At 37.9% G+C, this 533,402-nt stretch overlaps 3 protein-coding genes and 4 long non-coding RNA genes across 16 annotated transcripts; 5 read left to right on the top strand and 2 right to left on the bottom strand.

The window, feature by feature from the left end:
* Positions 1-24,318: 24,318 nt before the first annotated feature.
* Positions 24,319-30,131, top strand: LOC131494724 (uncharacterized). The gene is made up of 3 exons (XR_009253574.1): positions 24,319-24,532; positions 28,738-28,960; positions 30,035-30,131. It is a non-coding gene; the product is annotated as an uncharacterized LOC131494724 (long non-coding RNA).
* Positions 30,132-111,524: 81,393 nt separating this feature from the next.
* LOC131494972 (uncharacterized) lies at positions 111,525-130,337 on the bottom strand. Its single transcript, XR_009253695.1, has 4 exons — positions 130,179-130,337; positions 126,350-126,450; positions 126,160-126,195; positions 111,525-111,709 (listed from the first exon to the last, which is right to left on the bottom strand). It is a non-coding gene; the product is annotated as an uncharacterized LOC131494972 (long non-coding RNA).
* Positions 130,338-163,722: 33,385 nt separating this feature from the next.
* Positions 163,723-303,654, top strand: PDE7A (phosphodiesterase 7A). 7 transcript variants are annotated; one of them, XR_009253691.1, is made up of 17 exons: positions 163,723-164,008; positions 226,818-226,878; positions 230,403-230,486; positions 256,677-256,828; positions 258,736-258,799; positions 269,669-269,764; positions 271,835-271,935; positions 276,460-276,591; positions 276,779-276,870; positions 279,049-279,193; positions 281,440-281,536; positions 282,219-282,299; positions 285,856-287,026; positions 288,776-288,913; positions 289,827-290,302; positions 295,278-295,414; positions 303,155-303,654. XR_009253691.1 is itself a non-coding variant. In XM_058699705.1 (14 exons), exons 3-14 carry the CDS (start codon positions 226,872-226,874, stop codon positions 286,062-286,064), a joined length of 1,260 nt encoding a protein of 419 aa, XP_058555688.1. In that variant the 5' UTR covers positions 163,899-164,008; positions 182,938-183,108; positions 226,818-226,871; the 3' UTR covers positions 286,065-287,666. The 7 variants fall into 7 exon arrangements, 3 of the variants coding, with proteins under 3 accessions (XP_058555684.1, XP_058555688.1, XP_058555687.1); XR_009253692.1 differs by having other exon boundaries at positions 288,776-290,052; positions 290,186-290,302; XR_009253693.1 differs by having other exon boundaries at positions 288,776-290,052.
* Positions 176,788-181,168, top strand: LOC131494971 (uncharacterized). The gene is made up of 2 exons (XR_009253694.1): positions 176,788-177,137; positions 177,267-181,168. It is a non-coding gene; the product is annotated as an uncharacterized LOC131494971 (long non-coding RNA).
* On the bottom strand, positions 296,756-359,019 carry MTFR1 (mitochondrial fission regulator 1). 4 transcript variants are annotated; one of them, XM_058699706.1, is made up of 8 exons: positions 358,865-359,019; positions 336,508-336,650; positions 330,316-330,414; positions 319,321-319,436; positions 302,045-302,277; positions 300,111-300,369; positions 299,167-299,335; positions 296,756-298,202 (listed from the first exon to the last, which is right to left on the bottom strand). In XM_058699706.1, exons 2-8 carry the CDS (start codon positions 336,571-336,573, stop codon positions 298,134-298,136), a joined length of 1,011 nt encoding a protein of 336 aa, XP_058555689.1. In that variant the 5' UTR covers positions 336,574-336,650; positions 358,865-359,019; the 3' UTR covers positions 296,756-298,133. The 4 variants fall into 4 exon arrangements, with proteins under 4 accessions (XP_058555689.1, XP_058555690.1, XP_058555691.1 ...); XM_058699707.1 differs by lacking the exon at positions 358,865-359,019 and adding an exon at positions 331,186-331,291 and having other exon boundaries at positions 336,508-336,619; XM_058699708.1 differs by lacking the exons at positions 336,508-336,650; positions 358,865-359,019 and adding an exon at positions 332,242-332,263.
* A 9,705-nt stretch (positions 359,020-368,724) lies between these two features.
* Positions 368,725-411,042, top strand: ARMC1 (armadillo repeat containing 1). The gene is made up of 7 exons (XM_058699700.1): positions 368,725-368,860; positions 374,200-374,420; positions 379,926-380,017; positions 394,515-394,704; positions 407,620-407,736; positions 407,820-407,894; positions 408,866-411,042. The coding sequence occupies exons 2-7, from the start codon at positions 374,238-374,240 to the stop codon at positions 409,055-409,057; spliced, it is 849 nt and encodes a 282-aa protein (XP_058555683.1). The 5' UTR covers positions 368,725-368,860; positions 374,200-374,237; the 3' UTR covers positions 409,058-411,042.
* Positions 411,043-423,137: 12,095 nt separating this feature from the next.
* On the top strand, positions 423,138-436,576 carry LOC131494967 (uncharacterized). The gene is made up of 3 exons (XR_009253688.1): positions 423,138-423,824; positions 427,285-427,451; positions 435,865-436,576. It is a non-coding gene; the product is annotated as an uncharacterized LOC131494967 (long non-coding RNA).
* The last annotated feature ends 96,826 nt before the right edge of the window (positions 436,577-533,402 follow it).

The following is a 533,402-nucleotide window of genomic DNA, read 5'->3' as shown; positions in this document are numbered from 1 at the left end:
AGCTATAAGAGGTTCTTTGAAGCATTGTTTATAATAGAAAACAAATTAAAAGCTCAATATTAGAAAAGTGGTAAAATGGATTATGCTTAACTCATGAAAATAATGTTGTTGGTGAAGTTTTCCAGAACTTTAATCATTCATGTGCTATCTTTAGAATATTGCCATCTGCACTAATACCTACTTAATATCTTCTTTATTTTTTAATTTATTTTTCTTTTCAAATTTTTATTTAAACTCTAGTTAGTTAACACACAGTACATATTGGTTTCAGAGGTAACATTCAGTGATTCATCACTTACATACAACACCCAGTGCTCATCATAACAAGTCCCCTCCTTAATACCCATTACCAATCTAGCCCATCCCCCACTCACCTTCCTCCATTAACCCTCAGTTTGTTCTCTATGGTTAAGAGTCTCTTGTGTTTTCTTTCCCTCTCTTCTCTTTTCCCCCCTTCCCATGTGTTCATTGTTTTGTTTCTTAAATTCCATATATAAGTGAAAGCATATGGTATTTGTCTTTCTCTGCCTGACTTATTTTGCTTCGCATAATACATTGTAGCTCAATCCACATTATTGCAAATGGCAAGATTTCATTCTTTTTGATGGCTGTGTGATATTCCATTTCATATATATACCACTTCTTCTTTATCCATTCTTTAGTTGATGGACATCTGGGCTCTCTCCATAGTTGTGCTCTATTGTTGATAATACTGCTATACACATCGGAGTGCACATACCCCTTTGGATCTGTGTTTTGTATCCTTTGGGCAAACACCTATAGTGCAATTGCTGGATCATAGGGTAGTTCTATTTTTAACTTTTTGAGAAAACTCCATACTGTTCTCTAAAATGGCTGCACCAATATGCATCCCCACAACTAGTGCAGGAGGGTTCCCCTTTCTCTGCATCCTCACCAACACCTGTTGTTTCTTGTGTTATTAATTTTAGCCATTCTGACAGTTGTGAAATGGTATCTCATCGTGGTCTAGATTTGTATTTTCCTGATTATGAGTGATGTTGAGCATCTTTTCATGTGTCTGTTAGTACTCTGGATGTCTTCTTTGGAAAAGTGTCTTCTCATTTCTTAACTGGATTGTTATTTGGGTGTTTGGTTTGATAAGTTCTTTATAGATTTTGGATACTAACCCTTTATCAGGTATGTCGTTTGCAAATATCCTCTCCCATTCCATAGGCTGCCTTTCAGTTTTGTTGATTGTTTCCTTCACTGTGCAGAAGGTTTTTATCTTGATGAAGTCCCAGTAGTTCATTTTTGCTTTTGTTTCCCTTGCCTCTGGCAATACGTTTAGTAAGAAGTTACTCCCACAGGCTGAAGTCAAAGAGGTTACCACTGTGTTCTTGTCTAGCATTTTGATGGTTTACTGTATCATATTTAGGTCTTTCATCCATTTTAAATTTATCTTTGTGTATGGTGTAAGAAAGTGTTCCAGTTTTCTTCTTCTGCTTGTTGCTGTCCAGTTTTCCCAATACCATTTGTTAAAGAGACTGTCTTCTTTCCATTGGATATTCTTTCCTGCTTTGTTGAAGATTAATTGAACATATAGTTGGGGTCCATTTCTGAATTTTCTATTCTGTTGATCTACGTGTCTGTTTTTGTATTAGTACCATACTGTCTTGACTACAGCTTTATAATGTAGTTTGAAATCCAGAACCATGTTGCCTCCAGTTTTTTTTTTTCTTTATCAGGATTAACTTTTGCTATTTGGGGTCTTTTGTGGTTCCATGCAAACTTTAGGTTTATTTGTTCTGGCTCTGTGAAAAGTGCTGTCGGTATTTTGATAGGGATTACATTAAATGTGTAGATTGCTTTGGGAAGTATAGACATTTTAACAATGTTTGTTCTTCCAATCCATGATCATGGAATGCTTTTCTATTTCTATGTGTCCCCTTCAACTTCTTTCATAAGTGTTCTACTTAATATATTCTTTCAATTAACTCTCACATTTTACTGAAATAAGAGAATTTAAAGGTAATTTTTTTATCACTACATAAGTATAAATGTAGTACAATTACCTTAAATGTCAGATAACCATAAAAACAAATATAACAAAGTCAGGCTCTGAGTCAGTCCCACCCACCACTACCCCCTTAGCAGTTATGATTCTGCCACAACAGAAAGGTACATATGGCCGACAAATAGGATACCCCAGAACACCTGGTTCTAATGGCCAGGGTGATTGTCTTTCTTGTCCCCCACAGGACATCTCCTACATAAGGACACTCCTTTAAATCTGGGAGTTATAGCTGAACTACCTAATATAGAAAAACAAACACAGATTTGGGCAAAATGAGGAGTATGAGGAAAAACTTGCAAATGAAAGAATAAAACAAAACCTCAGAAAAAGAACAGAACAAAGCAAAGATAAACAATCTATCCAATACAGTTCAAAGTAATTGCCATGTTTACTTTATGAGCTCAAGAGAAGATTATATGAAAACAGTGTGAACTTCAATAAAGAGACAGAGTATAAGAAAGTATGAATCAGAGCTATAGGATACAGTAACAGAAATCAACAATATACCAGAGGGAATAAACAGCAGATTAAGTGATACAGAACAGTGGATCAATAATCTTGAAGATTTAGTGGAAATCACCCAAACTGAAAAGACAAGAGAAAAAAGAATTTTTTAAAAGGGAAGATAGTTTAAGGGACCTCTAGGAAAACGTCAAGCATACTAACATTTGTCTTTTAGGGGTCCCAGAGACAGAAGACAGAGAGAAGGCGGCAGAAGACTTATCTGAATAAGTAATAGTTAAAAACTTCCCTAACTTGGAAAAGAAAACAGATATCCAGGCCAGGAATAATAGAAAGTCCCAAACAAGATGAACACCAAGATACATTATAATTTAAATGTCAAAAATTAAAGGCAAAGAGAGAATCCTAAAAGCAGCAAGAGAAGAGCAATTAGTTGTATATAAGGGAACCTGCTATAAGAGTATCAGCTGATTTTTCAGCAGAACCTTTACAGGCCAGAAAGCAGTGACATGATATATTCAAAGTGCTGAAAGGAAAAAAAACCACAACCAGGAATACCGGGCAAGTTTATTATTAAAAATTGAAGGGGAGATAAAGAGTTGCCCAGATAAGCAAAAGCTGAAGGAGTTAATCACCACTAAACAGGCTTTATTGTAAGAAATATTAAAGAACTTCTTTAAGTGGAAAATAAAAGGCCAAAACTAGAATTAAGAAAATATATGAAAGAGAGTTCTGGGAATATGGCAGCATGGGAGGACTCTGGGCTCACCTCGTCCTGCTGATTGCTTAGATTCCACCCACATCTTCCTCAATAACCCAGAAAACAGCCGGAAGACTAGCAGAACAGACTCTCCAGAGCCAAGCATAGACAAGAGGCCCACGGGAAGAGAGTAGGAAGGGTGGAGAGGCGGTGCATGCTACACAGACTGGCGGGAGGGAGCAGGGGCAGTGGAGGGGCAGCCCACCAGGCAAGGCAGAGCCCCTGAAGTATGGCTTGCAAAAGCGGAGGGGCTGGACTCCGTGAATTCTGACAGCCAGCGGGACTTAACATCTGGAATGTTAAAACTCAACAGCTCTGCTCTCAGAGAGCAGGGAAGGTGAGAGGAGGGAGAGTGGTTGAGCCCCCATAGGACAGAGCTCAGCGGGGGAACAAAGGTACTGGCAAGCACCATTTCCCTCTCTCATCCTCCAGCCGAAATTCCAAAGGGAACCAGTTCCCATCACTGAACTTGATTGCACCACACAAATGCCCAATGCTATGCTTCTGTGGATCCATCCCTCCGACAGGTCTGCCTCCCTCCCAGTGCTGCAGGGCCCCTTCCACAGGGGACCACCCATGGCAAAGCTGGCTAAGCTTGCCCCTCCCGCCCCTGTGCAACTTGCGGACCCACCCTGTCTAATATGCCCTTGGCCAGATACCATTGAAGCAGCACCACAAGCCTGGCAGTGTGCAAGCAGCCTGGACAGGGGCCACACCACTCCACAGTGAGTCCTGCCCCTGGGAGAGGGGAAGATAAGGTATACACCAGTCTGTCTGCAGCTCCAGTGGTGGGCTGGGAGCAGACAGTCAAGTCTGACTGCGGCCATGCCCACCAACACAAGTTACTCTGGACAGCCCAGGGGAAGTGCACTGCACTTTGGAGCTACTGCAGGGACTACCCAAAATGATGAAATGGAAGAATTCTCCTCAAAAGAAACTCCAGGAAGTAGCTACACCTAATGAATTGATCAAAAAGAATTTAAGCAATATAACGGAACAAGAATTTAGAATAATAGTCATAAAATTAATCGCTGGGCTTGAAAAAAGCATAGAGGACAGCAGAGAATCTATTGCTACAGAGATAAAGGGACTAAAAGATAGTCATGAGGAATTAAAAACTGCTATAAATGAGGTGCAAAATAAAATGGAGGCAGCCATAGCATGGGTTGAAAAGGCAGAGAATAGGTGAATTAGAAGATAAAATTATGGAAAAAGAGGAGGGTGAGAAAAAGATAAAAAATCCAGGAGTGTGAGGGGAGAATTAGAGAACTAAGTGATGCAATCAAATGGAACAATATCTGTATCATAGGAATTCCAGAAGAAGAAGAGAGAAAGAAAGGGGCTGAAGGCGTACTTGAACAAATCATAGCTGAGAACTTCCCTGATCTGGGGAAGGAAGCAGGCACTGAAATCCAAGAGGCACAGAGAACTCCCTTCAGATGTAACTTGAATCGATCTTCTGCACAACATATAGTGAAACTGGCAAAATACAAGGATAAAGAGAGAATTCTGAAAGAAGCTAGGGATAAACAGGCCCTAACATGCAAAGGTAGACACATAAGGGTAGTCGCAGACCTATCTACTGAAACTTGGCAGGCCAGAAAGGAATGGCAGGAAATCTTCAAGGTGATGAACAGAAAAAAATATGCAGCCGAGAATCCTTTATCCATCAAGTCTGTCATTCAGAATAGAAGGAGAGATAAAGGTTTTCCCAAACAAACAAAAACTGAAGGAATTCATCACCACTAAACCAGCCCTATAAGAGATCCTAAAGGGGACTCTGTGAGTGAAATGTTGCAAGGACCACAAAGTACCAGAGACATCACTATAAGCATGAAACCTACAGACATCACAATGACTCTAAACCCCTATCTTTTAATAATAACACTGAATGTAAAGGGACTAAATGCTCCAACCAAAAGACATAGGGTATCAGAATGGATAAAGAAACAAGACCCATCTATTTGCTGTCTACAAGAGACTCATTGTAGACCTGAGGACACCTTCAGATTGAAAGTGAGGGGATGGAGAATTATCTATCATGCTACTGGAAGTAAAAAAAAAGCTGGAGTAGTCATACTTATATCAGACAAACTAGACTTTAAATTAAAGGCTCTAACAAGAGATGAAGAAGGGCATTATATAATAATTACAGGGTCTATCCATCAGGAAGAGCTAACAATTATAAATGTCTATGCGCCGAATACCGGAGCCCCCAAATATATAAAACAATTACTCACAAACATAAGCAACCTTATTGATAACAATGTGGTAATTGCAGGGGACTTTAGTACCCCACTTACAGCAATGGATAGATCATCTAGACAGGAAATCAATAAGGAAACAAGGCCCCTGAATGATACATTGGATCAGATGGGCTTGACAGATATATTTAGAACTCTGCATCCCAAAGCAACAGAATATACTTTCTTCTCGAGTGCACATGGAACATTCTCCAAGATAGATCACATACTGGGTCACAAAACAGCCCTTCATAAGTATAAAAGAATTGAGATCATACCATGCACACTTTTAGACCCCAATGCTATGAAACTTGAATCAACCACAGGAAAAAGTCTGGAAAACCTCCAAAAGCATGGAGGTTAAAGAACACCCTACTAAAGAATGAATGGGTCAACCAGGCAATTAGAGAAGAAATCAAAAAATATATGGAAACAAATGAAAATGAAAATACAATCCAAATGCTTTGGGATGCAGCAAAGGCAGTCCTGAAAGGAAAATACATTGCAATCCAGGCCTATCTCAAGAAACAAGAAAAATCCCAAATACAGAATCTAACAGCACACCTAGAGGAACTAGAAGCAGAACAGCAAAGACACCCCAAACCCAGCAGAAGAAGAGAAATAATAAAGATCAGAGCTGAAATAAACAATATAGAATCTAAAAAAAACTGTAGAGCAGATCAACGAAACCAAGAGTTGGTTTTTTGAAAAAATAAACAAAACTGATACACCTCTAGCCAGGCTTCTCAAAAAGAAAAGGGAGACGACCCAAATAGATAAAATCATGAATGAAAATGGAATTATTACAACCAATCCCTCAGAAATACAAGCAATTATCAGGGAATACTATGAAAAATTATATGCCAACAAACTGGACAGCCTGGAAGAAATGGACAAATTCCTAAATACACACTTCTAAAACTCAAATGGGAAAGAAATAGAAAATGTGAACAGACCCATAACCTGCAAAGAAATTGAATCAGTTATCAAAAATCTCCCAACAAATAAGAGTCCAGGACCAGATGGCTTCCCTGGGGAATTCTACCAGACATTTAAAGCAGAGATAATACCTATCCTTCTCAAGCTGTTCCAAAAAATAGAAAGGTAAGGGAAACTTCCAGACTCATTCTATGAAACCAGCATTACTTTGATTCCCAAACCAGACAGAGACCCAGAAAAAAAAGAGAACTACAGGCCAATATCCCTGATGAATATGGATGCAAAAATTCTCAACAAGCTACTAGCAAATAGAATTCAACAGCATATAAATAAAAAGAATTATTCACCATGATCAAGTGGGATTCATTCCTGGGCTGCAGGACTGGTTCAACATTCGCAAATCAATCAATGTGATACATCACATTAATAAAAGAAAAGATAAGAACCATATGATCCTGCCAATGGATGCAGAAAAAGCATTTAACAAAATTCAGCATCCTTTCTTTTTTTTTTTATTTTTTTAACGTTTTATTTATTTTTGAGACAGAGAGAGACAGAGCATGAATGGGGGAGGGGCAGGGAGAGAGGGAGACACAGAATCAGAAGCAGGCTCCAGGCTCTGAGCCATCAGCCCAGAGCCCGACGCGGGGCTCGAACTCACGGACCGTGAGATCGTGACCTGAGCCGAAGTCGGACGCCCAACCGACTGAGCCACCCAGGCGCCCCTCAGCATCCTTTCTTAATAAAAACCCCTTGAGAAAGTCGGGATAGAAGGAACATACTTAAACATCATAAAAGCCATTTATGAAAAGCCCACAGCTAGTATCATCCTCAATGGGGAAAAACTGAGAGCTTTCCCCCCGAGATCCGGAACACGACAGGGATGTCCACTCTCACCACTGTTGTTTAACATAGTGTTGGAAGTTCTAACATCAGCAATCAGACAACAAAATGAAATCAAAGGCATCAAAATTGGAAAAGATGAAGTCAAGCTTTCACTTTTTGCAGATGACATGATGCTACACATGGAAAACCCGACAGACTCCACGAAAAGTCTGCTAGAACTGATAAATGAATTCAGCAAAGTCACAGGATACAAAATTAATGTACAGAAATCAGTTGCATTCTTATACACTAATAATGAAGCAACAGAAAGACAAATAAAGAAACTGATCCCATTCACAATTGCACCAAGGATCATAAAATACCTAGGAATAAACCTAACCAAAGATGTAAAAGATCTGTATGCTGAAAACAATAGAAAACTTATGAAGGAAATTGAAGAAGATACAAAGAAATGGAAAAACATTCCATGCTCATGGATTGGAAGAACAAATATTGTTAAAATGTCAATACTACCTAAAGCAATCTACACATTCAATGCAATCCCAATCAAAATTGCACCAGCATTCTTCTTGAAGCTAGAACAAGCAATCCTAAAATTTGTATGGAACCACAAAAGACCCCGAATAGCCAAAGTAATATTGAAGAAGACCAAAGCAGGCGGCATCACAATCCCAGACTTTAGCCTCTACTACAAAGCTGTAATCATCAAGACAGCATGTATTGGCACAAAAACAGACACATAAACCAATGGAATAGAATAGAGACTCCAGAATTGGACCCACAAAAGTATGGCCAACTAATCTTTGGCAAAGCAGGAAAGAATATCCAGTGGGAAAAAGACAGTCTCTTTAACAAATGGTGCTGGGAGAACTGGACAGCAACATGCAGAAGAATGAAACTAGACCACTTTCTTACACCATTCACAAAAATAAACTCAAAATGGATAAAGGACCTGAATGTGAGGCAGGAAACCATCAAAACCCTAGAGGAGAAAGCAGGAAAAGACCTCTCTGACCTCAGCCGTAGCAATCTCTTACTCGACACATCTCCAAAGGCAAGGGAATTAAAAGCAAAAGTGAATTACTGGGACCTTATGAAGATAAAAAGCTTCTGCACAGCAAAGGAAACAACCAACAAAACTAAAAGGCAACCAACGGAATGGGAAAAGATATTTGCAAATGACATATTGGCCAAAGCACTAGTGTCCAAAATCTATAAAGAACTCACCAAACTCCACACCCGAAAAACAAATAATCCAGGGAAGAAATGGGCAGAAAACATGAATAGGCACTTCTCTAAAGAAGACATCCGGATGGCCAATAGGCACATGAAAAGATGCTCAACGTCACTCTTCATCAGGGAAATATAAATCAAAACCATACTGAGATATCACCTCATGCCAGAGTGGCTAAAATGAACAAATCAGGAGACTATAGATGCTGGCGAGGATGTGGAGAAACGGAACCCTCTTGCACTTTTGGTGGGAATGCAAACTGGTGCAGCCACTCTGGAAAACAGTGTGGAGGTTCCTCAAAAAATTAAAAATAGATCTACCCTATGACCCAGCAATAACACTGCTAAGAATTTACCGAAGGGTACAGGAGTGCTGATGGATAGGGGCACTTGTATGCCAATGTTTATAGCACCACTTTCAACAATAGTCAAATTATGGAAAGAGCCTAAATGTCCATCAACTGATGAATGGATAAAGAAGTTGTGGTTTATATATACAATGGAATACTACATGGCAATGAGAAAGAATGAAATCTGGCCTTTTGTAGCAACATGGATGGAACTGGAGAGTGTTATGCTAAGTGAAATAAGTCATACAAAGAAAGACAGATACATATGTTTTCACTCTTATGTGGATCCTGAGAAACTTAACAGAAGACCATGGGCTAGGGGAAGGAGAAAAAAAAAATTCCAGAGAGGGAAGGAGGCAAACCATAAGAGACTCAAAAAACTGAGAATAAACTGAGGGTTGATGGTGGGGGGGAGGGGAGGGAAAGTGGGTGATGGGCATTGAGAGCACCTGTTGGAATGAGCACTGGGTGTTGTATGGAAACCAATTTGACAATAAATTTCAAAAAAATAAAAAGAAAAAAATAAAATATATGAAAAAAATCTCACTGGTAAGGAAAACATACAGTAAAGGTAGTGGATCAACTACTTATAAAGCTAGTATGAAGGTTAAAAAACAAAAGTAGTAAAAGTAGCTTAACTACAATAATGATAACACCAAATAAAAATGTCAAATATGACATCAAAAACATAAAACATGGTGGAATGAGCACAAAAAAGTAGTGCTTTAATAATGTGTTCCAGCTAAAGTGACCACCAACTTAGATTACTATATACATAGGTAGTTACATATAAACTTCATGATAAGCATAAGCCAAAAACCTGTAATAGATACAAAAAAAAAAAAATAAAGAGAGAAATCTAAACATAACACTTAAGAAAAATCACCAAATCACAAGGGAAAAGACCAGACTGGAAGAAAGGAACAGAAAAGAGTTATAGCTCTTGTGCTCAGGCCCATGGTGCAGGCAGGATGGGCAAGTGTCATGGTCTTTGTACTGCCAGGAAGTTCCCGTAGTCACTGACAAGATCAGAAGTGGCATGATAAACAATACAAGAAAATCCATTTGGGCACAGCCCTGAAGTCCAACCCTTTTGGGGGTACTTTCTATGCAAAGAGAACTGTGCTGGAAATAGTAGGGATTGAAGCCAAACATCCATATTCTGCCATCAGGAATTATGTCAGGTCCAGCTGAAGAAAAAACAAAAACAAAAAAGATTGCACTGTAATCCACACATTTTTCATAAAGTTGATTATCACTGTGTTTCCTTCTTTAGCCTTGTTATAAGCAAGATTATCTGTAAAATTACAGGCTCAATATTCTATATTTTTCAGTTACTCATAAAAAATGTAATCACTAAAAATGTTTAAAATGTGTTCATGCAACACCAAAAAGTAATCTCACACATCAACTGTGGCACATATTACATATCATACTTTAGGAAATACAGGGTTTCCAATTCTAAAGGTAGAGAATAATGCCCACAGATATTAGTGAGGAAAAAGGATAAGCTGTAAAAAATAGTTACCAATTTTCATAAATACATATCTTGAGTAAAATTCAAAAGAGCTACACCAAAATATCAACAGTAGTTACCTCAGAATGGGAGATTATGTGTGGTTCAATTCTTTTGCTTGTCTACCTTTTCTAAATGTTTTAGAAAGGACGTTTATTCTTAAATTAAGAAAAATAGGCTATCTGAAATATATATACTTGGAGATAAAATTGGAGAGAGCTATGGGTCGCATATATTCATATATACATCTCTGTCATGTTTGTCTTCTTTAACAAGCATTACTTTTCTTATTAAAAAGTCTAATAAAATGAAAAATAAAACACAAAAATGTTGAAAGGAATATACTTGTAAATATAATGAATGAGTTGAACCAGGAATATTATAGTAATAAATTTTTATATCATAACTAGCTAAACAGTGTAGTACGAAACCAGTATAAGCATACGTCTTTCTTTTTATTTATTTGGTATCCAAAAATTTACATTACCATATTTCTCCTGCCACACAAAGTGGGAAGACCTGTAGAGCAAGCAAAGATTCATTAGAAGAAGCATAAAGTGAACCAACATTTTTCCTCCTTTCATTAGTATTTTAAGTAGTGTCCATGGATTAAATAAGTAATTTCCAAAACTTAGTTTAAAAGCCACCTTCTTAGAACAAAGTATTCTCATGGCAGGACATGTAAGGATTGAGCTCCCTTTTCCTAAAGTGATCTCCTTCTAGTTATCTCAGGGAAAAAAATTAGATCCTCACTTGTGTTTTATCTTGTCTGAGCATATAATTAGTATTCTACATTCTGCAGATGTATGGACTACATCACTTCTTTTGTGTAAGCTTCTGTGATGAAACACATACTGCACCTGTGGAAGAGGTGGGCAAAACCTCACAGATGGAGCCCACAAAGGTTTCAAGTCCCTCAGGCAGTGGGAGGAGGGAAGCCTGTAATGAGGGAATCCCACTGGAAGCAGGCATTCTTCAGACTAAATAAGTTATAGATGATTGGAAGTCAGAGTTCAAATGTTGTTGCTCAGTTGTGGAGGGGAATTTTATGGGGAAAAAAAATACTCATTTTGTCGACACTTGAATTTCACTTCAAGCCAGAATTTTCAAATCGTGGGCCACCTAAATCAGAACTATCTACTATATTTTTAAAAATTAATGCATATTCCCACATAACTCCCTGGATTTACTGCCACTTGATCTTAGGGGCTGGATTAGGGACCCATGTTTAAGCAAACCCTCCAGGGGATTCTACTGCACAGAAATGTTTGAGAACAATTGCTTGTAGGCCAGAGGTTCCCAAACTTTAGAGCAGAATGTCAGAGTTTTAACAAATCCTTCAGATTTGTTAAAACACAGATTGTTTACTCCACCCTCAAGTTTCTAGTTCTGGAGGCCTAGGAGAGGCCCAAGACTTTATATTTTTAAGAAGTTCCCAGATGATGACTAGGATTGGGACTATACTTTGAGAACCCCTGTGCTCAGCCCAGGAAACTAGGGAGATCCTAAAGGCACTTCCAGAGACCTAGGAAATGCAATTTGAGACTTTGAGTCATTTTATTAAAGACTCAGAAAAGAATTTGTGTGTCAAAGAATTTTGTCCTTACTTTGGTTTTTATTTTAATCAGGATTTTTCCCCCACAAATAATGTTTATTTTTTCACGTAAAATGCTTGCAGTCTATGTCCATCCATTCAGGATTCTCCAAGGCTAAATAGCATCATTTTCCCTTCATTTGTACCTTTTATATTTGAGAATGTTGATAAATGAACGCAATTGATGTTTGATTTTTTAGATGGCTGCATTAATTTGATTTCAGTGACCCACTGAACACCAGTGTTAGCCTAACAACAGTTACCAGAGCTAAAGCTACAAAATAGGGAAGGGATTTGAACAGCCTCTGTGCAAGATTTTAATTAAGCCTTACTGGACTCTTCTTTAAAGGATGTTATGAGGGGCAGCTGGGTGGCTCAGTCGGTTAAGCGTCCAATTTCAGCTCAGGTCATGATCTCGCAGTTTGTGGATTCCAGCCCGGGTCGGGCTCTGTGCTGACAGCTCAGAGCCTGGAGCCTGCTTTGGATTCTGTGTCTCCCTCTCTCTGCCCCTTCCCCGCTCATGCTCTGTCTCTCAAAGATGAATAAATGTTAAAAAAAAAATTAAAGGATGTTATGAGAATTCAACATAATTCCAGAAAAGTGAATCTAAATCTATGTCTTTTTCAAAGCCAAACTACTTATGCTAAATAGAAATATGCATGCTTGGAAAATAAGAAAGATACATATTTCTAATGTTTGTTGCCATGAGGCCCACCTCATGTACTCACAAAATCATAATATTTTTTCGAAACAAAGGTCGTGCTGTACACCTCGACATAATTCATTTTATTTTATTTATTTATTTTTAAAATTTACATACAAGTTAGTTAGCATATAGTGCAACGATGATTTCAGGGGTAGATTCCTTAATGCCCCTTACCTATTTACCCCATCCCCCCTCCCACAACCCCTCCAGTAACCCTCTGTTTGTTCTCCATATTTAAGAGTCTCTTATGTTTTATCCCCCTCCCTGTTTTTATCTTAATTTTGTTTCCCTTCCCTTGTGTTCATCTGTTCTGTTCGACATAATTCATTTTTAAGCAGTGCTAATGACATTAGTAAAATAAAATGTCAGCCAAACTGCAATAAAATATTTCCAGCCCAATGAAAGTACTTTGAGTTGAACGCTTTAAAATTTTTGACTTTGAAAGGTTAAAATAATAAATGATCACAGATCCAAAACATACAATGCTAAAGTTATTACCAGATACATTTTTTTCTGTATTGTAATTAAAGTCTCAGGAACTTCTCTGTTCAGATCCTGTAAGGTGATCCCTATAGGATTCCTTTGCTGTGTGACTCCTCTCTGAAGAACAGGAAGTTATATAGAGGACAGATAACAAACATGTTAGGAAATTTAAGAAAATATTTATATTTCCAGCAGAGTTATTAAGATTATCATTTTTTAAGTTAAATCCTGAATTCAAATTCTTTCCCAGTTTCCTCATCTAGAAAGTGAAAATAATGACAGCTGCTTTGCAGGAGAGCTGCAAAGAAAAAATGAGATGGTGAGTTTAACATGGTTGAAGCATGGAAGTTCTCAGTGATAAGTCAGTGTGATTTTGGCTATTATTAGCTTTGTTATTATTATAGAGAGAGAAACTACACACTATAGATTTAAAGGAAAAATAGATCATATATGCTTGGGAGACTCAACAAAGTCTTTATTAAGTAGGTGGCCTTTGTGAAGAGCCTTGAAGTTTGCATGATATGTATTTTAAGGCAAGATGGAAGAGTTGCATTTTTTTACAACCTTGGCACATGAACCCTGACTCTGCCAGTGTAACTACTTTAAGAGACATAGGCAGAGATGAAACTTTGTACATGTTAAAAGTTATAGTACTTATTTATGATTGCACCTAGTCAATTAATTCAATAAATTCCTGTTTCTATCTTTGATTTGAAATAGGCAATGCTTATTGAGGTGCTCTAATATAATATTCAAAAAAGCAAGTTAAAGATATTTTGAATAAGTGTTATTGTGAAATAATTTCAAAAGAGCATGCTTGTTATTAATGGCAGGCAATGTATTATGTACTTTTTGGCTTGTCATCTTGTCTATAGAGTACATGTTGTAAAGGAAGAAAAGTGGGTAATTATATTTCACATGAACATCAAATTGAGTGTTCCTTCCTTGTAGTTTTGTAAAGTAGAATTGTGGCAAGATTGTCCCTAGTTAATGCCAGGAAAAATGGAAAATAAATGTCTTTTTAAAAATGTCTCTTATATAAACAAGTAAAACCTGTTAAAGTGGTTTGCAGTCATTGAACATAGGTCAGTTCCCATTAAAACAAACTCCATGGGTAAGTGAATTATTTTGTTGTGTTGGTATTTTGTTGTATCAAATATTGCTTAGCATGAAACTAAATATGTAAAGGTTGTATCACAGCAAAATAATATCAATATTATTATTAATTAAGTCATTGTTGGCAAATAATTTTGCAGTAAAGGAGTTTTAATTCTACCTGTGTTTATCTTAGCAGGTGCAAACTTATGGCTCAAAAAGTGAACAAGTTCTTTTTAAATGTTTCTTTGATATGTATAGCAGTTAATTTTTGCCTCACATGTCTATTTTAATAATTGTTTTCAAGATATTATCAGAAAAACACAGTTGAGATTGTGTCATTAAGATTTGTATACTCTACATTAAAATGATCTAAGAGGTTCTAGTATTCATTAGCATTCTATATCTCAAACTCATTTCCAAGGGGTTTCTTCATTATAAGAGCTTATTTGGGACTATAGTTATTATCTAGATTTTAATGGTATCATTAATTATTAAAATTTGACATACAAAATTCTGGACTCTAGTCATTTGAGACACTTCTAATATCTCCTGTGAACATATTCTACCCTGGAATATCTACCCTGATTTTGGAGATAAAACGGATTATTATCTGGAAATGCCCTACAACTTTCTCTTCCACCTACTCCCTTACCTTTATTATGCTCAAGTCCCATCTAGAGCCATTCCTCAGTTCTTGGGAACCTTTGCTATATGTATTAATCAGCTTTTATTGTGTACCAAAATTTCTCATTGGTTTCCAATAACAAAACATTTTTATCCTACTTACAGGTTGGCTGGGCAGCTACAGCAGCTTTGTTCTGAGCTGTGGGTCAGGTTCAAGTATATTCCATGAGTCTCCATTCTAGGACTCAGGTTAAAGGAACAGTGGCTTATGGGTAAACTCTTCTTAAAATAGAGGGTGGGAACACAGAAGGCAGAGGGGTCAAGTCAAATGGTGCAAGCACGTCCAGAGTTTCTGCTCACATTCACTGGCCAAAACAGCTCATTTGGCCAACATCAATGTAGAGGATAGAATACTCCTTATATAAGTGAGAAAGAGGAAACAGAAGTGAGTATTTGCTGAATAGTATCCCCATTCAACATACCATACTGGGACAGTAACAGGAGAGCAAAAACAAATAGCCATTGGAGAAGGGGGAAGCAGTCACTGGTCTGTAGCAATTCTGAAATCTCACTCTGCAAATGTTGCCAAGTTCCTAACCTGGAGGTGGGAAGTGTTCTTCGATTAGGCTCCAATTCTGTTCCTTGGGAATAGCTTTTCTTTTCATTGTTCTCATGACTCTTGGCTCCATTTTCTGAGAGGTAATTTTCCATTATCCTTCTTGGGCACATCTGAAGGAAAATATGTACCCCCTGGCCACTGAGCAGTTTCCTCATCCGGCTACCTGCCTGCAGAATGTTGGGGACCCTAAGGTCTTTAATTTTTAATGGTTCATTTTTCTTTCTTTTTTTAATTATTAAAGTATAGTTGACATATGATGTGTTTTATTTATTTATTTATTTATTTATTTATTTATTTATTTATTTATTTAAATTCAAGTTAGTTAACATACAATGTAGTATTTGGTTTCAGGAGTAGAACCCAGTGATTCATCTATGACACCCAGACAATGCTCATCCCAAAAAGAGCCCTCCTTAATGCCCATCACCCATTTAGCCCATCCCCCCACCCACCTCCACTCCAGCAACCCTCAGTTTGTTCTCTGTATTTAAGAGTCTCTTACGGTTTGCCTCCCTCTGTGTTTTTATCTTATTTTTACTTTTCTTTGGGTAAATACCCAGTAGTGGAATTATTAGATTATATAGTACATCAATTTCTAATTTTTTAAGGAACTCCATACTCTTTCACAGTGACTGCACCAATTTACATTCCCAGCAACTCTGCACAAGAGTTCTTTTTTTCTCCAAATCTTCACCAACACTTATTATTTCTTTTCTTTTTGATATTAGTCATTCTTGCTGTGTTAGGTAATATCTTATTGTAGTTTTTATTTGCATTTCCCTTATGGTTAGTGATGTTGAGCATCTTTTCATATGTCTGTTGGCCATCTGTAGTCTTCTTTGGAAAAATTTTTATGCAGGTCCTCTGCCCATTTTTTAATCCGAATATTTGTTTTTTTGGCACAGAATTGTATAAGTCCCTTATGTATTTTGGACATTAATTTCTCATCAGATATATTGTTTGTAAATACCTTCTACCATTCAGTAGGTTGCCTTTTCATTTTGTTGATGGTTTCCTCCACTGTGCAAAAGCTGTTTATTTTGGTGTAGTCACAGTAGGTATTCTTTTGTTTTTGTTGTCCTTGCCTGGGAGACATACCCAGAAAAATGTTGCTAAGGCTGATGTCCAAGAGATTACTGGCTATGTTTTCTTTTAGGATTTTTATGGGGGGACTTGGGTGACTCAGTCAGTTAAGTGTCTGACTTTGGTCATGATTGCACAGGTCATGAGTTCAAGCCCCATGTCGGACTCTGTGCTGACAGCTCAGAGCCTGGAGCCTGCTTATGATTCTGTGTCTCCCTCTCTCTCTGTCCCCCCCCCCCACTCTCTGTCTCTCTCTGTCTCTTTCTCTTTCAAAAATAAATAAACATTAAAAAATTTTATTTAAAAAAAAGGATTTTTATGGTTTCAGGTCTCACAGTTAGGTCTTTAATCCATTTGAATTTATTTTTGCATATTATGTAAGAAAGTGGTCCAGTTTCATTCTTTTGCAAGACTTGGATAGTATTTAGCTATCTAGTTTAACCACTGCCATTTACTGAAGAGACTGTCCTTTTCCCATTGTATATTCTCGCCTCCTTTGTCAAAGATTCACCATATAAGCATGGGTTTATTCCTAGGCTCTCTGTTCTGTTCTGTTCATTGATCTTTGTGTTTGTTTTTGTGCCAATACCATACTGTTTTGATTACTATGGCTTTGTAGTTTGCAATTTGGAGGTGTGATACCATTCTTTCTCAAGATTGCTTAAGCCATTTGGGGGTCCATATGAATTTTGGTAAACTTTTTTTCCAGTTTTCTGAAAAATACTATTGGTATTTTGATAGGTATTGCATTAAATTTGTAGGTTGCTTTGGGTACTGTGGATATTTTAACAATATTAATTCTTTCAATCCATGAGCCTGGTATATCTTCCCATTTGTTTGTGTCATCTTCAATTCTTTCATCAATATCCTATAGTTTTTAGAATACAGGTTTTTAACCTCCTGTGTTAAATTTATTCCTAGGTATTTTCTGCTTTTGATGCAATTATAAATGGGATTGTTTCTTCAATTTCTTTTTCTGCCACTTTGCTATTAGTGTATAAAACCACAATAGATTTCTGTATATTAATTTCATATCCTGCAAATTTCTGAATTCATTTGTTAGTTCTAATAGGTTTTTGGTGGAGTTCTAAGGGTTTTCTTTGTACAGTATCATGACATCTGTAAATAGTGAGTTTTACCTCCTCCTTACTATTTTAAAGGTCCTTTATTTCTTTTTCTTGTCTGCTTGCTGCTGCTAAGACTTTTAGTACTATGGTGAATAAAAGTAGCAAGAATCAACTTTCTTGTTTTGTTCTTGATTTTAGAGGAAAAGCTTTTAGTCTTTCTGTTTTTTATATAAAATTTTAATTGAAAATAGTTTTAGATTTACACAAAAGTTGCAGAGTTCCGTGTACCCAACACCTAGCTTTTACTATTAGTAAATCTTACATTAGTCTGGTATAGTTGTTACAATTAATGAACCAATTTTGAAACATTATTATCCTGAGGTCTTTTTCATGGCTAATAGAGTCATAGTCTCTCTCTCTCTCTCTCTTTCTCTCTTTTTAATTTTTTTTAATGTTTAATTTTTTTGAGAGAGAGATTGAGACTGAGAGCATGGGGGAGAGTTAGAGAGAGAGGGAGACACAGAATCTGAAGCAGGCTCCAGGCTCTGAGCTGTCAGCACAGACCCCAACAGGGGGCTCAAACTCTTGAACCATGAGATCATGACCTGAGCCAAAGTCCGAAGCTTAACCCCCTGAGCCACCCAGGCATCCCTAAGTCACAGTCTCTTTTAATCAGGGCAACGGTGTTTTGGGAGTTAAATTTCTCCCCAGAAACTATTTTTAGTTTTTTGTGTGTGATTTAGTTAACTCCATGAGACAACCATAGCCACAGTAATTTTCAAGTCATGCCTCTATTTCTCTCTAGGCGTAATTACAGAGGGTTTGAGCTTATTAGGTTAGTGGAACTTAGTCCTCATCTCTTTTCTATGAGCCATTTTGTCCAGATGAAAGAATTTACTGGGTGCTCTCTTAATACATTTAAACGTTTAACAAAACATATGGCAGTGATATTTATTAGATCTTTGTCTTGAGACTTGGTCTTAACTAGCATCAATCAGAGTTTGTGGTTTTTAGCATTTTTCATGTTTTCATTTTTCTATTTGAAGATGAGAAACAGTTCTGTTTTTAAAATTTGCAAGTCCTGGAATTTCTGGAGTCACTCTTTACTCTTTCATCCCTGCTTACAAGCAGGCCAGTTCTTTCTTGAAAGGCTTTAATCGAAGGCAGTAACCAATTCATGCTAATAACAGTCTGTCTTAAAATTTTGTCACCCCAAACCACCCATTCATGAGGTATGTTTTCTGTCTTCAAATTATTGCAGGTTTTACCAAATTTTTGCTTCTACATAATCTTGCTGCTAATACAAGATCATCGTGTTTCCAGTCTTCAACACTTTCTTGCTGCCTGCTTTTCAGTCCTAAGGCAAGGACAATATTTTAAGTTCTTATTACAACAGCATCATACTTTTAGGGAATAATTTGTATATTAGTCAGCTTTTGCTGTAATAATGCTGTATAATAAGCAACCCCCAGATTTCTATGACTTATAAAACAAAGATATTTTGCTCATGAGTCTGAGGTTGCCTGCAATGGCTCTGCTCCAGCCTGCAGGTGGTTCAAGTATGCTTTTCTATACTCACTCTGGGACCCAGGCTTAAGGAGAGGCCTCTATCTGTGGCAAAGGGCAGGAATGCAAAAGGCCACACCAAATCACAGGAGAACATTTTAAATCCCCTATGCACATTTTATTGGCCAAAGCAAGTCAAATGTGACCAGACCGAATGTCAATGGAGGGAGGAGAGGAAATAGCAAATACTTATATGACAATAATACCATCTACCTCACCAGGCAAAGGTCTGGCCTCTGTTATTCATCATTCAGGTGGTCACTAAAATGTATGAGCAGCAGGAAGGTGAGGGATGAAATATGGTTAGGGGAAAATTTTTTTTTAATGTACACCCACTTAAAATTCAAGTCCCCTTTTTCCTCCCCCTTAAATAGTTCCTTTCCCTGAAAGACCAGCTAGGGCTGGGCTGCATCAGTACTTAATATCCCTAATATCTGACTCCAATTCCATGGCTGGATGCTCCTCAGTGCTCTCCAAGGGCAGCTGTTTTGCTCTTCACCAGTTGTCCAGCTCCTAATGACCCAGAGATTGCTCTTTCCAACCCTACTACCTCTGCAGCAGATTAGACAGCTAATCCTTTTGTCTTTTAAAGGAATTTACAATATCCTGATAAGTCTTCAAGTTCTTTACTGGCTTTAAGCAGAGAGAAGAACTGAAAGCAGAGTTGTTCAGGCATGGTCCTAACCATCCCATCCCTTTCTTCAATGCCAAAGTCCTAGTACAACAGATGTACCCTTACACCTGCTCCTCCTGGAGTATTGGACAGCAGGCCTTAGCCACACTTGTAATCCTTCCGTTTTTCTCATTGCCTCCTCTTTTCATTCCCACTGACTCCAACTCATTTGGGCCATCAAAATCTCTAGCCTGGTTTCCTGCAACAGCCTTTGAGCCTGGCTCTACTCCAGCCTGCCCACCTCCAAACCACTCTCCACTCAAAGTGATTCAGAGTGGTCTTTCTGGGATGAAAATTTGATCTTGTGGCCCTCTTGTCTTAAATCATTCAATGTTTTTACATTTTGTCTCTAGTAAATAAAAAGGGGCTTTTCCATGTATGCCCCCTCTTGTCCCAAAATATTCAGCCTTGGTAAAAATAAATCAAGCTTCTCCCACCCACTCAGACTCTCACACCTTCAGGATTTTGAATAAAAGTGAAATAATCCTGGTAATTCTGCTGGATGGGCCTACTGGGCAGCAGAATAGGCCTGAAAGCTGAAGTTCCCACAAGGTTGCCCCATCCCAACCCAGTTCCTCCATGTGCCACCCCTGACTTCCCCAAAGAGGGAAATAACTGGAGACAGAAATTTATTCAAACAACTGGACACATGATATCAGCTCCACAAATTGTGAAACTTAATTCCTATACCTACTTGATCTTGTCTGTGTGGTATCAGGAAGTAAGTAAAGAGCTGTGGAGAAGTTCATGGAGCAGGAAAAAAAATTAACATTTCAGGAAATTTGAAATAGTTCTCTTCTTTAGGGTTCCATAAACTAAAAGATAACAATTCCTACCTCAGGTAAGAGTATATGACCTCATGAGGAACCTTCTTAAGATTCTCTGGCAGCATTACTGGGAGGTAGAAGCCATTCTTCAGTATTAGTTCTGTTTCTTGTATATGAAGAGGTAAAGAGACACTAGCATAGTCACAAAGTTGATATAACTGTCAGGATGAATTAAACACAAACATAAATAAATCCCTCTTCCCTGAACAAAATTGCTTGTCTCTTTTGAAACTATTTTAATCAAGGATTTTTTGTTTTCAAGTAACAAACACATACCAAACTAAGTCAAGCACAGCAGTGTGGTTATTGTAAGGATTCTAGGGTGTCTTATAAGACTCAAGGTCAAGACAGTGGGTCTTGTAAGTAACTGAAATGAGGAATTGACTAATACAGTAAAAATTGAAGCCAGATCTGAGCAGTATGTGTTGGTGTTGATGTTTTCATAAAATTATTAATGCCACTAGTTCAGGAGACCAAATGCTGAACTTATCAAATGCCAGCTGTATCCAGCCTTTCTCTCTATAACTGGCCCTCCCACCACTTTCTGTGCAGAGAACCAGCATATGATTTTTCCTTACACACAGCAGCCACTGGCAGAACCAGATAAGGGCATATAATCCAAAGGAAGCTTATCCATTGCTGGCTAGAAACTCATGAGGCTGACTCAGTGCAAAGGTTTCACCCTAATAGTATGAATGGCAGTTAACCAAGTCAATTAGTTTAGGATCATTTGGATTGGGAAATATTGAAGGAGTAGCCAGTCAGTTATAAATGTAAATGAAACGAATTTGCAGAGAGACACAGATGCCATAGCTAAGAGACCATGTTGAATCAGAGACCTGGAGAGAGTTCTTGGCCTGTAGAAGTGTCTTTCCCAGTTCTAGTTTATAGATGCCTATATTACTTTGCTGGGGCTGTCATATCAAAGTATCAAAGACTAAGTGACTTCAACAATAAAAATTTATTTTCTCACAATTCTGTAGGCTAGAAGTCTGATATCACGATATTAGCAGGGTTGGTTTCTACTTCAATCAAAGATGGCTGTCTTCTCCCTGTGTCTTCACAATGTCTTCCCTCTGTGCATGTCTGTGTCCTAATCTCCTCTTTTCATAAGGATACTAATCAGATTGGCTTAGGGCCCCTGATAATGACCTTACTTTAGTTTAATGACCTCTTTAAAGAACTTGTATCCAAATGAGAATCATATTCTGAGGTATTGGGGGTTAGGACTTCAACATAAATATTTGAGCAGCTCAATTCGGTCGATAACAGTGTCCTCTCCCTTTTATTTAAGTGTTTTGTGTCTATGCAATCAAAACAACATGACAAACTATATTAAGACTTTCTGTTATCAGAGGCAGAAAATACAATTCAAACAGCCTTTGGGAAAAAGAGAATTTATTTGGCTCAAGTAACTGACAAGTCAGGAGTATCACTATCTTTAGGCATGTCTGGATTAAGAACTATAATAATGTCATTTTATCTGTCATGGTCCTGGCAGGAAATAGACATCTCTATCCAGCTGGGTTTTAAAAAGAGGGCTAATTACAAAGATGGAAGCAGAACTTAGGAAAGCTATAAGGGATATTGATATATCAGAGTAAGTAATAGTGGGACATTGTTACCATCTCCAGGCCTGAAGGAGCAAACCAAGAGTGGTTACTGGAACCTTAAGGCAGAGAGTTGTATGGAGACGATTTCCTAACAGGACTTGTAGCCTCCAATAGAGGGACAGCCATCCTGAGAAAACCCCACAGAAAGGGACTGGTAAATAACCTAATGTCCCTGATCTCTTCATAGAACTCCCACCTAGAGTCAGTGGGGGAAGAGAGATTGATAGAATTAATTTAGTCATCCAGTAGTGAAGAGGAGAGAGAAGATATGGGGGCAAGTGGAAAAAGACAACACCACCATTAAGACTTGGTCTTGCTCTCTACCTTCTGTGTTGATGTCTTTCTAACAGGGTCTCAGCTCATCACCCTTACAGCTTTCAATCTGTAGAAAGAGAGCTTCTCTTGCCCAAGTTTTTCTAATAAAACCCCAGAATTTAATCTCACTGGCCTGGCTTTTATAACCAAACTCACCTCTATTTCTATCTGTACTTATGCCATCTCTAAATCAATCACTGTGGCCAAAGGACAACTAAGCAGGTCTTTATTACCTAAATATCCTTGGAGCTAGCAGAGTGGGGTCAATCCCATTGAAACACAGTGTTAAATGGGAGAGAGTGACCCCCCCCAAAGGCAAATTCAGGTGTTGTTAACAGAAGAAGGGAGAATACATAGAAGCTGACAGACAAAAACAGTGTACATACACTACATTACCCAGAATATTCATAGTTCAGTCCTTGGTAAATATGTAATGATTGATTGCATTTATTGGATACAGTATGTTTTGAGAACTATTCATTGTACATAGTTGTAACTGAATCAATGTTTACAAAATTTTTTTGGAATATAAATGTTAATAATCCATGTACAGAATTATTTTGCAATTGACTAGGAAATGTTTCTGAATATGGAGGATATTTTTCTACTCCAATCTTTATAGTGATCCTTATGGATACTAACTTATGATTCTTAACTTCTTGTTTGTAGAAATCTATATTTATATCTCAAACACTGCCTCTTTCAGTGTTCTGAATTATTTTGTAAACCCTGTTTGTTTGCTTTCATTAGACCACAGTCTTGAGAATTTCTGGCCTGTTTACACACATCACCAAGTATATTTTTAGACTCATTTAGCAAAAGATCATCATGAGAGATGCAATAAACTGAAGTAAGATTAGTGAACAATTCAAATTTAACTGTTAAAGGTTTCTTTGTTCCTGCCCATTAAAGATGACTATCAATATTGCTAAGAGATGTTTATTAAACCAATAAAAATGAATATTGTCTTTTAAAAGTCAAGCTGCCTTTATCTGATCTCAAAGGTGTGCTTATAAAATTAATCATTCTGGTGTTTGCTTGTTATTCAAGCATAACTTTTCTTCTACCCACAGCCACTGGTTTTTTTGTTTAGCTCCATCAAGTTTTTGGCAGTAGTTCTGTCAATGTTTCTTTGGATAAGAAGCTCTGCCAGTAGGGCTCTTTTGCAAAGAGTGGGAGTGGGGAGTTGGACTGGGCTGACATTGAAAATCAAAGAATTTCCAAAGTATAAGAATCTCTGGGACGCCTGGGAAACTTAGTCGGTTGAGAGACTGACTCTTGATATCAATTCAGGTCAGGATCTCACAGTTCATGAGTTTGAGTCCTGAGTCGGGCTCTGCACTGACAGTGTGGAGCCTGTTTGGGATTCTCTCTTTCTTCTTCTCTCTCTCTCTCTGCCCCTCCCCTGCTTATGCATACTCACTCTCTCATTCTCTCTCTAAATAAACATTTTTAAAAAAAAAAATCCCTGTTTTTAAGGGTATAATTCCATTGAAAATTTCAAATAGGGAAACTTCCCCTGTCTGTCTCCTGTATTCTGGAGAGCAATGATTTCACTGTTTTATCCATGAATATTTATACAGTGAACAAGAGAAGCATGGTCCCCACCTTAATGGAGCTTAATCTCCAATGAGGGGGTACCCTAATGCATGGATGATGGGGTTTATCATGGTGTTTGCAGGTATCCATGTGTAAATGAGAGCAAGGGAGCACACCTGCTGTCCATTTATCTTTGCACAGAACATGCCATGGAGAATAGGAGAGAAAGCCTGAAGTTATGAAGGAGCCACTTTTAAAATCATCTGTGTCCACAAAGGCAAGCAGCAATGTAAAGAGATGCCCAAATCTCACGCATTCAATTGTGGAATAAATAACACACAGTAAGAGTGGAAGATTTAACTTCTTTCTCATCTCTTACATAGACATCTCATCAATCTGAATTCCTGCCTCTTCTATTAAGCCTTTCTGATCATTCCAACTCAGAATGATCTTATTTTCCCCTTTTTCTCAATTCCAGTAGTGCTTTGACTTAAATATATAGTCCCTCATAATAGTATCTGATTTTTACATGTCTCCCTATGTTCCTTGAGGGCAGGAGCCAGATTTAATGCTCTTTTATGTTCCCCATGGCCTGTAGTCTGGGGTAAAGCAAGAGCTATATAACCACTGGCTAAAAGACCAGGAATGCTTTGCTCAGGTTAATATTAAACTTAGTTTGTATTCTCAGGCCATAAACCACACAGTAATTAGAGAGTTATTTGTGTAGAAGCAGCCTTGAATGTAACTGTAATGGAATAGATCCTGTCTGATAGTTGGATGAAATAGATCAGCCTAATAAAAAACTAATAAATTAGGTCAAAACTGACCCAGAGAACATAAACTCTGGAAGAGTTTGTACAAAAAATAATTTGTTGTACAGCTCCTCATTTTACAGAAAGGAAACCAAGGCCCTTCGATGTTGTGGCTTGCTTGAGGTCACCCTGAATTAGGGATTGAACCCAGACCAGTAACTACAGTTCTTGACCAAGTTGTTGGGTAAAATGTCAGGTTGTATGTAAGTCAACGAGATGAACACTCAACCTGTGTTTGCCAAGTCATCATAATAGTAACTGCCATTTTTCAAACCACTTTTTTTAGTGTTTCTGGCACCATGTCAGGCACTTCCCATAGAGAATACATTACTTTATTTAATCTTCACAACCCACCAGAGGGAGATGCTGCATCAGTCAAGATTCCTTTTGAGAACAGAATCAGTAGGAGGCACAAATTTAAGAGATTTGGTGCAATTGGTTTATGTGATCATGGTGGCTGACAAGGAAAGCCCAAAATCTGTAGAGAAGAGTAGTCTGGGATTGAAGTTGCTGTCCACAGAATTTCTTCTTCTTCAATGAAGCCTCAGCACTACTTTTAAGTTCTTTCAACTGATTGAAGCAGGCCTGTGAAGATTATCCAGGATAATCTCCCTTACTTAAAGTCAACTGATTATGGACTTTAATGACATCTGCAAAACACCTTCATAGCAACACCTAGAATAGTGATTGAATAATTGAAGACTTGTAACCTAGACAAGTTTACACAAAAAAACTGATTATCACAGGTATAATTATTCTTAACTAGTTCCCCAAGTGACAGAGGTGGTTAGTGGCAGAGCCAAGTCCTCAGGCTTTTTCTGCCTATCTCTACAACCCATGCAGCCATACAGTGTGCAGTCTCTGAAAGCAAACCTGAACAAGTTCTCATACCACTCTGAGCCCCAGATTGTTTCCTCTGTGAAATAAGGAAAATCACATCCCTGGCACAGAGTTGATATGTGAATTAAATGAGAAAAAGTGAGGTGTTAGCACATAGTAAAGATCCAACAAATGTTAGTTTCCTTTCCTTCCACTTTGTACTACATCACACACACACACACACACACACACACACACACACACACAAGCTGTGTTCCCATTCATTCCACAATCAATGCCTCAAGATGGGCTCTGGCTCAGGTGCAGGTTTCTTTCTGAAATATTACATAAACACTGCAATTTCAAGGAGCATAGCTATGACCTCCATGAATCCTTGGGCATTCTTTCTGATTCACTCCATCTCTCTTGCCTGCTTTGACTCCTCTCTGCTGGAAGATTAGTTTGCTTTCTTAACTGGATGAAAAAAGGACAAATTGGTTGATTCTGGCTCTTGCTCTTTTATGTTTGCTTCCACCTTGTCTGAATTCAGATCTCTCTTCTGAGAAAAAATATTTCTGCCTTTATGCAAAAATTGTAAGAAATAATCTCATGTGTGTGGACACTTTGTAAGCAAGTTCCCCAAAGTCACTGTTCTACTATTTCCTGGTATGTTAGAAGTTGTCTGCAAGGGCAAGAGGATTATATCTGTTGGAATTCTTTTGTTCCCCGTGACTTGGGTAGGGCAAAAAGGGAATTGATTACCCCTGCTGTATCCTCAAGATAACAGCAGTCACAACCTGAGGTCCACTAACCAAGTGGCACCACCTGATATTTTGCAGTTTATTTGCCCAAAGTTAAAACCAACAATTTTAGAAGACCTTCATGGCCTTGACTAAATGCCATAACTGGACTTCATTTGACTAAACTTCACTAAATTAAAACATTTCTTCCTGCTAGAAAATCACAACTGCATGATTTTTTGTACTACTAACCTATATTCTTTTGCGAGGAAGCAGGCATTGAATGCCTCACCTGCCTCAAACTGCTATCCTTGAATACATCTAATGATAGCATCTCTGCACCTCATGCAGCTGCAACTGAGAAAAATATCCTATGAGTCTCAAATATACTAGGTGTCTCCAACATGTGGTCTTAAATCTTTTTTTTTTTAACGTTTATTTATTTTTGAGACAGAGAGAGACAGAGCATGAACAGGGGAGGGTCAGAGAGAGAAGGAGACACAGAATTTGAAACAGGCTCCAGGCTCTGAGGTGTCAGCACAGAGCCCGATGCGGGGCTCGAACCCACAGACCGCGAGACCATGACCTGAGCTGAAGGCAGCCGCTTAACTGACTGAGCCACCCAGGCGCCCCCCAACATGTGGTCTTATAAACATGAACCTTTGTGCCATTTATCTTGTCTCCCTCTCCCATTCTATACTGTCACTATTCCAAACTTCTCCCTATGTCCCCCTACCCAAATCCTCCCTCCTTATACCTCACTGTCAGTGGATGACCTTACCAACTTCTTGCAGAGAACTTGTGGCTAGCAGACAGAAACTCCTTCAACTTCCTGATTGATGACCTCCTGCTTTCCTACTAAAACTTTCCTTCCCTCTACTCTCAGAAGAAAGCATAATTCTACTTCTCTTATTCCAGGTGAATCCTTCAATCTAAATCTGCTCCCCCACCCCTTCTCTATAATTTCCTTTCTGGACTTGTAGACTCTTTTTCACAAGATCCTACCCAATAGCATTTAAAGAGATTCAAGTCTTGCCTATCAGAAAGGAAAGAAGGGAGGGAGGGAGAGACAAAAAAGAGAAGGAGGGAGGGGAGAGGGAGAAAGGGAAGGCACAAACTCCTCTAGCTGTTATGTTGTCTCCTATCCTCAGACAATCTTCTCAGGACAGTTGTCCTCATGTCCCCAGTTTTTCATTTTTCACTGTGAATACACTGCAATTTGCCTTTTGCCTCTACCATTTCATTGAATATGCTTTTGCTAAGGTTATCAGTGACCTCCCAATTGCCAAATCCAATGATTACTTTCCATTCCATATCAAATTTGATGGTTATGAGACATTTGACACTGTATCCTTGAAAAAATGCATCCTAATTTCCAGGACACCACACACTCCCAGTTTTCTTTTACCTCCTGACAGATTCTCATCAGAATCCTTTACTGACTTTCTCCTTCAACCTGCTCCCTAAGCTTCTGTCCTGGCTCTTGTTTTCTTCTCACTTTATACCTTCTTCCAATGATGTTCAGGCCTTACCAGAAACTTTAATAGTTTCTTTCGCCTTGTACCAGAGATGACTACAACATATCCAAGTTGCTGCAGCAGTTGCAGCAGCCCAGGGAATTTCTCTAGGAAACACCTTTCACCCATGGCTTAGAACCTTCTTCACTTTTTGGTTTCCATCCCATTTCCTGGAACAAGGATCCTTGCTCTCTGCTGAGCTTCTTTGCATGCATTACTTATTTAGATGATCAGGCTGGCTTTTGAGTCTACTGTAAAAAGAACAAAATTATTAATGCATAAGTCCTTCCAACCTTTCTCCTCTTCCTGGCCTCTAAAACGATACTGACTTTGCAGGTTTCATTTGTTCTCCTTCCCCACCCTCCAGAGAAGCTCTTCCTTATCAGACTTATATTTGGGGATTTTGTGATGTAGAATAAGAGAAAGTGTGAAGGACATAGGAATAGGAAATGTGGGGGCTGGAAGTAGGGGAAGGTTTTTCAGGACCTGGAGGAGGGTTGAAGGAGCAGTATGTGATGAGAGGGAAGCAAATGAGAAGGAGACAGGGATTTTAATAAGTACTGCTGTGGTCTTTTGTATTCATTCAAAATGTCTTTTAAAATGCAAGCAAATAAGATAACTTATATAATTTTGACAGTACTTTTTTGGTTTATGGCAGGTTTTCCTCGATGGTAATTCTGCTATGAGGACGGACCACAGGGTTTCCCAAGCATACCACTCTTCCCCACAAAGACTCTGAACCAAATTGTGGATTTCCCTTGGACACCACCCCACACCCCACACTTTGTCATTTGCCTTGAGGTCAGCCTATGTGAAGGAAAGATCCGAGTGCTCATCTGGTCTTACATCTGAGGCTCTGGGTTCTGAACCTGAATCTCCAGGTTAGTTCTTTCTCCTGAGCTCCAGACCAGTACATTGAACTGCTTACAAGACATTTTATCTAGACGTTTCACAGAACCCTCACAGTCAACCTGTCCCAAAGTTGCCTCTTTATCTTTGTCATCCCTTCTTCTTAACATCCCTTCTCTGTGTCCCTCAGTAAAGGACATCAATGTCCACTGAGTCTTCTGCTACAGAAGCCTTGGTGTCATCCTTCTCCTTGCTACACCTTCTTATTCAGATGGTCACCAATCCTCTTCTACTTCTTAAATATATTGACAAGCTGAGCCACTTGATGTTTCCCGAACTCGTGAAGTTTCTAAATTTTTCACATCATGTCACTGGCTACTCATTGTTTTTGCACTCGCAGTCTTTCCATTCCCTATCTCTGCTCATCTGTTAAACATTCACTGACGCTTAGACTTCATCTCTTCTTTGAAGCCTTCCTTGATTGTCCTAAGGGGACACAATCACCTCGTACTATCTTGAACTTAACAGTATTAAGGCAGTTGTCACAATGTATTATAATTATTTTATACTATCTCTGCTCCTAGACAATGAAATCCATGAGGAAAAACATTGTGTCTTATTGTTGAATCTCTAGCACCCAGCATGGTATCTGGTTTCTAGGAATTGCTCAAAAATCAAACATTTATTACTTATTTGAATGAGTGAACAGTAAATTTGTAAGGTAGTTAGGAATCCAAATTAAACAGAAGGTACACTTCATGAAGTTAAATAATTTGCTCAGTGTTACATAGCTACTAAGTGAGAGAGCAGAGTTTGAACCCGGTCTGTTACTACAAAGTCCATGTCGGTTTTTACAACAATTGTACTAGCTCATAGCTGGTCGCTCTTCTCACACTTCAGAAGTTTATACATACATACACTTTCTTTGAAGTTTATACATACATATACTTTCTTCACTGATAGTGATAATGTCTCTTTATGGTGACATTTTAGGGCATTCAATCATTCTGTTTTCATTACATATTTTTATGCTCATCTTTGAAGTCCCCCCCCCCCCAATCAAGCTTTTAATGCCTTCTCTTCTACATTTATTTTACAAACCCTAGGTGGTGATATTGGTGGAAAGTAGGTCAGAGTTGGAATCCCCTAGCTCCATCCATCATCATTTTTGGAAGTCCAGTCATCAATACCAAGGGTAACCTGAAGCAAAGGTAACTAGAAGAGTTTATTCTGAAAAAAATTAAGGGACATAGTAGAACCAATTTTGGGAGAGAGGGTGGATTTAGTGTTCAATAAAACCTCACTATTACTCAGCAAGGATATTTCTGTGGATTTCTCAAAAGCAGCCACCACCAATGCCCAGTGAATATTTTTCTTGTATTCATTTCTGAATCTGTATTCTACTCATCTTCTGTAATTGCTACCTATGGCAATGTAGCATGTAATGTCTGGACATGTTATCTCAGAAAGAAAGCAGAAACAGTTGGCAGTCCACACTCTGTTTTAAGAAAAAAAATAAAATAGGGGCACGTGGGTGGCTCAGTAGGTTAAGCATCTGACTTCAGCTCAGGTCATGATCTCATGACCTCTGGGTTCAAGCCCCATGTCGGGCTCTGTACTGACAGCACAGAGCCTGGAGCCTGCTTCGGGTTCTGTGTCTCCCTCTCTCTCTGCTCTTCCCGCACTCATGCTCTGTCTCTCTCTCAAAAATAAATATTAAAAAATAAAACAAAACAGTTGGTTTTCCCCAAATGGAGGGTGAAGAGTATGTGAATCAAATCAATGGTCATTTTGGTTTTGTTGTTGTTGTTTACTCATCTAAAGTATCTCTTTTATTTCATCTGATAAGAATGTTGGGTAATATATGGTCAGTTTTAGTCATTTAAATTATGCCACTTTCCTAAGTAGTTCAAGGCACCCAAATTCTCTATAAGCAGAGCACAAGGAGAAATGTAGCAATAACCATGGATCAGAGTTGTTACTGAATTTTTAAATATGCATGACCCCTTTCCTCCAAGGAACTAAGGCTCCTCACTAAACTTTTGTTGCCAAATAGGTATTAATCTTTTTAATACCCAAGGAAACAGACGAAAGTGTATACTTTGTCAACACTATTTCATCAAACTATTTGGGGAGAGCAGTTAGCAGCTCACTTGAAGATAGAGTATGTAGGGGAATGTAATGAAGATTCTTATTAATTTGTTCCACAACATTTACTAAGCACTTTGTAAGCATCAGGAGCTATACTATGTACACATAGTATGTACTGTGTACTAGGGACACAAAGAGTAAACAAATAAATCTGGTCTGTACTATCAAGGCACTTTCAGAAGAATGGAGAGTCATGACAGTTGTATACTGACTGACTGATGAGGGCCATCATGGCTCCAAGCACTGAGACCATGGGAACATATTGAGAGACATCTTGTTGTAGGATGGGGATGAAGAAAGACTGCCCAGAGGTGTATTTGGGCTGGGTCTTGACAAATAAGAGATAGGCTAAGAAGCAAAATAAAGGCAGAGAGGTCAGCTCTTTAATAAGCAAAGGAGAGAAGACAAGACTCCTTCAGGGAATTGTAAAAATTTCAGTTTGGGAGCTGGGAGCAGTAGTCCTGTGAAGGGATGGGGAGCAGATCAGGTAGGACAAAGATATGAGCAAGGAAAGCACAGAGAGGAGTTCCATAAAACTACTTTCAAAGATCTCTGTCCAGCTTTGGTTGAGCCAAATGTATGGGACACAGCCTTTTTCTAGATAGGCCCACTTCTCAGAAATTGTCCTGAGAGAGTCATGCTCCAAAGTTCACAGAGCCTGTTCTTCTGAGCTCAGGGACTCTAGGAGGCAGGGAAATGAGCCCCCTTTCACTATCCACCCCAGGAAGTACATACCCAGAGCCTTCTTTTTTTTTTTTTTTAATTTTTTTTAAACATTTATTTATTTTTGAGACAGAGAGAGACAGAGCATGAATGGGGGAGGGGCAGAGAGAGGGAGACACAGAATCCGAAACAGGATCCAGGCTCTGAGCTGTCAGCACAGAGCCTGGTGCGGGGCTCGAACTCAGACCGCGAGATCGTGACCTGAGCCGAAGTCGGCCGCTCAACCGACTGAGCCACCCAGGCGCCCCCCCAGAACCTTCTTAATCCCACATAGGAATGGGCTTCCTAAGAATCCAAACACTTCAGGTCTTTATTCTTAGACTATCAAGACCAGCCACCATCATCAATTCAACAACAATGGTTCCCCAAGGTATGGAATAACAGCCTGCATTGCATTGCTGTGTGATTGTACACCCAACTGGGCAAGGGACCACACACACAGTCTCTTCCAGCCTGTTGCTTCTGATAATTGGTTAGTAAATCCACAAATACATGTTGACTCTTCTGAAACTATTGTCTGATGATAATTGATTGATGCTCAATAAATATTTACAAGTAATAATTATAATTGGGCTTTGTGGTCAGGGAAAAATAAAGGAAAAGAAAATGGAGCAGAGAGAAAAAGTGAGGGTGCAGAAAGAATGTGGAAGAAATAATCATTAATATGATTAATCTCCAGTTTAGCACATATGTATATTATCTCATTTAATATTTACAATGACCTATGATATACATTAATATTATTTTGGCTTAACAGGTGAGGAGAGTGAGGCTCAGGAAGTTGAGTAACTTTCCTGAGGCCAAGGAAGTGGTTTTCTGATTCAGACCAGGCTTCTTATTTGTTAAATCTAGCTTCTGGAAGAGAGGGAGAGGCCTCACATCTTCCCTGTAGAAATTTTACTACCAGTGTATACTTGAAAAAGAGTGGCTCCTGCCTTGTTTCAATAACTAAGGAATAAAATTGTAATCTTGCTTTGGAGGCTTAAAAGAAGTCTACGGACCTAACCACCGTTCAACCACCCACACAATTTTCTCGGGACATTCAGGATCACCATTATTACTTCCCCTTCTTGCCCCCTCTGCACATCAATTGTCCTGATTTTTGTTTATAATCCTTTTATATCTATTTTGATCATTAACTTCCAGGAGTGACTTTTCTGGGTGCTCTGACTTAGCAGGGAAGCCAGAGATTAGGATCTGGCGTCTATTATATGGTATCATAACAAATGCATCCTTTCCCATGGTTTGGGCTTGGGACCATTAGATGTGGCAAAAAAAATTTTCAATAAAATTATCCATGAATGAGTAGTAGGTGGCTTTAAAAGCGTTAGTTCATAAATGCACTTTGGCTATCAGATTGTCAAAAGCCCCACTAGAAAATCCATTTAAAAATTAAACATTAAACATGAGTGTTTTTTAAAGTGGTCTGCTTTTGCTATTCCTAACATGTGTCTATACTATTTGTACTTTTATGATTTATTATATGTAATCTAGGAGGGAGATGTTCTGTCTTATTTAGCCTACAGATAAAAGATTGTTGAGTAAGCAGTAACATATTTTAGAATAGGTTCATGAGGCTCAAAAGGGTAAATAAAAATGAGGAAAATGTACTCCATATCACAATGTTTATAAATATAAGCATAGTTGGCACACATGGGTAGCTCAATTGGTTGAGTGTTGGACTCTTGATTTCAGCTCAGGTCATGATCCCTGGGTCATGGGATTGAGCCTTACATTGGGTTCCATGCTGAGAGTGGAGCCTGCTTGGGATTCTCTCTCTGTCCCTCTCTGCCTCTCCCCTGCTCATGTGCACACACTCTCTCTCTAAAATAATATATATATAAATATATATATGTAAATATATATAATAGATAGATAGATTATATAGATAGATACATAGATATAAGAATAGTCTGTAGTTAAATATAATAGAATTAAATACAGTAGGCCATTTTCTTCATAATTCCTTATATGTTCCAAAATAATGGTTACCCATTGAACTGAAGTACTGATTAAGAATGTAGTTTGGGGTGCCTGGTGGCTCAGTTGGTTGAGCATCTGACTCTTGATTTCTGCTCAGGTCATGATTTTACGGTTTGTGAATTCAAGCCCCATTGTCTGACTCTGAGCTGACAGCATGGAGCCTGCTTAGGATTCTCTCTGCCTCTCTCTCTCTCTCCCTCTCCCTCTCCCTCTCCCTCTCTCTTTCTCTCTCAAAATAAATAAACAAACATTTTTTTTTAAAGAATGTAATTTTAAGCATCAGATTAAAAAGTGCATATTTAAGTTTCCACCTTGAATTACTCATTCAATGAAGTAGTTACTGAGCACCTGCCTTATACCAGGCACCATTCCAGTGAGTGAGGATACAGTAGTGAAGAAAACAAAGGTGTTCCCTCATGAAGCTCATAAATTCTAGCAGGAGCAGACAAAAGTGGACCCATAAACATATGATGTGTCAGGTGAGAGAAAATAAAGCAAAGCAAAAGATCTAGAGAGTGGTGGGGTGGTGTTATTCTAGATGGGGACTCAGGGAAAGGCCTCCCTGTTATGGTGACATATGATCAGAGACATGGAGGAAGTGAACATACAAGCCATTCAAGAAACTGAGAAAAAAACCTTCCAGAACACATGACCCATGCAGTAACTAATGGAAGAACATTTCTGACAGAGGGAATATCAAATACAAAGGTCCTAAAGTAGGATGCCACTTGGTGTGTTTGAGGGACATTGAGGAAGCCAGGGTAGAACAGTTATTAGGATTTAAATCCCAATTAACTATAAACATATAAATATTTTCACTTAAAAATTTTTTTAATAAACTGCTGATTAAGCAGAAACATCTTTTTGTGTCAATCATATTAAAGATCTTTTTCTAAGTTTCCTATTTGGGGTAAATAATATATTACAACTTATTTCAATTTTTTCTTTCTTTTATGTCTATTCTATACCAAGCATATGTGGACACTATTAGGTGCCAGGCAAGCAGCAGTGACCATCACAGATGTATTCCAACTTTGACCAAGTGTACAGTTGAAGAACTTGCATTCCTTGAGATCTTAATTTTCATTATACAGTATGGAAAGGCTTAGGAGCCAGGATTGGGAATTCAGCTAGGAAGAGGGATTGGTGAGGGTGGATCCTGAGAAGTCAGTGATAGAAAGGATCAAGGAAGGTTTGTGGGCAGACAAGTTCCAGACTCTGAGAGGACAAAGAGGAGGAATCATATGAGGAAACCTATTGGCTAGAAAGTCCGTGACCCACCAGGCAAAGAGTTTGGGTACCAAGAGGCAGGAGTCCTTGCCAAGCACTTCAGTCAGCTTCAAGAGATCTACGTGAAAGGCAGCAGGCACCCACCACAAGAAAGGAGCTGAAACAGCCTGTTCACTAATAGGATTCAAGATTCGGCCTAGGGAATTCTCAAGCATTTTTGTCAGGGCCAAAGGACAAGATCTTAATTTTCCTGTTGTGCTTAGCCCACAGTTGAAAAGGTGAAAACCAGGGTTTGATTGTATTGTTCATCATAGTTTGAATTCATGCATGTTTGCTAAGTTGAATTGCCTAGTTCTGGACTCATTTCCTGAAGTGGACCCATCTGCTTTCTAGCACTGGTGTCCTCTGATGTCCTCACAGGTCTCTTAGGCCACCACTGTCGGTTGTCTATACCCTCTTTCCCAGCTATCTCTCCTCCCCCATGCCCTTAACAACTACTCTCACTGTAGAAAGTGCCAGAGTACAAAATAATGGCATTTCTCAGAAATCTCTGATATCAATTGGACCTTTCTACATGTCTGTTTTTTCTAGAAAAAAATCCAGAAAACTTAGCCTTTAATTTTAATTCACGTATGGATAATCAAGATTTTTTGTTATTTTCTGTTCCTTGGGATTTTTTTGTAACTTTTGCCCCATTTAGATTTTTAGGAGGCACACACACTTTTTCCCCATACATGGATACATGCATCTTATATCTTTTACATAAACAATGCATCATGTAAATCCATATACAATCATATCTTATACACATTCATAACCATCCTTACCTATGACATGAAAACAGGGCTCAAAATATAAAGTGAAATAGGATGTGAATGCTGGGCTCCGGGCTTTATATAACATGAAGTGAAAGAAGTCCGGTAGCTGACATTCATAAAATTAGTTTAGGTGTTTGAGTCCTTACTGCATGTTTGTTGGTTGCCTTGGCAACTCAGTGTACAGATAAACTCTGAGAAGATGAAAACTCTGGAAAGAAGTTGAGATACTCACACTGACTTAACAAAAACTACACTGTTACAAGGAGGATTACATTCACCTTGTTCTGTCTCCTTCAAAAAAATAAGAATATTCTTATTTGGGGTGCTCAGAAGTTTTCTTATTAACTCTTTTTCTAAGTAAAAAGGGAATCCTACTTTATACAGAAAATTTGATGAACACGTATATTTCCTCTACCTCTTAAGTGAATCCTCTCAACCTCAAACCTAATGACTCCATGCAGGGAGATCATCTTTAGCTCAACTCAAGCTTCAGGCAGCATCACCTCTGCAGCAACAGGCATGGACAGATGAAAATAGGCCTTGTAAAGAAAGATTTCTGAGATGTCTGTTCTGAGTGTGTCAATTCTGGCACATCTTGACTATATTAGTTCCCTTCTACCCAGATTGGTTATCTATCTGTAACAATTTAATATAGAAGTTCTTTGACTTAGGAATCTGACGTCTGTTGGAATGACGACACCTTTAGAAACTCCTAAAGTTTACTAAGCAAGTAACTTAGATATAAAAATACAGGTGATTCTGAATACTCTCTAGTTACTTCTCACTCAGAAATTGGTGATAACAATTAGTTGGTGTGTTTGTGAGAATTGTCTCAGCTGTTATATAGCCTGGATTCTCCTCTCCCTAGTTTGGGGATATACTTCTCGATATTTCATCCTACTGTCATGAAATGTCCACTTCTTCTTTTGAGGGCCATTATTACTAATCTCAAAAAGTTTTCAGGCCTCACTTGTACTGAGTACAGACTATATGGAGAATTATTTGCCTCTCTCTGCAACACTTTGTAAACTCTCCTCAAGGAAACACCATCACATTTACTCTGCCAAATATAACCTGGGAACCAGCACCAGAGATGATTATTCAATGTCCAGTGTCTTGTGGTCTGTATATTATCTGTTTGTTATATGTTTCCATTGCACATCCTTCCACCTCTGCCTCAAACTCAACATCTAAACATTAACTCATCTTCTTGCTAAGATGAGCTCCATTCTTGATTTCCTGTATCTATTACATATCTTCCCAGTTATCCAGGCTTTAAGCTGAAAAGCGATCTTTGATGCTACCTCTTCTTGGTCCTCTATTAGTCAACAGGTCCTGGCCATTCTATACGTTATGATCTCTTCCATAGTCATACTTTTTATTCCATATGAGGGCTACTATTCCCATTCATGTCCACATCATGAAGGGACCACTGCCATGGTCCCTTAGCCTTCTCCTTCAGTACATTCAATACTCTGGCCAGATTATTGGTGCTCAAAGAGTGCTTTAAGCATGTCACTCTTCTACTCAAATTTCCAGTCGGTCCCCGTTGTTAAAAGGATAAATTCCAAACTCCTTCATTTGGCAGGTGGGGTCCTGGTGCCAGCCTGTCTTCTCTAATCTCATCTCTTAATTCTCTTCTACCCTCAGCTCCAGTGAGATATCATCTACTTGCCCTTCCTCCAACATACCTGTACATTCCACCCCAAACCATTTCTTTCACCTGATTGGCTAACTGAGTTGTATTCCTAACTTCCTTTTTTCTTTTGTCATCTTTTGCTATAGAAGATGAAAGCATTTAATATCCTTTTTGCCAACCTCCCTTATAACTTGGGTCATTATATGTCACAGTTGAACTCTTTGAATGTCATCACACTGTTGTACTACTGTTCTGTTTTACTTCTAGAGAAATTATAGTAATTAGCATAAAAATATGGATTCAATGAAATGTCATGATGGGGCTTAGAACCAGAAGAGGAGTAGTATTACAGTTTCTAGTTTACTCAGCTTGATTAAAGATTCTCATCTAAGAAACATGGTACCTATTCTTGAGACACTGTTAAATTTTTCCTCGTTTGACTGTTAAAAATGTTTGCATTTTCTTCAATCATTAGTTCCTTCCACCCTTCTTTCCTTTCTTTCTTCCTTCCTCCATCCCTCCCTCTATTTTTCCCTTCCTCCCTTCCTTTCTCCTTCTTTAGTTTGATGGGGAAAAGAGGAGGGAGGTGAGATTATTTGTTTGATGTCCTAGAAGTAACAGAAAAGTTTAAGTCCTCTCCTTTACCTTTGATAATGTTTTTAAATAGCAAATTTAATAACTAGAAGCTACATTTTATTTAATTGATTATGGCCTGGCACAGGTGTGCTATTAACTTGTAGTCATAAAACTGAAGACTTCTTATTTACTTAAATTTCAGCAGATCATCACAGAGATGTTAAGTTATTTTTTTCAGATTCTGCTTAGGGGATTACCAAGTCAAATTGTCAAATCCACAAACTGTTGAACTTTAGTTCACAAAGTAGTAGCTATAGAAACTGAAAGGGTCATTTGGAAATGCTATGTACAGTTAAAGACACCTGTGGTTAACAGCAAAGAAGAAAGAAGGAAAGCCCATTGACCTTCAATCCACTCAATGAACAGTTTTACTTCTCTTTCTTAACTGTAAAGTATAAACCAGTTTTGGAGTAAAATGTCCAAATACAAGAATTGATCAAGCTCTCCCTTTGGATAGGCAAATACTATTTGGCGCCTTTGCACATTTGACCAATTTGGCTTAATGATCAATAATTTTCTAAAAGTCCTTGTAAAAATATTCCCTAAAAGATTTCAACCCTGGCATTTGTGAGGCACAGCAGCTTCTAAAAGGAAATACGTTTCCTTTATACACTCATCACACATTTAACCATGGTAGAGTTAGGAGCTCAGTGTTTTAGGCAGTGCATCCTTTTAAAAGCCAAGTTCTAACTCCCACTCCTATTATGGAATGAATAAGTCACAGGAATAAGAGGCACAGCATAGAGAATGTAGTCAATTACATTGTAATAGTGTTGTATGATGACAGATGGTACTTGCTCTTGTGAGCATAGCATAATGTATAGAGAAGCTGAATTACTATATTGTAGACCTGAAACTAATGTAAAATTGTGTGTCAGCTATACTCAAATAAAAAATTGTTTTTCAAGCCAAACTCTAATCTTAAATATATCCCATTGTGTATAAGAAAAGTGACCATATTTATAACCAACAAATGAAGAACCAAGGACAGAAGGGAGGAAGGGGAGGAAGGAGAAAGCAACTGGGGATATGTAAAGTAGGAGGGAAAAGCACAAAGCAGCGCTCAAATCTCCGTTCCTTCCCACTTCTCCTGCAGTTCTTTCATCAATTCAAAAATACATAGGCCCTGTGCCAGGCACAAGTGTATGGGGGTTAAAGGGATGACCTCTTTAGGGTCTCACCATCTGGTGAGGGAGGCTGACCTAGATAGAGAAGTCTGATGGAGAACTGGCCTTGATAAATATTTAAATAGGTCTCTGATGGTAACAGAAGAACCAGAAAACAGAAAGTGTCCTTCCTGAAGGTGGGAGCAAGGATGTTCTGATGGCAATGGTGAAATTTTAGCAGGGTCTTGAATGATGAGCAGAATCATCAAAGATGGAGATACATGAAAAGCAATCAGCCAGACATGGCTGTGTGGGTCATTCCTGGAGAACGGCAAACGTACTGTCAAACTGGGCCACAACTTACATGAAAGTGATAATGATCCAGTGAGAAAGCCAGGCTCAAGTCAGATGCTAGGCTGAGACTTTCATCCTTTTTTGTCCTGAAAGGTAAGGTGTCTGCCATAGCAGCAAGAAGGAGAATAATTTGAGCAAAGGTTACAGCTTCTGGTTAAAGCCCTACCCTGCCCTTTCTCTGTGGTCTCAGACTGAGCCCTTACTATGGTATATAGCACAAAATGTCCCTTCACCTCCTCAGTTTCCCCATGCTCACTGCTGCCTCCATGTTGTTCCTGCAGTGGACACCTAGTCTCTTTTTCTGCCCAGGGCCCTTTTTTTCTGGGATTTCCTCCTTCTCTTTGGGGAATTCTTCTTCCCACCTCTCTAAGCACGTGGATCTAGTGGAGTCAGCCAGTCCCAGCACTCCAGAGTGTTGGGCACAGCTGGTTTGTTAGAACTCCGCAGATGTGAGACAAGCCAGTCCTGAGATTTTTCACACTGTTCATAGGCAAAGGGATTTTGGCTCTTTGGTGTTGAAGGTATAAAGGTAGAAGCTGCTGCTAATGAATGAAACTGATTTAAGAGAATAAAGCTGAGTGGCACCTGGGTGGCTCAGTCGGTTAAGTGTCTGACTCTTGATTTCAGCTCAGGTCATGACCTCATGGGGTTGTGAGGTTGGGCTCCACACTGGGCATTCGCTCTCTCTCCTTCTCTCCCTGCCCCTCCCGAGAGAGAGAGAGAGAGAGAGAGAGAGAGAGAGAGAATGAATAAAGATGAAATTGGGCATGGGGGGGAGTAGAGCTAAGAACCCAAATGACAATGTGGGTTTTCCTGAGGTTCAAATGCACTCATGCACTTTCCACTGAGACTTCCAATAAATCTCTTTTGTCTCAGTTAAATTAGAATAGGTTCTGTTACTTACAATCAGAAGGATCCTGACAAAATGATGTCTGTGCTTGGCAGTCCCTCAATCCATGGCCTCACTCAGCTCTGTGTCCCCAAAGGCTGACTATGTGGTTTACATCCATGGGCACCTTTATCCTCCTGCTTCCAATGGGAGTCATAGCAAGAGATGGAGGGAGAGAGAAGAGTGAGGCTGGTCACTTATTCCTCTTGTTGTGTTCTGGCCAAGCCCATGCAGTTTGCCTGCAAGCCTCTCCTAAACTCATGGCTTCTATCAGGAGCTGTGTCCACACAGCAATCTCCCAGCTTTGGCAACTGCTCCCTTCCCTGACCCTTTCCACTGAAGTATAGAAATGGCTCCCTGTTCTAATTAGCATAAAGTAAGCCACATCTTTTGTTTTTCCCTCTCTACACCCTTTGCTAATAGTCATTTTACTAAAATCACCTCAATTATTCAGCTAGAGAGAATCCTTTCTCTCAGAATTCTGACTGCTACAAGTTCCCAGGTGATTGGTGAGGGTTGTGAGTCTTTCCTAGACCAGGACTCTTGAGATCTACGTATCTAAATTAAAAATAAACTGCTAAATATTCTGGAGTACTCAACTTTGAAACAAGAATTCTCAATCTTTCAGTTTAGCCTAAGAGACCAGTCTTAGCCCAGGGTCAGCAAATTCAAGACCATTTCTCATTCCCATACCCTTGTATGCGTTCCCTAATGAGAGCCCATCAATCACTGCTCTGTCCACAGGGCCTGGCACAGCATCAGAACAGCTTCCAACACAGCCCAGCTCTTAGCAGTCAGCAACAGTCAACTGTGTGCCTCTCTGGCATTAACCCCAAAGCAGAACCAATCTTCCAGTCCTGCACTTTGTCTTGATATCTGTCATGCCCAGGACACATCCGCACAGCATAGGATGTGCTGGAACAGCCAAGAATCCTAGGCCCACACCTGGGCCCCACTTCCAACTGAGAATCCTCAGGCCAGAGCTAACACAGGAATCATTTCCCTACAAGGGCCCAATCATGATTTCCTGTGAGCAATTATTGCTCCTGACTCAGGCCCTTAATTAGGGCATGAGTGCCTTGGTCACTCTGGTCATACATTCCATCTTAAACAATCTTATCAAAACAGATTACATGGCTAAGACATCAGGACCTTTAGTGAAGATTAGGGAACTTGGTGATGAACTTTGCAGATGTCTAGCCAGTCACAAAGTTTCACAGTCAGCAACCCAAATTTCTATATAGCTCTGAAAAAAAATAGATGTTTTTTTTTTCTTTATCTCCATTCTCTTTCTGCAGAAGATGTATCTCATACTGGATACTACATGGGACTCACCCAAGCATTGACATACCCCCTACAGATTTATTAATCTCCTGGGGCATTTGGAACAAAGTGTCATGGATTCAGTGGCTTGGCTTAGCACAACAGAAATTTATTATCTCACAGTTCTGGAGGCTAGAAGTCGAAATTAGGATGTTGGCAGGGCTGTGCTCCCTCCACGCCTTCTAAGTGGGGAATCTTTCCTTGCCTCTTCCTGGCTTCCAGTGGCCCTAGGGATTCCTTGGCTTGTGATAGCATAATTCCAATCTCTGCTTCTGTCTTTACACACCTGTCTTCCTTTGTGTGTTCCTATCTCTTCATATGACATTCTATTTTTACAAGGACACCAGTTGTATTGAATTAGGGGCCCACCCTATTCTGTCCTATTACATCAATTACATCAAACCAATTACATCAAAAGGACTATTTTCAAACGAGGTCATCGAATTGGGCAGTACTAGAAGTTAGAACTACAACCAGAATTTTTTGGAGGAACACAATGCAACCCATGACAATGGTTGTATCTGAGATTAGTCACAATTCCCCAGAATATTAGCTAAGAGCCTTTCTCTGTGATTCAAGAAGGCAACATTGGAACACAAGCAAGGCTTATGTTAGTATAGAGTTAATCTTGAATCTGTTCTAATTATTTTTTAAGAAAATATCATAGGTATTATTAACTCACAACTGACAGACACAATGTTTTGTAACTTTATTAAAATGTACTACCCAGAGACTTGGTTTCAAGGACTAACTTCACTACCAGTAGTTGACTTTTATTACTTTATTTATTAATAGTAATACTTACTTATTTTTTATTTTAAAAATACTCCCTTGTAGAAAAAAATAGAATAAAAAATAAAATTAAAAAAATAAAAATACTCCCTTGTACAAAATTAAACTCAGTATGGCATTCTCTTTAATTCACAGGTGATTTGCAAAGTCCTTCTCAAATATTTGCCCCAAACCTTGAATTACACTGGAGGAAATTATGTCTCTAATAAACAGAATAAGAAAAGCTATTCTATTTTACTTCCCCTAGGATAGGTCTTTTCAGTACTTAACAGATTTTATGAAGATTAACAGCCAAAACAAAAAGACAATCTGAGAGCAAGTACATGCTTTTTAGAGGACAAAATTATGAAATTCCTCTATTAATCCACTCATTATTTATTGGGGAACTTATACCATAGGAAATCACATTTTTGAGAATTGGTAACATTTTCCTTCTAATCTTAAGAAAAGCAGAAGCTTCAAAAAAGCCTACATCTACTTTTTGTTTTCATGAGTCATTCTTTAAGGTGGCCAAATCTTAGGCCTGTCTTGAAGAACCATTTTCCCCATAAGAATGAGTGGTATCCTGACTGGCATACATACAAGCTGGCATGAGGCCTGCCTTCCACATTGGAGACAGTGGCCAGCTAATTTCTCCTAGAGTACAAAAAAAAAGAAAAAGAAAAAGAAACTAGTTCCTTCAGTCATTATAGCAAAATTCTTTGTGATGTATTTTAATCTATACCTGGAAGGTGTGGATTAAACTAGAAAATATTAAGTGTATCCAATAACTTTCAATTTGTGCCAACCTGATTCTCCCTTCAATCTTTTTTCAATGGATGAATTCTTACCAGTAGAGCATTGTACTGCTCTGCACTTTCCTTTGATATGATCTCTAGTGGCCATGAGGGTAACCATTGCTGGCTTGTTTGCACTTGTCTCGGGGGCTAGGTAGAGGAAATTGGACACAATAATTAATTCAGATTCAATGCCCAGGGGTACGTCAAGAAACCTGAACTGGAAGCTCAGGTTGCAAAAACGCAATTCAAAGAGAACATGATATTCCTTCTCCCCTGGTGTTTTGCTGATAGAATTGTAAAGCTAAATGGAAGATTACCCCCTACTATATTACATTCATTTTAAACATCCTCCACTTGAAGAATAGCAAAACTACAAGTAAAATGATATCACCAATGTACTTCCTTGATTTAAAATACTATCAGCATAAATCCAATTTGAACTTTTTAAATGATCTTTGAAAAACGAAAAATGGATCCTTGTACTGACTGCTCCTATGTTAAAAACACACTGAATGGTGGGACTGCTAATTTTTGTCTTCCAAGAGCAATTTTATAATGGAAAAACATTGTGACCTTAACCTTTTGAAAAGTTAAAAACACAGACACACTTTATATTGAGCATAAACAAAAATACCTGACTACCAGGTTTATTTCCTGGCCAATAAGCATTTGATGTGTTTATGAAGCCTTGTAAAGTATTACAGCAGCTATGACTATATGGAAAGCCTCCTTGGGCATGTTAGTACATGACCTCAGTCTTATTAGGGTTGTCATCAACTCCTTGTAGGATTCTGGCTTTGAAGAGCGGTCTATGATCCAGTTATGCTTTCCAGAGAGCAGTCACCAGCATCTGTATGATTGTTTCATGGATTTATGGTGATGCTTATTGAGTACTTATATAGGGAAAATTTTTCATTTGACTACAAACACCAGAATATAGTTTCTCCTCTCTTCCTTTCTTCTTCTTCTTCTCCTCCTCCTTCTTTTTTTTTTAAGATTTTACTTGATTAAACTCTATACGCAACGTGGGGCTCAAACTTATTACCCCAAGACCAAGAGTTGCATGCTGTACCAACTGAGCCAACCAGGGACCCTCTATTCCTTTCTTCTTCTCCTTCTCCTTCTCCTCCTCCTCCTCCTCCTCCTCCTCCTCCTCCTCCTCCTCCTTCCTCTCCTTTTAATTATAAAGACAATATATATTCTTTTTTTTAATTTGGAAAATACAGAAAAGATTTTTTTAATGTTTATTTATTTATTTTTGTGGGACAGAGAGAAAGAGAGGCAGAGAAAGAGGGAGAGAGAGAAGCCCAAGCATGCTCTGCACTGTCAGCGCAGAGCCCCACGTGGGGCTCGAACTCTTGAACCATGAGATTATGACCTAAGCTGAAATCAAGAGTCAGATGCTCAACTGACTGAGTCATCCAGGCACCCACAGAAAAGATTTTTTCTTTAAGGTATTATTTAAAAAAATTTTTTTCAATGTTTATTTTTGAGAGAGACAGGAAAAGAGAGACAGAGCATCAGCAGGGGAGGGGCAGAAAGAGAAGGAGACACAGATCTGGAGCAGGCTCCGGCTCTGAGCTGTCAGCACAGAGCCCAGCACAGGGCTCAAACTCACAGACCGCAAGATCATGACCTGAGCCAAAGTCAGACACTTAACCAACTGAGCCACCCAGGTGCCCCAAAAAAGATTTTTTTAAAGAAACTTTTATCACCTCATCACTGCTTACCTCTACAGTTAATACCCTGATATATAATCTCACCACTTGTATGCATTAGTTCCTATGTGACAATGCTGAGTAATTACACACAGTATACGATTTTGTGTTCTACTTAAAAAAAACATTTTCTCATCACGTTTGTTCATTTTTAGTTATTTTAATGACTGTATACTATTGTATAAAGTGGTGGCACCATAGCTTACTTAACCATTAGCTATTTAGTTTGCTCTCAATTCCAACACACTTTGTTTCTGCTATTAAAACTCTGTAATGATTGTCTCTATGCAAAAAGAATAGTGAATTCCAAAAATGTAATGAGCCAAAAAATATTTATATTTATAGTTCCTGGGTCAGCATGCCAAATAACTTTCCAAAAGGGTTCTATTACTTTATACAGACACTAGTTATGTGCAGAGTACCCAGTTTACCACACCCTTCATTGCCAGTGGAGTTTGTGGTATTTTTAATGACTTCTCTAATTTAATAGATATTGGTGATAGTTCCCAGTTATGATTTTCATTTCTTTGACTACTAGCAAAGTTATTGTTTCCATAATTTGGCTACTAGCAAAGTTATTTTTCCTCAAAACTTGGTTTACTATTTGTATTTCTTCTCATATAAACTGCCTCTTTGAACTCTTTCCCACATATCTATCAGTGTATTCATGTTTTTCTTATAGATTTGTGAGAGTTTTTACTATTTAAAACTTTGGTCTCCTTATTTGCTATAAACATTTGCTTCGCTTTTAAACTATACACACAGAATTTTCAAATTTCTCTGTAGCAAAATCTGTGTATTTTCCCCTTACTGACTTCTGTTTCATCTAAACTTAGGAAACTCTACTCCACACACAAAATGGACAAATTTGATTCCATTTCTTCTAGATTTTCTGTTTAAAGTGTTTAGCTCTTTAATTTATCTTGAATTAGTGTTCATGTAGATGTATAGATCTAAACTATTTTCTCAATTACTAGCCAGTGATCTCATTCTTTTGAATATTTATAAAATTATATAGTATAGATGTAATTCTTACATCTGAGGTTCAATCCATTCTGTTTTACTGAACTATCAATTTAAGACTAAAGCTGAAATGATTATAGCTTTAAATACAGACATAACCCATATGTATCCACAGGTAACAGTTTTTTCATTAGAATGTTTCTTGAAGCTAGAACAAGCAATCCTAAAATTCATATGGAACCACAAAAGGCCCCGAATAGCCAAAGGAATTTTGAAGAAGAAGACCAAAGCAGGAGGCATCACAGTCCCAGACTTTAGCCTCTACTACAAAGCTGTCATCATCAAGACAGCATGGTATTGGCACAAAAACAGACACATAGACCAATGGAATAGAATAGAAACCCCAGAACTAGACCCACAAACGTATGGCCAACTAATCTTTGGCAAAGCAGGAAAGAATATCCAAAAGAAAAAAGACAGTCTCTTTAACAAATGGTGCTGGGAGAACTGGACAGCAACATGCAGAAGAATGAAACTAGACCACTTTCTCACACCATTCACAAAAATAAACTCAAAATGGATAAAGGACCTGAATGTGAGACAGGAAACCATCAAAACCCTAGAGGAGAAAGCAGGAAAAGACCTCTCTGACCTCAGCCACAGCAATTTCTTACTTGACATATCTCCAAAGGCAAGGAAATTAAAAGCAAAAATGAAGTATTGGGACCTCATGAAGATAAAAACCTTCTGCACAGCAAAGGAAACAATCAACAAAACTAAAAGGCAACCAACAGAATGGGAAAAGATATTTGCAAATGACATATTGGCCAAAGCGCTAGTGTCCAAAATCTATAAAGAACTCACCAAACTCCACACCCGAAAAACAAATAACCCAGTGAAGAAATGGGCAGAAAACATGAATAGACACTTCTCTAAAGAAGACATCCAGATGGCCAACAGGCACATGAAAAGACGCTCAACGTCGCTCCTCATCAGGGAAATACAAATCAAAACCACACTCAGATATCACCTCACGCCAGTCAGAGTGGCCGAAATGAACAAATCAGGAGACTATAGATGCTGGAGAGGATGTGGAGAAATGGGAACCCTCTTGCACTGTTGGTGGGAATGCAAACTGGTGCAGCCACTCTGGAAAACAGTGTGGAGCTTCCTCAAAAAATTAAAAATAGACCTACCCTATGACCCAGCAGTAGCACTGCTAGGAATTTACCCAAGGGATACAGGAATACTGATGCATAGGGGCACTTGTACCCCAATGTTTATAGGAGCACTCTCAACAATAGCCAAATTATGGAAAGAGCCTAAATGTCCATCAACTGATGAATGGATAAAGAAATTGTGGTTTATATACACAATGGAGTACTACGTGGCAATGAGAAAGAATGAAATATGGCCTTTGTAGCAACGTGGATGGAACTGGAGAGTGTGATGCTAAGTGAAATAAGCCATACAGAGAAAGGCAGATACCATATGTTTTCACTCCTATGTGGATCCTGAGAAACGTAACAGAAACCCATGGGGGAGGGGAAGGAAAAAAAAAAAAAGAGGTTAGAGTGGGAGAGAGCCAAAGCATAAGAGACTCTTAAAAACTGAGAACAAACTGACGGTTGATGGGGGGTGGGAGGGAGGGGAGGGTAGGTGATGGGCATTGAAGAGGGCACCTTTTGGGATGAGCACTGGGTGTTGTATGGAAACCAATTTGACAATAAATTTCATATATTAAAAATAAATAAATAAATAAATAAATAAATAAACAAACATTTAAAAAAATGATAAATTATATGACCTGATGGAAGTGTTAGGTAATGCTATAGTGATAATCATATTGTAGTGTATAAATGTATCAAATTAACATATTATACATCTTTAAAAAAAAAATGCTTCTTGAATTTTACTATACAAACTTCATTGAACATACTTATTTATCAGTACAATATTTTTTCACCGCTGCTTATAGAAAAATTTCATATTGTTTGCAAAACTCAATACGACATTTTTAACAAAAGTCTAGATAGACTGTCTTAAGTTAGTAAAGTAATAAAAATAAATAATAAGTTTTGAATCGAATACAATTAGAATATCATCATCATAATGTATAGATGATTTTAAAGTACACTAAGTGACAGCAAAGGGGATTATATCTTGGCTGTCACATACAAAGCAAAAGTTTGTTTATAACTATATTAATTTGTTATCAGAAAGTGACGTTTTAACCGTATTATGTACTAACATGTTTCTTATACAGAGATGCACATTTTATTGTGTTTGATTCCCTGTTAAGTAAATTAGTTGGGTGCTTTTTGGTGGGCTTCTTTTTTTAAGATTTTATTTTTAAGTAATCTCTACAACCAGTGTGGGGCTCGAACTTACAGCCCTGAGATCAAGAGTTGCATGCTCTACTGACTGAGTCAGCCAGGCATTCAAGTTGGGTGTTAAGTTGATGTGCCGACCATATAATTTTTCTCATCTAAAATAATGGAAAATAAGCTCCTGTTCAGCACTTCAGGGGCAGTAAGTCTGATTATCAGGAACAGATCATTAACTTAAATGGGAGGTACCTGCTCTTTATGGTCTTCTAGGACCGGAACTGCCCCCTACCATTAATATTCTTTACTTTAAATTTTTTTTCAAACTTTTTAAAAACAGAACCATGGAGAGTAAGTTTCCTACATGATGCCTCCAAACCTCCAAATACTTTAATATGTAATTCTTATAAGCAAAGACATATTCTACATAGCCATAATACAACCATCAAAATTGGTAAATTAACACTGATCTCCCATCTAATCCATAGACTCTATCTAAATTGTGTCTATTGTATAAAACTATAATCCATTCTATTAGATAATAGTCATTCCCACAAATCATTTTGAGGTAAGTTCTTCTCTGCCTTTGGCCTTCTGCAAAATTGCTTAAGGATGAAACAATATCCTTAAAATTATTAGAAACTCTGTTGTTTAATAGAGGGCCTATAAAGGTATACTCTTAAACTCTTTAATCCATTATTTTACACCAGCAAAAGGATCCAATCCAGAATTATGTTGTATTTTGTTGTCCTTTCTTTAATCTTCTTCAAACTAGAATCGTTTCTCAATGTTTCCTTGTCTTTCATGACCTTGACACTTTTGGAAAATTTCCTTCAATTTGGGTTGGCCTGATATAATTAGATTCAGGTTTTGATTTGGGGGCAGGAATGTCACAGTGTCACTGTTTTCATTATATCATGCCACAGAGAAATACTAAAAGTTAGTTTATTGGTTTCATCCTCAAATTTATAAACAAGAATGAAGAAAAGTACCTAAAAGTGGGCAGAACAACCAATACTTTTTCATTTCATTCTTAATTAGCAGTAAATCAAATGGAATGCAATTGTACCAGTTAGCTATTGCTATTTAACCCACTTCAAAACTTACAGCTTTAAACAGCAACCCTTTTTTAGTTCATGATTCTTTGAGTTGACAATTGAGGCTGGGTCCAACTGGGAGAGTTCTTCTGGTCTGGGCTGGGCTAAGCTGATCTCAGTTGAGCTTGTTCATAAGTTTATGGTTAGCCAGGAGCTCAGCTGGAAGGTCATCTGGGATGACTCATTTCTTCAGGCTTCAGGGTTTTGAAGAGAAAGCAGAAGCCCAGGGTCAGAACTTAGACATCACTTCTGTCACCTCTATTGGCCAGAAATCATAAGGTCAAATAGATTCAAATGTTGTATAAATAATAATTTTTATGAATGTGAAGAGCAAATGCTTTTGATTAAATAGTGAATTCAGGGGTGCCCGGGTGGCTCAGGTGGTTAAGCATCTGATTCTTGGTTTTGGCTCAGGTCAGAATCTCATGGTTTGTGAGATCAGGCCCTCTGTAGAGCCTGCTGTCAGTGCCGAGCCTGCTTTGGATTCTCTTGGCCTTCTGCAAAATTGCTTAAGGATGAGACAATATCCTTAAAATTATTAGGAACTCTTTTGTTTAACAGAGGGCCTATAGAGGTATACTGTTAAAATCTTTTGTCTAGCTGATAGAGTATATGACACATCAACTTAAATTTTTCCAAGATCTTATCAAAGATTTTTATACTTACAGCTTTGACTTTACCTTTGCCCTGAGTCTTTGCTTTACTATCCTAGTTTTGATCTTTATCTGAGGCTATTTTGTGCTTTAAAAATGTTTTCTTAGCTGGGAAACAGATAAGAAATAATTACATTTTCGAAGCCAGCAAGTCTTGGTTCCTATATATTTCTTATAAGTTCTGCAAAAAAAATTGAATAACTTCCTTAGCTTATTTCTCCCTATGCATATTTTATCATATGCAGATACAGGAACCTGTTGTCACTTTTAATAACCTACTTATCAGGATCCATTGGCTTGTCAGGTCCATTTTATGTTTCCAAAATACTTCAGCTGATAGTTTTGCTAAACCTTCTGCAACTACACAAATGGGTTGCCCTTATGCCAAGCCTCAATAATAACCTCCTGTCCTTCAGGTATCCATTAACAATCTCCTTGCGCCCTTTTTAGTCTCTGCCCACTGTTTAATCTCAAAACCCATGCCATAAATTATAGGTTTTTATAATGGTGACACACCTTTTCTAGGTACCTATATATCTTTCCCTATTATCTGTTGCAGCTTAACAAACTAGCACAAAATTTAGTATCCCAAACAACTATTTCATTTGCTCAAATTTTGGAGGTTGAGAATTCAGGCACCTTCAGGATGATCTCAGCTGGGCAACCTGTGTCTGATCCATTTGTTGATCAGCTGGGGTCCTTGGAGCTGGCAATCCATTTCAGAGATGGCACATATGTCTCATGGATACATCTAACACCTCAGTGCTCCTTTGTCTCTCTTGCTCCACAGGGTATCTCATCCTTGAGGGCCTTTTCACAGGCTTTGGGTTCTCACAACACATTATTCTTAGGATGGTCATACTTTTTCATGGAGGTTGGCTTCCACAAATGAGTGTTACAAGTAGCAGGAAGTAGAAGCTGTCAGTCTCTTATGGCCAGGGCCCCCAAACTAGCAGAGTATCATTTGCACCATATTTTATGCAATAGAGCAGTCATGGAGCCCACCTAGTTTTAAATGGAGAAGACATAAACTCCACCTCTCAATGGGAGAAGTGTCAAGATTTTGTAACCATCTTTAATCTACCATAAAGATGAATCTATTGATCTCCATACTTTAACAAACCAGGAGATTTGAAATCAGACCAGCCAATATTCTTGATGCCCAAACCTAGTCTCCTTTACTGATGTGTTTATTATCTTGCTTCCATTTTCCTTCTCTGATTTTCAGTCTTCTCATCTGTAAATACAATAAGACACAAATATTCCATAATTTAATATTCATGGCTACATTCATATTAGAATCATCCTGAGGGTCCAGGACATGAAATGTTTTGTCATTTGTTCAAAATATCCATTTAAATCATATTTATTGTGAGGCTGCTGATCCTGGTCAACTTACAAAAATCTACATACAACTCGTTACAGCTTTGTTTTCTCTTTGATGTCACTTAAGCAGTAATTTTCATGGTTAATTTTAAAACATTGTTCCTTAGGGATGAAAAATTTTTTTAAGTTATACTGGTGATGGAAGAAAAACCAAAGACAAATAAAATATTCAGCTCTTGACAGTTTTGAATACATGAAACAGAAGGATGTTTAATTTGATAGAGTCTCTAGTGCTATAACAAGAATGAATATGCCATCAAATTCAATATTTCATCTCTTAAGACAAGGATGTCCACTCTCACCATTACTATTTAACATAGTACTGCAAGTCTTAGCATTGGCAATCAGACAACAAAAAGAAATAAAAGGCATCAAAATTGCCAAGGAAGAAGTCAAACTTTCACTATTTGCAGACGACATACTCTATGTAAAAAAACAAACAAACAAACAAACAAAGAACTCCACCAAAAAAAATGCTAGAACTAATACATGAATTCAGCAAACTTTTAGGATATAAAACCAATGTGAAGAAATCTGTTGCATTTCTATACACTAATAATGAAGCAGCAGAGAAAGAAATCAAGTAATCAATCCCATATGCAATTGTACCAAAAATGATAAGATACTGAGGAATAAACCTTTAAAGAGGTAAAAGATCTATACTTTGAAAACTATAGAACACTTATGAAAGAAATTAAAGAGGACACAAAGAAATGGAAAAGCATTCCATGCTCATGGTTTAAAAGAACAAACATTGTTAAAATGTCCATACTACCCAAGGCAATCTACACATTTAATGCAATCCCTATCAAAATACCACCAACATTTTTCACGAGCTAGAACAAATAATCCTAAAGTTTGTGTGGAATCACAAAAGACTATGAATAGCCAAAACAATCCTGAAAAAGAAAAACAAAATTGGAGGCATCACAATTCTGGATTTCAGACTACATTATAAAGCTGTAGTCATCAGGACAGTATGGTACTGGCACAAAAACTGACACATAGATCAATGGAACAGAATAGAAAACTCAGAAAAGGACCCACAACTATATGGTCAACTCATCTTTGACAAAGCAGGAAAGAGTATCCAATGGGAATAAGACAGTCTTTTTAACAAATGGTGTTGGGAAAACTGGACAGCAACATACAGAGGAAGGAAATTGGACCATTTTCTTACCCCATACAAAAAAATGAATTCAAAATGGATGAAAGACATGAATGTGAGACAGGAAACCATCAAATTGCTAGAGAACACAGGCAGTAACCTCTTTGACTTCAGCTGGAGACACTTCTTTACTAGACACGTCGCCAAAGGCAAGAGAAACAAAAGCAAACATGAACTATTGGGACTGCATCAAGATAAAAAGCTTCTGCACAGCAAAGAAAACAATCAACAAAACTAAAAGGCAGCCTACAGAATGGGAGAAAATATTTGCAAATGATATATCTGGTAAGTATCCAAAATCTCTCAAGAAATTATAAAACTTAACACCCAAAAAACAAATAACCCAGTTAAGAAATGGGCAGAAGATATGAACACTTTTCCAAAGAAAACATCCAGATGGCTAACAGACACACGAAAAGATGTTCAACATCACTTATCATCAGGGAAATATAAATCAAAACCACAATGACATTGCACCTTACACCTGTCAGAATGGCTAAAATTAACAACACAAGAAACAACAGGTGTTGGTGAGGATGCAGAGAAAGGGGAACCCTCTTGCACTGGTGGTGGGAATGAAAACTGGTACAGTCATTCTGGAGAACAGTATGAAGGTCCCTCAAAAAGTTAAAGATGGAACTACTCTACAATCCAACAATTGCACTGCTAGGCATTTACCCAAAGGATACAAAAATATAGATTTGAAGGAGTACCTGCACCCCAAAGTTTACAACAGCATTATCAATGATAGCCAAACTATGGAGAGAGACCCAATGCCCATTGACTGATGAATGGATAAAGATGTGGTGTATATATACAATGGAATATTATTCAACCATCAAGAAGAATGAAATCTTGTCTTTTGCAATGACATAGATGAAGCTAAAATGTATTATTCTAAGCAAAACAATTCAATCAGAGAAAGACAAATACCAAATGATTTCACTCATATGTGGAATTTAAGAAACAAAACAGATAAACATATGCGAAGTCAGGGATAAAAAGAGAAGAGAAGGAAATAAACCACAAGAGACTCTTAATGAGAGAAAATAAACTGTGGGTTGACAGGGAGGTGGGTAGGAGATGGGCTAGATGGGTAATGGGCAGTAAGGAGGGCACTTGTTGTGATGAGCACTGAGTGTTATATGTAAGTGATGAATCACAGAACTCTACTCCTGAAACCAATATAGCACTGTACGTTAGCTAACTAAAATTTAAATAAAAAGGGAAAAATAGAATAAAATACAAATTTTTTTGAAAATTTTTGTCTGTTAATTTAAAACACATAAAGAGGGGTGCCTAGATGGCTCAGTCAGTTGAGCATCTGACTTTTGATTTTGGCTCAGGGCATGATCTCACAGTCAAGAGATCAAGCCATGTGTCAGGCTCTACACTGGGCATGGAGCCTACCTGAGGTTCTCTCTCTCCCCCTCCCTCTGCTCCTCCCGTGCTCACATGCTCTCTCTCTTCAATAAATAGATAGATAGATGATAGATAGATAGATAGATAGATAGATAAAACTATAATGAAGAGTCTATTTCTCTACTATATTTTCAGCTTTGGAATTCACAAAGATCTCCACATGTATTTATTGTGAATGAAAGGGTCTACTAAAATGATACATCTAAAATTAAAATTGAGATAATGTGTGAGTTGCTAAAATGTATATAAAAGTAATCAGTTAACTTAAAACACTATTGCTTCACTAAAATGTGGATTCTTCAGGACAAGAACCATAGTATTTTTGTCTGTGTCACTAGTACAAAGCATACTGCTTGGCCCATGTTAGTATAAAATTTTCTTATTGAAAATGAAAGAAATCCAATTCAAATAAGCATAAGCAAGAATGGGAATTTCTTGCCTCACTGTATCCATGAAAGTGTGATACAACTGTGGGGAGAGCAGCTGTATCAAAGGAATAGCTGGAAATGCTCATATCTACGAAGAACTACATCTTTCATTTCTTTTCTCTTTGAAATGATTGCATTCATCTTCCAAGTCTTGCATCTCACAACTTTCAATATTTCTTTTTCCAAGCCCAAAAATCTTGGATTTTATTTGTCAATCTTAGGTCAGTTGACAATTTCTGTAGCAATCAAATATGAGTTGAAGTTGAGGAGTTTTTTAATTGGTCCAGCTGGGTTCATGCTTCCACTGACAAACCAATCCAACATGGCCAGAAGGTCATGTAAAAGCATTGTAGATTTTCAAAGTAGTCACAAGGAAGACACAGTGTAAGTAATAAGATGAGAAAGAGATTTGGAAGTGGTTTCCCAAGAAGACAATCCTATAAATATCTAATAATCTAGGTATTTGACAAAAAGTTACTTAACAAGTGTCTGCTACTTCATATCATAGCCCAAAAATATACTTTTTTTTATAAGAGAGAGAGGGAGCACACAAGCAGGGGAGGGGGGGTTGGAGAGAGAGAGAGAGAGAGAAAGAGAAAGAGAAAGAATCTCAAGCAGGCTCCATGCTCAGCATGGTGACCGATGTGGGGTTTGATCCCATGGCTTGGGATCATGACCTGAGCCAAAATCAAGAGTCACACACTCAACCAATTGAGCCACCCAGGTGCTTCATAAAAATATACTCTTAATGTCATATCTGTGTCAAGGACCATTAAGACCTTAGCACTGGTTGCACAATCAGACAAGACATTATCACAGTTACCACGTAACTAGTTCCCTCCACCACAGGAACTACTGCCTGGGCTTCTAATCTCCCTGTCTCACTGTTCTATCTCTAAGGCTAGGAAGTCAGCAAGCTATGGTAAAAGATCAGGCATTTAGGATTCTTCTCTGATGTTCTGGCAAGGAAAAGCTGACTCACTTATACATCAGAATTTCAATGGCCTATTAGGTAAAAAAAATAAGAAGAAATTCTGGAAATTATGACCCATTATTGGCACAAAAATACCACTGCCATGCAGGTGAGGACTGTAAACTATAGTTAGATTTTGCTGTTTTAGCAACAAACCACTCAACTGTCACTTATTCAAGAAACATTTATTAAGCCCTGCATTCAGGGAAGAATTCCCTCATCCATTTTGCTCTGTGATCATTGGCTCTGTCTTCCAGAAACATTTATTTAAGCAATGTTTATTCAAGAAACATTTATTGAGCATCTCCCAAGCCTTCAAGACCAAACTACATATAAATCATTTTAATACAAAGTGATAACCTTTAAAAAAGTGATAAGCTGGATGATAGATGTGCAAGGTCTGGAGGTGGGTCAAGTAGGAATGTTTAATCATCCATGCAGTCAGCACAGACTTCTCTGCAATGACACTTGAATTAAGTTTTAAATAATTAGTAGAAGTTAGCCAGGCAAAAAGTAGGAAGGAGGAGATTGCAGGAAACTATGAATAAAGAGAAGCAGCATGGTATCAGCAAGAAACTCAAAATACTTTGGTGTTCCTGAAACATAAATCATAAGAAAGTAGCAAGAAATGGGGCTGCAAAAGAAAACAGGAGTCATATCATGAAGAGCCTGGGATACCGTGTTAAGAGAGCTTAAATTTTATCTTAGAGGGAATGGGAGGCTACAGAACTGTTTCAGTAGCAAGGTCTGATCAGTCTGGTTGATATGTGGAAGACAGATATGGCATATTCTAATAATGACCTATACCAGGTTTGATTTGTTTTACTATAACACATAGTGTCATGTCCCTGGTGAGAGAAGTATCCATAAAGGGTTATGTTCTGAGAAATAGTCCAATAACAGTGTACCTAAATGTAATTCCAAATTTTATTCCTTAACTAATTCCAAGGAGAATCTAATTGGTTATCCATAACTTCTTCATTCCCTTTGTTCTCAATATATCTACCATCATTCTGCTGCTTTAATATTTTCTCTTTATGCCTTAATATTATTGCTCCACTAAAATTTGGGAAAGTGTGGTAGATACACAGAAGTCATTTAGATTCTGAAATCTTACTGGATCAATGTAAAGGTCTCCTACACAGGGGCCAAGAATGTATTTTGATTCCATTATCCTCTTCCTTGGCCATATTTGAAGTAAGCATTGGAGAATATGCTTTCCTTGGACATAGTCTCCTGCCTATCAAAAAGTGGGGAAGGTCTTTTTAAGTCATTCCAGGTCTTGAAAGTCACAGACTTTTAAAGTTCTGGCTTGTGGTTCTCCAGTTGTAAAAGTTAAAATTTAGTAGGAGACGCAAAGATAGAGACGGATAGATATAACAAAAACAACCTCTAGATACAATTAAAGACTGGAATTACTACCTAACTTCTCTGGGAGCTTAATGAATGCAAAAATAAGTGAACCAGTGGGGTCGGGCACACAGAAACATAACTTCTTCCTTAAACTATCTTCTCCTTACTCTGGTCTTTGTGGGTTTTGGAAGGTGGTTGGGACCACACAGATGGGTTTTGTTTAAGTGCGTTGGAATGCTTGAACTGGAAAGAAACAAAGAGTAAGATAGTAGTCATGATAATATTGTGGTAAAAGAAACATAATAATATTTTACAAATTGTTTTAGAATGCATTGTTTCATTCAATCTCTGTAAGAAGTCTTTTGAGGTACAGAGGGTAGATGTGATTTCCACCTCTGCTTTTCAACATCAGGGAAGGTAAGTAACATTTATTGAGTACTAGGCATTGGTCAAGGTACATTGCATGTATTATGTCATTTAGCCCTCAGAAGCACTTGGCTACTCTGACCCTTGTTCTACAAATGAGGAAAGTGTGACACAGAGAAATTAAGAGACTTGCTCAAGGTCACATAACTACCAAGTGGGAGGCTGGGACTCAACTTAGGTCTTCTGATCCAGAACCATGGTGCATTCTACTCTCTCCATGATCTCCACTGGTCTGCAGTGATGACCCACCTCATCTGTGCATTCCTTGCCTTGAATGCAGACGGGCCTGGTAACATTGTGTTCTACAGGCTGATCCAGGAGGACCCGGATTTTCTTAGGTTGAGGATGGTGTCTTCCACACCTTTCTATCCCTGTGCCCAGTACAATGCCAGACACATACACCTCAATGAATATTTGTTAGGTAAATGAGTTCTCCAGCACACTAAAAATCAATTGTATAAAAATACTTTTATGCTTTTATGCATCCATAAAGCCTAAATTCTCTGGGATTTAAGCTGGTGATAATAATAACCTTTCTTTGATAGTAAGAGCATCGCACAGGAATTATGAGAGCTCTGTTTCAGCTCTGGCTTCACCATTTATTAGCTGTGAAATCTTGGTTTCCTCACTTTTGGGCTTAGGGGCTGGTCTGCCGTGGCATCTGTATGAACTTCCAGGTTTCAGAGTCTATGCTTCCAATAGTAAGACGTACTAGGAGGGCTGTTCAGGGCATTTGACCCGAGAAAATAATTCACTGTGACCTGGAAAAATTATGTGAGCAGTATAAAGCGATATTTTTGCTTAGACCAATTGGAAGCAGCATTTCATTTCAATAAGGAAAATCCTTTGAGGGGGATCTACATAAAAAAGGGGTGGTGAGTAGATTGTTCATATTAAGGAGATTAAACCTTCACCAACCATTATGAAGTCTTATAAACCAGTCCAACTAGATGCTCCTGTTAAATGGAAACAAAGAAATCCTAATACTGACCAGAAAACTAATGCTGAATCTTCTAAAGTTCCTTTACATATGAGTGTTTTGTGATATGAACTTGAAAGTTTAGAACACTGCTCAAGTACAGGGCTGTTCAGGACACATTCCTGAGAAAACGCAGATGACTGTAAGAAATCATCTTTAATGTGTACTTATTCATCTCTGTCAGTACCTGGATTTCAGACCTAAGAGAAGGGGGTTCTAAAGAAATGGGCTCAGGACATGACTGCGAACCAGTCAGGCTAGAATAATCAAACATGTTAGGCTACAGACAGATGGAGAAAAAAATTCAAATTTAGGACAATTTATTAAATGAGGTTGAAGAGACCATAACTGTATCCATGTGTACACGTGTGTGCATGATATATGTGTGGCATGAGTCTGGAAACAGGAATGAGAATTGGGTCCCCCTGCCCCCGAGAAGGCTCTGATGGAAGCATCCAGAAGATTCAGCAGGCCTGAAGTCCAAGACACTCGTTGGCAGAACTCCTCTGTCAAGAAGTGGGACATTCAAAGATGTGATGAGATTTCTGAAAAGTGGATGCTGTTTCCAGCTTCTCAATCAGTTTCTATATCTCACACGCTTTGCATTGCACTAACCAGGGAAGAATGGCCTTGCTAATGTGAACAATGCTGAACCGGTTAAATGAACTAGCTGTAGGATTAATGATGGAGTGGACATGAGAGCTGTAGCCATTATTGAGTCAGAGCACCAGGGAAGGTCAGGAAAGGGAATCCAGTAGCTGCCTTCCAATGGCCAGGAGTGTGCAGCAGGCTTCACGTGCTTTTTTTTTTTTTTAATATAATTTATCGTCAAATTGGCTAACCTATAGTATATACAGTGTGCTCTTGGTTTGGAGGGTAGATTCCTGTGATTCATCGCTTACATACAACACCCAGTCATCACCCCAATAAGTGCCCTCCTCAATGCCCACCACCCATTTTCCCCTCTTCCCCACACTGGCCCCCCCCACTTTTTTTTTAAGTTTTTATTTATTTATTTTAAGAGAGTGAGAGAACAGGAGGGGTAAAGGGGCACAGAGAGAGAGGGGGAGAGAACGAGAATTCTAAGCAGGCTCCACACTGTCAGTGCAGAGCCCGACTTGGAGGTTGGAACTCATGAACTGCAAGATCATGACCTGAGATGAAATCAAGAGTAGGATGCTTAGTGGACTGAGCCCCTCGAGTGCCCCCACATGCATATTTTTGTTTCATCTCATGATAAGCAAGTTGAGAGACAGAAAAGAGAAACCTTGTCTGATCTCAAGCTAGTAAAACTAGTTTCAGCCTTGATATGTTGTGTTTGTGTCTTGTTTGTGCCTTGATATGCTAGTTATGATAAGGCTGAGTATGAATCTTCCCTGTCAAATGCATTTCCTAAATTTATCTCTATGTTTGGTATTGATAAGCAGTTAATAAACCTCTTCCAGGGGCGCCTGGGTGGCTCAGTCGGTTAAGCGGCCGACTTCAGCTCAGGTCACGATCTCGCGGTCTGTGAGTTCGAGCCCCGCGTCGGGCTCTGGGCTGATGGCTCAGAGCCTGGAGCCTGCTTCCGATTCTGTGTCTCCCTCTCTCTCTGCTCCTCCCCCGTTCATGCTCTGTCTCTCTCTGTCTCAAAAATAAATAAAAAACATTAAAAAAAATTAAAAAAAAATTTAAACCTCTTCCATATAAGTCTCCAAAATTTGGGCAATCTTTATTTCCTTTATTTCTACTTTCAAATCTCTTCCGAGCTCATTTTTTTTGGCAATACCTTAATAAATATAGTCGACAGCAATTAACACATGCTACTAACATTTTGTCATCCAACCTTTTTCCCTAAAACTTTAAGTGCATGTCATACATCCTCTAAGTTTTTAAAAAAAGTGAGAGATTTACCAAATGTTTTGCCATTACATAAAATGAATTACTATTCTTCCAGTGGATATTAATTTCTTAGCTATCTATTGCTTGGGCCCTGAGATAACACCGTGTATTTCAATATATTGTTACACACCTTTCCCCAATTTTTACATCAGTCACGATAGGTTATGCTGTAACAGACAACCCTCAAGTCTCAGAGACTAAAAACAACAAAGGCTTCCTTATCACTTTTGCCTAAATATCCATTGTGTGTCATTGTGGCCTTTGCTCTGTCACCCTCTCTAGAAAGCCAGGTAAACAGAGGCCTTGTCTCTGTGATTTCATGATGGCTAAAGTCTGTGCTGTCCAGTATGGTAGTCACTGGCCATATCTGTCTACTGAGTCCTTGAAATGTAGCTAGTCTGAATTGAGATGTCAGTGTAAAATACATACCAGATTCGAAGACTTGGTATCAAAAAAAAGGAATGTAAAAATGTTTTAAGAGTAATTTTATTTTATTAAAAAAATTTTTTTTAATGTTTATTTTTGAGAGACAAAGAGAGCGTGAGTGGGGGAGGGGCAGAAAGAGAGGGAGACACAGAATCCAAAGCAGGGTCCAGGCTCTGAGCTGTCAGCAAAGAGCCCAACGCAGGGCTGGAACTGGTGAACTGCCAGACCATGACCTGAGCTGAAGTCAGTGCTTAACCAACTGAGCCACCCAGGTGCCCCAAGAGTAATTTTTTTTAAGTTTATTTATTTGGAGAGAGATAGAGACAGCATGAGTGGTGGGGGGCAGAGAGCAAAGGAGACAGAGAATCCCAAGCAAGCTCTGTGCTGTCAGCGCAGAGCCCAATGTGGCTCGAACCCACAAAACCGTGAGATCATGACCTGAGCTGAAATCAAGAGCCAGAAGCTTAACCAGCTGAGTCACCCAGGCCCCAGTAATTTTAATAATGATTACCTATGGAAATGATATATTTTATATATTGGGTTAAATAAAACTATCACTAAAATTAATTTTACCTTTTTCTTTTTTACTTTTTTGATGTGACTACTAAAAAATGTAAACTTCTATATATAGCTTGCATTACATATGTTTCTGCATATGGTGCTGGCCTTGGCCAGAAAAAAGGAAATGTGCCAAAGTGTACACTCATTCTTAAGTTTGTACCTGGGAGTAATACATATAACTTCTGCTTATATTTCTTTGTCCAAAACAAGTCACATGGTCATACCTGACTTTTTTAGAAAAGAGGAAGTATATCTGAACCATATGCACTCAGGAGACCCCGAATGATTTAGTCTACAGCACTAAATGGCAGCCACGATTCCTTCCTTAAACAATTTTATTAATGCTCTCTATGCGACAGACTTAATATTAAATGTCAATGAAGGCTGGAACCTCATCAGTTTATCATTCTCAACTCTTGCCTTACTCTTTACATCCTCTGGCCGAATGCAGGTTTCCCGGGAAACTCTGACTGATGAGCTAATGTGAAACAGATGTTCCTAGGACAAGACAAAGAAACACTTTTAAGAATCAACTGCAAACCTGCTTAGGAGCAGTGGTACACATTAATGCTGACTACAGGGTAAAAGATGCAGGAGGCAGACTCTCTTGGTGGGGAGCAATGAGAGATGGAATAGATATCGGTGAGCCAAAATGTCATGAAGTATATAAATAAGGACATACAACCACAGCGTCCAGGTATTTAAAGCACTCACGAAACAAAAAGCAGTCTGCATGTGTGCTTTATATGTCGGCAGAGGAACTGTGGGTGTGGTGATTTAGCATAAAGACAAGCAGGAAGCTGGGCTAGGAGAGCAAAGAACATGCAGAAGTTGTGGATCTGGGCTGCACAGCAGGCCTGCAACCTGACGGGGAGGCAGGGGCCCAGATGCATGTACAAATCAAGCCTCAGGGCAATGTTGTGAATCAGACCACCAGTCTGAGCAGCACAGCAATTATTAGTCTGGCAAAATAGTGGGCTAAACACCAGTTAGGAAGGTAACAAACAAGTGGCCTTAAGCACTACAGAGAAAGGCCAGGAAAGTGGCCTGACACTGCACCGGAAGGAAAAGGGCAGGGCAAAATGAACAAAAGGAGAGGTGCAAATCTCTAAAAGGAAACCTCAATGTTGCGGGTAATCTACAGCCACAACAAGGACACTTCCTGTTTGCTTTTTTCCGGTGTAGGAATTAGTTCCCAGCTTAATCTGGAAGCTGTTGGTGAGAGAAGGTAGGAGGATAAATCTGCCAGAAGTAGGGAGTATTCACAGAGAGATGAGAGAATATCTTGACCATTTCATATTAAAAGAGCAGATAATTACACATGACGTCTTTGAAGCTCACGCACCACCCAGAAAGATATGTGATGTCTTTACAGGTGCATGTTGGCTTCGTGACCCATTTTCAATGGAGCACATGCTCATCCAGGAGTGATTGTGGTTGGCCCAGGCAAAGCAGAGCAGTCTGGAAGCATCATTCAGCCCAGAGCTAACAGCAGTAGAGCAAATTATCTCTCAAGACCTGGCTAACAGGGTAATCTCCTTCCTGAGAGCTCACACAATAGTTTTGCTTGTTGATTACATTGCTTGGCTGGGTGGTGATGGTAGTGTTGTTCGGGGTTTCTTCCTTCCTTTTATCTTAGCACGAAGATCATTCACTTACTTGGGTAGTAGGGGTAGGAAACTCATCTGAAAGTGTAAGACAGAGGTGTGGGGACAGGCTTAAGGACTGAGCTTTCTGAGAGGACAAATAGAGTTGGCTCACTTTGCACAAAGGCCATTAGGCTTCTTAGTGAGAAGAAAAAAGTGTACTGCATCTTGCTTATGAAGCCTAAAGAAGGGAGGACGAGGACTCCTGGAAAACATTTGAGTGGAGGGCCTTCTGTCCTCTGTTTTCCCTACCACACACTGCCCTAGGGACCTCATTCATTCCCATGGCTTGAAATGCCCCCTGTATGCTGACAACTCCCAGATCCCTACCTCCAGATCAGACCCACGGCTTCCAGGTGCCTCAGTTCTCATTTTGTACTATTTTCCCCCTTGCTCATTATGCATCAGCTACCCTGATTTTCTTTCCATTTCTTTAACATACTGACCTCCAGGAAATTTGCATATGCGGTTCTTTCTGGCTGTAACACTCTCCCTTCAACTGCTTGCATGATCACTGCATGATCTCTCTCTCTCTCTCTCTTTCTCTCTCTCTCTGTCTCTCTCTCCCTCTTTTGGTCCTACTTATGTCACCTCCTCAGAAAGGCCTTTCCTGAGTGGTCACTCGCCCCAATTATTCTGTCTCAGCCTCTTGCTTATTTCATTCAAAGTACATTTCACAATTTATGATAATGTCTTAATTCAATGTTTTTTTGTTTGAACTACTAGCACCTAGTCTGTGCCTTGCATATAGAAGACGCTCAGTATGTTTTATTGTTATTGTTTGTTCCATCTGTATTACGCTTGAATTCCAACATCATAGTTGCCAAAAAGTCACCTGATTGTCTAGAGTGTGTCTGTTCAGTAGACTGAGGGTATGGCCTCTACAAGAGTCACCAAGAAAATATCCAGAAATTGTACTGGACTGAAGGGGTTAACATGTTAGAGAAAACTGCCCCACACATAAGTGGGAATATTTTTCAGTCTGTAGTTCAAGACCTCATTCATTAGCAATTTACTCATCATGTAAGAGGAGAAATCCCCTGCATATGTTTTAGACCTTGCTCAATGCATATCTGATCACTGCATGAAGACCCTCCTCTGAGAACACAGCAGGACATACATAAATCCTGGGGGTCTGCAGGAAGCTTGGTAAGGTAGACAGAGTTCCCAAAGCGTCCTTTGGTACTGGTTGGGGACACACTGGTACAGCCTGAGCTTGAGTCAGAGTAGAGTGAATAGCTCTACTCCATAGTAATTAGAGTGTCAGAGTCCCATACATCAGACTGGAACAGAATTGATGAGACCTACCTTCTCAGAGGGGCAACTTAAGGAAGGAGGAGGGTCCAAAGCATCAAGGGAAGCTAAAGAAATATTACCTACAGCAGTATGAGAGCATATGCAAAGTGTTGAAGTAAAATCATCTTAGGAAGAGAGGCCCAATCAATGAAGAGTCAGGAGAGACAGGAACATGAGTCAAGTAGAAATGATAAACATGGGCCAGCCTTGCAAGGTGCAATGTGGTCAAGCTGGGAAGTTTCTCCTAGAATTGCCTCCACATCCCAGGGCAGGATACCTGCTTTTGTACCTCCAGTCTGGTAGGGTGCCAGAAATTCCACCTGCTCTGCTCTACTTAAGAACTGTGTGCCTGAATGGCCATAAAATTCCCCTGCAGTTTTAAGAATTTAAGAAGTTGCATCAGATTTCTGGCAAGGCACTCAGATAGAAACATAGGTCAGGAGGGAAAGGGGAAAGGCAAGATGTGGCAAGACAGTATACTGTGGAATGGCTACATGAGTACCAGGTGTGGAGTGTCTGCCCTCAGGGCCAGTAACTCAATCCTTGTCTTTACCAAATGATTCATTTAGGTCCATCCCCCAACACTGTAGTGGAGATATATAGAGATCACAAGGTTCTAGGGAGGTCTGCTATTATATCATGTTGGATACCCCAGGTATTTATATTAATGCCCAGGACCCTGGCATTTATAAAGAAAAAGAACTATATTTGTTTGTAGACCTCAAACAAATGGAAAGGCAAAAATACAATTTATTCCCTCAAAAACTATAAGGTTTCAGAGTAGAAAACTTCAGGCATGAATGTTCTACAGCTCAAACCTCCTCATCAAAAGCCAGCCTCTTTTCCTTGGGTCTGCCTTCATTCACAGACTGTCCCCATGTCCAGGCTTACTTCATTTCTCTTCTAAAGAGAAAAAAGAGCTTTGATTTCTCAGTAGCTCCAACAAAGTTCTCAAGACTGGCTCTGTTTGGACTTATGGCTCGTATGGCTATGGGCAAACTAATCATTATGATTAAGAGTATGGAATACACTGGTTGGCCAAGACCTGAACAGTATAGGAAAGAAGTTTTGTTTCACCTGAACCATGGCCTAAGGAAAGGAGAAGAGTAATTTCCCAAAGGAAAAATTAAAATATTGTTAACTATAGTGAGAAGGAGGAACAAAGCCTGGAAAAAGAAATACAAGATAACAAGGGAACTGGGATAAAGATGGGTGTACATGGGCCCAAAATAGAGATACAGTCAGGAGAGTCATGGTACTGAGCTGAGTGAAATTGGAACGTGAATCAAATAAAAAGGGCAAGGAGAGGACCCATATATAGCTCAATAAGCAGAAGGGTTGGTAACTGGGATTGTTAAGGGCATGGATCTGTGAGTAAGGCTTTGCCCAGGTTCACCAGAAAATAGAGCCTAAGGCAACACTTAATTGCTTATGCTTCATTGGGAGATGCAATCACCAGGCAGCAAAAGTGAGGGAGAACGGAAGTGACTATAGGAGCCGACACAAGAGGTGTCACTCTTTGTGAAGAGACACAGAGGACCTCTTCTATAAAGGGGACATCTCCTTTATACTGCACTGGAATGCCGTAGCTCAGAACAGTCCATTGTAGGGAGGGACAGAGAAGAAATTTATCTGCCTTCAGAGTGTGTCCCCATAGAGTTAACTCCCCTAAACTTCTGTGATGTTGCCTGGCCCATTCAGTATGTGAAGCCAGATTTATCTAACCTATGGCATGGTGTTTCATCCACGTGCATGTGGGGAGGTAGTGGGAGGTGCAAAGATTCTGGACGTTGGCCTCAGGCAGTAAAACAGTATAGACTGAGTGGAACTCAGGGAGGGAGCTGACTGCTACAGAAACAGCTGAAGAGAAGTGACAGAGGGCCCAGGAGTTGCAAGGCTAGCTCTGTACTTGGCACATTGCAGGCCCTCTATAAATGTAGATAAATAAGTGACTGAATAAGTGCAAGACATTAAGTTATGTGTTTGGGGACACAACAGCAAGGAAAGCACAGATTTCAAGCAGATAAATTCATTTAGGAAGGTCAGGGATCAGTTAGTTCATTTTAGAGGGAGCTTAACTGGGCTGAGGGCAGGCTGGAGTTTTTGAAGATATAGTCCTGACTTGGGTTCCAAGCTGTCATCACTGAAACATTTCCACATAATAGAATTTGGGGGATGGCCTGAAGATCACTGGATTGTATATATATTTTTGGTTTTCTGTATGATATTTTGACATCTTAAAAAACCTTTCTAGCAGGGGAGAGATTGCTCTTCTCTGACCTAGCCAATTCTTGGAGATAGCAAAGGGCCCAGCCAGAAGCATGTCTTTCACATGCAAACTAACCAATCTAGAGTCAGACCTCATATATCTAGCCTGGCACCTCAAGAGCCAATATTCCTCTGCCTTACTTATCCCAGGGCCAGGTATCAGGCAACTAAGAACCATCCTTGTAGCCCAAAGTCCATGAAAATATTTGAACTAGCCAATCCTAAACTGTTACCCTGCTCTGCCTCACCTTTCCTGGGAAAATCCCAACAAAGATCCTGGCCTAAACCTTCTCCTTGCTCCTGTCTTCTGGCTCCTCACCACCCCGGTACCCTTGTGACTCTGCATGGTGTGCTGTGTCTTCTGTCTCTAGGACTTTGAGTATAATAGACTTTGTTTTTTCCTGAGCATTTCCTGTGTCTCCTCTTGTGGCTGCACCTGACTGACCACCTCAGAAAAAAATACAAAACAAACACCAATTTATGTGCAAAGCATTACATAATGATTACATATGTTGTATCTATACATATGTTATCACATATGTATCCATATGGATATATCCACATATACAGTGTTTATTGATCTGATATCACAGATGGCATGTGTCACTCATAATTTTTAGATGTAATTATTAAAATGTTTAATGACAACCACTCCTATAAGAAGTTATAACTAACAATCATGTAGCATTTATAAGTCCCAAACCCTGCTCTGAGTGCTTTACCAATGTTAACCTCATTTAATTTTCACAATTTTATGAGATAGTTAGTGCATAGCCCACCAAGAGATCTTAGGCTCCAACAAATGCTCAGACCAAGTGACCATGAGCCACCAGCCTATTCAGAAAGATATAGGAGAGGAACCAAAGCTTGCCAGCAGGTCAGCTTCAGAAATTTCTTTTCAGTGGCAATTCTTGAAGCGGCCTACAGCTCAGGGCAGGAAAAAGACCCACATGGGGTACGTTCAGGATCCACCTGGCTTAGAAGTCTCTTTCTCCAATTTTCAAAAAAATTGAGCAGAAAGTACAGTTTCCATATACCTCTTCAACGCTCTAAACACACACAGTTTCCCTTATTATTAAAATCTTGTATTAGTGTGCCACATGTGTTACACTTGACGGAGGAACCAATGAGTCTATAACTTATATTAGGGTTCACTCTTGGTTCTGTACATTCTGTGGATTTTGACAAAGGAGTAATGTCACATATCCACTATTATAGTATCATACAGAATAATTTCACTGTCTTAAAAACCCCATGTATTCCACCTACTCACCCTCCCTCCCTTTTCCAGACCCCTGACAACCATTAGTCTTTTTATTGTCTCCAAAGTTCTGCCTTTTCTAGAATGTCATATAGTTGTAGTCATATAACAGCCTTTTAGCCTGGCTTCTTTTACTTAGCAATATGCCTTTAACATCCCTCCATGTCTTTCCAGGTCTGTTAGCTCATTACTCTATTTCTGAGTAATACTCCATAGTATGGATGTGCCACAGTTAGTTTATCCATTCACCTAATGAAGGACATCATGGTTACCTCCAAGTTTTGGCAATTTTGAATAAAACTGCTATAAACATTCATGCATAGATTTTTGGGTGGACATAAGTTTTCAATTCATCTGAGTAAATACCAAGCAGCACAAGTGCTGGGTCATATGTTAATATCTTCTGTGGGATTTTTGTGTTATAGCTACAAGGACCCTGCAAGGTACAAACCTAGTTTTAAGAGTCACCATACTTACAGAAGCCCAAAGCCTGGCATCCCCTTCAGTTATTTATAGTTCCTTTCTAATTCCTCTCAGTCCAGATGCAGTTTACCACTCAGGGCTCATTTTTACCATAAACAACGTCTAGTAACATAGAAATCATTTCTACTTTTTCCAGGTTGCTAGCAGAACAGAGCAGGGTAGTCAACCAATGGTTAAGTCTCACAGAGGAATAATAAGTTTTGTTAAACCCTTTGCTCACAGGTAAGTACTTTCATTTCCTCCATTTTTCAAATGAAGAATCTGAGGCACAAAGGGCCAAATAACATACTCAGTATCACATAGCTAGTAAAAAGTTGAGCCAAGGATCAGACCCAGGCATGTGACTCCACAATCTATCCTCATAAATGCTACATTATGCTACCTCAAGAATTATTTGCTTTTCTTATAAATAAACGGAGGTAATGTAAATAAGTCATGGGTTATTATTTCTAGAATATTAGATTATAAGCCTGTGACCACCAAACTTGCTGTAATGCTGAATTTATCTAAGGGCCTCTCTATTTCTGTTCTCTGGGGGAAATTTTCTCAAAGCCTCTAATTTCCAAGGGGTGGGGAAGTCCCCCGGATTTCTGGGGACTCTCACCAACTTAAGGCCTCCAGCTCTTCTCTGACTCAGGCCCCTGCACCAAAGCTTACTGTCTTAATTTTATTTACCACAAAAACCATGATGCAGAACTTGACCACTTTATTGGTTTTCAGAAGAAATCCAATCCACCTCAAGCTTTTTGTGATTTTGTAAAATTTCCTGAATGTGCGTGAGATCACTGACAAGATTCACCTTGCTTAGTTCATGGTATTCCACCTAATATGACATTTGCTCGTGTCTACTGTCCTCCTTTTCCTCTCTCTCTCCCTCTGCCCCACCCCAAATGCAAATAAATTTCTCTTTTTGTCTCTCTTCCTCCTCAGAAGACTTCAAACCATCTGAATCTATACTCTGCAGGGAAGTATTCATCCTTTACAGGTTTCTCAAGGCTTTATCCATAAGAAAAGTGGGTCTCCCCCAAGGGAAACCTGTTTCTTCCATCTCATTATATTGTGATGAATTACCTGACTAGCAGCTTGTTCTAATAGGCCTTCAGTGACTATATTTGAGAACAGTAATATAATGACTAAAACATCACCAGAAATGTCACTAAAGATCTTTTAGTCTATTACATTCTTTTTTTTTTTTTTTTTACTTTTAACTTTCCATTCAGTATAGCCAACCAAATAGTAGAGACAGCAATAGCAATTTCTTCTCATTTAGCTGGGAGTGTACTTTTCTCATAAACCTCAAACTCTACAGCCTAGGAATCATAACTAGTTGTTCTACCCTGTGTCATCAAATGTCCATAAGTTTTCACTTAAACAGGGCTTTATTTACAATGCCTGTCTTTGTTAATGATTAACCAATGCCATGGTTGGCAAATTAACAACAAATTGAAACATTTCATCTCTCACTCTTGAATAGTATTTTCAGATTTGCCATGTGATGTAATTTAGGTCAGAGCTATGAATTGAGATATTGTATTCACTAGGCTTTAATTCAATTCAACTCTACAAATATTTTGAATGCTTGCTATTTGCAAGGCACCATGCCAGATGATGGGAGAGATATGAAGACAGTATGACTCTGGAAGGAAGCCTAGTAGGACATATAAGACATGAACCTAGTAACTGCAAATAAGGTAGAACATAGCTGCCAAAAGAAAGAAAAAGTTACAAATACTGTGCTATGAGATTTAAGAGGAAAGATCTATCACATCCAGTTGGGAAGACTGGGAGACGGCATTAGAGTCAGTCCTTAAAGGCTAAGTAAAAGTTTGAGAGTTCAGGATGATGGGGAGAATAGTCAAGAGGAGAGGCCCACATTGGGGCGCCTGGGTGGCGCAGTCGGTTAAGCGTCCGACTTCACCCAGGTCACAATCTCGCGGTCCGTGAGTTTGAGCCCCGCGTCAGGCTCTGGGCTGATGGCTCGGAGCCTGGAGCCTGTTTCCGATTCTGTGTCTCCCTCTCTCTCTGCCCCTCCCCTGTTCATGCTCTGTCTCTCTCTGTCCCAAAAAAAAAAAAAAAAAAAAAAAAAAAGAGGAGAGGCCCACAAAAGCAAGAGTGGGGAAGTGCAAAAGTAAGGGGTAGAATCAGATATCAGCAAAGTGCTCTTGTTTGTCAGGAACACAGGATATTGAGAGAGGACTTTGGGTGAAAGGCTGGAAAGTTAAGACATTTGAAGATGCTGAAAATCTGCCTTAAAATAGTAAAAATAGTTGAGGGTGGAAAACCTTCCAGTCTTGATGTTATAAGCAGTTTCACCTCTGGGATAGACACTGGAATTTACCTTTGGGGCCAAACTGCTAAATCAGGTTTTGTAAACATCACTTCAATGGGCCTTTTAATTGTGTAGGTATAAGGGCAAGTAAGTATTCACTGTTTTTCTTAAGGCCAAAATGCGATGAAGTGACCCAAATGCAAATGCCTTGAATAGTCTATTTAGTAATGTAAATTGGGTGTATCTTAAACTCACTTATGCTCCTGCAGAGTTATAATTTTTTTCTCAATCTAGATTTAGAATTTCTTATGTCTGAAAATTGCTGGTTGGTCTTGGGAGATGTGGTGATTGATTCTTACCCAAGCATTAGTTTACAGGAGATCAGGAATGAAAACGTGGCTGTAGTAGGGGTATGGAGGACCATTCTTCTCGTCACTGCATGCTGGAGGAAAGGCTGTAAAGGAATTGTATTTGGCTTGCGGTAATGCTTCCAGGCTGCATTCTTGGTGGCCTACCTGTGGTAATATAAAACTAGACAGTCTAACTTTAGTAAATGTTGTCTAGGAGGATTGGACCTGCTGAGCCATTGAGCCTGATTAATACTTAGAGGCGAGGTTCCCAGGTAAGGGGATGGATGTCCTTAGTATCTTAACATGGGAAGACAATCCTCCTATCCTAAATCAGGAAATGAAGATATCGCGGACAATGGTTTACTCCCTCCAGGCCTGGGTACCCCCTGGTTCTGGACTCCCTACCATGGACATTATGGGAGCATTTGTGATGGAGTGAACTGACCCTTCCATATGGAAGCAGGAACCATTTTATTTAAAGACCCTGAGGTCACGTTTTAGCCTGTGGGCTCTAAGAGTAGCCAACTTTTAGTAGCAGTTTGACATTATTCTCTGTGTTATGTTACCCTCAAGCGTTGAATAAAGTTTTGTTGAAAAGCTACTACCTGGCCTCAGGTGTGCTGTGAGGAATTAAGGAATGACCATTCAGGGTTTGGAGTGACAGGCCATGGGGCTGCAGTGCACTTTCTCAGAGGTCTGATTGGATCTGAATGGTGGCTGTCAGCAGAGAGAGAGCTGGGCCTTCTTTTGAAGCATGCAGGAGCAGAAGTGGTGGGCAATGAAGTTTCTGAAGACAGAAAGACAGAACTGGAAGGACTGGCTTCAGATCACACATGAGGTAGTGCCCTGGGGAACTCTGAAAAATACCTGGGGAAATAATGAGAGAAACCCAACTAAAGGACGTTCCACAAACAACTAGCCTATAGTCAAGAATGTGAATTGCATAAAGGGCACAGAGAGGCTGAGAAACCATTCTAGAATAAAGGAGACAAGAGACCTAACAACCAAAGAAATGTGTGATTCTGGATTGACTCCTGGATCAAAGAAATAAATGCCATTGGGGCATCTGGGTGGCTCAGTTCGTTAAGCATCTAACTTCAGCTCAGGTCACGATATCATGGTTTGTGAGTATCAGCCCTGCATTGAGCTCTCCGCTCTCAGTGCAGAGCCTGCTTCGGATCCTCTGTCTCACTCTCTCTGCCCTTACTGCCATCTCTCTCTGTCTCTCTCTGTCTCTGTCTCTCAAAAATAAATAAACATTAAAAAAAAGAAAGAAATACCATAGAGGACATTTAATTATTGGGATAATTGGTGAAATTTAAAGCGGGATGTATGTTGGATAATAGTAATATATCACTATTAGATTTCCTGAATTTGATTAGTGAATTGTGGTTATGTAAGAGAATGTTCTTGTCCTTAGGAGGTATTTAGGTATTTAGGAGATATTATCAGGTATTTAGAAGTGAAAGGTCATGATACTTACAACTTATTCTCAAATGGTTGAACCACAAGATTAATAGTAGTAATGTGTGTGTGTTTGTGCACACATATATATGTGTATGTATGTAGAAAAGGAGAGAGAAAAAAATCAAATGTGGCACTGAAGAGCAATAATTTCATGAGTGAGAACTCAATGCAAAATAATTTATTATCAGAAGTGTGACTTTATTTGATACATCAAATAAATACTTTGCTAAGTACATCTTAGCAAAATACTTTGCATCTTTGCAAAAATACTTTGCTAAGTACATCTTAGCAAAGCCTGGGACATACAGACAACTTCATTTGGTAATCACATCTTGGTATACACTTAGTCATATGTTTATAACACTTTGTGCTACATTAATAAGGACTTAAATAAGCATGCATACCATGTCATAATGTATCCCTTTTCCTTTTGGTGATTTAGAGATAGAACTTGCTAATTGCTTCATTTTATGTTATGGTACAGAAGACGTGTGCTGGTTGGCATGCCTGATTCACTTGGTACCCTGAAAACATATTGACCTAACTCATTTTTGCATCTTTAACATCTAATAATGTCCTATTAATGATGCTGAATGAATTAACTAAATGAATTGAGAAGCTGTATAAATAGCACTAAAAGGAGGCAATGAACTTTATGAAATATACAGTATGGACAAAAAGGACAAACCTTCCTGATGAGAGCAGTTGACAGATCCTGTCTAGAAACATCTCATTCCATTTGTGAGCTGTGGTATCTTCTTTAACCCAGAGTCACATCTGGCTTTAATCCAGCTCTTCTATGACTTGGAGATGTTCCAGACTTGTTCTTTCCTACTTGGGGATCTCAGCAAATGGCTCTCCTATCAAGTTCAACCTTGTTTTCTGGCACTTGCTAAGTCTATTTGATGCATCCAACCCTTGAGTAGGTAAAGATCTTGACTTCTGCCATTCAGTTTCCTCCCTTGGGACTAATAAGTTAGGGACCATATTTAGTTGAATGTCAAGCCCATTCCAAATTATTGACCAAAACATAGACTTCTTGGCTGAGAAGAGATAACTACCAAACCATATTTGCTGAGCATGTATTACAGTGTGGTGTGGTGTGGTGTGGTATAGTATGGTATGTGTGCGTGTGTGTGTGTGTGTGTTGTAGGCAGAATAAACAAAGAAGCAAGAATTGGCAGATATTAGCCAAAACCAAAATAGAATATCTGTCCACTTTAAAGACTAAAATCATTATTTTTGCTTTATTCCCCATTTCTGAGGTTGCCACATACATATATCTATATATCTATATATATAGATATACACACACATACACAAAGAATTCAAAATTCTTAAAGTATTAAGGAACATTTATTAATTTACTCTTCTCTCAGTATTCTGACATTATTAAAATTGTTTTTTAAATGTGATTTTATGAATAAATGAAAGAATGAGACCTTAGGCCTAGAAGTATTCAGTTTTAAGTGTATTACCCCAACATAGTATTGATCTAAAGACAGACTCCATTTCATAAAGAAAAAGATTAAGGGCAATAAGAGTAGTAATTTATGTTTAGAGATAAGAGATAAAGAATATAGCAGTTATAAGTTCATATCTGGCGGTTGGTAAAAAGTTCACAGATTTAAAAGGGAACTACTCATTTTCCATTTTGCTTTGTGTTCTCTGCCCAGGTAATGATCATCAGACTGGAAAGGCTAATACAAAGACTCTCTTTAAGCCTTAGTTAAGAGAGGATATTATGAGAACCCCTGACTGCCAGAAACACAGACATAATTGTGCCACTATCTATAATCACTGTGAGCAAGAAGATAGGTGTTAGATAAGGGCAAATGGTCTCCTGTTTTTCAAACAGAGGAAGATCATGGATAATAGAAAGATATTTTATTGCATTTATTTAGCAAAATGTTATTGAGAACCTTGTTATGTAATAAGCACTGTGCTGAGTACTGGGGGTAAAAAGAAATAAGACATGATTCCTAAAGAAGGGAGATACTTAACTAATATAAGAAACATTTGGAAAGTACAATGATATTGATTTGCACAGGATACCATCAGGTGACCAGAACTGTAGTTAAGATCATAGGCTTAAAGGATGCCTGGGTGGCTCAGTCGGTTGAGCATCTGACTCTTGGTTTCAGCTCAGGGGTTGTGGGATCAAGCCCCACAGTGGGCCCTGCACTAAGTGTAGAGCCTGCTTGAGATTCTCTGACTCCCTCACTCTCTGCCCCTCCCCCACTCACACCTGCACATGCCTGCACACGCTCTCTCTCTCTCTCTCTCTCTCTCAAAAATAAATAAATGACCATTAAAAAAAAGAAGTGAACATAGTGTTAGTAGCTTTTCACAAAGCACACAGCAAAGTCTCCTGTACTACTCCATGAGGAATTTGGGAAAAGTAGGTTAAGCCAGATGATGGTACAGCTAGATGGATTTTGCTTGTGGTTGATGACTCTTACCAAAGAGTGATATAAACCTGAAGAGAAGTGTATATGGCCATTGTTTTGCCCTTCCAGTTCAATATTTTATGAACAAATTTAAAAAGACCTTTGATGGTAGTCTGACAAAATATGACTTCTCATTAGAAGAGATAAGTAATATGTTTCACGATGGGTTCAGGACCCCAAAGGAGCCCTCTCCATAGACCAGAAAAACAGATCTAGGATCCTTAAATTTTTTGCCTATGTGTAATCTTCAAAATAGTCATGATTGTTGTAGACTCCATGGTCTGATTCATAGAAAAAACAATAAATCTTAAGTACTCTACTACAGACTAAAAGCAAGGAAAATGTTAAACTACCCATCTCACATTACATTAGAGATGTATTCCTTCTACACAAAGACCGTGCTGCAACTCATACACTATGTCACTATGTTATACTAATATGCATGTGATATAATAAGAATTTAACTCATAATAAGAATTTCTTGATGTCCCAGTTTTATCACTTTGGTAAATAACTAAAGCTACATTTTGGTAACAAAATATAAGTTTTGTCTTTGAATTTTTTGGTAATCTTTGAAATTATACATAGACTTTACCCTCAAAATTAAAAGTATTTCTCCTAAACCAGTTGATTACTCAAACTTTGCCTTTAGTGTTTAATAAAATTGACATGGATGATTGCATAGCATTATGCCTTAAACAAAAATGTCTTTGATTCTGTTTTCATGAAGACAGGTTATGCTGAGCTGAAAATATATGTTGTCTCAATGGAGAATATAGGGTGTACTTCAGTGAGGCAGATACTGGCTACAATCTTTCTACTCTTGGAATCTCGATAAAAGCCATTATAAACATGAAAAAGCCAAGTGAATCTACACAATAATCTATGCATAAACAATCCTTACAGTGGGTTTAACCTTCTGAAGGAAAAGTAACTGTTGAGGTGGTGGTCCAGGCCTGTTGGTTCAAAGCCAGTAGTGATCAGCTTTTATGTGCTCACATGAAAGTTGTAATGGGTGGAATAATGACCTCCCCCACCCACCAACCCACCCAAATTCATGTCTCTCCCAAAATCTCAGAATGTGGCCTTATCTAGAAAAAGCATCTTTACAGATATAATTAGTTAAGATGAGGTCATATTAGAGTAGGGTGGGCTCTAAATTCAAGTTAACTGATGTTCTAAGAAGAGAAGAGACACAGACATGCACACAGAGGGAAGATGATGTGAAGACAAAGACACACAAGGAGGAAGCCACATGATGACAGAGGCAGAGATCGGAGCGATGCATCTATAAGCCAAGGAATGCCAAGGATTGCTATAATTATCAGGAGCTAGGAGTGGAAGGGATTCTCCTAAAGGCCTAGACAGAGCCTGGCCCTGCCATCACTTTAATCTCAGACTTCTGGCCTCCAGAAATGTAAGAGAATAAATTTCTATTGTCTTTAAACCATCCACTTTGTGATACTTTGTTACTGCAGCCCTAGGAAACTAATACAAAACCTGAGGTGCCTATGGAGAATAATTTATCTTATGAAATTGTGAAAAATAAAAATTCAAGGTGCCCTAGGGTTTCATAAAGATCTGATGAGGCTTCACAGAATAACAGATAGAGCCTCCCATCTTGCCTCACTTTGGCTGGTCTTGCCCCACTACAATCTGTTCTCCTCTTGGCAGCCAAGATGATCTTTCTAAAGCCTAAATCTCATCTCTTCATTCCTCTGCATAAAACACACCAGTTGTTTTCCCCATAACCCTCAGGATAAAACCCAATTTCCCATCATGGGGTCTTCCAGATCTACCCCCAATTTACCGCACCTGGTGCCAACCCTTTAGCCATCTATGTTTCTGGGTGCTCCTGCTCTTTCTCCCATCTGGCCTTTGTGCTTTTACGCACTCTGCCTGGAGCACTCTTCCTCCTCCTCTTTTCCTGGTGCATCACAGTATCCTTTCTCCTGGCTAATGCATCTCATTCCTGACTTGGAAATCTCTTCCCAGGAGCCCTTTCCCCCAACCCCCAAGTGATTTCTGTGCATTCACTGTTTGGCCCAGCATTGCTCATCCCTGTTGCACTTGCTTGTTTATTTGTGTAGCAAGTAGGGATTTTACTCTTCACTACTCAGGTGCAGAAAATCTCACATTCCATTATTTCTAAAATTAAAACTAAATGTGCTTCTCATTCTCATTCTCATTCTCTTGAATCATAAGAATTCATGGGCTTCCTGCCTCCCTTCCTTCCTCCCATGAGATCACCCAAGAATTCTGAATTCAGGCAATATCAGAAAACTGGTTCTCCAGCTGCATGGTTTAGCAGTTGCATGCTGACCTGTTGGGTACTGGTCATCTGGCGAACTCAGGGACCAACCCCCACTATAGTAATCCCCTCCACCAGCTGCAGGAGGATACAGAGCCTTCATAGGCACTCAAAGCCTTAGCATGGATTGGCCAGGATTCATTGACTCCCTACTAAAGCAGAGATTCACCCCACCTTATATGGCTCACTTCATCAAACACAGAAACCCCTCAAACTCCTTAGTTTCATTTACTTCTAGGGAAACCTCTGTTCTTTCCTCTCTCCTTGCACACATATACAGCTAAGCATTCCTGTCTTTCCCACATAAGTCTCTATTCCTTGCCCTGAGTCAAACCAAAATATCCCTCCTCAGTCCACTAGCAGCAGAAAAGGCGCATGCTGACCTGTTGGGTACTGATTCTCTGGAGAACAAGGAACTGCCCTTAATACCACATGGCATAGGATGGGTATAAGATGATTGGATTTTATAAGCACAACATAGGGCTCTCACCTAGGTAGAAATGGAAAAAGATCTTGATTCTCATTACTGCACATTCCCCAAAGCTGCAAAACAAGAGCAATACAAAAAATAAAATACCAGTTAATTTTCTGAAAACACTCAACCTATGATACAGGTTTTCTTCCTCACTAAGAGTAGAAGTTTCTTGAGGAGAAAGAGAATACCATGTTCACCTTGAAGTACTTGCTCTGTAGTAGCTATTTTGACCATTGTAGTGTACTGGTAGATAACAAACTGTCTTTAGAAAATGGGCAAACTGGCTAATAATTAAATAGCATAAAGTAGGGGTAAATAGCGTGAAATAGACTAATCTGGATTTGAACACACATGCCTTGCTATTCACAAGCTTGTGACTTTGATGTTTCCAGAGCATTTGACAACCAGAGTAATCATTATCTTTCACATTCTCTCCTCCATACAACAGTTATTTTCAGTAATCCTCATGTAATAATTGGTAAATGATCATTATTTCCTCAAATTAATTCTTCAGTTTTAAAACAATTAACAATTTTACAAAGTAAGTTTCAAAGTGAAAGGTATTCAAACACATCCAAATATTTGTACTTAATAAAAAAGATTATACCACACAGTTGGCAGCTGTTTTATTAATTTAAATCTTAAAGAAAACCAAAACTCAAAATTATTCACATAGAATGATAGCACTGGTAACTCAGGTTCTGTTCTTTGTCTTTATAATCATTTACTATCATTGTTTATTTTAAATTTAGTTAAACAGAGGAATGCATAATAGGGGTTCAAGATATGAATTGCAGTCAAAGCAAAGTCAAAAAATTTCAAACCCTCACAAATTTATTCTCTAAATGAATAAGGATGGACTCCATAACTCCTGTTCTTGGAATTAACTTCTGTGTAGAATCCAGTGTTTATTAAAGGAAAAATAATCTGTAAAATGTCCTAATTTTGAAGCATACACTGTTTTTAAAATTCAATAATTCCCACAATAGTTGCTTAAAACTTGAACCAAAAAAAAAAATGTTTTTTTCAGGAAGGATTATTTTATTGCTGCCATTATTTAGAATTATTGGTACGTAATGATTTAAACACACACACACACACACACACAGTACATACACCCACGATACACACACACACACACACACACACACACACCCATGTTCATAGGAGCATATTCACCATTGCCAAAAAGTTGAAGCAACCCAAGTGTCCACTGATGGATGAATGGATAGACAAAATGTCATACATCTACACAGTGGAATATTATTCAGCCGTTGAGAAAGGAGGGAAATTCTGACATGTGCTACAACCTGGATAAACCTTAAAGACATTGTGTTAAGTGAAATAAGCCAGTCACAAAGGACAACCCACTTATCTGAGGGACTTAGAGTAGTCAAATCCATTAAGACAGAAAGCAGAATGGTGTTTGTCAGGGACTGGGGGCAGGAAGGAATGAGGGGTTATTGTTTAATGAGTTCAATTTTTCAATTTTGCAAGATGAAAAGAGTTCTGGAGGTGGATGGTGGTGATGGTTGCACAGGAGTGTGAATGTGCTTAATACCACGGAGCTGTATATTTAAAAATGGTTAAGACAGTAAGTAAATTTGTCATGTATCTTTTTATCACAAATTTTTCAAATGCTTTAAAAAAGCAATCAAGGCAGTCTGATTTTTAGCTAGTTTTATTATTATATTTAAATTACCTGCAGGGCAGACCACATCCACATCCATCCCTTGTTGTTCTCCTGGACTTTGGGCAGGTTACTTAACCTCTTGGAGTTAAGGAACTCCAAGAAGGAGTCTCAGTTTCCTTATTCGCAAGATAGAGATGGAATTGTTGAAAGAAAAACTGTCTAAGGCAGGTAGTAAATGCTTAGCAGTGCTATTGTTGTATTAACATGTAAATGATATTTAGGTGCCATGACATCAGTTAAGCCAGGGAAGTGATAGAAATGTCGTCAGAACCAGAAACTGGCAGCATAATAAATGGGTCCTTTTTTAGGAGAGAATTCTGGCCGTGTGTGACAAAGTGTCATGTGCAATTTTGACCTACTATTTCACTTTGGGGAATATATGTTTCTATGAGGGTCTGGGACCACCCCACTGCCTCTAGTGACCACCCAAACCCAAGCAAGCATCTTCCCCATCCTTGAAATTAATAGGAGTCAGCCGAGCAGATTTAAGCTAAACCGCAACTGACAGGTAAACTGAAGCCTCAGCCCCAGCAACGTTATCAACATCTTTTTGATCTTCTTACAGCTCTCCTAGCAAAGGTTGGGAACTTGGAAGTTAACATGAAGTAATAATAATGTTTAGTTGTCATTAGGGCTTCCTCTCTTGTAAAGTTAAGTTAGAATGATAGTTTTGTGAATATTTTTCTGTGTGGAATTTATTCATTCTCAGAGGCAGCTCCTGCTTCTGCAGTACGAAGGAAGTTGTACTGGTTCCTTCAGAAACAGGATATCATTGACCACATCTGACATGACAACACAGAGAGGAAATTCGGTACCTTTGGTAAGTGTTCATGAGGCCAGCTGCTGCTACAAGAGTTAAAAAAAAAAAATTAGTAGGATAGAATAAAAAGCCACCCTAATGTACAGAGCATACACCACACAAAATAATTACTGTGGTGTTTTTAATTTTAAAATTAAGGACTAGAAACTTAATGTCCTTTTGATTTTGTTGTTTTTATTAGTTTTGAAAAACATTTGTTCCCTATCACAGCATAAAAGGCAAGCTTTTTCCCACATAAGTCTTATTATAAATGACAACTACCGATGGGAATTCTGAGATCTGAAAGCAGTAGTGTCTCCAGAATTTAGTAGGAAAATGAATTCTTTTTTCTAAAGAGTATGTAAAAAAAATACTAAGCCTTATTTTTCAAAAGGAAGTAACAAGAAGTGAGACAAAGAAATTATCTTCAGAGTCTTATTTGACACACTACAAACAAGTTTCCACAGTGAATCTAGGCAGAAGTTTTGAATTGAAAGACATTTTAAAAGGTTTCCATTTAAATGACAAAATGAGTTTTAAGCCCACACCACCACCACCATCATGGTCCATCTTTTTTCCTGAATGTTGGTGTAAGGTGTAGAAGGGGATGTTTTAAAGTGAACTCAAGTTTGGAGAACAGACAGAAATTACATTAACCTTAATCAGGCACAGGTTTCTTGCTAACAAGAGGGAGGAAAAGGAAGGAATGAAGGAAAAGAGATAGAAGACAGAAATTAATTAATCAATCAATTAATTACAGGCATACTTCCTTTTATTGTGCTTCACTTGATTACACTTCACAGATGTTGCATTTTGTACAAATTGAAAGACTGTGGCAACCCTGCGTAGAGCAGGTCTATCAGCGCCCTTTTTTCTACCAGCATTTGCTTGCTTTGTCTTTCTGGGTCACATTTTAGTCATTCTCATAATATTTCAAACTTTTTCATTATTATCTTTGTTGGGTTTTTTTTTGTTTTTTTTGTTTTCATTATTATCTTTGTTATAGTGATCTGTGATCAATGATTTTTTATATTACTACTATAATTATTTTGGGGTGCCACTATTGTGCCCACATAAGGAGATTAATCAATAAATGTGTGTTCTGACACACCCAGAGGTGATTCACCTGTCTCTCTCCCTCTCCTCAGGCGTCCTATTCCCTGAGACACAAAAATATTGAAATTAGGTCAGTTAATAACCCTACAATGGTCTCTATGTGTTCAAATGAAAGAAAAAGCCCACTGATGCAGCAAACTTCATTGCTGTGTTATTTTTACTTATTTATTTATTTTGAGAGAGAGAGGGACAGAGAGAGGAAAGAGAGAATCCCAAGAAGGCTCCACACTGTCAGTGGAGTCCGAAGGGGGTCTCAAACTCACAAACTGTGAGATCATGACCCGAGCCAAAGTCAAGAGTTGGATGTTTAACTGACTGAGCCACCCAGGCACTCCCAATGCTGTGTTATTTTAAGAAATTGCCACAGCTACTCCAACCTTCAGTAACCACCATGCTGATCAGTCACCAGCCATCAGCATTGAGGCAAGACACCCCCCCACCACCACCAACAAAAAGAGTATGACTGGCTGAGAGCTCAGATGATAGCATTTTTAGCAATAAAGTAGTTTTCAATAAGGTATGTACATTATTTTTTGGACATAATGCTGTTGCACACTAAATAGACTACAGTAAAGTATAAACATAACTTTTATATGCACTAGGAAACCAAAATATTCATTTGACTCATTTTATTGTGATATTTGCTTTATTATCATGGTCTGGAACCAAACCTGCAGTATCTCCAAGGCCTATACCTTAAATGTCTTTTAAATCTCTATTATTCAAATTGTGGTCCAAGAACTGCAGAATTCAAATCCCTGGGGACTTGATAAAAAATGCAGACTTTTAGTTCTACCCACAAACAGACCTATGGAATCAAAATCCGCCTTTTTTTTTTTTTTTTGAGAGAGAGAGAGAGAGAGAGAGAGCAGGAGCGAGCAGGCAGAAGAGGGGCAGAGAGAAAGGGAGAGAGAGAATCCCAAGCAGCCTTCACGCTAAGCACCGAACCCGATGTGGGGTTAGATCCCACAATCGCGAGTTCATAACCTGAGCTGAAATTAAGAGTCTGCTCTGTAACCAGCTGAGCCATCCAGGCACCCTCCAATCTGCATTTTCATAACATCCTCCAGTTGTTTTGTAGTGTATTAAAATATGAACAGCACTGTGTTTCAGAACTGTACCAAGGCCAGACGGTGGCAGGGCCTCAGACACACTCTCCTCCACACTGGGATCTAGTGCCCCAGCTAGAGAAAGCAAAGACAGCCTAGGCTAAGTGCCAAACTCAGGAGGCAGGGAGGTTAACAGAGCTGAGAGAGGGCACAGGCATGGGGCCCAGGATAGGCAATATCCTGGCTACATGGAAGGCACAACAGAAGGCATAGGCCATGGGACTGAAGCCTGTGCCCAGAGATGGGGCTGGAAACCAATCCCAAATCCCTTCTGCTCTGAGGACTCTGTGGTTAGAAATCACCTCTGGAAGCTGAAGGACTGAGTAATACGTTCCCTGTGTCCCTGGTTATCAGAGAAGCAATTTTGTTGTGAATTCTGTTCCTCACACAAAAGGGCTTTGGAACTGAGGTTACTCTTGAAAGTATCAGGTGAAATTTTTAAAATTAAAGCCAGTTAACAAAGGCAACTATGCTGAAGTAACAGAGATTTTAGAATGGAGTGCATTAGAGGGCTCTTTACTACTACTTGGGAAGCAGATTGTCACAGAGGAATAGGCAACTCATTGTCAAAGACAGGGCCACTGCTGTTTCCTCCAATGGATGCATCTACCAATAAACCTCAAACTCCTGAAATCCCCTTGCCTTCTCCAGCAGCCCTGTATAAGGGATATGCCAATAAGAACAAACAAGTGAGCCCTCCATTCCTCCTGACAAAACAGGATATTATTCTACTGATGATTACTTTAGACACATAGAAAGGGAAAAACTTTACACAGGACAGTTAATCAAATGATACTTCAGCAGATGAATTCCCAATCCAGCAATTTTGACATAACCAAGATAAATAAACTGAAGTTCTGTTGGACAAGGAAGGATGCTGACACAACTTAAAATCATTTGTTTTACAGAAAATATAAAACTCTCCCTTTTCTGGAGGCCCAAATTCATGTGGTTAGGGATCCCGTGAGCAGTACAAAGTTGGCTCCATTGTCAGAGTAACCAAACATGCTGAATGGGACACCCTTTGTTTGCCTTAATCCAAGGCTAGATTTCTCTTTATAGTAAGAAAAAAATCATTTTATTTTCTATATTTATTTTATTCTTTTGGAAAAAAATCATATTAAATAAATTCTATGCAAGGGATAGAATTGGCAGGCATCTTAGAAAAATATCCCTTCCAATAACCAGAGTACAACACGAGTTCTTGGAACCTGCTGCTCCCTTCATATTTGGCATTAACCAGCTTATTGTCCTTGTCTAGACAAGTGCTATGGGCTGTGTAAACAGTGAATTGCTACATAAAGCCTCTATTCATCCAGAATCAAAATGTGTCAATGTGCAGCCTTTTAAGGTCCAAGAGGGGCCTTTGTGCAGAAAAGAACTACTTATAGTCACTTTGGTTTTAAACTAGCATTTACTGATTAACATTATAAAATTCAAAATCTAATTTCCTTACATTTTAAGTGCAATCTACCAGTCATGTAATTCTATTTATAATTCTAATAAAATATGAATCATTTTTACTTATTCTTTTTACTAATATTTGATTGACTCAAGCTAAAGAGGCTAAATTCTTTTTGTTTTTTACTTTTTATCTCTTTGTTTTTACTTCTTTATTTTTATTTATTTTTTTACAAGAGATATTTTATTTTTATCTATTTATTTTTGAATTTTATCTAAATCTAAGTTAGTTAACATATAGTGTCATAATGGTTATGAAATTCCGAGTAGAATTTAGTGATTCACCACTTATATGTAACACCCAGGGCTTATCCCAAGTGTCCTCCTTAATGCCCATCACCCATTGAGCCCATTCGTCCACCCAACACCCCTCCAACAACCCTCAGTTTGTTCTCTGTATTTAAGAGTCTCTTATGGTTTGCTTCCCTCTCTGATTTTAGCTTAGTTTTCCTTACCTTCCCCTATGTTCATCTGTTTTTTTTTCTTAAATTATACATCTGAGTGAAATCATGTGATATTTATCTTTTTCTGTCTGACTTATTTTGCTTAGCATAATATATTCTAGTTCCATCCAAGTTGTTGCAAATAGCAAGATTTCATTCTTTTTGATTGTTGAGTAATATTTCATTGTATATATATACCACATTTTTATCTACCGCAGTAGATATATATCCATGGTAGACAAAGAGGCTAAATTCTTTGTAATAATTATTCCCATTTATTCCCCAAGTTATTAAGTTACTTTCCTTTTTATTATTTTTATTTTTATATTTTTTTAATTTTATTTTTTATTTTTTTTTAATTTACATCCAAATTAGTTAGCATATAGTGCAACAATGATTTCAGGAGTAGATTCCTTAGTGCCCCTTACCCATTTAGCCCTAGCCCATCCCCCCTCCCACAACCCCTCCAGTAACCCTCAGTTTGTTCTCTATATTTATGAGTCTCTTCTGTTTTGTCCCCCTCCCTGTTGTTATATTATTTTTGTTTCCCTTCCCTTATGTTCATCTGTTTTGTCTCTTGAAGTCCTCATATGAGTGAAGTCATATGATTTTTGTCTTTCTCTAATTTCACTTAGCATAATACCCTCCAGTTCCATCCACGTAGTTGCAAATGGCAAAATTTCATTCTTTTTGATTGCCAAGTAATACTCCATTGTATATATATACCACTTCTTCTTTATCCATTCATGCATTGATGGACATTTGGGCTCTTTCCATACTTTGGCTATTGTTGATAGTGCTGCTATAAACATGGGGGTGCATGTGTCCCTTTGAAACAGCACACCTGTATCCCGTGGATAAATGCCTAGTACTGCAATTCCTGGGTCATAGGGTAGTTCTATTTTTAGTTTTTTGAGGAACCTCCATACTGTTTTCCAGAGTGGCTGCACCAGCTTGCGTTCCCACCAACAATGCAAAAGAGATCCTGTTTCTCTGCATCCTCCCCAACATCTGTTGTGGCCTGAGTTGTTAAGGTTAGCCATTCTGACAGGTGTAAGGTGGTATCCCATTGTGGTTTTGATTTGTATTTCCCTGATGATGAGTGACATTGAGCATTTTTTCATGTGTTGGTTGGCCTTCTGGATGTCTTCTTTGGAGAAGTGTCTATTCATGTCTTTTGCCCATTTCTTCACTGGATTATTTGGTTTTTGGGTGTTGAGTTTGGTGAGTTCTGTGTAGATTTTGGATAATCACTCTTTATCTGATATGTCATTTACAAATACCTGCTCCCATTCTGTCGGTTGCCTTTTAGTTTTGCTGACTATTTCCTTTGTTGTGCAGAAGCTTTTTATTTTGATGAGGTCCCAATAGTTCATTTGTGGTTTTGTTTCCCTTGTCTCCAGAGTCGTTTTGAGTAAGAAATTGCTGCGGCCAAGATCAAAGAGGTTTTTGCCTGCTTTCTCCTCTGGGATTTTGATGGCTTCCTGTCTTACATTGAGGTCTTTCATCCATTTTGAGTTTATTTTTGTGTATGGTGTAAGAAAGTGGTCCAGGTTCATTCTTCTGCATGTCACTGTCCAGTTTTCCCAGCACCACTTGCTGAAGAGACTGTCTTTATTCCATTGGATATTCTTTCCTGCTTTGTCAAAGATTAGTTGGCCATACGTTTGTGGGTCCATTTCTGGGTTCTCTATTCTGTTCCATTGATCTGAATGTCTGTTCTTGTGCCAGTACCATACTGTCTTGATGGTTACAGCTTTGTAGTATAGCTTGAAGTCTGGGATTGTGATGCTTCCTGCTTTGGTTTTCTTTTTCAAGATTGCTTTGGCTATTCGGGGTCTTTTCTGGTTCCATACAAATTTTAGGATTATTTGTTGTAGCTCTGTGAAGAATGCTGGTGTTATTTTGATAGGGATTGCATTGAATATGTAGATTGCTTTGGGTAGTATCAACATTTTAACAATATTTGTTCTTCCTCTCCAGGAGCATGGAATATTTTTCCATTTTTTTGTGTGTCTTCTTTAATTTCTTTCATAAGCTTTCTATAGTTTTCAGCGTATAGATTTTTCACCTCTTTGGTTAGATTTATTCCTAGGTATTTTATGGTTTTTTGTGCAATTGTAAATGGGATTGATTCCTTGAATTCTTTCTGTTGCTTCATTGTTGGTGTATAGGAATGCAACTGATTTCTGTGCAGATTTTATATCCTGCAACTTTGCTGAATTCATGAATCAATTCTAGCAGTTTTTTGGTGGACTCTTTTGGATTTTCCATATAGAGTATCATGTCATCTGCAAAGAGTGAAAGTTTGACCTCCTCCTGGCCTATTTGGATGCCTTTTATTTCTTTGTGTTGTCTGATTGCAGAGGCTAAGACTTCTAATACTATGTTGAATAACAGTGGTGAGAATGGACACCCCTGTCTTGTTCCTGACCTTAGTGGGAAAGCTCTCAGTTTTTCCCCACTGAGGATGATATTAACATTGGGTCATTCATATATGGCTTTTATGATCTCGAGGTATGCTCCTTCTGTCCCTACTTTCTTGAGGGTTTTTATCAAGAAAGGATGCTGTATTTTGTCAAATGCTTTCTCTGCATCTATTGAGAGGATCATATGGTTTTGTCCTTTCTTTTATTGGTGTGATGAATCATGTTAATTGTTTTGTGGATATTAACCAGCCCTGCATCCCAGGTATAAATCCCACTTGGTCGTGGTGAATCATTTTTTTAATGTATTGTTGGAGCCGGTTGGCTAATATCTTGTTGAAGATTTTTGCATCCATGTTCATCAGGGAAATTGGGCTATAGTTCTCCTTTTTAGTGGGGTCTCTGTCTGGTTTTGGGATCAAGGTAATTCTGGCTTCATAAAAGAGTTTGGAAGTTTGCCTTCCATTTCTATTTTTTGGAACAACTTCAAGAGAATAGGTGTTAACTCTTCCTTAAATGTTTGGTAGAATTCCCCTGGAAAGCTATCTGGCCCTGGACTCTTGTTTTTTGGCAGATTTTTGATTACTAATTCAATATCCTTATTGGTTATGGGTCTGTTCAAATTTTCTGTTTCTTCCTGTTTCAGTTTTGGTAGTGTATATGTTTCTAGGAATTTGTCCATTTCTTCTAGATTACCCATTTTATTGGCATATAATTGCTCATAATATTCTCTTATTATTGTTTTTATTTCTGCTGTGTTGGTTGTGATCTCTCCTCTTTCATTCTTGATTTTATTTATTTGGGTCCTTTCCTTTTTCTTTTTGATCAAACTGGCTAGTGGCTTATCAATTTTGTTAATTCTTTCAAAGAACCAGCTTCTGGTTTCATTGATCTGTTGTACTGTTTTCTTGGTTTTGATAGCATTAATTACTGCTCTAATCTTTATTATTTCCTGTCCTCTGCTGGTTTTGGGTTTTATTTGCTGTTCTTTTTCCAGATCTTTAAGGCGTAAGGTTAGGTTGTGTATCTGAGATCTTTCTTCCTTCTTTAGGAAGGCCTGGATTGCTATATACTTTCCTCTTATGACCATCACCTTTGCTTCATCCCAGAGGTTTTGGGTTTAGTGTTATCATTTTCATTGATACTTCCATGTACGTTTTAATTTCCTCTTTAACTTCTTGGTTAGCACATTCATTCTTTAGTAGGATGTTCTTCAGTCTCCAAGTATTTGTTACTTTTCCAAATTTTTTCTTGTGGTTGATTTCAAGTTTCGTAGCGTTGTGGTCTGAAAATATTCACGGTACGATCTCGATCTTTTTGTACTTACTTAGGGCTGATTTGTGTCCCAGTATATGGTCTATTCTGGAGAACATTTCATGTGCACTGGAGAAGAATGTATATTCTGCTGCTTTAGGATGAAATGTTCTGAATATATCTGTTAAGTCCATCTGGACCAGTGTGTCATTCAAAGCCATTGTTTCCTTGTTGATTTTTTGATTAGATAATCTGTCTATTGCTGTGAGTGGGGTGTTGAAGTCTCCTACTATTATGGTATTACTATCAATGAGTTTCTTTATGTTTGTGATTAATTGATGTATATATTTTTGTGCTCCCCATTTGGCGAATAAATGTTTACAATTGTTAGGTCTTCTTGGTGGATAGACCCTTTGATTATGACATAATGCCCTTCTGCATCTCTTGATACAGTCTTTATTTTAAAGTCTAGATTGGCTGATATAAGTATGACTACTCCGGCTTTCTTTTGTTGACCATTAGTATGATAGATGTTTCTCCATCCCTTTATCTTCAATCTGAAGGTGTCTTTAGGTCTAAAGTGGGTCTCTTATAAAGAGCATATAGATGGATCTGGTTTTCTTATCCATTCTGTTACCCTATGTCTTTTGATTGGAGCATTGAGTCTATTGATTTTTAGAGTGAGTACTGAAAGATATGAATTTATTGCCATTATGATGCTTGTAGAGTTGGAGTTTCTGGTGGTGTTCTCTGGTCCTTTCTAATCTTTGTTGCTTTTGGTATTAATTAATTAATTAATTTCTATATATATATTTTTTTCCTCTTTTCTCCCCTCAGAGAGTCCCCCTTACATTTCTTTGCATGGCTGGTTTAGTGGTTAAAAACTCCTTTAATTTTTGTTTGTCTGGGAAACTTTTTCTCTCCTTCTATTTTGAATGACAGCCTTGCTGGATAAAGAATTCTTGGCTGCATATTTTTCTGATTCAGCACACTGAATATATCCTGCCACTCCTTTCTGGCCTGCCAAGTTTCTGTGGATAGGTCTGCTGCAAACCTGATCTATCTTCCCTTGTAGGTTAGGGACTTTTTTTCCCTTGCTGCTTTCATGATTCTCTCCTTGCCTGAGTATTTTATGAATTTGACTATGATATGCCTTGTTGATGGTCAGTTTTTGTTGAATCTAATAGGGGTCCTCTGTGCTTCCTGGATTTTGATGTCTGTGTCTTTCCCCAGGTTAGGAAAGTTTTCTGCTATGATTTGCTCACATAACCCTTCTTCCCCTATTTTTCTCTCCTCCTCTTCTGGGACCCCTATGATTCTGATGTTTTTCCTTTTTAATGAGTCACTGATTTCTCTAATTCTTAAATCATGCTCTTTTGCCTTAATCTCCCTCTTTTTTTCCATTTCATTATTCTCCATAAATTTGTCCCCTTTATCACTGATTCTCTGTTCTGCCTCATCCAGCCTTGCTGCCACTGCATCCATCTGTGATTGCAGCTCAGTTTTAGCATTTTTAATTTCATTCTGGCTATTTTTTACTTCTTTTATCTCTGCAGAAAGGGATCCTAATCTATTTCCAACTCCAGCTAGTATTCTTATTATCGTGATTCTAAATTCTGGTTCAGACATCTTGCTTGTATCTGTGTTGGTTAAATCCCTGGCTGTCGTTTCTTCATGCTCTTTCTTTTGGGGTGAATTCCTTCATTTTGTCATTTTGAAGGTAGAAAAGGAATTAATGAGGTAGAAAATTTTAAATTTTAAAAATATTAAAATTAAAAAATTAAACACACACACACAAATCAAATAAATGATGCTAGATCATAGGTGTGTTTTGGTCTGGGTGTTGAAAGTGGTTTGACAGATTAGAGAAAAAAAGGGGGGGAGGAGAAAAAAAAAGGAAATCGTTTGAGAATTTGAAAAAATGAATACACTAAAATAGACCAAAATGAGATGATGGAGGTAAAAGAATTTGAAAAAATATACATAGAAGTAAAGAATATAGTAAAAAAACTAAAGAAAATATTTTTATTAAAAATTAAAAATAAAAAGGAATTTTTCTTTTTTATATTCAAGAAAAAGAAAAGAAACAAAAAAGAGAAAAAAGAAAAAAGAAAAAGGGGAAAAAGGGAAAAAAGAAATCGTTTAAAAATTTGAAAAAGTGAATACACTGTAGTAGGCTGAAATAAAATGATGGCAGTAAAATAGATTTGGAAAAGATTTACATAAAAGCAAAAAATATAGTAAAAAATTAAAGAAAAATATTTTTAATAGAAATTGAAGGTAAAAAGGAAGTTTTTCTCTTTCTGTATTCAAGAAAATGAAAAGAAATGAAAAAAAAGAAAAAAAAAGAAAAGGAGATCATTTGAAAATTTGAAAAGATGAATACACTGAAGTAGAATAAAATAAAATGGTGGAAGTAAAATATAATTTGAAAAAAAATTCACAAAAGTAAAAAATATGGTAATAAAAATTAAAGAAAAAAATTTTTTTTTAAATTTTTTTTCAACTTTTTTTTTTTTAATTTATTTTTGGGACAGAGAGAGACAGAGCATGAACGGGGGAGGGGCAGAGAGAGAGGGAGACACAGAATCGGAAACAGGCTCCAGGCTCCGAGCATCAGCCCAGAGCCTGACGTGGGGCTCGAACTCACGGACCGCGAGATCGTGACCTGGCTGAAGTCGGACGCTTAACCGACTGCGCCGCCCAGGCGCCCCTAAAGAAAAATATTTTTAATAAAAATTGAAAATAAAAATGAATTTTTTCTCTTTCTGCTGAATTCTGTGGTTCAGGTTGTGCAGATTGTTGTGTTAATCCTCCAGTCAGTTTTCGAGGTGTGTAGGATGGTTTAGTGTTGGTCTGGCTGTATTTCATGGACGTGAGACACACAAAAAACTTCCATGCTGTTCCGCCATCTTGGCTCCTCCCTTAGTTACTTTCTTAAATACATTCCTTAACTACATTCACAAATCTCATGTATTTACTATTCTCTTTTACAACTTCAAATGCTTGGCAGGGTAAACCCAACAATCCTTACGAGCAAAACAATTCCATAAGTAAATAAATTGAACATATGCATATATACAGTGAATCTCAAAAGTTATCTCAAATAATTCTTAAAAATTTAAGAACTATTGGGGCGCTTGGGTGGCTCCATCATGGGCATCTGACTTCAGCTCAGGTCATGATCTTGTGGTTTGTGAACAGCTTACAGTTCACAGCTGTAAGCTGTGCTTACAGCTCAGAGCCTGGAGCCTGCTTCAGATTCTGTCTCCCCATCTCTCGGCCCCTCCCCTGCTCATGCTCTGTCTCTCTCTGTCTCTCAATAATAAATAAATGTTAAAAAAAATTTTTTTAATTTAAGATCTATTGATAAAATTAGCCAAATTCTATCCCTATCAATTTAAAACTATAAGTCTGAAATCAATAATGTGGGTAAAGCCAAAAGCACATGGGTAATCTGTCTTAAGTATTACACTTTAACAAATAAAAAAGATATTACCCAATGATAACTTCTTCCTATACGTTACATAAAAGTATTATTTGTGGGATGGTTAATTTTATTACATCTAAATTGCATTCTAAAACTCCATATGGTTGGAAGGACACTTAACTGGACAAAAGTGGAATTGTAACATCCCAGGAAAGTTGAGGTGATTGCACTGACCCTGAGACCCTGAGATGGTTGCTTATCAACCAGATCTCCAAGACAGGGATACAAACCTAAGGATACACATTTGCAAAGAGAAATGTGACAAAAGAGAATTCCAATACTTGTTCCCTGGGTTTGTTTTTTATTTTTTTTCAGTTTTTTTTTTAATCATCATTATGTCTTGATTTTAGTAGATGGAATTCTACAAACCACCTTTTGCATTCCTTTGTTAACCCTGTCTGAATTAAACTAATCCTTTCATTGCATCATTAAGTTTACATTCTTTTTAGATCTTTTGCAGACAACAGTTCTCCAGCCCTGCTGATGTCATCTCTTGGATCATAAATTCTTTTCAATCCTCTGCCTGGGTCTGTGACTACAAATCTAAGAGTCATACCAATGGCAAAATTTTATAATAATCATTTCTGTATTCCAAATAGAATCTCTGAATACCTTCAGGAAAATTATTAGAGAGGTTAAGAGAATTTACTAGCACCATTTACTAGCTATATGACCTTGGGCTGTGTAATACAATGGATTGATGGTCCAAAAGCCATTGTCTTCCCCCTTGTCTTTTCAACTATAGAAGCTCCAGAACTAAGATATTTAGTTCAACCTCCTTTGAAGATGAGAGTGATCACAGACCGAATTCTGGCCAATGAGAAGGAAATGCAATTTACAAGGAAGATATTCTGGGGAAAGATTTTTTAAAGGGATAAACTTGGCATATATTCCCTTTACCCCTTTGCATTCCATCTTCTACTCTTCTCTCCTCCAAGAAACAATGTCTAGAGGCCTAAAAGGATCTTGTAATTCTGAGACTAAATGCTGCACACTAAGGATGGAAAAGAACAAAAATGCAAGGAGTACCAGTCCTCTTGATTTCTGTTAATATGCAAAAAATTAAGTGCTAAATGTTTCAGCCCATGATAATCTGGTTTTCTGTTACTGGTTTCTATTCCCATTCCCCTTCCTAATTGAAACGTGCAAATTACTTATTCTATCTATGCCCTAATTTTTTCACATATGAAATAAAGATAATAGCAGTATCTATCTCATAAGAATATGAAGATTATATCAAATAATAAAGGGAAGGGGTCTGGCACATTGTAAGTGCACAGAGTTGTCTATCATCATCATCATCATCATCATCATCACCATGTGGAAAGTGTTTGAAATATAATTCTATTTCCTGACTGCCCAAAGTAAACTAAAGTTAGGTCTCTGTCATTTGATTCATACAATTATACCAGTGACCCATTATTATAACGTATTGGTACTTACTGGTGTAATGTACTGGTGTAAACTTTTCTACAATATTGTTGTTCCTCCAATATTACTATAGGCAGCCAAGAGGGCATGTCAGTGAAAACATACTTAAGCTAAAACTACTAAGATATCGTATTGTGTTGTATTTTAATTTTTTTATTATATTAACAATACATAATCATTAAACAAAATTTGGAAAATAACTAAAAGATCAGTTGTTAAGACTTTGCTTATTTTCTTCCAGTCTTTTCTCTTTTAATATATAAAATATATGTATTCAAAAAACCCTGTACATATGCATGATATAGAAATTTGGGGCTATACTGAAAATATTTTTAACTTGTACCTTTAACAGCTGTTATATTATGACCATTTTCTTATGTAATTAAAATATTCTTCATAAATGTGATGACTGTTGGGAGTTCAATTTCTGGAATGGAGGAAGAATTTGCTCCATTGACCCAGGCCCCAGAAAAACAGCTATATCTTATGAAAATTATAAAATAAACAGCCATTTTAAGTCTTTGGAAATTGCCCTAAATGCATACAGCAAAGAAACACTTAATTCAAGAAAATCTACTGAATCGCCATAAGAACAGCAAGTCTGTGACACTTGAACTATGACTCATTCCCTTCCTCCACACTCCCACCTTCCAGCAAGATGTTCCAATCCAGGTGAGTATGGTCAAAAAGATGGGGCTGCCCCTACCTTCAGCAACTAGTTAAGGGATTGAGTGTCTCCCTGGGAGAGGCAGGCCCACCAGAATTTCTAATCCTCCCAGATTCAAGTTCCTTGGTGAGTGTGGCTAAGAGAGTGAAGGCTCCCTTCTTCCATCCAGCCTCCACATATATGGTGGAAGCTCTACTCGAGGGATGATGGCAACCCGAGAATACTGGATTCCAATTGACTTCACTGGAGAATATCCCCTCCCTCTATGCCCTACTCATAAATTAGGAGTGTCACTCTGATAAAAGTGGGCCCCTGCCCCTGTCCCCAGCTCTGGAGCTGTGGCTTAGACATTTTGCCTAGGAGGTAGACAGTCCATAAGAAAAGAGAGCTCTGAAGTACTGCCCAAAGGAACTAACTTTATTTGAAACAAAGAGCATATGGGTACACTTGAAAACAATAGAGAATTTGGTGGTAAACAGTTAAGAGAAAGCTGGTAGCTCCATGAGAGCAAGAAGCTAAATCTTGGCCAGCTGGTTTACCAGAGAAAACCACAGTTACGAACTCTTAGGTTTCATAAAAAATTTCAAAAATTGGTCTCAAAAACTACCTCTGCAAAGGATCTTGGATGTAATTGAGTTAGACTATGGAGAAATTTATGCCCCAGGATATTGCTGAAAACAATAAAGCAGTCAGCCAGCAATTAATGGAGCCTAACAGCTAGGTGTGATACTGACAGAGGCAGATGGTGCAATAGAGAGATCAAGGGAAGAGATAGTTAAGGAGTGCACTGCTAAACCCACTATCATCCCAGGGACTGTTCACATGCTCAAGGACATGCCCTCTGAGGGGCAACATCACAGGCTTCACACTGTAGGAAAATAGACTTGATTAATATAGTCCAGCCTAGTTACTAAACAAATAGGCAAACAAAAACAAAAACAAGCTCCCAGGATGGGAGACAACAGTATCTGAAGTTGCTGCAGTCTACTACCAAAAATTCCAGTTTTCTACAACAACAACAAATAAGACTTGTGAAAGAAAGAAAGAAAAGAGAACAAGAGAAAAGGAAAAGAAAAAGAAAAAAGAAAAGAAAAGAAAAGAGAAGAGTATGGCCTACACATGGTGGTGGGTGGGGGGAAAACAGGCACAGAAACTACCTATGAGAGTACCCAGATGTCAGATTTAACAGATGAAGACTTCAAAGCATCTATTATAAGTATGTTGAAAGAAACAAAGGAAGCCTTGCTTTAAAAAGTATAGGGAGGTAAAATGACAATGTTTCATCAAAGAGAATATCAAAGAAAGCAGTTATAAAAAAAGAAACAAATCAAAATTCTGGAGTCGAAAAAAACAATAGTTGGAGTGGAAAATTCATTAGAATCAACAGATTTTAAGATAAGCCAGTAGAGATCATATAATACAAAGAACCAGAACAAAGAAAATAAAGCAAAATGAATAGAGCCTCAGAGAAATGTGGGGTGCTATTAAACACACCAACATATGTGTAATGGGAGTATCAGAAGAGAAAAAGGAGCAGAAAAAATATTCAAAGAAATAATGACTGAATACTTCCCCAAATTGATAAAAACATGAATCTCGAGAGGCTCAAAAAATTTTAAGTACAATAAACATGGAGAGATCCACATTTATAAATATCATAGTAAAAATGCTGAAAGAGAAAAAGGAAATTTTGTAAGCAGCAAAAGAAAATGACTCGTGTAAAAGGGAACCCCGATAAGATAAACAGCTAGATTTTCAGCAGGAACAATAGAGGTCAGAAGGAAGTGGGATGAAGGGTTGTGGGAGGGGGGATGGGCTAAATGGGTACGGGGCACTAGGGAATCTACTCCTAAAATCATTGTTGCACTCTATGCTAACTAATTTGGATTTAAAAAATTTAAATATTTAAAAAAAGAAGGAAGTGGGATGACATATTCAAAGTGCTGCAAGAAAAAAGATTAAGAATGTTATATCCAGCAAAACTATTTTTCAAAATAGAAAGCAAAATAAAGATATTCATAGATAAACAAAAATGGAGAGAATTTGTTGTTAGAAGACCTGGCTAATAGGAAACACTAAAGGAAGTTCTTCAAGACAAAGCAAATGACTCCAGATAGTAATTCAAATCCACATGGGGAAAAAAAAACAGTAACAATAAAGGTAATAATGTGATTATGAAGTGCACTTTAATGCATATTTCTTCTTCTTTCTTTTTTAATTGATTTTTAATGTAATTGTATAAACAACACTATACATATACATAAGTATATGTATATGTTGCTGGACCCATAACATATAGAAATATAATATATTTGACAATAACAGAACAAAGAGAGTGGGTGAGTGCAAATCTGTATTGGAATAAGGAAGTGACACCAGATGGTATTTCAAATCCACAAGAACAAATGAAGAGAACCAATAGTGGTAAATAAGAAAGTTGACATAGCAAATTCTATAAATATACGCCTGTTCTTTCTTCTTCCACCTAATTTTTTTAAAACTATTTTTTGAGCAGTTTTAGGTTTACAACAAAATTGAGAGGGAGGTACAGGGATTTTCCACATACTCCCCCACATGCATGCATAGCCTCCCTCATTAGCAATAACACTAACCAAAATGGTACATTTTTTACCAAGGATAAACTTCACTAGCAAATCATAATCACCCAAAGATCATAGTTTACTATGTGTTTACTAAGTGTTCACTCTTGGTGTTTATATTTTATGGGTTTGGACACATGTATAATGAAATATATCTATCATTATAATATCACATAGAGTATTTCCACTGCCCTAAAAATCCTCTATGTTCTGCCTATTCATCTCTCTACCCCCTCCAACCCCAGGAATTACTAATCTTTTTATTGTGTCTGTAGTTCTGCATTTTCCAGAATGTCATATAGTTGTAATCCTACAGTATGTAGCCTTTTCAGATTGGTTCTTTCACTTAATAATATGCATTTAAGATTTGTCCATGTCTTTTCTTGGCTTGATAGCACACTTGTTTTTAGCACTAAATCACAGTCCATTGTCTGACCACATTTTATTTATCCATTCACTGACTGAAGGACATTTTTGTTGCTTCCAAGTTTTGGCAATTATACAGAAAGCTGCAATAAACAGCCACATGAAGGTTTTTGTGTGAATGTAAATTTTCGACTCCTTTGGGTAAATACCAAGGAGCACAATTGCTAAATCATATGGTAAATATATGTTTAGTTATGTAAGAAACTACCAAATTACCTTCCAATGTGGCTGTACCATTTTACGGTTCTCATCAGCATCAGTTCCTCGCCAGCATTTGATGTTGCCAGTGTTCTAGATTTTGGCCATTCTAATAGTTGCATAGTGGTATCTCATTGTTGCTTTGTTTGTATCCCCCTGATGACATAAAATATGGAGCATCTTTTCATATACTTATTTTCCATCTGTATATCTTCTTTGCTGAGGCATCTGCTAATGTCTTTAGTTCATTTTTAAATTGTGTTGTTTTCTTGTTGAATTTTAATAGTTACTTGTATATTTTGGATAATAATCCTTTATCAGATGTGTCTTTTGAAAGTATTTTCTCCCAATCTATGGCTTGTTTTCTATTAACGTTGTCCTTCACAGAGCAGAAGTTTTAAGTTTTAATGAGGTCTACTTTATCAATTATTTCTTTCATATATTGTGCCTTTGGTGTTCTTTGACCAAACTCGAAGTCATCTAGGTCTTTTCCTATGTTATCTTCTAGGAGTTTTATAGTACTATATTTTACACTTAGACCTATGGATCAATTTTGAGTTAATTTTTGTGAAAGGCATAAGGTCTATGTCTAGATTCATTGTTTTGCATATGGATGTCCACTTTCACCTTCTTTAAAAGATATCAATAAGGGGCACCTGAGTGGCTCAGTTGGTTAAGCCTCCAACTTTAGCTCAGGTCATGATCTCATGGTTCATGGGTTCAAGCCCCACATGGAGCTTTGTGCTGACAGCTCAAAGCCTGGAGCCTGCTTTGGATTCTGTCTCCCTTGCTCTCTGCCCCTCCCCTGCTCACGCTCTGTCTCTCTCTGTGTCTCAGAAATAAATAAATGTTAAAAATTCTTTTTAAAAAGATACCAGTTAGGGGTACCTGGGTGGCTCAGTCGAGTAAGCGTCCAACTTTGGCTCATGGTTCGTGGGTTTGAGCACCGCGTCAGGCTCTGTGCTAACAGCTTGGAGCCTGGAGCCTGCTTCGGATTCTGTATCTCATTCTCTCTTTGCCCCTCCCCCATTTGTGATCTGTCTCTCTCTGTCTTTCAAAAATAAATTAATGTAAAAAAAATTTTTTAAAGACACCAATTAATCAATCAATAAAAGTATATTGTTGAGTTTGTAACATATATACATGCAGTACATAAAATAATAGTATCACAAAAAAGGTGGAAGAAGGATTAGAGTTAAATAGAAGTAACGCTTCTATATCTCACTGGAATTAAGTTAGTGTAAATCTGAAATATTTTCTAATAATTTAAGATGCATATGATAAACCCTGGAGCAGTCACTAAGAAATAACTGAAAAAATTAGTGAAACAATTATTAAGGGAATTAAAATACTATACTAGAAAATATTCATTTAATGCAAAAGAAAGCAATAAAGAAGGAATATGGGAACAAAAAAGAAATGGGACATATAGAAAACAAAAAATACAATGACAGACATAAATTCAACTATATAAATGATAATATTAAATGTGACTGAATTAAACAATCCAATCAAAGGTCAGAGACTATGAGACTGGATTTAGAAAAACCAGATCCAACTTTCTGATGCCTCCAGCACACTTTAGATTCAAAGATACAAATAGATTGAAAGTAAAAGAATGGAAGAAGATATATCAATGGGTCAGAGAAAACTCCTCAAGGAAATGATAAAATACATTGATATGGATGAAAAATGAAGATACAACATACCATTACTTATGGAATGTAGCTAAACAATACTTAAAGGAAACTTTACAGCTATAACTTCCTATATTCAAAAAGATGAAAGATCTCAAATGAATAATCTAAGCTTCCACCTGAAGATATTAGAACAAGAACAAACTAAACTCAAAGCAAATAGGTGGTAATAATGTTTAGAGCAAAAATTAATGGAATGGAGACAGGAAAACAACAGAAAATTACTTAAACAAAAAGCTGGTTCTTTGAGAAGATCTACAAAATTGATAAATCTTTAGCAGGATAGGCCAAGAAAAAAGTAAAAAGACTCAAATTACTAGAATCAGTATTGAAAAGAGACATTACTACTGACCATAAACAAAAAAGATTATAAAGAAATGCTATAAATAATTGTACATAAATTAGATAAAATGGAAACATTCCTAGAAAAACACTACCAAAACTAACACAAGAAGTAATAGACTATTTGAATAGGTCTTTAACAAGTAAAGAGATTGACTTAGTAATCAAAATTACCCAGAAAGAAGAACCCAGGCCTGGCTTATTGCTGAATACCAAACATTCAGAGAATTAATACAAATCGTTTATAAACTCTTCCCTAAAATAGAAAAAGAGAACACATTTCCCTAACCATTTCATGAGACCAAAATCAGACAAAGACATCACAAGGAAGGAAATAATACAGACCAACATTGCTTATGAATATGGATGCAAAGATCCTTAACATAATACCAACAAACAGAACCTAACAACATATAAAAAGAATTTTACACCAGGACCAAGTAGGATTTTTCTCAATGATGCAAGATTATTTCAACAACCTAAAATCAACTCATATAATTTATCATTAGGGACAGAAAAAAAAAGCATTTGACAGTTTTCATGGTAAAAATACTCAATTAAATACAAATAAAAGGGAAGGTCCTAAATCTGATAAAGGGACATCTATGAAAAACCCAAAGCTAGCATCATGCTTAATTATGAGACTATATGATTTTCCCCCTACAGTCAGAAACAAGACAAGAATGTCTGCTCTCACCACTTCTGTTCAAAATTTTACTGGAGGTTCTAGTTAGAGCAATTAGGGAAGAAAAATAAATCAAAGACATTCAAAGGAAAAGGAAGAAATAAAATCTTACTCACAGATGACATAATATTGTATGGTGATGCTAAGGAAGATACTCTGAGGACTAATAAATGAATCCAACAAATTTATAGGATATAAGATTAATATAGAAAAAAATAATTTTGTTTCTATACACTTGCAATCCAAATATAAAATTAAGAAGACAGATCCATTTATAAAAAAAAATTTTTTTTTTAACGTTTATTTTTGAGACAGAGAGAGACAGAGCATGAACAGGGGAGGGGCAGAGAGAGAGGGAGACACAGAATCTGAAACAGGCTCCAGGCTCTGAGCTGTCAGCACAGCTGAGCCGAAGTTGGATGCTTAACCATCCAAGCCACCCAGGCGCCCCAACAGATCCATTTATAATAGCTTCAAAAAGAATAATGTACTTGGGAATAAATTTAACAAAAGAATGATAAAACTCTGAAAACTATAAAACATTATTAAAAGAAATTTAAAAAGACTAAAAAATTAGAAAAATATCCCATGTTCATGGATCAGAAGATTTAATTCTGTTTAACTGGCAGTGCTCCCCAAAATGATCTAGAGAGTCAACAGACTCCCAGCTGATTTTTTCATAGATTTAGAATCAGCTGATTATAAAATTAACATGAAATTGCAAAGGACAAGATTAGCCAAAACAGTCTTGAAGAACGAAGTAGGAGCAGTTATGCTCTCTGATTTAAAAACTTATTACAAAGCAACAATAATTAAAACAATATTGGTACTGACATAAAAACAGATATATGGATCATTGGAATAGAATTTAGAGTCCAAAAGTAAACCCATATCTAAGCCAACTGACTTTTTACAAGGATGCCAAGATCATCTAATGGAAAAGAACAGCCTTTCAACACAGCGCTAGGACAACTGAATAGTTACATCCAAAAGAATGAATTTGGGCCCTTCCTTCACATCATATACAAAAATTAACATAAAATGGATCAAAGACCTGAATGTAAGAACTAAAACTATAAAACTTTCAGAACGAAGGGCTAAACCTTTCTGACTTCAGATTTGGCACCAAAAGCACCAGCAACAAAAACATAGAAAAGTTGCACTTTACTAAGCTTAAGACTTTTGTACTTCAAAGAACACTATCAAGAAAGTAAAAAGACAATCCACAGAATGGGAAGAAATACTTACAAATTATATATCTCATAAAATACTTGTATCTAGAATACACAAAGAACTTCTACAACTCAGTAGCAGAAAACAGCTCAGTTAAAAAATGGGCCAAGAGAGGCACTTGAGTGATTCAGTCAGTTGGGTGTTCGACTTTGGCTCAGGTCATGATCTCACAGTTTGTGGGTTCAAGCCCTGAAGCTTGCTTCAGATCCTGTGTCTCCCTCTCTCTCTCTCTCTGCCCCTCCCCCACTCACACTCTGTCTCTCTCTCTCAAAAATAAACAGTTTAAAATTTTTTTTAAAAAATGGGCAAAGAATCTGAGTAGATATATCTTCAAGGAAGATATACATATGACCAATAAGCACATGAAAAGTTGCTGTATGTCCTGCCCAACATGGAAATGCAAATCAAAATTACAATAAGATACCATTTCACACTCACTATGTTGGCTATAATTTAAAAAAAGACAGATGATAAGAAATATTAGTAAAGATGTGGCGAAATTGGAACCCTCATACCTTGCTGGTGGGAATGTAAACGGTGCAGCCACTATGAACAACAGGCTGGCAATTCCTCAGGTGTTTAAACATAGATAACCATATGGCACAACAATTTCACTCCTCAGTATATACCCAATAGAACTGAAAATATATGCCTTTAAAAATCTTGTACAGGAATGCTCATATTCATAGCACCATTTTTCATTATGGCCAAAAAGTAGAAATAATCAAAATGTCTGTCTGCTGATAAATGGATAAACAAAAAGTGATATATCCATGCAATGGAAAATTATTCAGCCACAAGAAGGAATGAAGCACAGATACTTGCTACAATATGGGTAAACTTTGAAAGCTTTATGCTCAATGAAAGACATAAAAGCCCACTTTTGTCTGATTCCACTTATATGAAATGTTCATAATAGGAAAATCTATAGAAATAAAGAATTATATTAGTTGCTTGCTGCCTATGGCTGGATTTGAGTGGAAAGAGAGGATTGGGGAGTGACAGCTAAAGGTATACATTTTTTTTTAGGGTGGTAAAATGTTCTAAAATTGATTGTGGCAATGGTTACAAAACTCTGTGAATATACTAAAAACTGTTGAATTCAGCAGTTTCAATGAGTGAATTTTCTGGTATGTACAATATATCTCAGTAAAGCTGCTATAAAAACAATGACTACAATAACCTATAAACCTACAAAATAATGTCTTATGTGGATATGATAATCTATAACAAATTTAACCATTACTCTGTTTTGCACAATTATGTTGTTTTTAAGTTTGAACATGATAAATAATGTTATTATAAGCATTTTTATACATAAATTACATCATCTCTGATGATTTCATCGGCATAAGTATTTCCACAGATAAAAATCTAAAGAGGAAAAATTTTACAATATTAACAATTCCTATTTCTGAATGGGGGAATTATGGATGATTTTTTTATTTTGAGAGAGAGTGTGTGAGCTGGGGAGAGGCAGAGTAAGGAGGAGATAGAGAATCCCAAGCAGGCTCCATGATGCTGTCAGCACAGAGCCCCAGAGCCTGATGAAGGGTTCAATCCCATGAACTGTGAGATTGTGACCTGAGCCAAATCAAGAGTAGCATGCTTAACTGACTGAGCCACCCAGGTGTCCCAATGGGTGATTTTTATTTTTTCTACTTTTCTTCATTTTTTATACTGGATAACTTTTATACTTAGAAGGGAATTAATATGATAGCCTTTGCATATACATGAGCTTGGAAATATTTAACTAGTTTACTATAATGTACATCCAGAAATAAGTAGTACTAGAAATACTTATATTTTCTATTATTAATGTGAATAAAGAGTATACCTTCCTCCAGAGACCATTAAAGGATATAGAAACTGCAAATAAAAAAGGAATCCATGATGACTAAGTTCCTGCTGTGACACTAGAAATGTGCTAAATTTTGTAAGACATACGAGTGCCTGATAAAAGGGTCTATATCTAAAAGGACTCATTTACTTCAGTAATTTATAACTGAGATATGGAAAGAAGAATAAGAAACAAACAAAGATGTATACAAAACCATTTCAAATGACACATGGTTAGATTATGTATTTCCTGAAGTCTTGGACTGTACCTGACACTTCCTTTTATCTCCCATAACATTTACTAAGCACTTAATCATATTTGTCCTTTTTTTTTTCAAGTGTCCAATAGTTTATAGGCTCAAAATCTTCTACCAATGTAAGGCTATATTGCACTTTCATGAAGAGAGACTTTAATATCATAAGTCATCATAACTATACATACTCATATAAATATAGCTATATCCATTAACTATTTAATTATCCCATTAAATATTAGTATCTAGTAACAAAATGAGAATTGCCCACATTCCAAGTAATACTTTATCAGCATATAAACACTCCTTCTATAAATGTTTCTCTAGATTTTTGTTTGGACTTCTGATCCTTCCAGAAGCAATCAGCAGCAGTATGTGTGGTCAGGAACCCATTTGCAGGAAGATCAATTGCCCAGAGAGTGTCAGTAGTACAGTTACCTGGGAGAGGCCATACCAATTGAGGGTGGCTGGAGCAGCAGTAAGGTTATAGAAATGGGTTAGGCCAACCCAGCTGCTCTGGAGGCAACTTTCAGCCCTAGGATTTAAGAGACATTCCAGAAAAGAGAAGCATTGAGAGATTTTCATTTGGTGGATGGGAATTATTAATCATGAGGACTTAAGAGATAAACAGTGAATTTTGAAAAAGAGAAGCAAAGCTGGAGGTATCATAATTCTGGATTTCAAGTTATATTACAAAGGTGTAGTAATCAAAACAGTATGGTACTGTTGGTACATAAAATAGACACAGGTCAATGGAACAGAATAGACAAAACAGAAATAACCCCACAATTATATGGTCAACTAATCTTTGACAAAGAGTGAAAGAATATCCAATGGGAAAAAAAAAAAACAGTCTCTTCAACAAATGGTGTTGGGAAAACAGGACAGCAACATGCAAAAGAAAGAAACTGGACCACTTGCTTACACCATACACCAAAACAAACTCGAAATTGTTTAAAGACCTGAGTGTGACACCTGAAACCATAAAAATCCTAGAAGAGAGCACAGGCAGTAATGTCTTTGACACTGACCATAGCAATATTTTTCTAAATATGTCTTCTGAAGCAAGGGAAATAAAAGCAAAGATAAACTATTGGGACTACCTCAAAATAAAAAGCCTTTGCACAGCAAAGGAAACAATAAATAAAACTAAAGGCAACCTACTGAATGGTAGGAGATATTTACAAGTGATATATCCAATAAGGGATTAATAACCAAAATATAAAAAGAACTTAGACAACTCAACCACCCCAAACCAAGTAATCCAGTTAAAAAATGAGCAAAATACATGAACAGACATTTCTCCAAAGAATACATTCAGGTGACCAATAGACACATGAAAAGATGCTCAACATCACTCATAATCAGAGAAATGCAAATCAAAACTCAATGAGATAGCACCTCATACCTGTCAGAATGGCTAAAATCAAAAACATAAGAAACAAGTGTTAGCAAGGATGTGGAGAAAAAGGAACCTTCTTGCACTTTTTTTTTTATAGAAATTTTTTTTTTAACGTTTATTTATTTTTGAGCCAGAGAGAGACAGAGCATGAACGGGGGAGGGGCAGAGAGAGAGGGAGACACAGAATCGGAAGCAGGCTCCAGGCTCTGAGCCATCAGCCCAGAGCCCGACGCAGGGCTCGAACTCACGGACCGCGAGATCGTGACCTGAGCTGAAGTCAGCCGCTTAACCCACTGAGCCACCCAGGCGCCCCCCTTCTTGCACTTTTGATGGGAATGCACACTGGTGCAGCCACTCTGGAAAACAGTTTGGAAGTTACTCAAAATGTTTAAAAAAAAAAAATACCCTACAATTCAGTAATTTCACTCCTGGGTATTTATCCCCAAAATACAAAATCACTAATTAAAAGGGATACATGCACTACTGTTTATAGAAGCATTATTTATAATAACCAAATTATAGAAGCAGCCCGCATTCCCATTAATAGATCAATGGATAAAGAAGATGTGGTATATATAGATACATATAATGGAATACTACTCAGCCTTATAAAAGAATGAAATCTTGCCATTTGCAACGACATGGATGGGGCCAGAGAGTATAATGCTAAGTGAAAAAGTCAGAGAAAGACAAATACCATATGATTTCACTCATATGTAGAATTTAAGAAACAAAACAATTGAGCAAACGCAAAACAAAAGCAGAGAGAGACAAACCGAGAAATAGACTCCTAACTCAGAAAACAAACTGATAGTTACCAGAGGGGAGGTAGATGGGTGGGGGGCGGGGGGTGGTGAAATAGGTGATGGGGATTAAGGAGGGCACTTGTCATGATGAGCACTGGGTGATGTATGCAGTTGTTGAATCACTGTGTTGTACACCTGAAACTAATATAACACTGTATGTTAATTATACTGGAATTAAAATTTTAAAAGAGAGAAAGTGAGAGATTGACCTTGCTTAGGATCTATAGCCTGGTGGCTTCTAGAGATATGATAAATTCTAAGCCCCTCAGCCTGTCATACAAGACCCTTTAACTTGGCTCCCAGCTTCCTCACTGGTCCTATCTCCCACTACTCGTGAACTTAGGTAGTGACATTTCTGTAGAGGTGCAGTCTAGAGTGGTCATGAAGAACACACTCTGTGGGGCTATGCTGCCTGCTTTGTCACTCCTTAGCTGAGGGACCTTGGGCAAGTTGTTAACCCTCTTTATGCCTCAGTGTCCTCATATGTGTAATTACGAACAGGATAATAATCACCATATTATCCTCATAGAATTAATGTGAAGGTTAGATGAGTTTACTAGTTAAATACCAAGAATAGTCAGCCATTATTATTCTCCTTAATAGTTCTTTTACACCTCTACCCTTTTGTTAGTTGTATTTGCTCTGTGTAGAATTCTCTCCACTTTGCTCCCTCCTTTCTATCTCCCTCCTTTGGTAGCTACATAGCAATCAGCCTTTAAATTTCAACGAAAAACTCACCTCTCTTAAACCCTTCTCCATTCTACCAAAGTATTCATTTCTCCTCTGGACTTCCAAAGCATTTATTCATTACTTTTGCCCTCTTTGCATAAAAAAAGAACAGTTATAGTACAGCTGTGATGGAGGCATAAGGGCTCAAAAGAGAGAGGCTCAAAGAGCTTCTATCAGCATATTGCAAAAGAACATACATTATGCCTCAATTGTGAACTTGAAGCAACTAAAGATGGAGAGAATAAGAGTTTTCTGCAATTTGGCAGAAAAGTCCTGATTACTTCCTTCTTAAAGACATTTCCAATGCCTTCTTCTCACATGGAGAACAAGAAACAGAAACTTAAATTTCATCTTTGATCTAGGAAACATCTGTAACCCCAAACCACATTATACTAGGAGGGAAATCAGAGAAATGATAAATGACTTAGCACAACACAGGGAGGTCATATCTAAGTGCCTGCATTTCTTGGCCAGAAGCAAGCCAATTTGACTTGCAGGATGCCAGTGTGGCTCAGAAAGTAGAGATACCAATACCCTGAAGAGTAAGAATGAGTAGTATTAATAATAAGATTGTTGAGAAGTCTGTAATAAGAAAAAGTGGATCCTCACATCTTCATTCCCAAATCTCTCAGCCTGGTAACCATCCCTCTGGAAAAATTTGAACCAGAGAGGATACTAACAAAGAATGGTGAGGTAAAGTGCAAGAGTGAAAACAGAATTTTAAGTAAAAATCTGCATATTAAAGCTTGAAGTACCCTGCCAGCCCCCATCCTTTGCCTGTTCTAAATATGAGCAGTTAGGTATACCTTCCACAGGGGAAAATTCTTCCCTGGAGAAACTGATCACATAACCAAAGAAATGTCCTTTAGCTATTGATATAAGGAGTCCACAAGGAAAAGAGTATGTTGGTCAAACCCAGGGTTTCTTAACCTATGCACTATTAACATTTTGGACCAGATAATGCAGGGTTGGGGGCTGCTGTCCTTGTGCATTTTAAGATATTTAGCAGCATCCTTGGCTTCTACCCACTAGATACCAGTAGTATCTTTACATAATCAAAGATATCTTCAGACATGGCCAATTGTCTGTCAGTGGTAGGGGGTGGGGATGAGAAATCACCTCTGCTAGAGAACCACTGACCTACAATGAAGTTCACCAGTTTGCAAGCCAGTCCCTACAGAGAGAGTTTCTAATCTGCTTTCTAGTAGATCACCAGCTCTGTGAGCAAGCATAGACTCTGACACGAAAGACAAAGACCAAAACAAAAAATAAACTGTAATTAATATCCCTAGAGACGTAAGAGATGTTTCATATTGAAACAAGACTAATATGTTACATGATAGGAACAGAGAACAAGAAAGAACTCTTAAAAAAAGAAAGTATTATCAAAATAATTTTTAAATTTTGACATAAGGGTTAGACAAAAAAGTGGAATGAATCTCACCAAAAGTAAAATAAGACAAAGACTGAACATAAAACAAAAGAGTATTAGAGTACCAGCCCTAGAAGATTGACATCTAACTAATAAGTGTTCCAGGAGGTAAAAAGTAAAACTAAGTTATCAAATAACTTAAGAAAATAGTTGGAGGGGTTGGGAGTGCAGACAAAATAGGTGAAGGGGATTAATAGGTATAAACCTCCTTACAAAATAAATAAGTCATGGACATGTAGTGTACTGCATAAGGAATAATACTGTAATAACTTTGGTAACAGAAGGTAACTAGACCTATCATAGAGATTATTTCATAATGTATAAAAATATTAAATCCCTATGATGTACACCTGAAACTAATAGGATATTGTAGGTCTATTATACTTTAGTAAAAAAAAGAGAGAAAAAAAGAAAATTGTCTAAAACTTAAGGGCAAGAATCTCCAGATATTAGTGGCTGGGTGACTAGTAAAATAGATTTTAAGAAAGTACCCATATCAACTTCACTATATTGAACTGTAGGGGAAAAAAGATATTAAAACCAAACAGGGAGAAAAATAGATAAATACAAAAGATTGGGAATCACAATGACATTAAACTTTTCCATAGCAAGATTAGAAACAAAAAGACAATGGATCAATGCATTCAAAAATCTTTTGGTACGGGTGCCTGGGTGGCTCAGGTCATGATCTTGTGGTTTGTGGGTTTCAGCCCACATTTGGTTCTGTGCTGACAGCTGAGAGCCTGGAGCCTGCTTCAGATTCTGTGTCTTCCTCTCTCTCTGCCCCATCCCCAATTTCTCTCTCTCTCTCTCTCTCTCTCTCTCTCTCAAAAATAAACATTAAAGAAAATTTGGTGGGGGTGGCGCGTGGGTGGCTCAGTCGGTTAAGCATCCGGCTTCAGCTCAGGTCATGATCTTGTGGTTCCTGAGTTCCAGAGCCCTGCCTCAGGCACTGTGCTGACAGCTGTGAGCCTGGGGCCTGCTTTGGATTCTGTCTCCTTCTCTCTTTGGCCCTCTCCTGCTTGTGCTCTGTCTCAATCTCTCAAAAATAAATAAACATTAAAAGTTTTAAAAATTTTTTAAATCTTTTGATAAATAATTTATATCTGTGAATTTTATACCCTGTCAAATTATCAATCAAGATGTTTATGATAGGTATGAAATGGTAAGATTTAGTCGTAGGTTCAAAGAAAACTAAGAAAATTAAAGAAAGCCAATTATCAACTGCAGGAAAAATAGGAAAGAAAAGGTAATCATAGTATTTTCTTTTTTGTTGTTCAGCATGAATATTTTGAATATTCATGATTATGAATATTTTCATATTTGATGAAATATGTGATGAAAATATTCAAATATTTTGAATAACTAGTAATGAATATTTTTATAATCAAAGCAGAAAATCATTGAATATAGAATAAATACACAAAAAATGAACTAAACTAAAAACCCCTGTTAATACAATATCAAGAGGATGGAGGGAGGAGACGAAAAGGGTATAAGAAAGAGAAAAATTCTCACTTGCCATAGCAGGAAAAAACAGAGGACCTCCTCCATTTTTAGTAATATAGTGGTTATATGCTGAAAACAATTGAAAAGTTCTGGGTAAAAGGTAAAACATCATCTTCTTAAAAGCATTAATGAACTGATAAGGAAGAAATGAATTCTCAAGCCAGATCTTCAGTGGAGGCTGGAACTCAGGTTAAGTGGAGAGGCTGACTTTTGCTGAATTTGGCAAACTTGCTTTTAAGCTTTTGGGGGGAAAAAGAGATGAAGCCCAGATCCTAGTCAGGGTGAGTCTAATTGATGTTCCTCTTCTATAAGCCTGGGATTTCAAAAGGGTACACACCCTCAGAGTGATGTGAACTATAAATAAACCTTCACACTTTTCCCCTCAGGGACTCTGAGAATCATCTATTTCAAGTTTTGACACAAACAGAATGGGTATATACCTAGATCCCAGCAGGAAACAGCACAAGTCAACTGGGTAATTAAGGAGAGTACTAATTGGTCTATTTATAAAGGTGTAGGCAGGTGTTAGGGAAACCAACATAAGATGGGGAAGAACCATAGTGATAGCAATTACAGGAAGTTTTTACCACCTCTAAATGTGAAGAGTATGGTTGCAGATCCCAAAGAAAGTAGCTGTTTGAAAAGGGTTGCCGGAGAACACAGCCAGTCCATAGCCACCCTGCAAGGAGCAAGCCAGGGATTCCACTTCCATTCTCCCCTGCTGCTGTTCTACAGGTACCTCTCTATCCAGTTCTGAGAACTTTACTGTGAGCAGTTGTTTTTTTTTCTTAACATTTATTTATTTTTGAGAGAGAGAGAGAGACACAGAGTGTGAGCAGGGGAGGAGAAGAGAGAGAGACACAGAATCTGAAGCAGGCTACAGGCTCTGAGCTGTCATCACAGAGCCCAACGTGGGGCTCGAACTCACGAACCACGAGATCATGACCTGAGCCAAAGTCAGACACTTAATCAACTGAGCCACACAGGTGCCCATACTGTAAGCAGTTTTTAAGGCAGGCTCAGACCTTCAGTGAAGCAAGGTTCTTTACATAGTGCTCTGAGCCTACATCAGACCTTTTCTCATGGGTGGCGATAAAGCTCACAGAGAAGGCTTTCCCTGGAGTCTCTTCCAGGACCAGAATCACATTCCATATATACTTTAATGTCAAATCTTATGATTCCTTTTGGGAAGTTCCTATCTGAGACATGCTTCTAACATGAAGCTCTTTTGTAGAGATCATTGACATCTTAAAGTTCAAAATTGATCAGCTCTGGTTTTTAGGTTTGTCCTTTTATATAGAATTTGATTACTTGCCACCAGCAGATATCTCTTACAAAATGGTCACTAGTTGTAATCATAACTTTATTATATATATGATATATATAAATTATATATAATATTATAAACATATATTTCCCACCAAGGGAAAAGGAAGATCATTTCCTCCAAGCTTTACCTGTATTTTGCCTGTGGCACCTCACTTTCTTTACCTGATGTCTTAGTTCAGGCTGCTATAAACAAGATGCTATAGACTGGGTGGCTTAAACAGCAGAAATTTATTTCTCACAGTTTCAGAGACTGGGAAGTCCAAGATCAGGGAGAGGACTCTCTTCCTGGTTTGCAGGTGGCCATCTTCTTGCTGTGTCCCCACATGGAGGACAACAGAGAGGAAGCAAGCTCTCTCAAGTCTCTCTCTTTTTTTTTTAAACATTTTTATTCATTTTTGAGAGACAGAGACAGGGCATGAGTTGGGGAGGGGAAGAGAGAGAGGAAGACAGAGAATTGGAAGCACCCTCCAGGCTCTGAGCTGTCAGCACAGAGCCCGATGTGGGGCTCAAACCCACAAACCATGAGATCATGTCCTGAGCTGAAGTTGGACGCTTAACTAATTGAGCCACCCAGGTGCCCCTCGAGTTTCGTCTTGTAAGGGCACAAATCCCATCATGAGGACTTCACCCATTGACCTAATTACCTCCCAAAGGCTCTATTTCCAATTACCATCACATTGGAGATTAGCGTTTTAGCATAAGAATTTTGGAGGGACACATTCAATCTTTAGCTCCTGACCTCTCTACAATCTGGACAGCTGAGTAGCTTACTAAACTTAAGCAGTCCCTGTAACAAACAATCCACCAACAATCAAACAGATGAGGCAATTTGAAATACATATGTGCGAAAATACAGTTCTCTCTCTACACCATGCACAAATGAATTCCAAATTGATTAAATGAACAAATAGAATAACTTTATAAACCTGAGTTAGGAGAGGCATTCCTGAATAAGGAAAAAGAAAAGAATCATGTTTTTTGCTATATACCACCTAAATTTTATCCATGAGGCATTATTGCAAAGCACCTATGGTTATGACATTTTAAGGGACACTGATATGTTTTAGACAAGGAAACAAAAATGATACTGGCTCGGGGCGCCTGGGTGGCGCAGTCGGTTGAGCGTCCGACTTCAGCCAGGTCACGATCTCGCGGTCCGTGAGTTCGAGCCCCGCGTCAGGCTCTGGGCTGATGGCTCAGAGCCTGGAGCCTGTTTCCGATTCTGTGTCTCCCTCTCTCTCTCTGCCCCTCCCCCGTTCATGCTATGTCTCTCTGTCCCAAAAATAAAATAAAATAAAACCGTTGAAAAAAAAAAAAAATGATACTGGCTCCAAAATTTTAAAACATCTAATTAAATGTTTAAAATATAGGGGCACCTGAGTGGCTCATTTGGTTAAGTATCCAACTCTTGATTTCAGTTCAAATCATGATCTCATGGTTCATGGGATGGAGCCCCACATCAGACTCTGCCTTAACAGCATAAAACCTGCTTGGGATTCTCTCTCTTTCTCCCTCTTTCTCTACCCCTCCCCTGCTCATGCTATCTCTGTCTCTCTGAAAATAAGAAATAAACCTAAAAAATTTTTTTAATAAAAATAAAATATAATATGTCAACTGGTGAACTGTAACTCATCTCAATGTTCATATATAATCATTTATATAAATATAATACAATTTATATCATAACAAAAAATAATTTATACCTAATAAAATTAGAAAACTATAGATTTTTTTGTTTGTTTTTTGAATCTTATAAGAGAACACACTTCACGTGGGAAATGGAAGCAGTTTAATGAGGCTGATTGGATACGGGAAAGATGATGGATCTTGGTTTGGCTTAGGGCAGCCCTGGTCACTCCCAAATGTCATTGTTGTCTATTGCCCAGATTCAGCTCCATCTGGCCCTCATCCATGTTCTCCTCTGAAGACTTTACACATCAGTGGTATTAATCTGAAAAATACAGAACATCTCCTTAAAATGTGAAGATGTTTTCTGTCTCTGGACTTACATTCTTCTTCCTAGAGTTGCACTTTCCTTTGCCCCTGAAAGTAAACCTTCTAGAAACTGAATGATACTAGGCAGTTTTATGCATAATGCATGCTCAGTGAAAACCAGTAAAGCCCAAATAAAATCAGCTTCATTTTCTCTATTCTGATGTTATTTCCCCCTAATAACCTTTTAGGGAAGCAGTAGCTGATTTTGTAACTTTTTTTTCCCCCAATTATCTTAATGATTCTACATACCAGCAATTTATCAGGATCCGTAACTGACAGTACCAATTATTCATAATTGTAACTTTTTATAACCACATTTACATTTACGTCACTTCTATTTTGCAGTGAGGGAAAAAAAAAGACAAATTATAAAGAACTAGTTTCTCTTTTGATTCTCCCCTGTAAGTACAAGAACAGTAGATAAAAGATATTTTTAAATCCTGAAAGCACTAGTTGTATATCTTTTATACTTAGTTAGACTCTATATATCTAAGCAGTTATTTGAGCGTTTGGAGCATATTATATCAAAATGAAGATCCTTAATCCCATGCTTCTATTATAGCATTTCTCACATTGAATTGCAATCACTTTTTCCACAATCATTTCTGATTGTAAGTTCTCTAAGAAATTCTTACCTAGCTTGCTGTCCTAGAAATAGCATGTTCTTATCTCCTGGAAGATGCTTAATATGTGGTTTTTAAATAATTAATTTGTACAGCTGCATTACATTTATATAGAAATGATTAAAATGTACCATTACTTATCCTCAAATACTAAACTGCCATTTACAATGCATTTCAAGTCTATTGGAATCCATCTCCAGTAATTCTCTTCTCTGTGTACTACATCATAGTTTTTCATTTCTATTGCACTATCTTCATCAACAGTGACATGTTCTGATTTCTTCTTATCTTAAAAAAAATTATCTTGATCTGTCTTCAGCCATTTTCTCTCTTCAGCCATCACCCCAAACCTCTGCTCCCCTTTACAGAGAATCCCTCTAAATGTTTTCTGTATTATTGTCCATAACCCCAGTTGAGGATTGGGCAGTGGTAATGTCTTGGCTGGTTAATTAATTCCCGGAAGCAGCAAAACTGGAAAATTAGAGCGAAGGAGGTCTGGGAAAATATATGTAGATAGATTTCTGGTGTAATGCCCGAAGTCGTGGATCCCACAAGAGACCACCAGAGTCATAAGTCAAAGCCAAGCGGCAAGGGTCGTTTATTGCGGGTTCGAACCTGGACCTCCGCGCACTCGTTGGCGGTGACGCTAAGAGGCCCTGATCAGGGTTGGTACAGCGTTTTTATAGACAGAGACAAATAGCACAGGGGAGGTTTCAAATTATGAGGGGCCTGATTAGTTGGTTTTAAAGTAAGGACATTTGTTGTTCTCTGATTGGGCGTCCTTTGTCCTTTGGCGGGAAGGCTTTGTCCGTTACTTGTGGCAGGAGGAAAAAGGGGGAAGGGGGAAGGGGAGGGATGTGTTAAGCAAGCAGGTTTACAGAAGCGAGAAATGCCGGTTAGTTCATGTACAGTCACTTATTCTATTACACACCAGACTAGGTGTGTAATACACACACTAGGTGTGCTATTACACACCAGACTACATTTAGGAAGTTTCACAACTTACTCTATTACATAGTGAGTTACATTCAGGAAAGGTTTCACAATGCTCGTAGCAAACAGCAAGCAAAACAGACTTCTCAGCAATTGTATTTCTTATCAAAGATCCATAATAAGCAGAAAAGAGAACTTAGCTTTAAACTTAGGCAGGGCTGTTCTTTGCACTGGGAGTAGGCACAGAGAAGTAGAGCTTTTTGGTTTGCTTTAGTAGCCACCAGAAAACACCCACTGTAGATGAAACACTGCAACCGGGTGAACTGAGTAACTCTTCTTAGCTGACCCAGTGCTTGAACAATGTGTCCACACACAGGGTAGCCATGGTGGCAGCACTGGAAGTTAAAAATGGGCACAGCATTACAGGCTCTCTCCCCATAGATGCCACTGCTGAATACAGAACTGGGAAGCAACAAATGGAGACCAAAGCTGTGTTCTCAGTATAGTAGCCCCTGAGGAGCACCTGGGTGGCTCAGTCAGTTAAGCATCTGACTTCAGCTTAGGTCATGATCTCGAGGTGCATGAGTTCAAGCCCTGCGTTGGGCTCAGTGCTGACAATGCAGAGCCTGGAACCTGCTTCAGATTCTGTGTCTCCCTATCTCTGTGTCCCTCCCCCACTCATGCTCTGTCTGTCTGTCTCTCTCTCATAAATAAATAAACATTAAAAAAATATACATATATATACATATATATGTATATATATATATACGTATATATATACGTATATATATATATATATGGTAACCCCTGAGAAGACCAGCTAGTCTCTTGGATAAACTGATTATTGTGGATCTTTTCAATCCTGGAGGAGCAGTAATTAGTCTTTGACTAAGGATGAATAAGGATGTGACTTCCCTGCCTGCAGTACTTTTTTTTTCTTTGCTATTTTTTTTTTTTTTTGAGTAGAGTTGACACACAATGTTACATTAGTTTCAGGTGTGTGATGTAGTGATTTGATAAATTTATACATTATGCTGTGCTCACAAGTGTAGATACCATCTGTCCTGACATGTCACTATTACAATATCATTGACTATATTCCTTATGCTGTGCCTTTTATTCCTATGACTTACTCATTCCATAACTGGAAGCCTGTACCTCCCACTCCCCTTCACTCATTTTGCCCATTCCCCTACCTCCTTCCACCAGTTTGTTCTCTGTATTTATAGGTCTCATTCTGCTTTTGGTTTGTTCATTTTTTGAGGTATTTTTAGATACCATATGAGTGGAATCATATGGTATTTGTCTTTGTCTGACTGATTTATATCACTTAGCATGATACCATCTAGGTCCATCCATTTGGTCTCAAATGGCAAGATCTCATAATATTTTTAAGTTTATCTATTTATTTTGAGACAGAGAGAGAGAGAGAGAGAGCGAGCACAGGAGGAGGCAGAGAGAGAGGGAGAGAGAATCCCAAGCAGTCTCCACACTGACAGAGCGGAGTCTGAATGATCTCATGATATTTTTTATGGCTGCATAATATCCCATTGTATATGTATACCACATTTTTCTTATCCATTTGTCTATTGATGGACACTTAGGTTGCTTCCATATCTTGGCTGTTGTAAATACTGCAATAAACATAGAAGTACATATACCTTTTGAATTAATGTTTTCATTTTCTTTTGGTCAAATACCCAATGGTGGAATTATTGGATCATATGATATTTCTATTTTTAGGTTTGAGGACGCTTCATACTGCTTTCCACAGTGCTTGTACCAATTTACACTCCCACCAACAGTGCACGAGAGTGCCTGTTTCACCACATTCTCGCCAACACTTGTTATTTCTTGTCCGTTTGATTTTAGCCATTCTGACAGGTGTGAGATGATATTTTACTGTGGTTTTGATATACATTTCCATGATGGTTAGTGATGCTGAGACTTTGTCAAGTGTCTGTTGGCCATCTATATGTTTTCTTTGGGAAAATGTCTATTCAGTTCCTCTGCCCATTTTTTAATTTGGTTGGGGTTTTTTGGTGTTCAGTTGTATAAGTTCTTTATGTATTTTGGATATTAAGCCCTTATCAGATATATCATTTGTAAATATATTCTCTCATGCAGTAGGTTGTCTTTTTTTTTTAGTTTTGTTGGTTTCCTTTGCTGTGGAAAAACTTTTCATTTTGATGTACTCCCAAAAGTTTATTTTTGCTTTTGTTTTCCTTGCCTGAGGAGACATAGCCAGAAAAATGTTGCTATGGCCAGTGTCAAAGAAATTACTGTCTGTGTCCTCTCCTAGGATTTTTATGATTTCAGGTCTCAACATTTAAGTCTTTAATCCACTTTGAGTTTATTTTTGTGTATGATGTTACAAAGTGGTCCAGTTTCACTCTTTTACAGGTAGCTGCTCAGTTTTCCCAAAGCCATTTGTTGAAAAAACTTTCCCCCATGGTATATTCTTGCCTCTTTTGTCAAAGATTAATTGACCATATAATCATGGGTCTATTTCTAGGGTTTCTATTCTGTTCTATTGATCTATGTGTCTATTTTTTTGCCATTACCATACTTTTTGATTACAACAACTTTGTAATATATCTTGAAACCTGGTATTGTGATACCTCCAGATTTGTTCTTCTTTCTCAGGATTGCTTTGGCTATTCAGGATCTTCTGTGGTTCCATACAAATTTTAGTATTATTTGTCCTAGTTTGGTGAAAAATACTGTTGGTATTTTGATAGGGATGGTATTGAATCTGCAGATTACTTTGGGTGATACGAACATTTTAACAATATTAATTCTTCCGATTCATGAGCATGGAATACCTTTGCATTTGTTTGTGTCATCTTCAATTTCTTCAATGTCTTTCATCAATGTTTTATAGTCTTTGAAGTACAGGACTTTCACTTCTTTGGTTTAGTTTATTCCTAGGTGTTTTATTCTTTTTTGGTACAATTGTAAATGGTGTTTTTTTCTTAATTTCTCTTTCTCCTACTTTGTTATTAGTGTACAGAAACACTACTGATTTCTGGTTATTAATTTTGTATCATGTCACTTTATTGAATTCGTTTATTCTAGTAGTTTTTTTGCTGGAGTCTTTAGGTTTTTTTATGTATAGTATCACATTGTCTGCAAATGATGACAGTTTAACTTTTTCTTTGCCAGTATGGATGCCTCTTATTTCTTTTTTCTTTTCTGATTGCTGCTACACTGGGTAAAGCTGGCAAGAATGGACATCCTTGTCTTGTTCCTGACCTTAGAGATAAAGCTCTCCGTTTTTCACCATTGAGTATGATGTTAGCTGTGGGTTTTTCATATATGGCCTTTGTTGTTTTGAAGTATGTTCCTCTAACCCCACTTTGTTGAGAGTTTTTATCATGAATGGATGTTGAATCTCATCAAATGCTTTTTCTGCATCTATTGAGATGATCATATAATTTTTATCCTCGTTTTGTTGATGTGGTGTATGATATCAATTGATTTGAAAATATTGAACCATCCTTTCATCCCAGGAATAAATCCCATTGATCATGGTGAATGATCTTGTGAATGTATTGCTGTATGCAATTTGGTAATATTTTGTTAATGATTTTTGCATCTCTGTTTATCAGGGATATTGGCATATAGTTTTCTTTTTTTGTAGTATCTGTCTGATTTTGGTATCAGGATAATCCTGGCCTTGTGGAATATATTTGAAGCTTCTATTTTTTGGAATTGTTGGGGGAGAATAGGTATTAACACTTTTTTAAAGGTCGGTAGAATTCACCTGTGAATCCATCTGTTCCTTGACTTCTATTTTTTGGTCATTTTTTTTATTACCAATTCAGTTTCATTACTTATAACTGTTCAGATTTTCTATTTCTTTCTGGTTAAGTTTTGGAAGATTGTATGCTTCTAGGAATTTATCCACTTCTTCTAGGTTCTCTAATTTGTTGGCATATAATTTTTAGTAGTATTCTCTTATAATCCTTTGTGTTTTTACAGTGTCAGTTGTTATTTCTCATCTCTCATTTCTGATTTTGTTTATTTGGGTATTTTCTTTTTTTTTTTTTTCTTGTTGAGTCTGCCTGCAGTTTTGACAGCACCACTCTCTAAGGGCTTATAGAATGTACTTTACCAACATGAGATCCTGTGAAACACTGTCACAGACTGAAGAAACCATTTCACAGCAAAAGGGTGTGTGACCATAGGCATATGGCCATGGGACACACTAATTCTCCACATACCACATTCCCCAGAGCATCAGCCTGATAGATCTTTGGAATGTCTCAGTTAAGGTGCCAGCTTGGAGACAAGGTCCCACAGTGTTGCTGCAGAGTCCTTCAGGATGTGATATATGCATTGAACAAATGCGTGATGTACCGTATCTGCTCTTCAAAAGTGCATTTCACAAGTCCAGAAATCAAGCTCCTCTCAGCATCACTTTCATGAGCCCACTTGCAGAATATATGTTTCCCACCTCTGCAACTCTGGATTAGATGTCCTCATTCCCAAAGAGGAGGGAATACTTTCACCAGTCACATAATGATGTTTCACTGAACCCACAACTACAGCTAATGCCTGGTCACTTTAGACTTCTCGTGTTCTTGGGTCAACAAGCAAAGAAAGGACTTATTCTATTGTTTGTAATAATTGACTGTGATTACAAGGTTGCTGCTACTTTCTGGGTCAGGAAAGAGCTTGCAACTTGAAGGACTAATTGGAACATCCCTTAGTGTTTCCATTCCCAGTGAATAATAATAAACAGTGAATGCACTAACTATGGCCTGATGGAATAAGACAGTCAAAGCCTCAGTACCCCCAGAGATGAAGGTATTGGTGATTCCACCAGGCAGAGAATCCAGAGAGGCTGAAATAATGGCCAAGTATAGGGAAAATATTAAATGGGTTGAGGAGGAGAAGGATGAAGAATACAAGTTGTAGTCTTGGGAACAGGTGCAAGAACAGGAACTATGACTTGTTTCACTGACCCTCCCATTGTAAATCTGTTCTTTAAGAGATTATGTGCAACCCCCATTGTAAGTGGTTGGTTGTCAGTAGAGCATATCTCAGTGGTGCACGGATTCAACTCTAACAGACATTTGTGGTACCTTGTACACATGCTCTCAGTTCATTTGATATAAATGTAGCTATGATGGGACAGTTCCACTTGGTATATCCTCAACTTATACCCCAGCTTTTCTATCCTTTTCTACCTAATGGGATACCAAGTTTATCAAACTAAGTTTTGTTTTGTATTTAAATGATTCAACTGCCAATGAAAGTGTTATGAAACAGATTAATGTTCAGGATTTCACTTAAAAGTTGATGTTCCCAGCACAAGTAACAACAGCAATGAAAAGATAAATTAGACATTATCCACATTAAATTTTTTGTGATTCAAAAGACACCATCAAGAACATGAAAATGGGAGAAAATTTTTGCAAATCATATATCTGATAAGGGAATTGTATCTGGAACATATTAAGAACTCTTACAATTCAATAATAAAAAGATAAATAATTCAATTTAACAATGAGCAAAGGATGTGAATAGACTTTTCTCCTAAGAAGATATACATGTGGCCACCAAAGCACAGGAAAAGATGCTCAGTGTCATTAGTCATAAGGGAAATGCAAATCAAAACCACAATGAGCTTCCAGTTCACACCCTATAATCAAAAGAATAGCTCTAATAATAAAAAAAAAAGAGACAGATAATAATCCCTTCTACACTCCCAGTAGAAATGTAAGTAGTAGTCACTTTGGAAAACAGTCTGGAAGTTCCTCAAAATACAAAACATAAACCTAGCAATCCCACTCATAGGTATATACCCAAGAGAAATGAAAATGTATGTCCATCCAAAACTAGTACACAAATGTTCATAGCAGCATTATTCATTAACAGCCCAAAAGTAGAAGTAACCCAAATGTCCATCCATTAATAAATGGATTTTTCTGGTATGTAAACTGGTGCAGCCACTCTGGAAAACAGTATGGAGGTTCCTCAAAAAATTAAAAATAGGACTACCGTATGACCCAGCAATTGCACTACTAGGTACTTATCCAAAGGATACAAGTATGCTGTTTCGAAGGGGCACATGCACCCCAATGTTTATATCAGCACTATTGACAATAGCCAAAGTATGGTAAAAGCCCAAGTGTCCATCGACTGATAATGTATAAAGAAGAAGTGGCATATATACACAATGGAATATTACTTGGTGATTAAAAAGAATGAAATCTTGCCATTTACAGCTATGTGAATGGAACTAGAGTGTATTATGCTAAGCGAAATAAGTCAGTCAGAGAAAGAAAGATAAATATATGGCTTCACTCATATGTTGAATTTTAAATATAAAACAGATGAACATAAGGGAAGGGAAGCAAAAATAATATAAAAACAGGGAGGGGAACAAACATAAGAGACTCTTAAATATAGAGAACAAACAGTGTTGCTGGAGGGGTTTCATGGGGGGATGGGGTATATGGGCAAGGGGCATTAAGGAGGACACTTGTTGGGAGGACCACTGGGTGTTATATGTAGGATATGAATCACTGGATTCTACTCCAGAAAGTATTATTGTACTATATGCTAACTAACTTGGATGTAAATTTAAAAAATAATAATAAATAAATAAATAAATAAATAATGGATTTTTAAAAAGCTGGCATATCTATACTATGGAATAGTATTCAGTAATAAAAAGAAATGAAATAACAATACTTGGTAAAAGATAAATGAATTCAGAAAACATAGTGTCAGTGAAAAATGCCAGTCACAAAGGACCACATATTGGATGATTCAAAGTATGTGAAATGTCCAATATAGGCAAATCCAGAGAGAAAAAAAGTAGGCTAGTGGTTGCCTAGGGTGGGAGGAAAAATGCCTACTAGTAGGTACAGGTTTTTCATGGGGGAGAAAATAAAAATGTTCTAAAATTGATTGTGATGATGATTGCACAACTCTGTGAATATACTAAAAGCCATTGGAGTGTATACCTTAAATGGGTGAATGGTATGGTATGTGAATTATATCTCAATAAAGCTGTTACTAAAAATAATAGGGTAAACTAAGGATTGGGGAAATTGGAAACTCTCTGTACTATCTTCCCAATTTTTCTATAAACCTAAAACTATTCTAAAATAAAATATTTACTTAAAAAATAACTATGTCACCAATCCAAATTGTTGGTTAAAATAATGAAAGCTCAGTTTGGAGAAGTCTGTAGTAAACTGGCAAAGGATTATTTGTTTTAGTGTATCTGTCAGAGTTCAATCAGAGAGGCAATACCACTAGGATATACATATATACGTAAGAGAATTGGTTATAGCAGTGTGATATTATGTAATTGTAAAGCTTAATAAATCTCTGTGGGGCTGTTGTTTTCTGCTTCTGATGCTAAAACTTGAAGTCTACAGGACAGGCAATGGGAAGGGGAAATTGACATAAGTGTAGGGAAAGCAAATATAAGCTAGAGTTCATACACATGAGCTGGAGTCACTGTGAATGTTCTGAAATTTGTGTCAGTTGTTGTTGCTTCTGATGTTGATAGTATGGGTGTCCTATAGAAACCAGTGGAAAGCTAGGCTAGCACACATGCCTTACACAAACCAATGTCCAATAAATATTTGTTGAATAAATCAATGGATTTATTTTTTTTTAATTTTTTTTTTTTCAACGTTTTTTATTTATTTTTGGGACAGAGAGAGACAGAGCATGAACGGGGGAGGGGCAGAGAGAGAGGGAGACACAGAATCGGAAACAGGCTCCAGGCTCTGAGCTGTCAGCACAGAGCCTGACGCGGGGCTCGAACTCACGGACCGCGAGATCGTGACCTGGCTGAAGTCGGACGCTTAACCGACTGCGCCACCCAGGCGCCCCAAATCAATGGATTTAAATAATGCCTATGAAAATATTTTTGTGAACTATAAAAATTTTATATAACTGGCATTGCTGTTATCATTAATACTCTGATTGCTTGAAATTTATCTTATATTTTAACGATGTCGATGATAAATAACTCCATTTCCATTTTCTCAATAGCTGTTGAAACTGTTTACTCCCCTCTTTTTTCCCCCTGAAATCTTTTTTTCCTGATGTTCAGAGAATTGATGAGATTCTGGCATGCCCACAGTTTACTCCCCTCTTTTTTCCCCCTGAAATCTTTTTTTCCTGATGTTCAGAGAATTGATGAGATTCTGGCATGCCCCCTCAGTTGTCCCAGCATCGTTTGTTAAAAAGATTATTATTCCCCCATTGAATTATCTTGGCACCCTTGTTGGAAATTAATTAACAATAAATGTCAGTGTTTATTTCTGGACTCTCAAGCTATTGCTTGATATTGTTATCCTTATGCCTCATGTTTCTTAAATCATTTTGATGATGGAAACAAAAAGCATAACAGCACCTGATGTGGTGCTCAATGTATTGTAACATGTAAGAAAACTATATTAAAGAAAAAACCACCTATATTTAAAAGGTGGAGAGGGTAAAGAGGCCTAAATAGAAGTATGTTTTCTCAAAGTGGGAAAACATTTATACCAGTAGATTATAATAAATTATATATGTATATTTTATTACTTAAAGCAGTCATTAAGAAAACTATATCAAGTGATGTACTAAAAAAGACAATAATAAACCAAGATGGAATCCTAAAAACATTCAAGTAACCCAGAGGAGGGTAAAAATAGAAACAGTGGAATGAGAAATAGGTAACAAGTAGAAAACAAGTAATAAAATGGTAGACTTAAATCCTAACATAATCAAAATTACTTTAAATGTAAATCATCTAATTATACCACTTAAGAGATGGGGATTGCATAATGGATTTAAAAATATGATCCAATGGTAGGCTATCTATAAGAAACTCACCTCAAATACAATTGTGCAAGTAGGTTGAAGGTTAAAATATGGGAAAAGATATATCATGCAAGCATTAATTTAAAAAAAACAGTAATGGCTATATTAATATCAGATAAAGTAGACTTCAGAGAAAAGAAAATTACTGGAGACAGAGACATTGATCAGTCTACTGGGAAAACGTAATGATTCTAAGCGTAATGGCTCACTCATATGTGGAATTTAAAAAACAAAACAGATGAACATGTGGGGGAAAGGGGGAGAGGGATGGCAAACCAGGAAACAGACTCTTAACTATAGAGAACAAACTGAGTGTTACTGGAGGGGAAGTAGGCAGGGGGATGGGTTAAATGGTTGATGAGTTAAGGAGGGGCATTAGTAGCGATGAGCACTGGGTGTTGTATGTAAGTGATGAATCACTAAATTCTAACACTGTATGTTAACCAACCAGAATTTAAATAAAAAACTTGATGGAAAAAAAATAAATGTAATGGCACCAAACAACAGAACACCACAATGCATAAAACAAAGCTATCCCAGTTGTCCTGTTTCTATCCCAGGAAGGGGGTTTGCTTCTGTAGGTTTGAGACATAGGCTTACATGCCTTATTATCACTGTTGTGCAAGACCCATAAAATAAGAAAACTATCACACTCAAAAGAGAGCTCAAAGGACAGAGCCAAAGATACATGACTAGAGTAATGACTACAAAAAGGAAGACCTTAGAGGATAATGGAGTCAAGGACTCAGAGAGCTGGGGATATAGAGCACAGAATTGTAGGTTGAAACACATAAGCAACAGCTTGAATATCAAGGCAGAATGAAGAATTTCTTGCTACAGTTGAACAAGTAGCATGTCCAGATAGCATGTTGCATGAAATCTATGAATCCTTTTTTTAATATTTTTTAAGTTTTTATTTTAATTCCAGTTTGCTAGTATACAGTGTAATATTAGATTCAGGTATACAATATAGTGATTCAACACTTCCATACAACACCCAGTGCTCATCACAGCAAGTCCACTCCTTAATCCCTATTACCTATTTCACCCATTTCTCCACTCACCTCCCCTCTGGTAACCATCAATGTGTTCTCTACAGTTAAGAGCCTGTTTCTGGTTTGCCTCTCCATTCCTTCTTTTTCCCCATTTGCTTATTTATTTTGTTTCTTAAATTCTACATATGAGTGAAGTGATATGGCATTTGTCTTTCTCCAACTGACTTATTGCACTTAGCAGAATACTCTCTAGCTCCACCCATGTTGTTGCAAATGAAAAGATTTTATTCTTTTTTATGGCTAAGTAATATTTCATTGTGTGTGTGTGTGTGTGTGTGTGTGTGTGTGTGTGTATACCAAATCTTTTTTCTTTTCCCCTCAGATCTAAGGTTAAAGTTTAGTTTAGGACCATAATAATGATTAGTGTTAGGGTTAGGGACACTGTGAGGGTATGTGCCTATTATCCTGCAGTTCAGAGACCTCTCCAGAGGGATAACTTTAAGGTTAGAGTTAGGGTTAGGGTTAGGGTTAGGGTTAGTGGTTAGTAGTTAAGGGTTAGGGTTAGAGTTAGGGTTATGGCTAGAGTTTGGGTTAGGATTAGGGAGAGGGTGTCTGGTATCCTTCAGTTTCATGAATCCTTTCAAAAGGCCTAGGGCAGGGGCACCTGGGTGGCTCAGTCTGTTGAGTGTCTGACTTCAGCTTAGGTCATGATCTCGTGGTTCATGAGATCTGTGTTGTCAGCACAGAGCCTGCTTCAGATCTTCTGTCCTCCTGTTTTCTAACCCTACCCCAGTCACTCTCTCTCTCACGCAGACAAAAATAAAAAAAAAAAAAATTTAAAGGCCTAAGGCATAAAATTTATAGATAAATGTGACATAACCCAATCTTTTTTTCTTAACCAAAGAGTATCACTTATATTGGTTGAGCACTTACTATTTTTCTGGCAATAGTAATAATATGCATTATCTCATAATTTTCGCAATAGTTCTATTTTATTAATTTTCTATTGCTGCAATAACAATTTACCATAACCTTGGTGGTTTAAAACAACAGGTATCTTCCTGTTTTTTAGGACAGAAGTCTGACATGGGCCTCATTGAGATAAAATTAAAGTATTGGTAGGGATGTGTTCCCTCCCATACACTTGTGGTAAAATCTGTTTCCTTGCCTTTTCTAACTTCTAAAGTTGCCTACATTCCTTGGCTTGTGGACCCCTCCACCCATCTTCAAAGCTAGAAAATTCAATCTAAGTTCTTTTCACACTGCACCATCTGACCTCTTCTCCCTTATCCTTTTATTTTTAAGGACCCTTGTGATTACATTAGATATTCTCAGATAATCCAGAATAATCTTCCTGTCTTATGGTCAATTTATTAGCACCCTTATTTTGTCTGCAACCTTAATCCCCTTTTATCATTAAAGTTACACATTTCTAGGTTCCAAGCACCAGAATGTGGACATCTTCAAAGGTATGAAGTGGGTTCTATAACCCAACACTTAACATCTGAAGCAGTGAATCCTAAAAAGGGGTGATTTACTTTATTGAAATGTGCAATGTCTGGAGACATTTTTTATTGTCATGACTAGGGGGAACTGATACTGGCAGCTAGTGGGTAAAGATGCCAAACATCCTACAATTCATGGGAAATTTCCTCACAACTAAGAATTATTAAAACGTCAATAGTGCCACTGTTGAGAAGCCAAGGTCTACGGAAATGGAGACTTGGAGAAGTTAAGTATCTTGACCACAGTCATAGCTAATAAGTTTCAGAACCATGATCTGAACCCAGGTCCACCTGCCTTTGGATCGTGAACACTTTCCAGCTTTCCCACACTGCAGCACTATACCATGAATTGTCTGTGACAAGCAACGCTGAATGTCCTCCTCCGTGGGTATATTCATACACAACAAAATGAGGACTTTTTTAGTCTCATTATTCTGAACATGCACATGTCCAGCTGCAAGGGCCTTGAAGATTTGAACAAAGCAGTTTTGTTCAGTAATTAAAGTAGGTGTAGTGCTTTCATTGAGTATAGTTCATCCAGGCTTTAAAAGTAATAAACAAAGGTGTGGAGTAGCATGCTACCAGTAGTAAAGGAATTAGGCCTGGGAGATGAGATGTCATGTCGATCTTTTTCTTCTTTACTCATCTCTCTAGTTCCTGTTGTTCCAGTTGCCATCACGTCAGTTACTGACAGTATTCAGAAATATGTGTGGGGGCGCCTGGGTGGCGCCGTCGGTTAAGCGTCCGACTTCAGCCAGGTCACGATCTCGCGGTCCGTGAGTTCGAGCCCCGCGTCGGGCTCTGGGCTGATGGCTCAGAGCCTGGAACCTGTTTCCGATTCTGTGTCTCCCTCTGTCTCTGCCCCTCCCCTGTTCATGCTCTGTCTCTCTCTGTCCCAAAAATAAATAAAAAACGTTGGAAAAAAAAAAATTTAAAAAAAGAAATATGTGTGGTCTGTGAGGAAGGATAAATACCAGAGTGTGTGCATTCTGAGTGCACTCTAAGTGTGAACCTTGGAAAGTTCTATTCTGGTGTATTTATATAGGTGAGGAACCGTATATGAAAACAATCCATGATATTTATCATACACATGAAAAAAATGCTTTAGCATATACAACAAAAAGTAGAATGCTCAGTCACAGATTTTTTAATGATAATGGAGTTTACTGTTTTCAACAATCACATCATTAACAACCGGTTGCATCTGAACATTACTATTGCATAAAATATTACATCATTAAATACATACTGAAAATAATTATAACAACATTATTATTTTCTATAGCCACATGTTCCCTGAAGCACCAAGAATTATTTTAGCATAATTATGATCTAAACTGTACAAATATCAGCATGATTTTAAAAGACTTTAATTAGAGAACACCTTTAGTTTCCATTGGGTAAACAGTTTCATTCTAACATCAATAACAGCAATTCATGTAATTACATATTTGTGTACAGGGTTTACTTGGTCTAAATGATTTAAACAGTTTGGAACAATTTTATTACCTTGTAGAGTTTCAAATTCAAGCTATCACAGCACCGCTGTAAAAAGAAAACAGTATCAGCTAAATGGGACATTCCGTGTATGTGAAGAAAGCTGAACACCCTTAAAAGTGGTCATTAATGATTTAAGGCTCCATAAAAATAGATCACTGTGCTACCCCCCCCCCCGAGTTTTACCAGTTAGAAAACTAACCCATTCTCCAAGAAGTCCAAAAAGCTGGTGACTCTCTCAAGGTGACCCAACTCCTGAGATCAGCACCAAGACAAACTCTCAGGTCTCCCAGTTCTGAGCTCCTTGAGATGAGAGATCACATCCTCATTCTTGTTCTACCTACCCCAAGGGGCTTAAGCAGTGTCAGGCAGGTGTCTGCAGAATTGATTCTCTAATACTCTATTTAATTACCAAACTCTTACAAATGTCTTGTTTTACATTCAGCACTGAAATTCAATTAATTTCCTGATCTATCTACCCCTCCCCCACAACCCCTGGAGCAGTCCGTAATCCAGGAAGTAAAGGGAATTCACTGGCCTCCTAGACCCTGCTGTCGAGTCATAGTCAGTATCCATTCTGAATACTGAGTGTCCTTTAGCTGCTGCTAAAGGCCATGAACATCATCCTGGTTTATATCTAATAAATTTTAATTTTTTTTTAATGTTTATTTATTTTTGAGACAGAGAGAGACAGAGCATGAGCACGGAAGGGGCAGAGAGAGAGGGAGACACAGAATGTGAAGCAGGCTCCAGGCTCTGAGCTGTCAGCACAGAGCCCGACGTGGGGCTCGAACTCACGAACTGAACTGTGAGATCATGACCTGAGCTGAAATCAGACGCTTAACCGACTGAGCCACCCAGGCGCCCCTATATCTAATAAATTTTATTCTTCAACGTTTTTTTTTGTTTGTTTGTTTTTGTTTTTTTTTATTTATTTTTGGGACAGAGAGAGACAGAGCATGAACAGGGGAGGGGCAGAGACAGAGGGAGACACAGAATCGGAAACAGGCTCCAGGCTCCGAGCCATCAGCCAAGAGCCCGACACGGGGCTCTAACTCACGGACCGCGAGATCGTGACCCAGCTGAAGTCGGACGCTTAACCGACTGCGCCACCCAGGCGCCCCTATCTAAAAAATTTTAAACTTGACTTTGAGTAAACTACCTAACCTCTCCTCTCTCCTTAAAATGAGGGTGAAAATAATAATGGTTCTATTCATGGTATTGTGAGGATTATATGAGATTATTTGCACAAGGTTCCCAGCACAGTGTCTGGCATATAATAAATTCTTAATAAAAGTTAGCTATTGTTATCATTTTGCTAGAATGTAAGTTCCTGAGGGCAGAGACTTGGTCTATTTGGTACACAGAACAGAACAGAAATCACTTAAAAAGAGCCAAGGAGTAGAGAATACCAGGCTTTGAAGAGTTGAAGTTGGAACTAATAAATTAAAATTTATCTTAATGTCTTAGCGACTATGGCAGAAGTTGGAAGCATCTTGTGTAACATAGTCTATGTTTTCTGACAAAAAAAAAAGCAAACACATTTGTCTGCAAACACATACTGTCTCCTGGGAACAAGTAGTACCAGAAAAATTGCCAAAATTCTTCTGGATTAAGTGTGAATCTCTTAGGATTGACTCATCATTTTATGAGCAAGAGGTCAGGTGAGAAGTTTAAATCATTTCTATTTGGTTAGGATTCCTGTCACAGTCGAATGAAAATCTGCCTGTCTTTGCCTGGTTAACTTTTGCCCTTCTTATGCATATCGTATAAAAAACCATCAGGTGTGCTAAAGTTAGGATCAGCTATTAAAAGAAAATATATTACAATTAATTTAACATATACAAATTCATTATTTATCATCAACATCATTAAAATACAAGACAAATTTCAAACACCAGAGTATAAATAATGATAATAGCAATAGCACTTATATAAAACTTTACAATCTACAAAACTATTTTCACAGACATTATTGAAATCCATTGATTTATTCAACAAATATTTATTGGATTATGTGCAAGGCATGTGTGCTAGGAGACAGTAGTTTAAAATAAAATACCGTACTTGCCTTCTTAGAATTCACAGCTTAGTGGAGCAAGTTACACCTTGAAGAAATAATCAACCAAATAATTAATTACACTATAAGTGCCATGATGGAGAAGTACAGGGGATTATGAAAGTGTCCAACAGGGGAGCCTGACCTGGACCAAGGGGTTAGGGAAAGCTTCCCTAAGGAAGTGAAATTAAGGGTGAGGCCTGAAGAAGGAATGAATAAACATAAGCCAAGGAAGAGGACAGTGAGCATTAGAAGACAAAGAAGCAGCCTGTGCAAAGGAGCTGAGTTGGGAAGAGGCACAGCCTATACTAGGAAGTGATAAGAGAATGCCACGGAAGCTGGGCATCCAGAGCCAAGAGCCAAGTCACATAAGATGACAGAATAGGCAGGGAGTCCAAGGGTCACATCATGCTGAGCCTTGTACACTCTTCTAAAGATTTGATCATACGACCTCATAAATTAATACATATTTGTGGATAGTACAGGGCAAAGGCATCCATAATGATGGGTGAATTCCACATGGTTTTATGCAGTCATGTTAGCAAAAGTTGAATGTCCCAAATAGCAACCCAGCTGGCTCCAAACTACTACAGCCAACAGCTGTAAAAGAGTTACCTTGGCTTTCTAAGCACCTAAATGACTTTAGAGACTAGTCTGCCAGAACATTAGCAGTGAATAGTCAAGCCTTTTCACCCTCATTCTGACTCTGACTCACGGCTTTATGACTGTACAAATTTTTAGGTACTTTGAGCTTCAGCTTTTTTGTTTACAGAATGGAGGTAATTTTTGCCTAACCTGATTATTGTGAAGATTAACAAAGAAAGCACTTTGCGATGATAAGATAGATCTCAATGTTGATAGTTATATGATTCTGAATCATGCTTTCCTTAGTGAAATTCTTAAGTAACATTTTATTCTGGAAGGTTTTAGAATGCCTTCTTTCATATGCTTAAAAGGTAGTTTGGTGTAATAGGAAAGGCTTTGGAGATGGAAACACCTGACATCAAATGTCAGTCCTAGCACTTCCTAGGCGGGTGACAATGGTGCCACTTGAGCCTCTGTTTTTTCATCTGCTCCTTGGTAGCAATAAATTCTACCTCTATTGTTATATTAAGTATCATATGACAAAACATTGGGGAGACTTATAGTACCTATTACATAACAGATCTGCAGTAAATATTTGTTCCCTGCTTTTAGCTCCCTTTCTCTGAGAAGAAAAATATTTCTGTGTTGCATTTAAGAAAGTAGCATAGATCAGCGCTTCACAGACTTCGAACGTGCATAGGAAACACTTGAGGATTTGCTAAAATTCAGAGTTGGAATTAGCCGATCTGGGATAGAAAACAAGATAAAGCATTTCTAAGAAGCTTCCAGGTGATGCTGTCACAACTAGTCCGTAGACCATACATTAAGTAGCAAGGGTTTAGATGGTCTGGCTAGTTTACTAATGTCATCAACCTGCCATCCATATCAGAATGAGAGTTAGCTGATATTGGGATGTATCTTCGCAGATCTCCATGCTTCCTGGAGAAAGGACATAAAGTCTAGGACTTCTTATTGTTTGATTTCATTTACATTTCTTGACCCAGAAAAAAGGAATATTCTTACCATAGAAAAATCCACTAAGAAACATTCTTAACACAGAGGTTTGCTTATAATTCACTCAAGGATCTGTTAGAAATGCTAACGAAAGCTAAACTTTGAGTTCCAAGAAGGCAAGAACCAAATTATATTTTATACTACTCTCTCCTAGCATACATGGCTTGCATATAACCAACATCCAATAAATATCTGTTGAATAAATCAATGGATTTCAATAATGTCTGCGAAAATATTTTTGTAAAGTTTATATAAATGGTATTGCTATTATCACTATTCATACTCTGATTACTTAAAATTTATCATGTATTTTAATGATGCTGATGATAAATAATTCAAATTCCATTTTCTCATTACTTTTGAAACAGTTTACCCCTCTTTGCTCCTCCCCAAAACCTTTTCTTCCTGTAGTTCAAAGAATTGAAGAGATTTTGGCATAATCCTTCCTTCTCTGTCAGTTGCTTCCTTGATTCTTCCCATCCCAGGACAGTGGCAGATCCCTCAAGGACCAGTTCTCAGCCGTCTGCTCCTTTCCCCAGCCCTCCCTCAGAAACTTTGTCCAACTTTATGATGTCAGCTGTCACACTATAAGACCCAAGATGTAAGCAGGACTGCTCCTCAGCTTCAGTCCCCTAGCTTCAGTTGCTGGACATTTCATTTCTGATGTCCAGCAATCAGTGTTATCTGTAATTGAAATCATTAACCTAGTCCCAAAGTGCCTCCATCTCCAGACTTCCTGTTTATGTGATGGTATTGACAATCTCACCCTACTGAAATTTGACATCACCCTCATACCAGTGAGCTTTAGTATATTCACAGAGTTGTGCACCCAACCAGAATCTAATTATAGAATATTTCCAGACTGACAGAAGTCTGATAACCTAGCCCTGGTAAGCTTTAATCTATTTTTTGTCTCTGATGATCTGCCTGGACATTTCCCGTACACAGAATCACACACTATGTGGTCTTTTGTGACTTGTTTCTTGCACTTGACATAATGTTTTCAAGTTTCACCCATGTTGTAACATGTGTCAGTACCTCATTCCTTTTTATGGCTGAATAATACTCCATTGTGTGATACACCACATTCTGTTTATCCATTCATCAGTTGATGGACATTTAGGTTGTTTCTACTTCTTGGCCATGATTAGTAATGCTGTTAAGAACATTTGTTTTGGTGTGGACAAAGTTTTCATTTCTCTTGCATCTACACCTAGCTGTAGAATTGCTGGGTCATATAGTAACTCTATATTTAACATTTTGAGGAGCTGCCAAACTGTTTTCCAAGTGGCTGCACCATTTTGCATTCCCATCAGCGATGTACCAGTGTTCTCATTTCTCCACATCTGTACCAACACTTGTTATTTTCTGTCTTTTTTTTTATCTTAACCATCCTAATGGGTGTAAAATAATATCTCATTGTGGTTTTGAATCACTCTTATTTTTGGCAAGAGGATACCGAAGCCTTTGAGTCTTGTGCTCCATGTTGCAGTGAGGTCATGGGCAAAATATTATCTATAAAACTCTGTTGTCTGAGAGAAAGATATGGGAGAATACCCAACTAATTGTTACTCTTGGTTACTAGAAGGAAGGAGTTAGGAAAGCAAGGAGGGAGAGACTACTAACATTTTTCTTTATGTTCACTCATTGTTAAAATGAGCATTGTATGTATATGTATTGATTTAATAATTAGGACAAAAATATCAAAAAACAAAATGAGAAAATCCATGTCTTTTTTTCAATTTTTTTAAATGTTTACTTATTTTTGAGAGAGACAGAGCATGAGTGGGGGAGGGGCAGAGAGAGAGGGAGACACAGAATCCGAAGCAGGCTCCAGGCTCTCAGCTGTCAGCACAGAGCCCAATGCGGGGCTCGAACTCACTAACCATGAGATCATGACCTGAATTGAAGTCAGATGCTCAACTGACCAAACCACCCAGGTGTCCTCAAAATCCATGTCTTCTGATTTCCAGTTCTTTTGTTAATTCCTTAGAGGTTTACATTAAAATATTTTTGTGCATAAAGATCACGTATATACATATATTTGTATGTATAATATTGCTATTACATTATGAATGTATAATGTTATACATATATAAACACTCACTTAAAATATTAGCAAGGTCAAACTTGGCTAAATAGAATCTGAGTGTTCTATGTCAAGTGTTATACATGGCTAATGATTTGCTAGAATGTTTGAATAAACGTGTTACACTATCAGTGTTTTTCAGATTATGGAGTATTTAACTGGAAGAAATTTGGTTTTTTGTGTGATTAAAATGCAATCGAGATATGGTGGGTCATATTCTCCTTGCATTCCTTGAACTCAGTTTAATAAACAGAAAAGGCTTATGACTTGATAAGCTCAAGCAAGCACCAGGTTGTGACATTTGACAGATTTACGGCCATGCTTCTGGGGACTGATTATTCAGATCTAGTGTGACACCTAATCCACAGAAAATCGTTTGTACTAAGTTAACAGTTCACAAACCTTCACTGAGTCATTCTTCCAACACTAAGAAAACAATACGGTTAAGTAATTTCAAATACTTAATAGCAATAAAACCAACGTGTGATTAAATACAGTTCTTCAAGTACATAAAACTTATGAATTTTTTAACCATAAAGCCCAATGTATCTTCTAGATAGTGTCTCAAAAGTTTTTTGATATAATTTGTGTATACCCATGTTGTACTTAGGATATGCAAACAACATGACAGATACAATCTGTTTTTCATAATTTGATTTTCTAAAAACTTTGTCGTGCTCCTTTCCAATTTTGGCAAAACTGTCTAGTAGTTTTTTAGCAGAGCTCAAGTGAAAGGGAGAGAAAGACAGAAGCAGACAGAGGAGGATACTAGTGATCTTCTCAATCTAGTTAACTATCAGCAGTCAACTATATACTGACTCTAAGATTTATATCAGAGAATAAACCTAATAATAAACACTCTGGAGAAACAGGGTCTGACTCAAGAATGCAAAGATTAAAATTCAAGCTGTGAAGTAGAAGACAGTTTCTGCATGCTTTTCCTGCATATCACTACCCAACTTTACGAAAGTCAGTCAGCAAGAATGAATAGGATTCTATGAGAATGGGTGTATCTATTTGGGATAGATGGGGTCAGAAGCTCCCCAATCTCCAAAGGATAATAAGGAATGCAAATTCCTGAGACAAGAATCTACCACCAACAACGTGCCTTTGCTTGTCTCAGAACTTCAGGCGTTTGTAATGAACAGTAAGAATTAACTAATCATCATAACAAGAATGTATAGAGGCAGCACCAAGAGAACTGGTTCTAGGATGCTGTTACAATCTATTGCCTCACATGCCCCTGGCTCCAGCTACATGTTCTAAGGAACTAAATTTGTAAATGCACTTGAGGTGAAATGTAAGGTCCCCTGAAGAGAGCCTTGGCTAAGTGGGTAAGGATGACAAGTCAGTTAAAAAATACATTGAGTGGGGCGCCTGGGTGGCTCAGTTGGTTGAGCGTCTGACTTCGGCTCAGGTCATGATCTCGCGGTCTGTGAGTTCAAGCCCCGCATCAGGCTCGTGCTGACAGCTCAGAGCCTGGGGCCTGTTTCAGATTCTGTGTCTCCCTCTCTCTCTGACCCTCCCCCATTCATGCTGTCTCTCCCTGTCTCAAAAATAAATAAGCTTTAAAAAAAATTTAAAAAAAAAAAAAGAAAAAAATACATTGAGTGACTTTTATATATGTTTTGGGGTTGTGCAGTTTAGAGAAAAACCCTCTAATATAAGTGGAAGGATCAATTAAAAAAAGTCTAGGTGACAAACCCACCTCAAAACACTGCTGAAAAAAATGTTTACCATTGTTATTCCACCGGTGCTGAACAACTAATAAGATGTTTCAGGATGGGAGCAGGAAGTGAATAAATGCAATAAAAGCAGTAAAAATTAAAAATTATAACCAATTCATATGCTTTCCCCTAAGTAATGTCATCAAAACCTGTGACCATCATATCCACCAACAGAAAATGTTATTGTTTAACAAAAATTGCTTCTGACCTTCACTATTTTACCTGTTCTTATGAGCTTCATTTCTCATTTGATTAGCTCATTATGTCAGATGTCCAACAGAGATCAACTTGACTTAGCTCATCTCATCTCACTCAGAGGCATACCCAGGTTTCATACAGACAGAAGCTTATATAATTTGGGGGGGCCTCTTTATTTTTTAAGTCTTTTTTAAGTGAAGTATAATTAACATACAGTGTTATATTAGTTGCAGATGTACAATATAACGGTTCAATTGTTCTATACATTACTCAGTCCTCACCACAGTAAGTGTAGTCCCATCTGTCACAAAACAATGTTATTGCAATATTATTGACTATATTCCCTATGCTGTACTTTATATCCCCATGACTTATTTATTTTATAACTGGAAGTTTGTGCCTCTTAATCTCCTTTATTTATATCACATCTCCCACCCATCACCTCTCTGGCAACCACCAGTTTGTTCTTTGTCTGGAAAGACTGGTGGTTTTTTGTCTCTTTGTTTCTTTCTTTCCTCTTCGTTTTTGTTTGTTAATTTGTTTTGCTTTTTGGATTCTACATATAATTGAAATTGTGTGGTATTTGTTCTTTCTCAGTCTGACTTATTTTACTTAGCATTAGACCCTCTAAGTCCATCCATGTTGTTGCAAATGGCCGGATCCCATTCTTTTTTATGGCTCAGTAATATTCCATTATATATGTATGTATAATATATACATATAATATATATATTATACATACACACACACACACACTGTATATATATAGTGTGTGTGTATATAATGAAATATAATATAATGTATATAATGTCTACACACACATCTTCTGTATCCATTTATCTATCAATCAGTGGACACTTGGGTTGTTTTGATATCTTGGCTATTATAAATAATGTTATAATAAATACAGGAGGGCATATGTCTTTTTGTTTTTTTTTTATTTAAAAAAAAATTTTTTTTTCAACATTTTTTATTTATTTTTGGGACAGAGAGAGACAGAGCATGAACGGGGAAGGGGCAGAGAGAGAGGGAGACACACAGAATTGGAAACAGGCTCCAGGCTCCGAGCCATCAGCCCAGAGCCTGACGCGGGGCTGGAACTCACAGACCGCGAGATCGTGACCTGGCTGAAGTCGGACGCTTAACCGACTGTGCCATCCAGGCGCCCCGCATATGTCTTTTTGAATTAGTGTTTTCATTTTCTTTGGGTAAATACCCCGTAGTGGAACTACTTGTTCATATGGTAATTGCATTTTTAAATTTTTGAGGAACCTCCATACTGTTTTCTATAGTGGCTGCACCAGTTTATATTCTCACCAACAGTGCACAAGGGTTACATTTTCTCTACATCCTCGTCAACACTTGTTATTTCTTGACTTTTTGATTCTAGCCATTCTGACAGGTGTGAAGTGGTATCTCATGGTTTTGGTGTACATTTCCCTAATGATGAGTGATTTTGAGCATGTACCTATGGTCAGCTGTGTGTCTTCTTTGGAAAAATGTCTTTTCAGCTCCTCTGTCCATTTTTAATTGGATTTTTGGTTTTTTGGTGTTGAATTGTATAAGTTCTTGATATATTTTGGATACTAACCCCTTATCAAATATGGCATTTGCAAATATCTTCTCCCATTCAGTATGTTTACTTTTCATTTTATTGATGATTTCCTTCACTGTGCAAAAGCTTTTTTATGGGGGGGGGGAATCTTTAAACAAAAGAATATGTAATCACAAATGCAAAGTTAGGTAAAAATTTAGAATGATAATAGAATTCTCAAGAAGTTTAAATTTTTTAAAATGCTGACAAATGCCATAAGTAATACAAACTCCAGGAATATTATATAATACTTTTATTAATTAACTGCCTGATATACCATTATAATATTCCTACATGCTTTGGTTTTTAGTACCCTTTGGTAGCTTCTTCATACAATAGCTATTTTGTAATATCCTCTCCTATAAAGAGTATAGAAAAGTAATTCAGTCTTTCTTGCAGTATAGTTGATCAAGATTTGTTTTACATATTGAGGTCTGGGATGCATAAATCATTCCAACTTGATACAAAGACATGTTCACTGTTTTTAGTACTGCCTGAAATCAGAAATAGGGATGCCTGGGTGGCTCAGTCGGTTAAGTGTCCAACTCTTGATTTCAGCTTAGGTCATAATCTCATGGTTCGTGAGTTGGAGCCCCACATCGGGCTCTGTGCTGATGGTGCAGAGCCTGCTTGGGATTCTCGCTCTCTCCCCCTCTCTGCCCCTCACCCCAATTGCATGAGCGTGCATGCACACATGCTCTCTCTCTCTCTCTCTCTCTCAAAATAAATAAACTTTAAAAAAAAGAATTTTGAATAATTATGTTTCACACAATTCCCATTGCAAAAGAAACCATCATATATGATATATGAATGAATATATGACTATATATGACTATGATATATGAATACATTGTGAATATAACCATCATATATATATCCCAACTGAAAAGCCACAGTTATGCCTAGGTTTTGATGCAAACTGAATTCTCTGCTTACAGTTTTATACTTGTGATATTTGGAAGAATTTTCCATAAACTAGCTTGGGACCCTTTAGACACATTTCTCCCCCACTTACATACACAGTCCTGGTAAGAGGACTGTGATAGAACCCCTGTATGTTATATAAATCTTGGCTTTATACCTTTTTATCATGATGCTGGGTAGGTCAACATAGTGAGAGGTGCAAGTATTCCCAGAAGCTATTCCTTCATCAGGACACCTAGCAATAACTTAACTAATCACAAAAATGACTGCAAACCACATAAGCATATTCTATGAAACCTAAACTAAAACTATCACGGATTGAACTTCCCCTTACCAGGATCCTGTAATACCACAGCCACTCCAAAATACCAAATTCAAGTGCAAGTGCTGCAGAGGGGAAGTCAAAGGGGCAAGAGAGCCCTATTGACTGAGGATAACTACGATAACTTTATTTTGCAAATTTTGCAAAATTTATGACATGTAAGCACATTGCTAAGGTCTTTCTCAAAGACTTGGAAAGACCTGCACAGGAAAAAAAAAAAAAAAAAAAGGACCTGAAGCTTCAGCATCCCCAGCTTCGGTCACTCTGCTCCTGATCCCATCTTATCTCACTACTGAATGCTCATCATGTGAGCCACACATGGAGAAGCACTTACATCTCCACACAGAAATAAGTAGTGTGATTTAAGACTACTAAAGACTACTAAAAAGAAGTAGTCTTCTTCTCCAAAAGAGAAAAAAACTTTTATATTGGAACCACATTCCTCTGAGTCTTCAGGAATCTTCAATAGAGTTGTCTAGGGACAATGAAGGAAAATTACATAGTTTCAAAAACAAGGAACAAATACCACGGAAATGAAAGCCAGGCTGAATCAGCAAAAATGTTCTGAGTGCCAGCTCAACCAGCCCACCTTGAACACTTGCCCAGGGCTGTTATCACAGGTGTGTGGCAGGCGGGGCAGCAGGTGGGGTCTGGAAGAAAAGAGATCCCAATAGGCGAAATGGAAAACATCAAAGACAGACTGTGCTATCTTGACAGTTTATGCCTGGGACATACCTTACTGAGTGCCCTAAAATAAATCTATATGGAGAATCTGAGACTTGCCCAGCAGGTTGGATTTGCACAACCAGAAATAAAACATGCAGTATTAGAAAAATGTTTCAGCTCCCAACATAAAATCTATTCTTCCAGATTATATCAAGACGTATTTGTTCCAGAAGGCAGGAGTGATTAGATGACTTCTTAAGGCCTTCATCACTAACTACTCTATGATATAAAATGAGAGACAGAAATGTATTCTCAGAGGAAGATGAATGACAGATTTGTAGATTTGAGGACTATTCTTTTAATGGTCTGTATAAATCATATAGGCTATTTTAAGCCTTTCAATATTTCAGATGGTATAATTTTCCCTCTTTAGGAAAAAGAAAAGAAGCATCGAGACCATTTTAAATATACCTTAAAACACAGAAAAATAACCAAAGTATTATTCCCTAATGTATTTTCTATAGGTCTTCTCCAGTAATTTTCCATTTCTATTTGAATAGGAATATACCAGAATTTTGCAAGTATGCCTAAGTATTATATAAAATCTAAATTCATAACAGGCTATTAATCTAGGAAAAGCACCACTTCTTTAGCAGCAGTCTCTCAAGATAAAAATTACAGAATGATCCTTGGAACACTAAATTAAAAAATCATGGAAGTTCAACTGTACCTAATACTATTCTTTCCTAGGAGATTCAACCTCCTGGCAACGTAAGGCTTTTCTTTCCTTTCTATTTCTCCTTTGTAAATGTGATGCTGCAGCTAATTTTTCCAGATTGCTTGGCCTGCTGATGTCATTTATTCCATGGCAACACTTTGCCAGTCTATCATAATTAAGCTAAGCAGTTCTTGGTTGCTTTTCTTTCTTTCTTTTTTTTTTTTTCGTTGTTTTACCAAACTTGTATGGAATTGCTGAACCACTGTATTGTACACCTGAAAGTAGTAAAACACTTTATGTTAACCATGCTGCAATTTAAAATTTTTTAAACTTAAAGAAAGGAAAATATTATTGTAGCAAAACAATTGTTGTATAGCTCCTTAAAATGTCAGATATTATATCTATCTATTTTCTCACAAAGGTAAATTAAATATTGGGTGTGGGATATGTTAAAGCATAAGCATAACATGAAATTCAGGTCAAAATGGGAAGGTCAAAGAACATGCTAGAGACTTTAGTAATCAGTGCCAAGATTATGTAATGACAATGCTCCCCTTTCTGCCCCTTCACACTTGTTTATGAGCACAGGCTTAGTAAAAGTCACCTAAGGAGGTCCTAAGAAGGTACACAGCAACAGTGGCTTTTGAAAAAAAGAGCTTTCAAACAATGTTATTATTTCAAGAAAGAGGATCTGAAATTGCAACCACGTAAAAAATATATTTACCTACCAACAGGACTGGAAGTAACCTGAGAAATGAAAATAAGTGGAGTGCTTCAGGGGTGAGTGAGTAATGTCTTCTTCAAAATTTTTTAATCTTGTTCCCTCAGTACCTTGATGACAATGGTTTGAAAATGGGTATATCATCCGGTTAGAAAGGAGAGTGATGTAGTGACTTTGCTGGCAGAGGACGAGCCAGAACTGTGGCTGTCAGCCTCTTGCATATAGAGCCAGCAAGACAGTAGCTGTGTTCTCAAAGGAAAAATAAAATCTGGGAATTTATTTTGGTGCCTCACTATGAGGGAAGCAATAACAGAAATAATTTTATAACACTTCTCAAGACAGAAGACCAGAGAGTAAACTACTGAATTCTCTCCCCCAAACTGCCCCCAGAGGTTTCTTTTCACTTTTTATCTTTGAAAGAGAAAGACCACAGCCATTCCCAGTGATGGCTGTCTATGACAGAGGCCATGTGGGGCTTAATTCCAAATTCTAGAATGCCATCTGCAAACTTGGGGATTTTCCAAGACTTTGGCAAAATAATAAATTGTCCATTTCACTCTATAAAGTTTAGAAAAGAGAGGACAGCACTGAAGAAGTAAAAATGGCATTGTCTCATCTTAATGAAGTGTATTCTGAATGTAAGGAATAGATACAGTGTTATTTCATCCAAATTGTATTAATCAAGAGTTAAGCCTTGGGACAGCAGAATGATATTTGAGTTTAAAACATACTCTATGAATTGATAGAACTTTGACATCATCACAAAAGATTCAGAATGGTTTGTAGTGTGCTTCCCAAGTCTTACCTGTTTCTAGAACATTTCTGATAGTTTAACCTCTTCTTAAGATGATCTACTTAGAACAGCACCAGTTTTACATTTCCTTTTTTTCTTTTTCTTTCTTTCTGTATTTTCTCTTTCCCTACTCCTGTCTTCCTTCCTTTCTATTTATTATCATCTAGCTAGCTAGCTTTTTTCTTTTTTTATATAATTTCTTAAATGTTTTATTTATTTTTGGGAGAGAGAGGTTGAGGGAGAACACATGAGTGGGGGAGGGGCAGAGAGAGAGGGACAGAGGATCCAAGGTGGACTCCCCTCTTACAGCAGAGTGCCCGATGTGGGGCTGGAATTCATGAACCATGAGCGAGACCATGACCTGAGCTGAAGTTGGATGCCTAACTGACTGAGCCACAGGTGCCCCACTAGCTCTTTTCTAAGGGACCAGAAAACTGGGTTAATGCTGTGGCTATGTTAGCAGCTAAAGTCTGTTACAGGAAGAAACTGTTCTTTTTTTTTTTTTTTTTTTTTAATTTTTTTTTTCAACGTTTTTTATTTATTTTTGGGACAGAGAGAGACAGAGCATGAACGGGGGAGGGGCAGAGAGAGAGGGAGACACAGAATCGGAAACAGGCTCCAGGCTCCGAGCCATCAGCCCAGAGCCCGACGCGGGGCTCGAACTCACGGACCGCGAGATCGTGACCTGGCTGAAGTCGGACGCTTAACCGACTGCGCCACCCAGGCGCCCCAGGAAGAAACTGTTCTTAAAACTGGCATTTGTCCCATCTAACTTTACCTTGTATTGACTCTTTTTTTATTGAGGTATAATTAACATATAATATTATATCCATTTCAGGCATACAACATAATAATTCGATATTTGTATATATTGCAAAATGATCACCACAATAAATCTAGTTAACCTCTGTCACCACACATACTTACAAATTTTTTTTCTTGTGATGAGAACCTTTAAGATTACTCTTTAACAACTATCAAATATAACAAGACAGCATTGTACATAACATCACTATGCTATATGGCATATACAGCATATAGCTATAGTCACAATGCTGTCACCATAGTCACTTGCATCCCCAGGACTTATTTATTTTATAATTGGAAAAATTTTTTAATTTTTTTATGTTTATTTATTTTTTGAGAGAGAGACAGAGCATGAATAGGGGAAGGGTCAGAGAGAGAAGGAGACACAGAATCTGAAACAGGCTCCAGGCTCTGAGCTGTCAGCACAGAGCCTGACACGGGGCTCGAACTCACAAACTATGAGATCATGACCTGAGCTGAAGTCAGACACTTAACTGACTGAGCCCCCCAGGTGCCCCTATAATTGGAAATTTTTACTCTTTGATCACCTTCACCCATTTCTCATGCCCCCAAAAACCCCACCTCTGGAGGGGAAATCATGTCAAGATTTCATTCTTTTTATGACTGACCAATATTCCATTGTATATACATACACCACATTTTCTTTATTTATTCATCTGTTGATGGACACCAAGGTTGCTTTGTGTCTCAGCTGTTGTGTATAAGGCTGTATGAACATGGGGGTGCATATATCTTTTCAAATTAGTGTTTTCTTTGGACAAGTACCCAGAAGTAGAATTGCTGGATCATATGGTAGTTTTATTTTTAATTTTTTGAGGGACCTCTATACTGCTTTCCATAGTGGTTGCTTGTATTGATTCTTGTAGAGAGTAATAAGTAATAAAATAAAAGCTAAATGTTTCAAATATTTCTATCTATATGCATCCCCAACCAAACATTATGTATCATTATTCTGGACACTCTAATTTTTGAGTTAAGGAGATGAATGTGTGAGAAAAAGAATGAGAGGTTTTTGGCATTGATAAATGTGGAAGAAAACTTGAGGGAAGGACAGTAAGAAGGGGCCTCTGGGAAAGAAAAAAAATAGAGAAAAAGTAAGTGAGGAAATAAATCACCTATGGGCCAAGGAAAAGGAAAGTTACTGAAGGAGAGAAATAAGAAGATGATGACGAAACAATTGAGGACTGATTAGCCTCGTGGAAAAGGTCCTTGGAAAGAAGTTGTTGTGGCACAGATCCTGAAAAAGCAATATCTATGCACATAATAGTCAACAGATTCTCTTTCATAGAATTATCTTGTTGCAACTTGAAACATCCTAACTTTTGATGAATGACAATTTGCTTTTCCTTGGGTTAATAATTTCTTTAAGGTTGGTTGTTAATAGAAGGGACAATTCAGTGGCTTTTTATTTTCCACCAGCATGATTAAATTTTTGGCATTGAATTCTATTTCAAAAGCAATATGCCCAAATAATTCAAATGCCATTTCCAGTGCATAATAATATTTTTAAATGAAGTGGATGCCAAAAACATCTTAACTGGGCAAATGTAAATGAAATCAGGAAAGTAAAACTCACAAAACCAAAATAAAGTGTATTCTTGAAGCAGAGAACAGAAACTATAACAGTTTCCCACCAAAAACAAAACAAAACCCTCTTCGTAAAAAACCTTTATGTTGAAGGCTACTTACCAGAACATGGGCCTGGCACATTAACAAGTGGAGTGAGTTCCCAAGGGTATAAGTTACTCTTGAGAATTTTGTTGTGTCATTTTTTAGAAGGTTCCATTTTGAAAGACAGTATATATAATATATCAATCTTCATTGCTTTACTGGAATTTAGAGTTATAGGCAGTCTGATGAAAATACATGCCATGATCTGCCATAGTAATCTTTTCTTTTTTATGTTTATTTTGGAGAGAGAGAGAGCACAAGCCAGTGAAGGGCAAGGAGAGAGGGGGACAGAGGATCTGAAGCAGGCTCTGTGCTGACAGCAGAGAGCTCAATGTGGGGTTCGAACTCATGAACCGTGAGATCATGATCTGAAGTCAGACACTCAACTGACTGAGACCCCAAGGCATAGTAACCTTAATGATGATTGTCAGCAATACTGCGACTCTTTCCTTGAAGCAAAAGGGAAAACAGTTTACTTTGTAATTCAGATCTTATGAGTATCTTTTGGACAGAATTGTATACTACAAGGTCAAAATATGATAACTAGACATGTGTTTCTAAGCAGCCTACCTTAGAAAGCTGGCAAGTATTGTTAGAATCTTTTATGTCTAATTTAGATAATGTTAGAGAAAATAGCCCTACATAGTCTTGGACAATTCACTAAGTCTCTTTGAGGCTGTTCTCTCGTGTGTAAAATGTGAATAAAAATACTTACCTCAGTGGGTGCTTGTAAGAAACAAATTAGATGTTTACAAAGCACTTAACATAGAAATGACTCCAAGAAGTGGGTTAACTATATTATGTGAATAATCAAACTTGAGCTATCTTGCCTCACAAGGACTGTTCTCTGAGAATAGTTTTGGAGCAGATGACTCCTCTAAGTCAAGAGGGGAATTCAAGAGAGCAGACCCAAGATATTGCTGGGAAGTTAGAAACTCTCATCTGAATAACATAGAAGAGGCAGCAATCCTTAGGCAGGAGCAAGAAAAAAGATGGGAAGGAAAAATCATAATGAATATTTTCAAGACTTATAACTACTTTTTGCTAAGGGATGCTGGACATACTCTGGATTTTGATTATAGATTTTAGGAAATTCTTAAGGCTAGAAGAGGACTTAAAAAGATAATTTCTGCAATTTTATTTTACAGATGAGGAAATTTAGGGCTGGATACATAGGAAATTTTTTTAATGTTTATTTTGAGAGAGAGAGCATGCACATAGGAGGAGTGGAGGAGCAGAGAGAGATGGAGAAAGAGAATCCCAAGAAGGCTCCTCACTGTCAGCACAGAGCCCAGTGTGGGGCTTGATCTCATGATTGTGAGATCATGACCTGAGCCAAAATCAAGAGTCAGACGTTTAACCAACTGAGCCACCCAAGTGCCCCTGGACACATGAGAAAATTTAAAACTACACAATTGGTTAGTGAAAACACTGGGACTCAGAACTGCTGATTTCTATCCACTGTTTTGTTTGGTTTTGTTTTCTTTTCACAACATCCTCTGTCACATAAAAGTGAGCAAGGCTTTAGAAGAGTTTCAGAAATGTCCAAAGGAATATTTGCTATTTGGAAGGGACAAGGGAGAAAATCAAAGGACTGTGAGATTGGAAGAGTCATGTAGACCCTGGTTCATTTCTTTGTTTTTTTCTCATATGTTAATGAAAGGAAAGAACAAAGCATAAAAATTTCCAAAGAGGGCTCACAGTAATAACAGATTTACAAATGTACAATTGGTATATATGGTGGACTTTCAGGGAAAACTTTTTAATAATCTCAGTGCAAATGATGTGTATAAATTTATGTAAATTTCAAAGGGAATTCAATATATAAAACACTTTAGGGTAATTATCAGAACACCCCCAAAAAATCCTAAACAATAAGGAATTTGGTATAATTTAAAAATCATGAATGAAAGCAATTTTATAGAAAAAAAACCTAATAAGTCTTAGATTTTCTCATTACTTCAGATTAACTTATGGGGTGCCTGGGTGGCTCACTCGGTTGAGCATTTGACTCTTGGTTTCAGCTCAGGTCATGATCCCAGGGTCATGGGATCGAGCCCTGAGAAGGGCTCTACTCTGAGTGCAGAGCCTGCTTAGGATTCTCTCTCTCTCTCTGTCCCTCTCCCATTCACACACCCTTGCATGGGCTCTTGCTCTCTCTCTGTCTCTCTCTCTCTCAAAAAAACTAACTTAAATATTTGTCAATTTACAAAATGCATTTGTTATGGTTATGTGTTTACACACTGTTTAATATTACATAGTACTTTCCATACCCTGTTACATTAAAATCCACTGGACCAGCTTGAACTCTGAATGGATGGATCATTTCACCATTGTATGCTTTTGTAAATCATGCATTAGTCATTTAGAAAATACTGGTTAGGGCGCCTGGGTGGCGCAGTCGGTTAAGCGTCCGACTTCAGCCAGGTCACGATCTCACGATCCGTGAGTTCGAGCCCCGCATCAGGCTCTGGGCTGATGGCTCGGAGCCTGGAGCCTGTTTCCGATTCTGTGTCTCCCTCTCTCTCTGCCCCTCCCCCGTTCATGCTCTGTCTCTCTCTGTCCCAAAAATAAAAATAAAAAACGTTGAAAAAAAAAATTAAAAAAAAAAAAAAAAAGAAAATACTGGTTAATTCTGTATGTGGATTATCCAAATGTTGGCACACTTCATTACATAATATAAGAAAGTACATCCATTAATAGCACCACTGGTATCATCAGAAAAATCTTTAAGAATTAGCTCATGGTAGTGGATGAATTGTAATATTCACTTGAAAGTTTGAAATTTATCACTGACGACAAGTACTGTCAGTTGTTTTCCTTGAAGTGACCGGCTCATTTACTTCATTTAAAGAAAATGTCTGTCAAATACCCAAGTCATGATAAGCAGAGTTTGTCTATCAGTCATACTTTCAAGTAAAACGGTGTTTTCATGAAAACATCAGCTACTTTAGTTGACAACGCAAACGATGGCAGAAGTCTTTTGCCTTGGGACAACCAGCAGACTTCAGCACGTAGCACAAGCACTTTACGCACACGGCTCATTTCATCACACAGAATATGAAGAAGATGTGGTCTCAGGGGTTGAGATATCATGAGAATAATAATTTTTACTTCAGTGACATGCAGAAGCTGAAATTGGCATTTTTTTGAAGTAAGTGCGTAGCCATGAAGAATGCAATGGCCAGTAGTGCCGTTTGCTCTGTGCTCAGGCACCAGCAGTTTTACCGACCATTTTTTTCCACACCATCATTGCAAATATCAACGCAGTGGAAAAGGCAAATATCATCTTTGTATTCATACCAAAATAGTTTCGAGCTTCTGGATCTCCCCCAGGAGGGTCTTCAGGACACCCTGGGGTCTGTGGACCACGCTCTGAGAACCCCTGCACTACACCGTTTTGATGACGATGGCATGGATCTAATTGCTACCATTTATGTGTTTGATGCAGGCGTCCCTCTAAGTCCTTAAGATGTACTTTTCCTGTCTTATCAATCAACTCGTCCAACAAATATTCTGTGTGTTCTGGTTACTCAGTGAACCCAGGAAATGGCTGCTGCTCAGAAATAGCATAGACTATTCTAGAAAAGACAAACTTTTAAAAAAGAAATCAGAAATTTAACAAATCTGAAAATTTTAAAGGTGTTGTGGGTTGTTTAAACTTGAAAACAAAGAAGATACAAAAAGGTAATTAGAGACACCTTCAACAAGGAGAAGTGGGAAATTAAGTGAAGCATGACGCAGCTGAAGAAAAAGACGGTTTTTTTTGTTTGTTTGTTTGTTTTTTGGTTTTTTTTTTTTTGTTTTTTTACTGCTAGCTATCTAGTGCATTAAATGGAAATTTGATGTGAGGAAAATTTATAAAGTAGAGTTGCTTAGATTCTGGAAATGAGAACAAATAATAAAGATTTATGGTTAAGTGAGGAATGGTAGGTATACCTTTCAACAACATAATTTGAATGTTTTATTAGCTTTAAGTGCTTTCTTAACTGTGTTAAATACTATAGTGGAAAAAAGCTGTAAGAATGTAGTCAAACGTGAGTGAAAGAATGGGTATAAGACACCGTGGCTTCTGTGCTTTAAGAGGGTCATCATTCATTCCTTTATTTGACAGATATTTATCAAGCTTTTACAGAAAACATCAGAAATTTTTAAAATCTGAAAGATTTAAAGTGGCATGGAGCAGTTTACACAAGAAACTTTAAGTCAAGATAGTTACGATAAAGTTAATAGAAGAGAATGTTCTCAACTAGATGTGCAAGGAGCTTTTTCTAGGGACTGCAGTGGATACAAAAATGAGCCAGACATGAATTCTGCCTTCCTGTGGAAGAGTTAGGACATGGCCACAGGACAAGGCCATTGGACATGATAGTGGACATTTGTTGCTTTGTTTTACTACCTAGTATCTGTATTTTAAAAATACTGGGACTCTCCCATTATAAGAGTCTTTGGAAGAGGCAGTTTTGCAACCTCCTATAAAAGTCAAGGCGTCGGGTATCCTGTGTCCTCAAACCTTCTGGGCACATAACCTAGGATTAGCCAAATGTATGTGCCCACATAGGACTTTGATCCTAAGCAGGTGATGAAAGATGAAGGATGGTTAGGAGATTGTATTGGCTCCTAGATCCATCAGCAGTAGGGTGTGGTGACAATAAAGGTGGCAGCATCCTTGCAAATTCCTTCTGATTAGCCTACAGATTAGATGACCTGCCTGTTTTTTGGTCTCCCAACCATTCTGAGTCTCCATCACATCACTCAATAAACCATTTTTGTTGCTCTTTTTCTTTAAAATATTCAAAGTTGGCTATTGCTGTTTGCAGCCAAGAATTCTGAGTAATTCAGAAACCTGAAATTTTCCTTTTTTGGAGAAGTTCATGGAGGGTAAAACAATTGAGTTGTACTGTGAATAATGGAGTAGATATTTGCAACATGGTACAAGAGCATTCCTAGATAAGAGAATTGTATGAGCAGAGGCATTGGCTGGGGAGAATTATTCATTCTTCCAATATGTAGTTACTGATTTTCCACGTTAGGTAAGACATCCTTCTGGATACTGTGGCTAACAGTGGTGGACTAGATAAAATAGTCATTGGAAGCTGGAAGAAAGGGAACTGGGTGAGAAGAAAGGGTTGAAACGACAGCAGTATTAGCAAAATGAAACCGATAGGAGTTTGTAACTGACTGGATATGGGCAGGGAGGATGGATGAGGGATTTTGCACCCAAATGACCAGGGAGGCACTAGTGTTGTTAACATAAGGAGAACAGAGGAAGAAAGTTGGGCAGGAAGATGATAATTTCCACTGTAGACTTAATGAGTGTGGAATTTAAAGGGGCAACTAGGTGCAAGCAGTGAGAAATGAGGGATTGAAACTTGAAAGAACCATAGGACTAAAGATTTTGGAGTCATGTTCACAGAAGAGACTGTGAACCGTATTAAATTGTTAATATGGAGGTGTATGTGTGGATATGTGTGGATATGGATGTAATGAAGACTGACAAAAGAAGAGGGTCCAGTAGAGATCTTTGGAGAACACCTGTGTTTAGGAGTCCAGAGAGATCATATATGTACATAGGTAAATATAGTACCTTGCAGAGAGGGAATGCCTTAAGAGTAGTGCAGATGGTCTTACCGGACTTGATAAGAGAGAGATTGCTTCAAGCTGAGTTGTTCAGGAAAGACTTTATTGAGAATGAACATTTATATAGGGTCATATGATATGTGGGATTTCAACTTGGGGAGCCTAGAGACTGGGAGGGGAGAAGCGGGTGTTGAATTCAGAGGTAACAGGATGAGCACATACATGGAGATGAAAGGGCAAGGCACTTGTGAGAGTAGAAGTTTAAGATGTTAGAGGCACCGGGGTGGCTCAGTTGGTTAAGTGTCTTGGTTTTGGCTCAGGTCAAGATCTCACGGTTTGTGAGTTTGAGTCCCTTGTCAGGCTCTGCACTGGCAGTGCAAAGTCTGCTTGGGGTTCTCTCTCTCTCTCTCTCTCTCTCTCTCCCTCCCTCCTTCTCTCTCTGCCTCTCTTTCTCTCTCTCAAAATAAATAAATAAATAAATAAATAAATAAATAAATAAAAATTTTTAAAAAGAAGTTTAAGATGCTAGAGTAAAAGCTTTGAGATATGAGTAATTCCACAGACTCCAGTGTTATGTGGGTTTTGCAGAAGCCAGGGCTGTTCCCCCCACTGCCATTTCTGGTCACTTGTTTTCCAGAATGATTGATATGTTTGTTTCTTCACTGATAACTTTTATTCATGCATGTGCAAACATTTTTGTTCCTACTTCATTGTGAATTTCCATCATCACTGCATTTGTTATAAATCTGGCAGTCTTTGTGATTTCACTTAAACATGATGCACTGAAGGAGGGAAGGCCATCTGAGGATTATTTGGCAAATGAAACTCTCCACAGATAAAGAAAAACATTTCTCCAGTTATCTCTTTCGTGTGACTAAACTTTGACTAAAGTAAGAGCAACTTGTTTCTTGTGGCTTTGTTCCATAATTTTTTAAGACATTTGATTGCTTTTTGTTGTTGGTTAGGAGGGCTTTTTTAGTAAAGCACTCTTTTGGTTTAAATCTTGTATTAATATTTGTGTTTGCTTTACAATTTATCAGTTTCCTTGTCTTCCCACCTGTGTACTACAGTGTTACTTGTGGTGTCGCCTTGTAGGTGTGTGGTTTATCATCATTGCCAGCAGATACATTGCAGTTACAGCACTTTGCCTGCTGTGCTTGGACAGATTGCTCAAACCAGGAAACGTACAAGAGCTGAGTTGTCAAGGCATGTTGTTGCCAATGAAGTCTTTAGGCATTATTGACAACATTCATGTCACCTACAATTGGACCAATCTGAATTTAAAAATCAACATATGGAGGGGCGCCTGGGTGGTTCAGTCGGTTAAGCAGCCAACATCGGCTCAGGTCATATCTTGGAATTCGTGAGTTCAAGCTCCGTGTTGGGCTCTGTGCTGACAGCTCAGAGCCTGGAGCCTGCTTTGGATTCTGTGTCTCCCTCTCTCTCTGCCCCTCCCCTGCTCACAGTCTGTCTCTCTCTGTCTCTCAGTAATAAATGTTTTTAAAAAATCAACATATGGAAAGCATTAAGGAAAATCATCAGTGTGCAAATTTCAACTCAGAGAATGACTCAGTCTTCTTTGGTCAACTATGAGAATATTTGAAAACGAAAAGAGAAAGCAAATGTCATAGAATACCTGAAAAGTGTTTTTCCAGACTTTCCAGAAAAACAGTAGAGGGAAAAAAATGCATAATAGGAATTCTAATGAGAATTAGAATTAGAATTAGCCCAGGCTCTGCTACCTGCAGTGATGGGATGCCACCACCACGCTCTATCAAGCCCTATTTCTGAAGCTAGATCCACTCTGAACATTGAAGGGGTTGGGCCTTCAGAACGAGAGTGGTGACTTGTGTCCACACATTTATTCTAGAGCTCGGAGACTGGTTGGCTAAAGCAATGAACTGTCATAGCACATGCTTTGTTCCTTTCTGTTGTGATAAAATATGCCTAACATAAAATTTACCATTTTAACCACTTTTTAGTGTACAATTCAGTGGTGTTTAATACAATCACAGTGTTGTGCAACCGTCACCATTTCTAGAATATTTTCATCATATCAAACAGAAACTCTGTACTCATTAGATACTAGCTCCCCATTCCTCTCTTCCTCCAGTCCTTAGTAGCCACTACTCTATTTTCCGTCTCTGTAAATTTCACTATTCAAGGCACCTCATATAAGTGGAATCACATAGTGTTTGTCCTTTCATGTCTGATTTATTTCACTTATAGCACAATGTCACTTTCAGTTTAACTAAATTTTGAATGCTGAGTCCTTCCACTCTAAGAATTGTGAACATTTACTAATTCTTCAACAATTTTAAGATTCCTATATGCTATAAGTAGAAGAATTAAGTTGCATTTTAAAAATTGATTTGATATGGATAATATATATATATGTACATATATATTTAACTTATTTTGCTATACCTTGTAAAATTTTGATTGTATTATGTAAGTTATTTACCTAAAAAATTAATCCTGAGATCTTCCAAAAGTAATCTTATTTTTATACCTTAACTTTAGAGTTATTTTAAGTTTTGAGCTGTAAATAAGACCTTTAAATGGATATTAACTGCTTTATCCAGAAACCCTTTACTAGTTTCTGGTCTAAAGTGGTTCAGGACTGGGGCGCCTGGGTGGCTTAGTCTGTTAAGTGTCCAACTCTTGATTTTCAGCTGAGGTCCTGGTCTCAGGGTTCGTGGGTTCAAGCCCCACATCAAGCTCTGCACTGTCAGCGTGGAGCCTGTTTGGGATTCTCTCTCTCTGCCTCTCCCCCACTCACACTCGCTCTCTCTCAAAATAAATAAACTAAAAAAATTTTTTAAAAATAAAGTGGTTCAGGAGATGTAGAAGAATCCCAAGAAGCTATGGTTGTGCACTTGAAAAGGGAATGACATTAGGCTTAGATGATTATCTATAAATTTGTTCTGTATAAATTTGCATAGTGCCACATTCAAAGATGCTCAAAGGCACCACCATCACCCTTTCAGACTATTTAAAAGCTTTTTAACTGATTTCATTGCTTCCATTCTTCATCTAGAAAGTATTGTCTACAGAGAAACTGGAGAGATCTTCAAAACATATAAATCATATAATGTCTTTTCTCTGATTAAACAAAAGAAGCAACCAACAAAACAAAACATTCCAGTGGCATCCCATCACATTTAGAATGAAATCCAAATCCTTAACCAGGCCCACAGGGGCCTACATTGATCTGATCTCATCTCCCTTCCCTGTTTCTCAGGCAGTAAGTTCCCTCTACATTGACCCCATTTATGCACAGAACATATGTACTGGTTCCCTTATCAAGAAAGTACTTCTCTACCCTGAATCCTGGCCTAGCTTACTTCCTTACCTCATTCAGCCTTCTGCTCAAATGTCATCTTCTCAAAGAGGTCTTCCCTGACCTCTGTATCCCACTTTCTAGTATATTTCCCTGCTTTATTTTTCTTCATAGCACACCTAACATTAGCTTATATTATGTTATATTACATTATGTATCTGTTTTTTTCTATTCTGACTTCATTAGGATTTTCACTTCATTAAGGCAGGAGACCTTTCTGTGTCCCCTTTTTTTTCTTTTTATTTCCAGTGCCTACAGAGTGCTTAAAAGTTAGTAATCAGTCAAGAAATATTTAGTGAATAAACGAATGAAAAAACTGGAATTGAAAAATCTTTAAAGAACTCCCCTCTGCCAGCTATCATAATTTTGATAAAATTCTTAAATATTCATTCCCTAAGGCTGCTGTCCAAATTCCACAAACTGAGTGGCTAATGATAAATTTCATGTTATGCTGTGTAAACTAGGTGGCCTGAAACAAAATAAATTTATTCTCTCACAGTTCTGGAGACTAGAAGTCCAATATCAAGGTGTCTGCAGGGTTAGCTCCTTCTGAGTGTTCTGGGGAAGAATCTCAGAAGAAATCTGTCTCTTAATTTCTGCTGACAGGTAGCAATTTTTGGTGTTCCTTGGCTTGTAGACGCATCAATCCAATCTCTGCCTCCATCTTTACAAGGTATTCTCCCTGTGTCTAGGCCTTCATATGGCTGTCTTGTTGTAAGGACAATAGTCAAAATGGATTAAATACTCATGCTAATTCAGTATGACCTCATCTTAGTTTAACTAATTATATCTGCAATGACTCTATTTCCAAATGAGTTCACATTCTGTAGTACTGAGGGTTAAGATCTCAACTGTATCTTTTTTGTTGGTGGGAAAGAGGAACAGATGGATTTCAACCCATAACATCCTGGAACCAAGTGCTTTAAGATCTTCACAACTTGGGGCACTTGGGCGGCTTAGTCAGTTGAGCATCCAACTCTTGATTTTGGCTCAAGTCATGATCCCAGGGTCGTGGGATGGAGCCCCCATGTTGGGCTCGTGCTGAGCATGATTCTCATCTTTCTCTCTTTCTTAAGATTCTCTCTTTATCTTTCCCTCTGCCCTGCTCATGCTCACTGTCCTAAAAAAAATTAATATCTCATTACTTGAACCAGATTAAAGAAGGTATTGGACCCCAAGACAAGGCACTGGAATCAAAAGTGTAGGAAATCTGGGGCGCCTGGGTGGCGCAGTTGGTTAAGCGTCCGACTTCAACCTGGTCACGATCTCGCGGTCCGTGAGTTCGAGCCCCGCGTCAGGCTCTGGGCTGATGGCTTGGAGCCTGGAGCCTGTTTCCGATTCTGTGTCTCCCTCTCTCTCTGCCCCTCCCCCGTTCATGCTCTGTCTCTCTCTGTCCCAAAAATAAATTAAAAAACGTTGAAAAAAAAAAATTAAAAAAAGTGTAGGAAATGTAAATAATGCAGGTGTTTTCTTTAATTCTGTTACTATTTCATGTAACAATGTTGTTAGTTGGAAAAAATGTTTAATGATCAATTTTTAGATATATTGTAAAATATTTTGCTTTTCTGAGTAATATTCATTCTATTCAACATTTTACACTGTTACTGTGTGAAGTGTAAAGAAAAGAAGCCTTTGTTCTTTGTAACTATTCTTGAGATAGCAGGAAAGAACTGACATTTTTAAAAACAGAAAGTAAACCTCAAATAGGCATAAACTTAAATATTTATAACCAGAGACCAAAATATATGTTTCACATTTGCCAGTCCTCCCACATCCCTTAATTGAACAGATGGGTTTTATACTGTGCCCTAAAAAACCCAGCTAACTTGATTTGTTGTTGTTGTTGTTGTTGTTGTTGTTGTTGTTGTTGTTTTGAAGCCTCAAGTGTGGAAATGAATTTAGAAGAATTGACCCTCTGTGGAACATCTCCTGCTCCAATTCAGATACACAGAAATTGAGTAAAATGATTGTATTAGCTTCTTTGGGCTGCTGTAACAAATTACCATAAATTGGCTTAAAAGAACAGAAACTTATTCTTTCGGAGGTCAGGAGGCTAGAAGCCCAAAATCAAGGTGTTGGCAATGCCATGCTCCCTCTGAAGGCTCTGGAAGAGAATTTGTTTCATGCATCTCTGGTGGGTTGTTTGTCTCTTGGGGTTTGGGCTTGTACACATATCACTCCAGCCATGGTCTCTGTCTTCACATGGCTTTCTTCCCTGTGTGTGTTGCGCTTCCAAGTCTCTCTCCTCTTAAAGGACACCAGTTGTGGGGTATAGGGCCCACCCTAATCTCATATGACTTTATTTAACTTGATTAGATCTGCAAAGACCCTATTTTTAAACAAAGTCATAGGTACCAGGTATTAGAACTTAACATATTTTGGGGGGACACAATCCAACCCACTACAATGGGTAATTTTTAAAATGAGAAACATAATACATATACATTTTTTTTTTAATGTTTATTTTTGAGAGAGAGACACACACATACACAGAGTGTGAGCAGGGGAGGGGCAGAGAAAGGGAGACACAGTATCTGAAGCCGACCCCAGGCTCGATGCCGTCAGCACAGAGCCCTGTGTGGGGCTCGAACTCACAAACTGCGTGATTATGACCTGACCCAAAGTCGGACGCTTAACCAACTGAGCCACCAAGGTGCCCCTATACATAGTTTTTAGAGTTCAGTAGTCCTACTATGTTATAACAAACCTAGCAGCCTCTTGTTCCATCTCAGTAATCTACCAATTTCTGCTTTGCTGACACAAGAAATGGTCAGTTTTTAGCTGTTTCTTATGATATTTCACTCCATGTATTAATTCACATCTCAATTTTTGCTATTACCTATTAATGTCTTACTGTGGAAGATGAAAATTTAGCTTTCTAATACCCAAATACACATTTTTCATCTTCCTCCACTTCTCAGTATAGTTATAGCACTATATTTTTTAAATGAATATTCAGTGCTTATATTATTGTGACTACGTAACTATTATTTATAGAAGGGCCATATAATGAACAGTAATTGAGTTGATTTTCTTTTACAACTTTTTATTCATGGTGTGAGTAATTGAATCTCTTTTACCCCCTTAATATTCTATGTAATAATAATAAATTTATTCCCAAATTCTGCCAGAGCTTCTCACTCTGTGTTCAGCCTCTTCAGGACATCTGTTACTTTCACTTCCATCACAGAGCCCCCATAATCCTGCTCCCATATGGCCTGGTTTCTCTCTAGTTATCCTCTGTGGCTGTGATCTAAGAACTGTCATTCTGAGGCTTTCTTTCTCTCTCTCCTGTGTTGAAGGTCCCTTTCTGGAATATTTCCCTTTCTGGGTTTCTTCCCTCTTCTTGCTAGAGCACATCCTGTAATAATCACTTCCTGAGAAAAGGTATAGTAGGAGTGAAACACTTGAGTTCTTCAATGTCTGAAAAATATCTGTATTTTTACTATCATATTAAATTGATAGTGTGGCCATGTATACAAATTCCTAGATGGGAAATCAAATTGCTTCACAATTCTGAAGGTTTTATATCATTATCTCCTAGCTTCTAATTCATTGTTGAGATGGCTTTTGCCATTCTGATCCACAGTCCTTTGTACATGAGCTATTTTTATTTTTACTCCCTGGAAGATTTTAAGTTCTTATTTTTGTCCCCATTATGCTGAAATTTCACTATATGTCTTGGTGGAGGTCTTTTCTCTATTCATTATTCTAATTACAAACTGGACTGTTTCCATCTGGAAATGTGTGCCCTTCAGTTCTGCTGAATTTTCTTGAATTATTTCTTTCCTACATTTTTCTCAATTCTTTCTTTTTGACATTATCCTTATTTGGATGTTAGACCCCCTGGACTGGAATTCCATTTTTAATATCTTTTCTCACATTATCTGTATCTTTAATTAATCATTTTACTTTTGGGAAGATATCTTCAACTTTATCTCTAACCCATCCAATATATCCTTAATTTTTGCTATCATAGGTTTTAATTTTAAATAACTATCTCATTTCTCCTTTTTATATCATCCCATTCTTATATATCTTTTCATCTCTCTAAGGATTTTATTGATTTTGGGGGGAGGGGGTTCTCTGTATTTTTCTGTTTCCCCTTGTTTGTTTACTTCTCTGTTTGTTTCTATTATCTCTCATGCAATGGGATTTATTCAAATTCTGGTAGTGCTTGATTTTTCTGTCATATTTATGAATGGGATATTGATAATGAACTCCATGTACATGGGTAAAACTTACCTTAAAATTATGTGTAGGCCCATTTCTTTGGTTAGATGACCCCAAGCCAATAGCACCTTTAAGCTTTTTCCTAGGGTGGGCCCACTTTTCTAAAAGAGGAATCTTCTGTCCTCTTGCCTCTAGGATAAAAATTTGGCTGTCAACAGGTAGACAGATTCTCATTTATCCTGCTACTTTTCATATGGTACTACAACCCCACCCTCACCTCTGCCAGGTTAACCCATGTCCAGAGACCATTTGGTTCAATCCATCCACTTGTTTGCTGAAACAAAGGAGAGCAAGTTACTTGTCTGGGGTTCTAACTGCTTGTTTTAAAGAACTTCAATTGGTGCCCAGGTGACTCAGCTGGTTAAGTGTCCATCTTGATTTTGGCTCAGGTCATGATCTCACAGGTTCGTGAGATTGGGCTCCATGCTGATAACACAAAGCCTGCTTGCAATTCTCTTTCTCTCTCTGCTCCTCCCTCACTCATGCTCTTCAAGTTGAAATGAAAGGATGCTAGAGCATAACTCAAAGCCAAATGAAGATATAAAGATCTCCAGTAAAGGTAAACATATGAACAAATATAAAAAAACAGTATTATTATAATTTTTGTTTGTAACTCCACCTTTCATTTTCTGTAAGATTTAAAAGACAAATGCCTAAAAAATAATTATTAATTTATGTTAATAGGTGTACTATATCCAAAGATGTAATTTGTGACATCAATAAGAAAGTGGAGGAAGAGCTGTAAGAGAGTAGAATTTCTGTATGGGATTGTTATTAGGTTGGTATAAACTTAAAATAGATTGTTACAATTTGGGATGTAATGTACTGAAAATAATATAGATGAATTGGACCTAACAGACATACATAGCATGCAGAATACTCCAGCAAACAACAGTAGAATACACATTTTTCTCAAGTGCACATTAAAGATTCTCAAGGATAGACCAAATGCTAGACTACAAAACAAGTCTTAATAAATGTAAAAAATATTGATATTATACACAGAAACTTCTCCAACTTCAGTGAAATGAAACTGGAAATCAGCAGCAGAAGGAAAATTGAAAAATTCACAAGTACATGAAAATTAAATGATACATACCTAAATGATCAATGGTCAAAGAAGAAATCACAAAGAATATTAGAAAATATCTTGAGACACATGAAAACAAAAACACAACGTTTCAAAACTTATGGCTGGCAGCAAAAACAGTGCTAAAAGGGAAATTTATAGATATATTAAAAAAAGAGATCTCAAATCACTAAGGTACTTAACACCTTGAGGGACCAAAGAAAGAACAACAAACTGAAACCTGAAGCTACTAGAAATAAATAATAAAGAGTAGAGATATATTAAATGGAGAATATAAAAGCAATAGAGAAAATCAACTAAACCAAGATTTGGTACTTTGAAAACAAAATTGACAAATCATTAGCTAGAATGGCTAAAAAAAAAAAAAAGAGAGAGAGAGAGAGAGAGAAGATTCAAATTACTAAAGTCAGAATTAAAAATGAACACATTACGACATATTCTACAAAAATAAATAGGATTATAAAAGCATACTATGAACAATTGTACACCCACAAGTTGGGTAACCTGCATGAAATGGAGAAATTTCTGGCAGTAGAAAATCTGGCAAGACTAAATCCTGAAGAAATAAAAATCTAAATAGACACAAAACAAGTAAGGAGATTGAATCAGTAATCAAAACTTCTCACCAGGGGTGCCTGGGTGGCTCAGTCCCTTAAGTGTCCAACTTTAGCTCAGGTCATAATCTCACTGTTCACGAGTTCAGGCCCCGCGTTGGACTCTGTGCTGACAGCTCAGAGCCTGGAGCCTGCTTCGTATTCTGTGTCTCCCTCTCTCTCTTTGCCCTTCCCCTCCCCTGCTCTCTCTTTCACTCTCCCTCTCAAAAATAAACATCAATTTTTTTTTACATGGGGAAAGGATTTGAATAGACTTTTCTCCAATGAAAATACAAAAATGGCCAAAAAGCACACGAAAAAATGCTTAACATCACTAATCATAAGGGAAATGCAAATCAAACCCATAATAAGATACCACTTCACATCCATTAGCATGGCTATTATCTAAAAACAGGATACATGTGTTGGCCACAATGTGAGGTTGAAACCTTTGTGCATTCTGGATGGGAATATAAAATGGTGCAGTTGATGTGGAAAACCATATGCCTGTTTCTCCCAAAATTAAATATAGAATTTCCATATGATCCAGCAATTGCACTTCTAGATATATATCTAAAAGAAATTGAAATCAGGAACTCACACAGATATTTATACACGCGTGTTCATAGCAGCTTTATTCACAGCACCCAAAAGGTAGGACAACCCAAATGTCTATTGACAGATGGATAAACTGCATGTCTAAATACATTCATATAATGAAATATTACTCAGTCTTAAAAAGGAGTGAAATTCTGTTACATGCTACAACATGGATAAACCTTGGAGACACTATGCTAAGTGAAATAAGACAGACACAATAGGACAAATACTGTATGATTCTACTTTTATAAGGTACCTAGAGTAGTCATATTAATAGAGACAGAAAGTGAAATAGTGGTTACCAGGGACTGATGGAGGAAGAAGGGGTGAGTTATTGTTTAATAGGCACAGAGTTTCAGTTTGGGATGATGAAACTTTCTGGATATGAGTAGTGGTGATGGTTGTAGAGCGTGAATGTAGTTAATGCCACTGACTTCTATACCAAAAATGTTAAAATTGTAAATTTTATGTTATGCATATTTTACCACAATACAAAAAATTAAATATTGGGTGGAGCTCAGAACAAGAAAAGTCTATGTAAGGAATCCATATCGCCCCACATAAGCTTCTCTGTCATTTGGGCCATGTGACCCAGCAGGTATGATGCTGAAGTATCTGTGATAGGTTAGTGATACTGTAGGAAGCTTTTGATGATCTTCTATTATTGAATCTTATATGGGCTTTTAGGACTTTGTAGCTAAGTTATGTCCTCTTCTTTACATAACTATTCCCTTTTTGAGAAATTGTTTTGGCTTACTACCAGGCCCTAGTAGAAACTGAATGTTTGACCATGAGCTAACAAATTACCTTGTGACCTGAGTAGCTCATAATATACTAAATGTATCCTGATACACCAAACCATAAAGTTGGTTGTGCCCAGGAGTACTCCATCATTAAGTAGAAGTGGTATGCATGAGATCAGGGTCAAGCAAGTCTCTCTCTCTTTTTAATGTTTATTTATTTTGCGAGAGAGAGAGCATGAGAGGGGGAGGGTGGAGAGAGAGAATTCCAAGCAGGGTGCATGCAGTCAGCACAGAGCCCAATGCAGGGCTCAAATTTATGAACTGTGAGATCATGACCTGAGCCAAGATCAAGATTTGGAGGCTTAACCAACTGAGCCTCCCACGTGCCCCTCAAGCAAGTCTTTTAAGGCTCAAGTAAATTGTATGAACAGTGTCCCAGTTGTCCATAATCTCTACTACTACTACATTGCCTCCTCCCTCTCAACTTTCATTCAAGGCATTATTGTTAGCCCCCTATGTCCTGCTGAGTGACAGAAGAAAACTGTTTGGGTCTGACTTAACAGTAGTTCTGTATTCTATGGTGCAGAAACTAGATAGCTACAGCACTATTTCTACTCTTTGGGTAGTCCTAAAGGTGATGAAGGGAAATACTATGGTTGGGAGAAAACTTAAAACAATGCACCTAATTGCTCACTTTGTCTGAAAAGAAAGATAGCTAGGTGTATGGATCATACTGATTCATGGGCAGTGTCTTACTGGTGGGATAGTCTGGAACTTGGAAGGAATGTGATCGGAAAATTGATGACAAAGAGGTCTGGGGAAGGGGTATATGTGGATAGATTGAACGGGCAGAGTGTGTCTCATGTGATTCCAAAGAGAAATTTCATTAGAGGATGATCATAATAATCAGTTGGATGAGTGATACATTCTATGTATGTTAGCCTTTCCCCCCATTTATTCCTGGCCCTGACCAACAGACTCATGAACAAAGTGGCCATGATGGCATGGTACAAGTGATATGTGGGTTCAGCACATGGATTTCCACTCAATAAGGCCAATCTGGCTACCACTATTGCTAAGTGCCCAATTTGCTAACAGCAGAGTCCACAACTAAGCTTCCATTTCCTAGAAGTGTCTCCCATCCACGAGGTACATTGAATTGGGCTACTTTCATTATGGAATGGGCAGTCCTTTTTTCTTACTGAATAGATACTTCTTCTGAAAATGAATTTCCTTCCCCACATACAGTGCTTCTATCAAAACCACCAGGTATGTTAGATTTATGCAATGTTTTACTCACCATTGTGTTATTCCATATAGCATTACTTTTAACCAAGAAACCCATTTTACAACAAATAAAGTCAGCAATGGGTTCATGCTCATATAATTCACTAGTCGTATTATGTTGCTTATTATCCTGAGATAGCTGGCTTGATAGGATGATTGAAGGCCCTCTTTCTTTTCTTTTTATGATGATAAAAATTTACTATTTTAACCATTTATAATTGTACACTTCAATGGCATTAAGTACATTTACAATGTTGTGCAGTCATCACTGCTATCTAGTTTCAAAACTTTCATCACCCCAAAAGGAAACCCCATACCCATTAGGCAGTCACTCCCCATTCCTCCCTCTCCTCAGTCCCTGGCAACCATTAATTGGCTTTCTGTCTTTATGGTTTGCCTATTCTGGATAATTTATGAAAATGAAATCATACACTATGTAGCCTTTTGTATCTGGCTTCTTTCACTCAGCATGTTTTCAAGGTTCATCCATGTTGTAGCATTGAAATGGCCTCAGAAGACTCAATAATCTCTCCATCTGAGTGACAATACCTTGTGTAGCTAGGGTAATGTCCTCCAAGTTTCGGCATATGTTCTAAACTTAAATATATATTCATGATTTAGGAATCAAGAGGTGGGACTGGAAGTGGATCCTGTTTTATCCCTAGTCAATCAAATGCAAGATTTTGTTTCCAATTACTGTAGCTTTGGGTTTGCTTGTCTAGAGGTCTTAGTTCCAAAGGAAGGATGCTTCCACCAGGAACATCTTGAACAAACCAAGAGTTCAATTAGTCTGTAAATTGAGACTGCCTTGTGCTATTTAACCAACATGCAAAGAAGGGGGTTACTCTCCTGCCTAGAGTGATCGATTTTGACTGTTAAGCTGATCTTGAGTTTCTGTTACATGGGAATATGCCTGGAATGCAGGAGATTCTTTGGGGGTGCTTCTTAGTATTCCCATACTCTGTTATATGGGTTAATGGAAAAAAACACAGCAACCCAGTAGAAGTAGAACCTCTAATGGTCCAGATTTTTCAGGAATAAAAATATGGGTTGCCACATAAGTGAAGAAACTATTATTAGCTGAGATGCTTGCTGAAGGCAAAGGGTATATTAAATTGGTATTGGGGGGAAAAAAGAAAGTAGTTATAAGTAGTCATTATGATTACATTGCCAGTTGCAGATACAAGGACTATAATAGTTGTGAACATTTTCCCCTCATTTTGATATGAATACATTTGTGTATGTATTAACCGATTATTTTCTCCCCCCCCCCCCCATTCCCCTAAGATGTGTTAATAGTTGGCTAACTTTATATCTTAGTGTTTAAGTTACAGGACATCAAAGGAATAATATGACTTATCAAGAAGAGGGATGAACATCATTCAAAGACTCTATCCTCTTTTGGGGAGGGAGGGAGCTGTCTCAGGCTGTATGATAGTTGCATCATATGGACATAAGCATTTTACTATGATCTTTATTTGAAAATTAAATATGATTTAAAGTGTTTCTGGAGGTCAAGTTGACAAGAGTTTGGACTGGGGTGGTTTTGCACTATCAACTTAGCTAAGTTGGGACTACATTTCCCAGAATTCTCTTCTTTTTAGGGTTTTGGTTGGCAACAATAGAAATTTGCAAGATTTGAGAAGTGGAAGTGAAGCACCAGCCATTACACTTGGTAGGTCCATGCCAGGTCCCAAGCACTGCTGTAATTTTACACATGATTTGCTGACTCACCTTACTGGCTAGGGGAGGAGCAGGGCCTGCAGCTCCTCTAGCTTCTCTGTCTTAGATGAGGCATGTGTACAGCAAATCTCTCTCTCTCTATATATATATATATACATATATACATACATACATACATACATACACACACATATCACATATCTTCTATTGGTTTTGTATTTCTGGAGAACCCTAATATGCTCCCCAATACTGTAAAGAACACTGAGAACAGTTGAAGTTCTGATCTGCATGGTGTGGTGGAAATGCATGGTTCTGAAATCACACAGAACAAAATTCAGTGGCACAAATGACTTATGCTCTTGGAAACTGATTCCTCATCTGTAGAATTGGTATCAAATTTTACGTATGTGAATATTGTGAAGGGTTAAGTTAAACATTATATGTAGAATACCTGTCATGGCTCACAATGGGTGCATAGTAAATGTTAGCTCCCCTCTCTGCTGAAGGGAGATGCACTGTTTAATTAGTGCCCTGAATCTTATCAAATGATTTAATGGAAGGGAGTCTCTTAAATGTTACTAAATGTGACAGTAATTTGGCATATACAGTTTTATATGACACGAATACCATCTCTGGGTGTTTAAATGTATACAGATTTCAAACATTATTTGAGGTTAGTTCTGCCACTATTTTGAGTAAGATCTAGGGCAAGTTATGTTTCCCTAAACCTAGTTTCAACTTAGTATTATCCCATGGGGTTTTTGTCAGAACAAGAGAGAGTGCTTAGCTTAATCCCAAGCATACAGCAGATGCTCAATATATCTACTAGATATTGTGGGAGTAATTAGGGTTTCCAAGAGGAGTTGGGTCAGTTGTTGCACTAAAGGGGAGCTTGCCATCTAGTGAAGACAATATCCATGAAACCACAGGGGAAGTTATATTTGTTTTAATAGTAGCACACAAGTAGAGAAATAACCATGGAAGAGGTAAAGTTTTAAGTGATGTAAAAGAAACAGATGCTGTGGAAAGATGATAAAAAGTCTTGCAGACTTTTATTGATTTATGGAACCATGAGCAGTGGATACCTGATATCCTCAGTAATGATCTGCCATCTTGCCAGTGGCTAGTCATAGCAAATAAGTGGAAGGGTGGGTGCCCTGAGAGCAGAGCCGAATCAACAATTCTGCCAGCAGGAAAGAGCTTGTTCAGGCCGACATCCCAGGGGCTGGAATGCATTTGAAACAATGGATTGCAGTTTAGGGAGAAATTTGACAAAATGAACCTGCAAATGACGTATCCAACTTACAAAGCAGGTCAAGAGCTCTTTACTCTCTCTGCTTTCTAAAAATCAAAGCCAACAAACCAAAACAGTTTTGGTAAAAGGTCAAGCAGGATCCTTTTTTCCTTTGTCTTCTCAGTATCATCCTTTCTTTCTCATTTTTTCCAGTGCATACTCTCACTTCTTCTTTCTCGGTCTCGGTGTTTCCCCACCACCCCTTCACCCTCTCGTCTCTCCCGCATTCTCGACTCCTCTCTTCTCCCCTTGGCCCGGGACAGCCCTGGGGCCCGTACCTGCCTGGGGAGAGCCCCAGCCGGGCCCCGCCAAGACACTGGCAGTGACGTAGCGCGGAGGATGGTGCCCGCGCGGTCCGCTGACGTCACTGCCGCAGCGGTCCCCAGCGAAGCCCAAGAATGGGAATTCAAGGAGGGAAGCACAGCGGTGACCCCGCAGTTAAGGCTGAGCGCTGCCACTGCGCCCTGTGCTTCGGGTCTCTGGGGTCAGAAGGCCCGAATCTTGCTTGTAGACAGGCTGAGCCCACCCCACACCCTCAGCGCGCTCGAAAGCAAGAGTTTAACGATAAGGGGAATGTCCCCAAACGGTGGGGCCTCGTGCGCACGCGCCTTGTGTGGAGGGCAGATAAGGGAGAGCTGGGCGGGGGCTATGGGTTGAGGTTGGTAGGAGAGGAGGAAGGGGGGCAGTGTGTGGCGGGAGGGGACAGTGACCGAGTGCAGAACCGGAGTGAGACGGTTCACCCCTACCGCCGCTAACCCGTCTCCCAGGGCGCTGGGGAGGCGCGGGGCCTGCGGCGCGGCGTCGTGACGTCAGGGTGGCGGCGGCCGTGGTTGGCGCACCGTCCGCGGCTGCAAAGTGTGAATTACGCCGGGCTCGCGCCGGCGGCGGAGTGAAGTCAGGCTCCGGGGGAGGGGAGGGGCAGGACGGTGGCGGCGGCCCGAGCTGGTGGCTGGTCCCAAGCCCCGTGCGACCTGGGTCTCGCCGCTGGCTCCAGCCGTCTTTTCTTGCACCGCTTTCTTCTTTGCTCCACTCCTGCTCTGCTCTGCCCGGACCCGTTCCTCCCGGCCGAGGAGATCTGGGGCGGCAGGGTTCCCTCTCCCACTTTGCCTGCGCTGCCCCCGCTTGCACCCCGGAGCCGGGCGCGCGCCGGTCCTCGTAACTGTCGCCGCGGCCGCCGCAGCGTCTTCCCACCGGCGGCCCGGGCAGAGCGTTGGGGTGGGAAGGCGTGAGCGCGGCTTCCCGGGGTCGGCGCTCGCCCTCCCTGCCCCCGCCTCGGCCCGGCGCCCCCGAGCCGCGGCCCCTTCCCAGCACAGGGGCCGGCGGCCGCGGCTGGGCGGGCGCCGCGCGGGGGCAGGGCGGGCGTATTCAATGGAAGTATGTTACCAGCTGCCGGTGCTGCCCCTGGACAGGCCGGTCCCCCAGCACGTCCTCAGCCGCCGAGGAGCCATCAGCTTCAGCTCCAGCTCCGCGCTCTTCGGCTGCCCCAATCCCCGTCAACTCTCACAGGTAATCGCCGGCGCCGCCGCCACCGGGGCCCCACACTTGGGGGGCTTCTCTTTTGTTTCCCTTTTCCCACCCTCTTCCCTCTTCCCACTAACCACCTCCGCGGCACCCCTGGTCTCCTAGCCATTTACCCCAGACCCAGCATGGTTCATTGTTTAGAGATTTCTACGCTGGTCCCTCGATTCGAGAGCCTTTTCTTTTATCCTCGGGCTTTACACCTTGAGTGCCCCGGCCTTCTCCGACCACCCCCACTGCCAAACCGGGTGGGCTTTGGAGTCCTTAAGACCTTCCCCAGGCCCGCCCCCCTCCATGCTCCGTGGTTTAAGCTTCAGGGATGACTCTTTTCCTCAGATCCAGTCGACGTCTGGATCTGAAGTCGGGCCTCTCTAACCTTAGTTGTGGCCCTGGGCACACCTGTCCCCCCTCCCCCATACGCACACCTGTGCCGCGTTTGAGCCTTGCCTACCCCCAGCTCCCGCGCGCCCTGTGGCGTTCGGATGGTCCTGCGGTTCTTCGAACAATAGGCCAATTCCTCCTCGGTGTTCGCCAGCTCCTATTCTGTGGATGGACCTTAAGTGCTTTGAAAAAAAAGTATCGAGAGTGCTTCTCTGAAGCTTAGGTTTCCGCAAAGTTGATAGCCAGGTTTTTAATTTGATAAGGAGATTTTAGGAGAGAAACTCCTAATGAGCACTCACAGGAAGACTTTGTTTTGAATGGTCCAATACCAGTTGCTCCTGAGAATTTCGGTTTTTTCTTTGGTGATGCTGTTGGCCCAACTCCTTAGTTCTGGCTGATTTTGATTGCCAGATTTAAAATAGGCAAAAAGAATTTTGTTTACATTTGAACTAAGTGCCCTCCATTTCTGCTTTCAGAATGTTAAATGTTCATGATCAGTTTTTAATTTAATACAATTATTTTTATTTTTACTATTGGTTAGTATTAGTATCTTTTATGGAACATATTTTCTCTCTCCAATTGTATTGTAAATATCCTGAGCCAGGTCTGTATTTTTTTTTTTTTAACCGGTAGTGTGAATAGTACCTCGTGGAGATTTTGCTTATGATAGGTGTGTCCAGTATTTGCCATTTGCTTCTTTGCCTAAATTGTAGAGAGAGCAAGAGACCATTTGGATTTTTCTCTGAATTGTTTTTATTTAAAATCAGACTTATATCATGGGACAAGATGGTATGCTGATGAGGTCAGAGCCAACTTTAATGGTTACTCTAATAGTTTAAATAATACTGTGTTGTTATTTTGAAAGTTAGGTCCGTGCTCTGCCTCTATAGTACTGCTTAAAGCATCTGCAGGTTCCAAAATTAATGTTGAAGAAAATGTTAATGCATTGCTGGAAAAGGTTTTTAATGGTAGTAATTAATAGTTTTTAATGGTAGTAACTTTTTTTCACTTAGAAATATTATTTTACTGTCTCAGATTACAGGCACATAACTAATGCCCATTTCCAGTTCAGTCTGCATAATAAAGGTGACCAGTAATCAGTTATAAAATTATAAAATACAGAAAAAGTCACTTGTGCTCCCTGGGGAGAAAATGAATGAGAAAGGAGATTCCAAGAGTATTAAAACAAGTAAGGCTGACACCAGGGGTTTTTACCAGTTGTCTTAATTAATCCTCAGAGACCAATTTTAAGCCCTACTCCTCTTTGACTCATTTCCTAGCCTTAGGTTTAAATGGGTAATGGAATTTTAAAAATATGATTGTGGCAGATAAAGCAAATATTGTAGAGCCACACCATCTCTTACTCCATCTCTTACTCCTGAAACTTAAAAAAAAATTTTTCTGCACCCCAAATATAGGAACTTATGAAAATTTGGACAGGAAGTTTCCTGAATTTACACTTTTTATCAAATTATTGTTGCTCAACATTAAAATGAAGATAAACTTACCATGGTTTGAAATGGTTACCAAGATTTTGAGTATCATTTAAAATTAAAGCATATGTTGCTAGTGATTTCTTTAGGGCTAGATGGGAATGTGTAATAGAAAAAAAGGTATAAAATTTTGGAATCTTATTCAGAGCTCTCTAAAATAAATATTTGGTTAAATCAGAACCCTTGAATCTTCAGTTCTTAAGTCTAAAGCTATAGAAATTGTAAAAAACTGAGGTGGTTTTGTAGTTTAATATTAAAAAGACCCACACAACAACCCTGTTTTTATTAAGTGCTAAGAAGTTGTTTTTTCTGAGTTTTTCTATTTTAGAATATGTTCAAAACTAGCAATCTTTTTAGTTATTTTCACCATAATATTACTTACCAACTTCACAACACAAGTACTTAATACTTGTTGGATGAGTGAATAAATAATGAAGCTATCTCTGACTGTCAGTTTTAAATATGAAAACAATGTAAGGACTTTTATCAGGGTATAGCAGTAATTTATCCAGAATTTGGTTTGGAACTTGTAACTGCAAACTTTAAGAGATTCAGGAAATAAATAGAAGACGGAACAACCAAAATATAGATTTGAGGATCCTCTCAAAGCCTGTGTGTTTTAGGCAAAATTCTGACAAACTTGTTTTGCAAGTAGCAGCAAATTTGAAGGGAGTTGGAGGCTGCTTGAGTCAGGTTCACACTGATACCAGCAAAAGTTGACAGCTGACACACCAAAGCTGGGGATCAGAAGAAAAACTCTTCAAAGCCAGCAACTTTTAAAAAAGAACCCTGGGGACATATAGTTTAGGAGCTTGAGTGCTGTACAACATAATAATTATCAGTCAAAATAATATTTAATTGAATCTTTTTAAAAATCGAAAGATTCCCACTTAAAAAAGAAATCTCCATGCCAAACAATGTAAGTGTTGGTGCTTAAATGGATAAGAGTGAGTTATCTGAAAAATTCATTTCTTTGGAGCACCAACTGTCCTAAGAATGCCAAGTAAATGAGGCATTAACTTTTTGTTTTAAACCAGGTCATGTACTACTTTCTTGAAGGTTAATATGAGTTTTTTGAATTATTTGAAAAAAATCAGGATAAGAGAAGTTTGTTTTGCCATTTTGAGCTATCTGTTGTTGATAGCTGAGGTTAAAGATTTATCTTGCAGAATAAAGTTGTTATTTAGAAAGAATATTGTGAGAACAGAAATTGTCTTGTTCACTGCTGTGTCCACAGTGCTTTGCATGGGTCGGTGCTCAGTAAATGAGGAGGTTGAGTTAGTGTATTGATGGCACCGACAGCACTGCACCTGCAGTTAATTTAGTCAGATTTTCTAAGCACTGTAGATAAATATTATTTGTGTTAGAAATTTGTGGTCTAGTTTTTAAAATTTATTATAAATCAATGGCATATATTATTATGGAACAAAATATTGGGATCTTTTTCTTTGAAGGCATTATATTTTTAGAGCAGTTTTAACTTCACAGCGCAATTGACTGGAAGGCAGAGAGATGTCCCATGTGCTTTCTGACCTGGTGCATGTATAGTCTCCAGTCTCCCCTGTTATCAACATCCCCCAACAGGGTAGTACATTTGTTACAATTGTTGAACCTACATTGCTGCATCATTACCACCCAGAGTGCATAGTTTACATTAGGCTTCATTCGTGGTGTCTTTTTTTTTTTTTTTTTAAATACAGAAACTATTCCACAGATATTTGCTAAACACCTTCTGAGAATGAGGCTCCTTATGTTGAGTACTAAGAAAATGTAAAGAATTAGAAATTGAAAACAAAAATCACTTGTGATGGGACACCTGGGTGACTCAGGCAGTAGAGTGTCCGGCTCTTGGTTTCGGCTCAGGTCATGACCTCACGGGTTCATGGGTTCTAGCCCTGCCTTTGGCTCCACACTGCCCTGTGGAGCTTGCTTGGCCTTCTCTTTCTCTCTGCCCCTCCTCCGCTCACTCTCTGTCTCAAAATAAATAATCTTAAAAATCACTTGTGAGCCTGTGAACCTAGCCATGTTTTTCTTTGATGCATTATATTCCTTATGCATAAACATTTTTCACTTATAGTGTACATCTCTGTTGTTTTTAGCAGCAGTTCTCTTAGTATATGACAAATTATCAAGGCAGAACAGTTCAAAGTCCCTTGGATAAAAGTTGGTTCTTTAAGGAAGCTTGCAGGATTGTGGTAGGGGAAATAATATGATGTGATGGAATTTATTGCCAGTTACCAAGGTGTAATGAGACTACAAGAAGGTATACCCAAATTTCCTGCATAAATCAGGGGGAACCTCACACAGTAGTTGAGGCTTAGGCCAAAGCCTGAAGATTAAGTAGATAAAAAGGTGCATATAAGGGAAGGAGGATAGAGGATGGTTCAGGTAGCTGTGTAGATCAGCACTATCTAACAGAACTTGTGATGATGGAAAGTGCTAGGTAAGCACTTGAAATGTGGCTTGTCTGACTAAGGAACTGAATGGTAAATTCAGTTTTATTTAAGTAGCTGCATATGGCTTGTGGCTACTGTCAGAATACAGTATAGTTTTATATATACCTAATGAACATTAGTAGTGATGATGTGTTGATCTATGAGTAATTTATTCTCTGAATGTTGAATGTTAGAGTTGTTTCAGGTCTTGGTGTTGTATATAAAACTTTAATACTTTCGTGCATGTTTGTTAGAGTAGGATCACTAGGTTGGGTCAAGAGGTAAGAATATTTTTTGGTTTCCTAGAATGTTCTGTCCTTACTTAGATAAATGATTATCTCTCTTTCAGTATAATATTATAATGATTATGATATTATGAGATTATAATACTATATAATTATTTAATAAACATTTTATAAATATTTTGTAAACATTTATATAAATGTTTTACTGTGTCAGTAGATGCACTGTGGTATGCTGAGTTTGTTTCAACTTGCAGTAAGCAAAATGGACACTTTCTGAAGTGCTTCTGTGCATTTGCATTTCTTTTGTCAAATTTCATTTGCATATCTTGTGCTCATGTGTAAGGACTGTTATACATCAAATATCAGTTTGTAAATGTGCATTATTCCAAATTACTGTTACCACAGTAGTTGCCTCTTCGCAAATCGACATTCAGAAGACAATACAGGGGATAGTGGGAGCAGTTGGTGGGATATCCTGGGAGTGGTTCAGTTGCTAAGACTTTCCTCCCTGTCCATTTCCCTAACACTTGTTTTGTTGGGATCTTAGTTTCATTTTTCTGTTTTCAGAAATGTTTCAGACTTTGATTTAAATTTAATACTATCATGTTTGGCTCTTCTGAAGTAATGTATATTTATGCTATACTTCAAATATATGCTCAAACATAATATTAATGTAAATCTATAGTGTATTTGGAGTGTTCTGATTGAGGAGTAGGGTGTTCAAATTGCTAGTTTATAAGTTGTCATCAGGAACACATTTAATGTATGGGATGTGATTTGAAGAGGTTTTAGACCTATGCCTAGATTTTTCTGCTTTGTTGCTATGCTTAGAGTTCCATCAGCTGTACATACTGCCTACCCAAGAATTCTTTTTTAAACACAAATGTCCTGCAAGAGGTAAAATATTACATCCTTTTCAGGAAACAGATTAGGGAGCTCATTTTGGATGGAAAGAAGGAGAGGTATTATCCATTCTCTTTGAGGCAGTTTGATAAGACTTCTAATACATTAGGGTAAGTTTCAACCCATCTTTCCTTCCTTTTTTTTTCTTTTCATGAAGAAAATTTTTAGAATAATTTTAGGGAATTGACTTCTTTTCTAAGGATGAGTATAGAGACAAATTTGGGAAGAGAAGAGCTGAAGAAAGAGGAAGTAGACAAAGCTTAGCTTAATTCAGATTTTTTGCCTGGGACTATTGATTGCCATTTAGTAGGATTCAATATACTTAGGAAATTTAGGTGGTAAAGAACTCTCATTGCATGCAGATCTTAAGGAATTTAATTTTCTGTACTAAAGACTGTGTTTATATAAAATCTAATTTTGTTAGAAGTCGTTTGACTAAAGATCTTTAAAATCTGGGCATTCTTACATTCTGTTTGGCCACTCCAGAAAAGTTCAACAATTAATTTTTAATCTTCTAATTTATAAACAACTTAAAACTTTTTTATTGTACATATTGCTTGGATCTATTTGAATTGAGAGAAAAAATTGAGTGTTTATTCTCTTCCTCATTTAAATGGCCTGTTCTTGCCTAAATGTAACATAGACTGTTCATTTTTATATTGTTGTCAAATGTGTCTTTCAAAAGGTTATTCACAAAATAAATGATACTTTTGTATGTTTGCATTCAGGTGTAGTATATGAGGAAAGGAAGTAGATCAGTAGTATGTTCGGAAAGGAAAAAAAACCCTACATTTGTAGATGAGTCTTTGAAGCTTGCAGAACTTCATTTTAGCTGCTGGCAGGTACCCTTCCTAATGGACCAGTGCCAGTGATCTTATGGTTGAAATCAGAAGTGTCTCTTGTCTCCTTGTAATTTTGAGTAAGAATTGTAGGTGACTGCTCCATTCCTCCACCTGCTGGTGGAGATGGCTCTTCATTTTCTGAAGATGATGGCAAGAGGGAGGAGAGGATGAAAGCAGAGCAGGGCAGAATTTGGAGAAGAAGATGAGTTGTTAATTGGTTAACATCTAGTCCATCGTCTGTGTTTTGGGTAGACCAAGCTCTAGCTCAAGACCATGTAAAGTACTTGACAAATGGTGCTTAATAAAGATGCAGTAGTCTTACTTCAGTGGTAATTGTTTGTTTCTATTTATTGAATACCTCCTACATGCCAGATACTATAATTAATATTTTTAATCTTTCCAAAAACCCTTTGAGATAAGTGATATTACTCCCATTTTCCCAAGGAGTAAACTGACCTTAGAGACATTACTACATTACTTGCCCAAGGCATCACAAGAACTTCAAGAGTGTTCCACACCCTCACATTTAACCTGGCCTGCCTTGTTGGTGAAAGTGAGGTAAATACAGTCTTTTAGGTTTATGGATTATAGATTTTGTTGGCTCGTGGATCTGGATATGGAAAACAAATTGGATGATTTGAAGTGATAACCTTTACTCTGGTCTTTTCAAATCACATCTGGATTTTGTTCTAGATGCCACTTTCTAGGGGAACATGACTAGGTTAAATCATACTCTGAAATACCAAGATGATGAGGTAATTTGAAAGCATATTGTTTGATATGTGAGTGAAGAAATTGGAGACATTTAGCTTGGAGAAAGGAATCCCCAAGATTTGGGCCAAAAGGATAGGGATAGAAGAGCAGTTGGTGAGAGATGGTAAGAGTGTTGCTGTCTTCCAATATGTGAAGGACTACCATGCAAATGAGAAAAAGGAGGGGTGTTAATTTAGATTTTGTTTGGTTTTATGTTCTTGATTGCTATACCCTGTTTCTACTTTGTGAGGGTTGTTGACAATACACAGGAGAAGATACAAACTTAAAGTTGTCACTTGTCCAAGGTAACACAGCTAGGTAGTGGAAATGGATCAAATCCTAGGTCATTCTGACCTGACCCTAACACCTATGCATTTTCTTCTACTTCCTTTTACAACATGGGAAAAGGATGTTACCGCAAAGAGTAGAATGGGATGAATAGGTAAAAGCAATAGGGAAATAGGGAGATCTTGTGTGTAATCACACTAATAAAGAAACAAACTAAAAGAATGATACTTGCTTAAGATTGACAAAGTAAAAAAAAAAAAAAAAAACAAGTGTATGACATGAAGATTATGCTACGCAGTGCTAGTAGGATTATAAATTGTAAATTTGCTGACAGGTAATTTAGCAGTTGAATAAAAAAATTAATACTTTGCCTTACTTTTGGGACTCTATCCTCAGCAAATAACTAGAAATGTAGATAAAGATTGATCTTCAAGGATATTCATCACTGTGAAAAATTAGAAACAACAAGTAATTTATAAATGATTAAATAAATTATAATATTGTGAGTATTTAGTATTTGTTATTTCTATATTATGTAACCACAAAAATGCTTTGAAAAATTTAAAGGATATATGATAAGTAGTTTACAAATGATTGACTAAAAGTTAATATTTCTTAGTTTTGCTATATTATATATCCATTAAAATATTTTGAAGAATTTGAAGAATACATAATTGCATGGGGAATTGCTTATAACATAATTAAGTGAAAAAATAAAAACAAACTGAGTATCAACAGTTTATCCCAATTTTGTTTAAAACTAAATCACAAAATATATACATATCTACACACCATGCATACTCAAACAAAAAAAAGGAAAAAAAAAAAGCCAGATGTATCCCCAAATGCTAACTGAAGCTATCTCTGTATGTTAAATTTTAACTAATTTTTAACTTTTTGTTTAGAATTTTGTGTAATTTTACCATTGTTTTTCTGCTAGCATAAATCTTTTTTTAAATCACAATAATCTTAGAAAACGTGCAACAAGTTGTATTTGGGCCCGGATCTCTGACAGTGATGTCCCGACAGAGAGCAGGGTACTTCATGAGGCTATAAATTGACAACAGCTTGAAAGATACCTGGATAAGGATATTATCAAAGGGATTGACTCTTTTGGTTCCTTCCAACTTCATGATTCTCTAATTTCTTTGAATAACTCAATTATATGCATGACAGGTCATTTTGTATAGCTCTAATAAGTATAAAGTAGTTTCATCCTCTATGAGAGATGTTGAAAAGTAAATTTAAGTGTAATTATTGTTAAAAACAACAACAACAACAACAAAGCTGGAGGTATCACAATTCCAGATTTCAAGTTATACTACAAAGCTGTCGTAATCAAAACCGTATAGTACTGGCACAAAAGTAAACACAGTTCAATGGAACAGACTAGAAGCCCCAGAAATAAACTCTTGATTATATGGTCAATTAATTGTTGACAAAGGAGGTGACAGTATGTGGAAAAGACAGTCTCTTCAATAAATGGTGCTGGGAAAAGTGCACAGCTACATGTAAAAAAAAAAAATTGGCACTGGACCACCTTTTAACATCATACACAAATATAAACTCAAAGTGAATTAAAGACCTAAGTGTAAGGCCCCAAACCATAAAAACCTTAGAAGAGAACACAGGCAGTAATATCTTTAACATTGGTCATAGATATACTTTTCTAGATATGTCTCCTTAAAGCAAGGCAAACAAAAGCAAAAATAAACTGTTGGGACCACATCAAAATAAAAAGCTTTTGCACAGCAAAGGAAACCATCAGTAAACAAAAGGCAACCTACTTTGGCACAAAAGCAGACACTCAGATCAATGGAACAGGAATAGAGAATCCAGAAATGGACCCACAAACGTATGGCCAACTAATCTTTGACAAAGCAGGAAAGAATATCCAATGGAATAAAGACAGTCTCCTCAACAAATGGTGCCGGGAAGACTGGACAGCAACATGCAGAAGAATGAACCTGGACCACTTTCTTACACCATACACAAAAATAAACTCAAAATGGATGAAAGACCTCAATGTAAGACAGGAAGCCATCAAAATCCTCTTTGGAGATTTTGGAGAAAGCAGGTAAAAACCTCTTTGACCTTGGCCACAGCAACTTTTTACTCAACACGTCTCCAGAGGCAAGGGAAACAAAAGCAAAAATGAGCTATTGGGACCTCATCAAAATAAAATCTTCTGCACAGCGAAGGAAACCATCAGCAAAACTAAAAGGCAACCGATGGAATAGGAGAAGGTATTTGCAAATGACATCAGATAAAGGGTTAGTATCCAAAATCTACAAAGAACTTATCAACTCAACACCCAAAACACAAATAATCCAGTGAAGAAATGGGCAAAAGACATGAATAGACACTTCTCCAAAGAAGACATCCAGATGGCCAGCCGACACATGAAAAAATGCTCAACATCACTCATCCTGAGGGAAATACAAATCAAAACCACAATGAGATACCACCTCACACCTGTCAGAATGGCTAACAACTCAGGCAACAACAGATGTTGGTGAGGATGAGGAGAAAGAGGATCTCTTTTGCACTGCTGGTGGGAATGCAAGCTGGTGCAGCCTCTCTGGAAAACAGTATGGAGGTTCCTCAAAAAACTAACAGTAGGACTACCCTATGACCGAGCAATTGCAGTACTAGGCATTTATCACGGGATCCAGGTGTGCTGTTTCAAAGGGACACATGCACCCCCATGTTTATAGCAGTACTATCACCAATAGCCAAAGTATGGAAAGAGCCCAAATGTCCATCAATGGATGAATGGATAAAGAAGTGGTGTGTGTGTGTGTGTGTATATATATATATATATACACACACACACACACACACACAATGGAGTGTTATTCGGCAATCAAAAAGAATGAAATCTTGCCATTTGCAACTACGTGGATGGGACTAGAGGGTCTTATGCTAAGCGAAATTAGAGAAAGAAATATCATATGACTTCACTCATATGAGGACTTTAAGGTACAAAACAGATGAACATAAGGGAAGGGAAGCAAAAATAATATAAAAACAGGGAGGGGGACAAAACATAAGCGACTCTTAAATATGAAGAACAGAGGGTTACTGGAAGGGTTGTGGGAGGGGGGAGGGGCTAAATGGGTAAGGGGCATTAAGAAATCTACTCCAGAGATCGTTGGACGATATGCTAACTTGGATGTAAATTTAAAAAAGGTAAAAAAAAAATAAAGCAACCCACTGAACGGGAGAAGATATTTGCAATATGCTCTAATAAGCAGTTAATATGAAAAATATATAAAGAACCTATACAACTCAGCACCAGAAAACAATCTGATTAAGTAATGGGCAGAGGACCTAAAGCGACATTTTTCCGAAGAAGTCCTATAGATGGCCAACAAACATGTGAAAAAGTGCTCAACATCACTCATCATCAGGGAAATGCAAATCAAAACCAATGAGACATCACCACACACCTGTCAGAATGGCTAAAGTCAAAATGATGAGAAATAATAAGTGTTGGCAAAGATGTGAAGAAAAAGTAATTCTTGTGCACTGTTGGTGGGAACAAATTGATGCAGCCACTGTGGAGAATAGTATGGAGGTTCCTCAAAAACTTAAAAATAGAAATATCTAACAATTACACTACTTGGTATTTACCCAAAGAAAACAAAAACACTAATTCAAAAAGGTATACTGTATGTTTATTGCAGCATTATTTACAATAACCAAGTTATGGAAGTAACCTAAGTGTCCATCAATTGATGAATGGGTAAGGAAGATACACATACACACATATGATACACACACACGATACACACACACAGGAATATTGCTCAGCCATAAAAAAGGATGAGATCGTGTCATCTGAGACAACATGGATGGACCTAGAATGTATAGTGCTAAGTGAAATAAGTCAGAGAAAGACAAATACCATATGATTTCACTCATATGGAGTGAAATAAGTGGAATCTTTTTTAAGAAAATGAGTAAACAAAAGGTAGAATCAGACCTATAAATACAAAGAACAAACCTGGTGTTTGCCTGAGGGGAGGGGCATAGATGAATTGGACAAAATGGGTAAAAGGGAGTGGGAGATATAGGTTTCCAGTTATAGAATGAATAATTCTTGGGAATAAAAGGCACAGCATAAGGAATGTAGTCAATGATATTGTAATAAGAATGTATGGGGGCAGATGTTAGCTACACTGGTGATGAGCACAGCACAAACTTGTCAAATCACTGTATTGTGCACCTGAAACTATAACATCATATGTCAAGTGTATTAAATATATATATATTTATATATGTATATAGTTATTGTTTTGAAGAACTTTTTGATGACAGCCTGTGAAGAGACCTTAAACGATTACTGTGGCACAAGGAATAGAGATCGTTAGGAGTTAGGTCCTAGGAACTGATTTGGTGTAGGAGGTAATAAAAAAATTTTCCACTCTTTTAGTCTAAGAGACCAGGTAGATCATGGAGCTAATAATAAAAATACAGATAGGAGGAGGAGGCAGGTTTTGTTTTTCTGGGGGGGTGGTTGGGGGAAGAGAATAAATTTACTTTGGATTATGTTGAGGTTAAGTGTCTGGGGAGCATCCAGATGGGGATGTCCAGTAGGCAGTATCTTAGGAGGAAGGTTAAGACAAGTGATATATTCTGACTTTCACTACTAGGGTTTTTTTGGTTTTTTTGCTCCTATACCCCTTCAAAGAATTGGAAAAACAAACAAAAAACTATATACCTTCTCATACATCTCGAATTTTTCCTCTAAGTTTCAGTATTTGTAAATGATAGAATTTTTGTTAAATTCAAACAATTTAAAATACATTATGGAAATTTTAAAAACTTGATATTTTACGTTGTCCATTTAAAAAAATATATGGGGCGCCTGGGTGGCGCAGTCGGTTAAGCGTCCGACTTCAGCCAGGTCACGATCTCGCGGTCCGTGAGTTCGAGCCCCGCGTCAGGCTCTGGGCCGATGGCTCGGAGCCTGGAGCCTGTTTCCGATTCTGTGTCTCCCTCTCTCTCTGCCCCTCCCCCGTTCATGCTCTGTCTCTCTCTGTCCCAAAAATAAATAGAAAACGTTGAAAAAAAAAGAAAAAAAAGAAAAAAATATATATGTGAACAAGGCGCCTGGGTGGCTCAGTCAGTTAAGCATCTGACTCCTGCTTGGTCATGATCTCACGGTTCCTGTGAGTTTGAGTCCTGCAATGGGTGAGCTCAGTCCTCGCTTCAGATGAGAGCCCTGCTTCTTCCCTCTCTTTCTCTTTGTCTCCCTCCCTCCCTCCCTCTCTCCCTCCCTCCCTCTCTCCCTCTCTCCCTCCCTCTCTCCCTCTCTCCCTCTCTCCCTCTCTCCCTCTCTCCCTGCCCTTCATGGGATTCTCCCTCTTTCCCTCTCTATTTTTGCCTCTCGCTCACTTGTGCCCTCTGTCTCTCAAAAAAAAAAAAAAAAAAAAAGAATATATGAACAATATCTTAATTTTAACAGTCAGAATTTTACATTCCTTATTTTTCTCTTTGAACTCATTTGTATTTTTCTAGCATTGACATCTTATCCTAATGTATTCTTTTATACTGGAAAGAATTTTATCAATCACACGATCATACTTTTCTATAATGAAAAGTAAATTCATTCATGTATTTAGTGAATGGGAATAAAAAAATGCTTTAAATTGTCACCCAGTTCTTCTGAGTTCTATGCAAAAACAATTATAATTAAAAACATGTAAATTTTCCTATGTCCATAAAGCCATATCAAATTTATTTTGGTCTGAGTAAGCAATACAATTATAGTCAGTAGAAAATCAAAACAACGTGTAAATTATGAAATTTAAAAAGTATTAAAACAACATTTTTGGAAATGGATTCTATTTTAAATTTCATAAATATTTATAGTTTATCCATTTATAAATACCATTTAGATAAGATGGTGTTTTGTATTACCTTTCTAACTTTTTTACTTTAATAGTGAAAGTACTGAGAAATCTCATGAATTTAGTAGATGGTTATAAAACGTGCTTTATTTTAGCCATATCACCCATTCTTCCAAGTTGACAGCAAAGTGATCTATAATCCGAATAATTGGTCAAGTAGTAAGTGGATTTGGTTTAATGTCTATATTTGTGGAAGTAGAAATTAGTGACTCCTTTAACTTGAAAATAATTGGATACCCAGTGTGTAGAATCATTAACTTCCTCACCACAGATATTTTGAATTCTCCATTTGGCTCTTCAAGTGTTGTTAGACACCAGCTCCACAGTAAGTTTCAGGAAGCGCTGAGTGTTACGGTTTCCTTTATGAGGTAGTAGAGGGGGAGAGATGAAAGGGCAGAGGAGGTAAATGAAAACTGATATGTTGTTTTAGCAGAATGGTTCTAGAAAATTGTATAGATGGAAGTTGAGAGCTGAGAAATCCATTTCCTTGAAACTCTCCATGCTCATGTACTTCTAAGGGTTATACATGCATGACACAGTTGGTAGACCACTGGTTTACTGTATTCCATCTTATTCTTATCTTTTTGCTGTATTTTACCATTTTCTGCAGGTATACAGAAATACTTCATAAATCAACGTTGGTTTTTTTTTCTGGTTTTTGATTGCTCCTGATCCCAGGTCTTCATACTTAATCACTCTATGACTTCCTTGGAAATGGAATCAGGGTATCAGTCCTTGAAAGGGACCCTATAAATCATTTTAAAGAATTTGATGGTTGAGATTCAGAAAGGCTAAGTGATTTCTCCAAGATCTGACCATTAGAAAGTAGAGAAGTTAGAGTTTAAAAAATTTGTTTTTCCCAACTTTGTTGCTTTTCTTACTATATCCCCTGCTTCCTTGTAAAAGGATTGATCTTTGTAATTTCCTTAGCAATCTTTCTTTAATGAACATTATTGAGTAGCAAAGCATCTATATAGTCCAGTGATTATTTGAGCTAGAGTACAAACACACTCAATTTAAAACATGTTTGAGTTACTTCTTAAAACATAATCAGAGATAAAGCAAAGCCATTATTGAAATTATAATGGGCCAGTTGGAATGATACCATTTGATTTGCTGAAATGAGATTTATGTATAAAAGGTTTTTTTATAAAGAAAGGTTTTTCTTATAAGGAAGGCTGTATTTCACCTATACTTTAAAAACTAAGAGTAAAACTTTTTTACATTGAGGAATAAAATGATATTCCTGATCTATAAATTGCTCATTCTGTAGCCTTTTATGTATGAAATGGTGGGTGATGGAATTTTTAAATATTTTTTTTACTTCATTTTACTTTTTCCCCGAATTCTTCATAGTGAACATTTTAAGAAAAGTTATTCCAAAAGGCAAACATTTTTTAAAGACTTTTTTTTTACATCAGTTTTAGATTCACAGCACAATTAAGAGGAATGTACAGAGATTTTCCAGATACCTCCAGCCCCAACACATGTATAGTTTCCTCCATAATGAACACCCCACATCAGACTGTGGTACATTTGTTACTATTGTATGAACCTACATTGATATAATCATGCAGCGTCCACACTATACATTGGGTTGCCCTCTTGGTGTTGTACATTCTATGAATTTGGACAAATATGTAATTATATGTATTCATCATTAATAATATACAGAGTATTATCATTGTCTTAAAATCCTCTGTGCTCTACCTAATTATTCCTCAACTCCAGGCCCTAACAACTACTGATATTTTTATTGTCCCTAATTTTGCCTTCTTCAGAATGTCATGTAGTTGGGTTCTTACAGTCCCCAGCCTTTTCAGATTTGCTTCTTTCACTTAATAATGTGCATTTAAGTTTCCTCCATGTTTTCTTAATGGCTCATTTCTTTTTAGCACTGAATAGTGTTGTCTGGATGTACCACCACTTACCCATTCGCCTACTGAAGGACATCTTGGTTGCTTCCAAATTTTGGCACTTATGAGTAAAAACTGCTACAGACTTACTCTGCAAATTTTTTGTGGACATAAGTTTTCAACTCCTTTTGGTAGATACAAAAGTAATGTAATTGTGGGGTCATATAGGTAAAGCATGTTTAGTTTCATAAGAAACTACCAAACTACTTTCCAAAGTGGCTATACCATTTTGCGTTCCCGCCAGCATGAATGACAATTCCTGTTACTCCACAACCTCACCCAACATTTGGTGTTGTTGGTGTTTTGGATTAGCCATTCTAATAGGTGTATAGTGGTATCTCATTGTTTTAATTCGTATTTTCCTGATGACATATGATGTAGAGCATCTTTCTATGTTTATTTGCCATCTGTATATCTTCTTTGGTGAGGTGTCTGTTAAGGTCTTCGGCCCATTTTTTAAGTGAGTTGTTTTTATATTATTGAGTTTTAAGAATTCTTTGTAGGGGTGCCTGGATGGTTCAGTCAGTTAAGCAACCAACTCTTGATTTCAACTCAGGTCATGATCTCACCGTTTGTGAGATCCAGCCCCCATCGAGTGAGGAGCCTGCTTGAGATTCTCTCTCTCCCTCTCTCTCTGCCCACTGCCCCCTGCTCATGTGTTCGCTTGTGCTCTCTCTCTCAAAATAAATAAACATTAAAAAAGAGAGTTCTTTGTATATTTTGGATAACAATCCTTTATCAGATGTGTCTTTTGCAAATATTTTTTCCCATTCTGTGGTTCGTCTTCTCATTCTAATATTGTTTTTTGTAGAGCAGAAGTTTTAAATTTTATTTAAGTCCAGCTTTTTTTTTTTCTTTACATTTTCTTATAGGAGTCTTATAGTTTTATATTTTATATTTAGGTGTGCGATCCATTTTGAGTTAATTTTTGTGAAGGGTGTAAGGTCTGTATTTAGACTCATTTTTTCATGTGGATGTCCAGTTGTTCCAGGATCATTGGTTGAAGAGACCATCTTTGCTTCAGGCTATCTTTGTTCTGTTGTCAAAGATCAGTTAGCTATATTTCTGTGGGTCTGTTTTTTGGTTCTTCTCTATTCTGTTTCATTGATCTATTTGTTCTTTCACTAATACCACACTGTCTTAATTACTGTAGTTTTATAGTAAGTCTGGAAGTCCAGTAGTGTCCTCCCAATTTTGTTTTTCCTCTTCAATATTATCTTGGCTACTCTGGATCTTTTTGCCTTTTTATGTAAATTTTAGAATTAGTGTGTTGATATCCACAAAATAGCTTACTGGGATTTTGATTGGGATTGCATTGAAATTACAGATCGAGTTGGGAAGACTTTGATAATATTGAGTCTTCTCATTAATGAGCATTAAATATCTCTCCATTTATTTAGTTCTTCTTTGATTTTATTCATCTGAGTTTTGTCATTTTCCTCATATAGATCTTGTACATATCTTGTTAGTTTTATACCTAAGTATTTCATTTTTGGGAGTGCTAGTGTAAATGGTATTGTGTTTTCAATTTTCAAATTTCGTTTATTGCTCTTTAACATTGCTATAATTGCTCATTAGTTCTAGGAGACTTCCCCCCACCCCCTGCTCCATTTTTTCAGATTTTCTACATAGACAGTTATGTCATCTGTGAACAAAGATACTTTTATGTCATCTTTTCCAATCTATACTGTGTTTCCTTTTTTGGTCTTATTACATTAGCTAGGATTTCCAGTGTAATATTGAAAAGGAATGATGAGAGGAAACATCTTTGCCTTATACTTGAGGTATTCTTTGAACAGGGCAATAGAAATAAGATCTATAGGGGAAAAAAAAGACTACTCATTAGAAAATTGGCAGAAGACTCACAGCTCCAGGAAGAAATACAAATGTAGGAAAACATATTTAGCTTTGCTAGTAATAAAGGAAGTGCCGAATGAATGAATGAATGAATGGGAGAAAAGAAAAGAAAAGAAAGCAAGAAAGAAAAATATTTTTGGTGGGGGAAACATATTTTCATACTGGCAAAGACTGATAAAACCCAGTGTTAGCAGGGTATGAGAAAGTGGGTATTCTTATATATGGAGCTGGGAGCATTATTTGATTCAGCTTTTGGGTAGGGTAGTAGGTCTTTACAAATCAAAATTTTAAGTATGATGCTACCCTTTCTGCAGTTCTGGAATTTGTCTGAAGGGACAGTTGCAAAAATTTGCTAAAACATATATTCATAGGTTATTTTGGTAACAATTTGCAACATTAGAATGATGGATATTTAGATTATTTCAGTGCTTACCAGTCTGGCGGTTGGTTAGAATATGTTGTTTTAATTCAGCATGAAACTCTACCCAGTAAAATGATGCTTTATATCCATATTTGTTTTGGAAAAATATACATAACAGTTTGCAGAAAATGCTAGCTGCAGAGTAGTATTTGTATTAACCTGTTTATGTAACTTTCTACATAACATCTGATTTTTGTAAATAAAAACATGAAGGATATTTTGTTCACCAATGTATTCATACGTACAAGTCTGATAGGTTGGTCAGCAAAATATTTACAGTGGTTATCTTTGGGACTGGGACTTCTAATTTTAATATCTTTGTACTTGTGAATTTTTTTAAACAAAAATAATATCACTTTCGTAATAAGGGAAATCAGTAAAGCTATTTTTTTTTAAAACTTACCATTAAATGACCTATTATATAGAAATAATGAAGAAAGGTCTAGTTAGCTAATAATTTAATAAGTATAAATAGATGGGTCAGAAGTAGGTTGTTCACTGGCACATAGTAAGTATTCAAAGTGGTTTATTAAAATGGAAGTGTAATGGTTTGATGTATGGAGGAATACACTGCATTTTTAATGGGGAAAGTAAGTAACTTTGGCGGCAGATAGTTTACAAAAAAGTATTTTGCCTGTTTCAAAACTGAGAAGGTAAGCTTTCTGTTATAATTTATTCAAGTATTTGAGGGTCTCTAGCATAACATTTATAAAATGTGAAAAGTCATCAAGAAAACTTATGGCCCAGAATCATAGAATATTAATGTTAGAAGAGACTATAGAAATCAGTTTCCTCACTATATAGATAGTAAACTGAAAGCAGAAAGGTTTAAAGGGACTTACAAAGGCAATGTAGAAATCTCTTCTGTTGAACATCCAGATTTTGGCTACTCAGTTTTTGCTTGTGCATTTTTAGGATGAGAAGATTACCACTTTAAAAGGCAATCCATGGTGTTGAATGGTGTAGTGGGTTGAATAGTGTCCACCAAAAATTCATGTCTACTTGGAGCCTTAGGATGTGACCTTATTTGGAATAAGGATCTTTGCAGATATAATAAAAATGAGGTCATATGGAATTAGGGCAGGCCCTAAATCCAGTGACAGATGTCTTTGAGAGGAGAGGATGCACACAAGAAAGGAGGCCACCTGAAGATGGAGCAGAGTTTGGAATGATGCAGGTTACAAGCCAGGAATGCGAAGGATTGCCAGGGCACACCAGAAACTCCTAAGAGGCACAGGAGGATCCTTCCCTGAAGCCTTCAGAGGGAGCATGGCCCTACCCTGCCAACATTGATTTTGGACTTGGAGCCTCCAGAACTGAGAAAATATATTTCTGTTGTTTTAAACCACAAAGCTTGTTACTTCAGCAGCCCTAGGAAATGGATACAAATGGCTTTGATTATTTTAAATGTATTTGTTCATTCTTTCCATCAGCAGACACTTACTGAGCACTTTTTATACGCCAGGTACTCTGCTAGGTGTGTCACAGGTGAATAAAACGGTTTCCTGCCTTGGTTCTTGGAGCTTGGTCCAGTAGGAAAAGGAGCTATGTAAATCTGTAATTGCAGTACTGATGTGTCCTCATCAGGACCGTATACGAAGATGAGTAGCGGCACAGATGAACTGGGAGAACCAAGGTGGGTTTTAGAAAGACCTTTGTGCTTGGTTTGAAAGATGGAGCTGAAAACAGCCTCTGTGGTGATTCTGCTTGATTCCACCACCACTAGTGCTGTCAGTCCTGCCCAGCCCAAGGCATGTTTGGCCTGCTGTGATAGCGTCGTGTCACTAGAATTCTTTCTCCACAGATCTGTTGAAGTAGTTTTTTAAATGCAGTCAGCTCATGCCATTGCCGAACGTCAGTGGGTTCTTTTCACAGTGAAAATAAAATCCAAACTCCTTTTCATGTTATGGCCCCATATAATCTGGTACCTGCCAACTTTTCAGCCCCCTCTTCTTTCACAGTGGTCTTCTTCCTGTGAACGTGCCAGGTTTGTGCCCATCTTTGACTTTGCTCTTGCTCTTCTCTGAGACTCAAGATCTTGCCATGGCTCCTTGTCCTTCAAGTCGCAGTCCACTCTGCAGAGGAATCTTCCCTGACAGCACCCCTCCCCCGTCTGTCCTTTTACCTTGTTTTATTTATGGCATACAACACTAACTCAATTCATTTGTCTGCCTCTGCCTGGCTTCCACCCCTACCTCACTCCCCACCTCACTCCCCACCTCACTACCACAGACTGTGTGGTCAGGAAGCAGGGATCTTGTTTACCCAGCTCAGTGCCATGTCCCTAGCATGCAACATACAGGAAGTGTTCAATACAGAAGAATGAAGAAAAATTTGCTCTTTTAGTCTCATGCTGCCATGTCTGATCGTATGTCACCATATCTCTCTTTGGGATGAATCTCAAATTGTATTCCTGTAATTTCAGTTTATAGTCCCACCTACACCCTCCCCTTAAAATTCCACCTTCATCTTTATACTCTTTCTGAGCTGCCGCTGTGGTATGGAGCTATCTTAATCTCTAAATTTATGTAATCTTATTTAAAAATTCACTGAGGTTTAGAAAAGTTGCCCAAAGTAACGCAACTGTAAATGGTGTTTCTGGGGTTTGAACTTAGATCTGTCTTTGACTAGAGCCCCTGTCTGCTGTACTGGAGTAGGCTGCTGAATGCTTTTTGGTGAGGGGGAGGTAAAAATAAAAAATTAGAATAGGAGCCCTCTCCATTTTGAATGGAAATAGCAGACACTTCATATTTGTTTCTTTAAGAAGAACTAGGTGATATTTGTTAAAAGGAATTCTAAAAAGAAACTTGAATTTTTTCTTTGGATTGAAGTTAATATGTGCTTATTATTTAAAAAGTGGAATATATAAAAAAATACAAAGAAGAAAGAGGAAAGTAAACACTGTCTGTAATCCTATCACCCAGTGATAAATAGTTAACATTTTAGAACATTTTCATCCAATCGTTTTCTGTACCGATATAAAATATTGTAATGTCATTTTCATATACAAGTCTTTCTCTAAATTTTGAAACAATTTCCTGATGTAATTACTAGATCAGAGCATACTGTCAAATTTCTTTCCAGAAAGAAGTGATAAAGTGATACCAGTTTACATTTCCATGAGCAGCATATGAGTGCCTTTTCATAAGTTGCTGATATTTTTAGTTTCCATTTCTTGGATTTTTGTTGATATTAAACTTGTATTAGATGTTTATTAATTACCTGATACCTATCTTCTGTGACTTGTCTATATCCATTGCCTATTTTTCTAGAGCTGAGAATGTGACATTGGAGGAAGAAATTTTTTTTTTTTTTCAACGTTTTTTTTTTTAAATTTATTTTTGGGACAGAGAGAGACAGAGCATGAACAGGGGAGGTGCAGATAGAGGGAGACACAGAATCGGAAACAGGCTCCAGGCTCCGAGCCATCAGCCCAGAGCCTGACGCGGGGCTCAAACTCACGGACCGCGAGATCGTGACCTGGCTGAAGTCGGACGCTTAACCGACTGCGCCACCCAGGCGCCCCGGAGGAAGAAATTTTATGCTTAGAAAAGTATATTGAAAATTAATGACTTGAAATCTTCTGGATGTACTACTGAAGCATGCTCACTGTTAAAAACTATCAGCACACAATCTCTCCCTCAAGTAAATATTTTAAATTTAGTGATACTAGGGCATCTGGGTGGCTCAGTCGGTTGGGTGTCCGATTTCAGGTCAGGTCATGATCTCACAGTTGGTGAGTTCGAGCCCCACATTGGGCTAGGTGCTGACAGCCCAGAGCCTGGAGCCTGTTTCAGATTCTGTGTCCCCCTCTTTCTCTGCCCCTCCCCTGCTCACGCTCTGTCCCTCTCTCTCTCTCTCTCTCTCAAAAACAAACATTAAAAAAATTAAAAAAAAATTAGTGATACTACCTCAAATTTTGTATTAATAAGAAAAATGGAACATAAGACCCATTTTACATAGCTTTTCTAAAATCTCAATTTTTAAAGATAATTTCTGTCTAATATTTAAAAGGTTTTTTAATGGTTTAAAATATTAACATAAAAAAGGACAATTGGAAGATAAAAGCAAAATATATATTACATGATATGTGCAACCAACCTTTTCATTTTTCCTTTGTTTCATAGTGAAAATTCTCCATTTTCAGAGAAAAACTTCCTGGAAGTGACCAAGAATTTTTGTGGTTGGCCCCAGCTCATTTCTAGTTGAGGGGTAGTTTTAATAACTGTCGAGGTTTCCACACTAATTTCCCCATCAGTGGTGTTTTTTACGTTTCTTTAGAGTAGGATTCATGTGGTGGGCTATGAAAGAAAAACTATTGAAGATATAGAAATAAAACTTAGGACTTTTATTTATATTTATTTCTAACCTTATTTTCTATCCTAATTTTATTCATGTCGCATAGAGTACATAAAAGTAAATGTGTATAATTCATAAATAAATGCATTACAAGTTTGGAGACCACTACCTCAGAGCATCTGTCGATTGCTGTGAGTTCTTTTACACACACACACACACACACACACACACACACACATCCCCATATGTAAAATTTCAAAGGGTTCTTAGAGTCCATTTTCACCATGAGACCCATTTAACCATAACCTTCCTTGTCTCCTGAGTCTACTTTGCTGCAGCTTTTTGTCTAGCGATTTGACTTTATTAGCCAACTCTGATTTCAATCCTTAAGGTTGAAGCCCAGGATTAACTGTCAGAACAGCTGGCCTTGTACGCTGACCTGTCCTGACTTCAGTTTGATTAGACTGTGATCTCCTTAAGAGTGCACATTGTTTATTTAGCTGTGTTAAACCCAGTGCTTCACACAAAGTAGATACTCAGCAGATGTAAAAAGTGTGTTAGACCTTTATGAGGTCCTGTCTGTGACCCAGTGCTAGTGAGTCCAGCTTTCTGCTTTACTCACAGTCCCTCCTCTCTCTGCCTTCCCACAGTGTGGCCTCACACCCTGCTGTGCAAGCTAGTCCATTCTGTCTTAAATCCTCTTAAACCATCTCAAGGTGGTCACTTTTAACTCTCTGATGACTAGAGGATTTGTGGAGAGCCTCTTGAAGTGGTATTGGTATTCATATCCCCTAATATAAAGCTGATAAATGACATTGTCAGAGTGAGGGACTGGTTTCCAGCCTGTTTAGAACTTTATAAAAGTCTCTGGATTTCTCCTGGGGCCTTGGTTGTGATAACAGGTTAGACCCCTGTTGTTGAATAACCAGATGACTATAGGCGGCCCTTATCTTCAATACCGTGTGGTACATAATCCTAGGTCAACATACCCTTTTTGTTTTTAGGATAAAAGTATAGAACTAGAGAGTACTACACCAAAAGAAACTGGTTGTAAAATTTTGCTTGTTAGAAACTGGGCTGGTTTGCTCAGGTGTAACACCAGGGATATCCAATAGAAATATAGTGTGGCCACATATGTAAATTAAAGTTCTCCTGGAGCCATATTTTAAACAATAAAATGAAACATGAGAAAGTTTTAATAAACTTGAGCAACTATATCCAAAATAATAATATGTAATCAGTGTTAAAATATGTTGATATATTTTTTTATATTTTTGGAGAGCACCTCTTGACTCTGACAAGCACTATTTCAAGTACTCTGTAGCTACAAGTGGCTAGTGATTCATTGAACAGTGTAGCTCTAGAAGTAACGTTTTGTGGTACATCTTGTTAGAGGGAGTCAGGGCCATCTCTTTTTAAATAATTAGACATATGTGTAGTTATAGTTTGTATAGTTCGGTACATTTCCCTTGTTCATACCTTTAATTATTAGGAAGCTTGGAAATCTCAAGATACTGTATAAATTAGCTGCGTTTTTGGAGATACTGTATAGTTTCAAATATGAGAGGACAGCAAAGTTTTTAGCCGCTCTATTTTGCTTTCTTTGAGCTGGGCTGTTTCAATTTCTTGTGTTTTTTGGGGTGGGGGGAGGGGCTTTAATCTTAAAAGCTGTGCTTTTCATAGTGAAGCCACTTTCATCCTTCTTCAGATATATTTTTAGGTTGAGGGAAGCTGTTGGGTGAGAAAAGGCATAAAGCTTTTTGTTGGGTCAGTTTCCAGTATATCCCCTTACATGGAAACTTTGTTTTCTCTTAAGAAATACAAATATAAAAGATGAAGCAAAAAGTTTTTCTTTAAGTAGAAAAAGTTTATTGAGTTATATGAAGTCAGTCTTATTTAGCTAAGTTTCCTAGCTAGTAATGCCCTTGAAGCATACGAATAGGTAGTTTTTCATTTATTAAAGAAAGAACACAATGGCTGGATTACAGACCAGGCCCTATGGATTTGAACATTGGCCAGAGGATCCATTTTATACCAGTATGAAAGTGGATAGGATAAAGGTTCCTTAAATTTGGATTTCAAAATATTTAATTAACCAATTTAATTAAACAGTTTCAACCTTTGAAATTATCAAAGTAATTTAAACAGTACTTTTGGAAGTTTGAAAAAGAAAAGTTATAATCCCACCATGACATTGTTATTTTTATGTATTTACTGTGTTTACATACATATTTTAAGGTAGCTGTGATGAATCAGTATATTTAATTTTATAGCCTTTTGGAATGTATTTCTTTTAAAAGCATGCATTTGTAGGGGCGCCTGGGTGGCGCAGTCGGTTAAGCGTCCGACTTCAGCCAGGTCACGATCTCGCGGTCCGTGAGTTCGAGCCCCGCGTCAGGCTCTGGGCTGATGGCTCGGAGCCTGGAGCCTGTTTCCGATTCTGTGTCTCCCTCTCTCTCTGCCCCTCCCCCGTTCATGCTCTGTCTCTCTCTGTCCAAAAATAAATAAAAAACGTTGAAAAAAAAATTTTAAAAGCATGCATTTGTAATGTCACTTAGTAATATAACATTTTATTTTGTTGTGATATAATAGCCTGGAAATAGGTACAGGCTGGTGAAGTGATTCTATTCCATGAAGTAATACAGGAATCCACTTGTCATGGTTGTCTGTGAGTTGCTACCAACGCAAACTTAGGCCTTTGGGAAGGAGAAAGACCAGAAGTTCAGGGCTGTTTACTCTGGAGTTGATGAGGAGGAAGTTGTGGTATCTCTTCCACTCTGATGGCATTGGTGAGAACTTAGTCACAGGGCTCCATCTAGCTGTAAGGGAGGCACAAAAAGAGAACTGACATTGTTAGGAACATGCTGTACACAGCTTTTTTCATATTTTGGCGGGGGCAGGGGGGAGTTCTTTTGGATGGTGTTGTATAACTGGGCTTACTGGTTCAAACAATATGAATACTTGAATAGAATTTTTATTTCTACATTACTTTTCTAAAGCAATCATTTCAGTACTTTGGAGATTGACCAGAGGCCAATTGTATAAAACTTTCAAAAGTGTTACACTGTTGAACTTCAAGTAAGAGAAATGGGAACCTGTGGCTTTCTAGCTTGGGACTACTCTCCACCCCACTCTGACCCAGCTTGATTGGCTTGGAGTTTCTGCCAGCAAGAAGCAAGGCATAAAGACCTCAATTTGAAGGGAGGGTCAGCTCTTTAGAGTGGCCAGTGATGCCAGTGGCGTTGTGTATGATGAGCATTTTCAGAAGTGTGAGGGAGGGCCAATGGCTCCGCTTGCATGGCAGGGGCTTGCAGTACTATCTGAGGCAAACATTCCTGGTTGAGGCTGCACATAAGCACAGGAAAGACCTGGGAAGGCCCAAGGTATTCACATACTTTTGACTGACCCTGAAGTTGCTTGCATTCATGCACCTAGGAGACTTGAAAGGGCTCTAATGGAAAGGTAAACCTGGGGCAAACTTGAAAAAAGACTGAACTACAAATGAGTTTGTCTTACCCACACACATACCCATTGGCAAGGGGAGGAGCCTTAGTGGCTTGAGGTATTTGAAATAAACTCTGTCTCCTCACAAATTGACCCCTAAGTGATGCAAAGGGGTAACCTCTAGGAAGCTAGGCCTAAAAATAAAAACAATATATTTAAAATAAAAGTGAACAGAGAGATCAGTGACTTCATACCACAGGGAGACAGATTTTGCATATTTATTATCCTAGGCATGATACTAAACAAAATGAAAGAAGTAAACAAAACAGCAACAGTACCTTTAAGTGGGAAAAAAATAATCCTGAGTTGCTGTGTTTTATAAAATCTCTAGGTTTAACAGCAGCAACAAAATTACAGGCCATGTAAGGAACCAGTGATGTGTGAGTCCTGCACAGGAAAAAAAAAAAGCAGGAGAAAAGAATTGTCTCTGAATGTCCCCAAATTTGGATTTAATAAAGACTTCAACAATTATAAATTTGTTACAAGAACTAAAGGGAACCATGTTTAAATAAAGGGAATTACAACATCAGTAAGTCAACAAATGCAGGTTCTCCATAAGGGTATATAACTAATTAAAACAGTAACTAAACCCAAACAAGACAAAACAAAAGCCACTCTTGATATGATGTCATGAGAGGGTACTTCACCTCTGTAGTAGTCTTTCTCAAGACTTATAGCCTGAGTCTGATCATGAGAAGAAACAGACAAAGTACAACTCTGGATCATTCTATAGGAGCACCTGATCAGTACTCTTAATCTGTCAAGGTTATGAAAAACAAGGAAAAACTGAGAAATTATTACAGATCAGAGGAAACCAAGGAGATGTGATGACTGAATGCCATGTGGTATCCTGCATTGGATTCTGGAACAGAAAAAGGAAAAATTAGTGGAAAAACTGATGAAATCTGAATAAAGTCTGCAGTTTTGAACCAATGTTAATTTCTTACTTTTGACACATTGTACCATGCTTATGTAAGATATTAACATTAGGGAAAGCTGGGTGAAGCATAGGAACTCACTGTACTGTCTTTGCAACTTTTCTGTAAATAAATCTAAATTATTCCAAACTAAAAAGTTAAAAAATCAAATGAAAATTCTAGACTTGAAGAATGCAATGCCTGAAATGAAAAATTCACTAGAGGGATTCAGCAACAGTTTTGAGGTGCCAATAAAAAGAATCAGCAAATTTAAAGGCCGACTGATAAATATGACTCAATATGAAAGGCAGAAAAATGAAGAAAAAGGAAGAAAGTCTTAGAGATCTATGGAACACATCAAGCATAGAACACATCTGTAATGGGAGCCCCAAATGCAGAGAGAGATAGAAAGGTACAGAAAATAGCCTTTTGGAAAGTTTTCCAAATTTGATGAAAAACTTACTACATCCAGAAGTTCACTGAACTTTGTTAGGATAAATACAAAGAGACCTGTGCCTAGAAACAGGCTAGCCAATCTGTTAAAAGACAAAGATAACATCTTGAATCAGCAAGAGAATAATAACTGGCCACATACAGTGGAGCATCAGTGTGATTAATTACTGCCTTCTCATCAGAAACACTGGAGGCTAGAATGGGATGACGTATCCAAAGTGCTGAAAGAAAAATAAAAGTCTATGAATAATTCTATATTTAGCAAAACTATCTTTGAAAAATAAAGGTGAAATAAATACATTCATATGCAAAGACTGAGAATTTGTAACAAGCAGACCTGCCTTATAAGAAATACTAAAAGAAGGAAATTATACCAGATGGTAACTCAGATCTATAGGAAGAAAGGCAGACACTGGAAATGTAAATAAATATGTAGGTTAATATGAAAACTTTAAATACGGTTTTTCTCATTTCTTAAAAAATACTGGAATTCTATCTAAAAACAAATTTAGTATCTATAACATTTCATTCTCCCCACCCCCACATGTTATAGGGCATTCGTCCTTATTGTAAACAAATTGTTCGCACTGTTTGCCTTTTGGTCTGTAGGATCTCAAAATTTTGGGTGTCGGAACTCCTTTCCATTCTGAAAAGTTATTGAAGACTCCAGAGAGTTTTTGCTTAAATGGGCTTTATGTATTGATATTTTTTGTATTAGAAAATAAAATTGAGGGATGCCTGGGTGGCTCACTGCGTTTAATGTCTGGCTCTTGATTTCAGCTCAAGTCAGAATCCCAGGGTTATGTGATTGAGCCCCACATTGGGCTCCGTGCTGAGCTTGGAGCCTGCTTAAGATTCTTTTCTCCCTCTCTCTCTTCCCCTACTGTTTGTGCGCACATGCTCTCTCAAAAAGAAAGAAAAGAAAACTGAGAAAAAAGTCAAATTCTACTTATTTAAAAATGACAATACCAGTTCCATGTTAACATAAGTGTTTTTTAATGAAAAAAACTACATATGTATTTCAAAGTAAAAAAGATACAAGAATGGCATTGATTTTACACCTTTCAAATCTCATCAGTGTCTGGTTTAATAGAAGACCACTGGATTCTCGTATAGGCTTCTACATTCAAGTTATTGAAATAAATTGATTTGGCAGAAGTATGTGAAGAAAATCTGGCCCCACTCAGATGTGGTTGGAAAAATGAGATGTATAACAGTAGCCTTTAATTATAATTGTGGATATTTTTCTTTGATATGATGCCAGAACTCAAGAAGTGGTAGTTTTGTAAAAGTTAGTTGCAATGTGGAATCTGAAACATACATATCTGTGAATTTTTTTGATTCATTGTTTAAGCAGTATACTTTGATACATCAAAATTATCATTCCTGTTTATCTCTAAAGGATAATGGAACAAGTTCTGTCTGAAATAATTTGGGGAAAAAACTATTAAGATAATTGAGTATTGCATAAGAATGTTTTTTGAAATTTCTTTTATTAGTGTTTGAGATTTCTAAATTTAATGCCTTTTAGATGTTAGGGTTTAATTTAAATTACTGGCAGCTGGAATTGCAGATTATTATTACTATGTATTTAATTGAAAACCTAGTTATATGTAGCATCATCATCATCATTGTAAAAGTTACTATACCTCCTTATGGGAAAGCTAAATAATTCAGAAGGGTGTAAAATGTAATTAAAAGAAAACTCTCCTTTTGAATTCCCGAGAGATAAGCAATGTTAATAGTTTCTTGAATGTTTTTCCTGAAAATTTGTTCACATATAGGAATTGTGATATGTGTTATATATATTATATGTATACATATGAAAATCTTGTTAAGCAAATGGAATCATATGTTTTCTGTAAATACATAAATCTTGGATATTTTTGTATTATAATGTCATCCTTTTTTAATGACTGATTAATATATACATTACTAGATTGGTCATTAGGAAAAAAATTTTTAATAATGAAAGCACACCTTTTAAAATTCCTACTCAAATGTTGCTCCAGATCCTTTGTTGTCAGTTTTATTGCTCAAAAATAATAAAATCACTTGCAAACTGAAATTGCATGTCTTGCAAAGTATGTAGGTTTTATGATGTTCATGGATGTGATCTTAACTCCAAGATACAGACTAAGTTGAAAAAGAAAATTCTCAAGGATGACATACTAGATGCTTTTAAGGGAGCCTAATTTGATTACAGTGACTCTTGATGCAAATGATTAGAGAAGGCTCCTAGGAAAAATGGATGAAGCCATTCAGTATTTCTGAAAACAAGATCTTTGTGATCCTCTCTAAAGAGAAAAACATGAAAGATGTGGTATGTTGTGTTATATAATTTTGTTGAAAAGATTACACTAAAAAATAAAGTCAACCCTTGATTTTTTTAGTCTAAGAAATTTGTGCATAGTTGAAATTATAACTTAAATCTTGTCAAATGTAAGATAACTTAAAACTTTTATTTTTTTTATTTTTCAAGTCAAAATCTTGAAAATCAATTATTTTTAATATTTACAATTACATTTTGGCCCTTAGTTTAAGAGAATTCACCTCAGGATCAGTTATGTTTAGAAAACTAGGAATTCATGAATTCCATAGAATGGATGTACTATATTTAATTTAATCATGTCTCTGCCAATCAGGATGTTTAGGCTCAAGGTATTTGTGTGTGTGTGTGTGTGTGTGTGTGTGTGTCCATGTCTCTCTCTCTCTCTCTCTCTCTCTCTCTCTCTTACGGACAGTGCTTTAGATAATATCCTGTACATGTAGCTTTACATTCCCATGTGAGTGTGTCCATGGCATACATGTCTAGAAGGGGAAGGACTTGGGTCAAAAACTATGTGTGTTTACAATTTTGATATCCCTAAAAGGATTACATGAATTTACAATCTCACTACAAAACTCTGTATACACTTTCACAGTGTATTCCTTGTCCAAACCTTTTCTTGAATTAGCGTAGTGAGAATGTGTAGTGTGAGAGTTTGTACAGTGAGAGATGTGATGTTATTTAAATCTCTTTACTTCCTGAGATTTGGATATTCAGAGTGGGGACAGTCCAGATAATGAGGGGCTCATTTGAAAATTCACTGTAACCTGTTTAGTTCCTGAGCTGGGCAGGGAGAGTTTGAATAGCACAGATTACCTGTTGTCCTCTCACTGGTGCAGAGGTATTATCAGTCTCTGTAATCTTTGCCAGTGTGATAGGTTAAAATAAAAATGTCTCATTAGGTTTGTTTTGCTTCTCTTTAAATATAACTCATATTTCAATTTTAGTGGCATTTGTATTTAAACATGTACCTTCCAGTTACCTTCTTATTGTATTACAAGAGTGATACTCCAATATTAGGAAAATAAAGACGTGTTATAGTATTATTTTATCTGATCTCTTCTAACTTTTTATGGTAAATTTTTATGTAGCAGTTTTGTATTTATGTAGTGAAATGTCTCATTTTCCCCTTATAAGGCTTTTGATTCTATGTCATAGTGTATTATCTTCTGTGTTTCAAGATAATAAATATATTCTTTCTTGTATTCTCCTACAGTCTTTTACATTTTTCTCATAATTCTATTTCCACAGTTAATTCCTCATGTTTTGGTCTTTACTCCATCTGGAATTTATTGTAATGTAAGGAATAAGGCAGAGATCTAGTGTCTTTTCCTCCATTCACCATCCAGTTTCTCCTAAATCATTAATTAAATAATGTATGTTTTCCTTGTTTATTTTTTAAAATAGATTAAAATTTTTTTTTTTAATTTTTAAAAAACTTTTATTCATTTTTGAGAGAGAGAGAGAGACAGAGAGAGTGCTCGCATGCCCACGAGTTGGGGAGGGCAGAGAGAGAGGGAGACACAGAAACCAAAGCCAGCTCCAGGCTCTGAGCTGTCAGCAGAGTCCCACGTGGGGCTCAAACTCACTAACTGTGAGATCATGTCCTGAGCCAAAGTCCGACACTTAACCGATCGAGCCGCCCAGTCTATTTAAAATGCCTTCCCTGTCTATTTAAAATGCCACCTCTATCATATGTGAAAATTTTGCATCTACTTGGTCTGTTTCTGGATTCTAATTTTGTTTCATTGACCAGTCTGTTCATGTGCTAGGATTAAGCTTTTAATTATTATAGCTTAATAGCCTGTTTTAATGTTTTTTATTCCCTACTTGATTTTGCATATATGTTTATTATTCTAGAAGAACTTAATGACAGTCACAAACTCCCCTCTGCCCTCTCACTACCTATAAAATATCCTATTGGTATTTTTACTGGGTTTGTTTGAATTTGTAGTTTGGGCAAATTGACCTTACTAGAATTAATCCAGAGTAAACAGCTAAGCGACTAGCGGTTGTGCTGGATATTCTTTTTGCCTCTTCAAATATGATCTTCACTTTCTCCATCTTGCTCTGTGCCCCAGCAGTCTGACCTCTGTGGAATGCATTTTCTAGGCTCTCTAGCCTCCTGGCTTCTTGTTGCATTTGGCCAGTAGAAGGTCTAGTAGGAGATGGGTGGGTAGGAGGAAAAAAGGTATATTTCCAAGCCTCTTACCCTATAGGGTTGTGTTTGTCTACCTAAGGCCACACCTTCCGTTGGGCTGGGTCCCCTCTCCCATGCTGAGAGCCCTCACCTCAGGTCTCACAGTAGATTGTGGTAACAGCTCCCTGCTGTTGCTAGCCCTCTGTGCCATCATTTTCCTGTTGGGCGCCTGACTGATGAAACTGCTCTCCTCTTCCCCTTTCTCCTTCTCCTCATCCTCATTACTACTAATATTGAATCTCCTTATTCCAGTCTTCTTTGAGATCCTTCAGTAGAGATTAACATTTTCTTTATAAAGGCCTTTATCATTTGTTGTTATACCAAGGTTTACTTTTATTCCATTGGAATTATAAATAGAATCTTTTCTCTCATTAGGTTTTCTAACTAATTAGATATAGGCAAACTATTGATTTTTTATGTTAAGTGTATGATTAGCTGTATACGGAGTTTTCTTATTTTTCCAAATTTTTCCATATTATTGTTCCATAGTTTTTCAGTACCTTATTTCATAATCACCTGTAGACAATGCATCAGTTTCAAATCATGATAATTTTGCCTATTTTTTTCTTCATTAATATTATTTGGGAATGGTTATATTATTTAAATACATTTTTGGGCATCTATTGATGCTTAAAATGTTTTCCCTTTGATCTACTTCAGTATATTTTCTTAGAGATATGCTAATATTAACTTTCCCTTATGTTCTTGGGATAATTCTTACTTGGTTAAGATATATGATTCTCTTCAGGATTCTACTTGCTAATATTTTGTTTAGGACCTTTGCAACAATATGTCTTACTAAAAAATGATCTAGGGCTTTCTGTCCCCATCCAGTATCATGTTGTGGTAGCAGTACTTTTGTTTACATCATCTGAGTATTTTTAGAGGCAAGTTAGAAACAGTAAAGCAGCAAAGAGATTTTACACACTGCACACAAACATCTTTAAAACATTGAGGAAGTTAGCTTGTTACCAGGGAAACCTGGCATCATACATTGCTATTATAAGGCTGTCTTTTGTATCAAAGTGGTACAAAGCACAGTTGTTACAAGACTTAAGATGTGTATGTAATGAAGTGGTGACATATAATACTATCTTTCACTTGACGTTTCATTTACTTTACCTCATCCTATGAAGAGAAAAGGGGTAGGTCTTTGCCCCATTTAATAGATAAGAAGGTTTAGATTCAGAGAGATTTCTGCTTCCCAGAGTTCATATGGCTAATAAGATTTACCTCTAGACTTAGAAAACAAATCCTGTGACACATGGTCAATGCTCCTTCATTATCTTTAGGAAAAGAGTCAATGCAAATCAGATCACATGTATATTTCAAAATAGGAGAGACCTTGGCTCAGATTTTATTTTCAAAGTGATTATGTGTGAAGAATTTAGCACTCTTATAATGCATATTATAATTCAGTTTATGACTACAACATCTTCTTGAAGTAGTCAGAGAATAGGTTCATAACTTAATACCCTAGATGGTAGCCAGAATCACCCAATTTAAAAACTGGAGCTACCTTCCAGTAGGTTTATATACAGCAAGGTTTATATAGACTCTTCCCAGACACAAGTGGAAGAAAAAATAGTGTGGCTTCATTTGCTCATGAACAAAAAATATTGAACTTTTCCTCTTAAAAGCATGACTTATATTTTTTTCTTTATGACTGAGTTGATACATGTTTATGAAGGAAAATTTGGGGGGGGGGGAAACAGGCAAAAATATAAAAATCCTCTGTAATCCTACCACCCAGAGCTAACAATGTGAAAATATTGGTGTTGAGCTCAACAATTCTAGTATGTCTGTTTAAATATATTCTTTTTCTCTGCCTCTTACTGTGCATAATGTTTTATAGTCAGTTTTTAATTTACATAGTAATTTTTCATATTATGAAATATTTTATAGCAATATTTCAGATGCTAGAGACTTTTTTCTAAATAAAGTCTTATTAGAAACCCAAATTTATGCAGTGTTTATTGGTAAAAATTTTTATATTACTTTTACTATGGGAATAAAAAGGTTGGTTTCATGAACAAAAAATTTGAAAGAGTCTTGTATCCAGTGGTGTTCTTGTAAAATGCTTATTGCCTACAACTTGGATGAACCTAGAAAATATGCTAACTGAATAAGCCAGACACAAAAGATCACATGGTGTATGATTCCATTTGTATGAAATATCCTGGAATATATTTCCACAACGACAAGATTCCTTTGGGTCTGTGAAGGAGAAATAGATCTGATTTGTGGTGCTTGCTGATTTCTTGTAGTATGCTTACTATTACTGTGGTTGATTCAAAGCTACCAGTGCAATGTTACTGAATGAGTTGTTAGGAAGAGAGGTGCAGAGTTGGCTCTTCTGAGCCAATGAGAGCAGCCTCCTGCACACAACTGGTTTTACCAGCTAGAATATTTTTAGTTGCAGGTAGCAAAAAACTTAACTCCAGTGTGCTTAAACAGAAGATTTACCAGGAAGACTCAAGGTTGAGTGTTTCCAGGTTTGGTTAATTCAGCAGCTCAGCAGCAGCATCACTGACCCATATTCTTTTTTTCTGTTTTGCTATCTTCAGTATGTTGGAGTTGTCCTCACACCAGCTTTTATCATGGTTGCAAAGTGGCTTTAACAGTTCCATGTATTCAGACATGACAACTTCCAGGGAAAGAGAAAGGCTGTCTCTTAACTTTTGTAGCATTTTAAGTGCACAAAACTCATCCCATGGGGCTTCTCTAGCAGATTTCCATCACACCTGATTGTTTCACATTGCCATTTTCAAACAGTCTCTGGTAAGCAGCGTGGAACCACTATGATTGATTTAGACCAGTCAGGGTCCACTCTTCAGGTCTGAGGCTGCAGCCACATACTCTGAAACATAGGGCTGCCTAGACATCTGAACAAAGCTCTGCTTCTTTAAGGAAGAAGCGGGGTAGATGTTGGTTATATAATCAACAGTGTCTGCTGCACATGGATTGGGGATGGCACTTCCAATTGTATTATCAGCCTCAATATTCATGTTTCTATTTTGATTGGTAAGGTTTTCCTTTATTCAGAAAAGTTGTGTTTACAGTATTCTTCCCACCTCATTCTGAGAGACCAGTATTACTCTGATACCAAAACCCAACAACAACAAAAAAACCCAAAAAACAAGGAGACTGTAGAACAATACCTGTTATGAATACGGACACAAAAATCCTAAACAATATGCTGATTGAATATAGCAACATATAAAAAGAATTATACACTACAACCAAGTGGGATTCATCTCAGGAATGCAAGGTTGGCTTAACATCCAAAAATCAATTATTGTAATCCACCATGGCAACAGAACAATAAAAGCCACATGATCATCTCAATATTCAAAAATAGCACTTAACAGGGGCGCCTGGGTGGCGCAGTCGGTTAAGCGTCCGACTTCAGCCAGGTCACGATCTCGCGGTCCGTGAGTTCGAGCCCCGCGTCAGGCTCTGGGCTGATGGCTCGGAGCCTGGAGCCTGTTTCCGATTCTGTGTCTCCCTCTCTCTCTGCCCCTCCCCCGTTCATGCTCTGTCTCTCTCTGTCCCAAAAAATGAATAAAAAACGTTGAAAAAAAAAAATTTAAAAAAAAAAAAAAAAAAAAATAGCACTTAACAAAATCCAACATCCTTTCCTAACAAAACACTCAGAAACCTAGCTATAGAAGTGAATTTCCTCAACCTGATAAAAGGCATCTATGAAAAACCCACAGCTAACATCATACTTGATGGTAAAAGACTGGTTGCTTTCCCTCATAAGAGCTGGAACAAGACAAGGATATCCACTCATGCTACTTCTGTTCAACATTATATTCAACCTAGAGGTCAGAACCTCTAGTTTCTAACCAGATCATTTAGGCAAGAAAAAAGAAACTCATCCAGATTGGAAAGAAAGAAGTAAAACTCTATTCACAGATGACATGATCTATATAGAAAATGCTAAGGAATCTACTAAAGAATTATTAGAACTAATAATATATTATTAATATACAAGATCAGTATACAAAAATTAGTTATGTTTCTGTACACTTAAGATGAACAACCCCAAAACAAACTTAAAACAATTCCATTTCTATAGCAGTAAAAGGAATAAAATAGTTAGGAATAAATTTAACAAAAGGAAGTACAAAACTATTCTCTGAAAACTACAAAAGATTGTTTAAAGAAATTGAAGATCCAAATAAGTGGAAAAATACCTGATGTTCATAGATTAAAAGACCTTATATTGTTAAGGTGTCAGTACTCCTCAAGTGGATCTCCACATGCAACACAGTCTCTTTCAGAATCCCAACTGATTTCTCTGTAGAAATTGATAGGCTGACCTGACAATTTAAATGGAATTGCAAGGGACCAGAGTAATGAAAAACAATCTTAAAGAACAAAGCAGGAGGACTCATACTTTCTGATTTCAAAACTTCCTGCAAAGCACCAGTGATCAAGACAGCATGATACTGGCACTTATGGTCCTTAAGTACTTACCTCGGGGACATAGAGATCAGTGGAGTAGAACTGAGAGTCAAGGATCCATGTGTCTGTGGTCACCTGGTTTTTGACAAGAGTGACAAGCCCATTCAAGGGGGAAAGAATGGCCTTTTCAGTAATTGTGCTAGGACAACTGAATAGCCACACAGAAAAAGATGAAATTGATCTTTAGGACTTAAAATGGATCCAAGAACTAATTATAAGTACTAAAACTATAAAACTCTTAGAAGAAAAAACATAGAGTAAATTTTTATGACCTTGAATTGGGCAATGGATTTTTAGATATGACACCAAAAGCATGAGCAACAAAAGAAAAAAATAGATGCCTTAGAATTCATCAAAATTAAAAACATTTGGGGCACCCGGGTCGCTCAGTCGATTGAGTGTCCGACTCTTGATTTCAGCTCAGGTCATGATGCCAGAGTCGTGGGATCAAGCCCTGCGTGGGCTCCTTGCTGAGCATGGAGCCTGCTTGGGATTCTCTCTCTCTCTGTTCCTGTCCCACACTTGCACGTGTGTGTGTGCTCTCTCTCTCTCAAAATAAAAGAAAAGAAAAGGTGTTTTTTTTTTTAATTAAAAACTTTTGTGTTTCAAAGGACACTCAAGAAAGTTTTAGCCCACAAAATGGGAGAAAATAGTTGCAAACATACATCCAATTAGGGACTTACATCTAGACTATACAAGGAAGTCCTACAACTCAGTAATAAAAAAAGACAACTCAATTTAAAAAATGGGCCAAGGATCTAAATAGGTATTTTTCCAAACAAGATTTATAAATGACCGATAAGCATGGAAAGATGCTCCAGCATTTCCATCAGAGAAATGCAAATCAAAACCACAATGAGAGACAGAATAAAAAATAATAAGTGTTGGCAAGGATGTGGAGAAATCAGAACCCTCATACACTGCTGTTTGGAATGTAAAATGGTGCAGCCACTTTGGAAAACAGTTTGGCAGTTCTTCAGAATGCTAAACATAGAGTTACCAAATGACACAGCAATTTCACTTCTAAGGGAAATGAAAACAGGTCCACACAAAAACTTGAGCATTTATAGCAGCATTTTTCAAATAGCCAAAAAGTAGAAACAACCTAAATGTCTGCCACATGATGAGTAAATAAACAAAAGTGGTATATCCATACAGTAGAATGTTATTCAACCATAAAAAGGAATGAATTTCTGATACTTGTTGTAACTTGGATGTACCTGGAAAACTTTTTGTTAAGTGAAATAAACCAGACGCAAAAGGTCACATTGTGTTATTCCATTTATGTGAAATGCCCAGAAAATGTATTTCCATAAGGAAAAAGCAGATTGATGTTTGCCAAGGGCTAGGGGGAAGGGAGAATGGAGAATAACTGCTTATGAGTATGAGGTTTCCTTTAGGATGATGAAATATTCTAAAATTAACTGATGATGGTTGTACATATCTGTAAGTATACTAAACACCATTGTGTTGTATATTTAAATGGGTGAATTGTATGGTTTGTGAACTATATCAAGAAAGCTGTTTAAAAAATGTTATCAGTATTTAAAGCTTCCCTTATGGTTTCAGAATACTTTTAAAGTAGTGATTTAGAAGTTTGAAGAAAAAAGTCCACAATTTTTGTTTCATGGTGGAGTCAGTCATAACTATCTAAAATTCTATCCATCTTCTTTGTCATGAATATAAAAGTTAGAAAAGTATGCCAGAATTGCCATAAGCATTTAAAATTAAACCGTCCCAATAGTTCTCTTACATGTTGATCTGTTAGTATAAAACTGCTTTGTTTTAGTGAAATATGTGAACAGATGCATGTGAGCTTTGCCTTGCATTTGTTTTTTGGAGTTCAGTTGCTTTAGTAGAACACAGTTTTACATGAGGAATCATGCACAGACCTAAATGAAAAAAGAAGGTCCATTCAGAGCCCAAACTTGGCTTATTAGTAACACGTATATAAAACATTCAGATATATGCAGAGAGTTGCCAACCTATGGCCTACTTTAAGATTTGTGTAAATATATTTATAATTTATATCTAACTTATAATAGTTAAAATTTTTTAATGTTTGCATATGTGTACTTTGTGAGAAATAATTATCATTAAAATTCACTCGTTTAAAGTGTACAGTGTGGTTTATTATATTCACACGGTTGTGCAGTATTGCACACCTTCACTACTGTCTAATTTCAGAATACTTGCATCACCTAAAAACCACCTGTTAGCAGTCACTCCCCACTGTCCCCTTCCCTAGCCCCTGGCAACTGCGCATCTGATCTCTATCTCTGTGTATTAACATACTGGATATGTGCATTATCAGTACTATAAATTTTAACGGTTTTTTTTTGTTTTGTTTTGTTTTTTATTTTTGAGACAGAGAGAGACAGAACATGAATGGGGGAGGGGCAGAGAGAGAGGGAGACACAGAATCGGAAGCAGGCTCCAGGCTCTGAGCCATCAGCCCAGGGCCCGACGCGGGGCTCGAACTCACGGACTGCGAGATCGTGACCTGAGCTGAAGTCGGCCGCCTCAACCGACTGAGCCACCCAGGCGCCCCAAATTTTAAATCGTTAAAAGTATCCAAGAATTATAATCAGTTTCAAGACAGTTTGAACATGTATGTTTTACAGTATTCACTTCAAATGATTGAAAAATTCCATGTTTCTAATTTTATAATCAGTCAACTGATCAATCCCTTGTCAGATATTTAGAAAGTTTACAGTTTTTCACTGCTATAAACAGTGTTGTGATGAAAATCTTTGTAGCTTAAATCTTCACGCTTATCCATGATAATTTCCTTAAGATTAATTCCTAAAAGTGGTATATAGCTAGTTAATATGTTAGGTTTAGGGGCGCCTGGGTGGCTCAGTCGGTTAAGCGTCCGACTTCAGCTCAGGTCACGATCTCACGGTTCGTGAGTTCGAGCCCCGTGTCGGGCTCTGGGCTGATGGCTCAGAGCCTGGAGCCTGCTTCCGATTATGTGTCTCCCTCTCTCTCTGCCCCTCCCCCGTTCATGCTCTGTCTCAAAAATAAATAAACGTTAAAAAAAATTTTTTTTAAATGTTAGGTTTAAGTCTTGATACACGTTGCCAAATTACTTGCAAGAAAGCTTATATCAATTTACACTCAAACAGTAATGTAAGAAAAAGGGACACCTGAGTGGCTCAGTTGGTAGACTGTCTGGCTTCAGGTCATGATCTCACAGTTCATGGGTCCAGCCCCATATTGGCTCGCTGCTGTCAGCCTATCAGAGCCGGCTTCAGATCCTCTGTCCCCCTCTCTCTGCCCCTCCCCTGCTTGTGCTCTTCCCAAAATAAATAAATATTTAAAAAACTCAAAAAGTTGTAAAGTATAATAATACAATAAATAAATATTTTTATGTATAGGGTGATATCTGTCTCCCAATTAAATGTTGACTAATTTTGAAAATTGTTTTCTACTTGACACTTTAGAAGCTTTTCAGTGAACAAGTTATTTAAAAATCAACTGTTCTTGAAACATTGTCTCTCATAGCAAAGTTAGTATGGTAACAGTCTATATTCTATATATATATATGGTACCAGAACTTATATTCTAGGTTCTAAACAAGAGACTCTTTAAGTATATTTTATTTGTCCATTGTAAACTGACTGGATTACATCTAACTGGTTCAAATTGTCCATAGAATTAAAACTTTCAACTCTATCCAATTATCTATTTTAGGTGTTTTTTTTTTTTTTTAATTTTCCCAGGAAATCTTGAAATAAGCCATACTAATAGCTAAAAGTGACTGGATTTTATTTTTGTCTTTATACAAATACATGTTGGAAGTGTCAAAACTGACATAACTTTTCTGAGAGGGGGGAAATTTAGTCTAGATTGAGGAAATGAGTTGGGGACAAGTGTGGTGGCAATAATGTCTAGGCTGTGTTCAGGAAATCTTGAGTAATTGGTTGGAATTAGAATATGTATAGGGGGAAATGATATTAAAAGTTAAGTTTGTGCCATAAAATACAAATATTAAGTGGTTTTCTATATCTTCTTGGTAATAAAGCATGCTATAAGATAAAGAAAGATGTATGATAAAGTGCTGTGTTTGCAATTTGATGAGAGGGTTAAATGTTTTTTGTGCTCTTTGGTGTGTCCCCCTTTTAACATTGATCATATAGGTTTTTTCTTAGATCAGTTTCTCTCTCTTTTTTTTTTTTTATTGATTTTTGAGAGGGAGGGGAGGGGCAGAGAGCGTGGGTCCTTAGCAGGCTCCATGCTGTCAGTACAGAGCCCATTGTGGGGCTTGATCTCACAAATTGTGAGATCCTGACCTGAGCTGAGATCAAGAGTTGGACGCTTGACCAACTGAGCCACCCAGGTGTCCCATATCGGTTTTTCTTAGATCACCTAACACCTGCCCCCCGCCCCCCAATCTTAGCAGCTTTTTAGAGAGATGATGGTATATTGAATGGGTCATCTCTCTTTCATAAGTGGGGGGGGGGGGGGCGGCGGGGAGAGGAGTTTATGCATATACACACACCTTGTCTTGTTCCTCTGGCCAGTGGTTCCCAAATGATAATGGCAAATCCCAGGAGAATCTGGGATTTTGGCAAGGGACTCATGAATATACATGTACTCAACACAGTAAACTTAAAAATATAAATCTCATGTATGTACTAGTGCTTTTCAAATATAAGGAGATACTGTAGTGATTAAGTAAAATTATTTAAACATAACTACTGAACTCACAATAATTTGTATTTTCTTAATCAGTGGATATGTTTTGCATTGTTTGCTGCAATAGCCAGGTGCAGCCACAAGAGGAGACACAGGAAAGGTTCAGGAGAAAAAACAGAGTTTATTATACTCAGAGATCTTAGAGACAGGAGACAGGGCACACCATGCAGGGCCACAGGGGAGAGCATTAGGCCACTGTCTCTGTTGGGGGTTCTCAGAGAAAGGCAGGGCATAGTGAACAGTTTTGGATTGGCAGATTTGAATAATTTGGGGCCTTGGGCATTTGGAGTGGTCCCTAGTTACCTAGTACCTGGCTCTGGGTGATTACTTTGGGGTACAAGGATCTGATGGAAGAGGTCTGGCTCTGGATAGTTTGCATATCAAGGGCATCCTCCTGGCTGGGCCCTTTGCTGTCTCCAAGAATTGATTAGCTCTAGGACTGGCAGTCTCTTCCCAGTCAGGAAGGTTTTCTTAAGATGTAGGACATCATAATATACAGATTTTCAAAAAATACACACAATACAGGCTATCAGAGAATTAACTTGTATCATGTGGGGGTTTGCAAAGTATTTGATACTTAAGAAAATTAAATACCATGTATGCCAGCCAGGTCTGATTTCTTAAAAGTAAAATTATGATTTAGACTCTGAACCGCTTGGGCAAACTCCTGACTGGTTTAATATTGTGAGATGCAAGCCTGTTGTTCATGGAGGTGACTGCAAATGGACTATTGCCATTGGGTGGCAGCTGGCAAAAAGTTGAAAAGGAGAGAGCATTAGAGTCTAACTTCTTTTACTTAATGATAAATTGTTTTGTTTTTTTAATATTCCTGACTGTTTCATATTGTAACTTAGAGAAACTGGTAATTTAAGAGCTGGGTTGATAAACATAGGGAAAAGCCATTTTAAAGAATTTGAATCAAGTTTTGTATGCCTGAATATATTATCAAGCACTAGCTAAAGGGTGGTAGATGATTTTAAAAGGTTAGTAAATTTGAGTTAATAACTTCATTTAGTTAATAACTCTTCATATGTCACAGAATTTAATAAGAACACCTTGGTGTGAAATTCCTGTATTATCTTTCTGCATACCATAACTATCTGTTTTAATCCTAACTACAATTTGTGTCCAAGTACTTGCCTGTTTTTCAGGTGGAGGAAACGGAGACTTCCAGAATGTAACTTGTAGCAAGACTCCGTGGGTAGGAAAGGTAGACCTCAGATTTAAATCTTTAATCACATAACCCTTGGGGTGCCTAGGTGGCTCAGTTGGTTAAGTGTCCGACTTCAGCTCAGGTCATGTTCTCAGGTCATCGGTGAGTTCGTGCTGACAGCTCAGAGCCTGGAGCCTGCTTGGGATTCTGTGTCTCCCTTTCTCTCTCTGCCCCTCCCCCCCCCTCACACTCTGTCTCTTTCTGTCAAAATGAATAAACATTAAAAACATTTAAAAAATCTATGATCACATAACCCAAACTCTGCTCCTTTAGTCCAGTTTTTACAGGATACTTATTTGCATGAATTTCAGACTTAAGAGAATTCCAAACTTTAAGGAAAATTAGATATAGTTTTTTGTATGTAATTTTTTGTGTGCTAAAATGCACCTAACATGAAATTTACCATTTTAACCATTTTTGATTGTACCATTAAGTGGCATCAAGTACATTCACAATGTTATTCAACCATCATCACTATCCATTTCCCAAACTTTTTCATCATGCCATACAGAAACTTAGTAGCCATCAAACAATAACTTGCTATTCCCCTCTCCCCCGCACTGGTGGTAACCTCTATAAAGAAAATATTTTTTAGTGAGAGTTTTGTTGGTGTTAGATAAGTTTTATATTTGTAGAATGTTGAGTATAAATGCATTTCTTTTGAATAAGTACTATGTAGTTCAATGCAAATTAAGTTATTTTTGTCCTTTTAATTCTTTGTCTATTCTATTTTAAACAAAGCATTATAATTATATATGCTAAGTACAGAAGCCTTAGTGTTCTCTTCATTTTATTAAATATAAACAATTGGTGTTTATTTAAGGGAAAGTGGCTCTTTTTTCTGAACCTTAGTAAACTTTTTTTGTACGTTGTTGTAGTTACAGCTCCTTAAGGTGGCATTAATTAATCTTAACTGCCTTCGCTGTCAGGTTCATCAGAAAGGTAGCAAATCCAAAACATGGCAATCTTTTTGCTAGCCTACATAAATTTGTATTCTGTTCTCCTAGCTGATGGTTGTCAAATTGCATATGGTTTGATTCAACCTATTTCTTTAATGAACATAAAATGTAATATTGCCCATTGTGTATTACATTAGTAATAGTTACTATTGGTGCTTTGTACTTGGCCAGACCCTGTGCTTTGGTGGGTTTTTTTATTCCATACACCCGTGAGGTTGTGAATAATTCAAAGCTCAGGTTCACCCTCTCTACCTTGACCTTGAAGTGAAAGCCAGCTTCAGTACTCTGCTTACCTTTGTGCATTCCTGCTTTTACTTAGTTCTTGCCTGAGTGTTCCTTAAATTTCTTACCAGCTCATGGATTCATTGCAGTAGATATTTTCTATATTTTCCGCTATTTTCACTTTTCAGTGGTAGGATCTGTTCTCTGAACTAGTCCACTGTTGGAAATGAAAGTGATCTCAGAGACTTTGATAAGAGATTTATTCATTCTACCTTGTAAATAGTATAATAGAAACATGGATTTTGTCCTGGTTAGCTACTATTTACCTCAACGACTTCTTCCAAATCACTGTCAGTTACAGAACTGGATAGAAGTTTTAATATTAGCTGCTGTAACTTGCTTTCATCTACTAAAGGAGTGTAGACTAGGGAGAGCTAAACCAAAAATTCTTTCTCTGGCCTAGGTCTGGAAGAAACTTTAAGCCCAAAAGATTTGGTTTGAGATTTGTTGAGCAGTGGCTTTCTTGTCACTTGATTTTTGTATTGTATTCAAAGCTGTTTCTTACTGGTTTTAACATTACTGAGATGTAAGAGAAAGGAATGTTATTTGCATATATGTGTGCTGGGGTGGGGCGGGGCACCAGGTAGCTGGGGGGTGGGTGCTATTTAATTTGAATTTTACCATTTATGAGATTTGGCCTTTTGCCCTCCCAGTCCTCTCCTGCTTGTGAGCCTTTAGATTTTGGTTTTAACCATCTTATCTCATTTGGTAATCCTACTATATGGTCTTGATTAGTAGATGATTACCCCCAAATCCCTTTCTCCAGCCCACCTCTCCTTCAAGGCCTTGAGACCCACAAGCGCAGCTACAGAAGGTATACTTCCATTTAGTTGTCCCTGGACCGCTTAACCCTTCACCGAAAGATTAAAGCTAATCAATCAGTCTCTTGAATCTCATCATCTTTCTCCATTCCCATGACTATCCCCCTGTCCTAATCTAGGGCATCATCTCATTCTGGTTTAAGGCCTGGATTAAAAGCCTTCTTACGGATCTCTGGAAGACTGAAGTCCACTGTGCTAATCCATTCCACACACTGGGACCCAAAGTATTTTTTCCAGAATATAATTTATTCATCACTCTCCTATGTGAAATCTTTCAGTGCTGCTCCTTTATCCTTTGTGTACGATTCAGATTCCTTAATACCATTGACCAAAATCTTTTATTACCTTTCTGGTCTCAGCCTTTTCACCACTCCCAACTTTACTTTATACTTTACCTGTATTAAACTTCTTTTGTGAGTGGGAGGGAGTAGATTTTGCTCCTCTTTTTGAAATTCAAGCTGAAGTACAATTTCTACTCAGTTTGAGGAGTTTTAACAAATGCATACACCCATGCAACTAATACTCCAAATGAGATACTGTACTTTGCAATCACCCCCAAAAATTCCTTTGTGCCTCTTTGCATCAGTTCCCCCCAGCCCCTGCTGTAGACAATCCCTGTTGATTAGTTTTGCCTTTTCTAGAATGCACTTTTTTTCCCCTGATTTCTTTCACTATCACAGTGTTTTTGAGATTTATCCCTTTTACTGCATGCATGAATCAGTTTCATTTTGTTACTTAGTAGTGAGTAAGTAACCCATTGTATGGATATATCACAATTCATTTATCCATTATCAGTTGACGGATACTTGCATCATTACCAATTTCGACTATTATGAATGAAGCCGCTGTGAACATTCATGTTCAGGTCATTTTTTTGGACATACATTGGATTTGCGGAGTTCAAATTGCTGCACATCCATGCCATCACTGGGTATTGTCGGTCTTTTTAATTTTAGCCGTTCTTGTGGGTGTGTAGTGGTATCTTGTGGTTTCAGTTCTCATTTCTTTATTAAATATGTTCAGCATCTTTTCATGTGCATATTAGTTATTTATCTCCTATTGTGACTTATCTGTTGAAATCTTTAGCCTATACTTTTAATTGGGTTGTCTTCTGCTAAAGCTATGAATTTTTAATATCTATATAATATATTCCAGATACAAGTTCTTTGTCAGATATATGTCAAATTTATGTTGTTCCTCCCCTCCAAATTTGCTTTATGTAATTAGGTGGATATAAATTAATGAACAAAAACTTAAGGTATGTGTAACAATTTAACAGAACCTAGTGGTTTACAGGGTGCCTGGGTGGGTCAGTTGGTTAAGTGTCCAACTCTTGATTTTGGTTCAGGCCATAATCTCATGGTCGTGAGATCAAACCCCACATTGGACTCCACACTGAGTGTGGATCCTGCTTGGGTTCTCTCTCTCCCTCTCTCTCTGCCCCCTCCCCGCTCATGCGCATGCTCTCTCACAATAAATAAACATTAAAAAAAAAAAAAAAAGATACTCGACAATCAAAAAGAATGAAATCTTGCCATTTGCAACTACGTGGATGGAACTAGAGGGGATTATGCTAAACGAAATTAGAGAAAGACAAATATCATATGACTTCACTCAATGAAGAATTTAAGATAAAAAATAGATGAACATAAGGGAAGGGAAGCAAAAATGATATAAAAACGGGGGGGGGGGGACCAAACGTAAGAGACTCTTAAGTATAGAGAACAAAGGGTTGCTGGAGGGGTTGTGGGAGGGGGGATGGGCTAAATGGGTAAGAGGCATTAAGGAATCTACTCCTGAAATTATTGTTACACTATATGCTAACTAACTTGGATATAAATTAAAAAATATTTACACAGATATAATGAGAAAATGCTCTTTTGACAAAGGAATAAAATATTGTTTTTAGAATATTTGAATTATGATTATTAGGGTCCATGAAAAATATAAGCAGACTATGATAAAATAAAAAACCTGGTGGTTTGCTTTTTCATATTTGAGCACTGTCTTTCAAAGAGCAGAAGTTTTTAGTTATAATGAAGTCCAATTAACATAAATTTTCTTTTATGATTACTGTTTTTGTATATAGAAATCTTTACTTAACCCAAGATGATGAGTATATTCTCATACTTTTTCTTAGAAATGTTTAGCCTTTATGTTTAAATGTGTGATCTGTGTTAATTTTTTACGTAGTGAGAGATTGCATGTTGAGGTTCTTTTATTCTCATATGTTTATATGCTTTCTCCAATGCCATTTTTTGTTGGAAAGACTACATTTTCCTTTGAGTTACTTTGGCACCTTTGTTGAACATCAGTTGGCCACAAAAGTGTTGGTCTGTTTCTGAACTCTGTTCAGTTCTATTGATTTTGTGTGTCTGCGTAATAACCACTATCTGGATAACTGTAGCTTTGAAAGAAGTCTTGAGATCAGGTAGTATAAGTCCTTCCATGTTTTGTTTTCGTTTTTCCAAAAAAACTTTTGGCTATTTTAGGTCTTTTGTATTTCCTTATAAGTTTAGAATGAGCTTGTCATATTCTCCCCTCTCTCCAAAAAAAAAAAAAAAAAAAAAAAGGAAAAAAAAATAGCATGCTGAAATTTTAATTGGGATTGCCTTGAATTGATAGATTAACTGGGAAAATTGATGTCTTAACAATATTGAGCCTTTCAATCCATGTTTATTAGTTTACTAGGTATGCTGCCCAAACAAAACATCACAACTGGGTGGCTTACAACAACAGAGATTTATTCTCTCAGTTCTAGAAGCTAGACATCACAAATTAAGATGTCAGCAGGGCCATGCTCTCTTTGAAGTCCCCAGGGGAAGAATCTTTCCATGCCTCCTCTGGTGGTTGCTGGCAATCCTTGGCATTCCTTGGCTTGTAGATGCATTATTTCAGTCTCTGCCTCCGTCTTTATATGGCCTTCTCCCTGTGTAGTTGTATGTCTGTGTCCAAATTTCTCTCTCCTTATAAGATCACCAGTTATATTAGACTCAGAACTCATTCTAACCCAGTATGCCCTCATCTTAATTACATCTGCGGAGAACCTGTTTCCAAATAAGGTCACATTCACAGGTATCCAGAGTTAGGACTTTGACATGTCTCTTGAGGGAACACAATTCAGTCCCACAACAACATATGGTATATTTCTCCATTTATGTAGCTCTTCTTTAATTTCTCTCAAAAATGTTTTAAATAGTTTACATTGTATAGCGCTTATTGCACGCATTCTATTAAATTTGTCCCTAAGTATTTCATGTTTGTGGATGCTATTGGAAATAATATGTATTTGTTTGTTTGTTTTTTGAGAGAGAGAGAGAGTGAGTGAGCATGAGCAGGAGAAGGGCAGAAGGAGAGAGAATTCCCAGCAGGCTCCACACCAAGCACAGAGTCTGACCCAGGGCTCGATCCCATGACCATGAGATCATGACCTGAGCCGAAATCGAGAGTCAGACACCTAATTGACTGAGCCACCCAGGTGCCCTGGAAATAATATTTTTTAAATTTCATGTTGCAAACATTTTTCATTGGTATATAGAAATACAGCGATTTTTGTGTATTGGTCTTATGTCTTGTGACTTTGGTAAATTTTAGTTCTAATAGGGTTTTTTTTGTAGAGTTTTTAGGATTTCTACATAGGCAAACTGATTGTCCTGCAAATAAAGACAGATTTTCTTCTCCTTTCCAATTTGTATGCCTTATGTTTCTTTTTCTTGTCTTAATGCATTAGCTATAACTTATAATACTATGTTGAAGTGGTAGAACAGACATCCTTGCCTTGTTCATGATGTTTGGGAAAAAGCATTGTTTTTTGTTGCTCAGTATGATAATGGTTGTAGATTTTTCATAGATCTTCATAAGGTGAGGAAATTTTTCATTTATTATATTATTAGTAGGAGTGTCTATCATAAATGGGTATTGAGTTTTGTTAAATGCTTTTTCTTTGTCAATTGAAGTGATTGTATGATTTTTTCTTTTAATATGTTGAATTACATTTAATTGTTTTTTCAAACATTAAGCCACTTTTGGATTCTTGGGATAATTTACCCTTAGTCATAATGCATTTCCTTTTTATATATTGTTGAATTTGATTTTCTAATGTTTTCTTAAAGACTCTTGTGTCTTATGAGGGGTTTCATCTGTGGTGTCTTTTTCTTATAATGTTTTTGGTTTTGGTATCAACTGATTTTCAGCAATTTTGTTGTCATATCTTGGTGTGGTTTTGTTTTTCCTATTTGAAGTTCATTGACCTTCTTCGATATTTGGATTGGTAGTTCTCATCAAATTTGGGAAATGTTTAGGTAATTTACACTGCTCTCTTTTTCTACTCTCTTTATTCTGCTGTTAAGCCCAACTGTGAATCTTTTAATTTAGATACTATATTTATCAGCTACAAATAGTCCATTTTTTTAAAGTTTTAATTTTTCATTGTTTGCATGTTTTCCTTTAAATCTTTGAAAATATTATATATAATAACATTTTAGAAATTATTTTCTACTAATTCCATCATCTTGATCATTTCTAGGTTTGTTTTTATGACTTTTTACCCCTTGGGTTGGGTTACCTTTTCCTGTTTATTCTCCTAATTTGTAATTTTGTCATTCTTAAAAGAGTGTTGAATTTTGATCTGGCAGACAGTTTTGTTACTTGCTGATCAGCCTGATCCTTTTTGGCATATTATGAGTTTTGTTAGTGTGGGTCTAGAATGGTGTTATTCAATAAAATTTGCTGTATTGATGGACTAGTTTTGCCCTTCTCCTAAGGTAGGGCATTTCTGGGGTCTCTGTGGAATGTCCCAGATATTCTGTGAGAGCTCTTTACAGTGGTTGGTTGCAACTCATGTCTCCTTTAGTAGTTCTTCCCTTGGTTATTCTCCTGGCCTCATGGAATCTCATACTGTACATAACTAGCTTAATATTTAGCCAAGGAGTCAAGAAGATTCACTTTCAGAATTTTAGAGCCTATTTTCTTCACACTTTCCCTCTTTGGTACTCAACCTACAAATTTCAAGCACTTCAGCTTCCCTGAACTCCAGTGTCTGATTCAATTATAGTATTATGGAATCTTGGAATTGGCAGAGAGCATGAAGATCATTTGTCCTAGCCTGTCTCATAACCTCCTTGACAGAGGCTTGTTTGAGGCAGCTCTTCTCAATTTACATGGCTCAAGTTGTAGAAAGTTCTTAGATAGTAATATTGAATCAAATTCTATTTTCCACAAACTTACTGTATGTTAGTCTTATTTCTACCTTCTGTAATTTCACCAAAAAAAAAAAAAAAAAGCCAAACTGCTTAGATTATTTTACCTTATAGCTGTTTAATACCAATTCTGCCCCTCTTTATTTCTTTGCCAAAAGCATCTCCGTTCATAATACTGTTATCCCTTATGTATATTATTCTTATCTGCATTTTAAAATGCCATGTATGGGGTACCTGGGTAGCTCAGTTGGTTGACCATTTGACTCTTGATTTTGGCTCAGGTCATGATCTTAGGATCATAGGATTGAGCCCTGTGTCAGCCTCTTCACTGAGCATGGAACCTGCTTAAGATTCTCTCTACTTTCTGGTGCCTGGGTGACTCAGTCGGTTAAGCATCCGACTTCAGCTCCGATCATGGTCTTATGCTCTGTGAGTTCAAGCCCCACGTCGGGCTCTGTGCTGACAGCTCAGAGCATTGAGCCTGCTTCGGATTCTGTGTCTCCCTCTCTCTCTCTCTCTCTCTCTCTCTGTCCCCCATTCATGCTCTGTCTAAAAAATAAACATTAAAAACAATTTTTAAAAAAAAGATTCTCTCTCTACTTCTCCCTCGGCCCCTTCCCTGACTTGTACACTTGTACACATACTCTCCCTAAAATTAAAAAAAAATTAAGATATAAGGGGTGCCTCAGTGGTTCAGTTGGTTAAGTGTCTGACTTTGGCTCAGGTCATGATCTCACAGTTTGTGAATCCAAGCCCCACATCGGACTCTCTGATGTCAGCACAGAGCCTGCTTCAGGTCCCTTGCCCCCCTCTCTTTCTGCCCCTCTCCCACTCACTCACACACACACACTCTCAAAAAAATAAACATTTTTTAAAAATAAATAAAAAATAAAATGCCATATACGTATGCATCTTCCAGTGTGATATTCAGACTGAACTCAGTCTCATAAAAGTGGTCTGTATTGAGAATAATGGAACATCCTCTATCTGGATACTTATTTGACTTTCAGTGTCTCCTAAGATTGCCTTTAATTACTGTCTCTTATTTAGAGATTAAACATTCTGACTTTTTTTGTTATTTGTGATTAAGCATGCCTTTTTATCCTTTGCATTTATATGCAGATTTGATATGCATTTGTCTGATCTGCACCCCAATAAATGAACTGTGGAACTAGACGAGGTCAAAAGCAGAGTTCTGTTAGTTACCTCTAGAATTCTTCCACTAGTTTGATATCAAGTACTTAATCTCTGGATATGTTTTAGTCAGCTAGGAGTCTGCCTAAATGTAGTGTGGGGCTCACATTGCTCTGTTTTTTTTTTTTTTAAGATTGCCACCAGAGACTTCATGTTCAGCTTTGCTGAAATTAAGGTGTCCCCTGTTTGTGACATTCTCCTGGTCTAATAATATACCAGTAGTCTTACACTTACAGCATGCACGTTGATGTTCTTTTTCTAAGTTCGTACTCTATAGATCTGCACTACTGTTTTTTCCTTCTAAAAATTGCGACCACTTCTACTTTTCCATAATTTTTAATATATCATGAACAATGGTTCAATATGCAAATCTCAGTTCTTTTAGTATCATAAGACAGTTGTCTGTAAGAGAAGACTTGAATGTTTTGTAAAATGTCAGGGTGCTTTTACTGCTTCCTCCATACTCTAGGACTAATCGCATGCCCATTGTCATCAACTACTGAGATACTATGTAACAAAAAACTTAATTCGGAGCTGTATATCAATATGATACAAAGGTCTTAATTTACTGGTAGAATTCCCATGTTACCATAGTTCTAAAGTATTTTTGTTATTGAAGCTTCATTTTTTGTCACTTTCATATCTCTTGAAATTCATACCATTTGAAGAATAATAAGCCCTGATATGTGGATTTGAACAAAAAACCTGCTTTGACACATTATTTGCTATGAAAATTGGCTGGAATTCAAAATGATAAAAGCACAATTGGAAGGTTTTGACTATAGTGTTTATATTTTTCTATTATAAGTTTCGTTATAGTTTTCCACAGACACAACATTTGTATAAAGAACTCTGGGATAGGCTATTTCTGTCCATGAGAATCCAAAATTATAGACGCTGATGTCAATGCAGATGAGGGTAGCCTAATTTGGTTAAGGGAAGGACGTGCTGAGTCTCTATATGGATAGCTAAAGGCTATTGCCAAGATTGACAGGTGTCCTGTGGGTGGCAGAGAGCCCCAGGGATAAAATTTGCACTTGGATTACTTCTCTAAAACACAACGATCAAAGTCAATGTCTTTTCTTTCTATTGATCACAGTTTTAAACTATTTTAAAATAGTCTGCCTTTAATACTTTGATTTTTCAGATATTAGCCCCAGAAAGTTAAAAAAAAAAATTATACTTTGTTCTTAAAGTATCAAATTCTGTTTTTGAAAGCTTAGTTGTATCCTGGGCCTTAATTTTTCTAGTATAGTCTGATTTTTTTGTTGTTGTTATCCTTCCATGTTTCACTAACGCTTTGGGGTGAGAAAAGTTCATGTAAAAGGATACATGTGTCATTAGTGTAAAAGAGGTAGCTTTTTCTTTATGGAATAATTTACATGATTCAATCTGGAAAGATTAATATTTAGAATTTTCTATGAAATAAACATAATGTAAAGGAATATTCATACTAATTTGATAACAGCTTTTGCTTTTATTTCATCTTACTGAATTTTTTATTATTAAAAGAAGTCTTGTAACTTATAAATTAGTAGTAAATATCTCATATCTCACAAAAAGAAAAAAATTTAAACCTAATAGGTCCATGCCATTAAGAGTGTTAAGGGTACTGTTTTAAGAAAAAAATTACATTGCCTAAGATTTTTGTAAGATTTGAATGATGTACATGTATCATCAGCAATGAAGGATCTATGGGTTTTTTTAGGCATAAATTCAATACTGTTTCTATTCAAATAGAGAATGTTCTAATTTGGGAGGCTTGTGTCCTGATTATCTCTGTATTTTACTGTTAGACATACAGTAGAAATTTAAGAAGAGGGTGCTGGGAAAACCACTTTAGGGAGCCAACCTGTTCACTAGTGTGAACAATGAAAGCCAAGACCCTAGCTCTCCTAGGCCCTAGACAAGCACAGTGCAAGTTGCCCTCATAGATCCGTGTGACTTCAGTTAAGTCTTTTGTTGGGTTGAAGCTGGAGTGATTAGGTCAGTATCCTTCTTGGGTCTTAAATATCTAATTCTGATTTGGCAAAAATTTACTGAGAGCTGCTATAAGCGAAGTATTCTTGTATGACACTCTTGTAAGTCCTGTGAAGGTGAGGAGTAGAAGGGCCCACGAAGTGGTGACTTGCCCTGGCTCACTCAGCTCTTGGGAGTAAAGATGCGAAATAAACCCAGACTCTTGTCTCTAAGACTAGTAGAGTTTTGAGATGGTGGAAATAAACTCTTGACAGAAATTCACTTAAATGAGAGAACTGTTAGGACTGCCTTTCTTACTGTCTTTTTTTTTTTTTTAATTCTGTATATCAATTCTGATTCTTGCCTTTTTTTCCTGTTCGAGCCTTCCTTTGTAGACTAAATGAAAGTGCAGATTCTTGAGCTCACCGTTAACCAAAAAGACATTTATAAAAATATTTAAGTACTGTACTGAAAACAGCAATCTTGTATTTGCTTCTCAAAATTTGACTCTTTAAGTAGCTGATTGGAAAGGAAGTATGAAAGTGAGATGTACTCCTGGACTGAGCATCACGGTGTTGGGCTAATTCAGAGTGTGCAGCATGGGCTAGAGTGGCAGATAATGACCTCAAGTCTGTGGTAGCCACTGGCGCAGGCTCCACGGCCCCTTACCCATGGCCACCAGCATTTCTCCTGAGACTCTGGTGAATACGCGTTCTGCTGCTCTGTCCTATCCCTGGGCATCCTTTCGGTTTGGTTACTGGAACCCTACTAGAATGCAGAGAGTAATGAAAGACCCTGACAATCTCATGTCACGCTTAGGTTCCTGACAAAAAAAGTCTTCTCCATTTGTTCAAGGATTGCATTACAGCTTGTTAGTTCAGTAGCAAGAAGAGATATACATAATGTATAAGGTAGAGTGAGAAATTTATGACCATGTGTTATAAACGGTTTCAATTTAGGAAAATTTTGATTTAGATCTGCTAATTTAATTTATGCTTCATTTTGACAGGTCTAGAATTAACTTTTCTTTTAAATAAACTCTTCGTACTGAGGATTGGATCATGAAAATAGCCTTAGTATTTGACCCATTTGGGCTATTTCAAATATTTTAGAACCATCCTTTGTGTGGTGTTGACATGCAGATGCCTCTGTCTTGTCACGGACTGCAGTCTGGCAGTCCTGTCACGTCCTCAGTATTTCTCCAGCCAGCCCCCTCTCTTCATCTCTACCACCCAGCCTAGGCTCATGTCCTCTCGCCTGGACCTCTGCAGTGGCCTGTTAACTGCCTGACCAGCTCTACCCCACAGAGCTGTCCTTGACCAATACCTGCTGAAGCTCTTTAGGGTAGCTTTCAGGATGAAGACCAAACACCTTCACATGGCCTCCGCTTTTGCTCGCCCTGGGTTCTAGCCGGCCCTGTTCTTGCCATCTCTTCTTACTGTGCTTTGTTTCATCAGTTCCTTGGCCATCATGTGTTGTGGTGTCTACACAGATCACTCTTCCTGTCCTCTTCATGTTCTTGCCCCTTCATTTCAGCTCAGGGACATTTCAGGAACTGTGGGAAGAAGACCCTCACCTCTCAATTAGGTCAGATCCAGGCTGTGTTGGCAGTTCTTACCTCCACTTCATTGTGGACACTTGTTACATGTGCAATTTTGCACTTATTTTTGTAGACTTTCGTTCCAGGAGACTCTGACGAAACTGTAAGCTTCTCAAGGGCGGGAGCCATTTCTGTTTTCACTGGGTGATGATGCCCTTGGCATCTAGCACAGGGCCTGCTGCATAGGAGCAGCGTAGTAAGTATTTGTAGAATACTTGGATGAAAGTTTCAGGAAAGACTTTCTCAGCAGTACTACCTGCAACCTGCTGGCTGCTATGAGGTCATGAAGGTGGATGAATATAGGGACACTTGGCTAATAGAGAGTTCACTCGCCAGCCAAGAAAAGGCGACATGTACTGAAAAGTATTGTCATTATAAACAAGATGGCATTTAGGACGTAGAGATAATATACTTTTAATTGTCTGAAAATGCGCTGTTAGACTGGCCTTTGTCAATAAATGCTAAATGAGTGAATTATAATGTTAAACAGGGCCGGCAATATTTATGAAAGACTCTAACATTCATAAAGTAATCCTAGCCCTAAAGGAAATAAAAAGTCAAACAAATTCAGTGTTAAAAGTTGAAAAGAAAGAATAAAATGCATTAATATTTTTAAATGCCAGGACATTATACTTGTGAAGCTTGTCTATGTGAAAGAAATTAGGAAATTTTTTGTATTGCTAAACATTTTTGGGAAGTTGTGTCAAAGCACTCTGTTTAGTATTCAGATGTAGAAGTCTTTGGGGCTAGCCCGAGACCTCTTCTGTCTACATTTTGTGAGACTTCTGTCTACATTTTGTGAGAGTGTCAGCTCTCACTAAGGTTTTTCCTTTCCTCTTCCAACATTACTTCTGCTCTCCCCCAACCCTGGGGTTGTGGCATTAAGCACGCGCTGGGTAGGAAGGCTGGCTGGCAGCGCCTTCTCAGAGGAGTCAGGTGATCGTTGTTTGAAGGCAGCTGCTTGAGGTTCAAGGCAGTCAGTGTCCCCTCTCTTCTGCCTCCGGACAGCTGGTTATTATCAAACTCATAATAAGTCTTCCTTACTCATTGCCTGCTGGAAGAGGAGGGAGATTATGCAGTGGGCTTTTGGTTGATCCAATGGGAATTACATTGATCTGGTGTCTGGCTGTGGTTCTTATCAAGTGGATCGCCTCTAAGGTAGGCCATCTTTATTTTTAGGATTGTGACGTTCATCATTAGTTTATATATTTGATTGGAATAGAATTACTATGAATTTCTTTTGCTTCAGTTTTTATTTTTCTGATTAAAAGAGCTATGAGTTTTACCTGTCAGCTGAAAAGCTTAATTGTGGTTAAGCGTGTAATTTTTATTCTTCCCCCCCACCTTATTCCTCCTTTTAAGGGCTTTTTATGGTATCATTCCTCGGTATTGAAGTAGCTTCCCTCAGTATCATCCCCTTAAAGAAGTTTTTATAGTTATAGAAATATACCTTTTAAGATTAAATAATTATTAAACAATTTATAGTTTTGGTATACATATTTTAAATACTTTTGGAGATAAGAATTTCCTAATACTTACGTTTAATGTATAGTTGTTGAGAATTTCTGAACAGTTAGGAACTTTTTAAAAACTAAATAATAACCTCTCATGTTCTCTGTTAAAGTGTTACTGCTGCTAAGATGTGTACCTAACTTATAATATGTTGGAAAAAATGTAAGATTTATTATGTGTCTGTTGTTTTTGAACTTGAATTCTGAGGATCAGGATTCAGAAATGCTTCCATCTAGACAAAAGTCTCAAACTAAAGTAGGAAATATTTAAGATGACACTATGTGAAATTATTTTTTTATACTTGTCTAAAAATGATTATATCTTTCTTCCATGATGCAGCTTTTTTCTTCCTGTATTAAATTGAAGAATATTCACTTAAGATTTATAAGGCCTATCAGTATTTGCTAAGTAACACAAAGCTTCCATAAAGTTAAATTTCTTTTGCAACCAGGGTTTTAATCCTTGATACATAATTTTTCACATTTAAGCATAATGTTTTGAGCATAACTAACTGTCCCTTATGTGAAGTAGTCTTAGTGAATATGATTGAAGAAATCTCTTTTTAAAAAATCTCTTAAAAAAAAAACAACAGTGTACTCAAATTTTTAAAATCCTTGTGTTTTGTAAGTTAAGAATTAATTTTGTTGCACTGACAGCTGTTTACTCATTGTTTTTAAAGGATTAGTTTACCAAGTTATTGAATGAAGGTCAAGTTAGTACTAATAACACGTTAATTGAGTTGTGGATGTTTTCAAAGACTTTTTACGTTTTTTCTAACCAGCAAAAAATTAAGTTTTTAAACAAAAAGAATGTTAACATTTTAAGTTTGTGTTATTTTTTTGAAAAATATAATGTTTGCATAGTCCAGAAGAATGGGAAGGATACTAATTATTCAGTAGATCGATGCAGATAGACAATCAAACACCAGCATGTTTCTCTAGCGCGTGTAAGATGAATATGCCCTTAAAAAGCTCATTTTACTACATCAGAGAAAACTGCTTTTGAAACTTTGACTGGACTTGCATCTTTTGTAGTCTGGTGCTGTTGTTTGGTAATGTTACCAAAAAACGTATTTAGTGCTACTGTTGATTGAGCCCTTTGACCAGTGGTTTACAAATCCACAAAACGGAGCCAACAAAACCTACCTTGTGAAGGTCTTGTATGGATTGAGATTTTGTATGAAAGCACCTGTAACAGTTCCTCACCCACAGTAGGAGTCCAGCAAGTGTTAGTTAATGTATTATTACTTTTTCCATGTAAGGGAAATAAACATACTTTTGCACAGTAGATCATGTTAGTGGAAAACTTAAACAGGATAAAAACAGATAAAAATATCTTTGCTCGGTTTTTTAAAAGGTCTGTCTTTAAAAATTATGTATTAACTAATATTGGAACAATTTTTACACCTTTTGACATTCACTTCATAAGTCAGATCTTTGGTGGAAGAGAGATTCATCCTGATTTAAGATGAGCGAGTGTCTAACCGGACACTCAGAAGTCCTGTTGGCATGGCAGTGGATACTTTGGAACCTTAAAATTTAACTTGTTTATGCTGTGGCTGTCAGTTTCTGATTAGCTCAGCCTCGCCCATGTTTTGACCTATACTGGTTTGCTTTACAAGCTGTTCCCAGGATGGCTAAATTAGAAAAGTCACGAGTAGAAGCTTCTCAGTTATTTCCATTCACTGGTGAGGTGAGGTGGAAATGTGGATGATAGCTCAGAGTGTTTTATGACTGTCAGTGACACAGGATTTGGATTAACTTTGTTTTATCATTTTTATTAAAAATAGAATTTTACTAGCAGATGACTTTAAAATGGTAATCTTTAAAAAATATGTGTTACGTCTGTGCTGCAGTGTTGGTATATAAAGCACTCATAACTATGGTTTAAAATAACTAATTCTAACATGCAAATCAAATTTTTATTGTTCTTCATGATTTACAGTATATTTTTCAAAAATGTGTTACTTTAGATTATTCTACCTCAATTGATTAGTGAGAGAATTTAATAATATTTTTAATAATAATATTTTTAATCTTGGTCTGTGAGGAGATAAATGAATGAATTATCCCTGAGGATATATTTGTTGATGGGTTCAGATAGATATATTTTAAGGTCCATTCTTTAAAATTGTCTTATTGAATTTATTTTATAAGAGTTGTGTGGTTTAATGTAGCATTTAAACTATTTTTGGATAAAACTTAAATTAGTAATGAATAGAATAATTTGAATAATTTGTACTTCACCAAGGAATTTAACATATTTAAAATTCTATTCTTTTGCCAGGTTTTTATGATTAATATAGACCTTATCACTCTTATTTCTAAATTAATGCCTCTATAAATAAGTCTAAAGGGATTACCTTAAAAGAAATTTAGTATGCCATAGATATAATTTAGATTCTGTTAACTAACTAGTTTTTGACTTACATTATTTTAACAGAGAACTGATACTAGTCTCTCAGTCCTTGTAATGAGATTTTACATTCCTAATTAGTGGCTGTTTTAGTAAATAGTCATCCTATATTAAAGAAAATAGTAAGGCCAGTCACTTTCCTAAAGAGGGCTGTTAGAGATAACAAGTTACAATTCGTTTTAACAACCTGTTTATCCAAGTTGTTATTGGACACTAGCAGGTTAATAGGTGATGGCCATGACAAGCATTCCATAGTGATATCTATAGTTTCATTAATATGTCCTGGCTGATAGAAATATTTATTTCCACATGTATGCTCTCTAGTCTACTAGGTTTTCCTCTAATATGGTGGTATTAAGGGGAGGCCTGTAATCTAATAAGCTAAATGTCTTAGGGGAGGATCGACAGCAAGTATGAGAGGTGCCTTTTCATACCAAGTGATTACAGTGGCTGTTTACTCCAGAATAAATAGTTTACCTTGAAACTGTTTTAATTTACACTGCAGTAGGCTTCCTTCGGATAGTACTCTGTTGGTAGAAGACACTTTAAGCATGATGCTGCTATGAGTGTATTCTGTATGATTTAGTCCCTTGGGATTTTAGATCAAGCTTTTCTTTATAGCTTTCTTTGTAGTAGATTTTTATTTTACTTTTTACTTTTAATTTTATTTTGTGAATATATAATAACTGCACATGTTACGGAATTCAACAGGGGAGTCTAGGTGTCTCAGTCAGTGAAGCATCCAATTCTTGGTTTTAGCTCAGGTCATGATCTCACAGTTTTGTGGGTTCTAGCCTCACGTTGGGCTCCGTACTGTCAGCGCAGAGCCTGCTTGGGTTTCTCTGTCTCCCTCTCTCTCTGCCCTTCCCCCACTCAGCTGTCTCTGTCTCTCTCTCAAAAAAGAGAAAGAATTCAACAGATAAACATTGAAAAGTCCTCCTAGCTCTGTCCCTCAGGCGCCCTGGAGGCAATCAGTGTTAGAAATTAGAAATTTATCTTTGTTTGAAGCTTTTTTGTTTTTGTAAGGATACCTGAAATTGTGTTAAGAGTTTAACTGACATTTTTCTCTTACATGATAAGCATTATAAGGAGATGATAATAATGATTTGGGGAATTATTTTGCAAACTAAATCCAAGTAAGGGCTATAAATAAAAGTAAATTTCTTTATAGTGATAGTGGTAAAAAGATTATTTTTCCTTGAGATTTCTAGGCATGTGTTCAGGAGTTGTAAATCTCATGCCAGAATTTTGTGAGGGAAGAAGATCATTAATCTGATTTGTAGAAATATCTCATTGCTTTAATGTTTATTACTTTGGTTAATGAAGTTGAGCATCTTGTGTTTATGGGCTTATTATTTCTTTTCCTGTGAATAATATGTTTATGTCCGACCTGTTTTCCACACTATTATTCATCATTTTCTAGTTGATTTGTAAGGCACTTTTTTGTTCCTTCCATTTTTGGATATAGTAGGAGGAAATTTGCCCTTTGTCATGTCTATTGAACTCATTTTGATCCATCTTTCATGACTTCTAGACATGTCTTGTAGATAAGTTAGAAAGGTCTTTCCAATAGGTGGTTTGATCAGTTTTATTTTCTAGATTTTGAAATCTGTCTTTATATCAATTCTGGTATTCATGAGTTTATTCATCAACTTAATAAATTCACTAATTTATTTAGAATCTACTAAAAGCTACTGTTTTAGGGGTCAGGGGTACCATGGAAAATCAGACACAGTTGCTGCTCTTGTGGAGCTTCCATTTTAGAACGAGCAAACAAAGATAGCCATATACCAGCTAAGTGTCATACAGAGCAGGAAAGTAGGGCTATGGGAGAAGGTGGCTTTCAGGTGACTTTTGATTTGGTAGTCTTGGAATGCCTCTCTGGAGAGATGACATTTCATCTAGAACCTGAGAGATAAGAAGAGAACAGTGATGCAGTGATCCTGGACAAGAGAACAAGTATAAAGGCTGCATCTGTCTGTGGTGCAGTTGAGGAACAGCAAGGAATCCAGTGTGGCTGGGTCGTGGTGGTGAGGGTAGGTCAGAGGACACAAGGACCGAGAGGTAGGCAGAACACGGAGGCCTTTAGAAATCGGAGCTCGTGGCACAAAAACAGACACATAGACCAATGGAGTAGAATAGAAACCCCAGAACTAGACTCACAAATGTATGGCCAACTGATCTTTGACAAAGCAGGAAAGAACATCCAATGGAAAAAAGACAGTCTCTTTAACAAATGGTGCTGGGAGAACTGGACAGCAACATGCAGAAGAATGAAATTAGACCACTTTCTCACACCATTCACAAAAATAAATTCAAAATGGATAAAGGACCTGAATGTGAGACAGGAAACCATCAAAACCCTAGAGGAGAAAGCAGGAAAAGACCTCTCTGACCTCAGCCTCAGCAATTTCTTACTTGACACATCCCCAAAGGCAAGGGAATTAAAAGCAAAAATGAACTACTGGGACCTTATGAAGATAAAAAGCTTCTGCACAGCAAAGGAAACAACCAACAAAACTAAAAGGCAACCAACGAAATGGGAAAAGATATTTGCAAATGACATATCGGACAAAGGGCTAGTATCTAAAATCTATAAAGAGCTCACCAAACTCCACACCCGAAAAACAAATAACCCAGTGAAGAAATGAGCAGAAAACATGAATAGACACTTCTCTAAAGAAGACATCCAGATGGCCAACAGGCACATGAAAAGATGCTCAACGTCGCTCCTCATCAAGGAAATACAAATCAAAACCTCATGCCAGTCAGATCCACACTCAGATATCACCTCACGCCAGTCAGAGTAGCCGAAATGAACAAATCAGGAGACTATAGATGCTGGAGAGGATGTGGAGAAACGGGAACCCTCTTGCACTGTTGGTGGGAATGCAAATTGGTGCAGCCGCTCTGGAAAGCAGTGTGGAGGTTCCTCAGAAAATTAAAAATAGACCTACCCTATGACCCAGCAATAGCACTGCTAGGAATTTATCCAAGGGATACAGGAGTACTGATGCATAGGGGCACTTGTACCCCAATGTTTATAGCAGCACTCTCAACAATAGCCAAATTATGGAAAGAGCCTCAATGTCCATCAACTGATGAATGGATAAAGAAATTGTGGTTTATATACACAATGGAGTACTACGTGGCAATGAGAAAGAATGAAATATGGCCTTTGTAGCAACATGGATGAAACTGGAGAGTGTGATGCTAAGTGAAATAAGCCATACAGAGAAAGACAGATACCATATGGTTTCACTCTTATGTGGATCCTGAGAAACTTAACAGAAACCCATGGGGGAGGGGAAGGGAAAAAAAAAAAAAAGAGGTTAGAGTGGGAGAGAGCCAAAGCATAAGAGACTGTTAAAAACTGAGAACAAACTGAGGGTTGATGTGGGGTGGGAGGGAGGGGAGGGTGGGTGATGGGTATTGAGGAGGGCACCTTTTGGGATGAGCACTGGATGTTGTATGGAAACCAATTTGACAATAAACTTCACATATTGAAAAAAAAAAAAAAAGAAATCAGAGCTTGGTGCTGGACTTTATTCCAAGTGTGTGGAGAACCATTGGAGGATTTTGAGCAGGTGCTGAGTTGTTTGCTATTGCTTCTGTGTGAAGAGTGGACTGGAGGCCAAGAGATGTATCAGAAAAACTAGTCAGCAGCCCACTGCAAGAGTCCAGGTGTAGAGGTGTTCTCACCTGAGATGGAAGGAAGAAGTAGGGATAGAGAAAGGGAGATGAGAGCGAAGGTAGAGTTGGCAGAAGTTGCTGAGTGTATTTCAGCTCTTAACATTTATTTTGTATTAATATATATATTTTAAATTTGTAGTATTTGTTATTTTTTTTTTTAATTTTTAAAAATGTGTATTTGTTCTTGAGAGAGACAGAGCATGAGCAGAGGAGGGGCAGAGAGAGAGGGAGACACAGAATCCGAAGCAGGCTCCAGGCTCTGAGCCCTCAGCACAGAGCCCGACGTGGGGCTCGAACTCACAAGCTGTGAGATCACAACCTGTACCAAAGTTGGACACTTAACCAACTGAGCCACCGAAGCACCCCCTGTTATTTTTTATAATAGTTTTATTGAAGTACAATTCACATATACCATACAATTCACCCATTTGAAGTATACAATTCAGTAATTTTCAGTGTATTCACAGAGTTGTGCAGTCATTACCACAGATAATTTGAGAACATTTTCATTACCGTAGATAGAAACACAGTACCCATTAGCATTCACTCTCCATTTTTCCCCAGCTCTCCCAACTCTAGACAGCCACTAGGCTACTTTCTGCCTCTATGGATTTGCTTGTTTGGGACATTTCATATCAATAGTACCATACACTGTATGGTCCTTTGTGACTGGCTCTTCACTGTTCTCAAGGTTCATCCATGTTGTAGCATGTATCAGTACTTCATACCTTTTATATGTCTGAATAATACTTCATTGGTCTAGATATGCCACATTTTATTAATCCATTCATTAGTTGCTGGATATCCAGGTTGTTTTTAGTTTGGGGCCATTATGAATAATGTTGCAAGATACATTGCCATATCTGTTTACTTTTTAAAATATATTTAAAAATTTTTTGTTTATTGTTTTAAAGATTCAGTGTTTTCTCAAATATCTTTGAGTAAACTAATTACATTTAAAAAATTCTCACGGCATCTGGGTGGCTCAGTCATTTGAGTGTCTGACTCTTGATTTCAGCTCAGGTCATGATCTCCCAGTTTGTGAGATTGAGCCCCGTGTCAAACTCTGTGCTGACAGCACGGAGCCTGCTTAGGATTCTCTTTCCTTCTCACTCTTCCCCTCCCCCCACCAAAATAAATCAAGAAATATTTAAAAAATAAGAAAATAAAAAATTCTCTTACTTCTTGCTAGCCTCTGGGCCGTTTGGTTGGTTTTTCATTTTGTTTCGTTTATTTCTAGCTGATGGGTTTTTTTCAAATGATGATTCTTGTTTGCTTATTCATATGTGTTTAAATTAAGGGCATGGTAAATAGTTGGACCATATCTCTTCTTCAGTTCTGTCTACCTCTGCAAAATGTCTCTCACCAAGTGGGCTTATCTGACTCTGCCATTAACTTTCTACCTGGTGCGTGTTCCTTACTCTGTATCCACTTGTATGGTATTGCTTAATCATATTACAGTTGTCTTCCTCACAACTAGAGATTTTAAGAGCAGATGCCATATCTAATTTCATTTTGTATATCCAACTTCTTTTGCGCAGTGCTTTACAAATAATAATGTCTGTTGAATTTCGTATAACATTACTTGTCATGCATTAAAAATGTATGTTTTTTTTTTCCTAGAGGCGTGGAGCGATTTCCTATGACAGTTCTGATCAGACTGCATTGTACATTCGTATGCTAGGTAAGCATTATTTATTTTGTACCAATATCAGTTAATTTTGTTATCATCCAGTGTTATTTGAGATTGAGATAGCTTTCATTTGGTTACTTTTCATTACTATTTGCAATAGAAATAATCTATTATTTTGAAGTTTAAAAGTCTCAAAACCAATATTGAATGTGATATAAATGAAGAGGCATTTTAGAGTAATTGAAAAATCTCTGGCTTAATAACTGGGACTCTATCTTTAGTACAAAATTTTAAATTGAATTCTAGGGGCGCGTGGGTGGCTTAATCAGCTAAGCTTCTGACTCTTGATTTCAACTCAGGCCATGACCTCACAGTTGAAGAATTTGAGCCCTGTGTGGGGCTCTGTGCTGAGAGCACGGAGCCTGCTTGGGATTCTCTGTCTCCCTCTCTCTCTCTGCCTCTCCCCCACATGCGTGCTCTCTTCCCCCCCCCCACCCCCTCCCTCTCTCTCTCAAAATAAACATTGAAAAAAATTTTGAATTCTGAGCATTCTTCATAAAAAGTGTTTCAGATTTGTAGAGTTGCTAAATGCTAAAGAGATGTCCATGGACAAAAAGGAGGCCATGAAATACCTGATCACATAGTACTGTCACTGCATGAATTTTGTTGTCACGTGGCTGGCAAGGAAGACCATTTGTCTTTGTCCAGTGTCTGTTCCTAAATTTTTAATATATTCCTTAAGTCCATAAGGTAAAATGAATTTAGGTTATATGTGTATAATTTTCTTTCTCTCTCCCTCTCTTTGCCAGATTTCTCTCCTCATCCACACACTCGTCAATCCCTTCTACTTTAATTCATACTATTAAAAACATACTATTAAGATTCCAGGGACACCTAGGTGGCACAGTTGGTTAAGCGTCCGACTCTTGATCTCGGCTCAGGTCACGATCTCACAGTCTGTGAGTTCAAGCCCTGCATCAGCCTCTGCACTGATGTTGCAGAGCCTGCCTGACATTCTGTCTGTCCTCTCTGACACTCCCCTGCTTGTGCTCGTGTGCTCTCTCTCTCTCTCTCAAAATAAATAAAGAAACTTAAGATTCTAGTAGGCAGGTTTACTTTGCTTTTCTTAAAGGAGTCTTCCGTGACTCCTTTCCTCATGCTCAGAATTCCTCCCTCGACTTCTAAGATATTGAGCCATTCATGTTCTTCACCTTTTTCTGGTTTGTTTGTTTGCTTGCCTTTTTCATGAATCCTTTTTCTTCCTCTTAAGCCTAAGTGTTCTCCAGTGCCCCATTTTTGCTCTTCTTCCTTTTTTCCCCTCTTTAATTTACCTTGGATGTCTGCCTCAGCTCCATTCTACTCTGGTACATATTTTTTTCCTCACGACTGTGTGGCTTTTTCCTCCTTACAGTCTCCATCTCTCTCAGCAAACATGTTCAGGATTCTGCTCTCCTGAAAACAGACCTTTAGACTCATTTTTTTTTAAACTCTGTAGAACATTTCCACATGAGTGTAATATGTCTATTAAACAAAACATTTGTGTTGCCCAAGTCTGTTCATTTTTCAGTCTTTTGCCATCTCAGAACATGTAACTCCATTCTTCTGGTTGTCACATCAGAAACCTTCAGGTCCTTTTTGCCTCTTATTTCTTACCTACTCCATGTCTACTTTATCAGCAAATCCTCTTTGCTAATACCTTCAAAACATATCCAGAATTTCACCAGCCACTGCTGTTACCATCCCGATCTAAGCCATAGTTATTTTTTTTATTGTTAATTATAGTTGCATTGTTGTACATTAAACCTCCAGAACTTATCATGCACATCCCTTTGAATGACATCTCTCCATGCCCACCCCCCACCAAGCCATAGTTATTGCCTTGTTTCTTACGTTTGCTCCTTAGCCAGTCTCCCTGCCTCTTCCTCTGTGCCTCTTGTCAGTTATAGTCTATGTGGTCAAAGTGAACATTTTGAGACATAAGTTAAATCAGTCTCACTCCTCCCTTCAGAATCTTCTGATGGTTTTCTGTCTTAGACAGATAGCCAGAGGTATTATGATGGTCCACAAAGGTCCTGCGTGATCCAGCCCTGCTACCTCTCTGACCTCACTTGACACTCACCTCACTCTAGTCATGCTGGCCTCTTTGCTTGACCTTGAACATACCCCTTCTCAGGATATTTTATTTGTTCTTCCTTGTGCCTGGAAACTTCTTCTTCCGGATAGCCACATGGCTCACTGCCTCACTTCCTTCAGGCTTCTCTGCTCAGATACCTCCTTTCCAATGAGGTTTTCTCTGACCACACTAGTAAGTCAGTCCTCCCCTACTTCTCCTTCCATATTCCTTTTTCTTGCTTTAGTTTTCTCCAGGTTAGTTATTGCCATCTTCCATAGAATGAAATTATTACTTGTTATGTTATTTGTCTCCATGAAAGCATACATTTCATGGAGACAGGGACTTTATGTGTTTTGGTCACTGGTATATTTGCAGTGCCTGACCTGTAGTGGATGCTCAGTAAGAGCTTAGTTTGTTGCAGGGTGAAGGAATCCCCACGTGAGAAAGATGATTAATCATTGTGGGGTGAACTCAGATGACATGAGCCTTGTTGGAAATGATGGCCTTATTTAGAGAAACAACAAGTGAGCAGGAAGTCCTTCTAGGCAAGCAGAATTCAAGGGACTGAAGACCTAAAGGTTGTGCAGTTGGAGGCTGTGGAAGTATAGTGGGGAAAGTGCTGCCTTTGGGGCCCACAGAGCAAAGTTTAAATCCTGACTCACCCTTTACACTAGCTTTGTGGCATGAGCAGGCTACCTCTCACAGTCTCAATATCTTCATCTGTAAAATGGGGACTAAGATTCCTACCTCTCAGAGTTGCTTAGAGAATTAAAATAATGCCTATAAGGAGCAGAGTGTCTGGTACACAGTTGCATTGGTTATTTTGCTCTATGGAGAAGTAGATCCAAAAGTCCTATAGACACATGTAGAAACAAATCTGGGCTTATAAAGGTTGAAGTTTAAGTTAAGACCCAACTAAAGGCCTTGGGTATATCCATAGTCAATGAGAAAAGAGAAAAGTTATATCAAATTAAACATTTATTGCAAAGTCTTTAACACTTTACTTTTCTGTATGTTTATAAAATTGTAAGGTACTTGAGAATAGGTAATATATTTTCTTTCATGTCTCTTATAGTCTATAGGATGGTGCTAGACACTTAATATTTTTCTTTCTGGATTTTTAAAGTTTTGTGCTGAGGATTTTTTAAACTCCTTGTGAATAATAAGATATCAGGTTGGATTGTTATGTACTTGTCATGTTTTCAAATGCTAACTTTAAAATTTAGATTGTAATTATTATTATTGTAAGGGAAGATGAAAAAAACCTCATCTAGCCTTACAACTCAATATTGAAAATTTGTAAACCCCTTCACATAAATCCACTCTCAACTACTTATTCCATATATATCACTAATGGGTCATTACTTGTGAGTATGATACCACATAAACCTTTGCTACATATGGGAGCTTCTTCCCAGATGGCAGCCTTCTAAGCTTATGTTTTATTCTCGATTTTGTCCAGGAGATGTACGTGTAAGGAGTCGAGCAGGATTTGAATCAGAAAGAAGAGGTTCTCATCCATATATTGATTTTCGTATTTTTCATGGTGAGTGTTGGCATATATGGTATTTCTCTTAGGCTTTCAGTAAACTTCACATTTTCATAAAATTATGTACTTTTTCAAAAGAAAAAGAATACAAAAAAACAGTATGTTTTGAATGTCTTAAAAACACTGGGTCATGATAAATGACACTTTATTTCTAGCTAATGTTAGTAAATGCTTGGAGACAATTAGAATTGGAAAGTATAAAATACGAAAGCTGATATAGTTTTTCTTCTTTCCAATTTAAATGTGAAATACTTTGGTACATTTTTTTTCTTTCATATAAGATATATATGTAATCTTTTAAGTTGTTTTATTCCAAATGTTTTGTCTTCACTACCCTAGATAAAATGTTTTTGTGAAAATGACATTTTGTAAGGTATTTTCATAGCTAACAACGTGTATCCTGATTTATTTGAAAATACACCTCCAGGCTTAAAGGTTTTTGGTAGAATGCATATTTTGAAAACAAGTGTTGTGTGGGTCAGGCCCATAATGGAGAAAATGGAAAAAACAAAACTTCTAAAACCGTTAAACATTAAACACATATGGTTTTGGAGGAGTTCCATTTTTGGTAATATTGGATAAATTATTTGGATTAACACTCCAGTTTTAAAAATTAGAAAAACTGGACAAAGTGTGGAAGACATGTATTTGAGTGTATTGGAATGCTGGGAAGGCAGAAATGAACCTGGCATTTAGGCTACTTTTCCTCTGAGTAGCATCTACTGATTCTGGGAAAGGTGGATGAGAAGCTGAGCAGAGCTTCTGATGGACACTTAAGGCTAGAAAAACAAAAACAGGTGTTAATACTCCACCAAGGTTGGAACATCAGTCCTGGTAAACCCTTTATGCCATTGGAACCCCAAAGTGCTATCCCTTAGAAATAAATCTGGCTTTGAAATAGCTCAATCTGTGATTAGATTAAGGTAATCTGTGATTTGAGTACCACTAGCCACCTACTTGAAGTAAATGTTAATCTTTGGAGGAAGGTAACATTACCCTAAATCTCAAGTTAACTCTAAATTTTTCATAAAACACTGAATTAAAAATAAAAAGGCAAAAGGAGGTAAGACAGTGTGACCAAAAATGAAGAGGAAATGATAGAAACATCCACAGGAGATTCTAATAATGGAATTCTTTCACATGAGCTTCAAAATGACTATTACATTGATGGGAGAAAAAAAAAAGGAATGAGAATTTCAGTAGAGGACTGAAAATTGTGAAAAAAAGAATCAAATAGACATTTAAGAATGAAAAATAACATACCTTAAATAAGAACTCATTGGAGATGGTTTTAATAGCAAATAAGACCCCAAATTCAGAGAGAATTAGTGGACTGGAATATTAGGTCAAAAGGAAATCATTCAGAATGAAACACAATGAGGCAAAAGGTAGAAAATATGGAAAAGACACATGGAATATGTTCTAGTTACCTATTGCTCTGTATCTGTCAAGACTTGTGGAGAATCTAAGATTTTACCTTATAATTGAACAAATAAGTTAGGCTATTACCGCTTCCTGGATGCTGACAGAAGACACAAGTCTCCCGGGTCAGAGGCAAAGGACTTCTTATTCATGGCACAGCAGGCAACATGAAAATCATATTGTGTCAGCTCCTCTAGCCCCACCACATCCCATAGTGGCAACTGGGAGGATTTTATGTGGATACTGTGCACACAGTGAATTTTCATTACATCTGAGCAGTAATGAGCTTGGGGAGGATGCCCTTTTTACAGTAATACTTCTCTTTGTCCCAGAAAAAGATATTATTTATTCCTCAAGGTTGCTAGCTGCAAACACAACCCTGAGAAATGGCCCGGGTAAAAATTGGTCAGGTCTTGGCAGGAAGAATGTACAGGGACACTCAGAAGTATCCTCTGTGGAGGATTATCTCTCCCAAAAGTAACAAATGACTCCAAAACTTATTGACATAAAGCAACTTTTTTTGTGTTCATGATTCTAAGGTTCAGGAATTTAGTCAGCATATCAGGTTCGATTTGTCTGTGATTCACAGTGCTTTGATTTTCAGCTGGGGTAGTTCAAACAGCTAGAGATGGCTGGGATGGCTCCACTAGCTCCATAGTCTGGGACCTTGCTTTATCTCCACATGTCCCCTCCTGGAGCTGGAACATCTAAGATGACTTCTGCATTCTTGTATGTGATGCCAGGGTAGGGTAGCTGGTATTTCTGGGCCTGGCCAGCGTTTCTTTCTTTCCATAAATGGCAGTCTCAGGGTAGTTGGCCTTCTTCCATGGCAGCTGGCTTCACCCAGAGCAAGCATTCAAAAAGAGAGGAAGTATGGGAACACCTGGTCTCTGACCATGTGGGCATGGACACTGGCACATTTTCGTATTCTGTTGATCAGCTGTGTCACACAGCTTGCTCAGATTCGTGCACAGAGGACATAGACCCCACTTGTCAAAGAGAGTAAGGTTAAAAGTTTTTTAATCTTCTACACAAAATGTGTTAAAAAGGTTATTAGGGTCCCAGGAGAGGAATGGGAAAATATAGCAGAAGTAGTCTTTGGAAAGGTAATGGCTGAAAAATCTCTAAAGCTTGATAAAACACATTAACGTACAGATTCAAGAAGCATTATGAATCTTAAGTACAGTAACATTACAAGAAAACCACAGTAGATTAGCACAGTATAAGTAGAAACCAAAATCAAAGAGAAATGATTTCGCTCATATGTGAGCAAAAACAAATGACCAATGGGGGAGTAAAAAGAGAGGGAGGGAGGCAAACTAACAGACTCTTAGCTATAGAGAACAAACTGATGGTTACCAGAGGGGTGGTGGGTGTGAGTATGAGTGAAATAGGTGATGAGGATTAAGAAGGGCACTTGTTGTGATGAGCACTGAGTGTTGTGGGGAAGTGTTGAATCACTATATTGTACACCTGAAACTAATATTACACTGTATGTTAACTAACGAATTTAAATAGAAACACACACACACGCACACACACACACATCTATATCTATCTATGTATATAGGGCATTTTAAACCTGAGAGTAAACTCTTTTCCAAAATGGAAAAGAAAAGGGGTGCCTGGCTGGCTCAGTCAGTAGAGCATGCAAGTATTGATCTCAGGATAGTGACTTCAAGCCCCACACTGGGCACGGAGCCTACTTAAAAAAAGAAAGAAAAAAGACATGCAAAATGGAAAAGTAAACCAAATAAATAAGTAAAAGTAGTGAGAACGGGAAATAAAAGTAGTGACAGAGAAAGAAAATCATTATCTTCAAAGGAGCAGCCATGAGATTGCCAGAAACAGATTCTGTTTCAACAGAAACTAAGAAGCTAGAAGACAAAGGAAAGTTAGCTTCAAAGTGATGGAAAAAAATAAATTACTATCAAACTAAAATTTCACCCACAAACTCTTCCAGAGAATAAGAGAAAAAAGGACACACTTCACAACTTATTATAGGCCAGCATAATCTTGCTACTAAAACCTAGCAGGGATATGACAAGAATAGAAAATTACAGCCAGTATCACTCACGAATATAGATGAAAGTATAACATACTATCAAATTAAATCTGCAAGTTTTAGGAAAAAGAATATATTTTGACCCAATTTCTATTTTCCCAGAAATATAAGATTGGCTTAACATTCAAAAACCAGACATTATAATTAGCCGTGTTATTAATAGAATAAAGGAGAAAAGTCACAGAAAGACCAATATATAAAGAATGTCATTTATCACCTTTTTTATTCAGTATTATTTTGGAGTCTCTAGCTAGTACTGTAATTTAAGAGAAAGAAAAGGTATAAAGATTAGGAAAGAAGTATAAGTGTCACTATTTATGGATGACATGATTATGTACTTAGAAAACTATTAGGAGTAATAAGTGAGTTTGCAAATTTGAAGGGTGCAAAGTCAATATGTAGTTGTCTTTCTGTAAAGCATCATTGGCAAAAATTGAAATAACAATTTAAATTTACATCAATGAAAGATCAAATATGTAGGGATCAGTCTAACAAGAGATGCATATGACTCTGCATAGGAAACTATAAGATATTATAGAGGAAAAGAAGACCTAAGTGAACAGAAGTATATACTATTGTTCATGGATTGGAAGATTGAATATTTTAAAGATGGTAGTTTTTCTTGAATTGACCTATAGATTTAGTGAAATCACAATAAAGATCCCAGCAGGGTTGTTTTTTTTTTTTTTTTTTTTTTTTTTTTTTTTTTTTTTTTTTTTTTTTTTTTTTTTTTTCCCCCTTTGGTAGAATCGACACACTGTAAAACCTACATAAAGATTTAAAAAGCCCAGGGGCACCTGGCTGGCTCAGTGGGTGGAATGTGTGACTCTTGATCTCAGGATTGTGAGTTTGAGCCCTGCATTGGGTGTAGAGATTACTTGAAATAAAATCTTGAAAAAAAAGAAAAAGCCCAAATTAGTCAAGACAATCAGAAAAAATAAGAACCATGTTATAGAAGTTTTATATTCCTCCCAGTTCTAAAGACTTGTTATAAACTATAGTTATAGTTAAGGTAGTGTGATATTGGTTCAAGGACTGAGAAATAGGCTAATGAAACATTGTAAATTTCAGAAACAGATGCACACATATTGGGGATGTTTGGTTACAAATGTAGTAATGTAGTGGAAAAGATCCAGCCCCAAATCAGGCTCTGCGCTGGGCTCTGGGATTCTCTCTCTCCCTCTCTCTCTGCCCCTCCCCCACTTGTGTGCACACTCTTTCTCTCTCTTTCAAATGAAATAAGCATTGAAAAAAAATTTTTTTAAATAAATGATGCTGAATCAATTGGCTACCCATATGGGAAATCACAAATCTTGACCCCTTATTCACATCATAACAAAAAAAAATCAAATTTGGGTGTATTTAGTTTTCCAAATTATACTGATAAGTCAAATAAAATGAGCAAGAAGAATTGATTTAGTGATGTAGATAGAGGTGGTGATAAGGGAAACCTGATGATTAAATGAATTTAAAAGAACAGGAAGATAGATGTAGCAAATACAGACAAGTGAAAGTCCTTTAGAGACTTTTCACTGCGAAGAAAAGGAAAGAGAGAGGCAGCTGTCAAGGGAAGTAGGATCACTAAAGACAGAAATTAATAGCAAGACTGGGAAACAAAAAGACCTGGACACCTGGAAATTTTTTAAATTCTAAAATAAATGCTTTAGTCAAAGAGGAGATGAAATCTGATTTTGCAGACTATTAAAAAATGATTATTAAGACTACACATGAAAAAAACGGTGAAATTCAGTTAAAGCAGTGCTTATGGGAAAATTCATGGCATTGAAAATATTTACATTTATAAACAGGAAAAAATGGGCACCTGAGTGGCTCAGTCAGTTAAGCACCCAACTTCGGCTCAGGTCATGATCTCACGGTTGGTAGGTTCGAGCTCTGCATCGGGCTCTGTGCTGACAGCTCAGAGCCTGGAGCCCGTTTCAGATTCTGTGTCTCCCTCTGTCTGCCCCTCTGCCACTTGCACTCTGTCTCTCAAATTGTCTCAAAAATAAATAAACATTTTAAATAAAACGTTTTAAATAAACAAATAAATAAATAAATACAGGAAAGAATGAAATAAGTGAATTAAATAGTCAAGTTCAAGAAGTTAGAAGAAGAATAACAAAGTACACCTAAGGAAGGATGAAGATAGCAGTTAGTAAAGATAAAAAACAGAAATTAATGAGTTAAAACCTAAAATAAAAATAAACTAAATAATTACTCTTTGCAACAAAATCGATAATGCCGGCTAACTCAGTCAAGGGATTAAATTAAGCTATGATGAATACTTAAAAACTAAGGGGAGGGGGGAATCCTTAACAGATACAAGGGAAATTAATAAAAATAGACTGCTTAAGAATAATTCTGATTTGGGGCTCCTGGGTGGCTTCGTTGGTTGAACATCCAACTGACTCTTGATTTCAGCTCAGATTGTGATTCCAGCATCATGGGATCGAGCTCAGCATGGAGCCTGCTTGAGATTCTCTCTTTCCCTCTGCCCCTCTCCCCTGCTTGCTCTCTCTCTTTCTCTCTAAAATGAAAAAAAAAAAAAAAAAAAGGAATAATTTTGATTAATTTTTTGTTTAGGAAAAAACATTTTTTAAATAAAAATGTTATCTATGTTAACATGGGTTTATTATATTTCTTTAAAAGGCTATTTTTTAGAACAGTTTTGGGTTCAGAGCAAAATAGAGAGGAAGTATAGAGATTTACCACATACCCCCCATACCACAGATGCATAGCTTCCTCTACTATCAACATCACCAACAAGTGTGATATATTGATTAGAATTGATGAATCTATATTGACACATCATAATCACCCAGAGTCCATTGTTTACATTAGAGTTCACTCTAGGTGTTGTACGTTCTATGGGTTTGGACAAATATGTAATGACACGTATCCATTGTTATACAGAGAATTTTTATTGCCCTAAAAATCCTTTGTGTTCCACCTATTTATCCCTCCTTTCCCCAACCATTAGCATCTAATGATCTTTTTACTTTATCAATTGCTTTGCCTTTTCCAGAATGTCATATACGTGGAAACATACAGTAGGTAATGATTAAGTGAATTTAAGAAAACAGGAAAACAGATGTAGCAAATACAGGCAGATTGTCTGTATTTTCAGATTGGCTTTTTTAACATGAATAATACTCATTTTAGATTACTCCTTACCTTTTCATGACTTGATAGCTTCTTTCTTTTTAGCACTGAATAATATTCCATTGCCTGGATGTACCACAGTTTATTTCTCCCCTACCTACTGAAGGACGTCTTGGTTGCTTCCAGGTTTTGGCACTTACGAATAAAGCTGCTACAAACATCTATATGCAAGTTTTTGTGCGGATATAAGTTTTTGACTCCTTTGGGTAAATACCAAGGAGTGTGATTGCTGGATTATATGGCAAAGAGTATGTTTAGTTTGGTTAGAAACTGCCAAACTGTCTTCCAGAGTGGCTGTACCACTTAGGATTCCTTCCAGTAATGAATGGGAATTTCTGTTGCTCCACATTCACATCAACACTTGGTGTTGTGAGTATTCTGAATCTTAGCCTTTCAAATAAGTATGTAAAGGTATCTTGTTTTAATTTGAAATTTCCTGTGGGTCATCTTTTCATAGGCTTAATTTGCCATCTGTGTCTTCTTTGATGAGGTATCAAGGTTTTTGGCCCATTTCTTTAATCAAGTTGGTTATTTTCTTGTAGGACATTAAGAGTTCTTTGTGTACTATGGATAATAGTCCCTTATTAGATATGTCTTTTGTAACTATTTTCTCCCATCCTGTGGCTTGTCTTCTCATTCTCCTGACATTGTCTTGCAGAGCAGAAGTTTTTAATTTTAATCAAGTCCATCTAATCAATTTCTTTCATGGATCGTGCATGTCTTTGGTGTTGTTTCTAAAAGGCATTTCCATACCTAAGGTTGTCCAGATTTTCTTCTGTGTTATCTTCTAGGAGTTTTATAGTTTTTTTATTTTATACTTAAGTCTATCATCCATTTTGAATTAATTTTTGTAACGGGTGTAAGGTCTGTGTTACATTCATTTTTTTGCATATGGATGCCCAGTTGTTCCAGCACCATTTGTTGAAGAGACTTTCTTTGCTCTGTTGTATTGCTTTTGTTCCTTTGTCAGAGATCAGTTGGCTATTTTTATGTGGGTTTATTTCTGGGCTTTCTACTTTGTTCTACTGGTCTTGTCTGTTCTTTTGCCAGTACCACACTGTCTTGATTTTTGTAGCTGTATAGTAAGTCTGGAAGTTGGACAGTGTCAGGCTCCCAACTTTGTTCTTCTCCTTCAATAATGAGTTGTCTAGTCTGGGTCTTTTGCCTCTCCGTGTAAACTTTACAATCAATTTGTTGATATCCACAAAATAACTTACTGGATTTTGATTGGGATTGCATTGAAACTAAGGATCAAGTTGAGAAGAACTGACATCTTGACCATATTGAATCTTCCTATCCATGAACATAAAATATCTCCATTTAATTTAGTTCTTTTTTTATTTCTTTCCTCATGTAGATCTTGTATGTATTTTACTAGATTTATTAATAAGTATTTCATTTTGAGGGGTGCCAATGAAAATGGTATTGTGTTTTTCATTTCAAATGCCATTTGTTTATTGCTGGTACATAGGAAAGCAATGAACTTTTCTATATTAACCTGTATCCTGCAACCTTGCTATAATAATTGCTTATTGGTTTCAGGAATTTTTTTGTTTATTCTTTCATGTACAGATAATCATTTCTTCTGTGAACAAAGAGGGTTTTCTTTCTTTCTCTCCACTCTGTATATGTTTTATTTTCTTTCTTATTGCATTGGCTAGGACTTATAATATGATGTTAAAAAGAATGGTGAGAGGAGACATCCTTGTCTTCTACCTAATCTTAGTGGGAAAATGTCAAGTTTCTTACCATTCAGTATTTTAGCTGTGGGTTTGTTTTTTGTTTTGTTTTTGTTTTTAAGAGGGTACATGCACGTGCACATGGGAGCAGGGGAAGGGCAGAGGGTTAAAGAGAATCTTTTTATTTTAAAATTTTATTTATTTATTTTTATTTTTTTAGAGAAAGAGTACAAGTGGGGGAGAGGGGCAGAAGGAGAGAGAGAGAGTGAAGCAGGCTCTGCACTCAGCATGGAGCCCAATGTGGGGCTTGGTCCCATGACCCTGCAATCATGACCCAGGCCAAAATCGAGAGTCAGATGCTCAACCTACTGAGCCTTCCAGGCACCCCTAACTGTGGGGTTTTTATAGATATTCTTTATCAAGTTGAGAAAATTCCCAATATTCCTAGTTAACTTGAGAGGTTTTATCATGAAAGGGTGTTGGATTTTGTCAAATACTTTTAATGCATCTGTTGGTATGATCGTGTGTGTGTGTGTGTGTGTGTGTGTGTGTGTGTTTAAGTCTGTTGATGTGATGGATTACATTAATTTATTTTTTAATGTTGGACCAGCCTTGCATACGTGGTATAAATACCACTTGGTTGTAGTATATAGTTCTTTTAATACATTTTTGTATTTGACTTGCTAATATTTTGTTGAAGATTTTTGCACCTATATGCATAAGAGATACTGGTCTGTAGTTTTCTTAGAATGTTTGTGTCTGGTTTTACTATTAGAGTAATGCTAGCCTCATAGAGTACGTTAGAAGTATTCCCTCTGTTACAGTCTCCTGAAAGAGATTGCAGAGAATTGGTATAATTTCTTCCTTATGGGTTCAGTAGAATTCACCAGTGAACCATCTGGGCCTGATGTTTTCTGTTTTGGAAAGTTATTAATTATTAATTCCAATATTTTAATAAATATAGGCCTATTCAGATTGTCTATTCTTGTGTGAGTTGTGGCAGACATTTACTGTGGGGTTCTGGTCAGACCTGGAGGTAAATCTCACTAAATTGTTGGGATGCCCCATGACTGGGTCTCAGAATTGGTCACACTCAGCCTCCAGAAATTCATCAGTTATTCACCTGTGCTCCAGTAAATTGTTATTCTTTCTCATCATCTCTTGGTCTCTCACATCTTGAGGGAAGTGGTTTGCCCTGTGTCCTCATCTCTCTTACAGATCCTAGAAGAGTTCAGTCTGGTCAGCTTTTTATTTATTGTTAGGACAGAGTGGCAGCTTCCAAGCTTCTTATATGTGGATACAGAAACTGGAAGTACTATTGTGTTATTTTTTAATGAAATGATAAACAAGTATTTACAAATTTCGTTTTAATTTCTATCATGGTGAATATCAGTAGCTGTAACTCATATAAGCGAGAGCTCTTTGGAGCAGTCAGTAATTTTAAGTGTAAAGGAGTTGTGAAAAGCAGCATGTTCGGGAAAGTTGCCCAAGAGTTACGTCAAATCATGAGGTCTAGAGATTTTACAGGCAAATTCTTCTGGATCTTTAGAAGACTGATGATTATTTTTAAGAAGAAAATACACTCTTATTGTACGTGTCTGTTAAAAAAAGTTTTTGAAAAAAAATTTAGCAAAAGAGATTCCAACAGCATAAAAGAACAATAGTCCAGTCTTAGTGGGTTTGTTTTAAGGAAGAACGCAAGCATAATTCAATATCTAGATTTTGTGGGGGTGTTTTTTTTGTAACAGTATATTGACAACATTGGTTGCTTCCAGGAAGAAATGGGTGATTGAGAAAATGAAAGAAAAAGAAGTGTTTTATCGTAGAGCCTTTTGAATTTTGATTCATGTGAATTTATTATCATTGAAAAGTTTAAATAAAATTATTTATGAATATTGTAATATTCATGAATTAGGATGTGAATAAGGATAATGGTAAAAAGGTTAATTCTAAATATTGATATTATAAAGAAAGGTGCAGTTATATTGGGAGTCTCTAGAATAACCCCTTATCTTTCACTGAATTTACTGAAATGGAGGATTTGAAACGTGTAATTAATATTGGGATTTTAAATAAGGACATAAGAGACCTTCTGGTTGGGAGAGTTGAAAGTACTCTCTAGTGGAATTAAAATAGGATCGATGACTTCTAATCATAACAAAGCCAAGAACAAATAATAAAAATTCTAAAGGACAAAACAAGAGTAGACCAAAGATATCAATGATAGTAATAAAGGTAAAGGATGAAATATACCTTCTAAGAGATGAAGAAGCTCAGATTAGGTAAAAAATGAAACCTAATGACAAACACTGGTTAAAAACAATATGAAGCAGTACCAAGCTTGAAGAGGTTACGTTGGGTTTGGAGATCTACACTTGTATCCTGATCTACTGATTTACAATGATTTAGGGTGGTGTCTCAGAATGTATGGAAGGGTATCTTACAACTCTTGACCTCATCATGCTGCTGTTTACAAAAGGTGAAGACTCTAGGTTGGAAATTGACTGTCACTGTAGGGTCGGTCCCGTAGTTTCTGCAAAACAATATCTCTCTAAACCAAAAAGATGATACAATTTGGAGAATTCCTTTTTTTTTTCATAGAGAAAAAATGAATCATTGTTTCCTACTGGTATAGTAGCTATTGTTCATCACAGAGGTCGGAATTCTTAAAAGAAAAATCTTAATCTTATGTTTTATGAAATGTGATCTAATCAGAGAGTGAGCACACGCTACTGCTATGACCTAAACCTCCCATGAGCCATCTTCAGAAGCCTTCTCTTCTTCAGACTTGGCAAAGGCACCTACCTGCCGTTAAGCAGCTCTCTGGGTTAAGTTTAAGCCTTCAGAGGGACTGAAGCATTTGAAAGACTTTAGTAATGTGTCCTCTCCCTTATGTATAATTAAAAATAAGATTTTATTTTTCACAATGACATAACCTTGCATGCTGAAATTAAAATAGTTTCTACATGCTCAGGTTGCAAACTTCTAGATAGATGTATTAAATGGATTGAAATTAGAATGTCTACAGCTCCTTAACTCCCCTCTTCTGTGTACCTCTGTGGTTGTAACTTAACCTCACTCTTAATTTTCCTGTTGTCAAATTCCTGTCTCTTTCTGCTCTTTCATTGCTTAAATCCAGTCTGCATTAAATTCCTTGTATTTTGTAACCAAAAATAGCTGCCATATTTCTTTCCTCTCTGTCCTCCTTATCTCTTATCCTACTTGATTCAGACCTTTATCACCACTGTCTGGGATTATTCTGGTATTATCTTAACCATTGTCCTTACTTTTAGGATTTATGTCTTGTAATATAACCCGTGCTCTGTACCCAAAGTCGGATCTTTCGAAAGAAAGGAAAAGCTTAAAATATAGGGGAAAAATGCATCACAGCAGGTAAAGACACATAATACACTATCAGCATATTAATTAAAACTTATTTTTTTGTCAGTTATTTTGTGTTCTATCTGTTGTATCTGTGAGGTGCTGATATTTAAGTGCTAGAATAGTTTTAACTAATTTCTGGATTATGACTTTCTCCATGTTGATATATTATCTTTACTACAATATATTATCTTTACTACGAGACATCTGCATTGCAATATTGAGCTTTTCTTTTAAGGTTTTTTTTATACATACAGTTTATAATAAACAGTGTTTGGGTTTCCCCTCAAGATAGCTGGCCAGTTAGGGAACAATCCCAGCCTCCAAAGATAATAAGTAGGGCCTCAGCAATAATTTTTTTCTATAGGTATTACAGTTTTTCTGCCTTGAGTTTTTGTCATTTGGATTGTCTGTTATCATAAATCCTTCTCTTAGGGCCCCAGTATGATTTGTGATAGGCCTTATACAAGTTTTGACTTTGAGTCTTTCTGAAAGAGTATGAAGAAGCCACAGAAGAAAATCAGTTCAACACAGAAATACCTTAAATATGGAAACAATGGGGGCGCCTGGGTGGCTCGGTCGGTTAAGTGTCTGACTTCGGCTCAGGTCATGATCTCGCGGTCTGGGAGTTCGAGCCCCGCGTCGGGCTCTGTGCTGACAGCTCAGAGCCTGGAGCCTGTTTCGGATTCTCTGTCTCCCTCTCTCTCTGCCCCTCCCCTGTTCACGCGCTGTCTCTCTCTGTCTCAAAAATAAATAAACGTTAAAAAAAAATTAAAAAAAAAATATGGAAACAATGTCCAGCCTCACTACCAATCAAACAAATTCCTATCAAATTTAGGAGCTTAAACTATCAGCTAAAGTGCTGGTGATAGTTACTTTGTTAGAGACTCTAGGGGGCAATTCCTCGGTATGCATCAAGAATTTTAAACATTTTTTTCTTTGTTTTCACCACTGGAAATGTATGCAAAGGGAATAATCATTGGTAAATGTTAATGTATGTACAAAGATGTTCACTTTGGTTTTGTTTATAATAGGGAAGTGTATTAAATTGTGGTATTAGTGACTGAAATATTTAGGAGTAAAAGACCAGAATGTTTATAATCTACCCTCAGATGTTCAGAAGAAGAAACATCCATGCACACTCTATGCAAATATTAAAGCAATGGAAAAAAATGTTAACAATGGCAAATCTGAGTAAAGGGTATTCCTTGTACTATTTTTAGTTTAGTTTACAACCTTTTGTATTTTATACCTGTATTTTGAAATGATCTCCAAACAAAAAAGGTTGGTAATTAAATTATATGTAAGCTTATTAAAAATGAAGGGTTTATAATCAGAATATATATGTTAATTAACTGGTATTGGACCAGTTCTGTGGTTGCTTATTACAGAACTGTGGGAATTCAAACTTTGGGAAGATGATTAAAAACTCACTTGTACTCATGTTACAGAGGGATTTTGATGGTCGCCAGTCGTCTTTGCCAAGAAGTGTTTCCCAAAGATCTGGTTTTAACCTGTAATCAGGGTTAGTCTGGCATGTTTATTGCAATGATTCTACTTTAATCAATAAATTCTCCTACATTTTTAAGTTAAATCTTTCCTGAAATGGATGTATCATACAGAAGCCTTGTTCTTAACTAGATTTTTTTCCTTTTTCTTTTGCCTCTAATGCTTTTAGTGGGCTGTTCATGCTAAGTTCTTTTGTGAATTTGTCAGGTATTATCTTGGTTCTGTGGGGGAAGAAATCAAAAACTTTGCCCAGATATCATCTCTCACTGAAGAGATTTTTCTGAAGCAATCTTTTACCTTTGTTTTTGTTCTTTTTAACTTCTGTGTTATATAGCACATAAGGTAATATGTATCATACATATGAAAATGTTGGTGCTAACACTTTTTTGAGACCCACTGACAAATTTCAGCTTTCATCCCATTCTTAAAAGATCCCTAACTTTCAGACCTGTTCTGTCTGGGAGTTACTCCTACTAAGGTACAGATTTCTGGTCCTCCCATTTAAAAACTGATTCTTGATGTCCTTCATTCAACTAATTTGAACCTGTTTGGTCTCCCAATTTTATGGTGTGAAAATTCTATGTTTGAGGCACCTAGTGACAATGAGCAATGTATAGCACTAACAAATTGGGAGGAAAAGATAAGGGGGGTGAGAAGGAGGGAGAGAGGAATTGTTTGATTAGAGAGAGCAAGGGGCTGATGGAGACATGGGGCTGACAGGAGAGTAGTTTCTGCTGAAACTGTGTGTCCCTAACATGAGCTCCTGTGCTCTGGAGCATCATTCCTTGATGTGATGGCTTCTCATGTTTCTGCTTTCACTCAGCTCTAAAGATCACCAGGAGACTCCTCATTTCACTTGTCTCCTTGTGAGTAAGGTGGCTTACTTTCAGTAGGCTGGATTAAAAGCCCCAAATATTCCTACAAATATTATTCTATACCTGGTCTCTTGAAATACAATATTTTGAGTCTTCAGTTTATTGGACTTGATGAAATGAATTCTGTATTGACATTTTGTCAGAATTTGTCCCTCGTTTCCTCCTAAAATTGTATGTCCCTCTATTTAATAAGTCATTCTTTTAGTTACACCTTATTTTTAGCTTATATAATAAATACTAATATCTTTAAAATGTAAAAGAACTATTAAAACACTGCATGTGCACTCAGAAAATCGGGTGTGTCTTTTTAAAGATTCTGGGATGATTATCAACTAGTAACAGAAGCTGCCAGCTTGACAGTTACTTCTTTTCATGGAATTCACCAAAGCTTACTGACGTCATCCAGACTGGAAGGCATGGTCTCTCTGCCAATATCAGACAAGAAGTAATACAAGGAATATGGTTGTTGGGTTTTTTTACAGCTTTTTTTTTCATGTCTACGCAAATGCAGTTTTTTCCATTTTCTTTTACTCCTGGCACATGGTAATGTTTCAGTCCATATAAATGTGTTTTACCCATTATCTTGAGCTTTTTATTCATTTTAGCACTTTACTCCACCCGATAATAGGGCAGCAAGGGAACTTGTCAGGATGTTTATATTGTAGTCTAAAAGCTTTTAAATTTGTAGGCTTTTAGTCATAATTAGTTTTTTTGTTCCTGGCCTCTGGCAGCTTCTGGCTAATAGTAGAGGGTGAATATAATTTTGTTGCATCAAATTGACTAAAACTGTATCTTCTACCAGTTAGATTTTATAGGGTCCTACTTATAGCTCTCTAAGTATGATCTGAACTATTAACCAGATTCAGGCTGGTTGCTGACTTTCTGTTGAATCAAATGTCTCATGTTGTCTTTATTGTAATGACTTTCTATGAAAAGATATAAAACGCCTTAAACTTTTTCTGAGATCCTCATGTGTGTTTGATTTGGGATTGTTTCCTGTCTTCCTAACAGGGCTGTGTTAGACCTCAGTACCTGTTTTATACTGAGTTATATGATCAGAAAGAACATCTGTTTGTATGTGTTTTGAGTTTAAAAGCTTGGGTCTCACTAATTTTATTGTCTCAGATGATCTCAGTCTTTAATGTGTAATAACTCCCATACAAAGGTAGATCCTGTTATATTTGGTAGCTTTTTCTGCTTCTTCCCTTTAAGTGTAAAAGTTGTTGCTTGGTGTTTCCCTCAGCCATGACTTTGTCTTTGTTACAGAATTTTTCTCATTATCTTTCCTATTGTACCACCTGGCCAGTACTTTACTATTTACAAGCATATTTTCTTCAGCCATTATTTGTTTGATCTGCTAACACAGCTATTCATCACTTGTAATTTAGTCTCATTCCAAATGAAGGCAAGCCAGCCTCTACTTACAGCTGTGGTGTTGTAGACTGAGGTCATCTTTTGCTGAGGTTTCTGTTAAATTTTAGTTTGTTCCCAATCATTCATCTGTCTTGAAATCACATCTGTAATATGTAACGTAAACAAACATGTCTATGATAGTTCACAGAGATATCACAAAAACAAGAATCTTATGTCTTTTTTCCCTGTCTTTTTCATCATGAATGTTCCTACTTCCAGTCCCCTGTACCACATGCCTATATTTAAAAACCACTGATTTTTGTTTCTTTGTCTCAAGTTGATAGAACATTCTGTCCCCTAGATGTCTTCTCTAACTTCAAAGCATAAATTAGGGAGCTGATATGGAATGGACATTAATCTTAATACATTTTAATGGTCTAATTGTACCTAGGAGAACTGGGGGAATAGGAGATTCAACTTTAGGCTTTATTTTACCTGTTACACTTAAGTCTTTGTTCTTTCCTTTTTTTTTTGTCTGTCTTTCTCAGTTCACTAATAAGGTAATTAAAAATGTAATGAATAAGGAGCTATCTTCAAGTCCTGAGTTTGAACATAAGAGGGATCCAACATATCATATATCCCGTCTCTGAAGGGGGGAAATGCCTAATCCATAACAATAATAACAATAATCTTATAATCTTTTAAAAGAGTTTTATACCAATTATTTTATCCTGTCAAAGTGAACATTGAATTCCATAAACTAAGCTTACAAGAATTGCTTAAGGGAAAGAATATTGATTGTACAGCTTATTCTCATATTAACATTGATCTGGTTTTAGATTATGAGTAGCTCATTTATTTCTTTGATTTGCATTAAAGCTTGGACTGTTTATATATTCATTTTTAAATAATAACATTTTACATGCAAAATATGCATATTTTGAAATCTTTTAAATATGTGCATTTATTTCTATAGTACATAAAAGTATGCTGTGGTCTTCAGGATGAAGTATGCTATCATGAAGAATAAATTTGGTTTTGTTAAAATAAGTAGTGTGAGGTCATGTGTTTAAAAATATTTGAACTTGAGGGACGCCTGGGTGGCTCAGTCAGTTAAGCGTCCAACTTCAGCTCAGGTCATGATCTCATGGTTTGTGAGTTCAAGCCCCGTGTCAGGCTCTGTGCTGACAACGTAGAGCCTGGAGCCTGCTTCGGATTCTGTGTCTCCTCTCTCTGCCCCTCCCATGCTCATGCTCTGTCTCTCTCTGTCTCTCAATAGACACTAAAAAAATTAAAAATATTTGAACTTGAAGCTAATACAGTGTTATAGGTCAATTATACCTTAACTAAAAACAAATTTAATATCTATGATAACTATAGCTATTAAGTGTTAATTGTTTATTCTTTCCCAAAAAAGACATATTGCAGGTATTATTTAATTTTTATAACAGTCCTGTGACGACTATTTTACAGTGAGGAAATGGTAAAGACCTTAAATAACTTTCCTAATGTCACGAAACTAGTAGAAGTGGCAGAACTGGGATTTAGACTCAGGTGTGTAACTCCAAAGCTCATGGATTTATCTACTCTGCTGTACTGCCTCTGCATATCAGCATGTACTGCTCTACTAAAGGCCATTGCTTTATGTACCTAGCTATTTTCTTCCTCATTTATCCACACATGCCAAGTGTAGATGTTCTTCCAAGAAAATTTGTCCCATAGACATAGATAAGTAATTATTCAGTATTTTAACAATAACCTTTCAGATATGCAGATATGGCTTCTGGTGTCTGTGTGTGTGTGTGTGTGTGTGTGTGTGTGTGTGTGTGTGTGTTTAGGAAAATTAAAGGAGAGGTTAGAATATAGAATGCCTTCAGGTTTTTTTATTCCATTACCATTCCACATGACATTGCCCTAGACTACAGTTAAAACTGAATTTAAAAAACATTGTTTAAATAGTCTCCAAGGGTAATTCATGATTATATGCATCTAAGTGATTTTTAGGATTTTAAGGTGGCAGATATAGTAACTACAAGGCTCCCTCTTGTGGACCATTAAAGCAAGTAGCCGTCAAGTCTCAAGATCCAAAGCCTTTCCTGTTAAAAACCTCTTTTGTATAACAACTGTCAGTGACATCTTTTGCCATGCTACTTGAATGATAGAGAAGTGAGTCTGGGACTGTCAGGAGTAATACTGCTGAACATGTGTGATTCTCCGGCCCTTTTGTTTCCTTAACCTATTGCCTGTATCTCCTTTCTCCTTTCTAATATTAGGGGAAAACATTGTTTCTAAATTTGCCTGCTATCCCATATTTCATTTTTTTGGCTCAGAGAATCTAAGAATGGATGGCTGGAAGTAATTCCCATGATCATCAAGTAACAACACTCATTTAATTTTTTGGAAGTTGATTAGTTTGTTCATGGTCACATAGTGAGGTAATGTTATATTTTAGAAGAGAACCAACAGAGCTAACGGCTCTTTAATAGTAACTTGATTAATTCGCTGAGCCCTGTTGGCTTTCTAAGCTGGTTTGGAATGTAGGTAACCATGTAAACTAGAACAACCCTGGGACTTACAATAAATAGTCATGGCCTGGTGGAAGCTGGGCTTTAATAAAGACAATTTTAATCTACTGTGTATTATGCTTTGAAATAAATAATGGCACACCTCATGTTACAGAGAGAGCCCATGACAGTATTGGTAGTAGGGTCAGATTTTACATAATATGGTTAGAGGGTGAGATTTTCAGTAACAGTCTGAATGAGGGTACTAGTCAAATTCTCAGTCACTCATTCCTGTTTCCAGTTCCCCATGTATTCTTTTTTATATATTCCTAAATGATATCTATTTATTCAACTTGATACTCTTTTTTTCTCTGTAGTGGTCTTTCCTTGTTTCAATATAAGACTTTTCCTTCTAATTGTTATAGGGAATCTGTGTATGTATGTGTGTAGAAGGGGGAAGAGTGGGAGGGAGGCAAACCTGAGGAAACTAAAAATTTCCATCTTAAAATGATCTCATCATGCTTTATCCTTGGTTTATAGTTACTGATCCCTTAGATCATATTTTGGAAGCTATTCTAGGACAGTTTTGGAAGGCTCTCTCACTTTCTTTAATTGTTTACTTATTTTTGAGAGAGAGAGAGAGAGAGAGACAGCATGAGTGGGTGAGGGGCAGAGAGAGGGGGAGACACAGAATCTGAAGCAGGCTCCAGGCTCTGAGCTGTCAGCACAGAGTCCGACGCGGGGCTCAGACCCACAAACCGCCAGATCATGGCCTGCACTGCAGTAGGATGCTTAACCGACTGAGCCACCCAGGCGCCCCTCTAATTTTCTTTTAGAAAACTTATTCTCCAGTTTGGCAGTGTGTTTTAGAAGCCATTGAAATATGCTCCTATGTGTTTGTTCTACTTCTGAGGGTGTATTCCAAGGGAATCAACTAGGATATGTGGAAAGGTATAGTTATAAGAATGTTTATTACAGAATTGTAAGAAAAATAAAGGAAACAGCCCAGAAGCAAAAATAGTAAGCAATTATGATAATTTCATACTTTGGAATAATGAGCACCTCACAGAAAAATGTTACTTCAAATTGATGAAAATTGTGACCAATTTTTTTTTTTTTTAATTCTCAGGTTAGCTAACATACAGTGTAGTCTTGGCTTCAGTAGTGGAATCCGGTGATTCATCACTTACATATAACACCCAGTGCTCCTCCCAACAAGTGCCCTTCTCAATCCCCTTCACCCATTTTCCCCACCTCCCCACCCCCATCAACCCTCAGTTCTCTGTATTTAAGAGTCTCTTCTGGTTTGCTTCCCTCTCTGTTTTTATCTTGTTTTTCCTACCCTTCCCCCATGTTCATCTGTTAAGTGTCTCAAATTCCACATGAGTGAAATCATGTGATATCTGTCTGTCTCTGACTAAACTTATTTCGCTTAGCATAATATCCTCCAGTTCCATCCACGTTGTTGCAAATGGCAAGATTTCATTCTTTTTCATCACTGAGTAGTATTCCATTGTGTGTGTGTGTGTGTGTGTGTGTGTGTGTGTGTGTGTGTGTCTGTGTGTCTGTGTGTCTGTGTCACATACCACATTTTCTTTTTTTTTAATTAATAATTTTTTAATGTTTATTCACTTTTGAAAGACCGAGAGAGTGGGAGACACAGAATCTGAAGCAGGCTCCAGGCTCTTGAGCTGTCAGCACTGAGCCTGATGCAGGACTCGAATCCAGGAACTGAGATCATGACCTGAGCCACAGTTGGCCGCTTAACCAACTGAGCCACCAAGGCGCCCCTATACACCACATTTTCTTAATTTATTCATCAGGTGATGGACATTTAGGTTCTTTCCATAATTTGGCTATTGTTGAAAGTGCTGCTATAAACATTGGGGTACAAGTGCCCCTATGTATCAGCACTCCTGTATCCCTTGGATAAATTCCTAGCAGTGCTATTGCTGGGTCATAGGGTAGTTCTATTTTTAATTTTTTGAGGAACTTCTGTGCTATCTTCCAGAGTGGCTGCACAAGTTTGCATTCCCACCAGCAGTGCAAGAGGGTTCCCATTTTTCCACATCCTTGCCAGCATTTGTTGTTTCCTGAGTTGTTAATTTTAGCCATTCTGACTGGTGTGAGATGGTATATCTCAGTGTGGTTTTGATTTGTATTTCCCTGATGATGAGTGTCATTGAGCATCTTTTCATGTGTCTGTTTGCCATCTGGACATCTTCTTTGGAAAGTGTCTGTTCATGTCTTCTGCCCTTTTCTTCACTGGATTATTTGTTTTCTTGGGTGTTGACTTTGATTTTTGATTTTTGATACCAGCCCTTTATCCAATCAATATGTCATTTGCAAATATCTTCTCCCATTCTGTCGGTTACTTTTTAGTCTTGTTGATTGTTTCCTTTGCAGTGCAGAAGCTTTTTATCTTGATGAGGTCCCAATAGTTCATTTTTTTGCTTTTATTTCCCTTGCCTTTGGAGACATGTCAAGTAATAAATTGCTGCAGCCAAGGTCAAAGAGGTTGCAGTCTGTTTTGTCCTGTAGAATTTTGATGATTTCCTGTCTCACATTTAGGTCTTTCATCCATTTTGAGTTTATTTTTATGGTGTAAGAAAGTGTGACTGAATTTTGTACCACTCACTTAAAAAATTAAATGAAGTGGGGCACCTGGGTGGCTCAGTCAGATAAGCATCGACTTCAGCTCAGGTCATGATCTCACGGCTCGTGAGTTCGAGCCCCACACCAGGCTTTGTGCTGACAGCTCAGAGCCTGGAGCCTGCTTCGGATTCTGCCTCCCTCTCTCTGCCCCTGCCCCGCTTGCACTCTGTCTCTGTTAATAAATAAACATTAAATTTTTTTTGATTAAATGAAGCAATAGCCATAAAGAACAAATTGAACTCAGGGAATAGATAATAAGGCAGGATTAAAAAAAGTGGTTGAAACATGTACATCCAGAATCAAGAAAGAGTAGAAACAAGGGGTACCTGGGTGGCTCAGTCAGTTAAACATCTGACTCTTTGGCTCAAGTCATGATCTCACAGTTCATGAGATTGAACCATGCATGGGACTCTGTGCTGACAGCACAGAGCCTGCTTGGGATTTTCTCTCTCCCTGTCTCTCTGCCCCTCCCCTGCTTGCTTGCTCGCTCTCTCTCAAAATAAATAAATATTTAGGAAAAAAACAATAGAAGCAAAAGTCCAAATATATCACAGAAATGAAGGCATTTGGTAGGACCAAAGGTGTAGAATATGCAGTAACCAAGATAATGAGCATAGGGGATAGAAATGAGAAAAGCAGTCTGCAGTCACACCACCCTGAGTGCACCCAATCTTGTCTGATCTCAGAAGCTAAGCAGGGTTGGGAAAAATAAGAAAGCAAACAAAACAAATAAATGATTAAAACGAATTGGAGAGGAAGTGAGATACAGATGATAGGTAAAGTCGTTTCAACATAATAGTTTAGTCTCTGAATAATAAAGCTAAAATAGTGGAACGCAATAAATATTTAGTGATACCATTCAAGAAAACTCTTCATAAGTAACAGAAGAGTTAAAGTGACATATTGAAGGAGCACACCATGTATCAGGGGAAAATGATCCAGAATGGTTCACAGTGGGGTATATCTTAGCAAAGTCATTGGACTTTAAGATCAAGAGAGTTTCTGTGGGTGGCCATGGCAAAAGACCAAGTCACTAAAGGGGGGAAGTAAAGGGTTTGCCTCAGACTTTGCAAACCTCAATGCCAGAAGATAATGAATCAGTACTTTGAAATACACTCCAGGAAGGAAAATGAAAGACAAGAATTTATATTTAGTCAAGCTGTCTGTCAAATACAAAGACTACCATTCAAAGATATATTGTTTGTGAGATACATTATTATCATGAAAGAAAAAGTATATACTCCATCAACTAACAAACATTGGGAAAGGGAAAGTAGGATATAGAGTCATTTCCTTGCGTGTAATAACAAATATTAAAGGATGATGTCTTAAGCTGACAAATCAAGAAGTGGAAATATAAGCATATTTTACAAAATGAAGGTATTTTTTGTAAGTTGTAAAGTTGTAGCAATGCTCTTCAGGGCAGTACTGGTTAAACAGATTATGGTTCATCCGTATCATGAAATACTTGATAGCCTCATAAAAAAATGAGGAAGGTCTCTATGTATAGGGAGGGAGCGCCAAGATAAAAAGCAAGATGCAGAACATATAATGGAATATATGGTACCATTTATGTAAAAGGAGTAGAAAAATAGTATATAAGGATTTCATACATTTGATCAAAAAACTCAGGAAAAATACACAAGAATCTTTAAGAAAAAAATTATCTTGGGGGAAGGCTTGGGAGGTGGTTGGATGGATGACTGGGTAGGAGTTAGGTTTGGGTTTGTTCTTTTTTTTTTTAATGTTTATTTATTTATTTTGAGAGAGAGCATGCACATGCATGAGTGGGTCAGGGGCAGAGAGGGAGAGAGAATCCCAAGCAGGCTCCACACTGTCAGCGTGGAGCCTGATTTGGAGCTCAGACTCAAGAACACGAAATCATGACCTGAGCCAAAATCAAGAGTCGGATGCTTCACCAACTGAGCCACCCAGGCGCCCTTCCTTTTCATTTTTGAAGTGCCAATGCATTACATATTACTAATTAGACTAATGGAAATATCAAATATTCTCTTCCTCCTTCCCCCAAATTCTGGTCCCATATTGTCTTAAGCAAAGGTCTGAGGTAGTTTTAGCTGCTATCTCTACAAGGTGTCATGGAATTTTCATTCTTTCCAGAATGTAATCTTCTTAAGTAATCTTCCCCAGGCCTTCTAGGTGCAGAAAACACTGTTCTGTGATTGATTTGCTATTTCATCTGGACAGGTTCTCTGTCCTTTCTTAGGTTGTCTGCAAAATAATCAGTACTTATTAAGGCTGGTTCTGTCATTAAATGAAACTCTGTTTCTTATCCTTTGTGTAGGTTATTTATGGGATTGGTCTTGCTGGATGCATTGGGCTCCTATGAGTGAGCATTTCCCCTTGAGTTAGTGTCTAATATTCATTCTCCACTTAATATGGTCAAAACAGAACTCTTGATAACATGTACCAACTTTAGAACCCTATGAAATAGGAAGATACGAATTACATTTAGTTTTTGTTTTTTTCATTTAAGGAAGGTGAGACATTAAGAGGTTGTGACTTGTCAAAAATTACTCAGAAAATAGGAGTAAGGCAGGGGCAAGGAGGGTGCTGCCAGACTGCCAGATGTCTTAACCATTGATAATGTGAATCCTGCCTTGTTGATATGAGGATTTAGCATGGTGGACTGAGTTATTGGGGTTTTCCCCTCAAGTGAGGCTAATTTGTTTTTTGGTCCTTGTGCAGTTATGCTCCCAAAGAGATTCTCACACTTATTTCCAGGGTGCATGAGTTTGGATATATAATTGGAAAGCAGTGATGCTACTGTTATTAGTGTATACATGTATGCACACACATATATTCACATAGTGATTCAGTATAATTGCCAGTGACAAAACTGTTACCTTTTGTGATTTAAGATCACTTGAAGGGAATGCTCATGAAATCATGCTCATGACTTTGAACTCTTTTCCATAATGAATGGAAGACATTCTGCAACATTTTCTAGAAGTTTTCTAAATGCTTTGGTTCTAATGCATTAATTGTATTGCATTTCTACTTTGGTTTCTAAAGTTGTGTGTGTAAAATGGGGGCGATAGTCTTGTCATCTTCACAGGATTGTTGTGATTACTAACTGGGATAGCTTATGTGAATGCGCTTTGTAAAACTGTAAGGTGCCTTATCAAAACAGAGATGGTGGTGCTAGTATACCCTAATTAGTCTCACCTGTTCCTCATATGTTCCTACCATTCAACTCTGTCCCTTCCCGATTCACTCTTTTCTAAGAATAGGACTAAAAGGATCATATTAGACTTAAATTCATGTACCTTAGCTTTTCCCCCCTCTGTGTTTCTTTTTCTGCACGCGTTCGTCTACGTAAAGACAATTTTGAATAATGTCATACACAGAATCTTACACTTAATAATTAAACAATAGAGATATAATAAAAACCTATGCGTAATAGTGTGGACACAGGCTTTGTAAACAGACAGTTCTGTGTTTTAAAATCCACTTGTCCTATGTTGGCTGTGTGACCTTGGGCAGGTTACTTAATCTCTTGTAGACTCAGTGTTCTCATGTGTAAAAATGAATGATAATATTTATCTTTTGACATTGTTGCGGACTAAATGAGGTACTTTTTGCAGAGCACTTTGGAACATTGTTTTCACAGAACACTTAGTCTACCCTCATGTCCTCAAACATGCAAATTCTAGTTCAGACATAATCACTTGATTAGTAGTTTTACCATTTTTGTTGTACTCCTTTTAATGTAAGTTACATTGATAAAGATCAGAAATTTAACTCCACAGTTGCTCTAAAAACTTTCTATTTTAGATTCACTGGAATGAAAAATGAGTACATTATGAAAAATGTACATAACAGTGTATATTATTTTATTTCTGGCTTATGTGAGTATATGGGAGCCTGAAAACTCATCAGCTATTTCAAAACGAGGATGCATTTATTCATTATATTTTACATATACCTAGCTGGTGCTATTATTAGCATTTGGAATAAAGAGATGAAAAAAAAAGTAGTTCTTGGCTACATTGGAGGTCACCATTTGTCAAAGGAGACAGGTAAATAAGTGGTTATAATCCAATATCAGAAGTAGTCTGATAGAGGTCTGCACAGGGAGCTTTGAGAACCCAGAGGAGGCACCTCCCACTTCTACATGGGGAGTGTGCGTGCAGTCGTTCAGATGTGCCTCCCAGGGAAAATGACATCTGAGTCACATCTGGAACAAGCCAGAACCTGTAACATGAAGCCTTTTCTTCAGACTAAGGACATGAATTCATTTTAAGATGATGTGGAGCCAATGAGTACTTTTATTTAAAGCAACATGAGGGGCGCCTGGGTGGCTCAGTCAGTTGGGCGTCCGACTTCGGCTCAGGTCACGATCTCACCATCAGTGAGTTCGGGCCCTATGTCAGGCTCTTGCTGACAGCTTGGAGCCTGGAGTCTGCTCTGGATTCTGTGTCTCCCTGTCTCTCTGCCCCTCCCCTGCTCATGCTGTCTCTCAAAAATTAAAAAAAATAATAATAAAACAACATGAATGGATTGGGAATTTAGGATAACTACCTGGAAGCATACCTCCAAGCAGTGGCATCACATCAGTTTTATCATCATCTACATTGCAACCAGTTACTTAATATATCCAGCTCATGGATACGTTATCTCACTCAATCCAGCACCCTTTGAACTGCATATTAATTGCCATTATTCTATAGATATGAAAACACAGGGTAATACAGGTTAATAGAGGAGTTAGTGACTGGATGCATAAGGGAGAGTATGTTTGATCACCTGCCATTCTTCCTGGTGGGTTTAAGTTAACAGAAGTTAAGATAAGAGATGATAATTGTTGATCCTTAGTCTCCTTTTTCATGTGTTTTATATATTATGAGCATTTCACTGAATTTAGTTTGATTCTAGAGTTTAAAGATAACATGTGTTCCCTAGAAGATGGCTTTTAACCCAAGTCTGTTACTTTGTCTGGTACTTAAGGAAACTGGTTTGTTCTAACACTAGAGGAAAAAATGGTTGTGTTAAACTTGCTCTTCCTTAGAATTTTTCATCTTACAGGATTTTTGTCCCTATTCTTTAGAATTCTTAATAGAATATGTTACTTAATTTTCCAGTCCTTCTCCTTTTCCTCTAAATAAAATTATCTTAATATTTGAAATGATATCTCCTTAGGATTTGAGACATTGTAGTTGTGTAATTGTTAAATTCTCATATGTAACTGGGGACCTGGATTCTCAGTATGAAGGGTAGTTTGAAACTAGATTTTTGTCTTTCTTTATAATGTCTATCGAGTATATTCAAGCAATAGAATGAGAGGTGATAATTCTTCAGAGTTAAAAACAAAACAAAAAACCTGATTATTAATCCAGCCACATTCCTCATTAGCTTTCCAAATCCTGTCACAATTGACCGTTTACCCCTTCATTTTTAGTTCTTCAGTTGAAAATACAAATGAAGTACTTCTCTCCTACAAATGTGGTATAATGATTCGTTTTTTTAAAAAGGGTTTGTATGTAACTAGAAAGGAGTATAACAAAGATTGTGTGTGCAAAGTTTTGACTTGCTATACTCACCTTTTACTTCTTTTATTTCAGCTCAATCTGAAATTGAAGTTTCTGTGTCTGCAAGAAATATCAGGAGGTTACTAAGTTTCCAGCGGTATCTTAGATCTTCTCGCTTTTTTCGCGGTACTACTGTTTCAAATTCTCTAAACATTTTAGATGATGATTATAATGGACAAGCCAAGGTGTGTATAACTTTTTCAAGAAAACATTGATTTTTGATAAGTTTCATGAAACCCTTTTTTTCCCATATGGGATTGACTTATTAGAACCTTTTTTTGTATGCAAAAATTAGTTAAGCCCATTATTCAGTTTTTCCTTTAGAGTGGGTGTTCATTTTATAATTAGGTATTACAGAGCAAGGGAAATCTCTGAAGTAACTAAAAGAATGAAAATGTTTTTGTTTATTGTAACAGTAAGTAACAAGTAGATCAGTAAACATTAAACTATAAGGTCACACTGAATTTTAACTCTGGGAAGAATATTATGGCTATTCTGATCTAATGTCTATATGCTATACATAAAGAATCTATGACCTAAAGAGCATCAGGGACTGTTTGAGCTCACCCACTGTTTAGAGGTAAACCCAGCATAGGACGTTAGGTCTCATGACTTATAGTCAAATGATTTTTTATAGTCTCTTGCATCACTGAGCTATTTTGAGGGTTTATACATTTTCTAATTAAACCCAGTGATTGTAAGCATTATTTATATAGTTTAAAAGAAATGTCTTAATGAAGGTGGAGCTCAGATGAGGTTGTTTATTTTTTACCTAATATTTACAGGCCAGATTTTGTAAGTGTGTGTACATAGGGCTAAGGTACCTTCTTTACAATTACATTAAAGTGCAAAAAAATTGTTTCCCTGTTTGTGAAAGAAATCTATAGAAAAGTGTTCATGCTTTCTTTAAATTGTAAAAAGTTTACAGGTTCTGCTTTTTAACATGAAAATATCGGGGCACCTGGGTAGCTCAGTCGGTTAAACGTCTGACTTCGGCTCAGGTCATAATCTCATAGTTCCTGGGTTTGAGCCTCCCGTCGGGCTCAGTGCTGACAGCTCAGAGCCTGGATCCTGCTTCAGATTCTGTGTCCCTCTCTCTCTCTGCCCCTCTCCTGCTTACACATGCACACATGCTCTCTCTCAAAAATAAACATTTAAAAAAATTAAAAATAAACAAAATGAGAATATTGATCTGTGTATGAGTGGTTGTTAGTACTATCAAATAATCACTATTAGTAAGAGTATTTCTTACGTCAATTTATTGATAGATGTGTACAACAGTGAACTTTCCACAAAAATTTCAGGTTACAAATATATAGTGTAAAAATATCATGAATTTGGTTTGGTTGTTGTGAGATTTATTTGCTCAACTGAAATACACATCAACTTAAATGTAATAAAGGCTATTAATTATTGTATAATGATATTTAAAGAATATAAATAAATACCTGTAAGTTGGGAGTGTTTTTTTTTTAAGAAAAAGAATGACAAATAACTTAAGCATAGTGTAGTATAGATTCAAGTGCCTAGGTTCCAGAATCAGACCGCCTGAGTTTATTAATATCCCAGCTCTATTACTTTCTAGCTGAGCAAGTTAGTTACTTTTAGCCTGTTTCCCCATATATAAAGGAGGGTTAAAGACAACTCCTACTTCATAGTCTTGGTATGAATAGTAAGAGTAAGCAAAACACTTTTAACAGTACCTGGAATATAGTAAGTACTCAACTATTATAACTTATTTTTAAAATCTAATTTCTAGACCATGCCATCTATGAACCATATATGGCTCATGGTGTTAAATTATGTTAGAATTCTTGAAAAGTTCATGGGAGTATAGGAATGAATTGAAACAATAACATTACTTGTACATTCATTAATTGGAATACAAAATATTTGGTTTTCCAAATGGAGATTACCCGTTGGACACTTTTTTGGAGCCAGTTGGAAAGGTCATGATTAAAAGGAGAATGATACTTTGCATTTCTTAAAGTAAATCACTTTCCATGTTCACTAACTTCACTATGGACTATCTGTAAAAGACAGACTGTTATTGAACTTAAATTACAGTAGGAATGTTTGGTTTTCATTTCAGTGTATGCTGGAAAAAGTTGGAAATTGGAATTTTGATATCTTTCTATTTGATAGACTAACAAATGGTAAGTGAAGAGTTTGACTTACTCAAATTAATGTGTACTCTAGATTGCTGCATCGATGGTACAGTCACTCGGGGGTTTATTGCTTTCATTTACTTAGGTTATGAGCCCCCTGCTGCCAACATCATTTTGTCCCTTCTTTAGTGACTGATCTATAAGCTCAAAGAATCACTCTCATAATTTTGTCTTTTCATTACTCTTGGTTAGCAGTAATCAAAAGTCATCATCATCATCATCACTTGGCCATCCATCCCTAGTTAATGCTACTATTATAGATAACCCAAAGTGAAATTGTTACCTCATTATTTTGTTTCTCTGTTTTGGTTTCTTTTGGGTTGTGGTCATTTATAATGACATCTTCTGATATTGTATTTCAGCTTTGATAGCCACAGATATGTGGTAGGTTAATGACATTTTAAAGATACCCTTTCTTTTAACTTTATGGTTCTCAGGCTTTTCTTTCTCTGTACACTTGAGAGATATGACATATGATCAACAGTGGTTCCCTATGACATGGCGTCTTCATGGTTGGGTGGAGATGAGCTTGTAGCTTCTTTAGGAGTCTTATCAGAATCTACAGAATATGAATGGTTTGAAAACACCAGGTGATTCTAATCTGTTTACCGCCTCCTGTGTTTTGTTTGGTTTTAGGGGCAAGGGTCATGTTTCCTTATTGTCTTTGGAACAGGATAAGGATTTCTTTTGAGAATCATTTTTATTTAGGGTAAAATTTTTGGCATAAAAAAATGGTACAGGTTATTCAACTAGACCGTAATTGTCTAAATATCTTTTTGCTTGTCTAAATATCCTTTTAATAAGTGAAACAGGGGGCTCCTGGGTAGCTCAGTTGGTTAAGCATCTCACTCAATTTCGGCTTGGGTCATGATCTCATGATTCATGAGATAGAGCCCCACAGTGGGCTCTGTGCTGACTGTGGAGCCTGCTTGGGATTCTCTCTCCCTCTCTCTTCCCCTCCTGCGCGCACACACACACACACACACACACTCTCTCTCTCTCTCTCTCTCTCTCTCTCTCAAAATAAATAAATAAACCTTAATAAAAGTAAAGTAGATTGGAAAGTACACTGAGAGGAAGCCACTTCTGAGTGTTTAGAATGAAGTGGGCCACCTGGGTGGCTCAGTCAATTGAACATCCAACTCTTGATTTCAGCTCAGGTTGTGATCCCAGGGTTCGAGCCCTGCACCAGGCTCCACTCTGAGCATGGAACTTGCTTGAGATTCTCTCTCTCCCTCTGCCTCCCCCTCCCCTGCTCATGCATTCACATTCTTTCTGTCTGTCTCTGTGTCTCTCTCTCTCTCTCTCTCTCAAATTAAAAAAAAAATTTTTTTTTAGAGTGAATTAAATATGTAGTTCACTGCTACGTACTTTGAAATCGCCTTTTTGTTTTCTTTTTTTCTTTGGAATGAAGCTCCTTTCATAAGGAAGCTAAATATGGGAAACGGGCAAGCAAGCAGATACAACTCTAGTCATCTTGAGAATCAATGTGGGTCTAGCTTTTTAGTATCACTACATTATTCCCTGTAAGCTGTGTGACCGTGTAAAGTGAAAATAGCTTTGAGATCACCTCCTATTTGTCTGTACACTGTTGACAGAAAATAAATCGGACTGATCCTCAGCAAAATTGAAAAACAATGAATTCTGTTTTATCAGCACAGTCCCCCTCCTGCTTCCCTGCCATTTTGGGTTTTTTTTCCTTTTCTCTTTCTCTTCTACCTCTCCTTTGCCCTCGGGTGACTGTTTTCTGCCTTTCTCTGGCCCCACTTGGCATGTCCACACAGAAAATGCTCTAGTATCTTTACACAGTTGTCTTTCCCTTCAGCCTTCCCTTTTTAAAACATGTAGATGGCAAAATACCAGGTGACTCATCTTCTTCTAGATCTGGGAAATTCCTTTTTTCTAACTTAATATGAATATTACTTCAGTTATTACCCAAGATAAATGTAGATCAAGCCATGCCACCCTTCACACCTTCCAGGCTTAGCCTTCTATGAACTGTAATTGCTCCTCACCTACTGTTAGTCTGCTGGGACACTTTTACTGATTGAAATAGCTGTTTGTTCTCTAAATTCCATTTTTAAAAAGCACATATCTGCTAGTCAGGAGTCTTGGTGATGAGAGTAGAGTGAGGTTGAAAGTGTGGGATGGGCAGAATAGCTTTCATGTTAATCACCTCATTACTTTTTGTGAAGATGATGGCTGAACGATTTCTTCTTAGGGTTGGTTGTTAGCAGGTAACTACACACCTGTGATTTTACAGATGGTGATACACATATTCATGTAACGAGAGCCACCCAAAAGTTACAGGAATTCTATACATGAAGAGCGAATGGGCAAGAAAAATTTTTAAACTTTCATTATTTTATTAGAAATGCTTTCCTTTTAAAAGTGCTTAGCCAGAAATGAATTCTGGATAATATATATGTATGGTATCCAAGTGTATAGTTTTCCTTTGTTGCTTACCGATCCCGTGCTTTCTGTATTTCTTACTCTGGCAATTCACCAGCTGACATAGTAGGGGGAACACAGAGAAGAGGTAAAACTCAGTGATTCCCACCAAGACAAAGGGTCCCACCTTGTCCACTGCAAGGAGGAAAATACGTATCATCTGGTAGGATATATTTGGCATTCCTTTTATAGGAATGAGAGGTTGTGTGTAAAATAGCAAGATAGGGTTTGTCACCCCTGAGATCTACCTGGCATGTGAGGACCCTCATTGCCAGGTGTGTGTCATGGCAGCCTCATCCTCCTGGCTGCCGTCTGGAATCACATCTAAGAACTATCAATGACCCTTACATATACCTTGAGCAGTTCTATCTTTGGATGCATGTTTATGAAGGAGGCTCTTCTATAAGCACAATTTTCTTTTCCAAGAAAGTGTTTCCATTTTTGTATAAAGTAAGTTCTTCTGTGCAAGAAGAACAGGTAAGCATTACTTGTTTTGAAATGTTTGACTTGTGTTCTTATTCACTGGTATTAAAATAGTCCGTTGGTATCCTAAAAACTAGAAATAAGAAACAATGTTCCACGCAGTTTTCCAATTAGATATGGGTAGTACACTTTGTTAGACTGGTTTTTGTCTGATTCTTTTAAAGTTCTTGGTGGAAGACATTATATGTATTGCAGATTGCCCGAATTCCAGAAGATATTTTACCATTAGATTGCAGCTTTCTTAAAACTTATTCAAGACCTAGAAATTGGTAATTTGTTTCATTAGGTTTGCAAAACAAGTTTGGGAGAATGCTATCATAGCCTAAACATACAGAATAAATATACATTCTTTTTTACTGAGATATAATTGACATATGATGTTATATTAGTCTCAGATGTACAACATAATGATTTGACATTTATATACATTACAAAAGATTACCACAGAAGTAGTTACCATCCGTCACCATAAAAAGTTATTACAATATTATCGCCTATATTCCCTATGCTGTACTTTACATCTCTGTGACGTATTTATTTTATAACTGGAATTTTGTACCTCTTAATCCCTTTCACCTGTTCTGCCCATTCCTCCACCTCCTTGGCAATCACATTTGTTCTCTGTAAGTCTGTTTCTGTTGTTTTGTTTGTTCATTTGTTTTTTAGATTCCAGATATAAGCAAAATCATATGGTGTTTGTCTTTCTCTGTCTGAATTATTACTTAGCATAATGCCCTCTAGGTCCATCCATGTTATCACAAATGGCTGAGTAATGTGCCATTACAATAATGTTCCATTGTTTTGTGCTTTCAGCTCTCACATTTAGGTCTTGAGTCCATACTTTGTGTATTTTTGCACATGGTATGGGAAAGTAGTCAAGTTTCATTGTTTTACATGCAGCAGTTCAGCTTTTCCAACACCATTTATTGAAGAGACTGTTTTTTCCCCATTGTATATTCTTGCCTCCTTTGTCATAGATTAACTGACCATTAAAGCATGGATTTATTTTGGGCTCTCCGTTATGCTCCACTGATCTGTATGTCTCCTTTTGTGCTGACACCATATCGTTGGTTACTGTAGCTTTGTAATGTAGTTTGAAATCTGGGAACACGATACCTCAGCTCTGGTGTTCCTTCTCAAGATTGCTCTGACTATTGGGGATCTTTTGTGGTTCCGTACAAATGTTAGGATTATTTTTCTAATTCTGTGAAAAATGCTATTGGTATTTTTATGGAGATGGCATTGAATCTGTAGATTGCTTTGGACAGTAGGGACATTTTAACCATATTATTCCAGTTCATGAGCATGGTACATCTTTCCATTTCTTTGTGGCATCTTCAATTTTTTTCATCAATGTCTTATAGGTTTTCAGATTACAGATTTTCCAACTCCTTTGTTACATTTATTCCTAGGTATTTTCTTTTCGATGCAATTATAAATGGGATTATTTTATTACTTTCTCTTTCTGGTAATTACTAGTATATAGAAGTACAACATATCTGTATGTTAATTTTGTATCCTGTAACTTTGCTGAGTTCATTTGTAGTTCTAATAGTTTTTTGGTAGAGTCTATAGGGTTTTCTTTATATATAGGATTATGACATCTGCAAGTAGTGACAGTTTACTTACTTATTCCTTCACAATCTAGATGCCTTTTATTTCTTTTTCTTTTCTGATTGCTGTGTTTCGTACTTCCAGTACAGTGTTGAATAAAAGTGTCAAGAATGGGCATCCTTGTTTTGTTCTTAGAAGGAAAGCGTTCAGCTTTTCACCATTGAGAATGATGTTACCTGTGGGTTTGTCATATGTGGCCTTTTTTATATTGAGATATGTTCCCTCTGTACCCACTTTGTTGAGAGTTTTTATCATAAATGGATGTTGAATTTTGTCAAATGGTTTTCCTGCATCTATTGAGATGATCATATGCTTTTTATCCTTCATTTTGTTAAGGTAGTATATCCTGTTGGTGCATTTGCAAATGTGAAACCATCCTTATATTCCTGGAATAAATCCCACATGAACATGGTGTTTGATCCTTTCACTATATTGTAGAATTTGGTTTGGTCATATTTGGTTAAGTATTTTTGTAAATATGTTCATCAAGAATATTGGACTGTAATTTCTTTTTTTGTACAAAGTGTCTTTGTCTACTTTTGGTGTCGGGGTAATGTTGGCCTTGTAGAATGAATACAGAAACAATCCTTCCTCTTTAATTTTTTGAAATACTTTGAGAAGGATAGGTACTTACTCTTCTCTCAGTGTTTAGTAGAACCCACCCGTGATAAGCCATTTGGTCTTGGTCTTTTGTTAGTTGGGAGTTTTTTGATTACTGATTCATTTCATTACTAGTAATTGGTCTGTTCAAATTTCCTATTTCTTTGTGATTCAATCTTAGAAGATTATGTATGTAGGAATTTATCCATTTCTTCTAGGTTGTCCAGTCTGTTGGCATCTACTTGTTTTAGTAGTCTCTTACCAGCTGTATTTTTATGGTGTCTTTTGTATCTTCTCCTCTTTCATTTCTGATGTTGCTTACTTGAATCCTGCCTCTTTTTCTCTTATTTTTTAAGTCCTATTTCATTTATTTCTACTCTTTATTATTTCCTTCCTTCTACTAACTTTGGGCACTGTTTGTTCCTCTTTTTTCTCATTCCCTTAAGTGTAAGCTTAGATTGTTTATTTCACATTTTTCTTAATGGTTTGGTAGGCTTTATCACTATAAGCTGCTTCTGCAGAGCACCTGGGTGGCTCAGTCAGTTAAGTATCCAACTCTTGATATCAGCTCAGGTCATGATCTCTCAGTTTGTGAGTTTGAGCCCTGCATTGGGCTCTGCATTGACAGTGTGGAGCCTTCTTGCGATTCTGTTTCTGTCTCTCTGTATCTCTGCCTCTCTCTCTCTTCTCCCCCCTCACTCTCCCTCTCACACTCTCTCTCTCCCTCTCAATAAATAAATAAACTTAAAAAAAAAACATTTTTTCTGTGCATCTTCTATTTTGGAACATTATATTTTAATTTTCATTTGACTCAATTCAATTGTTTGAATTCCTCTTTCATTTCTCCATTGACGTCTTGGTTGTTTATTGGCATGTTGTTTAGCATCCACATGTTTGTGTTTTTTCCAGTATTTTTTTTCTTGTAATTGATCTAGTTTCATACTGTTGTGGTTGGAAAAGATGCTTGATGTAATTTCAGTTTTAAATTTATTGAGACTTGTTTTGTGGCCTAACATGTGATCTCTCCTGGAGAATACAATGTTTCATGTGTGTCTCCAAAGAATGTGTATTCTTTTTTAATTTTTTGTTTTTTGTTTTTGCTGTTCAGTTTGGATGATTTCCACTACCCTGAAATCCCAGATCACTGATCTGTGCTTCTGTATCATCTCATCTGCTGTTGATTCCCTCTACTGTGTTTTTCATTTTAGTTAATGTATTCTTCAGCTCTGATGCATTCTTTTTTACATTTCTTATCTCTGCTGAAGTTCTCACTGAGTTTATCTACTCTTCTCAAGTCTGGAGAGCATCCTTATGACCATTACTTTGAACTCTTCATAAGGTAGATTGCTTATTTCCATTTCATTTAGTTTTTTTTTTTTTTTTTTGAGGTTTTGTCATGTTCTTTCATTTGCAACATGTTCCTCTGTCTCCTCCTTTCCCTGCCTATTTTTGTTTGTATATATTAGGTAGATCAGATGTGTCTCTGGGTCTTGAACATGTAACCTTATATAGAAGGCATCCTGTGAGGCGTAAACCCCACCCCACCCCCTGGTAACTATACCCAGGCACTCCAGGGATATCCCCTGTGTGGGCTGCATGTCCCCTCCTTTGTGGCTGGATCACAACTTATGTGGGCACACTGGTACCACTTTTGTGGGGTTCCAGTCCCAGCTGAGGCGACTCAGTGTGGTGGGACAGTAGCCACTTTTGGAGGGACAGGCACCAGTCTCAGTTGAGGCTCTCTGCTGAGTGCAACAGGAGGGGAACCACTTTGGAAGGGTATCCCCCAGGAAGGGAAGGTTGGGCTGGACAGGTCCACAGGTTGACATCTGGTCAGGGTAAGCAGTGCTAGAAAGGTAAATGGATAGTGTCAGAACTGGTGCCCGCCAGCATCAGCCCAGCGAGGCAGAAGGAAGGCAAGAAAAATGGTGCTATTCAGTGCTTCCTTCCTGGAGAAAGTTCCTACAGAGCCCTGACCCTACCTACTGCACAAGCCCTAAAATTAGTCAGTGAATCTCCTTCAGTTATGGCTTAGGTGCTGTTGAGACTATTGCTTCTGTTCTGGTCTCAGCCAAGTGAGTTTATACGCAGGCCTTTTAAGAGTGGAATCTTGGCTTCCCACAGCCCGCCAGCTCTCCTGAAGTTAAGCTTCACTGATTTTCAAGGCTTCTGGACATAAGGCATGCTGATTTCCAAAGCCAGATGTTATAGAGGCTTTTCTTCCTGGTACAGATCCCCAGGGCAGTGGGTACCTGATGTGGGGCTCAAACCCTTCACTTCTCAGGGAGGATCTCTATACCTATGATATCCCTCCTGCTTGTGGGTTATCAAGCTGGGCGTGTGGACCCCGACCAAATCACATCTCTGCTTTCTTGATGTGACTTTTCTTTACATCTTTAGCTGTGGAAGAGCTGTTCTGCTAGTCCCCAGATTGCTCTCAGTAAGAGTTACTCTATATGTACTTGCAGTTTTGGTGTGTGGCCATTGCTTGACATGAACTCAGAATCCTCCTACTCTGCCATTTTCAGCAATTCCCACCCACTTTTTTAAATTGAGGTATAATTGACATATAACATTATATTAGCTTTAGGTGTACAATGTGAGGATTTAATATATGTATATATTTAAAACAATCACAAAAAATCTAACATCCATCACTATACATGGTTACATTTTTTTTGTGAGAACTCTTTAAGATCTATTCTCTCAACAACTTTCAAATATGTAATACAGTATTATTAATTATAGTCACCATGCTGTACGTTACATTCCCCAGGCTTATTTTATAACTAGAAATTTGTACCTTTTGACCCTTTTCACTCATTTTGTCAACACCCCCAACTCTTGCCTCTGACAACCACCAATTTGTTCTCTGTATCTATGAGCTTGGTTGTTTTGTTTGTTAAAGATTCCACATAATAGTTAGATCATGGCATTTGTCTGTTCTCTGTCTGACTTATTTCACTTAGCATAATGACCTCAAAACTCATCCATGTAGTTGTAAGTGGCAAGATTTCCTTCATTTTTATGGCTGAATAATATTCCATCGTATATGTATACCATATCCTCTTTGTCCATTCATCTGTCTGTGGACCCTTAGGTTGCTTCCATTGGAAATAATGCTGCGCTGAGCAGAGGAGTACGTATATCTTTTTGACTTAGTGTTTTCTTTTCTTTGGGTAAATAGAGGTCGAATTGCTGGATAATATGTTAGTTCTCTTTTTAAATTTTCGAGGAGCTTCCATTCTGTTTTACATAGTGGCTGCGCCAATTTACATTTCTACCAATAGTGCATTTTTCTCCACATCCTCACCAACACTTGCTATTTTTTGTCTTCTTGATAATAACCATTCTGACAGGTGTAGAGTGGTATCTCATTTATGGTTTTGATTTGTATTTCCCTGATGGCTAGTGATGTTGAGCATCTTTTCATCCGGCTCTTGGCCATCTGTATATCTTCTTTGGAAAAATGTCTATTCGTATCCTCTGCCTATATTTAAACTGGGTTGTTTGTTTGAACTTACATTGTGAAATATCTACGTATATATCCAAGGAAAAGTGCGTTGTTACAGCAATAATAACAGGAATATAGCTCACTTCTTCACAAATGGTTCTAAACCAGATGGGCTCCTGTTTGTATCAGTATAGTGTTATCAGGATTCAAATACATTTTAACATTTAATTTCTTAAAAAATAAAAGATTTGAAAAAGTTTCTTTTATTTAAGGTGCTATGTCAGGTTTTTAAAAAAGAATCTCTTTTGGTCTCCTGCATCTTTTCCAGTGTTTCTCATGCAAATATTGTTCAATTAACTTATATTTTTCCTTAGCTATGGGCTTCTGTTGACAGTTGTGTAGGCAGTTTTGGGTAATGAAGTTAGCCCAGTGGTCCTTTAAAATTCTCCATAAATGTTATTACTATAAATATGCGATGTGAGAATAGTTAAGTCTTTTGTAGATTTTTTTAAGAATGATAGTTTCTTTAGAGAGATGGTTTCTTTAGAATCATCTTTATGTTATTGTCTAAATTCTGGCAGTAATTTTTGAGCTCCTAACTCTTTAAAACGTACAGTTTTATATCATGTGTCCTAATAGAGGAAATGCACAAAACTTTGAGAAATATAATAGAAGGTATAAAAAATGGAGAGTTACATCTTGGAAGACAGACTAACCATTATAACAATGCTAGTATTTCCAGATTTCATGTCTATACTCACGTGACTCCAGTTGTCAGTGACAAAAGGGTGGAAGTTGAGGGTGAGATAGTCCTCACAGCAGGTAGCAGCTCTTTCAGAAAACTTAGCTTAGGGGAAGAGACAGGGTGGCAGCTGGAGGGAGCCAAGAGAGTCAAGTATTCTTTGTTGTTTGAAAGATAAAATCTAGAGCATGTCCTGAGTGCTGATGCTTATTGGAGCACTAGAAGGAGGGACTGAGGAGGGATATTTTGATTCAGGGGGAAGGAAGAGGCATGGGGGGTGGTGTTGGTAGGTGGCACAGTTTCTGAGACACTCTGGAGGGATGGAGGGATTGGCTTTGGAAAGAAAAGGAAATGAGGGCTTGTATTTTTTCTGTGAAGTATGAGGCTGTTGAGAATGAGGGGGGGAAATTTGAGAAGAATAGAGAAAGCTTGAAAATAGGCATTTAAAGAGATAAAGAGTGGCACCTGGGTGTCTCAGTTGGGCATCCGACTTTGGGTCAGGTCACCATCCCCACATCGGGCTTGCTGCTGTCATTGCAGAGCCAGCTTCGGGTCCTCTACCCACCTCAATTTCCCCTTCCCCCACTTGCGTGCATGCTCTCTCGCTCTCTGTCTCTCTCAAAAATAAATAAGCATTAAAAACAGATAAAGAACTGTTTCACTAGAAAAACATAGTAAGATTGCTGTATAATTGTTGACTGTGAACTTAGTGTTAGAATAGAATTCTATTTAGTTTTGTGACCACCCGCCCCTTCCAGCTACTCAGATTTCTTGCTACAAGTGTGAGGTAGACAAGTGGTTGAGTTCAGAGTTTTGATCTTGAGGTCATCGATCCCTCCTCCTAGCTCTGTACCTTGAAGAACAAACACAACCTCTAGTGAACAAGGTGCAGCTACCACAGTTGACTTTGATTGGACATCCTCATACAGTTAGTGATGTGGTTGAGGGATGTCTAGGTGGAGTTGGTGCAAAGTTTTCTACTGATTCTGATTACTTTGGTGTCTTTCAAAAAAATTGATTCGAAAATGCTTATCTTGGGGCGCCTGGGTGGCGCAGTCGGTTAAGCGTCCGACTTCAGCCAGGTCACGATCTCGCGGTCCGTGAGTTCGAGCCCCGCGTCGGGCTCTGGGCTGATGGCCCGGAGCCTGGAGCCTGTTTCCGATTCTGTGTCTCCCTCTCTCTCTGCCCCTCCCCCGTTCATGCTCTGTCTCTCTCTGTCCCAAAAATAAATAAAAAACGTTGAAAAAAAAAATTAAAAAAAAAAAAAAGAAAATGCTTATCTTCCAGTTATTTGGTTGTAGAAAAATGAAACAAAGCCCATTTTTTTCCTTAGAATGGAAAAAAGATATAAGAATTAAAGTTCACAGCTGGTAAAATTAAGGATGTATGTTTTAGAAAGACAAAACGTAGGAATTTGTACTCTGTGTTTTATATTCAAAACCCATATTTGGAAGCACAATGTAATTATGCTAGTCTATATTTCCTACTAATATCTCTTCTTTTTTCATTTTAGGAAATAGTCTAGTAAGCTTAACCTTTCATTTATTTAGTCTTCATGGATTAATTGAGTACTTCCATTTAGATATGATGAAACTTCGTAGATTTTTAGGTAAGTGATTCTAACCCATTAAACAGAAATAACATTTGAACAAGAATCTGTTTTAAGTTTTCATCAGTTTTTTCAGTTAGCTATGGCTCTAAAACAGACTACCCTAAATTTTTGTGGCTTGGAATGACATACACTTACTCAGCTCCTGAGTCTGTGGGGCTGTTGAATGCTGCTTGTAGTCTAGCTGAGTTCATTTATGTCTGCATTATGCCTGCAGTTGACAACAGGCAAGCTACTATGTGGGCCTGGACTGGGACCTCAGCTGGGACACTGGGCTTCATGTGGCTCAGCTCTACATGGTCCCCCATTAAATTCAAAGGAGTCAGAGGAGTTTGGCCCCTTAATAAATTCACATTAAAAACAAAAAAAGAAGGAAATATATTTTATGACAAACTGAGCTTGTTCAAAGAGTGATGGGCAGTCTCCAAGGGAGCTGGCGTACCCGGGCCCCTGAGACTGGCTCTCCAGGTCTGGCTCTCCATCACTTCCACCCCATGCTGTTGGCCAAAGCAAGTCTGATAGGGGGTGAATGACACCTCTCGTCCAGGTAGCTTTGAAGGTTCAAAGCCATGAATGCAGGGCATGGTGAAGAAGTGGGACACTTTTGCAGTCAATCTCTTAGGTTGACCACAGCTTTGTCACAAAGATGACACAATTTCTGTCCTTTTTCCAAACTTTGAAGGCTCAAACTTTAAAAGATTAGGTGCATTGCACTTAGGTGTTCTCTTTTTCTGATCCCAGAAATCTCTTTACGTTAAACTTAAAGATTATTTTTAATATGTTTAAATGTGCACGGTGATTTTTGTGTAAGACTGTTTTGCTAGGGAAAAAGCTGAACTTTTTTGCCAAATAAATATGTTAGAAGAAAATTAGCATGAGGATTACTTTTTTTAAAAAAGAAGGTAATATTTTCTTTCCTCTTAAATACTGAACTAAGATAAATTTATTACCTAGGACTTTTGAGAGACTTTTCCTGCATATTTATTTCTAATTTGTATACCTGTAATACTCCACTAACAAATTGTGTAAATTATAAAACATATATAAAAATAGATATTAACAAGAGTAATTAAAAGGCTATTTGAAAGGATGGGTTAAAGTAAATACATAATTCTAATGCTCTTTCCTTCTCACCAGTGAGTCATGGTTCACCACTGTGGAATTGGCTCACTTTACTAGTGACCAGTAGATTACAGTGTTGTGCCCTTGGGGCCATCCTGCAGGCTTGATGGCAACAGGGATAACTCCACCCCTAATCCTAGTCTCCTTTTTCATGAAAGCCTAACAGACATGGAGCAGAGACAGTAGGATTAAGAGAAGGTCCATCCCTACTACTGAAAAACTAATTCCAGTTCTGAAACAAATACCTCACTGATGATGCGCCCATGGGATCACCTTTATATGCCCTAATAACTATAATATTTTAGCTTCATAAAGTTTTTTGTTTACTGATAAATTTCTAGAGTCTAAAACAGTACTTGGCACGATAAGTGTTTGTTGAATGAATTGCAATGCTTTTAATGAAACCGAGAAACTCTTCTTAAATTACATTTGAAAGAGAAGAGTTTGGTACAATGATAGGTTCACATTTTAAAAGAGAGGCACCTGGGTGGCTCAGTCAGTCAAGCATCCGACTGCCGGCTCAGGTCATGATCTGATGGCTCATGAGTTCGAGCCCCACATCAGGCTCTGTGCTCACAGCTCAGAGCCTGGAGCCTGTTTCAGATTCTGTGTGTCTCCCTCTCTCTCTCTGCCCCTCCCCCGCTAGCACTCTGTCTCTCCCTCTCTCAAAAATAAGTAACACTTAAATAAAAAAGAAAAATAAACAAAATATTTATTGTTTTGACATGAATACCTTCTGATAATTTCAAACAAGTTAGCAGCCACAGTGGTATTGATTCTTTGGACATACATGTGAGTTCTGAGTGATTGTCATCCATCTGAATCTGAACAACTAGCTGGTAGCCACATGAAGATTGTAAGTGGAAAACTCATAATTATCACAATTCTTGTACTTTGCACAGGCCTCCCACGTACAATTAAATTTGAGATCTTTTTTCTTTGATGCAGTTATGATTCAAGAAGATTACCACAGTCAGAACCCTTACCACAATGCGGTCCATGCTGCAGATGTTACTCAGGCCATGCACTGTTACTTAAAAGAACCTAAGGTAAGATGCTGACATTTGCAGGGGGTGCGAATCCTAAGAAAATTCCTTGACTTACTTTCAAATACTTTTCCTTAAATGAGTGATTTGACTCAAAATCAGAGGCTTCCTTCACTAAACTGAGATCTGGCTGGATCAAGTTTCCCATCCTGGTTATATTTGTACAGCAGTTGGACAACTGAGTGATTGTTGAGAGAGAAGCTGGAGAAGTCCAGGTGAGGTCTGGATCCGACGAAACCCCCAACTCTGTGTTAGGACACTGGCATTTACACCAAGCTCCTTGTAACCTCCATGAGGGCCGCACAGCATTAGTCCAATTCAGAGAATGAACGGGAGCTACAGAAGGGAAGCAGGAGACTTTCCCACACCTGTCAGAAGCTGTTTTGTTTTGGTGCACCATGAAAGAGCCTGGTGGCCCAAGCTAGGCAAGGGGCTTTGGGGAAGGAGAGAGGTAGACGGTCTGTAAGATCTCTTGGGAGTTAGAGTGCCTAGCCTATGGTGTCTGCATCTTTGGGGGAATGAAGCAGAGAGAAGAGTCAATGAAGACTGCGTGGGGCAGCTGAGTAGAGTGTGGAATTCTGTGAGAGAAAGTACGTAGAAAAGGGAGCAAGTTTTGGGGGTGAGGCTGGTAGAGATGATGACCTCCACTTTGGACATGTAGAGTTAAATGTGTTTGTGTGGTATCCAAATGGAGATGTTGAATAGAGAGTTGGATAAGAGAGTCTGGAGCAGAGAAGAGAATCTGTTGGAGATACAGATGTAGGGATCAACTGTAGATGATAACGGAAAGCCGTGTTTGTCTTTGGATGTTTCCTACCCCTGATGGTCCTGAAATCACATTTGCTTACCCTCAGCCCTGTTTCTAAACTCTTCTCCCCCTGGGATCTGAGTTCCCACTAGATATTAGAAGGGAAAGCAAGCTGACTAAATCAGATTGTGCTATTTGATGCCAGTTCTGAGAATATAGCCATGTGGTCACCAGTCTTGTCATTTTTCAAGAGATTGTGGAATATGTGAAATACCCCAGTTTTTAGAGTATATACATCATGGCTTCTTTTAAAAAGCAACTTCATTGTGGTATCACTTGTATGCCACAATAAAATATATACATTTTATGGGTACATTTTTGACAAATGTATACTCCTGAGTGCCCGAATTTTCTAATTGAGCTTTTAAAAAAAACTCTGGGCCAAGGCTGAAGCCTCTGTTGAGAGTTTTTGGGAGAAACTGATAATCACCATACAGCCAGGTAAATGGAATGATGAAGGTAAGTGTCACGTTCTGTGAGACACAGAGGAGGTTAATTAAGCTGGTGCACAGGTCTGGGAAGGTGGCTCCCCTCCCATCTTCCACTGGCCACACCCAATCAGAAGCCAGGGGCGTGGAAGGTAAGGGCTCATGCCAGGCACGGGGCAAGGCGAGAGTGCGAAGGGTGTGGTAAAAATGAATAAAAATGCTGCCTTACCTGTGCAGCTCTGGCAGCACTAATTTTAAGCTTTTTTTTTTTTTTTTTTTTTTTGCCTATGTATCTGATATTTCTTATTTTAAATATGTTTTGCCTTATGCAGCTTTGATTACACTTATTTGAAATACTTGGCTCCTAGGTGGCTCAGTCAGTTAAGCGTCTGACTCTTGATTTTGGCTCAAGGTCACGAACTTATGGTTTGGTTCTGTGCTGTCACAGAGCCTGCTTGGGATGCTCTCTCTTCCTCTCTCTCTGCCTCTTCCCCGCTTGTGAGTGCTTTCACATGCGCTCGCTCACACTCTCTCTCTCTCCCTCCTTCCTTCCCTCTCTCCCTCCCTTCTTCCCTCCCTCTCTCCCTCTCCCTCCCTCTTTCTCTCTCAAGTGAAGTATTTTTTTAAAAAATACTTTTCATGGTTAACATACTTAGTGAACTTAGTCAAAGCTTCAGTGAAGGAGATAAAATCACTAAGCCCTAAAATGCAAAAATTCCTTTCTCCTTTATTGTAGTTTACATTTTAAAATAGATTCATTCAGTTTTACAAGTACATTCTAAAAAAAGCCTTAAGATTGTATCTCTTACTGCCTGGGCTTTCACAAGGCTTCACACTTTCAAGTGCTTTCATTCAGTACATTTTCCTGGTGCTAGGAATCCAGTGGTAAACAGGACAGGAAAGGTCCCAGTAGGGGAAGCAGTCATTAGACAAATAAATAGAATGTTGACATATATTGTAGTAATTACTGCTGTGAAGGAATCTAAATCGAGGAATGTGCTGGAGAGTGACCAGAGGATGGCAAGCATTTACAGCTGTAGATAAGGTGGTCAGAAACCACGTAAATTTAAAGGAAAAATTTGAGAAGGAGTCACCTATAGAAAAATGCCGGTGCAGAGGGAATCAAATAGAAAGGCTTAAATATAGTATTTAGTGAGAAACCTGCTTTCTGGGCACCTGAGTGGCTCAGTCAGCTAGGCATCCGACTTTAGCTCAGGATCTCATAGTTTAGTCAAGATCTCATAGTTTGTGAGTTCCAGCCCGGCGTCTGGCTCTGTGCTGACAGCTTGGAGCCTGAAATCTGCTTCGGATTCTGTGTCTCCTTCTCTCTCGGCCCACCCACCCCTACTCACGCTCTGTCTCTCTCTGTCCCTCAAAAAATGAATAAACATTTTCAAAAAAACAAAAGAGGGGCGCCTGGGTGGCTTGGTCGGTTGAGCTTCCAACTTCGGCTCAGGTCATGATCTCACAGTCCGTGAGTTCGAGCCCCGCATCAGGCTCTGTGCTGACCGCTCAGAGCCTGGAGCCTGTTTCAGATTCTGTGTCTCCCTCTCTCTCTGCCCCTCCCCTGTTCATGCTCTGTCTCTCTCTGTCTCAAAAATAAATAAACGTTAAAAAAAAAAAATTAAAAAAAAAAAAATCTGCTTTCAGTTTTTATATATGATTTCTGTGTAAGAGCTAATTCCTGGACTCTTAAGTGCAAAAAGAAATACTCAAAGCCCCCCCAAATTGCTAGAAAGTTAGGGCAAAGTGCCTTCTTTCTGTACTTGACATCAGCCCTAACTTGAGTGTTTACTTTCTGTGTTTTCATAGCTGAGCTTACACAGATTATAATTGTGTTCCAGTTGAGCCTATTAGCACCTAATAGCAACAATAAAAACAGTGACGTTTTTTGTTGAACACAGGAAAACTCAGCATTACTAGTTTTTTATTTGGAAAAGGGTCCGATGATAGCTTTGCAGACGTCTCCATCAAATGGTTTGCAGTTTCTTCTTCACACAGCTTGTTGTTACTGTCCGGCATTACCAGATACAGTTAAAGGAATGGAAATAACAGTAGCCTTGTTTTGTTTTGTTTTTTTAATTTTTTTTTTACATTTATTTATTTTTGAGAGAAAGAGCACGAGTGGGGAGAAGCAAAGAGAGGGAGACACAGAATCCGAAGCAACAGTTGCCTTGTTTTTAACCCCCTTTAAAAATTGTCTTAATATCGTTGGCTTCTTTGTCTTTATTATAAAGGTAATCATTATTTTTTTTTACTACTGACAGTTTGTTATTTATCATTGACCGTTTCAGTCAGGTAATTAACTTACCCCTTGTGATTATTTTATTGTATCAGCTAAGATCTGCAATGACTATTGAGAGTAACATTATAATTGCTCGCTTACACGATCACTTTTTCTGAGGTGACTATATTGTGAATGCTGTTCTGACTATATCCATTTGTTGGGAGAGGATTTTCTTAATAGAGTGGATGTAGACTGCCCCAGGATTACTCAGCTTCCTTAAACATTAAAGACCTCAGAAATAATGGTACAGTTTGGATTCTAATTTTTTTTTTTAACGTTTATTTATTTTTGAGACAGAGAGAGACAGAGCATGAATGGGGGAGGGTCAGAGAGAGGAAGACACAGAATCCGAAACAGGCTCCAGGCTCTGAGCTGTCAGCACAGAGCCCGATGCGGGGCTCGAACTCACGGACCATGAGATCATGACCTGAGCCAAAGTCGGCCGCTTAACTGACTGAGCCATCCAGGCGCCCCTACAGTTTGGATTCTTAATTGAAGTCTAGTAACCAATTTGTTGATGAATAAGCGCCTTCAGTCATAGGTCTTATGTAATTGTACACTTAAAACCCTGATAATGTGAGCGTAGATCTCACATTAAGTGTTCTTACTGCAATAAAAAAAAGTTGAAAGACCTCATAGGTCTTCTGTTGGTAGCAACTATGGTAATAAACATACAGAAACCTGTGTTTGTTTTAAACCCATTTCTCAAAAAAGATCATTTATACTTTGGCTGTCATTTTGAGTAAGTCTGTCTCAAATGAACACAGTGTAAGGACAAGGTCTGTAAACTCTGTGTGGACGGGAACACGCATCATATTCTACCTCTCCCTCGTGTCGTGATGAGGACAGCACCTGGCAAGTGCTTGGTGCCCTTAATGAACAGTCTGAAAAACATGAAGGGGGAGGAGACGCGACACTACCATTTGAGGCAAATTCAAAACTACTGTAATGGTACAGAGTTTATTTCAGATATGTCTGTAATTAATTCTTTTGTCCCACTTCAGCTTGCCAGTTCTGTAACCCCTTGGGATGTCTTGCTGAGCTTAATTGCAGCTGCCACTCATGATCTGGATCATCCAGGTGTTAATCAACCTTTCCTTATTAAAACTAACCATTACTTGGCAACTTTATACAAGGTCAGTGCAATTTTATCATGAGATTTAATATTCTTGCATTCTGGAGAATGTTTTAATGGAGTCAAAGTAGTAAACAGATTGTCCATGAACATTAGAATTTTAGCCAGATTAATATTACCTACAGATAATTCTTTATGTTCAGAAAGAGACTCGCTATTAAATAACTCAGATATGCCCCTTTTTGTAGAATACCTCAGTACTGGAAAATCACCACTGGAGATCTGCAGTGGGATTATTGAGAGAATCTGGCTTATTCTCACATATGCCATCAGAAAGCAGGTAGGTTGAATTAAGACACATTTAATTTGTTATGAACTATGGAAATTAAGTTGGCAAAACAATTTTATAAAGGTTTCAAAATTATTCAAGTGTTCCCACGGTTTTCAGTTTTTGTTTAATGGCTGAACTATTTTATCTTAAAGGTTTATATCAAAATTCTAGTAATTTAAACCTGTTCTGCAGTGAAGACAGTAGTATTTTTTTAGTGATTTTTTTTTTATGGATCATTCTGTAGATTTGAGTATTATAAATTCACTCCAAATACACATTGCCTCAGTCATAGTTTACTATTTATGTAAATAGTGTTACATGTTTCCATTTTATGCTCATTTGAATAAAACCTTATGTTCTAGGTATAAAGAAATTAATTATTCTGTATCATAAATACCCTCATTAAAAGTTTCAGGAAGTTTTCAAAATCTATAAGTAAAAAAAAAATGCTTTATACCTCAATAGCATAGCCCTGGAGTCACTTCGGGAGCATAGGATAAAATAATGATGGAAAGAACAGGAAATACTAATTTTTTAAGAAAAGACCATTTAATGTTAAGCAGGCCATTTGAAAGCCTAATAAGCATCAGTGCAAATAAGCCCGATATGATGGTGATTAACAAAATCTCTTCTCACTGATCCACAAACAAAAGCTTTTAATAATGTCTCACTGAGAGAAGATGCTCTTAAGAAAACCATGTAAGTGGATATAAACCATCTAATTCTAGAAACAAGGTGAGGCATAAAAATAAGTTTGGGTACTAAAATTTAAGTTACTATTATTGTTCTTTCCTTTTTCTATTTCATAATTTAAAACAACTTTATTTTAAAAACTTAAGTATTTTGTGTAATGACCATAAGAAAAAAGCTGGACTTTATTTTTTATTTTTTAAATCTTTATTCATGGATACCATTTGGAGTTATGACAATACTTCTGGTAAGTAAAATTGTTTCTTGCTGTAGTACAAATAGAAAAATTGCTTAAACCATAGTTTTTGTATATATAAGTTATCTTTTTCTTGATTAAAGCAGATTAAAATGTTTGCTTTCTTCTTTTTGTCATGTTTTACATTTGATGATTAACCCTATTGATAAAAATTGACAATAAGGAATACTACCTAATAGCATTCTTTTATGTTTCCTTTATTTAGGATTTATTTCATTTAATATCCAATATTGTGAGCCTTTTAATCTGTTGACAGCTCTTTTCTGATATTTATACAAAGATAATGTTCGCCACAGCCCATTGAGGGGAAAAAAGGAAGGGTTTTTTTTGTTTTTTTTTAAGTTTATTTCTCTTATTATTTGACTTGAGACAGTCTTAATTATTTTTTTACTTGAGACAGTTTTAAAAATGATATGATGTATTTGCATTAACATATTACCTTTTCCTTTCCAGAAAAGTTGGATATTCATGTAGATAATTGATTCTAGAATTTGACCTTGAGAATACAGTTACATCTAAACTTTATCAAATTGTTTGGTGGGGTTTTGTCAGCATATAATCATGCATCTTAGTCAAAATATCTACCAGACTTAGTTGTTGAATGGGCTGTTCTTTCTCCGTTTGAGCCAACCTTCTGACTTCCAGATATCAGACACCCAAGAAAGAAACCAAAGTTGTGTACCCTCAGCACATCCCAGCCAAAAATTTTATAAAATAACGTATCAGGCTCATATGGATTTGTTTTTAGAAAACTAATTCCTCCTTGGCTGGCAAAATAAAGGTATTCTTTTGGGAATGTACACATATTTGTACTTTCCTACAAACTCCTTTGGTTTTAGTTTTGATGATTTTAGTAGGTTTTTAAAAATGCATTCTTGGGGCGCCTGGGTGGCGCAGTCGGTTAAGCGTCCGACTTTAGCCAGGTCACGATCTCGCGGTCCGTGAGTTCGAGCCCCGCGTCGGGCTCTGGGCTGATGGCTCAGAGCCTGGAGCCTGTTTCCGATTCTGTGTCTCCCTCTCTCTCTGTCCCTCCCCCGTTCATGCTCTGTCTCTCTCTGTCCCAAAAAATAAAATAAACGTTGAAAAAAAAAATTAAAAAAAAAAAAATGCATTCTTTAAAATTCATTTTTTGTGATAGGTTAAAAGTTGAATGGCAGAATATTAAGTTTAAGAAAAAAAATCAAGAAGTAACTATTTCATTGAAAGTCTTGTATTTTCTTTTTATATTTCTCTAATTCCAGGCAACAAATGGAGACTCAGATAGGTGCTTTGATACTAGCCACAGACATCAGTCGCCAAAATGAGTATCTGTCATTGTTCCGGTCCCATTTGGACAGAGGTGATTTACGCCTTGAAGATGCCAGGCATAGGCATTTGGTTTTACAGGTAAAATGGGGTTGGGAAAGATTCTTTCTAGGGTAAATCACATGACTGTTAGAATAAAAATGAAGTAATCTAGTGTAGCTTTCAGAGTGGTTAAATTTTTTTTTTTTTTTTTTTTTTAATTTTTTTTTTTCAACTTTTATTTATTTTTGGGACAGAGAGAGACAGAGCATGAACGGGGGAGGGACAGAGAGAGAGGGAGACACAGAACGGAAACAGGCTCCAGGCTCTGAGCCATCAGCCCAGAGCCTGACGCGGGGCTCGAACTCACGGACCGTGAGATCGTGACCTGGCTGAAGTCGGACGCTTAACCGACTGCGCCACCCAGGCGCCCCAGAGTGGTTAAATTTTGAGGGAAAGCTGTGGGATTTCCTTCCATTAGTAAAATATCTTACAGAAGGTGAATCTTCTCCTTAGGAAAGCACTGTTGTTTTTGTAGTTTTCATACTCGTGATTTCTTTTTTTTTTTTTTTAACGTTTATTTATTTTTGAGACAGAGAGAGACAGAGCATGAACAGGGGAGGGACAGAGAGAGAGGGAGACACAGAATCCGAAGCGGGCTCCAGGCTCTGAGCTGTCAGCACAGAGCCCGATGCAGGGCTTGAACTCACGGACCGCGAGATCGTGACCTGAGCCGAAGTCGGCCGCTTAACCGACTGAGCCACCCAGGCGCCCCCATACTCGTGATTTCTAACAAAAACCATTTTTGTGAGATTAGGGTACTGACCAACAAACAGTAATTTATTTTATTTTATTATTTTTTTATGAATTTTTTTCAAATTTTTACTCAAATTCTACTTAGTTAACATACAGTGCAGTATTGGTTTCAGGAGCAGAATTCATTGACCTACATACAACACCCAGTGTTCATCACAAGTGCCCACCTTAGTACCCATCACCCATCTAGCCCATCCCCCACCCACCTCCCTCCATCAACCCTCACTTCTCCTTTGTTAAGAGTCTCTTATGGTGGGGCACCTGGGTGGCTCAGTCAGTTAAACTTCTGACTTTAGCTCAGGTCATGACCTTGCAGTTAGTTTGTGGGTTCGAGCCCCACATTGGGCTCTGTGCTGACAGCTCAGAGACTAGAGCCTGCTTTAGATTCTGTGTCTCCCTCTCTCTCTGCCCCTCCCCCACTCATGCATGCTCACACTTGCTCTTTCTCAAAAAATGAATAAACATTAAAAACAAAATTTTAAGAGTTCTTACGGTTTGTTTCACTCTCTTCACCCCCTTCCAATATGTTCATCTCTTCCATTTCTTAAATCCCACATATGAGAGAAATCATATGGTATTTGTCTTTTTTCTGATTGACTTATTTTGCTTAGCATAATACACTCTAGCTCCATCCATGTCATTGCAAATCGCAAGGTTTCGTTCCTTTTGATGGCTGAGTAATATTCCAGTGTGTGTGTGTTGTGTGTGTGTGTGTGTGTGTGTAGGCATATTTTATATATATATAATATATATATATGTATATATAAATATATATTATATATATATAATATATAATATATATAATATATTATATATATGCCATATCTTCTTTACCCATTATCAGTCAGTGGACACTGGTGGTTTCTCCATACTTTGGCTGTTATTGTTAATGAATGCTGCTATAAACATCAGGGTACCATGTACCCCTTCGAATCTGTATTTTTGTATCCTTTGGGTAAATACCTAGTAGTATAATTGCTGGATTGTCGGGTAGTCTGTTTTTAACTTTTTGGGGAACCTCCATCCTATTATCCTGAGTGGCTGCACCAGTTTGCATTCCCACCAGCAGTACAAGAGGGTTCCTTTTCTCTACGTTGTCGCCAACATCTGTTGTTTTGTTGTGTTGTTAATGTTAGCCATTCTGACGGTTGTGAGGTGGTATCTCATCATGGTTTTGATTTGTATTTCCCTGAGATGAGTGATGTTGAGCATCTTTTAGCCAAGTGTTTTATTTTCACAAATTAGTTCTTGGATCTAAAAATGAGCGAGAATACAATGATTTATTTGTAGCTTTATGTTTAGTCCAGTCCTTATGCTTGGCTCTTGGGTATAAAGTGTCATTTAGCATTCCTGAAGACATGATTGATAGACATAATAGCATCATAGAATTAATATAAAAGACAGTGAATTTTCTGTTGCAGCATTTTTCTTCATTAAAGTGTCCTTTTTTCCCACTATTGGAGTATACTTAAGCTGAGTACAATTGAAATTTTAGTTTTTTCTTTAAAGAATTTTAATATTTTGCTTGCTAGATGGCTTTGAAATGTGCTGATATTTGTAACCCATGTCGGACCTGGGAATTAAGCAAGCAGTGGAGTGAAAAAGTAACAGAGGAATTCTTCCATCAAGGCAAGTTACAGTTTTGAGTGATAAGTAGTCTGTTCAATTCATTTTTTAGCATCATTTGAATAAACAAACCCAGACATTTACAGGAGTCAGGCAATAGATGCTTGTTGGTATTTTTAGTGACAACTCAGCGTAGATGTACATACAGGCAATAATGTACAAATTGAGCACATTTTGGGAATTACCAGTTCTCTTTGGAAATGATGAAATGTGAACATTTGCATTTATAAATGGACATAAGCCAGGTTAGAAGTCTCGCCGTCCAGAAAGATTTCCCTGACCTTGTACCGTCCCCATCCCTTTTGGAGGGTCCCATGGCCCTGTGAACATGCAGGTTGGTTCTAGTAATTTAAAAACAGGAACTAAGGATCTTCATTGCATGCACCTTCCTTTTAGAAATCTAAGTTTTAAATTAAAATGCTGACAGAATTATAGTCTTGGGGTAACACCTAGTAAAATTCTTCATCTCCTCCATTTAAAATAGGATATCAGCTTGGCAACCTTTTCTATGCGTGAATAACTTAAAAATTTTAAAAAGAACTAATTTAGAAGCCATCCTCTCTTGAGGATTAAGTATGTCATGCATTTTCTAAGGAATTTACAGGTAAGATGAAGACTTTAACTGTATACTTAAGCAATAGTTATGTTCCCCATGAATCATTCTATCTTGTTTTTATCATTTTAGGAGATATAGAAAAGAAGTATCATTTGGGTGTGAGTCCACTTTGTGATCGTCAGACTGAATCTATTGCCAACATCCAGATTGGTAACTATACATACTTCTAGGTGGTTAGAAACATGCCGCCAATTTTAATTTTGCCAAGAAGAGATCTACATCTGAAATATAAATTATTAAAATTGTGCTCATTTCTGTTTTTTAATTTAAGAAATTTTACCCATTTTTCCTTTTGGGGGCTCTATCTATAATTTACTCTCATTTAATCTTAGGTCATAAAAACCATGATATTTGCAAAGCAGGTAGCAGTAACTTTGTTTTAAAACTGATAGAATACGTGATTTGCTCATGTGGAAGCTTCTTTTGCATAATTCTGGGATTGTATTCTAAAATGAAAAAAGTGACCACTGAGCACAATTATAATGTGAAGTCCATTTTCCACTGTGGCTTACTTTTTTCTCTGTCACCGCCTGTGGATTAATTCTTCAGCATCCTGTACAGGCCTCTTGTAAGCTTCCCTCGAATAGTCTCTTCGGTTCTCTCCCCGGCAACTTCCCCTCACATACCCGCAGCAACCTGGGACTCTGCAGTGTTCCCCAAATCCATGGCACCCCTTTACTCTTTCCCCCTCGCCACTCCTCCCCACCTGCCTGATGGACTCATTTTTCTTGAAGATCCACCTCCTCCAGATGCCACCTTCTACTCTCTCCAGGCAGAGTCGGTCGCTCCTTTTCCAGGCCTCCAAAGCACTAGATATATGTCTCCCCTAGCTCCCAGGTCCTTCCTGCAGCGATGTATTCCTGAGGCTTTGCACTGCACCTAGAAGCAGGAGGCACTAGAGAACTATTAATTAAGTGAGACATAATTGTAACGGAAAGCACAGGGAAATTTGCTGATTAAAATAGGGGCAGCTTATTGTAAAAGAGCACAGGAGTGGGTGTTGGGGTTTTGAACGTAAAGTAGGAGGCCAGCGTGGGGATGGGTAAGTCAACAAGGTATTGCGGGATGAATGTGATTTTGGTAGCTGGTGTTGAGTAGGGCCTTTGAGGGTTGGGTTGAACATAAAGAAATGGGTGCACAAACTTCAGCAAGATAAAGTTTCTAGAAATCCAGAAGACAGCACATGTCTGTGGCATAGTGCTTTGAAAAGAGGCTTGTAGGGGTCAGAAATTCAGAAATCTGATACTTACATAGTAATTGCAAGACATCGTCATGTGGAAGGCAGTGGGTAGTAACCGACTTGATGGCAGAGGAACAGGTAGGGAAGATAAAGAGCCAGGCCCAGAAGAGTGTGGCACAGACCTGCGGGAATGGCAGGGGCAGGGGAGGGTGGTGCTGGGGCTCAACCAGCCAGAAGCCTGGGGAATTTTGCAGAGGGGGAAGCTTTCTTTGGGGGGGATAAGAAGACACTTAAGAAGCAGATCTGGGGTACCCTGAGTCTCAAGTAGAAAAACCTTCAAATGCAAAAGAACAGGTGAAATATGGGCAAAGGGAATTAAATTGAAGACAGGTGAATGCGTAGCAAAGTCATTGTAGCTACTTTTAAGTTCTTTTGCTGGAGTCAGTGACTCTCTAGATTAATTTGACAGTAGGTTTTTAAAAACTACAATTTCTAAAAATGAAAGGAAGCTAGATCCCTTAAATTCTTCACTTCAGTCTACAGATCTTGTCAGTGTCAGCACTTCTAGGTCAGGCTATCTAAGGGACAAGGATAAGGGAAATGATGGTAAGAGCTGACATCTGCCAACTCCTCACAACAACCCTAGGAGACGTGGACTTCTCGTAGCCTCCTTTTCAGATAGTTTGCCCAATTTATAGTTATAAATTACACAGAATAAATACTGTGCTAAACAGTGGTTATTCAGAGCCAGCATAGGGTCAGTAAGTAGATGTCATGTGTAATTAATACAGTTCCCTTCTTTGATAGAAATAATGGTTTTGTTAAACAAGAAAAGAACACATACTGGGGAAGTAAGGCATTTGACAAGGTGTCCTGTGGTATCTGTGGGGGTAAGAGAGAGGCACATGGGCTCCTACAACAAGTGGATTCACAAGCAGCTAATGAATAGAGCCCCACCCTCCAGGAGGGTGCTGTGTGGCTGTCTCTGTCCATGACCCCAGCCCATCCATTTTTGTCGGGTGCTTAAGACCTAAAAGAATGAGGTTAACTTAGAGCCACAAGTAATACTAATTTGTTGGTTGTTAGAGGCAAGATCCAAAAGCTCTCAACCAGTTGGAATAACGGGTGAATCAAATAAGATGAAACTCATGTAAAAGCATGATAATAAGGTTCTGCATTTGGGTGTAAAACTCTAGCGATTCACCACTTAACTGTGGCACCTGGAAGCGACAGGGCTCTGGGTGACTGGTTCAGCCTGACACTGTGTTGTGAGGATGGCTACCAAAAAGCTGCCGTGTTCTTTGACCGCAGAGGTGACATTTTCCTCTATTTGTTATGTCTTTCTCTTCACCAGAATGTAACTCCTTGAGGGCACATCTTGTCTGTCCATTCACTGCTATATTCCTGGCCACCCTAGAACAGTGCCTGGCATAGATAGCAGGTTCTCCGTTAATATGCGTGGAGGGAGTGAAAGGCCTTATTTCCAATATTAATTACTATTTCAGATACCACAATTTGTACACTTTTCTAATTAAAAGTAGTGGGTGCTGATTGCTTTAACTCCAGAATTTTTTGTTGCCTAAATGAAACCTGTGTGGCCTGTGGTCTACATGGTCTTTTGCTGAAATGAAAAAGTTTTTAGAGATGAAGAAAATTTTAAAACTGTTACATAGCAATGATAGAATTCGAATGTACATGCTCCTCCTCCTTAACAGATCAAAAGTTGAGGAAATAATGCTAAATGTTTCTCCAATATATGTGATTTGACTGACGAGGTATTTTCTAGGAGTATAAGATACACTGTAGTGTTAAATCAGGCATAATGTCCGCATGAGTGCTGTACAACCTAAAGGTACAGACAACCCAGAAATCACTCATTTTCCCTTTCTGACTACAAATTAAGAGAGATCAGTTATATGAGTTGTTTAAAAAGTAGGACCCTGGTATGCTTTTGGTGTTCATTTTAGTAATTGCTGAAGCTAATACGCTCTGTTCTTTTTAGGCTCGTAATTTTTGTCATGAGTTTTGGTTCCGTAAATTCTGACTTAAATAAAGTGGCCAAGTGTAACCATGACCAGGTGTGAAGATGCCATCCCGGAGGGGGCGAAACCCAGCAGCACGTCACCAGCCCCACTTCAGCTCAGGCCTCGTCACCCACAGGCTTGCAAGAGACCCCTCTTAGCCTCTAGCTGTCTCACTGCAACTGTCTGCCCTGCTTTCTGCAGAGTTGAGAGGACCGCTGAGTGTTTGCTCAGATAGGATGTGGTGGTGTAGCTGAAAGGAACCGTCAGAAAAGAGTTGATGTGTTTGTCAATTCACCTTGACTTAAAGTTCCATTGAGCTACTAAATAGATTCTTCAGAGAAGTTATATACATTTACACACACACACACACACACACACACACACACACTGAAAACTTAGGTAATATTAGAATAGGACTTAAGAGAATAAACACTGGATAGATGTTCTGAAGACAAAGTTTCAGAATATATGTTAAGACCTTTTTTTCTCTTATTTTCTCCAGGTTTCATGACTTACCTCGTGGAGCCTTTATTCACAGAATGGGCCAGGTTTTCCAATACCAGGCTATCCCAGACAATGCTCGGACATATGGGGCTGAATAAAGCCAGTTGGAAGGGGTTGCAGAGAGAACAGTCCACCAGTGAGGACACTGATGCTGCGTTCGAGGAGTTGAACTCACAGCTATTACCTCAGGAAAATCGGTTATCATAGCCCCCAGAATCGTCGGAACAGACTGCCTCCTGCAGGTTTTTAGAAATGTGAAATGGGGTCTTGAGGTGAGAGGACTTTCTTGACTGCCAAGGTTTCCGAGGGAATGAGGCCAGCGTTATTTATTCCCAAGGTGTCCTCTACTGGATCATGCGACCCCACTTTTTAATTATAAGACCTGAACATACAGCAATATGCACTTGGCTTTCGTGTGAAACCTTGAATATGCAAAGCCCAGCAGGAGCGGATCCGAAAGGAGTAACGAAGGAAGTTTTGCAACGTGCGACCAGTTTTTCAAAGCATTTGCTCCTCGAACCGTGAAACTTGAACTGTAGCTTTCAGCAGAAATCTCTTGGAATTTAACCAGTCTGACGCAACGTTGTGTATCTGTACCTTCCACTAAGTTCTCTCTGAGAAAAAGGAAATGTGAAGTGCCCAGCCTCTGCTGCCTCCTGCAAGACTCGATGTTTACAAATCAACTCTGAAATATTGGTTCTAAATTGCCTTGGAGCATGATTGTGAAGGAACCACTAACAATTTTAAAGATCAAACTTAAACTGCAGCTCTTTCCCCCTGGTTTGCCTTTTTCTTCTTTGGATGCCACCAAAGCCTCCCTTTTGCTATAGTTTTATTTTGCGCACTGGAAACTGAGCATTTATCATAGAGTACCGCCAAGCTTTCCCTCCAGTGCTGTTTGGCAATGCAATTTTTTTTAACTGTTAGTTTCTGATTTGGGGCGGGAGGGGAAGAACACCAGTGTCCTAGCTGTATTATGATTCTGCAGTGAAGACATTGCATGTTGTTTTCACTACTGTACTCTTGACCTGCACATGCAAGAAACAGGTGGAATGTTTAAAACACCATAAACAGCTCAGGGTATTTGCCAATCTGAAATAAAGTGGGATGGGGAAGTGTGTCCTTCAGAGCAAGGGTACTAAAGTCCCTTTCGCTGCAGTGCGTGAGAGGTATGTTGTGTGTGGATGTGTGGACGTATGTTTGCGTGCATGTTTGTGCATGTGTGACTGTGCATGTGTTATATTTATCCATGTGGGAAAGGATTTGAAACGTAAGCTTTTATTTATTATCTTAGAATGTGACACGGTGCGCAGCCACACTGGGGGAGGGGAAGGTAGGCGAGCTGTAACAGACCGCTCCAGTTGCCTTAAACTATGCACAAAGCTAAGTGACCAAACTCCTTGTTTTGATTTGAAACAAGTGCATTGTTTTCTTGTCCCTCCCTTTGATGAAACGTTACCCTTTGATGGGCCTTTTGATGTGAACAGATGTTTTCTAGGACAAAATCTAAGGACTAATTTTAAACTTCAAACATTCCACTTTTGTAATTTGTTTTAAATTGTTTTATGTATAGTAAGCACAACTGTAATCTAGTTTTAAGAGAAACCGGTGCTTTCTTTTAGTTCAATTGTATTTCCCTTGTTACTGTAAAAGACTGTTTATTGATTATGTTTACAGTTCGTTGCAACAGCCATTTTCTTGGGAGAAAGCTTGAGTGTAAAGCCCTTTGTAAAAGGCTTTGCCATACTCATTTTAATATGTGCCTGTTGCTGTTAACTTTTGATGAATAAAAACCTATCTTTTCACATATTTATCTTTGATATTTACCTTATAACTCAGTCTTTTGGAAATCTTAATACTAAATTACTAGGAAATCCAAGGTTTAGCTTCTTGGTTCTAGCATTCACTCATCAGGTATTTATTTAGGCAGATGCAGGTGCTGGCCAAGCCCTTGGGGTCATCTGTCACTGTCTGCACCTCACGAGTGAGTGAGTGGCCCCACTGTGTGTGCTCAGAGTTCTGACTAGTACATGGTACAAGTCAGCTTTGAGCCCAGGCCTCTGGACTCCACAGCCTTTTTTGTCCCCACAGTTGGGAATTGCATAAGATATCAGCACTCTTACAATACCAAAGTACTAGCTGTAATTGCTTTTTTAAAGTAAAGTAGTAAGAAATGGCCACGTAATTCTCCTTGGTTGGTATCAATGTAAGAAAGGCACCACTGGGCCTCTCCTGTGTCTTCTCAAGTCCAATTCATTAGGAAGGATATAGTACAAGTTTTAAAGTCAAACATACTGTCATTATTTGCACAGAAGAATGATGTCCAATAGAAATAAAATGTGAGCCACACGTAAGTGAATTTTCAATTTTCTACTAGCCACATCTAAAAAAGGGAAAAGAAACCAGTGGAATTAATTAACTTTTATTCCAATATATCCAAAATATTGTTTCAATATGTAGTCATTATCTTAGAGAACAATTATTGAGATGTTTTACATTCTTTCTTGGCCAGGGGGCGGGGAGGAGGGGGGCGGGTACCAAGTCTTTGAAATCTGGTGCGTATTTTACACTTACAGCACATCTCCGTTCAGACTAGCCACATTTCAAGTGCTCAATAATATCCGCATGTGGCTGGTAGCTACCATATTGGACAGAGCGGGTACAGGAGTTTGATGGTATAGAGCGGACTGTACCTGGGGAAGGTCAGTGACCACTTAAGGTGGCATCATCCTGGCAGATCTGATGCATCTAGTTGTCTGATTAGATCTTTACAGACCTAGTATGTCAGCACATGCAGAGCACAATGGTCTTAGAGGAAACTCGCATTAACCAAGCTCACAGTAACTGATAGTTGTTAAAAATGTTAGTACTTTAATTTACAATGAGAAATGTAACTATCAATCGTTCTCTCCCTTTAGGCAGATCTTCTGGGGAAGTCCATTTATGATCAGCCGGTTACTTGGTGAGCGTGGATTCTGAGCAAGGGAAGCAAGTTGCCTCATGCATCCATCTCCCTATGGGGACTCACCTGCTGATTTTCATGTTTGTGGACCAGGGTACGCTCTTCCCCCGGATGATTGTAGAGATTCTCTGCCAGTAGTTGCCTCTCCACATCAGCTTCTGATGGGCACATCCAGTAAATCTGTCAGTACCTTCAGCCTTTGTCTCAGTTGAACCTGCCTGGGTTCCATCTGCCGGTGTACGATTGCTTACTTCTGCTCTGATCCATTTCTTATTGTTTGATAGTCAAAGGATTATCTTATTTCCTTTCTTGGGGGAGACACCTCACTGTTGCTCCCATTTCCTGCCTACACGTAGAATAAACCCACTGACAGATTATGTTTTGTTACATATATGTGGAAGTCACCATCTCTAGCCCTGCTCCTTAAATATAACTTATATTCCTTGAACATTGGTTTTCTAGAAAAATTTGAGGAAACAGTTCAGAAATTTAGAAGATTACATTTCAAATAAGTAAATGTTATGGAACAGAAAAATTCACATGAACTTTTAAAACAGGAGACTTCAAAGAATTGTCGAGCATGTCGCAGCCCTGTGGGGCTCTACCCAACACTTCAGTAGTAGGGGGGCATCTCCTCTGCTCTGGAGGTAAAGGTCCTTGGAGAGAAAACTTTGGCAAGCCTTAGCTTAATGAAAAACCAATCTGGTACCTGGTCAATATTTCTATTCTGTAAATGTGATGGTTTATAATGATCCTCTTTGTATAAAAGAAGCAAATATTTTATGTCCTTTGCAAACCTGGAAAATATATTTGTACCTGAGGTACAGGTTAGAGGTGCTAGTAATTCTTTGAAGATTCCTATAACAGTTTCTTTTCCAAAATGCTTTCTTGGCTCTTAAAACTTTGAGTTTTCTTAAAACTCTAACTTTCACATCAGGGGTTTACAGTGTTTTCATGTGTACTTTTTTTAATGTATAAATATTTTGTTTAAATCCTCTCCTGATCAGTGTCTCCTGCTTGAGAAAATAAACAGTGACCGACAGCTACTATGCATTCACTAATGTTTTTAAATAAATGTGCATACTACTCACCATGGCATCAGCACACATCTGAAACATACAGTTGTACAGTTATGTGCAAGACTTAGTCTGAGCCATTCCTTGCTCGCTATGGATCTGCAGACAACCTGTGTCTTTGGAAGGCCCCCAAGGATCCATGGTCTTTTCCTCGGAGGTGAGCTGACAGGGGGCGCACAGCAGGTCTCCTCCAACTTCTAGGCTCTTGTGCTTATTAGCACAGGGCTAGCTTCAATTGGGCCATCGATGTTTGAACAAACTAATTCGGTATTAATGTGTTTTCTCTTTAGCCATCAATCTATAACATTGAGAAATGATATTGAAACTAATCTGTCTGTGCTGAATCATGTGGTCAGCAATATCTGGGTTCCTGTTGTGTGCAGAGTACTGCACTGGATGTAATAAAGGTATTAAAAATTACAAAACCCTCGTCTCTGTTCTCAAAATGTTTGAGTGACAAAATGATGTGTGAAAAGTGTTCTGTAATATGGCAGGTTTCTTTATTTTATGAAATGAGTGCACAATGTTGGGGTGTGGGTTCAGAGAATGGTTTAGTTTGGTCGATGAAAATGACACCATTTCTAGTAATTCTTGAGTTTTTTTTTTGTTGTTGTTGTTAATATCCATAACTGGTAAAACCATCTAGCTTTCAAATTTGATTCTAAAGTATAGTCTCCACATCCTCACCAACACTTGTTATTTTTCCTTTTTGATAATAGTCAATCTGATAGGTATGAAGTGATATTGTGGTTTCAGTTTGCATTTCCCTGATGATGGATGAGGCTAAGCATCTTTTCATGTGCCTGTTGGCCATCTGTCTGTCTTCTTTGGAAAAATACCTACTCAAGTCCCCTGCCCATTTTTTTAAAATCAGGTTGGTTGTTTTCTTGATACTAAGTTATGTGAGTTCGTTATAGATTTTGGATATTAACCCCTTATCGTGTATGATTTGCAAATACTGGCTCCCACTCAGGAGGTTGCCTTTTAGTTTTGTTGATGGCTTTCCTTTGCTGTGCAAAACTTTTTAGTTTGATATGATCCCACTTGTTATTTTAGTTTTTATTGCCCTTGCCTGAGGAAACTGGTCCAAAAACATATTTTAAGACCACTGCCTAGGGTTTCTTCTAGAAGGTTATGGTTTTAGGTCTTATATTCAAGTCTTAATCCATTTTGAATGTATTTCTGTATATGGTATAAAATAGTCCAGTTTCCCAACACCATTTATTGAGATATTGTGCATCCTTGGCTCCTTTATTGTAGATTAACTGACCCTATATGCCTGGATCTATTTTGGGGCTCTTTATTCTGTCCCATTAATCTATGTCTGTTTTCATGCCAGTATTATACTGTTTTAATTACTAGAGTTTTGTAATAAGGTTTGAAATCAGCGTGATGCCTCCAGCTTTCTTGTTCTTTCTCAGGATTGCTTTGGCTATTGAAGGGTCTTTGGTGGTTCCATACAAATCTTAGGATTATTTGTTCTAGTTCTCTGAAAAATGTTGGTATTTTGATAGAGATTGCTGTGGATCTGTAGATTGTTTTGGGTAGTATGGACATTTTAACAATATTAATTCTTATAATCCATAGGCATTGGTATGTGTCATCTTCAGTTTCTTTCATCAGTGTCTTTTAGTTGTCATAGTATAGGATTTTCACCTCTTTAAATATTCCTAGGTATTTTCTTTGTGATGCAATTACAGACGGTATTATTTTCTTAATTTTTTTTTTCTGATAGCTCTTTCTTAGTGTATAGAACTGCAACTGATTTCTGCATGTTAATTTTCTATACTGCTTCTTGACTGAATTCATTTATAGTTATGATAAATGAATCTTGGTGGAGTCTTCAAGATTTTTTTTATGTATACTATGTCAACTGCAAATAGTGACTTTTGCTGCTACTTTTCCCATTTGGATGTCTTTTCTTCTTCTTTCATGATAGCTAGAATTCCCAATACTCTGTTGAATAAAAGTTGCAAGAGTGGGCATCCCTGTCTTGTTCCGATCTTAGAGGAAAACTTTCAGGTTTGTCATACGTGGCCTTTATTATGTTTAGATATGTTCCTTCTACGCCCACTTTGTTGAGTTATCGAATTTTGTCAAATGATTTTTCTGCATCTGTTGAGATAATCATACAATTTTTATCTTTTTTTTCTTAATGTTTATTTTTGAGAGAGAGTTCAAGCATGGGAGGGGCTGAGAGGGGGACAGAACATCCGAAGCAGGCTCTACACTGACAGCAGCAAGCCCTATGTGGGGCTCAAACTCAGGAACCGCGAGATCATGACCTGAGCCGAAATCAGATGCTCAACCGACTTGAGCCACCCCCAGGGCCCCGTATGCTCCTTTAGTGAATGTGGTGTATCACCTTGATTGATTTGCAAATGTTGAACCATCCCTGAAAGAAATCCCATTTGATCGTGGTATATGATCTTTTAATATACTAAATTCTGTTTGCTAATACTTGGTTGAGGATTTTTGCATCTCTGTGTATTGAGGATATTGGCCTGTAATTTTCTTTTCTTGTGGTTCATCTGCTTTTATCAGGGTAATGCTGGCCTCTGATTTTTATTATTTCCTTCCTTCTACTAACTTTAGATATGAAGTTAGGTTGTTTACTTGAGATTTTTCTGGTTTCTTGAGGTAGGCCTGTATTGCTGTGAACTTCCTTCATAGGACTTTTTGCTGTATTACATGGCTTTTGGAAAGTTGTTTTGGTTTTCACTGACCTCAAGGTGTTTATTTCCTCTTTGATTTCTTCACTGACTTCTTAATAACATGTTTTTTAGTCTCCATGTGTTTGCATTTTCTTCTTGTAGTTGATTTCTAGTTTTATACTGTTGTGATCAGGAAAGTTATGCCTGGTATGATTTCAGTCTTCTTGAATTTATTGAGAGTTGTTTTGTGGCCTAACATATGATCTGTCCTGGAGAATGTCCTGTGTACACTTGAAAAGAATCTGTATTCTTTATTTTGGGGGATGGAGTATTCTGTATATATCTATCATGAAGTCCATCTGGTCTAATGTGTCTTTTAAGGCCAATGTTTTCTTATTTTTTTGGATGATCTATCCATTGATGTGAGGTATTGATGTCCCCCACTATTAAAGTATTACAGTCGGTTTCTCTCTTTATGTCATTGTCTGTTAATACTTTGCTTTATATATTTACATGCTCCTATGTTGACTGCGTAGATATCTACCAATGTTATATCCTCTTCTTGGATCAACGCTTTATCATTAAGTAATGCCCTTTTGTTACATTTTTGTCTGTTTTGTGTGATACGTATATTGTTACACCAGCTTTCTGTTTCTATTTCTATGGAATAACTTTTTTCATCCCTTCACTTCCAGAAGATATGGGTCTTTATATCTGAAATAAGTCTCTTGTAGGCAGCATATAGATAGATCTTTCTAAAATTAATTCAGCCACCGCCTGTGTCTTTTGATTAAAGTATTTGGTTCATTTACATTTTTTCCAATAACATAAAATATTTGCTACATTCTTTGCTAACAGTGGGTCAAATGAACAAACTGATCACAAGTGAACTTCATTTTAGTGAAAATCTAATGCAGTCAGTGGGGGCTGACATTGTTTTGGAAAATACCATGCATATGCTTGGTGGATTGAGCATCTCTATGTTTCTCATCTTTAAAACTACTTCCTAACAGAATTTAGCGATTCTGGGATGCAACTTCTGGTAGCCAAAGAAATTAACATTCTAACTCACCTGTTTTAGGTTTTAAGTTCATTTGCATTTAAAGTGATTATTGATGAGTACTTATTGCCATTTTGTTCATTGTTTTCTGTTTTTGTAGTAGTTCTCTGTTCCTTTCTTCTCTTGGTCTCTTCCCTTTTGGTTTGATGGTTTTCTGTTATGTTTGAGTTCCTTTATTTTTTGTGTATCTAGTGTAGGTTTTTGGTTTCTGGTTACCAGGAGGTTCATATATATTGACCTATATACATACTAGTCTATTTTAAGCTGGTAATTGCTTAAGTTGAAACAAATCCTAAAAGCACTAATTTTTTTTAATGTTTTTATTTTTGAGAGAGAGAGAGAGTGTGGGTGGGGGTGGGGGAGGGGCAGAGGGGGAGACAGAATCTGAAGCAGGCTCCAGGCTCTGAGCTGTTAGCATAGAGCCCGATGCAGGGCTCAAACTTACCAACTGTGAGATCGTGACCTGAGCCAAAGTCAGACAACTTAACCGAGCCACCCAGGCACCCCAAAAGCACTAATTTTTATTCCCTACCCCCCCACATCTTCTGTTTTTGACCTCAACTGACATTTTTGTGTATCCCTTACAATACTATTTATTGTAGTTCTAATTAATCTCACTAGTTTTGTCTTCAGTCTTCATACTAATTTTTTAAGTGCTTAATTGCCTTTACCAGTGACATTTTTTTCCTTTCACATATTTTTTTATTTCCAGTTGTGGACTTTCTGCTTAACAAAGACCCTTTAACATTTCTTGTAAGGCTGGTTTAGTGGTGATGAACGTCTTTTGCTTTTACTTGTCTGGGAAACTCTTATCTTTCCTTTAATTCTGAATGTTACCCTTGCAGGGTAAAGTATTCTGGTTATGTTTTCCCCTCTCAGGATTTTATTTTAAATTTTTTGTGTTTGTTCATTTTTGAGAGAGCATGAGCAGGGGAAGGGCAGAGAGAGACAGACACACAGAATCTGAAGCAAGCTCCAGGCTCTGAGCTGTCAGCAGAGAGTCTGACAAGGGGCTTGAACCTGTGAACTGTGAGATCATGACCTGAGCTTAAGTTGGCTGCTTAAGGGACTGAGCCACCCAGGTGCCCCTCCCCTTTCAGCATTTTAAGTATTACCTTGCCACTCCTTTCTTGCCAGCCAAATTTCTGCTGGAAAATCAACTGATAGTCTTATGGGGGTTTCCCTTGTTTATGGCTCTGTTTTGCTGCCTGCAAGATTTTTCTATCTTTACCTTTTTCTATTTTAATTATAATACATTGTGGTGTGGCTCTCATTGCACACTTTTTCCTGGGTGTCTGCTTTCTTACCCAGATTAGGAAAGTTTTCAGGTATTATTTCTTCAAATAAGTTTTCTCCCCTTCTGTGTTCTTCTGGGACCCCTATCATGTGCATGTTAGTATGTTTGTTGTCCCAGTAGTTTCTTAACCTATCCCCACTTTTTAAATTCCTTTTTTGCCGTTTGGCTTGGATTCTTTGTTGTACCCTTCCAGAGCTCTATCCATTCTTTTGCATCCTCTAATTCTGTTGTTAGTTCCTCCTAGTGGATTTTTCATTTGTTACATTCTTCAGCTGACCAGTTCTTGTTTAATATTTTCTCTTTGCTGAAGTTCTCCACTCTTCTCTCAAGTCTGATGAGCATATTTATCATTATTTTGAACTCTTTTACAGGTAGATTGCTTATCTCCATTTTGTTTTGCCTATTTCTATAAATTGGGCAGAACAGCTTCCTCTCCCAGCCTTGAAGGAATGAGTGGCCCCGTGTAGGAATGCCCGCGTAGACCGCACATGCTTGACAACTTTGAATGGTAAGCCGGAAAGGGAGCAGGCATAGGCCAGGGGTAGCCTGTGCACACTATGCCAGGGTCACCTTTGGGGCGGGGGATGGGGGGAATGGCTCAAGCTCATGGGGGCCTGAGGCTCACTGAGGTGGTCCTAGCAGGCTGGCTAGAGTGCCTGGACCCTGCTCCAGTCTGCACTGTCAAGGTGGAGGGGGAACATAAACAGTGGTAATCACCAGTGCTTCCAACCTGAGTCCCAGCAGTTGCCTCACCATTTGTCTGACACTTTGGGGTTAAATGGTAAATGGAGTAAACGAGTCTCCTTCACTCATAGGCTAGTTGCCCTTTAAACCACTTTTTTTTTTTTTTTTTTTTTTTTTTTTTTTTTTTTTTTGCTGTGCCCAGGGCATGCAAGTCTGTACACAATCCCCTCCATGAAATCTTTCCCTGTGTAGTCTGTTGTACTGGGGGTGGGGTTCCTGTCATTACTGTGTTGGGTCTCTCTCCCACCTGTCTCTCTGCCGTCCTGCTGTCCTCCGTGTACAGAAGCTGTTCAATCAGCCCTCGGTTCTTCAAGAGGAATTGCTTTATACGTAGATTCTAGTTCCGCGAGCTCCCTACACCGCCATCCTGGACTACCTCCCAAAAATTTAAACTTGTATTTGCCAGATTCTATCCCCCAAGAAGAAAACTTTTAATTTTGGGGAAGTGGTCTCCTCGGGTTGTCGTCTTCACCAATGAGACACAGACTCGGGAATTTAAAACATCAAGACGACAGGCTTCTTGTACACAAGAGCTTGTGACTGGAGACACACCAGGAACTACAGTTTTCCTGCTCTACCCCAAGCCTGTGCAAGTAGGTATACAGGAGGACATCCAGCAGAAGTCAGTCTGCTGGAAACTACAGTGACCTCACGTAAAATGATGTGAGTAGTAACGTACTTGGCTCTCTACCACTCACAGGATGTATTCAGAAATCATTATTTCATTTAATCCTCAGCAATTTTTGGAGCGGAGCATCATTCCCGTTTTAAAAACAGAGGTATGATTTGTGTAACTCCCAAGTCCAGTGCTGACTCCTATTCACTATGTGTGTGTAGCGAGTGCCTGGACCACTCAAATCATAGGAGACAAAACAGACCGGTTACTTCACCTTCTTCGCCTCAGCTATAAAATATAAAATTTAACTATTTTTATCATCTTTCACTTCAGGTACTGTGTTGAGTGGGAGAAACTGAATGAGACCGGTGGTGAATAAGTGGCAATAGATTTCCACTCTAAGAATGCAGAAAACAAAGTATTCTAAAGAAGCTACATGTACAATATTAGAGAATTTTATCCACTAAAATAATATATGAGAGCTTATGGTCCAAGGAAAATACAAATTTGCTTTATTTCAATACAGTAACTTCCTTCAGTTGGAGCACTGGCCAAAATTCAATACTGATACAAATATAAATTGCTTAGGAGGTCAAAATATATAATTTAGGCAAATTTTCTGAATTTCTTTTAAAGGCAGAATTTTTAAATCATATGAAACAATTAGAAACAATGTAATGTAAATCAACAAACATGTAAAATAAGCCACAGTTCAAATTTAAGCTGAATAACATTTCCTAATATTGAGAACATTGCACATATTTTCAATAACTTAAAGGTCTACTCTTCCCATCTCCACTTTTTACTAGATTTAAATAAATCCAAGTATTTACTCATGGTAGAAGATTCTGCGTTAACTATGGCTGAGTTTAGCAGAAATACAGAAAACCATAAAGTTTTATTGAGCATTCCCAAATGAGCATGTACAGCATTCCTCAGAAGCCCTCCACAAGAACGGCTTTTCTCCTATGAGCACCTAAGGGTTGCTGCGTGGTGTAATTCAACAGAATAGCAGACCAATGATAACTTACAGGAAATTCTTTCACCTATTAAGTGTTTCATTATAAAGCTACTACATTCGACCAATATTTTAAAAAATTTCAACTCCATTATGCTGCCATTTACATATTAACTTAGTAACAAGCCATCTTTATGATGCCTTTATTAAACTGGAATAGAAAGATGGTACATTCTGGTTTTCACTTGTTATAGATTTGATTCAATAATTTGAGTTCTATCTAAAAACTACATTTTCTTTCTCAGCACTGGAGTGAAAGCAGCTTTTGTGGTCTTTGACTTTCCTTTAAATGAAAGCATTATGGAATTTTCAGCAGTAAACATTATCTGGTTCCTACTTGAACCCCCATCTCTAAGGAAATGTGAGAGGGGATCTAAGGTAAAAGTCCTATTCAAGGCAAAAAGGTTCCAATCCCAAATATTTCACTCGAGCAACTGTGTGTTATACCAGCTGTTCCATCACTGAGTAATAAATCACTGACAGCCTCACTGACGTCATTACATTTTACGTACTATTTTATACCCAAATATATGCATATAAAACATTTGCACAGATAAATTAGTGTCAAAAATTAAAAACTCTACATCTACAATGTCCTTTCCTCTGAAATCTATATAATTGTTCTTAAGACTAGAAACCTTAACATCCTGGCTACACATTAAAAACCTGTCATGGAAAACTTCAGAACCTTCTCATAAAAACAAACACAGACTTAGAGTGCTTTTTTATTAGACCTAAAGGAGACTACTGAATACTAAATTCAGGTATTTACTAACTAGTGTTGATTTCTACTAGCCAAACAGCCCTACCAAACCAACAGCTGGAACAAGGATCGTTTTTCTTCAGCTATTAGGAAGTTGAAACATTTTCAATCAAAGCCTTCATTTTTCCTGTAGACTTCAACATGTGCGGCCCAAACTAAAAAGGAAGCAAAGCATAAATAAAGATAGTGCTTCAGGTAACAGTAATGATATGTCCCCCTCCCAATCATGGAGCAAAGGCCTGGGCGTGTTCTGCATGAAAAACCAAGCAGCTAGATGATATTAAAACCTTCATGAATTGACAAACTGTCTTATAAACATGACACATCAACAGAATGAAAAGCAAAAAGGTAACCAAATTACTTCACGGAAAACTATAATCATCTTAAGACCATAAGCTTTAGGCCATTTTTACTTCTCTGAGTAAAAGAATGAGGTACAAAGTTTCCTTTTTCCAATGTCTAAAAACTCTGAAAGATGCTAGAATTTCTCAGATACCTGCCTCCCTGGAGTAGGTAAGCACATATTCCACACGACAGTAAATACATTTTACTGTATTTGGTAAAATACAGTAAATTTTTTTATACATTATACTAGATAATGTATACTAGATAATTTATACAATTGCATAAATTGTATAACTTAACTGTATAATTTATGATAATATATAAATTAATATTTGCAAGTTTCCCTGATCTGCTCAATCTCCACCTATGACCTGAAACATCTTGTTAAGACCCAGGTCAAATCTCATCCTCTTCAGAGAACTTTCACAGGACACCCTAAGGGAAAATTATCTTTCTTTACTTTCAATTTCTCAATCACCACATACATACTGTCTTAAGATATAAATTTTACTGTAGTGAATTTCGCTTCGTTGTGCTTGCGTATAAATAAAACACAGCATGAAAAATTTAACACTGGAGATGCTAAGTAGCGAAACCAGGGTTTGGCTTTTGCTTCCTTTTTTCACCTTCTATCATCTACTTGTGGGGAGGGGCTAAATCACGTAGCACACTCTTCTCACATAGCCACAGCTCAATGTCTTACCAAATGCAGGTTCTCAGCAACGGAATCAACTACCACGTTGTGCTAAGACAGAAGTGTGAGCTAATACTCACCAACACTGTTTCTGAGGTGGCCTCTGATTCAGACTTTGGAATTCCTTTTCCAACTTCACCTTGACTATCGCTTCGATATCGAAAGGCAAATTTCTTTTTCAGAGCCTCTGCTATGAGGGCAGCAGGGTCGGTAGCATCTACAGGTTTGGGCTTTAGATCCTGTTCTGACCTTAGAGAGATGAACAGAAGCCAAGAGAACTTTTCAATATGCTGACATCCCTCAGAGAAGTACTTCGCGTGCCTTTACATGCACTTCTCTAGCATCACTGATACCCAGGAATGTTCCTGACAAACACTGAGAGACACGAAACAGAAACCCTAGATGTAAGGCTCAATAAAAGAACACAAAGATGCCCAATGAATAGCCACTCGATTCAGCACAGGAGCACTGATCATGCTCTCCGTCAGGGCAACTACAGTTTCATTCTTCTTCCAAAGCCTAGTGATTAACCTCAGTAGGTCTACAACACAGCTTATTGAATGAATGACTGGACAATAACAATGAGACTTCACATAAAAGGGCTTTAAATGCAATAGGAGAAAAACCTGAAAATGGTTGTTAACTTCTTAGTTATATAGGAGACACTGGGGCTCATCTTTTTTAAACTAAAACTGGAACCATTCATGGTAATCAGGTTATAAAACAAAGTTCTCGGGCGCCTGGGTGGCTCAGTGGGTTAAGCATCCGACTTCGGCTCAGGTCATGACCTCCCTGTTGTGAGTTTGAGCCCTGTGTTGGGCTCTGTGCTGACAGCTCAGATCCTGGAGCCTGCTTTGGATTCTGTGTCTCCCTCTTTCTCTGTCCCTCCCCTGCTGGCGCTCTCTCAAAAATAAACATTAAAAAAATAATAAAAATAAAACAAAATTCTCAAAAAGTCTAATACTTCATTTTACAAGACATAAAAAAGTAAGGGAAGTATGAAATAAGGTAAATGTATCCTCACCTTTTTACTGACCGAAGTTTTACACTGTTCATATCTTTAAGGATCTCTAGCATATTTGGCATATCAGGTTTCTCTGGCCTGCTCTTAACCTGAGTCTTTCCAGCACAGGCTTTTTTCTCTCTTCGTTCTTTTATCAGGTCAATAGCAGATACGCTTTGGTGGAGCCCTGGGGTGGGGAGGGGCGGAGGAGGTGGGGGCGGGGGAGGTGGTGGGACAGAGGGTGGGGCCGCAGTAACGGATGTGGTCGAATCTAAATCACCTACAGAAATAAGGAAAAATCAATTGAATCTTGATGGTAACAGGCAAATAAAATAACCTTTAACAGCAAAATTATGTTAAGGACTTTTGTATACCTGAAATCAATATGCTTAAAAAAAAAAAAAACAAAACTCCATTATGTAAGTAAAGGAAGTTTCAGTTACTTGGTTAGAATCTTAAATACCCATATCTAATCCCAAACTCTCCAGATGGAAAAGTTCCATTTAACTTAACAGGGGGTGTTTTTGTGATATCAAATGTTGCAGTCTGACCGTTGCACAGTTTGTAACTACTTTTAACTTTTAAATGAAATATGAAACAGTGTGTCCTACCTACACACCTTCAATACAGACGGTCTGACAGTTCAGGACTATAGTAACTATTTGAAAAACCCGATAGATTTGTGGTTCACCTTAAGAATATTTACATAAAGGACTTATTAAGCATTAAAAGTTTTACATGTATTATTCAGCAAATTTCTGAAAGAGAAAAGGAGGCGTTGAACTTAATTTCCAAAACATTAAGTAACTAAGAGTTAAAGTGGTTACAAAATAAGGACCTAAGAATTCATCTTTCTGCATACTACAACAGTTGTTCATTGGCTGACCTATACTGATTATGGGGGCTCAATGCAAAAGGAATTTTGACTATAAATAGAGCATCTAACATAAATCTCCAAATTATCTATTTACAGCAGTTTTCCAAGTCTGCCAGAAGAGGGAGGTAAAGCAAAAGAGAAATGCAATTTAAAAGCTGAAAGGAAAAAATAAAAGAAAAGGCAGGACTTCTGGTTTTTAAAGTTACGTGCAAATTTCATTTAATTAACAAATTACTTCTCAAGCACTCGGTGCCAAGTGCATTCGTCCTCTGTCCATCTTGGCCTATCTTGGCTGTACCCAGGTTGGATGAGGTTTCCGTGCCGGATTACATTAAACTCCGGGAGCACAAGTGGCTCAGAGGCAGAATAACTGTCCTTATCTTTTAACCTTTAGAGTTGGCTAATATGGAGTCTAGCCAGGACTCAGGAAGAACGCTAGGAAAAACAACTACTACTTGCCAACAGGTTAATGGGCTAGGATTTCAAGGCTATGGTTTCTTCTCCAAAGTAACAAGGCACCCGAATAAAAGCAAACAGTATTAGACCAAGAGTCACAGGACCTGTATTGAGTTTCTACTCTGGGCAAGAGAAGAGAAGTGACTATTAAGAAGCTACTTTGTGCTAAAGGCATTTTATAGAATCTCCACTTTTACTCCCATAATTACTCTAAGATATAAATACTATTACCCCATTTTAGAGCAGGAAGGGAGTTAGGCCAAGAACTTGCCTCAGGACATGCAGGTAAGTAAGCAGCACTCAACCCTGTCAGCACCATTTTGAGACTACTTCATGGCTGATAAAATTGGTGCCATTGTCACAAAGTTTCCCAGTGCATTCATATGAGCACTAGTTCAACTGTAGGAAATTCAGTATTTTCCAAACTCACCCTTTCTGATAGCATCAAAAGTGTTCAACAAAAACCACTTAAACCTGACTGGGTCCTGTACTGCACTACGGAGAGGACTGACCTTTGTTTTTCTAACAACCCCATGGCTGTTATTTGCTAACAGATTTTAAAATTAGTGGCATTCTCCTCATTTCCAGCTCAATGGTTAAAACAAACGTAGGACTTACAGACCTGCAATGAGATTTTGCTGTTCTTGCAGGGTCACAATTTTGGCAATCTGAGCTCTGAGAGCAGCAAGTTCATTTTCAAGGGCACAGATCTTCTGTAGTGCTTCCTCATTTGCCAGTGCTGTCTTCAGTTGAGGCTCTTCTGGAGACAGGTTTGGTAAGGAAAGCTCCCTGCTTGGCGGCTTCTCAAAGAAAGGCAGGCCATCCTGAAGGGGCTGCCTTGATCTGACCTCTGTCCTGCAAGAAAGACAGAAGGTTGGCTGTCACAGGTTTTGCAAGGAAATACAAAAAATCATCACTGCACACAGTATCTGAGAAATACTTTTCAGACTGACTTTACATAAATCCCCTCCTGTAAGTTTCAAAACAGCAAAGTACTTGTCAACCTGATGTAGATACATACCAAGCCAGGTTTCTTACTGCCATCATTCTTAATCTCTATATAATATGCATAAGCCCACACTATCAGGAGGCATCACAGATTCCAACGTTTTTTTCTACTTCATGTTTTGTTTTGAACTAAGGTAAAAAAAACTTTTAATGCTCCTTAAAAAATGGTGGTTCAGGTGATTAAGCTCACTGAGCATGGCGCCTGCTTGGGATTTTCTTCTTCTCTGCCCCTCCCCCACTCGCTCACGTGCACTCTCATTATTTCTCAAAAGTAAATAAACTTTATTTTTAAAAATGGCAAACTAATTACCGGTTATACTTGACAACAAAATCAAACCAGTAATACATTAGCCTTTCACCAGGGTTTTGGCTTCTGCATTTCACTGTTCTTGTTTTCCGTGTATGACAATACAAATCGCAAGACACAGTGTAACAATATGGGCCAAATACAGCAGCAGAAACCGAAACGGACAGAGAAGAATTAACTGAACCCATGCAGTAACTATACACACATCCTCATTTTCACTTGGGTGTAAAGGTTTTTAATATGCATTTCTCCATAGTTCCAAATGTTAAGTCTTTTGAGGCTAAGAATAAATTCAGATGTCTTTTCAACTGTCAATTTATATACTTAGCTATTTCCTACAATTAGATTTTCCGGGCCTCTAAGCCCTTTTTCCTTCCAACCTCATTGAGCTAAAATTGACAACTGTATTTATTTAAGGTGTGCAGCATGATGACTTACGTACACACTTGGAAATAATCACTACAATCAAGTTAATGAGCGTCTCCCAGTTTCCCTCACAGTTTCACGCGGTCATGTCTGAGTTCTGGCGAACAAGATGTTGGCAGATGTTGATAAGCCATCTAGGAAAGCTGTTTACAAGGAGAGGACTCCAGGAGAAAGTCCTTTCATCTGTAGCTCCACCCATTCGCCCCTCCTGAGCCTTGAGTACAAGGTGATGGCTGGACTTGAGAGTCACAGACAACCAAAAGCTAACCTGAATGCAGAAGTCAATGCTAATGACGGCAGGGAGCCTGGCACGGTCCCTGTGGACACTGTAGAGCCACTGTCAGCTTCAGACTATCTACTATGGATGTGTTTGATTTGACAGAAATAAACCTCCATCCTCTAGAAGTCACCATTTTGGGGGGCATCTCTGTTAAATGTAGTCGAACCTAATCCTGTTATACAACCATCATTAAACTCCATTTTATTTTCTATTTTAACTGGACATTGGTATTTTATTTTTGGTGGAGAGCTGTTACAATTCTTCATTCTACCTTATGTTCTAAATGAAGGAATTCTTGGGGTGCCTGGGTGGCTCAGTCAGTTAAGTGTCTGACTGGATTTCAGCTCAGGTCATGATCTCACCATTTGTGACCTGAGCCGAAATCGAGGCTCTGTGTTGACAGCATGGAGCCTGCTTGAATGGGATTCTCTCTCTCCCTCTCTATCTCTCTGCCCCTCCCCCACTTGTATTCACTCACTCTATCTCAAAATAAAGAAATAAACTCAAAAAAAAAACATAAATGAAGGAATTCTTGGACTTTTACCTTTTGGTATTCACTGAATTCTGATGTTTTTCTTCCTATCTAACTTTGCTCATACTCTTAATTAAATTTACTATATATAGAGAATGCTTATAAATTATTTACCTGTAGTATTATTTTTTTTAAATTGCCCAGAACTGACAGTGTTTTTTGTTTTTTTTTTTAATGTTTATTTTGAGAGAGAGAGAGAGAGAGAGAGAGAGAGAGAGAGAGAGAGAGAGGGAGGGAGAGAGAGAGAAGGAAAGAGAGAGAGGGAGACAGAATCCCAAGCAGGCTCCACACTGCCAGTGCGGAGCCCGATGCGGGCTCAAACCCCTGAACCGTGACATCATGACCAGAGCTGAAATCAAGAGTGGGACGCTTATCCAACTGAGCCACCCAGGCGCCCCTACCTGTAATATTACTAAAGAAAAATATTTGGAGAATAAAGGTCCCAGTTGTTACCTCACCTTAGCTTAGATAGCAAGAAACTTTAATAATATTAACTTTATTTAATTTGGAGTATCTATGAGCTAGAGAAAATGTGTGGCTTACAAAGCTTCAATTACCACTCTCTTTCTTACTGCCACACTGGGAAGAAACAGGTGATGAAATTTTTTAAAAAGTACATGAAGGTTGAACAATAGTAAAACCTTCTCTCAGGAACACTCTGTTCTGATTAAACAGATTAATATGCTCTTTCAAAGATTATATGTTACATAAGTTACAGATTAGATGCATGTGCTCTAATCACCTGGAATAAAGAAAGTAATTAAGACATTAAAATTTTTAAAAATCACTGTGGCTTTCTGTTGATACCACAGGCTAAATTCTGATTTCTGCTTATCTTTCATAAAGTAGGTCAAATAATTTTGTTAAACAGCTCCATACAATAAATAGAGTTTCAAGTAGACAGAAATTAACCCAGTGAATGAAGTTTTTGGGGGGAACATTTACATGGAGGAATTATATTTAATACCAGTATAATGTCCAGGATTCTTATTTAACTTAGTATGTTTCCTCAACTATATTCCTGATAACTTTTTATGTTTTTAATAAAAAAGAACACGATGATGAATTTTTAAAAAAACTACTCCTTGGAAGAACTAGGGAAACTGCTGACAGGTAAGAGAGTGGTACTGACAGAATTCTAGTCCTTGGAAGAGATTTGGACAAAATACAGAAATCTCAAATGTAGGGGCACTTGGGTGGCCCAGTCAGTCAAGCATCTGACTTTGGCTCAGGTCATGATCTCAGGGTTCATGGGTTTGAGCCCATGTCCGGCTCCGTGCTGACAGCCCAGAGCCTGGAGCCTGCTTCGGATTCTGTGTCTCCCTCTCTCTCTGCCCCTCCCCCATTTGCTTTCTGTCTGGCTCTCTCAAAAATAAATAAAATGCTTAAAAAACAATTTTTTTTTTAAATAAAAGAAATCTCAAGTGTAGAATTCGAGTATCATACTTGTTCAAAACAAGAGTATAGAAAGATCGAAGAGTAGTAGTAACAGACTGAGTTTAAAGGAAGAGAATGACCAGAAGCACAGTGTCTCAGGACAGGAAGAAAGCCACTGCCATGGGATGGGCATCAAGGGAGGGACATCTAACGGGTGACAACTGGAGTGGAATTGAGAAGAGAGGAGAAGAAACACAGAGCCTGTGGACTCATCTCTATCCCCATATCGTCCATTTTCTATCAAAGTTCAGCTTTGCTTTAATAAAATGAACCTAAAAGAATGAGTATGTTCAGGGCGCCTGGGTGGCTCAGTTGGTTAAGTGTCTGACTTCGGCTCAGGTCACGATCTTGTGGTTCACGAGTTCGAGCCCCGCGTCGGGCTCTGTGCTGACAGCTTGGAGCCTGGAGCCTGCTTCCGATTCTGTGTCTCCCTCTCTCTCTGACCCTCCACGCATTCATGCTCTGTCTCTCTCGGTCTCAAAAATAAATAAATTTTTGAGAAAAAATTAAAAAAAAAGTGTTTAAAAAAAAGGATGAGTATGTTCATATCTGAGGGTGGAAGTAAGAACAGTGGTTTGTTTTCCTATTATGTACGAGTGCAAACATTTCAGGAAGTTGATACAATAACAGCAAATAAAGTAAAATTTTGGATACCAGAATATTCAGTGCTACTAATAAAAAAATGACATTATAATACTGTTATTCAAGAACTAGTGGTGGGGTGCCTAGGCGGTTCACCTGGTTAAGCATCAGACTCATGGTTTTGGCTCAGGTCATGATCTCATAGTTCATTAAGATCGAGCCCCATATCAGGCTCTGCACTGATAGTTTGGAGCCTGCTTCGGATTCTCTCTCTCCCTCTCTCTCTGCCCTTCCCCCTGCTTGTGTGCTCTCTCTCTCTCTCTCTCAAAAAAAAACATTAAAAAAAAAAAGAGAAGAACCAGTGTCTTTGATTTTTTTTTTTTTTTTTAAGTTTTATTTAAGTAATCTCTACACCCATCCTGGGGCTCAAATTCATGACCCTGAGAATATGAGTCACATGCTCTTCTGACTGAGCCAGCCAGGCTAGGTCACTTTAGTAGAGAATGTATTCCTCCACGGGAATCTACCCCAAAAACCAAGAGCACACTTTACACATTGTATGTTAGCTAATTTGACATTAAATTATATTTTTTAAAAAATCTTGGCAGATAAAAAAAAGAGAGAATATATTCCCACCTCAAATCCTCCCATACATCTCAGGATCCACAAGTATTATTGTAAGTTTGTCTTAAAATGTTATTCAAGTAAGCCAAAGTTCAAATCCCATGAACATTTACTCTTCAATATCCAGAATTAGAACAAGATAATATGGCAATTTGGATTAAGAGATCAATTTATCAACTACAAGTCATTTTTGAACAGCTTACTTTCTTTAAAATATCTTCCTGCCAAAATAAATTGTAAGAGAGAATGAATGTTGAACAGCAACCACAATGTTAAAAAAAAGAATTAAGTTATTATTACATCTACCCATAACTCCTAGAGATGAATTTTTCCATTTTGATTTTCCATCTACTGAAAATTAAGGACCAAGCCCTCATTACTATTAATCTTGAAAATCAGTGTGCCAGAATAAGAGAAAAAAAGTCTAGGCCTTTAGCAAAATGATTTAAAAGTAACAGTGTCAGATAATCTGTATTTTATATCTGTCCTATTTTTATAAATTTGATGATATAGATTCTGCATTTCCTTATGTGAAATACTGTTAACAGTATTCACAAAGTTCAAACAAAGTAATTATAGGAAATGTGGAAGTTTAAATGTGGATTTTTAGAAGCTGAAAAAGGAAAGTAATCCTGAAGTCATCATGTCTTCTCAAAGACACAGAAAGATTGGACATTTATAGGAACTTAAGAATCAAAAACAAAAAGTTCTCTGTAATATTCTTGTGTGTGGAAAAGATTTACATTTTATGAAATTCTCAGACATGTCCCTTCCTTTAAAAATACACACAGCCTTTTCCCACAGACATGTTCTTTTAAAAAAATTTTTTAATGTTTGTTTATTTTTGAGAGAGAGAGAGAGAGCGAGCATGAGCAGTGAAAGGGGCAGAGAGAGAGGGAGACACAGAATCCAAAGCAGGCTCCAGGTTCTGAGCCATCAGCACAGAGCCTGACACAGGGCTTGAACCCACAAGCTGTGAGATCATGACCTGAGCTGAAGTCGGACGCTTAACCGACTGAGCCACCCAGGTGCCCCTCCCACAGACATGTTCTATAAGACATTCAACAAATCATTCTCAGAACCACTATGTTTTGCCTTATTCAGAGGGCTATTAAGAGCTAGAATGTAGAGACAGAATGAATCCAAACAAAGAGAAATAATCCCTTATAAAATCTGTATGTATAATTCTGAGACACTTTTAAGAAACAAAAACAAAAGAAGCATCAAATGGCCCAAAAAGCAAAAGACAGACAAATCAGGATTGTCTCTTAAAAACCATTTTCTGCATCCCAACTTTTACAGGTCAGATTTCTACCATTTTGTTTGATGCGGGCTCCAAAATGCCTTATGGCAAAAAGGCTCCTGTTCAGAGTGGCACTGCACAAGAATTTTCTCTCTCTTTTTCTTATCCCAATGATATTATCAAGGGCAGCCACTTTTGGAGTACAACTTAGATGAATATGAAGGGCTTTTTAAGCTCCACTGACCATTTCAAAGAAAATTCTAAATTAAATATAATGCACCTCTGAGGTCCTTTTTCTCCTTATCACACAGTAAAAGCTCAAAATTTGAGATCATTTTAAATTAGCTCAATGTTGTATGAAAGATGGTATTCCCAAGATGATTTTTACTAACTCTCCCTCACCATTTGAGTTTAGAAAATAGCCTAGAAAGGTTTAAAAATACACTCTATTGTTGGAGCACCTGGCTCAGTCAGTTAAGTGTCCAACTTCAGTTCAAGTCATGATCTCACAGTTTGTGGGCTCGAGCCCCATGTGGGCTCTGTGCTGTCAGCCCAAGGCCTGGAGCCTGCTCTTGATTCTGTGTCTCCCTCTCTTTTTGCCCCTCCTCCACTTGCGCTCTGTCTCTCTCAAAAATAAACATTAAAAACAACTTTTAAAAATATACTCTATTGTCAATAGGATCCAGAGAGGGAAAAAGGCGGCAATTTAGTTCCCTGAAAACACGAAGTTGGGTAGAAACCTAAGTCTTTTATTTTTTTTTTAAATTTTTTATGTTTCTTTATTTTGAGAGAGAGACACAGAGAGAGGAAGACAAAGTGAGAGAGAGAGAGAGAGAGACAGACAGACAGACAAAGTGCGAGGGGGGGAGGGGGCAGAGAGAGAGGGAAACAGAATCCAAAGCAGGCTCCAGGCTCTGAGCTGTCAGCACAGAGTCCAATGCGGGGCTCGAACTCACAAGTGTGAGATCACGACCTGAACCGAAGTCAGATCTCAACCAACTGAGCCACTCAGGCGCCCCAAAACCTAAGTCTTTTCAAAGTGAGCAAGTAGTTGGATAAAGACAACTGGACTCGGGAAATTACTTTGATACAGGGAAGTAATCCATGGAAGGATTTATAGTGGGGAGTAAGGTGGGACTTTTGTAAGGCTACAGACACAGAAGACTGGTAGGATTCATTGCATTAGCTGTTCTAAGCTCGGTTCTTGTTTTGTCATTTTAAAAGCTGGATCTTCCTAAAAGTGAGATTTAATGAGAATGACATTATATCCATGTATTTATGCAGTACGGACTGCACTGTTTTATTGATATACATTATTGGGTTAATGTCTAGTGTCAAATAATTAAGATTAAAATGATAATAGGGGCGGCCTGGGTGGCTAACTGAAGCGTCCAACTTCGGCTCAGGTCATGATCTCATGGCCTGTGGGTTCGAGAGCTGCACTGGGCTCTGTGCTGACAACTCTGAGCCTGGAGCCTACTTTGGATTCTGTGTCGCCCTCTCTCTGGCCCTCCCCCATGCTCTTGCATGCACGTGTGCTCTCCCTCTCTCTCAAAAATAAATACTAAAAAAAGTGTATTATGATTAAAATGGGAATGAATAACACCTGCTTTCTGTGCCATGAGTAGGAAATGGTCTTGCTCTAATCCACTGAGCTTCCTGGTCTACCCTCACATCTGTGGAGCTGTGACAAGCCAAAGTGTTGTGTGTTGATTCTCCTTTGGAATCTTATTACTCACTCGCTGTCCTCTAAGAAGTCAGGGTTCCTCCCCAACACTCCCTAAATAGAACATTCCATTATACACTTATATTCAACTTTGAAAAATTAAACTGGATGAATTTAGTCAACCTCAGTCTTACTTAGGTATCCTTAGATCATAGATTTTTTATAAATACATTCATCTTAGTCATTAGATTACAGACATTCTCGTCTAAGAAAAAGGGCTACCTGAAATACTTTCAAGTCCTATGAACCTATAAATTTGTATTTAATACATACTCATTTTGATAGGTATGGGGCACTCAGAATTAAGAATAAGATACAATTAGGAGCACCTCGATGGCTCAGTCAGTTAAGCATCTGACTCTTGATTTTGGCTCAGGTCATGGTCATCATGGTTGTGGGACTGAGCCCGGAGTCATGGAGCCTTCTTGGGATTCTATCTCCCTCCGGCACCTCCCCCACTCACATGCACACGGTCTCAAAAATAATAAAAATTTTCAAAAAATAATAAATATTATTTAATATTTCAAAAAATAATAAAAATTTAAAATAAAATTTTAATAGGGCACCTGTGTGGCTCAGTTAGTTAAGTGTCTGGCTCTTGGTTTCGACTCAGGTGACGATCTCATGGCTCATGAGTTCGAGTCTTGCATTAGGTTCTGCCCTGTCAGCACTGTCTCTCTCTTTCTCTTAAAAATAAATACTTAAAAAATTTAAAAATAAATAAAATAAATAAAATCTTAAAAAAGATTCAAGTTATAGTTTTTTAAATTATTTTTATTAAGGCATCTCTGTGCCCAATGTGGGGCTCTAACTCACAACCCTGAGACCAAGAGTCACATGCTCTACAGACTGAGCCAACCAGACACCCCAGAAGTTATAGTTTTAAGTTGTAAGTCTACACTGCAAAAAATTCCCATAAAAATGCAATTAATATCAAAGTGACAGACCAAGGGGCACCTGGGTGGCTCAGTCGGTTAAGCGTCCAACTTCAGCTCAGGTCATGATCTCACTGTTCATGAGTTTGAGCCCACCGTCGGGCTCTGTGCTAACAGCCCAGATCCCAGAGCCTGGAGCCTGCTTGGGATTCCACGTCTCCCTCTCTCTCTCTCTGCCCCTCCCCTGCTCGTGCTCTCTGTCTCAAAAACAAACAAACTTAAAAAAAAAAAAAGGATGACAGATTAAAAAAAAACAACCTCAAACTGCCAGGTGAGGGTACTAGTATTCAGTAATTCAAAATAAAGCAAAATTGCATCAACTCTCATTCTTCTACTCTGCCCTCTTTAAAATACATGGTAATACCTCATCAGTCTGACAATACACTTTATCTGGTATGTGAAAATGAGAGGGCTTTCTCAAAACTCCCTTGTATGATGAGCTGGGAAGATGATGAGATTTAGATACATCAGCCTATTTATCAGGATACTGGCCATAGGAAAATAACACTGAGAATACCCTTCCCAACCATCTACATTTATGTACATCTATAATTTGTCAAAATCAATGTAAAGAGCAATATGGCACCATACTGCAAAAGAAAGTCTGCCAAATTTTTCTAATCATGTGGTGCATATCATTAACTCTGAAACTATGGGGGCACTTCACTGCCTATCAACTTCCTCCTTCTAGAGCACCACTCAAATTCAACTGGGTTTCCCGTTTCCTTTCACTTTGTTCAATTCAGATTATCTTTACCTAAAGTACTTCCAGACACTCTTTCACAGACCCTTTAGGCAATTATTTTCAACAATGCAAACCAAATCCATTATTCAGATCCATTATGTCAATTCATTTAGTATCATGACAATCCCCCTTATAACTACCTCATGTCATATCCTCTGCAAACATGGCCATTTGTTAAAAGTCCTTTAGAGGCTTCACTTTCCAGGAAGATGGGACAGACTAGTTTTCCCTATTCTTCCTCTTAACTAAAACTAAAAACCCTAGACATACATAAAACAAATAGAACTCTGAAAGGTGGGGACAAGACAGAATGGCTAGAACTTTGGGATCCAAAAGAACGACACAGGAGTGAGTTTCCTGTTTTTCTTTTGCTTCATATATCTGACTGGTTGCTGGAGTTAATGGGTAAAACTCAGAAATGTCAACGAATGCAGGGCGGGGGGAAAAAGCCCCAACAAAAGTCAGCTCTCCCAGCCAAAAAGGACCAAGAAAAGGGTAGGTTCCCAAGACAGAGAAGTTATGTAAAATAACTACTCTACTCCAGCCAAATACCACAGAAAGCACTGTGGCCCCACTTACACCATGCAGCAAAGACTAACTCCCATCCTTATTAGGCTATAAAGAGATGCCTCACACTCTGCAGGATGCTGTCAAAGAAGGCAGGGAGAAGGGACTTAACAAGGGTACCTCACTCCTTGTGGTATAGTGGGGACAATGTGGGGAGCCTCAAATTACACCCCATCCAGCAGTAATGAGGCACTCACACCTACCTGCTGGGATAATGTCACAAGAGGCCTTGTGGGAAGCTGGAGCTCACATCAGTACCCTCAGGAGTGAATGGAGGCTGAATGAGAAACCTGGATTTCTGCTCCCACCTGGCAGAAACAAGGTGGCACCCACTCTTCTCCTGCCAGAGTGCTATTCGTGGAAAACAACTAAAAGAAAAGGTTTAGATCCAGTCTTCTAAACCAAAAATATCTAAGTTTTAGTCAAAAATCACTCCTCATACCAAGAACCTGAAAGAAAATGAACTGAATGCACAAAGACAATTGATGCCAGCTCTGAGAAGACAGAGATGTTAAAAATTATCTGACATGTTTTAAAGAGGCTATGGTCAGAAGGCTTCAGGGAACAATTACCAGCACTCTTGAAACAAATGAAAAAAATAGTCTCAGCAAAGAAACAGAAAATATAAAGGAGAATCCCAAATGAAAATTTTAGAAAAAGTAAAATAACTGAAAAACACAGCAGATAGGATCAAAACAAGAATGGAGAATGTTCTGTCTTTGGAGACAGAACAACAGAATTATTCAATCTGAAAAACAAAAAGCAAACAGACTAGGAAAAAAAAAATCAACAATCTCAGTAACCTGTATGACTATAAAAGATCTCATACTTGTGCTATCAGGGTTCCAGAAGGAGAGGCGAAAGAGGGCCACACTGAAAAAGTACTTAAAGAAATAATGGCAGACAAGTTACTTAAAGAAAATATTTACAGAAATAATAACAAAGACATAAACCTGAAGATTCAAAGAAACTGAGTGAACTCCAAACAGGATAAACCCAAAGAAATCCATGCCAAGAAACACGTGACTCAAACTTCCGAAAACCAAAGGCAAAGAAGAAATTTTTAAAGTAGCTACAGACAAAGGATACCCCACCTATAGGGGAAAAACTCATTGAATGACAGATGATTTCTCATCTGAAACCATGGAGGCTTGAAGAAATGGCACACTGTTCAAGTGTTAAAAGAATAGAACTAACCGGGGGCCTGGGTAGCTTAGTGGGTTAAGTGTCTGACTCTTGGTTTTGGCTCAGTTTGTGATCTCATGGTTCATGAGTTGGGGCCCCACATTGGCTCCATGCTGTCAGTGTGGAGCCTGCTTCGGATTCTCACTCTTTCTCAAAATAAGTAAATAAACTTTAAAAAATAAAATAAAATAAAATAAAAATAAAAAATAAATAAAAACTATGAACTCATAACCTCATGTCTAGCAAATATATATATTTCCCTCAAAACTGGGGAAATCAAGAATTCTCAAATAAAACAAAAAACAAAAAACTTATAGCAAGCACACCTATACTAAAATAATGGCTGAAGGAGTTCTCCAAATAGAAAGAAAGCAAAAAAAAGAGAAAGTGCATCAAGCAGAAAGAAAAACACAGCAAAAATGTGGGTAAACAGACTTATTCTCTCATCCTGTTTCTAAATTATGTTTGAAGGAAGTATCATACTGATGTGATTCCAAATGTCTGTAAAGAAGGTTTTTAAGAAAATTATAAACAGGGAGGGTACTGGGACATAAAGAAGTTCAACTGGTAAAATGACAACACCAGTAGAATGTGGTAAGCTATGTATATATATAATGTAATACCTAGGTCAACCACCAAAAGAACTTCACAAAGAAAGACACTCAAAAACACAGATAAATCAAAAAGGAAATCCAAAAAAAATGTTTAAGTCATCCACGGTAAAGCAGAAAAAAGAAAACAGAGAACAGAGGGGAAAAACAGTAGATTTGAACTCTAACATATCAAGAACTACATAAATGTAAATGCTTTATATGCACCAAGTAAAAGACCAATTGGCAGAGTGGGTTAAAACAGACATAGCAATTCTAAATGTGTATGCACCAAAGAGAAAGAGAAATACACAAATCCACAAATATAGCTGGAGATCTCAACACTCTCTTTTGAACAACTGTTAGAACAAATAGACAATCAGAAAAGATGGAGAAAAATTCAACAATGGAAACTCTTCGACATTTATAGGATACACCTTTTTTTCAAATAACCACAGAAAATAAATCAAAATGGTTCATATTAAGGACCATTAAAATAACTCAACAAGTTTAAAAGAAGCATATATAACATCTGTTCTCTGACCATAACAGAATCAAACCAGAACTCAATAATGCAAAGAAAACAGCAAAATTTCCAAATATGTGGAAACTGAACAAACTTCTAAATAATCCATAGATCAAAGAAGATATCTCAAGGGAAATAAAAAAATATAGTGAGCTGGATTTTTAAAAAATACAATATATTGAAACATGTAGGGTACAGCTAAAGCAGTGTTGAGAGGGCAATTTATAGCACTAAAAATGGTTTTACAGTAATCTCCCTTTCAAATAAACAAACAAAAAAAACAGTAGTCTCCCCTTATCCACGGAGGAATACGTGCCAAGACCTCCAGTGGATGCCTGAAACTTTGGATAATACTGAACACTATATATACTGTGTTCCTGCCTACACCTACATATTGACAATAAAGTTTAAGTTACAAATTAAGCACAGTAAGAGATTAACAATAAAATAGAACAATTCTAACAATCAACTGTAATAAAAGTTATGTGAACGTGATCTCTCTCAAAATGTCTTACTGTACCACACTCATCCTTCGTGTGACAAAATACCTACATGATGAGATGAAGTGAGGTGAATGATGTAGGCACTGTAAGAGTTAGTACTGACCTTCTGACGATATGTCAGAAGGAGGATCATTTGCTTCTTACTGCAGTTGACTGTAGGTAAATGAAATCATGGAAAGACAAACTGCAGGCAAGAGGGGAGGAGTACCATATTAGAAAAAAAGGAAAAGTCTAAAATTAATAATGTAAGCTCCTACTTTAAAAGCTTAGAAAAATATGAGCAAAATGAGCTCAAAGCAAGTAGAAGAAAATAACAGGAGGAGAAACCAATCAAACAGAAAAATTGAAAACAGAAAAGTCAATGAAAAGAGTGTTGGTTCTTTGAAAAGATTAGTAAAATTGACAAGTCTTAAAAAAAGAGAAGACACAAATTACTAATATTAGGAAATGAAACAGGATATCACTATAGCCTTATAAACTACTACAAATACTACAAACAATGCTACACACATAAATTTGACCACTTAGATGAAATGGACCAATTCCATGAGAAGCACAAACTATTACATCTCACCCAACATGAAACTGATAAAACAGTCCTATAACTTTATTAAAGAAATTGAATTCACAGTTTTAAGACACAACAAAAAGAAATCTCCAAGCCCAGATGGTTTCATTGGAGAAAACTATAAAATATTTATAAAACAATTAACACCAGTTCTATATAATCTCTTCAGAACACAGAAGAAAGGCACTGTCCAATTCATTTTATGAAGCTAGTATTACCTTGACACCAAAACTAGACAAAGGATCACAGACTTAAATGTAAAACAGAACTATAAATTTTTTTTTAAAAAACATGTCCCAACAACATCGAGAAATCGAACAGGATCTACCAATGTTCTCCTCCACACAGAGTCTCCTCCAATAACACTGAGATAATGAAAGAAATCATGCAAAATGGCCCAAGTTCAAGCCATAATGCAAGTCAATGAGGATTTATTCCATTATAAGACAGGGACATACAGATATGTCACCAGAACAAATGAAGAATCAGAAAAATACCAAAGCTTTCAGATACATGCTGTCAAACTCACTGGATAGGGCACACTGAAAGGAGCAGCACAAGGACAGAAAGAACAATCCTGGATTGCTGCCAATTCCTGGGGAAATTCATGGGGAGAGAATGGCTATTTCAGGATTCTTTGAGGAGTAAATGATCTGACATTGAGAAGGTGATTATTGCAGCTTGGGGCCAACTGACAAGTTCAGATGAACCATAACATATCATTTATTTTCCATAATGCCATGCATTTAAGTGACCCCTTAAATTGAAATTAAGCAATGTAAGGTTCTCGATGAGAGTGGGATCTTTATCTCTTCACCTTCTTACTATAATGTGCCTCTTGTTTTCTTGTTTCACCCCAGGCTCCGTGCTTCTGCTTCCTTTATATCACTGAGCATATAAAAACACTAATAGAGAACAGCAAAATAGCTAAATGCCTTTAAAGTTCTTTGGTTGTCTTTATTTTTCTTTCATGATAATGTCCTTTTTGACTTTGATAGTTCACAAAAAATGTGATAGCACATGTCTTAAAAGTTCATAGCATTGCTTTGTAGAAAGTAGTTTCTGTCTTTAACCAACAAGGATTTCAGACAAAAAAAAAAAAAAAAAAGCTATGGAAACACCCATTTATCATCTTTATGATTTTTTTCAAATAATGCTTTCTTAATTCAGACCTTGCTTAAGATTTGCCAAAAGCAATGAAAAATATATTATTGTTTCTCTCAATAAGCTAACATTCTGGGTTTTTCTTCATTTGTCTTAACCTAACTTGCAATCTGAACTCAAAAAGAAAGTAACTCTCCACAGGAAATAACTATCATTTATGGTAGTTTTCTCCTTATACTGTGTAATGGTCTGTGCTGTAAAGAAGATGGTGTCCGGGAGGGAAAATTTCCCACTACCTCTCTTGGGTCTTTTGGCTCATGTGATAATTAACAAAGGACAGGTTTAAAAATAGAGTACAAAAATCTGCAGGCTATAACACTAAGTCCAGGGTTCCTACACTGACAGCAAAAGCAATCCATAAAAGAAGAAAATTGATAAATTGGATTTCATCAGAATTAAAAACTTTTGCTTTCTGAAAGACTTAAATGAAAAGACAAGCTTTCGCTTGTCCCATTATATGTGGGAGGAAAGATTTACATACTACTTATTACTACTTATCTGACAAGGACTCCGATCTAAAATACATAAAGAACTCTTGAAAATATCTCCAATTAGAAAATTGGCACAAGACATGAAGAAACACTTTATCCAAAAGACGGCAAATAAGAGGTGTCTGGGTGGCTCAGTAGGCTGAGCATCTGACTCTTGATGTCAATGCAGGTCATGGTCTCACAGTTTGTGAATTCAAGTCCCACATCAGGCTCTGCCTGACAGCACAGCACAGAGCCTGATTCTCTCTCACCCTCCCTGCTCACACACTCTGCCTTTCTCAAAATAAGTAAACTAAAAAAACAATTTTAAAAAATGGTTGAAAAAAAAAGATGGCAAATAAGCTCTTGAAAAGATGTTCAACATAATTAGCCATTAAGGAAACACAAATTAAAAACCACAATATCACCACACAACTACTAGAATGGTAAGAAAAGAAAAAAGAATGATGACACCAAATACTGGCAAAGATACAGCTAGATAAGCCATACATTACTCTGGGATTGACAAATAGTATAGCCACTCTAGAAAATGGTTTGCCAGTTTCATAAAACATAAACATGCAACTATTTCATGACTGAGATGACCCAGCAACTGCACTCATGGGCATTTCTCCCAGAGAAATAAAAACTTATGCTCAAACTTCGGTACACAAATGTTTGTAGCAACTTTATTCGTAACAGCCAAAAACTGGAATCAATCCAGATGTTCCATCAATTGGTGCATGGTTAAACACAATGGTCCATCCATACCAAGGAATACTACCTCAGCTCTAAAAATGAAAAAAAACTACAGGTATATATAACAATCTGGACAAATCACTAGAGAATCGTGCTTGGCAAAAAAAGCCTGTCCCAAAAGGTTACATACTGTATGATTCAATTTGTATAACATTCTTGAAATGACAAAATTGTGAAAAGGGAGAACAGCTAAGTGCCTGCAACTGATTAAGGAGAGACTGGAGAGGGAAGGGGAGTGGGTGTAGCCACATGAGGGATAACTGCGATAGAGAAATGTTCTGTACCTCGACTTTTAGCAGTATCAACATACTGGTTTTAATATTATACCAGTTTTGCAAGACGTTACCATTGGAGAAAATGGGGTACAGAGTACAGGAAATGTTTCTGTATTATTTCATACAACTGTATGTATGTAATAATCTATTATCTCAAAATAAAAAGTTTAATTTAAAAAAATGAACATCTTTAAAAAGAAAGGCTCTATACCTGCTAATCTGCAATATATGGTCTGTGTTCATTTACCACTATGTCCTCACTTCTACTTGTCATTCAAATCATCCATAAGCAATGAATTTGCCAAAAGCAATGGAAATAGATTACTGTTTCTTGGATTGATTCTTATTTTATGCAGCTAATACCACTCAAATGAGTGGTATTACTCTTGCTAAAGTCAATGATAATCTTCCAACTACAAAACAAAATTGAAACTTGCTAGTTTTTTGATTTACCTAGCCTCTAAGTATTTGACACTGATAATTAGTTTATTCCCCTTCCATGAAATTCTCCTACCTCTGCTGGTTATCCTTGCTCCAGCATTCCCTTCTCTGAGAAGCCTTGCCAAACCTCTCATCCCACAGTGGCCTTCTGGATTTACTTAGTAAACTTTATAATATCAACATCATTGATTTCCTTTTTAATCTCCTCTAGCACACCAAATATTCCTAGAAAGCAGTGTCTTATTTTATCTCTGTATTTCTGAGGCCTAATAAGAATGAAGAGTTGGGGCGCCTGGGTGGCTCAGTCGGTTAAACGTCGGCTTGTGGGTTCGAGCCCCACGTCGGGCTCTGTGTTGACAGCTCGGAGCCTGGAGCCTGGAGCCTGCTTCGGATTCTGCATCCCTCTCTCACTCTGCCCCTCCCCTGCTCATGCTCTCTCTCTCTCTCTCTGTCTCTCTCTCAAGAATAAACAAACACTAAAAAAATTAAAAAAAAAAAAAATGAAGAGTTAAATATGCTGCATGACTTGTTTATTAGACTGAAAGTGTAGTCGATAATTTATTCAGGCTCTTTGAAATAAATGAAAGTACCTCTCTAACTCTTACACATTATGTCCTCTAATCAAACTCATCTTGACACAACTTTTAGGAAGCATTCTCCAATGATTACACAAAGTCCCTAATGTGACCCACACTGATTCCTCTGCCCCAATATCATTTTAATTACTTATCTAAACATATTTATGATAGTTGCTTCTGGTTTCATATTAAGCTTCTGAAGGGCAGGCAATTCTATAACTCATAAGCACTTAAGACACAGTTATAGGTCTCTAGGAACTTTATAATACTGAGTGTTTAAAATAAACAGAAAAGAAGACTACTTGTGAAAAATAACTGGGTTAGTTACTAGAAATCAAATTAGGCTACTAAAAGAAAATATTGCAAATGTATCACCCTTTAAAATCATAAATACTGCATCTCAGCTCTGAGAGCCTTCCAGACTAACCTTCGTCTTGTTGAACACTCTTCTTCTTCGTTGGCTACCCATCCAACATCAGCAAAAGACACCACTGCATCCTCTCCTGGATGGCTAGGGCTCCATTCTGTTGTAGGGCTGGTAAGCTATAAGTTATAAACAGGAAAGGTGTTTGTCACCAAAATGTTAGAATAAAACTTTTTAATCACCCAAAGGAAAATCATCAGCTCTGGTGTTACAAACACATGGACAGTTTCTAACATCTCCATTGAAGGTCCCCACAAAAGAGAACATCAGTTATGTTGTATCATTGCCTAATAGGTTTATGACAATCTCTGAATTATAACTTAACTTTATTCAATTTTTATTTTACAGGTCAAATGAGATTGGCTTTAAAAACAAGCCAACAGGGGTACACGGGTGGCTCAGTGGGTTAAGCATCTGACTTGTGATTCCGGCTCGGGTCATGATCTCACGGTTTGTGGGTTCGAGCCCAGCATCGGGCTCTGTGTTGACAGTGTGGAACTTGTTTGGGATTTCCTCTCTCTCCCTCTATGCCCCTCCCAGCTTGTGTGTGCATTCTCTCTTTCAAAATAAATGAACTAAAAACAAAACAAAAGTCTTAAAAAAAAAAAAAAGCCAACAAATACCTGTGTTCATCCTAAAATATTATGAAAATTTTTAGAATTTAAGCATTAAAAAAATCAATTTTTCTGAAGAGATTTAGTCAAAAAAAGTATAATAATAAGAACAAGCAAGCAATACATGTGCTAAATTTGGGAATATTTTAAAATGGATTCGTATATAGAGATGCTGTTAAAATGCTGAAAATAACATTTTTAAAGATTTTTTTTTAATGTTTACTTATTTCTGAGAGAGAGACAGAGCATGAGCAAGGGAGGGGCAGAGAGAGAGAGAGACACAGAGTCCGAAGCAGGCTCCAGGCTCTGGGCTGTCAGCACAAAGCCCGATGCAGGGCTCAAACTCACGACGTATGAGATCATGACATGAGCTGAAGTCAGACACTTAACCAACTGAGCCACCCAGGTGCCCCTGAAAATACATTGTTTTAAATCATGATTTTTAAAGTATTAACTATATTAAAGAACAAAACAAATAGAATTCTCTAGCTAAAGTTTAACCACATAAATGACAGAATATTCTGAAATACAAAGAAAAAGCATGCAAGTTCTGAAATGTACCTTGGAAAGTAGACGGAAAGATAATTAAAGTGTTGTTATAAGTGTAATGCCTCAGAGACAGATGACCAATGACTAATGATTTTAAAATAAAGTTATCAGATTAATACTTCCTAAAAGTGAGTAACACTGAGGTTTAAATAAAAAAGAAAATGCAGACTTTTTAAATGAAGAAAAAAGTTAAAAAGGCCAAAGAGATTTACTTATTGACATATTTATCAGAAAAGTTGTGCTGTAACCCATGCTTTGTTTGAACCTTCTCAATACTATCGTTGCCAGATCAGGCTTTTGAAGCTACACTTAAATAATGCTTCTTCCTCAACAGTAAAATATACCACGCAAACACATAATACTGAAACAGTTAAATGTCTTTAATATTATGAATAAAATTTTAATTGAACACACTGGCTACTCGTATGTACACCCATTCTGGTACCATAATTACCTAACATTATCAACTTAATAAAGCAGCATTAGAAAACTGACATTTTAATAACACACTAAGAATATCAAGTATTTAAAATGCCTTAAATTACAGCTTTTGGGCAGGACAAAGGTACAGTCAAGAGGGAAAACAGTTGTATTAAAGGAGTAAATATTTAAGAATCTAATCCCATGCAAGAACAAAAAATAAACAAGAACTAATAATGGAATTAAGATGAAAAGCCTTTCAAAATTCAAATGTTTTAGGGGCACCTGGGTTGTTCAGTTGATTAAACATCTGACTTCAGCTCAGGTCATGATCTCATGGTTCGTGGGTTCAAGCCCCACATTGGGCTCTGTGCTGACAGCTCTGGAGCCTGTTTGGATTCTGTGTCTCCCTCTCTCTCTGCCCCTGCCTCGCTCATGCTCTGTCTCCCTCACAAATAAACAACAAAAAAAATTTTTTTTAATACAAATGTTTTAAAGCATGTACTTGAATAAGTGGCCATAAGAGAAGAAAAGTAAACACTTTAGGAAGTACATTACCAAGGGATACGATCAAAGAAAATTCGAAAGGATTTTTATACTTCTCCCCCATTACATTTTAGATATTTATTCAAATAAGTCAATAAACACACAGATATTCAGTCAATGGATATCTCATACAACTTAAATTAACATAACTCAAATGGGCATCACATTTGATCTTAAGAGCCAGAGGAATCTGGCAATATTATTCCTATCCACTATTGAAAAGAGAATGATGGGGTGCCCAGGTGACTCAGTAGGTTGAGAGTCCAACTTCGTTCAGCTCAGGTCATGATCTCGCAGTTCACGTGAGTTTGAGCCCCACATTGGGCTCACTACTGTTAGCCTGTCAGTGCAAAGCCTGCTTCAGATCCTCTCTCTGACCCTCCCCAACTTGTGCTTGCTCAAAAATAAATATTAAAAAAAAGAAAAGACAAAAGAAAACAGAATCATGTATTAACATTCCCATTACATTGTATTAGGGAGATTCCAAGTGGATTACATGGAGATACTTAAACAAAAAGGTCTCCAAGCCCTGTGGAAACTCCTAGAAGGAACACAGTAATGGGCTATTCTGTACAAGTGAAAGATCATAAAAGTAAAACCTGAATGATGAAGATGCTAGTTCATGAAGATCAGTCTGTTTATAACTATTTTAGAAAACAAAATAGTAGGGGCACCTGGGTGGCTCAGTCGGTTAAGTGTATGACTCTTGATTTTAGCTCAGGTCATGATAATCTCATGCTCATGAGATCGAGTCCCATGTCAGGCTCCACCCCGAGCATGGAGCCTGCTTGGGATTCTCTCTCTTTCTCTCTCTCTCTCTCTCTCTCTCTTTCTCTCTGTCTCTCTCTCCCCCACCCCTCCCCTGCTCATGCTCTTAAACTAATTTTTAAAAATGATAGTAAATAAAATTTTATTTCAATAGTTACTAGTTTGTTAGAAGTAAGGTATATTTAAGACAGGTAAAATGAAGTTTTGACCTCAAGACTTCTTTCCCACAAAAGTTAAAAAAATTAGTTTTCTTCCTAGATATTTTTGTTTATAAAAGGAGAAAAATGATACTTTTCTAAAAACAAATATTTAAAAACATAAATCAACCCATTTTTGACAGCTTTTCAGAGTATTTTATAATGTAAAGATCAAACAATGTATCTAAATTTTACATCTGTAGTACCTTCAACATATTAAACATGAAATGTTGCTTTCTGCATAAACTTAAAAAAACAACAATTTTCCATTGACTTAGTTTACAATCTTACTAAGAAATTATTCTAGGTAATCACCAAAATAATACCCTGTCTATATAACACATGTTCAATGAGATGAAAATATTGATACTTTCAAGAACCAATTCCAGAATTGATCATATCTGTATCATTACTAATGGACATCCTGCCCCACAGAATAATCATCTTAATACTTAAGTCACATATCTACATAACAGTGATTTATGCCATTAAAAAAGAAACAAAAAAAAAGGCTAACAAAGTCCCTGGGGAAACCAAACTCACCCAAAAGACAAAATAAAACTGAAAATACAGTAACACTGATCTTATTTTAAAGATTTAAAGTTGTTGCTGAGGGGCGCCTGGGTGGCTCCGTCAGTTAAGCGTCCGACGTCGGCTCAGGTCATGATCTCACGGTCCGTGAGTTCGAGCCCAGCGTCGGGCTCTGGGCTGACTGCTCGGAGCCTGGACCCTGTTTCAGATTCTGTGTCTCCCTCTCTCTCTGCCCCTCCCCTGTTCATGCTCTGTCTCAAAAACAAATAAACGTTAAAAAAAATAAATAAAGTTGTTGCCGAAATGCGCACTGAGTAACAAGAATGGAATAGGAGGGGCGCCTGGTTGGCTCAGTCAGTTAAGCGTCCGACTTCAGCTCAGGTCATGATCCTGCGCTTCCTGGGTTCGAGCCCCGTGTCGAGCTCTGTGATGACAGCTCGGAGCCTGGGCCCTGCTTCAGATTCTGTATCTCTCTCTCCTCTCTCTGCCCCTCCCCAGCTTGCACTCTGTCTCCCAAAAATAAATAGATATTTTAAAAATTTTTAAATAAAAAAGAATGGAATAGTAAAGACAATTCACTTAATTAAGTACCAGTTAAGGTAACATCGGTGCAGGCAAGGGGTCTGATGGCATGGAACTGTTGGAAGTACAATTTAGATGGCACTACTGACATGCATGGATGACCAATGGGACGTTTGAAAAAGACAAAGCCAACTTACTGAAAGTTCCAGCAAGGTCCTGTCCTATCATAGCTATCGTTGTGACAGAGGAAAAAAAACAAAACAAAACACACAGTGAAGAAAGAATAGAAAAAAATTTTTTTTCCAAAATCAAGGGCATTATAAAATTTTAAGTTAAAATTAGTATTTATTGATTTGTAAGTATCCAAATTCCTTCCAGAACGTATGAAAAGTATTTCATTCAGAGCAAAAATTCAGTAGCAGCATTATTATTTTTACTGATCTTAAGTTTAATTCAACATCTGGTACAACTTAAATTACCCAAAATTCAATTATATTTCAAAAATTTTACTACAGTAACTTTAGATAATTTTTAATAGTCTGATAATGTAAAACTATACCAACTATACCAGGACAAATGATTTAATAAAATGCATGAAAGAAAAACACACAGCTTGTATAAAAGTTGAAATACTTAAAATATTAGAAGAGCTAATTTTGTCCTAATGTGACTTTTCATAAAATAAATACACTGGTACTAGGAACCAGGATTCTCTCAGTTTCTTGCCAAAAAGGGTATAATAGTAAATAGACTCAGTCTATTTTCCACCATTTGTTTATATTCCAATGCAAAACATGTATTAAAAGCAGCACAGCAAAATAATAATCTTTAACTTTTTAAAATAAAAATCTCTACGCTTTTACTAACAGATTTAACTCTTTTTCTACTAATTCTTGCCATAGTTAGAAAAACTGAAAGCAAAATTTCTATATTTTAATATAGTCACATACAGTGACACCAACAGGCCACACAATATACCTGTGTAAAGAACACTAAATCCAATATTCTGGCCAAGACTCAGCCACTCATGTTTTTGAGTAGAATGTCACTTTTTAAAAAGTGAGCATTTATTAAAGCTTTCTATTCATGCACCTAAATTGAGGCAGGGTAGGAAGAGAAGGGGAGGAGGGAACAGGGACAGGAAAGACATCAGAGAGACAAAGGGAGAGAAATGTGTCTCTCTCTCAAAATAACCTAAGAAGGTAAGTAACAGGATCCCCTGGAGAAACTAATCTTTAAGAAATCAACTACTGAGAATGAATAAAACATCACAATCGTTCATTGTTTAGAGTTACGCTTCAAATTACAGTGCCACACTACCAAATTTATCAAACATAATACTGTATCTGCATCTCGTTCTTTTTTTTTTTTTTTTTTTTTTTTTTTAATTTTTTTCAACGTTTTTTATTTATTTTTGGGACAGAGAGAGACATAGCATGAACGGGGGAGGGGCAGAGAGAGAGGGAGACACAGAACCGGAAACAGGCTCCAGGCTCCGAGCCATCAGCCCAGAGCCTGACGCGGGGCTCGAACTCACGGACCGCGAGATCGTGACCTGGCTGAAGTCGGACGCTTAACTGACTGCGCCACCCAGGCGCCCCTGCATCTCGTTCTTAATGGCCATTTGAGAGCGAAAATTACCAAGAAGTTTTAACATCACATAGAGTATGACATCACATGCTAGCATATTCCAGAATACTGCAGAGTAACTGAACAAAAAAAGTGTTAAGTTTAACAGTTAGTTTTAGTATTAATCCAGGCACTTACCTTCACATGGCTCAGACACCAAAGACCACCAGACCACATGAAGTCCCACCAGCCTTCTCTTAGCTCCTCAAACTATAACTTCTGTCTTGCCTGTTCCAGAACCTATGCACATATTCTCTCTTCCACCAACTCCACCCCTTACCCCAACTGTGAAGAGCTGGCTCCTTCTAATCTTTACCTGTCATTCCTCCAAAGGCGCCTTCCAGACAAACCACCAATTATTACCCTGCCCCATGCTATACTATGTTTTCCTTCACAGCATTTAGTATAAATTATATGTGTATTAGAATATTTACTTGTTAAATATCTCTCCCACTGAATCAAATCCCAATAAGGACAGAGATCATGTCTTTTTGGTCCACCATTGATCAACAGCCCCTAGAATAATGTAGATTTCAAGTTTATTTGCTAAATAAAGATGGGCTGTGACAAGTGGCTATTTTACTTCCAGATTTCATCACGGGTGTGAACTTTAGTAGAATTTCATTCATTACTTGTTTGTTTACAGAACATTACCTCTACAGTTCCAACAACTCCTAGCAACACCAGAAAACAGGAGTGGGCAGGGTTTCCTCAAGGAAAAAAGGTGGTCCAAGTTAAATTACCCAGAAGTCTGTCAGTTACAAAAACTGAAAGTCCAACTTCTATACCCACTGCCAAGTGGCCCACCCCACTTTTTCTGGTAGTACTCAAGATTACCTTTAATTTTTTTTGCCTTAAGGTTTTTTCATATGTAGTATTTACCACTCCAATAAGCTGCTTTTGGTTCCACATGTTTAACTCATTCAATTTAAAATGTATAAAAATGCACCCCCAAGGTGCTTTTGTAACAATTACTTTTGTAACTGTCAATAGATAATTCTGTTACTGCTTTAAGGAAAATTTTCCCTAGCAAAATGCTAAAATACAATATGTGCCTGAAGTTTTCAACCTCAGCTGCATAAGAAGCTCCTCATAAAACAAAACAAACAAAAAAACCCATAAATGTATGAAATTCTGATTTAGTGAGCTTTGAGTAGGACCTATATTCTTCAAAAGCTGTGTTTTTGCAGGGAAGGCGGGCATACAAAACTACTTTGCAAGATGGGGCCGGAGAATGAATATTTTTAAAGCTCCTGGTGATTTAAATATGCAAAAAGTATCGAGAACCACTGCAAATTATAACTTCTGCACCCCATTCCTCCCAATCTTCCAGAGTTCACTGCTTTCTCCAGTTCCTCCATGATCTGAATTTTCTTTTGGTTTCATGAAGCTGGAATAAGTACTAGGAGGAAAAAAAAAAAAAAACAACCTACTCTCTCTTTGTCTTAATCTGGGTTCCTACCCCCAAGGGGGCTATAATATCCAAATATACAAAATGCTTATGGCCAGAAGTGTGTAATTGTGACTCAAGGTTGAAATTTACATATCTGAAAGGTATAAAAAGGCCAAGGAAAGTTTATTTTTCTTCAATTAAAAGTAAATGTGAAGGGTCTACCAGAATAAAATAAAAAGATTCTGCACAGCAAAAAGAAACAAACAAAACTAAAAGGCAACCCACTGAATGGGAGAAGATTTGCAAATGACATATCCAATAAAGGGCAATCAAAATATGTAAAGAGCTGATACAACTCAATAACCAAAAAACAAATAATCTAATTAAAAATGGGCAGAAGATGAGCGCCTGGGTGGCTTAGTCAGTTAAGTGTCCGACTTCAGCTCAGGTCATGATCTCACGGTCCGTGAGTTCAAGCCCTGCATCGGGCTCTGTGCTGTCGGTTCGGAGCCTGGAGCTTGCTTTGGATTCTGTGTCTCCCTCTCTCTCTGCCACTCCCCACTCACACTATCAAAAAATGAATAAATGTTAAAAAAAAATTTTTTTTTAAATGGGCAGAAGATATAAACAGACATTTCTCCAAAGAAGATATACAGATGGCCAATAGACACATGCAAAGATGCTCAGTATCACTCATCACCAGGGAAATGAAAATCAAAATTACAATGACGGGCACCTGGGTGGCTCAGCTGGGGTTAAGCGTCTGACTTTGGCTCAGGGGGTGTTAAGCGTCTGACTTTGGCTCAGGTCATGATCTCATTCGTTCGTGAGTTTGAGACCTTCATTGGACTCTGCACTGATGGCTCAGAGCCTGGAGCTTGCTTCAGATTGTGTGTCTACCCCTCCCTCCCTCTCTCTCTCTCTCTCTCTCTCTCTCTCTCTGCCCCTCCCCCGTTTGTGCACACACTCTATCTCTCAAAAATAAATAAATATCAAAAAATATGTAAAAAGCTTAATTTAAAATAACTAAATTATGAAGGGTCTAGAGATCTTGTTTTGAGTCTAAAGTAGCCAACTCATGTCTAGCACTCACAAAACGAAGGACTGGGAAAGGCTACGGGGTTACAGGCAAGTCTCCTTCAAGTAACAAAGCAAAGCAACGCTTTGCTTTTTACACTTATTACCATATTTTATTCCCAGCCCCAAATTTATTGTGCCCATTAACTGGATTAAGGTGTAAATAAATGTGTTGGTCTCTGTTCTGATTTGTGACTCTGTAAGTCTAATTTATAAAATCAGGAGGTGAATTATTTGAATAGCAAGCAAGTTAATTTGCTATTCAACTGTCAGGTGGCAATAATAATAAAATCACCACCACTAGCACACTTTTTCTGTGCCCTAATTATGTACCAGTTATTATATTCAGAGCTTTATAAGGATTATCTTGTCTAACCCTCACGACAAAAAGTAATGCGCCCATCTTGCCTATCATTACTTGTCTACAAATATATGGGTCAGCTGGTAACAGTGAAAAGATGGTATGATCTGGAAGGAACTATACTGAACTTTAAGATTTCAGAGGTAAAATTGTTTTGAGGGTGACAGAGTCGAGGTGTTACCTATGAGTGTGGGCGGTAGAAAAGAAATGGAACTCAAAGTCAACAGGAATATAGGAAGTAAAGAATATACATTGCTAAGTTTCAGACAAATCCTCCAAAAGACTGAAATCACCCAGAACGTCAGAGGGACTGGTTTTAACTACCTAACTCCTGCTTCTGAATTGACCCAGGAATGCCCTATTCTCAAGTTTAATCCATTTCAATTTTTGTCTCCTGAATATGGCCCTAAAATGGTGTCTACTCTCCTGGGGTCCAACTGTGGTCCTCAGTTCCAGACTTTCTATAGAATTTACTCATGCTGGGCTCCTAGACAGTCCAAATATATTCCCTATCAAATCCTCAAATGAGCCAGAAAAATAGCAAAAATGCATTTTCAACTTTATTACTCTAAATTGCATGGTTTTTAAAATTCCACATTTTTACATTTCTGATAGATGTAGTTAAAAAATAATAGAGGATACAAAGGAATAATAGCAGATTTAAAATATCTAACTAGCACATAAAACACTCACTTTAATATTGACCTTGAATTTAAAAAGACTCAGTATGCTATAAAACCACCTGGAAGTTAAAATCTCATTATAAACAAATGTCTTCTGTCTTCCATTATATTCTCAAGTAGGTCACCAGTATTTCTGATCTTATTCTCCTATGTTTATCCACCTTTACTCAAATTCAGCTCCTGTACTAAATCTAGTATTCTTAATCCTGCTCATACCCTTTAAGCGACTAATAACAATGAGAAAAAGAATCTCTCCGAGAAACTATACTTGGCTCTGGGGGAAATTTCAGCCCAGTAACTATCAAGGCAGATTTGGGTTGTTACTAAAAAATGCTAAATTATCTTCATCTCCTTCTATATATCTCTAGCTACATGAACACAAATGCTGTACCAAGTTCTCCTGCAACTAGGTTAAGTAGACACATAAATGGACAAAAATAAAATTTTAATAGAACTGAGCAATCGGAAAAAAGTTAATAAGCCTCAGTTAACACAACAGTTATTTGAAGGAAGTTGGCAAATGAAGCAATCAGCAATTTGTGTCTAACTGAATTCTCAGAAATTGTGCCTGAGAATTACCACCAGAGATTTCATTTTATTTTTTTAAAGCCTATAAATTGATGAAAAAAAAAAATTACTTCTTGGAAAGTTCCAATCTGTCAATTTCTAGATTGATGCACAAAAGTTTTGCCAGTCAATATGCAAGCAGGATTATGAATGAGCACAACAATGAACAACCTTGTTCGTCAACCTGAACAAATGCTAATTTCTACCACTTACTTACGAACAGATTTTTACCTCTATCTGCCAGGAGTGCTGATTTATGAGTAAGACATAATATCAAATAAGCTTTCAGGGGGCACTTCTGAGCTTTGGATTATGAATTAAATACATCTTCCACATTTCGCATGCTAATCCATTATTATTTAAAACTGGTGTAGATATCTGCTGAACTTTATATTCTTAAATGTCAAACTGAAAGGTTTTGTAGTATTACTGTTGTGAAGAATTACTGAAAAACAAGAACATGTCTAACACTATTACAACAAAAAGGAACAAAGCCCAAATCACGAAAATAACAATTTGTCTCCAAGCAAAGAGTAGAGTTGCTCTCAATTTGGTGCTATCAGAGGTTACTAAGACCTAAGCATTCTAAAGTATTCCCAATTCAGGGTTTCCCTGTTATCTCATTCAGAGAACCGCAATTACCTCTTTGTCTTGACACTGTCGTTTTCCAGGCAATGGTTCCTACAATTAATGCTAAGCTTTAAACCTAGGATGGAGAAAGCACCTTACAAGGCATCCACAGATACATCTAAAAATAAACTAGGGGAACAGAGTGGCTGTCCAGATAAGAAGGTATAATAACTAAAGAAAACAATGGTGGAACCTGAAGCCCCTCTAAAGTTACATAAGGCCATGTCCAAGGTCACCTGGGAATTAACAACTACTTGGCTTATGATATGCTTCTAAATCTTAGTATATGTATTCTTAAGAAGGATAAATGTCTTAAAGAGCTTTAAAAAGCTTGAATAATCACTTCACAGAGGAAGTAAAATCAGAAAGACTTTACTATAGTTTTATTGTCTTTTATTGGTAGCAGCATCAAAGGGGGAAAGGTTCTAAAATACTTTTAAAGCTGTCTTGCCTACTTGTATTTCTAATGCACATATTAATATAAAGTTTTGAAACATATAAAATATAGTACCTGAAACTGAACTCTTGGACACTGGATCAGAGATAAATTAGTACCAATTTTCCTTACGATACTTCGAGATGAACCATACGGCTTCCCAGACCAAAGTACCTGAGGAAATAGGAAAAACCAAAGTTTAATTACAAAGGTAATAAAACTGTTACTACAAAGCACTGGACAGTTAATTTAACAAAATATTCACACATTAATTATGGAATCAGAATGCTTTAAATGTTATGGGAAATGAGCTAATATTTCTCAAGTAAAAGTTAAAAAAAAAAATATATATATAGCTGGTTATAATTAACACAATAAGGTTTAATTTAAGGCATTATATAAAAAATACAGAAGAATAATAATTGTAAAACAGAATTACATTTAGAGTAAAAACTTCGCATTTTCACTATGTTTTCATACTATTCTGCAAAGGAAACAATTTTTATCATCTCTGCTATATTTTTTAAAGTTTTAGAATTTTAAATACATATACATTTTTTTAAAACCGTGAGTGTTTGTTATAATGGACTTTTCAAAACAAATCCAAATCAGTACAAAGTTCAGAATATGAATTTGTACCATTCAGGGTGCTTCATTTTTTGCTACACAAGAATGTCTGGTCAAGGGGGAGTGTGGGCTAAAATTTAGCTACACTGCATCTTCTTGTGAGGCCTTATTGCCAGGGAAAAGGTGTCTTTTCCCAATTTACACAAAGGTACTAGGTGGGCTTGTAGTGAGTGACCCTAATGAGCAGAATTTCTCACATGAAATCACAATACACTCAGGACATTATGCTATGCTTAATGCAAAAACAAAAACAAACCCCCAAAGCAGAAAGCAAACAAAAAAAACACACATGTAGAATGTTAAATCATTATAAAGTACCTGGAAACTTCTCCCCAAGTATATCATTTTTCCTTAAAGAGAAAAACTATCCGTTTTGAGTGCTATACTCGAAAGCCTGGGCAGAGAGGCAAAGACAGGTGGTATGCTATTAAAAGCAATTTAAAAAGAAAAGAATGAGAATGATATGATCATTATACTTAATTCATTAAATTTTAACATTCAATCATATCCTTAAACTAAATAATACCAAATCAGCTGGCATGTATTCTGAGCAACAGACACTGACCCCTTTTTAAAGTCACTCCATGGCCATTCTAATTTAAAGAATGGAATCACCTTAACATATGCAATATGACCAAGGAAAAAATAAAGTAAACAGCACTGGCTCCAACACATAACCCAAATTAGACATTTAAACCATTCTAAAAGCATGCACAACTTGTAAAATGAGCACAGAAGTAACCTGACTTCTTAGATTTTTAGCAACCAAATCCAATTACAGATAACAGTATGACTCAATGTGAGGATCGTGGGGGGTATATATAATACCTCCAGAATATGCCTCAGCTTTTATATAATTCACCACTAATATGTTCAGAGTTTCACTATCACCTGAGAGAGTTCCAGAAAGTATTAGAACCTACACTGGCTACCACAACCAGTAAAAACTGTAACTCTTGCTTTGGAAATATAAACTGAAAAGATGGCACAGACTGGAAAATAGGTCAGTAGAAAGATAAGACTAGATCGATATTGAAATATGAATATTAAATAAAGAATATAAGAGGTGAAGCTACTGTGAAGCTTAGAAGAGAATTACCTGTAATTCAGGAATCCGAATCATTCACACCAATGATCATACAGAGGATTATCATACGAATAGTGTTAATAACACAAGAGGGCTAAGAGAAGAAAAATATCTGACTAGAGAAAAATGGGAAGCATCACAGTTTTACAAATTCAACATAAGAGGCCAAGGAAAAATAAGTTCATGGACAAGTAATTCTAAAACCATATTTAAGCAAACTCTACCTTATACATGTTCATAGGTCTTAATCTTATAAAAAGAAATCCACAGGGCAATAGCAACTATACCATTCAATCATTCTCCTCTTGAATCTAGTATTTAGTCACAAGTCAAAACTCTCCTATGATGCCAGGGCCGTGGAACACTATTTATGCATCACAATGTGACAATTAAGAGTCTAAAGTTAATCTCCCACGCCTCCAGTAAGCAAGATCTTAACTGGAGATGAAGAGGACAAAAAGCTCACAAAGAAAAATTTGAAAAGGATTTGCCAAGGTCAGGGACTAATGTTTCTGCCAACTTTTAGCATTCCTTGCTATGCACGCTTCAGGGCTAAGTTTCAACTATTATCTTCCCATCTGCTTAATATCAGGAGGAAAGAATACCAGGTGACTTCTACAAGTGAAGGTGGCCAGAGATTCAGCTTTTACTTATAAGGACTAAGTAGACTACTCAGGATTTTTATACAAAGTTAAAGGAAATAAAAACAGATCGCTTCATGTGATTTTTTTCAAGTATATGCAATAGACTAACAATGCTTTTCTGTTACCTGGGAATTGCACGGCACGTAGCACCAGAGATATGAAGAAGGATCTATGTAAGCTAATGACTGGAATATTGAGAAAGAAGAAGAGTCATAAAACCTTTACTCAACTGTAGGAAAAAGTGAGGGGAAAGAGCAGCTAACTTTCAGGAACTCTAAAACTAGGTCCTACTTTATTTTTTCTATTCAGCCCTCATGGAGTGGGAGAAATTGTAAATGGCTGTGAAGAAATAATGAACAGATGGTACTGAAAAGTCACCATCTGTGCACTGGGAGACTGTAAGGCCCAAGTGTATCTCCTACCCTAACTGGTGGCTGAACTGTTGTCTTGTCAGTATACTGGAGAAGGGAAGACTTCCTCTAAAGATAAATTGCCATTAGTATTTTTTCAGATGTAAGAGAGGGGGAAGGAGAAAACTGCCACTGCTAGATACTTTGATTTAAGAAATAAAAATTCAATTCCATTAGAAAATTATTAAATAGTTATTAAACAGAAAAGCTCTGCTTTGCTTTATTTATAATGACTACTGACAAATAATCTAATCATGAATCTGTGTGCATGTGTGTTTGCATGTCTGGGTCTAGTAATGACAGTCCATAACATTTAGCAACAGTGTTTGAAAGTGATGACAGCAAGGAGGAGGATGACAACAAGAAAGCAATTTGTTCTTTTTTAACATTGTGAAATGCTATTGTAGAAGTGTTGAAGTGTGAGCTTGGAATCTGAAGCTATCATCTGTCTCATCATGATGACTGTACTCAAATTTTATGTGGTAATTCATCTGTTATAGACTAGTTTAATCTATATTACTATTTGAGAAGTAGCATTTAGTAGAAAAAGTACAAATTTAATTCTAAACAAACAGATTTTTCTCAAGATAAGCTATTTCATATTAACACAAAGGTCATTATTCTGAGGGCCACATATCCCTGAAATTACATGCAAAATTTTGTGCATACACAGTATTTTTCTGGAAGAAATTCTGTATCATTAATCAAAATTTCAAGTAGTCTAGGATCCAACAAAGTACAAATCCTTAACTCCAAGGGAGCCGGTGGAAAATCCAAAGCGTGTATTGGGGAGAAGATGTAGAGATGAACAATTTCAAAATCCCCAATTAAAGATAAGACTTTCCTCAAGTCTCTTCTTCCTTACTCTAAACTCCTAGCCACATTCACCTTCTTCCTCCACAGCACAAAAGGAAAACAAGGTTATAATTCTTAAGTTATTACTGGAAATATATTACTAATGCAAATCAGTAATCTGCTAGAACTGTGGTTATACCTGTAAAACAAAAAATGTTTGGTGAACGTACATAATTTATGCAAAAGAACTAGGTATAGTAAATCAATCAGTGATAGCCATTGCATACAGTGGTGCTGATATGTACAGTGAAATACAAAGAGCTAATCATCACCGGTTGTTCTAATGGCAAAAACAAATCCCTAGTCTCAAAGCTTCTTTTTTTCTTTTTAAGAAGATAAAACATGTAAAGATGAAGGTAGTTTCCGCTCTTAGAATACTTTGATTAGTATCAAGTTCATTATCCAACCAATGGGAAAATATGTATTTATTACTAAAAGAGGACACTAAAAAGTTTTATTTTCAGATGTCCAAAAGCAAAATCTTGGTAGACTATACACTTCCTTACACTTAGGCAGCACACTAAGAGATCTTAGAAACTAAATAACTCCCAAGGATCAAATTGCTTTATGTTAGAAAAAAGACTTGTTTTTATATAGATTTTCAATTAACTCATTAAAGCTGATGATTATACACTACATACAAAAACAATTTTGGGGGTCTCCAGGGTGGCTCAGTCAGTTAAGCAACTGACTCTTGATTTCAGCTCAGGTCATGATCTCACGGTTTGTGAGATCAAGCCCCACATCGGGCTCTGCACTCACAGCATAGAGCCTGCTAGGGACTGACTGACTCACTCTCTCTCTCTCTCTCTCTCAAAATAAACATTTAGAAAATAAAATCTTGTTCAGTTACTATTAATAGGAAGAGCCCTTAACTGTGATTACAATACAGGGAATAAGTTAATGCTCTGTTACCTGGTCCATTTTTTGATGAAAGGCACACATTTTACCCCTCAAATGAACAAAGCTAAATTAAAGGAACGAGCTAAAGAAAGTCTGTTTGTTATCTGTTCCTGAAACTAAACACTTTGGCTTCATCAGCATTAGTCACATTCACCTGACCTGGGCCAGGAATGGGGGTGAGTGACAGAGCAAAACTATGGAAAATTAACCATTACTGAATGTAGCTATAGTACGTACAAGCCACTGAAGTAGCTGTTTTACATACAGTCCTTTAATCCACAGGCTGACTCTAGAGTAGTGGTTCCTATCTGTAATTTGTAGATGAAGAAAGTAACTGGCAGAGACCAATTTCAGACCCAGAGTTGTTTGAATCAAGGACCTAGATCTTTCCTCTAAATTACACTTTTTAAAAAAAATATTATTTTTAAGTAATCTCTATGCCCAATGTGGTGCTTGAACTCATGACCCTGAGATCAACAGCTGTATGCTCTTCTGACTGAGCCAGTCTGGCACCCCGCCACTAAACTGTAATTCTTACTAAAATTGGAAATAAATAAGAAACATAAATTATAAAGCGTGACTTCTTGGGAATTATAAGTTACGAAAGCCTCCCATCTTTCTGAAAGCAACAGAAATTATTTTGCTGTTGGTACTGAAATGTTAATCTACTCTATACAGCCAAATGGTGGTAAATAACAAATGAGAAACACAGTATATAGCTACTTTAAGTGAAGTCCAAAACAGAGAAAGATGTAACTGAAAAAGATGAAAATAGTATTAACTTCACAAACCATTTTCCTACTGCTTATCCTCAAACTAATAATCTTAAAATTATGCAGATATTTAAAAAGGTATTTTTATTTGGTTCTTTGCTTTTTATCTCCAAAGAAAATAGATGTAATGTTGAGGGGTTGGGAGATTTAAAGTTTAACTTTCTCTTAATAAGACATGAGAAGACACAAAATAAAAACAGGAGCAAAAGTAGTGTATTAAAAAGTATACCCATAATCAATTTATGTAACCTGCCTATATCTTTAACAAACAAAATTTAATTTCACATTACAGATGAAAAACATTGAATTTGAAAATGAAAAACAAATATTCCACAAAATACACCTAGCAGAACTACTGCTCTAATAACTTTACACTGGATCTAAAAATAAAAAATATGTATCAGTAGAAAACACTTCAAAAATCAAGATCAGAACTAACATCTTTGGCATAGAATATTATACTAATTTTTTCTTCATATCTATAGTTGTTATATTTTCAGAGACATGACTTACCTTTTACTTTAAATAGTTGTATGATAAACCACATTATAACAGCATTCAATATTAATAGTTCTACACACAACATTCAGGGTTGTCAAGTGTTAGTCAAACATATTTTATTCAATGATATATATATATATATATATATATATATATATATACATATACATACACACACACACACATATATGTATGTATGTATTTCTTTCCTCACCACTAACAAATGCATTGCTCTTAACAGTCACATGAATATTGGTACATTTTCAATAAAATTTCAATAAAATTTTCATTTTAACCCAGAATGTTACTCCAGTACTTAGGATGCTAGGTAAAGATTCACTTCTATGACTAAAATAAACATACTGAATTTAAAATGTTGGTCATATATAGATTTATTTCACTTTCTCAGAAAAAAATCTTAAAACATACAAGTGTCTGGATTTTAAAAATTAATTTGGAGCACTCACCGATTGCATGCTTACTCCAACCTGTTGAAAAACCATCCTAATTAGGCGCTTAATCCAGCCAAGCATTTAGATGGCAAAGTCTCTCCAAATTTGCATTTCAAGTACTCCAGGCATACATAGCAGCACATGGCCCAATAAGCACACTAAAATTTTAAAATGCAAATACTAAAATGAAATAATTGTTTAGAATCTTTGCTGTCTGCAACATGTCTCACAAAGTCTAGTCTAAAACATTTTAAAACTTTGCATGTAGTTTACTTAAGAGAAAACAAATTTTGTTGTGATCAGCTTTAAATAAATAGCACAGTATTTTTTTAATGATTTTTTTTTTCCAGCCAGGTTTCTTAGTTGGAAGCAATAAAAACCCACTATGAGTAATTTAAGTAGAAAATATTTTTATGAAAAGATATATAGTAGATAATAATGTATATAGCTGATAACTGATATATAGGCTACACAGAGCCAGGAAAGACATCCAATACTGGGGCAGAATTGGTCCTGAGAAGACATCACTGCAACTGCTACTGCCCCCCCCACCCCCGCCCTCCCAGAATAGAACAGTCTGCCAGTTCTCACTTTTCTGCCTCACTGGCTCCTGAGTTGCTGTCCATACTGATGGCATTTGCTTGGCCAAATCTACCTGACTATAGTTACAGATTCTGCCTCCTACCAAAGCCATAAAGGAATTCCAGAAATATGGAACAGGAATTCAGATGCTACAGGGTCAAAAATGACAAAAGTCCTTCCACACTTCTGGCACTATATAACCCCTGCCACTCACCTCCTTCTTCCCCATCAATATACTATATATCTGATAGAATTAATTTTTCAGAGAGACCAAAGGAGTAGGGGAGAGGGGCAGAAGAAGACAGAAAATCTTCAGCAGGCTCCACGCTGGCATGAGGCTTGATCCTACAACTCTTGGATCTTGACCTGAGTCAAAATCCAGAGTCTGATAATCAACTGACTGAACCACCCAGGTGCCCCTCTGTCTGACAGAATTAAATTGTTAAATCGTCATACAGCCTAAACCAGTCTGCTGAAAGTGTTGGTCTCCAATGAAACAGAGTTTGAACAAAACTATGTCAATGTACTGCTTCCTCATCAAAGCAGTCTTAATTAAAAACAAACAAAATGGCTGAACAAAACAGTTCGGTGTACTTATTATTACTAAGTACTTGGTATTACTAAGTAGACTTAGTAATATATTTGATTTACATTCTGATGCAAGCTCATCCCATTACGGACCACAAAAAGAGTTTATGGTCTACACTTTGAAAAAAACTTTATGAATAATTGGGGGAGGGGGAGATAAAAGGTGCCACAAATATATCAGACATTGGGTGAAACATGAACTGAAAAGAGCCAGGTCCTAATGACAGATGAAAGTATGTAATAATTCTAAGCACTGGCAGAAATATATACTTTATTGATAACTGTGAAATGGTCATGACTAGAACTTTGGTGAGACAGAGACACAGATATATTTTAATGTTACCAATAACTATTACTGCTTGTAAGAATGTCATACTCTGAGAGTTAATGGGAAGAAAAACAGCAAAGGTCCAAAAATAATGTCAAAGCTGGAAGAAAAAAAAAAAAAAAAAAACCTGGGAGAAAAAAAGATGGTTTTATGTCAGATTTGAAAACCTATCACTTTTATATATACATAAGTATTTTTTGACCTTTTTTTTTAAGTAGGCCTCATGCCCAATGTGGGGTTTGAACTCACAACCCTGAGATGAAGAGTCACATGCTCTACCAACTAAGCTAGCCAGATGTCTCTAAGATGAAATTTTTTTAAGTTTTACTTATTGGGGCGTGTGGGTGGCTCAGTCAGTAAAGTGTCAGACTAGATTTCAGCTCAAGTCATGATCTCATAGCTCATGAGATTGAGCCTTGCTGTTAGCACAGAGCCTGCTTGGGGTTCTTCCTCTCCCTCTCTCTGTCCCTCCCAAGCTCACACACACATGCATCCACTCTCTCAAAGTAAACTTTTTAAAAATCCTATTAAAGTTTTATTATTTAAGTTATCTCTACACCCTTTGTGGGGCTCAAACTCATAACCAAGATTAAGAGTCGCACACTCTTCTGAGTCAGTCAAGCAACCCAGCCTATCACTTTTTTAAAATGTAACTTACACAGAAAAGTACACAAATTTTAAGTGTCCAACTTGATGAATTTTTATGTATATATAGACCTGTGTAGCCACCACTCAGATCAAGAGCCCCAGAACCCCAAAAGCCCCCATTCTAACCACTATTCTGACTTTTAAAAAAATGTTTACTTATTTTGAGAGAGACACGAGGTGCCTGGGTCCCTCAGTCAGTTAAGCGTCTGACTTCAGCTCAGGTCATGATCTTGGGGTTCATGGATTCAAGCCCTGGCATCGGGCTCTGTGCTCAGACCTCAGAGTCTGGAGCCTGCTTCATATTCTGTGTCACCCTCTCTCTGTCCCTCCCCCACTCGCATGCACAAGGAAGAGAGAGAAACCCAAGCAGGCTCTGCCTTGTCAGCACAGAGCCCAACGCAGGGATCATCAGTCTCACAAACCTCAAGATCATGACCTGAGCCTAAATCAAGAGTCAGACGCCCAGCTGATTGAGTCACCCAGGCGCCTCTCCCACTATTTTAACTTTTATGGGCATTTATTAGTTTTGCCCACTCGATGTACTCTTTTGTGTCTGACTTCTTTCATTTAACAATGTCTGTGAGATTAATTCACATCCTTTGTAAATCAGTTATTTTTCGTTGCTGTTATGTACTGTACCACAATTTACTTACCCAATTTACTGTTCATGAATATTTGGGTTGTTTCCATTTTTTATCTATTACAAATAAAGGTGCTAAAATAATTCTTGCACATAGCATAGAAAGGTACACGTAAAAACTCATTTCTCTTGAGGATATGCTCAGAAGTAAAACTGCTACATCACAAGATACACAGACAGTCCCAACTCACAAATGGTTCAACTCATAATTTTTTGACTTTACAGTAGTGTGAAAGCAAATACACATTCAGTAGAAAACACATTTCAAATTCTGAATTTTTATCTTTTCCTGGGCTTTCGATATGTGGTCGATACTCTCACGTGATGCTGGGCAACAGCAACTACAGCTCCCAGTCAGCCACGTGATCACAGGGTAAACAACTCATAGACTTATAGCCATTCTGAAACCATACAACCATTCTGTTTTTCACTTTTAGAATGGTATTAGGTGATTTTGCCCATCTGTAGGCTAATGTGTTCTCATCACATTTAAGGTAGGCTAGGGTAAGCTATGACATTCAGTAAGTTCTGTGTACTAAATGCATTTTAGACTTATGGTATCTTCAATTTATAATGGGCTTACTGGGACAGAACTCCATCATCAGTCCAGGAAGATCTGTATAAATAAAATATATGGCTACATCTTTAACAGAAACTAACATCTTTCCAAAGGACACTCTCATAAGCAAGTAAATGAGAGAGTTCTAGTTGTGCTACAATTTTTGTCAATACTTGCTTCGTATTGTTGGTATTTTAAATTTTAGCCATTCTGCTGGGCTCTTTACATGTCTTGGGAGCATTTTGGTATCTTCTCCAAAGTATCTTTTGCTCATCTTTCAAATGGAAAGGATTTTTTTTTAATATTTTAAAATTATTTTTGCCAAGAAGAGATGTTTTGCAATCTGAGCCAAGGATTGGAGAGCACAGGCTTGGATAAAGGAGATGAAATCTAAGAGTGAATGACTAAGAAAAGAAGCCAGAATAGAAACCCCAGGAAATACTTAAGGAACTAGCATAAAAAATAAAAACCCCTGGGGGGAAAATGATCAAAGGGTAGCAGAAAAATAATGACAGAAGTGTTGTCAGCAAAGAAACAAAAAGGAAATTTCAAGAAAGGAAATGGTCCTTGTTAAACGGAAACACACAGGAAAGAGGTCACATAGTCAGTTGGTAGCCTCCTACTGCCAACCTTTCCTCCAAGCCTCTCCACTGTGCTCTCTAGAACGCTTCTTAAAGATAAATGTCCCCTCCTTTCCTGAACTGACACTGGGCTCTCCCTATTTATAATACTGCTTCAAAGCCTTCTCAAAGGGTTCCTCCTTGCTTACTCTCTCGCTTTATATCAAAGCTATTCCTCATCAACAACTTCTCTGCATTTTGGCCCCCTGAGCACTAGTAAATCAATAAATGTATCTTCTATTTGCCAGTGCTAGGTGATTTTAATATTCAGACATGACACATCCCAGAGACTACTGTGTAAGCCCATTCATATAAAGAACCAAACCAGGTAAAATTAAAAGTAAGCTAATCACAGATCAGGTTTTTTTTTTTTTTTTTTTTTTTTTTTTTTAAGTTTTGTTTTGTTGTTTTGCTGTTGAAGACAGGGGTCCTGACTGGCAGGTCTGAGAGGGATTTCTAAGGGTGCTGGCAATACTCTGATCTCTTAACATAGACACTTAGGTATGTTTATTCTATGAAACTGTAGGAGAGTTGAAAATACTGACTCTACCTTTAGTCTTTCATCTTGCTCATATCTGCCCGCTCAATGATCTCTCTTGGGGCTATGTGTTCCTGACCCCTTGGAGATTAATATACATCCCTCAGAAATGCCCGCCAAGGAGGCTTGCTTTGGCCTCCCATGAATCTGTTAGAGGTAACAGTCATTCCCTCTCCTGAAGTACAGATGGCACCACAAGGTCTGTTAAAGGTTAGCTGTCAATTAAACGCCTGCAAGCCCTCTGATCTCACTAAAACTAAAATGCCCTCCTGCACATTCTATAAAAATCTGTAGGCTAAGATCCGGACTTTTCAGGGAATAGCTGCACAGATGTCCAGATTATCATCCAACCAACACCGTCAGTAAGTTACCCAGAATAAAACTCTGTGTTAATTGTATGGAGTTGCCTGTTGTGCTTTTCAGTCTTAAGTGTCTTCTCAGTTTGGAGGATACTTTGTAGTCCTTCCTCCACCTACCAACAGAAACTTACCAAGATGTATCCTTACATACTTTCCTTAATGTAAGTTATACCTCAAATAAAAGCTTTAAAAACATACATAGCCTTTGACCAACTTATGCAACTTTCAGGAATTTCTCTCAAAAGCATTGTATGTAATAACACATGTGTAAAGATTTTGTCTACAGTGCTTTTTCTAACCACAAAACTGGGATCAACCTTAATGTTCATCAATAAAACAATTGTTAAATTACAATATACTCATATTAGAAAATATTATGCATCTATTAAGTGAGTGAAGTCCAGATGGTAATTACACCTGTGATGAGCATAACACAATGTATAAACTTATTGAATCACTATGTTGTACACCTAAAAGTAATGTAACATTGTTGTGTTAACTATTCTCAATTTTTTTAAAAAAGTAACAGTCTATATAATGACTCACTGGAATATACATGATACAGCAAGAATAATGTTTTGTTTTTTTAGGGAGAATATGTTAAGTATGATCTTATTTCTGTAAAAAACAAAAATCTTCAACCATTTTTTTTTAATGTTTATTTTTGAGAGAGCCCAAGTGAGGGAGGGGCAGAGAAGGGGAGACAGAGGATCTGAAGCAGGCTCTGCGCTGACAGCAGCAAGCCTGATGCAGGGCTCAAACTCACTAACTGTGAGATCATGACCTGAGCTAAAGTCAGATGCTCAACCAACTGAGCCACCCAAATGCCCCAAGCCTCAACCTTTTTATTTATAGAAAGATACACATCAAACTCTTAAAAATGGCCAGAGCAGGTAGAAGTGGACTTTTCTTTGTATGGTTTACTTTTCATTTAAAAACAAAATCTAGGAGCACCTGGCTGGCTCGGTCAGAAGAGCATGTGACTCTTCATCTAGGGGTTGAGTTCGAGCGCCACCTTGGGTTATAGAGATGAAATAAACTTTAAAAAAAAAAAAATCTAGAAAAAAAGAATCTCACCTTCTAGCTTTCCCTCAGATACTCCTCTGATCTACCCTGTCCATACTGAGACCTTCGGTCTATTCTTCCCTGCAATTTTCATCAACCTAACCAATCCCTTTCCACCTTCACTTTCTTCTACCCCCATGCAGCCAAAAATCACTTGAACCACTCTGTGCCAGTATTTTCAACTCCTTACTCTACTGCTCTATTTCTACAAACCACAACTTGATTAATCCAACAGGCTTCATTTCCTACAACTGGACCTTAGAAAAATTACGAAATCTCACATTTTGATGTTGCTACAAAAATGTGCTACCTCTGACATCAAACGGGCCCTCACTGCTGTCTAGCATTCTAGGCAAATATTTTCTTACTCTTCCCCCTCTTCCATTCCCCAAGCAGCTTTTTCAAGCATTCTCCATGCTATCCAAATCTCTCCAACCCTTCCTCCATCATTTCTCAGCAAAAATGAAGCACACTACTTCAAATAATAGAGAAATCATCTAACAGGAAATCCCTCAACATCTTGCCACTCCACATGCCATACACTTACCTACATCCACACCTATTCTGTCCCCCATTCTCTCCTGTCCCTCCTTCCACCTAAGGGCTCAGGATTACACCCCCTCAACTCACAGGTCTCATTACATCAGCTCCACTCTGTATAGATAAATCCTCTTTCCTGTCCTATGTCAGCTTCAATCACATGCCACCTTCTGGTTTCTCCCATCTGCTCTCAAACCAAAGATCCAAAACCAAGCTCCTTAATTTTCTTCCTAAATCTGCTACTGCCTCAGAAAATGGCACCCATATCGTCAATCATTCCTTCTTTCTCTTTCATTTTCTACAATCAAGATGTAGGTTTCCTCCTAAATAGATCAGATTCCATTTACATTGCTATTCTATTCCAATCCAGTTATCCAAAGCCTACACTATCATAAAAATCTATTAACTAGACTATTACTAGTTAATAGTCCCCCCCACCAACTTTGCTCTCCCCTTTCTATTCATTCTCAATAACGAAATAAGTCCTTTATGATCTGGTCTCTGTACTTTCCTATCCTCTGTATCTTTCATACTCTACTCTTCGATCTGGTCATACAGATAATTCTAAAAACTCAACAGGCTCTGTAGACTTTTCTTTTATCCAGTATTCCACCTCCCTATAGTTTCCCTGTATCAAGCTAGGTCCTACTAGTCCTTTATTTCAGCTTAGCTATCACTTCCTCCAAGAGGTTCTTCCTGATGGACCAAAGTTTTTCCTGATGGACCAGGATTAGGGTACTCCTGTAAATATTATCCTATATACCACATTAAAACAATGTACCTAAACTGCTTATCTCCACAGCACTTTAATCACCAAAAACTATCTTATTCACCACAGTGACCTCAGCACTTAGTATACGGAATATAACAGTTGCTAAGTTAATATTAAAATATTAAACGAAGGACATCTAAGATGCAAGCCAGTATCTTTTCTACATTATCTCAAATGTGAACAGATTATGTAAGCATTTTGCTTCTACTTATAGGTGAACTAGGTAATTTCAGACAAATCATCCTCCCAAGAGGATAAATAAACTGGACAAAATATAAAAATCATCTATTTGAAAGCATCAGAGAACTGTCAAGGCAGAGAAGTATATCCAGGCCAGTAGTTATTTCCTTGGGGAAAAATAAAAAAATTAAAAAAATAAAAGGGACTTCTGATGAAATTTACTGAGAGAAGGCACCTATAACAAGTATAAGGAATGAAAAAGTAAACATCACTATGGATCACAAAGGTGCTAAAAATAATAATAGTAAAGGGAGAGGCGCTTGGGTGGCTCAGCTGGTTAAGCATCCAACTCTTGGTTTCAGCTCAGGTCATAATCTTACAGTTCGTGAGTTTGAGTCCTAGGTTAGGCTTCACAGCTCAGAGCCTGCTTGGGATTTTCTCTTCTCTCTCTGCCCCTCCTCTGCTCATGCTCTCTCAAATAAATAAATAAACTTTAAAAAATAATAATAAAAAGGAGGCACCTGGCTGGCTCAGTCAGTAGCGCATATGACACTTGATCTCAGGATTCTAACTTCGAGCCCCATGTTAAGTGTAGAGATTACCTGGGGCACCTGGGTGGCTCGATTGGTTAAGCATCCAACTTCAGCTCAGGTCATGATCTAGTGGTTCACAGGTTCAAGCCCCGCGTTGGGCCCTGTGCTGACAGCTCAGAGCCTGGAGCCTGCTTTGCGGATCATGTCTCCCTCTCTCTGTCCCTCCCCTGCTTGTACTCTGTCTCTCTCTCTCTCTCTCTCTCTCTCTCTCTCTCCCAAAAATAAAAACATTAAAAAAAAGAGTAGAGATTACTTAAAATTAAAATCTTTAAAAAAAAAAAAAAAGAAAATAATAAAGGCAAAACAAAGCTACGTAAAAAGTTACAATGGTGGTTACCTTTGGATGGGAGTGGGTAATAGTTGGTAGAGAGCATAAAGGAGCTTTCTAGAGTGCATACAACTTTCTATTCCTTAATGTGGGCGGTGATTACATGGACATTTGCTTTGTAAGAATTTATTGAGTTATATATTCATGTTTGTGCATTTTATATTACATTTTGTGTGTGTCATACTTCAAAATAAAAAAGGCTTAAAAAAAGATGGCTAAGAATCAGACTGCATTTTGTTTTCTAGGTTCTGTATGAATACATATATAATTTAACTTCAAGAATTTTATGATGATGATATAAGCTTATAGTCTAGTCTACTCTGACATAGACTATAAGAAATAGCAAACTATTTGGGGGAGGAGGAGAACAGGTCATTGGCAGGGCAGTAGACAAGACTAAATGAAAATAGATAAATCTTGAAAACAGACTTTCTCTTCCCTCTACAAATACTATGAAAATATATAAGAGTGTACAGTTACACCAATTAAAGTTTATGGCAATCAAATCAAAGATAACACTAATACTGCATCAACAAATGCAGTGTATGCTTTTGAGATAGTTATGATAAAAAAAACTCATTACCAGTAAATAGTTTCACAATAACCCTGTTAGTAATAATAGCAAAGTTGTTATTAATTTATGTTGTCATTAAATTTAAAATGCCAAAAACGTTAAAAGCTACAACAGTACACTGGAGCTTATTTTTATAAGGTCTTTGGGAACTATTCAAGAGAATGGCCATTTAATTATCTTTACAATATGAGAGAGGAGTATGACCATTTTATAGCAGAGGTGGAAGGAGTCTAAAATGATTAAAAGGACATTCTTATTCAGTTGGTTAATTTATTAGAATAAGGTTTCCTGTTCTCAGAATACTAAAAGATTAGATAAATCAATGCACCCCAATGACGCTCTACATTCTAGTGCCAAACAATGATGCGAAAGAAAAATAAGGACCATGAAGTATTAAAACAAAACAAACAAAAAAAAAAAAACTTATTCAATTTGAAGTTACTGTCCTTTATTTTGAGACTATATCCTTCTTACATTTCGGTGTAAAAAAGCCTTTTCTGTTAGGATATGGGGACAGCAGATGGATGTTACTTGATTTTTTTTTTTTTTTTAAATGTCCTTACTCATCACAATGAAAAGTTGTCAATCCTATGTCAATGCCATGCCCTCCCTACTTTCTGGAAATTAAACTTGAAATTAAAATCTAGTGACCACTGCTATACTTCAGTCTGGTTGAGACTTTAAATCAGAACACTTTCCCATACTATAAAATAATGATATAGTATTTGACCCTTGGGTACAATTTAATGGCAATTATTCAGGATTAATATTCTACACTGTTCATCCAAAATTAAATACACTGCTATATTCCCAGTGCCTAGCACAGAATCTAAAGTATAAGTCACACTTGTTTCAGTCCACAAATTAATAAATCTCATGACCTAAACTACATCTCTCAACAACCAAAAAAAAAAAAAAAAAAAAAAAACCTGTTCAGATAAAAAGTTTAATAAGACAAATTACAACTTGATGATATTTCTTTTAAGGAAACAGATTTTATATACGAAATTACATTTCTGAAGGGCATTTTCTGTAACATTTTTAGAGGTCAACTTTTCTGATATAAAAGAGATTAGAGGGGGATCCTGGGTGGCTCAGTTGTTAAGCGTCCAACTTTGGCTCAGGTCATGATCTCACGGTTTGTGAGTTCGAGCCCCACATCAGGCTCTGTGCTGACAGCTCAGAGCCTGGAGCCTGCTTCAGATCCTGTGTTTCCTTCTCTCTCTACCCCTCCCTGCTCGCACTCTGTCTCTCTCAAAAATAAACATTAAAAAAATTAAATAAATAAATAATAAAAGAGATTAGAGTAGTCTTATATATTCATTTGAACTAAGAGTGCACTATTTTCATATGAGGATCTCTGAAATATAACTATAATGAATGACATAATTACATATCTTCTTCTTGAACTATTTTTATTTTAAGCACTCCCATGCAAATGAATTAAGTACTATGGCATCAATTTCATTTTATTTTGTAATATTTATTTATTTTTGAGAGGGAGAGGGAGGGAGGGAGGGAAAGAGGGAGGGAGGGACCGGGGGAGGTGCAGAGAGGGAGGGAGACAGAGGATCTAAAGCTGGCTCCAAGCAGACAGCAGAAAGCCCAATGCAGGGCTCGAACCCAGGAACTGTGAGATGATGACCTGAGCCAAAGTCGGATGCTCAACCGACTGAGCCACCCAGGCACCCCTTCTGGCATCAATTTAAAAACAATCTTTTGAAAAAACTGTTCAGGGGCACCTGGGTGGCTCAGTCAGTTAAAGGTCCAACTTCGGCTCAGGTCATGATCTCACAGTTAATGAATTCAAGCCCCGCATCAGACTCTGCTGACAGCTCAGAGCCTGGAGCCTGCTTCAGATTCTGTGCCTCCCTCTCTCTCTGCCCTTCCCCTGATCGAACTCTGTCTCTGTCTCTCAAAAATAAATAAACATTAAAAAAATTTTTTTTTAATAAAAAAATTTTTTAAAGGTGATTTTCTTAAGTTGTGTAATAATTACTGCCCCCTGCATATTATGTGTATAAAAAATTGCCTGAGGGGCAAAACTCAGTAAATTAGACCTTTGTAAATAAACATTATTAGTTTATAAAACTGGAGAAGGTATTTACTGAGCATTAGTGTAAAAAGAGAAAATTTAGAAGCAAACTCAATGTCCATCAACAGAATAAATTCAATATATCCACTCTAAGTTTATGGCCATTAAAACAAAAAGTTATATACAAAAATGTTCATAATAAAAATACATGAAAGAAGTTGCAAACTACCATATACCTGTGATTCCTTTTTGTGTGTGTGATTCCATTAAAAAAAAATTAAAAAAAAACATACAGGGGCATCTGGCTGGCTCAGTCAGTAGAGCATAGGACTCTTGATCTTGAGGTTGTAGGTTCACATCCCACATTGGATGTAGAGATTACTTAAAATCTTTTTTTTTTTTTTAATTTTTTTTTTTTAACATTTTATTTATTTTTGAGACAGGGAGAGACAGAGCATGAACAGGGGAGGGTCAGAGAGAGGGAGACACAGATTTTTTTTTTTTAATTACTTAAAATCTTTTTTTAAAAAGTATAGCAATAATGGTAAAATAGATATTAGTTTAAATCAACTAACTAAAACAAAAATAAGTTTTAATTTCATCCCAAGCAGTAATATCTATGCAATCACTGCTTGTTATTTCAGGATATTTTTCCACATTCATCTTAAAAACCTTCACTATAGGGATGACTGAGTGGCTCAGTCAGTTAAGCATCTGACTCTTGGTTTCAGCTCAGGTCATGATCTCATGGTTTGTGGGTTCAAGCCCCTGCTTGGAATTCTCTCTCCCTCTCTGCCCCTCCCTTGCTCATGCTCTTTCTCTAATAAATAAACTTTTAAAAAATAAATAAATAAATAATTTCACTATAGGCTGTACTTCCTATCAGTACCGAAACGGACTGGGATAAAGAGATATCTTACCTTGGGGCACCTGGGTGGCTCAGTCAGTTAAGCATCTGACTCTTGATCTCAGCTGAGGTCATGATCTCATGGTTTGTGAGTTTGAACTCCACACTGGGCTCTGCACTGACAGTGTGAAGCCCGCTTGGAATTCTCTCTCTGCCCCTCCCCCTCTCTCTCACTGTCTTAAAATAAATAGACCAAAAAAAAAAAAGGCCCATAAAAAAAAAAAAAAGACACGTATCTGCAACTTGCATATAACAAGTGATTACTATCCCAAATGTATATATAGTGTTTGTAAATCAACAAGTAAAAGATCAGAAGACTAATGGAAAAATAGGAAAAGGACATGAGTAAGCATTTTATAAGTGGAAATACAAACGGACAATCAACATGAAAAAATGTTAATGACCTAATAATCAAATAAACCTTAACTAAAATATCTTTTTCCCTAACAAATTGGCAAAGATGAAAAAGGAGACAACCCGGGGCGCCTGGGTGGCGCAGTCGGTTAAGCGTCCGACTTCAGCCAGGTCACGATCTCGCGGTCCGTGAGTTCGAGCCCCGCGTCAGGCTCTGGGCTGATGGCTCGGAGCCTGGAGCCTGTTTCCGATTCTGTGTCTCCCTCTCTCTCTGCCCCTCCCCCGTTCATGCTCTGTCTCTCTCTGTCCCAAAAATAAATAAAAAAAAAAAAAAAAAAAAAGAAAAAGGAGACAACCCAATATTGGCAGAGGCATAGGTTGTCCAATATGTCTGATGGGCAACCTGACAATATGTACATACTAGCAATTTCACTTCTAAAAATTTATCCTATAGAAATAATCTGATACTGACAAAATTCTGAATAGAAAAGCTGTCCTAAGTATTGTAATAGTTTAAAAAAATGGAAAAGAAACCAAAACATCTAACAAAAGAGAGTTATTTAAATACACAAAAGTACCTCATGCATACCTTGAAAGACTAAGCAGACATAAAAAGATGAATTTTAAGTCCCGTGAGCTGGACTCTTGGCAACAGGAGGCTCCTCACCCTCTCCCACCCTTGCAGTGTGCATTCGAATTGCTTCCCCCCCCTCCCAGAAGTTGCCCTAAAGACAAACCCTTGAGATAGTGATACGGTGTTAAGACCATCTGAGGAGTATATGTGATTGAACCCAGTTAAGGCCCCTATTGAAACTTTTAAGATTTGGCAGGCAGGTGTGGAGATCTGTCCTGCGGCTTCTCAAGATAAGCCTAGTGAGTTCCCTTGTTTATTAAACCTGCTACCTACCCATCCAGAACGGCTTGCCTCTTTCTTCAAGTCTCTCCCAGCTGTCCAAGAACCATGTCAGGTTTCAGAACAACCAGGAAGCTCCTAAGGAGCTTATGAACCAACAATCACAAAATAGTCCATTTAAAATTTATTTCTAGGGGCGCCTGGGTGGCTCAGTCGGTTAAGCGTCCGACTTCGGCCCAGGTCATGATCTCACGGTCCGTGAGTTCGAGCCCCGTGTCGGGCTCTGTGCTGACAGCTCAGAGCCTGGAGCCTGCTTCGGATTCTGTGACTCGCTCTCTCTCTGCCCCTCCCCTGCTCACGCTCTGTCTCTGTCTCAAAAATAAATAAAACATTAAAAAAATTGTTTAAAAAAATAAATAAATAAAAATAAATAAAATTTATTTCTAACTCCTTACAAATGTAAAAACCACTCCTAGCTCACATCAAAAACAGGCCTCAGGCCAGTTTATGCTATTGGGCCATAGTTTGCCAACCTCTTCTCTAGGACTTAGGCTAAAACTTGAGGCTAAAATCCTTAAATGGTGGGATTACAGTGACATTTTATGTTTTTTATCTAAACTGTGTAATTTAGAGGTGCCTGGGTGTCTCAGAGGGTTAAGTGTCCGACTTCAGCTAAGGTCATAGTCTCACGGTTCATGGATTCAAGCCCCACATCGGGCTCTGTGCTCACACTGCAGGGAGAGAGGGAGACAGAATCCAAAGCAGGCTCCAGACTCTGAGCTGTCAGCACAGAGCCCGACACGGGGCTCAAACCCACAAGTCGGGAGATTACTACCTGAGCTGAAGTTGGACACTTAACCAACTGAGCCACCCAGGCGCCCCAAAATAAATAAACTTTAAAAAATAATAATAAACTGTGTATTTGTATAAATGGTACACAACAAACATACAAAAGAATAGCTGAGTAGCTGACAGTAATTAACATTTCAAAGAGCACCTAAATATATAAAGCAAATATTAACAGATATAAAAAAGGAAATAACATATATAAAAGGAGAAATTGTACAGTAACACAACAGTAGGGGACTTTAACACCCATTTACATCAATAGATCAGTCAGACAGCAAATCAATGAGGAAACAGTAAATGACACATTAAGCCAGATGGACTTAACAGATACATATAGAGTATTCCATCCATAAACAGAATTCATATTCTTTTCAAGTGTCTATGGAACATTTTCCAGAACACCACATTAAGCCACAAAATTTCTCTCAAATATAAGGAGACTGAAATCATATCAAGCATCTTTTCTAACCACAACAGTATGAAACGCGAAATCAATTACAAGAAAAAAAAGTAGAAAAAACCACAAACATACGGAGGCTAAACAACATGGTACTGAACAACCAATGGGTCAAAGAGAAATCAAAAAATACACTGTGATGAATGAGAATGAAAACAAAATATTCCAAAATATATGGGGCAAAGAAAAAGCAGTTCTAAGAGGCAAGTTTATAGCAATATAGGCCTATCTCAGGAAACAAGAAAAATCTCAAATAAACAATATAATCTTACACCTAAAGGAAATAAAATAAGGAAAAACAAAGCCCATGGTAGAAAAAAAAATACAGCTGACTCTTGAAGAACATGGGTTTGAACAGTGCACGTCTACTTTTATGTGGATTTTTTTTCAATATGTCCAGCACAGTATTGTATATGTATTTCCTCTTATAAATGTTTTTAAGTGTTTATTTACTTTTTGAGTGAGAAAGACAGAGTACAAGCATGGGAGGGGCAGAGAGAGGGAGACACAGAATCTGAAGCAGGCTCCAGGCTCCAACCTGTCAGGACAGAACCCGATGCGGGACTCGAACCCACAAGCCATGAAATCATGACATGAGCTGAAGTCAGATGCTTAACCAACTGAGAGACTCAGGTGCCAGGTGCCCCTCTCTTATAATTTTCTTAACAACACTTTCTTTTTCTAGTTTGGTAGTTACATTTTTGGGAAATCAAAAGTTATAGGGAGATTTCCAACTGCACGGAGGGATGTCAGGACTTCAACTGCCCCCCTCTGTTCAAGAGTCAACTGTAAAAATAAATGAAGTATATAAAAATAAAATAACAACAGAAAAGATTAATGAAACTCAGAGCTATTTTTTTAAAAGGTAAACAAAATTGATAAAGCCTTTGCCACATTAATCAAGAAAAAATGAGGAAGATGTCAAAGAAATACAATCAGAAAGAGAAGTTACAACAAATACCATAGAAATACAAAGGATTATGAGATTACTAGAACAATTATAGGCTGTCAAACTGCACAACCTAGAAGAAATGGATAAATTCCTAGAAACATACACTCTTCTAAGACTAACTCAGGAAGAAATAGAAAATCTGAACAGACTGATTACTATTCATTTCAACTGGCAATCAAAAAACTCCAAACAAACAAAAGCCCAGGACCGGATGACTTCACAAGCGAACTCTACCCAACATTTAAAAAGTTAATATCTATCCTTCTGAAACCATTCTAAAAAATAAAACAGAAAGAAAAACTTCCAAATTCATTCTTCAAGTCCAGCACTGCCTTATCAAAACTACAAAAAAAAAAAAAAAAAAAAGAAAACTCAGGCCAATATGCCTTAGGAACACAGGTGCAAAAATTGTCAACAAAGTATTAGCAAAAACGAAATTCAACAATACATTAAAAGAATCGTACACCATGATCAAGTGGGATTTATTCAGGGGATACAAGAATGGTTCAACAGCTACAAATTAACGAGTGCAGTACAGCACATTAACAAAATGAAAGATAAAAATCATATGATCACCTCAATAGATACAGAAAAACCATTTGATAAAAATCAACATTCATCATGATAAAAAAAAAAAAACTCAACAGAATGGTTATAAAGGGAATGTACCTCAACATAATGAAGGCCATATATTATAATCCCACAACTAACATCATACTTAACAGTGAAAATCTGAAAGCTTTTCCTCTAATGTGAGGAACAAGACAAGGATGCCTATGCTAGCCTTTTATTCAACACAGTACTGCAAATCCTAGCCACAATAATCAGAAAAGAAACAGAAGACACCCAAGTTGGTAAGGAAGAAATAAAAAATGGTCACTATTTGCAGATGACTTGATATTACATATTGAATACCCTAAAGACTCCACCAAAAAACTATTACAACTAATAAATGAATTCAGTCAAGATGCAGGATACAAAATTAATATACAGAAATCTGTTGGCTTTCCAGACATGAATACAAATTATTAGAAAGATAAATTAATAATCCCATTTACAATTGCATTAAAAAGAAGAAAATACCTAGGAATAAATTTAACCAAGGAGTAAAAGATCTGTGCTTAGAAAACTAGAAGACACTGATAAAAGGAAACTGAAGATGACACAAATAAACGGAAAGATACACTATGCTCATGGGTTGGAGGAATTAATATTGTTACAATGTCTCTATTATCCAAAGCAATCTATAAATTCAATGCAATCCCTATCAAAATTCCAATAGCATTTTTCATACAAAAATAATCCTAAAATTTCTATAGAACTACAAATGATCTTCCAATTGCCAAAGCAATCTTGAGAAAGAACAAAGCAGAGGGGCTCCTGGGTGGCTCAGTCGTTGAGCATCTGACTTCAGCTCAGGTCATAATCCTGCGGTTCATGGGTTTGAGCTCCGCGTTGGGCTCTGTGCTGACAGCTCAGAGCCTGGAGTCTGCTTCGAATTCTGTGTCTCCCTCTCTCTCTCAAAAAAAGAATGTTAATAAAAACTAATTAAAAAAAAAAAAGGAACAAAGCTGGAGATTTCATGCTCCCAGATTTCAAACTATACTACAAAGCTATAAAAATCAAAACAGATGATATTGGCATAAAAACAGACAAAAAGATCAATGGAACAGAATAGACAGCTTAGAAATAAACCATACATGGTCAATCAATCTACAACAAAAGAGGCAAGAAAATAAAATGGGGAAGAGACAGTTTCTTCAATAAACAGCGTTGGGAAAACTGGACATGGGAAAACTGCATGCAAAAGAATGAAACCGGACCACTTTCTTACACCATATACAAAAATAAGCTCAAAACAGAATAAAGGTCTTAAATGTAAGACCTGAAACCATAAAGCTCCTAAAAGAAAACAGGCAGTAAACTTGGACATCAGTCTTAACAGTATTTTTTGGCACAGCTATCTGTCTCCTCAGGCAAAGGCAACAGAAGCAAAAACAAATAATTGGAACTACATCAAACTAAAAAGCTTTTGCACAGCAAAGGAAACTATTAAAGGTAATCTGTAGAATGGGAGTAGGTACCTGCAAATGATGTATCTGATAAAGGGGTTAATGTCCAAAATATATACATAAAACCCCACACCAAAAAACCATAAACTGATTAAAAAATGGACAGAGGACCTGAATAGGTATTTTTCCAAAGAAGTCATATAGTTGACCAATAGACATATGAAAAGATACTCAACATCACTAATCATCAGGGAAATGCAAATCAAAGCAACAATACCAACCTTACACCAGTCAATAGCTAGCATCAAGATAAGAAATATCAAGTGTTGGCAAGAATGCAGAGAAAAAGTAACCCTCATGCACTGTTGGTGGGAATGTAAATTGGTGCAGCCACTGTGGCAAACAGTACAAAGGTTCCTCAAAAAATTAAAAATAGAATTACCATATGATCCAGTTTGAGCCCCAAATTGGGTGTAGAGATTACTTAACATATTAAAGGGCAGCTGGGTGGCTCCCTTGGTTAAGTGTCTGGCTCTTGGCTTTGGCTCAGGTCTTGATCTCACCTTTTGTCAGTTTGAGCCCCACACTGGGCTCTGCGCTGACAGTGCAAACCTGCTTGGAATTCTCTCTCTGCCCCTTCCCCATTATTTGTTTTTGTGTATTTTGTGTCCTTAACAAATCAATCTCTGTCTATACCATGATCATGCAGATATTCTCCTGTGTCTTTTTCAGAAAGTTTTGTTTCACGTTGGGTATTTAGCTTTAGATACACCAGAAATGCATGTTTATGATTACCATGAAGTTGGTTGTTTTCCATATGGATATTCAGTTGCCTCAGCACAGTATACTGGAAGGACATCAGAATCTAATTCAGAATACTTTGCTTTGTACCACTGTTCTATTTAATTATAGCTTTGTATTAAGTTTTGATATCCAGCAGTGTAAGTTCTCTGGCTTTTTCTTTAGAACGTTATTGCTTCTGGTCTTATACATTCCCATATAAATTACAGAATCATCTCTCAATTGCCATAAAACCAAACCTACATTTAATGGGAATCACAGTAAATTTACAGATAAATTTGGGGAGAATTGACACCATAACAATACTCAAACTCCCAATTTACCTTCATTTGAGTCTACTTTAATTTTTATCACATTTTGTAGTTTTCCATGTAGAGGCTTTGCAAATATTTAAATTTATTGTTCAATATTAGGAGCTTTTTTAAAGCTACTGCAAGTTTTATGGTTTGTATAACTTTACTATCTAATTTGCAACATGTACTAATTAGTTCTAATAAAGTATATTTTCAAATTTTTGTAACAACCGTATCAGCTGTTTCCAAATTTTGAACCTCCTTGTCTTTTTCCTGGCTTTACTGAACTGTTCAGAAGTGTTGATAGCAGTCATTTTTGTCTCATTTCTTAACTCATGGAGGGAAATAAATATTTCATCATTAAGCATGATAACGATACTGTAACTTTTATGTAAATCCTCTTCATCAGATCAAAAGTTCCCTTTTAATCTGAGCATGCCTGAGTATTCAGTGGCCTTAGCATAAGTGGATACTGAATTGTATCAAACGCTTTTCTTTACTTATTGGGGTGGTAATTTTTCTCGTGTGCATGTGTGTGTGTGTAATTTTGTTCTTAAATTTACACTGGCCTCATAAAACAAGGGAGTGTTTTATCTCTTTTCTGTAAGATTTTATACTATAAAATTTTAAACAAAATATTAATGATCATAAAAAAAGACATGAAACAACAGGTGTTGGGAAGAATGGGGAGAAAAGGGAACCCTTGTACACTATTGGTGGTAATGTAAATCTGTATAGCCACTAAGGAAAAGAGTATGAAAGTTCCTTAAAAAATTAAAAATAGAAATACCATATCATGCAGCAATTCTACTTCTGAGTATTTATCTGAACAAATGAGAACACTAATTCAAAAAGATATATACACCCCTAAGTTCATTACAGCATTATTTACAATAGCCAAACTATGGAAGCAATCTAAGTGTCCACTGATAAAAATGAATGGATAAAGCTGTGGTATGTATATACAGTGGAATATTGCTCAACCATAAAAAGAATGACATTTTGCCATTTTCAACCAAATGGATGAACTTAGAGGGTATGCTAAGTGAAATAAGTCAGAGAATGTATCATTTCACTTGTATGTGGAATCTAAAACAAAACAAAACAAAACAAAAAACAAGCAAAGCAAAACAGAGACTCATAGACTGAGAACAAATTGGGGGTTGCCAGAGAAAGAGGTGAAATAAGGAAGTCAAGAGGTACAAACTTCCAGTTATAAAATTAGTCATGGGGATGTAAAGTACACCATAGGGAATACAGTCAATAAAACCACAATAACTTTGTATGGTGACAGATAGTAACTAAACTTACTTGGTGATCATTTTGTAATACATATAAATATCAAATCACCATGTTGTACACCTAAAACTAATATAATATTGTATATCAACTACAGTTCAATAAGAAAAATTTTTAAAAACTGCCTAGGAAAATAAACTTGTGGAAACCGAAATTTACCAGCACTTCAGAACCAAACTATCTTTCCATCCCCCCTTTTCAGGCTATTTTTTTTTTCCTATTTCCTGCTTTATATCCATAAATTCAAGTTACCCCCATCTTTTTCCTATATATTCACCGGGTCAAGTCACTAATCTTTTCACATCTCAGGTGAAGCTGTCCATGATAGTGCCACCTCACTCTTCCTAAGGGATGGTTGCAATCAGTGAGTCACTGTTTTGCTCAAGTTCAAACTCCTTAAACTTGGCACTCAAATTACTTCACATGTGAGCCTAACTTTACCTTCTAGACTTCCTACAGTAGGAATCCTAAACTTCAATTTAACTGGTCTAACCTGCTGTCCTCTGAAAAAGTCCCGCTGTCTCTAGTTCCTTATTCCTCTAACGTTATTTGAATAAAGATGTTGTCTTAGAAACAGTATAAGATTGAAGGGTGCCTGGGTGGCTCAGTTGGTTGAGCATCCGACTTTGGCTCAGGTCATGATCTTGCAGTTCATGAGTTTGAGCCCCACATCTGGCTCTCTGCTGTCAGAGCCCGAATCAGATCCTCTGTCCCCCTCTCTCTGTGCCCCCCCACCCTTGGGTACTCTCTCCCTCAAAAATAAATAAACATTAAAAAAAAAGATAGCATAAGATTGAGAAGATAAAAGATATAGTTTAAAGTATTCAATATAAATATCCAGTACGTGCTAAATGCCAAAGGAGGTAGAGACTATTCATTGAAGTATATTTTCCCTGGTTTCTTTTCCCCTTTAACTGGCCATATACTATAGAAATTTTAAACACTTGTATTTATTGATCTGTATTTACATACTTCGATTTTAAAATCAATTGCAGGGGTGCCTGGGTGGCTCAGTCAGTTAAGCGTCCAACTTCAGCTGAGGTCATGATCTCATGGTTTGTGAGTTTGAGCCCCACCGCAGGCTCTGTGCTGACAGTTCAGAGCCTGGAGCCTGCTTCAGATTCTGTGTCTCATTCTCTCTCTGCCCCTCCCCCACTTGTGTTCTCTCTCTGCCTCTCAAAAATAAATAAATGTTCAAAAAAAATTTTTTTAATCAATTGCATTAACCCTTTACCATTTGAAACAAAAATACCTATTTTACTGTTATACTCAAATTCCAGGGTTTTTTTCTTCCCTTACGTATTTACATTTACATCATGCAGTTACATTTATTCCACAATTCTTATTCAATTATGGTTAAAAGAGCAAGAATTTGACACTGACCAGGGTTAACATCCTAAACCACAGGCCCCTCTGCCCTCCCCCTTATTTACATCAGTGTGACCTTGGCCAAGTTGCTTAGCGTCTCTTTTCTCTCATCTGTAAAATGGGATAATACCTACTTCACATGGCTGTTGTAAAAATTAAAGGAATAGGTGGAAACAATTTCACAGTGCTTCATACGTACCAAGTGCCATATAAATAGAAATTATCAATATTAACATTACTGCTCAAAAGCAATAATGTTACTGCCAAGACTACACTGGTTGGTACCTTTGTTTTCAGTGATTTTGAAAACCTGAGCTTAGGGTAGTGAAAGTGCTCTGTCGGAGAACTGACCACATTCTTGCAGTGCAAACTAAATTTTCGCTGTCTACACCTTCAAGTGTGCCTTGTTTTACTGAACCCCTCTAGAAAGCAATTGATCAGAAAAAACTATAATTATTGACCATGACAAAGCTGAAGAAATTTCTAAGAGAAATTAAATGTCTGGGATTTACTTGGGGCGGGGGGGGGGTGGCAAGCCGATCATGTGTTGACAATTGTTACAATCGGGTGATGGGTTCGCCAAGTTCGTTATACTAACCTCTCGTCCTGTGTATTTAAAGACTTCTAAAATAAAGGGTGTTTTTAAATGTCAAAGGATGATTTTTCTTTGGGGCTTAACGCAAATCTTGTTACGGTCAGGAAGCTACATTGGGAAGTTGTGGGAGGCGAAAAGTGAAACAGCAACACAAGCCAGGTGAGGCTGGTTAAACCTCCCAGGCCGAACAGCAGGCGTGCTCCTCCTCCCAGAATCCCCGAGGTCCGGCCCGGAGGTGCACCCGCGAGTCCGACCGGTCTAGTCTCAGGAAAAAGTGCAACGCCCAAGGGAACCACCGCAAAGGGCGGCCTCCCAGGGACCTGCGGCTGGCGCTCCTACTGTGGACCCCGAAGGATGCACCAGGAGCGGAAGGGAGGGGACAGATGTGCGTGGGTGAGTCCCAGCCTTCAGGACAAAGTCGGCCGACTTCCCTCCGCTCCGCCAGTGCTCCAGCCCCACCAGGGCCCTCAGCCACCCCGGCAGCCCGAGAACGTCTCCGCCTCTCTTCAGCCGCGGCGCAGACACCCAACCGGCCCATGGAGCCCGCGGTCCTCCTCGAATGCCCGAACCCACGGCTCCTTCAGCTCCTACTCTGTTACTAGGGCTTCCCACCGCCCTCAGGCCTGCGGACGCTTCCTCGACTCCACGCCAACCGCTTTCCCGAGTCCCTAGCCCCCACTTACCTCGGCCGCGAGGCAGCCAGGAGCCTTCTTGAGCTTCCCCTGCTTCCAGCTTGGCTACCCCGGGCGTTACTGCCAATCACCCAATCTCCGCCCCGAGTCCGGACCAGACTGACCAATCAGCTGCTTCCTCCGGCCCAGAGGCGGGTAGGCAGAACAGGGAGGGGAAGAGAAACTACCGCCCCACGCGCCTGCCCCCACCTTTCACAATCAGTGTGCGCATGCGTGGAGCTTGGAGGGAAGCGGGCGCTATCGCGTGGACCTAGCTTTGTTTGTGTCTTCACTGCTCTGTCCTGGAAAGTACTTTGCTAGTAAACCCCATTCTGTAAATGTGTAGCAAGATCCACATTCTGAATGTAGCCGTAAATGTGTATCACCTGGAAAGAAGGTGGGAGTCTTAAGCCCTTGTTAACCTGACTTATGTTGAGCCCTTTTATCCCTTTTATCCCACGCTGTTGGGACTTGTATTTACCTGGCAGATCTTCCCACGTGAGCTTCATATCTGGGGTGTGTTTGTGTTTAGGGGGGTTGAGGGCGCGGGGTATACAAAGAGCATGGATGAGGATTTTACTGTCTTCAGTTACACCATCTGTTTGGTCTGATTCATGGGGACACATGCTTTTTAACAGTTGAATATTCTGTGACACTAGATTTCAAATAATTCTGCCATGAAATTATCATTACATTATAGCTAAGAATAAATTCAGCATGGTAACGTGTGTAGGCCCCGTAAGAAATTCATATGTAGAGTAAAAATCTTGTTTCTGTATGGCCTTTCAAAAGGCTGTTGCTGATTGGCTGTCTCTCTCACCCTCCCTCTGTAATAGATTCCACAGGTCACTGGGCAGGCACCAGAGCTATGATGGTTTTAGCCCTGGTGCCCAAGTCCCTTCCTGGCCAGGGCTTCCCAACTTCAGCAAGGGTGTTAATTCGTTTAGTCAACAAGGGCTTGTTGGGGGCCCATTATGACAGTACAAAGTCTTTAAAAGCCTTGAACCATGCCCTTGGTGAGCCTACAGCCTAACAGAAAGATAGAAACACAAACTTTTTTAGCCTAATGCTATAATGGAGGAATGTAGGGAGCCTGGGAGACCTGCCTAAGCCAGCTCAGGGGCTCAAGAAACACATTCCAGATGTGCGCTTCAGCTGAGGCTTGATGAAAGTTGATGCTCCTGAGCTAAAGGAGTGGAGGCAAAGGATACTGGTGTTTCTGGCAAAGTTTAATTGTTTCTTGTAAGATCTTTAAAGGGTAGATTTACTGAGAATCTAATAAAGTTTGTGCTCAGGCCCCTTGACTTGGACCAGCCCTTTCTAAGACCCAAGGAGGGATGCTAGCGCTGAGTTCACATGGTTATCTGTTGTTTTCTACTCTGTAATAAGATGTCTTAAAGAACCCTTCAAACAGAGACTGGTTAAGACCTACATTTTCTCTGTTCCAGCTTCCTTCTCTTCACACTTCTCTGCATGCTATGTGCCCATTAGTGACGTGGGCATTTGGGGGATCTGCGTGAGGGGAGGAGTTGAGCTAGGCTACCTCTGTGATAAGTTATTGCTAACTTTCACGGTGTTGTAATGTAGCCATATTATATGCCATCTCACTCACAAAGGGCCTATGATTGTGTCTCATGGCACCTGGCACCAGAAGTATGTGGCTGGTGGAGGAGAAAGGATGCAAAATGTGCTGAGCCAGAAAGTAGAGGAAAATCTTCCAGTCATCACACCTGAAATTATGAGCACGTTGTTTCACTTTTTGCTTTTAATAAACTTTATTTTAGAATAATTTTAGATTTACAGAAAAATTGCCAAGATAGTTAAGAAGTCCCTACCCCTCACCCAGTTTCCCCTAATGCTAACATTTTATATTAGCATGATGCATGTATAAAATTAAGGAGCCAACATTGGTACCTCACTATTTACTACACTCCAGGCTTTATTCAGGTTTTATTTATGTCCTTTTTCTGTTCCAGGATCCAATCCAAGATGCTACTTTGCATTCAGTCAGCATACCTTCTTACTTAGACTCCTGGTCTGTGACGGTTTCTCCATTTTTCCTTGTTTTTCAGAATCTTGATATGGCTATGACAGTTTTGAGGAGTGTGGTCAGATACAGTATACAATTTACCTTGATTTGAATTGGTCTGCTGTTTTTCTCAGAATTAGACTGGGGTTATAAGGTTTGAGGGAAATACCACACATTGAGATGCCCTTCTCATCACATCATATCTGAGGGTACATGATATTAGCATGATTTATTTCTGCTGATGTTAACTGTGATCACCTGACCAGGTTAGTATTTACTAGTTTCTCCACTGTAAAGTTGCATTTTTTACCTTCTTTCCATACTCTCTTCTTTGGAAGCAAGTCACTAAATCCTACCCACCCTGAAGGGTCATAAGAGATTAAGCTTCATCTCCTGGAGTGGAATAGCTACGTAATTTAGAGTTCTTCTCTAAGTAAGATTTATTATTTATTTATACTCAATCATTTGTTTATAAAGAATCATGTATTTTATATTTTGTTTATATTTTATATTATGATTTTTATTTTTTGCTCAAATTGTTCCAGCTTTAGCCACTGGGAGCTCTTTTTGGTTGATTCCTGTGGTTTTTTTGGTTTTTGGTTATCTTCTGTTTTCTTGAACTATAAAAGGCTCCAAGCTGATCTTGTATTTTTCCTGCCCCAGCATTAGAGTCAGCCATTTCTCCAAGGAGCACTGGAATGATACTTAGAAACTAAGATCTGGGCACTGGGTATACTTGTGGCTACTGGGGTGTCATTGAATCTAACCTCGCTTAGTGGACAGAGCTAGGAAACATATTACCTCCTTGTTGTTTTTGTTTGTTTTAAATTTTTTTAATGTTTATTTATGTTTGAGAGACAGAGTGTGAACAGGCAAGGGGTAGAGAGAGGGAGACACAGAAGCCAAAGCAGGCTCCAGGCTCCGAGCTGTCAGCACAGAGCCCAATGTGGAGCTTGAACTCACGAACCATGAGATCATGGCCTGAGCCTAAGTTGGACGCTTAACTGACTGAACCACCCAGACTCCCCACCTCCTTGTTTTTTAATTCTTTATTTACATCTCTGTGATAGGTAACCTCTAAAATGGCCCCCAGTGATCCCTGCCTCCTGATATTCACAGCCTTGTGTAATCCCCTCTTGATGAGGGTGGGTTTGACCTAGAGTCCTCCTTCTAATGAATAGAATACAAGATAGATAGGGTGGCAGTTCCAAGATTAGGCTAAAAAAGAGTGTGGCTTCCATCTTGCTTGCTTTCTATTGGTCTTTCTTTTACTGTCTCTGAGAGAAGCCAACTGCCATATTGTGAGCTGCTTTATGGAGAGGCCTATGTGGCAAGAAACTGAGCGAGGCCTCTGGCCATCAGCCAGCAAGAAACTGAGGCCCTCTTTTCATCACCCTTGAGAAACTGAATCCTGCTAATAGCCATGTGAGTGAATTTGGTAAAAGATCCTTTTCCAGTTGAGCCTTGAGATGACTGGAACCCCACTGACACCTTGATTGCAACCTTGTGAGAGACCCTGAGCTAGAGACCCTAAACTAAGCCACACTTGGATTCTGCATGCAAAGAAACTATGAGATAATAAATGATTATTGTGTTAAACTGCTAAGTTTTGAAGTGATTTGTTTGAAAGCAATAAATAATACAATTTCTATCTCAGCAAGATTGAGGGTTCTTAAATTTCACCTTAGGGCATATGTCCAGGCCCCTTCCCAGAATTTTAGGTAATTATTTTGCATAGCTAAGTTCAGAAACTAATGTAGAAAGTTACAGGACAATCTATTTGAGAAATTTTAGAAGAAAATGGACTTTTCTTTTTAGTGTGTCTGATCCTGGAGTTCTTTACCCAAATAAATGCCTCAGCTCCCTGGGCAAAATCCAGAATAACTTAAACTTTGTCTGGCAGATTGGTTGATTGATTGATTGATTGATTGGAGGAGAAAGAATCGGTGCTCTCTCTTACTCACTGTGCAGACTTGAAAAAGTCCCTCGACTTTTCTATGCCTTCAGATTCCTAACAGATTAAAGGATTATAATGCCATTGTCTAGGCAGAGATTTATCCATTATTAAGTGTGTTTTCAGCCAGAGAAAGGTGACCAGGGCTAGTTGTGGGCCAGATTCCTTGGAGAAATTTAACAAGAGGTCAGATTCCCATCTGTTCACATTGGTAGATGGTGAGGCTGACTTCTCTTGTAGAAGGAATGTGGGCTTCCAAGTGAGACAGACCCATCTTCAAAATATCCTCTGTCACTTATCAGCTGTGTGGCCCTGGGCAAGTTAGCCTCCCTAGGTCTCAATTTTCTGACCCGCACAGTGGGAAAGGAAAATAGCCACCTGACAGAGTGTCCCTGAGGACCAATTGTGTAATATTTGTAAAATACTAAGGGTAATGTCTGGTTTATCACAAGGGCCCAATAAATGATACCCCTGAATGACAGTCAGCTGTGTGTTTGTGATCCAGTGACTAGTAAAGTAGGGGACAGACAGATGTCAAAATATATCCATCAGCCTATCTCATATTAGGTCTAATGACAATCCCATTTGATGAGATAGGTTGAATAATCTGCAAGTTTTAAACAGTATCTTCCCTGAAAATCAAGACTCTCTCTAGTTCTGCATTTTCTCTAGCTCTGATTGCCTGTCTATAGAAAATAAAACACATTGAAATGTGCCTTAGAAGGTTCTGAGTTAGAATCCAGAAAAACCTAACTGGCAAAAGACCATTGGGTAGGACAGTGAAGTGCCCATGTAAGGGGCATTTTAAGACAAAGTGAGGCTGTATGTGTCATTTATTAGCTAGCTGGTCACCTTGAGGCACATTTGTAAAGAAAAGCAAGTTGAATGCTTGTTTCTTAATATTTACGAGTTTTCAGAATAATTATCACACATCAACTATTTTGTTACCCTGAAATATAATACATACAAGAAAGGCAGGTTTAATGCTTGGTTTGATTCTCATCACTACCAGTTTTCAGAAAAATGAGTTGGTTCCTTCAAATTCTCTGAAAGTGACGAGTGATGTTTCTTTTTTTAAAATTTTTTCTAGTATCAGTAAGCACTCAAGAATTTTACCATTACAGGGGCGCCTGGGTGGCGCAGTCGGTTAAGCGTCCGACTTCAGCCAGGTCACGATCTCGCGGTCTGTGAGTTCGAGCCCCGCGTCAGGCTCTGGGCTGATGGCTTGGAGCCTGTTTCCGATTCTGTGTCTCCCTCTCTCTCTGCCCCTCCCCCATTCATGCTCTGTCTCTCTCTGTCCCAAAAATAAATAAAAAACGTTGAAAAAAAAATTAAAAAAAAAAAAAAGAATTTTACCATTACAAATTAGCTCTTATCAGATCTTTTCTGGAGAGCAGGTTTTTATACAGAGAGAAGTGGGACTAAATGTACATTTATGAAACATCTTCTAGACAGTGGGCTAGGTGTTCTCACACTATTTAATTGTTGATTTCTATGGCAGTCGTGGAAGGCAGGTTCTATGATCTGTTTTTTAGAGGAGATTGATGTCCTCATAGCCAGGTGATTAGTACAAAGTCATAGAGCCAGCATGTGGTCAAAGTTGATTTGTTTGACCCAAATGGCACCAGGTAGCTTTTCTGAATGAGGTCCTACAGACACTGAGTCACTGGGTAAGGCTTATTGGTAACTTTACCAGTCTCCTGTCTTATTTCTTACAATGTATCCTCCTCAGATGTAACTGTTTGGTGACCCCAAGTTTATCACTCTACTACTTGCAGAAGAAATTCCTTGAAACTACAAAATACCACCTAGATTTTTGTTGATTACATTTCATTTCATTTACATATGGTTTTACTTAATGAACATTTATCAAATTATGTATAGAACTAGATTTACACACACCCCCAGTAAAGCTAATTTATTTTTAACTTTTTTGCATGTGATGAGCACCTAGTCTCCAAGATCCTATCCCACCCATTCAGGTAATATATGCTGAAAACTTAAGAGTGTATCTTTCTCTATGTTTTCCATGCTCATAGAATAATGTATAATGGTACACATTTATATAAACGTGTAGGATATGATTTGTTATTGCTTCCAAAAATAAGATCATACTGTGTGTGTTTTATATATATACTTCAAAGCAACTTTTATCAGCAATGTGGAAATTCCTCAATGTCTCTTTCTAATATATTTTTCATAATGGTCCATGGCCTGTAGATATACCATCATTTACTAAAACATTCCACTATTGATATGTATTCATTTGATGTTGGGGTTTTTTTTATTGGCTTTTTTTTTTTTTTTTTTGCCTATGTGAACAATATTGCAACAAACCTCTTTGTTCTTACGTCTTTATATACTGATGCTTTTTATGTTTTAGATTCTTGAGGATTTGCTGGGTCAAAAAATATATTATTTTTTAGAATACATTTTGCTGGGGGGCGCCTGGGTGTCTCAGTCTGTTAAGCATCTGACTTCGGCTTAGGTCATGATTTCGTGGTTCCTGGGTTTGAGCCCTGCATAGGACTCTGTACTCACAGGTCAGAGCCTGGAGCCTGCTTCAGATTCTGTATTTCCCTCTCTTTGTCCCTTCCCTACTCATGCTGTCCCTCTCTCTCTTTCAAAACTAAATAAACATTTAAAAAAATTAAAAAAATAGATTTTGCTGGATTCTTTTTTTTTATTATTTTTTTAATGTTTATTTAGTTTTGAGACAGAGAGAGAGAGAGAGAGAGAGACAGAGCGTGAGTGGGGGAAGGCAGAGAGAGGGAGACACAGAATCCAAAGCAGGTTCCAGGCTCTGAGTTGTCAGCACAGAGCCTGACATGGGGCTCGAACTCTCAGACCGGGAGATCATGACCTGAGCCGAAGTCAGACACTCAACCAACTGAGCCACCCAGGCGCCGCTAATTTCTTTCTTTTTTAACTTTTGAGTTTCTAGTCTTGTCTAAGGTTTCCTCTACTTCTATATTGTTATATGTAGTCACCAAGATTTTCTTAAAGGGTTTTCAATATTTTATTTTTTATACTTGTGTTTTTAATCCATCTGGAATTTCAGTTTTTCGGTATATAATGTATATGGACACAATTTTATTTTCATTCAGATACATACAAATACATTTATAATTATTTCTCATCCTTTAAAATTTTCTATTTTGATATGTTTTAAGTCTACATATTAGTTTTATAGTATGTGTATAGAATTTATGAATAAATAATATACATATAACCACGCTGCGTGCTCAAAACATTTTTTTAAACTGAAAGAAGTACTTGATCAATAAGTTTTGGAAACCATAACACTAGACCATAAACTTGAGGGCAGTGATTATGTTTTCTTGTATTTTTGAATCCATCGCTAAGACTGTCTCTAGCACATTGAATGCGTTCTGAAAATAGTTTTAAAATAAGTGAATGGGGTGCGTAGATGGCTCAGTTGGTTAAGTGTCTGACTCTTGGTTTTGGTTCAGGTCATAATCTTACGGTTTAGTGAAATAGAGCCCCACATCATGCTCTGTGTTGACAACATGGGGCTTGCTTGGGATTCTCTCTCTTCCTGTCTCTCTGCCACTACCTGCATGTGCATATGTTCTCTCTCACTCTCAAGCACTTTAAAATAAACACTTTAAAATTATTAAATAAATAAATAAAATAATTAATTAAATAATTGAATAAATGAAACTACCTTTATCTGATTCCTGGGTCTTCAGCAACACAGCTATTGAGAAACTTAACATTCCAGCTGTGTCCTGTGGAAAGATATCTGAGGCTCAGAACTAGCAACGACTCATAATGGCAGATAGCATAACTTTACTGGTGTCAAGTTCATAGATTTTTAACATAGGAATATAAATTCTTAAAATCTTAAACTTCCTGGGGCTTGTAGTCCATAAATGCTTATGAAATTGTTAATTATTTTTTGTGACTACATCCTGTTTTTAAATGCCAGTCATCTAACTCTCTGTAATGGCAGTTTGCGAAGGATTAGTCTTCTCACTACTTTAATGTCAGAGGTATGATTATATTTAACTTTAGATTTTGAACTTCTAAGAAAGACTCTATGTAATATATATTCTGACCACTGCCAAAAATCTATGTCATCAATTATTAGTTGGGAAAATCCCAATTGTCTTCTCTCTTTTTGATAGATTGATTTTAGAAAAAATAGCAAGTTTACTTTCCTGGGCTATTTCATTGTTTTTAATAACAATACTGAACAAAATTTCATTTACTCAATCAAATGGATTATGTTTAACCTGTCTGTGCCCTTTGGACTTCCTATATTTACTTTTTTACACCCTTTTTTCTTACTGTAAATGTATCACAACCTCCTTTTTAACTTTTCCTTTTCCCCCCTCAGTTCCAGCAGTTGGTTGGTCTGGTTGATTATTTAAAATGAGGCTGGTGCTTCTACTGCTGGACATTATGCATCATTTCTCACTTGTTTCTGCTATAGGTCAAATGGTGTGAAAGGGACATTTTTCTATTCTACTTTGCTCCTGTTTTCTGTTAGAAGAAAGGAAATTAAGAATAAGAAAAGGCAAAGTAATTTGAGAAGTAACTGGATTTTGAATTCACTTAGAAATCAAAGTATTGGGGACAATTGCGTAGAACACAGTCTGAGGTGTTTGTTTAAAGTAAGCTCTATGCTTACTTAACCTGGGGCTTGAACTCAGGACGTGGAGATCAAGAGTAGCAGGCTCTACCCACTGAGACAGCCAGGCACCCCAGGGAGGTGCAGAGAGAGAGAGAGGAAGACACAGAATCCCAGGCAGGTTCCAGGCTCTGAGCTGTCAGCACAGAGCCCATGAGGGTCTCCAGTCCACGAACCCTGAGCCCTGAGATCATGGCCTGAGTTGAAGTTGGAGGCTTAACCGACTGAACCACCCAGGCGCCCCGCCCGGCGACATTTATTCTTAACCACACTTTCCCTATTAGTGGAAATTCTAATTTCCTTGAGACTTTAATACATGAGCTATGTGGCAAAATCAAACCGAAAGAATCTAGATTCCTTTCAGTGAAGTTATTGCGTGCAATGGATGCATTATTCTCAGACTGACCTATATAATTTAGATTACACTTATATTTAGAGAAAGCCTCAAAGCCCAAGATTTATACCTAAACAAAACCGGTGCCTGTCATCGTTAAAGGTATATAAATCTTTACAATGATAAACTAAATAGAAGACAGTATTTAAAAAAATACTTCATGACAAATTTGAGAACGTTCTAATTAGAAGTCCCTTTCCCTTACCAAAAAAAAAAAAAAAATCCTTCAGAAAAGACGTTATTATTTAAAACAAAAAACTGTACTTTGCAGCTTTCCCGGTGTTAGGAAGACAGTGGACACTAACAAGAAATGAACGAAACGCCTAATGTGCTAATATGTTCTTACCAAAAACGCCAAGAAACTTTAAAGATTATGAATTGAGTCACAAAAACGAATGAAATACATGAAAATCCTTTATTAGAACTGAAAGAATTGCCAGAACGAAAAGTACGATTTGAATTTCCGAACGCAGGAGCAGAGAGAGATTCCCCTCAGCGCCGGAAAGCTGGAAATCGTAGTTGGGAAACCACGACGGTTTCTCGGCCGGAACCAAGGTTCTTTCCGTGCCTAATGCTTAGCGAACGGAGAGTCGTTTGGTCCAATTCAAGAGTTCCTGGACTCTCATTGGACTCTTCCGTTCAATACTGAGGGCATTTCCCTAGGTCACCAATGAACGCTTTAGTCTAAAAAGGCCTTCACGTACTGGATGTCTTATCCTCACGTTGGAATGGTTTCAGCCAATGAGAGGGCAGAACTGACGGATGTTCCAGGGTCGTGGGGGAGAGTCTGTAGAGCCTTTCCCCGCCAGCGTCCTCGCTCTTTGGCTTCTAGAGTTAACCTGGTGGTTTGCCGTCGCTGAGGCCGGCGGCTGCGAACGGAGGGACCGTCTTTGCGCCTCCCGGGTCCCTGTGCTCCATTCGTTGGTGTGGCCCTGATGGTGCGGACGGCTCCGGACTCCTAAAGCTCTGGCGTGGTATGTAAGGATCCAGGGGCGGCAGACAAAGCGGTGGAGCCCGGAAGGCCGCGGAAAGCGGCCCCTGCACCAAGTCCGCAACTCGCCCGGGGCCGAGGCGCTCCGCAGGCCTTCTCCCGACCCAGCAGCGCGTCCCACCAAGCGCTTTATAGCGCCAGGCTCCAATGTGCCCTGTGAAAATGTTAGCTTTGTTCAGTTCCTCTCCGTCCCCCACATGTCTGATTTTTACAAACCGTGGTATTAATAGATGTCATCTTCATCTCTCCAGCTTGTTCTTTGGTAACTTTATCTTTTGTGCACCTGCATGTCTGCTGCTAAGAATGGAAGGGCATCGTTGTGTTTGTCTCCATTCAAGAGAGACCAGCATTCACATCTCTGTATTTTCCTAAGTTCTTGGGAGACCTTCGTGCAGTTTGCAGCTCCTTTCGTGATAGTGTACTGATGTATTAGGGCAGAATATACCCCAATAGCTGGTGGAATATAAGTACCCATAAGATTAAGTTCTGTTCTTGTTTGGTAATTGCTGGTGCTCTGTTGTATCGTTTCAAGTTTTGTATTTTTGTTTTTTGTTTTGTTTTGGTTTTTTTTTTTGATCCTATCACTCAAGGTTATTACGAGAGGAAACTGAGGTTCAAGTGAGGTAACTAGCTTCTGAAAGAGTTGATTGCTAATTAAGGGAAAGCCAGATAGGAACTCCATGCTTATGATATTTTTAAAAACTTGCTTAACTGAATATGGATTTAGGTTGTGGGTGTGTACCCTCTGCAGCTCATAGTTGTTAAGAGACCTAAACCATTCTTTGAGTTAAATGGTAAGCTTTGGCAAAAGAAAAAATCTTTCAGGCATCTGCCTAATTATAGTCTCACGTCTATCACCTAAGTTCCCAGCTCCAGCAGGATAGGCCTCATCTGGGAGCTTGCTGGAAATGTAGAATCTCAGGCCTCACTCCATCTACTGAATCAAATTTTTTTTAACAAGATCCCTTGGGTAATCAGAGTTCCTTAAAGTTTGGGGAGCATGCAGTATTATCTTAGAATGATCTGTTTGTCCAAATTGAACTAAACAAAAGAGGGAAAAAAAGGTATGTATTGTATCCATTTGTGTTCTTTTATATATATACATATATATGTATATATACACATATATGTATATATATATACACACATATATAAATATGTATATACATTAACATTTATTTATTTTTGGAGAGACAGAGTATGAGCGGTAGAGGGGCAGAGAGAGGGAGTCACAGAATCTGAATCAGGCTCCAGGCTCAGCGCTGTCAGCATAGAGCTGGATACGGGGCTCCAACTCAGAACTGCGAGATCATGACCTGAGCTGAAGTCGGATGCTTGACCGACTGAGCCATCCGGGCACCCCATCCATTTGTATTCTAATGGACTAGGGAAAAGTTCCACATTTTTCTCATTTACTAGTGAGACTTTGATTTTTCTTTAAGTATGTCTGTGTTGTCAAGTTTAGCTTACTTAGAAAAGAATGTTTAAAAATCAATTAAAAACTAACTTGTAAGGTGTCAGGTACTGGTCTAAAAAATAAAATGAGACAAGAAAGATGTTAAATACTACTGCTAATACAGTCTCAAGAACTTTCTGTTTACTCACACATCATCAGTACACAAATTCCCCACCATAATTCCCCACCATAATTCCCCCCCACAATTTTGTTCCTTTGATCAGGAACTTTTCGGTCATTTTCTTTGGAAGGAGCCTGTAGGTTGGCTACCGCTAGTAGTTTTTTTACTTTATTCATTTGGTTATCTTTGGCAATAAAACTGAAACATAGTCCCCAAATCACTTACAGGGATTACTGTATGTTGCACAGGAATTCAAGTATGTAGAATTTTAATGTTTAAGGTTTCATTCAGATGTCTCTAGCCATATTAAAAAGACATGTACTTATCAACCACTGTAAAGTGTTAATTGCTTTTATTTGTACCAGGAATCACCTGGAATGATGCTTTGGGCCCTGCCTCCAAGGATTCCTGGTGAGGGCTGGGTATGGGCCTTGGAATCTGCATCTTAATGATAATCCCAGTTTATTCTGATGTAGGCTATCCGGGTCCACATTTCTTGGCATTGGTATTTTAAATGAAAAATGCAACTAGAAAACAAGCTTATTTTCTTTTGAACTTAATGCGGTACTCTTTGTAGAAGAAAGGAAGAGAATTTTTAACTTACATTATGGGTCATAGGTTGCTATAAAATTGTTCAGATCAGTATATTTAAAAGGTTATTTAAAAATTATTTTGAGATCTGCCAAATTTGGGAATAAGAGAGGGTAGGACAGAATGAATACCAAAATATATCCTTTAAAAAACACTTTCCAGCCTATGAAGGCTAACATTTTTATCAAACAGCCTGTGTGAAAATGATACAGTTAATATAGAAAAACTAAATGTATCTAATACATGAATTGGGGTTAAAGTTCTAACTTATCTGTTTCCATTTTCTTAGCTGTTCATAGCTATCTTGCAAAAGCTGCTATGTGAATTCTGCAATACACAAAAATATTGATCATTTAGCAGGATTCAGGCAATTCTCAGAGTAACTTGATATTGGCAATATTAAATAAGGAAAGAAAAATGAACTTTAACCCTGAGGAATTCTCTCTTGAAGTTTTATAAAAACCCTTCTAAGTTGGGGGAGAAATCATAGCTCTGTCTACCTTTCTTCCCTTCAGTTAAGTGCCATAAGAAATGCAGTGCTTGACTACAATTTCTGCCTCTGTTATGTCTGGATTTTTGGTGCCTTGTGGTATTCCTGATCCTTTCCTTGGCTGATCCTGATTTGAGCGCTCTCCTGGTCTGTGGGCTCTGAAGATTGAAAGTTTTAAATGTTTTGACTTTTATTCATCTCTAAGGAACAGGAAAGACCATAACTTTTTCAGAATCATTCCCACTAAATAGTTAACTAATGCCTTTTTTTTTTTTAATGTTTATTTTTGAGAGAGAGAGAGAGAGAGAGAGAGAGACAGAAAGCAAGTAGTGGAAGAGCAGAGAGAAAGGGGTCACAGGATCTGAAGCAGGCTCCAGGCTCTGAACTGTCAGCACAGAGCCCGATACGGGGCTTGAACCCAGGAACTGTGAAATCATGACCTGAGCGGAAGTCATCTGCTTAACCGACTGAGACACCCAGGCACCCCTCAAACAACTTCTTAAATAAGAATGGAGCTCTCCTGTTCTAAGGTCCTGCAAAGGGACCTCATCCAGAGTATTTGGTTCTTAAATGGGATTGGGTCTTAGGCCTTTCAGCCAGTAATTGGTTCTTCAGGTTCCAGTTTTGGATAAGATTCATGCTGGTAACAGCACATAAAGCTCAATGGTAAGCTGGTTTATAAACAGGGATATTCAGGATGCCAATCTCTATAGAGGCACCTAAGAGGCAACATGCCCCCAAACGTGTTAGTCTTATCTGTGTGTTCAGTCCATTGCTTTTTTTCTGAATCCTTTTTTAATTGCCATAGTAACAATAATATTTTCATTTTTTGAAAATAACCTGCCAAATACTATTTTGCTAAAGCCCTATTTTCTCTGAGTCCTTTAATTTTGCATTTGCTTGCATAGTTAAAAAATTTAATGTATATTTAGTGATTTCTTTTTGCCATGTGGTATGAATTAAAGCTTGCTTAGCAGTGGTTTTAAATTGCTCAGAAGTCATTCCAACACCATTTATTGAGTAATCTTACTATTTTTGATGGAGTTTTTTGGCTCCACGTAACTTAAAACTGTTACTTATTGAGCATTTACAGTGTCAGGCACCAGTCTAAACCCTTTTCTGTGTATTATTTTATTTAGATAGTACACCATTTGGTAGCTGCTATGATTAGCCCTATTTTATAGATGAAGAAACTGAGACAGAATAAAGGATTTGCCAGAAATCAGGTTTACCAAGTAGTGGAGCCTTGGTCTGACTCTCTGAGAGCCCACTTTCTTATACTGAATGTATATAAGTAGCTTTCCTGGGAGAAGTATCTCTCTACTGCTCTGTGCCCCCCCCCCCTTTATTGTTTATAGCTTTGTATATTTCAACATATGGTAAGGCTAACTCTGCTTTATTACCTTCCCCGCCCCCCCCCCCCCCCCAAATAATCTTTAATAGCCTTTTTGGAATTAGAGAAAAATTTTATCCCTCCTCTCCCGCCCTACTTGTTACTGTTTTTGAAATTGGAATTAAACATACTGATTGGGATGTATGGGTGGCTCAGTTGGTTAAGCATCTGACTTCAGCTCACGTCACAATCTTGTGATTCATGGGTTCAAGCCCCCCATTGGGCTTTCTGCTGTCTGCCTCTCCCCTGCTTTAGCTCTCCCTCTCAAAAATAGATATTAAAAAAAAAATAAACATACTGATTGATTTGTGGAAAGTATTTACACCTTTATATTCTTACTGATAAGGAATATACTGTGTAACTTGCTTAATGGAAGTTATTTTTAACTTTCTGCATATATGACTATTATTTCTTGATATTTTTTTCTTTGACTTTTGTACGTTTAGCATGTTGTATTTTCTAAAATACTCTGTTTATTTTTGTGGGAAAAAGTTTTTGAATTTAAAAGAACTGTATGGAAAGTGGAAAGACCTGATTAGTTTAGGAGATAAGATTTTAGCCCACTTCTGTACTTTTGTCACCTGGGGCAAATTATTTAACTTCTCTGTGACTGTTTGCTTATCTGTCAAGTGAAGTACCTCAAATTCTGTGTCATTCTTCCAAGTGTGGCACAGGTGTGCTTAGATTCAGTTCAGCTTCACCATCATCTCCCCAACTCCTGGGGCCTCAGACACAGAGTGAGGCTTTTTTGTTCACAGCTTTCTTTGACTCCTTTTTCCTAGGGGATTTTATCTTTTGTAAATCCAGTATGCTGGGTTTTGTTCATAGATAAATAAGAAAAAAAGCTTTCAGCTAGCCACCTTTCCCTGAGGCACTTGTTTTAGGCTCCAGAAATGTTCTAGAGGAAAATAGCGCTAGCAGTGGTATGATTGGAGAAGTATAGTGAAGGTCGTGAGTTTGAACTGTAAAGATCTTGTTTATCATGACTTTAGTGTTAAAATATGTATTGCTAAACGGAATTTATTGGAATATTGAAGATGACATATGTTCTTTAAACATTGTGCACACATAAATAACTTGATTTTTTTTTTTTTTTTTTTAGTTAGCTTCTTATGTTCATTTTACTTAAACTGTGGGATTGCCAATTCTCAAGTTTTTGTGTGATTTAGATTCATCTGTTTCTTTCTAAGGGTGTTGTGATCTTGATTATTTAACAAATGCCATAATATACCTCAGCAGCCTTGAGCTAATTTTGCAAACCATTTCTACAGAATTTAAGAAGATTTTGTTCATGTGTACGGCATAGAAGATGAATTCTTCCTCCTCCACCATGAATGAAGAACCTGATGCTCTCTCGGTAGTTAACCAGCTACGGGATCTAGCAGCAGATCCATTAAATAGAAGAGCCATTGTTCAGGATCAGGGATGTCTGCCTGGCCTTATTTTATTTATGGATCATCCCAACCCCCCTGTTGTCCACTCGGCTTTGCTGGTAAGTTGCCTGTAGTAATTCAGTCTTGGTGTTACAATTTTGCAATTCAGGAGAACTTGAAAATGTTAGATGATGTGGTAGAAAACTTAAAATTGACTATAGAGCAAATAGTAGGTCTGTATTTCTATATATGCAAACATATATGTACCTTTGACACAAATGGTAGCATATTATATGCATGAAATGTTCTGCAACTTCCTTCTTTCACTTAACAAGAAATCTTGAGGATTATATCAGTATGGATAGACACATGAAGAGGAAACTTACTGTTTGGGGTTTTTTTTGTTTTGTAATACCTTTATTAAGGTCTGAATCACATGCCATACAAGTCACTTATTTAAAGTGTACCATTCATTGGTTTTTAATGTATTCACAGAGTTGCACAGCCATCACTACAGTCCCGTTTTACAACATTTTCATCACCTCAGAAAGAAACTCCTCTACCTATTGCTCCCCGCCCCCCAAACCCTTTCCTAAGTAGCTACTGTATATATATTTGCCTATTTGGGCAAAAATGCCTATATATTTTTTACATAAATGGAATCATAGAATATGTGGGTTTTGTGACTGGCTTCTTTCACTGTTCCCAAGGTTCATCTACATTGTAGCATATAATAGTACTGGCCAAATAATACTCCATTGTAGGGGAATGCCACATTCTCCTTATCTGCTTCTCAGTCGATGGACATAGCACTTATTTTAGCATAAGATGGGAGGGAAAGGTAAGGAAAGGGGAAGACCAGAGAAAAACATATAGGATCATGGCTGATAGCGTAGAAGGAACTACTGTGTTATGAGAAATGCAGGAGCTAGAGAAATGTGAAAGAACATTGCAATCAGGCAAGTCCAGAATGTGATCATTTCTCGAGGACAGATAATCTGGTTGTGTGAACAGTAAATGGCATTAAAAAGAAAGGCAGTTGGCTGGAGGAGAGGAATAGTGGTAACTGTTAAAGATTAAAAGTGATTTAGCCTGGGTGGCTAGTCAGTTAAATGTCCAACTCTTGGTTTCGGCTCAGGTCACAATCTCACTATTTGTGGGATGGAGCCACGCTTAGGATTCTCTCTCTCCTCTCTGCTCCTCCCCCACTCATGCTCTCTCTTTCTCTCTCAAAATAAATAAATAAACAAACTTTTTTTTTTTTTTTTTAAGTTTTTAAGTGACTGAAGAGACAGATCAGCCAAGGGTAATATGTGGACCTGATTTTTAGATTCTGATTTGAACAAATCAACCATAAACATATGACAGTGCGGAGCCAACTCGGGATTCTGTATCTCTCTCTCTCTCTCTCTCTCTCTCTCCCTCCCCTGCTTGCTCTCTCTCTCAAAATAAATATAGACTTAAAAAAATTTTTTTAAAAAATCATAACAAAAATGTTTAAAAAAGAACATTATTGTAAAATAAATCTTAAACTCCTTGCCCTCCTCCCCTTTTTTTCTGAGAGAGAGATAGAGAGTGAGCAGGGGAGGAGCAGAGAGAGAGAGAGGGAGACAAATCCCAGGCAGGACCACGCTGTCAATGCAGAGCCCAACGTGGGGCTGGAACTCACCAACTGTGAGATCATGACCTGAGCTGAAACCAAGAGTCAGATGCTTAACCAATTGAGCCCCCCAGGTGCCCCACAAACTCCTTGCCCTTTACCTAGAGACCCATTTAGTCTAATTTCACAAGTTTGTACAGAGCAATAATGTATGCATTTTCCCTTCCAAAAATCAAACTTCATAATACAGATTTTCTGTTTTACCTTCATAGAGTGAAGTTTAATAGGCAAAACAGACATTGACAAGTGAACATTAGTAACAAATGGGAAAATTTGCATGGTCCCTAGATTGGTTTTATTTCAATATGAATAGCAATAAGGATAAGAGAGAGCAATAAGGATAAGACCAACACCAGATAGGTCTTGGGATAGGTCTCCAGATAGGGACTTGGGGTAGAAGGAAGAAGTGTTTTTTTGTTTTGTTTTGTTTTGTTTTGGTGGACTAGACTTGGACCTATTTAAATTTGGAAGGCTAGGGGCTAAAAAAGGAGGAGGAGGCTAGGGGCTGCCAGAGTGGAAGAGGTTTGAAGAGGAGGCCCTGAGAGTTGCTACAGAAAATGGGACAGGTTGCTGACTGAGGAGAAAGGTGGGATTGTTCAGCAGTTTTGAGGTCCTGACTAGTTTGGTGACACTGGATTGGTAAGATGCTTACAGCTCACAAAATCCCTTTTTACCTCCTTCAGGCCACTACAGGCCCTGAGAGCCAAAGAGTCAGATTTGTTCAGGGTTGATTTTTGGCCAGGTAAGTTACACAGAAGGCTAGCAAAGGGAGTTTAGGATTTTGGCAAGAGAGTGGTTGAAATGATAGACTGTAGATGCCAGGCTGAACAGGAAGGGAAGTCAAGTCATGGAGGGACAGAGCTAGAGAGAAAGTAGGTGGGGGGATACATGGGTGCAAGTTCCCACTGAAGTTGAAGAGCAGGTGTGGTGGTTTTTAAATTTTATCTTCACTATTGGCTTATTAGCTATACTCTTGTTTCATATGATTTCTAATAACACTGCTATGATTCTTTGTTCCTCTCTACATAATTCTTTTTTCTGGCTTTTTTTGGTCACTTTATTACTGTTTTTCAGCAAATGATTATGATGTGCTTGATATGGATGGTCGCCTTTGTGTCTTGGTTTTGTTCTTGTGGGATTTGTTGAGTTGCTTGGTTGGGTCTGTGGTTTTATAGTTTTTATTAATTTGGGGAAATTGTCATCCATTGTAATTTCAGGGTTTTTTTAATGCCTCCTCACTCCGTATGTTAGGTACTTCATGTTGTCCTACAGGTCATTGTTGCGCTGCTGGGTTGTTTTTTTTTTTTTTCCCTTTTAAGTCTTTTTCCTCTCTGTGCTTCATTTTGGATAGTTTCTATCGCTATATTTTAAGTTCACTGATCTTTTTTTCTGTAGTGTCTAATCTCTTAACCCATTCAGGGTTGTTTTCATTTCAGGTATTATGTTTTTGTCCTCTAGAAGTTACATTTGGGGATTTTTAATATCTTCCATTTCTTTCCTCATCACACTCATGTTTTCCTACTCATCCTTGAGCATATGGAGCATATTTACAATAGCTGTTTTAATGCCCTTATTTTCTAATTCCATCTCTGTCACATCTTGGTCTCTTTCTATTGATTTTTTTCCCCCATCCTGGTCAGATCCCTCTTCTCTCCTATTCTGTTCTGCAAATTCTAGCCACCTGGGGTGTTTTCTGACACCAGCCAATTCTATTTCCGTGTGGACACCAGCTCGGTGTCCAGCAATTCAATTCAGTTCAATTCAATTCTGAAACTACCCAGTTGGAGTTAAATGTCAAACTCCCTCAATTTAAGGCTCACTCCCACAAGACTACATTCACTTCAAAGGCCAGTTGCCAGTATCAGGTCACCTGTATTTCTGACTGAACAGCTATAAATTAGGTGTTCCGGTGTCCCCTTCCTCAGGTTTGATAATTTACTAGAATGGCTCCAGAGCTCCAGAGCTCCAGAAGCCACTTGGCTTACATTTACCAGCTTATTGTAAAGGGTACAAATGAACAGGTACATGGGGCAAGGTCCGGAAGGGTCCTGAGGGCGGTAACGTTTGTCCCTGTGGAGTTGGGATGTTCCTGGCAGACGGTTGTATTCACCAATTCAGAAATTCTGAATCTCCTTGTTCAAGAGTTAAAATTTTTTTTTTAAGTTTACTTATTTTGAGAGAGAGTGTGTGAGCAGGGGAGGGGCAGAGAGAGGGGGCGAATCTCAGGCAGGCACTATGCTATCAGCACAGACCCTATGCAGGGCTGAAACTCATGAAACTGACATCATGACCTGAGCAGAAAAATCAAGAGTCAAACGCTCAACCAACTGAGCCACTCAGGTGCCCCTGTTCAAGAGCTTAATCTTCAGCACCTTCCTACTCCCAGTCAGTGGGTGGGGCTGAAAGTTCAGCCTCTAATCTCTTGGTCTTACTAGTGACCAGCCCCATTCTGAGGCTATCTTGGGGCCTCAGCCTACCTCACTTCTTTTACATAAACCCAGGTGTGATCAAAAGGGCTGCTTTAGGAATAACAAAAGAAACTGCTATCATTCAGAAAATTCCAGGGGTTTTTAGGAGCTCTGCACCAGGGACTGGACAAAGACCAAATATTGATTGTTATTATGCTGCACCATCCTAACCTCCCCGCCTCTGATATCTGCATCCTTAACCCAGCAAGACCCCTGGGCTCCATTTGGGTTCCCCCTCCCTGTGCTAGTCTGAAAACTGCCTCCAAAGCAGTAAGGTGGGGCACTTACCGGGCCCCCCTCATATTTCTCTTCTCTCAGGGGTTACAGTCCTATGCCACCTCTTGTTCAGTGTGTTTAATATATGTTGTCCTATTGGCTTTTTGTGGATGGAGGTCAGTTCCCATGGCAGTTAATCCTTTATAGACTGAAGTGAATGTCAAGGTTGGGAGGAGTTGCAGAAAGAATAGGAGATTTCGTAGATAGTACCATTTTCAGTAATCACCAGGCACTTGGGAAATGTACTACAGAGGACCAGTAGCAAATGTGAAGGTCAGCAGGCTGAGATGGCAGAGTTGTGGATGGTGTAGTTCACAGATCACAGATGTATTCCTAAAAATCTGGTACCAAAGTATTCGGTAAGTGATGAGAGATTAGGAGGTCTGTAGAACAGCTAAATGAAATCCTTAGAGAACCAGCATGTGAAATACTTGCAAACTATACTTTTTTTAACATTTATTTATTATTGAGAGACAGAGAGCGAGAGCAGGGGAGGGACAGAGAGAGAGGGAGACACAGAATGTGAAGCAGGCTCCAGGCTCTGAGCTGTCAGCACAGAGCCCGACGCGGGGCTTGAACTCACAAACTGCGAGATCATGACCTAAGCCGAAGTTGGACGCTTAACCAACTGAGCCACCCAGGTGCCCCCAAAATATACTTTAAATTTTAAGAGAAAAGCACCCTAGAAAAGTAAAACTTGACAAAGTAGAAATCTGTGAATTCATCTTTTGTTTTTCAATAAAAAAGGACACTTTAAAGGTGAATTGTAAAATTAGAAGCAGTTCATTCTGTAAAGGTATTTTTATGTTTTGTCTCACTCAGCAGTTTATTTTAATTAATATGTAAAAAGCATCTAGGGGGAAATGGTAGCTATTGAGACTACTCCCTAAAATTAATAAATGGAATGTGGTTTCATATATCTCTGTCAAGATGAAGTGGTGAAAATAAAGCCAGAACAACCTAATTTTGACCTTACAGATAAGTTAGGGGCCATTATTTCAAAGAGCAGATTCAGATACTTTAGCTAAAAGGATCATTTCTTCCCTAGGGGTCTGCTGTGATTATCACATTTAAAGAAGAGTTTCTAAATACTTCAAAACCAATTGATTCTAAAAACAAAAACTTATTTTTCATCTTTTTCCTCTTGCAGTAAGTTAGTAATGAGTTTAGTTTTGAATAGTCTGGAGTTGTAAATTAACCTGTCACTGTTTTTGCTGTAGGCTCTTCGGTACTTGGCAGAATGCCGAGCTAACAGAGAGAAGATGAAAGGCGAACTGGGGATGATGTTAAGCTTGCAAAATGTTATACAGAAGTAAGTACAATAGATGGTGTCTCCTAAGGCAGTGGAAAAATGGATCTTCCTGTTAAATGTATGTTGTAATATACAGTGAAATGTAATACATCATTTCACTGAAATTTTTATTCTAATATGAAGGCATACTTTTATGGGTTTTATGTCTAGGAGTGTTCTGATTGTCAGTCTTCTGATTATTCTTAAACATTGATATTAATAGTATTTACGAAAATGCTCAAATTTTATTTAAAATGTTGATAAACATGGTTCTTATGAATCATATTTTTAAAAAGAGAAAATCCTACCTTTAAGTTTTGTGAGGTATATGTAAACAAAGCAACATAGGTTACTAATCACATTTGAAAGTAAGCAGTATTATAGTACCTTACAAAGTTCTTTTGCTACTTCATCCCTGTCTTACTCAAAAGAACCATCAGGAATAGACAAAGATGTGTGTGTATATATATATATATATATAATAAGTATATATGTATATATATATGTATATATATGTATGTATGTATATATGTATATGTATGTGTATATATATATGTATATATAGGCATATATATACATATAAGGGAATATTACTCAGCCATCAAAAAGAATGAAATCGTGCCATTTGCAACAGCGTGAATGAAGCTAAAATATATAAGTGAAATAAGTCAATCAGAAAGACAGATACCATATGATTTCACTCATGTGGGAAGGTGGGGAAAAAGGGGGGAGGGAAACAAACCATAAGAGACTTAACTATAGAGAACAAACAGGGTTGATGGAGGCAGGTGGGTGCGGGATATGCTAGAAGGGTGATGGGTATTAAGGAGGGCACTTGTTGTGATGAGCCCTGGGTGTTGTATGTAAGTGATGAATCACTAAATTCTCCTGAAAACAATACTGTATGTTAACTAAAATTTAAATTAAAAAAAAAAAAAAACAACTTTGTCAGTATCATGGCAAAAAAGGGCTTTTGATAAGATTTTCTGAGCATTATTAAGACATTTCTCAGAGACTTAGAGGTATTCAAATTTTAGCAAATGGGTGGTTTTTAATTGCACCTTTCAGCTTACTATGGTTTTCACATCCATTATCTTTTTATGTTACTTAAAACTTTTTGAGATAGATTTGGCAGATAACAATTTTGTGGGTGAGGAAGATACAAAGAGTCCATGTTACTTGTCTGTAGTCCTTCAGCTCTCTTGCCCCTGGGAGTGTCTGTTTTTGTTCCTTTCTTAGTCTTTGCCGATTTCCTGTTAGAAGACTAGGAACTGAAGATTAAGTGTTTTGATATTTCCACTTTGTCTGAAAGCAAAAAAGCTATGCTTCTGAGGCTTAATCTTAGTTTACTTTGTATTTTGATCTTCTACTAGACATGACTGCCTTTAAAACTATGAAGGGTAACCATTTAATTTATCTGATTTAAAGTGAGTAATCACCAACACAACTGTCTTCTATTGGCATTCCATTTCCTGCCATGCAGTACTGAGAAATAAAGTGTCCCAGTACAAGGTATACAGATGAGGTATTTTACAACAATACAGAAGTTGTTACTCTTTAAACCCTTGCTCCCCACCCACCTGCCCAACTGCGTCTTTTTTTCATACTTCTTAAAAATTTTCTATTTTAAAAGGCTTTGGGTGCCATTTCAGAGTCTGTATTCACCTTTAGTTTCTTGCAAGGTCTGATGCAGCTCCCCACATCAGTCTCAGTCACAGCTAGCTTCTGAGCTACAAGGGTGGGATATGAAGTCTCCATTTACAACCTTCCACCTCACCTTGAAAGAATTCATTAGTTGTAAGTGTCCTGTTCACATCACAGTTCTAGTGCAAACCTAATCTCACATTGCATCTTTGACACATCTGATGGTTTAGCTTATGCATAGATTCACCATGGAAACCCCCGCAGCATTCTAGGGCATAAAAGGGTCAAGAATAATAAATATCCACTGTAAGTGACCACAAGAAAGAAATCTTGGAGTTTCTTTGGCTCGAGTGCTCACAAAAGTTCTGTAATTCCCAAATGCTAAATGGTTAAATTATATCAGTGAAGAATCATCGAAACTGACTTCCAATGCAGTGTGCTTTTTTTCTTGGTGTTCTTAGCTTCTGGATAAATTTTATTTTATTAATCTTATTTTTCAGAAATCTCTAAAATATTTGTTCTTATGGGGTCAGCTGCCTGATAGGATAGTTCTGTGGTGCCTTGATCTTTGATAATGACCAGATAAGAGGCTGAAGTTTTTTTCTTGTTTTTATTGAAGTGATCAGTTAAGAATAAGTAATAGAAAGTATTAACTGTATCAATTGTGTTAATTATCTCTATGATTTGAGGTCAATTCCACCAGCAAAAATCTGGATTCTAGTTCTTACTTGAGACAATCTCTTTGACCCTAAGTTTCCTTATCTAAAGCCTATAGTAACACCTGCAAAGTGATTGAGGATCTAATGGATAATATATGTAGAAACGTTTTGTATATCCTAAAAAGTTGTATAAAATAAAAGGTTTCATTATTGTTTCTAGTATGCTTCAATGCCATATAGGTAACAATTTTGTTTTAAATGTTTACTTTTGAGAGAGGGAGAGCAAGAGAGAGCAAGAGCCAAGCGGGAGAGGGGCAGAGAGAGGGGAACAGAGAATGCGAAGCGGGCTCCCTGCTGTCAGCATCGAGCACAATGGAGGGCTTCAACTCTTGAACCACAAGATCATGACCTGAGCCAGTCAGACACAAAACTGACTGAGTCACCCAGGCACCCCCATATAAATTAACTATTTTTACTGGCATATTAGCTCTTTTGGAAAGCATAGCATGGATGCTTCTGTAGTGCAGTTTTATTCATATGATGAACTTAAGATTGTGTTGTCCTTTAACAGGTATAGTTATTGAAGTTGAAAATTTATGTGGTAAAAATTATTTAAATGTAAGAAATTCCATGAAAAAATTTAATGTTAATATGTTAAAATGTACTTTAAATCTGAACTTTAAAGATTTAGAGCAAGTTTTAGAGGTTGCATAGATTAAACCTGTAAAACAATGTTTTTTGATTGGCTAATGTTCTGGTAGATATGTGTATATGTGTGTGTGTGTATATGTGAGAGAGACGTTTATAAAATAGTAGGGAGACTACTTATATTTTTGTAAGAGAAGTGTTGTGTCCATTCAGGTCATTATCTTGGCTTATCATCTGGAAAAGAGATCTTGAAATGGAGTTAGAAATGGAAGAGGTTTGTTGTGGGGTAAGGCCTGTAAAGATAGAGGAGGATGAAGCAGGATTAGACTCCAGTCTTTAGACTTCAGTGCGGATCTGTCATCTGTAAAAGGATAATGGAGAGGAAACCGAGTGAGGCAAGGAGAGTCTCAGATTGCAGTGCAGATCTGATAGTCAACCCAAAGGGGAGCTCACAGCAAGGATTGCCCTGTGAATGAGACTTGCACTGGGAAGAAATGGCCACCTAGTGTCCCCACCGCTCAGTCATTGGCTGGGGACTGCCTGTGAAGAGCCAGGCCTTGGTATAAAAGCTTGAATGGTGTGATGGATCTCAAAGCAATGACAGCTGCTACTCCACTTTCTGCACCCAAAGGGCAAGCAAGCTTCTTTTCTTTTCTCTTTTCTTTTCTTTCCTTTTCTTTTCTTTTCTTTTCTTTTCTTTTCTTTTCTTTTCTTTTCTTTTCTTTTCTTTTCTTTCTTTTTATTTAATGTTTATTCATTTTTGAGAGAGAGAGAGAGAGAGAGAGTGCAAGCCAGGGAGGGGCAGAGAGAGAGGGAGACACAGAATCTGAAGCAGGATGCAAGCTCTGAGAGAGAGAGAGAGAGAGCAAGCCAGGGAGGGGCAGAGAGAGAGGGAGACACAGAATCTGAAGCAGGATCCAAGCTCTGAGCTGTCGGCACAGAGCCTGATGCGGGGCTCAAACCCACAAACCGTGAGATCGTGACCTGAGCTGAAGTCAGACACTTAGCTTAACCAATTGAGCCACCCAGGAGCCCCAAGCAAGCTTCTTTCTTAAAGGGAGATCCATGCAGTGTATCTCCTTGGCTGCCACAGTGACTTAGTTTTATAACTCAAAGTGTGTTTTTTTCGGACAGTGTGGTGATCATCTTAGAAATTTATTGCTATATTTGAATGTTTTTAGAAGGTTAATAAAAACTGAGTTTTGGCTTGTAAACATTAAGACTGTGAAGTATTAGAGAAGTATTGGAATCAGGTTTTGGCTGAGCATGTTTAACTTATGAACTGTCTCATGGCATGGACTTGATTTTCTTTTAGGAAATTAGGTTGGTCAGGCATTTTTCTTATCTTTTCATCTACTTGGTTCTTTTGGGTACCTTTATTAAAAATCAGAACGTGGGGCACCTGGGTGGCTCAGTCAGTTAAGCGTCTGACTTTGGCTCAGGCCATGATCTTGCGGTCTGTGGGTTTGAGCCCCGTGTCAGGCTCTATGCTGACAGCTCAGAACCTGGAGCCTGTTTCAGATTCTGTGTCTCCTTCTCGCTCTCTGCCCCTCCCCCACTCGCACTCTCTGTCTCTCAAAAATAAATAAACATTAAAAAAATTTTTTTTTAAATCAGAATGAAAAATTCTCATATATGGTAGGGTGAGTTTTATATGCATAACTGCTTTGGTAAATGTGTGTTCTTTAGACATTTTGCATTGTGTCATGTGTGTTACTATATACAGATGTCTGATCTATTGATATCCTAACTTAACTAGTTTATGAACGAATTGGCATCCCATTATTATATAGATCACTTTGGTAAGCCATAGCACAAGAGATTTATATTATATACCCTAATTGCTTTCTTTGATATGGTTGTCCCATGAAAGCCAGCCAGTTAGGATGTGATTCCAATCAGTATTTCTATTTGGGAGTACTGAGTTAGGGAGAGTTTTAGCTATGATTCTATGGAACTCTGCAACTAAGGAAGTGTAAAAATCTCCCCATATTCCAGAAAGACCCATGGAATATAATATGCTGCTCTATTGACTGAAGGGAAACCTTTCACTTGGCAGTGATTGAAAGGGAAACCAAACCTCAAAAGTAGGTGTGGAAAGTGGACATTATTCTTCACACGGGAAGCTGAGAAAAATGTTTTATAAACTAGGAGAAATTCTGCATACTAAAATTTTGAGCCTTAATCACTGTCTTATGTTTTGTTACAGAATTTTGCTGAGATTTTAACATTTATTTAACAGCAGGTTTCCTTGTGTTTATTGATGCTTATGGATTGATAGTTGAATTGACTCCAAAGTCACTATTACTTTCAGTTCTCTGTCATTGAGAATAAATCTGGCATTATGTTTAATTTTAATCTCTTCCATAAATAACATTTCATTAGAGGTTAGAACCTTTTTACATTTTATTTTTTAGTTTTGGATTCCTTTTTTGGAGACAATTTTCAAAATGTTGACTCAGGAGAACATCTAAATCAGGTTAAGACAATTTGTATTGGTATTTATAGGACATTGTAATTTGTATTTTAGGAGTAATAGTTCTGCTATAAGATGCATTTTATAAAAGTGCTTGTGAATATCTAGTATGAAATATACTATAAGTAAAAGCTGCTTCAATAAAATGTGGCCTCTCAACTTTAAAATATCTCATTTCATCTGGAGAACTTCCTAAAATCCTAGATTTTGAAACAGTGCCATAATAAACAATGGTCTATTCTTCTTGCTAAAATCTTGGGTGAAAAGCTTGTGCTTTATTGCTTTGTGTTCTTTATTTCCTTATGTGGTTTTTGCTTCTTGTTTCTGTGTTCTTTTTAAAAAGTAGTTAAAATTTCTTTCATTTCATTTATTTATTTAATGTTCATCTTATTTTAGAGAGAGAGCACAAGTGGGGGAGAGAGGGAGAGAGAGAGAGAGAGAGAGCGCGCGCGAGGGAGTCTTAAGCAGGTTCCATGCTCAGCACGGAGCGTAGTGCAGGGCTTGATCCCATGACCTGAGCTGAAATCAAGAGTCAGATGCTCAACTAACTGAGCCACGTAGGCACCCCTTACTTTGTTTGATCAGTATGCAAGCCCTGTTCTCATTGTTTCTATTTGCCTGGTCAACATTTGCCCATTCCTTTATTTCTGAATCACTTTGTTTTAGTTGTGTTTTGTTTTTTTGAGCCAAATGGAAAATCTTTTTGTTTTACTTGGTGAACTAAGTCCATTTATATTGAGTGATTGATATATTTAATCTTCATTCATTTTTGTGATAGTTACTGTGTATGTTATGTTGTAGTAGTTGTGTTTTTTTCTCTGCATGAGGTTTTCTTTTACTTTGAAAATGTCTTTTTTTTTTTTTTATTTAGAGTTTATTTATTTTGAGAGAGAGCACACAAGTAGAGAAGGGACAGAGAGAGAGGGAGAGAGAGAATCCCAAACAGGCTCCACGTTCAGCATGGAGTCCAATGCAGGGCTCGATCTCACATGCCATGAGACCATGACCAAAGCTGAAATCAAGAATCAGAAGCTTAACTGACTAAGCCACCCAGGTGATCCTTACTTTGAAAATTTCTTCTCATACTTAAAATGGTTTGTTTTACTGTTACAGTGGTTGCTCTTGTACTTATACTTTTAAAAAATATTCTAAGTTGTCTGTTTTCTTATTTAAACTTCCGCTATCTTGATTGTTAGTTTTAATGGTAATTTTTTGATTCCCACCTGTTATGTGTTCCATAGTCACTAAACTTTTTCTACTTTAGTCTTTTCTTCTCCCTTGTCCTTTTTTTAAAAAATTGTTTGAGTATAGTTTACACATAATGTTACATTAGTTTCAGGTGACTCCTTTTTTTTTTGAAGTTGGATTATTTCTGCTTTGTCAAACATTGATGTGTTCTTTCATTCTCTTTCCCACCTTTGTTTTAAACTTAGATCCACAGTTAAATATAGAAAATGCTCATTGTCCTTTTGCAAAACTTTTCTGGTCATCTCTTGGTTTAAGCTCATTGTCTAGTAGATTGCTCAAGAAAGGCTCAAATATTCCTTGACTTCTTTCATGTTTAAAACCCTTTTTCTGTAACTTTAATACTTAAAGGACAGCTGGACTGGATCCATGGCTCACCTTTTGTTTTCTTGAGATTCTTGAAAATGTTGCTCTGCTTTGCCTTGATTTTTATTCTTTTTTTTTTTTTTGAGAAATCCGATGCCAATATATTTTATAAAAGGTAAGGGCAGTAGTGGTAGTTAATATATATTATCAGGAGCACTCTTCCATATAACCATTTACCTGCAATATCATTCTTTTTTTTTATCATGTTTATTTTTTATGAGAGAGAGAGAAAGAGAGAGAGACAAGAGCATGAGCAGGGGAGGGGCAGAGAGAGAGGGAGACACAGAATCCAAAGCAGGATCCGGGCTCTGAGCTAGCAGCACAGAGCCTGATGTGGGGCTTGGACTCCCGAACCATAAGATTGTGACCTGAGCCGAAGTCAGATGCTTAACCAACTGAGCCACCCAGGTGTCCCTTGCACTATCATTCTTAATGGCTGTGGTTACATTCCACATACTTTGTAGTTTTTTTTAAGTGTCTTTTTTGTAATTATTTAGAACAGAGGTTGGCAATTTTTTTTCTGTGAAAAGCCAGTAAATGTTTTAGGCTTTGCTAGACATAACAGTCCCCGTTGCAACTACCCTGGTGGGTCAAAACAGCCATGGTTAATGTATAAATGAATAGGCTTTGGCTCAAGGATCATAGGTTCCCTGCCTCGGATTTCATTGTTACCTAAACAGAGCTGTTGACTTCCTTCTTAGAACCCTTTTTAATTTAGGAATGTTTTTTGCATTGAAAAATGAGGGATAATTTTCTGGGTTGCATAAATGTTACCAGAACACTTCTTAGCAAACAACGAAAAGAAAAGCAAAAGCAACTCCTAAAGGAAAATTTAAGATGTTTTTCAAGATGATAGATAGCAAGTCTTCAACAGTAAAATGATATATTCATTGATTTTATGTAGTATGTGGAGGTTTTAACTGGCCTTTATGAGCAGTATGAAATGTTTATAGCGGCATCTAGGATTAGAGTGAATTGGTGTTTATGACCAATAAGGATATATATTCAGAATTAAGATTATTTTTGATATATAATAAAGGTCAAGTTTCTTGTAGTTGTGTTTTATGAATAACATGAACCTTTTCAGTATGGATAACTAATTAGAAAAAGTGGTGAGGAATCAATATACTTCATTATTTAATAGTGAATTACTGAGAACAAAATTCCAATTACTTAGATGAAAGAAATTTTCAAGATAGTCTTTTTTTCTGATGTCACATTTTAAAGACTGAACTAAATCCAGGGCATTAATCAGCTCTTTCAATTTGCAATTGCCTAAGAAGATGAGGGCAATTAATTCTTGTTTAATTATACAGCCTCTCATATTTATGGCCAAACATACCATAAAACTCTAGACTTTTTCTTTTTGAATGTTTTGAATGATAGTATTTGAACAGTAATTTTTTTTTTTTTAAAGACTAGCTTCCACATCTGTAGACGGTCTTGGATTTTTCTTTTTGGTTTTAAAAGCATTTTTTAAAAGTAAGGAAATAATTATTTATAATTGATTTTTTGGGGAAAAAAAAAAGGTATAATTGATTTGTTGAATGGGTACTTCATAGTGCCCTGATCACGAAGTAACTGTAATTAAATTTGCTTATATGCTTTTGTAAATTTAATTTTGCCTAAGACAAAATTTTACTTAGTTTTGAGAGGGATCTGGGCCTGTAAATAGATCCCTTAACCGTTTCATAGGAAGGGTAGCAATAAAATTAGTCCTGTGAGGTACACCTGAAAACCATACTTAACAGTGAGGCCATCATGTTGATTTGATTATGTTATTCTTTTAAAATCTTTTGGTTTTAAGTAGGTAGAAATTGAAAATCTTCCAGAAGGGAATTTATTACTGTGTGAAAATGATGAGATTTTGGAATTATGAAACAAGTTAAAAATGGTGGTCATAGGAGTATTTATTTCATAGAACCATTTTTCTAATTATCTGTAATTGCTTTGTTTATCTAAGCAAACATAAGATGTGTGACTATAAGTATAGTTTTGTTGTAAATCCTTAATTTTCTTTTTTTCTGTTTTTTGGTAAATCTGTAATTTTTTTTTTTTAAGATTTTATTTTTAAGCAATCTTTACACCCCATGTGGGAGTCGAACTCACAAATCTAAGATCAGGAATTGTGTGCTCTACCGCCTAAGCCAGCCGGGTGCCCCAAATCCTTAATTTCCTAAATGAAAGTTAGTGCGAGTAGCCTCTAGCAGCACAGGCAATTGTAAATGCACACGTATCACTTTCGCAAATTGTTCTTATGAATAAATGGAATTCTCTTCCCTCACTCTGTTGCTACTAATGTGGAAACTGGTAATACAGGTGTATGAGAGAATTAAGCCCCAGAGCCCTAAGGAATCCAATAGATGTACAGATTATCTTCTCTCCTGTGAATCTAGAATGGTTTTAACTCTATACCATCCTTTGGAGAATTGAGAAAATTGTCACTTATAGTTTTTGTAGAGCTAATTTCTTTTGCAGGACCTTAGTCAGAAAACGTGTTAGAGAAATGGTTTGTCAGATGTATGGGAGTAATAATCAGGAAAAGGAAGGTTAACTTAAAGAAGTTAACAGCAGAGGTGATCTTCCCTTTTTTTCTAAAAATTCTGTCTCGTATGGTAGTTGTTAGCCACATGTGGCAATTTAAATTAAAATTAAAATTAAATTTAAAAACCAATTTTTCACTTGTACCATCCTTATTCCAAGTATTTAATATTCATGTGACTAGTTTACTACATTTCCATCATTTCAGAAAGTTATGTTGGTCAGTACTGTCCTAACACTTTTTGGGTTTTTTTTTTTTTTTTTTTTTTTTTTTTTTAGAGAGAGGGCACAAATGAGTGAGGGCAGGGAAAGAGAGAACCAGGGCTCACTCAATGCGAAGCTTGTGTTCGCCCAAAGTGGGGCTCAAGCTCACTTCAAATTGGGGCACAAGCTCATGAACCGTGAGATCATGACCTGAGCCGAAGTCTGATGCTTAACCGACTGAGCTACCCAGGAGTCACAAAACTTCTTTTTTAAATTTTTATTTAGGGGCACCTGGGTGGCTCGGTTGGTTAAACATCTCTTTTTTTTTTTTTTTTTAATTTTTTTTTTTTTAACATTTATTCATTTTTGAGAGAGAGAGAGACAAGAGTGCAAGTGGGGGTGGGGCAGAGAGAGAGGGAGACACAGAATCTGTGGCAGGATCCAGGCTCTGAGCTCTCAGCACATAGCTTGACAGGGGCTCAAACTCATGAAGCATGAGATCATGACCTGAGCTGAAGTCGGGTGCTTAACTGACTGAACCACCCAGGCTCCCAAACCTCTCACTCTTGATTTCAGCTCAGGTCATGATCTCACGGTTTGTGGGTTCAAGCCCTGCATCGGCCTCTGTGCTTACAGCAGGGAACCTGCTTGGGATTCTTTCTCTGCCCCTCCCTAATGCTTTCTTTCTCTCAAAATAAATATTTTTTAAATTTATTTTAAAAAATTTATTTTTTATTGTAGAGAGAGTGAGTGAGCACAAGGTGGGGGGTGGGGGGAGGGAGAGAGAGAATCCCAAGCAGGGTCCACTCTTAGCATGGAGGTTCCATCCCATAGCTCTGGGATCATGCCTGATTCAGGATCAAGAGTCAGACCCTCAACCAGCTGAGCCACCCAGGTATCCCTAAAACTTCCTTGCCTAACTGTTTAAAAGGCTATTCTTATGTTTTGGATTACTTTTTTTTTTTAATTTTTTAAATGTTTATTTAGTTTTTGAGAGAGACAGAGCACGAGTGGCAGAGGGGCAGAGAGAGGGGAAGACACAGAATCCAAAGCAGGCTCCAGGCTCTGAACTGTCTGCACAGAGCTGGATGCGGGGCTTGAACTCATGGACCATGAGATCATGACCTGAGCCGAACTGACTGAAGCCGCCCAGGTGCCCCTGTTTTGGATTACTTTCATTTCATAGATTATTTCTTAACAAGTTCCAGTAGAAGAATTACAGAGTCAAAGAGTATTTGGAAAACAATATTATTCCAGTATTACCAATTATATTCTTACCAGTAGTTTACATTTTATTGAAAATTCTCACACATTGGATGGATCACTACATTGCTGTTCTCCTATTCTACTCTCTCCAATTCTAGATCAGTTTAAAAAAAATGTTAAACCATCTCTGTTCTTTGAGGTTGACATAAGATGGATGGCTTGGGTGGGTACATAAACTCACTGAAAATGTAGAAAATTTTTATATTTGCATTTTTTGTGAAACATTCTCTAATTTTACACCAGATTTTCAAGGGGTTAGTAACCCTGTATGGTTTAGAACTACTCTTACAGTTGTTATTCTGCAGAATAGGAAGATAATTATTTGATGTTACTGTGTTTTAATATTTTATGTCCCTACTGCTTCATCTGGAAACAAAGTTTTTGAAATAGTGTATGTGCATTTCAAAAATTTTATAGGAAGCTCATTAGTTGAATCTTCTATTTGATGATTTTTTAATTTGATGCAAACACTTGAAAACAATATTGGTGGTGAAGAGGGGTAGCAAAGACACTGGTTTTTTTCTCTTTTAAATTCATGAGTATCTAACCACTGTCCTCATATTCTACAACTTTTGGTTGGCTAGTATTTAAAGTATCTCAGAACTAAAAAAAATAAAAGGGGGCTCCTGGGTGGCTCAGTCGGTTGAGTGTCTGACTTCGGCTCAAGTCATGATTGTGCTGTCTGTGAGTTCGAGCCCCGCGTCGGGCTCTGTGCTGACAGCTCAGAGCCTGGAGCCTGCTTCGGATTCTGTGTCTCCCTCTCTCTTTGCCCCTTCCCCGCTCATGCATGCACGCGCTGATAAACGTTAAAAAAAAATTTAAAAAAAAAATCTCAGAACTGCAGTGACCTTTTCAGTACTGTGAAACAGCTATCAGAAGAGTGCTGAGACATTTCAACCCCCCACCTGAAAATAATCTTTTTGATAGCTTCTTGCAATACACAGTCAAAATCATTCAAAGTAATTGATCTCTGTGGTCAACGGTAGCCCAAAAAGGCACCTGGTATAGTAAATTGAGTGCTTGGAAAATTGCCAGATTAGTACCCCTGGAACTGAAGCTCTGTATAGCTTAGAAGGTTTATAGTCTGAATATCAGAAATTGAAGTGTTCTTGCTCATTCAATAAACGGATGGCAAAAAGTTTTGTGAGGCTTTGTGGAAGGTAAAGAGAGAATACATATCCATTCTTCAAAAGAAAAAAAAATTACGATCAATAGTATAAGTACAATCATAGTACTTTAAATGTAGAGGGTGGAATGGATTGTTGGGGTGGGAAAGCTTCACAAAGAAGATGGTAGTTGAGGTTGAACCTTCAAGGAAGGAGGAAGAGTTAAAAAGCTTATGTCTTTTGGGGCGCCTGGGTGGCTCAGTCGGTTGAGCGACCGACTTCAGCTCAGGTCACGATCTCGCGGTCCGCGAGTTCGAGCCCCGCGTCGGGCTCTGGGCTGATGGCTCGGAGCCTGGAGCCTGCTTCCGATTCTGTGTCTCCCTCTCTCTCTGCCCCTCCCCCGTTCATGCTCTGTCTCTCTCTGTCTCAAAAATAAATAAATGTTAAAAAAAAAAATTAAAAAAAAAAGCTTATGTCTTTTGGTTGAGGAAAAGGCATCTGTAAAAGGTGTTCATAAAAAGACAAAATGAGCTGATGTTGGCAGAGCTGAATGGGGACAGATTTAAAAGCCTTGAATGTGTGTTATAAGGTTTGGATTAATTAAACTTATCTGTAAGTGAAATGAGGGTTATTTTTTATAGTTATGTATATTTACTGTTTATTCAACTAATAAGTGTTAGATCTGTGCTGTCCAGTATAGTATACACTTGCCACACGTGGCAATTTAAATTTAATTCAAAGTAAATAATCATTTTTTTAATTGTGGTTGGTCAGTAGCCTCATGTGGTGAGTGGACAGTGCAGCTATCAAACATTTCTATCAGTGCAGAAAGTGTTTTGGACAGCATGGCACCAGATGTTTATTTGAGGACCTATAGTAGGATTTAAGAGTTCAAGAATGGAGGAGCTCCTGGGTGGCTCGGTGGGTTAAGCATCTGACTTTGGCTCAGGTCACGATTTGTGAGTTCGAGCCCCCCATTGTTGGGCTATGTGCACTCTGTCCCCCCCTCTACCCCGCTTCCCCTCCCCTGTGTGCCTGCACTCTCTCTCTTTCAAAAATAAACATTAAAAATTTTAAAAAGTTTAAGAATGAAAACTTTTGTTTTTAGTTGTGTGTGTGTGTTTTAAAGAATTTTGTTTTTAATGTTAATTTATTCTTGAGGGAGAGAGAGAGAGAGGGTGTGAGTGGGGGAGGGGCAGAGAGAAGGAGAGACACAGAATCTGAAGCAGGCTCCAGGCTCCGAGCTGTCAGCACAGAGCCCAATGTGTGGCTCGAACTCACGAGCCGTGAGATAATGACCTGAGCTGAAGTCAGACGCTTAACCAGCTGAGCCACCCAGGTGCCCCAGTTGTGGTTTTATAATATATTCATGCTTTGTAAAAGATAAGTAAAAAATGTAAATTAAGAAACAATTTGAATTTATTAAGAAATCTCTTTTTTATAATGATTCTAATATGAATGATCCTCTCCTAATTTGTTTTCTCATTTTGGTTTTTTATGTGTTGTACTTTCTTGAAGGTCAGGGGACCTTCAAATTATATTAATGTTAATCCAGGGACAGGTTCTAATCTAATCTTTTTAGTTGATTTCCTGTTTAATGCTTTTGATTAAATGTGCTTTTATTTATTTTTTTTATTAAAAAACTTTAAGTTTTTATTATTTTTTTTAACATTTATTTATTTTTGAGAGAGACTGAACATTAGCGGGGGAGGGGCAGAGAGAGGAGACACAGAATCTGAATCAGGCTCCAGGCTCTGAGCTGTCAGCACAGAGCTCGCTGTGGGGCTCAAACTCAGACTCTGAGATCATGACCTGAGCTGAAGTCAGATGGTCAACTGACTGAGCCACCCAGGTGCCCCTGAATGTGGTTTTATACTATATAGTGATGAGTTTTGAATCTCAGTAAACCATGGTTTTAAAATTAGAAGACCTTATTATCAACTAACTGCTTTTTCAATGTTGATTATTCTAGGTATTTCCTTTAAATTGAATGAAACAGGGGCGCCTGGGTGGCGCAGTCGGTTAAGCGTCCGACTTCAGCCAGGTCACGATCTCGCGGTCCGTGAGTTCGAGCCCCGCGTCAGGCTCTGGGCTGATGGCTCGGAGCCTGGAGCCTGTTTCCGATTCTGTGTCTCCCTCTCTCTCTGCCCCTCCCCCGTTCATGCTCTGTCTCTCTCTGTCCCAAAAATAAATAAAAAACGTTGAAAAAAAAAAAATTTTTTTAAAAATTAAAAAAAAATAAATAAATAAATTGAATGAAACATCAGAATGAAGAAAACAAGGCTCTGCAAAGTTGAATAAAATTACAGAATCAATAGAGGTGACCGGACTAGTTTATTAATTTATATGTGTTTCTTTTCAAGGTCTACAACTCCAGGAGAAACAAAACTGCTGGCTTCTGAAATTTATGACATTCTCCAGTCTTCCAGTATGGCAGATGGTGATAGTTACAATGAAATGAATTCACGTAGAAGGAAAGCTCAGTTTTTCCTGGGAACTACAAACAAACGTGCCAAAACAGTGGTTTTGCACATAGATGGTCTTGATGATACGGTAAGACTTTTATAAACACATGATTCATAAGGTAGGGTCAGGAAGCAGATGATCCTTCTGACATATCATCAGAAGGTTGTAGTAGCCTAAGGCTATGTAACAATCCCTATGTCATTTACTTTACTTCATCTCATCACATAGACATTTTATTACCTCACATCATCACAAGAAGAAGGTGAATATAGTACGATATTTTGAGAGAGATCACATTCATATAACTTGTTACAATATATTGTTAAAATTGTTCTATTATTTCTTACTCTGCCTAATTTATTTATTTTTTAAATGTTTATTTTAGAGAGAGACAGAGTGAGTGACCATGAGTAGGGGAGGGGACAGAGGATCTGAAATGGTCTCTGCACTGACAGCAGAGACCCCAGTGTGGGGCCCAAACTCATGAACCACAAGATCATGACTTGAGCTGAAGTTGGACATTCAACTGACTGAGCTGCCCAGCACCCCTGTGTCTAATTTATAAGTAAACTTATCATATGAATGTGCAGGAAAAGAACATAGTATGTATAGGTTTGGGTACTTTCTGCAGTTTCAGGCATCCCCTGAGGGCCTTGGAACAGATCTCCTATGGATAAGGTATGGGGGGGGTGGGGAACTACTATAAATAGTTTCTTCACTGACACCAGCGATCTTTTTTTTTTTAATTTTTTTTAATGTTTATTCATTTTTGAGAGACAGAGAGAGACAGAGCATGAGTGGGGAATGGGCAGAGAGAGAAGGAGACACAGAATCGGAAGCAGGCTCCAGGCTCTGAGCTGTCAGCACAGAGCCCAACACGGGGCTCAAACTCCCAGACCGCGAGGTCATGACCTGAGCCGAAGTCGGACGCTCAACTGACTGAGCTACCCAGGCATCCCACCAGCGATCTTTTTATTTTTATTTATTTATATATTTTTTCAGCAGTCTTGAAGAATAAATTCCAGAGGGGCATTTTGTTCTAAAGGTGTCAGTTAATCAGAGGATGTAACAAGAGGAAATAGACACATCCACAAGTAGAGCTGGAGATTTCAACACCACTCTCAATTAATAGAACAAGTATACAGAAAATCAGTTAAGGATATAGAAGACTCAAATAGTACTAACAACCACCTTAACCTCATCGGCATTTATGGAACACCCTCCAGCCACAAGGTAGTATCCATTCTTTTCACATACACATGGAACATTTACCAAGGTAGACCTTATTGTGGGTCATAAAACAAGTCTTAATAAATTTAAAAGAACTATGCAAAGTATGTTCTCTGAGCACAATGAAAAGCAAATTAGAAATCAATAACAGGTATTTGGAAAATCCCCCAAATATTTTGGAAACTAAATAATTTATTTCTAAAATAATCCCTGAGTCATGGGGGCGCCTGGGTGGTTCAGTCGGTTAAGCGTCCGCCTCTTGATTTCAGCTCAGGTCATGATCTCACGGTTCCATGAGTTCAAGTCCCACATCAGGCTCTGCACTGACAACTTGGAGCCTGGAGCCTGCTTCGGATTCTGGGTCTCCCTCTCTCTCCGCCCCTGCCCTGCTCATGCTCACTCGCTCGCTCACTCTCTCTCTCTCTCTCTCAAAAATAAACATTAAACAAATTAAAAAAAATAATCCCTAAGTCAATGAGGAAATCAGAAGAGAAATGATAAACATTTTGAATTGAATAAAAAGGAAAATGTAGTATCAAAATTTGTGGGAAGCCACCAAAGCAGTGTTTAGAGGGTAATTCATTAGCACCAAATATCTAATTATTTATATATAAGAGAGATAAGGTCTCAGTGACTTAAGTTTCTACCTTAAGAAATTAGATAAAAAAAAGAAAAAGCAAATCTAACTTAAGCAGAAGAGAGGAAACAAATCAGTGAAATGAAAAATGGAGAAAAACTAATGAAATCAAAAGCTGATTCTTTGACATGATCAATAAAATTGATAAATTTGTAGCCAAACTGATCAGGAATAAAAGAAGTCACAAATTATTGATACCAGAAATAAGAGAGTGAAAACATTGCTATAGATCCTGTAGACACTAAAAAGAAAATAAATGGGAGCACCTGGGTGGCTCAGTCAATTAAGCATCCTACTCTTGATTTTGGCTCAGGTCATGATCTCTGGGTTTGAGAGTTCAAGCCCCCTATTGGACTCTGTGCTGCCGGTGTGGAACCTGCTTGGGATTCTCTCTTTCTCACTCTTTACCCCTCCCCTGCTTGCTGTCTCTCTCTCTCAAAATAAATAAAGAGACTTTAAAAAAAATCTAAAAAGAGGTGCACCTGGCTGGCTCAGTTGGTTAAGTGTCTGACTTCAGGTCAGGTCATGATCTCATGGATCCTGAGTTTGAGCCCCACATTGGGCTCTGTGATGACAGCTCAGAGCCTGGAGCCTGCTTCTGATTCTGTGTCTCCTCTCTCTGCCCTTCTCCTGCTCACACACTCTCTCAAAACTAAATAAACATTAAAATAAAAAAATAAAAAATTTAAAAAGAAAATAAATGAATATTTTAAATAACTTTATGCCAATAAATTTGATAATGTAGATGAAACAGGAAAATGTTTTTAAAAACACAGATTGCCAAGGTTTATTCAAGAAGAAATGGATAACATGAATAGCTCAATATGTATTAAAGAAATTGAATTTGTAATTAAAAACCTTTCCATAAAGAAAACTTTTGTCCTAGATAGTTTCACTGGTGAATATATTCAATGTATTCTAATATAGACTATTTTAATAATAGAATACTGTAATACTCCTACAGGGTAGTTTCTTCTGAACTCATTCTACATTGTCTGCTTTTAATATTAGCTACTTCTGCTTGCTTCTGATTAGTGTGTCTTCTGTTTGTGTCTGTATTTCAAGTAGATTTCTTACATGCACCATATAGTAGGACCTTGCCTTTTTATCCATTCTGAAAATTTCTGCCTTTTAACTGGAGTGTTGGAGTTATCTTTTTTTTTTTTTTTTTTTTTTTATTTTTTATTTTTGGGACAGAGAGAGACAGAGCATGAACGGGGGAGGGGCAGAGAGAGAGGGAGACACAGAATCGGAAACAGGCTCCAGGTTCCGAGCTGTCAGCACAGGACCCACAGAGCCCGACGCGGGGCTTGAACTCACGGACCGTGAGATCGTGACCTGGCTGAAGTCGGCCGCTTAACCGACTGCGCCACCCAGGCGCCCCTGGAGTTATCTTTAATATGATTATTTGTATGGTTGTGTTTAAAACAACCATCTTGCTAATTCCTTTCTTTCTTTCTTTTTTTTTTTTTTTTTTAAGTTTATTTATTTAAGTAATCTCTGCATCCAGCGTGGGTTTTGAACTCACGACCCTGAGATCGTTTGGACACTCCTGTGACTGAACTAGCCAGGCACCATGCCCTTGCAAATTACTATTTGTCCAATCAGTTCTTTGTTCCCTTTTCCTGCCTTTTGGACTACTGGATGTTTTTTATGATTTCATTTTATTTACTTTGTTGGCTTATTAGGTACAGTTCTTCCTTTCTTTTTGTTGGTTGATGTAGGGTTTATTTTATGTATCCTTTTTTTTTTTTTTTTTTAATGTTTTTATTTATTTTGGAGAGAGAGACAGAGCACCAGCAGAGCATGAGAGAGAGAGAGGGAGAGGGAGACACAGAATCTGAAGCAGGTTGCAGGCTCTGAGCTGTCAGCACAGAACCCGACGCGGGGCTTGAACCCACGAACTGTGACATCATGACCTCAGCCAAAGTCAGACGCTCAACCGAGTCACCCAGGTGCCCCCAAATTTACGGTCTTAACCATCGTTAGGTATATAGTTTGGTGGTATTAAATACATTCATAATGTTGTGTAACCATCACCTCTATACTTCTTATGAATGTACAACTTTTTTGTTTTGTAAAACTGAAACTCTGTACTTATTAAACAGTCACTCTGCTTTCTTCCTTTCCCCCAGCCCCTGGCAACCACTGTTTTACTTTCTGTCTCTATGATTTTGAAAAGTCAGTTTCTTTTAAGACATTTAAAAATAAAAAGTATTTTCTGTCTATTTACATTTTTGCCGTTTCCAGGACTCTCCTTTGTGTAAATTCTGTATTTTTCATCTGATACTATTTTCCTTCTGTCTTAAGGACTTCTTTTTTTTTTTCTTTTTTAAATTTTTTTACTGTTTATTTTTGAAAGAGATAGAGACAGAGTGCGAGCAGGGGAGGAGCGCAGAGAGAGAGGGAGACACAGAATCTGAAGCAGGCTCCATGCTCTGAGCTGTCAGCACAGAGCCCGACATGGGGCTCAAACCCAGGAGCCGTGATATCATGACCTGAGCTGAAGTTGGACACCCAACCGACTGAGCCACCCAGGCGCCCCCGTCTCAAGGACTTCTGTTAACGTTTTCTTATAGCAGTACAAGTCTGCTGAAGTTGAATTCTTTCAGGTTTTTTTTTTTTTTTAATTGAAATAGAATTCACATACTATAAATTTGCCATTTTAAAGTGTTCAATTCAGTGCTTTTAGTATATTTATAGGGTTGTGCAGCCATCACCATTGTCTAATTCCTGAACATTTCATCACCCCAAAAGGAAGCCTCATACCCATTAGCAGTCACTAATGGGTTGCCCGTGACAACCACTAATTTACTGTCTGTGGATTTGCCTCTTCTGGACATTACACATAAATGGAATCATAGGATATGTTACCTTTCATGTCTAGCTTTCACTTTGCATAACGTTTTCATAGTTCATCCCTATTGTAGTGTGTATCAGTACATCATTACTCTTTATAATACTCCATTGTATGGATTTACTATATTTGTTTATTCATTTATCAGTTGATGGACATTTGGGTTGTTTCCACTTTTTGGCTATTATGTATAATTCTGTGAAGATTTGTGTATAAGTTTTTGTGTGGATGTATGTTCTCAGTTCTTTCGGATATGTTACTAGGGGTAGAGCTGCTGGGTGATACAGTAACTTTGTTTAGCTTTTTGAGCAACTGCTAGAGTGTTTTCTACAGTGGCTGCATCATTTTATATTCCATCAGCAGCAGATGTGGGGTCTGGTTTCTCCACAGCATTGTCAACATACATTTCTGTTGTTGTTTGTGTGTGTGTTTGTTTGTTTTTATAATTTAACTTTATTTTTTATTTTTTAAAATTTACATCCAAATTAGATAGTATATAGTGAAGCAATGATTTCAGGAGTAGATTCCTCAATGCCCCTTACCATTTAGCCCATCCCCCCTCCCACAACCCCTCCAGCAACCCTGTTTGTTTTCCATATTTATGAGTCTCTTTTGTTTTGTCCCCCTCCCTGTTTTTATATTATTTTTGTTTCCCTTCCCTTATGTTCATCTGTTTTGTCTCTTAAAGTTCTCATATGAGTGAAGTCATATGATTTTTGTCTTTCTCTGACTAATTTCACTTGGCATAATACCCTCCATTTCCATCCACGTAGTTGCAAATGGCAAGATTTCATTCTTTTTGATTGCCTGAAATGATTTGATACTCCTGAAATGATTGCCGAGTGATACTCCATTGTATATATATATACCACTTCTTTATCCATTCATCCATTGATGGACATTTGGGCTCTTTCCATACTTTGGCTATTGTTGATGGTGCTGCTATAAACATGGGGGTGCATGTGTCCCTTCGAAACAGCACACCTGTATCCCTTGGATAAATGCCTAGTAGTGCAATTGCTGGGTCGTAGGGTAGTTCTATTTTTAGTTTTTTGAGGAACCTCCATACTGTTTTCCCGAGTGGCTGCACCAGCTTGCATTCCCACCAACAATGCAAAAGAGATCCTCTTTCTCTGCATGCTCGCCAACATCTGTTGTGGCCTGAGTTGTTAATGTTAGCCATTTTGACAGGTGTGAGGTGGTATCTCATTGTGGCTTTGATTTGTATTTCCCTGATGATGAGTGATGTTGAGTATTTTTTCATGTGTCGGTTGGCCATCTGGATGTCTTCTTTGGAGAAGTGTCTATTCATGTCTTTTGCCCATTTCTTCACTGGATTATTTGTTTTTTGGGTGTTGACTTTGAGAAGTTCTTTATAGATTTTGGATACTAACCCTTTATCTGATATGTTGTTTGCAAATATCTTCTCCCATTCTGTCGGTTGCCTTTTAGTTTTGCTGATGGTTTCCTTCGCTGTGCAAAAGCTTTTTATTTTGATGAGGTCCCAGTAGTTCATTTTTGCTTTTGTTTCCCCTGCCTCTGGAGACGTTTTGAGTAAGAAATTGCTGGGGCCAAAATCAGAGAGGTTTTTGCCTGCTTTCTCCTCGAGGATTTTGATGGCTTCCTGTCTTACATTGAGGTCTTTCATCCATTTTGAGTTTATTTTTGTGTATGGTGTATGTAAGAAAGTGGTCCAGGTTAATTCTTCTGCATGTCGCTGTCCAGTTTTCCCAGCACCACTTGCTGAAGAGACTGTCTTTATTCCATTGGATATTCTTTCCTGCTTTGTCAAAGATTAGTTGCCCATACGTTTGTGGGTCCATTTCTGGGTTCTCTATTCCATTGATCTGGGTGTCTGTTCTTGTGCCATCTGTTGTTGTTTAGTACTGGTGTGAAATGGTATCATATTGTGGTTTTAATTTGCATTTCCCTAGTGACTAACGGTGTTGAGTATCTTTTCATCTGCTTTTGGCCATTTTTCAGTGATTGATACAGGATTTATTGTATATATCTTTATCACAGATATCTCTTTTGGAGAAAATCCTATTCATTGTCTATTTAAAAAAATTTTTTTTAAGTTTATTTATTTTAAGAGAACAAATGAGCAGGGCAGGGTCAGAGAAAGAGGCAGAGAGAGAATTCCAATCAAGTTTAGGGCTGTGAGCACAGAGCCCGATGTAGGGCTCAAACTCATGAGCTGTGAGATCATGATCTGAGCCAAAAACAAGAGTCGGACCCTTAACCGAGTGAACCACCCAGGCACCCACAGCCACCTGGGTCCCCCTTCATTGTCTGCTTTTAAATTGCTTATTATTTTTCTTTTCATTATTGAGTTGAGTTCTGTTAATACCATGTATTACATTGATGATTTTCATACTTTGAACCAACCTTTAATTCCTACGATAAATCCCAATTCGTCATGGTGTATAATCTTTTTAATATGCTGCTGGATTCAGTTTGCTGGGATTCTGTTGAAGCATTTTGCATATGTATTCATACAGGATATTTTATAGCTTTATTTATAATTTTCTTTCATGTGATGTATTTTTCTGATATTGGTATCCGGGTAATACTGGCTTCATAAAATGAGTTGGGATGGGGCACCTGGGTGGCTCGGTTGGTTAAGCCTCTGACTCTTGGTTTTGGCTCAGGTCATGATCTCATGGTTCTTGAGATTGAGACCCAAGTCAGGCTCTGTGCTGAGCCTGCTTGGGATTCTTTCTCTCTCTCTTTCTGTGCTCCTCCCCTGCTTGTGTGCTTTCTCTTTCTCTCTCAGAATAAATTAACATTAAAAAAATACTTAATAAATAAAATGAATTGGGAAGTGTTTTGATGACTTTGTTGAAAGATTGCTATTGATTCTTCATTAAACATTGGTAGTGTTAACCAGTGAAACCATTTGGTCCTGAGCTTTTCTTTGTAGGTTATTTCCTGATAATTGATTTAATCTCTTTAATTACTGTATGTCTGTTCAAACTCCCATTATTTTCTTGAGTCACTTTTGGTAATTTTATTTTTCTAGGAATTTTCCCATTTCATTGAGGTTATCTAATGTGTTGGCATACAGTTGTTCATAGTATTTGCTTATAATCCTTTTGTTTCAGATTGGTCATAATGTCCTGTCTTATTCCTGATTTTAGTAATTTGAGTTTTCTTTCTCTTTTTCATGGTCAGTCTAGCTAAAAGGTTTATCAGTTTTGTTGATTTTTTTTTCAGAGAACCAATTTTTAGCTTCATTAGTTTTTTTTTCTATATTTCCCCCTTTTCTCTATTTTTCTTTTCCCTGCTCTAATCTTTATTGTTTCTTTCCATCTGCTTGCTTTGGGCTTTCTTAGAATGGAAATATAGGTTACTGATTTGAGATTTTCTTCTATTTAATATAGTTACTACAGCTAGAAATTTTTGTTCAGTCATTCTTTTCTCTATATCCCATAAGATTTGATATATTCTCATTTTATTCATCTCCAAGTATTTTTTGTGTGTGATTTCTTTTTTTTGATACATTGGTAATTTAGGAGTTTGTTGTTTAATTTCCATGTATTTCTGAATTTTCCAAATTTCCTTGTTACAAATTTCTAATTTTGTTTCATGTGATTTGACAATATTGTGTGATTTCAATCATTTTCTATTTACTGAGGCTTGTTTCATGGTCTGTCTTGGGGAATGTTCCATATGCACCTGAGAATGTATATACTGTTGTTGGGAGTATTCTAAGTGTTTATTACTATTAACTGGTTTATACTGTTGATTAAATCCTCTTTTCCTTGCTCATCTGTCCAGCTATGCTGTTCAGTTTTTTTTAAGATTTATTTATTTGAGAGAGAGCTAGAGGAGGAAGTGGCAGAGAGAGAGGGAGAGACAGAATACCAAGCAGGCTCTGTTGTCAGCACAGAACCTGATACAGGGCTCGATCCCACGAAATGTGAAATCATGACCTGAACCAAAATGAAGACAAGAGTCAGTTGCTTAACCGACTGAGCCACCCACGTGCTCCAGCTATTCTTTCATTTTTGAAAGTCAGATCTTGAAGTGTAACTCCTTCAATTTTGTATGTCTGTGAGAGTCCTTATTTTTTTTTGAAAGATATTTTCAGTGCATGTGAAATTCTAGGTGACAGGATTTCTTTTCTTTCTTTCTTTAACCATACTTCAAGGCATTGGTCCACTGTCTTCCTTGCATTGTTTCTGTTTAGGATTCTATTATTTGTGTTCTTCTTAATAGATCTTATTTTTCCCACTCTTCCTGCTTCTAAGAGTTTCTCTTTTATCACTGTTTTTGAGCTGTTTATAATGTGCCTTGGTATAATTTTATTCATGTTCATTCAGCTTCTTGGATCTCTGGGTTTATCGTATGCAGCAAATTTGGACAGGTTTCTCCATTATTTCTTCAAATATTTTTTCCGTCCCCCTTTCCCCTGGGTCTTTCAAGGATTCCTGTTATACATATTCAGCCGTGTAAAGTCTCACAGCTCACTGATACTCTGCTCATTTTGTTTTCAATTCCTTTTTTTTCCCCCTCTGTTTCATTTTGGATAGTTCCTGTTGCTATATTTGTTGAAGTTTTCTTTTGTAGGCATTTATTTCCTGTTAATCTCATTCAGTGTATTTTTTTTTAACATAGACATTATTTTATTTCATTTCTAGAAGTTTGATTTGGGTCTTTTTCATATTTCCGTAGCATGGATCTACTGGAACATAAAAAAAGAGGGGTGGAATAACCATAATGTCTTTATGTACTAATTTAATCATCTCTGCCTTTTGAGTATGTTTCTATAGATTGATTTTTGTAATTACAGGTTGACTTTTATAATTACTGGTTGCATTTTTTTTTTTTTTTTTTTGCTTCTTTGCATTCTTGGTAATTTTTTATTAGATGCCAGGCATTGCAAATTTTACTTTGTTGGGTACAGCACGTATTTATTTGTATGTACATCCTTTAAAAATATTCTTGAGATATAAAAAAAAATTTTTTTTAAACATTTATTTATTTTTGAGACAGAGAGAGAGAGAGCATGAACAGGGGAGGGTCAGAGAAAGAGGGAGACACAGAATCTGAAACAGGCTCCAGGCTCTGAGCTGTCAGCACAGAGCCTGACATGGGGCATGAACCCACGGACCGCGAGATCATGACCTGAGCCTAAGTTGGACGCTTAACCGACTGAGCCACCCAGGCGCCTCTCTTGAGATTTGTTTTAGATCACAGTTACTTACTAACAGATCTTTTTGAGGCTTGCTTTTAAGCTTTGTTAGGCAGAACCATAGCACCCTTTATCCTAGGGATAATTTTGCTACACTACTGAGGCAATACTCTTCTGGGTTCTTTGTTCATACCCCATGTTTATAAAAGTTTTTGTACTCTGTCTGATGGGAACATGAAGTATTTTCGGCATGGTTTGAGCCTGCAGAACTGTTCCTTCTATTCCCTTCCAGTCTGGTTATTCATCCAGCCTCAGGTTCTTTGTTCACATGCATGTACAGATAGATCATCATTCAGCTGAAAACCTGAGGGGATCTCATTGTAGATCTCTAGTACATGCTTTGTCTCTGTGGACCCTCTCTGCACAGCTCTGCCCTCTCCTGTGCTTTGTCCTGCGAATTATAGTTGCCTTGACCTCCCTGAATTTTCAACTGTGTCCTTAATTGAAGGAGACTGCAGGTTCCCCTTGAGTTCTCCTTTCCTAAGGTATAGCCTGGAAACTTTCTAGGCAATATGTTGATGACCTTGTGGAGCTCACTTTATTTTCCTTCTTTCATCGCTTCTCGGCTTTTTGGCTAAGATCAAGTGTATTTTCCTTCTTTCAGGGATGTTTGTTTTCCACTGTTTGGAAATCGTTGTTTTATTCATTTTATTTTGTCTCTTTGTAGTTGTTTAAGCCTGAAGGCTAATTCCAGTCCCAATTTCTCCATCTTGACTGGATTTAGAAGTCTCCCTGAAGTTATTTTGAGCAGTGATAAGTCATATAACTTTACATATTTAGTGGTAGCAACTGGTAAATTACCACTTATCTCTTTAGCTATGCCTGGTAGGTTACATTAGATTATCCACAGCTTTTTCTGGTTGTGCTGTTGCAGCATTTAGGCCTCAGGATTTAGGATTCAGTAAATAAGGGGGGGGGGGGAGTTTTTCATATGCATATCATCCATGACATTGCCAAATAAGATAGTTCACAACTATCTTACTGCAACTGGGGCCACAAGATCCTGAAAAGTTTCTAGAAAGCAAGCTCAGTAAATGTAAATTGATTAAATGTAAGATACTAAGATACATAAAATACCACCAATGCCATCTATTTAATTTTATTACTTTTTAAAAGATTCATTTCTTTATTTTTGAGAGAGAGAACACAAGTTGGGGAGGGGCAGAGAGAGGAAGACACAGAATCTGAAGCAGGCTCCGAGCTGTCTGTGCAGAGCCAGACGTGGGGCTTGAACTCAGGACCTGTGACTTGAACTCAGGACCTGTGAGATCAGGACCTGGGCTGAAGTCAGACACTTAACTGACTGAGCCACCCAGGTGCCCCACCGTCTGTTTAACTTTAATGAATAAGGATAATATAGTTGCTTTTGAAAGCTAGCTGAAACCAAATAATAAAACTCAGCACAGCACACACAAAAATATAGGCTGATATATTGTATGGAAATGATTGCTGAAATCTAAAATACAATATTAGCAAGTTGACTTTAGCACCCTCCTATAATGCTAGGAGGGAGATAAGCAATGATAAGAGTTCTTTTGAAGGATTGTGGGAACGAGTTTGAAGACTCATAATATTCAATGGAAGAAAAGAGTGAATCAAATAATTTGAAGATAGTGTTTCTCAGCGTGATCCAGAGACTTTGGGTCAATTGCAGATTCTTGTCTCCTAAGAAGTACTGAATCAGACAGAACCTGGTCTCAATACAGACACAGGAAAATATAGGGATGGTGATAATATGTGAGCGAGAGGTGGAAGGAAGGATATGGTGAAACTAGTTACTTTTTAATCCATTTTTGCTTTGGGTCTTGTGTTTTAGATGACCACTTGATATCCAAGTGGATATATCTGATAACAAATGAAAATAAAGTCATACTAGAGATGTATGTCCCTTTTCTCCATGGTAATGATGACTAAAGTGATGAGAATAGTCTACTGAGAGATGAAGTAGAAAGAAAATCACTTAGTTTAAGGCACTGGACCTTGGAGGTAAGATGAGACAGAGATGGAATAATCAGTGTCTAAGTAGTGTGTTATTAGTGTATTATTAATAGTTTATTAAAGAGACATTGAAGGATATGTTATATTGTGTTATCAGAGGAAAATGAGAACTAAAAAGAGGGTATTAATAACCCTTGAGAATGCAGTGGTAACCACTTAGAATGCCATAAATAAAGGGTACAGTGATGTTTATAAATACCAAGTGCTTTAAGAAATATAGTGACTCGGGGCACCTGGGTGGCTCAGTTGGTTAGGCATCCGACTTCGGCTCAGGTCATGATCTCGCGGTGTTTGAATTTGAGCCCCGTGTTGGGCTCTGTGCTGACAGCTCAAAGCCTGGAGCTTGCTTCAGATTCTGTGTCTCCCTCTCTCTCTGCCCCTCCCCTCCTCATGCTCTGTCTCTCTGTCTCTCAATAATAAATAAGCGTTAAAAAAAAATTTTAAAAAGTGACTCAAATACTGAATACTAATTGTGACATCACAATTTAACCTTAGAGATTTTTAAGAGCAGGGTTCAGCAGATGTTTTTGTTAAAGGGTCAGATAGTAAATATTTTAGATTTGGAAGGGCATATAGTCTATTCTAACTACTAACTCTGCTATAGTATGAAACTAGCCTCAGTCATTATGTAAACAAATGTGTGTAGCTGTGTTCCAGTAAAACTTTATTTATAAAAACAGCTGGCAGACTATAATTTGCTTACCTTTGAGCTAGAGGAACCTCTGCTTTTCAGCATTTTTTTCTGTATTATTCTTCCTTCCATTTGCATTGAGATATAAATCAACACTGGCTAACTTATTTCTGATAAAAAGGATTAAAACTAAGTATTAGTAATGAAGCTTGAAAAGATCCAGAAGAAATTACTGTTCTGTTGATCTTATAAAATTTAGTAAGCTTGACTAATTAGCACCCCCAGTATGCCCTCATGTATGAGATGGTAGAACTGAAATAGGGACATTTGCTCCCTCCCCCCAACCCCACCCCACCCCCCCACCGTTCATATAATGACTAATTCAGTGTGGTTTGAGTTGATTTGTTTAACATTTTGTCAATTGTAATAATAATTTGCTTTTACCTTTTCAGTCTCGGAGAAATCTCTGTGAAGAGGCTTTGTTAAAAATTAAAGGTGTTATTAGCTTTACTTTTCAAATGGCTGTTCAAAGATGTGTGGTGCGGATCCGTTCAGATTTGAAAGCAGAGGTTAGTATTTTAAATGGCTGAATATGCTTGAGGTTATAGGTAAACAAATCAGTGTTCAAATTTCCCTTTTTATCCTGGCCTAGGCTTTGGCATCAGCAATAGCATCAACCAAGGTTATGAAGGCTCAGCAAGTTGTGAAAAGTGAAAGTGGAGAAGAGGTAAATGCTTTTTAATTTAGTTTTCTTTATACCTGACTCTTGATTATTCTTTATGGCTGGCAGATTGCTAGTATTTTCAGGCTGTTAGTTGCCAAATATATAGGAGTGTGGTTGGGTCAGATTATCTTGTTTCTTGGCTAACAGCTCTTTTCTAGAGAGATCTATTGTAGATTTCAGGGTCTGTTCTTAAATTTTGTGGATTTCAGAGTCTATTCTTTTTCTCAGTGGAGATGTCTTTCTAATTTTACATGGAAATAAAGGATATATAGGTTCCTTGTGTTGGTTTTATTTTATGTATGTTATGTTATTTTAGAGAGAGTGAGAAGGGTAGAGGGGCAGAGAGAATCTTAAGTAGTTTCCATGCTTAGCGCATAGCCTGATACAGGGCTTGATCCCAAGACCCTGGGATCATGACCTGAGCTGAAATCAAAAGTCAGATGCTCAACCGACTGAGCCACCCAGGCACCCCTGTGTTGGTTTTTAAATACTTCTTTCTAACCTTAATTAGTTTTTGTCAATCCAAATAATAAAGCTCTATTCCCACAATTGGGCAGGTAAGTACAGTGAAAAGCTTTGCCTCTTACTACTTTTGCCACCAGCTTTGTGATAGGGAAAACAAATCTACATCCCCTTAACTTATTTGTGTCCCCATAGAAAGGTTCAGTGGCCCTTCGGGGCCCACAGTAGCCAGGTACTTGCTTTTGTTTTCTTTAAATGCAGAGAGGTTGCACATTTATTTCTGGAGCCTCAGGAGAAAAGCATCTTACTTTTCATGTGTCTTTCTGCCTAATGCAGTGCTCAACAGTTGGGCCTACCTTCATGTAAGAGGAAAATTTTTAAGTGACTATTGTCACTGAGAATAAATACGGTGATTAGAGTGAGGTGTATAGTTGACCTTTAATTTAGGACTTAATTTACCTGTGTCGATTGGGTTGATTTTGTAATAACTCTTAACATGTTGTCTATGTCAGATGCTGGTCCCTTTCCAAGATACGCCTGTGGAAGTAGAACAGAACACAGAACTGCCCGACTACCTGCCTGAGGATGAGAGTCCCACAAAAGAACAGGATAAAGCAGTGTCCCGGGTCGGCTCACACCCAGAGGGTGGAGCTAGCTGGCTGAGCACAGCGGCAAACTTTTTATCCAGATCGTTCTACTGGTGACTTCAGTTTGGGTCTCAAGGACTGTGTGAACTAACAAGGGGCCAGTTTTCCATTGTTGTGGTGAACTGTCAAGTGCAATTTGCAATAAGTTATCATGAAAAGTTTTTAGATTACATGATTGCGTATGCTGCATTTTACATTTTATTGGACGTTTTGCCCTGCTCAGTGGTAAAAAGGACAGAGGCTACAGGTGGAGTTCCTTTGTTTATGAAGGTATTTTGGTTTTGTTTTCCTTTAATTGCCTCACTTTTTAAAAAACATGGGTCCACTGTTAAACCAAACACATATATGTGCAGCTTTACATTTTATTTTACATGGAGCACGTGATTAGGAAAACTTGTTTTCTCCTCAAGCCTCAGGACCTATCTGAAGAGAAGTTTTTGTTTGTTTGTTTTGGCTCAAGTTGTGCATGAATTACTGAACATTTTTCTCTGCTTTTCTTCATGAAAGATACTTGCTTGGGTACTCTTCACTGAAAGTTGAAAACATTTGTCATTATCCCCCTCTTGTGCCTTTTTTATTTTGCCAACCATGTTTATAGAAAGAACATTACTATAAAGACATTTTGTCAATTACGGTATATTCATATGAACGTAGGAGTTCTCTAAAAATACAAGCTGACAAAAACTTTGCAATCTTATTTGTTGTAATTTTAATAAGACTAACACAAAATCAGTCAAGAAGAAGGAAACCTGTATATTAGCAAAGTACTATTGGAGACTATTTGATTGTGACCAGATGTGGTTCCAGTTGACTACTCTTTAGTTTGGTTTATATCAGCTCTTAAGATTTCCGTCCAACGTAATATTGGGAGCAACTATAAATGGTCTCTAGGCCTGACTTTGTGATTATATACCATCCTTGCTAGAAAAAAAATAGTAAAGAACTGACAAACTTGAAAAAGAAAACAAAAGTCGAATGCCTATATAATGCCATAGTGCCACTTGGTAGATAGAGTCTAACCTTGAAACGTGAATTGCTTGGCAGATGCCTTTTCAGTAGGTATTTCCTTGTATTGCCTTTTGTGAATTTATTATGAACATCCAGTCATACTGAATGAAAAAAAGACTCAAATTATTGCTTATGAAGAAATAAAGCCAGCATTGGTCCACTTAATCTTGTTTCTCATATCCAGCCAGAAAAAAAAGAACTTCAGTGAAGGTAAGAGAAATAAATATAAATATATATACATATATATTTTTTGGTAGATAAGAGCTAATTACATATATGTAATGCTTTATTAAATTCCTGAAATATTTGGCACATAAAATTTTCCTTTTGGAAATCCAGCTAAATCCGGATAAATTTTAGTGCTAATATGATTAAGAAGAAACTAATATGGAGAAATTGAAATTCTTTTTCATCAACATGTAGAGCTGCTGTTTTACTACTTGGGGAGAATGTGAAGTGAAAGTTGGACCCTGGAGGGTTTCCTTGCATTTTCATTGCTTCTCTTTTAGAGAAAATTAAAAGCATCCAGTGTCACTGTAAAAAAAAATTCTTGTAAAATACTTCACCAACAAGAATCTTGAGTTCACGACCTGCTGGAGGGAGGGGTATTGAGGGTATTGGAATGATATTTTTCATGTGTCTGGGCTCTGATTCAGATGACATACACAACTGCAAATAGAAGCTTTCAGGGCATGGATTGCTTTAAATGCGTAATACAGCTTGCTGCCAGAACCAGATGTGTTGAAAAATGAAAACAAAACCACTTCCTTTCTATAGCCATTAAAACAAAGTTTACTGTTCTAACAAGTTTGTATTTTATTTTGCATTGCCACACATCTGCCTGTTTAAAAAACTACATCTCTTGGTAGCAATGGTTCAGTACAAGTAGGTATTAACAGCTTGATGTCTGTGTGTTTTAAGTGTTCTTTTATTCCAGGTCTTATAGAGCAGTTAAGGCAACTGTAACGGCATTTTTTTGAAATATATTGTAAAATAATAAAAGGTAACACAATTAAAATTGAATGGATATTGCATTTTTGTGATGGAAACATTATTGTTACTCTTGAGCCTGTTTGTATTCACACTGCCTGGCACCTTCTCCTAGCTCCCTGCAGGTGCGCTACCCAACTAATTCCCATGCATCTTCGTTCAGCTCCTTCCCAGCCCCACACCTGCCTCTCCCTGGGTTTGGATCAGCCGCTCCTGTACATGCATTCATTGTAGCATTTATCACATTAGATTGAAATTATATTTACCAGTCTTTCTCCCCAGCTTAACTCTTTGAGAACCGAGAAAGTCTGTAGCTGTACGTGGCTAGTAGTAAGTGCTCAAATATTTTTTTAGGAGGATGAACAAGATTTTTTTTTTGAATCTGTAAAAATAAATGAAAGATAGTGATTAACTTGGTGGTCAGATAGGAAAAATGTCAGGTTGTTTCTTTCTTTTTTTCTTTTTTTTTTCCTGGCATGTTTGTTTCTGATTTATTGGTTATTAGCAAGTTTCTTCATTTGTTTTGTCATTTGTTTTTCATTTTTCAAAAAAGTAGGAGAGAAGCATAATACTTGCTCTGTTGAATGAAGTTAAGATTAATTTATAATATCCTAATTCTTATAGAATTGTCATAGGAGAATATTTATTTATTTATTTATTTATTTATTTATTGTTTTGATTTCCTGTTTTATAACTTCCTGACTGTAATTTTAGGTAATAATTTATCTGTGAGGTTTTTTTTTTTCATTGATGGAATGGAGATAATTCTACTTTATGGAGTCATTATTTGAATGCAGTGAGATCATCATGAGTAATGAAACTAAAATCTTAAAATTGTAAGATGGAATTATTGTTTCTAGAAGTTTGACACGATTCTATTCTTGTCCTGAATTCCAAGTGGGGCTCGTCATCTTTCTCTGTCCAATCAGAGGGTAATGTTTGAGAGTTCACTGCTACGTGATTTTTTTCTGAATGTCCCTTGAAGAATTCATCTGTTGTCAGGATTTCAGTTACCTTTGTGTCGATAATTTCTGAGTCTCCATTGTATCATCATCTTTGATAGCTCCCCTTTCCTTTACTATCCCTATCAGATGTAAAGTCTGTGAATTTTTTATTTCTCTTAGAACCAAGCTCATGGTAGGCATGGAGTAGACTTAAAAACTAATTCTGTGTCCGCCACCGTGCTAAGTGCTTTACAGATACTTAGTCCTCTAACCCTGAACAACTATGAGGTAGGTACTTTGGTGTGTTCATGTTACAGATAGGGAAAGTGAGGCAGAGAAATAGTAAGTAGCTCATTAGTCCCAGGTGACAGAGCTGGCAAATGGTGAAGCCAGGACTCCAACTGAGGCAGTCTGGCTGCCGAGTCTGCACTGTCGCAGGGCAGCCTGCATCTTGGGTCCTGCTGCTGTGCCTCTCCTGTTCTACCATGGTCATTCCCATCCAGACGCTTGTGCCTGAATCATGTCAAGTGACTTAACTCGGATGTCTGTTAGCAATCAGAAACTCTGGACACTAGGAAAGTTAGGTACATGAAAGAAAGAAGTCTGGTTAGGCCACAACAAAGGAAAATACATGTAGAGCAGCTGGTCTGTCTAAAGAGGGAAACTATTTTTGTCATGTGGATTGTGGGCTTTTAATAATGCCGAGCTTCTGGACTTTGTGGCTGTTCCAGACCTCTAAAATACTGCCTGTTCCACATAAAACATGTTTGGGCCAGAAATTGGCTACTTCTAGAGTAGCCACATTCTAATCTATCAGATTAATCTTAACAGTATTTTTGTCATTTTCTGCTGTGATGTCAACAAAGGCCCATGGCTTAGTTTAGATTGCTTGGCTAGCACCAAAAATGCCATGAGAATTTAGCTACCAACCTAGTCTTTCATACATTCTACAGCATTATTACAGATTTTTCTATATGTAAGGCATAGTTGTTATTCTGTTAGAGAAGGTCTGCTTTAGTTAGTCTTGTCTATTTATTGTAACCTAAGTATTTTGTATTCATCCTACCCTCTAGATCTTTGCTCAGATTCTTTCTTATCTGGAATTTCCTCCTTTATTTCTTTTCTTTTTCTTTTTTTTTTTTTTTTTATTTTTACTAATTTTGAGAGAGACAGAGATAGCACAAGCTGGGGAGGGGCAGAGAGAGAGCAAGAGAGAATCCCAAGCAGGCTTTGTCAGCACAGAGCCCTATGTGGGGCTCAAACTCACGAACTGTGAGATCATGACCTGAACGAAAACCAGGAGTTGGACGCTTACCCAACTGAGCCACCCAGGCGCCCCATGGAATTTCCTCCTTTATACTATCATCTCCTTTAAAATATTTTATTATGAAAAAGCTCACTATGCATAAAGAAGTGCATAAAGAAAACAAGTCCTCTGTCATCCTACAACACAAATAATATCAATAACTAAACATTTTGATTTATCTCATTTGTTTTCTTTTAATCCATTTCAGTTAGTAAGAAGTATACACTTGAATTTTCATCTTTTTTTTTTTTTTTTTTTTTGTAAGCTCTATGCCCAGCGTAGGGCTTGAACTCATGACCCTGAGATAAGGAGTTACATGTTCCACCAACTGAGCCAACCAGGAACTACTACACTTTAAAGTTTTATTTTTTTAATTTTTAAATTTTTTGTTGTTTATTTATTTTGGGTGGGGTGGGCAAACTAAGGATCCCAAGCAGGCTCCAGGGTGACAATGGCGAGCCCGATGTGGGGCTTGAACTCATGAACTGTGAGATCATGACCTGAGCCGAAGTTGGTTGCTCAACTGACTGAGCCACCCAGGCGCCCCAACACTTTAAACTTTTTTTAATGTTTATTTATTTTTGAGAGACTGAGCATGAGCCATGGAGGGACAGAGAGAGAGGGAGGCACAGAATTGGAAGGCTCTGGGCTCTGAACTGTCAGCACAGAATCCAGGGTGGGGCTCGAACTCCCACTGTGAGATCATGATCTGAGCTGAAGTTGGACGCTCAACCTAGTGAGCAACTCAGATGCCCCAACACTTAAAATTTTTTAAGTGTTCAAAATAGGTATACAGTGAAAAGTGATTCTCTTTGAACCACTGTCACCTAGTTCTCACCAGGGATAGCCATTGTTACTAATTCTGTGTGCCCATCAAGGATATTCTATAAATTTACCAACTTTTTATTTTTTCCCCATACATGTAATAAAATGCCATGCACCTTGGGTTTTTCATTTGAAGTATTATCTTAGAAATTATTCTATATCCTTGCATGAAGCAGCTTTCTGTTTTCACAGCTTCACAGTATTAATGTTACACCATTTATTTAACCAGTGGTTTGTTTGATTGTAATCCTTTGCTATTACAGATAGTGCTGTATTTAGTGTATCTGTAGAGTGGATTTCTAGATGTAGAATTGCTACATTAAAGCCTGTAGAGTGCCTTTAATTTTGATAGTTCCTACCTCCTTAGAGATTATTCTAGTATCTTCTCTCATCAGAATGATATGAGAATTCTGTTCTCTTCAGCCTCTCCAAGTGTATTATCCTACATTTAGCCCTTTGTGGTCTAAAAAAAGGGATATCTTCTGAATAAGAGCTTTTTTATATATATAAGAGCTGTTTGAGTATTTTTTCTGTGAACTGTCCTTTTTTCATTTTTGGCAGAGGAGAGGGGAGATTTGAATTTTCTTACCTGATTTATAGAAGGCCATTAACATACTAAAGAAATTTGTCCATTTCTTTAATAAAAATATTTGCAGTTCACACATTGTAACAGTATTTCCCAACATTTCTTATACAAATCCTGTGAACAGTTTTCACCCCACGATTCCTTCTTCCTCTTCTTAAAAAATGCTCATTTATTTTTATTTTGAGAGAGCGAGAATCCCAAGCAAGCTCTGCACTGTGCAGAGCTGGATACAGGGCTCAATCTCACAAACCATGCTATCATGACCTGAGCTGAAATCAAGAGTCAGATCCTTTGTCCAACTTCGGCTCAGGTCATGATCTCGTTCGTGGGTTTGAGCCCTGCATCAGGCTCTGTGTTAACAGCTCAGAGCCTGGAGCCTGCTTCAGATTCTGTGTCTCCCTCTCTCTCTGCCCCTCCCCTGCTTGCACTCTGTCTCTCAAAAATAACCATTAAGAAAAATTAAAAAATAAAAGATGCTTAACAGATTGAGCCACCCAGGTGCCCCTCCTTCTTCCTCTTAACTGCTGTGTCACTTTTTATTTGGGATCTGTCTTTTATGGTCCATTACTTTCCCAAAGTATATTCCTACTGAGATCAAGATCCTTAAGGGGAGGGAGTCTGTCTCATGTTTTAGTAATTGCCACACTACACAGCATAATGCTGTGTGTGCTGAACATTTGGGGAGTGTTTACGAATGAGTTGTGGTGGTGGAGCGATTACAGTAGTATTTCTATGTTGAAGGGATGGGTATTTGGTACTTTGGTTCAGATCTTGTCTGGATCTTAATTATTGCACATCTAGATTACTGCTACCTCCTTGTTAGTAACATTTAACATTACTTGAGCACTTACTGTGTTTCAGGCTCCGTCAGCACTGGGTCCTTTACTTGTGTTATCTTTGATCATCACAGTGGTCCAGTGAGCTAGGGTGTTTCATAGTCATTTTACAAGAGAAAATAGATTGGTGGAGTCAGATACAATTGATGAGCATCAGGGTTGGGATTTTCCTTCTTAGTGACCAAATAGTTGCCTGAATAACTGTTAGATATTTTTATTTTCTGCTCTTCTGGTTATAAATCTTTAGTGACTTTTATTGTGTCAAAACCAAATTATTCTTGTTTTCAAGATTCTCTGTAACCAGTCCTGCCCTTCTGATGGACCCGACGCTTTTAGTTCAGTTTTACATTTTTAGTCTTCAGTCAGTGCATTGTGAATTTGTCCTCATCTGGATTGCATTCTCTTCTTAAATTTACCAGATTCTAGTTTTCTAGAACCAGCTATTCCATGGAGCCCTCTTTGTCCCTTTTGACCCTTGCCATTCTGTCTCCCAGTTCTTTAAATTCTTTCAGCATTTAAGATGTCTCCTGTACACTTGACCACTCATTGTATCATTTGTCTCTTCATTCCCAAATGTGTTCATTTTGTATATTATGACAGCAGAGATCGCTTTCAAAACCCAGGCTTCCTCTTTTGCACTGCCCCTTACTTAAGCCCAAACTGAAGGCCAACCAAGTCTCCTCATTACTGCTGGCTTTGGGACCAGCCTGTTTGCTGAGGTTCTTTCCAGCCCTTTAATGGGCCCAGAAGCCCTTTTCTGTTTTAAGTTTTTGTTTTTGTTTTTTGAGAGAGAATGACTGGGGGAGAGGCAGAGAGAGAGAGGAGGACAGAGGATCCAAAGCGGGCTTTGTATTGACGCAGAGAGTCCAATATGGGGCTCGAACTCATGAACCGTGAGATCATGACCTGAGCATAAGTCAGGACGCTTAACTGACTGAGCCACCCAGGTGCCCCTCAAAAGCCCTTTTCTAACCTGTTCTCTGCTGATAAGGAGTTTCATGTTAAAATGTAAGATGTGTAGGTACCCATTTTTTCCATGTTTAAATATTTCAGGTAGGAAGATCATTTATTAGGACACATAATACTCAGTGTGTAGTCTGTGCAAACAAATATTTTGAGTTATCCAGTAGAAGAAAATTGGACAATATAAAATATACTTTCAGAGGAAAAAGTGATTTTTGCGATTGGTAAGAAAAAAAGGGAAATTTTAGCTTAAGTGAATTAGAAGACTGATCGGTAAGAAAGTACCATCGAATGAGTTAAAAGTGATAGTATGAAATGAATGAAGATGGAAGAAGGGAGGAAATACATGGAAAATCAGCCATACCGACCTTACCAGTGAATAAAATAATAGGGTTAGAGCAAATGTAGATGAAAACCCTAAGGCATCCTGTGGAAGTGTTGAGCCAGAAATCAGGACTCCGTTTTAAGAGAGAAACTTCAAAGGAAAAAGGAATCATTACCTCTCAGTGCAGAACATCAGAGGAAAAGTATAGTGTTTTAAGAAAATTTGTATGTAAAAACATAAGTTTGTAAAACAAGCTATTTACATAGGCACCTACACTTTTAGTTTTGATTTTATTTTTTTAATTTATCACGTTCCTCCAGGCAACAAAAATCTGTTTTTTGAAAATTGATTCATGTGACCCGTAGCATTAAAGCAAGGTGTATGTAGTGGGAACAAAACCAAATGTTTCTGGTCCCACTGAGATAAGAGAACTAGTTTAAGTTAAATTCAGTAGAAAACTAGCTTAAGCACAAAAAAGCAATGTTTAAAGACACATGTGAAGATATTTATAGTGCTTGACACAGGGACTACTAGTCTTACTAACTTCTTGTGGAAGCAATATGTAGTAAAATTCTTGGAGATGACAGTCTATGGGAATCTTCTCACCCTGTGACTGGATAGTAAGTAACAAGTGTAAACTGGTGTAAAGTAATGAGTTAAAATGTATTCCAAATTAAGACCCGGATCACCAAGCTATTAGTAATAATCCAGGATAGGAAAGCAGATCAGTGTTTTTTCTTCAGTACATGATTTCCTAATATTGTAGTAGCAAAATAAGCCAAGGAGCTGTTGTTAACCTCCACAGAAGTCACGTTAGACATCTAACTTTTATATTCAAAAAGTTATGTTAGAAATAAAAAAATGAAGGTATGTTCCTTACTCTTCATGGTGTAGTATTTCTGGTTGGTGAGGCTCAAGAGACAAAGTGAATGCCAGCAATCACCCACTCCTGCTGAAGGGAGCCACAGCTTGGAGCACTTGGGGGTGTTTTCCAGTTATGTCATTAAAGTCCGTTACTAAGTATTTGAAAACCTATATTCTCCCAGTCACGGTGCTTGTTAGAAGGATTACAGACATAATCCTTCATGAGGCACACAGGCTAGTGGGAAGGAAGGGCATGGAACAGACAATGGCAAATGTGATGTATGAGGAAGTAGTACAGAAGGTTTGGGAGACCTGATACTCGTGGGGAAGGGAGGTGGGGGAATCAGGGTAGGTTTCTTGGAGAAATTAAGGTTTAAGTCAGAACTTGAATGATGAGCAGGAGTTAGTTGGCCAAGTGGGGCAAGGAGAGCATTCCAGACAAAGGAAACAGCTTTATGAGGCTGGTGTGTGGGGTCTAAGATGAGCCTGAAATGTTGGTGGGGGCAAGATTAAACAAGACTCTGTAGGCCTTTTGATTTAGTCCCTGAATATTATATTTCATATCCTGATGTAAGTAGTTTAGTTGCTATTAAGTATTTGTACATTCATAAATATAATAGCTACCATTTATGGCTTGCAGTTGCCAACTGCTTTTGTCTAGTATTCATTTGATCTTTACAATAATCTTATAAAGTCTGGGGGCGGCGGGGAGGACGTTACATTTGACGAAACTGAAGCTTGGGTTTGGTAATTTGCCAAAGTGAGCTTACTTTGGCTACAATGTGGAGAAGGGACCTGGGAGGAGAAAAGTGAATCTAAGAATACCAGATTACAAGGCTATTTCCATACTTGCAGTACAGGGGCAATGGTGGCTTGGAATTGGGTAAGTGGCAGTAGGCATGGAGAGAGGTGACCTGTTTGAGAGACTTTTTTAGGCAGTATCAAAGAAGAACTTGGTGATTTCATAATGAGAGGGGATGCCCAGGACTGTTAGCAGCTGCTTTGAGGAGCTGTGCTGATGCATTCATGGGCGAGGATGTCAGGGATCCAGTCACGTGTGTTTTAAGACAGGAGAGTCTAAAATGTTTAAATATTAGTGGGGTGGATTCAAGAGAGAGAGATGAGATATGGAAGAGAGAGCATTCAATGTAGAATAGGTTCAGAAGCAAGTAGAATCCAGAGTAGGGGTGGAAGGACTGGCCTTTGATAGATGAACCCCTCTGGGTCCTTCTCTGTACAGCTGAATGAAGCTTACTGGACTGACCCATTAAGACATTTCTTCTATTACTCTTCTTACGTTCCTCGTGGATTAAAAAGGCAGGGGGAATGATTTTCTCTTGTCTATTTAAAATTAAATCGGAATGAGAATGTGCTCAGTCTTATTAATCTAGTCAATTGTATTTTTTGTATTGTCGTGGATGAGTTTATTTCCATGACAGATGATCAGACTCCAAGATCACCATCAGCTTTCTCTCATCCTTTCATTTGATTTTTGCTCTAGTTCAGTGGGCCTGAGCCCTGTCGGTACATTAGGATCACCTGCATGCTTGTAATAAATAGCATTGTTTGTGTCCCCACTCCAAACACTTGAACCAGAGTCTCTGGGGATAGGGCAAGGGCATGGGTGGGGATTTATTTGGGGGAGGGGAGTTGTTTGTTTGTTTAAACAACTTTGTAGTAATGCTAATATGCACTCAAGGCTGACAATCAGGACTTCATTCTTGTACTTTTAAGATCTGAAGAACTTGTGAGAGCTGTTATCTTAAGCTTTTGCTCAGTTTAGGAAAGCCCTCTTTCTCCAATTGGTTTCAGAAACTGCACACACTGAAATCGACAGTGAAAGCTTACATACAAAAATTTTAGTTGTTAGTTGAATATCTTTGCTACTTTACTAGTTACGTGGCTTTTTATGTTTTTTAGTGTGCTCATTTTCCCCTTGCACTTATGTCTCGTGTGTTTCCTGTTTTAATTGTCGGGGTACTCCGGCCTCCCTAAATAGCATCAAGCATCATGCCACCTATTTGATGGCAAATATTCTTTATAGATTTGGAGTTTCTTAACCTTGAAATTTTATTTATTTTAGCTCCAAATAGTATCACCTGTTCTGAAATATTTCAATAATACATATACCCCCAAATGTTTGGATTTTCCAGATATCTACAATCTAGACCATGATCAAAGTAAAAAGATATTAAAAAGTCAAGAATATAGTTTAAAAATTTCTCAAGGCACTGATGGACAGAAAGCTTAAATTTAAGCAAATGAATACTTACAATGGATATAAAAATTTTAGAGCTAGCAACTATTCAAAACATAAATGTTTTAGGATGAGGAAGCTTGCATTGTATTTGGTATCTGTTATAAATTACAACTCCAATTATTATATAGACATGGGATTATGTTCGTCTATGGGTCTTGGTTAATGGGTATCCCACATTTCCTATATATTCCTAAATTCTCCAAATTAAAAATATTAATCAAAAACTAGAAGCAAGAATGGCAGGTATTTTATGACTTTTTTTTTAGCAAGTTATAGCTATTATTTTTCTTCCCCTGATTCAAAGGAATGCATAGGGTGTATTCATGTATAACACACCTATTAGTGCTTACTGTAGAAGAATGGTATTGACAACTTAATTTCAGTTGTCTACATTTTCAAAACAATGAAGACATATCACTGACCATAAAATAGAAATAGCAACCATTCAAAATAGTTGAACATTTATTGTATCATTTACTCTATAGAGGCAATCTCATTATTACAGTAAATATAGCCAGTTTATGTGCATATGTAGACACAGGGATCTATAATGTACATGGCAATTTGTAACAAATACACAAATGTAATGGATATTTTGGATTATTTTCGATACAAGCTTATATAAAACAGATTCTATGGCTGTGTGCTAAGGAGTGGTTTCGATTTGAAGACTTGAAAATTTTTTAATGAAATTTTGCCTCCCTTCCCTTTTTTTTTGGCAGATGAATTTTTGAAGAAAAAGTGTGAAAGCAGATTGATTCTGTACCCACTTTTTAGATTTCAGATTCACATGCGTCGTAATAAAGTTGCCTCCATGCGGTCTTAATTCAGTTAAGGCTTTCTGGTTTGGAGTTCATATACATAATTGTGCAAAGGCTCTGTAGTGTAATATCTTTGTGATATGTACAGGCATAACAAAAGTAAGTCTGAAATTGATACATAAATGTGCTCTATAAAATCAATAATATTAATAAATCTGAATTGCTTTAAAGAAAAATCTTGGATGATATGTGAAATTTATAAATATAGATAACCTGATTTTCCATTGTATTTTATTCTTTCAGGTTAAAAAGAGGACCAAATCCTACGTGGTGCTTAGGGGTAGGTAGCAGCCACGATAGGAAGAGAGGGGTACAATTCCTGAGTTTAGAGTTCTGACTCAGAACCCTTCTTTGGCTTAGATGAACACAAGTATCTACTAGAATAAACAGTGTTCATTATTCATAATATCATATGGATGTATTATTCGAGAATCAAATGCAGCTCAATAATAAAGAAGTCAGCAAAAGTAAGCTAAAGCTTGAATTGAACCTGTCTAGTCTCCTAAAGACCTTTTCCAAAGAACTGGCTCTTTGCCAGATTTGTCCACGTCTACTATAATGTCTGTCACAGTGGTTCTCGAAAGGGATGAAGGGAGTGGTAGGTAGTGTTTTCACAGCATCTGGGGACACATTCATGGATTGTGCCCCCACACTGCTTTGGTTATAGAAATGCAGTGAACTATTGGCACTTAGTGAACTGGAGCCAAAGATGCTACATGTCCTCCAGTGCTCAGGACAGTCCCAAATGTTGACAGTTGTTCTGTCCAAACTGCAAGTAGAGAAACACAGATAATAAATATATTGAATGCATACAAGCAATAGTACCATAATTTTGCTGACTAATAAAATATGTAAATTTAGATCAGATATTTCACAACTTTTTTTAGTGTGAATCAGTAGTGGGCTCAGATTTTAAAACAAATTGGGGCAGAAGATTTTTTATGTTATATGTTCATTAACTTTCAAAGCAAAATTCTGGTAGCCATTAGAAAATAATGAAGTCCTACATCATTAATGGGGAGATGTTTCTTTAATCATTGACAGATGTTCTAATGGAAGATGGATTGGTCAGTCTAAACAATCTCCACCCATAAGCACTAAATTTAAGAAACAATTACATTTTATTAAACTGAATCAAATGAATAATGACTTAGGAGTAAGTATACTGAATTCTTTACATTAATTTTGAAAATTTTAAGCCATCCATTTTTCTAATGAACCCAAGTTGCCTTAAACTTTATTTCTGATTTTTTATACAAAAACAAGAAAAGGGTACAATTCAGTTGGTTCACTTGACCATAGATGAATAATATGCTAAGGGAAAGGTAGTGTTACTAGGTACAACAACCTTCTAAACTTTTGTTATCCTATTTTAGCAAGATAGAGATGGCATTCCTCATTTTCAGTAGCCCTGTAACATGAATTGTTGAAACTGTAAAATTTACATTTCCTGAGGCTGGAGGCTGCTCCAGTCACAGACTGTTTTACCTTATCCTGTTTTGGACTTACACATCCAACAGTTAAAATAATTGTAAAGTTAATTAATTTATATTCTTTTCATGTTCCCCTTATGATTACACCAACATTAGCTGTTGACTTACCTATCAATTCAGCTTCTTAGAGTACCAGGAGATCTCGGTTTAGGGTCCAGCTCTAGCTTAAAACCTGCGTGACTTAACTGTGCTCTTCAGTTTCTCATATGCAAGATAAGGTTAATATCTATCTTCACGTGATTTGTGTGAGGCTCAGCTTAGGTAGCATTTTAATTTTATTAAACTTGGACTTAAGAATCTTTAAAAAATTTTTAACCAAGAATTTATTGTCTTTCTAAAAACAACTTCATGTGAACTTACCATGAAAAGTGAATAATGCCTTCAAATAATCTTTGTGATCATTTGGAAGTGCTTGGTATTTGGTATTTGTACTAAATAAGGATGGAGCCTTAAAGTGACAGCCTGAAGTTGCCTTTGTCAGAGGAAAGTAGCCCAAGGCAGCTTTGTCTATGTGGAATAGGAGTGTTTTCATTTTGCCATGGTTTTTTCTTTTTCTTTTCTTTTTCTTTTTCTTTTTCTTTTTCTTTTTCTTTTTCTTTTTCTTTTTCTTTTTCTTTTTCTTTTTCTTTTCTTTTCTTTTCTTTTCTTTTCTTTTCTTTTCTTTTCTTTTCTTTTCTTTTCTTTCTTCTTCTTCTTCTTCTTTTTTTTTTTTTTTTCATTTTGCCATGGTTTTGACTCAGCCATGGCCATGACTCTTTGGGGGTCAGAGATGATGGATGGTGATGAAATGACCCAGTCAACTTTCGGCTTGGATTTTTTGGAGCTAACAAGCCCTGACATAAACAGAGATAAAAATATCAAAGTACTAGTACTTTGATATTTGATAACAAAGTACTAGCCATTATTGATGCTGATATATCTTAAATCTTTGTCCTTTAAGTTTACCTAGGATGTTTCTTATTCTGAGCCGATCAATAACAGAAATTGGTACCAGGAGTGGGATATGAGCCACCATTTCAACACCTTCATTTCATTATCAGAATCTTCATGAACATAGGGGAGTCCCATACATTCAAATTTTATGACTCCAACTGGAGTGCTGGGCCAGAGAGGAATAATAGAGAATAATGAGAATTTAAGTCATGCAGTCACTTCCGCCTACCATTTCTCTCGAGTATTCCCCTAGACTGAGTGTTAAAAGGGAGATGTTAATCTATAGCTCCCTCAATTGGTCATAGATTCTCTGCCTTACAGTGTGAGCTTCTCACTGTGCAGGGTGTGATTCTAGTGTTTAAAGATAAGTTTTTTTATACAAGATGGCCTCAAATACAAGCCAACTACTTCATCTGGTGCTCACCCAAAGAATGAGCCATCTGTTTGAATGCTGAAGGAAAAATTGGCTGTGTTGGACATATTGAGAGTCTGCCTCCAACATGGTCTGTAAATGTTGTATACTGTATTTTAAAGGTGACTTAGATTTCCAAGCATAATTTTGACTTTATGATGTTTTTTTTCCTAGTATGTACATCTCTGTATGAGAAGTAAACTCTGCTATAGTACATGTTGCATCCTTCCAGTGTCCCTCTGTTACTGGATAACATAGGTAATTGCAACATTTTTTTATCCTCCAAGGTGTATGGAGACATTACATTTTTTTTTCATTAAAGGAATTAAAATAATGACCTGAATATAAAGGAAGGTTTTGAGCAAATATTTTAAAGTTTGTAGATAGCTACAAGTGACCCATACAAAGTCAAGGCTATTGTACAATTTAATCAAATTGTATAATTAATGAAATAAGCCCTAGTCATGGCAGCAGCCTTGTATGGTTATCCTCTATAATCCTTTGCCCAATCCAGGAGGCTACGTGGCAGAGTTGGCTATGCACTCGTAGATGATACTCTAGACCAGAGATCAGCAAACTTTTCCTATAAAGGACCAAATTCACCAAGAGTGAATATTCTGCAAGGGACCAGAAAAAGGCTTTGCAGGCCATAAAGTTTGTTGCAGCTACACAGCTCTGTAATTGTATCAACAAAGCACCCATAGACAATCTGTAGACAAATGAGTGTGTTTGTGTTATAATAAAACTGTATAAAGAAAGGACGGATTGGGCCCCTGGGCTGCCCTGAGCTAGAAAATGATGCGCTAGGCAGTGGTTCTTTAAGTTTGATTCCCAGACCAGCAATATTGACATCACTGGAGACTTGTTAGCAATGCAGATGCTGATACCACCCAACAGGAGCTACTGGGTCAGAAATGGGCTAGCTAGGGTCCAGCAATTAGGGTTTTAATAAGCCCACCAGGGGACTCTGATGCATGCAGGCTGAACTTTAAGAACCACTGCTATAACGATCTAGACCCTTCTGAGGCCAACCCTAAAACTACACAAAATGATATTTTTGGTAGTATCACCTTTGACAGGACAATAAAGTAATTTGAATACTGAAGTAACTATAAGCACTCTATTAAGTCAGAAAACAGTTTTATAATTCTAGTAAGGAAATTTTTGTTTTCCCAATTTCTGAAGTTGTCTTTTCTGTTTAATATGTTTGAATGTATTATAAATTTCTCTTGAAAAAAAGTTTGCCTTAAATTTGAGACCAGCTTTTGTTTGTGCTATCATCATATATACTAAAGCCTATGAAAATAGTACAAAGTTTCCCATTGTGGGATTTATTTTAGAATGGAACCTAACAATGTTGCAAAGTTGTCACATATGATCGTTTCCAGTGTGTTTAAAAGATCCATATCCTAGGGGGTTCCTGGCTGGCTCAGTCAGTAGAGCATGTGACTCCATCTTGGGGTTGTAAGTTCCAGCCCCATGTTGGGTGTAGAGATTGCTTTAAAAAGACCCACGTCTTTAATCATGTCCATGAATGTGGGTGTGGTATTCAATAGGAATTTTCCTGTTATTCAAGAATTGCTGGCAAGGCCCAAAGCTGAGAGCAAAGGGTACTAAATTCTCCCATATTCTACTGTCCAACACTGCCAAATTCTGAATTTATTGTATTAACCACTTCCTTCACCCACAAGTTTATGTAAAAAGAAGTCTGAGGAAGGGGGAGTGAAATTTTGACCTTAAGGGGAAACAGTGTAGCAGAGGACTTCTTCCTCTCCTGGTGGTTTCTTCCAAGCCTCGGGAGTGGGATTGGTGGCTCCAAGACAATCAGTCTGAAACCAAAAGTCCTAACAGGTCCTTCTGTTATTATCACTTCAGTGGAGCATGAACAAAGCCTAGAGAGAGCAGGAAATACATCCCATAGAATTTGGAGCAGTCTGTGTACGTAGAAACTACTATCTGCTTCTGTCTACAGGTTTCTGAAGGCAAGAGGTCGGCAAGAGAAGCCTGTGTCAGCAGAGTATGAAAGGACCTTGATGTGGATGTGGAGCGAGTGCTTACATAGAAGAGGGTTGGAGCCGCCACGCTGCTCTAGGTTTGCACAGCCCTCAGGCTATGGAAGAGTTCTCTAGAGATTCTTTGGGCTCCTTGAGAAGGAACTTGGAAGTTAAAGGAAGGACAGGAACTGTACAATTACCTAGGTCAAATGAGAAGACAACCCACCTCAAGAGGGGCTTTGAGGACATTTATCACATATGGGTCAAAGGGACAAGCTCCTCCTCCCTTAAGGGGCTGAGGTGAAGCTGACAGTAGCCCAAGAAGACCACCAGCATGAGACAGAACCAAGTCCAGTCAATAGAAATGAGGGACCCTTCCTATCACCACCACCAGGCAAGCAGTTATACATTTCTACCTCCCTCATTCTTCCTCCTTGCCCCCAACACCAGACTTAAAGAAGGAAAGGGAGAGAGTATCACAAAGACAGACGATACTGTTACGAGTTCTGGAGTTGCCATCCAGCCCATGATTGAGATGGATTTAGGGGTAGGGATGCAAAAATGGGGTTTTGCATCAGATATGAATGTTAAGAACTATGGAGGGTCTGATTTTACCTTGCAAGTTAACAGGTTAGCCTCCGTGTCTGATGGCAGAAGACATTAGACTCCTGGGTCAAAAAAATTGCATATGTTACTCACCACATAGTAAAAGCATGAGCCTCAGCATATTGGCTGGTTTCCCTTTGCCCCCAGGTCCCATTCGGGGTAGGGGTGATTCATGGACTGAGATAATATGAATGTATAGAGTGGGTTATGCTCCAGGAGAAGCCAGGGCCAAAAGCCCAGTGCTTTCTGAGCAAACAACAAACGTAGAAAAGAGCAAGCCAGCCAGTTCCCCTCTTCTTAAGACTGAGCAGTTAGATGGTGGTAGTCTGGGCGGGAGAAGGATGGGCAAGGGATGGCATCATGGTGCAAAATTTAGGGAAGCACTCAGTGCTAGGTTTGTACAAATGCAGGATTAACACCTAAGCACGAGAACCCCCTTAACTTTTGTGCCCTGGGCACCTTGCTTTCCTCACCCTGGTCCTGGCTTTGGTAGTCATGCTGGACTACTTCGACTTACTTAATTGTCTATGTGAGTAGCTTCAGAATTTGCTAAGTGTCAGAGCACACATACTGGTGGTCCAGCACACTCGGCAGGCACGTGCCTCTCCCAAAATGAGACTGAAGCTCAAAACTGAACTGTTTTAATAATCCATGGGTCAAATCCAACTCCAGTCCATGGTTTTGACATTTTTCTAAAGGATTGCAAAATAAACAAGAATATGTAACAGAGATCACATGTGACCCACAAAGCCTAAAATATTTACTATCTGGTTCTTTTCAGAAAAAGTTTGCTGACTCCCATAAAAACTGAAAGGAATTTAATTTGTGCGTATCTTTAAAAGATGAGAGAGAGAGAGAGACTAAAAGTAGTATAGCTTCAGGTGATACTTAAAAAAAATTGTTTTACATTTATTCCCCTTAAGAGCTGTGTTTCTTCAATAAACTATTTTACACAGATGATTGACAGTAAGCCTCTTTCAAGCGACAAAAACCCAACTTTAGTTAAAGCTAAAAGAATGCATCGGTTCATATAGAGTCAGCCGCAGGTCCGGCTGCATCTGGGGATTTGAATGCCATTGGAACCTGTGTACACACTGACTTCATTTTTGCCTCTGCAGACTGCCTCAGAAGTCCTTTCCCTGAGTGGCAGGGAACAAAGCTCAAGCCACTCCAGAATCCTCCCCTCGCCACTCTGAGAGGCAATATGGAGTCTGCATCCCAGCTACAGGTTTGGCCAGTGTCCAACCCTGGACCAGCATCATGGCCAGGGTGGGAGAGGAACTATGTGAGTAAGCCAGCTCCGTGCTACCTCTGGGGCCAGCGGGAGGCCAGAGCTGTTAAGAGAGCCGTGGAGAGCAGACGTGACCCTGGGTGATCACTGGCAGCTGCCTCAATTTGTGTCTAACAGTGTCCTTTAGTTTGGAATAACATGTGAGATTTTTAGGCCCTGTCAATGTCTGCCGTTGAAGCTCTTAGCCTATAAAATTTTCATGTGTCTAAAATTAGCTGCTCCATTTCTGATTGATGTATCAGATTGGCCTCTCTACCCTTGTTTCTACAGTTTTATCACGTTGTTTGGAGCTGTGCTTTACTGTGACTATGCCTTGCAGCTCTTCCTCTTTTACTGTGGGCTTACCATGGAAGAGTTGCTCAGGCAACTTTGATTAATCATCCCATTATGGTCAGGCACTCCTGTCTTTCTGGCCTTTCTAGCCAGAAAGCTCTATGGCAAACATTACATTCCCGACTCTAGACTCTCTGTGTCCTATAATCGCAGTGATGAATCTGTTTTGCTAATTAATTTTTAGTGCGGCTTGTAGATGATGCTCATGAAACGAGTGGAATGTGACAGGCTTACAATCCATAAAGAAGCCTGAGTAAAAGCAACCATTCTCTAGATGGTTAACTCTGTTTGGGACTTAATGCCAGATTGATCCTAGGGCCCTAACAGACTTGTTAGGCTAACTCAGTTTTCTTCTGTTTTGTCTGACACTTTGTGGCAGCTTGGGTAATTCCTACTGTCCACATTGGGTCAAATATTGTATGGAAAATATTTCCCAGGTGTCTACTTTCCCATCCTAAATTTTGGAAGCAACTGCTTCCCTGTTATACCTACATGTCAGTGCTGGGCTGTTCTCTCTGGGGTGAGGTCCAGTAAGCTGGCTACTCTATCATCCCATCCACTCTTCTCCCACCCAAGAAATCAACTCACCAGGCTCACTTAATTATTTTATTTTTATTTTATTAAATGTTTTTATTTTATTTTTGAGAGAGATACAGAGTGTGAGTGGGGAAGGGGCAGAGAGGGGGAGACAGAATCCGAACCAGGCTCCAGGCTCTGAGCTGCTGGCACAGAGCCCAATGCGAGGCTCGAACTCACAGACCGTGAGATCATGACCTGAGCTGAAGTTGGACACTTAATCGACTGAGCCACCCAGGCGCCCCTCACCAGGTTAATTTTAGTTAAAGATATGTTTGACAGAGAAATTTCTATTGGGCGATATACTTTCATTGGTTTTCTGCAATAAACTAGTTTCTATTTCTTATTCGGGTCCTAAAATGGTCAATAGCCCCTAGCACCACAAGTTTAAGAATATAATCTTTCACTAAAAGTTTTTATTTTCAACTGCATTTTAGGACTTGCAAAACATGAAAAAGGACATTTCTTAAAGAAAGTGAGTGTGCATTTGGGGGAAGTATGCAAATTCTTAAGTTCTGAAACAAATCGTTGTAAGAGTTGTTTTACCCTAGAGCATAAAAAAGTCCAAACAAGTTTACTGTTTGCACAGTGTTTTATTTTACAGCATTAAAAGCTGTATTAAGCATATGTCAGTGTGACCATTTAGCTATGGGGCAGGGGAAGTATTTTAACAGATTCTTGGACCTCAGCATACTGTTTCTGGGTTAATCCTAGCATGTGTACCATAGAAAAAACATGCTTACGTCCTGAAGATAAAATTATACTTTTTAAGTCATTATTATTAAATAAACATACACATAGTTTTAAGAAATAGATTGGTATCATACCGTTTAAAAAAAAAAATCTCCCATGCTATTCTTAGTATCACTTTTTTGAGGCAGTCGCTTCTTAACTGTTCTATTTTTAATGCTTTTTTTTTTAATGTTTATTTATTCTGAGAGAGAGTATGCAAGCGGGGGAAGGGCAGAGAGGGAGGGAGACACAGAATCTGAATCAGGCTCCAGGCTCTGAGCTGTCAGCACAGAGCCTGACACAGGGCTCCAACCCACGAACTGTGAGATCACCACCTGGGCTGAAGTCAGACACCCAACCAACTGAGCCACCCACATGCCCCTATTTTTCACTCTAAGGGTGGCTATCACCAGAGTAAATAATATTCATAATTCTCCATTTTTAAAACTGTTTGTTTATTTATTTTTGAAAGAGAGAGAGTGCGCATAAGCAGGCAAGGGGCAGAGAGAGAAAAGGAGAGAGAGAATCTCAAGCAGGCTCCATGCTGTCAGCACAGAGCCCAGCAATCCCACGAAGTGGGGGTCATTACCTGAGCTGAAATCAAGGGTCTGAGTGACTCAACTGACTGAGTCACCCAGGCACCTCTTCTCTGTTTCTTGATGTATCAACTTTAGGCTATGTTAATCAATGTCCTCATGGGGAAGATGACTCCCCCCTTCTCCCCATTCCCACCTCTTCCCTTGAGTTTCTTAGTTATATGATTTTGTGTTCTTTTGGAGGTGGTTACTTTTAGAACTTTAAATAATATACTTAAACATCTATTCTTTATTCCAACAACCTTAGTCAGAAAGTATCCATTAATACCCTATGGAACCAGCCATTCCTTGCTCCTAGTGATTCTCACCTCCTTGTATTCATGGACTTTCTGACATTGAATAGGGTTGATCTGTGTAACCATTGCCAAAAAATGGTGTGTGACTCCCAAGATTAGGTCAGCGTAGATGTTGCAACTTCTGCCTTACTGTCTTTTTGATTGTTTGCTCTGGGGGAAGTCAGTTGTCCTGTCTTGAGGACATGCAAGCAGCCTTAAGTAGAAGTGCATATGGCAAAGAACTGAGACTTCCTGACAAAAGTCAGCACCAAATTTGCCAGCCATGTGAATGAGCCATCGTGAAAGCAGATCATCCAGCCTTAGTCAAGCCTTTAGATGACTGCAGCTTGAAGCCAACTTCTTGACCACAACCTCATGAGAAACCTAAGTCAGAACCACTCAACTAATTTGCCCATAGACATTCTATGAGATAAGAAATGTGTATTGGCCTTTAGGCCACTAAATTTGGGGGGGGATGTTTCTTATGTAGCAATAGGTAACTGATGATACATACCTTGTAGGTAGGATGATGTCATTTTCTCTTTCAGAGTAACCTTCACCCTTTTCCTAACCCCTTCATTTATCTTCCAAATTCTGTCATCTATTTCACTACTTTTGTCATTAATTAATTACATGGTTTATTATGTTTACATTGGTTTTTAACTAGGATCACAAAATGTAATCATTCATGCTTTGTGTCAGTTCTAAAATTAGAAATAAAAATAGGATGTAAATTATTATAGTTATGAAATATGAATATATAATCTTATTATAAATCATGTAATATAATTGTTATTAATTTTTCTAAGTTTATTTATTTATTTTGAGAGAGACAGAGACAGCACGAGTGAGGGAGAGGCAGAGAGAGAGAATCCCGAACAGGCTCTGTGTAGGCTGCTAGCACAGAGCCTGATGTGGGGTTCAAACCCCTGAAGCTGTGAGATCATGACATGACCTGAAACCAAGAGTCAGACACTTAACTAACACCCAGATGCCCCTGTAATATAATTATTTTAGGCTTCATTTTATTTTTTATTATTTTTTCCAGTTTTTATTGAGATAATAATTGACATACAATATTGTGTAAGTTTAAGGAGTACAATATGATAATTTTATATATATAAATGATTACCACAATAAAGTTTTTTTTAATGTTTATTTTATTTTTTGAGAGAAAGACAGAGTGCAAGTGAGGGAGGGGAAGAGAGAGAGGAAGGCACAAAATCTGAAGTAGGCTCTAAGCTCTGAGCTGTCAACACAGAGCCTGATGCAGGGCTCAAACTCACAAATGGTGCAATCATGACCTGAGCCAAAGTCAGACACCGAACCGACTGAGCCACCCAGGCGCCCTCACCACAATAAGGTTTGTTAACACATCCATCACCTCACATAATTACCTTTTTTTTTTTTTTATGGTAAGAGCTTTTAAGATTTACTCCCTTAGCAACTTTCAAGTATTCAAAACAGTGTTGTTAGCTATAGTCACCATGCTGTATATTATAGCTCCAGAATTTATACATCATACAACTGGAAATTTGTGCCGTTTGACCACATTCATCCATATCCCCCACTAACCCGTGGTCCTGGTAACCACCAGTTGACTTTACCAGTTCAGTTTTTGACTTTACAGTTCAGTTTTTTAAGATTTCATATATAAGTGAGATCATATAGTATTTGTCTCTCTTTTGTCACATAGCATAATGCCCTAAAGGTCCATTCATGTTATCACAAATGGCAGGATTTCCTTCCTTTTCGTGGCCGAATAACATACCATTGCATATATACACCACATTTTTTTCACTTGATCTTAGCCAAAAGGCCAAGAAGCATTACACCACATTTTCTTTATCCATTCATCCAACAGTGCACACTCAGGTTGTTTCCATGTCTTGGCTATTGTGAATAATGCTGCAATGAACATGGGGATATCTCTTCAGCATATCTCTTCAAGATAGTGATTTCATTTGGATACATACCCAAGAGGGGAATTGCTGGATCATATGGTATTTCTATTTTTAAGTTTCTGAGGAACGTCCGTACTATTTTCCACAGCGACTGTACCAATTTACATTCCCACTAACAGTGTGTCAGTGTTCCCTTTTCTCAGCATCCTCACCGGTACTTATTATTTTCATCATTTTGATAACAGCCATCCTAACAGGTTTGAGGTAGTATCTCACTGTGGTTTTGATTTGGATTTCCCTGATGGTTAGTGATGTTGAGCACCTTTTAATGTACCTGTTGGCCATTTGTATATTTTCTTTGGAAAATGTCTTTTCAAGTCCTTTGCCCACTTTTTAATATTATTTATTTATTTATTTATTTATTTATTTCAAGTTATTTATTTATTTAGTTATTTATTTAGTTATTTATTTTAAAGTAATCTCTGCACCCAGTGTGGGGCTTGATCTCACAACCCTGAGATCAAGAGTCACATGCTCTTCCAACTGAGCCAGCCAGGTGCCCCCTTTGCCCACTTTTAAATAGGATTTATTTTTAATTTTTGTTGCTATTGAGTTGTATGAGTTCCTTATATATTTTGGATATGAAACCCTTATCATATATATGGCTTGCAAATATTTTCTTCCATTCCGTAGGTTGCCTTTTCATTTTGCTTTCTCCTTTTGCTGCATAAAAGCTTTTTACTTTGATATAGTCTCATTTGTTTATTTTTGCTTTTGTTGCATGTACTTTTGATGTCATATCCAAAAAAAGTCATTGCCCAGACCAATGTCAAGCAGGTGTTCCCCTGTGTTTTCTTCTAGGAGTATGATAATTTTAGATCTTACATTTAAGTCTTTAATCCATTTTGAGTTAATTTTTGTGAGTGGTACATGTAATATTATTTAACACAGAGCCAGTAGAATTGGGCCAATAAAGAAAGAATCATACACCCACCAAATCAAATCTTTGCCACTTGAAAGAGGATGCTTCCTATTTGGCCCATGATTTTTTTTTTTTTTTTTTTTGCAGTTTTTTAAAATTTTTCTCAGGGATTCCAAAGTTGACTTTTAAGTTTTTGTTGAGAGAAAAAAATATACGGTTCTTTGCCATATCAGTAAGTTCTTTGAGGCTCTTACTCATATGATTTGCTGAATAAAATCCATTCCAACATTCTGTTTGAAGACATTTTTTCTTTACACCTTCTAATGTCTTGTTTTAGCCACATAGCTGTTATCATCGGATTTCTTTTCATAGTAATCTGGGTTAATTTCATTGTTTTCAGATTCTACAGAAGTTTTTTCCAGAAGAGTGTGTCCAAGGAGTCCTTGCATATATATAAAATTTTTTATTTTTCTTCACACTTGGCTTTGTTGCTGCTCAGAATGGTATCTTAGTTTCAATTATATTTTCTAATTGGTGAGTGTAGAATAATGCTACTCATAAATTAATCTTTTACCTGGGAAATTTGCTCAACTCATTATTTCTAGGAGTTGACTGATAATCAGTTTTATCTTTTTTCCTTCCAATCCTTATCTTTTTCTTACCTTATTTCCTTGACCAGGATGTCTGGTACTATGTAGGCTAGAATTATAGATCCATACCATTTTTTTCTTCCAAATTTTTAAGATACTATATCATTTGGGCACTCTGTTGACAAGTTTAATATTACTTTGAATCCCATTTTTTTTTGTAGGGAAACTGTTTTTTCTCTCTACAAGCTTTATGGTCTTACTTTCTCCTTAAAATTCTGCAGTTTTATGAGAATATACCTTGGCATAACGTATACCTTGGTATATATATAGATCTATACCTTGGTGTCAATCATTTTTATTTATCTTGCATGGCATTTCATCCTGTAGACTTTTGTCTTTTCAGCTCTAGGAATTTTTTTCTTTTAATTGTCTCTCTCCTACCCCCACTCCTATTTGACTAATATTGGACTTCCTCAATTGATTCTCCATTCTGCAACCTTTTTCTCATATTTTTCACTACTTAGTTTTTGGTTTGCACTGTGGAATTTTCTCAACTTTGACTTCTAGGCCTTTTATTGAAAATTTTATTTAAGATATCTTTTTTTTTTTAATTTTTAATGTTTATTTATTTTTGAGAGAGACACAGAGCATGAACGGGGGAGGGTCAGAGAGAGGGAGACACAGAATCTGAAAACAGGCTCCAGGCTCTGAGCTGTCAGCACAGAGCCCGACGCGGGGCTCGAACTCACGGACCGTGAGATCATGACCTGAGCCGAAGTCAGGCTCAGACGCTTAACCGACTGAGCCACCCAGGCGCCCCTAAGATATCTTATTTTTGATTTTTAAGACTTTCTGGTTCCATGTCCCTTTTTTTTTTAAAGTAGCATCCCTTATTTATTGTTTCAGATATTCCTAAGTGTACTAATTACTTTCAGTTCTTTTGATTAAAAGTGATAGAAAATCTAAGCTGCATAAGGAAGGAGCTAACTTACTGCTCACAAAACTGGTATGTTGGCAGTAACGCTGACTTCGGGTGCAGTTGAGTTTTCTATGGGAGCTTACATGGTAACACCAGCACCTGGTTTATATCTTTCTAAACCTTACCTTTGTTTATTCTAGTTCCATTCTCAGAGTCTTCGCTTATGGTAGAGAGAGACAGCAGCAGCTCAGCCTACTTAAGTTAAAGTTGCATGAGAATGAGTGAGGGCCTCTTTCCTAGAGTTCCTAGGAGTTCTCTTTCCATGACACCCAGTAGTTGTCTCATGGTACCTCACTGGTTCTGACTGGGCACATTCCTAAACATACTCCAATGGCTGTAGGAGCAGAACCTAGGAATTTTGCACTAGGGGAGCTATAGCCATCTTTCTCCCACATGGTCTGTCTGACCATAGATTGTAGGCCTAGATTGTGGATTGAACTCAAACGCATTTGAGACGTGAGAGCTCAGTGTAGTGAGGTATAGATCAACAGAGCAAAATGGGGTAACCACAAGGAGGAGGGGTCCTAGGCACAAAATATAACAACTATTTTTTGCAATCACATGACTTGGAAAAATACAGAAGTTTTGAATATGTGGGGGCAAAGGTAGATGAGTGTTGGGCATTTTACTGAAATGGAGGGCAGTAAGCCAAGGACTGGCTAGTATGTAGCATACAGAGTATCTGTCTAGAGATATTTATGTCCCACTGTTACGGGTTGGGGGAGGGGGCAGAGAAAGAAAACCATAGTGAGTAAAAATATCTCTGTCTTTATGCCTGAAGTTTCATCAATTTTGTAGGAAAAGGGAAATATTGGGTGGATTGGGAAGATTAGAAACAGTAATCATTTACATTTTAATGGGAAATGTCCTAATCAGTTTTCCTATTTCTAGAAGAGATCACCCTATACTCACATATATAGGAACATAGACTATTTCTAGGGAGATGGAGACAAAACTTCCCCACACCACATCAAGGACTTCTGAGAGGAAGATGCCCTAAATAAAGGAGTATTTGAAGAAAGAGAAGTTAGAGGAAGAGGAAGACAAGTACTCCACCATGCTGATGTCATTTTACCCTTCTCTCTTAGAGACGGAATCTCAGCTCTATTCTTCTTTCTCCTTCTTCCCCCTCCTTACTTTTCTAAGTTAAAGTGACAAGCAGAGGAAAGAAGGCAATAAATAACTAACATCAGCAATTAATAAGTCAATTTCTATACTCTATCTGCTCTGTGAACAGTTGTCAACACAGTGTGAATTTTCCTAACCAGTTTGTTTCAGTTAAGTCCAGAGATAAGCCCTTTGACTCATCCTCATGAGGACAAAGAATGGAATGAGTGGATTTTATCTGCTGAATTAGCTGGACGCGTCACATTTGACTTTAATAACTCTTTCTGTTTTCCTTCCTAAACCCACCGTGCACTTTGTTCTAATTGGAGTATTATTACAGTATGGCAGCAGGCCATCTTGTAATTCTTTTTAAAATTCTCTCTGCTTTAACAGCTTTGGCGTCTGGAAGCACAAATTTATTTGTCATTTGGAACCTGAGATATGGATCAGTCTTTCCTCATGGCCAGACCTCACCTGAAAAAGCAGCGACCAGGACAAGACTCTGGACAAAGTCTGCTGGTTAGGGGGCAGCTGCTCTGATGGCCACAGATATGGGGCTGTATGTAGACTCGTTTTGTCAAATAGACATGCTGGATGAGATCTCTAAGGTTATTTCCAGCTTTGACATTTTATCATCTGACAATGTGTAGGTTTTGATATTAACCAAGAATCAGTTCTGCTCCATTTGTTTAAAATAAATCTCTTCACCTGTTGGTCACACTTCTTTAGTGATGAGACCAGGTTCTACCAAGGGCAGAAGAGAAGGTGAAATCTGCAAGTCCTCTAGATTCCTTTCTACATTCACATGTGTATCAACTCTGCTTTCTCTTCCTTCTACTAGACCATGAGTTGTTTGGGAACAGGAGCTGTGTCTTGTTAATCTTGCTTTTCCCAATGTCAAGCATGGTGCCTGCATTCAGGGGTATGTACTAAGCGTCCGAACTACGGAACTGAATAATTCTATGTGACCTTCAAGTCTACCTTAAATTAGAACCTTTATGTAATTTGCTTTACTTTTTATCCCCTTACATTTGGAAAACCTGTTACTCAGTGTAATCTTATGCTACTTTATCTTAATAATTAAAAACATTAGCTTTATATTAAAGAGGAATTAGTTTCTTTTTTCCTAGTTGAGATGTCAATTTTCTTTAATATTCCTTTTGGAGAAGGGGAAGATTAGGGTTGCTAGATAAAATTCAGGATGCCAGTTGGGAATTTGAATTTCAGGTAAACAATGAATAAGTTTTTAACATAAATATGTCCCAATTCCTTTTTTAAATCTGAAATTTTAATTTAACTGGGTGTCCTTTTTAAATTTTCTTTCCTAAATTTAGCAACCCAGACTCTCATCCTGGTCAATATAATATTCTATCTTGAAGTTCCCAAGTATAGAATCCATAGAACCTAATGGAGAAGTGGCATTTTAGAGCCAGGATCACACTCAGAAGATATGACCTGTCCGGTCAGAACCTTTATCTTTTTATGGAATTATCTAAATTACAACCAGAGGTAAAAAATAGCAACTGAGAACACATATTAGTACCTGCTCTCCCACCTTTCTTTAAAACTGATTTACTATATTTATTATGCCCAAAGTACCAACCTGCTGCAAGGTGGTGATCTGACAATGAGTGTAGAAATACAAGTCCTCCTCTTTGTTCATGGGATTCTAAAACACAAATTTGAAGGGTCTCATAAACGTTCTCCTAATACATTCTTTTAAGTTCTCAAGTGGGAAAATGCTATACTTTCTCAGGTTTACTGGGGAATGAAGTTGGGGAGGGCCAGGCAGCAGAATTTTTTCCAGTTTCTTCTTCAGTTCTCCAATATATACATTATAACTAACAAGAATTTCTATTTTTTTCCCCTGTATCTCTATTTTTTCCCCTATATCCCTTTCTGGATTTATTGCTGACCCTACAACTTGGGCACTCCAAGGAATGCCTGCAAGTCCAGAAATGGTCCGAGACATTGCAGCACGAACCAATAACAACACGTGACAGTGGGTTTGGCAGCCATATAAGAAATGTATCCCCACATATCACATTAGCATTCACCCTCTAGGACTGCACTCAGAATCTGACGAGGAATGGTATGCACGGTCCCGACACCAATTCCATTATGTGTGTTTTCCAACATCACCAAGCAATTCTCTGGCACCAGTTGGGAGTCCTACAATTCAACTCAGTTCTGAAACTACCTGGAGATAGTGCCTCCTACCACACACTAAGGGCTCAGTCCCACAAGACTGCCCCCTCCACATAGTTCAGATGACAACTCCCAAGTCCAGGTTGTCACTAGTGTTTCTGATTGACCAGCTATAGATTGGAGGTTCTAAGGACCCCTTCCTTGGGTGCGATTGATTTGCTAGAGTGGCCCCTAGGACCCAGTTAAACATTTTAATAACTAGATTACTGGTTTATTATAAAAGGATGTAACTCATGAACAATTAGATGGAAGCGTTGCACAGGGCAAGGTATAGGAAGAGGGTGTGGGGCTTCCATGCCCTTTCCAGGGTTGCCACTCTCCCTGAAAGGCAGCTCACCACTAAACCACCAATGCTGCACAGTTGCCACTCTCCCTGAATCTCCATGTGTTCACTTGGAAACTGTCTGAACCCTCTCTATCTGTGTGTGTGTGTGTGTGTGTGTGTGTGTGTGTGTGTGTGTGTGTGTTAGAGAGAGAGAGCATGAGTAGGGGAGAGGCACAGAGGGAGAATCTTAAGCAGGCTCCATGCTCAGTGTGGAGCCTGATGTGGGGCTGGATCCCACGACCCGAAGATCACAACCTAAGCCTAAATTAAGAGTCTGATGCTCAACTGACTGAGCCACTGAGGTGCTCCTCTTTTTGGGTTTTTAAGGAGGGTTCTTTACACAGGCATGGTTGAATAAAGCATTGGCTATTGAAACCCAATGTCACTTCATTAATAACAAAAGATACCTTTATTGCTTTCATCATTTAGGAAATTCTAAGAGGTTTAGGAACTCTTGTGATGGGCATGGAGACAAAGACCATGTATATATTTCTTATAATGACAATATCATATTCCCATTTCTCCTTTCCCTGTTTCCTCCTTTCCTTGCTCCCAGTTTTGTGAAGCGGAAAACCTCTGAAGTTATCCTACTCCTAGTTGACCTAGTCAAAATCAGGCTGGCGGTTCTTGCAGTGGGTGTTCCTATCTCTACTGCATAGTCACATCACCAGGTGAGCTCAGGCAGAAGACCTTGAGGGCAAGGCATCCGTTGATGGGAACCCAAGCAGTAAGGACACCCTGCCTGTGATCGACTCCAAGACAGTGATCTATTTGATCTTCACTGCCTACCTGAAGGTACCCACCCACCTTTGTCCCGCATTTTCCTTATAGAAACCTGGAAGTATTTTTGGCACTTTGGAGACAGTCTTTGAAATGATAGTCCACTGTCTTCTGTGTTGGCCTCACTGAAATTCCTGTCTTCTTTCACCACCACTCATTTCTCTGTCTTTGGATTTTGTCAGTGGTGAGTGACTGAACCTGGTCTGTTTCTATCCCCAGGACCAGGTGCTCTTGTACCTCTGTGCCCCAACTACAATTTCCCAGTGGAGGGACTGGGTTTGGAGTGAGGCCAAAATGCCATGTGTATTATCTTTTAGAAAGGGGATTTTAAATTTCTCTCTCTCTCTCTCTCCTTTTTTTGTAGTGAATTTAATTTATTTAAACAATCTCTACACCCCGTGTGGGGCTCAAACTCATAACCACGAGATAAAGAGTCTCATGTGCCACTTACTGAGCCAGCCAGGCAGCCTGGGATTTTAACTTTCCTTTCTAAATTTTAGTGTAAGGTGGTAGAGATGATGCCAATGGTGTATATTAAAAAATTAGTTTTTTTAAGTGACCAATGCCTTAATATAGGATATTTATAATTTCTTTTATACTAACTGTTGCCTAAGCAGTGACAAAAGCATTTGTTTCCCTACAAGGTAACATTTGAAAGCTAAAAGATCTTAAACTTAAAAATAAATCTGACTCTTTGATGTTTAATATAATATGTTAGAACTAGTATGCCATATAAATTAGATTATATTTGTCCTGTCAAATAAATGGCCTTAAACAATCGATAAGTTCATATCCGGCATAACTTTGGGGGAAGGACTTTAGATTTGCCTGTTCCTGAGCTTGGACTGAATTACCTCAGTAATCCACAAGATGGCAGCAGAGAAATGTTCATTTAAATTTATCATCCACAGAAAGGTTGTTCTAAGTTCACTTTAACAAAAAATAGACTAACCTTTGTCATGTGGTTCTTTCTGAGCATAGAGTAGCCAGGGAGGGTTTCCAAATGACTTCTCAGGTTTTTTTATGAGAGAAATACTGAGGATTTTCTTTTCTTTATTCATCTTAAAGTTGTTCACCATGCTCGCCATCTTTTGCAGTGTCAGGTCTGAAAGTGGTGCAGTCAACATGCTGGACGATGTGTTTCTGTCACAGCATTCTCTTAAGTAATCTCAGGAAATCTGGGAACAATATACTTTGGAATCTTGCTGTGTTCCTTGTGGTGATTAACAACCCACTGTCATTAGAGCAAGCAAGACAATGAAAGAATGTGGCTTTCGGGTCTTGGGACCTGAGCTTATCTTGGGCAGTATTGTGTGGGTAGGGCATGAAGAGAGAGAGTACTTTGCGGAAAGAAGGTATTTCCATCTAGGCTGCAGCTTTCAACTAAATTTATGTTTACATTACTGGCTTCGTTTTCACTTATTTGTTTGAGTGTGTAATTGGAGTTAGCAATAGATGGTTGCAGGGGCTTTTGAGTCAGAAGGAAACAAATTGTTTTCCTGTGAATGACCTCTGTTTTCTCATTCTAAGATCACGTATTTCTTATGAAGTGATAAAAGGCATAATGTGAATCTGTTCTATAGGCGTGATTAATAACAAATTAATTGTTATTACCCTGTACCATTTATTACTTTGGATTTTATTATGTCCAAAGCTTGGAGAACTTAACTACATGTACACGTGCATACACACACATACTTATGAATGTGGTTTTTGTTCGTAGTAATAATAAATGCTTGCTGCAAACTTTTAAAACATATGAGAATATGTGACGTAGAAAATGAAGTCTCCCATAATCCCCTCAGGTGGTTTGTTAATATCCTCCTAGGTATTTCTTCACGTATAAGCAAACATTTTTAATGAAAATTTTTAATGAAATGAGATTGTGCAGCACTGGTACTGTTTTGCAGCTTCCACTTTACATTTACTTTATCATGGACATCTTTCTATGTTGAATTTTTATAGGCTATATATCATTCCAAAAGTATGTTGGTGATGTAATTTTTTTAAAAACATTTTTAATGTTTACTTATTTTTGAGAGACAGAGCATGAGAAGAGGAGGGGCAGGAGAGAGGGAGACAGAATTGGAAGCAGGTTCCAGGCTCTGAGCTGTCAGCACAGAGCCCGATGCAGGGCTTGAACTCACAAACTGTGAGGTCATGACCTGAGCTTAACCGACTGAACCACCCAGGTGCCCCTGTAATTTCTTAAACTACCTCAATTGATGAATGTTGTTTTCCATGTTATTCTTGTTGCTACAATGACAATGTTATATGTTTATCTTTGTGTCCTTAAAATCTAAACTTTTGGCCAAACAACATTTTCAAAACTGGAACACCACCTTTGAAATTAGTAATAAAATCCTACAGCTACCTTGTAGCCAGAATGGGCAGAGCCTGTGCAATAGACATAGGAACAGGTTGATAAGGTCTCCTCTTTTTTAAAATTTTAAGGTGAAGCCCATGCTTGAACATTGGCAGCAAAGGACAGAAGAGGTGCTTTCCCAAGTTTTTAAATGTACTATATAGCAGTGATATTTATAAAAGCCCTCCTCTTTCCTTGGAATGTCTTTACACCTGTGCCGCCCTGACATTGCAGGTTCCCCGTGTAACTAGTGGAGCAGGTGCTGGCTTTTATCTAGACAGCCAGGTAAAACTGAAATGTGCTCTCCCCAGGAACCCTCCTTTCTGTGATTCCTCCATGGTGCCAGAGATCAAGACGCTGAAGGCTTGAAGTCTGGGAACCCAGGGGCAGGGTATTCTCAAGGAGAGAGACAGGACCCTGGAATGCACCCCCTCCCGAGGTCCAGCAAAGCCGGGTCTGTTTGCCTTCAGGGCACAGCGGAAGACCCATCTGTTTACTCAGGCATGTTTCTGAGTGGTCGCCTTATGGTGGCTCCCCTCACCCACCAGCCCGGGGAGTAGCAGCATCCTCTTGTCATCTTTGCCTCTTCACACGGAGGGGCTAATGCTGGCAAAGACGGTCTTACAATAGGGCTTCTCTGCCAAAGGATCCAGACTCTTATTTATTCCACGTGGCGTTTGATCAACATTGTACACAAATGGTAGGAACTAAAATCGAAGATGCTGATGTTTAACATTTCAAATTCGGAACTCTTTTTCAAGTCTGATTGTTGTTTTTATTATTTATTGAATCGTTTATCTCACTAGTTTCATAAGCTGAGGATCTAGGACCTTAAAAAAAAATCTGGTTTCTTATGAACAGGGGAAAAAGACCTTGACACTAGACGATTCTAAGATTTGCAAGTAAGATCGTTAGAAACAACTTTTTCTTAGCATGTAAGGCAGCATCTTGTCATTATTCTTGCACAATAACTCATCTTCTTGTTCCACTTTTGAACTGTGTCTAGTTCTATACTCTATACTCACTGTGTGTCTCGTGTCTCAGAGTCCCTTTTAGGTTATGAATGCCCTGAATACATTGCTGTTTGTGACTTTACAAACAAAATAGCACAGCTCTGCTGCTTATGAGTGAAACATATGAAAAAGGCAACGGGGTGCCTGGGTGGCTCGGTCGGTTGACCGTCTGACTTTGGCTCAGGTCGTGATCTCACAGTTTGTGAACCAGAGCCCTGCGTTGGGTTCTGTGTCAGCATGGAACCTGGAGCCTGCTTCAGACTCTGGGTCTTTCCTCTCTCTGCCCCTCCCCTGTTCATGCTCTGTCTCTCTCTTTCAAAAATAGATAAACCTTAAAAAAAAAAAAGGCAAAAAACCCATGAAGGTGTACTTCTGCTCCATACAGCCTGTGTTTTATATATCCTGTATCTCTGTGAATTAATGCTTTGACTTCATTCATTCAACAAGTTTGCTTTGAGTGCCTGCTATGGGCCAGGCACACCGTTCTTGTCACTGTTTTGTGAAAAAAAATAGACGAAAGTTCTTGCCCTCAGGGTACTGAATTAAATTTTTTTTGAATGTTTATTTTTGAGAGAGACAGAGACAGAATGCAAGTGGGTTAGGGGCAGAGAGAGAGGGAGACACAGAATCCGAGGCAGGTTCCAGGCTCCGAGCTTTCAGCACAGAGCCCGATGTAGGGCTCAAACTCATGAGCTGTGAGATCATGACCTGAGCCCAAGTTGGATACTCAACCTACTGAGCCACCCAGGCGCCCCCCCAAAATTTTTTAATGTTTAGTTATTTATTTTTGAGAGAGAGAGAGAGACAGAGTGTGAGAGGGGGAGGAGCAGAGAGAGGAAGATACAGAATCCGAAGCAGGATCCAGGCTCTGAGCTGTCAGCACAGAGCCCCATGCACGGCTCGAACCCATGAGCTGTGAGATCATGACCTAAGCTGAAGTGGGATGCCTAACCAATTGAGCCACCCAGGTGCCCTCAGGTACTGGATTTTTAGAGACAGCTAATAAGCAAATAAACCAGTCTTAGTATATTAGACAGTGATCAGTGCCAAGGAGAAAAACAAAATAGGAAAAGGGAATGAGTTGTGTTTTTAAGTCAGGATATGCCTTGCTAATCGGATGAATAAGATGGCATTTGAACAATGACTTGAAGGAAAGGATAAATGGGGAAAGAGGGCTCCAAGCAGGAGGGTTAGCACATGCCGACACTCCAAAGCAGTAGCCAACCTTGCGAATATATGGCTGGAGAGCACTCAGCAAGGGGGGAGAATATGATGTGAAGTTAGAGAGGGAAGAGGGCAGACTATAGTCTAGGCTCCGGAGGACTTTGCTTTTACTATGAGTGACTTGGGGAGCTGCTTAGGGTTTTAAACAGAGGAGAGAAGTGATTTGATTATATTTTTATTTTTATTTATTTATTTATAAATGTTTATTTTTATTTTGGAGAGAGATAGAGGGAGCGAGTGTGAGTGGGGAAAAGGCAGAGAGAGAGGGAGACAGAGACTCCTAAGTGGGCTCCACACTGACAGCACAGAGCCCAATGTGGGGCTCGAACTCATGAACTGTGAGATCATGACCTGAGCTGAAGTCGGACAATTAACCGACTGAGCCACCCAGGCACCCCATTTGATTATATTTTTAAAAGGATCAGAGGAACTCCTGGTTGAGAACAGAGTGCAATGGGACAGCTGAGATCCTGGAGGTGACTGCCCCAATCTTAGAAAATGGGGTGCTGGCCCACCCCAGTCAGTGGCACTGAACATGGAGATTCTGTATATATTTTGAGGGTCATGCTGACAGGATTTCCAGATAGTATGGGATCTAACTAATAAGCCTCCATGGGAAGGGAGAATTTCTGAAACTATTTGAATAAATGGAGAAACAGAAGAAGAAACTGGAAGGTCAGAGTAGGGAGAGATCATTAAGGAGATAAGCCTGGCAAGAAGGGGAGACTTTGAAACACAGAAGGAAGCTAAAGAATTCAGCTAATTCATAGCGTCTTGATCAAGTATACGGTGAAGACTTCTGACAGGATCCAAAGGCCTGTGAGACTGTGTTATGGCTTAGAGAGTGAAATTGTCCCATTTAAAGCAAAACACACCAAAAATACCTTTGTCAGTAGTAATATGGATAATATAAAGGCAAAGAATGTTGAGAAAATTATAATAAGTTCAACAAGCCTGTAGTGAGTAAGAAATAGAAGGGAAGGCATGTCATGAACATTTTGGTACAGAAGACATTGGCAAAATTTGGTGATTTAGTGTTGAGAGTATGGGATAGAAGATAAATTCAGTACTTCTCCAAGTTTCCTAGTTTGTAGTTTTAAAGAGATGTTAGCAGTTTTTCTAATACTTGGAAATTAGAACAAGGGAAGGGTCATGAGTGAAGAGTAAATAACGTGTCTTTTGAGAAACATTTAATGAAACAGACCTTGTAGAAAGAGTAGGAGGCAAAGTATATAAAGTCAGAGGAGGAAAATACAGGGTCAAAGTAGACTGGGGGTTTACCAAGTTTAGGTGAAATAATAGACAAAGAGCAAATGATCTTCTCTTATTGTAATTAGAAAAAGGAAAGAAAGGATCATCAAAATGCTTTTAGATGATAAAAAGCTCCAGGATGGGGCTCCTGGGTGGCTCAGTCGGTTAAGAGTCTGACTCTTGATTTTGGCTCAGGTCATGGTTTCAGGGTTATGAGATCGAGCCTAAGTTGGGCTCCCAACTGGGTGTGGAACCTGCTTGAGATGCTCTCTCTCCCTCTCCATCTGCCCCTCCCCAGCTTGCACATGCTTTTTCTCTTAAAAAAAAAAAAAAAAAAAGCTCTAGGAGTCTAGGAGAGGAGAAAGAGAAAATAGGCAAACTCTGCTGGAAGCCAATTCAAATAGGACTCTGAGAAGCCCTGTAACATCACAAATTATATAGTGGTTTTAGGTGGGGTCTCTGGACCGTGGGAGATAGAAACCCAATTGGCAAGGATGCTAGAATATCATCTTCAAGGATTGGAGATGGTGTTTTTCTATTTATTTATTTATTTATTTACTTATTCATTCATTCATTCATTCATTCATTTATTTTATTTATTTATTTATTTATTTGTTTGTTTGTTTGTTTGTAAATTTTATTTTTTTAATTTACACCCAAATTAGTTAGCATATAGTGCAACAATGATTTCAGGATTAGATTCCTTGATGCCCCTTATCCATTTAGCGCCCCCTACCACCACCACAACCCCTCCAGTAACCCTCTGTTATTTAAGAGTCTCTTATGTTTAAGAGTCTCTTATGTTTTGTCCCCCTCCCTGTTTTTATATTATTTTTGCTTCCTTTCCCTTATGTTCATCTGTTCTGTGTCTTAATGTCCTCATATGAGTGAAGTCATATGATATTTGTCTTTCTCTGACTAATTTCGTTTAGCATAATACTCTCTAGTTCCATCCACGTAGTTGCAAGTGGCAAGATTTCATTCTTTTTGATTGCTGAGTAATACTCCATTGTATGTATATACCACATCTTCTTTATCCATTCATCCATTGATGGACATTTGGGCTCTTTCCATACTTTGGCTATTGTTGATAGTGCTGCTATAAACATGGGGGTGCATGTGTCCCTTCGAAACAGCACACCTGTATCCCATGGATAAATGCCTAGTAGTGCAATTGCTGGATCGTAGGGTAGTTCTAGTTTTAGTTTTTTGAGGACCCTCCATACTTTTCCTGAGTGGCTCCACCAGCTTGCATTCCCACCAACAATGCAAAAGAGATCCTCTTTCTCTGCATCCTCCCCAACATCTATGTTGCCTGAGTTGTTAATGTTAGCCATTCTGACAGGTGTGAGGTGGTATCTCATTGTGGTTTTGATTTGTATTTCCCTGATGATGAGTGATGTTGAGCATTTTTTCATGTGTCGATTGGCCATCTGGATGTCTTCTTTGGAGAAGTGTCTATTCATGTCTTTTGCCCATTTCTTCACTGGATTATTTGTTTTTTGGGTGTTGACTTTGATAAGTTCTTTGTAGATTTTGGATACTAACCCTTTATCTGATATATCATTTGCAAATATCTTCTCCCATTCTGTTGGTTGCCTTTTAGTTTTGCTGATGGTTTCCTTCACTGTGCAAAAGCTTTTTATTTTGATGAGGTCCCAGTAGTTCATTTTTGCTTTGGTTTCCTTTGCCTCCGGAGATGTGTTCAGTAAGAAGTTGCTGCAGGCAAAATCAGAGAGGTTTTTGCCTGCTTTCTCCTCGAGGATTTTGATGGCTTCCTGTCTTACATTGAGGTCTTTCATCCATTTTGAGTTTACGTATGTGTATGTGTTTGTGTATGAGTTGTGTATGGTGTAAGAAAGTGGTCCAGGTTCATTCTGCATGTCTCTGTCCAGTTTTCCTGGCACCATTTGCTGAAGAGACTGTCTTTATTCCATTGGATACTCTTTCCTGCTTTGTCAAAGATTAGTTGGCCATACGTTTGTGGGTTGGAGATTGTGTTTTTCAATACTCCTGGGAATAAGTTTTGGACGGAACAGGAGAAGGGAAAGGTGCAAGCATAAATTAGGATGAGGGAAGGGACATCCATGAAGCTCATGCCTATTTTTAAAAATTATTATAAATAACCAGTTGATGAATAAAGTCCACCAAATATTTGCTGTGACAGGGCATGCAATGAACATCACTGCTATGTGGAAAAACATTTCACCTCCATAGGGAAAGGAACACCTTGCCTCAATAACTGCTTGCCTAAAATTTATTTATTCACTCATTCAACAGAAATTACATAGGCCCCACTGTGTGTCTGTCATTGAACTAGACTCTGAGGATACAAAATTGAATGAGATGTGAACCTTATCCATAAGATATTTGGAGTCTCACTGGGGACAGAGACATCAAATAATCAGTAATCAAAGTAAGTAAATCACTTGGTCTTTGAAATCAGATAGACAACATTTAAACCCCTCTTTCACCACTTCCTGATTCTCAACCTCCTTATCTAGAAAACTGATACAATTTCTGCCTTGTATTTCAGGTGCAGGGGAACAACATATGTCAAGGCAGGTGGCCACAGAACAGCGTGATCAGTAAGAAGTTTTTTTTTTTTAATTTTTATTTGATCAGTAAGAAGTTTGAGAAAATCAGATAAGGGCTGTTCTGAAAGAGACCTTTGACTTTTTAAATCTGTGGAATATACTTATTGAAAATACTGATATTTGCTAATCACATTATTGCCTATCATTCCCAGCCCTGGCTCTATAAGACCATTTTCATGTAATCTTTATTTCAGCCAGACTGTTAATTACTGTTCCTCTAAACACTCTGCTCTTTCCAGCTTCTGAGCTTTCCCTAGGGCGTTCCCACCTTAGCATCTTCTTCTTCTTTTTTTAATGTTTATTTTTTATTTTGAAAGAGACAGAGTGTGAGTGGGATAGGGGAGAGACAGAGGGGGAGAGAGAGAATCCCAAGCAGGCTCCGTGGAGCCTGATGCGGGGCCTGAACTCATGAATCGTGAGCTGAAATCAAGAGTTGGATGCTTAACCGACTGAGCCCCGATGTCCCTGTCTTATGCATATTTGTATCCCCTCAGCACTTACTCAATGTCTTATATGTCTTACACATAGTGGATGACGTTTAAATATTTGTGAAGTTGAATTTGGTGAGGCAAGCCATTCTTGTCTTATAGCTACAGGACAAGAGCTAATCTGTAGTTGTAAAGGTTCTGGATCATTGAATGAAAGCTGCTCTTTCAGCAGATCATAATTGTGCAAAGCTGTTAAGTGTATACTTTTGAAAAACAGGTTTTGCTGTGTTACTGAGTTCATGTTGCCATGACAACCTTAACTTTTGGCACTTTCTGAATTTAGTGTCCTACTTAATTTCCTGTGTTTGGCTCTGAGAGACCATATTGTTCTGTCCTTTTCGTTTGCTTTTACAAATCTTTGAACTGAAAATCATTTATAAATTTATTTTATTTGCCTTATTAGGTCCTTAATAGGATCCTAAGACTGGGGACTTGGTCTATTACCTTTGGGATCCCTGATAGCACCTAGGAATGCCCTATACTTTTTAGACATTGTGTGTGTCAATATACATTGTAGATGAATTGAGAAATTGTTGGTGCAGTAGGGCAGAACAATGTTTGTCCCAAAGATGTTTAAATCCCAATCCTTGGAACCTGTGAATATGTCACCTTACAAAGTAAAAGGGGCTTGCAGAGGTGATTAAGAATTTTGAGGGGCTCTTGGGTGTGGCTCAGTTGTTTGGTGTCCAACTTCACTTTGGCTAAGGTCATGATCTCGGGGTTTGTGAGTTCGAGCCCTACATTGGGCTCTCTGGCTGTCACTGCAGAGCCCATTTGGGATCCTCTGTCTCCCTCTCTTTCTGCCTCTCCCCCACTCACCCTCTCTCTCTCTCAAAAGTAAGTAAACATTAAAAAAAAAAGAAAAAAGAATTTTGAGACAGGGAGGTTATCCTGGATCTTCCAGGTGGGCCAATGTAATCATAAGGGCTTTTGTAAGAGGGAGGCAGGAGGAACAGGGTCAGTAGCAGGAAACTGATGATGGAAGAAAGGGGTTGGAGTGGCATGAAGGAGCCATAAGTCAAGGAATGTGGGAGTTTCTACAAGCTGAAAATGTCAAGGAAATAAATTCTCCCCTGAAGTCTCCAGAAGGAATGAAGCCCTGTGTCCACTTTGATTTTAGACTCCTGACCTTCAGAACTGTAAGACAATAAATAAATATGTTGTTGTAAGCCACTTCATTTGTGGTACTTTGCTGTAATAGCAATCGGGAACCAGTACAGTTGGGTTACTGCTTTTAACAGGTTTCTAAGACCACTTAGTGGAGTGAAGTGAAAATCCATCTGGATGTATTTTTTGGCTCAATTCCAGACAACACTACTTCTAGTAGTACAAAAGGGTGAAGTAGGAAGGAGGCATGGAGATGATCTTGTTAATTACAGTGTAGTTAGTATCAGAATTCCAGTAATATATGAGATGGCTATAGAGTTATCTTTAACCAATTCATTGAGTTTACAACTGTCATTCACTGGGGCGCCTGGGTGGCTCAGTCGGTTGAGCAACCGACTTCGGCTCAGGTCATGATCTCACAGTTCGTGAGTTTGAGCCCTGTGTCAGGCTCTGTGCTGACAGCTCAGAGCCTGGAGCCTGCTTCCGATTCTGTGTCTCCCTCTCTCTCTGCCCCTCCCCTGCTCATGCTCTGTCTCTCTCTGTCTCAGAAATAAATAAACATTAAAAATATTTAAAAAACATAAAACTAAAAATAAAAGTGTCATTCACTCAAAAAACTTGTATTGGGTGTCAGTGACTGCTAAGCATTGTGCTCTATGCTGGGCCCCAGGTCAGACCTCACAGGGGTCGCAGTAAGACCTCCTGGGGTTAGCAAGGCCTTGGACTCGTGAGTGTGTAGGGCTTCAGAGGACGATATGACTCCGTTTATCGTGAGGTGGGAATTTACATGTCAAGCCACCTGTCAAAATCCAGTGTTCAGGATCCATGCAAACCTTCACAACAGGTCTTTGCAATGTTGAACAGGCATTGCATCCTTTAATGGAGCTTTTTACAGATACTGATGCCAGTGCCCCATCCTTGGAGATTTTGACTCAGTAGGTCTGGGGTAGGTCTGGGAATCTATGTCTTAAGTCTATGGTGTCCCAAAATGTTGAACATGGCTTATGTGTTAGCACTTAAAGCTACTCAGTCCTAAATGGGCAACATACTAGTGATCGTACTGTGAGCAGCATTTTTAATGTGTATTCCTGAGAACACGTGTTCTCTAGCATGGTACGCCCGCACCAGTTTGATGACCTTTGCAAAACAATGCATAGTACATTACTTTTCTGGAGGGTCATGATGGATATTTGCACATTAAAAGCTCTAAGTTGGGGCACCTGAATGGCTTAGTGGGTTAACTGCCTGACTTTGGCTCAGGTCATGATCTCACAGGTTTGTGAGTTCAAGCCCCACGTTGGGTTCTGGGCTGGCAGTGTGGAGCCTGCTTGGGATTCTCGCTCTTCCCTCTCTGCCTACCCCTCCCTAGCTCGCATCTGCTGTCTCTCAAAACAAATAAATAAACTTAAAAGTTTTTTTAAAAAAATATCTAGATTTCCCTAGATTAAAAGAAACTGCTTAACTCTTTTTCACCCATATTTTCCAAACTTACTTGACCATTGAACTGCCTTATCATGTACTTTTAATTAAATATGCTGTGCCATGAATGCTTTCCAGGACACACCTGAGAAAACACTGATCTAGAAAAACAGAGGTAATAATGGCATTTGCCTCATTTAGAAAGTACCAGTTTATGTGTGGGGATCTCTGCAATTATCATAAACATACATATGATGCATCAATTCACAGGAAAAACAATGGCCACAGTATTTCCTAACCTAGAGAGTCCATTTAAAAGTGTATATTTTAAGTCACAGAATCATGGAACTTCCATCCAGATGGTCTTTTCCGTATTGATCTTGGGTGGGAGGTTGACATTCCCAGAGTGCTCTCTGCTTCCCACATACTCTGCATGCTTTATCTTACTTCCATTTTATTGCTACTCTATGTATTACCACTACCATTTTAAAGATGAAAAAGCAGAGACAAAGAAGTTAAATGGCTTGACTGAAATAGACACTTATTAATTCCACTCCTGTTCTTTGCACAGTACTGTGTGTTTTACATGCAGTGTCTCATTTAATCCTCCCTCAGAACCTATAGGGTAGGCATTAGTGTGAATGAACTTATCCAAAGTCCCTCAGCTCATATGTGACAAAAATAAGACTGTCTCCATAGACCATAGCCTCCCCACTACAACAGGTTATCTTCCTAACTCCCAGGGTACCCCATTTTTGTCTTTTCAGGGTGTAGCTAAAGATGTAGATGTTGACATAGTATGAGATCGATGAGTTAGGGCAGAAGCAAAGTGTACAATTGAGCAAAAGAAGTTTAAGTCCTAAGAGGAGTGAATGCCACCAGCAAGGAGAACAATAGAGATATTAGAAACTGAGTCTTAATCAGGAACAAGGGGAAAAGTACTATCACACGTAAAAAATACATTATGTCAGGAGATCCAGTTATCTGGATTTTAATTAAAATCTTTCTATAGGGGCGCCTGGGTGGCTCAGTTGGTTGAGCATCTGACTTCTGCTCAGGTCATGATCTCGTGGTCTGTGAGTTCAAGCCCCACATCGGGCTCTGTGCTGACAGCTCAGAACCTGGAGACTGCTTCAGATTCTGTGTCTCCCTCTCTCTCTGCCCCTCCCCGACTCGTGCTCTGTCTCTGTCTCTGTCTCTCTCTCAAAAATAAACATTAAAAAAAAAAATCTTTCCATGTGTTAAAAACACTGCCTTTTTTTTTTTTTAAGAGTCCTTTTTCTGAGTCATAGTTTCTCAAATTCAGTTGTTAGAGTCAACATCTGAACAACTCCGAAAAACGCAAGTGCTTGGTGACCACATGGACAGTTGTCCCGAGGCATGTCAGACAGAAGTATGGGATCTTCTTGTGACAGCAGCATTGATTCAGAGCAACAGGAACAGCCAGCAAATGAAGCAAGTCAATAAGAAGGCTAGACCCTAAAGTGAAAAAAAGGTCTGTGCAAAGTTTCACAAAATTCTGGAGTATTCATGTGAGGAACTAATGAATTTGTCATATAACTTCTTTCCGCCAGCCATTCACACGTGAAGTAACCACAAAAATCAGTAGCAATGCTCAGTTAGGAAGGGTAATATTTCAGGTAGGACTGCTGGAGATTGACATAAGCGTCTTCTTTCTGCTTCTGAAATTATTCGGATGTGTTCTGGTCCTCACAACTTCCCAACATCCCCAAATTATATTTTGTTACAACTTTTCTGAAGAATCATTTGCAGAGAAATGAGCATAACATTTTAAGGCAGGCTCCTCATGTTTCCCTTCACCCATAACTCAGGCTCACAATTGGGAAATTGGTTTTTTGTTGTTAGCATTACTACCAAAGAGAAGAAAGGGAACAAGTTTTAATATTTTTTACTTTTGTAGTAAAAGGACTGAAACTGTGAGATGCCTCCTTTCCTGATCAGAAGGGGTTTTCATAGTCCTTCGGATTGGGTGACTCAGGGTTTCTCCTCACATTTATCTTATGTGAGAGAAAGATCATTTCTGAAAAATGTTACCCTTAGGTGTCTCCTTAAAGAATTCCTTAGAGAATCCAGTGTGCATCTTCTTTATTGCTTTACGAAGGACAGAGTAAAAATGAGCAATGCTCATGCATCAGGTACTCTGGTGAGCAGGACACAGCTAGAGACAGTCAATGTGAATTCTCACTCTGCTGTGGGCTTCTTAGGGCAAGTAAGTCAGCTTTCCTGCTATCTCTCTATGTCATCCTTTCTGTCTGTAAAATGAGGTCACACCAGTAACCCAGCTCACAGAGCAGTTGTGAGAGAAATGAATAAAAGCAACAGTATTGTTGGGTCTTTATATGAAATGCCTGCATCCTAGATTTTTAGCAAGATTTATTATTATGGTCACAAACAAATGTACATTAACATACTACCAGGCACCTCTCACTAAAAGTTGGTAGGGAATGGAGTGCCTGGGTGGCTCAGTCGGTTAAGTGTCCAACTTCAGCTCAGGTCATGATCTGCTAGTCTGTCGATTTGAGCCCCGTGTCAGGCTCTGTGCTGACAGCTCAGAGCCTAGAGCCTTCTTCTGATTCTGTGTCTCCCTCTCTCTCTGCCCCTCCCCAACTCGTCCTCTGTTTCTCCATCTCTCAAAAATGAATAAATGTTTAAAAAAAATTTTTTTTAAGTTTGTAAGGGAATAAAACTATTTGTGTTTCAATCAATGGTGCAGAAAAAACTGGGCATCCAGATGTTTAAAAAATGAATAAAGATACAGATCTTGTATCCATCATAAAAGTAACTCAAAATGGATTGTGGACCTAAATGTGAAATGTAAAACTATTAAACTCCTAGAACATAACATAGGAGAAAAATCTAGATGACCTTGGGTGATGACTTTATAGATAAAAGCACTGAAGGCATGATCAATGAATGGAAGAATTGATAAGCTGGATTTTATTAAAATTAAAAATTTCTGCTCTGCAAAAGATAGTGTCAAGAAAGGGGGAAAAAAAAAAAGCCACAGACTGGGAGGAAGTATTTGCAAAGACTATTGTCCAAAACATACAGAGAACACTTAAAACTCAACAATAGGAAAACAAATAACCCAATTAAAAATTGGCCAGAAGCCTTAATAAACACCCCAGCAAAGAAGATATACAGATGGCAATGATGCATATGAAAAGATGCTCCATATCATATGCCATCACAGGAATGCAAATTAACACAACAATAAGATACCACTACATACCTATTAGAATGGCCCAAATCCAGTACACCAACAACAGTAAATGATGGTGAGAATGTGGAGTTAATAGGAAGTCTCATTACTGGTAGGAATGCAACACGGTACAGCCACTTTAGAAGACAGTTTGGTGGTTTCTTGCAAAATTAAACATACTCTTATCATATGATCAGTAATTATACTCTTTGGTATATACCCAAAGGAGTTGAAAACGTATGTCCATACAAAAACCTGAACATGGATGTTTGTAACACTTGTATTCATAATTGTCAAAATTTGGAAGCAACCAAGATGTCCTTCAGTAGATGAATGAATAAATATGTTGTGGTACAACCAGACAGTAGACTGTTATTCAGCACTAAAAAGAAATAAGCTATCAAGCTATGAAAAGACATGGAGGAAACTTAAAAATGCGTATCACTAAGTGAAAGTAGTCAGTCTAAAAAAGCTGCATATTGTATGGTTCCAACCATGTGACATTCTGGAAAAAACAAAACTATGCAGACAGTAAAAAGGTTGCCAGGGGTTTGCGGAGGTGAGATAATGAGCAGAACACAGAGAAACTACATTTGTCCAAACCCATAAAATGTACAATACCAACGGGATGAACCCTAATATAACTATGGTCTTTGGGTGATAATGATGTGTCAATGTAGATTCTTCAATTGTAACACATGTGTCACTCTTGTGGGGGATGTTGATAGTCGGAGAGGCTATGTATATACCAGGAAAGGGAGTATGGAACTCTGTACCTTCTACTTAATTTTGCTGTGTACCCAAAACTGCTTTAAAAAATAAAGTTTATTAAAAAACACCTTTTGTAAGTGATAGCTTCACATCTTTCTTTCTTTTTTCCTCCTTTGCTCCCTCCCTCTCTCTCTCTTCCTTTCTTTCTTCCTCCCTCCCTTTCTCCCTCCCTCCCTCCCCCCTCCCCCCTTCCTCTCTCCTCTTCCTCCCTTCCTCCCTCCCTCCCTTCCTCCTTCCCTTCCTTCCTACACTTCCTTCTGTTCCCTTCTCTTTTGTCTTCCCTTCCCTTCCCTTCCCTTCCCTTCCCTTCCCTTCCCTTCCCTTCCCTTCCCTTCCCTTCCCTTCCCTTCCCTTCCCTTCTCTTCCCTTCCTCTCTTTCTCTTTCCTGTAAGCTCTAGGCCCAACATGGGCCTTGAATTCATGACCCTGAGATTAAGAGTCACATGTTCTACCAACTGAACCAGCCAGGAACCCCCACCCCTTAAAAAAAAAATCACATTATTCTTTAATATAAGGACTTCACTATTCACACATATTAAGTTGTACATAAGCAGATACAACTCTTAGTAAATGACAAAGCTACCTCTATCTGTCTGTCATTTAATCTGTCAATTCCCTAGTTGTTAGAATAGTTCAAAATCACTCAATGAAAATTAAAAAATATTAAACAATTGGTATACAGGTTAGTGTGAAAACCAGGAAACATAAAACTTAGCTTATCCTACAATTTCAGATTTCTTAACCCACGTGTATTGGACCATTTGCTGAGCTAGGGCTCTGCTAGGCTCTGGCAGTAAGTCATAAGGTTCTCCTTACATATTTGTCCCATGTAAATATATATCATAATCGTATACGTTGCCTATAAATTCATACTCACTTAGCTGAGTTATAAATGTAATTATACACTACAGTTATTCATTGCCAAATGTTGCTATCAGTGTTCCAGAAGGACTGGGTTTTAGACGTTATAAAGACTATGTCCATTCCTATGTGATTTTCGTGTATCTTCTGTGTTGATAATCTGTCTTACCCAAATCTCAGTTACTGTTTGCCACTTGCTTTTAGTATGTGAATAGTCTTTTCTTCAGTAGGATTCCTCCTTTCAGCTCCACCTCCTTACATTCTTTCTTCACTGTTCCTGCCAAAATAATTTTCTCTGCTTACCAATTGATTTGACAAATGTACTTGTTATCTACTACTGTGTAACAAAATATCACAAATTTCAAAATGTGCTTCAAAAAGCACTGATTTATTAACCCACAGTTAAAAAAATTTTTTTAATGTTTATTTTTGGGAGAGAGACAGAGTGTGAGTGGGGAGGGGGTACAGAGAGAGGGAGACACAGAATCTGAAGCAGGCTCCAGGCTCTGAGCTGTCAGCACAGAGCCCAACATGGGACTTGAACCTGTGAACTGGTAGATCATGACCTGAGCCGTGAGATCATGACCTGAGTCAAAGTCGGACACTTAACTGACTGAGCCACCCAGATGCCCCAATTAACCCACAGTTTTATAGGTCAGAAGTCCAACACAGTGGAGCTGGGTTCTCTGTTTGGGGTGAACTCAAAGCTAAAATCAAAGTGTCAGCTGGACTGAGTTCTTGTCTGGAGACTCCGGGAAAAATCAACTTTTTTTTTTTTAATGTTTATTTATTTATTTTTGAGAGGCAGAGCAGAAGCAGGGTAGGGGCAGAGAGAAAGGGAGCCACAGAATCCAAAGCAGGCTCCAGGCTCTGAGCTGTCAGCCCAGAGCCCAATGCAGGGCTCAAACCAAGGAACTGTGAGATCATGATCTGAGCCAAAGTCTGATGCTTAACCGACTGAGCAACTCTGGCACCCTGAAAAAAATCAGCTTCTAAGTTCATGCTTATTGTTGGCAGAATTCAGATATTTGCAGTTGCAGGGTTAAGATTTCTGCCTATCTGGGGTGCCTGGGTGGCTCATTTAGTTAAGCATCCCACTTCAGCTCAGGTCATGGTCTTGTGGTTCACGTTAGTTGGGGCCCTGGAACAAGGTCTGTGCTGACAGCTCGGGGCCTGGAGCCTGCTTCAGATTCTTTGTCTCCCTTTCTCTCTGCCCCTCCCCTCTTCACATTCTGTCTCTCTCTCTCAAAAATAAATAAACATTAAAAAAACTATTTCTGCCTACTTGCTGGATGTCAGCTGGCACCTGCTTTTAGCAACTATATCCCACCCATATTGCCCCTCTGTCTTCAGGCCAGCAATAGTGAGTTGAATCGTTCTCATACTCCAAATCTCTGATTTCCTCTTCTGCTGCCAGCTGGAGAAAACTCCAAGCTTTTAAAGGTTTCAGGTCATTAAGTTATGGACATCTTGATAATACTCTTTTCTTACAGTCACCTGTGTCATATACCATAATCTAATCACAGGAGTAAAAGCCATCAGATTCATAGTACTGAAGATTATGCAGGGTGGGTGTGGGGGTGAAGGGAAGAGGCAGGGCATCTTGGGGGCCGCATAGAGTCCTACCTACACTCACTCCTCCCCTCCATAAACTCTGCCTTCTGCAGAGTACCATGGGCAACCTCAATTTCCTTCTGTCCCAGTCTGACTATCACATGTCATTGTTCTATTTTCAACCCTATCTCAAGGCAACATCTCATGGTGCAATTCCCAAATGTTCCCAAATGCTCACTGAACTCCATTGCATCGGAGTCCTCAGAAGCTCCAGCTGCTCAAAACTTGCTCCTTGTGGATCCTTGGCCTGTAAACAATCCATGTTGTCAGACACAGGAGGCACCCTGCAGGGTTTCTCTGAGGATGGGTTATGAATATTAAGATATGTTACACTTACTAAAAACAAAACAAAACAACAAAACTGAAGACAGCAAAACTCCCAAACATACAGTGCCTGTAGTCACTTGACTGAATTACTTAAAATCTTAAGAGCTGATGGTCCTAAAATTTCTACCAACAGACCAGAAATCAAGTGTTTGCAGGCTGCCATCTGGGCCTTGAATGAAAAAGAAAATTGTATCTAATCTTCAATTCCAGTTTTATTCAGAGACCAATAAATAAATAAATAAATAAATATTCAGAGACCAATAAATAAACAAATAAATAAATAAATAAATAAAATAAAAAGTAAAAGACGTCTTTTGTAGGCAGGAACTGAGAAATGGTATGGTGTCTTATTCTAACTGATCACACTTGCTCATTTGTCACAGCTCCTGGGTGGCCTGGTGATGAATATTGTATAAAGTTCTAGACCAAAACACTTTAGTTTTTGACCTGGTGCTTCCTGATTTAGATTTTTAATAAATATAATTCATTTTTTTCAGTACTTGTTTTATTGTTGTGGCTAACTGAAAATTTGTCTCAAACCCCCTTAAAATTAAAAGAGGTTGATTTTTTTTTTTGTCACTGAAAAATATTGGGTAATCCAGGCTTGGGGACTTCATTTGGAGCTTAATAATGTTATTAAGGGCCAGTTTTTTCCTTTCCACTTTACCTGCTAATACGTGATCTTTATGCCAGGTCTGATGCCCCCTCGTGGTTCTAAGGTGACTTGCAACAACTCAGTACAGTGTGCTGTTACCATTCACATCCAGTAGGAGAAAGAGCTGGTCTGAGCCAACATGCTGAATTTCATGTGTACTGGATGTGGGTAAGGTCAGTGGCCACTGCTGATCAGTGACATAGTCAGAGAAATGGAACGTATTGGTGTGTTGTCGTCAAGATAGGATACCTGGAGAGGAGTAAGATGCTTGGAAACAAATCCTGATATTATGTACAAGATACCAAATGCTATGTGAATACAATCTCTGTTTTTTGTTTGTTTTTTGTTTTTGTTTTTTGTTATTTTTTTAGAGAGAGAGAGAAAAAGGGCACAAGTGAGCCAGGGGCAGGGGGGGAGTGGAGGAAGTGGGCTTAGCCTAAGCAGGGCTTGCGTTCACCCAAAGTGGGGCTCAAACTCATCCAATGTGGGACTCAAACTCATGAACCATGAGATCATGACCTGAGCCCAAGTCAGATGCTTAAGGACTGAGTTACCCAGGTGTCCTACAATCTGTGTTTTGAGGAAATCTGTAAAAACCTTCTTTTTATATTTAAAAAAATTTTGGCATATATGCGGTCACTCTAGCTATATTTGGATGTACCATTTATTGGCATTGTATATTTTTTATGGTTTTTATCTAGTTTATAGATAGTATAATTCCCAACGGTTGAGAGATACGAAAAGGTTGTTGAAATAATTTCACACTCCCTTAATAAATAATGGGTAGGTGCTGCCCTCAGGGTAGTCTAAGAGCATTTTCCTAAAAGGCTTAAACTCCTTAAAGACATGGCAGGTGGAAAGGAGGGACTTGAAGTTGCTGGGAAGCAATGGGAGAAAACTGGAGGGGGAGCCATTTTTTGTCTAAATTCACAGTTGGATTTTTTCAAACTAATACAAATAACAGTATTCTCAAAATGTCTCATTAAGTTGATGCTAATTGCAGAGAATGACATTTTAAAAAAATGTTTATTTTTGAGAGAAAGCGCACACACACGCACGCGGGCATGAGTGGGGGAGGGGCAGAGAGAGAGAGAGAGAGAGAGAGAGAGAGAGAGAGAGACAGAATCCCAAGCAGGCTCCAGGCTCCCAGCTGTCAGCACAGAGCCCAATGCGGGGCTTGAACTCAAGATCCAAACCACGAGACCTGAGCTGAAGTCGGACACTTCACTGACTGAGCCACCCAGGCATCCCAAGAATAACTGTTAATAGGCAGAAGAAACTATACTGTGTTGTGAATACGCCAGTTCTCCAAACGGCAAAGTTATCCCTTTCTTGGTATGGGAATGGAAGATGAGGTCTGTCTCTGATCTCAGGATTCTCACAGGTTGGAGATTTAGATACTGTTGTTGCTTGGAAAGGATAATTCAATAAAAAAAGGTCAGTACCTCAAATAGGGTTGGAATAGTATATATGAAAAGGATCTTTCATGACAGCAGGTTTCTCTTTCTATTTCTGATTTAGCATAGATACAGAAACCTTTAAACTACTCTGCTGATACCTGACAGTAAGCAAGACCTTTCCTTAAAACTTAGCTGTCAATTCAAATGTTAAAAAAAAAAAAAGATCAAACTAGTCTCACCTATGTGCTTTGCAAAGCTCCAAAAATCAGGGAATTTTCTCACCAAATACCTGAGCTTTGGTGTGGTTAGGATTTCCCCCTGAAAGACATTAACCCCTTCATTCCCCTTCAGTGGCTCCAACATTCCCATCATGCTGCATATTGTCTGTGGCAGCTTCTGCAGAAAAATAACGGCCAGTGAAGGCCGTGGCCTCACACCCAGGACTGATAAAACCACAACATCAAAGGTATGTATTCATGAGGGAAGATGATTTCTCCACATTTTGCCCTCAACTCCTAGGACTTCCTCTTCAGTGCTTCTTGGAGGTCTTATAGAAGACTCTATCTCCTCTATTTCCTCCAGTGGGATATTTTACCTGGATTATTATCACAACTATTTTGCTACGTTCAGTGAAATTAGTAGTGATTCCATTTGTTGAAATCATATGTAGACAGCAGTGCTCTCTGCCTTATTACCAAATGAGTACAGCGTGCCCTTCAATAATTCTTTAAACTCTCAAATGCCATGGAAATAATATGCTGGAATATTACTGAGCTGTGACTGAAGCACCATTTGTGCTAAATATGACAGCACACAAATGATATTCCTCTATAAAAGTTCAAACTACATTAATCTTTTAGGGAGGTTCATTGACTGGGAAGATGGCTTAGATATAAAATATATAAAATAAAGACACTGAGGGCTCACTGAGGAGAGCTTTTCTGGTCAGGATTTCTAGGAACAAGTGTAATGTAAGGTCCATAAGTTTAACCCTTTCTGATTAGAATGTGACCAAGAGAATGCAGTTCTGAAGGGGAGAGATTCAAATGATATTGCACATATTTCAGCATGAGAAAAAATGGGCTTTCAGATCTGAGAAATATAAGTTAAAGGACAGGGATTAAACAACCGAGATAAATACACAATATTGTTGTGGGAATCTGGAGACAAATGTGATGAGGATTCCCAGGTTGGTGTTTATAGTCCCAGCCCTTATCCATTTGCTGTTTAGAAGAACTGCAGGTCTTCCTATGCAGTCTCTCCAAAGCCATTTGTCTGTCATTTCCCCTTATCTTAGGGCCGCACAGAGAAACAATTGCATGAACATCGTCTTCTTTTCCTGGGTTTCTAGAGGTGGCAGTAAGTCAGTAGCGTAGTAGTATACATATCAAGAGGTGAGAATGGGTAAGAGATTTAATTAGCATTAACAAAAGTAGTTTCAATGTAAATATGATATACAATCAAGTTTCTAGATACTAGTTTTTCTAAAATGTATGGAATGAATAAAAACAACATTGTCATTTAAAAAAATTATAAATGTAATATATATTTATTCAATGCATAAAACATGTACCAGTATAGAAACACACAAAGGGAAAGTCACCTGTCATCAGTGTTCAGAGAAAACCATCACTAACATGCTGGCATGTATCTCGTAGTCTCCATTCTGTAAAGACACAGTATCCTTTTATTTATTTTATTTTATTATTTTATTTTATTTTATTATTTTATTTTATTTTATTTTACTTTATTTCATTTTATTTTGCATTTTATTTGTATTTTATTTGTATTTAAATTACAGTTCTTTCGGGCACCTGGGTGACTTGGTTGAGTGGCCAACTTTGGCTCAGGTCATAACCTCGCTGTTTGTGAATTTGACGGGCTCTGTGCTGACAGCTCAGAGCCTGGAGCTTGGTTGGGATTATGTGTCTCCCTTTCTCTCCACCCCTCCCCTGCTTGCACTCTGTCTCTCTCTCTCAAAAATAAATAGGCATTTAAAAAATTTTTAAAAATTCGAGTTAACATACAGTGTAATATTAGTTACAGGTGTACAATGTAGTTATTCAGTACTTCCATGAAATACTTAATCCCCATCACCAATTTAACCCATTCTCCCACCCACCTCCCCTCTGGTAACTATCATTTGGCTCTCTATAGTTAACAGTCGGCTTCTTGGTTTGCCTCTCTCTCTCTTTTTTACAGTATCATCTTATATATAGACTTTTACTCAACAATGTATTTCCCCATGTCAATAAATAAGATAATCCCCAGAAGGAGTTTATTATTAACATTAAAAAAATTTTTTTTGAATGTTTATTTTTGGGAGAGAGAGAGAGAGAGAGAGAGAGAGCATGAGTGGGGGAGGGGCAGAGAGAAAGGGAGACACAGAATCCGAATTAGGCTCCAGGCTCCGAGCTGTCAGCACAGAACCTGACTCCAGGCTCGAACTCATGAGCTGTGAGATCATGACCTGAGCTGAAGTTGGACGTTCAACTGACTGAGCCACCAAGGTGCCCCTATTATTAACATTTTTATTAAAATTTTTTATATTATTGGAGCGTCTGGGTGGCTCAGTTGGCTAAGCATCTGACTTCGACCCAAGTCATGATCTCACGGTTGGTGAGTTCGAGCCCCAAGTCGGGCTCTATGCTGACAGCTCAGAGCCTGGAGTCTGCTTCAGATTCTGTGTCTCCCTCTCTCTCTGCCCCGGCCCCACTGGCTCTCTCTCTCTCTCTCTCTCTCTCTCTCTCTCTCAAAAATAAGAATAAACATTAAAATTTTTTAAAAATTTATTATAAATGTAATATATACTTTTCCAAAGAAAAAGTAAGTAATACAAAAAGTTCTAAAAAGAAGTAAATACCAGGGGCACCTGGGTGGCTCAGTCTGTTGAGCATCCCACTCTTGATTTTGGCTCAGGGTCATGGTTTTAGGGTTGTGAGATTGAGACCCACTTTGGGCTCTGAACTGAGGGTGGAGCCTGCTTGGGATTCTCTCTCTCTCTCTCTCTCTCTCTCTCTCTCTCTCTCTCTCTCTTCCTCAGTCCCTCTCCCCCTGCTCATGCGCGCTCTCTCTCTCTCTCTCTCTCTCTCGAAAAAAAAAAAAAAAACGGTAAAGAACATTTGAAATCCTATCACCCAGAGATAATCCCAGTTAACATTTTAGAAAACATTCTTGGATATATCTTTATCATCAGTGAGATAATGGGTCCTCCCCACTTTCCTGAAGTGAACAACCTGGGTCACTTCTGAGGCATTCCTGATACTCACAGGTATGCAGTTTGAAAACCAGTGGATTGGAAGATAGCCAAGACCTACTTCATCTATCTCTATAAGGAATGATGACAGTGTAAAATAAGTTAGAAGAGACACTGGAGGGGTATTTATGAGGGAAAAGCCACATGATACCATGATGGCGTTGATGGCCATGGGAAGAGAAGAGAAGTCTGTGGTAACTCCTACATTTCTGACTTGAGTCCTGCTGCTGAGGAGAAGAGAAAAGAACCCAATGTCGCTTCTACCACTTGCCTCACCCATTTTAGCTAACTAGGGCTCCTGGCATTTTTGGCCTTGGGCTCTTGCTCTGGCTGTTTCCTCTGCCTGGAACAGTTTCCCCACAGATCCTGCCTCACCAGCTCCTCCTCCTTCACCAGGCAAACGTCTGTTCAGATTTTACCTTCTCCATGACGACTTCCTCACCAGATATCCCTGTCTTATTACCATATTGATTCCTCCTTACTTTACTTTGCCTTGTCTTTTTGTTTTTTTTGTTTCATAGCATTTACCGCCTGCTACCATACTATATAATTTGTTTACATACATGTTTCTTGTTTGTGTGTTTACCTCAGGAGAATTTAAACTCCTTAAGGACAAAGATTTTTGTCTGTTTGGTTCGCAAGTTTGGTTCGCAAGGACCCAGAATAGTGCATGCCATATAAATAGCTGCTCAATTAATATATGTTGACTACATTAATTAAATAGCGTTGGAGGGTGAGATCATGAGAGTGGGTAAGAAGAGAGGAGGGGAAAGATCTGAGAGCTCTTATAGGGGTAGAATCTTATAGGGGTAGCTCTTAGAGAAAAACAATGAACCAGAGATATCACTAAGATCCCATACAAAAGTGATTCCCTACTTTTTCACTATTGAATTATCCTTTCAATTATTTTTAAGTCTTTTCCCAATAACCTATAACTTACTAATAGAGATTCATAGAACTGGCTCAAAAGAGTCTATTATTTTTAGGTTAAATATATATTGAATACTTGGAGCCAGAACCAATTGACCTATTGATTTGAGAGCCAGGACAGAAAGTCCATTTACCTGCCAAGTTCTGATTTTCCATGTCAGAAAGAATCCCTGCAGTATTGATTAGCTGCTTCTGGGTACCACCAATGTATTTCACAACTGGATGTTTCTAAATAAGGATTAAGGCAGAGATGGTGACTTTTAGATACCAATTAATACAGTAACAGAGACCAGCATTGTAAATAAAGGTTTTATATTACCTGAGCTATGGGACAGGATGTTGACTTTGCCATTCAGTCTCATTTATTACAGGGAAGTCATTTAATTTTCCCCCCAAAGCATTTCTGCTTGCCTTTCAGTCTTGCCTGTGGCACTAAGATGGTAAAGAATATCCCTGCCTAGACTCTTCACTGTCAGTGATATGTGGTGTAACAGTGCTAATAAGCTACTTGATGATGGGTAAATATTTTGTAATGTTTTTTTCTGGCGTGTATATCAAAGAATCTACTCAGCTTCAGTCTGCAAGCTTTGCTCTCTCCCTGCCCGCTGAAACCCCTAAAACTTGCGCTTGGATGCAAAAAAAGCCAATAGATCAAAGCCCTAAATATTCATATCCACCCTACACTGGTGGATTCCATACATCTGGAATCTCTGATGAAGTTCTATTACTTGACATTTGAGATACCTTTTCTTGCTTACACCCCCAGTCAGAAATTCCCTAATAAAGTTTTCCTTAAGAGGTTTGTTTTTTTCCCTTTAATTTCTATTCCTCCTGCCAATTTCCCATGTCACAATAAAAGGCATCACAGACTTCTTATTGCTTAAACCAGAAACAGAACAGTATCCATGATGCCACCATTATCCTCACCACGTATCCAGTCCAGTCATATCCCTATCGGATATCTTAACATTAGCTCCTTTACATGTCCAACGAGACCACCTTCATCTTCCCATCTGTCTTTGAAGAAAACTTTCCTCTTTAGCCTATGATCCCCTTCAACTCATTTTCTGTAGGACAGCAAAATGACCTTCTTAAAACATAAATTAGATCAGATCAATCTCACTTTAAGCCCTTCAGTGACTTTGCATGTATCCTCTTTAGATACAGGCCCAATCAGACAAGGAGCTGTCTTGTTTGCTATTGTGTTTTCAGGGCTTTGGACAATGCCTTGTATATAGTTTGTGCCCAGTAAGTACTTTTAGAATGAAGGAAGTTTGATGACCTACATGTATCTTAAAAATGTGAGGTCCTCTTCCATCTTTTTTGGAATCACAACAGTAAGAGTTGGAATGGACCTTAGAGATTATCTGGTTCAACCTCCTTTTGTATCTAATTTCACAGCTCCTCGTGTTTACCTCAGTAGAATGTAAACTCCTTAAGGACAAGGAGTTTTGTCTCTTTGGTTTCCAAGTACCCAGAATAGTGCCTGTCATATAAATAGCTGCTCAATTAATATATGTTGACTTCATTAATTAAATAGCATTTCACAATTAGATGTTGCCAGGCTCACCATTTTGGAGCTATTTTGATGCTAGATTCTGCTTCAGGTTCCTGTCTGATCAGTCTCTGGTCCTTATCATTCACCATCTACAGGGCCTCTTAAATTGGGTTCTTTTTCATTACTTCTACAGCTGGACCTCCTCCTGTCCCTCATCATTGAATATAATTATTCAATAATTTGAATTATTGAGACAATCTGGTAGCTCAGTTTCTTTCTGACTTATTTTCTACCAATTTTTAAAAGGACACATTTTCCCAGATAATTACTTGTCTGCTATTCTTCTCCTCAGTTGGTTAAGCATCTGACTCTTGATTTTGGCTCAGGTCATGGTTTCACAGTTTTGTTCATGGGATTGAGTCCTGTGTTGAGCACCCTGGCGTGGGATTCTCTCTCTCCCACTCTCTCTGCCTTTCCTCCACTTATGTGCACACACCTGTGCACTCTCTTTTTCAAAACAAATAAACTTAAAAAATAAGTGTACCTGCCAAATCAAATCTAAATTCCTTTGCTTAAACCAAAGGGGTAGGAACCATCTTGTCTTCTCTCCACCTATTCATGCCACTTCTCAGTCACAGCCTCTCCTTTCCAGGTGAGCCTTATAATAAAGAGGTGCTTGTTCCTACTTTTTTTCAAGGTATTACAACACTGTCCTCAGGATCCAGGTCATAACTTTGTCTCAAAGACCTAATTCCTAACTAATTCACTTCACATAAGTAATTAAAAAAAAAAAATAGGTCGGGGCACCTGGGTGGCTCAGTCGGTTAAGTCTCAGACTCTTGGTTTCAGCTCAGGTCATGATCTCATAGTTCATGAGGTGAAGCCCCGCATCGGGATGGACACTGATGGTGTGGAGCCTGCTTGGGATTCTCTTCTCCCTCTCTCTCTTTCTGCCCTTCCCTTGCTCATGCACTCTCTCTCAAAATAAATAAATAAACATTAAAAAAATAGTTCATAATACTTAATATGACTTATTACTTACTTGCGTTTTTTATGAATTTCCTATGCAACAAGGGTCATGGGTGGGGCCTCATTCACAAGTGTACCTTACAAAATCTGACATAACTGTGTAAATAGAAGAAAACTTATTTCCATAAGGAGCCTAAGTCTCCTGTGGGATGTGTTGAAGAAAGTTTTGGATTTATTATTGGGCTTCTGAGATACTAGGATAAACATGTCTGTAGAAAGAGAAGAAGCAAAGTTGATTTGTTTTAGAAACTAAAAAAAGCAGTTGTCCTAGGGACAACTCCCTTAACTAGGGAGTTAAAGTGAGACGCACTGTCTGAGATTTGGTCTTGATTGGCCTCAAGGCAATGTATTTGTCATCTTTTCCCAAATAAGGAATAAAATTCAGGAAAGTTTAGAGTATGTCATCACCTCTTTAAAAAAATCTTATAAAAATGTTGTGTATATTAAATAAATTATAATATTTGCACTGGCAGATTTAACATTTTTATATGGACTATGTGCAAGTAACTCCTCAACTTGTAGATTTGCTAAAGTGAGAATGGAAGTCAAGGACATTGTGAAACTAATTTGGAGGTTTCTGAGCTATGAAAGAAAGACCTCGATAAACATTTGCTATGGGAATGAATTGGCTTCATCCAAGGAATGACTCTCTTGGAGTGATAAGAGTGTTGTTACTTTGTGAAAATATCCTTCAAAACACAGTCTATTGCCAGCTCTGTGTTTACTATTCCTGAATATTCTTAAGATCTGGAAGGTCACAGGACACATCCCATATGGATGTCAAGCCTCTACTGTGTTGGGTTTGGTAATTAGTGTTCAGCATGGCAATCAGCCAGTGGTGATATTTTGGCTTAAAGAAAAAATGATGCTTGGGCTTTATAAACACTTTGTCTTCATGGCCTTGGGACTTCCTGATTGTATAGCCATTTTGAGGAACATTCCTGTTAAAACTCATGATAGTTCTCCAAATACATGGAAACATGTTCTCCCTTTGCCCCTCTTTTTAAAAGACCAATATGGGGCACCTGGGTGGCTCAGTCGGTTAAGCTTCTGCTCAGGTCATGATCTCATGATTCATGACTTTGAGCCCCATAGACGGCTCAGAGCCTGGAGCCTGCTTCAGATTCTGTGTCTCCCTCTCTCTCTGCCCCTCACCTGCTCATGCTCTGTCTCTCTCTTTCAAAAATAAATAAATAAATAAATAAATAAATAAATAAATAAATAAATAAATATTAAAAAAAATTTTTTTAAAGACCAATATTATGGGAATAAAAGAGGCAGCATATCCAGGAAGAATCTGAATCATTCTTTGTAATCAAATCATTTCCTACTTTGATAAGTCTATGATTCGGTTCTGACCATAGAAACAGCAACATAAAGTTCCTGGTTCATATATTGAAATTCTGGGTTACCCTTGAAATACTTCAAAATGGTCTTCTCCTGTTGTAAGACTGGGTTAAATTTTTCTGGACAACTTATCCATAGTGTTTCAGGGAAATGTATCTTAAAATGCTAACATTTCAGCACATTTAGGTGGATCTGTCCACTGGCAGGGCAAAATAATCACTTTCTTTAATCTTTAAAACCAGCTGTTCACAGACATTAATTGCCATGTCACTTACACTCCTCGAAACAGTGTCATTTGACAAAGACACACATTTTAATTTGTTTGCTGCGTCTGGTCCTATTATACTTGATACCTAGCCATTGTCAGTGGTGAAAGATTCTCAGCAACTTTGGGTGCTTGGCATTATTATACAAGATGTAGTGATTCCAAATAGGACATTTTGAGAATAATTGCATTCATATAACATTAGTTTGGAATATAAGTCTTTTTTTAGTCGAAAACATCACATTTTCAATGAGAGCACAAAATAACCCAGTGCTGACTCATTTTTTTGAGGATGAATGCATTCATTTTTGAAGTCAAGCAAGTAGTGATGTAGAAGGCTTTGTATCTTCATCTAACTAGCCTTCATAATGCATTGACATTTTTTTTCTTAAAAAAAATTTTTTTTAACGTTTATTTATTATTGAGAGACAGAGAGACACAGAGCGTGAGCAGGGGTGGGGTAGAGAGAGGAGGAGACACAGAATCTGAAGTAGGCTCCAGGCTCTGAGCTGTCAGCACAGAGCCGGATGCGGAGCTAGAACTCACAGACCACGAGATCATGACCTGAGCCAGTCGGTCGCCTAACCAGCTGAGCCACCCAGGCGCCCCAGACATTTTCATAAGAAAATAAATAGTTGCATACTTAATGTCTGGGTCAGCATATTTTTCCTATTTTCTTTCACTAAGATTTTGAGAATCATGCAATGAAACAAAGAAACTATTTCTTATCAATTACTATCTTTAGACACTTCTATATAAAAATACATAATGTATATAAACCCATAAATCCTTAAATTATAACAGAATCCTACAGAACCTAATGACTGATTGATCAATTGACTTATGTTTTTCACGTATTTTTTTAATATACATATATAGAGGAGTTACCCTTTTCTAGGCAGTGTGCTAGACTTTAGTAATATAAACAAAAATATAACATTTCTGTGCACTATAACCTCACAAGCTAGAAGGAGAGAAAAATTGTAAATATTACAATTTACATAAAATTACAAAAATTGTAAATTGTAATATATTTAACTATAATACAGCAACAGTGAACCTGTAAAGTGTGGTTAAAGTATGTGAGCCCGTGATTAATTTTACCTGGAAAGCTCAAGGACTGACACAGTGACAACCTCAGTAGTCAGAGTTCAAACTGTTTGCAACTTCTGTTCTTTCTTGATCCTAAAGACAGAAGACAACCTAACACCAAGAGTCTAATGACCCAGGTTGAGAGGTAGAGATCTTATGATGCTCTTAGCGTGCCTTAGCCAGGGGAGCTGGGGTACTGCAGAACACAGGTAACTTCACTGCCCCTGCTTACACAGGAGCATTGATTTCCACTTACATGGCTTTGATTCTCAAATCCCATCCTCCTCTGCATTCAGCGTCTGTTGCCATTCTCATCTCCTGCCATTTTAATGGCCGATTCCTATTCGTTTTGGACTTAAATATCTTCTTTAGCAATACTTTCCTTGGCCCCTTAATTTAAATTACTCTCCTCTCAAAATGTTCATCAAACTCTTTTAACTTTGCTCCATAACCTTTATAGCAGTTTATAATCACAGCTTTATTTGTATGTCCATTGATTCATATGGCAAGAACTGTGTCTTACTGGACATTTTTAGTACTTAGCACACACAATAAATATTTGGGGGAATGACTGAAGTATTTGTGATTTATACAGCAACACAATCCTGGATGCAATGTACCTCAAAAAAAGGAGACCATACCCCCCTGAAGATGCCAGCATTACTTCCTGAATTCTTTACTCTTTCTTATTCCATGCCAATGGGTTATTTACCTTTTATAGTTGCTCTGAGCTGAATTAATTATGGATCTAATCAATCATGAGGGTCTATACTATAGGGACAACTACTCAGCAGCCTTCCCTATTCTTTCTTCCTTTCTTTCTTCCTTCCTTCTTTTCTTCCTTCCTTCCTTTCTTTCTTTCTTTCTTTTTTTTTTTTTTTTTTTTCCAGCCTTCCCTATTCTTTACCTAAGAGTTCCAGTCTTGGCTTGTGTGAATAATGACAGCAGGACTGTTCATTATCAGTCACATTATTCTCTTTTATGATAGTATACGTTTGTGATCCTATGAACACTTGCCAAAGGTACCTTAGCTTATAAGAGTTTAAGGGGTGCGCTAGTTGGGTTGGTGATACAAATATTCTGGCGTTTTGTTTTCATTAGTAGTAGTGACTGTAACTAACATTTGGTAGCAACTGGTTATTGTACGATGTTGTCCGTCATAAATACCCAGGGAAAAGCTTTAGGATAGGGGAGTCAGATGGGTGTGGTTGAAAGGATTAATGAAAGCATTAACACAGTAGTCCCCACTCGTCTGCAGTTTTGTTTTCCGTGGCTTCAGTGACCCATGGTCCGAAAATATTACATGGGAAACTCCGGAATTAAACAATTCATAAGTTTGAAATTACGCGCGCGTGGCTCTGAGTAGCGTGTGGAAATCTCGCGCTATCTGCTCTATCCTGCCCGGGAAGTGAATCGTCCCTCTGGCTGCAGCGCGTGCGAGCTGTGTACGCTGCCCGCCCGCCTGTGTTTTCAGATCTACTGCTCCGGTATTGTAGTGCCTGTGTTCAGTAACCTTCATTTTACTCAGTGATGGTCCCAAGGCACAAGAACAGTGATGGTGGCAATTAGGATATGCCAGAGAGAAGCCACAAAGCTCTCTTAAGTGGAAAGGTGAAAGTTTTCAATTTCGTAAGGAAAGAAAAACCATCGAATGCTGAGGCTGCAAAGATCAAAGGTAAGAACAAATCTCCGTGAAATTGTGAAGCCAGATGAGAAATTTGTGTTAGTGTTATTGTTAATCTCTTACTGCGCCTAATTTATAAGTGAAACTTTATCACAGGTATATATGTATAGGAAAAAACGGTGTATATAGGGTTTGGTACTACCCCCATTTCAGATATCCGCTGTGGGTTCTTGGTATGTATCCCCTATGGATAAGGGGGAACTGCTATTCCAGGGAGGCAAGGGGCTCCCCCGGAAAAGATAGTCCTTGATAAAGATCAAATTAACATAAGTGTCAGGAGGGGCGCCTGGGCGCCTGGGCGCCTGGGTGGCTCAGTTGGTTACAAGTCGGATTTTGGCTCAGGTCATGATTTCATGGTTCGTGGGTTCGAGCCCCGCATCGGGCTCTGTGCCTACAGCACAGAGCCTGGAGCCTACTTCAGATTCTGTGTCTCCCTCTCTCTCTCTGCCTCTCCTCTGCTCTCACTCTGTGTCTCTCTCTCTTAAATAAACATTAAAAAAGAAATAAAAAAATAAGAGTCAGTATTCGGAAATGAGAATCTGAGAAGAAAGCCAATGATAAAATAAGCTGATTCTATTTTTTTCTTATCTTTTCTCTATAATTCTTATGCCACCTTTTGCAACCATGAGAAAGAGGCTTAAAGTAGCAATACTTGTGTACCATAGTGTACATGGAGATACTTCTCTGGGCAGAATGGGCCCTTTCCTCCTGGTTATGATGGGGCTCCTCCCTCCCTCCTGGTTGTGAATGGCTCCTTTCCCTCTTTATATCAGGCTGACCATGGTCCTCAGCAGCCAGTACTTTCCCTACTACAACATTTGTTACCCATTATTATGAGCACAATATCTAACGTCTGTTTTCCCTGCTAGACTTTGTGTTCTGTAAGAGAAGGGATGATTTTCTGTTCATCTCTATATTCCCAGTGCCTAGGAGGTTTCTGACGAAATGATGGTACACAATGTATGTGGCTAGTGACTGAATATGGACAGAGACCCTTCCAAGCCCTAAAGCATAGACACTGATTATGGCAGCGTGCAGGAGATCCCCCTCCAATGAGCAGGGACAGAAAATGGCAGGTTACCTCTACACTCAGGATTTGGTGGGCCCCAGGGAGAACAAACTCTTCGCTTAGTGTCTTGGTGAGCAGAGGTCATGGCTCGTCTATTCAACTCTGGCATCGTCCAGTCCGAAACAGCCTTCTTGCCCTCCTTCTGGTTCCGTCTTCACTCTAGTTCCTCATGGGAACCTAGCTTTAAATCTCATCTCTGTTAGCTCAGAGCTTTGTGCAATGGTCTAGTTTACTTCAACTTTACGTGGAAGTCATGTGACCACCTCCCTCTACCCTGCCCTCTGGATTCTGACACTTAGCTCTCTTAGCTTGGGAAAGTTGCTTTATTTCTCTAAATTAAGTTCCCCTTTTCTCTAAAATGAAGACTACGTAGCCACTTCATTTGTTTGCTGTGAGGGTTAAATGAGTGCATATATGTAGATTATTCAGCACAATGCTTGAGACCTAAAAACATTCCAGTTGACAGTATCAACATGGCACCAGTAGCAGAGGTTTGTCAAGGATCTGGTGTGAGAAATGCTGTTATGTTTGTGCCTAGACTGGGTGAACCTGGCATTCTCTAAGCCTAAGTCTGAACTGGATTTGGCATCGACTGCTGCTAATTGTTCCCCACCCTGTATCTATTCCTTCCTTCAGTTCTCCTTCCTTCAGTTAAAGAATCCCTGAATTTCAGTGGGTACAGTGGCTGCCCAAGTAGGGACTACGTTCTCCAACCTGTGGCCGAAGGGATGTGAACAGAAGTCACATGTGCTATTCGACTTTCTCCTTCTTGCAGACCATGGTGAGGTTAGTCAGCTCTAAAAATGGGGATGAGGGCAGCACCCTTGGACACAGAGGGACAAGAATATAAAAGAAATGTGGGTGCCTGGATGATTTCATGGAGCAGAGCTACCGATCCTCAGAATTGTCTAGGGAGAGGTTGTTGTGGGAGAGATACAAATATCTTCTACAGTGTTGTTTTTGGGAGTCTCTATGTTAAACAGCTTACTACAATGTGACTAATACACCAGCCTGGTGAGAAAATCTGAGAATGTTGTTTGGTTGGACTCCAGGAAAGAGAAGGGGAAGCAGTGGGAGAGAACGTGGGGAAGCAATTGGTTTATTGAACACCTGTATTTTATTATCTTTTTTCCTCTTATGGTTATGTTAGCAAATGCAGACATCAAATACTAACACATATCAAATCATTAATACATAAATCAATGAGAAGTCCTGTAATATCCTACGTGTGGAAAATAACCACGGTACACTTTGAGTGTTGTATGTGTTGTATGAGTTTTGTGATATATGTGAGACGTGCATGAAAGCAAAGCAAAGCAAAGCATGCGGGGCGTTCTTCCAGGAGATAGGTGCTCCCCAACTTGAGCAGCCGCGGCAGTCACCTGGCTGAGACATTCTCTGAGAACTGGGTGTTCTAAGAGAGGTGGCAGTTCTTACTGCCTGAGAGAGAAATATGTCAGGATAGACAGAGGGGGGATAATTGACCTGAATGTGCCAGTTATAATTTTTAGCAGAAGCACACCTCTAAAGTAATTCACCTGCAAAGTTAATGGAGTGTCAACTGAGGAAAACACTTTTGTGTTCTTGAGTGTGGCTACCACAAACTGAGTCACGGACTAAGGCAACTGAGAGGGCAAAGGGGGAGAGCCCTTGAAAAGGACCCTGCAGGAAAACTCACAGTGAGGACAGGTCTGGCCTCAAGGTTGATCTTAACAGAAAGAGAATGTTTCTAGCCTGGTTAAATTAATATAATCTTATGTAGGTTGAAGAGAAATAAGTGTTAGTGACAGAACTGATGTTCTGGAAGCTGTCAAAATCCTGTCCAGGGATGACAGGGAGCTTTGTGACTGAGCCAGCAAGCGACTGTAACTGATGGATAGGACAGTGTCTGGGTATGAATGACAGCTTTAAAGAAGCTGGCTAACTAGAGTCTAGAAGAATAGACTCAACACGAAGTGCTTGCAATTTCCTTCTGCAGCTGCTATGTTGACTCTTTCTTCTTTCGGTAATGAATTTAACACTAAATTTCTTATCGGTTTTAAAATAATGATTTAACTTTTAGTGGCTGCTAGAATTCTGTTTCTTATTTACAGTTTCTCAGCATGTCAACTCTACACAAACCTTGGTTGTTCAGTTACAGCTACCAAATTAATTGGCACCTGGAACAACCTAGTAGAACTTCTGTCTGGGCTAAGGTGCTAACAGCTTAGTTGAAGAGGTTTCCAGGAAGAATAATTATAAAAGAGGTGACATGGAGGTAAGAAAAAGGAAGGGGAGAAAAAGGAATATTGCAACCTTGGGAAGAGAAAGGTAGCTGATAGGTCAGTGCAACCTTGGGAAGAGAAAGTTAGCTGAGGCAAAGTGCGTGCATCCGGGCATTTGAATTGCCCTGCATCCCCCTTGGGAGGAGACTACAGCCTGTGTGAGGAGGGCCAATGGCACTCCTGGGAGAGAGTCTGGGACCTCTCAGGAGACGTGTAGAGCCAAGTCTACATATTGTTGTAAATATGCAGGGAATTTGAAACTAACTCATAGATGCACTTTGGGAGTTATCCTCAACTATGTGAGTCAGTTAAATGAGGTTTACCCCCAGTTTTTCATATTTTAAACATCTGCAGTACCCATAGTCGTGGTAACATTTTCAAGTGTGCTGTTCTTACATTTGCATCTGTTTGCTTCTACAGGCAGATAGACTTGTTCATAAGGACAGATGATGTTTTTGCTTGCATGTTTGGGGCTGATCCCAAAGTCCTCACAAGAGAAATAGCAATTGAAAGCACAATATGTAGATAAGCATAAGATTTATTAAAAAAAAAAAATCCAGGCTGGAGATAATTTAATACCATGACATGGGTTATTTTGTTAATTTCTGTGATTACTAATACTTTTGTAGAGATGACCTCATCTGATTATCATGAGAACCTAGTAGTCAGTATTATTATTGCCAAAATCTCCACTATTTCTTGGAGGCTGGGCTGTGGCCTTCATGGCTGTGGGTATGAGAAGGAGCAGTGACAGGGTTAGTGGCTGGAGCAGAAAGTCCACATCTAAGGCTTCTTCTTCACTCTAAGAAGAGTGAAGGAACTGGTGAAACAGAATGAATGAGCCAAGCCCAAACTCTTGAGGTATGTTAACATCCACAAATTCAACGAGGGGTTTTGAAGGGCCCTCAAAACCAAGGAGGTCAGAGGAGCAGACAGCATCAGGAATGGAGGGCCCCCACCTTGAATGAATAGTGAGGTGGGAGCGTGAGGGTGGAGTCTCTCACAGCAGGGCTCCCTTACCTCTCAGACAGACGAGACTCCTGAAACATTGAGAGCTTGAGTGAATTTTCTCCTCACATAGTAAGGACCCAGAGTGGACTTTACATTGACTTTGGCTGATTCCTCTGTCTGTGTTGCTTTCAATATGTTACAGGACATATTTAAGGTATTTCTTAGTTCCTGGTTTGTAGTTTTGCCCTCATTTAACTGCAGGAATTTTGATAATTACCATTTTTGTATAGTTTAAGTAAAGTATAACTGTAATTTTAACTTTCTCTTCTTAGCTTTGGTCTCTTTCTAACTTTGGATTGCTCCATGGACAGGTGTACAATTATATAAAATCTTAAGTTAGTCATGGGTATGTGAGGTAATAATTGTCATCAGAGTATCCCATGTTCTCCAGCTTTCATATTTTCTTTATTATCTCTTTTGAACAGAGACACTGAAGCTTTCCATGACATCACATGTGAGAGGTCCACCGCTCCCCCCACCCCACCATTATTTCCAAGGGTCCCTGGTAGAACTTACATTCTTTCTGACATTTTTGCTGTTAATTCACACTAGCTCTTCAGTTCTCTTTTCCTCTCACCAGCCTCCTCTCCTTAGGCTCCTGCCCTTTTGCCACCCCACAGCACTCCACTTGCAACCCAGCCCTGCTTCTTTATTGCCAAAATCACCACTGACAAGGTACTGTGCACAACAGACTGTTAGGAAGGTTTGAAGGAAAATAAGGTCATCACAGCTCAGAATAAAGAATAACTTCAACATCAGAAATGATTTTTCCAAAAATAAGTTATTAACCACTTTCCATCACAGATCACCTTTTACTGGCCACAGCTTGCTTATGGGTCTTAAACTGTTTAAATATTGTTGGCCTCTCTTCATAGCTGGAGAGCTCATCACCCTTTTTTTCCACATTTCCAGGGCCCCTGAAACCTTAGCGCTACCCAGAGACAACTCCCCCAAATTCCTGCTCCTTTATCTCATAATTTAGATACATTTCAGTCTCCCCATCTCCATGAGCTCCTGGCCTCATCTTTCATTGGGTTATTCTGTACGAAGGGAGAAATCCCTGGCCTTTAGAATTTGTGATACAAAGAACTGGTAAGGCTTGAATTCTTTTTTTTTTTTTAATTTTTTTTTTCAACATTTTTTTATTTATTTTTGGGACAGAGAGAGACAGAGCATGAACGGGGGAGGGGCAGAGAGAGAGGGAGACACAGAATCGGAAACAGGCTCCAGGCTCTGAGCCATCAGCCCAGAGCCTGACTCGGGGCTCGAACTCACGGACCGCGAGATCGTGACCTGGCTGAAGTCGGACGCTTAACCGACTGCGCCACCCAGGCGCCCCGTAAGGCTTGAATTCTTAAGCAGAGTTCTTTTCCTCACCCACAGCTCGTTAGTGAAAGGGTGCAGTTTAAAATATATTCCCCTCCACTTCAGGAGTGATGAATCATCTTTGTTTCTGCTGCTGTTGTTTTTCTTTCTGTTACGTGAAAATGATAATAGTAAGTATTGCTTATCACTACTCGTTTTACTTTGCACAAGGCAGAGAACTTAGCGCTATGTATTCATTTATTGCACTGAATCTTCACAAACCTCACGTGAGGTAAGCACTGCTGTTTCTCCCCATTTTACGGTGGCTGGAGCTGAAGCTCAGAGTTGTACAGTTCATGCATGTAGAAACCAGCATGGGAACCAAGCCTGCATGACTGCAAGTCTTTGCTCTGAAGTGCTGTATTATCTGATACGCTGAGCAGGCGTGGACTGCACCGTACGTTTGTATCAGGTAGACGGTATCATCTCCCAGTGTCTTTTCTGAACTGATGTGTATGTATGTAAGACACGATTTATGAATTAAAAACTGTTTACAGGGAGAGGGAAAGGAATAGAATTAAAGTGAAAATACTGCTTGCCAGCAGACCAGTGGAGATGTAAAGAGTTTGGTTACAATGCCTCAGCCGCCTCACTCCATTTATCTGGCACTCGGAACATATAATGAGGCAATTGCTTGTAGAGGACAACTGTTAAATGGACAAGGATAAGGGGGGAAACATCTGTTGTGCAAAATTATTTGCTGTGAAGTCCTTGCAACACATAGAGTTATAAAGTAAACTTTGGGTAACGAAAACAAACTTTGTTGCGTTGAAGTTTTCTTGATGATGTAAAATTACTGGAAGTTATCTTTAGCTTTATTTGGAATAGTTTTATTAAAAAAATTTTTTTTAAATGTTTATTTTTGAAAGAGAGTGAGACAGAATGTGAGTGGGGGAGGTGTAGAGAGATGGGGAGACACAGAATCTGAAGCAGGCTTCAGACTCTGAGCTGTCAGCACAGAGCCCCATGTGGGGCTCAAACCCACAAGCCATGAGATCATGCATGACCTGAGCCGAAGTTGGACGCTTGACTGACTGAGGCACCCAGGCTCCCCTATTTGGAATAGTTTTAAAAGTCATTTGCCAATTTTGCTCTGAATACTTTTTTAAAAAGATTTTATTTTATTTATTTAGTTTTTAAAAGTTTATTTTCAGAGAGACAGAGCTTGCAAGTAGGGGAGGGGCAGAGAGAGATGAGAAGAGAGAGGGAGATAGAGAATCTCAAACAGGGTCTGCACTGTCAGCACAGAGCTGGATGTGGGGTTTGAACCCATGAATCGCTAGAGCATGACCTGAGCCGAAACCAAGGGTCAGACGCTTCACCAACTGAGCCACCCAAGTGCCTCTTTAAGATTTTATTTTTAAGTAATCTTCACACGCATTGTAGAGCTCGAACTTACAACCCCAGGATCAAGAGTTGTATGCTCTACAGCCAGGCACCCCTGCTCTGAATACTTTTTGATGTTTGTCTATATTTTCCTATTTCTATCTAGTTTTCAATGATATTTATACTGGCTGGCTGAGGGTCCAGCAAGCACAGAGGGCCCGGTGTGGAAGTGTTCCTGATGTGTTCAGGGAATTGCAGGAAGGTGTGGCTGGAGTAAGGAGAAGGTGAGAATGTCAGAAGATGAGATATGTGTTACAATGGTGAACCCGATCACATACGGCCTTTCATGTCATAGTAAAGACTTTGAGTGAGTTAGGTCATCTTTGCAGGATTTGAGCACAGAAATAACATGATCTGACTGGGTTTAAAATATACTCATCTGAAAAGGACTGAAGGGGAGAAACTAGTTAGGAGGTTATTGAAGTAGGCTAGAAGAGAGATCTCTTTGGTGAAGATCAGTAAAGTGATGAGAAGTATTCAAGTTCTTGATGTATTTTGAAGGTAATGCTGATAGAATTTGCTGATAGACTGACCAGATATAGGAAGTGAGGGAAAATAAGAGTGACTATAGGATATAATTATGTGGAAAATTTTAGGAAGAGTTGTTTTGGGGAAAATATCAGGAGCTTGTTTTAGACATGTTGACTGTGGGATGCTTAATAGGCATTCACTGTCTATATCAAATGGGCAGTTGGACATATAGGTTTGGAGTTCAGGGGAAAGGTTCAGGTTATAGATATAAACTTGGACATGGGGCGCCTGGGTGGCGCAGTCGGTTGAGTGTCCGACTTCAACCAGGTCACGATCTCGCGGTCCGTGAGTTCGAGCCCCGCGTCAGGCTCTGGGCTGATGGCTCGGAGCCTGGAGCCTGTTTCCGATTCTGTGTCTCCCTCTCTCTCTGCCCCTCCCCCGTTCATGCTCTGTCTCTCTCTGTCCCAAAAAAAAAAAAATAAAAATATAAAACGTTGAAAAAAAAAATTAAAAAAAAAAAACAAAAAAAAACTTGGACATAAGGGTGTATTTAAGGCCATGTGATGAAATAGAGAATGAATGTAGATAGAGGGGACCAATGACTGAGCTCTAGGGCTTTCCAACATTTTGAGATTGGAGAGAAAAGATAAGAGCAAAAGAAACTTGGAACATGTGAAAACAGGGATAAAAGCTGGAGTGTGTGGTGTTTGGGTCACTGGTGACTTTGAACAGAGAGTTTCTGTGACACAGGATGAAAAACCCGATGTGTTTACGAGAAAATGGGAGAGGAGAAATTGGAAGTACCTGAGTACCATTTCAAGGAGTTTTGCTGTAAAAAGAAGGAAAGAAAAACAGTAGTAGCTGGAGGAGAGAAGTGATGTCAGGAGAAAGTTAAAAAAATTGTATGAGAGTAATACCTGCAGGTTTGTATGATAAATGGAATAATCTAGTAGAAAGGGAAAAATTGATAATTCAGGACAGAGTATAATTGCTGGGGAAATACCCTTGTAAAGGATGGACTGGATTGAAGGAATAGTTGTAATAATTTGAAGTAACCTGAGAAAAGGTAGAATGAGTGTACGTACTTGAAGGCAGGTGGGAAGATGAGAAAGTGGCAGTCTGTACATGTTTAACACATTTCATGTTATTTCTTTGAGTCTTTTATGAACCTCCTTGAAGACAAGGACTACTACTGCATATTTAAATTATTTTTTTATTTTGAGAGGTGGGGGCGGGGAGGGGCAGAGGGAAGGAGAGAGAGAGAATCCTAATCAGGCTCCGTGCCCAGTTCGGAGCTCAATTTGGGGCTCCATCCCACCACCATAAGAGCACAACCTGAGTCAAAACCAAGAGTCAGATGCTCAATTGACTGAGCCACTCAGGCGCCCCCTACTATTGCATTTTTGTGTGTGGGCTCATCACTCAACAAACGTTCCTTGAATGAAGGAATGAAAGTGAAAAACTCAACATTTGTGGCTTTGAATACACATAAACGAAAAACTAGGTTTTAAGTATTGTAAGAAACAAAGTAGAACCTAGTATCTTTCATTTCCTCCATGAAGGTTAGAAAGTTAGTGTTGGGAAGTTACAATGAAATTTTTATTCTCAAAAGAAAAGTTTTCATGATTATCACCTAAGAAAATATTAATAAGAAATGACTTTTAGGGGCACCTGGGTGGCTTAGCCTGTTGGGTGTCTGACTTCGGCTCAGGTCATGATCTCGCAGTTCATGGGTTCGAGCCCCGCGTTGGGCTCTGTGCTGGCAGCTCGGAGCCTGGAGCCTGCTTTGGATTCTGTGTCTCCCTCTCTCTCAACTCCTTGCCCGCTCACACTCTGCCTCTCTCTCTCTTTCTCAAAAATAAACATTAAAAAAAATTTTAAAAGAAATGACTTTTGAAAATTAGCAGCTTTATTGAGATATAATTAATACACCATAAAGTTCACTCTTTTAAGTGTACAATTGAACGTTTTTTAGCATATTCACAGGAAATCTCTTGCCACTATCTAATTCCAGAAAGAAAGCTGGATAAAAGAAACTGCATAGCCATAGCAGCCATTTCTCTCTCCCAAGCCATTGGCAACTACAGTCTACTTTCTCTTTCTATGGATTTGCACATTCTGGACATTTCATAAAAATGGAAACATACAACATGTGGCCTTTGTGCCTGACTTCTTTCACTTAGCACGTTTTCAAAGTTCATTTGCGTTGTCGCATGTATCAAAACTTCATTTCTTTTTATGGTCAAATAATATTCCATCGTATGGGTATACCATGTTTTGTTTATCCATTCATCAGCTGGTGGACATTTGGATTGCTTCTACTTTTTGGCTGTCATCGGTAGTGTTGCTATGAACATTTATGTACAAGTTTTTTTTTTTTAAAGTAGTTTTTTAAAATATATTTTTTAAAGTTTATTCATTTATTTTGAGAGAAGGGCAGAGAGAGAAAGAGAATCCCAAGCAGGCTCCATGCTAACAGCACAGAGCCCAATGTGGGGCTCAGACTCACGAACTGTGAGATCATGACATGAGCTGAAATCAAGATTCAGACGCTTACACAACTGAGCCACCTAGGGACCCCTATACAAGTGTTTGGATGGGCATGTGTTTTAAATTCTCAGCCTGTTACAGCATCACATCAAAACTTCACAATCTATTCTGAGTTAGCTCAGAAGTTCAAATATGATCAATTTAAATCATACAGATTAGGTATGGGTGAGGCTCTTATCATAATCTATCCCAGGGCAGATTTTTCATCTGCGGACCTATGAAACTAAGAAAGCAACATATCTGCACACAAATACGGTGGTGGGACAAGCATAACCTAACAGGTATAGACAGTCCTGTACAAAAAGGGAGGAAATGGAGTGAAAAAAGGAGCCACTGGTCCCAAACAACTTTTCTAGCTGGGACTGTAAATCATGGTTGTACGCTCTGGGCATTCAGTTCCGCCCTCAGAATTATTGTGTCTTTTTTGTGAAATGTAGCACATCTTTGCAACTGGGTAGTTTTGTCAGTCTGATTCCTGCCTGTAGAATTTTGGGTGTCTAACAGCCTTCTTTCATTTTGTACTCTTTTTGTGCTTTTGGGTCCGAGCTGGTAGTGTTTCTGCTAATATGTAAAATTCTCAAGAACCTTGTGGATCTTCTCTGTCCGTCATGGGATTCGTTCCTTTTTTGATGAGATCGCCCAAGATATTTCTTAGATAATCCCATCTTTAATTTTGGCCTCTGCTGAGACAGCAGAAGGGATTTATGAGTCACAAAGTTAATCTTTCCAAAGAACCTTGTCTGTGATATGGGACTGAATATTCGGACCTTTTGATTGAGCTGAGGTATTAGCAAAAGCTTATATAGCCACACATTCAGCTTTTTCTCTCCTGACGGTACATCCCTTAAATTTTAGCATCTTTGGCAATCTGGAAAAGCTGAGAATTCCTCAGACCATCGTGTCCTGGTTCCTTTTTGCTTAATTCTTTCTCCCCTCATTCTTGCAGCAGTCTGTCAGCATGATTTAGGTACTCTAAGGTGATGTGTGTTTTCCTTACCACGCTTCCTCACTTCCTTCTGAGGCTTTACTAGCAGAGTTGTTAATACCCACATTTCTGCTACCAGTCTGTTCAAGGCAATCGAGAGGCTTTTCGTATCTTGCTTCTCAGGAACTTTTCAGCCTCTGCCAATTGTCCATTTCAAAAGTGACGGGCACCTGTTTAGGTGTTTGTTGCATCAGTACCCCACTCTCATTGCCATCACCTATATTAGCTTTCCATTACTGCTGCAAAAACTTACCATGGTGTAAAGCAATACAGACCTTTTATCTTGCAGACTTATTTGAAGTCTGACACAGATCTCACTGGGCTAACATCAAGGTGCCAGCAGGGGTCACCAGGTTTGTGGGAGAACATAACTGCTTGCTTTTTCCAGCTTCTAGGGGCTGCTTGTACTCCTTGGTGTTTGGCTTCCTCTTTCCATCTTCAAAACCAGCAGCAGGTGTTTGAATCCTCACATTGCATCCTCTGACATCCTCCTTTAGTCCTCTTTTCCATTTTAAGGACTCTTGTGATTAAATTGCGTCTATCCAGATAATCTAGGATAATCTCCTTATTTTAAGGTAGTTTTATTAGAAGCCTTAATTTTTTGTGCCACCTTAAACTCCCTTGCCATGTAACCTAACATATTCACAGGTTTAGGGGGTTGGGACATGGACATTCTTGGGGTGCCATTATTGTGACTACCATGCTCATAATAATTTCTTTATTTGTTGTAGGTTTATTCAGATTTTCTATTATTATTATCATTATTATTTTTGGAGTGAATTTTGGTAGTTGTGTCTTGGTAGGAATTTGTCTGTTGCATCTAGTTTGTCTAATATATTGGCGTACATTTGTTTATACTATTCCCTTATAGTCCCTTATAGTTGTTTTTATTTCTGTGAGGTTGTTAGTGATCTAATTTACTTTCATTCCTGGCTTTAGCAATTTGAGTCTTTTTTTTTGGCTTTGTCTGTGTATCTAAAGTTTTGCCAGTTAAAAACAGTCTTTTCAAAGAAAGAACTTTTGATTTTGTTGCTTTTATGTATTGTTTTTCCGTTCTCTATTCCATCTATTTTCATGCTAGTCTTTATCGTTTCCTATCTCTTGCTTGCTTAAAATTTAATATGCTTTTATTTTTACTAAAACTAGAGAAGAGAAACAAAATTACTAGATTACTAGTAATCTAGTAATTACTAGTTTGAGTAATTACTAGTTTGATTAGATTACTAGTTTGAGATCATTTTCCTTTTTAAATATAGATGTTTATAGCTATAAATTTCCCTCTAACCACTGCCTTAGCCATATTCATAAGTTTTGGTATATTGTATTTTGTTTTCAGTATTTAAAATTTTTTCCAATTTCCTTTGTAATTTCCTTTTATTTATTTATTTATTTATTTTAATATATGAAATTTATTGTCAAATTGGTTTCCATACAACACCCAGTGCTCATCCCAAAAGGTGCCCTCCTCAATACCCATCATGTAATTTCCTTTTTGACCCATTTGGTTATTCCTCAGCTTGTGTAACCTCAATCAATCTGTCTTCAAGTTTTGATTCTTTCTTCTGCCAGATAAAATCTGTTGTTGAGTCTTTATAGTGAATTTTTCATTTCCATTATTGTATTTTAAAACACCCAGAATATTTATTTCATTCTTTTTTCCTCCTCTTCTTCCTCCTTCATATCCTTTTTCCTCCTTTCCCTCCTTCTTTGTTCTCTTCCTTCCCTCCTCCTCTTCCTTCTTATCCCTCATAATTTCTAGGTATTATACCAATAATATATAGATGAGATATTATTCTCATAATTTCTTTTATTTCATTACTGTTATTCTTTTATTGGTTTCTTTTATTTATTTTTTTAAAGTTTATTTATTTGAGAGAGAGCGAGCAAGAGAGAGAATGTGTGTGAGTGGGGGATGGTCAGAGGGAGAGGGAGAGAGAGAATCCCAAGCAGGGTCCATGCTGTCAATGCAGAGTCCAATGCAGGCTTTGATCTCATGAATTGTGAGATCATGACCTGAGCCAAAATAAAGAGTTGGATGCTTTACTGATTGAGCTACCCAGGTGTTCCACACATGGTTTCTTTTAGTTCTTTGAATGTATTTATGAAAGCTGCCTTAAAGTCTTTGCCTAGTAAGTTCAACATCTGGGTTTTCTTCAGGACAGTTTCTATAGCTGATGTTTTTCCTGTGTATAGGTCATACTTTCCCTTTCTTTGCATATCTTGTTTTTCTTTTTAGTTGTTGCAATCTCCACACTTAATATAATATTATGTGGCAACTCTGGAAATCACATTCCTCTCTACTCCCCACTCCTGAGTTTTTGTTGTTGCCACTTACTTGTTTATTTAGTGATATTTGACATATTTTCTAAAGTCTGTAAAATTGTGTATAGTCACTAATGTCTCTTCTTGGTTAATGGTAATAATGATCAGCTAATGGACAGAAATTTCCTTAAATGCCTTGACTCAGTAAGGCTTCCAGCCTTTGCTAAGGTGTGTGTGTGTGTGTGTGTGTGTGTGTGTGTGTGTGTGTGTTGGGGCATACTTTCGATGCTATGGCGGGTTATTTACAACTCTGCCTTAGCCTTTACTTTTTTCTTGAGCAAGGCCTCAAGGTAAGCCAGGGGTATGAGATTCTGACCTTCTTAAATATTTTCTGAGCATATGCACACCCTTGGGTGTGCACACAGCCATGTTCATATACATGATCTTCTTGCTTGCCAAAAATATTACTGAGCTTTTCAAAGTGTATGGGCAGGTTATTCCCCAATTTTTCCCTTTAAGTATCTTGGGCAGCCTTTTATTAACCCAAATTGGTAATGCTGTCTCAGGTGGCATGAATGTTAAACAGTTGCCATTGATTGTTTTTGACAAATGCCCTGTAGATAAGCCTGTTTGTACAGGTTCTCCATCCTGTCAAATAAAGACAAGCCCTATACAGAGCTTTTTAGTGAGCTGAAAGACAAATCATATGGTGACAGTTCTGTGGGGATAGATCTTTTGGGGGAGTTCCAAACCTATTCTTTTTCTTCTGGTGGCTGCTAGACTGCTATTTTTCACAGCTGTCGGAGAGCTTTTATTCTCATGGTTTCCAGCTTGCACCTTTCTGTAAGAACTAGACAGGAGATAAAAAGTGAAGTTGTCATTTATTTTATTAAGGGAGAAAAAATAAAAGAGAGGTATTATGTCTTTTTAAAAATGATGATTACCCTGTTCACAAAGGATTTTATTAAAGAAAAGTTAAGTATCATCTGTCACTTCCGCTCACCACCAAAAATGATATTGATTTCTCCACAGTGCTGGGTGATTGAGTCTCCATGAATTGTAGAGAATCCTTGTTCAGAGATATCCAACTCCCTCCATGTTGATCCAACCATAGAAGAATCTAGAATCATACCATTTCATAGAAACACTTGTGTTTGTTCTATAATAAATGAGTTAAATGCTTTTTTTCTGAGGCTAATTTTCTATTCCTGAATTCTGAGTATGTAAGAGGATCACAACAATTGTGGCTTTATTTCCAAGTAAATTTGATTAAGCTAATCTCTAAGCTGTAGCCTACAAGGCAAAATTTTTAGTCAGCATCATCCTTGGATTTGCTCCACTCAGGAGACAACAACAACAAAACCTGCAAAAGACAAGCAAATATATAAACAAACAGCCCCAGGCATAAACATCTGAACCTTATGGGGATGAAGTCAGAATAACCAATAATTCATTTTATTCTGGTGCTAATTTTATGGGGTCTTGGAATTTAATTAAAAATTATATGATTTGGGGGAAACCTGGCTGGCTCAGCTGGCAGAGTGTGCAACTCTTGATCTCAGGGTTGTGAGTTTGAGCCCCATGTTGGGTGTAAAGATTACTTACAAATAAAATCTTTAAAAACATTGTATGATTTGGCTTTCTATTTTTTCTTTAAGTGTGAATAGTCTACTCGCTTGAATAGAAGATGCCATAATTGAGTGCCTAATATCTTGGGTTAAACTTGATATATTCAGCTTTAATCAGTGACTAAAATTTTTAGTCAGTCAAATGAAGTTATTTATAATTTCAGTATTCTTTTGCCTCTTTTAAACATGAGAGAAATAAACCAGTTGTTTTCCTTCTATTTTTCCCTGCCAATTACTTTGGTGCCACTTTAAATATTTTTAAGTTAAACCCTGAGTACTAATAACAATTTTTCCTTGACGGGGGTAACTGATGAATAATTAAATGGTAAAAAGTATTTTTTTGTGTGTTTTGTTTTGTTTTTTGATCGGAAGGAGTGGTCACAAGCAATGTTATTCAACTTTCTAATCAGATCTGGGTCCTGAGCAGCCATATATACTTTTTTTGTTCTAGGCACCTTAGCAGACCAGGTCAGGATAGGTTTTCTCACATTTGTTATTACACAGGGATTAGTCCCAGTGCAACTTGGAGTTTCTTTCTAATACTTGGTGCAGCTTTGTACACGCTCATTACCAGACCTGATAAATATTTACCTAGGTATTAAGGTGACCAGCACTTTAGAAATCTATAGATTCACTTGATTTACTTGTGTAAGTGTATTACCATCAGTGCTGTTGGTGAGTGATAGTTTTGGTTATGTAGAAAACCTTAAATACAAATTTCCCTCCCCAGCTCTCCATAGAAATCCATGAATGCGGCTGCTGGTTTATGGAGTGGGGAATATCCATTAGTCTCTGGTGGCTTCAGCCAACATAAATGATTCCTTAGAGCAGTGAGATGGAAAACTAGAAATATAACTAGCTGTATGGCAGACAAGGACTAGACTTCCTCCTATAATTAACGTGTGAGATGGGAGCATTGTTCCTCGTGAGGCTTGATGGCCTCTCTGCTTCGTGTAGCTCACTGGGTGTGAATGATGTCTGCTTGTTTATCTGGAAATCTGAAAGTTTGCCTTTGTCTTCTCTTTACACCTCATTGCTCCACCATCTCTTTTTCAAATCTCATTTAAAAAGTATTTAGATATTTTTTCCTTGCCCATCTTTCTTAATTTTACTCTACCTCTCTTGATGGCCTTGTGATTCCAATATCTAACATTATTTTTTCCAGAGTGTTTTCCAGTCTTCTTCTTCAGCTCAAACCTTGATATAAAATATCTGGAAATTTGGCTTATGAAACTCAGACGTGCATGGAAATATGGTTGTCTAAATTAGTTCAGGACAGTAAACTGTTTCTAAAATATAAGTTGGCCACTTATGAAGTTGTATTAACTCAGCAATAATAGTTTCATAAGTTAAGTTATTAGTACAGTGTGCCAAGACATTTGTTTTTCAGAAATTATTTATAGATTAAAGTATGCAAAGGTTCTGAAATGAAATTATCCTTTTAAGAGAGTAGCCCCTGTTTTGATAGTAAAGGATTATGGGCACTAATGAGTTTGTGAGAATGTTACGCAAGGTGGTAGCTACGGAGAAGTGCGGAAAGGAGTTTAGCAAGTTCTGACCAGGATTTCCTGCCATTGAATTGAAGGGAGTATACTATAACAATGCTGTCTGAAATTTAAATCTCTTGCAGCTTCTGGACACTTGTTTTTTTCCCTATTAAAAAGGCTGAGTGATAGAGGTCTAGGAAGGGGGCCATGATAATCACCTGTGGTCACATCCCTACTCTCTCTAGCCTCAGAGCATTTTAAAGTCAGTAAGACAAACTTCAAGTTAGCTTTGCCAAATGTATGCATTCTACTGGATATAGACTGAGGTCAGTTATTTAGTTTTAGCTGATCTGTCGAGGACCCTTGTCCCTGGTGTGTAACTTCAGTCATGAAGTAGAATAGAGACACTGGCCGGTTCTGATCCAGCATCACTGGGAGGTGTTATTCTAAATAGAATCAGATTTTACCCAAGTCTCCAACTCTTAAGCATAGGCTTCTTCTTCTTTTTTTTTTCAATGACTTATTCTTTCTTGAGCTAGTCTTTGTTCATTAGTAGTAGGCTAGCTATATCTCTTAGGTATGTGGTAGGTAGTCCACACAAAGAAGTGAGGGTGCATGTCTTTTTCTGCTGTGAGTGGGCTGAGCATCACAGTTTCTGGGCTACTTTCAAAGTTTGTGAATGCCAACATGTTTGTCTGTATTATTCTTGGCAATATTGGTCCTGGAGAGACGATTTCTTGGATGGATGCTGCACTGCAGGAAATAGGGGTTTCTGGCCAATGTGGTACCATTCCAAAGGAGCTCTGCCTTTCAGGGAGAAGCTTTCTGTGAAATGTACTATGCCACTGCTTTGAGAGATGTCTGTCAGCAACTCAAGGAGACCAATTGTGATCAAGTGGCTGGAAGTGGAGATTTAAGGGTAGGTGAGAAATCCCGATGAATTTTCCTTTACAACCATACCGTTTGCAAATACATTTTAGAACTTTGGATCTGGGAGCTTGAGTATCAGTTTTCCCCAGAGAAAGAAGGGACGGCCTTAACTTATTCTTTTGCTCCAAAGTGTTATTTCTTTGATGCACAGGTCTTCTTTTTAATATCTCTGTAGGAGAAGTAAGACACAGGATTTAATTTACTTACTTGTATTGGGGTTGAGGGGAAACTTGGAAAAGTTAAGAATCCTCAATTGTTGGTTCCTTGTAGAAGAGCCTAAAAGAAAGGCCAGCCCATTGAAATGGAAGAGACATATATACACCATAGTATGTTATCTTGGTTTTCCAAACTCAGTCTGTTGAGTTCCAGGATCCTATGAGTTCCCCCTGAAGATTTCTTGAAGGAAGGTGGGCTGTGGCTGATATTTAATCTCTGGTTGTTCTATTGCCTCCAGATTTTATCCTCAACAGTGTTTTCAGAGAAGATATTTTACATCCTAACTATCTTCAGAATAATGTTGAATTGAGCTGAATGTATTCATTCCTTTATTATTTTTTTTTTAAATTATCTTCGTTTTTGTGAATCTTTCTTTTTTTATCCCTTTATTCTTTTGGTCGACATTTATTGATGTGTGACATGTGTGAAAATTGAAATACGTGAAATTTCCTCTGCCTCTGTGATAGAGTGTTTTGTGCTTTTAGTAAGTCAGTCACCCACTGGTACCTAGTGCCTCTTCAGAAAGTAGAAGGTCACTTTTCTCAGAGCAACAGCATGAGAGCTAATTTTTTTAAAAGCACGTGGTTGTTAGGCCATAGGTTCTTTCTCATGCTGCTTCAGCTGGGTGTTTTTTCTTGTTCAGGATAAGCTTTCATGAGTTAAAATGATTTCCCAGTGGTCTGTCTTGTCTCCTCACAGTATCTTTCAGTTCAGTGCCCTCAGATGATGATGAGTATGCTAGATATGAAAGCTTTTGGCTGAGGCTGAATAAGCTCACTCTAAGACAGATGTTCAGTCTGTAGAAATGTAATAGAAAATCCATTCAGTGTCTCATCAGCCGCAGGTTGATGATGTGATTCAACTTCAGGTGCTTTGTCTTTGGTATAAACTTTTTCATCTATTGCTTTGAAGATGGAATGATGGTTTCAAATTGGATTTAGGATGCTGATGGAAACCAGTGTCTACCTCATTGCTCCTAGTGGCCTACACACTTGTCATTCTTGTCAGCCGGAGAAAAGGCCACTTTTTGTTTAACATCTCCCTGCTAGTCAGTATTGCTTCTCTTTCTTAAATGTCCACACTGGTGACCCCTTTAGTTGCTCTGATAGGCTATAGTTATCCTTGGACTCATTTCCCCTTCTTTCTTTCCTTCCTTTCCCTCCCACCCGTCCCATTGTGTTCTCATGGGAAGACGGCATTTGTTCAACATCTGTGTTTTCAATGTAAGTCACCAGTCTCTTTTTGAACTACTTCTTCTTTAGGTCTAGCCTAGTATGATAGATGTTTCTTATAGGTGGGAGCAAGGCTTCTGTGAATCAGTATGCACAGGTATGTCTACACCAGTTGTTATATTGAAATCTGTCTGAACTGGTAAGGAAATGGCCCCTTTCTTGAGACCCTGGATAGTCCCCAGATGTTTTGGCTTCTTTGGTCCCTCCTCTAGAATCATTCCTTGGAAACCCCTGTTAAGGGGACTTTCAGACCCTACTTCAGTGCAGTGGTATCCAGGAATTCATTCTGATTGGTTGGTCCCTATGCCAACCAGTTATAATTATTTTGAGCATTGCCCTGATTATGAGTAAGATAGAATTTATTGGCAGAGCTTTTCAAACTTAAAACATATATACCTCTTCTGAAGACTAACCTTTCTTGCTGAGAAGCTTGACTTCCAGGATTAGATACCAATATCCTTCCGGGAATGAAGGTGAATGTCATATTAGGAAACAAAATCGTGTCAATCCAGTAGTAGTTTTTTTTTTTTTTTTTTTAATTTAAATTTTTTTTTTTTTCAACGTTTTTTATTTATTTTTGGACAGAGAGAGACAGAGCATGAACGGGGGAGGGGCAGAGAGAGAGGGAGACACAGAATCGGAAACAGGCTCCAGGCTCCGAGCCATCAGCCCAGAGCCTGACGCGGGGCTCGAACTCACGGACCGCGAGATCGTGACCTGGCTGAAGTCGGACGCTTAACCGACTGCGCCACCCAGGCGCCCCTATCCGGTAGTAGTTTTAACAACAGTTTCTCAGACCTAGGCTATCCTTCTCCAAGACAGTATTTGGAACCAACTTGACTTTTGAAGTTTTTGGGCAATGGAAGATCACATATTTAAAAATAGTCACCTCCACATCATTGAGAAAAAGTTCTGATCTTCCTCAGTACGTTTTGGAAAGCTGTTGAGTTATCACCTTTTTCTTTAGTGGCTTGGCAGGATTTAACCAGCTTCCAGGAATTAAGATTTGTCTTTTCCAGTAACAAACATTTGTCCTTTGTTTGGCATTTAAAAAATGTGATTCAATTTGCACTGTACACATAAGCTCTAGAGTTACATTTCAGAAACCTGCAAATAAATGGAATGAACTCGCTTTTGTGTGTCGATATGTGGTTTTATGGATGGGAAGAGATGGGCACATGCCCATTGCAGGCCTATTCATTCCTCTCATGTTTGAAAGCTTCACTATGAAATGCCTTTAATGGAAGATGTTTGTGTAATATAGAGGTGGCTGTTCACTGTACCATCACTGATGTGCTGCATTTTGACCAAATGACTAACTTTGCAAATAGACTGTTTATGTCGAGTAGGAGAAAAGCTTCTCCACCGAAGTGCATTTTTAATGATCTACTTTAAGAGTAAGTGGGTTTAGAAGTAGCTGCCCAGGAGTCTGATTGGCTGGCACCAGTGCCACTTCCCGTAATTACCCAATAAACCATAAGGGCTTTGTTGGCACATTTATTCATGCCTGTCATGTCACACCAGCTGCCACCCAGCATCCTAAGTCCACTTCTAATATCCTCTTTAAAATCTTTGTGGAGAAATTTGGTGCCAGATACCCTTGAAAAATCTTTGTGGAGAAATTTGGTATCCAGGCACTGCAAATTTCACGATGAAATGTTGTGTTGTTTTAAAAACGAGTTAATGTTTTTTTCTAAATAGCTAAAATTATGAAAGTTATGATCTAGATTAAGCTGTTATAACGAGTTTTGAAAAAATGTTTCACTTAGTACATTTAGGATATGCACTAAAAAATATAGATGTAATTTAACCTAAAAGGTGCAATTTGTAAATTCCATGTTGAAACCAACTCTTGGAACTTGTGGAAACAATGTATTAAAAAAATTAAAGGAATAAAAAGAAATTTTAATTTTATCCTGGAGGTAGGAAGGAACCTGCTTAATTTCTATGGTAATAAAAAAAGACCCAAAGAAACTGTAATGTAAGAAATCAGAAAAGTGTCCTGCACACTAAGTATAATCAAAGTATTTTTCAATTTCTGTATGAAGTATTTCAATTGTATTGGAGACCAAGGATATTATAAATGATTCTTACACCATTTTTTGAGGAGTAACAGGAAAATATTGAAACTATAGTAAATATGGTACATTTATGGGAAGACATTTCATTTTCAGGAGCATAGATATTTTGGATCTTTCACTTATGCCTTCAGATCTTTCTACTAAGATCTCAGTTGTGTTTTTATTGACTGGCAGGTGAGTAAATGGCAGTCTGTGGGCTCTGCCATTTGTTGTTGACATCTAGAGTGATTCAACCTGTTTTTTCAGACTGCTGTGGCACTCTCTACATTATCACATAATTAAGTGGGACATGGGGGCAGTGACATACTGAATAAAGAACATGGACATACACTAAAAGGTTCAAAGAAACCAGCTCTCACAATGGCTGTGTAGGCCTTCCAGAAAAGAATAGTTTCACTTTGAAGAAACTATCACAGAGTGACTGTTTGTATCAGTGGAAAGTAAAAATCCAGTATTTCCCCAGCAGAATATCAGCTCAGTGGGGATGAGGATATTGGCAATGCACTAACATGAAATAGAAGAAATTAAATGCACTTGACAATAATTGGCTGAAGAAAATTCAGGAGATGTGCAATAGCAGCAGAGTACAACAAAATAACAAAATTAGGGATGCATTAGCCATATGTCTCTCTTACGTTGAGAACACGGCAGTATAAATGACCAGGTGATGACCTTCACCCCAAACTGGAAGGTGGATGATAAAGTCCATGTTGATTTTGGAAACCAAAGGTGGTAAAAAAAAGATGAAAAATTAAAAGACACAGGAATGCCAGTGGTCTGCAGATTGGAGCTGATGAAGCCTTGATAAATAAAGGTTCAGTACTGGAAAAGATTGTTTTGGTAGGTCCTATGGATTCAATGAAATTAAAAATTGTTTTTGTTAGATCTCAACATGATCCTTTGTAATTTTTACTTTATGGCAGCAAGTATTTATATGGAGCACATGTTAATACATCAGAATAAGTCTGTCCTTGGTATTCAAGTATGAATACCCTTCCATGCCCACTGCATCTTATGAATGCTACAATTAGAGCTCTGATCAAATGGTCCCGTAATGTTGGTTTACACGTGTCTCTTCTAACCGGTCTCTGGTCTTCTATTAGGTGGGTACAGTGTCCTCAGAATCTAGCCTAGTGCCAAGTACACTGTGGTCACTCAGTAAAGTCACCGAATGAATGGGAATGGTTTTTATGGTGAATTTGATTATGAGACTTGGGATGTCTGCAGAGACAACCGACTGGCATCTTTGGGGTGTCCTATCTCACATGCATTTCGTCTCTTATGGGTTTGTCCTAAGGAGGGCTTGGTTAGAATACTGTGTGGTTTTCTCATATTCATTCTATGGTTGTTGCCAAACTGTGTACACAGCTGAAGTAAATATGTGGTAAAGGAAGGAGGAAAGGATAAATTGATGAAGCAGTTTAACTTAAAGAAATGAAATCCCAAAAATGTTTTATGAGTAGTGGCAGGGTGAATAATTTAATTATAAATATATTTATAAACATGTTTATAGAATTATAGGTTAGATAAGTTCTGCAGAAAAATTTAAGAATAAATGCATATACTTGTATGTACAATACCTAATACTTACAAATATATATAAATACCTAATTTAACATGATTGGAAATAGAATCATAGGTCTATCTGTCCTTGTTTCCCACATATTCTGTCTCAATTTTATGGTGAACACTGGTTATACAAGTATTCCAGAGGTGAATGAAATTTCATGTTTTATCTTACTCTCCTTTATTTCTATGATTTCTGTTTTGTTTGCAAAAGGAATAAAGTTTTTTATCTACCTTTTTATAGGTGCCTGGTATAGCTTAAAAATACTTGGTTTTTAAGTATATATTGGGATCTAGGTAAAATTTTTTCTCATGCTGTGTTTTTTATCTAGTTTTCTTTTATAGAAAGGGCTATTCAAGTTTGCATCAATATAGTTTACTGGAATACCAGTCTCAAATTTAGTAACTGGCTTGGTAACTGCTGAGGCAGCCGTAAGCCAGAGGTGGAGGAAACAGGCTTTTGAGGCAGATGAGTCTTTATTTAGATTCCAGCTCTTCCCCTTACTACTTGAGTAATCACAAGCAAGCTACTTACCACTTCAAAGTGTCAGTTTTCTCATTTGTAAAGATGAGATGATATATTCCTCACTGGGTTGTTGTGATGAATAAATAAAATAATATAAAGTACTATGGAAGTATTCAATTAATGATAGATCTTAGTATAGGAGAACACTTTTCTTCCTTTAAGTATTTGTCTTCCTAGTTATTAATGGGAGTGCTATCATTTTACCTCTTGTTACCTTATTTTCTCTGTGACAATGTTAATACTATAATATTACTAGATAATGCTGTTTATTACATTGATTCATTATATGTCAGGGCCTCCTTAGGCCCAAATGTACTATAATGCATTTAAAGTGATGAATTCTGGCGTGCCTGGGTGGCTCAGTTGGTTAAGTGTCTGACTTCAGCTCAGGCCATGATCTCACGGTTCGTGGGTTTAAGACCCGTGTTGGGCTCTGTGCTGACAGCTTGGAGCCTGCTTCAGATTCTTTGTCTCTCTTTCTCTCTCTCTGCTCCTCTCTCGCTCATGCTCTCTCTGTCTCTCAAAAATAAATAAAAAACATTAAAGAAAGTAAAGTGAATAAATGCTGATTCTGTCAGAGTTAGGCTCCTGTTTTTGCTGATTTTTAAAATCTGATTTGTAGGTATAATGGAAGCACTAACAAAGAAAATGATATGAACTCTTTGAACATCAGAGTTATATTAAAATATTTTACCATTATCACAAAAGTGTCCACTGATTGGATGTTATTATATGCCTAGGGAAGTACTATGCACTTTATACAAGTTTGACTTTGGACTAACCCAAGGACATTAAGTAGGTGTTATCATCCCCATTTTACAGATAACAAAACTGAGGAACAGGTAGTTTAAACTTTCCCAAAGTCAGAGGTAGTTACAAACTGAGGTCAGTGTCACTCCAATACCTATCTCCTAAACCACTGAATGGCTCTTTTTGTTATTATTTTTAAATTTATATATTCTTATGACTCCCAAGAGTATTTAAGCCATTATCATAGAGCCCTAGATTTCTAGAACTCCAAGAGACTTCCTGGGATGAACTTACTCTATTTCCTGGCTATCACAAGCTATTTTATGGTGTGTGTGTGTGTGTGTGTGTGTGTGTGTGTGTGTGTGTGTGTTTATTTTACCTTCATTGATGCTCCTTATATTCTGTCAATGCAGACTCTTTTGCTTTAGCTCATCCATCCCTTGAATGTTGGCATGGATGACACAAGGGAAGTTTCTAGGTTATGCAGTTGTAAAGGGATTCTGATTTAGGATGTTACTCTGGATATAACTACCTTATGAGGGCTACATCTTAGATATTCCTCATCCCAGCTCAGCCCTTGGTACTTGCTAGTAATCAGCCAGATAATCTCATGTTTATCACCTAACCCATCATTCTTCTTTGTCATATTCCCTAATCCAGTCTTCTAGAATCTTGTTCCAGGTCCCCAGCCCCAGCCTGATCTTCCTCTTCACTTCTTATCTTACAGTCATGATTTTGACATCTTTCTGATGAATTACTGTATTGGCTTCCCATTTCTCAGCATGATAAGTTCTTACTCCTCTGCTCATATCAGAACAGTCAGCAGCTAGGGCCACCTGGCTGGCTCAGTTGGTGGAGCATGCGACTCTTGACCTTGGGCTTATGGGGTGGATGTAGAGATTACTTAAAATAAAATCTTAGAAGACAACTAACAAAACTAAAAGGCAACCAATGGAATGAGAGAAGATATTTGTAAATGACATATTGGATAAAGAACTATAAAGAACTGAGCAAACTCAACACCAGGAAAACAAATAATCCAGTGAAGAAATGGGCAAAAGACATGAACAGACTCTTTCCCAAAGAAGACATCCAGATGGCTAACAGACATGAAAAGATGCTCAACATCACTCATCACCAGGGAATTACAAATCAAAACCACAAAGAGCTACCACCTCACACCTGTCAGAATGGCTAAAATTAACCTCTCCAGAAACAACAGATGTTGGTGAGGATGTGGAGAAAGGGAAACCCTCTTATGTTGGTGGGAATGCGAACTGGTGTAGCCACTCTGGAGAACAGTATGGAGGTTTCTCAAAAAATTCAAAATAGAGCTACTTTACAACCCAGCAAATGCACTACCAGGTATTTATTCAAAAGGTACACAAATGCTGATTCAAAGGGGTACAGACATCCTGATGTTTATAGCAGCACTATCAACAATAGCCAAACAATGGAAAGAGCCAAATGTCCATCGACTGATGAATAAAGAAGAGATGAATAAAATATATATTATATAATATATATATGTATATAATGGAATATTATTTGGTGATCAAAAAGAATGAAATCTTGCCATTTGCAACAACATGGATAGAACTAGAATGTATTATGCTAAGTGAAATAAATCAGCCAGAGAAAGACAAATATATGATTTCACTCCTGAGGAATTTAAGAAACAAAACAGATGAACATAGGAGAATGGAAGGAAAAATCAGATAAAAACAGAGAGGGAGGCGAATCACGAGACTATTAAATACAGAGAACAAACTGAAGGTTGTTGAAGGGGTGTTGGGTAGGGTGATGGGCTAAATGGGTGATGGGCATTAAGGAGGGCACTTGTTGGGATGAGCACTGGGTGTTATATGTTAAGTGATAAATCACTAAATTCTGCTCCTGAAACTATTATACTATGTGTTAACTAACTTAGATTTAAATAAATAAAAAAATTTAAAAAATAATTAAAAAAATAAATTAGACCCAAAAAAGAAAAACAAACAAACAAAAAACTTTAAAAAAAGTAGAACAATCAGCAGCTAAACTTGACCTCTGCTGCTAAGGTCCTGGTTCTGGCACAATTATCATACTGTTGCCATTGTCATTATTATTATTATTCCTTCTTTTCTCCTTACCTTATTATCCTCTTTTCTTTTTAAACAATGGCATTCCCTAAGTCCTATTAAAGAAAAAATACAGAAGTTTCCTCCCAATCTGTTTACCCAGGTGAATATATAAGAGGAAGGGCTGGAGAAGGGAATGGTACCACTTGGAACTTCTCTATTTCACAATAAAGAAGTGCCCTTGAATGATTTCATTGTCCATGGGGCTCTTTAGGATCTTCCCACTGTCAAGCTGTACTATTAACATTTACTTCTAGTAGCATACATCAGTTTCTGTTTCACATATTGATCTAGGGCACGTATGGAAGTCTGATTGTTTTGGACATTAGTCCCTAAAGTCAGGTTAAAATGAATATTGGAGATAGTTTTGGGAGACAAAAAAATCCTTGCCATTTCCTTTCGGACAACTTCAAGTGCATGGAGGCCAGTGAGTGAGGGTGAGTTGAAAAAAGCCTACAGTTCTCTCCTGCGTCTTTCTCATTTACTTTCACATGGAGCAATTCACTTCTGATGTGTCAGGTTACCAGAGGTTTGAGTTTTTTTTTCCCTCACCAAGCAATTCTATAACACCAGGTAGAATTAAATAATGTAACTCAATTTATTCTCAATTCTGGAGATAGTGTCAGATCCCACGGATTAAGGGCTCAGTCCATGAGATTGCTCCCCATTTCAGATGCCATTCACAAGTAGTAGTTTTCCAGGTTACCTACGACTTCTTTCTGACGTGGCTACAAATTGCAAGTTCCCATGGCTTCCTCCCCCTTGGATTTAATTATTTGCTAGAATATATGAGCTCACAGAAATCAGGGAAACACTTATTTACATTTACCAGTTTATTAAAGTATTTAAATGAATAGCCAGATGAAGAGATACATAGGGTGAAGTCTGGGAGGGTCCTGAGCACGGAAGCTTCTATCCATGTGGAGCTGAAGTGTGTCACCATCCCAGAGTGTGGATGTGTTCACCACCCTGGATGTTGTCTGAACTACATACTTTTAGGATTCTACAGAGGCTTCATCATGTCAGTGTGATCAATTATTAACTCCATTTCCAGCCCCTCTCTCCTCTCCAGAGAAGTGGGGGTGTGGGGCTGAAAATTCCCAGCTTATAATCATGGCTTGATATTTCTGGTGACCAGCCTCCATGTGGGAACTCACACAAAATTGCCTCATTAGAGTGCTCTTATCATTTAGGAAATTACAAGGGTTTTAGAAGCCCTGTCTCAGAAACTGGGGGCAAAGACGTTTATATATATTTTCTATTATCTCACGGCAGGATTTGGGAAAAAGCAATAATAAGTCCACATGATTTGTTCTAGTTGGAGTGTGGCTGAGGTTTTTGGGCTGTGGTGTACTGTTCAGCTGAGTGGGCAGAAAAGCTGATCAGTTACTTCACATTGAAGACCAGAGTGAGGTAATTATGTCTGAGTGTCTGTAATCCTCCTACATGATCTGTCAGTCATGTGAAGCTGGAAAAGGATCTGGTGTGCATTTGTCTCAGCTCTTACTTATTTACACAAAATATCTTTTCTAACTGAATTAAGTCTGAGTTAATGAATGAAATTGAGTCTAGTTTTGGAGTTAAGGTAAAATACTTGAAAGTAGAATTTCATATATGACAGAGGAGTTTAATTTCTCTACGAAGTTCCACTTCAATATGAATGTATATTTTCTTGCCTCTGAAAGAATTCAAGCCATACTGGGACATTCTGATGCTCAGAATGTATCCATTAAATTAGGTGGAAGGGTCATAAAACATTCTGTAGAAGCCGGCACTGATATATCACTCTTGAAAGGTGTTAATTTGGTTCTCCAGCTCTGATTTGTTTAGTAGAACATATTAATTGCTTGGTGGACAGAACTAAACCATTTTAGGCTTCAAAATATTGGAAGCTTTCAAAAATAAATAGCTTGATCATTGTAACACATTCATTCTGATTGCAGCAGCTTATTTGATCAAAGACAGTATAAGTTTATTCTCAGAATTTTTAACAATTGCTTTTAAAATGAGATTTGATACTGATACAGTGCAAATGAAATACATCTTCCTTCAACAGCTAAATCAAAATGGTAGGAACAAAATATTGTCACTCAGCCCTTGAGGGCATTATCACATGAAAGTGTAGCAGTCAGGAAGAAGGAAGATGTTTTGGCCCAGGCTGTGCTTCAACTGAATATTAGAATGATTAATTCTTAATATTGATACCTGCCATTTTCTGAAGCTAATATGTGTCTGCCCAGCACCTTGTGAGTCTTTACATGCATTAACTCATTCAATCTCCGAAAGACTCACCTATAATTATAATTCTTATAATACAAGTGAACGGACTGTAGGCTAGGGAGGTATGCCTTGCCAAATGTCTCTGATTCCCGAAACTGTCCTTTCAACCCCATGACCTCACCATGTTTAAGCACTCCACCTTCCTAGAGGAATCTCCAACTCACTGTTGAACGTAAGAATACCATTACTGCCATCTAGCAAATTTAGACAAAATTTAAAAATTTAAAAATAACTTAAAATATTATTGGGATGTGGGAAATGCTCTGTATTCTTTTATCAGCATTACTGAGGTATAATTGACAACATTGTTATATATTTCAAGTGTACAATGCGATAATTTGATATACATATACATTGTGAAAGGATTCCCACCATAGAGTTAATTAGTATAGCCATCACCTCACATACTAACTTTTCTTTTTATTTTTGCTTTTTTGTTTTTTGGTGAGAACACTTAAGTTCGACTTTCTTAGAAAATTTCAATTGAATAATACAAGTTATCAACTACAGTCACCATGTTATACATTAGATTCCCAGACTTCATCCTGTAACTGAAAGTTTTTACTCTCTTACCAACCTCTATTTCCCCCACTCCCAGCCCCTGGTAACCACCATTCTCCTCTCTATTTCTATGAGTTTGCTTTTTTTTTTTTTAGATTCCACATATAAATCATACCATGCAGTATTTGTCGTTCTTTATCTGAATTACTTCACTCAGCATATGGCCTCTAGATTCGTCCACATTGCAAATGGCAGGCTTTATCCTTTTTTAAGACTGAATATTCCATTGTATATATGTACACACACATTTTCCTTATCTATTCATCTATCCACAGATACTTATTTCCATATCTTAGCTATTGTAAATAATGCTAGAGTAAACACAGGAGTACAGATACCTCTTTGAGATAGTAATTTTGTTTCCTTTGGGTATACTCCAGACATGGAATTGCTGGATCATATGGTAGTTCTATTTTTAATTTTTTGAGGTAACTCAATATTGCTTTGCATAGTGGCTGTACTAGCTTACATTCCCACCAGCAATGTATAAATATTCCTTTTTCTCCACATCCTTGCCAGCATTTGTTACCTCTTGTATTTTTGGTAGTAGGTTTGAGGTGATATCTCATTGTGGTTTTAATTTGAAGATTCCTTATGAGTAGTGGTATTGAGCTTTTCATTTACTTGTTCGTCATTTGGATGTTGTCTTTGGAAAAATTTCTTTTCAGGTACTTTGCCCATTTTTAAACTTGGGTTATTTTATTTCTATTTTTTTAGTTTTTGCTATTGAGTTGTATGAATTACTGTTAAATTTTGGAATTAATCTCTTATTGGATATGTGGTTTGCAAATATATTATCCCATTTCATAAGTTGCTTATTTATTTATTTATTTATTTATTTAGTTAGTTGATGATTTCTTTGTTGTGCTGACGCTTTTTAATTTGACGTAGTCCTATTTGTATAGTTTTTATTTTGTTGTCTTTGTTTTTGGTGTCAAATACAAAAAGAATTGTTAAGACTAATGTTGAGGAGCTTACCCCTTATATTTTCTTATAGGAGTCTGACAGTTTCAGGTATTATGTTCAAATCTTTAATCCATTTTGAATTGATTTTTGTTTACGGTGTCACATAGGAGTCTAGTTCATTGTTTGGCATGTGACTATCCAGTTTTCCCAGTAACATTTACTGAAGAGGTTATCCTTTCCCTATTGTATAGTAGAGTATCTTGGTTGGCAGTTGTGCTATTTATTTATTTATTTATTTATTTATTTATTTATTTAAGTTTATTTATTTATTTTGGAAGAGAGAGAGAGGGGTGCCTGTGTGGTTCAGTCGGTTAAGCATCTGACTTTGACTCATGTCATGATCTCACAGTTCATGAGTTCAAGTCCCGCCCTGGGCTCTGTGCTGATGGCCCAGAGCCTGCAGTTTGCTTCAGATTCTGTGTCTCCCTCTCTATCTGCTCCTCACTGGCTTGTGCTCTCTGTCTCTCTCAAAAATAAATAAACATTAAAAAAGAGAGAGAACATGGAAGGGGCAGAGAGAGGGAGAGAGAGAGAATCCCACGGAGGCTTCATACCATCATTGTGGAGCTCAACATGGGGGTTGAACCCTCAAACTGTGAGATCATGATCTGAGCCGAAGTTGGATGTTTAACACACTGAGCCACCCAGTCATCCCATTGTTGTTGTTTTTTAAATGTCATCACTTAATATATCATTCCACTCCCTTCTTACTTATAAGGTTTCTGCTGAAAAATCCACTGATTGTCTTATGGGGCTTCCCTTTGTGTCTAACAAGTTGCTCTTCTCTTGCTATTTTTAAGATTCTCACTTTGTCTCTGATATTAATGTGTCTTGGTGTTGCTCTCTTTAGATTCATCGTTTTTCGGTGAATCTTTGGGCTTCCTGAATCTGGATATTTGTTTCTTCCTCCAGGTTAGGAAGTTTTCAGTCATTATTTTTTCAGTGAATCTTCTGCTCTTTTTCTCTCTTTTCCTTCTGGGACCTCTAAAAGTTGTGTAATGCTCTGCTTGATAGTATCCCATAAGTCCCTTCAGCTATCTTCACTTTTTTTCAACTCTTTTTAGTTTTGCTCCTTTAATGGATGAAATCCACTGTCCTGTCTTTGAGTTTCACTATCCTTTCTTCTACTTGATTTAGTCTGCTATTGAACCCCTTTATTAAAATTTTTCAGTTCAATTATTCTATTTTACAGCTCTATATTTTTTGTTTTGTATTTCTTAGTATTTTCTGTTTATTTGTTGAAATTCTCATTTTGTTCATGCATTGCTCTCCTGACCTCAGGGAGCATCTTTAAGACTGTTATTTCAAATCTCTATCAGGTACATCACTTATCTCTGTTTCATTAAGGTTGGATTCTGGAGATGTATTTTATTCTTTTGTTTATAACATATTCCCCTGTTTATTTTCTTTGATTCCCTGAGTTGGCTTATGCACATTAGGTAAAATGACCACCTTTTAGTCTTGACAGACTGGTCTTGTGTAGGACATGAACCTCATCAATCAGCTTGGCCTGAGGTGGTTCTCTCAAATCTTTGTGATTGTCCACCTTGCTGTCTTTGTTCTTAGTGGCTCCCAGTAGTTGAGGGTATGCTAAGACCCATCAGTATCCTAGAGGGGAGGATCACAGTCAGCACCCATTTGTAGGCAGATTAAAGACCAGACCCTGAGGCAGCAGCTAAACCCCTTTCATGGAAAAACTGAGAGGTGGGCATTTTTGCTTGCTCTCTCTGCACTGAACCTGAGTGTATAGCCTCAAGATGGGTTGGGTACTTCTATGCCAGTTTAAAAGCTGCTTCTTTGTTTGCTGTAGTCCTGTGAGACTCTTGAATGCACATCCCACTGACTGTCAGAGCTAGGTGATTTGGAGTCCCATCATTTGAGTGATAGCTGTAAAAGTTGGGGCACTAGATGTGTGGATAAACTCCTTCCAGGGAGACATTGGGGACTTGGTTTGATTGTTGGAGTGAGCCAGAGGGAGAAGGCAGGGGAAGTGTCCAGCAGCTCTGTTAGGCTCCAGCAAAGATCTTAGTCAACCCTTATATGCATGTTAATTAGAAGCTAGACCCTCAGGCCGCAGCTTGTAAAGTATGTAGTCAAATTCCTTCCAGTGAAAGACGGGGAGATGGGTGTTTTGTGTGCTACTTCTGCACTGGGCCCTGGGGGGATGGCCATGGGGAATGCTCACACGTCTGTTAAAGAACTGCTACTTTTTTTTTTTTTTTTTTTGGCTACAGTCCTGTGGGAGTTGTGAATGCAAGCCCTTATTGGCTTTTAGCACTAGTTGTTTTTTTGGGGTCTGTCCCTTCACTCCTCAGGAAGAAGCTGTCACTTTGGAGGTTTGCTTCTGATTGTATGGTGCTGTGCTGGGGTGGGGTTTATGGTGAGAGCCTGTTTCAGACTTTCCTACTTTCATTTGCTAATGTGTAGAAGTCACCCAACTCGTTCCTGGTTTTTGTCTCAGAGAGAATTGCTTCATATGTATCTGTACATTTGCTGTGTCCATGGAAGGAGGGAAGTTCAGGGTCCTCCTATGTTTCCTTCTTGGTCTCTCCCTGCCAAATGATCTATATTTTGATCTGGATGTGGTTCCTTGTGAATGGAATTGTGTAGAACTGCACTGAGCTATACATTTTGAACTTGTGTGCTTTACTGTATATAAGTTGTACCTCAGTAAAAATTAAAAAACAATACTACTAATTTGATGTGCTTAATGTATTAGTTATTTAACCTTGATTAGGTGTACACCCTGTGTTTGGCCGGCCGTGGCCTATAGAGAGATGTTTCTCAAAGCCTGACCATCTAAGGGATGAAATTATCCACTCTGAGACCTACAGGGGAGAATTAAAGTCAGGAAGTTATAGCTGTGGAGTTTCCTTGCTGGCTTTAGGTAGGCTTCATCATGTTCCTGCATTGCTGTATTTTTTGTTGTTGTTGTTGTTGTTGTTTGTTTTTTTTCTTTTCTGAGAAATAGGTTTATATGAAACTCATATTCAGAGTGACTCTTCATTCTTTATTTCTGTAGTGTCCTATGTCAAGAAACAAGATATAATTTGTGTTAAGAGAGAAATTAAAAGGAATGTGTTCCTTTTATAGTATCTTCATTCTGCTTCAGTAACCTGGGTTCAGTCTGATAAACTCAAGGACTTGCCTTTCATAGCAAGGGAAAAGGAGAGCTAGGTGGAGTGGAATGTTTTTCATCATTTCTTCTTTCCCACTTTGAGAAAATGCAGACATAAAAATCTGAAATTACAAAATCGTCATGATTATTGATTACAAAATACGATTATATGATTACAAAATAATTTACTTTAAGATTCTATAAATATTTAGATCTTTAGAGTAATTGCATATTTGATTGATTATAAATCCCTTGACAGACTCGTGGTTGAAAAACTGTAAAGCTGAAGATTTAGCAGTTACTGTTAATCGAAATATAGTTAGGGGCTCCTGGGTGGCTCAGTCGGTTAAGTGTCTGACTTCGGCTCAGGTCATGATCTTGTGGTCTGTGAGTTCGAGTCTGCATCAACCTCTCTGCTATCAGCGTGGAGCCTGCTTTGGATCCTCTTTCTCCCTCTCTCTCTGCCCCTCCCCTGCTCTGTCTCTCTCTTTCTTTCAAAAATAAATATTAAAAAAAATTTTTGTTAAACATAAAGACAATGAAGTATTTCTGAATAAAAATGTCTTTAAATGGGAAAGTATGACTTATTTTATAAATATTTCAACTTACACCTTATTTTTGGGAATCTATTATTTTAAGGGATATGTAAATGTATTGCAAAACATTATTAGAAGAAAGAACCAAGTATTCTTTATTCATATTGTAATTTCTATTGTTATAATTTAATTGTACAAATATCTAATCAATTTAATAATAACTACCATTTATTGAACATATACTATGGTGAAGCATTTCATCTAAGTTTTCTCAATCCTCTGAGGTCTCTTGAGGTAGACTATTATTATTTCCATTTTATGATTGCTGATCCTAAAATTCCTGAAAGTATCGATATGTTTTCTGAATCACTAGAGAAAATTGGAATTAGTTACAGTTCTACTGCTATGTGATTTTTATATTGTGACTTAGAAAATGATTGAAGAATTGCATGCAATAATTCTTTGTTAGGCATATTACTGGATTAACAAGAGAGGACGTGTGGAGTACAGTGGGACTCCAGGACTGAGTCTGAGTCCCAGACTGCCACAGGGCAAGATAGGTAGCCCCTATGTGCTGTATTTCCTTGTTAAGTGAGGGTAATGTTCACTGTCTCTACTTCACAGAGGTGTTCTGATGGTACAATAAACTAACATGGCTATAACTTTTAGAAAAGTGCCTGCACATAGTCAACTTAATAAATATTAGTTATTATTGTTACTCCATTCCTGAAAATACCAGTTAACAGCAAATTGATGTAGTTTGTTAATGCCTGAGATATTATCTGTTCTTTTAAGGGGATGGAGAATTTGAGGATGGTATAAGGACATATGACTAATACAAAGATATGAACCAGAAAAGAGTTATTTAGTATATTTTTACTTGTTAAACATTGACAATTTGTCTTGATGGATGGATCTGTTGGTATCTTATCTTTTTTTCTTTTCTTTTCTCTTCTATTTCTTCTTTCTTTCTTTCTTTCTTTCTCTCTTTCTATAGGAAGTAGGGGAAAGGCAGGAGGGAACAAGAATGTTGACTTCTGTGGCTGTAATACATCTTTAAGGTGAAAAAAAAAAAAAAAAAAAGATTTGGAGTCCAGACCAGGTATTACCACTGTCTTACTGGAGTAAGACAAGCTTGGTACACATAAATTTGCCTTTTTGAACTTCATTTGTAAATGGGATGATGATAATTTTAAAGCCATTTAGCATTTTATCAAAATGGTGAATAATTCCTGTTTGTGATATGCTTAGAGGACATGAATGCCTTTGCCTTTTGTAAAAAAGCAAGAATGTAAACTTCTAGTAAATATAAAATGTCCCATTTATTTATAAATTAATTACTTTTATGAGTCCCATTTGGTCCTCTAAAGACCAAAAGAGTAATATTTTCTCTCTTGGTTTGGCACAATAGAAGAATGTGTTATTCAAAATTCTAGTTGTGTAAGTTGGGAGAAAAAGTGACATTTATCATTTAATTAGTTCTTTTGACTCAGGATCCAAAATTACAGTCCAAGTTTCCTAATAAGCTGAAGAATGTGAGCAAATGATAACATCTTGCTATTAATAATAATAAAAAAACCTAAGGGATCCCAGCAGCTTGTGTTCTGATTTAATTATTATTAAGATATTTTCCTGGTATGTTTATGTGAATATATAGTGGCCTCTCTGATGCTTCATTATTTTATTCAGGATATAGAAGAATCTGGTGGGTAAAAACAGACCAAAACTATAGGTTGAGAAACTATTTTTAAAAATTTGGCTGTTGTTTCTTTGTCCAGCCTTGCTTATTTTTTATTTTTTGAAGGCATAGGGGAGATATATGTTAGTCTCTAAGTCCCCTTTAAGATTAAAAAAAAAAATCATGATTCTGTGATTCTATGACTTATGTGCAAGGTACCTGTTTAAAGTAGGAGAGAAGATGAATTAAATAGTGTGAGGCTGGTGATTGGTATTTGGGCCAATGATTTCAGAAGGGAGATAAAGTCTGAAGAGATTATTCAGATGCTATTTTGGAAAGCAAATAAAATTAAATAAATAAAAATTGATCTGTAGGATTAGTTGGATTCTAAGAATTTTTAATTAAAAGGATTTAAGAGCTTTTTTTGGTGTGTTTTCTTTTTGGTCACAGTTCATGTAGTGTTTTTTAGCATAAGACAAAGTGAGAGAGAGAAAGAGTCCCTGTGTATATTTTGGTGCCCATATAAGTCATGTGAGACAGCATTACATGCTGGTAGAATTTCAAAGAATAACTTAGTGCCTAACCACATTGGTTTGAGTTTAAGACTCATCTGTTTTCCCTGGACTTTGAATTGCCTCCTTTTTTTGATACTGGCTTTGTCGCTAACTCATAACTGCAGTGACCGTGCCTTCAGAGGCTTCCTATATGACCACACATGAGTGGCCCTGCCTCCTATCCATGATATACTCATGAGGTTCTCATAGAAGGCTTGACATACGCTTCTTACTTCTTTTGGGGACCTGATATTCCCTGTACCTGTTTTGCTAAGTGCTGTAAGACTGAAGAATGTTTAGGGACCATGTATTTTAGGCCAAGTGTGTGATGTAGGCATTGATAGGAGTAACAAAGATCCCTCAAACCTCAGTAGATTAAATCAGAAAGAAAAAGATTGCTCACGGATTGTAGGGGCTGTACTCTTAGTTTCATCCCATTTATCTTATGATTCCACCAATCAGCATGATGCTTCAAGCTTTACTATGGCTGACAAAATGTAGAGATCAAAGTGTCACTCTAGCAATTAAATGCTCTAGCTCCAAAATGACACATTCCCACAGCTCATTGGTTAGAACTACTTGCATTGCCCCATACAAATACAGTGGTGGTATGGAAGTGTAATCCTCCCATATTGCAAAAGTAGAGCAGTGCTGGGTTTGGGTGAATCTTGGATGTCTCTGCCTCACCATTCTTAACTTATACATTGTATTGTAAATTCACAACAGTACATTTTATACATTGCCTAGGAATTATTCAGAATATCTATGAAGTAAACATTTGCCATGCCATATCTCTGCCTCAAACATATACACAGTTACGTGCTGCTGACCCATGTTTGATACAGCAGATGCTTTAAATGGATTTTGTATTGGAGCTGGATTTGCACTGATCCGATTACATTCTATGAATTTGCAATTTATTACATCAGTTCTGATCATGGGTAAATCTGTGAGGAGAGTAACTTCAGTTGGGAATAGGCAGCAGCCTGAATTTAGTCACCCACCTGAGAAAATGAATCAGTTCTTGGTTTCATTTGGATTGTGTTCTAATGAAATACACTGATCTGTTAGTCCAGCCTCAGGAATCTCAGGATGTCATGCGAGCCTGAGTTGAGTTCCCCAGTCCTCCTTCTTCTTACTGAAGTGAGGAGGTAGGAGCAGTTTTCTAGACTTTTCATGTAAGGAGACTGAGGTAGACTGATGGTTGAGGGGATGATGTCTGGCCATCTAGAGAATGGTGTGAGCTTTTACTCCTGTGCCTGAATCCACAGTATGGAATTTGTAAATTGGAGAGAATCTTGCTAGCAAATGGAAGTTTTGCTCTTCTAATTTTTTATAACTTTTGGGGTATAATAAAGGTCATCCAATTTTTCAGATTCATCCATCTAAACTTTTTTGGTCCATCTGTTTTTGTCCTGGCACGCACAGTAGTAAATTCTTCATTTCAGAGCTGCTTCACTGCTCTTCCAGAACAGAGAAAAGAGAGCACTCAGAATTATTATTAATTTCTAAATAAAATGGGCCAGGTCTCATGCTCTCCTAAAAATGGAAACAGTTTTTTTTTCACAAACCATACAGGGGGTAAGATTTTAGTGTGGTTTGTGGGAGAGTGGCTGTCAAACTCTTTGTATGAAAAGGCAATTAACTGTTTTTAAGCTGGCAGTGGGGCCCTGGAGAAGGGGGAGGAGTGGGAGATGAGAGGGTCAGGTTCCGATTCCCTTCGGCAGTCCATGTGGCTTTTTCCTGGCAGAGCGCCCCTTGATGTCAAAGTGAGCTGTGTGAGCCAGGAATAAGGCAGTGTGAGCAGAATTAGATACCAGGTCTGAGCAGTTTGCATTTTTCTTTCTTTTCCTTCCCACCCTTTTGTTTTTTACAATGCCAGTTTTCAAAATAAAGGGGTTTTGCTTTCTACACGGAGTAAATCTTATAAAATTATTTTGAAATGCTGCATGAAGCCTTAGGGGACAGTACTTTTGGATTTGGAGCTGAGTGCAAAGTTGAAGTTCAAAAGGGACAAATTGAACTAGGGTTACTATTATTAAAACTTGGCTGAGTTGGAACTGTATCTTTAAATTTGGTAAGTTTAGCTGGTCATTTGGAACCAGCATGGGAAGCAAGGTCAGTCACTCTCTAGATATTTGCTTTTGTTTCTGTCAACCTGCTTGGTGTCCTTGGAGGAGACCCTCCAAATCAAGTTCTTCATTTACGAAGTCAGAGTGGGTAGGGGTACACAAGGAGCCCGGAAAAATGCAATATTTAATCAAGCCTTTATAATGCTTTGGTTATGTGGTATACATTGTACTGTGCCTAATAAATGATGTTTAATCAGGAGGATGCTTATGAAAGGGCTGAGGAAATATGGTAATTAGCACTATGGGACCAGACATAATTAAGTACAAATGGTGCCTCAAGGTCATCTGGTCCTAACATTTGCTTCATGGCAGGAACAATTCCAGCCATCAGATTGAGTCCTTTCATTTGATTCTGCAGATCATACTCAGTTGCCAGTGGGATGAAGAATGTGTTTGTGATTTAATATTGTGATATACTGTACTATATATAGCTGTATTTTTAAGGTCTTACCCTGTACCAGGCATTGTGCTATAAATGCTTTGTAGGTATTAACTCATTTAATTGTCACAACAGCTTTATGAGTAGAATTTAAAGATAGATTCAGTGTTTACTGTTTATAATAAATAATTGGTTATGTTAAAAATTGAAATAATTTCACACTTCTAGAAAAGTTATGAGTAGTACAAAGAAATTTTTTTTTTTTCTCAAACCATTTGAGAGCAAGTTGCTGACATGATGCCCCATAACCCTGCATGCCATGGGTATTACCTGACCTCAGTTGCCTTGCATGCTACATTATAGCCATGGAACTCACAGACCCATTCACGTCTGCCATTCTTTATAGTGAAGAGATTCGATTCGATCCAAGACCATATATTGGATTCAGTGGTCATGTCTTTATAGATTCCTTTAGTCTGGATTAGTTCCTCATTCTTTTCTTGAGTTTTGTGATCTTGAACTTGTAAAGATTTTAGGCTATTTTGTAGGATGTCCATTAATTTGTGTTTGTCTAACAATTACTCATGATTAGATTCAAGCTATACATTTTTAGAAGGAATATCACAGAATTGATGCTGTGTTCTCATTGTATTCTATCAGATAGTACCCACAATTTTATTTGTCCTATTGCCAGTGATAACCTTGATTTATTGATTAAAATACTGTCAGGTCCATCATAGAGTTACTCTGTAACCCTTTGTTACCCTTTGTAAATCACTAAGTATTTTGTGGGGACGTATTCTGAGATTATGTAAATATCCCATTCCTCCTCAAACTTTCACCCACTAGCTTTAGCATCCTTTGATGTTTCTTGGGTGAATTAGTTATTACTATCATGGTTACCAAATGATGATTTTCTGATTCTATAATTCCTCCCATATTCATCAGATGACATTCCATTGTAAGGAAAAGCTTTCTCGTGTATGTATGTGTTATGTATGTCAGTATAGACTCATGGATTCTTTTCTTATTTAATGGTTTATAGTTTATTGCCATCTTTATTTTGACACTCACACAGTCCTAAATTGGCCAGTGGGAGCCTCTTTAAGCTGGCTTCTATGTCCTTTTGATATGTGCTCATCACTCTGTAAGCACTTCCTTACCATCTGAGACAACAAAATGCTCCAGGCTCATCCTGTATTTTCCCTGCCTCAGCCCTGAAATCAGCCATTTCTGCAAGGAGCCCTGGGTTCCTTGTAATTGGGAATAGTATGCAGCAATCAGGATCTGGGTGCTACGTGTGCTCATTACTACTGAAGTGTCAGACTCAGTCCATAGAGCTAGGGAGTATGTATATATATGTGTATATATCTACATGCACACAGCTACTAGACTTGTTTCTATAAGTATTTATCTATATTGAAAATCTTGAGTTCACGGGAATCTACCCCCAAAACCAAGAGCACACTGCACACACTATATGTTAGCCAATTTGACAATAAATTATATTAAAACAAATCTTGAGTTCATATCAACACTTCAAATTCAGATTCAGCAGCACAGTGTTGATTATAGTTTTTCTCCTGGCTCCCATTAGCCTGTATATGCTAACATGTTTGACCAACATCCCCTGTATGTACAAATTTTGCCAGTCAGCATCTCCCTCCCTTCTCTCAGATTTCTACTTTTCACTTTTCAGTCTAATGGCTTTTAGATTGAATGTTTCATAAAGAGAGAGAGGGAAAGAAAGAAGGAAGAAAGAATTTCAAATTAAAAAATTTTTAAAGCTGATGCTGGTAGGACTTGTTACTAATTCTTCCTTTGGTTTTCATTGAAAAGTGGTATCTCTACCATGTATGTAAAATAAGTTATATTTACTTCTAGCATGTTCATGTTAGTGTAAACAGGTTGCTCTAATTGGGATGCTTGTCTCTGTGTAGCAGAGACCCCAAATAATGGTGGTTAAGTCAAGACAGAATTTTTTAAACTAACACTAAGCGTTTATTGGTTAGGTTGTATTATAAGTGCCCTATGTAAGTGTGCAATCTTGATAACAATAGCTTTAAAAAATTTTTTTTAATGCTTACTTATTTTTGAGGCGAGAGAAACACACACAGAGTGTGAGTGGGGGAGGGGCAGAGAGAGAGGGAGACACAGAATCTGAAGCAGGCTCCAGGCTCTGAGCTGTCATCACAGAGCTCGACACAGGACTTGAACTCACAAACCACGAGATCATGACCTGAGCTGAAATCAGACGCCTAACCGACCGAGCCACCCAGGTGCCCTGATAACTCTAGCTTTTTAAACAAATTCAGACACAATTGTAATCTACCTTAAACGCCAAAACTGTTCTTCAGAGCTTTCAATATTGCTTTATATAAATTATGGCTCATTTTGGCTCAGTAGTGCTAATCTTACTTAAATTGGTATCTTAAAAAGATAAACATATTCATCAAATGTTAATTTTGTAAAACAGCTACATTTTACATAATTTACCCTGACACAACTGTAGGCTTTTGAGTTTTCATTGTCAAGTAGCAGTGTGTGTGTGTGTGTGTGTGTGTGTGTGTGTGTGTGTGTTTGTGGTTCATCAAACTGTAATTATAAGATGCAGACTTCATATAGCAATAGGAACCCAAACTGAGAAGGGGGTGGGGCAGTTCAGAGAAGGCCAAACTCAAAGGAAAAAACCCCTGGACTCTAAACATATTGCTGCAACTTTTGACAATAGCCAAATTATGGAAAGAGCCTAAATGTCCATCAACTGATGAATGGATAAAGAAATTGTGGTTTATATACATAATGGAATACTACTTGGCAATGAGAAAGAATGAAATATGGCCTTTTGTAGCAACGCAGATGGAACTGGAGAGCGTTATGCTAAGTGAAATAAGTCATACAGAGAAAGATACCGTATGTTTTCACTCTTATGTGGATCCTGAGAAACTTAACAGAAGACCGTGGGGGAGGGGAAGGAAAAAAAATTAGAGAGGGAGAGAGCCAAACCATAAGAGACTCTTAAAAACTGAGAATAAACTGAGGGTTGATGGGGGGTGGGAGGGAGGGGAGGGTGGGTGATGGGCACTGAGGAGGGCACCTGTTGGGATGAGCACTGGGTGTTGTATGGAAACCAATTTGACAATAAGTTTCATATTAAAAAAATAAACATATTGCTGCAAATGTTTATGTATGCATTTTATGTAAAATGACTTCATCAATCGAGACCACATCATGTGCCTGTATGCTTATTGTGACATAACCAAATCACCTGGTAGAATTCTCTCCTAATATAAAGGGCTTTCAGGCTTTTGGAAGTATTAACTCTGGCTTGATATTCAGCTGACTGGAATGCTAGTCTTGGAATTTTTGTTAATGAGACTTTGCTTAGATTTTCTGTGCTTGTTTCCACCTTGCAAGATGGAAGCAACAATATCAGCTTACACTTTTTGTTCAAGTATGTTACTAACTTAAGAGGGATTTATGACAAATGTGAGGGACACCAGAGATTGTGTACCATATGGTTTTCTAGCTTTTTGAAAGTAGTAGATCTCTTTTCTAAAGAATCCCTGTATGGAAGTCTTTTTTAATAGCTATAGCTAAAAGGTTAGGGTGAATCTAATTTGCTGAAAACATGCTCAGGCCTGGCCCATTTGGCCTCACCTTTCCTTCAGGACACCTGGGGTCTGCAGAGCACAGTTTGAAAACCCCTGAGCTTGTCCACCTCACCCCCACTTTATAGTTGGTAAAAACCTGGACCCAGACATAAAGTGACCTATCAGAATTCGGACAGAGAACTTGCATTGGAATTGAGATCCAATCCCTGGTCTTTGGACACCAAACAAGTAAGTGTTCCTTCCATGAAGCTAAGTTTTATTGTTATTCTACCTTTTTACTTTATTTTTAATAAGCTCCAAATAAGTTTTATTTTTGATAAGCTCTATGATGTACATAGAGGACATCATGCTTTTTAATCTGTCATTCTTTTCTATTCTCTTTGCTGAAGTATGTATCCATTTTTTGTCACAAGAATGCTCATTCTTGGTTGAATTGCTGCCACTCAAAACAATATGGCAAAGAACTTTGTAGTTATAGCTGCTCAATACCAAACTTCCTAGCTCAGAACATTACTCTCATTCTGTTTTCCATTACTAATATTTGGGGTGATATTTAATGCCTCCTTTTCCTTACCTTACCATCCACTCATTTGTAAAATATAAGTCACCGTAAATAATTTCAGTTGAACAAATTGGATGCTGTACTTTTTTCTAACAACAAACTAAAACTGAATGTCAGCTACGTCTCCTTCTTGCGCTGAATACTGTGAATACAGATGAATGAGTTATAAGATTCAGGCAATCTTCCTTCCTCTTCTCTCTCCTCTCTACCCCCATTGTCCTCTTGATGAGTTCACAAACTAATGGAAAAGTGAGGTCCCAATGATACAGCCAAACTCAGCTGGACCATAAAATCTTTCTCACATCTGAGTCTTTCTTTCCCTGATTTTACCCATTCAGTTATTTGTGGGTTTCAGTTAGAATGGTTCACCAAACATGCTCTCACATTATATTCGTTGTCGGTCTCTTTTGCTCTTGTTATCCAGTGAATCAGACACCAAGTACTGATGTGAGTGCTTAAAGACCTTCCATTATGGGGCGCCTGGGTGGCTCAGTCTGTTGAGCTTCCGACTTCAGCTCAGGTCATGGTCTCTCATGTTGTGAGTTCGAGCCCCGTGTCGGGCTCTGTGCTAACAAACAGCTCAGAGCCTGGAGCTTGCTTCAGATTCTGCATCTCTCTCTCTCTTCCCTCCCCTGCTCCTGCTCTGCCTCTTTCTGTCTCTCAAAAATAAATAAATGTTAAAAAAAGAAAGACCTTCCATTATGTTTCCCCCACCCCTCCCATCCTGATAAGAGCATGTACCTTCCATTTCCTTCTTCCTTCTCTCTGTCCCTTAGCCAGATTCTCCCTTCAAGTCCTGCTTTCTCCTTATGAACCACTCTTGGATCAGTGGTTCTCATATATTTTCCTTCATGCTTCGTTTGGAAACATTAGTTTGTACATCCTTCAAAAAAACACCCAAAATCAATTCTGTAGAAAGCTTTTATTAATACAGTTCTACCTACCTCCACAAATAAAAGCATCATAATCTTGGCCTTGTCCAGGAGTTTGCACAGACTCATTAGGAAGTAATATGACCTTTTATTTTGACATTTGTCCTATTGAGTCTTTAAAATTTTTTTTAATTAAAAAGTTTTTTTAATGTTTATTTTTGAGAGAGAGGGAGAGAGAGAGAGAGAGGGAGACAGACAGAGAGAGACAGAGAGAGAGCAGGGGAGGGGCAGAGAGAGAGGGAAACACAGAATCTGAAGCAGACTCCAGCTCTGAGCTGTCAGCACAGAGCCTGATGCAGGGCTTGAACTCATGAATGGTGAGATCATGACCTGAGCCAAAGTCAGACCCTTAACTGACTGAGCCACCCAGGCACCCCCTTAAATTTTTTGAAATATATTTATAGAAGTTGAAATAAAAAGCCCTGTGAAAATATTTTATTTTGTGTAAGGATATTTATTGGGTCATTGTTCACAATATTATAGTTATAAACTTCGTGAATTATGTAATTGATCATGATTCTCTTTTTGCACTGGTTTCCAGGAAACTCAGAGCAAAATGTGTGGCTAATGATAAAGTGATTAGAAGTTCACAATATTTGCTGCTTTTTTCAACTTTTACCTTTATTTTTCTTCCCTATTTCCCTTTGTCTTCTAATTTCCTCTGTATTTTTGTTTAATCTCACCATAAGTAATTTTTTCTACATGTGTTTATAAACCATCTTAATTCACTTTTGGAAAAAGGTGTAGCAAAACAAAACACACTTGCTTATTAAGCTTAGATTTAAGTAGATAGTTAAATGTAAAGAAAGCCTGTGATTCTTGACATTCTATGTGGCTTCAACTCAAGTATGGGACTCCGGTATGCACTTAGATATGTTGGCCAAAGAGCCAAAGAGAAGACATTTTAAATGTAAAGTGATATTATTTAAGGTGATTTTAGAGAATTTTTGGAGAGTGTGTAAGAAGGCTGTTTGTTTCTATATGGAGCTTTGATTTTTATATTTTTTTCTTTCAAAATCTGCTTTAAATGATACTTTCCTTTGGAAAAACTAGTTGTATAACTTATAAAGTTGTATTTGATGACCAACACCCACATTTGCTTTTGAAGTTGGCGTATATGTATGGATTTTCTAAAATGTGCCTACCAGTGCTATAGTCTATACTATTGTAAGTTCAAGTTTGCGGTCTCATGATTTCGAGGAAACTGCAGTTGGAAAAGTAGATGTGTTCTGTCGATGCTAATCAAAGTGACAAATAGTGTTTCATTGAAAAAAGCTGGTAAGCAAAATTTTTAAGGAATTATTAGGTCACTTGAGACTGAAAAAAAATTGCCTTAGTCCAATAAGCACTTATATATAGAGAGAGCATGCATGGTATGTAAGGACTTTCTTGCTATACATGTGATTTATAGCAAATAGGTTATATCAGATGGTATCTCTAAGAGGATTTTCTACATTTGCATGCCCAAGAGCAACTGGAAATAATGACCTTTAATTATTCAGTAAATGATAGGCATTAAAAAGTCTAACCTTATCCAATGAACGTTGTTTGGAGCCAGAAAAAAAAATTATCAATATCCCACGAGCTCTGCTATTAGACTGCATGGGTCAGATATTGGGTCTTGGAAGTATGCTGCCCAGTGAGCACTGCCAAAAAATTATTTTTGGAACCCTGGGCTGTTTTCAGGGGTATAGAAAATGTTACAGCTAATATATGAGGGAGAGATCATGATGATGGTGATGATGATGATGATGATGGTAACATAAGGCGACCAGCATTTATATAGCCTTACTCCATGCCAAAAACTGTGCTAAGCACTTTACATTTGTTACCTCAATTAATCCTAACGTCAACTCTATGAGGTGGGTTTTATTATTTTCCTTTGTACAGATGAGGAAATAAAAGGTTAGGGAGTTTGACAGGGTAGGCTAACTGCTTTTAATACTTCAACATTTGTTGTTGTCTAACACCGTCAAGGTCTATTTCTCTCCAGTGAAATGAGGGCCCAGGAGAGGATGCTCTGCTGCGTGCAGCCTTTTGAGTACAGGTTCTTTCCGTCTAGTAGCTCTGCCATCCTTAGGGGCCCAGGGCCCGGGGCCCACCCCTGGATCCTCTGCCCCTGGTGGGAGCTGAGATTAGTGAATATGTAGAGGAGGAGTGCTTCTTTTTATCTTCTGTGTCTGGGGATGACACACATCACTTTCACTCATATTTCACGGGCAAGGACTTGGTAATATGGCCACACCTAACTTCAAGGAAGCCTGGCACTTAGGTGGTTCTAGGCAGAAGAGGACACAGGCATGATGAACATCTAGGCAGGGTCTGTCACAAGAGATTGGACCAAGGTCATATATCTGCTAAGGAGTAGGGCTGACATGCAAACTCAGTGCCTTCCTCTTTAGGAAAACATGCTACAAGGATTCACAAAGCAAATATCCTTCTAGTGAAGGAGGAACATTACATTGTTGAGCTTAAGGTTTATGTTATAATTTGAACTAAGAAAGGGACCTAAATCTATAGTTTAAATTTACTGCTGCTATGATGAGAACATTAATTGCTTCTCTGAAATGGGCTTGAAAAGGTCAAACAGGATTTTAAGAAGGGCTTTTTAGTGTCACCAAGAATCTGACAGGCTACAGTCAGCCTGGGATAGACTTCCTGTCTTAAATAATGACCTAAGACTCCTTGCTGTATTTGTGGCAGAAGGCATTTTATAGAGAGCATTTGGCTAAGTTCATTCACAAGGAGACACGTGTCTCCAATGATAATTCAATCACAAATGGTAAGAGAAATGGGTAATTTTTGTTAACAGTAACAACAAAATTATGCAGTCACAAATGGTGAAAGAAATGGGTAGATTTTGTTAACAAAACCACAGAGTAGTTATGTCTGTGTATTAAATATGTACCTGTGTAGTAGATTGAACCAAATGAAAAGGCCAATATTTGATGATTTTTGACTTACAGAAAGGCTATTTCACATTGTTCAACCTAATATTTATAGGAAATGAGTGTCTACATTAACTGTTAATCTGTAGATTACAGTATTTTGTAATGCAGGCTCAGTGCTTATCAGGTAGTTTTACTTTGCCCTTAGGAAATTCCAAGTTAAAATGACCCCCAGATACATCAGGTAGGGAAACAGCCCAGCCGCTGCTGGCCAGGGTGACTAGTAGTATTTTTCGTGAACAGTTGGAGCAGGATCTCTTGAGGTGGGAGTGTGTTTACCCCTCCTTTCATTTCTATGCTGAAGCTTTGTCACTGTTCCAAAAATGCCCTACTTCATTCACATTAGTCAGTTTGGTTGCTTTTTAAGTGTGAATGTTTCAAAGAGAAATTGTCCAGCAAGTTACTACCAGATAACAGTACCTTTGTTTGCTAGCTGAGTGTAAGGCTGTAACATCCTAAGACAGAGAACAGAGAAGTTTTGACGAAGAGGAAGGATGTGTTGGGAGTTTGGGGCTTCAGAAGTTCTAGGCAGTTGGCCGTTTGAGGATGCTGTGACTGAAGATTTGGAGCCACTGGATGGAAGATGGAACAGAGAAAGGGAACTGGAGTGATGTTGGAGATAAGTTCAGCCTGATCTCAGTTTTGCACAGGGCTGGTTTTACGATGGCTGCAGTGTCACAGGAGGAGAACTTATTTTCTATAGCTTCTGTACCTGCTGATTCTGAAAATCTCCTATGTGTTACAAGGAATTTCTGAAGTGTGGTGTACTGATAGGTCCAGCCTGAATAGCTAAAATGACATCTACTTCTAACTCCAAGAAAATAGAAAGAGGTAAAGTACCTGGCAAGGAGTGGTTCGAAAGGTAAATAATTATTGGACACATTTCCTGTGTTTTCCTGATTTCATATATTCTCTTCTGTTGTCCTCAAATTGTTCTCTTATCGCCCACCACTCAGCTTTTCCTTTTAACTCTCCAAAATCAATATATATGGTGATATTGGGACCTCTTAATGTTTGAGTGCTCAGTCTTTGACATCTTTTTAAAAATTTTAGAGAGCGTGCACATGTGTGCATGAGTGAGGGGGGAGGGGCAGAGAGGAGAAAGAATCTTAAGGAGCCTCCATGCCCAATGTGGGCTCGATCCTATGATCCTGGGAACATGAATTCAAGGGTGAAATGCTTAACTGGCCAAGCTACCCAGGCACCCCAGTCCTTGATGTCTTTTATTCCTCTATTTTTAATCCCTTGGGAATCTCATCACATCTCATGGCTTTAAAAATAAACTATTAGCCTGAGAGTCTTTAAAGATTTTTTTTTTTTCAACGTTTTTTATTTATTTTTGGGACAGAGAGAGACAGAGCATGAACGGGGGAGGGGCAGAGAGAGAGGGAGACACAGAATCGGAAACAGGCTCCAGGCTCCGAGCCATCAGCCCAGAGCCTGACGCGGGGCTTGAACTCACGGACCGCGAGATCGTGACCTGGCTGAAGTCGGACGCTTAACCGACTGCGCCACCCAGGCGCCCCATGAGAGTCTTAAGCTTATATATCCATTTCAGATTTTTCACCTTTGTCTTCTGATTCAAGTATCCGACTTGGGTGTCTGTCTTCATTGTCTAGTAGACATGTCAAATGCAACACAAATTGCATTTCTTTTTTATTTCTTTTTATTTTTTATTTTATTTTTATTTTTTAAAGTTTTTGTATTTCTGAGAGAGAGAGAGAGCGAGCCAGCGTGAGCATGATCGGGGGAGGATCAGAGACAGGGAGACACAGAATCCAAGGCAGGCTCCAGGCTCTGAGCTGTCAGCACAGAGCCTGATACGGGACTCAAACTTGCAAACTGCGAGATCATGACCTGAGCCGAAGTTGGATGCTCAACTGACTGAACCACCCAGGCGCCCCCACAATTTGCATTTCTAATTTTCCCCAGTTGCCTTCCTCTTCTCAATAGATGGCAATTCCATCTTTCTGGTTGCTCTGGCCAAAAATCATAGGAAATATACTTGTATCCTCTTTTTTTCCCTCATACTGCACATATAATCTGTCAAAATGTCATTGATATTGCCTTGAAAATACATCCAGAGTTATACTGAGACAGTATAATCTGTTTTCTGTATTCCTGCAGTGGGCTTCTATGTGTTCTCCTGTTTTTCTTTCCTCCCCATTCTTAGTACCTCTTCCAGAAGGGTCAAAGCCCTTCTCTGCAGTGCAGTGCTCCCTAGGGCACTCAGAAGGAAACCTGACATTGGCCGCAAATTCTTACAATGGCCCCAAGACCCTGTGACAAGCCCTGCCTCACTCCCTCATCATCTCTCGTAACTCATTCTTCCCTCCTCCTTCTCTATTTCCACTCTAGTCATATGGTTTCCCTGATGTTCCATGATCAGGATGGACATAATCTCATCTTAAGGTCTTCCTGCTGGCTTCTCCTTCTGCCTCCAGACATGCATATGGGTAATTCCTCCACCACCTTCTAGTTTTTGCTGAAGTTTCATCTTTTCAATGAAGCCTACTCTGTCTACTTTGGAGAAAGCTATAACTCTCCTCCCTGTCCTGACTCTACAAATCTCCTACCTAGCTTTGCTGTTTTCCGTAATATGTCCCACCCTCCAATATGATGTGCTGTTATATTATATACCATGTAATTTACCTTTTTATATATGTAAGTTTTGGAATTTGCCTCTTATCATTAGAATATAAGCGTCATAAGGATACAGAAGTTTTTTGTTTCTTTCACTGATGCACCTAAAAATGAGACTGGCACATAGTAGACGCTCAATAAATATTTGTTGACTGATATATTTATGATGTGGAGGTTAATTATGTAATACATATTTGAATGAAATAATCATACAATTTGTATGGAACTCATTGAATACTTTCTTTTGGAATTAGATGTAAGTAAAGAAAACAATGGCATATATTAGTTTTTTCAATGGGAAACTTTAAAAGGACAATGATATTCTGCCTTCAGTGGGTGTTTAAACTTGAACTATGGTTGGACTTCTTCCCCCTTTAATGATGGACTAGGTAATTTGGAACAACACTCTTGTTGACATTGACTGAAAAAGCTTGACAAAATATTTTAAAATCTTTTAAAAAGCACCCAATAACTGACAAAATAGTAAAGAATTACCTTGCCCAGACCTGTGAGAAGACAGAAATGCAGAACACAGGCCTGGCATTTGGGATCACTTTTGCTTTGTGGGGAACATTTGCCAACCCTGCACAGGTAGCTGAGAGTCTGAGCACTGCTTGTGATAGCCTCAGATGCAAGGGGGACCAAAACTAGAATTCAATGATACCAAGAGTGAGGGGAACATGGGAACACTGATTGTGGATATGGCACCAAGAGGCTGCACCCTAGGAGTGAGAGTGAACCAGACCAAAAAAAAAAAAAAAAAAAAAATCCCTTGTATGGATTCCGGGCAGGCTTCTGGTATCCATGGGCTCCCAAACTTCAAACCTTGAAGTTTGGTCAAGTGCACTAGCAATCTAGGATCCACCTGAGCATCTAGCAGAAGCAAAGGAGTCTTCTCTAAGAGGAGGAGAAAGGTCATCCTCAGCCTCAAATTATTCCTGTAAGGTTGTTTTTCTTTTTTTCACAATACTATTAAAGATAACAGAGAGAGACAAGAAGACATGAGTGAGAACCAGCATAAACATAACAGACACACCAGCAAAACGGATCCATGGGACATCTGGAGAGTGGAATTCCCAGAGGCAGACCAACATAAACCATCTTTATTATGCTTATGGAGATAAAACTCAGTCTTAAATATTTCATGAAGAAACTGGAAACTGTAAAAAGTGATACTTCAAATTTTAAAGAGAGTGCAATAGAAATTCTAAAGTTGAAATATATAGTAATCAAACTGGAAGTGTTTTTTCCCCACGAATATCGCTAACAATGGAATCATCTTTATTGGTGAATAATGCAGTGTTGGTGAATATTTCCTTTTTGGTTTTGGTTTTGGTTTTTTTTTAAATTTTTTTTTTTTTTTCAACATTTTTTATTTATTTTTGGGACAGAGAGAGACAGAGCATGAGCGGGGGAGGGGCAGAGAGAGAGGGAGACACAGAATCGGAAACAGGCTCCAGGCTCCGAGCCATCAGCCCAGAGCCTGACGCGGGGCTCGAACTCAGGGACCGCGAGATCGTGACCTGGCTGAAGTCGGACGCTTAACCGACTGCGCCACCCAGGCGCCCCTGGTTTTGGTTTTAAGAGAGAGGGCACAAGTGAGTGAGGGGCAGAGAGAGAGAGGGAGAGAGAGAGGGAAAGAAAGAAAGCGGGGCTCACCCAAAGCAGGGCTTGACCTCAAGTGCTGGTGAATATTCCTATTTTATTTTCAATTTTTCTGGTTATGCGGTTATCTAACTCTGAATTTTTCCTGATGTTTTTCTGGCTTATCAAGTTTAAGGTGAAAAATAAAGTAATTGTTAAGTATGATTATGTTTTCATTCTCAACATTACATTTTCATTCTCAGTGGTCCTTTGTGACAATTTAGTGATAGTTATCTTGTTTAGGATACTTTGTGTTTTGTTTTTGGTGTTAGAACTGTTCTGTAGTTGTTCTTTTTATATGTAGACATAAGAAGATATTTATTTTTGCTTTTTGTTTATTTTTTTTTTATCACGGTATTTCCTGAGATAACCAAATTCAAACATCTATGACTCCCTACAAATAGTACTTTTGGAACAGGTTTTTCTTAACTCCTCTTACATTTTCTCCTTTGACAATTGGCTAACTTAGTCATCTGTGAGAATTTCAAAAATAACAGGATTTTAGAGAAGAGGAATGGAAGCCAGAATTTAAGCCCCTCACCCCTCATTTCAGAGAATCCTGTGGTTTTAGAGATGCTGAGCATTCCAGACTGGTCTAATTGTTGATATCAGACTCACAGCTGACTCCTGTCACTGATATCCGAAGGCTCAACAAAGCAATTCTCTTGTCCTTTGAAGGCATTTGTTTAACTGTGGTATTGGTGATTACATTTCCAGAGAGTTTTATAACCCTGAGATTGCATATTTGAAAGACTGTACTAGAAGAAGACACACCAGATGGCATAAAGGGGAAAAAGCCAATGTAATCTAAAATGTGGTAATAAATGAATTTTATTTAATTAGTATGCTAATGATTAATAGGAAAGTCAATACAACTGACACCAAAGATATATTAGACACGTATTATAATAAACACTCTGATTTGTGCTGCTATCGTTTGTCAGATTGACATATCCCTGCTTGTGTTTTATGTGACCCGAGAGTAAAGAAAGAAAAGTACCTATTGTCACCAGACGTACACTGAAAGGTTGCTTTATGTTTGAACAACTTCCATCTTACTCCCTAAGGAGCAGCATTGTAGTAGCCAAGTGCCCTGAAGGATTTGACACGACAGCAAGAGTTTCCAGCCAGAGACAGTTATTGAGCCAGGTGAGTGGCACCTTTGCGGTTGTAGGTGTTCTGTATGTTTGCAGATCAAATTCCCCATCTGTGACTGAGGCTTAAAGAGCAGTGTCATGCTCCCAGAAGGAAGGGATTTGAAACAAAATAAATCATAGTTTCAGGAGTCCAGATGAGTGGGCTGGGATTCAGATGAGGGTGCCTGCTCACAGTGGGAAGAAGAGGGAACCTGAGGGCAAATCAAGAAGGCAGAAGCACAGTCACACAGATGAGAAGAACACAACTGGGGCTTCTAAGAGGAGCTTTCACCAGGGGTCTCCAAGCTGCGAACATTCATCCTGGGGACTGCGTACTTGTTTCATTGGAGCAAAGAAGAGAAATACTAGCACTGCCGTTTATATTTGTTTCCATCTCAGTCTTTGAAAGAAATTATACTCTTACATATGTCTTATATAGGTAATATAGTACTGTAACATAACTTGTATGTAATTTACATGTAAATAAGGGTACATAAACACGGGTGCATGCTTAATAATCTTTGCTAGTGGGGTGTTATCATCTCATGCCTAGATACAGAGAGATTAGCTAATCCAGCTTTGTCCAGGTATGTAGGGTTGGCTCAAAAATCCAACGGGGCCGAACCTGCAGGTGACAGGCTGTTCAGTCAGTACTGAGAGGTGAGTAGAGCAAGGACTGGCAAACTCGGAGAAGGATGCACAGTTTTCTGGGTTTAAGCCCTTTCTCCCTCCCTTCCTTCCTTCCTTTCTTCCTCCCCACTTCCTTCCTTCACTTCCTTCTTCCCTCTCTCTTTTTGCAAGTACTTGTTCTTGACAGGATCTAGTGCTTTACTCCTTTATTTTTCAATGAGAACTTTTAACAACTAGCAAAATATCATTTATAAACTTGATAGCATGATCTTTTATTCTTTTGGATTTTAGCAACTTATCAGACATACACAAATCTCTTCAGATGTCTTTTTTTTCAGAACTGCATTTTAATCTTTTTTTGGATTAATTATTAGCACAAAACAAATAGTTAAATTACAATTGTCCTAAAAAACTCACAACGACCATTTTCCCAGTTTTATTGAGAAAAATTGGCATACATCACTGTGTATGTCAATTTAAGGCATACAGCATGGTGGTTTGATTTACATATATTGTGAAATGATTACCACAGAAGACTCAGCTAACATACATCCATCTTCTCGTATAGATACAATAAAAATAAAAGAAATAAACAAAGAAAAAAAAATTTTCTTGCAACAGAAACCCAGGATTTACTGTCTTAATAACTTTTCTATATATCATGCAGCAGTATTAACCATAGTCATCATACTGTACATTACATCTCTAATAATTACTTATCCTAGAACTGGAAATTTGTACCTTTTGACCCACTTCCTCCAATTCCCCTTCTGCCTACCCTCCACCTCTGGTAACCACAAGGCTGATCTTTTTTATATGAGTTTGTTTGTTTGTTTGTTTTTTGTTTTTTAAGATTTCACATATAAGTAAGACAATACAGTATTTGTCTTCCTTTGTCTGGCTTATTTCCCTTAGGATAATGCCTTCAGGGTCCATTCATGTTGTTGCAAGTAGTAGAATTTCCTTTGCTTTTTATGGCTCAATAATATTCCATTGTATATATATATACCACAACTGCTTTATCCATTCACATGTTGATGGACACTTGGGTTGTTTCCATGTCATGGCTATTGTAAATAATCGTGCTAGGAACACGGGAGTGCAGATATCTTTTCCAGTTAGTGTTCTTGTTTCCTTTGGATATATTCCCAGAAGTGGAATTGCAGGAACGTGTGATAGTTCTGTTTTTAGTTATTTGAGGATCCTCCATACTGTTTTCCATGGTGGCTGCACTAGTTTACATTCCCACCAACAGTGCACAAGTGTTCCCTTTTCTCTACATCCATGCCAGAATTTTTTCTTTCTTGTCTTTTTGATCGTGGTCATTTTAACAGGCACGGGGTGATATCTCATTGTGGTTTCAATTTACATTTCTCTAATAACTAGAGATGTTGAACATCTTTTCATGTATTTGTTGGCCTTTCATATATTGTCTGGAGAAATGTCTGTCCACATCTTTTGCCCATTTTTTAATTGGGTTATTTTTTTTAATGTTTTTTGTGTTTGTTTGTTTTTGGTCTTGTTTTTTTATTTTTACTATTGAGTTATTTGAATTTTAACATATTTTGGATATTAACACCTTATCAGATATATGGTTCATAAATTTTTTTCCCATTGTGTAGGTTATTTTTTCCTTTTGTTGATGGTTTCTTTTGCTGTGCAGAAGCTTTTTGGTTTGACGTAGTCCCATTTGTTTTTTTTTTTATTTTTTTATTTTTTTTTATTTTGTTGCTTGTGCTTTAGGTGTCATATCCAAAAATGATTACCAAGATGTATGTCAAGGAGATTTGTTCCCATGTTTTCTTTTAGGTGTTTCATGGTTTCAGGTCTTATATGTAAGTCTTTAATCCACTTCAAGTTAGTTTTTGTGAGTGGTATAAGTTTTGGGTCCAGTTTCATTCTTTACATGTGAGTATCCAGTTATCTCCACCACCACTTATTGAAACAACTGTCTTTTTTCCAGGTGAGTATTTTTGGCTCACTTGTCAAATATTAGTTGACTCTATGCTTGGCTTTATTCTGGGCTCTCAGTTTGGTCCCCTTGGTCTATTTGTCTGTTTTTATGCCAGTACCATGCTGTTTTGAGAAATATAGCTTTCTAGTATATAAATCAGGAAGTGTGATGCCTACTACTTTGTTCTTCTTTCTCAGGATTGCTCTGACTATTCAGGGTCTTTTGTGATTTTGTATAAATTTTAGGAATTTTTTTTAGCTTCTATAAAAAATGCCATCGAAATCTTGATAGAGATGGCATTAAATCTATAGATGGCTTTTGGCAGTATTGACATTTTAACAATATTAATATTTCTTTTTTTAAACAACATTAACATTTCTAATCCATGAACAAAAGATACTTTTCCATTTATTTGTGTCTTTTTTGATTTTTTTTTTCAACGTTTATTTATTTTTGGGACAGAGAGAGACAGAGCATGAACGGGGGAGGGACAGAGAGAGAGGGAGACACAGAATCGGAAACAGGCTCCAGGCTCTGAGCCATCAGCCCAGAGCCTGACGCGGGGCTCGAACTCACGGACCGTGAGATCGTGACCTGGCTGAAGTCAGACGCTTAACCGACTGCGCCACCCAGGCGCCCCTCTTTTTTGATTTTTTAAAATCAGTATTTTGTTTTTAGAATAGAGATCTTTCACCTTTTCAGTTAAACTTACTTCTAAGTATTGTTTTTGATGTTCTGTAATTGGGATCAATGTCTTTATTTCTTTATCAGAAAATTTGTTGTTAGTGACAATGACTATTTTTACTTACTATTGTTTTAACCATTGTCACAGTTGCCAGTCCAATTTAGACTTTTAGTACCTTGAGCTCTGAACCAACAACTTTTATCTTATCTTTATCTATCTTTATGTCTGGTGTTTGCAACCTAGATAACAAAACAGCACCATTCTGGCAATTAGTGACTGTAACCTCAGGATAAAGTCTGGGTAAGCCTCAGAGAGACAAAATTTGCAATTATTCGCAGCACATGAGAATAGCCAGTCAGAATATAGTAACATTGTGTCATGGTACATTCAGTTAAGTATTTACGAGTACCTCTTATAGGCTAGGCGCTATGCCAGCTACTCCAGAAGTTGAGGGGAAGATACAGGGCAATATAAGATATGTTATTAGATCTTTTTCTTTCTTTTTTTTTTTTTTAAGTTTATTTATTTATTTTGAGAGAGAGAATGGGGGAGGGGCAGAGAGAGAGGGAGACAGGATCTGAAGTGGGCTCCATGCTGACAACACAGAGCCCAACATGGGGCTTAATCTCATGGACAATGAGATCATGACCTGAGCTGAAATCAAGAGTCAGATGCTTAACTGACTGAGCTACCCAGATACCCCTGTTACTAGATCTTAAGAAGTTTATAATGTGATTGGTGCTAAACCATACATATCTATAAAGTTAACTAACAGTTCAGTATGTAAGTGCCAAAAATGTATTACAGGTAATAAGACTTTTGAGAGCTCAGGAGAAACATGAGTCTTTTTTTTTCCCTTTTGTTTTCTTTATTCTTTACTCTCTGTGCTTTTTCAAACATGTTCATATTTGTTTAGACAATTTGATGAGAATGATTATTATGCTTATTCAAAAAGACATATTAACTATAGACAAACCTAATTACTGGATTTGGTTTTTTATCCATCCATTCATCCTTCTATCGTTCACCCATCATCCAACATTTACAAAACCCTCATTATGTACCAGGCAACATGTTGCCTGGTAACATAGAATTATGTACTTATAGAATAGGTGATAGAATTACAAAGGTATCCTCAATTTGTATTTGCTGATGAAAAGTCTACTTTGACCACAGATGAATGCGTCTGGGATACTAATAAATGATAGCTCAAGGATCATATTCATTCATTCATTCATTCATTCATTCACTCACTGACTTATGCAGGCATTAAGTATTTATTCTTTTTTTTTTTAATTTTTTTTTTATTAAAAAAATTTTTTTTTCAACGTTTTTTATTTATTTTTGGGACAGAGAGAGACAGAGCATGAACGGGGGAGGGGCAGAGAGAGAGGGAGACACAGAATCGGAAACAGGCTCCAGGCTCCGAGCCATCAGCCCAGAGCCTGACGCGGGGCTTGAACTCACAGACCGCGAGATCGTGACCTGGCTGAAGTTGGACGCTCAACCGACTGCGCCACCCAGGCGCCCCTTATTTATTCTTAAATACCAGACACCATATTCAGTGATGGGGACTTAGTTGTAAAAAGGCAAAACATGGACCCCACCTGTACAGCAAATCTGGTTCTAGTTTTCATAGTTCTTACAATTTTTTACCTTTTAGTCCTTAACAATTTAATAGAAGAATCAGATATTAAATAAATGCAGTTGGTCCTTAACAAAGCAGATTTGAACTGCGTGGGTCCACTTAAATGCAGATTTTTTCCCCCATACTACAGTATAGTACTGTAGATATATTTTCTCTGACTTATGATTTTCTTAATAATATTTTCTTTTTTCTAGCTTACTTTATTGTAAGAATACAGTATAATACATATACAAAATATGTGTTAATCAACTATTTATGTTATCGATAAGGCTTCTGGTTAACAATAGGCTATTAGGAGTTAAGTTTTGGGGAGTCAAAAGTTTACATGGATTTTTGACTGTGTGGGGGGGTCAGCGCCCTTCACCTCCGCATTGTTAAAGGGTCAACTCTAATTACTGAATCACAATTATGAAAAATGCAATGCAAGAGCAAGACCAGAGCTATGGGAGCATATAAAGGGGAGGACTAATCCCTTTTCAACAAATGGTGTTGGGAAAACTGGACAGCAACATGGAGAAGAACAAAACTGGACCAGTTTCTTACACCATACACACAAAAAATTTCAAAATGGATGAAAGACCTAAATGTGAAACCTGAAACCATAAAAATCCTAGAAGAGAGCATAGGCAGTAATTTCTTTGACATAGGCTGTAGCAACTTTTTTCTAAATAGGTACCTTGAGGCGAGGAAACAAAAGCAAAAATAAATGATGGGGGACTACATCAAAATAAAAACCTTCTGCACAGCGAAGGAAACAATCAACCAAACTAAAAGGCAACTGATGGAATGGGAGAAGATACTTGCAAATGACATATCTGATAAAGGGTTAGTATTAAAAATCTGTAAAGAACTTATAAAACTCAACACCCAAACACCAAATAATCCAATTTAAAAATGAACAGAAGACGTGAACAGACATTTCTCCAAAGAAGATTTCCATATGGCCAACAGAGACATGAAAAGATGCTCAATGTCACTTATTATCAGGGAAATGCAAATCAAAACCACAGTGAGATATCACCTCACACTTATCAGAATGGCTAAAATAAAAAACACAAAACAACAGGTGTTGGGAAGGATGTGGAGGAAGAGGAACCTGAGTGCACTATTGGTAAGAATGCAAACTGGTGCAGCCACTGTGGAAAACAGTATGGAGTTTCCTCATAAAAGTTAGAAATAGAACTACCCTACAATTCTGTAATCACGCTACTGGGTATTTACCTAACAAATACAAAAACATCAATTCAAAATGATACATGCACCCTGATGTTTATAGCAGCATTATCTAGAATAGCCAACATATGGAAGCAGCCCAAGTGTTCACTGATTAATGAGTGGATAAAGAAGATGTGGTCTTTATATATATATGATGGAATATTACTCAGCTATAAGAAGGAATGAAATCTTGCCATTTGCAATGACATGGATGGAGCTAGACAGTATAACACTGAGTGAAATAAGTCAGTCAGAAAGACAAACACTATGATTTCACTCATGTAGAATTTAGGAAACAAAACAGATGAACAAAGGAAAAAAATAGAGACAAATCAAGAAACAGACTCTTAACTGTAGAGAATAAACTGATGGTTACCAGAGGGGAGGTGGGCGGGGGATAGGTGAAATAGGTGATGGGGATTAAGGAGTGCACTTGTCATGATGAATACCAGACAATTAAAATAAAAACTTAAAAACAAAAGTCACCTACTGAAGTATAATTTACATTAAGTAAAACTCAATCTTAAAAAAAATAAATGGGATCAGGGCGCCTGGGTGGCTCAGTCGGTTAAACATCTGACTTTGGTTTCGGCTCAGGTCACAATGTCAGCAGTTTGTGAGTTTGAGCCCTATTATCAGGTTCCTCCATGCTGATGGTGTGGAACCTGTTTGGGATCCTCTGACTCCTTCTCTCTCTGCCCCTCCCCCACTAAATAAATAAAAAATAAATAAGTAAATAAATAAATAAGGGACTAATTTAATTTGGGGATAGGAAGGTTTCCTCAGAAATCAACATTTAACCTGAGATCTGTGAGATGGTTTGCAATTAGGCAAGCATGGGATGAAGGGAAGAATATTCCAGAGAAAGGCAGTAACAGCACACATACGTGTCTTAGGAAGGAACACACATGCACGTGCTCTGAAGAGGGGACAGCGTATGATTAAGTCCTGAGTGGAGAAGGTGCTGGGCATCTAAGGATCAAAAACAAGGTCAGTGTGTCTGAGTCCTAAGAGCAAGGTGATGATTTGTGTAAAGTGAGGTTTGTGAGGCAAGCAGGAGTCTGATTATGCAGAAACTCTCAGGCTGTTGTATTAGTTAGGGTTCTTCAGAGAAGCAGAACCAATAAGGTACACACACACACACACACACACACACACACACACCACTAAACTATGGAGGCTGAGAAGTTCCATGATCTGCCAACTGTAAGCCAGAGACCTAGAAAACTGATGGTATAGTTCAGTCTGAACATGGAGGCTTGAGAACCAGAAGTACTGATGATGTAAGTCCCAATTGGAGGGAAGTAGAAGCTCAGTGTCCCAGATCAGACAAGCAGACAGAGAGAGAGAGAGAGACAGAGAGAGAGAGAGAGCATTCTTCCCTTGTCCACATTTTTGTTCTATTTAGGCCTTCAGTGGGTTCAGTGACGCCTGCCCAAATTGAGAAGGGCAATCTGCTTAACTCAGTCTACCAATTCAAATACGAATATCATCTGGAAACACCTTCACAGGCACACCCAGAGTAACATTCAGCCAAATATCTGAGTACCCCATGGTCCAGTCAAGGTGACACATAAGATTAATGATCACAACTTATATCACAGATTATATCACAGTGCACTGAGAAATCATGAAGGTGGTATTTAGGCAGGCAAGAGACATAAATAGATTTGCATTTTATTTCATTAAAAAAAAATATTTATTTATTTTGAGAGAGAGAGAGGGGCAGGGCAGAGAGAGAGGGAGAGAGAGAATCCCAAGCAAGCTCCATGCAGTCAGCACAGAGCCTGATGCAGAGCTTGATCCCAAGAACTGTGAGATCATGACCTGAACTGAAATCGAGAGTTGGACACTCAGTGCAGTGAGCCACCTGGGCACTCCTGGGTTTGCATTTTCAAAAGTTATTTCTGGCTACTGTAGGTAAACTTGATCAGAGGTGGGCAAAAGAAGAGATGTGATATTCATTCAGAGGTTCTTTTTCAGGATATATCTCTTTCTGCTGCTTTAGAATCCATCTTTCCAAGGGTATTCTTTGTTATTATTTTACTGCACAATAGAAGTTTTGCTAAGTGTAGTAAATAGGTAGGAAATATCAATTAATTCCAAATTCCAGCTTCTGTGAAATTTATTTGTGTTTAGGAATCAAAGTTATGAGTGGCGTTTTTGTGATAATATTGGTCTTCATCTTTAGTTCATGACTGCCTTCAAATAATTCCGGACACTTGTGACATACAGATTATAGGCTTTCTTGTGAATATAATACACACTCTGACATTGCCTCAGTATTCTTCACTGTGAAGGGAAAATGTCAGACGAAACACATTTCAAAGTTCCTTGCATCTCTACTGGTGTTAGGAGATTTAGAAAATAGTTCAATAACACCAGTGTTGAATGAACATATATAGAAACTATAGAAAGTGTGTATTTCTTAAGCCTCTTGTGTTTAGGACTTAGAATTGTATGTGGCACATGGTAGGTGTTCAACATTGGTAAGTGAACCAATGATGGTAGATTTTCTGCATAGCAACCAGGCACATAGGTAATGGGAAAATCCTGGCTGAATTCAATGGAATCTCCTGGAAACTGGAGAAGAATGTTAAATTGATGACTTAGAATAAATGTGTTAATATTATGCATATTTAACACTTAATATTGAATGTTTCCATAGAGCCAAATTATATGTAAAACTCTTGACATGTTTTTATCTGTTTCACTTAGCTTTTCTACACCTCAAAAAATGTTTTTGTTTGTTTGTTTGAAACTAAACCCAATGGATTAAACCATCTGCCTACTGTTTTTAAAATGAAAAAATTATTTTCTCCCAAATGAATGAGATATCCTAGAATGTAAACCCTTACAGGGCAAGAATTAATATTTTCATGTTATTTAATATTCTTCAAAGGAAAATGCAAACCCATGCACTCAGGAGACACTAATAAACACCAGCTAATTATGATCAAGCCTCTTGAAACTAGGCTTAAAATAGTTTTTTTGTTTTTCAGTTTGTCAAAATATTATCTATATTTAGCAACACAAAATTTTTAAGAAGCATAGTTCTTTGTTTTCCAGATTGTCAAAATATTATCTTATTTAACAACACAAAATTAAAAAGAAATCCAAACATCTTCTGAATGGTTTTTAAAATGTGTAGGTAAAAATCAAACAAAGTTTCTTAATCTCTGGGATTTCATAATTGTTTCTAGTGCTCTTGTTTTACCATTAGTTTATCTGTAATCTCAATCATACTCAGACTTAATTTCTAGCTTCTTACAAGAATTTTAAGATAAATGCAAAGTTGCTTGTAGTATAAATGTCATTCGACAGAAAGCTGCTTTAAATGCTCATAAAGCATTTTTGGAGAAATATAATAAACATAGGCAGTAAGAATAGGAATTTAGGCATCCCTGCTCTATTAATGATCCGTCTTTAATAATCTCAGATTCTAGCTTTTGGCCAGTTCTAAACAGATGCTCAGAGCACTGGGATATAGGATTCCATTTCCACTGTAAAGATAGTAGTTGGGTAAGGCAACTAACATTTCTAAAGCATCTGCTAGAGCTGGGTGCTTTATATATTGAAGCATTAACCCTCAGAACAACTCTATGATATAATCTCTCTCATTTTGAAATAAGGAAACCAAAGCAAGAAGAGATGGCAGCAGTTTCCCAAGGACATACAGATGGTAAGTGGAAAAGTGGGGTGCTACCACCAGGCTGCCACAAAAACCATGTACTCCCAGCACGCAGGACTGGCTCTCTTGATGTCATCTACTGGAATGCTCAGAGCAATTTTGGCCATTCTGCCGTGACTACTTGAGACGTCAATGGACAAGGAGATTATTTCATCATGGAAAATTCTGGAAAAGAAGAGCATAGTCTATAGAAGAATTTTGTGTGAGCTCTAACACCAGAACCATCTTTAAATATGAATATGAATGGGGCTCTGACTTAGAGCAGAATATAGTTGAATGCCATTTATCATTATTAGCTCCTTTCCAATATTCTTCACAGATTACCAAAGAATTGCCAATCATACCTTTCTCACATTTAAACTCATTGTTATGTTCTCTCTAGGTCTAATCTCTCTATAAATTCCACTAACCTTCATCTGGAAGCTGTAAAATGTAGCCATGAAATGTTTTTAAGTGTAAAATGTTTGAGGCAAAGGATATAAAGAAAGAATATTATCAAGAGCACAATTTGCAGTAGCTTCTTATGGATGAGTCTGCTACTATTCCCTGCCTCCTTCCAACTTTTTAAATGATCAGAAACTGAGAAACCAGAAGATACACATCATTTCATCTTGGCAAAATCAATTTTGAGAAGTTCACATAAAGATATATTCTAATAAAATAATAAAACATTTTAAATATAAAAAATGAAGCTGATGGATTAGTAACACTATCTCACAACTAGTGATTGTTGTCATAACATCTTATTTCGGTGGGGTAGTTTTTCATCTAATACTCAATAGATAATAGTGTGTGTGTGTGTGTGTGTGTGTGTGTGTGTGTGTATCTGCACAAAAGGGGTAGAAAGTGTACACATCCCAGACTCCCCAAAAGAGCTTCACTATCAACTTTGAAATCCCTACTTGCCTCTTCCCAATCAGAAGTTCTTATTGTCATGAACTTCTAGTTAGCATTTCATTGCTTTTATTTATATTTTCTCACATATGTTTATATCCCTTAATAAGATATTGTGTGATTTTAAATATTGTTGTGCTTTATGGGAATGGAATCCTACTTTTGTATTCTTCAATTTGTTCTTTTCATTTAACACCATGCTCTTGAGATTCATCTTGTTATTGCATGTGATGGAAATCCATCAATTTTCATATATATGAATTTTATACAATTTCATATATATTTCATATATATAATTTCTCTCTCTATTATATACATATATATACAACAGTTAATTTGTTAATACCACACTTAATACCACAATTGATTTGTTCATTCTACTATTGGTGGACTTTTGGGTTACTTCTACTTCTTTTTTTTTTTCTTTTTTATAATCATAGTGGTCCTGTGAACATTCTTGTTATCTGTGTACAAAGATTTCTGTAGGGTATGTGCATAGGAAGGGAATTATAGGTCATAGATTATGCTCATCTTCAATTTTATTGGATAATATCAAAGTGTTTTTTATAGCAGTAGTACTAATTCAAACTCCATATCCTTGTTGACTTGATATTGTCAGACTTTTAAACTTTGTCAGTCTGGTGAGTGTACGGTGGTTTTTCATTGTGCTTTCAGTTTGTATTCAACCCATATCTGAAGAGTTTGAACATCTTTTCATTTTTTTATTGGCTATTCAGGTTACTACAGTGATATGCCTCTTCAAGTTTTTTGCTTTTTCTTTATTGGATTGTTTGGGTTTTACTTATTGATTTTTTTGTCCTTTTTGGTAGGGTGTAAGGTAGATATTTACTTTTTTTTTCAGAATACATAATCAGTTATCTTAGCACCATTTATTGGAAAGCC

This window comes from Neofelis nebulosa, chromosome 14 (genome assembly GCF_028018385.1).
Source record: "Neofelis nebulosa isolate mNeoNeb1 chromosome 14, mNeoNeb1.pri, whole genome shotgun sequence".
In the NCBI taxonomy this organism is placed as follows: Eukaryota; Metazoa; Chordata; class Mammalia; order Carnivora; family Felidae; genus Neofelis; species Neofelis nebulosa.
The sequence above is the reverse complement of the archived record's forward strand: the minus strand, read 5'-3'. Positions and strand labels throughout refer to the sequence as shown.

Excerpts from the sequence above, each read along its gene's own strand:
- ARMC1 (XM_058699700.1), top strand. The coding sequence starts at position 374,238 with ATGAATTCTTCCTCCTCCACCATGAATGAAGAACCTGATGCTCTCTCG. Across the intron at positions 380,018-394,514 it reads TTGCAAAATGTTATACAGAA|GTCTACAACTCCAGGAGAAA; the intron begins GTAAGTACAATA and ends TTTCTTTTCAAG. Across the intron at positions 394,705-407,619 it reads TAGATGGTCTTGATGATACG|TCTCGGAGAAATCTCTGTGA; the intron begins GTAAGACTTTTA and ends TTACCTTTTCAG.
- MTFR1 (XM_058699706.1), bottom strand. The coding sequence starts at position 336,573 with ATGCTTGGCTGGATTAAGCGCCTAATTAGGATGGTTTTTCAACAGGTT. Across the intron at positions 330,415-336,507 it reads TTGGAGTAAGCATGCAATCG|GTACTTTGGTCTGGGAAGCC; the intron begins GTGAGTGCTCCA and ends CTATTTCCTCAG. Across the intron at positions 302,278-319,320 it reads GAGTGTTCAACAAGACGAAG|GACAGAGGTCAGATCAAGGC; the intron begins GTTAGTCTGGAA and ends TCTTTCTTGCAG.
- PDE7A (XM_058699701.1), top strand. The coding sequence starts at position 163,871 with ATGGAAGTATGTTACCAGCTGCCGGTGCTGCCCCTGGACAGGCCGGTC. Across the intron at positions 226,879-230,402 it reads ATTGTACATTCGTATGCTAG|GAGATGTACGTGTAAGGAGT; the intron begins GTAAGCATTATT and ends GATTTTGTCCAG. Across the intron at positions 282,300-285,855 it reads TATTGCCAACATCCAGATTG|GTTTCATGACTTACCTCGTG; the intron begins GTAACTATACAT and ends TATTTTCTCCAG.